General features: G+C 44.5%; 5 protein-coding genes, 4 long non-coding RNA genes and 1 pseudogene across 12 annotated transcripts; 4 read left to right on the top strand and 6 right to left on the bottom strand.

Annotated features, from left to right (window-relative positions):
- Nucleotides 1-18,235: 18,235 nt before the first annotated feature.
- LOC310839577 (testis-specific serine/threonine-protein kinase 6-like) lies at nt 18,236-19,713 on the bottom strand. The gene has a single exon (XM_083728210.1). The coding sequence runs from the start codon at nt 19,569-19,571 to the stop codon at nt 18,696-18,698; it is 876 nt and encodes a 291-aa protein (XP_083584336.1). The 5' UTR covers nt 19,572-19,713; the 3' UTR covers nt 18,236-18,695.
- An 8,300-nt stretch (nt 19,714-28,013) lies between these two features.
- On the bottom strand, nt 28,014-33,761 carry LOC310833071 (baculoviral IAP repeat-containing protein 5.1-like; the record flags this gene model as incomplete). The annotated part of the gene is made up of 4 exons (XM_083715424.1): nt 28,014-28,418; nt 29,490-29,610; nt 30,460-30,569; nt 33,624-33,761. The coding sequence occupies 4 exons, from the start codon at nt 33,759-33,761 to the stop codon at nt 28,260-28,262; spliced, it is 528 nt and encodes a 175-aa protein (XP_083571550.1). The 3' UTR covers nt 28,014-28,259.
- A 48,062-nt stretch (nt 33,762-81,823) lies between these two features.
- Nucleotides 81,824-83,065, bottom strand: LOC310837461 (testis-specific serine/threonine-protein kinase 6 pseudogene; annotated as a pseudogene). The gene has a single exon. The product of its transcript is annotated as a testis-specific serine/threonine-protein kinase 6 pseudogene (transcript).
- An 8,331-nt stretch (nt 83,066-91,396) lies between these two features.
- Nucleotides 91,397-111,676, top strand: NABP1 (nucleic acid binding protein 1). Of its 3 annotated transcripts, XR_014558453.1 has the most exons (8): nt 91,467-92,128; nt 92,506-92,644; nt 101,519-101,590; nt 104,207-104,282; nt 104,995-105,064; nt 106,974-107,051; nt 110,786-110,893; nt 110,980-111,676. XR_014558453.1 is itself a non-coding variant. In XM_083714981.1 (7 exons), the coding sequence occupies exons 1-7, from the start codon at nt 92,038-92,040 to the stop codon at nt 111,012-111,014; spliced, it is 561 nt and encodes a 186-aa protein (XP_083571107.1). In that variant the 5' UTR covers nt 91,467-92,037; the 3' UTR covers nt 111,015-111,676. The 3 variants fall into 3 exon arrangements, 2 of the variants coding, with proteins under 2 accessions (XP_083571106.1, XP_083571107.1); XM_083714981.1 differs by lacking the exon at nt 110,786-110,893; XM_083714980.1 differs by lacking the exons at nt 110,786-110,893; nt 110,980-111,676 and having other exon boundaries at nt 91,397-92,128; nt 106,974-108,844.
- On the bottom strand, nt 108,294-111,842 carry LOC310833974. The gene is made up of 3 exons (XR_014559028.1): nt 110,772-111,842; nt 109,201-110,009; nt 108,294-108,940 (listed from the first exon to the last, which is right to left on the bottom strand). It is a non-coding gene; the product is annotated as an uncharacterized lncRNA (long non-coding RNA).
- A 65,167-nt stretch (nt 111,843-177,009) lies between these two features.
- CAVIN2 (caveolae associated protein 2) lies at nt 177,010-209,302 on the bottom strand. Its single transcript, XM_083711930.1, has 2 exons — nt 208,403-209,302; nt 177,010-182,089 (listed from the first exon to the last, which is right to left on the bottom strand). The coding sequence occupies exons 1-2, from the start codon at nt 208,907-208,909 to the stop codon at nt 181,298-181,300; spliced, it is 1,299 nt and encodes a 432-aa protein (XP_083568056.1). The 5' UTR covers nt 208,910-209,302; the 3' UTR covers nt 177,010-181,297.
- Nucleotides 182,097-194,376, top strand: LOC310833826. Its single transcript, XR_014558950.1, has 3 exons — nt 182,097-189,327; nt 191,674-191,766; nt 193,847-194,376. It is a non-coding gene; the product is annotated as an uncharacterized lncRNA (long non-coding RNA).
- A 41,643-nt stretch (nt 209,303-250,945) lies between the features above and the next one.
- On the top strand, nt 250,946-252,521 carry LOC310833572. The gene is made up of 2 exons (XR_014558804.1): nt 250,946-251,212; nt 252,054-252,521. It is a non-coding gene; the product is annotated as an uncharacterized lncRNA (long non-coding RNA).
- A 41,055-nt stretch (nt 252,522-293,576) lies between these two features.
- TMEFF2 (transmembrane protein with EGF like and two follistatin like domains 2) lies at nt 293,577-529,944 on the bottom strand. The gene is made up of 10 exons (XM_083712929.1): nt 528,856-529,944; nt 526,549-526,658; nt 500,879-501,008; nt 495,209-495,235; nt 377,620-377,716; nt 353,496-353,644; nt 345,925-345,984; nt 302,824-302,947; nt 300,054-300,212; nt 293,577-293,919 (listed from the first exon to the last, which is right to left on the bottom strand). Exons 1-10 carry the CDS (start codon nt 529,031-529,033, stop codon nt 293,823-293,825), a joined length of 1,131 nt encoding a protein of 376 aa, XP_083569055.1. The 5' UTR covers nt 529,034-529,944; the 3' UTR covers nt 293,577-293,822.
- A 1,159-nt stretch (nt 529,945-531,103) lies between these two features.
- On the top strand, nt 531,104-532,448 carry LOC310833660. Its single transcript, XR_014558865.1, has 2 exons — nt 531,104-531,345; nt 531,447-532,448. It is a non-coding gene; the product is annotated as an uncharacterized lncRNA (long non-coding RNA).
- Nucleotides 532,449-542,299: the final 9,851 nt, after the last annotated feature.

Here is a 542,299-nt window from a genome sequence, read left to right as displayed (position 1 = left end):
AAAACCCAGTTTGAAGTCCATATCGTGATAATTGGTTTCATCGTTTTGGACCAATATATCGCAAGTCATGGGCATGTGTGTTTTACGCAAAAATCATTATGTAGAGAAAACCATGAAGGCAGCCAATGCCCCATCACAATATATCAATATATTGTGATGTTTAGCTGGTGATATATATTTCAATGTTGAAAACCGGATATTGGCCAGCCGTAGCTGCTACAGTGAGGATAACATTTGACCTGCTGCCTCGACCACCACAGATAAAGAGCTGGCATGGAGATGGAGAGCAATATCCCCCTGCTGGAAGCGAACAGATGTCATTTGGCCCTCATGGAAAAGAGCAGAATGCAGTCCACAAGAACACTGCAGGGGGGGACATGTTGCAGACCGTGTTAAAAAAACAAAATGAAAACCAGACAGGAGCAAACCCAGTGGTTTTCTCTCTGGAGGAAGAAACCTAAAATGAGATAGAGGAGTATGCTTTCTTCAACTTCCATTTCCTCTCTCTGTTTTTAATAATCCTGTCTTTAGTGGGAAAGTCTAGCCATCCTTATTAAGAGACCCGCCCAAGTCCCTTAGAGAGAGGGGCATTGTCCCTTTACAAGATGCTTCCTGTGCAGAACCCGTGAGGACCAGTGGATAATCCGTGGAGATTGCAGGCTTCATCTCTCTGCTGCATCTCGCATCTGTTTTAAGCCTCTGAGCGTGGAATGTTAAGGGCTGGGAAAGGGAATGGACCACTGGGGAATTTCACAGCCCACTCTCATCCCCTCCCTTATATTTTAACATGGCAAGAAAGGCTACAGCTACACAGCTCTTTGCTCACTGACCTCAGCTACCCTCTGTGACTCGGTTGGGAAAAGTCAGCGGAGGGCTGCTTCTGGATGTCACCAAGGCGGATTTTGCAGATCAGCCCACCAGTTATGGCCAAAAGCTTTCTTTTGATGTGTGGCTTTTCCTGCAGTGCACTCTCCCGACGTGATGAGCATAGGGGAGTTTGGCAGAAGGAAAACATGGCTCCACAGAGGGAGATTGTACTTTATGCGTTCCTCCATTCCCCCACCTCTGTAGAAATTGGTGGGTGAAATGCAGTTTTTGCATTGATCGTGAAACTCAGGAGTGGTAAAGTTTGGAATCTTAATTGTTAAAGATTCAAGTGTTGCTCTGTCCTTCCCCCATCTGAATCTCATTAAGCACATGTCATTTTTCTTCTGTTTTTAATTTACCATTTCCATCCCTATGAGCTGGGCTTAAGATCCAGATTTCCGTCCTTATCGACAATCCAACTGCTGATGAGACGTGCAAAACCTTAGAAGTTAGTGCAGATAGTGCAATATCTGTGCGCTTTGTGCTCCCCCCCTTTTTTGAGGGAGCGTGCAACACAGAGCTCAGGCTTGGCATTCTGGAAGACATGGTTATGGTCATGCATACACTCAGTGCTTGTTGTTATTGTTGTTTAGTCATTTAGTCATGTCCGACTCTTCGTGACCCCATGGACCAGAGCACGCCAGGCACTTCTGTCTTCCACTGCCTCCTGCAGTTTGGTCAAACTCATGCTGGTAGCTTCGAGAACACTATCCAACCATCTCATCCTCTGTCGTCCCTTTCTCCCTGTGCCCTCCATCTTTCCCAACATCAGGGTCTTTTCCAGGGAGTCTTCTCTTCTCATGAGGTGGCCAACGTGTTGGAGCCTCAGCTTCAGGATCTGTCCTTCCAGTGAGCACTCAGGGCTGATTTCCTTAAGAATGGATAGATTTGTTCTTCTTGCAGTCCATGGGACTCTCAAGAGTCTCCTCCAGCACCAGAATTCAAAAGCATCAATTCTTCGGCGATCAGCCTTCTTTATGGTCCAGCTCTCACTTCCATACATCACTACTGGGAAAACCATAGCTTTTACTATATGGACCTTTGTTGGCAAGGTGATGTCTCTACTTTTTAAGATGCTGTCTAGGTTTGTCATTGCTTTTCTCCCAAGAAGCAGGCGTCTTTTAATTTCGTGACTGCTGTCACCATCTGCAGTGAGAAAGTAAAATCTCTCACTGCCTCCATTTCTTCCCCTTCTATTTGCCAGGAGGTGCTATCTAACCCTCAGTGCTATCTTTCTAGAAAAAGAGGTGCCGGAACTCACCATGAAACTTCTCCCTTGTTCTCTTAGCATGGCAATGGCATCTACTTGAGAGGTGCCGGAGCTGAGCTCTGGCTGAAAAAAAGCCCTGCTTACGTTAACTGTCTGTCACACAGCTTCTATTTTGCTTGACAAAGTAACACGAGACAAATGTTTTCCTCTGGAAAGGAGCATTGTGGCGAGCGTTGGACTCAGATGTTGTCTAGGAAGTTCTTCTGGAGCAGCAACATGGGTCAGGAATGGCTTTGCCCAACTTAGGCTGATGCACCAGTTTCAGTCATTCCTTATGATGTTAAAGTAACACACCTGAGGTTTGATTACTGCAATGCAGACCTCAGATGGATGCAGTACAGTGGTACCTTGGGTTACATATGCTTCAGGTTACAGACTCTGCTAACCCAGAAATAGTACCCCGGGTTAAGAACTTTGCTTCAGGATGAGAACAAAAATCGCACAGTGGCGGCGCAGCAGTAGCGGGAGGCCCCATTAGCTAAAGTGGTGCTTTAGGTTAAGAACAGTTTCAGGTTAAGAGCGGACCTCTGGAACGAATTAAGTACTTAACCCGAGGTACCACTGTACTGACCACTGAGGGGCACCGTTTTGTACAGATTAGTTTTGGTTATATCTTATACATTTCTGATATTTTGAATAATTTTACCATTTTGGAAATAACTAGAATTGTTTTTATGTGTATATGAAATAGATAGACCATAGAATTGATTGGAGGTTACGTAATGTAAGAAGTGAAAATGCATTTAATTTTAAATATCACAGTCACACCTTCATCTTATTGAAAATGTATTCATGGTTCTAGTGAGCTATGGTTGATGAAGGATGGGGGGGGGGGGAAACAACCTTCTGGAACTCAGTACTGCAAACGAAAGGCAGAAAAAGCTAAAGAGCAAGCAAAGCGAGAGAAATTCTTCCTGAAATACCATTGTACCCAGAAAGCAATTGGAAGAACAGGAATTGCTGAAATTAGCTCTTAGGAAGCTGTGATGCTCCTACTACAAATGATTTAAACTCTAAAGCAGAAGTTTACTCTGAACCTTGTTTTGTTTGTTTGATCCTGCAGTTTTTAATGAAAATATTTCATGTGCCTCTTGCCCAAGAGGCCTGGAGGGCGGCAACACGAAAACAGACCTTTTCTGCGGTGGCTCCCCATTTGTGGAATGCTCTCCCCAGGGAGATTCGCCTGGTGCTTTCATTATATATCTTTATGTGCCAGGCCAAACCATTTCTCTGTAACCAGGCCTTGGGCTGATTGACATCCAATGCCCTTTAAAAATGTTTGGGAAGGGGGCAAGTCATTGGATTGTGATTTTATATTGTGAACTGCCCAAGACCTGTAAGTATAGGGCAGTAAACAAATTTAATTAATAACGAAAATAATACAGTGGTACCTTGGGTTACATACGCTTCAGGTTACAGACTCAGCTAACCCAGGAATAGTACCTTGGGTTAAGAACTTTGCTTCAGGATGAGAACAGAAATCATGTTCTGGTGGCGTGGTGGCAGCAGGAGGCCCCATTAGCTAAAGTGGTGCTTCAGGTTAAGAACAGTTTCAGGTTAAGAACGGACCTCCGGAATGAATTAAGTACTTAACCCGAGGTACCACTGTAATGATGATGATTTGAATTGCCATAAGCCACATTGAGTGATGCGCAGCATTAGAAAGGTGGGGCAGAAATGAAAAAGTAGGATGTTGACATGATGCCACAATCTGCTGTTTTTCACCAAGACTGAAAGGTGGTCCAGGCAATTCATTAGTCCAGCATGAAAAATAAAAAAGTTTCATGATCCTACAGCACAACAGAAAAGTCTTTTGTCATGTTGGGGGAAACTAGTACAGTGCTACCTTGGGTTAAGTACTTAATTTGTTCCGGAGGTCCATTCTTAACCTGAAACTGTTCTTAACCTGAAGCACCACTTTAGCTAATGGGGCCTCCTGCTGCCGCCGTGCTGCCAGAGCACGATTTCTGTTCTCATCCTGAAGCAAAGGTCTTAACCCAAGGTACTATTTCTGGGTTAGCGGAGTCTGTAACCTGAAGCGTATGTAACTAGAAGCGTATGTAACCCGAGGTACCACTGTAACCAGAACAGGAATGGAGAGCAGGAGAGGTAGAATAAAAACCATTGCTTCTTAGAGAATTGTTTGGAGACGTTGTTAGCTGTTGTGTTTTTCCAGAACCAGCCTCTTCTTGGGCGAGAGAGACTGTAGTAGCACGTAGCAAATAGCTGCAGCTGGGGCATAGCAAAGAGGCACATACATGCTGCTTTCTAGGGATTTACAGATTGTATGTTTATATTCTGGCATGCTCTTTCCAGCTCAAACATTCTGCATCCTGTCGCTGGGGAAATTATATGCAATATCCTCAAATGGGACAAAACCCCATTTTTTCATGCAGGGGGAGGAGGAGGGTTTCCTTCTTTCCTTCTTTCCTTCTCCCCCCCCCCCAAGCAATTTTACCTACTTCCAACAGCTTTTTACGTGTAGAGAATGAACGTGAATAGACGCATAGGCAGAAGCAAGAAAGGGTCGCCCCATTGCTCTGCATCTTTTGGAATCATGTTCCCTTGTTCCAGATGTTCTGCATCACAAGTAGAGAAATGTTTGGCATTGGATTTTTGTTTGAAACTGATTGTTGATAGTCTCCCGAGACAGCCTGTGACAAACTGTATAATAAAAATGTTAAAAATAGTGCGGCCATCCCCTGGTAAAGCAAAAGTTCCCACAATTCAGTGTGCTGGGAAAGTTGTTGAACTTTCCTTTGACAGAATGTGCTGGTCCTCTGCTTTTACAACCTTCCACTGATCCTCAGTTCCTTGTTTACATGCAGTTCTTTTCCTGCCTTCTCCAAGTAATAGTTGGTTCTGACTCCTCCAAAAACGATGGAGGAATATCCTAAGAAACCTCTAAGAAAAGCGCTTAATGCAACTGCAGACGGTGAAATATTTGATGACCAATGCTTGACTGAAGGCAAAGAGGGCATACCCTCCAACATGAAAATAGAGATGTCCTATTTAAGAAGAAGAAGAAGAAGAAGAAGAAGAAGAAGAAGAAGAAGAAGAAGAAGAAGAAGAAGAATACCCGGCCCATACAGGGAGCCTTCAGGTGTCTTCTAAAGGCTGTATAGTTACTTATCTCCTTGGCTCGGGGGTCACATAATTCCATACCGTCCAACATTTCTCCAATGAAAAGAGGATGTCCTAAGGAAAAGGGGGACATTCCAGGATCAAATTGGAAACTGGGACGGCTTCTGTAAATCTGGGACAGTCTCTGGAAAATAGGCTGAAAGCAATGGACCTTTCAGAAACTATGGACCCTTGGCAGGTGCCTTATCATTCCTGTGCCAAAACAAATGTAGGGAAAGGCAAAGGAATATCCAAAGCTCTGCAAGTTGTCCTGTTCCACAGCTTATTCCTTGTTCAGAAGTTCATGAGAAGTTCTGCACACTTGAACCATTAGGTTAAAGGTAAAGGGACCCCTGACCATGAGGTCCACCCATGACAAACTCTGGGGTTGCGGCGCTCATCTCGCTTTACTGGCCGAGGGAGCCGGCGTATAGCTTCCGGGTCATGTGGCCAGCATGACTAAGCTGCTTCTGGCGAACCAGAGCAGCGCACAGAAACGCCGTTTACCTTCCTGCTGGAGCGGTACCTATTTATCTACTTGCACTTCATGCTTTCAAACTGCTAGGTTGGCAGGAGCTGGGACCGAGCAACGGGAGCTCACCCCGTTGCGGGGATTCGAACTCCCGACCTTCTGGTCGGCAAGTCCTAGGCTCTGTGGTTTAACCCACAGCGCCACCCGCGTCCCTTACCATTAGGTTAGGATTGACTATATATGTAGGAATGTGGTTTAAGCCTGCAATCCTGCCACGCACCAGGAGTAAGCACCATTGAAATTAGTAAAGTTTAATTCGGATTAGACTGGGACAGGCTGGTGCTTCATGACCACAGCAAGTGATATCCTAACACTGCAGCTCGCTTGCACAAGAATCCTATTCTTAGCATAGCGCAGCAGCGAAATCCAATGGGTGCCTTGTGTTTTTGAAAGACCTTGCACGCCTGCTATTCTTATATTTGGGGACAGTTCAGCTTTTCACACCAACTCTTGTACTTTCTCTTGCAAAACATCGCACCAACGTGCAAACGTCTGGATCTTGCCTAATACATGCATCTCATTGGGGAAATGTTACAAAACAGAAAGTAAATGCTACACATCGCTCTAGAAGCCAGTGATTTTTATTCTCGTCATTATCTCATTCTCTGCAATATAAAAGAAATAGTCTTTGGGTGCCAATCTACTTAAAGAAGATGTTTCAACATATCTTTTCAGCTGCCTGCATTGCTAAGCTTTTTATGCCAGGTGGAAATAGCCGGCATTAAGGATGTATAAATCTTGTCTAGTACACAAATCTCCACTTTTCCGTAAGCCTCAATTTTTGTAGTTGCTGCAGGTTTGAAGTCATGGCTGCTTATTGTGTATTCAGAACCCTGCGTGCAAATCCATTCAAATTATTTATGGTTTTCTCCTGTACCACCTTTCGGTAATACAGATTTCCCCCATCTCCCGCCCCACAATGGTTATATCTCCTAGAGATCTGTTTGATGGCGTGGTTGTACAGAGTTTGATGTGCAAATCAGCCTCACCTACAGAATTCGACCCCCCCCCCCAAATAAAGCATGCTAAAATGCTGATATTAATAAAAGCAGCATAATCCCAGGGCTGAACAACAAAATGCAGTATTGTAAATCAAACTGGGGGCAGGGGGGAGATGGGATTCTGGGATATACAGAAATTATGCAAATAGGCAGTCATGAATATGTGTTTTCCTATTTTGCATGATTTACAACAGAGGCCTCTGCATGCTTGCTTAGAAGTAAGTCCCATTGTGCAGTGGGGCTTACTCCCAAGTAACTATTGAACTCCCCGCTGCATTAACCTCATGGTATCAAGGTTCACCCCTTCCATCTCCTCCTAGATTCCCCATAATGTTGTTTCATGGTGGCTGCAGTTCTGTCCTGTCCTGCAGCCTTATCTCAGACCCTCCAAGTGTCCCTATTTCTGATTTGATCCCGGATTGTCCCCATTTTGCTTAGGATGTCCCTATTTTCTCTGGAGGGATGTTGGAGAGTATGGAATTATGCATCCCCTGAGCCAAGGAGATAAATAACTATACAACCTTTAGAAGACATCTGAAGGTAGCTCTATCTAGGGAAGTTTTTAAATCTTTCATGTTTTATTATGTTTTTATATACAGTCATACCTCGAGTTGAATGTGCTTCGGGTTGAGTGCATTCGAGTTGCGCTCCGCGGCAACCCGGAAGTAACAGAGTGCGTTACTTCCGGGTTTTGCCGCTCGCGCATGCGCAGACGCTCAAAATGACATCACACGCATGCGCAGAAGCAGCGAAACGCAACCCGCACCCATGCAGACGCGTCGTCGCATCTTGCGTTCCATTCGGGATGTGAATGGGGCTCCGGAACAGATCCCGTTCGCATCCCGAGGTACCACTGTAAGTGGCTGGGGCAGGAGTCAGCAAAGTTTTTGTGGCTTGGGCCAGTTCACGGTCCTGCGGACTGCCGTGGTGGGCCGGAGTGCGCGCACACACATGCATAAACACTATTTCCGGTGCTCCTTCCGGTACAGAGGAGGCGTGCGCAGCTTCCCATTGGCTGAGGAGCTTCCTGTAGCCAATGGGAAGCCAACCAGCGTTGCAGAAGGCGCTCTCCACTCTTCCCCATGCCAGTTTAGCATGACACACAGGAGCCGACCAAGTGAGCGCGTGGTGGGGGTCCCCGAGTGGACAGCGGGGGTCCATGGGCCGGTTAAGCAACCCCCATGGGCCTTAGGTTGTTGACCCCTGGGCTGGAGCAACCCAGTCAGATGGGCAGGGTGCAAATAATAAAATTGTTGTTATTGAATAGGACGTCTGTATTTTCATTGGAGAAATGCTGGAGGGCATGTTATACAAAGTAAGCCCACTGACTACAACAGTATGGTATCGCAAGCAGAGTATAGAAGTGGAAACTTACTGGGAGACATTGTGGCCAGCATGATCTATCTCACATGTTTGTTGAGAGGGTGTACTGGGCAGATGTGGGTGCTAAATAGACACAAGTAAATAAGAACCCCTTCAAATAACAAAGGCACAGTTTGGGAGATGCTGAGTAGACCTAGCAAGATTTTACAAAACTTTCTTTTTTTAAAAAAAAAAAATATTAATTTGTAGCATACACAAATTATACCACACAAATTATTATACATATGTCCTTGTTTGGGCTTCCTTCAGCATCTCTGATAGTATACTGTCTTGATTATTTCTTCTGCAATTCTTAACTTAATATTGCCTTTACCTTTTCTAACAAATTATTCCTCCCTTTCCATTTTTACAGTATTTCTTAAATTACTCCTCACAGAACTTCTTGTAGTCCTACAAACGTAATCTGATCATCACAAATACTTTTCAAATACTCAGTAAATTTAGTCCAGTCTTCGGTAAACCTCTGGTCCTGCCGGTCTCGGATCCTTCCTGTTAGCTTGTCTAATTCTGTGTAGTCCATCAATTTCCTCCTCCATTCTTCTAATGTTGGTAGTTCTTCTTGCTTACATTTTTGGGCCAATAATATTCTTGCTGCTGTTACTGCAGAAGATTTTACGAAACTTTCTAGGGGATGTCTACCCTTTGATCAATACGGCCAAACTTAACTTCCTTTTGGAACCCAAACTTTCATGACTCCCAAGTTCAGCTGCCCTTTGGTTGCTGAACCTTTCCAGTAGTACAAATGAAAAAGATGTAATAAAAATAACCAACTGTTCTAGGGACATAAAACTTGGTTGCAGATATGTCTGATAAGCTTCAGATTTGTTTCTTAAGGACTCATGGACACTGAAAAGGATACACATGAATTGTGGGAAAACGGCTGTTCAGTAATCAGATACTTCCATGTTCTTGGGCATTCAAATCCAGGGTTTAAACTCTTTCTCGGGATTCGGTGACAGCCTGAAAATGTTTTGTCTTAAAACCTCAAAGTCGGAGGGAGAGAATGGCCCCGAACAGCCACTGCTTGAGTAAGTAGATAGCAGGAGTTCCTAGGTAACTTTGCCTCTTTGGCAGCAAATCAGCAGCCGATTTAAACAAATGAGCAACTATATACTTCATTCTGCTTGAATTCATTAACCTTTTCATAATTACAGCTTTCAGCGTTAGCCACCTTTTGTCCTGTTACCTAGCACCCGGGAACTGCGGCTGGCACCTGCCTTTAACCCTGTTGATCCACAGCTGCTTTCTAGAATACTGTAGCCTAGTCGGTGAATCCTGGGAGCAAATGTTAGGCTGCAAATCAGGGGCGACTGATCTGGAGACACACGGCAGTAGCTAGATTTGTTTTGCTTCTAGTCAAGAGACTTGGCTCAAGGAAGCAGGCCATCACCACGCGATTGGTGTAAACTCATCACTGTAAGACTCCTTTCTCTGAATTTATTTTTTTATGTGCTATTTGGTGGGAGATTGAGCCATCTCTTGAACTGTTTAACGTTATTTTTATAGTTCACATAGTAGAAGGGAAGGAAGAGGAAGAGAGGCATCTGTAAAGCAACCAAACTGTTAAGTTGTGGGTGAACATATCAGACGACACAGCGATTCTTCAAACAGCTCTTCTTTATTCAGAGGCCAGAACAGAACAGAACTGAACTGAGGTGTTCAGTCAGCCTGCTTATATAGAGCTCCAGAACAACGTAACTGTTGCAACTTTCTAAAACTATCCAATCACTGAACATCACTTTCGATCCTTCGTTTGCATACAAACTATCCAATCACTGAACATCACTTTTGATCCTTCATTTGCATACAAACTATCCAATCACTGAACGTCACTTTCGATCCTTCATTTGCATACAAGCTATCCAATCACTGAACGTCACTTTCGATCCTTCATTTGCATACAAACTATCCAATCACTGGACGTCACTTTCGATCCTTCATTTGCATACAAACTATCCAATCACTGAACATCACTTTCGATCCTTCATTTGCGTAAATATCTACAGTATCCCCCTGCTGGCCCAGGGTGAGAACTTCAGTACATAACACAAACCTTCTGGGCTATTTTCATACAGCCTAGCCAACTGGATCTCAGAGCCACCTTTAAGCCTGAAATGTGACAATGCCTTGGGGTCTTTCAGATAGTGGCTGGATCTCACAAAAGGTTGAAGGTGAAGTATTATTGCTGGGAAGTAAGCTTAAGTGAATGCAGCAGGTCTTAATTCTGGACATGCCGAAGATCAGGCTAACGCTATCAGATTAGGTCAAATGGTATGAATTTTGTCCCTTAGCTTCCCACCTGCAAAAATGCAATAGTGGAATAACTGAGCCTAACTCTTTCAGTGGGTTGTATTGGGTTGTGGCCATTTGGTGCATCTAAGCTTCTGCGTGTACACCAATAGTAAGTCATGATTTAATCCCTTTTGGAAGAAAAGGACTTGGTCCGCATTGTTAAAGGATTGTGCCTTTAGCACGCAAGCAAAGAGAACAGGCAAGGGAGCGATGAAGACCTTATGCTCATATGATAACTGAGAACAAGGAGAACTGATGCACACATCTCGAAAGGCAGGCTTAATCCACATTTCAAAAAGGGAGAGGACTGCTTTGTTTTCTTTTCTTCCTGCTTTGCTGATCCGCTCCAGCACTCTCTAGTGCCATTAGCAAGTGACCTTCGGAGATTACCATCTGCTTCAAGAAGAGTGCTGTGGCCTAGCAGGCCTCATGTGTCTTCTTGACCTTTTAACCCCAACTGCTTTCCCAAGCTTCTCAAGGGGGGACATCCTCTTGAAACATTAGCCACATGTCCCATCTCCCCTGCGATTCTCAGCAGATGTAACGGTGCTGAGGCCAATTTGTTGCTGGAGGCAGACGGATGCTCTTGCTTTTTTGAGCATCTAGCGGACGAGCTTTCCTTCCTCCCAAGTTGGGATAAGTAATGAAATAATGTGCAAACGGAATGTGAAAAATCTGAAGACACCATTTTGGACTTGGCATTCTTTATGAGATGTATGGACCCATTTTTCAAGGGAAAGGATGGAGGGAGAGCTTGTTGACCTTATGTGAATGGTGATATGTGTCCAATCCGTACATTGGAAACTTCGGTGTGTCCTAAATTCTGCTTACAAATGCCATCAACTGCAAAGACAAGGTGGGGTGTTCTGCCTGAGATAGATGCTTTCGACAAAGAGACAGAGTACTTCTGTTTTTTAGGTGCCTGCATTGCCTACCTTTCTCAACGTGCCAAATTGATTCTCCAGGAAGAAACTCTGCAAATGTCTCCAGATCTAATTTGTGTCGACTCTCTTTACCATTCTGTTCATTATAAAACCCCTAATTTATCCTGATTGCATGCTTGGCTCAAGTAGATCTGATTAGTGCCTATGCATTTTTCCTGACAGCTATTAGGAACAAAGTTGTAATTACGCGTTACGTTCAGGTTTGTTTGCTTGCTTGCTTGCTTCTGAATGACCTTGAAATAGTCACACAGAAATTCTTGCAGCTGAATCGTCTTCAGAACCGTCTCCTGACTGCAATCACCTTTGAAGGGCCTAATGTTCAAAATGGCCTAAATATGACAGAAAGTTTTGTCAACATGGTACGTATATTGTCATGGTTACTGCTGCCTAACCAGAAGAAGAAGAGTTTGGATTTGATATCCCGCTTTATCACTACCCGAAGGAGTCTCAAAGCGGCTAACATTCTCCTTTCCCTTCCTCCCCCACAACAAACACTCTGTGAGGTGAGTGGGGCTGAGAGACTTCAGAGAAGTGTGACTGGCCCAAGGTCACCCAGCAGCTGCATGTGGAGGAGCGGGGAAGCGAACCCGGTTCACCAGATTACGAGACTACCACTCTTAACCACTACACCACACTGGTTTAAAGGATTAGAAAGGACCACCACTAGGTCTAATGACTTGGACTCAGATCATCTGATAATGTCTTGGATATTCAGACAGGTCACGCTAAACTCATTGGCCCTAAGGTGGATGACCAATCAGAAAAATAACTCCTGGGGGCAAGGATCAAAACATATCTTCCTGCCTTTAAAAATAAAAATCTTTTTATATAAAAAACACTATTATTTTATTTTCTCATTACATTTATATCTCACTATTCCTCCGTATACAGTGGTACCTCCGGTTAAGAACTTAATTCATTCCGGAGGTCCGTTCTTAACCTGAAACTGCTCTTAACCTGAGGTTCCACTTTGGCTAATGGGGCCTCCCGCTGCCACCACGCTGCCACTGCGTGATTTCTGTTCTCATCCTGAAGCAAAGTTCTTAACCAAGGTACTATTTCTGGGTTAGCAGAGTCTGTAACCTGAAGCATTTGTAACCCGAGGTACCACTGTACTCCATATTTTCTTTTGTTTTCAAGCAGAAAGATTTTGTGCACTGTTCTTCACTGTGTTTAGACATCTGATAATATACAGTTACCATATTTTAAAGTGAAAACCCAGACACAAAAAGTTTTTGTTTTTTTTCCCGGGGTTGGGGGCAATGTTCCGATATGGACTGCCATACACACAGGTTTTCCCAGACATTTTATCCGCTTTGTCATTTTTGGCGGACGAATCCCAGCTACGCCCGGAAAATTCCAGACCTATGGCAGCCCTAGTTAATATAACTTCTCATAAGAACATGCAAACAATTTTGCGTGGATGTTACTGGCCCAGAAGATAAAGTCCCTACCAGAGAAGAATGGCAGATGACGTTAATGGACTATGCTGAAATGGCTAAAATGACCAGAAATCAGGAAGACCAAAATTTTAATAAGGAACGGGGGAAATTTATAACTTATCTTAAAGACCATTGTAAACAGTTAAAATCGTTAGCAGGATTGGAATATCACTTGTAGTTTAATGGTGAATTTTGGATACAATGCAGAGATAAAAGATCTGGATTATTATAAAAGATACAGGAGGAAATGATTACCAGTAGGACCCACAAAGGGGAGGAAGGAAGTCCAAGAGATTACCATATTTTTCCGTTTATAAGATGCCCCCATGTATAAGACAACCGCTACTTTTGGGGACCCCAACTTTAGAAAATGGGCATATGCACTATCCTTGTGTAAGACGCCCCCAGATTTTTAACCTTATTTTAAAGTAAAAAAAACTCTAGTCTTATACATGGAAAAGTACAGCAATTGGAGTCTAGCTTTTATGTTGTATGTTGGATATGTGACAGTAAAAATTCAATCTGAAAAACCAAATGAATAAATTTCTTTTTTTAAAAAAACCAAGCAAACATTATGTGCCACAAGCGTACAATTTCTGAAACTGCGTACACCAGTAGTTGAGCCATACGCTTGTACTGGCATTCACACATAACGTTCAGAAAGTGTACTTCCTGCATACAGTGTGCGCAGTAGCTGAAGCTGTACACATCAACGACTGTACAGTCTTTCGCACTGGGAGCAAAAGTGGGTGAGAACCTGGACTGCCTCTACACAATTCAGCGGAATGAAATGTGTGAACAGAATTTTTAAAGACTTTCTTACAACATCAATAGTGTCACCCTATACATGTCTACTCGGAAGTAGGGTCCATGGGACGTAATCCCAGGGAAGCAGGTACAGGATTGCAGCTCAAGTCCCACTAATTTTCAGGAGCCACTGAAATAGAAATATAATGCTGACCATTGACTGTAGCAGCAAAAGATTTGATTTGGAATGTACCTTTATAAAATATTAAGTAGTATGCTGAGATAATTCTTGTAGGGTTCCTTTTTTATATTAATATTTATGGGCTATTTTTTTCCAACTTATAGGCTTACAAAGCATATCACAAAGTTTAAAAATGACAGGTGTTTTTTTGGTTTTTTAAAAAATGCAGTGCCCAAACAATAAATTTTATTTTATTTTTCATCTTTCTGCGCTTTCCTATTTATGGGTTGGTATATTCCTCCCAGGCTGAAACTGAGGCTACTACAACAGCAGCAGCAGCAGCAGCAGCAACGACGACAATTATTATTATTATTATTATTATTATTATTATTATTATTTATACCTCACCCATCTGGCTGGGTTTAGAGCACATCTTTTACCCAAAAGGAATTCTGGAAACTTTAGTATACCCCCTCAACCAAGCTACAATTCCCATCACCCTCAACAAATGACAGTTCCCACGATTCTTGGCTGCAGCGGCGGGCGGGAGTCATGTGCTTTTAAATATATGGTCTAATTTACCTAGGAGTGCTAATTTTCACTCATTTAGTCCTTTGAATGCTTCCTCTTACCTTTCCCCCAGGTGTTTCCTTGCCTCCAGGGAGGATCAAAAAACCATCGCTTTGCCCCCGCCCTCCCAGAAACAGACATTTTGATTGAGCACCTGCCCACAGTTGTCACGGTGACAGCCAATCAGAAGGAGCGTTCCTAAGACCCGTTAAGGTAGAGCCTAGGGGAAACCTCAGACCTGGGTCTGAATGTGGCCCTCTAAGCCTCGCTATTCGGCCCTCGGGACTCCCCAAGCCACACATCCTACTGGCACTGGTCCAAACCTTCCTTGAGTGGTTATTTATCCCCCCCCCCCCGACTGGAATATATCCTTGAAAGGTGATAACGCCTCTGGCTTGCCCAGATATGCTTTATGTGCTTTTTTTGCCCCAGTTGCCACGGGCGTGTATAGCCCCATAGCTGCCAACCGTCCCTTATTTGGCGGGAAACTCCCTTATCCCAGCGCCATGTCCCGCTGCTGTCCCTTATTGATGATGTCCCTTAAATTTCCCGGGTTTCAAAGGAAGCAGCTCCTCTCCCTCCCTCCCTGCCGGCCAGGGAGGAGGGAGGCTTCAACTGGGTTGCTTGACTGCCCAGCCTGCTCCCCTCCGGCCTCCTCTCACCAGCCTCGGCCCCCGGGAACCCCTCCCCGCAGGGACTGGCGGGAGCCTCAGGCCCTTCCGCCGCCATCCTCCTTGCGGCCGCCGAACTGAGCTTCTCTGCCTGGGGACTCCCCTCTGCCCGCCGCCAGCCGCCAAAGGACCCGGATGAGATGGGCCGCCAGGGGCGGCCTTTGAATTGCTGAGGTGTCTTGAGAGGAGAGGGAGGGCAACCATAGAGGAAGCAGTTCAGAGAGAGGAGGCGTAGGCAGGTGTTCAAGGGCTAACCATAGAGGGGGAAAGCGGAGGAAGGACCGCAAGCGCTTTTCCCATAGATTTGTAGTGGTAAACTAGCATAGATGGTCTGATCTGCAGGTTTACTTCGGGCGCTATTTCCCCCCCTCCTCCTGCCCCGCCTGATGGAACTGAGAGCTGCAGATGGAGCACGAGAGAAAAGATACAGAACTGCAGCAGCATCTTCGTAGCTTGGACTTCGTTTTGCACAAAAAGTGGTTGCTGCTTGTAGTTATTTAATTGCATTGTTTCATCAGCTGGTGTCTTGAGTAGCAACCTCTGGAAATGAAGGGCTAAAAACCAGCGCTGCTCTCCAAAATTATCTGGTCCCTTTTAACTTCGTATTTCAGCTGGTTGACTAAAATCCCTTATTTTGGCTGCTGATCCCTCGTTTTCGAGGCTGCTGGTCCCTTATTTTCAAATCTGTAAGTTGACAGCTATGGTATAGCCCTCCTAAGGGAATGCAGCCCCCGGTGTGAAATTACCGAAACTGCACTACCTAAACACACACAGCCTACCCTCCCAACATTTCTCCCATGCAAATAGGGACGTCCCATTCCATAATAATAATTTTACTATTTATTCCTCACACATCTTACTGACTTGCCCCAGCCACTCTGGGCAACTTCCAGCAAATATATATGCTGCTATGAGGTGCTTTGTTTTGTTCTGATAAAATGTCTGATAAAATGGGTTGACAATCCTACTAAAGTACTGTACTCAAAGTGCTTGTCCCTCATAGCCTCCAACATTGATCCGGTGAAAATAGGGACGTCTATTATTATTATTATTATTATTATTATTATTATTATTATCATCATCATCATCATCATCATCACCTATCTGACTGGGTTGCACCAGCCACTCTGGGTGACTTCCAACAAATATAAAAAATAATAATAAAACGTTAAACATTTTTTTTAAATAAAAAAAAATCCTATGCAGGGCTGTCTTCAGATGTCTTCTAAAGGTTGCGTAGTTACTTATCTCTTTGGCACAAGGGTTGCATAACACCATACCCTCCAACATTTCTCCAGCATGAAAATAGGGATGTCCTAAGGAAAAGTGGGGCATTCTGGGATCAAATCAGAAACCGGGATTTTATTTTATTTTATTTTATGTATTAGATTTATATACCGCTCTTCGTCAAAAGATTTCATGGAATAAAATACAAGGTAAAGTGCAAGTGAGCAATTAAACGAAAACAGCAAAACAAGACCACCACCCCTCCAGACACATTTAAAAGGCTATACAATATTTACCAGCCAAAGGCCTGATTAAAGAGTAACGTTTTCGCCTGGCGCCTAAAAATATAAAATTTAAGGCGAGTGGGGAATCTCTCTGGGGAAAAAGAGCACTACACAAACAGGGAGGCACCACAGAGAAGGCCCGTTCTCGTGTTGCCGCCCTCAGGACCTCGTGTGGAGGAAGCAGACTAAGAAGGGTTTCAGATGATGAACGCAGAGTCCAGGACGGTTTATATGGGGAGAGGCGCTCTTTCATGTTTATTCATTTATACTCCGCCTTTTCCCCTGGCAGGAGTCAAGGCGGCTTACAGATAAAAGGGAGAATGGCTAAAAACATGGAAGTAAATCATTTTAAAAATAATTAAACATGTATAGATTTTAAACCGTATAGGTAAGGTAAAGGCCCGCCCCCCTCTGACCATTAGGTCCAGTCGTGACCGACTCTGGGGTTGCAGCGCTCATCTCGCTTTATTGGCCGAGGGAGGCAGCGTACAGCTTCCAGGTCATGTGACCAACATGACTAAGCCACTTCTGGTGAACCAGAGCAGCACACAGAAACACTCTTTACCTTCCTACCAGAGTGGTACCCATGTATCTATTTGCACTTTAACGTGCTTTTCAACTGCTAGGTTGGCAGGAGCAGGGACCGAGCAATGGGAGCTCCCCACGTCACGGGGATTCAAACCACCAGCCTTCCAATTGGCAAGCCCTAGGCTTTGTGGTTTAACCCACAGTGCCACCCGCGTCCCGTTTAAACCGTATACATATAGTTTAAAATACACAGATAATTACACACACACACACACAAGCCCAGCATGGCATCAGCCCTTTCAATAAAAGCAGCCAGTTCCCCAAAGCCTGTTGGAACAAGGTCTAGGGCAGGCTTCCTCAAACTTGGCCCTCCAGATGTTTTTGGCCTACAACTCCCATGATCCCTAGCTAGCAGGACCAGTGGCCAGGGATGATGGAAGCCTGGTGTTGCATAGCTGTAGATCTAGAGATTTACTGTATTGGCCTGAATATAAGCTTCACTCCCCCCCCCCCAATTCCAACCATGACAAACAGCACCAGGAGTGCGGCAAAGCAGCGCCCGCCCCATGCGTAGTCCCCCCCCCCCGTCCTCTCCCCCAAGGCCAGGAAGGGAGAGAGCGAGGAAGGGGAAACGCAGCGAGGCTCCCCCCCCCCAGTATGCCGCCAGGAGCAGCGAGGAATGGAGCTGCTTATATTTGGGTATTTTTACTTGTGTCTCCCCCACTCCAATTTTAAAGGTGTGGCTTATATTCGGGTGCGGCTTATATTCAGTATTTATGGTGTACTTCTGTGCATGTCTACTCAGAAGCAGACCCCACTGAGTTCAAAGGGACTTCTCCCTAGGTCAGTTGTAGCCTCACCCATCCCTGGTTCTTACCTTACCTTCCTTTAAAGAAGTGAGAACAACATTGCAATCTCACAATAACCCTTTTGAGGTAGGTGGGAATTCAAGGGACTTGGCCACAGGCACTCACTGTGAGGTGAGATCCATGCTCCATCCATGCCTACCATGCTTTCCAGCACATTGTGCCACATCATTCCCAAATCAGTGCGTTTCCTTTGGGAATCAAGAAGTTCGGGGGGATGAAGGCCATTGCAATATATATAGATATAAATAAATAAAAAAGAGGAAGGGAACCCATTTAGAAAAGGACTGAAAGGTACAGAGAGGTCTCCAGGTGGGAGCTTCAGGGTTTATTTCTGGAATAGACTTCAGACGACACTGTGCAGCGGTATGTCTCGTTCCCTCGCTTGCCCGTTGGCCAGCTTTGGATCTGCAATGAAGTCCAAGTCTTTTGGCAAGGGTCACAGGTCTTTTCTCCTGCTGCAGGCTGCGCGGCTGCCCATTGGCGTGTGGTTTTGGGTACTGAAGGTTCCATCCGTCCAGTGTTTCTACTGCCCCCTCCTCCGGTCTTCTACCATGAAAGCCTTTGAATCCCATCTCCTTGGGCTCCATCTTGTCGCACCAGAAGCTTTCTCCGTTGGCACCTCTGAAGGTGGCATAATAAGCGCTGCCCCCCCTCCAGTCGTGACCCCAGACCGCTCTGTAGCTCCACCTTTGTCAATATCGCTTTAAGCATCTGTTCTTCCCCTCCCTACAGCAGCTCCAACAAGTCACACAGCTCCATCTGCCTTAATCGATCCTAGTATTGAGCGATCTGGAAGTGTCTTTGTTTAAGAGGGCTCCTTTCAGCCAGGTGTTTTTCGCCACCTGCCCCACTCCAGGCCGAGAGGCTGGGCTGAACTGAAGCAGTAGGGCGATGAGGGCTTTGCAGGCCTCGGGCAACGGTCCCAGGCCGTCTGGGTAGAACACCCCCTTCTTCTGTCGGCGTGGCATGCTGTGGATGTGGGTGTCGTCAAAGGGCATGCAGCCAGTCACCATCACATAAAGGACGACCCCCAGGCTCCACACATCATATTTCTTCGGGTCGTAGGGGATGCCCAGCAGTACCTCAGGGGAAGCGTAGGCAGCTGATCCGCAGTAAGTGGTGCTCAAGTCTGGATAGCCGCGGGACTCCCTGCCAAAGCCAAAGTCAGTCAGCTTTGCTCGGCGCCCGTCGGCGGTGAGCAGCACGTTCTCACACTTGAGGTCCCGGTGCACCAAGTTCCGGTCGTGCAAGTAGCGCACGGCAGCCACTACCTGGACAAAGATGTCCCGGGCGTCTGGGACGCAGGGCAGCTTCCCCAGCTGTTGCACCAGCTGCAGCAGGTCGGTGGAAGCGGCTTCCATCACGATGTAGAGCTTCCCATTGCAGACTTCGATGAACTCAAAGACGCGTACAATGTTTGGGTGGCGGATGGCTCGTAAGATGGACAGCTCTCGCGGGAGAAACTTGTGGACGAAATCGGGGGGTGCCCGGCGTCGGTCTACCACCTTGATGGCTAGTGGCCCCTTGTATTTGGCCGAGGTGGCTACTCTCACCTTAGAATAGCTCCCCTCCCCCAGTGTTTGGCCCAGCTTGTAGCCAAGCTCACTTAGCCACCTGTCCCCTCCAGAACTCTTCGACATGGTGCAGGGTGCCGCGGAGAGCTCTGATGGGTTTGACCGGGACTTAGATAGTAAAACTGGGACCGGAGGCTTTAACCCATTGTGTGTGGTAGATGTTAACCTGCACCCCCTCCCATGTTGCCACTGAGTGCTTAAGACAGCAGCTTTATACAACCTTACCCCAGGGTATTGTGATGTGCTAGAGGTGTCATGGGGTCACCCATCCTTGGGTTGCCAAGGCTGCTGTGCTTGCCTCCTTCATTTCACCTATACTTGTAGGACACGCACAAAACTCAGTGGTCGTAACATCTCTCCTACGATTACCAGTGTACCTCTATTCCTTTGGTCTAGAGTTAGGGCAATGTGGTCACAAGGACTTCAGCAAAAGCGTGCCCGATGGGAGTTTTATTCTACACTGCTATAGCCTTCACAAGAAGTGAGGTTGATGGGGGAAACATCTGATGTCTCCACCTCGAAAGATCTCAGGTAGCTTGCTGGAAAATGTCCCCTTCTGAATTCCCAGAGAACTGCTTTGTCCCTGTTGTCCAGTTCTGTTAGTTCAATAAAGGTTCTTGCTGTTATCACTTTGTCCTGCCTTGTGGGAACTCACCTACACTTCAATAAACATGCTCAGTTAAAACCAAAAGGTGTGGGAACAGGAGTACCCCTTTAAACAGTTGCAAGGTAAAGCTTAGGTTAGGCTTATTGGTTGTAAGTTAAGAAAATGACCACTTGGTTGTCTATTAAGCTCCCTCCAGATCTTTTTTTTGCTGCCCCTTGTTCAATTCGAAAGGTTTTGTGGGCCATGATATCCTTCCAGGGTTTAGGCGAGTCCCCACGTATCCAAGGAGGGACGCGGGTGGCGCTGTGGGTAAAAGCCTCAGCGCCTAGGGCTTGCCGATCGAAAGGTCGGTGGTTCGAATCCCCGCGGCGGGGTGCGCTCCCGTTGCTCGGTCCCAGCACCTGCCAACCTAGCAGTTCGAAAGCACCCTCGGGTGCAAGTAGATAAATAGGGACCGCTTACCAGCGGGAAGGTAAACGGTGTTTCCGTGTGCAGCTCTGGCTCGCCAGAGCAGCGATGTCACACTGGCCACGTGACCCGGAAGTGTCTTCGGACAGCGCTGGCCCCTGGCCTCTTGAGTGAGATGGGCGCACAACCCCAGAGTCTGGCAAGACTGGCCCGTACGGGCAGGGGTACCTTTACCTTTACCTTTTACCACGTATCCAAGTAGCACATTTCCCCCCCACCTCCCTGATCTGGTTGGGCTCTAATCTTCTGGGTCAGCTTTGGACTTTGTCTAGTCTTATTGATGTAGCCCAGAGCAGCAGGTCTGCTGCTTCCAAACTGCAAGCTCTCTTGGCTGGCCACGACCGAGAATCCTGACATTGAAATCAGGCCCGTTTGACAGAGCTATCTGCATAGAAAGAGAACAGAGAAGGTTTTGAACGTCCTGCCCAACATCCATCGCCGTGCAGGGCCAGACCCACAGAGACTTTCCATTCGGTTGGATCCTAGAGTTTCTATTGAAGTGGTTTAGTCATAAAAACGCCTTTCTGCAGAGGCAACCATCCAACTTCCTGGCTTCATGGAACGATGGGAAATGAGGGGGAGGGGTTGGTTGGGGACGTGGAAGAAGCAGCAAGCTACGTTTACGAAAGCCAATAATTAAAACCAAAGCGGAGGAAAAAGAGCGAGAGAAGCAAGTATCCACTTCCAAAAATGTTAAGTCTAGGAGTTTGCATGCCACAAAGGCGATTATTTTAGCACAGGAGGAAAACCGAGCCACTGGCCAATTGTAGGATGCCATCTACTTTTGTGGGCAGCTTATTAACTCCAGGCGCTTAACGTGAATGAATCATAGCTACAGATGAACTCTTTGGTGCCCTTTTTAGCACGAGCAAAAACCGTACCAAGAAAGCAGTCATAAATGGTATGAGGGTTTTCCCCCTAGTTTTCATTTGGAGGTCAGAATTCCCCTTTCCTTCACCTTGCTCAGTCCCCCTGGAGAAATTCAGAAATGTTCCCCGTCCCCAGTCCCTAATGGAACAGACATGCTGGGTGCATCTAGACACACCCAAAAAGTGATTTGGTTATGGTTTTCCCAGTACTGATGTATGGAAGTGAGAGCTGGACCATCAAGAAGGCTGATCGCCAAAGAATTGATGCTTTGGATTATGGTGCTGGAGGAGACTCTTGAGAGTCTCATGGACTGCAAGAAGAACAAACCTCTCCATTCTCAAGGAAATCAGCCCTGAGTGCTCACTGGAAGGACAGATCCTGAAGCTGAGGCTCCAATATTTTGGCCACCTCATGAGAAGAGAAGACTCCCTGGAAAAGACCCTGATGTTGGGAAAGACTGAGGGCCCAAGGAGGGCCCATAGGACGAGATGGCTGGACAGTGTTCTTGAAGCTACCAGCATGAGTTTAACCAAACTGCGGGAGGCCGTGGAAGACAGGAGTGCCTGGTGTGCTCTGGTCCATGGGGTCACGAAGAATCGGACATGACTAAATGACTAAACAACAACAACAACAACAACTTCATACAGGGAAATCCCGTTGGCAAAAGATGGGACTCCACAGCGCCATCTGGTGTCACAGTGTTATAACACATATAAAGTGCTTTATCTTTATGCCTGTAGCTGTCCACTGTTAACGATGGGCATATGTATAAATAAGATGGTTGTGGTAGAACAACCTACTACATGCCCTAAATGTAGCAAAAGCCGGGATGGCTTCTGTAAATCTGGGACTATCCCTGGGAAACAGGGAGAGTTGTAAATGGAAGATCAGCTTCTCAGCTCTACGGATGTGTTTTGAGATCCTTGTGTGACGGCGTCAGTGTAGAATTCCCTGTATGGTGCAAAATTCCCTCTAAGCACAGATAAAAGAAAATTGCCTTTGATTTGAGCACTGCTAGTGACAGTGTTGTTGCTTGACCTGAGAGTAAACTCAGGGATTATTAGAAAGTGTTTTTTTTAAAGAAAGAAAGAAAGAAAGAAAGAAAGAAAGAAAGAAAGAAAGAAAGAAAGAAAGAAATTTTGAAATATAATTGGGTGGCCCCTGGTGTGTTGCTGAGCAGAATGTGTAAATGGTCTGCTTTGAGTCATAGTCATAACCGTGTTCCAGGGAAGAAGCACAGAAGCATAATGCTTAGAGCTAAATGGGTAAAGCTCAGCTTTGTAACAAGACCCATCCTCCCTCCCCGCTCCTTCAACAGGAGCTCAAAACACAGCGTTCAAGTTAATCAAACCTTGCTAGGTATTGTGTTCAATTGTGCCTTTCATTCAGCTTCCAGAGGCAGAACAATGGCTGTTTTACTAATTGGTTTCTGAAGTACTAAGTGTCATTCAGTACAGAAAATAGAACTTTTTTAAAAAAACAAACAAACAAAAAACAACAACAACGGTCGGTCTTATTTTGCATCTTAATCACCTGTCAACTACTTTGGCTCTAAATTATTTTTCAAGGTTAAATGTTAAGAATACAGTACTGTATAGCCCGAATATAGGCTTGTTCGTTTGTTTTAAATCAAATGTAAACAGGTGGGTTAGGGAAGCGGGTGGCGCTGTGGGTTAAACCACAGAGCCTAGGACTTGCCGATCAGAAAGTCGGCAGTTCGAATCCCTGCGACGGGGTGAGCTCCTGTTGCTCAGTCCCTGCTCCTGCAAACCTAGCAGTTCAAAAGCACGTCAAAGTGCAAGTAGATAAATAGGTACTGCTTCGGCGGGAAGGTAAACAGCGTTTCTGTGTGCTGCTCTGCTTTTCCAGAAGCGGCTTAGTCAGCTGGCCACATGACCCGGAAGCTGTACGCCGGCTCCCTTGGCCAATAAAGCGAGATGAGCGCCGCAACCCCAGAGTTGGCCATGACTGGACCTAATGGTCAGGGGTCCCTTTACCCTTTACCTTTAATTGCTAGTTAGCAGAGCACTAGATCCCAGTAGGACAGAACACTTCCACTGGCAGACACAGGGTGTGTGTGTGTGTGTGCAAAACCTTGTGGATCTCAAAAAGAGGACTGATACCTGGGCTTGTCACCTGTGCCAAACTGAAGCAACTGTATATAAAAAAAGCAGGGGAGAAAACCTCCCTGATTTCTTCCCTGGTTGGTGTGAACTGGCTGGACTTCAAATGAAGTTCTTCATCTGCTGCTTTCCTGTTAACACAGCAATCCTAACCTCCAAATTTGCTGGCCGAAGTGTGTTAAAATGAAGCGGGAACTTCTCCACTGCAAGCCGAGAGCAGCTCAGTTGGCCAGAGGGCACCGGTGGCACCTGGCATGTCTCCAGAAAGTTCCATAGGTGCACATCTGTTGCCGGCAGGCTCCCAAGGGTCAAAGTGGCCAAGGATCTACAGGGAGAGTCCATCAACAGCAGCTCCCTCCATCTTGACATCACCTTTTGAAGTGGGTCTAAGTATTACGATGCGTCAAGAGAAGACAAAGTGTGCATTTTTGTATGTATGCCTGCGCAGAGCCTTATGTACTTGAGTAAAGTGCCAGCGAGGAAGAACACGCTTTTCAGTCTTTTGCTCTCTTCTCCTTTGCAATTTTCTGCGTTGTTTTCGGTTACCGCTGTCTCTTGCTTCGCGGGTGGGAAATGGTTGGTCTCTTAGACATAAGAGCGCTGTGGAGCTGCTTTAAAGGGCAAGCTGTCCTACTTTGGGGGTCACATTCAGCTGACCCTGCTGTTGGGCATAGGCTGTGGCACAGAAAGTGGGTCTTTGTGAATATTTCCCTTGCTGAGTTAGCTTCAGAGTACAGTATGGCATGGTCAGTAGTGGAGAAGCTCCTTTGCTTACTTAAGCTCTCCTGACGAGAGAGAGGAAGGAAGGAAGGAAGGAAGGAAGGAAGGGCATAAGAGAGAGAGAGAGAGAGAGAGAGAGAGAGAGAGAGAGAGAGAGAGCTCACCTCCTAGGCCTAGGATGGCGAAATAAGGCTAATATTCCGGAAATCCTTGTCTTAGACTCTGTGAAAGGATTCTGTGGAACTGTAACAACCCTTCTTGTGGATTATTGGACTCTTTGAACAGACAGGTGGAATAGATACTTATACATGTATAGACCTTATGCATGAACTGACTAGAGAATGAACTGATCCACTGGGTCTTCTGCTTTTTTCGTTGAACTTTATAAGACTTCCGTTGAAATCTACAATGAATAGTATACCTTATTTATTCAAAAGTAGAGCCGGTTACGTCTTGTGTGTTTCTCAGAGTACAGTATGGCATGGTCAGTAGTGGAGAAGGTCCTTTGCTTACTTAAGCTCTCCTGACGAGAGAGAGGAAGGAAGAGAGAAAGAAGGAGAGAGAATAAGACAGAGAAAGAAAGCTCACCTCCTGGGCCTGGGTCTATCTGCATCACAGGCTCAGAGCTGCAGCTGTGTGAGAGAGGCCAGGGATCCCTAACAGAGAATGCTCAGCATCTTCACCAAATTACAGTTCCCAGAATTCTTGGGAGGGAAGCTGTGACTGTTAAGCTGGTATCATGCCAAAATATCTCCAATGCTTGACTGCTTGACTGAGGTCAGCTACTTTGATTGCAGGTCAGTTTGACAAGATGATCCTCAGGGACTCATCCAACTCTACAATTCTATGGTTCTAAAAGCTACAGAGTATGCAGGTATGAGTGCCAACGCTCCCTTAAAAGACCAGACTGGCCAATCTCTTTCCTTTTACTACCTGTGTGTGTTTCTGCTCTGCACACACAACTTCTCTCCATCGTTTTTCCCCGAGAAGAGAAATGAGGTTGTTCACAGGTGAGGTGATGCTGCGGTTGCTAGGTAACCACAACGGGCTGCTTCTCCCTTCTCCAAGAAAGGGCAAAATGGCTAACTGAAAACCTGAAGCGCAGGTGTAATCACCTTGCCCTTTCTCCCTTGGATCTTTGTCCCATCCTTCCCACAGCTTCCCATGGCAGTCTTACGCTACCCAATCAATCAAAAAACACAGTAAAAACATTGAAAACACAAACCAGATACCCACAAAGCATTCAGTTCTGATATATAAAGGAAACTTGTGTGAAACCCTCAGAAGAACTGAAAGCCTAGAAAACGGTGCTGAAAAATGTCCTCAAACTAGCCACCAGAGACAGCATCCTCCCTGGACAAAGCATGTCAAGGTGCCACCACCAGGTAGCCCCTTCCCCCTGGGTACCGTATTTTTCGCCCTATAGGACACACTTTCCCCCCTCAAAAAATGAAGGGGAAATGTGTGTGCGTCCTATGGGGCGATTGCAGGCTTTCGATGAAGCCTGGAGAGCTAGAGGGGTCGGTGTGCACCGCCCCAGCCCCGCGCCTGGGAAAAAAAATAATAATTCCCTCCCCCCAAAAAAACCTAGGTGCGCCCTATGCGACGAAAAATATGGTAACTGCCTGCCACATCTCAGTTAACTGGGAAATGAAGATCTCTGTGGAGCCAGTGAGTCCTTCAGATCTGCTGCTCTCAAGCCATGAAGACTTTTAAAGCAATACCTGATCTATTTGGCTGAGAACACTGTTAGGATATTTCCGTTCCACCTTAAGAGAGAGCAGGCTTGTGAGTCACAGAGTCTGCGTATTTCCTGTTTCTCAGGATGTTTATGTTTGCTATTGCTTTCGTTTTCTCTCTCTGCGCCAGAACACGCTAGCAGTCGGTCATGCTTTTCTTTGTTCTGACCAACGCTGAATAAACATTCTAAATGATACCCTCCTGAGTGCAACTTCTGCTGTGTGAATTCTGCTGACAGAGTGTGCACCAGCCTAAGAATGTGGCAATCTGTTTCTGAGGCTTGGTGTCGCTAATTGCTGATACTGCACGTCTACGGGAGGTCGATGGATCGTCCGGCAGCCGGCTTGGGGGCTCAGATGGACTTTATCTCCCTGGCAGTATCCCAACAAACACAACCAGCAAAGTGGAAGTTGCATCCACTGAGCACTTTGCTTCTTTTCAGCATTTATACGCCACAAAGTCTTTAATGGGTGCGAAATGGAAGAACTTCCCACAATCCATTCAAATCAATGGGCTTAAGCAATATTCCGCTCTGTATTGGTTTGTGAGCCCAAGTATGACTGCGTATCTATCTAACTGGAATTAGCACGACCCTTCTTTGGGAAAGTGCTTGAGAGGGTGGTGGTGGCTGTTCAGTTCTGGGTGGAAACTGATAATCTGGAGTCCTTCCAGTTTGAGTTCAGCCCTGGTTTCAGGACCAAATCAGCTCTGGTCACTCTTGAACTTTGTCAATCACACCATTCAAAGTTGGAGCCAACTCTTTTATTACAAAAAGTGTGATATTCACAGACCTGGCGGAGTGTCATTCCTAAGCTCATCTTCGGTAGGTCTTGCCCCCATGAAACAGTTGCTGAGACTGACGGTCCCCATCTCTCCACGGCTGCCTAAGTTCCCTCTTCTCCAGATTTAATTCCCAACCAGAGACTGTGTCTGCATGAAGCCAACCTTCTGCCCTTTTCATGCCTCCCGTAAACTGTACGCCAGCTCCTTCAGCTGTGAGAGGAGAGGTGCAACCCCAGAGTTGTCCACGACTGGACCTAATGGTTAGGGGTCCCTTTACCTTGGTGGCATGGAAAAGTTTTCAGCAGACATTTGGATGAGCATTCAACAGGGCTGGGTTGATGACACTAAAAACTTCGGATTCCTGTTGCTGCCTGCCAGAAGAGCCTCACCAGTGACCAATGATGCTCCTGCAAATAGTTCACCGATGGCATACAAGCTCACAAATGACAGGAATAGCACAGCCATGCCGGGTGAAGATGGCTCGCATGCTGCGCTGTTGTGATGGCCTGGGAATCGGGTTTGGAAGCTGAACCTGAGGAATCCCAGCCTGCACAGGGTTCCCCGCCTCCAGAACCAGCTGAGCCGGGGCTGGGGCATGAACGTGAAGGGTCCTCACCTGTGCTGGATCCTCAGGTGCAGGCACCAGCTGAGTCTGCTCTGGCTCCTGAAGGGATGGAGGACCCATTGCCTGCAGGTGCTCCACTCTCAGCCCTGTCAGGGGAAGCCGAGGTTGCCTCTGGGTCTGGTAACCCTCCAGCCTCTCCTGAGCTGCAGAGGCTCAGGGCAGAGAGGTGGAGGGAACTAAGTTCACGCAGGAGGAGTGCTTGCCTCCAGGCCAGGAGAGGCGAGTCACCTGAGGATCGGGGCCGCCCTATGCCTAGGGGTAGATAAAAGCCAGCCAGCCCCAGTCCCAAGTTGCAGGAGCAACATTGTTGGTTGTCAGTTCCAGCCTGATCCCTGACCTGCTTCCCTACCAGAGCTCCTGACCTCACCCGATGCCCTGCCCTGCACCCAGCTTCAACTTCTATGGACTGCCTTCATTTTGCACCATCAACCTCGGACTGGACTCGGACCTCGCCTCTTGGTTAGGCCCAGGACCAGCACAGCTATTAGCACTGCAATTGGGGCAGTGTGTGAGTGTGCAAAAGTGGTCAATTTTGGTGTCATCGTGAAAAATGGAAAGACCCATAGTTTTATGCAAAAGTCTTTATTTAACAATGCCCTCCTTATGCCTTCCATAAGTCGAAAAAAATACTTCAGCTTTTGGTTACTGGTTTCATACAGAACAGCATTACACAAGATGCGGTACTGACAGATCCCCTGTGACCCCCCCCCCCAATGCCATATAGTCCGCCCGAAAGTCTCTCCCAGGTATGTATTACAGTACTTGCATCACTGTCAATACAACAGCCTCCCTTGTCTTCGTGGTGGCCCATTTTCTTTCTACGTCGTGGTGGGCATGTCATTCTCTGTTGCAGCAGGAGTGGCTGGGTCAGGCTCTGGGACATACTGGTATTTGTTCACAAAATGGTCCACGAGACGCTGCCTGGTTGCTGCCACTTCTTTCTCATAGGCGTTTATTACGCTTTGGCCAGTTTTGCTCTGGAGAAGAAAGGGGGTAGATTTTATTTAGTTGCCATTTTTGAAGTTAAAGACTGCAAGCAGCTACTTTAGATATTGCATGATTATGGCAAGGAGCCTGGAACCGCCAGTGCCTCATGCTCAGTGTCCCCCTGCGTGGGGTGGTTGCATCTGAAAATGGGGACTTCTGACACGTTGCCCAGAGCAATGTGCACACAATTGCTACGAGAGAGGCACCTTACACACCTCTGGGGGGTGATAAGGAGCACTAGAGAAGTGGTACAGGGAACCAAAAGCATGAAGTGCAGTCGGCAAACATTTTGTGCACGTCCAATTGATATGCGACCGCCAATGCGCAGGTCATTTTGGACCTAGAAGGAGGCAGGCTTCTACACATTCCCCCGTGCCTGCAGGGGCCAGGAAAGGAACTCCCCTGCAAAATGTTGCCGCCTGCTACTTCGCACCAGTTGTTCCAGTGGCAAGATTTTCTCTAACCCTTTCCTACTTGAGTTAGGGTCAGAACTCTTTACCGCTGAATCAGAGCCAATGGCAATCTACTGGAGACCTGAATTGCTGTTTGCCGCACCTCAGAAGAAGAAGAAGAAGAAGAAGAAGAAGAAGAAGAAGAAGAAGAGTTTGGATTTGATATCCCGCTTTATCACTACCCAAAGGAGTCTCAAAGCGGCTAACATTCTCCTTTCCCTTCCTCCCCCACAACAAACACTCTGTGAAGTGAGTGGGGCTGAGAGACTTCAGAGAAGTGTGACTAGCCCAAGGTCACCCAGCAGCTGCATGTGGAGGAGCGGGGAATCGAACCCGGTTCCCCAGATTATGAATCTACCGCTCTTAACCACTACACCACACTGGCTCTCCAGCCTTAAGAAGCGGCGTTTTCTCAGGGAAAACTCTGGAGTTAAAAAAGGAGCATTCGGAAAACATGGGCCTTTGCCTGGAAGGCACAGAGAGAAAAAAGGTAAGTATGGACAAGCCCTTAGACACAAGAGATGCCAAGATTTACATGAACTAGTGGACAGGCAAAATTCATTTTGGTGCAAATTTCCAAAGCCCACAGATATCCGTGTCTTTACTTACAAGAAAGATCCTGACCCGCTCCATCTCTAGTTCGTAGTATTCTTCAACTGTCAGGTCGTCAAAACTCTTTGAAAGGGACAAAAACCCACAAGAGTCTTTGGCACGCTTGGAATGCTCCAGCCTGCAGTGGGAACAGTAAGGTGGCAAGTGAGCAGCTTAAGAGGACCAAGAGAGATTGACCAGTAAACTCAGAGGAAACTCAAAGCAAAAATTTGTGGGAAAATGGGATGGTTATAGAATATATGTTCAAAAATACAATAATAGTTTTGACTCCGTGCTAGCATTCGAGTGATAAAGGAACTAAAAGGAGGTGGATAACAATTAAGGATTTATTATGTTTTCAGAATGTATTAGAAAAAATATATAGAAAGGTTTATTGTTTTGTGTACATTCAAATGTAAGATAAAATATATGCAAAGGGACTTGACAAGAAGTCAAAGTTGAAGAAAAGATTTTGGAAGATAAAAGGGGGAAAATATTTACTTTCATTATTATCATTTTGTGTGCGGGTATGGGTGTGTGTGTGTGGGTGGGTGTCTGCACAAATGTGTGTTGTAAGCAATGTTTGGGAGGAAATAAGATGGTAAATAACAAATAACAAACTAAATATTGATGTATGTAATTTTTATTTCTTAATTATATTTAGTGGTAGTATGGCTGTATTGTTTTTTGTAACATAAAATCATTCAATAAAAATTATTATAAAAAAAGAGTACCAAGAGAGATTAGAGGAATTTTGTCCTCCTCCCTCCCCAACTTCAACAACTTTCTTCATACCACTTTCACTTCAATAAGATCTGTAACAATTTAAATTGGTGCTTTTCTAGCTAACCTGCATTAGCCAAGGTGAACATAGAGAGTGTAACCCAAATAGAAAGGCAGTCTTATCCACTGATCCCCACTTGGTATTTCATAGAGTTTTCACCTTGGGCAATTGCTAGGCCAGAGAACCCCGCTGGGCCTTTCTTACCAGGGATCGTGATCTGGCTCCCAGCCCTCCAACTCTATTAAGCAGAAGAAACACTTTGCCAGGTCAGGTTCATTTGCTCCTGGACAGTGGATCAAGCCAGCCCTGGCCATCTGAATGAGAAGAGCAGAACAACATACTGAAGACATTGGCAAGGAAGCTATGTTGTGCAACTTGGGGTGATTCTTGCCATCCTGACACTTTGGACTCTGACAGCTTAGAATATTTTCTTCCCCATGCTGAAAGTTAACAAGTATAAATCATGTAATCATAGAATTGCAGAGCTGGAAGGGAGTCACCTAGTCCAACCCTCTGCAAAGCAGGAATTTTTTTTTGGTCCGGTGTGGGACTCAAACCCATGACACTGAGATTAAGTGCCTTGTGCTCCGCCGACTGAGCTACCCAAGTTTAAGTAAGATAGAGTTGCAATTCTGCAAATCCTGTTTTTGCATGCATCTGAAGAAAATGAGGTGCTTCCTGCTGCCGTATTTTAAAGGCTTGGTAGCAGGTCTCATATTAAAGTTATGCTCCTCTCACGAGTTGTGCCCCAAGTACCTCCTGCTTAGCTTGATCACAGTAACTTGTCCAGTTTCTGCTACCCCAAGATCCAAGCTCTTCAACTTTACATCCAGCAGACCTCATTTAACATGCAAGGTAAAGTAAAGTTCTCTAAAGGTTTTGCTCTGCTGGTTCCTTGCAAGATTTATCTACCTTACGAGAGAGTTGTGTGCTTCTTTAATTTTGCACATTCGGTAGCATTTGTTTGCTCTTTACCAGAACCCCAAGGCATAGCTGTCAACTTTCAGATTTGAAAATAAGGGATCAGCAGCCTCACCTGTCCCAGGGACAGTCTACGGGATATCTAACAATCCGGGATAGCAGCGGGAAACGGCACTGGAATAAGGGAATTTCCCGCAAAAAAAGGGAAGGTTGACAGCTATGTCCCAAGGTTCTCATTTCCCCAACCTTAAGTACAGTCCTGCACATTTCCACATCCATTTGCTATTAATAAAACCCAAAACATTCTTGTGAAAATGGATCAGTATTAGAGAGTGAATTTCCCCTCATAGACACATTATTGTTTGCAGTCTTGCCCAACATACACATTTCTGCAAAGCAATTTCCCCTAATACAGAGCATCTTCATGTGATACTTTCAACAATATAGGTATTTTTGAAGTACACACTTTTCTCCAGCACATTCATTACTTGGCTGAAGACCTCATAAAATTCAGAGAACTGCGAATTTCAAAGGATGACTTGGTTTGATTTACATATTGTTTTAGAAAGTCAGATTAGGTAGATTCACTTTTAAATGCAAATTGAATCACATTTTGCCCTCCTTCTCTGCTTAGCCAAGGTACCAGAGCCAAGAGTGCAAGTCCTTTCACATAAAAATCCCCTCTTGGTCTCCTCTCCACCCCTCCCCACCCCCTGGGATCCTTTTAGGGAAAGAGGGAAGCTTTTTTAGTCTTTATGGTTAGACATCCAGGAGGCAGAAGTCCTTGCTAATCTACCTGAAGTCACTCAGATCCAACAGCAGATCCTCGTTTATCTTCTGCCCACTCCTGACCTCTAGGATTTGTAATAGCTACAAGGTAAAACCACAGTATGATGCAGGATTTTGGCGTAGGCAGGTGAGCAACAGAGCGTAGCTCAAGCCCTTTTCATCCTTAACCTGCAAGGATACTGTCAAAAGATACAAGCAAAAATGCTATTGAGATGAGATAAATTCTCTTTGGGAATTTAAGGAGTTTTGCTCACTTAAAAAAAAAAAACCCTGGACCTTCTTCAAGATAGTCTCCATTCCCAAAACCACTGAAAGACCACACCACCCAATCTCATGAATAAACCAAGACTACAAGATACTCACATCAATCTTGGTCAACTGCCTAAAAATTTTCCTACAGAAGTTGAAAGCCTCAGACCAGACTGGCTTCATCCCGGGTCGCAATATAACAGACCCCATTACTGAATCTGATTCAACACAGCAAGGCAACTAAACTCCCACTGACAATCAAGTCCCTAGACATCCTCAAAGCTTTTGATTGCTTAGAGTGGTAATACCTATTAGCAGTGCTAACTGACATGAAATTTGGTCCTAACTTCTTATAAACCCTCAAGCAAATATACTCCTGAGCCTCAGCAAAATGCAGGACTAACAGTATGGACGCCAATACCCTAGCAATCCCAAGAGGCACAAAACAAGAATGCCTGCTATCTCTCTCCCTATTCATCCTGGCTCTGGAACCCTTAGCAATCCAAATCCGAGCAGCCACAGACATCAAGGGAGTGGAAATAAAAGGCAGAACCTACAAATTAGGGCTCTTGGCAGATGACTTAATGGTCATAACACCAGACCCCATAAACACAGCAACTTCCCTAATCAGAGAACTCAACACATTTGCAATGGTGTCGGGCCTACAGGTAGATTTTGCAAAGTCCAGGGCTATGTGTTTCAACACCCTGCCCCCCTACCCAAAAATAATTTGCCCAGATAAAACTTTGTTGCACCAAGTTCAGATACCAAGGGGTACAAATAACCAGAAACATCAGCAAATTACAGTGGTGCCCCGCAAGATGAACGCCTCGCAAGACGGAAAACCCGCTAGACGAAAGGGTTTTCCGTTTTGGAGGCGCTTCGCAAAACGAATTTCCTGCGGCCCCCCCTTTTCCCCCCTTTTCCTAAGCCGCTTATCAGCTGATCCGCTAAAAGCCGCTAAACCGCTAATAGCGCTAATCCGCTAAGCTGTCAATGGGCTTGCTTCGCAAGACGAAAAAACCGCTATACGAAGAGCCTCATGGAACGGATTAATTTCGTCTTGCGAGGCACCACTGTATACCTTCACAACTACAACCCCTTGTGATGACAGATCAACAAAGACCTGAAGAGATGGAACAACACCAACTTCACTCTCTCAGGCAAAATAGCCATGATCAAGATGATCACCCTCCCAAAATTAACCTACCTATTCCAAACCCTCCCAATCAGGATTCCCCCAGCCCAACTTCGCAAATGGCAGAAAAAATTACTCATTTATCTTCTCACACAAAAAAAGAAAGAATAAGCCCCAAATACCTGCAACTCCCCTCTCCAACTCAATAGCACTTATGCTTGCCTGACCTACAAAAGCTGGTTTTCTTATTTGTTTGATTAAGTAGACCTACACTTTCAGGAGTACACTTGCAGTTCTCTTTAAAAGGCCAGCATGCAAAGCTTCTCAAGCGATTCTCATAATAATGCATGCTTCTATATTCAAGCAGGCACTTGGAGTTTGAGTTGACTTTGTTCAGCACAGTCTCCATTTCTGTGGCTCCTTAGCAGTGTTCCCCTGTCACGACTTACCTCTTTATATATAAGGCACTGCAATAAGCTGACTTGATTGGTCTCCCCTGTGAACATCAATGTAAATGAGCGAGGGGGAACCCCACCCAAAGCAATCTGCAGTTGTCAGAAAAGGAAAAAATAAAAGAGATAGCCCAGCAGCCAAGCCCGGTTTGGTTTATTAAAAATACTTTATTAAAATACTTTATTAAAAATATTTTTACTCTGCTTTTCAGCCAAAACAAAAGGCTCCTAGAGTGACTTAGCATGATCAATAATAAGCTTATGCTTACAATAACACACACACACAACACAAAAGGAAAAATGGCTTGCTGGGAGAAGAAGAAAAAAACACACCCTCAGGCACTAGTTTTCAGTTACAAGGTTTCTGTAAGTTTTCTTTCTGGTACGAAGAAGGAAAGCCAGCTCACTACAACTGTTCTTTCTTTGGCTGATTAGTCCAACCATTGAAGGCAGCCCTGTTTAGGGAAGTTTTTAATGTTCGATGTTTTATCGTGTTTTTAATATTCTGTCAGGAGCCATCCAAACAGGCACTTGGAGTTTGAGTTGCTCTTGCCCAGGGAAGTCTCTATTTAAGAATCCAAGTCTGTGACTTCTTAGCAACCTTTCCCTGACATGACTTATATTTAAAACCATATAGATATGATTCTATTCTGTGAACCGCCCTGAGACTCCCAGGTATAGGGCGGTATATGAATTCAATAAAATAAAATAAAATAAAGATAAACACGAGTGCATTGGGATAGGGGGTAGCAAAGGTGATGATAGTAGGATCTAGTCTCCTAATTTTTGTTACTCGCACAATCTTCTATCTAGCTCAGCTGGTAGAGAATGAGGCTCTTAATCTCAGGGTTGTCGGTTTGAGCCCCACGTTGGGCAAAATTTGTCTTTGTTGCAGGGGGTTGAGCTAGATGACCTTTGTTGTCCTTTCGAACTCCACAATTCTACGATTCCTGATCAAGTTCCTACATATATTGTTCTCATTATGAAGATTCAGGAGTGTTAGGTTGTCCTGTGGTTCTGAAAAGAAATTGTTAACTGGGATTTTATTGAGTTGTGTTTTAGAATTGCTTATTAAAGGTGCACCTTCCCTTTAGCCATTCATTTGCTTCCCCCTGGTGTTGAAATGTACGTATTGCTCTATAGCAGCCTTCCAGGATGAGGATCCTGCAGGTCTTGCTGAATTCCAGCTCCTCCCGTTTCTGAATTTTGGCTGTGCTGCCTGGGACTGAAGGGTGCAGAAGTCTTGACAGCATTTGGAGGGCAGCAGGTACCCCACCCCCATTCATGCAACTGCGAATAATAATACAAAAAGGGCAAATACAAGCACAATGTATGACTTAGCAAATTCTAGTTACAGGTAGGTAGCCGTGTTGGTCTGCCGTAATCGAAACAAAATAAAAAAGTTCCTTCCAGTAGCACCTTAGAGACCAGCTAAGTTTGTTATTGGTGTGAGCTTTCGTGTATCTGAAGCAGTGTGCATACACACGAAAGCTCATACCAATAACAAACTTAGCTGGTCTCTAAGGGGCTACTAGGGACGCGGGTGGCGCTGTGGGTTAAACCACAGAGCTTGGACTTGCTGATCAGAAGGTTGGTGGTTCGAATCCCCGCAACGGGGTGAGCTCCCATTGTTCGGTCCCTTCTCCTGCCAGCCTAGCAGTTCGAAAGCATGTCAAAGTGCAAGTAGATAAATAGGTACTGCTTCGGCGGGAAGGTAAACGGCGCTTCTGTGCGCTGCTCTGGTTCACCAGAAGTGGCTTTGCCATGCTGGCCACATGACCCAGAAGCTGTACGCTGGCTCCCTCGGCCAGCAAAGCGAGATGAGCGCTGCAACCCCAGAGTCGCTCACGACTGGACCTAATGGTCAGGGGTCCCTTTACCTTTACCTTTAAGGTGCTACTGGAAGGAATTTATTTTTATTTTCTTAGCAAATTGGAATAGTTAAGTGGCCAAAGGCAAATGTAGAGATTTTTTTTTTTAGGAAGTTCTTCTTTTTAAAAAAATATTTTTATTGAACAATTTCAACACAACAAATTATCAGTTAGGAAGTTCTTCAAATAGATTGCTCCTGTTCTATTCCTGTCTCGGCTCCTAAGCCAGGACTCCCCCCCCCCCACGCCCGATTGTTTATTCTATTTGCTATATCTTTCGTTGCCACATGAAGCATATGATATTGTTGTTTGTACAATACAACTTTAGATATTCCTTAAATATTTTCCATTCTCCGTATACTTTATGGTTTGACACTCCTCTGACTCTTCCTGTCAGTTTTGCTAGTTGCAGGTACTCTATCATAAGAGTCTGCCACTCTGTTATCGTTTGTAGTCTTTCATTTTTCCAGTTTCTTGCCACTATTATTCTAGCTGCCATGATTGCATACATGAACAATGGTCTTATACTTTTTAAAAATTCTATTGGTTGTTGTGGTTGTTTAGTTGTTTAGTTGTTTAGTTGTGTCCGACTCTTCATGACCCCATGGACCAGAGCACGCCAGGCACTCCTGTCTTCCACTGCCTCTTGCAGTTTGGTCAAACTCATGCTGGTAGCTTCGAGAACACTGTCCAACCATCTTGTGCTCTGTCGTCCCCTTCTCCTTGTGCCCTCCATCTTTCCCAACATCAGGGTCTTTTCCAGGGAGTCTTCTCTTCTCATGAGGTGGCTGAAGTATTGGAGCCTCAGCTTCAGGATCTGTCCTTAGTATACCTAATAAGAAGATCTCTGGTCTTTTTTTAAAATTTAAATAGTTTTCTGAGTTCACTGTAAATGTTGTTCCAAAATTCACGGATAACTACACTGTTCCACCACGTGTGAAAATATGACCTGATGCCATTTTTGCATCTCCAGCATGTTGGCGACCTGCCTTTATACATTTTAGCGAGTTTTAAAGGGGTATGGTGCCATCGGTATAGCCTCTTCATAGTGTTTTCCCTGAGATTGTAGCAGGCTAACTTGAACATATCAATCACCTTCACATGGGGGCACTTTTGAAAGGGAGCTGAGCTCAGCTTCCATCCATAGTGGCTGCCAGCCACTGTAAGTTACCCAAAATGAAATGCCCCTGCCCATATATCTGTGGAATCTGTAGGTTTTATCCATTGGCCATCGTACCCAAAAAATTCATGAGAGCCTTACAAGATCAGTGCACATTCAGCAAATGGTGTACATATGATTATGTCTCTGTGCACATCATACCCTTCAACATTTATCTGATGAAAATAAGGACATCCTATTCTATTATTCTTATTATTCTTATTATTCTTATTATTCTTATTATTCTTATTATTCTTATTATTCTTATTATTCTTATTATTATTATTATTGGGACATGGGTGGCGCTGTGGTCTAACCCACTGAGCCTTGCCCAACGGAAGGTCAGCAGTTCAAATTCCCACGACAGGGTGAGCTCCCTTTGCTCTGTCCCAGCTCCTGCCAACCTAGCAGTTCAAAAGCACACCAGTGTAAGTAGATGAAGAGGTACCGCTGTGGTTGGAAGGTAAATGGCATTTCTGTGTGGTCTGGTTTCATCATGGTGTTCTGTTGTGCCAGAAACAGTTTAGTCCTGCTGGCCACATGACCCGGAAAGCTGTCTGTAGACAAACACCAGCTCCCTCGGCCTGAAAGCAAGATGAGCGCCTTAACCCCATAGTCGCCTTTGACTGGACTTAACCGTCCAGCGGTCCTTTACCTTTTTTACCTTTATTATTATTATTATTATTACAGTGGTACCTCAGGTTACAAACACCTCAGGTTACAAACACTTTGGGTTACAGACTCCGCTAACCCGGAAGTAGTACCTTGGGTTAAGAACTTTACCTCAGGATGAGAACAGAAATCGTGTGCCGGCGCTGCGGTGGCAGCGGGAAGCCCCATTAGCTAAAGTGGTACCTCAGGTTAAGAATGGTTTCAGGTTAAGAATGGACCTCTGGAACGTATTAAGTTTGTAACCAGAGGTACCATTGTATTACTACTACTACTACTACTACTACTACTACTGTTAACCCCATAATTTTCATAGTGAATTGCCTACTTGCAGAAGACCATTGTACTATATGGCAGACCAGTCTGCATTTGAAAGGAGGTGGGGAAATCTGATATCACAATGAGCAGATCTAAGCCTAAGTTGTTCACCTTATCAACACCTTATAATGTTGATATAATTGGTATGCTGCCCTTCAGATATTCTTGGACTCCAACTCCCATCTGCCCCAGTCAGCATAGCCCATGGTCATGACTGGTGGGAGTCGTCCCAGCAACATCCCGAGGGCACCAGGTTGGCTAACCACAGATATGGTGCATATTACACCATCAACACTGTTGCCTTTGAGGAGCATGAAACCTACCAACATCTGCTGCCACCCTTTTACACGAAATGTTGTTTCGACCAGTTGAGACATTTCCCTTTTTGAGATGGTTTTGAGTAACAGTTTAGAATATGGTTTTTTTTTTCCGGTCCCGTTTTGAAAAGTCTTCTGTTTATAGTGTGAAATGGAAGGAAGCAAACATACTTTCAAGATGAAGGTGGCAGTGTGCGCTGCTGGATGCAAAACGCCTTCTGCAAATCCTCCCAGCTGAAACAGACTCAGTAAGAAACAAATTGTTTTAAAGGTAGAACATAATTAGCTGACGCTTCTCTATTCCAGCCCAGCTTCTTCGGGTCCCTAGTGCACTCATTGGGCTTGAAGCTCACCTCCACCCCCATTTTCATTGAAAGTGTGTGAAGAATGACTGTCACATCAGGTGGACATGACAGCTCCCTACTGACTGCTGGAAGCAACTCCAGAGGAGGCTGCTTTTTATTCCTTTGCATTACCACCAGGAAATCGCTTCTCGAGCATTAAAAACAAGCTATTGGAAATGTAGCAAATGAAATGAAATCAAGCCCAGAAGCTTGCTGGTACTTTTGCTGACTCTCATCTGCTATATGAAAGGAAATCAAGCCTTTGGTTTTTCAAATGTGGTGTGTGTGTGTGTGTGTGTTTGTAAAACCCACTGTTCAGCTAAGCTTTGTTAAGACTGTGAATGGTTCCCATTTGCATCACCTTCATGTCGTTGCATTTATAGTGAAAATGCAGTAGCTAAGTCCAGGGGGCGAGGTGTTTTTGGGCTCTCTCAATATCTGTGGGCAAGGGGCTGAGCCTTCTCAGTGTGGAGGGGGTGGAGGAGGCTCCCTACGGTTGGCAGTAGGGACTGTTGGAATACTGCCAGGGAGACATAGGTCATCACTGCCTCCACGCCGACTCCGGACGTCCATCGACCTCCCGTAGATACAGTATCAGTAATTAGCGACATGAGCTCCAGAAAATAGGCTTCCATATTCCAGAACTGATGCATGCTCTATCAGCAGAATTCACACAGCAAAAGTTGCACTCAGGAGAGCATTATTTAGAAAGTTTATTCAGCGTTGGTCAGAACAAAGAAAAACATGACCGCCTGCTAGCGTGTTCAGGCACCGAAAGAGAAACGAAAGCAACAGAAAACATAAACATCCTGTGAACAGGAAATACGCAGACTCTGTGACTCACAAACCCTGCTCCCTTTTAAGGTGGATCGGAAATATCCTAACAGGGATGCGGCTGGCACTGTGGTCTAAACCACTGAGTCTCTTGGGCTTGCCGATCAGAAGGTCGGTGGTTCAAATCCCAGCGATGGAGTGAGCTCCTGCTGCTCTGTCCCAGCTCCTGCCAACATAGCGGTTCGAAAGCACACCAGTGGCAGTAGATAAATAGGTACCACCGTGGCAGGAAGGTAAACAGCTTTTCCGTGTGCTCTAGCTTCCGTCACGGTGTTCTGTTGCACCACAAGCGGTTTAGTCATGCTGGCCACATGACCCAGAAAGCTGTCTGTGGACAAATGTCGGCTCCCTCGGCCTGAAAGCAAGATGAGTGCCGCAACCCCATAGTCGCCTTGACTGGACTTAACCGTCCAGGGGTCCTTTGCCTTTTTACCTTTATGGTTGGCCTTCCCGACCATCGACTTCCTCCAGTCACGTGTGTGACGTGTGTGTGCCATCACGCATCAGTCAAAGGTCCAACATTCTGGTGCAACCCTCTGAGGAGCCCAGTGTGCCAGTGATATCGCATACGTGAGATGGGCTCTCCTGATGTCGGGGGCCAACTTGGTGCCTCTGGCATTCCCCATATTCTGTGCAGGGACAGCAAACTCATTCTCTGAAACACATTGCCGGCTAAAAATGCAGCTGGGTTCTTCGCTTTCTCAATTTGGACCCAAGCTGGCTGGGGAAAGGAAATGCACCAAAATGCAATATTCCATAAGGAATGACAGGATAGATAAGGATTGTGGCAAAGGTCAGATGGTCACTGATTCCCAAACCAGCAGCGGCAGTGCGCTGACTGCAGAGTAAACGGGAGTGTGCCCAAAATAATTCGTGCAGAATCGGAAGGTTATCAGCATCTTCTGGGGGAACCTTGAGGTTTGCAGAAGCGCAAAACAGTCATTCTCAGTAGCTGCCTATGTTCTGTTATGTGGAACAGGATTCCTGCTGAGCTATGATACACACCTGCTATCTGGAAACGACAGAGGGCACTTGTGTTTCAACAAGTTTTTCCAGCTGGTTGAAAAGGTCTTTTCTGTAGGTGTTCATTTGGTATATTTTTTTTTAACCTATCCAGGTGAAGTGGGGTGTTGTTTTGTTTTAGAAATTATTTTTTGTGTTGTTTTTAATGTCCTGCAGCCCAGCTGGTGTGCAGACCCTGCAACATTTCTCTGTTGAAAACAGGGACGTCTTATAGCATAATACTGTACTAATACGAATAATTTTATTATTCATACCCCATCCATCTGGTTGGATTTCCCCAGTCACTCTGGGTAGCTTCCATCATATATAAAAACATGATAAGTGTTAAACATTAACAAAACTTCCCTATAGATATGGCTTGGGGGGTCAGATAACTCCATACCCTCCAGCATTTCTCTGATGAAAATAGGGATGCCTTAAGGAAAAGCGGGACATTCCGGGATCAATTCAGAAACTGGGATGGCTTCTGTAATTCTGGGACTGTCCCTGGAAAATAGAGGCACTTGGAGGATCTGCAAATGTATTGCTCTGCTTTCGTTTGAACCACAGCAGCAAGGCCAAGATGGGAGTCTTGACATCTGGGCAGCTAGGGACCTCCATCCACGCTGCCCAGGCTTGCACACCTTGGAAGGTCACTTCAGTGCTGCTAACACGGCAGTTTGACTTCACACCCAGAGGCACAGTCCATTGTCTCTTGAGGAAGAAGGATGCCAAGAACATATGCATGTGTGTATAACACCCACATGGCATGGCATCATCATCATCATCATCATCATTTGTTGAGTTTATATACCGCCCTACACCTGGAGGTCTCAGGTTGGTTCACAGAAAAGATCACAACATATATAATTAGAATAAAAACACCAATCCAATAATACCCCCCCCCCCGAAAAGAGCCACATTTTAAAAGGGTATAGGATGTCAAACAGATCAACCAAAGGCCTGGTTAAAAAGGAATGTTTTTGCCTGGCGCCTAAAGGTGTATAATGAAGGCACCAGGCAAACTTCCCTGGGGAGAGCATTCCACAAATGGGAGCCACGGCAGAGAAGGTCCATTCTTGTGTTGCCACCCTCCTGACCTCTCGAGGAGGAGGCACACGAAAGAGGGCCTCAGAAGGTGATCTCAGGGTCCGGGTGGGTTCATATGGAAAGAGGCGGTCCTTGAGGTACTGCGGTCCTGAGCTGTTTAAGGCTTTATAGGTCAAAACCAGCACTTTGAGTTGGGTCCGGAAACTAATTGGTAGCCAGTGCAGTCGGACCAGGACCGGTGTAATATGTTCAAACCATCTTGTTCCAGTGAGCAACCTAGCCTCTGAATTCTGCACCTGCTAAAGTTTCTGCACCGTCTTCAGAGGCAGCCCTATGTATAACGCATTGCAGTAATCTAACCTTGAAGTTACCAGAGCATAGACAACAGTAGTTAGGCTATCCCTGTCCAGATAGGGGCGAAGCTGATGGAAGGCTCTCCGGGCCACTGAGGCCACCTGAGTCTCAAGCGACAGCAAAGGATCCAGGAGTACTCGCAAGCTACAAAGAGCAGGCCCGTCTTACCCATAGAGGCTAGTGGCACGGGGCGCCAGGGTGCCAAGTTCTGCAGGGCGCCAGAAGGCTAAAAGGGAAAAAAAACAAGCCAACGCTCGGCGGGAGCAGCGCACGCACCCTCGCTTGGTGCAGGCCCACTCACTTGGTGTGCTGTCTGCTGTGGCCACCATGGCACAAAGCAGCCAGCTGAGCCGGGAGGCGCCGCGTCCAGCCTCTGCCTCTTCCCCGCGGAGGAGCCACCCTCCAGCTGCTGCCCGCCTCCTCCAGCCCTAAAAAAAGTTTGACAACTCTGGGAAAGGGGAGGGTGCCGGAGGGATCTTTGCACCACAGCGCAGGATATGCTTAAGAAGAAGAGCCGGGGATGGAGTGCTGTAGAACATGAATACAGGGCAGCTGTTCGGAGGAACCCTGGTGTGGAAACAGAGCTCTCTCTCGGGACAGAAGAGGAAGGTGCTTCATTGTTCAACTGTGCTAAGCAGTAAGGTACAAATGCAAATATTTTGGAGGAGGGGAAAACATACAATAGCTTTACACACCCGGCTGGCCAGCTTTTATGCAAAACCTGCCTTATGTGCTGGCTGGTTTCCAAGGCTACCGGGTGTCAATAACTAAAGCATCCTTTCCCAGCCTTCTTATTCACAGTCAAGTAAAGGATCACAAGTAGCTGACAATAACCGTTCAGCCAAAGTCATAGCAGAGAATGAACAACCAAACCAAAAGTGATATACTTATTTTGGAAGACGCAAGTGGGGGAAACTTGCCCCGTCATAACATCTAAGATTGGAACTATTTGTGTTGAGAAGAGCTTATGAAACCAATACGGTCACTGTGACTTCAACTTCTTCCAGGAACTTGTCTTATCAGAGAGGGTATATCAACATGAGAAGATAAGTTTCCTTTTCCTTAGAAACCCTGGGAATTGTGCTGACAGAGTTCTTAGCAACCTCATCATAAAACATAGCAGTTGGTAGTGTGAGGCCAGGAGCCTTTTATTTTATTTGTTTTAGAGGATTTCTGCCTGGGCCTCTTCCATTCATAGACTCTGTAAGGCGGCTTACAATAAAATGAAAGAACAACGTACATAAGAACACCACCTTCCTGCTTTGGCGATCACTCATAGCCGATTAAGATTGTCTTCTATAAATACGGTTTTAACAGTGAGTCTGTAAGTGATGGTGGAGGCCAATTCTGGATTCACACAGCCTTCCACAGTGGGGACAAAGGGTGGGAGTTGATCACAGTGAGGGTTTACAAAGCGTGCCTTACTCTTAGCACATTTCTTCTTTTCGTCCGGAGTTTGAGCATCTTCAAAGTCCATGACACCTTTGGTAAAGGCTGTTATCCAATTGGAGCGCTTGCAGGCCAGTGTTTCCCAGTTGTCAGTATTTATACTACTTTTTAAAGATCTACCTTGAGAGAGTCTTTAAACTGTTGACCACCAGCATTACGCTTTCCATTTTTAAGTTCGGAAAAGAGTGGTTGCTTTGGAAGATCACCATACAGGTGTTAAAAGCTGAGATTGAATGGCAGCAAAATATGGCTTGGGGTAGGCGGGAGTCGCGGGTGGGCAGTGCGCTGAATGTCACCCCCTTCGGGGATGACACCTGGGGCGGACTGCACTCACTGCACCCACCTTGCTCCGCCCCTGACTCCACTCCAGCTGCCTCCCTTGGAACTCTGGCCAGTCAGGAGCTGTTGCTAGATTAACCGTTTGCTGGCAGGGGGGAAAACCACTCGGTGACTCAACCTGCTCAGTAAACAAACTTTTCTGTCGCAGATGGCAGATCTCAAGCTCCCTTTTCATACACACAGAATGGGCAGCGGGAGTGGAATATGCCAACCCTAGAGATGGCATACTTGTTTCCTCCTGAAACCCCACCCCACCCTTTCCCTTGTCATGTCTGACACCAGCAGGACTCTGGACTGGGCAGTTCTTACATCAGATTTCCTACACTCTTCCTCTTGAAGTTCCAGTTGAAATCAATGGGACCTGCAGCAGCTAACTTACCTTGAAATCAATGGGACCTGCTGCAGCTAACTTACCTTGAAATCAATGGGACCTGCTGCAGCTAACTTACCTTGAAATCAATGGGACCTGCTGCAGCTAGCTTATCTTGAAATCAATGGGACCTGCTGCAGCTAACTTACCTTGCCCTCTTGATTCAGTGGGACCTACCTCAAATACACCACGTCTGACTCTTAACTCCCTGAATGCATTTCAGTAGGGGAGATGGTTGATTCTAGTCTGTAGCTCAAAATAAACAAATTCTGATAATGTAATGCTAAGGTTGGCGGTTCGAATCCCTGCGACGGGGTGAGCTCCCGTTGCTCGGTCCCTGCTCCTGCCAACCTAGCAGTTCGAAAGCACGTCAAAGTGCAAGTAGATAAATAGGTACCGCTCCGGCGGGAAGGTAAACAGCGTTTCTGTGTGCTGCTCTGGTTCGCCAGAAGCAGCTTAGTCATGCTGGCTACATGACCCAGAAGCTGTATGTCGGCTCCCTTGGCCAATAAAGCGAGATGAGTGCCGCAACCCCAGAGTTGGTCACGACTGGATCTAATGGTCAGGGGTCCCTTAACCCTTTACCTAAACAGACAATAAACTTATCCTGCAGATCAGGCAGGGAGGGGGGACATTTTGTTCGAAGCATTGCTTTCAGTCTCGTTTAAACAGCGTTATGTCTAAAAATAGGGAATAAACAACACTAAATTGGTTGTCTAAATTATACACTATACGGCTCCAGATGTGTTAAAGGTGAATTAGTTCCCGTGTCTAAAGCTGTCTGGGAAGTCCAGGTTTCTGCCTCTGAAATTCAGTCTCCCTTCAGAGTAAAAATCCTTCTGCTGTTGCATTCCAAAACAACAACATGGGAAATTCCTTCTGCAGACTTTGGAAAAAAATGAAAGGATCTTGATAAGCAGGAGTTGGCCTCTTTCCGCTTACAAGAGGCCTTCCTGTCCTCAAATGCTCTTTGTACGGTGGAGCAAGTTTCCTCTTCCCGTATATTGAAATACATATCTTCCCCTTACTTGCCATAGCAGCGAAAAGTTCCAGGTTTATTGTCATCGAATCATAGAATGATAGAGTTAGAAGAGACCACAAGGGCCATCGAGTCCAACCCCCTGCCAAGCAGGAAACACCATCAGAGCACTCCTGACATATGGTTGTCAAGCCTCTGCTTAAAGACCTCCAAAGAAGGAGACTCCACCACACTTCATGGCAGCAAATTCCACTGTCGAACAGCTCTTACTGTCAGGAAATTCTTCCTAATGTTTAGGTGGAATCTTCTTTCTTGTAGTTTGGAACCATTGCTCCGTGTCCGCTTCTCTGGAGCAGCAGAAAACAACCTTTCTCCCTCCTCTATGTGACATCCTTTTATATATTTGAACATGGCTATCATATCACCCCTTAACCTCCTCTTCTCCAGGCTAAACATGCCCAGCGCCCTTAGCTGTTCCTCATAAGAATCCTCATTGTCGAATGCTTTAGTTTACTTTCAGTGAGTAATAATTTAAAATTTGGTTTAATATTTGGACTTTGTGATATGTATTGATGTAATTTGGAATAATTAAGATGATATGATTGGTTTGGTAAATGGAAATTTAATAAAAATTATTTGGAAAAGTTTACTTTCAGTGAGAGAGGACAAGAAACACATGGAGTCTTGATCGCAATACAGAGCAAATAAACAGGCATAGCAAAGCAGAGTGGGGGAAAATATACATCTTCAGCAGGGAGCACGATAGCTAACCCTGTATCAGATTCCCAGAGAGCAGCTGTTGCAGCTGCCCCGTCCCACAACAAGGCTGCTTGCTTAACTCCAGCTAAACTCTCGGTTCTTTCCTCTTCTGGCTCAAACTGCAAACTCTCTCCCTACTCGCCCCCCTTGGTTCTCAGGGGTGTTGCCTTCATAAGGCTGGGCTCCATGTCATTTGGCAGGTATTAAAGTAGTTGAACTCAAATCATTCAAGACATCTCATGTGCGTAACAATAGAGATCAACTTCCTTGTAAAGAATGTTAGCAACTGGGAACAATATGCATGTTTCTGACGCCCATGAAGGGGAGCAGGAAGAAACTTAAACATGATGCAGAGTTTTCTGAAAAATAGACCAGAGGCAATTGTACTTCATCCAGCAGAGCTTTACTGAAGGCAAATGAGCATAATGGTCACAAATCCAATGCATTCAGGATTGACACATAAAGATCCAGTTACAATAAAACTTACAATACCTATAATAAGTCTAAAGCTTAACACTAAGTAAACTATGTACAGAACCCCACACCAGAAGGAAAAGAGATAGAATGAGAACGTGAAACCCAGGCTCCTTCTGGCCCTACTTTTATAGTTGGCATGACCTTGACAGAAAGAGGTAGCAGAACCAGTTTAAGCCAACTGTACTCAGCTTCCCAGAAAAAATAATGCAAACAAGAACCTTCTGCCTGCTTCTTTCACATAGAAAGAAAACTTTTCAGAACCCTCTTGAATTAATCAGAACAAGAAAGAGCTCTACACATCAGATCGATACTTTCTGTACTAAGAAATACAAGCTGACAGTTTCTACTCACAAGGTAGTTGCAGAACGAGTAAAGCTTTTGGACCGGCGGGGGCGAGGTATGAATACAATACACAATACAATCAAAATACGGGCCAGACAAAGGTGTAGAAAATACACAAAGATTCCCCCCTCGGACCGTCCCGCTCAAAGTGCAGAAGCTGGGAGGTGGAATGGATCTAGCCTTTCTTTTAGTCCTGCTCCTCTAGGCCATGGGTAGGCAAACTAAGGCCCGGGGGCCAGATCCGGCCCACGTATGGCCAGTGTGTTTTTACATGAGTAGAATGTGTGCTTTTATTTAAAATGCATCTCTGGGTTATTTGTGGGGCCTGCCTGGTGTTTTTACATGAGCAGAATGTGTGCTTTTATTTAAAATGCATCTCTGGGTTATTTGTGGGGCACAGGAATTCGTTCATTATTTTTTTTCCAAAATATAGTCTGGCCCTCCCCACAAGGTCTGAAGGACAGTGGACCGGCCCCCTGCTGAAAAAGTTTGCTGACCCCTGCTCTAGGCATTCTGAGAAACCATAGAGGCGGCTATCTAAACAGAGAATCTGCATTTAAAATCCTGTCATTGGATGTGTTCAACATTGTGCATTGCATAAGGAAATCCAAACCCGTGTACTTTAAGGCTGTCTATTGTGAATAAAAGACTGTTTATCTATGCAACAACAGCAGCAAGGATGCTTCTAGCCCAGAGATGGAAAGAAGAAGAAGTACCGATCAGAGGAGAGTGCCAGACCAAGCTGATGGAATATGCAGAAATGGCAAGACTGATGGGAAAGATCAGAAATCAGAAAGACCAAGTATTTTTTAAAAGACTGGAGTAACTTTTTAACATATTTGAGAGACCACTGTAAACAGTTGAAGTCATTGGCAGGAATACAATGACACTTGTAAAGTAACATGGATTTTGGATACTATGATTATATAATAGATAGATTACAGTAAAGGATGCAGGGTTTTTTATTTTAGAAATGGAACACATGGAGGGAAGGAAGGAGGTATGAAGGTTCAAAAGAACCCCTTTTAATTTTTGGAATTGTTATGTTTGTGGTGCACAACCTTTATGTAAAACCAATAAAAATTGTGTGTGTGTATCTATATCATCTATATCTATATCTATATCTATATATCTATATCTATGGCTGTCTACTGTCATGAGCACTCTTCTGTGGCTCCTCCTGTCATAATGCTATCACCACAGTTCCGCCGCCTTTTTTTAAAACCAAAGAACACCGTGAAATTCAACTCAGTTAGCTGACCTTTGTGTGTAAAACCACATTCGCCATTAAAGCGATATATGCTAGCATCTCCTTCCACCGCCCACATTTTGCTTTCTCCGGAAACGTGCACCCAACGTAATAGACAAAAAGCAAAAGTCACAAATATATCGTTTTAGTGCATTTGTCGACAGCAGAAGTGTGGCAAGTATTGGCTTGGCTTCATTTCACAAAACTCACTCACTCTTCCTAAAAATCATTGTAAAAAGAGACGAGAGCTAAAATTAGATTCCTTTATGGTTCTCCTGAAGGTCGAGGAGGTTGGAGGTAGACTTAAAGCAGTTAAGAGCACTACTTTGAACAGGAGCTTATGAACATTCATTTAGACATTTTAAAAACTCAGCTTTCAACTAAGGGATGGCATTTCAAAGGTGCTGACAGGCCAGCCAAGGTGCGGGCTGTGATATGACAACTTATATCCAGTCTCCTGGAAACTGTGCTTTGCCATTCTTCTTTTAGACTTTAACCTGCAGAGCACTGTTAAAATCTTTACCCAAGGGTTATTGTCAAATAATGAACGTTAGACTGTTATTTGCAGCATTCCCTCTTTGCCTCAGATGTATGAAACTAGTGAAATTATCTTTTGATGGGATGATTTCCATTAAGCTTTTTGCATTTAAAACAGGACTTTTCAAATTATTCCCATGAGCATGCATACACATACGTTTTTATTGGAATATTCCACTTACACAATGTGCTCAAATGTTTGCAAGTTTGCATATTTATATTAAAAAATGGAATCAGACTTTGTTTTCTTAAAAAAAATGAGTGTGAATCTGATTAATATTTTCTGGCTTTTGACATCACTGTGACAAAACTGATGAATGATCAGGATTTTTCAACGAAAGGACCTAAAAGTTTGTTAAGGGTGTCTTATTTGATGGCCTAGACAGTGTTCTTCAACATTGGGTCCCCATATGTGGGTGGACTACCACTCCCATCATCCTTGATCATTGGGCTACGCTGGCTGTGGATGATGGGTGTTGTAGTCTAGCCACACCTGGGGATCCAAGGTTGAAGAACATGGGCCTAGAATGTTTTGCCTGCCCAGGGAAGGTGATGCCCTCAAGCTAGTGGGAGACACAGTCTGTGTGTCTATACCACTGTTAATGTGCACGTGGGTCACACAGATCTGATGTGCTTTTCTGTGTTGTTCATCCACACATGAGAATGCCCCAAGGGAATGAGCCAGCTACCTCCGGCTCAATTCCTCTTAATAGCCACTGCTGAGAACAACAGCAGGATGTACATCTCTCATTTCCTCAGAATGCAGCTTTTATTTTCTCTTTTCAATGCAAACTTGATAAAAAGCATTTGAACTTTCACTGGTCCTTCTAAATGTGGGCAATTTAACAGCACTCCTCTGATTCAAGATGCAAGTTTAAACCAGGCAGCTGGAATCCACACGACATCCTTTGTATGACTGGGTATTCCCTCTTTCCCCAGCTTCAATTTTTTTTGGGGGGGGGGTATGATGTTAACAATAAAAAGAAAACAAGAGTACATGTAGATTTCCTGAGACCCTCCAAGTGTTCCTGTTTTCCAGGGATGTCCTTGATTTAGAGAATCCACCCCAGTTTTTGATTTGATCCTGGAATGCCCCGCTTTTCCTTAGGACGTCCCTATTTTCATTAGAGAAATGTTGGAGGGTATGGAGTTATCCGACCCCCGAGCCATTGGAGGGCAATCCTGTATAAGGAAGGGTTTTTTTTAAATGTTTTGTTATGTTATTATATACATTTGTACCTTGGATCCAGAACACCTTGGTACTCGGACGTTTTGGCACCCGAATGCCACAAACCCAGAAGTGAGTGTTCCTGTTTGCGAACGTTCTTTGGAAGAAAGAGCTTCCTGCAAACAATCAGAAGCTGTGCTTTGGTTTCTGAATGTTTTGGAAGTTGAACGGACTTCCGGAACGGATTGCGTTTGGCTTCCAAGGTATGAATGTATGTTGGAAGCTGCCCAGAGTGGCTGGGGCAACCCAGTAAGATGTGTAGGGTATAAATAGTAAAATTATCATTATGGAATGGGACGTCCCTATTTTCATGGGAGAAATGTTAGAGGATATGTGATCTACAAAGGTCAGGCTGTGAATATGATACAAATCTATCACATTCGTAAAAATATGTGTTTCCAAGCTTTGTAAGATGAGTATCATAGCCGCAGTAGATCGCTGCTGAATTTCAAATGCTATAGGACTAGAATGGCCAATCTGTGACACAGATGTCCTGATAAGCAGCTCAGGTAGTTTGAGCTTCAGCTCTGGCTCAGAAGCCAGCCTGTTTCTGTATCTCAGTAGAAAAGTTTGCACACATCTATTGTGGTGCAGACTGAAGTGGCCACACTTGCCAGAAGAAAAAAGTTGGCTACCACCAACTTTGAGAGCCAGTGTGGTGTAGTGGTTAAGAGTGGTAGTCTCGTAATCTGGGGAACCGGGTTCGCGTCTCTGCTCCTCCACATGCAGCTGCTGGGTGACCTTGGGCCAGTTACACTTCTCTGAAGTCTCTCAGCCCCATTCACCTCACAGAGTGTTTGTTGTGGGGGAGGAAGGGAAAGGAGAATGTTAGCCACTTTGAGACTCTTTCGGGTAGTGATAAAGCAGGATATCAAATCCAAACTCTTCTTCTTCTTCAAAGGAAGATCACAGAGCACCCACAATGAGTAGCTAGAAGAGCTTAGCAAACATGCTTTTCATTCATAGATAAGGTATAAGGTAAAGGACCCCTGGATGGTTAAGTCTAGTTGAATTTGACTATGGGGTGCAGCACTTTCAAGCCAAGGCAGCCAGCGTTTGTCCACAGACAGCTTTTCCTGGTCATGTGGCCAGCATGACTATACTGCTTCTGGTGCAGCAGGAGACCCTGACGGAAACCCGAGCACAGAGAAACACCGTTTACCTTCCTGCCGCAGCGGTACCTTTTTATCTACTTGCACTGGCGTGCTTTTGAACTGCTAGGTTGGCAGGAGCTGGGTTGAGAGAGTAATGGGAGCTCACCACTTCGCATGGATTCGAACCGCCAATCTTACGATTGGCAAGCCCAAGAGGCTCAGTGGTTTTAGACCACAGCGCCACCCGCTCCGCTTTTGTTCATAGAGAGGCGCGTCCTCTATTCCATTGTGTTTGTATAGTTTTGTGATGCTGGATCAGGGCCAGCCTTTCAGTAGAAGCATCGTAAGGGTGAGGTCTCTTCCATGACCTCAGTATGTGCAGCAAATCTGATTTCTCCCTAAACCTTTAAAAAGTTAGAATATGTGCGTCTGGGCTTTCTGTTACTGAGCTGTATTCCTGGTCTGTTCATTTCGCCTAGTCATTCTATCTATTTATCTCCCATCTCTCTCACATGCTGACATTTCTTCAAAGAATTCGGAGAGGTTCTCATATGGTTTCCATCCAGGCATTTTCCTGGGCCAGATGTCCAGAACTCCTTTTTTAAAAATACGAGTGCTAAACTGAATAAATCATACAGAGGGTAATGAATGTGCGCAAGGAGATTAGGGGGGAGAAGCTGAGCTTCAGGGAAATGGCTTGCTCTTCCGTAGGGGGCTTTCGAAATCCAGACAGATGTGTTTCCTAACGCTCTCATTTGGGCAACGGAGGGGCAGCCGTGTGCAAATCTGCTTAACAATAAATGTTATTAACACTAAGTCATTGCTCCCAGGGCTTCGCGATAGCAAAAAAATAATTAGCACACAGGACAAACAAACGGAAGATCAGAGCTGATTAAAATTATAATTAAAGTTCAGGAATGACACTTTGCTATCGCAGACATCTCTGTAGACTATTTGAAGAGGGCATTAAACAAAATCAATCATTTCTACATAATAACAGTATTTACAAGAGCACAATGGGAATGCAATATGTTTAACTGGAGACAAGCTGGAGCCTGAAGTGTGTTTGCAATATTAAAATACAGTGGAGTGTGTGTGTGTGTGTGTGTGTTTGTGAGAAATTATTAAAACTAAAATACTTCCCCCTGCCAGCTACTAGGCCTAATAATAATGAGAAAGGCAATGATAATGAAAACTGAGGATAGGGTGTGCTGAACTGGCATTTGAAAGAAGAGGATTTGCCAAGTAGATTTTAGCACAAAGCTGATTTTGATTGCACTACAATGACGCAAGATAACGCGGATGTGGGGACAGGAGGACCCTGATTCATAAACCTGAATCATTCACAGAGGAAAAAAATGCATTAAAAATAAGAATGATAGGTTGTGGTTAGCAGCTTCAGTCAATGCCTTCCTTGTATTTATAGTCTATGGAGATGATGAATAGCTCTTGCTGCATTAATCAGAAAAGAAGCAATAAAGAACTTGCATTTCAGTAGAAGTTGCACAATGTCTGGTGAGGACAATTACCAGGCTCTGTACAAACAAGAGCTTGCCAGGATGTAGGAGGCATTGATGAAGCACTGGGCCCACCCCAGCCCCCAATCCTCACCCCATGTTGTGGCCAAACTGGTTCTACAGCAAAAGCCAAAAATTATTCCCAGCAATAAATGCCTGTATGCCCTCTGGATGTCGTTGGATTACAGCTCCCACAATCTTTTAGCAGCAACCATGATGACCAGGGCTGATAGGAATAATAATAATAATAATAATAATAATAATAATAATAATAATAATAATAATTTCTTATTTATACCCCGCCCATCTGGCTGGGTTTCCCCAGCCACTCTGGGTGGCTTCCAACTGAATATTAAAAACAATACAGCATTAGACATTAAAAACTTCCCTAAAAAGGGCTGCCTTCAGTTGTCTTTTAAAAGTAAAATAGTTGTTTATTGCCTTGACATCTGCTGGGAGAGCGTTCCACAGGGCAGGCGCCACTACCGAGAAGGCCCTCTGCCTGGTTCCCTGTAATTTTACTTCTCGTAATGAGGGAACCGCCAGAAGGCCCTTGGAGCTGGAAGGGGAGTCCAAAAACATATTGGGGGGTGGTGGTGGTGAACAGATCACTGCTGCATGTTTGGATGTCACTGTCACAGACATTTATTCATCTTTCCCTGCCCAATATAGAGGGCTATTTGGTAAGGTCAGAAACAGCCAGAGTGTAGCTGCTTCTGGTCTCCAAAAATGAGCCCAAATTGAGAGGCCCTGCTTCTATATCACAGAAGGTTGACCTTTCATGGTGCACAGACTACCCAAAAGACCAGGGGTGAATGAACCTGTGCAGCTTGGGTTTCCCTCAACATCTCAAGAAGTTCCATTTGTTCTGTTTCCTCATCAGTTTATACATTGGGAGCTCACTTAAACCCCAGCTTCCTGGCTTCACCAGAGACATCTGGTTGGCTACTGTGTGAAAGAGGAGGCTGGACAACTTGACAGACCCTTGGTTTGATCCAGTAGGACCCATCGTAATTTCTTGTGGAAATGAAACCAAGACAGAATGAGACAGAAAGCTGAGCAGACAGATGGAAATCTCTGAGGGTGCCAGAATGCCTCTCAGGGGATCAGCTGTTGGCTGTGTGAGTTTGCTTTTTGTAGGATTGCTTAATCTTTTGACCTGTTTATTGAGCATTTATCCTGATTTGTTTTCAGGAAGGTTATATGATGTTGGCTATTTCATGAGCAGTTATTCCGTTTGGTTTGCAGGGCCAACAGCATCGCCTCAAATGTAACAATATGTTCCAGATATTCATTCTAGTTAAGCTGAAGATGTGCTCAAGATCTCAGCTGTGTTATATAAGTCACAACTGGAATGACAAAGGAGCTTGTCTCTGCTAGCAGAGGGAACTGCTGTTGTGAAAATGCTGGAGAAAGCTTCAGTTTTGTTATTCAATATCTTAACAGAAGGTGAAACCACGAAAAAATCACACAGTGAGTCTAGTATTGCTTGGACTGTGGCTTTGGCCTTGTGTTTCTCCAGTAGACCACCTCCTTTCCGATGGTAAACGTCCTTTGAAATAGAGGTGGCTTCCTAAAGCAGTTTGTGAGATGGAGCGGGAGAGTCAGTTGTTAAATCAATAAATGTTAAAGATCCCACTGGGTGTGTCACAACACATTTTGGATTCCAGCCTGAGGCTGCCTCCAGATGTTGTCTTCTCCTGTGCTGATCCAAAGTGGCACTTTGTGGCAGGAGATGTCAAAACTGGCAAAGGTGTCTCCAGACAACAGATGGCCTCATTTTCAGCTTCTTTGACCATAAAGCGAAGGGAGACTTCTAAAGTGTCAGAGAGCCCTGGATTTCTGGTACCAAACCGAAAGCACCATTTGGATAGCAGGACACTCTAGGAAGGTCACTCAGATGCCAAGTGCTCCTCTGCTCAATCTGTATCATGATGGTTCGTTATCAGAAACAGGAAGTGCTACTCAGTGTTGGAAATCCTGAGTAGCACTTCCTGTTTCTGATAATGAACCTCTGGAAAAGAACCTCAGGTCATGTTTCTCCAATGAAAATAGGGACATCCTATTCAACAACAACAACAACTTTATTATTTATACCCCGCCCATCTGACTGTGTTGCCCCAGCCACTCTGGGTGGCTTCCAGCATATATAAAAACATAATAAAACATTTAAAAAATCTTCCCTGTACAGGGCTGTCTTCAGATGTTTTCAAAAGGTTGTATGGTTACTTATCTAGGGCTGCCATATTTCAAAAAGTAAAAATCCGGACACAAAAGTTGTTGGGCTTTTTCTGTATATAAAAAGAGAGTTTTTGAGCTATTTTTAATTAAATTCGCCAAAATTTACACTTCTAGCATGGTCTGACATAAGGCTGTATTTTCCCAGACACTTCAGCGATTTCTGCCTGGACGCTGCTTACCAGGGTCGAATACCGGCTTCATCCAGGAAATTACAAGTGTATGGCAACCCTCTCTTATCTCCTTTGCTCGGGGTCACATAACTCCGTACCCTCCGACATTTCTCCAATGAAAATAGGGACGTCCTAAGGAAAAGCGGGATATTCCGGGATCAAAACAGAAACTGGGATTTGTGTCAATCCTGGACCGTCCTGGGAAAATAGGGACACTTGGAGGGTCTGAGGCTTCATTGTGAGAATTGACACCTGGAAGAACCTGAGCATAAGTCCCCCCCCAAAAAAAATAATAATCTGATCTGCACTGTCTCCATCACCAAAAAGGTCATACAGCCATCAAAGCATACCCTATCTGCATTTTCTTTAATTAGTTCTTATGCTACTGCAAAACATGGCTTTTCAATTAAGAAAGCAAAACAAGCACTTAACCTTGCACTGCTGGTGCACTTTATTAGCATTAAATGCTGCCTTTTAAAAACCTTTTAGTAAATGAATAACAGAAAAACCAGGACTCAGAAATACAGGAAATTTGTTTTCAAATGACGTTATAAATGGAGGGGTGGGGGTGGGGAGAAGCCTGTTCTCTCTTTTATAACCGAAGAGAAAAAGAAAATACAAGGTGGGGGGAAAATTTCCATTAAAGTTACATAAGACGGCAAATATTTGAGCAATTGGTAAATCAAATAGATAAGGACAGAAGAAATGTGATTCACAAGCCCTATCCCTTTTGTAATAGGTTAGAGAGGCATAGGAGAGAAAAAAAAACCATGGTTCTTTCTGACGATGAACTGAAGAATCCAGATTAAGAAAGCACAGCTCAGTTAAAAGAAAATAAATAGATAAATGATGAAGCATGCTGGTTGAGTTATCCTTTTTTAAAAAAAAAACATGCAAGAGCAATTGTTCTGCATATGCACAAAATAATAATAATAAAAAGGAACAGGGTCTTCCTCTCACACCTCTGAAGGAAGTTATTTTCTCAGTGCTCACTTGTGTTGAGTTACGAGGAGATAACCATAACAGAGGGAGTCAATTTAGCAAGAAGGAGAAGGCTGGAAGGAAGAGGAGAGAAATTATTGTTACAGAATAAAGCAGAATATTAAATGAAACGTCTGATGAAGGACGAAATGAAAGCTGTAGATCTAAGGTTGCCAACTGACCAGAAAACTGCCCTGGTCCGCTCATGTGCCTTTAATAGCAGCTCAATTGGTGGAAATACTCAGGTTTGTGACAACATCACTTTTTAATGCCTACAGATCAAGCAACTGTTAAAAGCACAGATATGATATGCAAAAAGTTGAGAGAGAGAGAGAAAGATGCTTGGATAAACCCATTCAAATATTAAACAAGGCATTCAAAATACATCTATAAATAATGTTACCCCCCTTTGTTCCCTGGCAGGCCTCGTGTAACTTGAATGGGCAGAAATTCAGCTGGTGAAACTTTCCCCCAACATAACTTCTCCACGCTAGAAAAGGAATTTAACGTCCTTCAATGTGTTCTGTTGTTGAAAGGAAAAGGTATATGGAGTTGGGTGTTTAGACATGCCCAATGCACATGTTTTATTCATTTATTTTATGTCCTGCCTTTCCCCCCACTATCAACATCTGTGGTGGTTTGTATGGAGCTTATAAAATATCTGCGGCAAGGAAAAACAAGTATTGGAGGAGTGGCTCGGAAAAGATAGGATGTGTTCACGCAGTGAAGTTATTTGCCTCCCCCCCTCCCCCTGGGGCACTTCACAGCTCTCTCTCCCCCCCCCCCCACAAGCCGTTCACATCAGCACAGCTTCATTAATGTTAGATTCGTTTCTGATTGTGTATACCCCAGGTCCAGAGGACTGGACAAGCATGTCTTAGCCTACGCAAACATGTTCACACCTTGCCAGAGACAAAGTAAGATCTGTTTAAGGGCTCTTATTGGTGTGATGCTAGTTTGCAAAACGATGCATCAAGCAGTGTTTTATAACAAAGCAAAGGATACAAGCACGTTTTGGATAATGTTATGTGAACGCGGATTAAAAACCCAGCACTGAAAATGCAGCAACAGGGCAGTGAACAGGAGTGTGAACAAAGCCAAGAAACTGCATATGTAGTGGGGTATCAGAATCAGGCAATGAATAGGAAGAGGTAGGTATCATTTAACATGAAGATGCTATTCGGTGCTGAGAATTCCTCATTCGAGATGCTTAGCCTCCGGCACAGAAGTGCAGTTCCCAGGGTTCTCTGGGACAATGGACTGACAAAATAGTTTATTTTGGTAATAATAATAATTTATTATTTATACCCTGCCCATCTGGTTGGGTTTCCCCAGCCACTCTGGGCGGCTCCCAGCAGAACACCAAAAACATGATCAAACATCAAACACTAAAAACTTCCCTAACAGGGCTGCCTTCAGATGTCTTCTAAAAGTCAGATAGTTGTTTATTTCCTTATTATCTGATGGGAGGGTGTTCCACAGGGCGGGCGCCACTGCTGAGAAGGCCATCTGCCTGGTTCCCTGTAACCTCATGTCTCGCAGCGAGGGAACCGCCAAAAGGCCCTCAGAGCTGGACCTCAGTAGATCTCATATCCAGACTTCAGCAGAGCTCAGGCATGTAAGCCAATCATAGTCTAATTGAAGGCTGTAGGTGGCGCTGCTCATCTCTTATTCAGCCCATGGCATCCCTAATCAGAAAACAGCAGCTCTGGGATACCTTTTTTTCCTTTTTTTCAGTATGGCGTTGCAGTTCCTCATGCAGCACATGCCTGCCTATGCACAGGTATTTAGAAGTTTGTCCTATTGCATTCAAAACAGATCACTCGCTAGTAAGTATGCAGAGGACTGCCACCTCAGCCATTCTTACAGCCTATGCATGATTACTCAGAAGTAATCCCCATTAAATTTGGCAGCGTTTATCACTACGTAGGTAGGGCTTGGGTGTCAGCCTCCAAGTTCCTGGATTTACAGGCATGGGGTGGTGAGGGGGCAGAGGAGGCATGAATGCTTTCAAAGGAATTCAAGAAAATACATACAGTTCAGAGGTAAACAAAGTCAGGTTAAAGGTAAAGGGACCCCTGACTGTTAGGTAAAGTCACAGATGACTCTGGGGTTGCGGCGCTCATCTCGTTTTATTGGCCGAGGGAGCCGGCGTATAGCTTCCGGGTCATGTGGCCAGTATGACTAACCCGCTTCTGGTGAACCAGAGCAGCGCATGGAAACGCTATTTACCTTCCCGCCAGAGTGGTACCTATTTATCTACTTGCACTTTGACGTGCTTTTGAACTGCTAGGTTGGCAGGAGCAGGGACCGAGCAACGGGAGCTCACCCCATCACGGGGATTCAAACTGCCGACCTTCTGATTGGCAAGCCCTACGCTCTGGGGTTGCAGCAGTCATCTCACATTATTGGCCGAGGGAGCCGGCATACAGCTTCCGGGTCATGTGGCCAGTATGACTAACCCGCTTCTGGTGAACCAGAGCAGCGCATGGAAACGCCATTTACTTTCCCGCCAGAGTGGTACCTATTTATCTACTTGCACTTTGACGTGCTTTTGAACTGCTAGGTTGGCAGGAACAGGGACCGAGCAACGGGAGCTCACCCCGCCGCAGGGATTCGAACCGCCGAACTTCTGATCGGCAAGCCCTACGCTCAGTGGTTTAATCCACAGCGCCACCCGCAAGTCAGGTTAGGTTAGGCTTATTAAATATGGGAGAAATTAAACATAATGGTCCTCTGATTGTTCTGCCAGTTTGCTAGATGGAACAATCCTCCCCAGTCTGGGGTCCTCCTGAGCCCCACTGGGCCAAATTCGGAAGGCATGGGGCAGAGGTGCTTACTTGTGCCCAAGATTGAGGGGGCCTGACATGCGTCTCTCTCCCCTATGTGATGTCATGCATGCATTGCACATTGCTCGTGTGATGTTGTGTCATTGGAAGGAGGTTGAGCACGGAGCTGAGTGTGGCGTATGGTGGCTCCTCCTCTCTCGTGCTCAAGAAGATCAAGGTAGAATGTTATCAACTGCTTCTTCTACGTTTGTTACCAGGAGGACAGTGTTCAAAGCCTTTGTTAGAACACCTTGCTACTTCCTTGACTTCCTAACAATGATCTGGACGGTTTTCTCTTGATATACCTGGTGCTCATAACTGTACCAACCACAAGACAATCAGTTTGTCAGGTTCGGACAGGCAGAAATGCCCATGAACAAAGTTCCAGCTTGACCAAATGATCTGCACAGCGTGATCTCCCAAGAGTGTGCGCCCGTAATTTATGTCCCTTCCCTTTGAGCTCAGTTGGACTTTCTCCAGCATTCATAGAATGGAAGTTTCTGTTCTAGATCAACCGCTGTGTTTAGCTGCTGAGTAAACAAAGCATTAAAGAGCTGGTCCCAAATAGACATGATTTGGTCAAACACTTGAATTCCCACCATGGAAGGTTTTGCCTGGAAAAATGTGGGGTGTTAGGTGCCTCTGGTCCAGACTGCCTGTATTCTTCAGGAGATATTCAAGTAACAACACACACAACGTCACAGGCTGTTTTTGACTATGTAACTTCTATATTTCTAAATCGAAATATAATATCTCACAATGTGTAATTCCATAGACCAGCACATCATGCAAACAGAACATATCCTGAGAAATTAAAGTCCATTGGATGGTCAGGAGATAAAGTCCATTCAGTTCCTAAATTGGCATAATGATAATAACTACAATATGGTATGGTTATCTTATGGTGTTCCATGTATCACTGCTTTGAGGATTCTAACATTCCTTGTACAGTGGTACCTCAGGTTACATATGCTTCAGGTTACATACGTTTCAGGTTACAGACTCTGCTAACCCAGAAATAGTGCTTCAGGTTAAGCACTTTGCTTCAGGATGAGAACAGAAATTGTGCTCCAGCGGCGCGGCGGCAGCAGGAGGCCCCATTAGCTAAAGTGGTGCTTCAGGTTAAGAACAATTTCAGGTTAAATATGGACCTCCAGAATGAATTAAGTACTTAACCCGAGGTACCATTGTATGTAGATATCAAATCAGATGGAAAACTCAAAGGTATGGCACAACAAGGATTCCGGGATAATACCTTGTTTCGCCCAACCAGGTTTTGTCAGCCGTGCATACTCTAAATTAAACAAACATGATGTAACATAATCCTTATACAAACTAAGTAACATAACATACCAATTAAACAATAAGTTTACATACCATATTCTTATATAATGGAAACATGCTCACCAAATTTTTTATTGATAAGAAATACATTTGAAAACAAAAAGAAACAACCCCTAGCGGTGCTTGATTTTGAAAATATATCTGTCTATATTATGCTACACACACACACACACACACACACAAATACACATGCTATACTATACCACACTGAAATGTTTAAATGTTTCTTTGATTGTCCTTGAATCTTCCCGCCATGCTTGCCACACCTTGTGGCATGTCACACCCTTGGAGAATCACTGTTCTAGTCCAACATTTTTTTAGAAAAGAAATTGACTTTTTTGCAGTTAGGAAAGTGACAGGGAATTGCATCGAAAGGTGTGGAATGGGCAAATGAAAAATGAGAAGAGACGTGGAACCGCCCAGCAAGCAAATCGGGATGAGTGCTTGTTGTATAACTGCCATGAAGGCAAATCAGAACCAATGATCAGTTAAAACCAAATCTAACCTCCACGGAACCTTTCCGAAAGCAAAGCAAATAAAAATGAAAATGTCATTTGGGATGCCCACAAATGAATACTGATGACAACCGGTGGTCTAAGGCATATTCTAGGATGCACGGGGAGTTGACACATACCCGGTGTTCTTCTGCAGCTGCGCATTGCCCAGAAGATGAAGTGCGGTGGGTAAGAGAAGATGATCGGGTAAGTCTGTCCCTCATTATAGAGCCCTGAGAAGAAGAAGCACATGAAGGGGGGGGGGTGACAGTGACAGTGGCATGTTGCTGCTTGAAAGCAAAGAGATGGGGTGGGGGTGAGGTGGTGGTGAGGTCAGGGGAGGTTGTTGGCACCAGCACTGCAGGTGTACGCATGCCTGTGTGGCCATGATGAACCCAAAAATCCCCTGGCCTTTCTGGTGCCTTCTCTCTCCTGGTGAGAAACAAACCAACCACTTTACCAAGTCATCAGGGCCAGCCCTACCATTTGGCAGAATGAAGCGGGTACCTCGGGCAGCAGATGCCGGGGAGTGGGGCCACCAAGTTTGCCCAGTGCTTCCCTTAAGCTAGGCTAATACCCTCAGGTGCACCGCCTCATTTCTAGTGTGTAAGTAAGATTAAACTGCTGATCCATTTCCAGTCAGTTTATGTATGTCTGTGGAAAGAGGGAGAACCTTCTTCTTTGCCTCAGGCAGCGAAATATATTGGGCCAGCTCTGGTCATGTTGCAGCAAGCCAGGCCATACTGAGAAACTCATTTTAGTTATCCAAGAAGCGGGAGCCTCGTGAGGGCACATGAGTCTGCTGATAACAGAACAGATTGCTTTGGTGAAGGTTGGTGAGTCACTTTGCAGAAATGGTCAAAACAACATGTGTCTCTGTGCTCGAATTCTCCGAAGAAAAGGCATTAGTCTCCTACATAATTAAAAGATTGCTTCACCTTCTACACATCTCTGCCTGGGAGTACTGCGTTGCACCCTGTAATACTTGACTTTGACAAACTGAAGGAGAAGGGATTACACAACAGAAAATGAAATCTCCATGGAAAGAAAGATCCCTTCTTTATTGCCCTGCACACTTGTTCTGGTGACATTTGGCCAGATCCATGGCTTAATCAGAGACAAGTAAGTAAGCAAATAAAATAAAATAAGAATTGCAAGACAAATGACCATTGCGTGGGTTGATTTATTTAAAGATTGGCATTTCCCCATCCTACGAAAAAGGTAAGGCATATCCTTCAACAGTGAAAATATTTACATTTCTCCCTCCAATTCTCCTCGACCACCCATTTTTGTTCCCGCCCCTCCCCCCATCCTGGAAGCATTTTCTAGTGCCACTACTACTTCACCAACAGGGTACAGCACACATGATCAAACATCAAACACTAAAAACTTCCATAAACCGGGCTGCCTTCAGATGTTTTCTAAAAGTCAGGTAGTTGTTTATTTCCTTCACATCTTATGGGAGGGCGTTCCACAGGGCGGGTGCCACTACCGAGAAGGCCCTCTGCCTGGTTCCCTGTAACCTTACTACTTGAAATGAGGGAACTGCCAGAAGGGCCTCAGGGCTTGACCTCCGTGTCCAGACTGAACAATGGGTGTGGAGGTGCTCCTTCAGGTATACTGGACTGAGGTTGTTTAGGGCTTTCAAGGTCAGCACCAACACTTTGAATTGTGCTTGGAAACATACTGGGAGCCAATGTAGGTCTTTCAGGACTGGTGTTATGTGGTCTCGGCGGCCGCTCCCAGTCACTAGTCTAGCTGCCGCATTCTGGATTAGTTGTAATTCCCATGGGAGGAAGCCAGCAGCGATGGCCATGGGATGCTCCCTTGCTGCCAGTGTTTGGGACAAGCGCCGGTTCATCCTCCTCCCTGAGGTCAGTGGCCGCATGGGCAGGGGAAATAGGGACAATCCAGGATCAAATCAGAAGCTGGGATAGCTTTTATAATTCCAGGTCTGTCCCTGGAAAATCGGGACACTTGGAGGGTATCGGTAAGGTGGTGAGGATCCTCTCTTGTTAGATCATCATCATCATCATCAAACCTTTTATTGACATCACATACAACATCCAAAACAATTCAATACAGAATTATCACTTCCCCAGTGGCACAAAACATTTGCTAAAAGAAAGGAGGCAGAGCAGTTTATCGTCACATCTCTAGGTCTCCAGGGAGATCAGACATCTGCAGTGTATTTCTACGACAAAAAACCAAATAGAGATACTTAGTCACTAACTTGGTGAGCTCCTGATCATTCCCCAGTCATAGAAAATGTATGACCTCTGACTCTGGTTTCCATTTGGGGATACAGAGTTGATCTAGAAATTGCTGGCGGAGATCAGGATATAGTTTACAACTGAGAACAATATGTGTAGGGGTTTCCACAAGGTGGTCTTCACATGGGCAAGTTCTTTCTCCTTCTACCCTGCCTGAGAACCTTCCCCAAATGGAGGTTTGATGGATTTGAATTAAACCTGGCCAGCGAAAATGCCCTTCTTTCTTGAGGGTTAAGCAGAAATTCAAGGCTCTTCTTAGAGGTCTGTCCTCATCTTACAGGCTCCTGTGAGACTTAATTATGCAGTTTTAATTACTATACAAAATTTTACATATGTCTTTCCCTTCACCCAGAGTCTCTCCAATGTCCAAGACTGCGCAGTTGCCGTGTTACAGTCCCCACCTCAAGTCTACTTCATCTTGACTTTCTTTGCTGCCTCTGATGTTTTGAACCATTAGTCCCCAAACCCATTTGTCTAATCCTGCTGCATTTGCTGCCATCTCTGCTGGGGGTTTTCCCCCCTCACTTTATATGCAGGCTATTGCGTGTTCAGACCTTTAAACCTCCCCCTTAAATAAATTCAGACAAGACTCAAATTTTGGTTTGGTTTTTGGCAGAATTTAGGCCACAACTTTATTGATTACAGCAAATGACTGGTTGCATAGGCTCTGGTTCGACTAGCTCCCTGCACCGTTGCAGGTAGTGCTGACCCAGGGTTCCAGCATAGGTCAGCCTAGGGTGAACACCTGGATAAGCAGAAAGCCAGGAACAGGCTATCTCCGCCACCCAAATGTCCCCCTGGACTCCAGCACAGGCACAGCCCCCTCTCAGGGGTTGACCAAACCATTGAGTCCCTGAATTCCTTTAATGGAATATCTTTCACATAGGAATGGCAAGAGCGTTCTCCCATCCCAATCACCTGAACCCGAGCCTATCCACAACCTTACAAGTTGTGACGATTTGCTACGTGGCAGGCAAAACCCAAATGGCACCAGCCAAGTGGGGAAATTCCTGCCGTGCCTCTGTCCCAATGGCAGACGACACACGATGGCATAGCAAGATCAAGCGCACAGCCCTAAAAGTAGGGAGAGGTGGGCGGGTGTTTCAATGCACACGCCAAAAGAGGAAGTTCTGGGTCACATGCATAGGTATATATAGGTCCCTTGATCCGTTTAGTCTGCTTCCCATTGGCCTGATCAAACCCTGCATCAAGGGACCTACCAATCGGGTGTTGTGGCTATCCAAACGTACCCACCCACAACACAGGGTTAGGTTGCCAGGTCTCACTGCAACATGTGCCCACTTTAAGGGAGGACCCGATTTCTCCAAGTCGAGCTTCAGATCTAGTGAAATTGTGGGAGTCGGGGTTGTTCCTCAGCTACTTCTCCTCTCCACAATTGGTTTTAAGAAGCTTGTGGCAAAAGAGTCCTACTGGATTAACAGAACAGGGCGTCTGTACGTACCAACAAAAGAATTCTGCTGGTCAAACAGTAAAATGGGATGTTAACCTCCCCTTGGCAAACTTGATGCTTTCTGCCAGTGCTTAGGGACATTTATTGTTTAGCTGGTTGGGTGATCTAACTGATACTTTTTTCTCTTTGCTCTGCTGTTGGGGCACTTGCCCAATCCACCATTTCTTCTGTTTGCCTGCCAAGAACAAGTTGGGTTATACCAGTTTAGCAACACTCACAAAACATCTGGGCCAAACAGGAGCACACAAGACTTTAGCGGGTGTGTGTATGCAGCTAGGGCTATATATAACTAACGCGCACACACAATTTAAATTGACAGCTCTTAGGTTTTATGTTTTGCGTGTCTTACTGCACTTTCCCATCTGTAGGAGAAATTAAGGCTATAATTCTATGCGTGATTGCTTGCGAGTAAGTCCTTTTGACCTCAGATGAACTTCCCTCCAATCTACAAATGTTGGCTCTGTAAACTGTGGGACTGTGGAACCATTTGATGGCTTGATGGAAATCACCGGGAAGCAATTCTGTGTGAGCTTTATTTTATTTTATTGTTAGATGAGGCTTTTGCTTTCTGAGTGCTGCAATTTCTAGATTTAAAAGAAGAGAAGAAAAAAAAAGAGAGTAAACACTTAATTTGGTATTTCAAAATCAACACTTACCAACACTGGATTTGATCCAGTTTTGTTAATCCGGTGATTTTGCAGAACATGTAACAGCAAACAAATTACAATCTTAGTAGATCTCCCCCGCCCTTCAGTTCCTTATTCAGTTGTTGATCCACCAGTTGGTCCCACCAGATGGGGGGTATAAATAGTAAAATTATTATTATTATTATTATTATTATTATTGTTATTGTTATTGTTATTGTTATTGTTATTTGTTATGTACTGAAGTTCTCACCCTCGGCCAGCAGGGGGATACTGTAGATAGTTTTCACTCAGCTCCACATATGCAAATAAGGGATTGAAAGTGACGTTCAGTGATTGGATAGTTACAGAAAATGGTTACTGTTGCGTTCTAGCGGAGCTCTATATAAGCAGGCTGGCTGAACCCTTCAGTTCAGTTCTGTTCTGGCCTGTGAATAAACAAGAGCCGTTTGAAGAATCGCTGTGTCGTCTGCTATGTTCACCCACAACTTAACAAGTTAACATCATCATCATAATCATCATAATCATCATCATCATCATCATTATTCACTTTCTATGCTCCAGAAATAGATTAATTCAGGTTGTACAAGGAGCCTCTGATAAATACATTTCCTTCTCAAAATGGCCCAAAAGAAGCAGTTCTCTGGATAATTTAACATTTTTTGATCACAACAGTGACCATAGCATTGTTGTGGATTTGTGGGTCCTGATGCCCTTGGCTTTCTGGGTGCCCTGCCTCCTCTTAGATTCCTGGGTGTTATGGTTTAAAGCTAACAGGCACTGGATTTAGTAGTATAAAAATGCAGACTAAGCTTTCCCAGGCCAGGAAATCACCTGAGGGGAAGTCCTTAAAGAGTACAGAGGTGCTGATGACCAGTCATCAACACATCAAAGGAAGATTCTACAAATGGAGGTAGCCAGGGTGAAACTGGGCGATGACGACGTAAATGAGAGGGGGTGGTTGCCAGGATGACAGGGGGTGTGATGTCACCAAAGTAAAAAAATGTCCTTTTTACACAAGGCTTGGGTTGCGTTTTTAGCCACAGCCCTGACTGTGAGAACCAGGAAGCCAGTCTAGATGGAACATATTCTGACCCATCAGGGCTTTCCTGGGGTTTTTAATCAACGTCACATAAATCCTCCATCCTTGTACTCGTGTCTAGTCTTGGCAAATGTATGAGGCATGAAATGAAAACCGGATTGGCACCATGCTTTAACTTTGATATAAAGCTATCTTTAAAAAGGCGGAGACTTTCTTTACAATACAATATTATTTCCACTGAAGTTTTCCTGAAGTTCTCTTGCTCCCTGCTTCCTCTGTCTTCTTTTCTTTATGAAGTGTGCTTTGATGGTAATTTCAATATTCCTGCATCCTGGGTTCATAAAGTGTCCCCCCCCCCAGTTTTTATCGTTTTCATTTTTACACTTGAAACAAAGCGTGTTCTCACTAAAAGGAGAGCACGGGTTGCGGATGGGGCTATACAAGGCACCCCATGATTGCTAGGCAAGTTAAAGCCAGGGCTTGTTTAGATGGGAGGATCTGGTTATCTGGGGAAAGTTGATGTTGCAAACTTAGGGGTGGGGTCAGTGGCTATTTAAGCAAGGTCCACAGCTTTCTCTTTCTCTTTTGCTGTGGACATCGGATCTCATCGGATCTCTGAGTGACTACAGCAGAAGTTTGGGTCGTATACCTTTTCCCTTTGTTTTTCTTCCTCCATTTTCTCCTCTTTCTTTAATTTGTTGCTGAAAGATCCTTCCCCACTTTATTTAATTTTCCTGTTTGTTTTAATTCCCTTTAATTTAGTCGGGGGGGGGGTGCTCGGCCTGGGCCCAGGGGCCGTGTGGGGAGGGCTTCCCTCAATTCCCCTGCCCTCTTGCAGGGTCGATCCCCAGTCAAGGGAACATTTCTTCTCAGTTTGTCCTTGCTTCTCCCTTCCCCACAGGCTTCTGTTGGCTGCCTGGCTAGGGGTGGCTTACCTTGCCCTGTAGCAGGCCCTGGGAGGCCGGCCTGGTGTTGCTGGGGGGCTGGGTGCCGCTGGTTGTCCCCAGAGGTGCATTGATTTGAGCGGAGAGCTGTGAGGCCTCCATTTTGCAGCCTCATTAGGCGGGAGCGCCATTTTGATTCCTCTCGGCCACGTGGCGGCCTCTAGCGTTCAGGCCTAGTAATTGCAGGGCCTGGTGGTTGCTTTATCCTAGGCTGAGTATAATTGGTACTACTGCGACCTCTTGTGGCAGTTGATATGTTTGCAGGCAATTAATTTCTTCAATTGCACGCAGCCTGGACGGCTAGTGTAGGTGTGTGTGCTGGTAAAGAGCACAAGGTTGTGGTTTGTTTCCGTATTGGACAGCTTCTGATTTGGTGGCTGGTGCTCTTCCCAGCTGCTCCTGGGTTACCGATCTGTTGCATAATCTGTAAGCAAGTGGTTGCCTCCTGTCTACTGGTGCATCATTTTATAGTCTAGGTCTTAGTTTTAATTAACTATTTAATTCATTCTGCTTCATTTTCTTGCAGATTCTAGCGTCTTAAAGAACTTAGTTGGTTTTTGTTTTTTGTTTTTTGTTTGTTTTTTTTTTCCTTTTTCTTTTTGTTTTTTTTTTGTTTTTTTCTCTACTTAATTTTATTTTCTTTTCTTTTCTCACCAGTAGTAGGAATGGCTCCTAAGAAGGCAGCAGGAAGGCCTGTTCCAGCCCGCTCCTCGAAGCGGCCTATAAAAGGCCCATCCCAGGCCTTGCGATCTCCGCAGCCTGGTCAGTCCTTGAAACGCATCCAGGCTATGGTTTCAAGTTTGTCTGGCGACCCGGTGACACTGGCAAGGGTAGAGGCGGAGATGGATGGCCTGCTACACCGTTGCTCGACCCCGTCAACGTCATCAGCATTCCCGCCTCCCCCGGTGGATGTTTCCTCTCCTGCATCATCATCTAGTGAAGAAGGGGAGCCACTGTTAGCCGGAGTTGGCTTACCTGATGCTCCGCAGGTCCAACCTCCGGTGCTGCCTGTATCGCAGGATGCAGTGCCTAGGGGCCGTGGTCGTGCCAGGGTCGGCGCCAGAAGAAGCGCATCGACCCGGGGCCGCGCTGTACGGGGCTCACCTGTACGGCCCCCAGCGCTGGGGCATTCTAATCCAGTTCATTCACAAGTTGTCTCTGTTCAGTCAGCCCCAGGTGCAGTGCAACAGGGTGAAGCGTCAGATTCTTCGATTGAAGACAGTCTTCCTCTTCCTCCAAGGTCCTCTTCCGGTGGGCATCGTCGCCGAAAAAGGGGCTCCAGGAGGCACTCTAAGAAGAGACGGAGGGACACATCGTCCTCCACTTCAGGTACTTCCTCCATCAGCTCTAGCAGTGATGAGGGGGCCCCCCTTAAGCTTTACTGGGGCTACGGGGAGTCTCGGGGCTGCCAAAGTGGGTTTGGGAGCGTAGGGCAAATTCTCATAGGGCCAGGTATGGCGCCGTACAGGAGTGTCGAGAAGGGGTCCTGGTGCCTGACGTAAGAGTCTCCACCAATTCTGCTAGGGATATTATTCCTGGTGCCCGCTTGTCTTCCAAATTGCGGTCTAGGATTCTGGATGGCCGCTACGTGGATATTTTCAGCTTGGCTCCTCCGCTTGATGGTCAGGAGCCGCTGGACAAGGGCCTTTCCGTTCCCAAAAGACGGACAATTGTAGCAAAGGCTGACAGGACTTTTGAACGTTGGATGGATAGTTTCCAGGTTTTTGCTGGTGTGATTTCTGCAGCGTATCCCAAGAGGTCTCTGCACCTCTGGGTTTATCTGTCTATTGTCCGTTCAGCTTTTACGATGGCTGGCGAGACTGCTGCATTATCATATGACCAGAACTTTAGGCGTAGGGCGGCCAAGATACCGACGGCCCGCTGGGACAGGAAGGACTTGGATGTGTGGACCACTTATGTGGCACCACGTATTGAGAAGAAGGCTTCTGAGTTGCAAAAATTCAAGCCTGCCACCCAAAAAGTTGGGCGCAAGTGGTTCTGCTGGGACTTTAATAAGGGCATTTGCCAACGTCAAGCCTGTAAATTCGCACACCTTTGTGACAAATGCTCTGGGAGCCACTCGGCTTCTGCTTGCTCCGCGGCCAGGCGGCCCTTTTGCAGGGGAGGGGGCTCCCAGCAGCCCCCCAAGGTCCCTGCCCAGCCTCCTGTTCCCGGAGCAGGAAAGTGATATCTTTTCTTTGGCCTATACTCCGGTTCGGCTACAGCCGTTACTGGCGTTACTGGAATCTTACCCAGACAGAGAGTCAGCGTCGTATTTGAGTAATGGTTTTTCGCTGGGATTTAGGATCCCAGTGGTCGTGGCCCCTGTAGCCCAGAATCCTAGGAACCAGAAATCCGTTAAGGACATGCCTGGTGTGGCGCGTAAGAAAATTGAAAAGGAGCTGGCTTTACGTCGTATGGCTGGTCCTTTCGCCACCCCCCCCTTTCCTAATTTGCACATTTCACCCTTGGGAATAGTTCCCAAGAAGGCCCCGGGGGAGTTTCGCCTAATTCATAACCTCTCTCATCCTAATGGTACGTCGGTTAACGACGTAATTCCCCCGGAGCTCTGTTCGGTGAAGTATGCCTCTCTTGATCATGCGATCAAGATGATAAGGAAGTTTGGGCCTGGTGCCCTATTGGCCAAGTGCGACATTGAGTCGGCTTTTCGTTTGTTGCCAATTCATCCTGAGGATTTCTGGCTGCTGGGTTTTCAGTTTGACGGGGGATTCTATTTTGATAAGGCTATGCCCATGGGCTGCTCGGTAGCTTGTGCGGCTTTTGAGTGTTTCAGCTCATTCCTGGAATGGGCCTTGCGCGACAGAACCGGTTTGGGCGGGGTTACGCATTATTTGGATGATTTTTTACTGGCCTCCGCGAGGGACACGGGGAATTGCGTGGTTCTGCTGCGTGCCTTTGCGTCCCTGGCTGAAGACCTGGGGGTTCCATTAGCGGCAGAGAAAACTGAGGGTCCCACTACGCAACTTACCTATTTGGGTATCTTGTTGGATACCGTGGCCCAAACCTCTAGTTTGCCGCCAGATAAGTTAGTTGCTTTAAGGAAGGTCATTGAAGAACTGCTCCCATTGAGGAAGGTTACCTTGCGACAGCTTCAGTCGTTGCTAGGTCATTTAAACTTTGCTTGCAGGGTGGTGGCGCCGGGGCGCCCGTTCTGCTCTCGCCTGGCCAAACTTACCTCGGGGCTGCAGGCACCGCATCATAGGGTTCGTTTGTCCGCCCAAGTGCAAGCCGACCTCCGTGTGTGGCTGGAATTCCTGGAAGAATTTAATGGCGTATCACTGTGGCAGGACACTTTGAACCTCCACAATGATTTTCAAGTGCATTCGGACGCGGCAGGGTCACTGGGGTTTGGTTTGTTTTGGGACGGCAGGTGGTGTGCTGAACCTTGGCCCCAGGCTTGGTGTGGGGAAGCGATAACTCGAGACCTGACATTTCTTGAGTTTTTCCCCATAGTTGTTGCGGTACACTTGTGGGTCGAGCATTTTAAGGACCATCGGGTTTGTTTTTGGTCCGATAACCAGGCAGTAGTGACTGTTTTAGCTAAGCAGTCATCCCGGTCGTATAGGGTTTCGGCCTTGCTTCGGGTGTTTGTTTTGCACTGTCTGCGTTTTAATATTGTATTTTCTGCTCGCTTCGTTCCGGGTATTTCTAACGAGATTGCTGATGCTCTGTCCCGTTTTCAGATGGAACGATTCAGGTCATTGGCGCCAGAGGCTCGAGACCGTCCGGAGATTTTCCCGGATCATCTCTGGAACCTTGGCAACACTTAGTTTCACAGGGAGTAGCAGCATCAGTCGCCCCTTCCACGCTAAGGTCCTATAAGAAGGCCTGGGCTGATTTTCTGTCCTTTAATGGCCAATCGGCGGGGGCGGTCATCACCCCTCATTCTACTGCCCAGGTGCTTAAGTATCTGGCACATTTGTTCCAGATGCGCCGGGCGGCTAGGACCCTGCGACTTCACTCGGCAGCAATTTCTTTCTTTAGCAGGGCCACTTTTGACAAGGACCCATGTAGGAAGTTTGTGGTGCGCCGGGCATTGGAGGGATGGGGACGGCTCACCCCATCGAGGACTGTTCCCGGAAGTCCCATCACTTTTGAGTTGCTGATACAGATGCGCAGTAAACTGCGGAGCATCTGTTGGTCCAAGTTTGAGGCCCGTCTATTTTCAGCAGCCTTTTCCTTGGCATTCTTTGGGGCACTGAGGGTAGGCGAGGTGGTCCTGGAGCAAAAACGGGATGGAGGTTCCAGGGGTTTGCTGTTGCAGGACGTGAGCATGTCACAGTCGGACCTGAGGGTGCATATCAGGAATTCGAAGACCGACCAGGTGGGTAGGGGAGCCGTCATTCGGCTCTCGGCAACGGGAGAGAAGGGTCCTTGCCCCGTAAAGGATCTTAAGAGATACTTGTCCTTGCGGCCGGCAGGCGAGGGGCCTTTGTTTATTCATGAAAATGGGCACCCTTTAGTCCGGCATCAGTTCACTAAGGTGATGCGCAAGGTGGTAGTGGCCTGCGGCCGCAAAGCATCGGAATTTGCTCCTCACTCCTTCCGTATTGGTGCCGCAACGACAGCTGCCCATTGGGGTTTGTCTGCAAGGAGGATAAAGGACCTGGGTCGCTGGAGATCGGATGCATTCAAAGTATATGTGAGGAAATAATGGTGGTGTGTGTACTGACATTTTTGTGTTTTAACCCTAGGTCTGGCCGCTATCCGTATTTGGATAGTGGGACACAGCATTGTGCACTGGGCCGCTGTCAGAGCTCGTCAATCTGGTCTGGGAGCTGGCTTGGGCCTTCCGCAGCACGTGCAGGTGTCCTGGATTTCCAGACGAGGGATGCAGTGGAGAGAATTATTGCCTCTCATGCACAGACGGGTCCTCCACGCTGGCCCCCCTACAGCGATAGTGGTGCAGCTGGGGGAGAATGATATGGTTTCCTCTTCCTGCTTTGGGCTGCGTGCTGCCATATTACTGGACTTGAGGGATTTGGCGGCCTTGGTGCCTTCAACCACACTAATTTGGTCGCAGCTGCTGAAACGCCGCATTTGGAGGGGTAGCCCTTGCCCGGCGGCCACCGAAAGAGTTAGGAAGCGGATTAATTCCGCGGCAAGCAAATTGGTGGTTGGTTTGGGCGGATTTGTGATTCCTCACCCTCTGATTTCGTTCAAGGCCTCTGAATTATGCAGGGATGATGGGGTGCATCTTTCCCCGTTGGGGAATGATGTCTGGTTGGATGCAGTGGTGTCCAAGTTGAGGGTGTGGTTTAGTCTGTGAGTGGTTGGCGGCGAGCGTAAAGGGCTCGGGTGGCGGTTAGGCATTGGTTAAAATTGGTTGGTGGAGGGGTATGGATAGGCTGGGCCTGCCCCTCCAATGCTGCACGGGTATTCCGTTAAAGGAATTCTGGAACTTACCATCCCCTTCGTCCAAACCCTTGGTGCAGGGTGCGGGCCGTGTAAGTTCCAAGGAGCATGCGGGGATTAGCTGAGGGTCTGTTTCGCAGCTCCAGTTGACCCTGATCTTGCTCTTCCGCACTGACTACGGAGTCAGGGCTGTCCCCAAGGCGGGGAGGACAGATAGTCTAACCAATGCCTAAGCAACCACTCACAATTTGTATTGATAATAAAGTTGTGGCCAAAATTATGCCAAAAACCTTAAACAAAAATAATGTGTGAAGTTTGAGTTATTGGGTTTGGGGTGTCTTGGGGACCTCAGCACGCAAAGCGTGTTCTCACTAAAAGGAGAGCACGGGTTGCGGATGGGGCTATACAAGGCACCCCATGATTGCTAGGCAAGTTAAAGCCAGGGCTTGTTTAGATGGGAGGATCTGGTTATCTGGGGAAAGTTGATGTTGCAAACTTAGGGGTGGGGTCAGTGGCTATTTAAGCAAGGTCCACATCTTTCTCTTTCTCTTTTGCTGTGGACATCGGATCTCCCGCCCGCCCTCCCTTGTTGGGCTTCGCTTGACCTTGCTATGCCTGTCATGGGGTCGTTCGCCTTGGTGCGGGGGCCCAGTAGGAATTTACCTCTTGGCTGATTAGTGTGTGCCAATTGGGTTTTGCCTACTGCGTAGCAAATCGTCACAACTTGTAAGGTTGGCGGTTAGGCATTGGTTAAAATTGGTTGGTGGAGGGGTATGGATAGGCTGGGCCTGCCCCTCCAATGCTGCACGGGTATTCCGTTAAAGGAATTCTGGAACTTACCATCCCCTTCGTCCAAACCCTTGGTGCAGGGTGCGGGCCGTGTAAGTTCCAAGGAGCATGCGGGGATTAGCTGAGGGTCTGTTTCGCAGCTCCAGTTGACCCTGATCTTGCTCTTCCGCACTGACTACGGAGTCAGGGCTGTCCCCAAGGCGGGGAGGACAGATAGTCTAACCAATGCCTAAGCAACCACTCACAATTTGTATTGATAATAAAGTTGTGGCCAAAATTATGCCAAAAACCTTAAACAAAAATAATGTGTGAAGTTTGAGTTATTGGGTTTGGGGTGTCTTGGGGACCTCAGCACGCAAAACAAATCAAAACCACACAATTAATATTGACCCCCCTTCCATTCCTTCCATGGTTTGTTTTGTTACTTTCTTATTCCACTACATATTGTATTTTCCCCCTATATCTTATTCTTTATCGACTTTATATCTCAGAATTTCTTACTGCTGACTTTATCCTTTTACTGTTAACTTTTTGATATGTTTACAATATATTTCCAAATAATCCATAAAATATTCCCAATCTTCTTCAAATACTTTTTTTTGATCTTGTTCTCTTATTCTGTTTGTCAGTCTTTCCATTTCTATATATACTATTAGCTTCGTCTGCCATTCCTCCTTCGTCAGTATAGTATCTTCGCTCCACCTCTGAGCACTGGACTTATAAAGTTAGTTTGTCCCTTGCAATTTCCAGTGAATTACCTGGTAGGAACACTCCGCGCCCAAAGAATTGCAGGGATAAAATGGGAAGAAAAAAGAGTGAACAGCAACCTTTTGTCCACATGAGTGTAAACCAAATTTGAGATATCTGCATGCCAGCCAGTCAGAGCTTTCATAAGTGATTCAAACATGGACACGAAACAAGGCCCCAAAGTGGTATTTTAGCTCTCTGTGCCCCGCATTGTATAATTGTCGCCGTTTCTTGCTAAAATAATTTCTCTCTCTCTCTCCAGCGACGGCTTAGCAATTGCTGCCTATAATTGTGCAATCTGACTCAAATGGGAAATGGCTTGCTGAGCCTAATAAGCACTTAGGTGTGGGTCCTCTAAATGTACCTGCTGCCATGGCAACTCCTGTTTATAATACACAAGAAGGTAAGCCTGTTAAGTCAGTCTCTCTGTGCAGTTCTGTTCTGCCTGCCTTCCGTCTCTTAAAGCCAAGAGGCCTTGAATTTGCTAGAGCTGGTTTAATTACCAGACCTGGAAATGACCAGCCTTGATATTTAGATTAGTATCTGATTAACCTTGAGATGAACACATTTTAAGGTTCTGTAAATTCCTCATATTTTCACCCAGCCAACACAGATCAACTTTGCATGTGTTGTTGTTTAGTCGTTTGGTCGTGCCCGACTCTTTGTGACCCCATGGACCAGAGCACGCCAGGCACTCCTGTCTTCCACTGCCTCCCGCAGTTTGGTCAAACTCATGCTGGTAGCTTCAAGAACACTGTCCAACCATCTCGTCCTCTGTTGTTCCCTTCTCCTTGTGCCCTCCATCTTTCCCAACATCAGGGTCTTTTCCAGGGAGTCTTCTCTTCTCATGAGGTGGCCAAAGTATTGGAGTCTCAGCTTCAGGATCTGTCCTTCCAGTGAGCACTATGGGCTGATTTCCTTAATAATGGAGAGGTTTGATCTTCTTGCAGTCCATGGGATCCTCAAGAGTCTCCTCCAGCACCATAATTCAAAAGTATCAGTTCCTTGGCGATCAGCCTTCTTTATGGTCCAGCTCTCACTTCACTACTGGGAAAACCATAGCTTTAACTATCTGGACCTTTGTTGGCAAGGTGATGTCTCTGCTTTTTAAGATGATGTCTAGGTTTGTCATTGCTTTTCTCCCTAGAAGTAGGCGTCTTTTAATTTTGTGGCTGCTGTCACCATCTGCAGTGATCATGGAGCCCAAGAAAGTAAAATCTCTCACTGCCTCCATTTCTTCCCCTTCTATTTGTCAGGAGGTGATGGGCCCAGTGGCCATGATCTTCGTTTTTTTTTATGTTGAGCTCAAACCATATTTCATATTTCCGCTTCATATTTCATATTTCCCCTTCATGGATCACTGGCCCCTTCACGGATCACTGCCTTGCCATGGCGAAGAGGCTTAAATAACTCAGAGAAGCTATGAACTATGCCGTGCAGGCCATAGTGGAGAGTTTTGACCAAACGTGATCCACCTGGATTAGGAACCGGCAAGCCACTCCAATATCCCTGCCATAGTGGAGAGTTTTGACCAAACGTGATCCACCTGGAGTAGGAACCGGCAAGCCACTCCAGTATCACTGCCAAGAAAACTCCATGGACAAAGACAATTTTGCATGTAGAGATGGGCAAATTTCTACTGCAAAAAAAACTCCTCGCCCAGCATGAAGTCACCTGGTCCAGGTGTGGAGAACCTCTGGCCCTCCAAGTGCTGCTGAACTACAACTCCCATCAACCCCAGCAAGCATGGCCAATAGCCAGAGATCTATCATTGTCAATCAGTGACATCTGAAGGGCCAAAAGTTCTCTTATACCTTCTCCACCAGGTTTGCCAACTTTTCCTGTTGAACTTCAGCCCGTCGTGCTGCTTTTATGGGCAGAGGCAACCTACCTGATCCTGAACACACCCACGGTGGTGAAGAAAGCCTCACCTGCTGGATTTCTGCCTGTCATGCAAATGGACATGGACTGATGAATTTACACTACACTAAATTGATCAGTTTGGTCAATGGTGGAGCCGTGAAAGAAAAACCTTGGCATGTGTCTGTATGCTAGCACTTTTTATGAGGTATTTGCAAGGAGCAGTAGTAGTATCAATTTCACCTCCAGACATCTATGCATCATAATCCAAGCTGGTGGAGGTTGAAGGCTGCAAAGCTATATGAACCTTGCTTGTAACTGATATGATCACATTTCTTTATATATATATATATATATATATATATATATATATATATATATATATATACTGTGGTACCTCCACAACCCCAGAGTCGGTCACGACTGGACCTAATGGTCAGGGGTCCCTTTACCTTTACCTTTTACCTCGGGTTACAGACGCTTCAAGTTACAGACGTTTCAAGTTACAGACTCCGCTAACCCAGAAATATTACCTCGGGTTAAGAACTTTGCTTCAGCATGAGAACAGAAATTGCGCAGTGGTGGTGCGGCGGCAGCAGGAGGCCCTATTAGCTAAAGTGGTACCTCAGGTTAAGAACAGTTTCAGGTGAAGAACGAACCTACAGAACGAATTAAGTTCTTAACCCGAGGTACCACTGTGCTTTTCAGATACATACATTTCACTTATTTTACAATCATTTTGACATTTTAAAACTTGACTTCCCCCTCTTTCTGCGGTTCCTTAAGTTTATTTTTAAGATCCTCTGCATATCCAAATTAACTTAACTTGCTCATTTATTTATCCTGCCAATGCTTTTTATCTGTTTACAGTTTATTTGTAAATATTCAATAAACCATTTCCATTCTTTTATAAAAGGTTTATCTTGACTTCTTATTCTTACGGTAAGTTTCGCCATTTAGCATATTCCATAAATTTTTGTATTCATTTTTCCTTTGCTGGGACTTCTTCTTCTTTCCATTTTTGGGCAAGTAACATTCTTGCTGCTGTAGTCACATTAATGAATAAATATCTATATAATTTAGGTAGTGTAATTCCCAGAAAAAAGGCTTCTGGGTTGTTGTTTTTTACAAACATTATTTTAAACATCCTTTTCATTTCATTATATATCATCTCCCAGTAAGCCTTAACCTTACTGTGACCATGATTGGTCTGAAGCCCTGACAAGAGGACAGGGGCCATGTCACACCATTCTGTTGAGATATGTGGCACCTTCCATTTCCTCCTATTTATCCTGCTCTATCAAAGCATGAGAATTGTCGTTTTCGTAAAACCTTTCCTCATAGAGGAGTATCTTTATATAAAAAGATTCTTGAATGAAGGATAAAAAGTAATTTTTCAATACAGTGGTACCTTGATTCTCAAACTTAGTCTGTTCCGGATGTTCGTTCCAAAACCAAAGCATTCCAAAACCAAGGCGCACTTTCCCATAGAAAGTAATGCAAAATGGATTAATCCATTCCAGACTTTTGAAAACAACCCCTAAAACAGCAACTTAACATGAATTTTACTATCTAACAAGGCCACTGATCCATAAAATGAAAGCAATAAACAATGTGCTGCATTATAAAATCAGTAAGACAACATTGTAGATGATAAAAATAAAAATTATTTTTTTCTTATCTGCACTGATGTTAGTTATTGTTTGGCTGGGGGGCTTTTATCCATTTCCGCAGTCACACAATCAATCAATCAATCAATCAATCGCTGAACTGGGTTCCACACAGTCACAAAAACAAAACGAAAATGCAAAATAAATAACAAAAACAGACAGACCTCAGTGTAACACTCAAATCGGAAGCGTAACACTCAAAAGGGAGCACGTTCAGCTTCCGAAAAAAGTTCGCAAACTGGAACACTTACTTCCAGGTTTGCAGTGTTTGGGTTCCAAGTTGTTTGAGTACCAAGGCATTTGAGAACCAGGGTACCACTGTACTTGTAAGTGCACAGGGTGAAATAAGGCATAAAAAGCAGGGAGGGGGAAGAAAAAGAGAGAGAACACCCATACATACAAAACAAAACGAAAACGAAAACAGAACTTATAAACATTACAAGATTGTAGTCAACCTACATTTAACCCAGTGCAGTGTTTATAGAAACGAATTCCATGAGAGTTAATGGAAGCCTGGGGGGACGTAAACAGTTCTCTTGATCTGAGCTTGAGCTCCTTCTTTTTTGTCTTGGTAGTGAGGAGATAGTACGGAAGAAGCTTTTGAGACCCACCACATCCACCTCAGACTCACAGGTCTTGCCGGTGGGGTTCAGGACTAATGGAGGCATGCATCTCTTAGGGATGGAATTAGACCGGGTGAGGTCATTTCCTGTGTGATGCTGCAACTGACCTGGTTCAGCAGTGCCCAGGTAGTCATGAAAGACCGAGGAACAGGAAAAACCGGATGCCGGCTATTACGTGAGCCAGAACAGTACTTACCTCTGAGGAAAACATACATACTTCAAATGCAATTTATCAACTCCGGTCACATCCACACCATATATTTGAAGTGCATTTGGTCAATCACGGGGGCTGTCGTTTGTTAAGGGTGTTGGGAATTGTAGCTCTGGGAAGTGTAAAACTACAGTTCCCCAGAGGGAAGCCATATATTTTAAATGCACGTGGTGGACGTGACATCTGTTTTCTTCTGATTTTACTATTTTGGCTTGATATTTAAGGAATTCAGCCTCTAAATACAGGAAGCTCACAACTTGCGCACGTTTAACTTATGCATATTCCGCTTTACCTGCTTGGCAGAAATAAAAAAAAATTAAAAGGGGTGTGGAAATGGGGCGGGTGCCCAGGAAAAAAAAACACTTTTGCAATCCCACCCGCCATTGAATCCAATGTGCTTTGATGATATGTGATTTTGGCTTTAGGTATGATTCCCGTAATGTAACCCCCACATACCGTAATTTGTGGGAAATGGCACTGGGGCTGGTTAGTTATGGCACAGGAACCAAGTTTATTGTGGTAAGAAATGAAAGGCCTTGCTGCCATGAGGTGTTTTGTTTTGTTTTGAACTGTCTGATAAAACGGGTCGACAACCCTACTTGGGTACACAAAGTGTTTTCCCCTCATATCCTCCAACACTGAGCCTCTGAAAATAGGGACGTCCTATTCCATCATATTATTATTATTATTATTATTATTATTATTATTATTATTATTTACACGCCACCTATCTGACTGAGTTGCCCTAACTGAGTTGCTTCCAACAAATATAAAAACATAATAAAATATTAAACTTTTTTTATATATAATTTTTTTTCATACGGGGCTGCCTTCAGATGTCTTCTAAAGAGTGTATAGTCACTTATCTCCTTGGCTCAAGGGTTGCATAACTCCATACCCTCCAACCTTTCTCCAATGAAAATAGGGACGTTCTAAGGAAAAGTGGGACATTCTATGATCAAATCAGAAACAGGGATGGCTTTTGTCAGTGAAAAACAGGGACACTTGGAGGCTCTGTTGTCTGTGTGTTATGAACATCAATGGAGGGAGAGCTGGCCAGTCTGGAAAAGCACCTCAGGTCAGGTTGACAGACACGGCCGCTTGACTTTCACCTGGACTGTGCCTACATCATCTCTCCCATATGACCCCAATATTCTTATCTCATGGAGCAATTACTGAGGCAATATCATGGGAAGCCCCAAAGGCCAAACTAGATTAGAAGTTTGCCACATAGTTTGCCCTTGCGTCATTTCTCTCCCCTGCCGGTTCACTGCTGTAGGGAGGGGAATTTAACGCTTCGCCCCCACTGCAGTTCCAAAGGCACCCACGAGAGCTTCTCTTCCATTGTGAACAGCAGGTGTAAACCATTATGTGTGTGATTCTCCCTCAGGACCGTGGATCTTTATTTTAGTTTATTTGCTTTTGGATGTGACGGCTGAGTCAACGAGTCAATTTCTGAAAACGCAGAAGACATAAAGATTCTTGCATGGGGAGGAAAGGGGGCAAAAGCAGTGCAGAGAAAAAGCAGAGAGCAAGTGAGAACAGTCTGACGCAATTAGCTGCAGATAGGTTCACGAAGACAAAGGCTTTGGAGAACACCCTGAATGCCAGACTGCAGGACGATCTGCCTGTCCCGTTGGTGAAGCCTTGCCATGGACTGACCAGAAACGGCCAAAAGCCTTGCTTTCACCTGATGATGAGGAAACTGGCCATCCCCATGGCTGAAGGTGGCAAGTTAGGTTCCAGTGAGCCATCACTGACTGATAATCATATCCCCTATTATAGTGGAGACTTGGGCAATTCATAGAATCATAGAGTTCGAAGGGACCCTGGGGGTCATCTGGTCCAATGCAGGAATATGCAGCTGTATCTTATGGGAATCAAACCTGCAACCTTGGTGTTATCAGCACCATGCTCTAACCCAGTGTTTCCCAACCTTGGGCCTCCAGCTGTTTTTGGACTACAACTCCCATCATCCCTAGCTAGCAAGACCAGTGCTCAGGGATGATGGGAATTGTAGTTCAAAAACAGCTGGAGGCCCAAGGTTGGGAAACATTGCTCTAACCAACTGAGCTATGCATTGTATTGATTGGATGACTGCTTTGTGCATGGGTGTAGTCAAGGGGAGGGCAGCTGCCTGCCCCCCCCCACATCAAATGAAACAACAGAAATACAGTCGTATCTTGGAAGCCGAATGGAATCCGTTTCGGAAGTCCGTTCGACTTCCAAAAAGTTCAGAAACAAAAACATGGCTTCCGATTGGCTGCAGGAAGCTCCTGCAGCCAATCGGAAGCAGCGCTGGACATTCAGGTTCCAAAGAATATTCACAAACCAGAACACTCACTTCTGGGTTTGTGGCCTTCGGGAGCCAAAACGTTCAACTTGCAAGGCATTCGGGATCCAAGGTACGACTGTACTTAACTAACTGACCAATCATGTCAGTTCTGCCCCGCCAAACAAAAGTCCTGCAACCCCCCCCCCAAATCCTGGCCACACCCATGGCCTTCTGGACATTTCCACCATGATATACTATTGTGGGCCAATGCATTATTTTCGATACAGTTGAGTTGAGCCTTTTTCCAATCTGGACTTCTGTTACTGATTACATCATGGGTACACAAACTAAGGCCCGGGGGCCAGATCCGGTCCAATTGCCCTTTAAATCCGGCCCATGGATAGTCCGGGAATCAGTGTGTTTTTACATGAGTAGAATGTGTGCTTTTATTTAAAATGCATCTCTGGGTTATTTGTGGGGCATAGGAATTCGTTTTTGTTTTTGTTTTCCAAAATATAGTCTGGCCCCCACAAGGTCTGAGGGATAGTGGACCGGCCTCCTGCTGAAAAGGTTTGCTGACCCCTGGATTACATGGTCTGCATAAAAGGTAAATGTAAAGGTACCCCTGCCCGTCAGGGCCAGTCGTGACCGACTCTAGGGTTGCGCGCTCATCTCGCTCAGGAGGCCGGGAGCTGGTGCTGTCCGAAGACACTTCCGGGTCACGTGGCCAGCGTGACAAAGCTGCATCTGGCAAGCCAGCACCAGCGCTGCACACGGAAACGCCGTTTACCTTCCCGCTAGTAAGCGGTCCCTATTTATCTACTTGCACTTAGGGGTGCTTTCAAACTGCTAGGTGGGCAGGAGCTGGGACCGAACAACGGGAGCTCACCCCGCCACAGGGATTCGAACCGCCAACCTTTCGATCAGCAAGTCCTAGGCTCTGTGGTTTAACCCACAGCACCACCCGCGTCCCCTACATGGTCTGTATAATCCTGATCAACTCTCAGGATGGACTGTGACAGTGTTTACACGAGGTTCACGTACCATAAATTTAAAGCATGTTGCCCTTCACCCTGCAAATAATCCCTTTGATTTGGGAAAATTTGGATCCTAAGATCCTAGGGCCAGCTTACAATTTTTGTTGGGAATCCACGGTTGTCCTTTAAATATGAACCAATCGGAGAAGGGTACTTTTATAAGCATTTTGATTCCATAGGAAAAGCCTGACCATGCAGCTGCCTAGGACTGCACAATCAAAGGTACCCCATACCAAAGGCAGTGTGAGAGTCTTGTTTCTGGTCCAGCTCCTTCCAGTATGGCCAGGACCCCATCTATGCTGAGAGCGCACATAGAATCCTCTGAAATGCTGCAGGGGATTCTGACGCACTTCCTCAATACAGGATGCTACACTATGTGAGACACCGCTCCCTCAAACCAATTCCCCCAAACTTGAGCGATCCGTAGGAATCCCCTCCAAACAAACGAGAAGTATTGCCTGTTATGTACTGAAGTTCTCACCCTGGGCCAGCAGGGGGATACTGTAGATAGTTATGCAAATGAAGGATCGAAAGTGACGTTCAGTGATTGGATAGTTTTAGAAAGTTGCTACAGTTACATTGTTCTGGAGCTCTATAATAAGCAGGCTGACTGAACTCTTCAGTTCTGTTCTGGCCTCGGAATATCAAGAGCTGTCTGAAGAATCGCTGTGTTTGTTGTCTGATATGTACGCCCACAACTTAACATCGCCCTGAGCAGAATGAGAAGCTGACACACAAAAGTGGGTTTTAAAGATCTCATTGGCACCCCAAACCTAAATACATTTGTTTGGAAGTAAGTCCCGTTAATTTCAGAGGAACTTACATCTGAATTGCTTTTCTCTTTTTCCTTTCCCCCCATTAAATCAGTTTGCCCACTTACTTCTTCTCATGCTCAACAATCCCAGAAACCTTTCTGACAACTTAAAATGTTTCCATTGTCCGGTTAACTTGACCCCCCCTCCCTTGAAGCAACGGCGTCTGGTAGGTGTCCTGGCGACACCAGTGTAGGGAAAGCCATCGCACTTAGGCTTCCCCCTTCAGCCAGCTGTTCTTGGAAACTTGCCCCACACAGGGCCGGGATTCTGGGCTGAACTGGAGCAGCTGCTTAATAAGGGCTTGGCAGGGTTCCGCCAAAGCGGGCAGGTCTTCGGGGAAAACGACGCCTTTCTTCTGGCGGCACGGCATGTTATGGATGTGGGTGTCATCGAAGGGCATGCAGCCGGTTATCATCACGTAGAGCATGACGCCCAAACTCCACACGTCGTACTTTTTGGGGTCGTAGGGGACGCCCATGAGGACTTCGGGAGAGGCGTAGGCCGCAGAGCCACAGTAGGTGGTACTCAGCTCCGGGTACCCACGCGATTCTCTGCCAAAGCCAAAGTCGGTCAGCTTTGCTCGGCGGCCGTCCGAAGTGAGCAGCACGTTCTCGCACTTGAGATCCCGGTGCACCAAATGCCGGTCGTGGAGGTAGCGCACGGCACCCACCACCTGGGCAAAGATGTCCCGCGCCTCAGGGGCGCAGGGCAGTTTGCCTGTCTTCTGCACCATCTGCAGCAGGTCGGTAGACGCGGCCTCCATCACAATGTACAGCGTCCCATTGCAGACTTCGATGAACTCGTAGACCCTGACGATGTGCGGATGACGAATCCCTCTCAAGATGGAGAGTTCCCTCGGCAGAAACTTCTCCACAAAATCCCGGGGCGCTCGACGCCGGTCCACCATTTTGATGGCTAGTGGCCCCTTGTATTTGGCCGAAGTGGCTACTCTCACCTTGGAATAGCTGCCTTCCCCCAAGGTTTGGCCCAACTTGTAACCGAGGTCGCTCAGAAGTTTATCTCCTCTGGAAGCCCTTGACATGATGACCTGGTCAGGGTGACAAGGCCTGAAGTTTTTCTTCCCGGGACTCAGTGCTTTAACCCATTGTGATAGACATCTCTAGACTTTCACTCCCCATGTGCCCACTGAGGGCTTGACTTCGAAGTCATCACTACTCATACAGGTATTGTGAAGTGGCTGGGAGTGTCATGCGCTTCCTGTGCATAATCAGCAGTGCCAAGACCCTTGTGGTCCCAGAACTGGTCTGTCCAGCTTCGATATCAACACTGGGGAGTTTGAGGAGGTTTCAATTCCTCTTCTTCAAGGGATGGATTATATAACGTGCTTCCACTTTAAGGAGGAATTCCCAATGACATTCTTCTCTTTTTTTATACATAAAATTTATTTATTTGGCTTTTCAAATGAAAAATTCACAGAGATATATCACACATCAATCATAAAAACAAGATTCCAAGGAATCTCCTGGACTTCCATACTCCTCTTTGTGGGTCCTTTCCTATTAATCCTTTCCAAAACATAGGCTGCAGTAGTGGCATACATAAATAACCTTTTTTTGACACCTGGGAGTACCTGTTTGAAATACCCCCAACAAAAAGGACTCTGGGTTTTTTTTTTTGAAAGGTACTTTTAAACACTTTTTTCAATTCATTATAAATTATTTCCCAATACTATTTTACCCTTTTACAGGCCCACCACATATGAAAGAACAAGGCATTGTATACTTTGAAACTTTTCATCATTTCCTCCCTTGACCTGCTTCAGAAGTTCCTTCAGATCTGGGGGTGGAGAACATCTGGCCCTCCAGATGTTCTTGGACTCCAGCTCCCATCAGGCCCAGCTACCAAAGATGATGGGAACTGAAGCTCAACCGCATCTGGAGGGCTACAGGCTGCCCATCACCCCTGCTTTCGATTCTAAATCTTTTCAAATCGGCTGCGCACAGCTCAAATGTGCAGAACCAATTTTTGTGTATGCCAAGAACATAGAGAACATTTGAGGGAGTTCAGACTGTCTGGATTATGGAAATAGGCCCTCGACTTGAAAGGAAAAGTGAAGTCGAAATCTTTTATGCTAATACAAATTAGCATCATGGTTTATCCTAATGTGCATTTTAAAGGCAATCTGGGTTTGTCTCTCTGCAAAGGAGTTGCCCTGACAAAGAAGGCCTGAAAGAGATCTCCAAGGAGGGCAGGGAGCTCAAGGTCAAACTGGCAAGGTAAAAGCAAAACCTTTAATTTCTTCCAGTAAGAAATGCCACACAAATAGGAAGGTGTTTAACTCCTGTTAAGAGGTGTGACAAACAGGAAGTAGCTTGACACCTCTTATGAAATATGCTTTAATTAAATCCATCATTTTGATCCCTTGAAGCGCAACAACTAGATGGCCTACACCTACCTAGTAATAACAGCCTACCCTAAATGTTTGGGTGGCACACTTAGAAGCATATATAGAATAGTTAGAACCCCCTGCAATGCAAAGCACTGCTGATCATTGCTTTGGAAGCTCATGCTACAAGATTATACAGTATTCATCATAACTTTTAAAAACACCCCAAACTCTGGTGTTTTCCAATGTACAGACTCTCCATGTGTCCCTATTTTCCATGGACAGTCCTGGGTTTACAGAAGCTGTCCCAGTTTCTGATTTGATCTCAGAATGTTCCGTTTTTCCATAGGACATCCCTATTTTCATCGGAGAAATGTTGGAAGTTAAGGTAAGGCAAAGGTAAAGGGACCCCTGACCATTAGGTCCAGTCGTGACTGACTCTGGGGTTGCGGCGCTCATCTCGTTTTATTGGCCGAGGAAGCCGGCGTACAGCTTCCGGGTCATGTGGCCAGCATGACTAAGCTGCTTCTGGCGAACCAGAACAGCGCACGGAAATGCCGTTTACTTTTCTGCCGGAGCGGTACCTATTTATCTACTTGCACTTTGACGTGCTTTTGAACTGCTAGGTTGGCAGGAGCTGGGACCGAGCAACAGAAGCTCACCCTGTCACGGGGATTCGAACCGCCAACCTTCTGATTGGCAAGTCCTAGGCTCTGTGGTTTAACCCACAGCGCTACCCCTGTCCCATAAGTTAAGGTAGGATGTCTCTATTTTCACTGTGGAAATGTCGGAGCGTATGGAGTCATCCAATCCCCAAGCCAGCCCTGTACAGTGGTACCTCGGGTTACATACACTTCAGGTTACATACGCTGGTTACTTAGACTCTGCTAACCCAGAAATAGTACCTCGGGTTAAGAGCTTTGCTTCAGGATGAGAACAGAAATTGTGCTCCGGCGGTGCGGCAGCAGCAGCAGGAGGAGGCCCCATTAGCCAAAGTGGTACCTCAGGTTAAGAACAGTTTCAGGTTAAATATGGACCTCTGGAACAAATTAAGTACTTAACCTGAGGTACCACTGTATAAGGAGATTTTAAATGTTTAATGTTTTATTCTGTGTTTTTTTTAATATGTTGGAAGTCGCCCGGAGTGGGTAGGGTATAAATAGTAAAACTATTATGATGGAAAATGGAATTTTTATGGAATATTATTATTTTCATTGGAGAAATGTTGGAGGGTATGCAATGAGGAAACGGTGGAGGTTTCCCCAAGAAATCATTCATTCTAATTTAATTTCCATTTCCCGGAAGGAAAATGAATTAAGAGTCTGGGAATTCATGTGGTCACACAATTGTCTGAAGCGTTTCTATAATTTATGATTTCCCGCCTTTTAGCAACATTGCTGTAATGGGAATTGGGGTTGCTCGTGCGTAAGTTGCCGCTACTCTAGACAAAGTTGCCTGGCTAAACCTTTCCCTGGCTGCACAGCCCTTACTCCGCGGCTGTGTCAGTCACTGGCAGAATCCGTCAGTGGGCGTTTCCTGAACTTCTTCCAGCATAAAAGTTCTTTGACGCCAAGTCTCCGCCTAGCCTCCCTGCGCGGAAGTCTTCTGCGCAGGGTGGGCGTGGCCAGCGGAGGACCCGTGCTCTCCCCGCTGGTCTCTGTAGAAGAGTCCTGGAGCCATCTCTCTGAAGCCCTACCCTGCTCCCCTTTCTTCCTGGTGTCACGCTGATTTCCTTCCCCAGTAGATGAGTTCCCTCCCTCCCTGCTGGGCCTGTTGAATAGTGGGTAGACATGGCACAGTACATAACAGGGCCCTTCTCCAGCATCGCTGGGGAGCCTTACCTCCACCCCTGGCTCCGATGGCAGTTCCCTGACAATTGCAATAGCATCCTCTTTCCCAAAGTTAGCATATTCAACTGAATGGAGGAAGTGTGCAAAATTTAATCCCGTAAGAATACTGCATTCACACCAAGGGCACCAGGAAAGCCCTGTCAGTGGGTCTGTTTAGCCCTGCATTCTGCATCCTGTAGCAGCCAAGAAGATGCTTGGGTCTGAAGACAGTGGCCCTTCCTTGCTGTTGCTCTGCCAGCAACTGATATTCAATGCCACCATGCTGCCCCTGGGCAAAGAGACAGCCTATGAGTCAGTCTTGGATGAAATTATCTATGGATTTCCTGTCTATACCCAAAACACATTGAAGGGAAGTACATTCCAGTGATGTTCATAAAATTTACAGCCGCTTATATGAGACCCGAGATGAGCTGTGGGTTAAACCACAGAGCCTAGGACTTGCCCATCAGAAGGTCGGCGGTTCGAATCCCCGCAATGGGGTGAACTCCCGTTGCTTGGTCCCTGCTCCTGCCAACCTAGCAGTTTGAAAGCACGTCAAAGTGCAAGTAGATAAATAGGTACCGCTCCGGCGGGAAGGTAAACAGCATTTCTGTGCGCTGCTCTGGTTTGTCAGAAGCGGCTTAGTCATGCTGGCCACATGACCCAGAAGCTGTACACCGACTCCCTCAGCCAATAAAGCGAGATGAGCGCCACAACCCCAGAGTCAGTCACGACTGGACCTAATGGTCAGGGGTCCCTTTACCTTTTATATGGGACCCAGTCAGGGCCGGATATAGGTTTGAGGATGCCCTAAGCTACTGAAGATAATGGGGCCCTTTATATGTCCAGCTGTCCTTTGTCAACAACAAATTGTTGCTGTTTTTTGTGCTGCATATATGCTGTATGGTAATTTATGGACCTAATACAGGCATAGGCAAACTTGGTCCTTCAGATGTTTTGGGACTGCAATTCCCATCATCCCTAGTTAACAAGGCCAGTGGTCAGGGAAGATGGGAGTTGTAGTCCCAGAACATCTGGAGGGCCAAGTTTGCCTATGCCTCACCTAATAGGTATCTAAAGCCATTTGCACATAACAAAATATGTATTTTATCAAAGTAATTGTGAACTGAAACCAGTGATATTTTAGGGAGGAGGCTAGCAGGCGGGCCCTATTACTTACCGTACATCAGTGATGGCCAACCTTGGCCCTCCAGCTGTTTTGGGACTACAATTCCCATCATCCCTGACCACTGGTCCTGTTAGCAAGGGAGTTGTAGTCCCAAAACAGCTGGAGGGCCAAGTTTGCTCATCACTTACTTACATCATAGGAGCCTACAAAACACAAAACACTGTTGCTGTATGTAGGTTTTATTTTATTTGGGTTTTTTTATCTTATATTTTGGAAATGTACATCCAGGTTTTTTTTCCCTTTAAATTTTTTGGGGGTCCCCAAGAGAGTGGGGCCCTAAGCTATATCTTGTTTAGCTTATAAGTAAATTCAGCACTGGACCCAGCAAGGCAGCTGTGCAAATACTTATAGTTAAGAGGCTTTCATGAAAAATGCCCCATGCACTCATTGGGGGAAGCTCAGGGGTGAGGCATCAGTGGAGGAGGCTCTATTCAACAACAACAACAACTTCATTATTTATACCCCGCCCATCTGACTGGGTTGCCCCAGCCACTCTGGGTGGCTTCCAACATAGTCATACCTCGGGTTACAGATGCTTCAAGTTGCATTTTTTTGGGTTACGGACTGGCGAAACCCAGAAGTACTGGAATGGTTTACTTCCGGGTTTCGGCGGTCGCATATGCGCAAAAGCGCTAAATCGACCTTTGCGCATGCACAGAAGCACAGAAGCGCCGAATCGCAACCCGCGCGTGTGCAGATGTGCCACTGTGGGTTGCAAATGCTGTGGGTTGCGAATGATGCGGGTTGAGAATGTGCAAGCCGCACGGATCACGTTCGCAACCCGAGTGTCCACTGTATATAAAAACATTTAAAAAAATAAACATAAAAAACCTACCCTTTATAGATGTCTCTTAAAGGTTGTATAATTACTTAACCCCTTGGTTAATGAAAATAGGGACGTCCTAAGGAAAAGCGGAACATTACAGGATCAAATCAGAAACTGGGACGGCTTTGGTAAATCCGGGACTGTCCCTGGTAAATAGGGACACCTGGAGGATCGGCCCTCTGTGTTTGGTGTCCTAGGTTGCATCCAAAGTATTTGGAGCTGAGCGGTTGGAAATAATGAAGGCAGGGCTTTCTTTATTTCAGGGGAAACTCACTGGAACTTAGTTCCGGCACCTCTCAGGTGGGTTCTGGCACTTCTTCTGGCAAGTGCCATTGCCATTCTAAGAGAATGAGGGAGGCTTTCATGGTGAGTTCTGGCACCTCTTTTTCTAGAAAAAATATCACTGTATGGCCCAATAAATGTGGGTTCAAAAAACAACAACACCTTGCCTCTTGTTTCTATTTCTTTTATGTCCTTACCGCACCTGTGGGTAGCAGTTGAATATGGCAATCTAGAGTCATGTGCATCTACATGCATTATAATTATGAGACCACAGATAGCAAGGCGGTGTTTACATCTGTCATATATTGCTGGCTGGCAGGCAAATGGACAAACAGGACCAGGAGACTTGAAATAAAAAATGCACGAGAGGCAAACTGGAGGAAAAACAGGAAGGTTTTGTGCAAGAATGCTGTAATAATTTGCCGCCAGCAGATTCCGCCCTCCCGCCAAGGGAACCACAATTTGTTGCTGAAGGGCAGCATTTCAGGTTTTGATTAAGAGTCTCCCTCTGTTCAAATTTCACCTCATAGGTTAACTAAGTGGCATCTACAATTCCCAGAGTTCCCTGGGAAGAGGGGTTGCTAAACTACTCGGGGAACTGTAGCTATGTGGAGATGATACTGCTTTAAATGTACAGTGGTACCTCGGGTTAAGTACTTAATTTGTTCCGGAGGTCCGTACTTAACCTGAAACTGTTCTTAACCTGAAGACCACTTTAGCTAATGGGACCTCCCACTGCTGCCACAGCATGATTTCTGTTCTCATCCTGAAGCAAAGTTCTTAACCTGAAGCACTATTTCTGGGTTAGTGGAGTCTGTAACCTGAAGCGTTTGTAACCTGAAGTGTATGTAACCCGAGGTACCACTGTATAGTGTTGGCCTGGGTATGACTAACATTTCCTACAGCCCTAGATCTGCTCTACTGAGCACTTTGTTTGCTGGGAAATTGTATAAATGATGAACGTTCTTCCTGAATTTATCCTGATTTGGTTGTAGTTATACATCTTCTAATTAATCAACCATTTATCCCACTCATTTTAAGTGCATTTCTGCATCTTTTCTAACCACAAAACCTGCACACGGAAGCTTATACCCAGAACAAACTTAGTTGGTCTCTAAGGTGCTACTGGACAATCTTTTATTTATTTCGACTGTGTCAGACCAACATGGCTACCTACCTGAATCTAGAACCACAAAACCTGTTATTGTTTTGAAAAGAAAGATGGGTGTGTTGCACCACGACACTTGAGTTGCACAAACCTAAATTTCCAGTTTGGACTGAATCTCTCCTACAAAATACTGGCAGTCTGGAGGCGACCTATGACTTCTGCTGCAAAAACCACACTTATGAAAGCCCACATGGTAGTGGTGTTACCCTGGCATGTGAGTGACTGCGAAATTAGAGGTCCCTTCCTAAGGCATAGAAAAATAAACAGGTGATCATTAGTAGGTGACTAAGAGGGCAGGTTTGGGATGTGGGTGGCGCTGTGGGTTAAACCACAGAGCCTAGGACTTGCCGATCAGAAGGTCGGCGGTTCGAATCCCCGCGACGGGGTGAGCTCCCATTGTTCAGTCCCTGCTCCTGCCCACCTAGCAGTTCAAAAGCACGTCAAGTGCAAGTAGATAAATAGGTACCACTCCGGTGGGAAGGTAAATGGCGTTTCTGTGCGCTGCTCTGGTTCGCCAGAAGCGGCTGTTATGCTGGCCACATGACCCCGGAAGCTGTCTGCGGACAAACGCCAGCTCCCTCGGCCAGTAAAGCAAGATGAGTGCCACAACCCCAGAGTCGTCCTTGACTGGACTTAACAGCCAGGGGTCCCTTTACTTTTAAGAGGGCAGGAGGGAGGATGGTGAACATGAAGAACCTAGTGATGGAATGGACAGAGCAATTTGGAAGATGATCTGAGATGCATAAATACCTTTAACATTCTGCTGGATGAACAGTTCTGAACACTGCGAAGGCTCGCTAGCTATTTTGTGGGCATTTTTTTGGGGGGGGTCACTGCTGATAAAGGCGCTGTGCCTAACCGTGGCTCTCTCTCTCTCACGGACTGACCCACACGGCCTCCTTTGCTTTAAAATGCTTTATGGCTCAGTTAGTTTCCTTTAAGAACAGCACAATCTGATTCCTCACGTCCTCTTCCAATCAAACATATCCCGCATTATAGATTAATAATAATAATAATTTTTTATTTATACCCCGCCCTCCGCAACCAAGACCGGGCGCAAGGCGGCTAACAACCAATAAAAAAACAAGTTGATTAAAATACGATTTAAAAGATTAAGATACAACATTAAAACATTGGGATGCAGCCTCTTCACAGGAGGAGAAAGGAAACAGAAAGAGGGGTAGGGAAGTAAACGCGCGCACACACGAAATCCCGTTGCGGTTTCTCGAGGAATCCTTTCGAAAAAATAACATATAAAGTGGATGCGGGGCGGGGGAAATGATCGCAGCCCCCACCTCCCCCAGCCTTGGTGTTGTTGGGTGGGGGTGGGGGGAATCAGCAGCGCGTTAAAAGGCAACAGCCAGCCATTCAGCGAGCCTTCCCCGAGGCTCATGATGAGCTTGCAGTCCTGCCTCCGGGCGGGACAGGCTCGATCCTGCCCCGGAGAGCGAGGCAGGGGGAAAAGAGGGAAACGGGAGGGCGAGCGACTGTAAATATTCTAGGTCAGAGCACAAAAGAATCGCGGCCAACCAATCAGCGCCTCTTACGGGGCACTTTGTCACATTCAGTTCCATTCTGGTGTCTCCGCGTTCCACGGACCATTCCATTTTTCGGGGGGGGGAAAGCTTTCTCGCCCTCCTTGCGCTTCTCCGGCGCCGTGGGGCCACGGAGCAGAATCGCTCCGGCGCAGCAGGATCCAAACACCGAGACCTTGGAGCTCGACTCTGACTCCTTTCTCCCCGCCGCTCTTTTCCGTACCTTTCGACGCGACTTTGCTTTCTCACCCCCCCGCGCGGAGGAAATGGTCCGGCCCGGCTGGATATAAAACGACGGCGCCGGCACATGCTTCTTTTAGACGGAGAGCGAGCGCGCTTGGAGGGCGAAGCGGCGTGTTTGCGCGCTTGTGTGAAAGTGGCGCTGGGGTGCGGGGCAGCTGGCGAGTTGGGGGGGTTGGAGAGGAGGCGGAGGAGGAGGAAGCACCTTACTCGCTGTGCAATAATAGTCATAAGAGAAAAAGAGCGCCCCGATTTTCTTGCAGAGGGGAGGAAAAGGGAGCCTATAGCGAAGGTGCCTTTTCTCGTTCGCCAGTAGGGGCGGCGGCGGCGGCGAAAGCAGCAGCAGCAGCAGCAGCCAAGCCCCGTGCCTGTTTTAATCACAGCGCCCCGGCTCCCTCCTTCACCCGTCCAGCCTTACGAGGCTTGTGTGGTCAGCTGAGAGAGGGAGAAGCGAGCTTAAGAGTTTCAGAGAAGAGGGATCGCCGTGGGTGCCTCCTTCCTTCCTCATAAACACGCTTCCCCGCCGACCTCCTCAGAGTATATTGCACATTACTGTTGCCTTCTCCAAGGGCTGGTCAAACCCGATCTCGTCTAATCCCCCCCCGCCACAGCTCCTGCCACCCCTGCCCTGTTTTCCAAGTGTCCCTCTCGGCTAAGGGGGAGCTTTGTCCTGCTCACTCTGCCCCAGCAGCGCCCGTGCCTTCCTCCTGAAAAGCAAAGCAGCATGAGCATGGCAAACGAAACATACCTCCTCATAAAAGACATAAGGGCCGGACTGAAAAATTTAAATGTCATCTTTATTGTGCTAGAGATCGGTAAGTGGGGTCCCGTGGAACTGTCGTGCTTTTGTTTGTTTTTCACTCCCCGACTTCCTTGGCCCGTGTTCTAGGTGTGCAAATGTGTGTGTGTGTGTGTCTGTGTGTGAGAGAGAGAGGAGTTGACACGCGTCCACTTTTCAGGGAAAAGAGTTGAGTCCACTTTCTCTAAATCTGTCCTTCAGTAGACCCACTTTTAGGGTCCAGAGTGGCTCCTTCCCTGGGCTTTGGCGAAAGTTGCAGGTCCTTTCGCTCCCAGGCAAAGTTGCAATTTCAAAAGGATGTTGTGTCCCCTTGTTCTAAGGACGTTTGCTCAAACCACCTTTCTTTTTCTCTCCCCTCCCCTGCTCCCCCCCCTTTTCCATATTCCCTTGCAGGCCGCGTCACCAAAACCAAAGATGGGCACGAAGTGCGGTCGTGCAAAGTAGCCGACAAGTCAGGCAGCATCCTCATCTCAGTGTGGGATGAACTTGGCAGCCTCATTCAGCCGGGAGATATTATCCGGTTAACCAAAGGGTATGTATGTGTTTCCGACAGTGGGGTTAGGCCTAGCGAGCCTCTGCCCAGCCGCTCTTTTGTTTCGTTGCTGAAGCAACTGGCTGACTCAGTGTGTTCCTGTTAACGCTTTGGGCTTCCTCTCCCTTTCTTAGAATCGTAATTGGTGTAGCAGGAGGAGGGGAAGGGAAAACAACATCTCGCGGGGCCAGATTAGAGGTGAAACCAGCGTGCTCATTTCCCCCTTGCTGTGTGTATATAGAGGAAGTTGCCTTTTGCCTTTTGCTGGGTCCTTTATTATTATTTATTGCATTTAAAACCCCACCCATTTCTCCCAAGGAGCTCCAGGTATGGCAAGTACGGTTCTCCCCCTGCTCCATTAATCCCCACAGCCACAACCCTGTGAGGTAGGTCTGGCTGAGAGGCCGTGACTGGTCACCCATTGAGTCGTAGAAGGGGTAGAGTTGGAGGCGACCCCAAGAGTCATCTAGTCCAACCCCCTGCAATAGTAATAAAATAAGTAAAATAATAATTTATTATTTAGACCCCCGCCCATCTGGCTGGGTTTCCCCAGCCACTCTGGGCGGCTCCCGACAGAATAAAGCATTAAAAACTTCCCTAAACAGATGCAATGCAGGAATCTTAGCTACAGCCGTCATAGTGGGTTAAGCAAGCAAGCTCCTTGTTTTCTCCTGCCCCTGGAGGCTAGGACCCAAATCAATGGGTTCAAGTGCAAAGAAAGCATATTCCCTCCCATTCCGCTTTCGAGCCACTTGAATCCATTGGCTTGAGTCCTAGCCTCTGGGGCAGGAGAAACCAAGGGGTTTCATGGCTGAGTGGGGATTTCAACCCTGGCCTCCTCTGACTGGCAGTGGGTCTCCTCTGACCGGTAGGGAAGAGCTCCGGAGCATGTGATCCCAGGTTCAAGCCCCAGAATCTCCAGGCAGGTGTGTCTCCCCCCCCCCCCCCGGTCTGGAATCCTGAAGAGCCACTGCCAATCGGCAATGCCAGGTTGGATGAACCCAGTGGTGATAAAAATAATAATAATAATAATAATAATAATAATAATAATAATAATAATAATAATGTGGTACCTCGGGTTACATACACTTCAGGTTACAGACTCTGCTAACCCAGAAATATTACCTCGGGTTAAGAACTTTGTTTCAGGAGGAGAACAGAAATTGTGCAGCGGCGACGCAGTGGCAGCAGGAGGCCCCATTAGCTAAAGTGGTCCTTCAGGTTAAGAACAATTTCAGGTTAAGAACAGATCTCCAGAACGAATTAAGTTCTTAACCCGAGGTACCACTGTAATAATATATTATTTATACCCCGCCCACCTGGCTGGGTTTCCCCAGCCACTCTGCGCGGCTCCCAACAGAATATTAAAAACACGATCAAACATCAAACACTAAAAACTTCCCTAAACAGGGCTGCCTTCAGATGTCTTTTAAAAGTCAGATAGTTGTTTATTTCCTTGACATCTGATGGGAGGGCATTCCATAGGGCAGGTGCCACTACGGAGAAGGCCCTCTGCCTGCTTCCCTGTAACCTCACTTCTTGCAGTGAGGGAAGGCCCTCGGCACTGGACCTCAGTGTCTGGGCTGAACGATGGGGATGGAGACGCTCCTTCAGTTTGACTTGACAGCTTACCTGTGCTCCTAGGGCGATCTGCACGCAGAGTGTGCACATGCTCTTCTTCTGACCTTAGACATCTGTCGGGGCCTAACTTTTAAAGCAAAGGGGACATTTCCAGCCCCCCTTCCCAAACTCACTCGCCTCTCTACAGATGCTAGATTTAGAGGGAACCACGTGGGGAAGCAGGCCCACTCCTCAGTTCTCCTTGCCCCTCCTTCCCTCCCTTTGAACATGATTGGGGCAGATCCAGGATTTAAACAGATGGGTTTGCTGCTGTCACATCTGGCTTGGCTCACAAGGATGCAGCCTTGACCACACTGGTCGATGAGTCATCTCTTAAAAGCTGATGGCTTCTTATTTTCCTTAAAGGAAGCAATGAGACACCCTCTTTTCCTGTACGTTCTGTTTTGAGCTGGAGAGGCCAAGAGTCATTTGGCTTATTTTAGTGGGTTCAGTAATGGCTGAAGCAGAACCCACACTTTGTGCCGTGCTAAAAAGTCCTGTGGAGATGAGAGAAGACTTTAAGGCACAGTGTGAGCCAGGGGAATATTCTTCTCTCCCCACAACCAGATTACTTCTTTGGGTAGGGGCTGTTTTGGAGTTCCGCAGAAGAAAAACTGCACTCCCAACTTGCAGCTGCTGCATAAACACCTTCCTGTCCCCCAGGCCCCGGTTTTTCATTATTACAAAAATTAATGCTGCAACATTCCAACTCATTCATGCGGTTTTGCTGTTGGTAACATTTAGTGTTTCCCCAGCCCACAGGGATCTGCTTCCAAACACTTCACCCATCTAAATTGTGTGCGTGCCATACCTGTATGACAGGCACACAATTCACCTCTGGTGTCATGCAGGCCCTAGGTTGGGTTATATCCCTGGTCACATGACGAGGCAGGAGCACAGATTTCCCAAGAAGCAAACCAGTCATACTTCAGGATTATTATATTTTAAAAGGTGCACACTTAAAGTGTGTTGTTGTTGTTTAGTCGTTTAGTCATGTCCAACTCTTCGTGACCCCATGGACCAGAGCACGCCAGGCACTTCTGTCTTCCACTGCTTCCCGCAGTTTAGTCAAACTCATGCTGGTAGCTTCGAGAACACTGTCCAACCATCTCGTCCTCCGTCGTCCCCTTCTCCTTGTGCCCTCCATCTTTCCCAACATCAGGGTCTTTTCCAGGGAGTCTTCTCTTCTCATGAGGTAGCCAAAGTATTGGAGCCTCAGCTTCAGGATCTGTCCTTCCAGTGAGCACTCAGGGCTGATTTCCTTCAGAATGGATAGGTTTGATCTTCTTGCAGTCCATGGGACTCTCAAGAGTCTCCTCCAGCACCATAATTCAAAAGCATCAATTCTTCGGCGATCAGCCTTCTTTATGGTCCAGCTCTCATTTCCATACATCACTACTGGGAAAACCATGGCTTAAGTAGCCCAATATGTGGCTTGTTACACGGTTAAAATCTCAGGGCCAGCTATCCCCAGCCTCTTCCCTCTTTCCCTAGCAGAATAGGATCTGTGGATCTGAGCATGTTCCTTCTGGATAATCAGAGCCGTAGCTGGGCTTGCTTGCACAAGCCTTAACAAGTCACGAACGCCAGCATAGCCTTGTATGCTGCTTTGAAGTCTGATCTGTTAGGGGACCGAGGGTTCAACGCAATGTGATTTTTAAAGAAGCAACCAACTCTTTCTGCTTCCTCTTTCGATGAGCTCTCACCATGCGCAGCGGAGAGGTTGGCATTCTTTAGCATGAAGAGAAGCAGAACTAGCAATTAGTAGGAAAAGCATGTGCTATATTTTCATGTGACAAACGCAGTCCAGAGGAACGCTCATGGATTGCTGGGATTGCCATGTCAAATTGCTTTTTTAAACACAATTAAAAACCAAAAGTGTATTTACTTGCACTCACAGAGGGTTGATCAATTGCTTTTGTTTTCATATTTTAAAGGTTTCAGATTGGTGGTGGCCTTTTCTGCTGTATTTCTGAGAGAGGGAGAAAATCCTGCCTGTATTTTGTGTGCGAGAGCTTTCTAGGTTTCAGCAAAGGAGGTCACATTTGCCTATGTTCTATGACCTACCTTGCAGGCAGGTTGTAAGGATTCCTGAGATAATGTTTGCAATCTGCTTTGAACATGCTAGGTACTTTTATTGTGAATGATGTTGAAACTGTAAGCACCAAGCATTGTCTGTGAAAATAATACCCTCTTTTCAAAAGTCTATAGTCTGATCTTAAAGGGAAGCGTAATAATTTCTTAAAAGAATGAAATGGGATGTGTTCAAGAGACATAGAATTCCCATTGTGAGCTACAATTTAGTCTGTGCAAAAGTATTAATAATAATAATAATAATTGTAATAATTGTAATGATAATAATAATTTTCTCCCAGCCACTCTGGATGGCTTACAATACATACAAAAACATTGTTGTTGTTTAGTCGTGTCGGACTCTTCGTGACCCCATGGACCAGAGCACGCCAGGCACTCCTGTTTTCCACAGCCTCCCGCAGCTTGGTCAAACTCATGTTGGTAGCTTTGAGAACACTGTTCAACCATCTCGTCCTCTGTTGTCCCCTTCTCCTTGTGCCCTCCATCTTTCCCAACATCAGGGTCTTTTCCAGGGAGTCTTCTCTTCATAGTAAAACATAAAACATTAAAAACCTCCTTAGGGCCATAACTTCTCCCTCCTTACATGGTGATGGCAGATTCCCTTAGTCACCTGAAAGCCAATCAAAGAAGCTAAAACAACCCCTTTAACGGTTCCTTTTCCTTTGGATTAATGAGGTGTATGATAACAACGGCAGAGGGCAAGCAATGTCTCCAAGGCCACACGTACTGCTAGGATGGTGAGCGAATATTGTTTGTTGGAATTAGACTGGGCTGACCTATGATCAACGATAAAATTTGTTGAGTGACCATGGGTCAAATTATTCCCTGTCTAAAACCACACCTAGCTCACAGGCTTCTCCTGGAGACAAAATGTCAACCTGTCACCTAGAGCTCTTTGGGAGAAGGCTTAGATACAAATGTGACAAATACAGAAAAGTAACTCGCAGTGGCTCGTTTGGTACATAGTTAAACCATGGGTTGTTTTGCAAACTGTAAGATCAGTTGAGTTGTCCCACAAGTGATCAGCCAATCCATGGCTTGATTATCCAAAGTTTGGTTTCTTTCCCAGTGTCTGTGTGTGTGTAGTGGTTAAGAGCGGTAGTCTCGTAATCTGGTGAAACTGGGTTCGATTCCCCGCTCCTCCACATGCAGCTGCTGGGTGACCTTGGGCTAGTCACACTTCTTTGAAGTCCACTCACCTCACAAGAGTGTTTGTTGTGGGGGAGGAAGGGAAAGGAGAATGTTAGCCTCTTTGAGACTCCTTAGGGTAGTGATAAAGCGGGATATCAAATCCAAAATCTTCTCTTCGTCTTCTTCCTTATGCCTTCGAAAGTTGGTGAGTATTTGTGGTGGGATGACAAAAAGAGACCATGGTTGAGGAAGAGGGATAGGTTCATGGCATAACACCAAGCCGTAGTTAAAACAAACCAAGGTTTTTAATGTCAACAAGCTACCCATGGCTTCAGACCATGGTTTGTTTGCAGTAAACAAACTGCAGCTAAGTTGCTGGGCCGGGTTTGCTCACAACACTAAGCCATAGTTCCATAAACCATGGCTCAGTGTCGCATTCTAGCCAGGCTAGCAAGAACGTTAATTATTGGTTTCAGTGCAAAATACAACAATGGCTGCTTATTTAAGGCCATTTGGAGAGTTCCTGGTTGCCTATATTGCATGCACATGTCACTGGATTTCACCCCTAGGCTCATTTGTAATCTCTTCAAGTTACAACTTGGCACAAAATGCTGTGTTAAGGTCACTTTCCATTTGCGTCATCTTAGCAGAACTAATATGTGACTGACGGGTGGAGCTAATATAGAGTGGCTGGCTTGCTTGTTTGGACACTGATAAAACGTATACCGCTTATGCCAGCAGTCTGTGTGACAGCCTTAGAAACACTAGTGGCAGAGAGGCAGACAGTATCTTGGATGCCTATTAGTGGTTTATTGCCAAACCGCAGGAACAGGTCCATTTACTAGCTTTATAAATAAAAAATTCCTTTGTTAATGATCTTTTAAGAGCCAACCTGAGCAGGTCTCCCAACCTGTGGGGGAAAGTGCAATGTGAAAATCCAAACGTCATTTCCCCTCGCATCATTTAGTTCAGGGTTTCCCAAACTTGGGTCTCCAGCTGTTTTGGGACTACAATTCCCATCATCCCTGACCAATGGTCCTGCTAGCAAGGGATGATGGGAGTTGTAGTCCCAAAACAGCTGGAGACCCAAGTTTGGGGAACCGTTTTGTTGTCCCTCTCTTTTGCATTTGGCAAAAAGAAAGAAAGGGAAGAACAGTTGATCACTGGTTAAAAACCAAAGTTTGAAGGTCATGCACATGAATCAAAACAAACTTTCATTCTTGCAGGCAAATATTCACTACGTATAAAGGATTTACTTGTGGGAGATAGGGAATTCTGCCAAAGGATGTCTTTTGTTGCGCTTGCAGTAAATGGAAGCTTTCTTGTTTCTATACCCCAGTAGTGTCTCAAGTCCCCATTTGACAATGTTTGATTTGTGCTCTTTTCATGTTTATACATCTATGCACATGTACGACAGAGGGACAAATCATACATACACTCAGAGAATGTAGTAATGAAAGTGAACGATCTTGCAAGTCACACAGGGTGCTTCAGCAGAACGCTTGGTGTGTTGTTGCAAATGGCTTTTAATAAATGCTCCCGACTCGGTTAAAAGTTGGTCATGCTGACATACCATTGAGATCAGTGGGACCAATTACTTGCGGCCAATTTAAGTCCCACCGATTGCCGTGGCACTTAAATGTGCCTAACTTCACCTGAACTGGAGCTTTAACCCTCCAGCCCTCACAACTGTGCAAAACCTTTGGCTATACAGTAGCAAAAAAATAAAAATCCTGATGTGCAGAGCTATGGGTAGATCGGAGCTGCAATAAAACACCTGCTAAAAATTAAGCTGCTGGTGTCTTGTGTCAGCTCTACTGTTAGGATTAAGTGGTTGAACAATTTTCAGCATGTTTTGAAGCAGATAGACCCTCCAGATGTTCCCGCAATGCTGCTTTAAAGAGAAGGAAACTACTTTTTTTTAATGGCATTCCAGGAGAAAGCATGGATGCTGCAAGTATTGTCAGACTAGCAGTAGCTGTACTAAAAGGGATTAGACAAGATAGGGGAGGAACAGTTCATCAATAGCTACTAGTCATGATGGGCAATGTGTTAGCTCTAGAATCAGAGACAGCATGCATCTGATTACCATTGTAAAGCAGCAGCTTATGTTCTGCTTAAGGTTTTCTCAAAAGGCACCTGGTTGGCCATCGTGGGAAGTGGAAAGCTCGGTTAGATGGTCTGATTGCACGGGGCACCCCATTGGATGAATGGGTGAGTCCTCGACTGTGAGAGAATGCTTAAAATCCAGCCATTGTAGTAACGACAGAACTTAGTTTGGTGCCAGGAAACCTCTGAGAGAGTTGCGTAACTTTGGGCGCGTGAACGGACCAAGAAGCGAAACACCGCTCAGAGAAAGGCGATGTCACTGTGGACAGAGACAAATGGAACCAGTTGTGCATGTTCTTTTTTCTTTTATTAAGTTTCTTTTGCAACACACACACACACACACTCACAAAAATGCACAATCGAAAGCAAAGAACAAAAAACAATTACAAATAAAACATAATAACATACACAAACTTACACAGATCAAACAATCAACTATATATGTGTGTGTGTGTATGTATGTATATAATATAATATAATATAATATAATATAATATAATATAATATAATATAATATAATATAATATAATATAATATAATGCATATATATATAATTTCAATTCTTCTTTTCTTCCAATTGACTTCCTTCATCCTCAACACGGTTCTCTTTTCGTTTTTGGTAAACTGTCTCCTTCTTAGTTCATTATTACTCCTTTTTCTTTCTATTTTTAGCTTTTATACCATGATTTCTTTTGCAGAAGTTAAATCGAAACAAGTCCAAGTATTAATTTGAGGGCACTGCTTTTTCAGGTATTCTCTATATTTCCCCCATTCTTTTTGAAATTTTTGCTTGGGCTGACCCCTAATGGCGTCTGTCAATCTAGCCAATTCAATACAGTCAAATAATTTATCTTGCCATTCTTTTTCTGTCGCCAGTTGCACATGTTCTTTTGTACTGCCTCCGTCTGGTATCAGACAATTCAATCTAGGTTGGTTGGTTGTAGGGAGTGGAATTCGGACAAATGCAGGGTGGCTTTCCTAATGTTAGCAGTCAGGTTTCTGCAACACACAGTAAGGGTTCATGGATGCTGTACAACACTAACTTAAATGTTAGCCGCAGTGTTGCTGTTTTGTAATGATTGGGTTGTTGTTTGTTTGTGTTGAGCCCTACTGGAATCATGTACATAGGCCAATAAAAGTTTGAGCATCTGACTAAGAAATGACCTGTGAGTACAAAAATTTCAAGAAAGAATGGGGAAAATATTATAATTTACTTAGGAGGTACGCAAATGAAAACATTAGCAGGATTTGAATCCCACAAATGTTATGGACAGATGTAAAATATAGACTATGAAATAATATGCAGGGGAAAATGTTGACAATAGGACCCATGGAGGGGAAGACTCGAGATTCAGAGAAATCTCTCTTCAGTCATACCTCTTGTTGTGTTTGCTTCACATTGCGGCTTTCCAGGTTGTGAACGCGGCAAACCCAGAAGTGTATACTTCCAGGTTTCGCCACACGCGCAGAAGTGTCCTGCGTGCTTTGCGCAGAGGCACTTTATCGTGCTTGCACAGAAGCGCTGCTCTAGTTGCGGACTTTTCGGGGTGTGAACGGCACCCTGGAACGGATTGTGTCTGCAACTAGAGGTACCACTGTAGATGGATATGTATTTGGTTTTGTAATAAATTTATATCTGTAAAATCAAATAAAATTATTTTCAAAAAGGAAAGGAAGAAATGACCTGCCAGAAGCTGGCGAAATCTGAAAGCTGCACGCTTAAGGTTAGCGATAAAGTCCTATTGATTTTGGTGGTGTGTGTGGTCCACTCCCCCATTGGCTTTTTTTCTGAGAGGAAGATGTGCTTAACTTAACCCCTCCCCTCCCCGCCACCAAACCCCAAACCCTGGTCAAGCCTGGACATTAATTACATTCCCCCTCCCGGTGCTTTCTAACGCTTCTGGTGTTTCTCTTGGCTAGGTACGCGTCTCTGTGGAAAGGTTGTCTCACGCTTTACACCGGAAGGGGAGGCGAGCTTCAGAAAATCGGGGAGTGAGTATCTCGCTTTACACGTGCGCTCAGTTGCTCTCGAAGCCTTGCGCTTCGCAGGCTGGAGCGGTAGGTATCAAATGCCGCCTTGCGAGCGTCTGCCCAACCTGCCGTTGCTTTCTGGGGTTTTGCAAAGCACTCTCTGCCCAAAGAGCCTTGTCCCCGATCAGCTTGGCTTTCCTCGATCTCAATATTATTTTTTCGGACAAGCATGTGGGGAACCCTGCCTGTGATTGCTTGTGTAACAGACGGCTTGCTCAGCCATGCATCCATCTGGCCTGAATGCCTTGACTTAGGTACACCTGCGAACAGGTAAGTGTTCAGCTGCCTAAGCTGTCTCCTTTGTTGTGGGTTAACGCATTGTCGTTTTCAAGGACTTGCAGCGCCGAAAACTGAAGTCCTCTATTTAATCCACAGGCTAGGTACGGTAGAGGCTTCTACATTCTGGCTCTGGTAATGAGCTCCAGCCTTTTCCTGCGGGAGCCAGCCTCTCTAGGGGTGTAAAGGTAAATTTCCCCCTTCCGTCGAGCTAGAGCCTCTGGCGTCATAATGATGGCGGTCTAAGATGTCACGGGCAAATGCTGCTGGTTTGCTTTCTCGAGCATATGCCTCCGTCGTGACCAGGCAGTCTGTCGAGACCCGTAATGGAAAGTTTGGAAGTTTGGAAGCTGGAATGTGTCACTTTGGGGACTGGTTTACCTGGGTGCCTGTGCTTGTGTGGATGGGCAATCGCGGAATAACGCTTCATTGCATCAGATAGTCGCAACTTCCTGCATTCCGCCCCCCCCCCCCCGGCGCCTGCGATGTTCATTCAGGGTGAACCAGGCCAAAATGTGGAGGAATATTGTGAAAACCTTACAGCTGTAGGAGGAGGACGTAGGAACCTGCCTTATGCTGGGGAGCCAGGCCATTGGTCCATTTAGCTCAGTATTATCCACTCTGATTGGCTGGCTTCCCAGGGTTTCAAGGCAGTGGTCTATGGCAGCTCCCTAGAAACACCAAGGATTAAACTTTTGGCATTCTACATGCCCAGCAGATGTTCTGTCGCTGAGCTGTGGCTCTTAGCCACAGAAAATTAGACGTCGTCTGTCTAAGGCTATGTATGGCAGCGTTTGTGGTCTGATCTGCTGAAAGTGATACCTGATTATTCATAATTGAGGCCATTTTCACAATGTATTACAGGCATAGGCCAACTCGGCCCTCCAGATGTTTTGGGACTACAACTCCCATCACCCCTAGCTAGCAGGACCAGTGGTCAGGGATGATGGGAGTTGTAGTCCCAAAACATCCGGAGGGCCGAGTTTGCCTATGCCTTGTGTATTAGCTTCTGCTATATTGGGAGTGTTTCCCAAAATTGGAATGTCAGGGGGGATAGTCTACGGTTAGTACTAACTCAGGAAATAAATCTTATTTCCCATCACTGCATAAAATTATTGCCCCATCGCCTCTTAATTTGACTGACGTTGGAATGTTTTAATCTCAAAATAAATTACTGCAAGAATTAAAAAAACACATGCTTTTCGTCATCTCAAGTGATATCATTTTGAGAGGATTAGTGTAAGATTCTGGAATGTAGCTGACTGAAGTGCGGCTAGATCAGTCTTCAACCTGGTGCCACCTTAACTGCTTTGGACTGCAATTCCCATCAACCCTGGTCCAAATGGCTCTGCTGGTGGGAGCTGTGCTTCGACATAGGTGGATTGCACCTGGTAGTTAATGTGGAGTGTTGCTTGTGCAGCTGGAATTATTTTAAAAATAGAATAAGGTGCATCGAATGAACAATAACCGGGAGTCACGGTTGGTTCTGTTTTGACGCCTGTGGTTCCTTTAGCTTAAAATGCAAAGCAGGCCTGCAAGATGTTTCTGATGGTGACGAATGCCACTCGACAGCCCTGGAGCTAAATTTTCTCCAGACTGAGAAATGCTTGAGAATTGCCTGGCTGGTTGCATGTTGGGCCCTACTTTATAGCACAGTGCACCACAATGCGGAACAACTGTTGCTTTGCAGCGTTCGACTTTGTTGGAACTTAACAGTACAGGATTGCAGCCTTCGTTATGGATTTGGCGTTCTTAGGCCTTCCTGGTTTTTTAAAAAACTTCTGCAATCGGTTCTTGCCACTGACATCTTCTGCGTGGTCTGATTCTAGGCGTGCTTCGTTCGATGCAAGCTCCTCTTTAATTCAGCAGGACTTGCTCCAAAGTGGTTGCAGCTGTGTATCTTTTATGGCGATGAACGGAATATTTGCTGTGTATCCTTTATGAAATAGATGAATAGACTGTTAAGCGTGACCCACCTGCTGACTTGCGGTCTTGCAAAAAGAAGCAGCGGGGACAACTTTTACGCATGCTTGGAGCATCAACCTATTTGGGCGCCAGTTCCGTCGGAATCGATAGGATAGACTTCCAAGTGGAGCATGTGTAGAGCTGGGCTTGTTCATATCTCCTGGTCTAGTTTCTGGGATGGGAGTGGGGGTCAAGCATCTGGTGCTAACACCCTTAGTGAGGGGTGGCGGCTCTGGAATTTAAAACAAGGCATGCACTGGTCCCTGGAAGTGGGATGAGGACAGCTGAGGAAAGAAATCTCCACACTCCCTCTCACCAGCTTGTTTTTCTTTGCAGGTTCTGCATGGTGTACTCGGAAGTGCCCAACTTCAGTGAGCCCAGCTCGGATCACCCTGGGCAGCCCAGCAAAGTGGTATGTGCAGTCTTGTGTAGCATCATAACATGTCCACAACTGAGGTGCAGACAAACCCTTAACAGCGTGGCCTATACAGTGGTACCTCAGGTTACAGACGCTTCAGGTTACAGACGCTTCAGGTTACAGACTCCGCTAACCCAGAAATAGTACCTCAGGTTAAGAACTTTGCTTCAGGATGGGAACAGAAATCGTGCAGCGGCAGCGGAAGGCCCCATTAGCTAAAGTGGCACCTCAGGTTAAGAACAGTTTCAGGTTAAGAACGGACCTCCGGAACGAATTAAGTTCTTAACCCGAGGTACGACTGTACAGGAGTGGGTTTCTCCTGTCGGAGGAGAGGAGCATCTTAAAGAGGAACAAGAATTAGCTTATGTTTGGGGCGTCTTGTGGATACAGTGGTACCTCTGGTTAAGAATTTAATTCGTTCCGGAGGTCCGTTCTTAACCTGTTCTTAACCTGAGGTACCACTTTAGCTAATGGGGCCTTGCATCCCCGCTGCACAATTTCTGTTCTCATCCTGAGGTAAAGTTCTTAACCCAAGGTACTACTTCTGGGTTAGCGGAGTCTGTAATCTGAAGCGTCTCTAACCTGAGGTCCCACTGTACTGTTTATCCAAGCCCCCACAGTTCTTTCTGTACCATGGTTGTCTTAATCTCTCTCTCTCTCTCTCTCTCTCTCTCTCTCTCTCTCTCTCTCTCCATTCCTTTTAAAGGCCCAGGGTGAGCAGAGTAACAATTCCCTCCCATCAACTAATCTGAGTTCTTGTACTTTTGGCCCTACTGGTAAGTGAGCGTGCGTTGTAAAATAATAATAATAAAGTTTGTGTCTTTGAAACAAAGGTTCAGGAACACCTGCGGCGGCAGGTTTAAACTATGGTTTACGGGAACAAAGATCAGAAGCCTATTGTTCGATCTCTGCAGCTTTCCACAAACCACAGTTGAAACCAGTTTTAAGCTGGTTCGGGCTTAAACCAGAAATTGGATGCTTCCTGTCTATTCTGACCGGGCCAGAAGAGGGAAGTGTGTTTGTTCCTCACGCTCAAGTGTGCTTATTCTTGTAATGTTAAAACACTGGTTTAGCGTTGACATCCAAACTGGGCCTACAGGTTGGATTCAGAAGGAAAGTAGTTGAGCTGTGGGTTAACGCCCCCCACCCCTCTGACTCTTCACTCTGGCACAGTTGGACCTGTAACAACCTTCCTGCTCAGGTTGTGGCTTAAAGGGTGATTGGGAAGGGTGAGTCGTCAGGCAGTACTGGGGCAAGAAAGTTTGGGTCCCCCAACTACCCATTGTGTTTGTCTTGCTTCTTGGGAGATGGTACTCCCATACAGGAAGAAGGAAACAGCAGGTAGGGTGTGGAGAAGCTGATACCTGGGGGTTGTGGGAATGTTGTGGATAGTAGGAGAGGCTATATTGATTAAATATCATTCTTCCTCACTCACGCTAGTGAGTTAAGTAGCAGAACACATTCCCCTTCCAACAGAAAGCTAGTTTGCAGATTCATTTGAGTCTCTTTAGTTAAGCAATCCAGTCTGGCTTGCCCAGATTGGATTATTCCTGGTCAGTCCCCTTTTGATCCCTCTCAAGATGAAAGGATGCTGCGTTGCCACCTTCTACTACTACTACTAATAATTTATTATTTGTACCCCGCCCATCTGGCTGGGTTTCCCCAGCCACTCTGGGCGGCTTCCATAGAAACCAAAAATACAGTAAAATATCACAGATTAAAAACTTCCCTGAACAGAGCTGCCTTAAGATGTCTTCTGAAGTCAAGCTCCCATTTCCTTTGAGCGCTGTGCAGGTTTCAGCAAAACAACAACAAACAACCTATGGTTACGTGAAACATCCTCAATAAACACACAAGACGTAACCAGCTGTACTTTTGAATAAATAAGGTATACTGTTCATTGTATCAAATTGTAGATTTCAACGGAAGTCTCATAAAGTTCAACGGAAAAAGCAGAAGACCCAGTGGATCAGTTCATTCTCTAGTCATAAGGTCCATGTATGTATAAGTGTCTATTCCACCTGTCTGTTCATACAGTAAGTGTTACTGCAACCACTACTATGCTATAAGATCCACTGTGCTGTAATATTACATATGCCTGTTCTGCTGATGAAGCCTAGGATGGCGAAACAAGGCTAATATTCTGGAAATCCTTGCCTTAGACTCTGTGAAAGGATTCTGTGGATCTGTAACAACCCTTCTTGTGGATTATTGGACTCTATGAACTTTAAGAGACTTCCGCTGAAATCTACAATTTGATACAATGAATAGTATACCTTCGTTATTCAAAAGTACAGCCGGTTATGTCTTGTGTGTTTATTGTGCAGGTTTCAGCAGCATCCCAGTGCATTTTGCTATATCTGGGGTTTATACAGCGCTGGGAGAAGTTGCTCCTGCTGCTGCTGCTAAGACACCGAAAACACATGTCTTCCCTTGTTTTCTCCTTGCCGTTGGTTACTGTTGGCATGTGGATGGCAAAGCAAGCTGCTGATAGGGACTTCGTGGTCTCTGGAGACACCTTCCCAGCTCACCTCAACCTCTAACGCTCAGCGAATTGTGAGAAAGGACAGCTTCCTATACATGCCAAGCAATCTCCGGGACCAAGAAGCTGCAGCTTAGAATGTCTGACGCCCGAATGTCTTGTGTCCCTGTGATGTCTTTTATTCTTCTTATTTGCTTTTGTAGGAAATGGTTTGCCAGCAGGACCTGAGCTGAGCGGAGTATCATCTACTTATAATCATGTCTCCTCCTCCTCCTATGCAGGTACTGGGAGGGTTGGCGGGCGGGGACCCGCCCCTCCTTCAGTGCCGTCCAATCACACACGCCCCCCACAAAGCACAGTGAGTAATGGGAGGGATCCCCGCAGAGCCTCAAAAAGATGACCCGGCCAAAAGACTCACTTGTCCGCCTAAACTCTGTATACACCCTACTTGAACACTTAATTGCACTTTTATTTATGGTTAACTGTGGGGGGCGGGGGCGAAGTTTGGTCTACTAGTTCTCTACCTTCTGTTGTCCAGAGAAGAGGATTTCCTCCCTGCCATACACCTTTCTCTCTCTTCGCCATGTTCCCCCCAGGCTGAAAAACCCAGTGAAGCTGCTGACAACCGCATGTGTCCAGGGGGGAAAAAGTCTTAAAATAAGGGTCGTAGATGGAAATTGGGATTCCTTGTTGTGCATCAGATGTTCATTTCCAAAACAAACCTTGAGTGTGGTTGAATGCTTGTTTTTCTTTTCTTCTCCCTTTCCTTTTTTCGGTTAAGTTTGAACCGCCTAGCCTTAAGGTGTGTTAATATCCTCTTTCTGCTGTCCTGACCAACTCCCATCGCGGCTAATGGAGGCTGGCGGATGGAACAAGGGGCAACTGCTCTGTTTAACCTGTGTGAATTAAAATTGCCCTGTGTGAAGTGGAGACGATCTGCCCAATGGTGGTATAAAAAAGGGGGCTGGTGTTTTCCCTCTGGTGGGGTGGGGTAAGTGATGGTGGCTGCGTTCAACTAGAGAAGGCCAACCTTCTCGTGCCAAACTATGCCTGCTGCTTCTCCAGCATCTATTTTAAAATCCCAGATTCTCTCCAGGAATGCAAAGCCCTCCTTTTTAGTTCAGTAGGCGCTGCTGCATGAGGAACAAATTGAAATTCTTAATGTTCCTCTTGGATCGCTTGCAATTGAACTTCATGGAAGCTGTGATGGTATCTGAAGATCCAGTAGGATACGACTTTCATAAAGCACAGCTTCTCAGAAGCCAGAGAGATTTTTTGCCACTCGGTTCTGCAAACTGCATAAATCAGCCATTTCCCCTCAGCCCTGCCAATGTGCCCCCCGCCCCCCAGTGATGGATGGTGATTTCAAGTTTATTCTGTTGAGAGCGGTGCTGGGAGAAAGAGGAAGGGAATCCCCATACACAGAGAAACCGTATGCCAGGCAGAAATCTGGCTTGAGCTGTTCTTCTTGACACTGGTTTTCTTTTTGGAGCCCTCCATCCCACAAGTGTGTGTATTTAGTGGGGGGGGGGCATTCAACCTCACATTTGCAGCTCAGGGAGTGTTTTACCTCTGTATCCTGCTGATGGTTTCAGCCGGTGCAAAGTGTGTTTGGAGCGAAGAACTAAAACGAAACCTGTGTATACGATTCGTGCCGATGCCTGCTTCTCTTGCGAGAGCCGCCCTCAAAATTCTCAAGGGCCAATTTGCACACGTAACGCTTTCTGCTTCTAGAGCTAATACCTCAGTTTCTAGAAAGGGCAGCCTTGTGCGAATTGTTTTCAAGCTGCTGAGTTCGGAAAGGGGGAAAATAACTCCCGGGGTCATGCAAAATATGTGCGGTTTTTCCTTTTTATATTGTAAGCATTCTCAGTGTGTCTTTGTACTGGGTAACCCTAGAATTATTTTCAATCCTTTTTGTTTGTTTGGGGGGGAAGAGAGAAATCTTATTTTGAATTCATTCAAATGCTGTAAAATTACTGTTTTTCCTTCTCTTTTTGTTTGTTATATTCTTGAAGCGGACCTCATAAATAAAAGTTGCACTAACCATGTAAAGCAAAAAGCAAAAACCCCCCACCATTTCCCCCCTTGTCAAGATCATTTTCTGCTCTGAAATGTGTGTGTTTGATTTCATCTGTAATGATGCTTATTTGGAAGCAGGTCTCATCAACTACCGTATTTTTTGCTCTATAAGACTCACTTTTTCCCTCCTAAAAAGTAAGGGGAAATGTGTGTGCGTCTTATGGAGCGGATGCAGGCTGCGCAGCTATCCCAGAAGCCAGAACAGCAAGAGGGATTGCTGCTTTCACTGCGCAGCGATCCCTCTTGCTGTTCTGGCTTTTGAGATTCAGAATACTTTTTTTCTTGTTTTCCTCCTCCAAAAACTATGTGCGTCTTGTGGTCTGGTGCGTCCTATAGAGCGAAAAATACAGTATATTTCCAAGAATATATAGGAGTGTGGGGTGTGTTCCTTGCCTGGCATCACTCTTAATCTGCCAACTTTTGATGAGCGTTTTTGCCATCTTCATCTTTCTTGTTTACAAAGGCTTCCTTTGCTTATAAATCAGAAAGCCGTAATAGCATTAAGGATATAAATAAAAATACAGCAATGAGCATGGGTTTTAGTTCTGCCTGCCTTGTGATCCTGCAAAATTCTGATCTGTGCTTCAGTAAGAGGGCACTATTGGAAAGCTTGCCATTCCAAAACAAGTTCTCAGTAGCAGCGGCTCAGGGGGAAGCTGTGTCGGCTCACTTCTTAAAGGGCATTGAGGTAGTCGGTGTGGCGTTCTCCAAACACTATGTGCTTCAACTTCCACCCTCCCTCATTGTTGGCTGGAGCCGATAGGATTTGGGAGTCTCAGCAACAGCAGGCTGGCTCCCTCAGATAGAGGCGATCTGGGGGTAACTGGGAAATAGCCTCCCGCTTGTGTGGAACTTGAAGCGTTCATTGGTTTACAACCACCAGTCCCAGGCCATCGTAAACAGCTAAAGTATAAAATATCAAAACAAAGGGGTGCTGGCTGAGATTGTCACAACGGAAGCTTGTCTCTTTAGGGTGAACTTGCCAGCTAACCTACCCTCTTCAGTTACATGTGGATGAGCTATGCTCTGAGCCCAAATGCCGGCTGCTCACAAAACAGATACATTAGAAGCATCGTACATGGTTGAAATCGCTAATTTGCGAGGAAGAGAAGCAAACTTGCTGGACTTCAGTGGCATGTTCTGTTTGGTTTGTCGTGCTGTCAGGACTGCCGCTAGGTCCCAGCTCACAGAGGACCAACGCCCAGTGGATATTATATACAAAAGTCTTTATTGAAGTTTAGTTTCCATTTCCAAGCTCTGGGCGCGCAGGCCCACGTCTTAACGCTAGACCGGCTAAGTCCCCTCTGACTCACTGCTCCACCCACACCAGTTTAAGATTCTAGCCCGGCTCCACCTCTTGCGCTGCTCTTTCCTGCGTTGGGTCCTTCTGCCCTCTGGGGTTCCCTCCTTCCTGGACTCCTCTGACGCGGAGCCTCCTGAGTCTTGCCCCTCCCTCCGGCGGGCTTTAGGACCTGGCTCCCTTCCCGGGCTCCCCACTGTGCCGCGTTCCTGTACATTTGAACTTGGCGCGCGCGCCCAACCGGTGACTTTCCTTCTGACCGTTTCCCCGCTTCCTGATGTGGGTGTTGCCAAACCTGACTCCTCTCCTCCCTCTGGTGGTGAGGACACTGGTCCCGACTCCTGGGACTCCCCCTCCCCACTGCGCTCTGGTGGAGACGCTGGCCCTGATCTCCAGCTGCTGTTCAGAGACTCCCCGCTGGCCCCTCCCTCTTGAGGTTTCTCCCTTGGAATCTCCCTTGCTCTGGCCACCGGCGCTCCCTTCTGTGAGTCCTCCGATTCGCTAGAGAGGCTTGTGGAATAACTCTGGCCACTGTCACTGCCTGCGCCCCCCTCGTACTCCTCCTCCTCACTCTCCATTTGCTCCCCCTCCTGTGTCTCTCCTTCTGAACCCCTGACACGTGCGTATTGTAAGGACCAGCTCAATGAAACCTTGATGTTTAAAGAGAGGTTCTGGTAAAAAACGGGCAGAGCTGTTCTGGGAAGACACCATTTCGCAGATGAACCCAAGAACATATTTATGGTTAGTAATATATCCATATGTATTTCCAGATTTTAAATGTCTTGCTGTCCTTGATTAATCACTTTGTTCTTTTAAATTTTCTTAAGGGGAAACTGCATCAAGCCAAGAGAACTTGGGCTGAGGCGACACAGGAGGAGCCTCTACTTATTTTTGCCAGCCTTCTGGATATTTCTTCAGTCCCCCACTCCCTGTTATGTAGTTGCTAAGAATACATATGGCTCTCGCTCATAATATAGCCTCAGCACCCCACATGGGAAGAAGAAAACCTGTCTAACCCTTGACAGTTGCTAGGTTCATGACATAGAGGAAGGTTGAACAATTCTGCTAGGACAGCTTTCAGTGACAATGAGCATTTTTTAATGTTGTCTACCATTGTTCACTTTTGCTCCCTAAAGCAGTCTTCCTCAGCCTACTGTCCCTCAGTTCTTGTTGGAGCTCCCATTTACCACTAACGATTGCCCAGGCTTTCTGACCTTGATGGGAGTTGTAGTCTAGAAGGCACCAGGTTTGGGAAAAGGCTGCCCTAAAAGTAACACCATTTTAAAATATGATGGTTAGATGTCAACAGATCCCAACTTTCTGTATTTCAGAGGGTTAACGTCCTCATCCATGATCATTGTGAAATGAATACCCAGCCCAGTGGTTTTTTTTCTGGGGGTACAGTGATACCTTGATTCTCAAAGTCTGTTCCAAAACCAAAGTGTTCCAAAACCAAGGCGTGCTTTCCCACAGAAAGTAATATAAAATGGATTAATCTGTTCCAGACATTTAAAAACAACCCCTGGAACAGCAATCTAACATGAATTTTACTATTCAATGAGACCATTGATCTATAAAATGAAAGCAATAAACAATGTACCGCAGTCAATCAATCAATCAATCAATCAATAGCTGAGCTGAGTTCCACACAGTCACAAAAACAAAACAAAAAAGCTGCAAAAACAAAAAGGCAAAATGCAAAATCAGATAGACCTCAGCATAACACTCAAAACGGAAGTGTGACACTCAAATCGGAAGCCTAAGACTGAAAACAGCATGTTTGGCTTCCAGAAAAAGTTCACAAACCGGAACACTAATGGGTTTGCAGTGCTTGGGTTCCAAGTTGTTTGAGTACCAAAGCGTTTGAGAACCACAGTACCACTGTATTTTAGAGTATGCAGTACTGACACTCTTTCCCTGCCCCCAAATGTTTAAAGTGTGCCACTTACTGTAAAAACTTCATGTGCATACCAGCACCTTTTTTTCCTTAAGAAAAGAAAGCACTAACTGCATGCAATAGGACTTTTTAAAAACTGAACGTTTTTAAATGCACAAACCTAGGTGTGTCTTTTTATATACCTGGCATGCCCTCTCTTCTGACAAGGCAGCCATACTTGTAAGGAAGACCTTTTCAAAATAGCTGGTTCATTAACGCGAAGGCTGAGCCTGTCTCGTTTTGCCCCATAATGAGTGGTTAAGGCTTGCCGGCATCTGTGCTCGCCTACCCCTGGGAATGATGGGAGAGGCTGCATTGCTGCCTGCCTCTGTGACACAATAGTGTTGGCCTTCCCCCCCCAGAGGCAGCTCAGTGGCAGGCGGCAGAGCTCTTACCTGAAATGCTCAAAACACACGACTGTCTCGAACTCACTGTTCTCTTACCACATAATCGCCCCCTTGCCCCCTAACAAGGGAAAGGGAAACACATAAATGTGGACATTGGAGCCTCCCTTCACTTTCTCAAAACCTGAAGTGGCAGTAACAGTTGAATAGATTAGTTTGTGCTTGCTCTTACCGTTCTGGGATTTCCAGAGACCAAAAAGCAACCGCAGAGCAGATTTGGCAAGAAGCTTCCTCTGGTGTGCAAACTGAAATAAGATTATTATGGGGCAGGGAGGGAAATTGAGGAGCAGTGCTCCCTGTCCGTAGAAGCTGGGGCGATGCCTTATCTGTGCAGTATTCTCCTGGGGTTTGATTTGTGTAAATTGGACTGCATGTGTGGCTTGTAAATATTGCCACTGGTAAATATTGCCATGACCTCCTTCCTTAGTTCAGTCGAGTGTAGTTTTCACTGCTCTAGGGCAGCCTTTCTCAACCTGTGGGTCCCCAGATGTTGGACTACAACACCCATCACTCCTAGCTAGCAAGGCCAGAGCTCAAGGATGATGGGAGTTGTAGTCCAATAACATCTGGGGACCCACAGATTGAGAACCGCTGCTCTACAGCATGGGTAGGCAAACTAAGGCCCCGGGGGCCGGATCTGGCCCAATCGCCTTCTAAATCCGTCCCGCAGGCAGTCCGGGAATCGGCGTGTTTTTGTGTTAGTAGAATGTGCCCTTTTATTTAAAATGCATCTCTGGGTTATTTGTGGGGCATAGGAATTTGTTCATTATTTTTTTCAAAATGTAGTCTGGCCCCCCACAAGGTCTGAGGGACAGTGGACCAGCCCCCTGCTGAAAAAGCTTGCTGACCCCTGCTCTAGAGGCCATTGTTTCAACACAGCTTTGGGAGCTGCTTGGTGACTACAACAAGGCAGCTGTGCCTTTTCTCAGTGGCTTTCAGGAATGGGGAGCGGAGCATTGGGACTTGCGACATGGTAGACCCACATCTGAACGGTGCATGCTTCCAAGTGTTAAAACAGGCAGGGCAGACTGCGAAACTACCGTATTTTTCGCTCTATAAGACGCACCAGACCACAAGACGCACATAGTTTTTGGAGGAGGAAAACAAGAAAAAAAATATTCTGAATCTCAGAAGCCAGAACAGCAAGAGGGATCGCTGTGCAGTGAAAGCAGCCATCCCTCTTGCTGTTCTGGCTTCTGGGATAGCTGCGCAGCCTGCATTCGCTCCATAAGACGCACACACATTTCCCCTTTTTAGGAGGGAAAAGGTGAGTCTTATAGAGCAAAAAAATACAGTATTTACATTAGGCAAGCATCAGTAAGAACATAAATATCCATCCCTCGCTCAGCATTGCCAAATGTCAGCCTGAATACTCCCTCTAGTGGTGTATGGTTGCACGGTTGATGCCAACATTACCAAAAAAAGAGAGAGATTGCTCTTCTGCCACCAAATCTTTTGAGCCCATGAGCTCAGGCTTTCGTAGCAAATCTGCTATTTGTATCTATAGACCCCTGCAGTTTTATATTGACTTGTCCTATTGTTTGTGTGTGCACACAGCTAACATGCTGGCCTGGATCCCAAAGCGGTTTGCCACAAGTGGAAGGGCGGTATTGTTCATGCAAGGCAGTGTGATGTTCCAGCCATGATGGCTCAGTCGTAGGACATCTGCTTTGCAGGCAAAAGGTCCACTGCCACTCCGTGTACTGAGGCAAATGGACCAACAGTCTGGTTCAGTGCAAGGCAATATCTGATGCCCCTTGACCCTAAAAAGAGTGGCTTTGGGGCCCAGCAGACTGTACAGACCCTGCAGGTGCTCCTATTTTCCAGGGACAGCCCTGGATTTACAAAAACCATCCTGGTTTCTGATTTGATCCCCAAATGTCCAGATTTCCTTAGGGCATCTCTAGTTCCATTGGATAAATGTTGGAGGGTATGGAGTTATGCAACCCCTAAGCCAAGGAGATAAGTGAATATGCAACCTTAAGGCAACCCTGTATAGGGAAGTTTTTAAATATTTTTATAAAGAAGGCTGATCACCGAAGAATTGATGCTTTTGAATTATGGTGCTGGAGGAGACTCTTGAGGGTCCCATGGACTGCAAGAAGATCAAACCTCTCCATTCTGAAGGAAATCAGCCCTGAGTGCTCACTGGAAGGACAGATCCTGAAGCTGAGGCTCCAATACTTTAGCCATCTCATGAGAAGAGAAGAGTCCCTGGAAAAAACCCTGATGTTGGGAAAGATTGAGGGCACAAGGAGAAGGGGACAACAGAGGATGAGATGGTTGGGCAGTGTTCTTGAAGCTACCAGCATGAGTTTGACCAAACTGTGGGAGATAGTGGAAGACAGAAGTGCCTGGCATGCTCTGGTCCATGGGGTCACGAAGAGTCGGACACGGCTAAACGACTAAACAACAACAAATATATGCTGGAAGCCACCCAGAGTGGCTGGGGCAACCCAATCAGATGATGGGGTATTATTATTAAATAGGACGTCCCTATTTTCGTCAGAGAAATGTTGGAGGGTATGCTGTAATAGGGGAGAGGAGAAACCAGGAAAGTCCTCCTACAAGACCTGAGTTTGACTCCTGCGTTCAGTGGATCCAGCCCACTGATTTACCACATACTTAATTTGCCGTAGCAGCTGTAGTTTGACAATACATTGAGCATTTTCTGTTAAAGATCCCTCACTCGTCTTTCCCCCAGTGGAAACTACAGTCGCCAAGGTTCCCTGGGAAGAGAGAATAGCTTTTAAACTAGTTTTAAATATGTCTTGTGGAGTAACACCCCCATTTCTCACTTGGGAAATGGGCTAAGTGGCATTCGTTTCGCAGTTCTGTCTTCTGCTTTGCATGGCTCCGCATCTGAGGAGTAAGGAGGGGAAGCGCTTAGCTAGATGCCTGCAACAGCGTCTCTTGGGATAGTTATTTCAGCTGAAGGCACGTTGCTCTATCAGGAGAAGGTAAAAGCCGTTTAAGCATTATGGATTGCAGAATCCTATTTCTCCAAAGGAGAAACAAAAACACAATTTGAAAGAGACTGCAGTGGGCATTGATCTCCAGGTTATCTGAAGATTATACATTATTATATTTTGTGATGCATGTATGTTTGTATGTTGAATATTGCTGGGTTTTAAATAGAATTTTTATCAGCTCTTTAACGAAATGTGTGTGCTTTTGTCTGGCTGGAATGTGAATGTGAACTCCAACCATGCCTCTGAACCTGCCCGAAAGGGGATGGAGGTGTGCATGTTTTGAACCCTTGACTTTTGTCTGGCTCAGAGGAGGCATAAGGTCCTGTTTTGTTGCTCTGGCCACACAGCCTGAGTTAGCCTCCAACCTTTGGAAGCTATCGCATGAGACAAAGTGGTTCTTGGCTTGAGAAAAGATTTCCAACCTCTGTTTTAAAAGTGTTGGCTTTCCCTGGAGAGATGGCATACCCGCTAACGTTTCTCAGATGAAAATAGGGACATTCTCTTCGAAACTGGGAAGCTTCTCCCGTGTTTGATCTCCAACGCAGGTATATGTCATATACACATAAACATATGAGACTGTGAGTGGTTCATGCTCTGGTTATCTCCTGCTTGGACTACTGCAATGCGCTCTATGTGGGGCTACCTTTGAAGGTGACTTGGAAACGACAACTAATCTAAAGTGTGGCAGCTAGACTGGTGACTGGGAGTGGCCACCAAGACCATATAACACTGGTCCTGAAAGACCTACATTGGCTCCCAGTACGTTTCTGAGCACAATTCAAAGTGTTGGTTGACCTTTAAAACCGTAAACGGCCTCGGCCCAGTATACCTGAAGGAGCATCTCCACCGCCATCATTCAGCGGTGGATGAGGGCCTTCAGCTCTGAGGGCCTTCTGGCGGTTCTCTCCCTGCGAGAAGTGAGGTTACAGGGAACCAGGCAGAGGGCCTTCTTGGTAGTGGTGCCTGCCTTGTGGAACGCTCTCCGTCAGATTTCAAGGAAATAAACAACGATCTGGCAGCTCTGTTTAGGGAAGTTTTAAATGTTTGATATTTTATCATGTTTTTAATAATCTGTTGGGAGCAGCCCAGAGTGGCTGGGGAGACCCAGCCAGATGGGCGGGGTATAAATAAATAAATCATCATCATCATCATCATCATATCTCTCTCTCTCTCTCTCTCTCTCTCACACACACACACACGTATACACCTTGAGCCTCTCTGCCTTACCTACTTCACAGGATCGTTAAGAAAAAATGTGCGAGGGAAGGGATTGTATACAACACCTTCCAAAAATAAATGGAGTGATTTTATTTTTTTTAGTAATAATAATAACAATTAATAATTAATGAAAACTGAGAGTGATCAGGAGCACACCAGAGAGTAAGAACTCAGTGGGACTTACTTCTGAGTAACAATGGTTAGGATTGCAGTGTAACGCTGCATAGTCTTTACCCAGTTACCTGGGAGTAAGCTCCTTTGAATACAGTGAGACTTACTTCTGAGTAATAATAATTGTACACAGCCCATCTGACAGGGTTGCCCCAGCCACTCTGTGCAGCTTCCAGTATATAAAAAAACAGCTCTGTTTTGGAATGTTTCGGATTCCAAACACTTAAAACCCGGAAGTAACTGCTCCAGTTTCCGAATGATTTTTGGAAGCTGAATGGTCTTCCAGAATGGATTAAATTCAAAAACTGATGTTCCACTGTACAATTGTACCTTGGAAGTCGAACGGAATCTATTCCTGAAGTTCATTCGACTTCCAAAACTTTCGGAAACCAAAGCGTGTCTTCTGATTGGCTGCAGGGAGCTCCTGCAGCCAATCGGAAGCTGTGGAAGCGCCACCAGACGTCCGGCTTCCAAAAATAGTTCGCAAACCGGGACAGTCACTTCAGGTTTGCGGCGTTTGGGAGCCAAAACGTTCGAGAACTAAGCTGTTTGAAAACCAAGGTAGTACTGTACTGCCTAGTTTGCTCTGTTCAGTGTAACCCATCACCATGGTCTTGCTGCCCTTAAGGAGGCATTCTGAAAATGCATGGAAGTTGGTCAAGATGAAGGAGCTTTTGAGAATCAGGAGTGGTGAAGAGGAACTGGAATAAATAGCAGTTTACATCTATTTTTCTTTTTTCTTCTGTTATTGGGGGGGGGGGGGAAATAAGACACTCTTATGCGTTAGGGAATTGTTTGCTCTTTCCTCCCCACCCCCTGCTTGATTGGCATGAGACTTAATTTGAGCTGATCAGCTTGAGCAGGCAAAGTGAAAGTGCAGCTCTTGCCTGATTGCAGCCTCGAATGTGGTTTGATTGTGAAGCATGGGAATATCTGCATTTTATGCACTTTTACAGTAGGATTTCAGCAAAGCAAACCAGCAGGTTCTGGGGGAGGAAGAAACTGCAATCCAAGCACCCAACTTTCATCCAACTTTCATGTGCCAGCCCTCTGCAAGCAGTCAGTTGGGGTGGAAAATGGCAACATGGACAGGGAGACAGAGGCAGGGAGGAGAGATGGAGTAACTCAGAGAGAGAAAACAATACAACATTGCAGAGGACTCATCTATACATCTGGAAATAAAACGTTTTAAGTGTGTATTACATGCAAGATACAATGTGACACTAGATGGCGATGGTGAGCTTTATGGAAAATTCAATATATATATTTTTTTAAGGTTAAAAAAAGAAGCATTTTCAGGGCAGTTTTTATATGTGTCTAGATTCCACCTCTGTCTGCAATTTGGGTCTGACTCTGCTCATCATCTAATACACCCCCTGGCTGACTTTCACCATGAGTCAACAGCCCTACGTTGGAAGCAGCTAGCTTGATTTTGCAAATTGATCTAAGAAGGAGTGCCAGGGACAGACAACAAGGAGTGGTTACTGCCTTCGTGCTGTGATTGTAGGCATTGCTGAGTTTGCTGGCTGGACAACGCTGGACTCAGTGGAGCCTTTGGTCTAATAGGAGGGACGCAGGTTGCGCTGTGGTCTAAACCACTGTGCCTCTTGCGCTTGCTGATCAGAAGGTTAGCGGTTCGAATCCCCGTGATGGGGTGAGCTCCTGTTGCTCTGTCCCAGCTCCTGCCAACCTAGCAGCTCAAAAGCTCACCAGTGCAAGTAGATAAATAGGTACCGCTGTGGCAGGAAGGTAAATGGCATTTCCGTGTGCTCTGGTTTCCGTCACGGTGTTCTGTTGCACCAGAAGTGGTTTAGTCATGCTGGCCACATGACCCGTAAAGCTGTCTGTGGACAAACACTGGCTCCCTCGGCCTGAAAGCGAGATGAGTGCTGCACCTCATGAGTTGTCTTTGACTGGACTTAACCATCCAGGGGTCCTTTATGTTTGTTGTTGTTGTTGTTTAGTCGTGTCTGACTCTTCGTGTCCCCATGGACCAGAGCACGCCAGGCATTTCTGTCTTCCACTGCCTCCCGCAGTTTGGTCAAACTCATGTTAGTAGCTTCAAGAACACTATCCAACTATCTCGTCCTCTGTCTTCCCCTTCTCCTTGTGCCCTAAATCTTTCCCAACATCAGGGTCTTTTCCAGGGAGTCTTCTCTTCTCATGAGGTGGCCAAAGTACTGGAGCCTCAGCTTCAGGATCTGTCCTTCCAGTGAGCACTCAGGGCTGATTTCCTTCAGAATGGAGAGGTTTGATCTTCTTGCAGTCCATGGGACTCTCAAGAGTCTCCTCCAGCACCATAATTCAAAAGCATCAATTCTTTAGCGATTAGCCTTCTTTATGGTCCAGCTCTCACTTCCATACATCCCTACTGGGAAAACCATAGCTTTTACTATACGGACCTTTGTTGGCAAGGTCATTTATCTTTACCTTAGTCTAATAAAGAAAGGCAGTTCTGATGAGCAATGCTGATGTTCTGCTATGGTAGGTTTGGGAAACCTTTGTCCCTCCAGATGTTGCCAAACTCCCATTAGCCCCAGCAAGCATGTCCAAAATAGTCAGGGATGATGGGAGCTGTAGTTCGGGAACAAAGGTTCCCCATGCCTGCCCTAGGCAAAAAACCAACTTTTACAGTATGATCGTTGATGGAATCTTCAGCTTATTCAGGGACCAGTTTTATCTCATTTGTAACCAGAGTCCTTGGGGACTGCGATGGAATTCCAGTCTTTAAAACTATGGTGCTAAAGAGCAGAATTGTGTTTTCCCTGCTCTCCAACTTGTACAGAAGGTGGCAGTGGTTAGGAAACATTTTATTTTTTTCCAGAACTCTGCCTGCATTTCTAGAACAGAAGAGACATATCACACAGCACGTTTGATGTTTATTTTGAAAGCTAGGGGAGGAGCAGCCTGTTTCATAGCATTAGGAAGGCGCTTCTATCATGCCCAATGCTATTTTTCTAGAAAAAGAGGTGCCGGAACTCACCATGAACACCTCCCTCCTTCTCCTACAGTGGCAATGGTGCCCACTTGAGAGGTGCCGGAACTGAGTTTCGGTGTCTTCTGGCTGAAAACACGCCCTGCCCACACCATACATTTAATGCACATTTAAATCACCTGGCTTTCCTACGTGGGGCTACCTTTGAAGGTGACCCGGAAACTGCAATTAATCCAGAATGCGGCAGCTAGACTGGTGGCTGGGAGTGGCCGCTGGGACCACATAACACCGGTCCTGACAGATCTGCATTGGCTCCCAGTACGTTTCCGAGCACAGTTCAAAGTGTTGGTGCTGACCTTTAAAGCCCTAAACGGCCTCGGTCCTGTATACCTGAAGGAGCGTCTCCACCCCCATCGTTCAGCCCGGACACTGAGATCCAGCACCGAGGGCCTTCTGGCGGTTCCCTCATTGCGAGAAGTAAGGTTACAGGGAACCAGACAGAGGGCCTTCTCGGTAGTGGCGCCCGCCCTGTGGAACACCCTCCCTTCAGATATGAAGGAAATAAGCAGCTATCCTATCTTTAAAAGACATATGAAGGCAGCCCTGTTTAGGGAAGTTTTTAATATTTAATGCTGTATTGTTTATAACACTTGATTGGGAGCTGCCCAGAGTGGCTGGGGAAACTCAGCCAGATGGGCGGGGTATAAATAATAAATTATTATTATATTCCTCCCAAAGCACCCTGGGAACTGTAGTTTGTAACAGATGCTGAGCATTGCCACTCTGTGTGGTGTAAACAAGAGATCCCAGCATTTTTTATTTTTTATTTGGAGGAAAGTTGTGTGCTCTAAATGTGCTACAAATGTACGGTGTGCTTTAGATTTAAATGTTGGTGGCGTGGCTGTAACATTTCAGTAGGAACATTCTCCCTGTCAGGAGTTCAGACTACACACGAGTAGGACCCTGGTAGAGACACATGCCTAACTGGCATGTTCTCCCCCTCCTGGTCAATCGTTCGGGAGCTTCAAAAGCTTTCTTCAGCCTGAACATCACAGCGACCGATGCCAGCCGACACTGGCACACTTAGGGATCCGCAGAGTTTGCGTATCATGCGTGACAGACCTCAGCAACTCAGCATTTTGGCAAATCTACTTTATTCACATATAAACACACACGGAGCATTGCAACATGGCTCCCTCTCTAGCATCAGACAGCAAAGAGAAAAAGAACAAAGGACAATAGTCCCACTTCATGGAACACAGTAACACAAACATCCTGTTTCCTTCACTTCCCACTTTGTGGAGTCAAAACATATACCGTCATGTGATAGGCAACAATCCCATGACTGCAATCATGGAGCAGGAATTCTAACACCTCCATGCGGAAGAGGTTTCGCTAGCTGGGAAGGAGAATGATACAGAGCACCATACATTCCATCAAACTCTCTCCCCCTGTCCCTGCATTTATACCTTTTTTTTTTCAAATGATAAAAATGGTTGAAACAGAATCCCCTCACCCCGCAGGAGCCATCTGTTCAACATTGACCTTAATTTTCTGGATGAGTGCTTCAAACATTTTAAAGCCATGTCTACATTTCATTTAGCAGGAACCTCAGGTGCTGAAGAGTAAAAGAGTCTGGAGCGTTTTGAAGGCACACACACCATTATCCAGTAAATTGTTCTCTTCATATAATTTAGTGAATGGCTTGGTAAATATTTGACAGTTCTTTACTGGCTAGTTTAGCTTTAATCCTCTAATACATGGCACAGCACAAGCCCCCAGCATTCAGACATTTTTTCCCATTTCAGGTTATAGTTTGACTTGTTCACATTTATGCAAGTGAGTTATTTCAGTGATAAGCCTCTTTTAGAGTACAATCCTAGCCATGTCTGATCAGAAGTAAGTCCTACTAAATTTAGGAGCAAGAATACTAATTGCAAAGTATTGGAAGACACAAGATCTACCCACCCTGGAAGAATGGCAGATGAAAGTAATGGAATATATGGAACTGGCGGAAATGACTGGCAGAATCCGAGACCAGGGAGAAGAGTTGATGGAAGAAGATTGGAAGAAATTTAAAGACTATTTACAGAAACATTGTAAAATTAATGAATGTTAATATGATGTCGGAATGAAACGAAGCGGTTTTAGTAATAAGGTTAAAAAGGAATATGTAAAAATGAATTGATAATAGATGAAAATATAATGTTATAATATGTTAAGATAAAGAGCTAAGATAAAACAAAGAGGGAAAGGATTTGCTGAATTAACTATTCGAACAGGAATACAAAAAAGGGAGGTGTGAGGAAGTCATGGAAACAAGTAAATGAATTGTAAGACATAGAAAGAGGGATTTATTTCTAACTGTTTTTATTTTTTCTGTATTTCTTGTTTCTTTTTCTTTTCTACTTTTTTCCCATTTTTGTAACTTTTTTTTGGAAATCTTAATAAATATCATTAAAAAAATAAATAAATTTAGTGGGGCTTACTACTGGATACATGGGGTTAGGACTGCAGCCTTACTCTCTGTTTTATAGTGTCCATAAAATATGTGCTGTTAATATCAATCAAAATCTGACCTTGCCTTCTCAGAAAGCGCTTCCTCTCACACACTGAAGCACCCGATTCTCACTGTTCCTATATCTTGTATGTGGGAGGAAATTAAATATATGAATCCCTGTAGACCCACGTGTGTGTGAACAGCAAAAGAATCAGCTGGGTACCTGGATTTAAAATGCAGAGCTAGAACACAGAGAACTCCAGTAGCAGAGTATTAAACTCACAAAAATAAGCAGCACAGTATGGTGTTTGGAATATAGGTTGTTAGACCTTTTTATCCTGTTCAGCTGCACATAGCAGCTGCCCTCTTTCTACCCCTCTTGCAGTGAGCAGACCGCACACTGCTAAGTAAGTTTAAAATGAATTACTTACAGATTCAAAGTTTCTGTCATGAATTGTTCCACGCCACAGCAAGGATAACACAGGTAAAATACTCTTGCGTATTTTAGTTTCAAGCATGTGCTGTAAGCTTAGGAGCATGCTCTCACACATGCATCTTGTTACATGATGCACAGAGAGAGAGGAAGGAAGGAAGGAAGGAAGGAAGGAAGGAAGGAGGAAGTTTTCACTTTCTCTCCAGAAGAAAGTGTGACCTAGCTGAGTCTATCTAGCAATATAACTCTGTGGTTCTTTACCCCTTCATTCTCTAACTAGCAGTCGTGCATAGCTATGTTTGACTGCAATCTCCCACACTGCAGTCATCTGTGCCGTTTCCCATCATAGCTGTCAACCGTCCCTTATTTGGTGGGAAACTCCCTTATCCCAGTGCCATGTCCCGCTGCTGTCCCTTATTGATGATGTCCCTTAAATTTCCCGGGTTTCAAAGGAAGCAGCTCCTCTCCCTCCCTCCCTGCCGGTCAGGGAGGAGGGAGGCTCCAACTGTGTTGCTTGTCTGCATTGCTCACCCAATAAGAAGTCTAAGAACGACTGGGGGGTGGAGCTTGCATGCCTTGTGCCTGGCTGCATTGCCTGGGACTCGCCTTTGCTCAGCGCTTCCCAGCAGATAGGTGACGGTGGTTTTCCTTGCTGCATCCCCTTTGCCGGGTTGCTGAGCTGCGGGAACCACCGCTTGAGGCTTCATTTGGCTGCTGGCTGGGCTTTCTGCCTTTGGCTCGGCGGGACTCAGAAGTTGAACATACCTTTTCTCGGAATCGGATGGATACGTCATCGACGGCCCACTCATCCTTGCCGGGGAAAAGGTCTGTCTGGAGCGGGGGCACATGGTGGGGGAAAAGGAAAGGAGCTGGTTGAGTACAATGGCGGGTGGCGATCTCGTGGAGAGGGGCTTTTGGATTTGTTTTGGAGGCTCCTTTGATTGACAGTTATGGGGGAAAGGAGCTGGTTGGCTAAAATCCCTTATTTTGGCTCCTGATCCCTTATTTTCGAGGCTGCTGGTCCCTTATTTTCAAATCTGTAAGTTGACAGCTATGTTTCCCATCCTGTTCTACCCTAAAGAGCAAAATTTTCAAGGGTAGTAGGGGGCTTAAGTGGATAGAGAGGTTTGGCAAAAATTGGCTGCTCCGGTTATGTGAGCGGAAGTACTTTTCTTTCCACTGCAGAGGAGCTTCTCAAACCCTTCTGGTCTGTGAGCTCCATTCAGAAAGTCTACCGAAAGATTGCAGAACTGTTGAGAATAATCTGAACTTGCCTTGCCTTAATCTTTTCTGATAACAGAGATTGAGAACATTTTGTCTGAGTCTGTATTACTGAACAGGCTAACAAGGCCCTGGCTTTGTTGCTGTAATTTTCGTAATAATGGTGTTATGATACCAGGAGACCGAGACAAAATGCTGTCTGAAATATATATCATTTTGCTGACTGAGGACAACTTCTTCAGTCTAGAATTAATAATGAGGGAAAGCAGGAAAGAACATTGCAAGCTTCTTTATCAGAGCAATAATGCTTGTTTATATTTACGAAAGGTCCTGCTTCATCTGTATAAATATAAGAGAAAATCACTCTCTGCTTCTTTATATCATTCCAGCGAGGTTTCGAGCAATGTCTATAAAACCAGAACTGATCACTGTTTGCAGGAGGGAAAACCATTCTCCCCCACCTCCCACGTTTGGTGGTCCTGCTCTAAAATATATTTGTTCTAGGAAAAGCTTTGTTATGCAATGATTCATTGTTCCTTTGAATCCTTTAATTATATTGTTAGGATTTTAGAAGCAACGGCATACAAGGAACATTATGAGCTTGTTTAGAACTTATTGCCAGCGGCAAAAAATCCCTGTTGACAGTATTTGCTGGAAGAACACAGCTCCGTCATTGAAATGTTGGTTGGCCAACATGTGACGTATAGGGAGGAAAGAGTTGTCAGATCCACTAGACACCCACACCTCCACCACCTTCACTTCAGTGTGCTCTAAGGCGGCAATGTGAACACACTTGAGGACTCTTGTCTCCTCTCTCTTTTTTTAACAATAAATTTTTATTAAGATTTTAAAGGTTAAAAAATATATATATATATAACCCACCAAGTTAAACAAAGAAAAGAAAACAATGCCTAAAAGCAAATTGCATCCAAAAAAAGAGAAGAAAACAAACAAAGAAGAAAAAAAGATACATACAATTAAAAAAGAACAAGTCAAACTTTTTTCCTTAGCTTATTTCCTTGACCTCACACCTCCCTTTTTTGTATTCTAGTTCAATTAAATATTTCAGCAAATCCTTCATCTTTGTTTTTATCCTAATAGTTTATCTTAATATACTGTAATTTTACATTCTCTTCTTTCACCAATTAACAATCCATTTTTACTTTATTTAATCTTATTTCTCATTAAAACTAATATATTTGAACTTAATCTCTTTTTTAAAAAAATTCTTTTTATTAAGTTATGACATACATACCACAAACATACAGAATATAAAATACACGACCAAAAAGAAAAGAAAAAAGAAAAAGAAAACATAAAATACATAAAACATACATTAACACAACAATAACACTGATTGACTTCCCTTTATCTCGATTTCGGAAAGTGTAATCTTATTTATCTATCTGCAGTATCTTTTCCTTAAAAAAGCTTTTTACGTAGCAAGCGTTGTCTCATACCTACTGTGATTTTTACTGTGATATATATATGTGTTTTTTTGTTAACGTTTTTATTTTCCCTTAGTCTCTGTTTCCATATATACCCTAACTTTATCCCATTCATTATTAAATTTTGTGCTTTTTTGATTTCTTATTTTCTGTGTCAATTTTGCCAGTTCTAGATAATCAAATAATTTGGATTGCCACTCTTTTATAGTTGGGGTTTTTGATGTTTTCCAATACTATGCTATGAGGGTTCTGGCAGCCACTGTTGCGTATTGAAAAAATATTTTATCTTCCTTTTTGATTTCCTCACCAATTATCCCCAACAGGAAGGCTTCTGGTTTTTTACTGAAGGTGTATTTAAAAAAATTTTTTAGTTCATTATAAATAGATTCCCAATTTTTTTTAAGTACCTCACACAACCACCACATATGATAGAAGTCGCCATCCTTGCACTTGCATTTCCAGCACATTTTGTCACCTTTTTTTGTATTTTTTTCCCAATTTTACCGGTGTTATATACCACCTGTACATCATCTTGTACATATTTTCCCTGAGTGTTATACATGCCGAGAAGCTAATACCTTTACTCCATAATGCCTTCCATTTATCAAACTCTATGTTATATCCTAAATCCACTGCCCATCTCACCATTACCTCCTTTACTTCCTCATCTTTGGTATCCCACTCAAGTAACTGGCTGTACATTTTTGATAATAATTTTGTTTTGCTTTCTATTATTTCGATCTGAAATCTAGATTTTTTCTCACTTATCCCAATCTTTTTATCTTCTGTCCACATAGAATTAATTTGGTGATATTGGATCCAACCAGTCAATTTCTTTTTTATTTCTTCATACGGTCTAATCCTCCACGCGGTCTTTGTTTTTGCTAATAGATCTTCATAGGTCCATCTTTCCCCTTCGATGTTTGTTTTTTTTATTGTCAGGATGTCAATTGGTGATAACCACCAGGGGGTTTTCTGTTCCAACAATTTTTTATTTCTTTCCCACACTTCTAGCAGTGGCCCTCTAAAAATGTGGTTAGAAAAACCTTTATGGACCCTTCCCTTATCCCGCCATAGGTAGGCATGCCAGCCAAATCTTAAATTGAATCCCTCTAAGTCTAACAGGTCTTTGTTTTTAATGACTATCCATTCTTTTACCCAGCAAAGGCATGAGGCCTCATAATATAACTTTAAATTTGGAACCGCAAATCCACCCCTATCCCTTTGATCTGTGAGCAATTTAAATCTAATTCTTGGTCTTTTCCCTTGCCAGATGAATTTAGAGAGTAGGCTCTGCCAATCTTTAAATAGTGAGGTTCCCCTGATTATCGGTATATTTTGGAATAGAAATAGTAATTTTGGTAATAGGCTCATTTTAATTGCTGCCATTCTCCCCAGCCAAGAGAGGTGTATTCTGTTCCAAGTGTCCAAGTCCTTCGTTATTTCTTTCCATGTGTTCTTATAATTGTTTTTGATCAAATTTATATTTTTCATTGTTAACCAGATTCCAAGATATTTTACTTTTTTAGTTATTTTAATCACAGTCTGAGTTTCAAGATCGTTTTTTATCTCATCTTCCAGGTTTTTAGTCATTATTTTGGTTTTTGCTCTATTCAATTTAAATCCAGATAGTTTTCCAAATTCTTATAATAGCTCTAACACTTTGCCGACGCTCTCTTTTGGATCTTCCAACGACAACATAAGAACTTAATCTCTTAAGACATTTCCCCTAGGGTTATAAAATTTCATTCCACGATTTTTCCATCCCTCATTAAATTTTTAAAGTCTCCATATATACACTTTAAATTCCCAATCTTCTTCCACTGTCTCCTCTCCCTGGTCTAGGCCCCTGCCGTCACTTCCATCAACCCCCAACAGTCCATCAACCAGGAGATCTTGTATCCGAGGCTTTTAACTCTTCTTCACGTCCCTTCTGCCGATCTTCTTGATGATCTTTGATACTAAAAAGCAGATCTCGGGGATGCTCCAACCCAACAATACTTTTATTCCTTCTTAATAAGTCGGCCAGGTCTCCATGGTTAAAACTAGGGCCCATAAAGCATTCAAAATCTTGTTTCGCAATTCCTCCAAATCCAAAGGCCCCAAAGGCTCCAATCTTCTCCTGGCCCAAGTCCATATCCCAAAAGTCAATTGATCCCTGCATAAGGGAATCTCTCCAACTTTCCATTTCCAGACCAGGCCAGGCTCCCATCTTCATAATCTGGCTTTTTCTAGTTACAGTCATATAGGGCCTCAACTTGTAATCCTCCATTTGCATCTGTAAGGTTGAGGCTCCCCCTTGTATTGCTTTATATTCAACAACAACAACTTTCTCCTTCTCTGATTCATTCATTTGTTCAATTAGAATAGATTCCTGTGCCAGATTCTGGTCAACCTCTGTGCTGATGCCCACTTTTGTTCCCAAGATATCAATATTAGTAGCCATGACATCTATCTGTTTATGCAGCTTTCCCAACAGATAAATTGTCTTATTCAATACAGACACTACGTCTTCCTTAGCCGACATTCTTGAGATGCTCAAGGTCAAAACCTGGTTTCCCAGTCTTTATCTTAAAGCCAAATTCTCCAGCTGCACTTTTGTAACAATGTCCCAAAACTCCCTCTAGAGGAAGACAGTCTCCATTTGTATCAATCCTTTCCAGCACAATTCTAAAAGTAAAATAGTAACAGTTTTCAGTTACATTTTCTTCTTTTTAAGCGCAGAAGCGGACGATGGAAACAATGTCTTTCTTTTATGGCTAGCTGTCAAATTTATCCTGTTCACCATCAAAGGACTTTTGCAAACTGTTCCCAGGTTCAGAGACGCGGTGATTCAGTTTTTGATTTTTCACTTTCTCCTGCAGGTTCACTTGGTCAAAATTCCCCCCCCCCGTCTTCTCCTACTTCCAAGGGGGTTAAGTAGTTTCAATCAGTGGAGTTTTAATCCTTTACATGAGACTTTCCAAGACCTTAGTTAACGACTACTTTGCTTCAGTCTGTTTACAGAAAGGGAAGGTGGACTTCCTGTTTGAACCTTCCCCGTTCGGTGCTAAATTAAATTATTTTGAAAGTCCAATTTTCCGTTCTACTCACGGGTTGTTGTTTAAAATCCAATTGTCCACAGGAAAAAAGTCAGCGCTCTCCGACAGCAGCAATGCAGCTTCACTCTGTGAAAGAAGCGGTCGATTCAAAGCACTGCGCCGCTCACCCCACGTCGCTCCGGATTCCCGATACCGGGTCTCCCAGCGAGTAGGGGGGCGCAAAAGGTGCCAGCTGAATCCCAAGTTCACAGGCTTCTCCACCTGTGATTTCTGAGGGTCTCCGCCTTCGCCGTGGCGGTCAGACCCTGTTTTTCACGGAGCAAGTTCCTCCCGAGTGGAGGAGCTCCGCCATTGCTGGAGGCGCTAACCCGGAAGTCGACTCTTGTCTCCTCTCAGTCCTAGACAGCATGGGCAAGGGGGTGGGAAAATGGGAGTCGAAGAGACAATGGGGATCCAACAAATGGAAGGTCACAAGAAGATGTAGAGGAGCATGACCAGTTTGGTTCACTGGGTGTGTAGCCTTGGGGGCGTTGCAGTGACATCACAATTAATATTTAGAATGGAGCATAAGAGGTGGGGGGCGGCAGCGAATTTGGGTGTTGTGCAGGGTGCCACTGAAATTTGAGACCTTAAGTCAGTGATGGTGAAGCTTTTAGAGACCGAGTGCCCAAACTGCAACTCAAAACCTGCTTATTTGTCGCAAAGTGCCAAACGGCATTTTAACCTGAATTGGTGCGTAATTTGCAGTAGCTGTCACTACTCTGGCTCCTATTTAGCCCTAAAGAAAGAAGTACAGTGGTACCTCGGATTACAGATGCTTCAGGTTACAGACGCTTCAGGTTACAGACTCCGCTAACCCAGAAATAGTATCTCGTGTTAGGAACTTTGCTTCAGGATGAGAACAGAAATCGCGCAGTGGCAGCAGGAGGCCCCATTAGCTAAAGTGGTACTGTAATAAATGAAAATCTGCCCTTATTCCCTTATGGGGGACACAAGAGCCCTTATAGAGTCCTTTGTAGGTTCTCCATCAGTCGGAGGAAAAAACAGAGGCCAACCAGAGAATATTGAGAAGCAAAGCAGCTTGTAAGCCTGATCTTTATTGGACTGTTGCAACAAGGTGCTCCCCTCACACGCAGGAAAGGAGGAGGACCCAGAACCAAGGTGTGTCTGCCCTTATATAGACATTTTAAGTTGCCCACCTTGGAGTCAAAGACCACCCCCAGAAATATACCTACATCACAGAAAAGGCGGTCTAAAACAGAAATGTGAATGTTGTTTTTCTCCTGTTGTCGTTTATCTCCTGTCTGGCAGGTTACTTGATTGGATACCCTGTTTACTAGATTGGATTGCCTTTGGAGCCTGGACAGTCTTTTGTAATGATAAATACCGTATTTTTTGCTCTATAAGACTCACTTTTCCCCTCCTAAAAAGTAAGAGGAAATGTGTGTGCGTCTTATGGAGCAAATGCAGGCTGCGCAGCTATCCCAGAAGCCAGAACAGCAAGAGGGATCCTGCTTTCACTGCACAGCGATCCCTCTTGTTGTTCTGGCTTCTGGGATTCGGAATTTTTTTTTCTTGTTGTTTTCCTCCTCCAAAAACTAGGTGCCTCTTGTGGTCTGGTGTGTCTTATAGAGCGAAAAATACGGTACTTAGTTCCTGGGCCATGTCACAGGCTCACACCCTATTCAAACACAGACATACTGTACCCTTTAGACAGGATTTGTGAAGGAAAAGACAATGGGGAGGCTTTTCCATTTTCCCTGACCTTGCAGAGAAAACATTTGAACAGTTTGGTAATCAAAAATGGTTCCAGGTCGGTCTTCCTATGCTGATTTATGTACGTGCTTGGTTGGTACACTTATGAACATTTAACATATATCTAAGACCTCAAAATTCCTATCACAGTACAGTGGTGCCTCGCAAGACGAAAATAATTCATTCCGCGAGTCTCTTCGTCTTGCGGTTTTTTCGTCTTGCGAAGCACAGCCATTAGGGGCTTAGCGGATTAGCACTATTAGTGGCTTAGCGGCTTAGAAAAAGGGGAAAAAAGGAAAAAAACTCACAAGACTCACAAGACGTTTTCGTCTTGCAAAGCAAGCCCATAGGGAAATTCGTCTTGCGAAGCACCTCGAAAAACGGAAAACCCTTTCATCTAGCAGGTTTTTCGTCTTGCGAGGCATTCGTATTGCGGGGCACCACTGTACCTCAGGTTAAGAACAGTTTCAGGTTAAGAACGGACCTCCAGAACGAATTAAGTTCTCAACCCGAGGTACCACTGTACCTGGTTACTATATTGCATTGTATCTGGGGAATTTGTGTGAAGTCTAGGAAAGCTCTCTGTGTTCGCATTGAAAGAGAAGATGCATATACATCTTTTTGCCGTTCATTAACCCAACAGTTACCCATTCTCAGCACCATTGTTTGCCTTCATGAAGGTAAGTGTAGTTAATATGTTTTTACATCACCACCATGAGACCGGGTTTGTTTTCTCTATGAGATACTCATCTCTGTTTGGGTAAAATACTTGTTTCTGCAGCAGCTGCAGCAGGTCTTAGAGAAAATAAATCCCGACAGTGTTTTCCTTGCTCCCTCACCCAGCCCCGACTGGCCCCTACGCAGGGTGTCCAGCATGGGCCCGGGGGCACCCTCACCCACTGCACTTGGCTGTGGTTGAGCTGGGTGAAGAAGTACTCCAGAAAGTGGGAGGCTGGTGGGGCCTGGAGCCCCGGTGCCGGGTGAGGGGCAACGAGGACAGGGCAGAGATGGACATGGCCCTGCCTGGCTACCCGGCACTGGAACAAAGTGGCTTCTTGAAGCTCGCCAGGACGCCATGCTCTGCTGCCAGTTCCCGCATGATGCGCCCTGCCTGGTGCCTCCCATTGGCCCTGGCTTGTTGTTGTTTAGTCGTGTCCGACTCTTCGTGACCCCATGGACCAGAGCACGCCAGGCACTCCTGTCTTCCACTGCCTCCCGCAGCTTGGTCAAACTCACGTTAGTAGCTTCAAGAACACTGTCCAACCATCTCATCCTCTGTCGTGCCCTTCTCCTTGTGCCCTCCATCTTTCCCAACATCAGGGTCTTTTCCAGGGAGTCTTCTCTTCTCATGAGGTGGCCAAAGTATTGGAGCAGCTTCAGGATCTGTCCTTCCAGTGAGCACTCAGGGCTGATTTCCTTCAGAATGGAGAGGTTTGATCTTCTTGCAGTCCATGGGACCCTCAAAAGTCTCCTCCAACACCATAATTCAAAAGCATCAATTCTTCGGCGATCAGCTCTCACTTCCATACATCACTACTGGGAAAACCATAGCTTTAACTATACGGACCTTTGTTGGCAAGGTGATGTCTCTGCTTTTTAAGATGCTAGAGGGTGTGTAAAGCATCAACTTCGCAGCAGCAGGAGGAGGAGGAGGAGGAGGAGGAGGAAGGTGGCAGCTCAGCTGTCCAAGTTGAGCTGAGGACTCTATGTGCCGCCCTCGCCTTCTGCCGGCTCTGAGTGCCCTCTCTGGCATGCTTGCCATAGATTCGCCACCACAGTGCTACTGTGGAAGGTAACAGAGGTTCCTCAGTCCTGTTTTAATGCAGACCTCTTCATATCAGACACATGTATTACACATTTTGCTACAAGCTGCATGACTCTGGAAGCTGAGACAGTCAAATCAATGTCCCATTGAAGTATTATGGTCGATTTGGATATTCTGTTTTGGAAGCTAACTGTTCTCTGTATGTAATACAGCAGTTAAGCGATAGCATTGATGTGTAATTGGGAAAAATAATGAGATGAGAGACGGACAAAAACTTTAAATCCCAGTTTCATCAAGAGACAAGATCAAGGAGCCTGGGCTAATATGTGAGAAAATTGCTTTCTGTTTCACTATTTAATGCAATCATCACCTTGCTTGCTTGTGGAAATGCTTTTTCTTAGTAGCCCACTGAATCTGATTTGGAGAATGCCTTGCAGAACTCAAATAAAGAATTACCCTAATTTTAAAATGCGAAATACCAAATTGTCATGGAGGAGGATTTTTTTGTACACACACTCTGAAAGAAAATAGCAGCTATTTTCAGGAAAAGCGTTAATAAGTGCTTTGTAGTGCAGGGCTGATTAAAAAAAAAAGTATCCCACCCAAATTAGGTTTAAGACCAGTGTTTGGATATTTAACACATGTAGCCATTATACAGGCTAGTGACATTCTATTATTGGTGTAAGCTATGTTATTGAAAAATCACATATATTGTTCCTTAAAGGCTCTGGATGTTTTTATGGCTATATGTCTCACTCGTAGTTGCACTGCGTTATAGGGTTTGTAGTCTTCAGGCTGTAAAAGCATGGACTTTGCTCTCTTTGCAAAATATTCACTAACCTGTGTTACTTACTCTGCTCTTTGTGGCTCAGTGGCTGGGCAACTAGTTTGCATACAGAAAATCCCAGGTTCAGTGCCAGGGATCTCCAAGTGGGACTGGGAAGAAAAATTTCTGTCTACTGTGCCGTAGACTAGAGCCACTGGCAGTACCAGTCTGCAACCAGTGAGATGACTATGAGGCAGCAAAAGCTTTTAAAAGACTCAATATGGAGTCCAAATGGCCAAAATATTGGGAAATTTTGGAGCAAGAGGGAGACAAATTGAAATTGCAGAGTTTTGAGAAACTAAAAAACAAAGTGCGAGACTGGCTTCATTATTATCAGATAATGGAGGCTTATAAATTGGACAAGAAAATTGGATTCCAGGTGGAAAAATCAAAATTAGAAACAGAATTGTTAGAACCCAAAACTAAGATTTTGTCAAAGATGTATAACTTGCTGCTGAAATGAAACACTCAGGATGAAACGGTGAAGTCTGCTATGATCAAATGGGCACAGGATGTTGGACATAACATTATGTTTGCTGACTGGGAACAGTTATGGACCACCGGTTTGAAATTTACGGCATGTAATGCCCTAAGAGAGAATATAATGAAAATGATATATAGGTGGTACATAACCCCAGTCAAGCTCGCAAAAATTTATCACTTGCCAGATAACAAATGTTGGAAATGTAAAGAGACTGAAGGTACATTCTTTCACCTTTGGTGGACGTGCCCAAAGATTAAGGCTTTCTGGGAAATGATTTATAATGAACTGAAAAAGGTATTTAAATATACCTTCCTTAAGAAACCAGAGGCCTTTCTTCTGGGCATGGTCGGCCAATTGGTGCCAAAGAAAGATAGAACTTTTTTTATGTATGCAACAACAGCAGCAAGAATACTCATTGCGAAGTATTGGAAGACAAAAGGTTTACCCACTCTGGAAGAATGGCAGATGAAGGTGATAGACTACATGGGACTAGCAGAAATGACCGGCAGAATCCGAGACCAGGGAAAAGAGTCGGCAGAAGAAGACTGGAAGAAATTTAAAGACTATTTGCAGGCCCCTATCTCCCGCTTGGACTACTGCAATGTGCTCTACATGGGGCTACCTTTGAAGGTGACCCAGAAACTACAAGTAATCCAGAATGCTGTAGCTAGACTGGTGACTGGGAGCGGCTGCCGAGACCATATAACACGGGCTCTGAAAGACCTACATTGGCTCCCAGTATGTTTCCGAGCACAATTCAAAGTGTTGGTGCTGACCTTTAAAGCCCTAAGCGGCCTCTGTCCAGTATATCTGAAGGAGCGCCTCCACCCCATTGTTTTACCCGGACACTGAGGTCCAGCGCCGAGGGCCTTCTGGCGATTCCCTCACTGCAAGAAGCCAAGTTACAGGGAACCAGGCAGAAGGTCTTTTCGGTAGTGGCACCTGCCCTGTGGAACACCCTCCCACCATATGTCAAAGAGAAGAACAACCACCAGACTTTCAAAAGACATCTGAAGGCAGCCCTGTTTAGGGAAGCTTTTAATGTTTGATGGATTACTGTATTTTAATGTTTTGTTGGAAGCCACCCGGAATGGCTGGGGAAGCCCAGCCAGATGGGCAGGGTATAAATAATAAATTATTTATTATTATTATTATTATTATTATTATTATTATTATTATTATTATTATCATCATCATCATCATCATCATCATCATCATCATTATTGGGTCAGTTTTCCTTCTCCTAGATGGACTATCTTCCCAGCTTCATGAGCTGCCTTCTTGACCGTTGGACCCACTACTGGTCCTGGTCTCTCAAACCACCGGAGCCTGTCTTCTCATGCAATGGAAACCCCTCACTCACTGAGGGTTTGAGACCCATCAGCTACCCTCACCAAGTTTAGCCAGCCCATTTATGCCATTTCTCTCTCTCTTTTTTAAAAAAAATAATTTTTATTAACTGGCCAATCACATCAAATTAAATCACATCACATAAATTCCGAATTACAAAGCCAAATTTTGAATTTTGTTGGGGCGACCCATACTTCAAGATCCTCAGTGGGACCTAAGAGCGACAGCTTCGTAAAATTATGATGGAAAGAGCGATGTTATCTATGAAGGAGATGATATATGGAAACCATCTGGATTTGAGGATTGGAAGAACGGGAAATTCACACAGGATTGTTATATTTGTGTTTATCGGCTTAAGGAGACTATCAGAAGAGATCATAAAGAAAAAAGAGAAAATATATGAACAAGATGTGATGTGGAAACAGCAAGATAAGACTGGATAGAATTATGAACTCTGTTTGGACTGATTGGGACTGATTTGGACATTAACGCAGTAGCAAGAAGATAATCAGAATCCCCCATTTATGCCATTTCTCAGAGTGTGGCCACTGTCACATGCTGATAGCTTCTAGGAGCCATAGGTGAGAGCTGCGTGCGGAGTGGGGACCATAGATGGATGACCTATCACAGAAGGAGCACAGTGTACCCCCCACCAGAGGTGGTACTACTACTACTACTACTACTAATTTATTATTTATATCCCACCCATCTGGCTGGGTTTCCCCAGCCACTCTGGGCGGCTTCCAACAGAACACTAAAATACAATAACCTATTAGACATTAAAGCTTCCCTAAACAGGGCTGCCTTCAGACGTCTTCTAAAAGTTTGGTACTTATTTTTCTCTTTGACATCTGGTGGGAGGGCGTTCCAAAGGGCGGGTGCCACTACCGAGAAGGCCCTCTGCCTGGTTCCCTGTAACTTGGCTTCTCGTAGCGAGGGAACTGCCAGAAGGCCCTCGGTGCTGGACCTCAGTGTCCGGGCAGAACGATGGGGGTGGAGGCGCTCCTTCAGGTATACTGGACTGAGGCCATTTAGGGCTTTAAAGGTCAGCACCAACACTTTGAATTGTGCTCAGAAACATCCTGGGAGCCAATGTAGGTCTTTCAAGACCGGTGTTATATGGTCTCGGCAGCCGCTCCCAGTCACCAGTCTAGCTGCCGCATTCTGGATTAGTTGTAGTTTCTGGGTCACCTTCAAAGGTAGCCCCACATAGAGCGCATTGCAATATCTAACAATATCTGGAGGGCCAAAGTTTTGCCAGCCCTGATATAGATCTTTTAGCAAAGAGTACTATGTACAACTGAGTAAGATGGCAATCTTTTTACCTGTACATATCAAGTTTTCACTGCATTCATTGCGGTACCTTTTCTTTTTCTTTTCCCCCATCTTTGCCTCTTCCTTTTACAGTCCTTTTAATTGGGGCAAAGAAAGGGGTTAATAGGAAGGTAATAACATAAAAGCATGACTGTGCTAAAGCGAATGTGACTTCGACGTTGATTAACAGCTGATAACAAAGTGTTCTCTCAGCACAAAAGAGTCAAGGTTTTAATATTCAGAATTGGAACAATAAATGTTAATAACTTAATAAGCTTCCCCTCCCCTTGCAGTAATATTAATTCCTCTTTTCCCCAGCATGCCGCCTGAAATACTTCAGTTACAGAGAAGGGGTCAACTTTTACTCAAAGTGTTAATTAAAACTAGCATGCTTTTCTCCTGTATGAAGCACTTGAAAGCAGCCACCAGAGAATCCCTCTTAAAAGCAGAATCGTTTTGTAGCAAATTGGAAGCTTTGTAGCAGAAATTTGCTTTGTAGCAGGCAGTGCGCGAGCCAGGTCTAGGGCCTGCATTCCACTCGGAGACCAAATCCTCAGTCCATCAAGAAGAAGAAGAAGTGTTCTGGTTTGCGAACTTTTTCGGAAGCTGAATGTGCTCTGTTTTGAGTGTTATGCTTCCGTTTTGAGTGTTATGCTGAAGTCTGTTTTTGCTATTTATTTTATACAGTGGTGCCTTGGGTTACCTCCTGCCAACCCAGCAGTTCGAAAGCATGTCAAAGTGCAAGTAGATAAATAGGTACCGCTCCGGCGGGAAGGTAAATGGTGTTTCCGTGTGCTGCTCTGGTTCGCCAGAAGTGGCTTAGTCATGCTGGCCACATGACCCGGAAGCTGTACGCCGGCTCCCTCGGCCAATAAAGCGAGATGAGCGCCGCAACCCCAGAGTCGTCCGTGACTGGACCTAATGGTCAGGGGTCCCTTAACCTTTACCTTGGGTTACAGACGCTTCTAATGGGAGGCCCCATTAGCTAAAGTGGTACCTCACGTTAAGAACAGTTTCAGGTTAAGAATGGACCTCCAGAACGAATTAAGTTCTTAACCCGAGGTACCACTGTATATTGTTTTTTGTTTTTGCGGCTCTTTTTTTTCTTTTTGTGACTGTGTGGAACCCAGTTCAGCTACTACTGATTGATTGTGTGACTGCAGTACATAGTTTATTGCTTTCATTTTGTGGATCAATGGCCTTGTTAGATAGTAAAATTCATGTTAAATTGCTGTTTTAGGGGTTGTTTTTAAAAGTCTGGAATGGATCAATCCATTTTGCATTACTTTCTATGGGAAAGTGTGCCTTGGTTTTGGAATGGACTTCCGGAAGAGATTATGTTTGAGAACCAAGTTACCACTGTATATTAAACATGGGGTGAATTTACATGAGCACTTAAAAGCATAAAGCTCATATGTAAATGCGGGTAATTGAATTAGGAGCGAAAAAATGAGAAACCAAAATTGACAGGTTTGCCAACACCCAGCTGCAGCCCTGCACTTTGTCTCGAACTACAACTCCCATAATCCATGATCATTGGCTGTGGTAGTCAGGGCTGATGGAAGCTGGAGTACATCAACATTGGGAAACCCCCAGGTTCCCATAGCCAGCACTTTGGGTGGTGCTTAGCGGAAGACAAGAAACCATCGGAACTCTTTCAGAATAGCATAATATGAGCAGAATGAGAAGAATTCCAGTCAGAATTCTGTTTTCCACATTCCGCACCAAATGGAGCTCCTTAACTACGTTGAAAGGCAGCCCAGCCCCCATGTATATATAAATAAAATATTATAAGTATACGTGTTTGTGTGTGTGTGTGTGCGCGCGCGCACACACACAAAATGTCCTAGCAGCAAAATGTCCTGGGCTAGAGCTGTTTTCGATCATAATCATAATAAATTTATTATTTGTACCCCGCCCATCTGACTGGGTTTCCCCAGCTACTCTGGGTGGCTTCAAACAATATAAAAGCATAATAAAACATCAAACATTAAAAGCTTCCTTAAACAGGGCTGCCTTCAGATCTCTTCTAAAAGCCAGATAGTTGTTTATTTCCTCGACATCTGGTGGAAGGGCGTTCCACAGGGCAGGTGCCACTACCGAGAAGGCCCTCTGCCTAGTTCCCTGTAACCTCACTTCTCGCAGTGAGGGAACCACCAGAAGGCCCTCAGAGCTGGACCTCAGTGTCCGGGCTGGATGATAGGCATGGAGACACATTTAAAAACAAGAACCTACTGGATCAGGTCAGTTTGTGGAACTTTCTCTCCAGAGAGGCTCACTTGGCACCTTTATGGCATATCTTTAGGCTCCTGGCAAAAACATTTCTCTATAACCAGGCCTAATTAAACAATCTGTGGCCTTTGATGGAAAGAAGACAAAGTCCTGACCAGAGACGAATGGTTGATGAAGATGATGGACTATGCCGAAATGGCGAAACTGACCGGGAAAATCAGAAACTGGGAGGAGAAGTACTTCAAGGAATGGGGAAAAATTATAATGTATTTAAGAGAACACTGTAAACAACTAAAAACTTTGGCAAGATTTGAGTAATGCTTGTAATGTACTAAAAATTATGCTGAAAATGGACTATTTAAAAAGAAATAATAGAGAAAAATAAGAGAAGTAGTTGAAAAAAATTGTTAATGGTAACCATGGAAGGGCAGAGGGGAGGTGAAGGATTTAGGGAATCCTGTATGATGATGTTGATGTTTAAGGTTTCAATTTTAATTTGCAATGTAAAACTTAATAAAAAATATTTGGAAACACAACAACAACACAATCTATGGCCTTTGAAATGTGTTTGTTGTATTGGCTTGCTTTTGCTTTTTGTTGTTGCATATTTTGCATTCTCATTTTGCATTTTTAATGTTGTAAACTGCCCTGTGATCTCTGAATTAAGGGTGGTTGTTGTTGTTGTTTAGTCATTTAGTCATGTCCTACTCTTTGTGACCCCATGGACCAGAGCACGCCAGGCACTCCTGTCTTCCACTGCCTCCCACAGTTTGGTCAAACTCATGCTGGTAGCTTCGAGAACACTGTCAAACCATCTCATCCTCTGTCGTCCCCTTCTCCTTGTGCCCTCCATCTTTCCCAACATCAGGGTCTTTTTCCAGGGAGTCTTCTCTTCTCATGAAGTGGCCAAAGTATTGGAGCAGCTTCAGGATCTGTCTTTCCAGTGAGCACTCAGGGCTGATTTCCTTCAGAATGGAGAGGTTTGATCTTCTTGCAGTCCATGGGACTCTCAAGAGTCTCCTCCAGCACCATAATTCAAAAGCATCAATTCTTTGGCGATCAGCCTTCTTGATGGTCCAGCTCTCACTTCCATACATCACTACTGGGAAAACCATAGCTTTAACTATACGGACCTTTGTTGGCAAGGTGTAGACGCATTGAATGAATAAATGAATGAATGAATGCCCAGCATCTTGTTCTGACAGTGACTAACCAGATGCACATGAGAAGCATGTAGAGGGGACTTGAGCACATCCAGAGGCTTGGCTGCCTTCCATCTCAATAAGAAGTTTTGAACCTGTATAGTGCAAGAATTGACCCTGCCTTTTTAAAAGAACAACAGAAAAACCAATCACCCATGCAAGTGTGTTCAGATGCTAGCTCTTCATAGCCCTTTATTAAGTCCCTGAATGTAACACCAGGTAATCATTGGATTAGTGCTAATTAATGCAACTCTGAGTAATCACTGGATTAGAATTCATTAACGTTGCTACAGGTAAGCTTGGGCTTATTTTAATGAGAGTTTCAGAGTGAAAGATGAGAACGTAGTTCTCGGCACACTACCTTTTCAGAGAAAGTGATTAGGTCTCTTTTCAGGTGTGCCCGATTCACCACAGGAGGAAACAAGTGTATCCTGCTGACAGACAAAAGGGCTTTGCGTGCACAGGCAGAGACACCCCCCCCCCAACTCCAGGCGACACCGTGTTATGTCAAGACAACGTGTTATGGGATTAAAATTTTGGCCACAACTTTATTAAAACTTCAGGTGTAGGGAGATCTTGGCTTAGGCATTGGGCGTTTATGCCTCCCAGTCCCCAGCCAGGGATCTGGGGAACATCAGGGTTATCCAGAATGTGTGGGGATTGGGCTGGCTCTGGAGAACGCCTGTTCGCCTCCATCGCAGGGGAGAGCAATGACAACCTATTGACGTATGGCCAATGACTCCCTCAAAACAACCCCTTTAACGGGGAACCCTGAGATCACCGCCGCAGGGGGGGAGTTGGTCACGGCTTCTCGTCCCCACCCCCCCAATTTAGGAAAGATAGACTAAAGGATTCCGCCCAAGGCCTGAAACCGCCAAAGTTGCGACGTTTTGCTATGGGGAAGGCAAAACCTGCCAATGCTGGAAAATTCCTTTCCGGCCCTTCAACAGCGACCATAACGTAGCAGTTCTTGCGTACCTGTGAAGAAGAGGTTAACTTGTGAAAGAAGGCTTAACTGAGGGAGGGCAGGGTGGTGTAATAAAAATTTTAAGGTCTTATATATATATAATAACTGTTCACAAATGTACCAACCAAGCACGTTCATGGAAATGTGGACCACATGTCTGGAGCAGCACAGGAAGACAGTCCTGAAACCATTTTGACTCCCAAAGTGACCAAATGTTTTCTCTATAAGGAGAGAGGGGAGGAGGGAACCTTCCCATTGCCTCAGGAATTAGGTAATCACCATTTCAAAGGAACGGCCAGACTACCAGAAAAGGCAACCAGATAAGGCATCATCAGATAACCTGGCAGAAAGGAAAAACAACAACATTCAAATTTCTGTTGTAGACCACCTTTTTTGTGATGTAAGTATGATGTTTGTGGGGGGTGGTCTTGGGTTACACCCCTTCTGTGATGTATGTATGATGCATGGAGGGGTGGTCTTGAGCTCCAGGGCAGGGAATTTAAAATGTCTATATAAGGGCAGGCACACCTTTCTTCTGGGTCCTCCTCTGTCCTCCTGCATGTGAGGGGAGCACCCTGTTGCAACAGCGTTAATAAAGATCAGGCTTACTAGCTGCTTTGCTTCTCAATATTTTCTGGTTGGTCTCTGTTATTTTCTCCTACCGATAGGGAACCCACTTAAGGACTCTATACGGGCTCTTGGATACCCCATAAGAGAAGAAGGGCAGATTTTGTTTACAACAGTGGGAGAAGCTCTGAAGCTGACTGAGAAACAGGTAGGTTCTGCCCACTATTCCCTCCCCCTCCCCTTTTTATGAAGATTACCCACTAATGGGATCCCACAGCTAATTCTCCCCTGGTCTCCTCGGTGGCCCAAATAGGACTAATTTAGCCAGCTAGCCCTGGTGATCATCTAATGTTTATTGGTTGGATTTCCCCCCTAAATTTGATTTTTGAATTTTGAATTTATTGTTATTCATGTTTTATATGGTATTTTATGCTGTTTGTTGTTGCATCAATTAAGTGTTTTAAATTTGTTGTTAGCCACCCTGAGTCCAGTTTTTTGAACCAGGAAGGGCAGGGTATAAATAAAATTATTATTATTATTATTATTATTATTATTATTATTATTATTATTATTATTATTTTACAAGTGCTATGTCAATCCTGCTAACGTTTTTAGATATTTACAGTGTTCTTTAATATACTCTATAAAGTTATGCCATTCTCTGTAAAATTTATTATCCTCTTGGGGCCTGATCTTCCCGGTCAGCCTTGCCATCTCCTCATAGTCCATCATCTTCGTTACCCATTCTTCTTTTGATGGGGCTCTTTAAGAAACCATATTTTCTTAAAGCTATGGCAGTCTCTGCCGTGTCTCAATTCTCCAAAGGACCCCAGACCCCGGGTGGGTGCCTGGAACCCCCCTGGTATCTTGCTATCGCTAGGCGGAGAGTGGGGGAGGCACCTAACTTTTGCAACAACTTATATTTCTTTTCCAGTATCTTAAACAAACGAAGGTTTATTCCTTCCATCAATACATTACATCCAAACGGTGTCATTTCATTTCAGAATGGATTCCGGTCTATGGTAGGTTGCGAGGAAAGAACTATGTTAGAGTTGTAATTTTCTTCTTTGGCTTAGTGGGATAAGTGCTGTGTATATACTTAGAGTAAACAGTCCAATTTGGGCAAGGAAACAAGCACTGCTTACCTACCACTTTGACGTCTTAAAGCACTCAAGGAATGCTACCATCTAATCATCTCGCTCCCTCGTCTGAGTATTAAACTGAAGCAAAAAGTGCCTCCTTCCTAGACAATTTATTAACTTTGCCGGGTTTGCAAAAAATTGGGGGTCATGTTTTCTTCACCACTTGAGAGTGCATGTAAAACATTTCTCTTTATGTCTGTCATTAGAGTCATACATATTTGCCAAGGTATAAATAAAGAAACATCTTTTGATTTGCAATAAAACCTAGACTGGTACATTTCAGGAGATTTTTTTTTTTTGTCGAGACAAACCTCCCCCTTTTTCTTTTTTTGGAAAAAAGTTCTGTGTTAATGCCTTGAGTAGCCACAATTTCATTACCGAGGCCAGTATAGATGACTTCTCATGTGTGTTACCTTTAGTTCTGAATGTCCTTAGGGCCTGGTGGAACATTCCACGTTTTTAGGCCAGTTCTTAATTTGTTTTTGAGTTTCTGCAGCTCTCAAAGACGGCGAGGAATCCAGAGCTTAACTAGTGACTCATTGAAGTTAATTTATCTTTTTCCTTGGAATTAGATATGCTGGCATTTTCGCTCCCAAACCTGCTTTATTAATTATATAGGAATTTAAAAAATGAAACCCAAGAGACACTTGGTGCGTCCTGTTGCTGTCTCTTGGGTCATGATGGAGAGCAGATGAGACCATGCAGTCGGAAATAGATTACAGCATCTTCAGGGAGCTAAAGGTGATCTGAAAAAGACTTCTCTGCGCATCTCCTACAGTTACTGGCAATAAAGCTCTGTGGGGATCTTGCTATACTTCTGTCCTGTTGGAACAGAGATAATGACCGCTCCCCACATCAAATGGGGGGCGCCTTTTGTGTGGTTGCGTACAGCCCCCCCCAATCCCATGTGGCTCCCGGAGGTATAGGCCTGGATTCCCCCCCCCCCCCAGCTGGACACCTGGAGGTAGCCGCCTACCTCTGCCAGTTATCCAATCCCAGCTGGGGAGGCATTGCCAGGAGAGAGTTGTCCAGGTAAAGGGAGGGATCGCCCAGCCCACACAATAGTGGCCGGAACTTACCTGGGAGTTCTCAGTTCTAAGTAGAATAGGAAAGACCTCTACACATCAGATCAATACTTTCTGTACTAAGAAATGCAAACTGACACACCTCTCACCCATAACTGTACATCATTTATGAACATGTTTTTAAAGACAGGTCCCAATACTGATCCTTGTGGGTGAATTTCGTTTGTAGTTACATTTGTGGAGTACAGGGTCAGATTTAAGGTTCTGGTTTTGACCTTTAAAGCCCTTCACGGCCTAGGACCTTTGTACCTACGGGGCTGCCTCTCCCGGTATGCCCCACGGAGAGCCTCAAGGTCCATAAACAGCAACACCCTAGTGGTCCCGGGCCCTAAGGAAGTTAGATTAGCCTCAACCAGAGCCAGGGCCTTCTCAGCACTGGCTGGTGGAATGCTCTGTCTCATGAGACCATAGTGTATATCCTTAGATCTTCTGAGCTTTCCGTAGCTCTCAGTGGGGGACATCTGCAGCAGATGCCATCTCTACCCCAGAAGCTGGTGGAGGCCGTTGGACAAGGTTGTCCACTACATCCTCACCCCCTCAGCAGCAGAGCTCAGAAGGTTAGGACTGACACAGCAAGCCTTAAATAAATAAAGCAAAATCTCCCTGTACATCTTGCAACAGGCTTGAGAAAGTCACCAGCCTTCAGTGGAAAATGTTCCTGTAGCAGGAAGCCATTAAGTTGAAATCCATTTGTGGATTTGACGCTGTGAAACCTGGGTCTCGCTAGGAACTAGGAGTGGCTAGCTGACCGCAGGATGCAACTGTCCCATTGTTTGGTCTTTATGTACACTCTTTTATCTTGTTTTGGCTGTTCTTCCCCAGTTGGGAGTGAGCCACATCTACCCTGAACCTCTTACTCTTTTGTTTCACCGAATCCTGTTTACATTTGTGCTCTGCAAAGTAACGCGAGTGACACACCTATCTTTTCCATCGCTGACCTTTCCAGCCTTGCTTTGTAATAACACCTGGCACCTGTTTCTTTCTGTACCTGTACCTGTCAGTTGAGAGTAACATTTCATGTATCTGACAAAGTGGACCATCATCCATGAAAGCTGGTGTCACAGTAAGTCTGTTGATCTTTAAGATGTTGCTTAGTTTGTTGCAGGAAAAACCAATGAAGAAGCTCATTCCACTGGAATTTGAAATATGATTTCATGTTTTAATATCATCTATCTATTGCAGGCATGGCCAAACTTGGCCCTCCAGATGTTTTGGGACTACAAACCAGAAATGAGTGTTCTGGTTTTCAAATGATTTTCGGAAGCCGAATGTCTGGCGCGGCTTCTGAGTGGCTGCAAGGAAGCTCCTGCAACCAATCGGAAGCTGCGCCTTGGTTATCGAATGGACTTCTGGAACGGATTCCATTCAGCTTCCAAGGTACGACTGTATTAAAAACAGCTATGTTGCTTCCTATTAAACTGGCCACATCAATTTATGATTCTATTTACATATTGTGGGCTAAACTCTGGAGCCGAATAAAGGGACGGAGGCTTCTTAATGGCTCTTGTTTATTTCAACAAGCCTACTCTGAGATATAATTTAATAAAATGCAAAGGAAAAACATTATCAACAAAACACAGATAAAACCAACAAAAGCTTTTAAAAATGAATATGCATAACTATATTTGCTTTAAAACATTGTAGATTTTATCTTGCTTTTGTTGGTTTTTTAAAAAATTATTGACACTGCTTAGAGTTTTCTGGTTAAGCCATCTAGAGATCCCTCTAAATAAAACAAATACATCCAGTGCAATGAACTTTTAATTTTCCCCCAGCCTTAAATTATTCAAAAAGGAGGCGGGGGGGGGGGGGGGAAAGAGATGTTGGAAAGTAAACACATATTCTCTGCAACAATGATACACATTGCATGGTGGCGCATTTGCTTTGCTTAATGTTCTCTTCCAAATTTACCTGATTCTGGCGCATGTGCCTGTAAACATGATAATGAGATGAAATTATAGGAGCTGTCAATTGATGCTGTCTGAATGGCTGCCAAGATGTTTGTTGATTGCTGGTGCACCGCCAGGCCTCTTTAGAAATTAAAGGATTCTTTTAAATCATAAAATTGCTTTGTATTGAGAGTTAATTATGAATGACTGCGAAGCATTTTATATTGAGCAAATAAGCCTATTTTCACTCCCTGCACTGATTGGCAAAGTGTTTTGCATCTTTCCTGTAGCAATTACCACAGGCCCCGTGCATATTAGGCCTTGTCCTCTGCTGTGCCGTGTGTGGAAAGCATCAAACCACCCTTGCTATCTGGCACCAAATTCTGGGAACTTTCTAGTAAAACAAATGTACCTTTAAAAAGTTAACTTCCTTTCCCTCACGATCGTGAAGACCGACACGAAGCCATTTTTTTTGTGTGGAACTCTGCAAGATCCATGGAAGTCATGGAATTCTACTCAATATTGATCCAGAGCAGACTCCAACGTATAGTTAGCAGAGTAAAACTTAAACACATTGCAGAAACACTATTTCCAAAAAATAGACCTGAGGCAAAGCTCCAGCAGAGCTTTGCTGCTACTGAAGGCCAATGAGTATAATGGGCACAAATTCAATACAGTGGTACCTCTGGTTATAAACTAAATTCGTTCCGGAGGTCCTTTCTTAACCTGAAACAGTTCTTAACCTGAGGTACCACTTTAGCTAATGGGGCCTCCCGCTGCCACTGAGCCGCCGGCGCACGGTTTCTGTTCTCACCCTGAGGTAAAGTTCTTAACCCGAGGTACTACTTCTGGGTTAGTGGAGTCTGTAACCTGAAGTGTTTGTAACCCGAGGGACCACTGTACATTCAGGATTAGCACTGTCCATAAGAAATCCAATTGTAGCAGACTTAACTTAAACTTACAATAACTTATAATAAGTCTAAACCTTAAGAACACCACACCAGAAGGAAAAGAGATAGAAAGAAAAACTTATAGTCAGCACGACTATTGACAGAAAGAGATAAGAGATAAGAGAACCAGTTTAAGCCAGCTGTACTCAGTTTATCTGAAGGGATAACCCAAACATCACAAACCTTCTGCTTGCTTCTTTCACACAGAGAAGCTTCCAGAACCCTCTTGAATCAAGTAGAATAAGGGAAAGATCTCTACACATCAGATCAATACTTTCTGCACTAAGAAATGCAAACTGACATAGTGTATATGCAGCCAGAGTCCTTTTCAGCCAGAGTCCTTTCAGAGGGACGGGAGCCTGAAGCTGTTCCGAAATGAAGTCAAGAGAGCGGGAGAGAGGCTGCTCCTAGCTCAGCCTTCCTTATTTGCAAGTAATTAATTAAGTCCTCCCATAAAATAGATCGGGCTAATGCAGGAGCAAGGTGATCTTTACACAAAAGGGAAGAGCTAGTTCAGCCTTTGCCATCTTTGTGTCCTCTAAATGCTTAGAACTCTTTCATCCCCAGACAGCATGGCTGTGCCAGTCGTGCTGATGGAAAGTTGGAATTCAAAGGGTGAGCTACAGCTTATTCATCGTATTTGGCTAGAGCAGGGCTTCTCAAGCTTGGATCTCCAGCTGTTTTGGGGCTACAATTCCCATCATCCCTGACCACTGGTCCTGCAGTGATAGCAGTTGTAGTCTAAAAACAACTGGAGACCTAGGATTGGGGAACTCTGGGCTAGAGGATTTCTTTTCTTCAGTCATATGAGATGAAGCCCTGGATTGCCATTGGGCTGGACATTTCTGAAGTTTATTTCCAGTTGCAAGACATATCCTGGGGCTTGGAAAGGCTCAAATAGGTTTTTCTCCTTGCTGAAGGCTGCACACAGTTATTATACACCTTCGATGGTTTCTCTGCTCATGACGGTCCAGCAAACAGCAGATCAAGACTCTTCATCACAGGCATAAGCCATCCTTATCTGCCCTGTGTTTGTGAAGTTAGTGGTGACAAGTGTAGCAGGAACCCCCCCCCCCCATCATTCAGTTTGTACAAACTTCACACACACACACACACTACATACGCTACACTTCTGTTATAAATTCATAGAAAATCAACCATACATCGGATTTGCACTGTTCCACTTTTATTTTACTCCATGAAGGAAGGACTACAAAATGGGGAAGGTTTGATACAGGCCAGCCCAGCACATCCACAGGAGCCCTGCCCAGTTGCTATGCCAACCCTGATGGTCCTAGACAGAAGACAATCAAGAACACAAAGAACGTGCATATGGGAGTGGATTCAGCATGGACTGGAACAAAGGACAATGATCAGATCTTCCCTCAGGGGGCAGGAAACTGCGACTACCTTTTGTCTTCAGAAAATGACTCACAGGGAGGAGGAGAAGGGAACCAGCCAGGTGACAGGACACTCAGGTTACCACCACAACTCCTCCCTCAACCCCTCCTTTCTGTAATGTATGCATGATGTTTCCGGGGGTGGGCTTGACCTACAGGATGGGAATTTCAAAAGTTTTTATAAGGTTTTGCACACCATTTTTCTGTGCCTTTCCTCTCTCCTGCAAGTGAGGGGAAAACCCTGTTGCAACAGTTCAATAAAGGCCAAGCCTACAGGCTGCTGTTTTGCTCCACGTTATCCTGGTTGGTGTCTTTGTTTTTGTCCAAGGGAGCCCTGCTCTTGTGGCAAAATATTTGGATGACTTGTTTCTGGGGCCGTGGTTTGCTGCTGAAAGCAGAGAAAGGAAACCACAGAGGAGAGTGGTTTGGCTGACAGGGCATTTGAAAACAAAACCCCAGGAGATGCATTCATCCCAAGAGAGGGTTGATAGCTCAGCCAGCAATGATTTGACTTTGTGCTCAAAGTGTTAGGCAAAAGTCTGGTGCTTCATATGTTATGCAGTCTGATACATCAGATGCTTACGACTCCCTCTTCACACAGAATATCTGCAGCTATAGGTACTCCAGAGAGACAAAAATGAGCCATACACAATGTAGAAAAATGCTTCTTGGGAGATCCCCCCCCCCCCCCGGCATAGTAGCATCCCTGCATAAATTTTCAGCAAGGGATTATCTGGATTAGAACTACGAAAGGTGATTCCTCTGTTAGGATGCATGTTGCAGCTGCCTTTTCCGTGTCTCAAGTAGGGAGCCTAATCATCTTGCTGTCTTCGATGGAGACACTTCAAAGATTCAAGATATTCATGCACCGACTGCAGCACGCTCTCTGTGATGTCTTCTAAGGCTCAGCCTGTTGTACAAGGGCAGGTCACACTGGGACTTAAGAGCTCATCACGGCACTCATAGTTTTAGCTGCTTTCAAACAGAATTTGCTATGGAGCCACCAAATTGGCAGGCACAGAGAGAAAGAGAGCTTCCCTCTCCCCCAGGGCAGTGTTGAAAAGGGAATAAATAACAAGACAACAGCTTCTGTTGAGAAAGACAGGATTCCTAGGTGTGGCGATTCTCATCCTTATCCAAGATTACAGTCACATAGAAATGGCTACTAGGAATACCATGTGACTTAGCCAAGTGGGCAGGTGACCCAGACCCTTCAAGTGTCCCTATTTTCCAGGGATGGTCCTGGATTTACAGAAACCACCCCAGTTTCTGATTTGATCCCAGATTGTCCCGCTTTTCCTTAGGACGTCCCTATTTTCATCGGAGAAATGTTGGAGGGTATGGATTTATGTGACCCCCCTGAGCCGAGGAGATAAGTAACTATACAACCTTTAGAAGACATCTGAAGGCAGCTCTATCTAGGGAAGTTGAAAACACTTGTTTAAAACAATGTTTTATTAAGTTTTTTTATATGTTGGAAGGCGCCCAGAGTGGCTGGGGTAACCCAGTCAGATGGGTGGGGTACAAATAATAAAATGGTGGTTGTTGTTATAGAATAGGACGTCCGTATTTTCATTGGAGAAATGTTGGCGGGTATGTTATTCGAAGGCAGCCCTGTATAGGGAAGTTTTTAAAAAAATGTTTAATGTTTTATTATGTTTTATATATGTTGGAAGCAACCCAGTCAGATGGGTGGGGTGGTGGGGGTGGTGATAATAATAATAATAATAGAATAGGATGTGCCTATTTTCATCAGAGAGATATTGGAGGCTTTGGTGACCTACTAGTGGCCAGATGATAGCCATCTTCAAATATCTCAAGGGCTGTCACATGGAAGAGGGAACAAACTTGTTTTCTCCTGCTCTGGAGGGTAGGGCCTGAACTGATGGCTTCAAGTTACAAGAAAGGAGATTCCGACTAAACATCAGAAAGAATTTTCTGACGGGAAGAGCTGTTTGACTGCGAAATGGTCTCTGTTGGGAGATTGTGGACTCTCCTTCCTTGGAGGCTTCTAAGCAGAGGTTGGATGGCCACCAGTCATGGATGCTTTAGCTGAGATTCCTGCATTGCAGGGGGCTGGACTAGATGACCCTTGGGGTCCCTTCCATCTCTACAGTTCTATGATTCTATGTTCCTATGTTCTAATATTCCAGAAGCATCAAAGTTCTCCTGCATCCAGAAGATGGCAGTATTGTCCTGCAGGACAAGGCGCTCAGAGCTTCTCGGTTCTCTGTGAATCTGCCTATGCCAATGACCGTCTGTATATACATCCGGTGGTTTTCAAGAGTCTGAGCGGAATCTGATTTTTAGAGCAGTTTTTATGATGATATCATTATTTCTTTACAGCTACAAATTAACTGTCTGCTTCAATATGCCCTGTGTTCTTCATGCCTTAAGGGATCCCCTTGTCAGTTATGCGAGCTTCCCATTTTATGAGTCTGACATGGTACCAATGAGAATCAAGAACGATTCCATAAAGACATACCATTAGAGACGACAAGCCGGCGTAATACCTTTGGGCAGGAAACCCAGCGCGCACTGCTTTTGCCATTGATTCCCGGCAATTATATTACAGTTGCCTCTATGAACAAACACCCAGCCACGCTTGGCAAAATAACTTTAGTTATTATGACAGCGTCGTTCGCCTCTGTCGCTGGTATTGTTTTGCTTTAGCTGTTAGACACCTAATGCGGAATGAAGGGGAAGAAAGGAGGGGGATGTGTTGGTTGGAGGAGGATAATCTCGCTGATATGAACAGGCTACAAATGATTCTCGTTTTCAAGATGGCATGAGTGGCAGCCAGGATCTGCAGGAACAGGTGGACACAGTGCTTCTGCAGTCTTTGAGCCTTATCCGTGGTCCACGTGCGTGACCCTCATTTGATGACTGATGCACCCAGGTAAATGGACCACCAACCCACTGGCTGAACCTTCATTTTAACCGTCTATTGGCCGCTGCCAGTTACCAGGAGAGATCCACATAGGCTTGCCTCATATAGGCATCGGGTGGTGGTTGGCATGGGTTAATGGAGCGCCTAACACCCAGGGCAGAGCGTTCCAGTAACCCAGTGCCTCTCACCTTGTTGTGCATCTTGGGATATTGAGTAGCCTTGCTGAGTCACCAAGCAACGTTCCAGCATGTATGAACGGGCCTAAAGACCGGTGGGATCAGGGTGAACTGCACAGCCTACATGCCAGACTTTCCACTGCGGATTACATGCACTGTCAGGAAGGGACAAAATGCTCTGGGTGATGCTCAAGAATGATGCTGAAGGCGGAGTATTGTTGCTGTTTAGTCGTTTAGTCGTGTCTGACTCTTCGTGACCCCATGGACCAGAGCACGCCAGGCACTCCTGTCTTCCACTGCCTCCCGCAGTTTGGTCAAACTCATGCTGGTAGCTTCGAGAACACTGTCCAACCATCTTGTCCTCTGTTGTCCCCTTCTCCTTGTGCTTTCCCAACATCAGGGTCTTTTTCCAGGGAGTCTTCTCTTCTCATGAGGTGGCCAAAGTATTGGAGCCTCTGCTTCACAAGCTGTCCTTCCAGTGAGCACTCAGGGCTGATTTCCTTCAGAATGGATAGGTTTGATCTTCTTGCAGTCCATGGGACTCTCAAGAGTCTCCTCCAGCACCATAATTCAAAAGCATCAATTCTTTGGCGATTAGCCTTTTTTATGGTCCAGCTCTCACTTCCATACATCACTACTGGGAAAACCATAGCTTTAACTATTACGGACCTTTGTTGGCAAGGTGATGTCTCTGCTTTTTAAGATGCTGTCTAGGTTTGTCATTGCTTTTCTCTCAAGAAGCAGGCGTCTTTGTACTTTGCACTAACTCTCATTTTTGCATATGTCGGTGCAACTCAAATCGGCAATGAGAGAAGCTGGATCCTATTAATTTATCCAATGTTTTTGTGTGTGCGGCTATGTTATTTTTATTTTGAAAAAAACTTCTTACCAATAGAAAGCCAGCAAAACAACCAGCTCACAGCTACATGGCTGCCAACTTGAATAAAATATTGGCGGAGGCAGGTAAGCCGCACCCCGCATAATCAATCACATGATGCAGCATGCACAATGGGACGCGGGTGGCGCTGTGGTCTAAACCACAGAGCCTAGGGCTTGGTGATCGGAAGGTTGGAGGTTCGAATTCCCGTGATGGGGTGAGCTCCTGTTGTTCGGTCCCAGCTCCTACCCACCTAGCAGTTTGAAAGTACACCAGTGCAAGTAGATAAATAGGTAGATAAATAGATTGTGATTTAAGAGATCTTATTTTAGGGGTGCGGCCTATATTTGGGGGCTTCTTATATTTGGACCAATATTGTATTTGTCCTGGCAGTTAGAAGAGGCTTTCATGTTCAGAGGCTTTTGAATGCCCAATGTTGTGGGCACAGAGTGTGTGCATGGAAATATTGTATTTATACCTTGTTTATGAGCCTCCCGGGGCACCAGTCTAGCCTCTGAGACAGGAGAGTAGGCTAGAGCCACCCTTGATTTCATCTAGAAAGGTTCCTCTCGTATTCTTTTCCTGCAGCCTGTGTCCTCTGCCTCCAACATTGGGATATCATACATGTCTAGCTTACTGGAGTGTTTGTAAAGATTGCCATGAAACATTTGGGAACTCTTACCTGCTGAATTGAAGCTCAGCTAAATCTCTCTTTGGATTTCCCAGGCATTCAGTAAGATCTGATTCAGCAGGTAAGATTGGATTTTGGCAAGCTACAGCTGTGGAACAACAAGAAAAGGTCTCAGACCCATGGGAAGTAATCATTACACCATATAGTCAAAACATGGGTCAAGTGAAAGTACGATGAGCCTGTGAACTGTCCAAACCTGTATATAAATTCTAAATATTTCTCTCTCTCTCTCCCAATTCTGAATGGCCCATTCAGAAATTGGCCAAACAGTAATTCTCCACTGAGCTGTGCATTTGCTGTTATCCTCGGAGCAACACAACCCGAAATGATCAGGAGAAACACAACAAGCCCCTTCATGCTCATTTGTGCTCAGTATTCGTGTCATTATTAAAAGGTGCAGCGAGGGCAAGTTTCAAGCCATGAAAATGATGAGCCTGGAGCAGAAACTACTGAGTGCAGAGAACATTCCCACTATATTTCCATTTTTCCTTCTGCGGGCATCTCCTTGCGACTCGTTTGTAGCTCACCTGAGCCTGACATTTGCCAAGGAAGATGCAGCGTCTGTTTATAGCACCTGGAGTGGGAAGTTTGCATTCTGCAATCAGGCCCACTGCTTGACGGCTATTCTTAAAGTGGTTATTCTTCACTCTGTCTGTATGTGTGAGGAATGCACAACTATATGTACAAAGTCTCAAGAGATGTCAAGAGTACCTCAGTGGAAAAATGTTTTCAAATAGCTTCCCTTGTACAAAACGTTTGTGTGTGTATTCATTTGAGGGGAAAAATTGTACTGCAATGGCATAAAAAGCAATAAAACATAAGACAATAAAGTCCGTACAAAAAACCAAAACAAAAAACAGGGATCAATTTGTCAGTTTGCATTTTTTGGTGGAGAAAGTATTGTTCTGATGTGTAGAGATCTTTCCTATTCTGCTTAATTCAAGAGGGTTCTAGAAGCTTCTGGAAGCTTCTCTGTGTGAAAGAAACAAGCAGAAGGTTCATGATGTTTGGGTTATTCCTTCAGAGAAGCTGAGTACAGCTGGCTTAAACTGGTTCTGCTATCTCTTTCTGTCAAGGTCATGCTGACTATGAAAGTAGGGCCAGAAGGAGCCTGGGTTTCACTTTCATTTCCTATCTCGTTTCCTTCTGGTGTGGGGTTCTGTACATAGTTTGCTTAGTGGAAAGGTTTAGACTTATTATAAGTTATTGTAAGTTTAAGTTAAGTCTGCTGCAGTGCCAATCCTGAATGTACTGGATTTGTGACCATTATGCTCATTTGCCTTCAGTAGCAGTAAAACTCTGCTGGATAAAATATTAATTGCCTCTGGTCTGTTTTGGGGGGAATCCCACAATGTGTTTAAGTTTTTACTCTGCTAACTATATATTGGAATCTACTCTGGATCAATACAGTGGTACCTCTGGTTACATACGCTTCAGGTTACAGACTCCACTAACCCAGAAATAGTACCTCGAGTTAAGAACTTTGCTTCAGGATGATAACAGAAATTGTGCTCGGGCGCCGCGGCAGCAATGGGAGGCCTCATTAGCTAAAGTGGTGCTTCAGGTTAAGAACAGTTTCAGGTTAAGAATGGATCTCCGTAACGAATTAAATACTTAACCCGAGGTACCACTGTATTGGGAGGGACGCAGGTGGCGCTGTGGGTTAAAGCCTCAGCGCCTAGGACTTGCCGATCGAAAGGTCGGCGGTTCGAATCCCTGCGGCGGGGTGCGCTCCCGCTGCTCGGTCCCAGCGCCTGCCAACCTAGCAGTTCGAAAGCACCTCCAGGTGCAAGTAGATAAATAGGGACCGCTTACCAGCGGGAAGGTAAACGGCGTTTCCGTGTGCGGTTCTGGCTCGCCAGAGCAGCGATGTCACGCTGGCCACGTGACCCGGAAGTGTCTCTGGACAGCGCTGGCCCCTGGCCTCTTAAGTGAGATGGGCGCACAACCCCAGAGTCTGTCAAGACTGGCCCGTACGGGCAGGGGTACCTTTACCTTTACCTTACCACTGTATTGAGTAAAATTCAATGACACAATTAACCATTGTGGAACAATGTGTTATTAATTTCCTGCATAGGCCTGGCGGAATAGAAAGGTTGTCAACAGGTGTTTAAAAGTTGGCGCAAAAAGCGCCCACTGAATCTCTATTGGCAGAGCATCCCTCAGATGGGACCATTAGCATGAAAGACTTGGCTTTTCGCTGTTGTCCAATGAGTCTAACCAACTTGGGGAACGACCAACGATGCTCCTGCGGATGATCTCAGTGGTTCAGTTGGGATAGAAGGATTCAGGCAACCCGAACTCCAGATATAGTTGAAATACAGTCCCATAATCTAGAGCTGACATATTTTTAAAAGTGACAATCTGGACACAATCTGGAGCTCTTTCTTGGGGGTGGGGGAACAAAGTTGCTGAGCTTTGGCTAACCTTAAAATCTTTAAAATGAGAGTTTTTGAACTACAGTGGTACCTTGGTTCTCAAGAGTGCCCAGCTAGGTGGTCACAGTCAACTACTAACCATGGTTTACATAGTGACATGCAGATTTTTTAAGTGGAAGAGGTGGAGCAGTGGTCTCCCAAGTGCTTATGAGGCAGTACAGTGGTACCTTCGTTCTCAAACTTAATCTGTTCCAGAAGTCAGTTCCAAAATTAAAGCGTTCCAAAACCAAGGCATGCTTTTCAATAGAAAGTAATGTAAAACGGATTAATCCATTCCAGACTTTTGAAAACAACCCCTAAAACAGCAATTTAACATGAATTTTACTATCTAACGAGATCATAGATCCATAAAATGAAAGCAATAAACAATGTGCTGTACTATAAAATCAGTAAGACAGTATTGTAGATGATAAAAATTACCTTTTTTTGCTTACCTGCACTGATGATAGTCATTGTTTGGCTGGGGGGCTTTTATCCATTTCCGCAGTCACACAATCAATCAATCAATCAATCAATCAGTAGCTGAACTGGGTTCCACACAGTCACAAAAACAAATTACCGTATTTTTCGCCCTATAGGACGCACTTTTCCCCCTCCAAAAATGAAGGGGAAATGTGTGTGCATCCTATGGGGTGAATGTAGGCTTTCGCTGAAGCTATCCGCAAGCCGTGGGAGCCCGCGGGAGTTCCCGTCGAGCTCCCACGGCTTGCAGAGAGCTGCCTGCATCCCGAAGCCTGGGGAGCACAGTGGAGCACACCCCGGGCTTCGGGCAACTCTCTGCAAGCCGTGGGAGCCGGGAAGTCGTGCTGGGCTCTCACGGTTTGCGGAGAGCTGCCTGCATCCCAAAGCCTGGGGCGCACGCCCCGGGCTTCGGGCAGATATCCACAAGCCTGGGGAGACCGGCGCGACTTCCTGCCGGGCTCCCTAGGCTTGTGGATAGCAGCCTGTTCTGGGGGCTGGGGAAGGGGGGAAGCTCCCCCCTTTATTCCCCCCCAAAAAACTAGGTGCGCCCTATGGGCCAGTGCACTCTATGGGGTGAAAGAAACTGTAACCGAAAAAGCCTCAAAGACAAAAACGCAAAATAAATAGCAAAAACAAAAGCGCCAACCTTAATCCGTTCTGGAAGTCCATTTAACTTCTGAAATGTTCGAAAACCAAGGCACAGCTTCTGATTGGTGCAGGCGCCCTGGAAACAGGAGCCAACAGCCGCATTGGAGGTTCAGCTTCCCAAAAACATTAAAAAATTGGAACACTCACTTCCGGGTTTTCGGCATTTGAGAACCAAGGCATTTGAGAACCAAGGTACCACCGTATTTTAAATGAAATTTGCCAAAATCTACACTTCTGACATGGGCTACCATACACCTGCATTTTCCCGGACATTTTTTAATTTTTTTTTTATTAAGAGTTTGAACAAAACATTTTATCTTAAAATTTATCCTTGATTCCCCCCTATTTTCCCCTCCCCCTCCCCATAAATTAACCTCCTCCCCTCCCCCCGACTTCCCTCAGCTCCAGTCTCTGGTTTATCAACAAGTGTTGTTCTCTGCATGTTACAAAACTGTATAAATCCTTAATTTGCCTGACTAATTATTGACAATAAAAAGTTTGTGAGTGTTTATTCAAAACCTGCCAAGGAGTCCAGTTCACTTTGCTGTTTCTTTAAGTATTTTGTAAAAGGTTCCCATTCATTTTTAAAAACACAGTTATCCTTGTCCCGTAGTTTATGTGTCGATTTTGTCAATTCTGCGAAGTCCATCAGTTTCTCTTGTCATAGTTCTTTAGTCGGGATTTCTTCATTCTTCCATCCTTGTGCTATTAAGACTCTTGTCGCCGTTGTCGCATACATGAAGATATTTTTCAGCTTCCTTGTCAGGTCTTTCCCTACAGTCCATAACAAAAATGCTTCAGGTTTCTTAACAAATGTTAGATGGAACATTTTCTTCAATTCATTGTATATCATTTCCCCAAATTTTTAAATTTCATTACAATCCCACCCATAGCTGTCAACCATCCCTTATTTGGCGGGAAAGTCCCTTATCCCAGTGCTGTGTCCCGCTGCTGTCCCTTATTGATGATGTCCTTTAAATTTCCTGGGTTTCAAAGGAAGCAGTTCCTCTGGAGAGAGCCAGTGTGGTGTAGTGGTTAAGAGTGGTAGTCTCGTAATCTGGGGAACCGGGTTCGCGTCTCCGCTCCTCCATATGCAGCTGCTGGGTGACCTTGGGCCAGTCACACTTCTCTGAAGTCTCTCAGCCCCACTCACCTCACAGAGTGTTTGTTGTGGGGGAGGAAGGGAAAGGAGAATGTTAGCCGCTTTGAGACTCCTTCGGGTAGTGATAAAGCGGGATATCAATCCAAACTCTTCTTCTTCTCTTCTTCTCTCCCTCCCTCCCTGCTGGCCAGGGATGAGCGAGGCTCCAACTGTGTTGCTTGGCTGCATTGCTCACCCAATAAGGAGTCTAATTATGACTGGGGGGTGGACCTTGCATGCCTTGTGCCCGGCCGCATTGCCTGGGGAATCACCTTTGCTCAGCGCTTCCCAGCAGAGAGGTGACGGTGGTTTTCCTTGCTGCATCCCCTTTGCCGGTTTGCTGCGCTGTGGGAACCACCGCTTGAGGCGTCGTTTGGCTGCTGGCTGGGCTTTCTGCCTTTGGCTCGGAGGGGCTCAGAAGTTGAACATACCTGTGCTTGGAATCAGATGGATACGTCATCGATGGCCCACTTTTCCTTGTCGGGGAAAAGGTCTGTCTGGAGCGGGGACACATGGTGGGGGAAAAGGAAAGGAGCTGGTTGAGTACAATGGCGGGCGGCGATCTCGTGGGAGGGGGTGCTTTTGGATTTGTTTTGGAGGCTCCTTCGATTGATTGTTATGGGGGAAAGGAAAGGAGCTGGTTGGCTAAAATCCCTTATTTTGGCTGCTGATCCCTTATTTTCGAGGCTGCTGGTCCCTTATTTTCAAATCTGTAAGTTGACAGCTGTGATCCCACCCCATATAGTAAAATATCCCCTCCTTTTCCTTACACTTCCGACACATTTTTGAAGATTTCCCGGACATTTAAGCGATTTCTGTCTGGACGCTGCTCACGAGGGCGAATACCGGCTATGTTCAGGAAATTCCGGACGTCTGGCAACCCTACCATAATCCCCACCATGCTGGCTATGGCTACTGGGAGTTGGAGTCCAACAAGTCACAGATTCCCCCTCCCCCGGCCGCTCTGAAACGTAACAGGTGTACCTGTTCCGATCACTCTACGGAAGAAAATACATGTTTTTCCAAGTGGTGCAGACAGTTAATCTGAACGAATCTTATGCTTATGGAGAAAAATGATTACATAGACAGGCTTCATATCTTGCTTGGTGCATGCTGACATGAAGCCGTTTTTTCCAAATCATTATTTTTCGCACATGCTAATCCAGATCTTGGGAAACACATGTTGAAACCAGGGCTGCCGCTGTATAATAAAGGCCCGCTGAGCACCTGAGCCCTGATGTGTTCAGGCCCTGACATGTTTGCAAGGAGGGGGGCGCGATTTTCATAGCTTGATAGGCTTTGCTTATTGCTGTTGAGATGTCTGGCCACTGGCTGATTCCTTAATGACAGTCTGGCTTGCGATTTCCCCCAAACGATAGGAATCGCTGGCAGGTCTTGCCCACGTATTTTTTCTTGCATCTTATCATTGGCAGGGAGTGACATACCGTATTTTTCTGTGTATAAGACTGTATTTTTTCCCTAATTTTTTGACGTTTAAAATAATGGGTCGTCTTATACACGGATACTGTATTTTCTTAATTATTAGTCTCCCAAAATAGGGGGCGTCTTATACACATGGGCGTGTTATACAAGGAAAAATATGGTAAGTCTCGAATGGCGTCGGTTTTGCCTGGACTTGCAGGGATAAACAGGCAGGCAAGGGAGGTGGCTTGTGGAAACTTTAAAATCTCTGCAACACTTTTTCTTAAAATATTTATACTTTTCAAATATTTACATTTCACTGATTTTACAATCTTTCTGACATTTTAAAACTTAGTTTGCCTACCCATGCAATACAACATTAAAAACAGAACAAAATATCAAACATTAAAAACTTCCCTAAACAGGGTGCCTTCAGATGTTTTTCTAAAAGTCAGACAGTTGTTTATTTCCTTGACATCTGGTGGGAGGGCGTTCCACAGGGCGGGCGCCACTACCAAGAAGACCCTCTGCCTGGTACCCTGTAACTTCAATTCTCGCAGAGAGGGAACTGTCAGAAGGCTCTCGGAGCTGGACCTCAGTGTCTGGGCTGAACGATGGGGGTGGAGACGCTCCTTCAGGTATACTGGGGTGAGGCCGTAGGCCATGGGTAGGCAAACTAAGGTCCAGGGGCCGGATCTGGCCCAATTACCACCTCAATCCAGCCTGCAGACGGTCTGGGAATCAGCGTGTTTCTACATGAGTAGAATGTGTCCTTCTATTTCAAATGCATCTTGGTTATTTGTGGGGCCTGCCTTATGTTTTTACATGAGTAGAATGTGTGCTTTTATTTCAAATGCACCTCTGGTTTATTTGTGGAGCATAGGAATCTGTTCATTTTTCGCCTTCCAAAATATAGTCCGCCCCTCACAAGGTCTGAGGGACAGTGGACCAGCCCCGTGCTGAAAAAGTTTGCTGAGCCCTGCCGTAGGCCCTTCTCTGTGAAAAAAATGCCTGTGGATGCCCTTCTGAACTGGTTGTGTTCGCTCAAAACTTTATATGCAGTAGACTGCATTATCTTGAATAGACCGCACCCCTACCCATGAGATGAGTGGACTGGGATCCAGGTTAGTGTGTAGTATTCAGCTTCCATTTCTTCTCAGCTGAGACCTGATTTTGAAGACATCACATTTAGAAGGGTTTGCTAACGTCTGGTTCACACAGTCAACTTGGGGGGCCTGTTGCAAGAGGACAAATAATCACAAGCACACCCTGTTTGTGGGATGAAGCCACACCTGCTGCTTTCCAAATTTCTTCGCACTTGGACCACACAGGGAGCCAAAATGTGCATGCCGTAGAGTTCACAGAAACCGACAGGCAAGCACAAGCACACTTTGTGAAAGCAGAAAGAGATGGGCACTTTTTCCTCGATCCTTTCTATTCATATAAGTTTATACGGAAACAATATGGTCCAGGGCGTTTATTAAGTGGGGCTTGGATTTGTGCTCCTGTTCCTACACAGCCAGGAACTTGATGTGTGGCCAAACCTAACATTTCCCACCTCAGTTTGCTGTCTGTAAGGGAGATACATTAGCAGAAAAAACTGAATAATATTGTAATTTTAGAATATCTAACTGTAAAGATACACATAATGAAAGGGTTTAAGGTCAGTGAGAAAGAGGAGGATTGGTTTGAGAAGATATTGAATTATTTGGGTAGGTTTGAACAATTTGGGGCAATTAAAATGTTAAAAGTTAAATAAACCTTGTGGATGGAGGAGTGTCAACGTATATAAAATTGTACGTATACAATTGATTTGAATATGTTATTATTGATTATGTATACCCAATGTATCAGCCGCCTGGGGGGTTTCACTGTTGATGTTTTGGTTGTTGGTAAAAAAATAAAAATTTAAAATATGAAACATTAGCAGCTGTGACGGAGAAAGAATTTTTTGAGAAAGAATGGACACTGTAGCTTATGAAAATGATGGAGGATGCAGAAATGGCAAGGCTAAGAGCCGAAATTAGAGATAAAAATAAAGAAATGATTTTTTGGAGGAAGTGTTTTGTAGAATATTTAAAGAAATATTATAGTATTATGAAAACATGAGCAGGATTTGAAAAAAATGAGTAACAGCTTAGAAATATTAAGATGAATAATTTAGGATGATTAAATCGATAGATTAAGAATAAAAATATATATGTAGCATTTCAGGGAATATATAGAACATCATGAAGGGAAGAATGGGAGGTCACAAGCGGAGTTCAGTGTCCTGTATATAGAAAAATGTGTAAAATTTGAAAATTCAATAAATAAAATTTATTTAAAAAGAGAAAGAATGGACATCAGATCCCTGCCCCCCCGGCAGATTAAAAGTGTTGCAAGAATTCAACAGCCTAAGGCACTTGAAATTTAATATTTTTGGTGCCTAAACTGTTGTATTATAACCCCATGTGTTTGTGAACATCTTGACCCTTCACTAGCCCTTTAATAAGAGACAGTTTTCTTTATTGTAAGTATTCATTAAAGCATTATTTTTAAAATTTTGGCAAATTTATTAAAGGAATAAAAAGAAGAGAAAAAGGCGGGGGAAACCAAACCAAAATCATCATCTTATATTCACAGTATGATAAACATTAATACACACAATCATAATTTACACATACAGATAGCTCTATGCCCTTCAAATGTCCCAACAGGTGTTTATAGACAGTATATTTAGTGTATTAAGTGTTCCAGGAGGCTTAGTTTGGTCAGAATTGAATATACACTTCTAGAGTTAACCCTAAATACATGACTTCTGGGAAATGAGCCACCATAGTGTGATAGGAATTTTATGGTCTTAGATATATGGCAACGTTCATAACCACACGTACATAGATCAGCACAGGAAAGCCAACCTGGAACCATTTTGATTCCTAAACTGAGCAAATGTTTCTCTGCATGGTCAAAATGGAAAAGCTTTCCCATTGTCTCTTCCTTCACAAATCCTGTCTTAATCTGTGTTTGAATAAGGGTGTGAGCCTTATCATTACAAGACTGCCCAGGCTTCCCAAGAAATCCAATCAAGTAACCTGCCAGACAGGAAATAAACAAAGCGACAGGAGATAAACTGTGACAAGAGAAAAACAACATTTAAATTTCTGTGATGTAGGTGGGATGTATCTGAGGGGTGGTCTTAGGTTACACCCCTTCTGTGATGTACGCATAATGTTTCTGGGGGTGGTCTTGATCTATAGAATGGGAATTTCAAAAGTCTTTATAAACCCTTGCACAGCATTGTTCTGGGTCCTCTTCCTCTCCTGCGTGTGAGGGGAGCACCCTGTTGCAACAGATCAATAAAGATCAAGCTTAATAGCTGCTTTGCTTCTCAATATTCTCTGGTTGGCCTCTGTTATTTTCTCCTACCAATAGGGAACCTATGTAAGGACTCTATATGAGCTCTTGGATACCCCATAAGGGAAAAGGGCATATTTTTATTTACAACAATAGCTAGAGGGCCATGAAAATTTGTGTCCTGGCCTTTTTATTTATTTATTATATAATTTTTTAATTTGATTTTTAAAAAGTATAAACCTATAACAAAAAACAGTTCTGAATCCAAATATCGAGATTACTCTGAATCTCCTGACTCCCCCCTCCCCATCCCTTCCATGGATACTAATGGTAATATTTACAACTGCATATCAATACTTATCCAAATTTTTATCCTTCTAAATTATCCATACTTTCTGTTACTTTACAAGTGTGATTCAAATCCTGCTAATGTTTTAACCTGCTTACAGTGGTCTCGTAAATAAATTACAAACTTTACCCATTCTTTCTTAAAGTTCTTGTCTTCTTGATTTCTGAGCTTCCCAGTTAATTTTGCCATTTCAGCATAGACCGTCAACTTGGTTTGCCATTCTTCTCTGGTCTGGTTCGGGTTATCTCTTCCTTCCACCTCTGGGCTAATAGCATCCGCGCGGCTGTTGTTGCATACATAAACAATCTTTTCTGGTCCTTTGGTATCTCAGTATCTATCATTCCTAATAAAAACATGTTCTGGCCTTTTTAGACTCATCTACCCATGTACTGGGGGACGCGGGTGGCATTGTGGTCTAAACCACTGAGCCTTGGCCTTGCCGATCAGAAGGTCAGCAGTTCGAATCCCCGCGACGGGGTGAGCTCCCATTGCTTGGTCCCTGCTCCTGCCAACCTAGCAGTTTGAAAGCACACAGTGCAAGTAGATAAATAGGTACCGCTCCGGCGGGAAGGTAAACGGCGTTTCCGTGCGCTGCTCTGGTTCGCCAGAAGCAGCTTAGTCATACTGGCCACATGACCTGGAAGCTGTACGCCGGCTCCCTTGGCCAGTAAAGCGAGATGAGCGCTGCAACCCCAGAGTGGTCCACGACTGGACCTAATGGTCAGGGGTCCCTTTACCTTTACCTTTACCCATGTACTATCTGAAACCCAATGGGCACATTGGTTACCAGTTGTGAATATTTCCTTTTTCCAGTTCTCCTTTACCACTACTTGTCTCAGTCTTTGGTTTCTTCCTGGTTCCTCCAGCCTTAAAAATGGGTCTGAAATGTGTACATTGTAGCAAAAGGAAGCATTAAATTGCATGCACAGGTGAAAATAGCATTCAAACATCATTTCATATCACATTTTGGAGCGATCTTTACCCAAAATTCCTGGAGAGGAGCCTCCGGCACACAGTCTCAGTCTGGCTTTCCTAGAGTTCATATTCCGTATAAAGCCACATCTTAGATGTTTGTTAATGCCGGCTAAATCTCTCGCTTTAGCTCAGGCATCCAGTGGCTTCATATTAGAAACTTTCTTTTACAAAGTGAACAATTGTGTAACAATCCCAAGAGGCCGGCAGAAGCTAAAAACAGGAAAGTGAAGGCAGCCCGAGCACCAAATGTTTCTGAATAAATAAGTGAGAGTGCAGTTATTCCAGAGGGAGCAGGGAAGAAATTGCTCTAGCAGGCATGCCCTGTATTTTCAGCTAAATGTGGCAGGTTGCTCAAGTGAGCTTGTTAGGGAAGTTAGCAGAGAAGGAGTCAGGCTTTCTCCCATCCATATACTGTATCTATGTGTGTGTGTGTGTGTGTGTGTGTGTGTGTGTGTGTATACATATATATAATCAAAATCCCACAGGAGTAGTATTATGACAAGCCCTCCCACAGCAGGTCTTCAGCCCTCATCATCTATGCAATATCTATGCAACATGAGATGCTATATATATATAGAATCTAACATGCACTCCACACTGGACTGATTAGGAAATGTAGCCTTGTTGAGGGAAGGAATAGTCATGCTGCTGTCCCAAACCACTTGAGGAGCAGCAAATTCTCCACCTGCAAATGAAATCTCTTTATGGGCTAAGAGTTTGCTGCCTCTCAAATGGTTTGGTTTAGAATCATAGAATTGCAGACCTCAAAGGGACCACAAGAGTCATCTACTCCAACCCCCTGGAATGCAGGAATCTTTTGCCCAATGTTGGGCTCAAACGACAACCCCAAGATTAAGAGTCTCATGGTCTACCGACTGAGCAATGCTGGAGTATGTTAAGAAGCCTCTAAAAGGAAAATGTCCTGGGAACAGAAGCTCTCTGTGGCCTGGGATGTGAAACTGACTAGTCTCCCCTCACAAAAAAATAAGGTCTGTTAAAGCATCTCTAGTCAGTTTCATCTCAGTTCCTTTAAAGTTTGGAGGCAAATCCTGAAGAACCCGGTGGCTGCCTGCAACGATGAAACCGACAAGCACGCCGTGTGACAAAGTCCCTTCTCAATTTTCACAGTGGGAGGCAAGCGTTCAGACTTTGCCTCGAGATCAGTCGGCCTCAGCGGCGTCTTTTATCCCCAATAATATCAGAGACCCTGTTTGACAAATGCCAGTGACATATCTCGCCATCGATCCCAAACACCACTCCAAAGAACGATGAGGATGTGGGGGAGCGGCATTTCTCATGTGCTTGGATCCGTTTCTTGAAGGAACTTCCCCTTTGTGAATTTTCCAAAGCTTGCATACTTTTTCTAGGAGGGAAAAGAGAACTAAAGGGTCAAACGACCCAGGGCTATCTTCCGCACACTCTGTAAATGTGAACTAAAGCCCAATTCTTTGCCAAGGAAGTGCCTGTTACAAATCTCCGCTTTTTCTTATTTTACCAACAACAACAACAACAGCAGCAGCAACAACAACAACTTATTATTTATACCCCGCCCATCTGGCTGGTTTTTCCCAGCAACTCTGGGTGGCTCCCAACAGAATATTAAAAACACGATGTATTTAACATTATTTAATGTTAAATACATCAAACATTAAAAGCTTCCCTAAACAGGCCCACCTTCAGATGTCTTCTGAAAGTCAGACAGTTGTTTATTTCCTTGACATCTGATGAGAGGGCATTCCACAGGGCGGATGCCACTACCGAGAAGGCCCTCTGCCTGGTTCCCTGTAACCTCACTTTTCACAGTGTGGGAACCACCAGAAGGCCCTTGGAGCTGGACCTCAGGGTCCGGGCTGAACAATGGTGGTGGAGAATCACACCTGTTGTTCTTCCCTCTTTTACATCGGGGCCTGCTCACCACAAATAAATGGCCATTGGACATTTGTCTATGATGGAACAGGTCCCAGGGGCTCAAAATATCCCAATTTCATTTATTTATTTTTGCAATTTTCAAAGAGGTCCTCACTTCAACAAGTTTTGCTTACCCTTTGTAGCCTAGAATGACTTTGTATCCTGGCAGAGATAATCAATCTGGCCCAAGATTGAACTCAGGAAAGAAATACAGCTTGTACACACTGATTGTGGTCTCTGTCTGGTGACTGCAACAAATAGACCAGGATGCAGTGTCAATAAATCTCTATCTCCAAAATACCAACTGAACCATAGGGACCCTGAGAAGCATTTTTATTCTTAAAAGGCGCAAAGCCCCTTTGATTAGCTGTGTGGTTGTTTCTAGGGCTGGGTGATATATCAATAAATTGTCCAAAACTGGTTTGAAGTCCATATTGTGATATTGGTTTCATAATTTTTCCTGGCAATATATCACGAATCATGACGTGTGTTACAGCTGGGTGGTATATTGCCCCAAACTGTCCATATTGTGATAACGGGTTCATACTTTTTGACTTAGCGAATTGTGTGTGTGTGTGTGTGTGTGTGTGTGCTATGCAAAAATCACAACATGGTGAAAATCATGAAGCCAGCCAATGCTTCTACAGAGCTCCATACTTATTTCAGACACTGTGATATACAGTGATACCTCGGTTTTCAAATGTCTCTGTTGACAAATGTTTCAGAACTCGAACGCCGTAAACCCGGAAGTAAACGCTTCTGTTTTCGAACGCGCCTCAGAAGTCAAATGGCTTCCACTGAGATACCACTGTCTTTTTCTCATTTTTCTCTATTAAATTTGCCGACTGCCCTTTGCGCCTCGGTTTTCAAACATTTTGGAACTCGAACGGTCTTCCAGAACTGATTACATTAGAAAACCGAGGTACCACTGTATCTATATTTTGCGATGTTTAGCTGGTGATATATCGCAATGTTGAAAACCTGTTGTTATGTACTGAGTTGATCCAAAATGCAGCAGTCTGATTGGTCCTAGAACAATAGGATTCAGAATGCAGCAGTCTGATTGGTCCCAGAACAATGCAGCAGTATGATTGGTCCGCAGGAGCCACCCAATCCAGCTCCAGGTGGAAGTGAATCCATAACCTGATTGGCCTACAGGAGAATCCCGGAATTAGCCAGTCAGGTGCGGCCCATTGTGTAAATAATGTATATAAAGCAGATATTTTGGGAGAACTTCCATTTCTCCTCACCACTATGAGCTGAATAAAGAGCATGAAATCCACTCTCGACTCCGAGTATATTTCACCAGATATTGCCCAGCCCTAGTTGTTTCTTACTCCGGTCTCAGATTGTCTTGAGTTCTCTATCCTTGTTTCTTACTACGTTTCCCAAATGTAAAGACTGTGAATTCTGACCCTACTGTCTTCCTCCTTCCCAAGGAAAGTGAATTCGTAGGTTACCAAATAACAACTGCAGCTCTTATTTGAACGCACACAGCTGCTCTTGGGGATAATCTGATCACCTGAAGAATAGCAACAGTGGGAGGCAAGGAGAGAGATGTCACTGCATGTGATTCTATAAATTAACCCACACACAAAATGTGTGCAAACCTGCTCTTAATAATACACCCCCTCCCAAAAAGAGAGAGACTGGAAGCCCAGGCCATCATCATCATCATTTTTTAATTGCATGCCGCCTTTCCACAGTTAAAAAAACAACGCTCAAGGAGGATTACAGCATGACAAGATTTACATAATTACAAAAGCCATAAACCATAAACAAACCACATAAAAAACCCACACAACCAAATGAGAAACAATTTCCACATAAATCAAAATCTAAAACTAAGAATACAGCATTAATATCACGGTTTAAAATGACATAGGTAAAAAAATAGCAGCAATTTAAACCAAAAACAAAACGGAGCCCTCTCTGCCCAGCAGCAGCAGCAGCAGCGGCAGCAGTCCTTTATAGAGCCCATCAGGCCCTGCCCTGGGCCAGGTGGTGAGTGGCAGGACTGGGGCCCTCAGGCACTGAGCAGGGGAGTCCTCCTGGGTGGTAGCAGCTGCAGCAGTTCTTATAGGCCTCTCTGCCCATTAGATCCCTTACTTTCTGGGATATCTTCCTTCTCCTCAGCCTGCTCCAGTGACATGCGGTCAGTGGACTAGGGGAACTAGGCTAGTCACCTAGAAGTTCCCAGCGGGGTGCAAAAGCCCCTCTATCACCTTCCCAAAGCCCTCCAGCAGAGCTCCAGCATTGCGTCAGAGGCCTGACACCTGCTTCCCAAAGCATAGGAAGCTTGTGTTTGGCTTAGGGAGGGAGGCGCAATGCTCACACACGACATCACGATTGTGATGCCTGGGACTCGGGCTTGGACTTGGAACCAGAGGAGTCTCAGCCTGCACCAGATCCTTTGCCTCAGGCGTCATCTGAACCAAGTCTGGGGCCTGACCCTGAAGAGTCCCAGTCTGCACAGGTTCCCCTGCAACAAACACCAGCTGGGCTGAGTCAGGGGCCTGAGCCTGCCCTGGCTCCAGATGCGGGGATTACCTCTTTACCTTCAGCTGGGTCATCACTTACAGCTGCTCCACTACCAGTTGGGTCAGGGGAGGCTGAGGTGGCCCCTGGGTCTAGTAACCCACCGACGTCTCCTGAGCTGCAGAGAGTAAGGTCTGAGAGAAGGAGAGACCTGAGTACTCGCAGGAGGAGTGCTCGTTTTCGGGCAAAACAGGGAGGTGAGTCGCCGGGGGATCAGGACCGGCCGTTACCCCGACAGAGATAAAAGGCTGTTGGACATCGCCCCAGGTTGCGGGAGCAACATTGCTGTATGCCAGATCCTGCCTGAGATCCTGTACCCGTCCTTGCCTGGTTTCCTGCCTCGTGTCCTGCCTTGGCCCTGTTGGGCTGACTCCTAGTGGAACCTTCGGATTCTGGACTGGTCCTGGACTGTGCATCAAAGGTTACCCCCAGGCCCAGCACAGCGATGTCATATGCACAACATTGTGTCATTCCCCCCCCCCCAGTCTTCCTTGCCCCTGGCTTACCTCATGGAGCCACTCATGTCCCTAGAATCCCAACCGAACTGACCATTGCCCTTCCCCTCACAGAAGCTGGACTGGAAATACTGAATTCCACCACTGGCTTTGCTAACCAAGTGGTTGTTGTGAGCATTCCGGCTTTACAGAGCCTCAGCCAATGGATTCCAGAGACTTTCTTGCCATTAGACAATATAGTGTCCTGTGCTCTCCTGAATCTCATCATGTGTTTGCCATTGCAGAGCCTCATCAGCTACTCCTGGAGGCTTTCTATCTATCTGCTCCCGTTCCTTGCACTGAGCCCCAGGAATTGGGCTAGCCAGAGGCCCAAATAAATGCAATTTCTAATGAGGGTATAATTGGACCGAGTCCGATCATTTCTGAATGGAGCATCCTACAGCTGCATATAATCTGGCAGGGACCTATAACGTAATGAGGTTTCCTGCAGGGCTGTTATGAATTAGCCCGTGGGGTTGCCTTATTAGGTAGCAGAAATCTGGGAGCTGCTTCAGTCTGCAACTCTCAGCTCCCAAACGTGATGGGCGCGGTCAAATGCCTAAATTAAGGTTCCCCTTCTCCCTCCCTCCACATCAGAGCACTCTTGAGGAGGCCTCCCCCCCCCCAATACAAGGAGTCAAAAGTGGCTGAAGTCAAAACCATGCAGATCACAAGAATATATTTTGAGATCTCCAGGCTGATCATAATTAGAAAAAAAAAATGTCTTCTGCAGAGAAATTGTGACTCATAGTTTATGTTCCCCGGAGTGTTGCTATGGCAAAGGAAGCATGTGCCAACCGCCGCACAGATATTAATCCCCAATTTGAAAGAAAGATAAATAGACAAACTTTACTTTAGCCAGAACCCAGCCTAACTTTCTATCAACAGTGGAATGCATCTTGCTGGAACCCAGGTGGGCAGGAGAAACTCAAAGCTTTAAATCAAAAGGACTGAAAGCACAAAAGGGTTTTGAGAGGAGAGCTAGTTCCTTTATCCGAAGAGGGTTTACACCCAGAGACTGGCAGGAGAGAGACAGAGGGAGAGAGAGAGAGTGTGTGTGTCAGCTGGTCAAGAAATAAATAACGTGTCAGGTGTTAATACAAAGGCAGAAGGTATATGGCGTTTCCATGCGCTGCTCTGGTTTCGCCAGAAGCGGCTTGGTCATGCTGGCCACATGACCCGGAAAAACTGTCTGCGGACAAACGTCGGCTCCCTTGGCCACTAAAGCGAGATGAGCGCTGCAACCCCAGAGTCGTTCGTGACTGGACTTAACTGCCAGGGATCCTTTAACTTTTTGAGGGTATTTCCACATGAGGCCTAATTCACATTTTGAGCCTCTCTTTGCTCACTATCTGCATTAAAAGTCAATGAGAATTGTGATGAGAAAGCTGGGGAGAAGCATTGGTGAGGCAGATGAACACCCCAGCCCAATTCATGCTGGGCGGTGGGTTGAAGCAACCTACCTCATGTGAGAAGTTGCACACCTGAAATGACACTGGGAACAGTGCAACAAGCTATGAAAGCATGCACATCCGAGAAAGTCAATTTCATGTAGTGGCTACAGCACTTGGCTAAGACTACATACCCTCCAGCATTTCTCCGATGAAAATAGGGAACTCTATTCAACAACAGCAACAATTTTTTTATTCATACCCTGCCCATCTGACTGGGTTGCCCTAGACACGCCGGGCGGTTTCCAACATATATAAAAACAGAATAAAGCATTAAACATTTAAAAAAGCTTCTCTGTACAGGTGCGCCTTCAGATGTCTTTGAAAGGTTGCATAGTGCTCAGAAATCAAGATGACAAGAAATTTTTAAAAAGAATGGGAAATGTTTATTATGTACTTGCAAAAAGTATTGTAAAGAGGTTACTACCATAGCTGTCAACTTTTCCATTTTCTTGCGAGGAATCCTATTTGGAATAAGGGAATTTCCCTTTAAAGAAGGGAAATGTTGACACCTATGTTACTACATTGGCAGACATCACCTTGCCAACAAAGGTCCAAATAATTAAAGCTATGGTTTTCCCAGTAGTGATGTATGGAGGTGAGAGCTAGACCATAAAGAAGGCTGATCGCCAAAGAATTGATGCTTTTGAATTCTGGTGCTGGAGGAGACTCTTGAGAGTCCCATGGACTGCAAGAAGATCAAACCTCTCCATTCTGAAGGAAATCAGCCCTGAGTGCTCACTGGAAGGACAGATCCTGAAGCTGAGGCTCCAATACTTTGGCCACCTCATGAGAAGAGAAGACTCCCTGGAAAAGACCCTGATGTTGGGAAAGATGGAGGGCACAAGGAGAAGGGGACGACAGAGGAGGAGATGGTTGGACAGTGTTCTCAAAGCTACAAACATGAGTTTGACCAAACTGTGAGAGGCAGTGGAAGACAGGAGTGCCTGGCGTGCTCTGGTCCATGGGGTCACAAAGAGTCGGACACGACTAAACGACTAAATAAGAACAACAATAATAGGAAATTTGAGGTAGAAAAAATAATTTGGAGTAGAAATGGCATGCAGTTGAAAAGGAAAATTAAGGTTTTTTGGGGGGAAGTCACGGGATTTGGAGAATCCCATTTTATGGATTTGATACTGTTTTTGTGTATATTTTTCTTTCTTTGTTGTTGTTGAAAATTTAATTGAAAAATTATATAAAAAATAAATAAAAGTTGCATAGTTACTTATTCCTTTGGCTCGGGGGTCACATAAATCTACACTCTCCAACATGTCTCTGATGATAGTAAGGACATCCTATTCCACAATCATAATACTAATAATTTCATCTGACTCTGTTGCCCCAGCCCTTCTGGGTAGCTTCCAACATATATAAAAATAGGGTCGTCCTAAGGAAAAGCAGGACATTCCAGAATCAAATCAGAAACCGGGGCGGCTTCTGTAAATTTGGGGCTGTCCCTGGCAACAGAGACACTTTGAGGATCTTCATTGGGCTAAGACTGGGGAGGGTCAGGTTTAAATACCCATTTAGCTGTGAAATTCATTGAGTGACCTTGAGCCGGTCATTAACTCACCACCAAAGCTCCCTCAACAGGGTTGTTGTGAGGATAAAAGGAGGCAGAGAAGAGAAAGGAAGCAGGGAACCTAGGCTGACTTTGTACCACTAAGCAGTGTGAGACGGCGCATTAAAAAAGTGTAACTTTTCCTCATAGGAGCGATAGACTCGTAATCTGGTGAACCGGGTTCGCTTCCCTCCTCCTCCACATGCAGCTGCTGGGTGACCTTGGGCTAGTCACACTTCTCTGAAGTCTCTCAGCCCCACTCACCTCACAGAGTGTTTGTTGTGGGGGAGGAAGGGAAAGGAGAATGTTGGCCGCTTTGAGACTCCTTCGGGTAGTGATAAAGTGGGATATCAAATCCAAACTCTTCTCTTCTTCTTCATAAGTGAGGGTGCGCTGCCTCGGGCTGAATGCATAAAAAGAGCCCTGCTGCTGGGGCATCTAAGTATGACTCTCTGTGCCACACAGTGCCTGGGGAAACTCTTCCCAGAAATACAGCCAGCAGGGCAGGAACCAAACGAAAGGCAAAAGTATGGTCCCAGCCCACGCTCTTCAGAAATGTACTCCCTTCCATTTACAAGGCAGGGGATTAGGAAGCGGAGAGGCAAAATCTATGCAGCCTCTGCACAGGCGTTAGTGAATATAGCCAATTCAATCTTCCATGCTTTTAAAGACGCACCACAATCAGAAAACTGGTTTTTCAAATATGATACCTTCCCATTTCATGAACCCCTTTTCCGCCAGGTCACAGAATGAAGCTTCTGTATGTATCAGAAACTGGAATCCACAGATGGTTTTTTAAACCAAAAACAGAAAAAGCCAACCGGTCTCTTCTCTTCAGCGTTGCCAGTAATGGGGCAGAATAAATCCTGTGTTTCCGCAGTAGCGTCTGCTGTGCTTTGCAGACAAAACCAAACCTTTTGATTCCACCCGTGAGCTAAGCGTAAAGGATTAGGGAGATGTAATGCAGTGTTGGTTGTCCTGTGTTCTTGCCCAGATCTCCATGATACTGACCGGTGTGAGGGACTTTGCAGAGTCCTGGTCAATGGAAAATCTATGTCGTTGCTGGAAGCTCAGTTACTGACGCCAGTGGGTTTAGAAGCGGTCACATTCTGGGGGCACATGTACGTTAAAACAGGATTCATTCTCTCGGTGCATTTTCCTGACACTATACATCCATCCTCCTGTTTATTTATTTGTATGACTTGTAGCAGCCTGCACTTCATGATGTATTTTCTGCTTGCAAAATATGGCATTAAATGCAGCCTGTAAGGATGTAAAAGTGCTCCTTCATACATCTCTGTGTGTGTGTGTGTTTGTTTGTTTGTGTGTGTGTTTTTGTGTGTGTGTTTGAATACTTTCAAATAAATAAACAGATGCCCCTTCAAACAAATACCTGTATCTATTTGCATGGAGAATTAAGAAACGTGAGCATCCAATTGCAGGCTGAAGTGGTAGTATTCAGACATGGGTTTACCACCTCAGCTAGGCCTCTCTGATGGGCTGCAATTCTCATGTGCTCTGTGGCAAAGCAACCTCTCTTATGTTTTACCTGAGTGAGGCGGTGTACACCCTGCTCTGTACATGCCCTCCAACATTTTGCCAAGGAAAATAGGGACATCCTGGCGCTGTGGGTTAAACCACAGAGCCTAGGACTTGCTGATCAGAAGGTCGGCGGTTCAAATCCCAGCGATGGGGTGAGCTCCCGGTGCTCTATCCCTGCTCCTGCCAACCTAGCAGTTCGAAAGTACGTCAAAGTGCAAGTAGATAAATAGGTACCGCTCCGGCGGGAAGGTAAATGGCGTTTCCGTGCGCTGCTTTGGTTCGCCAGAAGCGGCTTAGTCATGCTGGCCACATGACCCAGAAGCTGTACGCCGGCTCCCTTGGCCAATAAAGCGAGATGAGCGCCGCAACCCCAGAGTCAGTCATGACTGGACCTAATGGTCAGGGGTCCCTTTACCCTTTACCTTTATTCAATACTACTACTACTAATTTTATTATTTATACCTTACCCATCTGACTCTGTTGCCCCAGCCACTCTGGATGGCTTCCAACATATATAAAAACACAATAAACAATAAATAACTTCCCAATACAGGGCTGCTTTCAGATGTCTTATAAAGGTTTTATAGTTACTTATCTCTTTGGCTCAGGGGTCACATAACTCCATGCCCTCCAACATTTCTCCATTGAAAATAGGGGTGTCCTAAGGAAAAGTGGGGCATTCTGGGATCAAATCAGAAACTGGGATGGCTTCTGTAAATCTGGGACTGTCCCTGGAAAATAGGGACTCTGGGAGAGTCTGGGAGATTTCACCTCCTTGAGACGTGCATAGTGTGTTCCATTCAGGAGTTGACAAAAGCCTGATAAAATAGGCCTGAGGACTCCCATTTTTCTCCCGTAGTACCGTTGTTTGACTTAAAGCTACCAGGAACATAAACAATGCAGGAATAGCTGGGAGTGAAATGCAAACATGATGTTCGATTCCCTTGCAAGTGCTAAAGGGCTGCTGAAAGTTGACAGCTATCCCGTGAAGGTTAAACATACATGCTTTGGCCTGTCAGTAAAATTAAGTCTTCTAATGGCTATGCAGCACTGTGCATGACACAAGTGTCTCTGTCTGAATAAACAGAGCATCCGCTTCAATATGTTTCTGCTGGCGGAGCTCTTTAAAAAGCTACCCTATTAAAAGGTCTTGCACGATATAATAGCAAGTGCAGACAGATCCGTCAAACGCATTGGGGCTGGCAAGGTGCAACTCCTTTCAAAACATGGTACTCTGATATCTGGGAGGAATAAAACGAAAGGGAATAGCATACCCTCCAACAATTCTCCAAAGAAAATGGGGACGTCCCAAATAATAATAATAATAATAATAATAATAATAATAATAATAATAATAATAATAATATCCTGCCCATCTGACAGGGTTGCCCCAGCCACTCTGGGTGGCTTCCAACATATATAAAAACATAATAAAGCATTATGGTGCTGGAGCAGACTCTTGAGAGTCCCATGAACTGCAAGAAGATCAAACCTATCCATTCTGAAGGAAATCAGCCCTGAGTGCTCACTGGAAGGACAGATCCTGAAGCTGAGGCTCCAATACTTTGGCCACCTCATGAGAAGAGAAGACTCCCTGGAGAAGACCCTGATGTTGGGAAAGATGGAGGGCACAAGGAGAAGGGGATGACAGAGGAGGAGATGGTTGGACGGTGTTCTTGAAGCTACTAACATGAGTTTGACCAAACTGCAGGAGGCAGTGGAAGACAGGAGTACCTGGCGTGCTCTGGTCCATGGGGTCACAAAGAGTCGGACACTAACCAACAACAACCAAAAATATTTATTGATCTCCTTGGCTCGTGGGTCGCATAACTCCATACCTTCCAACATTTCTCTGATGAAACTAGAGGTGTCCTAAGGGAAAGTGGGATGTTCAAGAATCACATCAGAAACCAGGGTGGCTTCTGTAAATCCGGGACTGTCCCTGGAAAATAGGGACACTTGGAGGGGTCTGGAATAGAAGCAAATGGACTGTAGGATTGAAGCTGTGGGTGGATGCACCATTGAGCCATGACATTTCTTTTTGAACAAGGAGCTCAAGGTGGCATGTATAGGTCCCACACACGCTTGTATACACAGTAAAACTCTGAGGTGGGTTAGGAGGAGAGATAGAGACTAGTTCAGAGTTATCTGGGTGACTGGGGATTTGAACCTGGGTCTACTTGGCCCTAGTCTGACACCAACCCCCCCCCCCCCGTGGCGTCATGTGTGAGCGGACCACAGGGGCAGTTGCCCCAGGTGCAAAATTGTTAGCGGCGGAAAATTTTGACACCCGGTGCTGCCTCAGTACAACCGTGTGCTTGAGTTGCCGGGATCCACTGAAAACAGCTTCTCCATGCGAACCAGGAAGTGACCTCTCCAGACAACAGAATGACTCTTCTTTTCTTATCTCTGTGGCCAAGATCTCCTGGGTGACGTGGCCGCTTTTAGGCAGTTGAACGCGCATGTGTTTTCCATCCGTTTCCCTCCCTCCGTGTGACCCACACAACATCACTGCCAACCACTATACTACAATAGCTGTTGTGTAAGGATGGGGGGGGGGGATTCAGTTTGGTTCTCATTTAAAGGCAAATCTGTCAGATTTGCACTTTAGCAAACCAAAATGCAAAGCATCCTTCAAAATGTGCACTTATCTGAATTTTGCAATGTAGTTCTCCAACCGATATTTACAAACATGCATATCTTGTGGGAAAGTGTGCCTAAAAATGAAGATACTGTTGAAAAAAACAAATGCATTCTACTAGGGGAAATTGCTTGTACATGAGTCAAAACTGCATACAAAAATGTGTTCTTTGGGAGCAAATGGCATGAAAACCCTGATGAATTTTTAGGAGGATTTTTTATTTATTTATTTGCAAATTGTTGCTGAAGGGTGGAGAACTGAAATAAGATTGAAAAATGTGAAACAAACGTGAAACTAAGAGAACCGATATTGCCAGATCCTTCCATCCATTCCATTTCTTTTTTGGCTTATTCCCCATAGGATGAACGGGACACGGGTGGTGCTGTGGGTTAAACCACAGAGGCTAGGACTTGCCGATCAGAAGGTCGGCAGTTCGAATCCCCGCGATGGGGTGAGCTCCCATTGCTTGGTCCCTGCTTCTGACAACCTAGCAGTTCAAAAGCACATCAAAGTGCAAGTAGATAAATAGGTACCGCTCTGGCGGGAAGGTAAATGGCGTTTCTGTGTGCTGCTCTGGTTCACCAGAAGCGGCTTAGTGATGCTGGCCACATCTGTACACCGGCTCCCTCGGCCAATAAAGCGAGATGAGCGCCACAACCCCAGAGTCGGTCACGACTGGACCTAATGGTCAGGGGTCCCTTTGCCCTTTGCCATAGGATGAAAACATGCATTTTGAATGTAACAGTGGGAAAAGCTACTGGGCAGTGTCAGCAGGTGCTGAAAGGGTAAATCTTCTAGCCACTTCTCTGCTCAAAATCCTCCCTTCAAAATAATAATAATAATAATAATAATAATAATAATAATAATAATAATAATAATTTATTTGTACCCCACCCATCTGGCTGGGCTTCCCCAGCCACTCTGGGCGGCTTCCAACAAAGATTAAAAATACATTAAAATGTCACACATTAAAAACTTCCCTTCAGATGTCTTCTAAACGTCAGGTAGTTGTTTATCTCTTTGACATCTGATGGGAAGAATAAGAAGTCTTGGATTCCCATTACATGCATTTGGCCATTAAAACTTTCATAATACCAGTTTCATGTTCATAGAGTTGGAAGTGACTCTGAGGTTCATATCATCCAGCTGGATTGAACCTGCAACTTTGGTGTCATCAGCACTGCGCACCAACCAACTGAGCTATCCATCCTGAGCTTGTAGTTAGCTCTTCAGTCCCCAAGCAGATGGGGGAATCTGCATCTCCACCAGCCTCAAAAGGCCCATCCAAGCTGGTGAATCAGGCAAGCTGCTGCAACCATTATGGAGAGGCACTTCTAAATATGCATGTGTACAGCTGTGTATGGAGAAGACTGGGACACGAGTGGTGCTGTGGTCTAAACCACTGAGCCTCTTGGGTTTGCCAATCAGAAGGTGGACGGTTCGAATCCCTGCGACGGGGTGAGCTCCCGTTGCTCTGTCCCAGCTCCTGCCAACCTAGCAGTCCAAAAGCATACTAGTGCAAGTAGATAAATAGGTACCGCTGAGGCTGGAAGGTATACAGCATTTCCGTGCACTCTGGCACTTGTCAAGGTGTTCTGTTCTGCCAGAAGCGGCTTAGTCATGCTGGCCACATGACCCGGAAAGCTGCCTGCGGACAAACGCCGGCTCCCTCGGCCTGAAAGCGAGATGAGCGCTGCAACCTCATAGTCGCCTTTGACTGGATTTAATTGTCCAGGGGTCCTTTACCTTTTTTTTTCTAGTGGAGAAGACTTTTTCTCTGCATGAATCTCCTTTACTGGACTAAGAGTCAAGCAAATGTTTGTTGCCTCTTAGTATTTAAAGGGCTGGGGATTTTTGTATTATTATTTAAACACAAACAGCATAAAGAGGGAGATTGCTACCAGTAATCACAAAGGACATGGAGATGGAATGTAACTCCTTTGTTTGCTGTGATTTTTGGGGAAATCCTTCATCTGAAGGTGCTATTTGTATTGGGAGGAAATCCCCCAATGACACCACTTAAAACCATGCTAATTTGGCTCCACGAATTACATATCAAAATATTTGTTTGCCCATCTCTACAATAATTTTGTCCAGACAAGTGTAATTTAATGCAACTTGATTTTTATTTACTTAATCACAACTGTGGTTAGTAACAGGCATTGTTGTTAATTCAAAATAAGATGAATCTGTGTGGATAATATCACAGTTATATCTACTGATTGCAACTCTCTCGTAATATTGATTTTTTTTTTAAAAAAAGTTTAACCATCTATAGCCCTGCTCAAAAAATCAACTCTGATCAAACATCCAGTGACACTTAAAATGATTGCGCGAAGCTCCCCACATGGAATAGCTCACTGCCATCAATAGATTTTCTTAGACTTCTTTAATTTGTATTTCTAAATAATATCTTTCAAAAAAAAAAAGCAATGCTTTAGTGCAATATTATGTAAAAGCAGACTTATCAGTATTAAAAGGGGAAGGGGGAAGATTGCATATAAAACAAAATACAATTGTCAGGCACTAGTAGGTTGACTGCTAGTTTACGTTTGTGATTGTAAAGTGGAATGGAGGATTTGAAAATAAGGTGCAAGAGGAATGCAGTTTCGTTTCTGAAGATGTCCAGATTTTGGTTGAAAAGCGTAACGTTTGCAGGAAATTCAAACGCGGTATCATTGTGAAGTCCAGTGCATACTTCAAGATGCAAAAGATTGCAGATGTATCTCCACAACGGTATTAACATTGAGCCTGAACAGAGAAAATTCCCTGGTAGGTTGTGTTCATTGCCATTTATATCTCATTTCGCACAATACACAAAACAACACACGCAACAAAATGTAACATCTTTTGACATCACCCGCGGAAAAAGAAAACATTCCATCCACTTTTAAAGAACCATATATTTCCATCTGAAGACAAATCTTACACATCACAGTGAACGTTCAAAATCTAGGAACTTTCAAAAACGGCAAGGACGTGTTGACAATCCCTCATGCGTTTGGCTCACGTCCAAAAATATGAAGATGATCTGAATTCACTAAACTACTACTTAATGGCCCTTATCAGCGTTCACAGGGGTCAGTCCATCCTGTTGGACATTTGCCACATGTGTGGAGGTCATCATTTCCTCGTGTTTTCCAACAATCTGCATATTTTGGACGATGGCCAATGCAGCTACGCATACTCAAGTCCCACGAAAATCAAGGGGGTTAAGGTACATGTCATTTTGTGCTGGAATGTGGCCATCTCCTGTACACACACACACACATAAAAAATAATATAATGGCGAAGTTATCAAAATACCCTTGCTTGTCATCTGTTGCAGGTGTAGAATGAATATATATATATTTTTCCAGAATGGTTCATGTGTACTACTTAAGTGTGTTCTTCATTGGTCTAGTTTGTATCGACTAGCCTCTATTTCCCCCCATCATGTGCTCTCTTTCCTTTTATCAGATTATATTGCAACATGGTGATCTGTCCCTCACATTGCACTCAGCAATACAGTAGTTGGGTCCATATATATATGAATCTGTTTCATTATCTATTTCCACGATTACAGTCCTACCTCTCCCTTTTGCCATTTCGACATAGTAGATTGCATTAAGCAAATAGCATCTTTTAATAAAAACAACAGTTCTCTCTTAACATAGAACAAAATAATAATAATTATATATATATATATATGTGTATATACATTCATTACTGAATCAGCATACTTGGAACAAAGGAAGTCAAATTAACTAGGGAACATATGTAGACATTGCTAAGCTTACACATAAAACCAGTTTGTTTTCATGATCATGCCTCGCCTCTTAAATATCGCCTGGTCCAACATGTGGTAGCTCTCCTGTGGAACGTGAACAAAATACAAAGGAGCACAACTTCCCCAACAGATAGGTGTGCCCAGGAACAGCACCACTCCCCCCTGTCTAAATAATCCTAAGGAGTCAAAATATACGAGAGCAAGATCTTATTCCCACTGTACTTTACTCAGGGTGCTTCATCCTAAACCGACCAGTGCAGTCTGCCTAAGGTTTAAGGGAACCTCGCGCCAGGACACACCCCTCACTGGCTCTCCTTTGAACCCTCTCGAGTGCTTTTGGCCTGAATGGAATGGGGCCTTGTTCCCATTCCATCATGCTTGTTTGGATGATGGGCTGAGAGGGTGAGTATGTGTACCGAGCTAAAATTTACATATATATATATTTTTGTTCCACTCACTTTTGCATATGAAAGGTAGCTGAAATGTGTTCCCCACCCGTCCCTTCAGGTAAGACATGTATCTTGCAGATGTCCATGGGTTTATGTGCAAAAAATGTGTCATCTCACCAGGCCAAGACACCATTTTCCATAGAGGGGGAGACCCATGGAATAGATGCTTATTACATCACGTGCCATTACATTCAACTAATATACCTGGCCTGCAATGCTATACCTGCTTAAGCGCTACTGAACTCAATGGGACTTACTTCGGAGTAGACACGTCTAGACTTGCACTGTTGCTGTAGGAATGCTAGATATTTTTTCTCCCCTGAGCAGAACAGGGGCGGATCAAATGAAATTCTCAAGAGTAATGAACTCAAAGACAATTATGGCACTGATCATGTTAACAGCCCAACTATTCTGTCTCAGTAGTTACTAACAGTAAAGCAGCTAAGATTCAATTCTCATAGAGTTGGAAGGGAACCCAAAGTTCCTCAACACCCTGAAATGCCTATTTCCCATATTACTTTTCGATGTGGCAAAACCACCACATGGGAATCCTTTTTTTAAAAAACCACCTCAACTTGTACAAGGTCAACACTAAAAATATATATGTGTGTGTGTGTTGCATCCAGGTGGCTCAGTCGCATCAAATATTAACATGAGGAAACGAACTGAAGTACTTTATAGGGAGGGGAAATAGATGGAACCTGCACAAACACTACTATAGGGAGGAAAAACACACAGAGGAAACGGCTTTATACAGAATCAGACCACTGGTCCAACTCTTCAGTATTGCTAGTATCAGGGGCAATCCCTCAATAAGGGAACCTGATTCTGCCACCTTCCAAAACCCTACTAGTTTGGGTCGTGGCATCAGCCAAAAGAAAATTAAAAAGTGCTGGGGTTGAAGGAGAAGAAGAAGAAGAGGAGGAGGAGTAGTAGTTTGGATTTGATATCCCGATTTATCACTACCCGAAGGAGTCTCAAAGCGGCTAACATTCTCCTTTCCCTTCCTCCCCCACAACAAACACTCTGTGAGGTGAGTGAGGCTGAGACACTTCAGAGAAATGTGACTAGCCCAAGGTCACCCAGCAGCTGCATGTGGAGGAGCAGGGAAGTGAACCCGGTTCACCAGATTACGAGTCCACTGCTGTGAACCACTACACCACACTGGAGGAACCCAGCACCCTGTTGAGGAAACGAATTGCCTCCTACCTGGTCATCAGAGCGGCCATCAGATGAGCAGAGAGGGAGCAATAAGATCAGCTGAAGAGGGGAGGCCTGGGCCTGTGTGTCTCCTTGTATTTGTGCTATGTGTGCCTACATTGACCGCTAGTGGCTCTCCAGGGTTTCAGACAGGATTGAACCCGGAGAACATGTGCTCTCTTTCACTGAGCGGCAGCCCTTCCCCACAGCTTACCACCCACAGTTTGCAGCTTAAAAACCGCGAGCGGGGACACACACACACACACACACACACAAACAAACACACACTTCATTAACTCACAAAGAAGGCAATACAAGCACACTCTCCCAGTCAGCAGTTCTGTGGACAAAAGGGCACAGCAAGCAAAGTGGAAGGCAGCTCTCATCCTCTGCAGTGTAAACTTGCTTTTCCCAAGCAGTGCACGGCCAGGAAAAAATACTGGGGAACGCATTTGAATGAACTTAGCACTTAGGAGAGCTTTTCACCAACGAAAATTGTGCCTACACGGCAGACCCCCCCCCCCCAAAGGTTTTATAGCCTCCCCTTTTTTGTCCTGGGAGTAGAAGTTTTCTTAGGGGAAAAATCTCTGAGAATTCTCAGCACCCTCACTGAACTACAATTCCCAGATTCTTTGGGTGGAAGTGAAACAAATATCAGCCTGATTCAATTTGTAGGGTAGTGCTGCTTTTAAACCAGTTCATTTAAGTACATCTCCACCTGCAATTGATTGCAGCAATTTGAAATCGATAACCAATAGAGGTTGGAATGGACTTCAAAATGCAGCAGAGTTGCCTGTAAATTACCTCATTTCCCGTCTAAGTGTATGAAATTAGCCTTTTGTGAAAACCTAATTGTCCAAAAAAGAACCACTCCACCTTAGGTTACCGTTGCCTCTTGTTTATTGTGTAACAGCCCTGTTTTACTGATGTAACTACAAAAAAATGCGCATAGAAACATAAAAGGCGGCTCAGGCGATTTATGCAGTTTGGTTGATGTGGAGGACAGCGGCCTGGCTTGATTCTTCGTCGGAGTGCTCCATCTCCCCGCTGGTCGGTTTGCTCCTCTCATCGTAGAGTTCCTGCCTGATTTCGAGCGAAGCCCTATAGTCATCGCCTTCTTCAACGATGGCGAGCTCGATGTTGTTGTTGACCACAGCATCTCCTTCACTCCCGTTTTCTCTTTCCAGGGAGTCAGCAAAGGCTTTCCCTTCCTCCGCCAGAGAACTGGGAGAGGCCAGGTCGGAGTGAATCTCGGTGAAAGATGTCTCCTCATCGTTTGCAGTGTGCTCACTGCCGGTAGCCTCTGCCGGCTTGTCTTCCGTTTCTGCGGAGGGATCTCCATCCCGAACTTTCTTCACGTTGAACGTGAGGGGAGAGACCTTGAAAGATGAGCTTTTTGATGAGGAGGACTTTTGGTGGTTAGGGGTGAGGGACTTCTTAATCTTCTCCCTCCTCTCATGAGAGACGATCTTGGTGCTGAACTTGTTCATCTTCTTCTCGATATTTTGGCGGGAAAACGCTTTCTTCAGGCTGTCCACCTTCTTGAGGCTGGACCTCTTGATTTTCTCAGCTCTCGTCTCCCCGATTTTCTCATCCATGCTATCGTCTGCCCCCTCTTCATCATGGGGTGCTTCATCCTCTGAGGAAAGCTCTACAGTGTGCAAGGTTTCCTCCAAAGTTTTGTTCTCATCAACAGGCTCTTCCTTCCCGTCAGTAATACTGGGAACAGGCTCTTTCACAAACACGCTGGCCGGGATTTCGTTTTCTTCCTGCAAAAAGTTGACATTGTGTTTATTCAGTGTTCACATAGCACAGACTTGATAAACAAGGCACGGCCCTCAACAACATCAATATTTTTCTTTCGAATAAGGCAGTAAAGGAAGTTTGTTTTTTCTGCTGTTGTTGCCACAGTATATTTAACCAGTAACAATCACTCCCTGTGGAATTGTTCGGTTACGTGCTGTAAGAGTAATGGGCTTACGAGCTGTCAACTGCATTGTAGAAGAATTCATTTTGCTGCACGTTTAGGCCAGCGTAGATCTAACCTAGCCAATTTCTTAATGCAGTTGACAGCAAGATGCAGGATCAATTCCTGTTTCCCCTTCACGCACCCCTCCCTGATGGCCTTAACAGCAATATTAACGATGGTTATGGCTAACTAGGGCTCCTGGTCACATTTAACCCATAGTCTGAAACTGGCTCCAAACCATTGTTAAACAATTGGTAGCGGCGTATCTCCACTAGTCCCGGAAAAGCTAACCAGGAGATTGTTCTGCAAGTCCATTCCCCTTCCCGGGGGGCGGCATTGCAGGAGGGCATCCAGGACCTCCCACTGACCCAGCTGTGGGTGGAGGGATGCCACCTGCATCATAGGGACCCCTGGCCTCACCCCCTACTGGCTGACCAATTGCAGTAGCTGGGGGGCATGGCCGCTAGCCATTTAAACAGCGGCATGGCCGGGGGGCAACCTCCTTTCGCCTTCTTGCTGGATCTCCCAGCCCACCTGCCCTCTTTTCATGCGTTTCTTGACAGCAGCCTTGCTATGGACTAAGGTCGGCCGCCATATTGTTGGGGCCAGGTATGAATTTTTTCTGCTTGGCAAACTGGCACCAGCCATTTGGTTTTTGCCAACCTTGTAAGCCTTGTTTATGGGAGGGGAGGTTGTTGCCTCTGCCTGCCCCTCCTCGTTAAGGGTATCAGGGGGGGGCATGGTTCCTGTCCAAAGCCTGGGCATGGGCTAGGGCCTTAGCACGACCCCATCAGGTACCCTGGGGGTCCCCCGATTTGATGTATATCATAGGGCTCTCCTTACCGGTGGTTTACCCTTATGAGATTCCCTGCAGATGGGCAGGAGTCAGGATATAGTCTGGTTTCACCCAATGCCTAAGCCAAACTGCTCACATCTGTAACCAATAAATTTGTGGCCTATTTTGTCCCATTAATCTAAACTTTACAGGCATAGGGCCCTCCAGATGTTTGGGGACTAGAACTCACATCATCCCTGACCACTGGTCCTGTAAGCTAGGGATGACGGGAGTTGTAGTCCCAAAACATCTGGAGGGCCAAGTTTGCCTATGCCTGACCTAAACATTTGTGTCTGTGTGTTTATTATCTAAGGGAACTGCGGGGCCCAGAGCCTCGCCACGCAATGCTCTTTACTTGTCATGAATCTGGGAGCTTCAAACATGCAAAGTATGTGCTTTACCAATGTACTGCAGCACACAAGACATTTGTACATTCTCCATTCATTTTTACTTGCTGCGAAACCAGGCCAAAACATGGAACAACGGCGATGTTTTTGTATGTGTCATGGGCCTTAGGGAAAACCAAGGGGGGGGGGAGTGAAATTGGAACTGCCTCCAGTTACAAATCAGGCAGGCACCATCTCCTGTTGTCCTTTTGGCGCCTTTCAACGACGGTCCTTCTCTGACATGCCTTTCAAGTGGAGATGTTTATCCCAGTTTGAGTATTGGACTCAAAACTGTTTTCACACAAGTTTAATCGCTGTTGTCCTCTTTATTGTCAAATCGCTTTGGGGTGTTTTAAGGTAATCCATTAAAAAAATAGTTCAGTGACAAAGAATTATCAGAATTGTAGGTGCTTGTCGGGATTTGTACATAGAATTATGAGGGTTTTGTTGTTTTTAAATGCTCAGTCTGGACAATAATATAAAGCAGGACTCATGAAGAAGTACCCTAGGTTAATTGAGGATAGTTATTTATGGCTGAGGAGAAAGACGATGTTGCATGCAGGGCATGAGATCTGGCCTTGGGGACATGCACATTCTTCTGTGAAATTTGCTTTAGTTGTTGCAATAACTGTATTTCATAAAGGCGCTGGTTTAATGCCATCTGTGCCCCATGCCTCTTGTATCATTCTACACACACCCCACTTTGTATTTTAAATAAAGAAGGGGGGAAATATTCCGTGGCCACCAGCTCCGTTGATACCAAACCCACCTTTTCAACTATTTGATGCATCAGACTTAAGACATACTGAAGAGCAGATCCGTTGAACTTAACAGGCTCAACTATTTCAAGTCTGCTGATTTCAACAGGTCCACTCTTAAATATGACAGAGTTGAACACAACCCTCAGTGCCCTAAACAATGAAAGTGGTCTTTCATTGCGCTTTACGTGGGGCTACCTTTGAAGGTGACCAGGAAACTACAACTAATCCAGAATGCGGCAGTTGACTGGTGACTGAGAGTGGCCGCCGAGACCATATAACACTGGTCCTGAAAGACCTACATTGGCTCCCAGTATGTTTCCGAGCACAATTCAAAGTGTTGGTGCTGACCTTGAAAGCCATAAATGGCCTTGGCACAGTATACCTGAAGGAGCATCTCCACCCCCATCAAAGGTCCAACTCTGAGGGCCTTCTGCCGGTTCCCTCACTGTGAGAAGCGAAGTTACAGGGAACCAGGCAGAGGGCCTTCTCGGTAGTGGCACCTGCCCTGTGGAACGCCTTCCCATCAGATGTCAAGGAAATAAACAACTATCTGACTTTTAGAAAACATCTGAAGGCAGGCCTGTTTAGGGAAGTTTTTAATGATTGATGCTTTGTTGTATTTTTAATATTCTGTTGGAAGCCGCCCAGAGTGGCTGGGGTAACCAGATGGGTGGGGTGTGTAATAAATTATTATTATCTTTATTATTGCCAACACTGGTACCATGGCAAGGCATTATGAAATGCACAGAACACCTTTAAACGAATACTGGAGAGGATGTGATGGTTTGGGTGCCACAAAATGTCTATGATGGGTGTGATGAGTAATCAGTATGTAATGGCAGAGGATGGCTAAAGAAATACAAACCATCGCTCACCATCCCTTTATCCATCCTAGACTCAATATTTTCACAATAACCTCTTGTGTGAGGTACTGATGGCATATGACATGGGTAGGCAAACTAAGGCCCAGGGGCCGGATCTGGCCCAATCGCCTTCTAAATCCGGCCCGCGGACGGTCCAGGAATCAGCATGTTTTTAGATGAGTAGAATGTGTCCTTTTATTTAAAATGCATCTCTGGGTTATTTGTGGGGCCTGCCTGGTGTTTTTACATGAGTAGAATGTGTGCTTTTATTTAAAATGCATCTCTGGGTTATTTGTGGGGCATAGGAATTCGTTCATTTCCCCTCCCCCACAAAAATATAGTCCGGCCTCTCACAAGGTCTGAGGGACAATGGACCAGCCCCCTGCAGAAAAAGTTTGCTGACCCCTGGTATATGAGCTTATTTTTCAAAAGCAGCATGAAAAATATATAGGGTAGCTTTGAATGACCCCCATATCCATGGTTCTGCGATGGAGGGGGTTTTCAAACTGTTGCTCTTTTCACGTGGGATTCAGTCGCACACCCAACAAATTCAAGTCTGCAGTAAGTCGATCGGGAGGTTTTGTGCCAACAAACCAACTCCCCTAAAAGATTGGACTTTTTGTGATAAGAAATGCAAAGGGAAAACGTACTGGAAAAGGTGAGGTTGTGCTTGCTTTGATGCAACATCGTCTAACACTCCTGCTAGCAAACCAACGTGAATCCTCAATATAGGCATTGTTGTCTAATCTTTCTGCAAACGAATCAGGACGAACGCTCAACAAACAGGCTGCCTGGAAGCACCCTGATTGGCTATTCAGTGAGTGGGTGAAAAGACTCATACTGGGGTATATGGTCTGAAGACCCGTCCACCTACTGAAGCTAAGCAGGGTTGGGCATGAATGGTGCCTGGATGGGGGACTGCCTGGGAACCACGCTGCTTTGGGTTTCCTGACAGAAGAATGGCAATAAAATGATTAACTAACCAAAATACAGCTGTCTGGCAGTTTCGTCAAACCAAAAGCAGCCTCCACCAGAAATGGCTTGCGTTCAGCATGTACACGGAACAAGATTCTTCTGCAACTAAACGTTCTAACTTCTGGGTTTCTTAATCCTGTCGGTGTTGTTGACAAAGAGAAGTGTGCTTTTGCAGTGATGCTTGTGTGTGCTTAAAAACAACACTCGTATTTATAGTGACTTAAAAAAAATTACTCAAAGGAAAAAAGGAAAGGAAAGAAAGAGGTGCTGTTTAAGTAGGTATTCATGACTGATTGCCTTATTACCCGGGACTTAAATCAGTTTTACTTTAAATTGGCTCCCAAGACGAATATAGAACCTACAGCGGCTGCAAATTCTTTCCTGCCTTAATATAGTATTCACATGGGGGTGGGGGGTTGGAAATGAGAGAAAGCTCAAGTCTGGTGCATTTTGGGGCATTATATAGATAGAAGGGATGCTGTGAGGTACTTAAAGGACTTCAAGCACGAACCCATGGCATTTGCATAACGTTAGGGTTGCCATAAGTCCAGAATTTTCTGGATATAATACTGCAGTCGGAAGCAGTGTCCGGGTGGAAATCGCCCCCCTCTGGAAAAAATGTTAGGGAAAATTAGGACGTATGGCAAGTCATGTCAGCAGTGTCGTTTTTGTCAATTTTGCTTAAAAATAGCTCCAAACTCCCACCCCCGCCCCCGCCCAAAAAAGCTCAACAATTTTGCGGGGGGAAATTGTGTCTGGATTTTAACTTTTTGAAATACAGTGGTACCTCAGGTTAAGAACTTAATTCGTTCTGGAGGTCTGTTCTTAACCTGAAACTGTTCTTAATCTGAGGTACCATTTTAGCTAATGGGGCCTCCTGCTGCCGCCACACGATTTCTGTTCTCACCCTGAAATAAAGTTCTTAACCCGAGGTACTATTTCTGGGTTAGTAGAGTCTGTAACCTAAAGCATATGTAACCTGAAGCGTCTGTAACCCAAGGTACCACTGTATGGCAACCCTACATAACGTTTGAATATTATTTATTTACTTATTGCATTTATATCCCCTCTCCCAAGGAGCCCAGGGCAGCATACATGGTGCCCCCCTCCTCATTTAATCACAAGAACAACAACAACAACCCTATGAGGTAGGCTAAGCTGAGAGGCAGTGGCTTGCCTGAGGTTTACCCGGTGTGTTTCATATCTGAGCGGGGATTCAAACCCTGGTCTTCCAGGTCCTTGTCTGACATGCTAACCACTGCACTGGCTCTCATATGCTGCTAATCATATGCATAAATGACTTGGGGAAATGAAGAGGTCAGGTAGGGCACTCATCCTTCCTATAAGCAAATTAATCAAATCAAATCAAATCAAACTTTTAAAAAGGTGGAAGGGCAGGAGTTGCAGGATCTAGCACAAAGGACCACCTCCTAACAGCCTCTCCAATCTCATACAAGATTGGTTGTGTGTGTGTGTGTGTGTGTGTGTTTTTACTGAATGCTGATGTGCTGTATGTTTTAGGAGTTTATTAAGATGGGCACATTTCCTTCCTTCCTTCCTTCCTTCCTTCCTTCCTTCCTTCCTTCCTTTCTTTCTTTCTTTCTTTCTTTCTTTCTTTCTTCTTTATCATTTTTAGCTGCCCGAATCCTACAACGCCCGCCATCACTCCCCAAGGACCTACTGAGCTTTGGATGATGTGATGTGATGAAGCATTTTTTTGAGAAGAAAGGAGATTGAAATAAACTGCCCCTGGGCTCTGCTGTTGGGCCTCCCAGTAGGATATGTGCAAACAGGATGCTAGAAGAGATGGACTCTCCCCCCCCCCCAGTCTGATCCAGCAGAGCTCTTCATATGCTCATATGGCTCCTCCAAAGTGCTTTAAATCAGATACGCTTTCTTTTTTTGGGGTGGGGGTGTCAAGCGACAATCTGGTCCTTTCATAATGATAATTGGTCTGCCTACAGGGAATAACAAAAAGTATAAATGAAAGGCTGCACTAATTTTTCTACGGCTGTTACCATACCATGTCTATTTTAGTGTCGATAATGATGAACACCATGGATATAGAAATAAATACCGTACTATGGCTTTTTAAACTCTCTCTCTCTTTGTGTGTGTGTTATTTTTCTCGTTGGTTACTAAGCTATGTATTTTTGTGTTTTTATATTGCAAACCGCCCTGTGACCCTTGGGTGAGGGGCAGTCTAGAAATCTAATAAGTAAATAAAATAGAAATAAATAACTATGGGATATACAGCCCCTGACTCAGAAGCCTAGACCGGGATTCAACTCAGGTGTTCCATCAGCAGAAGCCCTGTGGAAAGACTTCTGTTTGTGCACAGGGCTCCCCCTTCTTCTTCCCCTGTGCCCCCCACAATTGGCTCACAGTCAGCGGTCAGGAGTGTGGGTGACTTGCAGAAATCAGCTGGTTGTTTGCCACACCTCAACCTCTGTGATAGACCAGCAGAACATGGAGAACCCCAGCAGAGTCTTCAGAGATTTCCTTCTCCCGTCACACAACTTATTCTAGGGGAAAACTCCTCTCTTGCACAGTTCAAAGTAACAAAGTGCTTATTGTTTCCAGACACAAGACAAAGCTAAGTACTACGATCTAGTAGGGCTGGGAGATATATCCATATTTCATTCAAAACCGGTTTGAAGACCATATCATGATAGCAGATATTGGCTAAGAGACAAATGATACACTCAGGTGTCCCAAGAGTGGACTCACAAACTGAATACACACAAACACATCCCCACCTCCCTGCTTGCAGAAAAGCATCACATAAAGGAGAATACTAAGCTAGAGTCGTTTTAGTGTTGGTCAACAGTTAGCCCTGGTAGAAATTAGCAGGGAGGAGAATAGGGAGAAAACTGGGGTAAGTCTATCATTGGTTCTGATGCTGCATACTGTTTTTCTCCCTCTCTGCTTTCTGCCTTTCAAGTCCCAACGGTCAACGGCCACTACTGAACGAAGCTGTAGATGGAAACCGATACCAATCCGAGAGGAAATAAAACCCTACAGTTAGAAGTCATAATAGCAGCCATTCTTCACAGCTCTGGAACGGAATGCGGTGGGTAACATTCACAGCCAAGAAACTTCAGGAAAAGCAAATATCTCAGAAGGAATCTCCTCCAAACAAAGAAGAGGTTATGGAGGACCAAGCAAAGGCCTTCCTTCAGAAATGTGCGCTTATGAAAACATCACAGCTCCATAGGGTATGTCCCAGAAGCTTGAAATGAACTGGGCAGCAAATTGGCACATGGTTGGGGCTTAGAAAAATCTAGCAGCTTTGACATTTCTGAAGTTCTCTCCCCACTGCAAAAAAATAAAAAATCTGTTGCCATTTGCAATATCTGCATTTTTCTGTTTGCCTGTGTCAGGGTTATATACTTAGTTTATCATTTTGAACGAGATGTTCACGAGATAAATTTGCCTCCACTCAGAGAAGGGTGGTGGTGGAGCTGAAATGCTGCAATTGTTTCAACTCTGCTCCCAGCAAGAAGCAGATTGCAAAACGTGGCAGATATAATGTAGCTGTAGCTTTTGAACCCGTCGGCTGTTGGTGAAAAGAAAGCACAAGCCCTTCTTCAGAACGGTTTCCCGGAGGAAAGGTTATTGGCAAAGTTGCCTCAGGGTTGAGATTCTGAATACTGTGTGCAGATGCCATCTTGCACTCGAGTAATCGCTTAACCACCCCCCCCCCCCCGCTAACCTCACGGAAAACACCAGATCAACATTTCAATTTTTTTAAAAGATACACTGTTAAGGTCCTGGTGTTTGTTTCACAATGTTCAAGGGAGCCATTATGTTCTGAAATAGAGAGATCCATCATGTTCTACAGAGCCTGGGAGTTTCCCATCATCTGTTTCATTAAATGACATCTTGGGAAACAAGGTTGTTTGGCTCATTGTGCTTTGAGTAGAGAAAATAATACAGAAAGTGGTTTAGGGTTACTTTAGACCTAGTGAGCCATACAACGGAATGGTAAAATAGGTAAAGGGACCCCTGAACATTAGGTCCAGTGGTGGCCGACTCTGGGGTTGCGGCGCTCATCTCGCTTTATTGGCCGAGGGAGCCGGCGTACAGCTTCCGGGTCATGTGGCCAGCATGACTAAGCCACTTTTGGCGAACCAGAGCAGCACACGGAAACGCCGTTTACCTTCCCGCCAGAGCGGTACCTATTTATCTACTTGCACTTTGACATGCTTTCGAACTGCTAGGTTGGCAGGAGCAGGGACCGAGCAACGGGAGCTCATCCCATCGCGGGGATTTGAACCACCGACCTTCTGATCGGCAAGTCCTTGGCTCTGTGGTTTAACCCACAACGCCACCCGCATATAAACGTAAATGCATACATACTTAAGGCACTTTCAGATCATGGGTTCCAACCATCTAATTTAGGGGCGGTGGAGTCTTTTAGTTGTTGCTCTTATTAAGCAAATTGGAGTCACAAACCCTTGCAAGCCTACTGTGGATAATTTAGCAAATGGCCCGTGCGTCCTGATCTGCCCATCCCCAACTGAAAATATATGGACAATGAACTTTAGACCAGTTTAGCTGCGGAGTGATTTGAATTTGCATTTCATCAGCCCTGCCACTATAGTCAAACTGGAACCTAGAATTGAAGAAAGGTGGGGCAACATACGACAACCTCTTGCAACAACTTGCTGGTTCTTCGCCCTAAGGACTTAGTTCAGGCCACAACACTGAAAACAGACTCAGGCCTCAAATATCTGAAAGACCACCTGCTTCCCAAGCTTGACTTGGCTCCATTTCTAATGAGACAGTTCACTGTCTACGGTGCAGATACCCGAGGACAAAACTCCAACAATTCATGTATACATATTGTTATTGGCATCCATCTGTCTCGGGAGACAGTGAGCCATTTGGGGTAATTCTGGAGAGTTTCAGCGCCTGCTGTGGCTGGCAAGAGTGATGAGGGAGAGATATTTTATTGCAGATACGAAGGCGACTGCTTTTGCTGCCACATGTGCACCGTGGTGTTTCTTCTGCCTCTTCCCAGCAGTCATTCCGCCTGCCTGGCATATATGGGTAGGCAAACTAAGGCGCAGGGGCCGGATCCGGCCCAATCGCCTTCTCAATCCAGCCCGTGGATGGTCAAGGAATCAGTGTGTTTTTACATGAGTGTGTCCTTTTATTTAAAATGCATCTCTGAGTTATTTGTGGGGCCTGCCTGGTGTTTTGACATGAGTAGAATGTGTGCTTTTATTTAAAATGCATCTCTGGGTTATTTGTGGGGCCCGCCTGGTGTTTTGACATGAGTAGAATGTGTGCTTTTATTTAAAATGCATCTCTGGGTTATTTGTGGGGCATCAGAATTTGTTCATCCCCCTCCCCGCAAAAAATAGTCCGGCCCCCCACAAGGTCTGAGAGACAGTAGACCAGCCCCCTGCTGAAAAAGTTTGCTGACCCCTGTGCTAAGCCATACTCAGAATAAGCCCATTGAAATAAGTGGAGTTGATTACCAGAAGCCCATTGATTTCAAGCCGTCTCATTTGAGTATGACTCATTCAGAAGCAACACCCTGTCATTCCTTGTAGAGAATGCAGACAAGCAGGGGTTGGATCCATTACTAGCATGCACTTTAAAGGGGAAAGCTGCAGCTGAGACACCCAAAGCGAGATTGTACCCAGGTATGTAGACCTAAACACTGAAGGGTATTGTTAAAATCGGCCTCAGAAGTTGCACTGATTCAACCCCTAAGAAAGCATTTTGCCTCATTCTTTTCAGGTTCGTTCCTCATCTGGGCATGATTCTTGATGGGTATCCAAATAAACCGTTTTGGGAGGAGCATTTTCGATACCTAGCAAGCTGAAAGGCTGCAGCTTATTGTCCTTCGTGGGAACCTGTGAAATCAAGGCAACGAAACAGTTTCTTCTGTTGGCACATTGCCTTGAGGCCTTAGTCTGGGTTATGGCTAACTCCGATTTGTTTCTGAATCACAAATTCTCTCTCCTTACATGGGCAAAACTCTCTCTGACTTATGCTTGGCAGAGGACCAAGCAGAGCCTTTGACATCTAACAAGAGAGTTTTTCCAAATACCGGTAAATAAAATTTCGCACAGTGTGGTCAAATCGTCTCGACAACACAGAATGGCTTAATTTTGTTGCAAAGTGATGTCAGCTCATTGGTAATTGGTCTCTTTCTTCATTTACTAATGCTAAGGTAAAGGTAAAGGTACCCCTGCCCGTACGGGCCAGTCTTGACAGACTCTGGGGTTGTGCGCCCATCTCACTTAAGAGGCCAGGGGCCAGCGCTGTCCGGAGACACTTCCGGGTCACGTGGCCAGCGTGACAAAGCTGCATCTGGCAAGCCAGAGCCGCACACGGAAACGCCGTTTACCTTCCCGCTGGTAAGCGGTCCCTATTTATCTACTTGCACCCGGAGGTGCTTTCGAACTGCTAGGTTGGCAGGCGCTGGGACCGAGCAGCGGGAGCGCACCCCGCCGCAGGGATTCGAACCGCCAACCTTTCGATCGGCAAGTCCTAGGCGCTGAGGCTTTAACCCACAGCGCCACCTGCGGGGCCCACCATTAACATCCCAATAGCTTGCAGGCAGGGGATGCAATCCTGTATCCATCCAAAAGGGAGTTATATTCCAACTCCCGCCAGTTCCAGCCAACATGGCCAATAGGCAGGTTTGATGGGAGCTGCAGCCTGGCAGCATCTGCAGGGACACAAGGTTCCCTATTGTCTGGTATTCAGAAGTATGCTAAAAATTAGTCAGCAATAAGCTGTAAAAGATAAAAGCTCATTATTGGCACAGTCATCTCACGTGATAATACAGTGGTACCTTGGTTCTCAAACGCCTTGGTTCCAAAACGCAAGAAACCCAGAAGTAAGTGTTCTGGTTTTCAAACGTTTTTTGGAAGCCAAACATCCAATCCGGCTGTCGGCTATTTGTTTCCGAGGCGCCTGCACCAATCAGAAGCTGCATCTTGGTTTTTAAACACATCGGAAGTCAAATGGACTTCCGGAACGGATTAAGTTTGGTGCTTTTGTTTTTGCTATTTATTTTGTGTTTTTGAGGCTTTTTTGGCTAATTTTGTTTTTGCGACTGTGTGGAACCCAGTTCAGCTACTGATTGATTGATTGTGTGACTGCGGAAATGGATAAAAGCCCCCCATCTAAACAATGACTACCATCAGTGCAGTTAAGAAAAAATAATAATTTTTATCATCTACAATACTGTCTTATTTATTTCATACTACAGTACGCTGATTGTTGCTTTCATTTTATGGATCAATGGACTCGTTAGATAGTAAAATCCATGTTGAATAGCTGTTTTAGGGGTTGTTTTTAAAAGTCTGGAATGGATTAATCCATTTTGCATGACTTTCTATGGGAAAGCGTGCCTTGGTTTTGGAACGCTTTGGTTTTGGAACGGACTTCCAGAATGGATTAAGTTTGAGAAACAAGGTACCACTGTACTGCCTCATAAGCACTTGAGAGGCAACTGTTCCACCTCTTCCACTTAAAAAAATCTGCATGTCACTGTAAACCATGGTTAGTGGTTGACTGTGACCACCTAGCTGGGCACTCCTGTTCCTCTCTATTGCTATGCAGAGTAAACAAACCGTGATCCCTACAAACAAACCACGTTCAGGAACAATCAGTGGCTACAGATTGTGGTTTCTTGGAAATGAAATAAACCACGATCCTTGGTTTGGACCTAATGCTAAACCCGGGACTGTGGCTTGCTTCTCTCTCCAGGGCTAGCAGGAAGAAGCGCAAAGCGGAAGTGATCAACCCACGCACAGTACGCTATTGGTTTATGGCTGACCGTGATGTACAAATGGGAGCCCTGGACGTGGAAAAGCCGAATGTTTCAGTGAGAAGGTGAGCTCATCATTCCAAGGCGGCAGAGATCTGTGACAGGACTGTGATAGCATGTCTGAATTGGTTTACTGTGGCATAAACTCTAATGGTCTCATAAGCTGCTTCATCAGTTTCTTTAAGACACCATTAAAATTTTCTGCGTCTTTGGCCTCCTGGCCCCATTTCCCCTTGATTTTTGAGCTGGCAGGTTTCTGAGCTGGGAGTCTCTTGGTATTCAAACAGCACAAAAGGCAACCAAACAATGACATTTCTTGGTGTTTTTCTCCTCTTCTGGCTCCTTCCATTTTAAGATCAAATATTTACTAACTGGAGTGGCACTGAATACCAAATTCAGTGACCCCTAAGCTCTCATTTAATGGGATTTTTCTAGTCCCCACATGCTATTAAACTGCACATTGTTGTTACTGTGTTTTGCTTTTTTTATTTTAATAAAAAAATACCTGAATTTCTCCGTTTTCGGTGGCAACATGAGCTTGCTCATTTGCTGTGGTGCATGATTGGCTGAATGGCGTTTATTCTGAACCAAAGCGGGGTGGGGGTGGGGTGGGGAATCATGCAGGTCATGTGGTTCCAACAAAGCAGAAAGGAACAATGCCAAAGCTTAATAAGGCTTTGCAAACAGTCATTTCTGTGTTTTGTTAGGTATTCTGTGCCGTTTGCAATTTGTAACAACTCCTGCAGCCACGTTAGGAAGAAAGAGAAGCCAAGCTTGGAACGGGACAGTATATCTAAATGAGAGGGAAACAAGAGGCATGCAAAGGTACAAAAGTTTTTCTTTTAATAAAGAAAAAACAATGTATCAAGAGCTCTGCTGGATCAGGAAAGGGTTCAATCCAGTCCAGCATCCTGTTCTCACAATGGCCAACCAGATGCCTGCGGGAAGTTTGCAACATAGCTGTCAACTTTTCCCTTTTCTTGCAAGGAATCCTATTTGGAATAAGGGAATTTCCCTTAAAAAAGGGAACACTGACAGCTATGGTTTGCAAGCGGGATCTGAGGGCAACGGCACTTTTGCTCCCCAACTGTGATTCCCAGAAACTGGAAAGTGACCTGCTCACAAACCTAAACCATATGCATTTATTTTCACATCCATCTTGGGTAAGGGGTAGGAACGGTCTTTCTGAGGAACACGAAGTATCAGATTTAATCAGCGCTCTTTTTCTAGGAAAAGAGGTGCCAGAACTCACCACGAACACCTCACCCGTTCTCTTAGAATGGCAATGGCGCCCAGAAACTGAGTTCCGGCAAGTTCCGGCTAAAAGAAAGCCATGGATTTAATCTGTCTGGGGGCTGTTGTTGTTTTTTGGTAATCCGAAAGCTAATGCAGATACCTCAAACTCTACAGGTTCTTACTGTAGCTTTCTACAAGAAACCAGAGGTCAAGATTGTTTTGGGAGATTTTTGCTCGTTTCCGGGAGATTTTAAAAGCTCGCTGTTCACTAGCGAATGAAACCGCACACATCAACGACGGGATTTTTTTTTAAAAAAGCTTTTTATCCTGTGTGTACAATACTTTCCGCTCGCCTCCTTTTTTAAACTAGGGAGTGGACAAAAGAATAATAACTAATAGGTCTTTTCTTTATCGAGGTCATTTAAGAGATCTCTCTGAAGGCTTTTGCCTGGAAAGTCCTAGAGTGGATGAAAGGAGGGGGGCGGGGAGAAAAAGAGAGACCTGAACATGGCGGCTGTGTTTTATGATCCGTTCTAGGGTGTGGCGAACCAGTTCCCTAGATGTGGACATTCTTGGCAGGGAAAGTTGTGCAGTCTGCAGGGCTGAATATCTCATAATTTTGCAAGTGCTTTGGGGCTGAAGTGAATGAGGAAAGCTTCATCTATGGGCCAGCCTCTTTCTGTGTACACATGTTCGCATTGCACGGCTAGCCCAGTATGGCGAAAATGCAAGCAGAGGGGCACAAGGGTGGAAAGATTTTTGAGCACAGCCACAGGGCACATGGGATTCCCTGCTTGGATAAGTGCTCCTTGTGATCCAGCATCAGCTATAAAAATAGGCCTGAACGTGGTGGTAAGTGATGCATTCCAAAGATTCTTAAATCCTCTGTCTCAGGAGCTACAGAGGCACCCAGGGTCTGGGTTGTTGCCAAGAAGATGGGAGTGGTTGAGACATTCAGCCCTGGAGGCAATATGGCCGTCCCCACATGTTTGTTTTGTGTAAAAACAGGCCTAAGGGAAAACCATTTCCCAGTGCGGAAAACTTTGCCTGGGACTTCCTAAGCTCCTACTCCAGGGGTCAACAACAGGGGTCCTTCAGACCTTGTGGCAGGGCCAGACTATATTTTGAAAAAAAATAATGAACAAATTCCTGTGCCCCACAAATAACCCAGAGGAGATGCATTTTAAATAAAAGCACACATTCTACTCATGTAAAAACACGCTGATTCCTGGACCGTCTGCGGGCCGGATTTAGAATGCGATTGGGCCAGATCTGGCCCCTGGGCCTTAGTTTGCCTACCCATGTCTTAGTCCCTAGATCTGCAGTTGCAGGTCTACAATTCGTAATTTGAGAGGAGCTCAGAGGACACGATGACTTCCCATGGTCTGACCATAGCCTCTTCGTGATAATTTTGTTCCCAGGTTTTTGATCAGGTCCAAAGTTCTCCTCACCACATGGCCAGGAAGATCTTAGGAATGGGGGGGGGGAGGCGACAACCCCAAACAAACAAACAAACAAAAATCCTCCCTGAATCAAGGCGTTCTCTTTTCCCCACCAAAACCGGTGGCATGCAGTGAAATTTTTCATAGGGGAACAGTTAGGATCAGAGGCACCAGTTTGTGAAGGCAAAGGGGGGCGGGGAGACAATGTCATGTGTATGAGCATCGTGCCCCCTTCCCTGAGCTGGGCAGAAGCTTCCTGGGCTTTGGGAAGGAGGCACCAGACTTTAATATTGTAATATTCTAATTTAATGGGAACATTTCAGGGACTAGCCTAGCTCCCCATGTCCACTGACTGCACGCCACTGACCAAAATTGATCTCTATTGCCTGGATTCTTTTGAGAGCAGTAAGGAACTCTGAGAATTGCCATTAGATGGGTTTCTAGAAAACACGGATATGAAAAGCCTGAGCAATTAAAAAAACAGCAACCAACCATATTATATTCCTGTATCTTTCTTCTTAAGAATCCTGTTATCTTGGCAGAAAAGCACCTTGCCAACTCTTATAACACCAATGCTATCTTCCTTCCTTTGCACTTCTTCAGCTTCTCTCGTGACCTTTTAAACCTACAACTCCCATCATCCCTCTCTAGCAGGGCCAATGGTCAGGGATGATGGGAATTGTAGTCCAAAAAACAGCCGGAGACCCAGTTTGGGAAACGCTGGTCTAGGACATCCTTTCTCAACCTTGGGTCCTCAAATGTTGTTGGACTACAACTCCCATCCTCCCTAGCCAGCAGGGCCAAGGATGATGGGAGTTGTAGTCCAACAAGGTCTATCTTTGGTGTGTGTGTTTTTTTTAATAAAGACTATGCAGAGCCTTTGATATGGCAGCGAGATGGACACACTTCAAAGTTTGCTCTCGGGGCAAAGCATTAAAAACTGGAAGGCAGAAGCTGCTAGCGTGCCAGGATCCTTTTCCTCCTCTGGTTTTATAATACTGAGAACTGCACAGGGAGCAGAACAATGAGCAGCAAGGTGGGTCCTTTTCCTCCCTGAGGGAAAGGACAGGAGGTTAGCGAGCTAGCGAGCAACCTGTGCCAAATGTTTTCCACCAGGCCTGCTTGATTTATTTAAAGTATTGTCATCTAACGGTGCAAGAGATATTTAACACGAAAACATCGTTGCACACATACCCCTATATTAAACTTGGCAAAATCAAACAGCTTTCTTTCTCTTCTCAAAGCCTCATGGTCCCCCCCCCCCCATTTTTTAAAAGAACTGAGTGGAATGTCTTGTATAGTTGATTCAAATTTAGATTTTGTGCAGTCCAGACCACTGCTAAAAAAGGGGATGGAATGCGCACTGCTGATTCTATTTTTAAAAAAAAGACAGAGAAAAAGAAAAAGTTTGGTTTTACAAGCACTTCTGCCCTTCAACTCCCTCGCCCCTTGAGCTCCACTTCTGAACGGATCGGATTGGTCCTCAAAAGTATACGACTGGCACTCTATCCAGAGTTAACAGTGTTGATACTTGAAAACAAGTCCAACTTTTAACCAGTGAATGGCCGGACTGCATTATGCAAGAATTCTTAGCAAATTTTTTTTTCTACGCCTGGGGGGCGTAGCTGCTGAAAGCCCTCCCACTGACTTAGAGCTCATGCTTGAAGACTAGATGACAACTAGTGCGAAGAGAACAAAAATGTACAGCCTTGCAAATAAGTCTGGTAGTTACTAGTCTGACTTGCATGTGACACATTAGACACGTGACGCACCAACTTCCTGAAAGGCAAGAAGAACCAACCCTTTTCCATTTCACAAATGCTTTGCTGCTTAGCTGCCTGGCAAATTGTGCTTGCCTCTCATGGGCAACATGGCAAGAGGAGCCTATCTACATGGAATCAGAGCAGAGGAGTGGGGAAAGAGATGCGGATGCTCAACCTCTGGATTTCCTGCATCATAGAACCATAGAGCTGGAAGGGACCACGAGGATCATCTAGCTCAACCCCTCACAATGCAGGCAGCTTTTGCACAATGTGTGACTTGAAAACACAACCCTGGGATGAAGAGTCTCATGCTCCGGGCTGGACTTCAACTCCCATCAGCCCCTGCCAGCATGGGCAATGATTAGGGAGGATGGGAGTTGGAGTCCAACATCTGGAGAACCACCGATTCTGCATTTCTGGCTGATCCTGCCTTCCACAATTGCTATATATTGGATATATTGGAGTGGTAATCAAGCACACCATGGCAACTGTCCTAAACTCACCGTGGGAAGAATGAGATAAAATGTAACCAGTAAGTCAAGATATTCTCTGTGTACACAACACTTTCAAGAATGAGCAAGAATAGCCCATACGCAAAAACAAACAAACCCCAAACGCCTAAACACCCACCATCAATGTACCCCCTGGCATATTTTCACTTCCACAAATCCCACATGCAAGAAAGCAAAAATGGGTCACTCAATGGAGGTGCTGGTTTGCCATGCTCTGAGCAAACTATTTTGGTATACAGTGGTACCTCAGGTTAAGTACTTACCGTATTTTTTGCACCATAACACTCACTTTTTTCCTCCTAAAAAGTAAGGGGAAATGTCTGTGCGTGTTATGGAGGGAATGCCTACGGGTGGCATGCCTACGGATTTTCCTCCTCTAAAAACTATGTGTGTGTTATGGTCGGGTGCCTGTTATAGAGCGAAAAATACGGTAATTCTTCTCGGAGGTCCGTTCTTAACCTGAAACTGTTCTTAACCTGAAGCACCACTTTAGCTAATGGGGCCTCCCACTGCTGCTGCACCGCCGGAGAGCAATTTCTGTTCTTATCCTGAAGCAAAGTTCTTAACCTGAAGCACTATTTCTGGGTTAGCAGAGTGTGTAACCTGAAGCGTATGTAACCCGAGGTACCACTGTATGCATATATTCTCAACAAACTGCAATTGCTGGAAAACGATACACGGAAGCCTGCAAAGATACTTGTTTCTGCCACTATTCTAATCTGCAACATACGTACCCCATGTGATTGCATTCTAGCAAAAGCGGAGATGAATGGGGTTTGTGTGTGAGCAATGATGTAGAAAATGGAACATCATCCGCTAAGCAGGGGGAAGGCGTACACAATACAAACATTTCTTTCAATGCTCATCCTTTTGATAGCTTTGGGCTGATTGGTAGCCTGCCTGTCTGCAGTTCTGGCGGGGAGGCAGGAGGAGAGAGCAAATCTTATAATAGATTCCTGATAAAATATTGATATACGTGGGAAAACAAACTGAATTTGAAAACCTTGCTTAATTCATTTTTTTTTATTTTATTACAATACCTGGAACATGAAGCTGTGTTTTCACTCTCACTAACTACTACAGGATACTTTTTTTAAAGAGAGAGAGAAACAAACAAATACAAACCCCACAAGAATCAAATCTCGGCTCTTTCATAAGGAAAGGCATTTCTTAAGGAAAGGCATTTTCTTTCTACCTGAGCAGAATCTACCCACATTCCTGGTCTGTAAAATGGAGATGATAACACTGACTTTATGGGGTTGTTGTAAGGATCACAGAGATGATACAGTGGTACCTTGGTTCTCAAATGCCTTGGCACTCAAACAACTTGGAACCCAAACACTGCAAACCTGGAAGTAAGTATTCCGGTTGGTGAATGTTTTTCGGAAGCCGAACATGCTCCGTTTTAAGTGTTATGTTTCCGATTTGAGTGCCGCACTTCCATTTTGAGTGTTACACTGAGGTATGTTTTTTTTTTGCTATTTGTTTTGCGTTTTTGTTTTTGTGGCTCTTTTTGTTTTGTTTTTGTGACTGTGTGGAACCCAGTTCAGCTACATCAATGGTCTCGTTAGACAGTAAAATTCACGTTAAATTGCTGTTTTAGGGGTTGCTTTTAAAAGTCTGGAACGGATCAATCCATTTTGATGGGAAATCTATGGGAAAGCGTGCCTTGGTTTTAGAACACTTTGGTTTTGGAACAGACTTCAGGAACAGTTTAAGTCTGAGAACCAAGGTACCACTGTATATGGGTAGTGTTTCAAGTACTCAATAAAGGTTATGATCATAGCGTCTCTCCATCATTTCTGGTATGGTCACCTTCAAAGGGAGGGTTCATATGACGCCTGCCATGTTGAAATATGGGTTGAAAAGGGGCCCATGTGGGCTAGCCCTGCTCCTGGGAAAATGTGTGCCATGGCCCTATGGAAATCATTCCCAGTCATCTGACCTTTGGCTGCAGTGGAAAACTACCGTATTTTTCGCTCTATAGGATGCACCGGACCATAGGACGCACCTTGTTTTAGAGAGGAAGAACAAGAAAAAAAATATCACCCCCTCTCTGCTCAGCACCCCTTCAGCGAAGTAGCAGGAGAAGAAACGAAGCCCCTTCCATTTCTCCTCCCGCTTGGCTGAAGGGGCGCTGCACAGCTCTCCCTCTCTGCTGAAGCTAGGATAGTCTTGCTCTCCCGGCTTCAGCAAAAGGAACCCGAAGCCTGTGGAGCGCAGCAGGAACTCACGCTGTGCTCCGAAGGCTTCAGGCAGCTATCCCTGAAGCCTGCAGAGCGAGAGGGGTCGGTGCGCACTGACCCCTCTTGCTCTCCAGGCTTCAGTGAAAGCAATGCGAAGCCTCTGGAGCACTGAGGGAGCGCTCCCCCTGCGCTTTGGAGGCTTCGCGTTGCTATCGCTGAAGCCAAGTAGCCTGCATTTGCTCCATAGGACGCACACACATTTCCCCTTCATTTTTGGAGGAGGAAAAGTGTGTCTTATAGAGCAAAAAATATGGTAGAACCTAAGTGAGCAAGATTTCTGGGTCTGCCCTCCTTTCTTGTAACTTGAAACCATTTCAAGAGAAATTCACAGACTTCTTCAGCATTCCAGAATCAACAGCACGAGACTATCGCTAAACGGGCAGAAACAGACACGCTGGCCAAGTGTTACAAAACACCAAGGTACAAATGTCACTTGCCGAAAGAAAATCTCAGTCCACAATGTAATGTTTAAGGGAATCACTGCTGTCTCTGCCGAGGGGACCTTGAGATGATGGCTGTCTCTTAAATCGCACTAAAAAAGGTTGAGGCAATTGTCGTGACTGCAGAAATCACACCGTCCTCCTCGACTCCTTCAAAGACAAAGGCCCGAAAACGGCTGAGCTGTTTCTGGGGTTTGCAGTTCACCAACCTGTCTCGAAAACAGTTACTTATTTAGGTGAGATGGCTGCATTGAACTTTGGACATGGGAGTGGCATGTAGAAGTTCTCCCCGTGTCTTAAAAATGCAGTACTGGATGTAATCCTAAATATGGTCAAGTAACAGCCCAAACCTTTGCATATTTTCTGGGAAATATGTCCCACCGGCCTCGGTGGGAGAAACTCCCTCAACATTTTCCACAGGGCTGCAACCTTCCTGTGGTATTTTCTTGCTGATAAGAAAATGTCAAGATTCCTGGGCACATTTCTCTGAGGCATGGGGCGCAGGTTTCTCATTGCAATCTCTCTGGCAGCGTGCCCTGGGGTGTTCCTTCTGGGTGGTGGAAAAAAGAAAGCGAGAAAGTTGCCTGCTTCCTCTAGGGTCCAACACAGCCCATTGAGTTAGCTGGAGCAAACTCACTTACACAGCTCTGAAGCATGGCTCAGTATTCATTCCCGTAATTTATTCTCGACATCGTGCATAGATCTCTCTAAAAATGGGCTTCTTCCCCCCACCCCTTTAATAGCTTGTTAACTCGTTACATAATTCATTACTTGCTTTAAGCTCTTTGCAATTTTCAAAACAGGTTTTTTGTCACATTTCCTGCCTAGGAAAACACTAATCTGCAATTTGGGTGGGGTTGACATTTTTTTTTTACTCTGGACTTTGAGCATCTCCTGCTGATTTTAGAAAAGAAACACCCCATACGTTATTATCTCTGACAAGACAGGCAGCTGACGCTGCTGTACATTTATGTACGAAAGACTAGCTTTGTCTATCTGCTCGCCTGTGTGGGAGTCACAGATGTGTGCTCCTTCCTACACCACAGAAACCTCTCAGCAGCACTGGAAAAAATTGTGTGGCTTCTCCTCTGTACACCAGGGGTGTGCTAGGGTGGTGAAGAGCCAAAATGTGCCGGTGTAATGTGGCAATTGGGAAGCAGGTGGCACTGTGGTCTAAACCACTGAGCCTCCTGGGCTTGCTGATTGGATGGTCGGTGGTTCGAATCCCCATGACGGGGTGAGCTCCCATTGCTCTGTCCCAACTCCTGCTAACCTAGCAGTTCGAAAGCACTTCAAAGTGCAAGTAGATAAATAGGTACTGCTCCGGTGGGAAGGTAAACGGTGTTTTCGTGCACTGCTCTGGTTTCGCTAGAAGCGGCTTAGTCATGGAAAACTATCTGCGGGCAAACGCCAGCTCCCTTGGCCAGTAAAGCGAAATGAGCACCGCAACCCCAGAGTCGTTCACGATTGGACTTAACTGTCAGGGGTCCTTCACCTTTAATGTAGAAATTAGGTCATGAGGAAGCTTTGGCCCTCCAGATGTTGTTGAACTGACTGACCGAACCCAAAGGGTGCTCATCAATGGTTCCTCTTCATCCTGGAGAAGAGTGACTAGTGGGGTGCCACAGGGTTCTGTCTTGGGCCCGGTCTTATTCAACATCTTTATCAACGACTTGGATGATGGACTCAAGGGCATCCTGATCAAATTTGCAGATGACACCAAACTGGGAGGAGTGGCTAACACCCCAGAGGACAGGATCACACTTCAAAACAACCTTGACAGATTAGAGAACTGGGCCAAAACAAACAAGATGAATTTTAACAGGGAGAAATGTAAAGTATTGCACCTGGGCAAAAAAAATGAGAGGCACAAATACAAGATGGGTGACACCTGGCTTGAGAGCAGTACATGTGAAAAGGATCTAGGAGTCTTGGTTGACCACAAACTTGACATGAGCCAACAGTGTGACGCGGCAGCTAAAAAAGCCAATGCAATTCTGGGCTGCATCAATAGGAGTATAGCATCTAGATCAAGGGAAGTAATAGTGCCACTGTATTCTGCTCTGGTCAGGCCTCACCTGGAGTACTGTGTCCAGTTCTGGGCACCACAGTTCAAGAAGGACACTGACAAACTGGAACATGTCCAGAGGAGGGCAACCAAAATGGTCAAAGGCCTGGAAACGATGCCTTATGAGGAACAGCTAAGGGAGCTGGGCATGTTTAGCCTGGAGAAGAGGAGGTTAAGGGGTGATATGATAGCCATGTTCAAATATATAAAAGGATGTCACATAGAGGAGGGAGAAAGGTTGTTTTCTGCTGCTCCAGAGAAGCGGACACGGAGCAATGGATCCAAACTACAAGAAAGAAGATTCCACCTAAACATTAGGAAGAACTTCCTGACAGTAAGAGCTGTTCGACAGTGGAATTTGCTGCCAAGGAGTGTGGTGGAGTCTCCTTCTTTGGAGGTCTTTAAGCAGAGGCTTGACAGCCATATGTCAGGAGTGCTCTGATGGTGTTTCCTGCTTGGCAGGGGGTTGGACTCAATGGCCCTTGTGGTCTCTTCCAACTCTATGATTCTATGATTCTATGAACTACAACTCCCACCAGCCCTAAAACAGCACGGACACTGGCCTTGGATGATGGGAGTTGTAGTTCAGCAACATCTGAATCTCACTGAGCAACCTGGTTCACATGTCACACTGAACACAAGGACAAGCTGTCTGTACAAGAGTGCGCACCCGTTGCATTTCTTCTCTCAAGCACGCTGTGCACCCTTTGAACGCTACGTGTGAATAATTGCACAAGTGCACAGCTCTACTGTTTGCGTGCACAAGCTGCACACTCGCTGAAGCACCCTTACATCTTTGCCTAGCCTACTTTACAGGGTTGTTGTTGTGAGGGTAAACAGAATGGAAAATATGCATGCGTGCACACACATGCTACCTTGCGTTCCTGGAGGTCAGGCAGCATATAGACCCTGAGATCATCTTCTGAGGCCTTCCTTCATGTGCCTCCTCCCTGAGAGGTACGGAGGGTGGCAACGTGAGAACGGGGCCTTCTCTGCAGTGGCTCCCTATCTGTGGAATGCCCTCCCCAGGGAGGTTCTTCTGGTGCCTTGATTGTACACTTTTAGGCACCAGGCAAAAACGTTCCTCTGTCCAAGCTAGCTCCACAGGAGCAGGCTACAGCGGGGGTGGGAGACATTTTTCAGCCTGAGAGTGGCATTGGAGGGTGGGCAGCATATGCCAGAACTGGGCGTGGCCAGAAGGGAAAGTGGGCAGAGCAATGAAAGGAAATTTCACTTTTGTAGAGTAGACAAGTTTCTACACCTGCCCACTGGATCTCTCTATCCCCTGTCCGGGCAAGCGAGAGGCATCATGCTAGTGGTGTAGCAATAAAACTAGCTAGCACATTTGCAAAGCTAAGAAGGGTCTGGCCTGGTTTCCAACTGGATGGGAGAATATGTGTTGAGATTCCTGCAATGCATGGGGTTGGACTAGATGACCCTCAGCGCTCCCTTTAATTCTATGATTCTGTGTTTATCACAGTTCAAGGACGTTCCACCCAGGCAAAAACATTCCAGGGGGTTTTGGAGCCTGGGAGACAGACAGAGAAGCTTAAGAGGGCTTCCACATTTGGACCAGAGGCCTGAGATGTCCCATTCGTGTTCTACAACAACAACAAAAAGTGCCGTATTTTTCGCTCTATAAGACGCACCAGACCACAAGATGCACCTAGTTTTTGGAGGAGGAAAACAAGAAAAAAAAAATTCTGAATCTCAGAAGCCAGAACAGCAAGAGGGATCGCTGCACAGTGAAAGCAACAATGCCTCTTGCTGCTCTGGCTTCTGGGATAGCTGCGCAGCCTGCATTTGCTCCATAAGACGCACACACATTTCCCCCTTACTTTTTAGGAGGGAAAAAGTGAGTCTTATAGAGCAAAAAATACGGTAAGTGCTGTTGAAGACGAAGATGCTTTAGCACAGGGAGAAAGACAGATCTTGGGAGGAGAGCACTTGATAAAAACTTACTTACTGGATTCTCTATATTGCAGCATAATATATTTAGCAACATCAAATTGGAGGCAGATGCCCAGGAAACCAGAGCTCAAGTTTTGTACACAATGAAGAATGAGGCTTTATCAACAGGCACCGACGGCTGCAGAGTGACGGGAGAAGCTTAGGCCGGCTCAATGCATAAAGCCGTTGGGAGGGAAGGGGTGGGGTGGAGAAGCCAGAAGAATTTGCTCAGGGTGGCAAAGTCCATTAACTACTTTTTAACAGCCAGGATGTGGGGACGTAGGTGGTGCTGTGGGTTAAACCACAGAGCCCAGGACTTGCCGATCAGAAGGTCAGCGGTTCGAATCACCGCGACGGGGTGAGCTCCCGTTGGTCTGTCCCTGCTCCTGCCAACCTTGCAGTTCAAAAGCACATCAAAGTGCAAGTAAATAAATAGGTACCGCTCCAGCAGGAAGGTAAATGGCGTTTCCGTGCGCTGCTCTGGTTCTCCAGAAGCGACTTAGTCATGCTGGCCACATGACCTGGAAGCTGTACACCGGCTCCCTCGGCCAATAAAGCAAGATGAGCGCCGCAACCCCAGAGTCGGTCACGACTGGACCTAATGGTCAGGGGTCCCTTTACCTTTTAACAGCCAGGAACTAGGTGTGACTGTTTTTTAAGCAGGTAAGTATACACATGCATACCGTATTCTCTCTTTTTTAAATTAAAAATAAATAAATAAGGTGCCCTGTACTCCTATCTTGATAAATGTGCTGGGAGTACCAGAACAAAATGACCCCCGTGGGCAGCAAAAAGAAGAGGGTGCGATGCTCTGTACAGGTGAGCACTGTCACAAAGAAAGCCTTGCTGCAAAACAGGTGAAGGTGAGGCTTGAACCCATGCAAGGACTATGGATTTTTCAATGGCGACTGCTTTGCAGGAAGGGGTGGGGAACCTGTGGCTCTCTGAATGTTGTTGGGCTACAACATCCATCAATCCTGACCAGCATGGCCAATGGCAAAGCAGGGGGGGGGGGACCGGGAACATCCGTGAGCCACAGGTTCTTCACTTCTGCTTTCCAAGTAACAACAGCATGGATAACTGTTTGTAAGTTTGATGCAAACTTCTCTGGAGGGTGGAGCAGTCCGATACTTTGATATCTGCTGACCACTGGCAGAACTACGCAGACAGAAAAAGCGTACAAACTGGAGAAGTGGTGGTTGTTGCTGGTTGTTTTTATAACTAACCATATAGCAGATGCCGTGCCAGTTTTTGAAAGAGAGGTTCATCTACTTTTAAAACACTGAACTCAAGCAAAGATGCATTTGCGGCTGCAGTCCTGTGCATAATTCACTTGGGAGTAAGACCCAGTGGGATTTCGTTTTGTGTAAACATGCACAGGACCAGACTCTAGGACTGTTTTGCTGGCTTAGCTGCATATCGGAGCTGAGGATCATTTGCTGCAAAGGAACTAGGTAGGATTCAGTGGGAGGCGTGTTCTATCGGCAGCACCAATCACAGGGCCAGCAGCTAACGGATCATTTTTTCCAGACTACATAAATAAGACCTGTGTTTGTTCAGTGGAATTTGGGAACACAGATCTGATGATTCATACCAATTTCAGTTTTGTGAGTATGGCATGCAGCAGGCATGATCTTTAAGCACTGAAAACTGGCAAGGCTGAGTTTCAGCCTTGGCTTACCATGCGCCTCAGGATCCTGTTTTCTTGTCTAGACTCAAACCTGGAACCTGTGAGGCAACCATCAGGACTGTGCCTCTGAGCATGTGCAGATGGTAACCACAGCACACATCTGGTGGGATTCCCGCTGCAATGGGTTTCCTAGCAAGACTTGAGCACGGGCAAATATTTTCTTTTTGCCAGATCTTGGTGTGTGCGAGCAATGGCGAGGGGATGAGAGAGTAGGAAAAGCACAATGATAAATGACTACAGTATGTATGGCAGGAAAAGGACTGCTTGGATGACTAGTTAATATTCCACATTTCCTTCACAGAAATCAGGGCGTCGCAGGTTAGGTTAGGTTTTTGTAAACCGCTATGAGGTTTTCTACAGCCAAGAGGCATATGAATTTTAGGAAACAGGTTAAGGAAGCCTTTCCCAAACTTGGGACTCTAGTAGTTTTTTAACTACAATTCCTATCACCCCCAACCACTGGTCCCACAAGCTAGGCATGATGAGAATTGTAGTCCAAAAAACAGCTAAGTTAAGGGATAGTGTGTGCCCAGCACACTTGATGATCCAGTGAAAACTGGAACCTGGGTTTTGCCCGGGGTAGAAAGGCACTCTAACCATTGCACCACCCTGCCTCGGTGGTCTCTGGCAATTGCTGAACAGCGGCTGGCCGAACATTTCTCCGGGGCGAGCCTGTCTCTGAGGCCCCAATCTCCCCTCATCTCACTCCCACCCACAGAAGCCAACTCCGAGGGCCGAGGTCCCTTCGTCCCCACCATAAAGTATTTGTGGGTGTTGAACCCCCCCCCTTTAATTGATGGGCAGTGCCATTCAAATGGTGTCCATGTGCCACGTCTTGAAATCAATTATGTGGGGTGGGGCTTACCCGCCCCCCCCCAGTGCCAGATTACCAAATAGGAACCAGTAGAAACCAGTTTATGGGGATTTTTAGGGGCCCGCGACAACAGATCAAAATAATATTGATTTGATCCCGAAGGAAAAGTGCAATCAAGCTTTCTTAGTTTTGGGAGATTATTTGCAAGCCCCCGAACCCCGCCCCCCGGAACAGTTTGACTGCCTAGGGGGTGCTGCCAATATTTTATTCGAGTTGGCACCCCTGTCCCCAGACCCCCGGCCCTTTCTCTCCAGATCCCCCACCCCCGACCTACCTGGAAGATGAGCACTTTGAAGTGGTTCCTGCGCAGCAGTTGCGCGTGGTTGTGCTCCAGCCGCTTCACCTGCGCGCACTGGCGGTCCATGCGCTCTCGCACCTCGCGCGTGTTGGCGCTGACCTTGCGCGACTTCTCCAGCAGCTTGGCCACCGTGTTGCTGGTGGACGTGTGCTGCTTGCACAGCTTGCTCAGGTCACTCTGGATGCCCTTGACGGAGCCCTCCAGGTCCACCTGACGCTGCTCCATCTTCTGCTGCTTCTCCTGCACCGAGTCCAACATGTTGACCAGCTTGTCCAAAAGAGTCAGCACCGTGATGGCGTTCACTTGAGAGCTGTCGCGGACCGCCTCGCCCGGAGCTCCCGGAGCCCCCGTCGGCCCCGGCTGCAAACTAGGGCTACGGCTGCCCGACGACGGCACCGGGCTGGGGCTGCCGCGATCCAGAGGCCCGTCGGGGCTGGACGGCGAAACGTAGGCGCTGCTCTTCTCCGCTTGCACCGCGTCCATCGCGGGAGACTGCTCGGACGGCCGCGACCAGCCACTTCTGGGTGCTTAGCTGGCTGGGGGGGGGGGGTTGCCCTTCTGCTTGGGTGCTGCTGCTGGTGGGGCGACTGCAAGAGCAAGGTCCGCCCCGGGAGCGAGCGCCTTCCCCAAACCTCCCCGCCGTCGGTGGGACGCAAAACTTTCGCTCCTCCCCGACGCAGGAGGAAGCCCGGTTCTTGCACGGATCAGGTCTCCTGTAGCTTTAACTCCGCTCCTCTGCCTCTCTCTCTCGCGCCCCCCTTCTTCCAGCCCGTCCTCGCCCTCTTACTTTATGAGAGGAATGCCATATTTCCCCCATGACTTCATTGGCAAAGGCGGGGGAAAAAAACAAAACAAAACAGGCCCTGGACGGCCATTGGTGCAAAGCCTGTAAACATTTCAAACAGGCTGCGGATGAAGCGCCAGGGACTCTCCCCCTCCCGCCCTCCCAATGTTCCTTTCCTGTGTTGGGTTTCTTTCTTTTTTTCCTTTTTCCTTTTCTCCCCACCCTAAAAGAAAATGACTTTAATGGAAAGAATTGTTTGCGTTTGTCCTGAAAGCAAGGAAAGGGAAGGGGGAGAGTGAAGCAGTTGAGAACATCTTATTTATATTCTGCAAAGGGTTTTATTCTGTTCTCCTAAGTTAGCACCTCTGTCCTTTGCGTTCATGCCTCTGATGCAAAAGAACTTCTCCCCACCCCCTACAAGTGGGGAGGTGCCCACGGTGGGCCCCCGGCTTGCTGGTGGGCTTCACAGAGGCATCTGGGCATGATGAGAACAGTGTGCCAAACCTGCTAGGCCTTCCGTTGGAGCTGGCTTTTAGGCTTTTATAACTCTGGAGCAGCAGTTCTCAAACTTTTCTGGGTTGTTTGTACGAACCGATTCTGAGTGCCCCTTAAAGGTAAAGGTAAAGGTCCAGCCATGACCGACTCTGGGGTTGCAGTGCTCATCTCGCTTTATTGGCCGAGGGAGCCAGCGTACAGCTTCCGGGTTATGTGGCCAGCATGACTAAGCCGCTTTTGGCGAACCAGAGCAGAACACGAAAACGGCGTTTACCTTCCCACTGGAGCGGTACCTATTTATCTACTTGCACTTTGACGTGCTTTCGAACTGCAAGGTTGGCAGGAGCAGGGACCGAGCAATGGGAGCTCATCCCTTCGCAGGGATTCGAACCGCCAACCTTCTGATCAGCAAGTCCTAGGCTCTGTGGTTTAGACCACAGCGCCACCTGCATCCCGAGTGCCCCTTACCCTGCTCTATTAAAAAATCATTATTCAGAGTAGGGGTTTGCACCACCTACAGTGCCAGATTTACCTATAACCTAAACAAGCTGAAGCTTAGGGCCCCACTCTCTTGCCCCCCCCCCCAATTAAAGTAAAAAAACCACACCTGGATGTACATTTCCAAAATATATGTTAAAAAACAAATGACTGGTTTGCACATTTCTATATATAGGGTGCCTACATTCTGCATGGACTGGTTGCATGGCAACATGGGCAAACGGCTTTAGATACCTATTATGTCCATAAATTAGCATACAGCATATATTCAACACAAAAAACATTGACAATTTGTTGTTGACAAAGGACAGCTGGACATATAATGGGCCCCATTATCTTCAGTAGCTTAGGGCTTCATCAAACCTAAATCCAGCCCTGACTGGATTGTGCCTCTGGGCTTAATCCTGGAGCCTCTTTTGAGAGTTTTCAAATGCAATAAGACAGTGCCTCTAAGTTTATGCAAAGTGCATTTCTTGCATAGCCAGTTTCTCCTAGTACACACATACGCACTCGTGCACACACACCTCACTGTCCCTGCCATGCATTCAGTGCTTTTGCTTGGCTGAAATCTGTCCTCAACCTCTGGCTATGCCTCTTATTTGCCTCAACGGAGGGCAGAGGTACCAACTAGTGTGTGGGCAAGCCAGGAGTTGCCAGGGCATATAGCCTTTGGAAGGCTGCCCAGAAGGAAATTGTGGCCCTTTGGTCTCATAAAAATGTTCCCCATCCCCTGCTTTAAAGACATGAAAAGGATGTTTAAAAAACCAGAAGCTTTTCTCTGGGGATTTATAGGGACAGAACTACCTAAAATGTATAGAAACTTATACAGCGGCAAGAATGTTACTTGCCCCAAAATGGAAAGAAGCAGAAGTCACAGCAAAGGAAGAATGGATACAAAAACTTATGGAATACGCAGAAATGGCGAAACTTACCAGAAGTATAAGAAATCAAGGTAACAAGTTTTTTGTTTTGTTTTTTACAAAAAAGAGGAAATGGTTTATTGATAAATTATAAACAGATAAAAACATTGGCAGGATTATTGTAATAACCTGCAGTTATATAAGAGTATATATATTCAAAGAAGATGAATAAATGAGCAAATTAAGTTACTTTGGATATGCAGAAGATATTAAAAATAAATGTTAGGAAATGCAGAAAGAGGGGGAAAGAAGTCGAGTTTTGAAATGTCAAAATGATTGTAAAATCAGTGAAATGTATAAAATTAGTGAAATGTATAAACTTGAAAAGTTTAAATAAATAAAAGGAAAAATATATAAAAACAAAGACATAAATGCACATGCTTGTTGGCAGTGAGAACAGTGATGGGTTAAATGAGGATTCAAAGACGGCACTGAGATGGATCAGAGACAACACCTTTTATGACATACCGTATTTTTTGCACCATAGGACGCACCGGACAATAGGACACACCTTGTTTTAGAGGGGGGAGGGCAAGAAAAAAGAAATCTCCCCTCTCTGCCCAGCGCCCCTTCAGCGAAGCGGCAGGAGGTGCTGCACAGAGAGGGGGAGAATTTTCCCCTCTTGTTTTCCCGCTGTAAAACAAGGTGCTGTTTAAGGTGCGTTCAGGCGGCTACCTTGGAAGCCTGGAGAGAGAGAGGAGTCGATGCGCAACGACCCCTCTCGCTCTCCAGGCTTCAGGTTCCTTTCGACCTGCTCTTTGGGGCTGGCGGGGGGAAGCCCACCACCAGCCCCAAAGAGCAGGTCAGGGAGCAGCGGAAAGGCGCAGCAGAGAGGCTGCTGCCATAGTCGCGCGCCACCTCTCCAGCCAGGAGAGCCGCAGGGTCCTTCTTTAGCCCCGCATGCGCTCTCCCGGCTGGAGAGGTGACACACGACTATAGAGGCTCCTGCCATAGCCGCGCATCACCTCTCCAGCCGGGAGAGGGTCGCGGGGCTATGGTGTCTTCACTCCATAGGACGCACACACATTTCGCCTTCATTTTTGAAGGGGAAAAAGTGCGTCCTATAGAGCAAAAAATACGGTATTTAGCTGCTGTTTTTAGACGAGAGGGGACCAGATCTGACCAAAATGATAGAATCGCAGAGTTGGAAGGGATCCTGAGGTCCATCTACTCTACTCCAGCCCCTTGTGATGCAGCTGTTCCATATAGGGATTGAACCTGCAACCTTAGCTTTATCAGCACCACGCTCCAACCAACTGAGCTATCCAGGAATATGGGGGAATCCAGAGCTTGCAGATTTATCAAGGTCCCCTTCCCTCCCACCCTCTCTTCCTCCCTCCCCTACAATTCCATCTAATCATTATCAGTTAGTGTGTAGACCAGTGGTTCCCAAAGCAGATAGCACTATCCCTTGGGAGCAAATCCTCCAAGTGTCCCTATTTTCTAGAGACAGTCCTGGATTACAGAAGCTTTTCCAGTTTTTGATTTGATCCCAGAATGTCCCACTTTTGCTTAGGACATCCCTATTTTCATTGGAGAAATGTTGGAGGATATGGAGTTATGCGACCCCCGAGCCAAGGAGATAAGTAACTATGCAACCTTTAGAAAATATCTGAAGGCAGCCCTGTATAGGGAAGTTTTTTTAATGTTTAAAGTTTTATTATGATTTTATAAATAATAATTTATTATTTATACCCTGCCCAACTAGCTGGGCTTCCCCAGCCACTCTGGGCATCTTCCAACAAAATATTAAAATACAATACTCTATTAAACCTTAAAAGCTTCCCTAAACAGGGCTGCCTTGAGATGTCTTCTAAAAGTCTGGTAGTTGTCTATTTCTTTCACATCTGGTGGGAGGGCATTCCACAGAGCGGGTGCCACTACCGAGAAGGCCCTCTCCCTGGTTCCCTGTAACTTATATGTGTTGGAAGCTGCCCACAGCGGTTGGGGCAACCCAGTCAGATGGGCAGGGTAGAAATAATAAAATTATTATTATTATTATTATTATTATTATTATTATTATTATTATTATTGAATAGGACATCCCTGTTTTCACCAGATAAATGTTGGAGGGTATGTGGGAGACGGTGGGATTATTTATTTATTTATTTATATTTGTTTATTATTTTAAAAAAATATTTTTTGTTTGATTTTACACACAACAAGTTATAACCATACCAAATATATAACCATATCTTGAGATTTCTCTGAATCTCCCGACTTTTCCTCTCCCCTCCGTGGGTCCAACTGTCAACATCTTCAACTACATATTGTTTCACAATCCATATACTGTATCTCTCCATATTTGTCCACAGTATTTGTTACATTAAAAATGTTGTTAAAATTCTGCTGATGTTTTTATCTATTTTATCTATTTATAAATTTATCTATATATTTTTTTCCCGTTCATTCTTAAAAGTTTTTGTCTTTTTGGTTCCTGAGCTTTCCGGTCAGTTTTGCCATTTTGACATACTCTGATAGCTTAATTTGCCATTCCTCTCTGGTTGGGACTTTGTCTTCTTTCCATCTTTGGGCTAATAACATCCTTTTCTGTTCCTTTGTTATGTCAGTACCTACAATTCCTAATAAAAATGCTTCTGGCTTTTTTTTTATTTTACAAAAGTTATTATAAACATTTTTTCAATTCATTTTATATCATTTCACAGAATGCTTTTATTTTATTTTATTTTGTGTTTCAGTAATTTTTTATTTTCTTAGCAACAGAAAATCTGCTTATTTTGTCTACCTTGGTCAGAATCTTTGCCTAAGGTGGATGGAAATGTTGACAAGCTGACATTTTCAATAGACCAAAGGCATGGGAAAGTGTGCCTTCATGTCACAAATATTGACAATTTGGCATTTTTCATACCTTGAAAAACTGAGTGAAGGAAGTTTGTCATACCTTGAAAAACTAACTGAGTGAAGGAATCTGCCAAGTATTGTTTTTGTGCCATTCTACCGCTGGCTATCTTGAAGGCTCTGGGATCACAGCTAATATTTTTACAACATTGTTAGCTACAAATAGGAACTGACTGCAAATATTTAGAATGTTGCTTCTTTTTTCTTTCTTTCTTTTTATTCACATAATATACATTCTTTACAACAAACAACTCCAAAATAAGCAGACAACTCCAAAATAAAATCATATGTAACAAAACCATAAGTCTCATGTTTTCATTTACACTGATCTCTCCGATACCTTTACTTGATATTTCTTGCTACTTTCTGCTTTTCTTATAGAATCTTTATAAAAATTTAAATCTCTTAAATACTATACCAATCTTTAACAATTTCAACTAATCCCTTCACCTCTCTCCTCCACAGCCCTCCACCCGTGTGCAATCTTCTTTACCTACAATTATTTTTGTTACTGTTGCGTTATTCACTTTATTTATTATTCCATCCTTGATATATTATTATCCTATCTCCTTGTGCCTTTTAAACTTTTGCATATTAGTTTTTAAACTCCAGCGCCGACTTTTTTCATGTATTCCTTAACGCATTCCCACTCTTTATTAATTTTTTGATTAGAGTAGTCTCTAATTGATGCTGTTACTTTTGCCATCTCCGTGAATTCAATAAATTTGGTTCTCCATTCTAATAATTCTGGTAAATAATGCTTTTATTACCTTACAGGACCACCACATATGGTGAAAAGTGCCTTCTTTCTTTTTACATTTCCAACAGGTGTTTGGACTTGTCTTAAACAATTTTGCTAGTTTCCTAAGAGTCAAATAATAATAATAATAATAATAATAATAATAATAATAATAATAATAATAATAATTTATTATTTATACCCCGCCCATCTGGCTGAGTTTCCCCAGCCACTCTGGGCGGCTCCCAATCAGTGTTAAAAACAGTACAGCATTACATATTAAAAACTTCCCTGAACAGGGCTGCCTTAAGATGTCTTCTGAACGTCAGGTAATTCTTTATCTCTTTGACATCTGATGGGAGGGCGTTCCACAGGGCGGGCGCCACTACCGAGAAGGCCCTCTGTCTGGTTCCCTGTAGCCTCACTTCTCGCAATGAGGGAACCGCCAGAAGGCCCTCGGCGCTGGACCTCAGTGTCTGGGCTGAACGATGGGGGTGGAGACGCTCCTTCAGGTATACAGGACCGAGGCCGTTTAGGGCTTTAAAGGTCAGCACCAACACTTTGAATCGTGCTCGGAAACGTACTGGCACATCATTTCCATACAGTTTTCTTTCAGCGTACAGCAAGCCGTAAATTATTATTATTTTATTTGTTTATTAAATTGGTATACTGCCCTATACCTGCAGGTCTCAGGCTGGTTTACAAGATATGGTGGTACTAAGAGCCAAGGGGACGACAGGAGGGCACTGGAGGTGTAAATGACTATCAGACTTTGAAAAGAGGCTCTGACCAGATCAAGTTCAGCAGGGTTTTTTTTTAGAAATCCAGTACAGTGGTACCTCGGGTTACATACGCTTCAGGTTAAAGACTCCGCTAACCTAGAAATAGTACCTCACATTACGAACTTTGATTCAGGATGAGAAGAAGAAATTGTGCTCTGGGTGAGTGGCAGCAGTGGGAGGCTCCATTAGCTAAAGTGGTGCTTCAGGTTAAGAACAGTTTCAGGTTAAGTACGGACCTCCGGAACGAATTAAGTACTTAACCTGAGGTACCACTGTAGTTTCACTTAGATTTTGAGTAAATGTGCAACTCATTGTCACAGTTTTGAATTGTATTATTGTCCTCCTTAGTGAGTGGTCAGGGCTGGATTTAGGTTTGATGAAGCCCTAAGCTACTGAAGGTAATGGGGCCCTTTCTATGTCCACCTGTCCTTTGTCAACAACAAATTATCGCTGTTTTTTGTGTTGAAATATATGCTATATGCTATATGGTAATTTATGGACCTATTTGCCCATTTTGCCATGCAACCAGTCCATGCAGAATGTAGGCACCCTATACAGTATAATAATAATAGTAATAATAATAGTAATAATAATAGTAATAATAATAATAATAATAATAATAATAATAATAATAGTAATAATAATAGTAATTTATTATTTGTACCCCGCCCATCTGTCTGGGCTTCCCTAGCCACTATGGGCGGCTTCCAACAAAGATTAAAAATACATTAGAATGTCGCACATTAAAAATTTCCCTGAACAGGGCTGCCTTCAGATGTCTTCTAAATGTCAGGTTTATCTCTTTGATATCTGATGGGGGGGTGCCACTACCGAAAAGGCAGTCTGCCTGATTCCCTGTAGCTTTGCTTCTCGCAGTGAGGGAACTGCCAGAAGGCCCTCGGCGCTGAACCTCAGTGCCTGAGCAGAATGATGGGGACCTTCAGGTATATAGAAATGAGTGACTAAACAACAACAAAGTGATATTTTAGGGAGCAGGCTCGCAGGCGGGGCCCATTACTTACATCATAGGAGCCTGCACAACACAATATACTGTTGCTGTATGTAGGGTTTATTTTATTTGTTTTTTTATTTTATATTTTGGAAATGTACATCCAGTTTCCCCCCCTTTAATTTTTTTGGGGCCCCCCAAGAGAGTGGGGCCCTAATCTTTAGCTTGTTTAGCTTATACATAAATCCGGCATTGCTGGCAGTACAGTGGTGCCCCGCAAGATGAATGCCTCGCAAGACGAAAAACTCGCTAGACGAAAGAGTTTTCCGTTTTTTGAGTGGTTCTGCAAGACGAATTTCCCTATGGGCTTGCTTCGCAAGACGAAACGTCTTGCGAGTTCTTGCAAGTTTGTTTCCTTTTTCTTAAAGCTGCTAAGCCGTTAATAGCCGCTAAGCCACTAAGCCGTTAATAGCCACTAAGCCGCTAATAGCCGTGCTTTGCAAGACGAAAAAACCGCAAGACAAAGAGGATTGATCCGCGGAACGGATTCATTTCGTCTTGCGAGGCACCACTGTAGAACGAGTGATCTTTTCTCCAGATCTGCTGGGATGACTGCCCTTAACAACTGTACATGACTAACTTTTCTATGCCTGTACATTCTCCCTGGTTGTTGCTGGGCAGTAGGACAGAAACGGGGTTTTTTCCCCTTGCTGGTAGCGAGAAGGCAACTCCATTCGTACACAAAAAAATAGATCCAGGCATGTGAAGCCAGGCAGGCCTGTGCCTCTCTCCCTGTGGCTAGTTTCAGGTGGAAGGAAGACCCCTCTGGTCTTCTCACATGGCACCTATTGGCATACGCAAATGTTATGCAAATCTCTGTCCTGTTCTGGCAGCTGATGGCTACAGCGTCCTGCCCTCCGTTCTCCTGACTGCCCCTCCTTCGGGGGCGTCTTGCCCATAGAGGCAAGTGGTGCAGGGCGACAAGGCGCCAAGTTCTGGAGGGCGCCAGGGAAGAGGCGGAGGCTGGACGCGGTGCCTCATGGCATCAGCTCGCCACCCTCACCTGCCTCGCTGAGGCAGCGTTGCACCCAGAGCCTCTGTCTCTTCCCTGCTGGAGGAGCCACAAAGCTGCCGGAAGCGTTGTAAAAAGGTTGGCAACTCTAATAGATTTAAAATCTATTAGAAATTTAAAATCTATTTACAGAAACATTGTAAAATTTTTGAATGTGGATGACATTGAAATGAAATGAAGGGGTTCTAGTAACAAGGTAAAAGACTATGTAAGAATGGACTGATGGTAATTGAAAGCTTGATGTTAATGAATTTGCTGAATTAAATTTTAAGTGGAATACAAAAAAGGGAGGCGTGAGGAAGTCAGGAAAATAAGTTAACTAAAGAGGAGAAGATAAAAAAAAGAGAGGGATTTCTATTTTTCTGTTTTTTTCTTTTGTTCTTATGCTAAGTGTCTGTATTTTTTGTATTTTGTATTTTTGTGTTTTTGTATTTTCTCTTGTGCTTTCTTTACTGCTTGTTTTATAACTTTCTATTGTTAAAATTCAATAAAATATCATTTAAACAAATAGAGAAGAAAAAAAGTAAAAAGGTTGGCAACTCTTGGAAACGGGGTGGGGGTGGGGGGGGCACCGCCGGAGGGATCTTTGCACCACGGCGCCAGATATTCTTAAGATTGCCCTGCCTCCTCTCACCCTTCCTGGGTGGGTAATTTCAGAGGCGAGTCTAAGGCCCAAACGAGACATGATGTGGGAAACATATGAATGCCATCTTCCTGTGCCCCTTTTTCCAGCCATTAGGGCAGAGTTTCCCCAAACTTGGCTCCCCAGCTGTTTTCGGACTGCAGTGCCCATTGTCCTTGAACACTGGTCTTCCCAGTGATGATTGTAAAGGTGCTTTGGTGATCGTAAGGGTCACAACCAAAGCGCCTATGCTCTGGCACAACTCTTACGATCCCCAGGCACCTCCCCAGAAGCCACTCTGGCGATCTTAAGGGTCGCGTCAAAGCACCTCCGGGAAGCTGGACCTGCAGTCGCAAGAAGCAGCAGCGATGAAGGATGGCGCAGCAACATAGGAGCCAAATCCTAGGGGCTGTGGGGGCTTTGCCTCACCCCCCAATAAAATATTTGAGGAGGTTGGGCCCCCACAAAGTTGATGGGCATTGCTATTCAAATGGTGTGTGCGCAATGCATCATGCGATCGATTATGCAAGGCGGGGCTTACCTGGGCCCCCACAATATTTTATTCCAGTTGGCACCATTGGAAAGTGGCAAAGATGAAGAGGGGATGAGCGAGTTGGGGGGTGGGCAAGCGGTGGCGGGGGGTCTGGTGCGTACTGACACATATTTTTCTTTTTAACCCCCCCAGTATATCTATATCTATATCTATATATCTATATCTATATCTATATCTATATCTATATCTATATCTATATCATCTATATCTATATCTATATCTATATCTATATCTATATCTATATCTATATCTATCATCTATCTATCTATCATCTATCTATCTATCTATCTATCTATCTATCTATCATCTCTATCTATCTACAGTCATACATCATATTACGTTTGTTTCATGTTACGTTTTTTCAAGTTGCGTCCCGCGGCGACCTGGAAGTACTGGAAAAGGTTACTTCCGGGTTTCGCTGCTCACGCATGTGCAGTAACGCTAAATCGCGCTTCATGCATGCGCACAAGCACCAAATCATGCTGCGCACCTGAGCAGATACGGCGCTTCAGGTTGCGGGCTTTTCATGTTGTGAACAGGCCTCCGGAACAGATCCCATTCGCAACCAGAGGTATCTATCTATCTATCTATCTATCTATCTATCTATCTATCTCTACCCATCTACCTATCTACCTATCTACCTATCTACCTATCTACCTATCTATCTCATCCATCTATCTATATCTATCTATCTATCTATCTATCTATCTATCTATCTATCTATCATCTATCTATCTATCTATCTATCTATCTGTCTATCTATCATCTATCTATCATCTATATCTATCTATCTATCTATCTATCTATCTATCTATCTATCTATCTATCTATCTATCTCTCTCTCTCTCTCTCTCTCTCTCTCTCTCTATCTATCTATCTATCTATCTATCTATCTATCTATATCTACCTATCTATCTATCTCATCCATCTATCTCTATCATCTTTCTATCTATGCTATCAAGATGAGTACCAATAAATGCAACTTTTCTTCTTTTCCAGACAGCTTTGGAGTATCATTATCCAGCCAAAGATCAGTAGAGGACATTAGCTTCCCAGGCCCACAGGATAATCTACTTTTTTTGTTTGTTTGTTTTGGTGCTCCCAAGGGCTACATCACCTTTCCTGGATACCAAGAGAAGGAAACCTTTTCTTGTTTTTCTTTTTAAGATGGCACCTGCCAGCTGCATTTTTCTATGTTATTAAAATAATTAACAATTCAAAAAACCCTGCTGCCAGATTCATTGTGGGCCCACCTGCTTAAATCAGTTGAAAGCTGTGGTGTTTTTTTTTTTAATTGACTCATCCCGCTGAATAATCTGCAAAACTGTTGCAGCCCCAGCAGTTAGGTGCCTAATTGGTGGAAGCAAAGTTTGAAGACCTCGCTGTAAATCTTCTAACAGACTTGGCACTCGCCTCTGCTTGGTGGGAGAGCTGCAATGGCATGCATAAGACGGCTGTATGGAAAGCTGTTCTGCAGGTTCTGTCAGCTTTCCACATAGGAATCTGGTTCTGGGTGGGATTTGTTTTTTTGCACGTGTGCTTCGCAGTTGCCCTAGGGTTGGGGATGGGTGGGAAAGATCAATTCCTTCGGTCGATTTCCCCTTCAGAGGCTTGGCGGATTTCCCTTCACATTTTCCCCATAAACATAGTTGCTATCAGGAAACAGAAAGAATCCTCTTTCCTTCACAGGCCAAAGCAGTTAGTCACCAAAGGGCTGTGTTTCAGTGAAGGGAACAGCATTTTCTTTGCTTCTCCCTCCTCTTAATTGTGACATACTCATCTTAAAAAAGATAGGAAGCTGGTAGATACTGTGAATTGAACCGTGGGCCTTCTGCTTGAAATAATAATAATAATAATAATAAATTTTATTTCCATCCCACCCTCCTCAGCCGAAGCCGGGCTCAGGGCGGGTAACAACAATAAAATAGGACAACATTCTAAAATCATTTCATTATAAAATTAATTCAAATCAAATTGATGGCAACCATTAGGCTAAAGTTCTGTGAAGATTGCCAAAGGAGGGAGTCAGGCTGTGCCCTGACCAACGGCCTGGTGGAACAGCTGTGTCTTGCAGGTCCTGCAGAAAGATGTCAAGTCCCGCAGGGCCCTAGTCTCTTGTGACAGAGCGTTCCACCAGATTGGAGCCACAGCCGAAAAAGCCCTGGCTCTGGTTGAGGCCAGCCTAACCTCTCTGTGGACTGGGACCTTCAGGATATTTTTGTTTGAAGACCGTAAGTTCCTCTGTGGGACATACCAGGAGAGGCGGGTATTCTGCCACTGAGCTGTGACCCTTCCTCAAAGGGATCTTCTGACTGGCTAATTCACCTGTAGACCAATCCGGTTGCGGATTCACTTCCACCTGGAGCTGGATTGGGTGGCTCCTGTGGACCAACCAGACTGCTGCATTCTGGGTCCTATTGTTCTAGGACCAATCAGACTGCTGCATTCTGAATCCTATTGTTCTAGGGCTAATCAGACCGCTGCATTCTGAATCCTATTGTTCTAGGACCAACCAGACTGCTGCATTTTGGATCCTATTCAACTCAGTACATAACAGTCGGGGATAGGACACCTGTGGCCCTCTAGGTGTGTTCAGACTGCAGCCCTCATAATCCTTGGCCCTTGGCTCTGTTGGCTGAGGCTGATGGGAGTTGGGAGTCTCTCAACATCTCAAGCTCAACAGTGTCTCCCATCCCTGCTTTGGGTATTTGAAGAGTTTGATCATGTCCCTCGTCTGAACTCATTCCTCCTCTGAACCAATGTTCTTCTGAACATTCAGTGATATTTTGCAATGAATCCTGACAAGATGGGGTATTGTGGGTAGGTGGTTCTGGTGTCCAGGAATTGGTGAGCAGCAGGCACAGTCCTTGTTGCAAGGCACGGGATCGCTTCAAAAAAAGCTGAATGAAATATACTCGGAGCTGAAGCTTGGATACACGGTGCGAGGCAGCGGTGGGGCAGGTGGCGGTGTGTGTGGCAGTCAGCTCAGCGGGATCCCACCTTCATCGCCAGTGAAATATACTCGGAGTCGAGAGTGGATTTCATGCTCTTTATTCAGCTCATAGTAGCGAGGAATGAAAGTTCCCCCAAAGTATCTACTTTATATACATTATTTACACAATGGGCCGCATGTGATTGGCTAATTCTGGGATTCTTCTGTAGGCCAATCAGGTTGCGGATTCACTTCCACCTGGAGCTGGATTGGGTGGCTCCTGCGGACCAATCATACTGCTGCATTGTTCTAGGGCCAATCAGACTGCTGCATTCTGGACCCTATTGTTCTAGGACCAATCAGACTGCTGCCTTTTGGATCCTATTCAACTCAGTACATAACACTGAACAACTCTGGCTCCCCCCAAAAAGCTCAACAACTCTGGCTGCCCCCCAAAATATGAAATAAAGTCAAACCATTTTTTTGCAGGCAGAAAATAATAATAATTTCAATGTGGGGGTTGGGTGACAATAAATTTTCCGCACCGGGTACCACCTCACCTTGCTACGCCACTGAGAGCGGGGCTGCTCTTTCTGAGATTCCTGCATTGCAGGGGGTTGGACTAAATGACCCTGGGGGAGCCCTTCCAACTCTTCAGTTCTATGAGTCTGAGTGGGGACATTTCTCCACCTCTCCCTCTGTTCCCCTTGCCTCTATCCTTAGGGGTGTTTGAGCAGGATCTGTGCATCTGGCCTTCCTAGGAACTCTACTCTCAACATATAATTATAAACAAATCACTGCACTGCAGAGCCAAACTTCAGACTTTGCCCTTTGAAAAGGTGAGCTTTCAGAAAACCCCTGTCATGGCTAGCAGCATTGGAAAATAGAGGCCTTGGCTTTTCAGCATTTGTTCCTCTCTGCTCATTCCCCCGCTCCCCGGCACACCTCCTCAAAACCGAGCCAAATTGCTTTAGTTTTCCTTGTTATTTTCATGTGCTCATTAGAGAAGAGCCATTAGAGTGTGTGAGAACAGAATGTCTCCTGAGCTGCGGAGGGGAAGTGGAAGGCCAAATATTGGACCCGTTTCAAGCTCCGAAACAATACCACCGTCCGACCCGAGAGCTGTGTATGTGAGTTTGGCCAAGGGGGAGAGGAGGTCAGGGGAAAAAAAGTTGCCTCAGAAGATTCCGAACCTTTCGCCAAGCCCTGCAGTCCTTGGCAGGACTCCTGCTGATCTCCTGCCATCTCCCTCGATGACCTGAGGAAAGCAGAGAGAACGTCAGGGCTGCATGTCGTTCTGCATGTCAGTCTCAGGTCTGCAGGAGCGCCACGACCGCCATCGCCCAACCAGAGCCGTAAGCAGTGGAGGCTGGTCTGCTGGGGCGAATCAGGCCACTGCCCCACCACCAACTTCAGCCTCCCCACTCAGCAAGTCCCCACCTTCCTATTTGCACCCAGTCCAGGGGGTGGGCCTGCCTGTCATCCAGTGGCGTAGCGTGGGGGGGCGCAGGGGGGGGGGGCTGGCCGCACTGGGCACAACATCTGGGGGGGGGCGCGCTCACCGCCTCCGGAGTCGCCAAAGAGCCTCGGGCGCAGGCTGTAGCAGAGCCCCATGTCTCGCGGAACCGACGAGCTGTGCGTGTGTCCGGGCTGAAGGCGTCCGGCAGGCAGCGGCTCTCAGCGCTTGCCGCGGTCCCCATGCGTCAGGGCCGCGGAGGGCACACCAGGCAGCCCCTCCTCACAGCCCCGCCGCCGCTGCAGCGGCTGGGCCATGTTGCATTTTCCTCGCCTCTCTGCCCTCCTCCTCCTCCGGGCAAGCGGCGTCGTTTGGGTGGCAGCGCCAGCGGCAACGCACCTCAGATCACCTGACACGGACCCACTGCCGCCGCCGCCGTTTGGGCGGCGGCAGGTTAGGGGTTAGGGGCGCAAATTACTTGCCTTGCCCCGGGTTAGGGGGCACAAATTACTTGCCTTGCCCCGGGTGCTGACAACCCACGCTATGCCGCTGCTGTCATCTTCCTCTTCCTCCTTAGCTTAGTGATACCCTCCTTCAGGAAGCAGGACGGTGACAAACCTGGAATAAACATATCCTCCAACACTTATCTGATGAAAATAGGGATGCCTATTCCACAGCAGGGACGCAGGTGGCGCTGTGGTCTAAACCACAGAGCCTAGGGCTTGGCGATCAGATGGGGTGAGCTCCCATTGCTCAGTCCCTACTCCTGCCAACCTAGCAGTTCAAAAGCACACTAGTGCAAGTAGATAAATACCTTCCAGCGGGAAGGTAAACGGTGTTTCTGTTTTCTGCTCTGGTTTCGCCAGAAGTGGCTTAGTCATGCTGGCCACATGCTCCGGAAGCTGTACACCGGTTCCCTCAGCCAGTAAAGCAAGGTGAGCGCCACAACCCCAGAGTCGTCCACGACTGGACTTAATGTCAGGGGTCCCTTTACCTTTACCTTTATTCAACAACAACAATCTGATGAAGATAGGGAGGCTCTGTTCAACAGAAACAACAATAACAATACACCAGTCACCTGACTGGGTTGCCCCAGCCACTCCGAGCAGCTTCCAACATATATAAATATGTGATAAAACATTAAACATTTTTAAAAAACCTTCCCTACACAGGGCTCCCTTCAGATGTCTTCTAAAGGTTGCATAGATAGTTGCTTATCTCCTTGGCTCGGGGGTCACATACCCTCAAACATTTCTCCGATGAAAATGACATTACGGGATCAAATCAGAAATCGGGACGGCTTCTGTAAATCTGGGACTGGCCCTGGAAAATAAGGGCACTTGGAGGGTCTGGAATCAGTTGGTTCCACCTGTCTTGGCTCTGGCTTTGCCTCATGTTGGGGCGCCTTTCCTTCTACTCTACCAGCTGCAATGAGCATTAGCCACCACTGGCAAGAAAGGAGGACCTGTAGCCTTCCAGATGTGGCAGGATTTCAGTTCCTATCAGCCAGCCAAGCAGCCAGGCAGCCAGCCGGCTGCGAACTCTGTAGTGCAGCCAACTCCTGCTTTGGGCAGAGATCTCTCCTTTGCAGCCCAGCTAGGGCTGAAGCTGCACTGCAAAGGAAGAAAGAAAAGAATTGGGGGGAAAATTGGAGTGCACTCCCAATTATTTCCTTTCAAGTTGGGTCGCTTGATTGATAGGCGAGCAGCGCTGACCACCTGTTAAAATAGCCTGGGAGGACAAGGCCTCAAGATCTTTCCTCCACCTTTGCCATAAAGCCCTTACCTGTGTTCTCCCAACACTACAATTCCATGATTCTATGTGCTTGACAATCTCACCAGGAGAAGGAAACCAGGAGGCTTGTTGAGATCTTGGTGGGCCATCCAGGGATGGAGGAAGGGGGCATGTGGTGGGTTCAGTCTGCCTCAGGTGTCACCACTGAGGGGGGTGACAAAATGACGGGCAGCACTCACCGCGGGGCCTGCAGTGCGCCTGAGCCACGCATCTCTCCTTAGGCACCTGTAGGCTCCGCACTGCCCCAAATGGTCTGCCCGCCGCCTCCCCCTCAGCTGTAGGGTGGTTGAGTGAGAGGAGGCAGGCAGACTCCTCAGAGGCCCTGGCTGGCCCTGCCTCTGGGCGCAGGGCATATGCACCGCCCCAGGAAGCTAGACCAGAGCTTTATTCCCTGCCTTAAGGCAAGAACAGAATGGCAACAGGAAACTCCAGACTCCAGCTGCCTTGCGACGTTTATCCACACATAGGCTTTTCTTTGAAAGAAAGCATGCTGAAGAGTTTTGCTCTCCGTTCAATTTTCTTTTTTGCTTGGATTCATCTACAGTGGAACCTCGGGTTATGTACCGTCCTTCTTATGAACGCTTCGGGTAATGAGCTCCACTAACCCGGAAGTAGATGCTCCTGGTTGCAAATTTTGCCCCAGGATGAGAACGGAAATTGTGCAGCGGCAGTGGGAGGCCCCATTAGTGAACGCGTGTCTCATGTTAAGAACGGTTTCGGGTTAAGAACCGACCTCCGGAACGTATTAAGTTCGTAACCAGAGGTACCAGTGTAGTGCCATCAATATACATGGTTCTTGACAGACTAACATTTTTTAAAAAAATCCAGGTTCCTTATTCCAAAGAATTTGCAGCTTATATTTTTAACAGTGGATAAATCAGCAAAGGGACAAAATAAATGGCCTGTTAATTTTTAAATGTGCATGTTGATTAATGCGATAAGGCTGCAGAAAAAGCAGACAGCTGGGCTGCCTCCAAAGTTACATTGCTTCTGGGGTTTTTTAAGGCTGCATCCACACAGAAGTTTATTCCATTTCCCCCATTGATATCTGAGCTTTCACACAATGTGAAAAACCACTTCTGTGAAATTAAAGGAATATAAGTGCATGTTTAGTGCTCTCTTCCATGTTATTTGGTTCCAGGAAGGAAAAGCATGCTTGCAGCTCCCTTAACTGGAAAATTGTGGGAGTAAAGTGACAAAATTTGGGATTGCATACCACCAGACAGTTATTTCCTGCTGTTTTCATTGGGCATCAGGAATGTGGGGCAGTGGTAATGTCTGATGACACATGTCCACACCACGCCCACTGGTAGGAATGAAATTTAGCGCAACACTGTGGTACGTCGAACACAGAGCAAGCATTGCACAACACAGCAGGAACTGCAGTGTGAAAGGAACATTCAAAAACTAATGCAATATTTTCCGTGTGTCTGAATGAACCCTTAGCTGCCTGCCACCACCAGCTTAATCCAAAATTACTGCTTTCAGCTATGGATGTCAGATTCCTGTTTGGATGTGGCTTGCATTGCTGGGATGGCCAGCTGCACATCAGTGTCTCCTGCAGCACCATTAATGAGAAGCCCATGCAGAAGCCTGGCTGGGCAGCCACCCCATCTGTATAATGTCAGAACCTCCAAGTGTCCCTATTTTCCAGGGACAGCCCTGTGGGAATGTTCAGGGAGGCAGGAGAGGATATATTGTTTGTTAATATCCTTCCTAACTTGTGCTAGCAAGTTCCTTTACTTAGCAGAGTTTTACATTCCCCTTTTAAACGCTCAGCAGATAGCTGGTTGAAGAAGATGAAGAGTTTGGATTTGATATCCTGCTTTATCACTACCCGAAGGAGTCTCAAACCGGCTAACATTCTCTTTTCCCTTCCTCCCCCACAACAAACACTCTGTGAGGTGAGTGGGGCTGAGAGACTTCAGAGAAGTGTGACTAGCCCGAGGTCACCCAGCATCTGCATGTGGAGGAGCAGAGACGTGAACCCGGTTCACCAGATTACGAGTCTACTGCTCTTAACCACTACACCACACTGGCTGTCAGGCTTGTTGCAGGCTTGTGTAAGCCTCTCACTGCTGGTTCCTGGTAAGATCCGTTATATCCCTCTTAAAAGAATAAACATGCCACAATCTTATTTAAAGTCAATAAAAGAAGTTTACTCACATCATCAGTTCACAGTTGGATCCCTGAAGGCAGACTTAGTTGCAAAGTATATACATGTGGAACTATCCCATATGGGGATAATCCCAGTGTCCTCTGTTGGCTGGAAGCAAACAGAGCATCTCTAGCTAAAAGGTAAAAGCTGCTTCAATGATGGAGGAAGTCAAAAAGAGAGAGTGTGCTGCGTGCCTTGTGCTTTTGTTACCTGAACAGGTAAGGTCATGACTAAAGGAAGTATGTCCCAGTCCAGGAGGAAACAGGAAGTTCCGACTGGCTGGACCCAACATCCCCTTGCATGTCCACTCTTGGAAAACAAGGAATGTTGTATTTGACTGCTGCTTATGTATCACATCCCACAAGTCCTGGATTTACAGAAGTCATCCCAGTTTCTGATTTGATCCCAGAATGCCCCACTTTTCCTTAGGACGTTTCATAGGAGAAATGTTGAAGGATGTGGAGTTATACGATTAATAATAATAATAATAATAATAATAGAATTGGACATCCCTATTTTCTTTAGAGAAATCTTGGAGGGTATGAAATTTGTAACACAACTGTGGATCCACAACAACATCCAGAACTGGAAGCTGGACCTTTCTTCCTTGACCCAGCCCTCCATATCAGTTCATCTCCTTCCTTCTCTGAAGATGATGAATATATTTTCCTCTACGTTACCTTCCTCAAGAGTGCTTTGCTTAAAACAATAATGGTCGTAACAATCAAAGTTCAGCATAATGGGAATTAAATTGTTTGGGCCTCTTTCCAAGATGGGGGCGTCATCCTTCCTAGAAGACCAGCCCTGGAAAGTGTGAATTGTTATGAGATCGGGAGTCATTTCCCTTGCTTTCTAAATAGCGATATATGGAGGGAGTGTTCCCCCCGCCATGCAGCCATGTACATGTTTTATTGCTCATCGCAAGGGCAGTGTTATCGCAGCTGCAAAATCAGGTGTTTTATGGACAATATGTGCTAAGCACATTTATGCGGTGGCAATCAGTGTGGTAAACCACTGTGGATGCAACCCTAAAAACAGCTGCAAGGGAGTACAGTGGTACCTCGGGTTACAGATGCTTCAGGTTACAGACGCTTCAGGTTACAGACTCCACTAACCCAGAAATAGTACCCCGGGTTAAGAACTTTGCTTCAGGGTGAGAACAGAAATTGTGCGGCAGTGGCGCGGCAGCAGCAGCAGGCCCCATTAGCTAAAGCTAAGAACAGTTTCAGGTTAAGAACAGTTTCAGGTTAGACTATATGGAATTTGCCGAACTGACTTGGAGACTCCGAGACCAGAGAGAAGAGATGGTGGAAGATTGGAAGAAGTTTAAAGAATATTTGAAAAAAAATATGCTAATATTTAAATCTTAGAATAGCTTTGGAAGCGGATATAAGCTGTAGGGTTAGAAGTAGAAGATAGTGTATTTTAAAATAGTATTACTTGTAGGGGATAAAATGTGATAATATGGTAAAAGTGTGATAAAAATGATTAAAATTATGATATATGTAAACTGCTAAAGATGAGGTAAAATGAAAATCAGATGGGGGGACTTGGGGAAATGCACCTAACAATGTTTAGAAAAAATAAGGATAAGACAAGAATCTGTTTGTATTGTTTGTTTTTCTGTTTGTGTTGTTTAGTTGTGTTATAAAATGAATATTTTTTTGGGGGGGAAAAGAACAGTTTCAGGTTAAGAACGGACCTCCAGAATGAATTAAGTTCTTAACCTGAAGTACCACTGTAACACATTCTTCCATGTACTACATTCCTCCATGTGATGCATGGGTCGGGAATGTTTACTAGCTCAAAGCTTTTCAATGAACATTGAAAACATCATGATGATACTTGAAAGCACATTTTAATCACATTCTTTCTAAAAAAAGAATTCTGGGCTGTGTAGTTTACCCCTCACTGAGTTACATTTCCCAGCAGCCCTTAAGAAACTACAGTGCCATAATTCTTTGAGGGAGAGAATGTGCTTCAAATACGTTTTAAAGTTACACAGCCTTAGGAAAGAGAATTCCAGACCCTCCAAGAGTCCCTATTTTCCAGGGACGTCCCTGATTTAGAGAAGCCATCCTGGTTTCTGATTTGATCCTGGAATGTCCCGCTTTTCCTCAGGATGTCCCTATCTTCATCGGAGAAATGTTGGAGGGTATGGAGTTATCCAACCCCTGAGCTGGGTGAAGGCAATACTCAGTGGCGTAGCGTGGGTTGTCAGCACCCGGGGCAAGGCAAGTAATTGCACTCCCTAACCCGTGGATTTTAGCAGGGGGCAGAGAGCTGCGAGTGCGCCCCCCCAGATGTTGCGCCCGGTGTGGCCGGCCCCCCTGCACTCCCCACGCTACGCCACTGGCAATACTGTATAAGGAAGATTTGTTTTAATGTTTATCGTTTTATTATGTTTTGATATATGTTGGAAGCTGCCCAGAGGGGCGGGGACAACCCAGTAAGATGTGTAGGGTATAAATAGTAAAATTATCATTATGGAATGGGACATCCCTGTTTTCATTGGAGAAAGGTTGGAGGGTATGGAATTCCTGGTGCCACAGTGCTCGAAAAAACACATGCTTGCGCCAGAGCATGCTTTAGTGCATGGGGATGTGGCACCATCAACAGCTCTTCATCCACAGAACTAAAGGAGCGAGGAAAGATGGGGGGGGGGGGCAGCTGGCTTTTCAAATAGCCCCAATCTAAATCCGTATGGGATTTCCTTCGTACAGCAGCAGCAAAATCTCGAATCTAGCTCCTGAAAAAATGGACAGCCAGGGAGCGCACCACTTTCAACAGGGGATACATGCGCAATGCACTGTGAGCTTAGTCAGCCTCAGACATTTCCCCTCGAAAGCATAAAATTATCTAAGGTTAGAATGAGCTAAGGTGACTGGGAGCAGCCCCCGAAACCATATAACACCGGTCCTGAAAGACCTACATTGGCTCCCGGTATGTTTCCAAGCACAATTCAAAGTGTTGGTGCTGACCTTTAAAGCCCTAAACAGCCGCAGCCCTGAAGGAGCGTCTCCACCCCCATCGTTCTGCCCGGACACAGCCAGATGGGCGGGGTATAAATTAATAATAATAATAATAATAGAAGGTCCTCTGTCTGGTTCCCTGTAGCGCCACACAGTGCCACACACGTCCCATGACTAGTAGTCCACATGACAAGTAATGAGAGCCTTATCCTACATGAAGTTATCAAATCCTCTTTTAAAGCCATCCAAGTTGGTGGCCATCTCTACCGCTTGTGGGAGCAATCTCCATAGTTTAAATATGCTCTGGATAAGTAATTACTTCCATTTGTCTGTCCAACGTTCAGCTGGGTTGGATGTTCCTGAATTCCAGTGTCATGGGAGAGGGAGGGTTCCCTGCAGTGGCGTAGCGTGGAGGGGTGCAGGGGGGGCCGGCCGCACCGGGCGCAACATCTGGGGGTTAGGGTTAGGGGGCGCAAATCCATGGGTTAGGGGGCGCAAATTACTTGCCTTGCCCCAGGTGCTCACAACCCACGCTACGCCACTGGTTCCCTGTCCCAACCACTCTCTCCATAAAATGCATACTTTTGTACTCTTCTATCATTTCACCTCACACATGCCTTTCTCTAAACCAAAAAGCCCTGAATTTGGCAACCTTTCCCAGAGGGGCACGACTGGATGCCAAGCTGAGAGGGCACTATGGGGGTACTACTATATTGACAAAAAACAGAAGGAGTGGTGGGTGTTGCCAAGGCCCCACTGAAATTTTAAAGCCACTGACCTTTCCTCATAGGGGAGTTTCTGCATCTCCTCAATCATTTGGTTTGCCCTTTTCTTCCATCAGCTTCTTCAGATACAGTGGTACCTCGGGTTACATACGCTTCAGGTTACAGACTCCGTTAACCCAGAAATATTGCTTCAGGTTAGGAACTTTGCTTCAGGATGAGAACAGAAATTGTGCTCTGGTGGCACGGCAGCAGTAGGACACTCCATTAGCTAAAGTGGTGCTTCAGGTTAAGAACAGTTTCAGGTTAAGTACGGACCTCTGGAACGAATTAAGTACTTAACCCGAGGTACCACTGTATTCATATTTCCCCCTTGTACTTATTCATATCTGCTGCTGCTTCAGTGACATTCCTACCCACACCCCCTGTTCAAATAGGGGTTCTTTTTCATTCAGAGTATGATCCCTACCAATCAGAGAGCTTATAGTGAACATGACATCACAATGCTATGTAGCCTATCACATTTGACTGCGCGGCGACATCACAGAGAGCAAGCGAAGGTCACTAAGAGTGAGGGCAATGATTCCTGCCCTGGTCACATAGGTGATCCCAGCCCTTACTTGAAAGTGGCTTCATGGGTTTGCCACTTTTGCCGCAAACCCTACAACATCACCAAAAGCGGCTGAGTTTTTCACTACTGCCAAATGTCCTCCTGAAAGCACCCCACTTCCAGCTCAGCCCTAGTGTTGTTGCGTGCAAGAAAGGTGCTTCTGTAGCACACAGTTAGGTAATTTTTTGGGAGAAAAGTTTTTATTGATAAAATAATTCAGCATTGATACACACGTATTGCGAATATACAAGCATACAAACATACATTTCATACAGTCCTTAAAAATGTTCAAACATACCTACACTCAATCCCACAGATAATTCCTTTTCCCATCGCCATCCACCACCCCTCACCCCACTTTTGTGTTAGACTTCCAATCTACTCAGTTGCAATTTCTTTCCACTTCTATTACTTTCTTTCACACACCTTTAACCTAATTTCATGCTTCTTTTTCTATTACACATTGTTATCCACCTTATTTAGTATTCCAGCATTTAAAACGGAACTTGTTTACTCTAATAGGAGTTCTGATTTTTCAATATGGTTTTGCAAGTATCCATTAAACATCTTCCAGTCCCTGTCTATCTTCTCTTTTGAGATCCTTCAAATTATCCCATTGTTTTGGATATATTGTAGTACTCCAATAATTTGGCAGTTAGGTAATTTTTGGTGCATCTTGCATTGACAGAACTATCTGAGGGCTGGTGGCTGTAAGCTGCAGCTTGGCGCTCTGTGTGTGTGTGTGTGTGTGTGTGTGCGCGCGTGTGCGTGAGAGAGAGCGAGAGAGACAGCCAAGCCAAAAAAAGCTATATGATTAGGACAGCATTCCACTAACCAGCACGAAATACAGTATCAGGATGTATGGGATATGACTCATCCCTTGCTACTGTTAATGTTCTTTGACCCCGAAAGAGGAGGTCAAATTCCTCCCAAGGTGTAGCTGTGCAGACTTCGATAGGCACGCGTTGCGCCAACTCTTAGCGCAAAAGGAACAACTAAACGCAGAGCAAATTTTAGCAGTGGGGAAAACATGAATAAGTGCAGAAGATTCCGTCCGAATGTGGGTGCAGCTGATTCAGAAATGTTTTTCTTAAAGTCACGTCCAACATTCCTTCACACATTTCACACAAGGCATTTCTTCTGTACAATGGTCAACTAGCAGGTTTTCCACTGCAGGCATGTCTGGCAGAATCTGTAGTCAACTGCAACTAGCCATTTTGACAAGTGTCTACATGGGTTTCTGCCGTCTCTGAGTGCTCAGTGCTTATAGGTTGTATGCGATGACATGAGTCTAATTTTTCAGTGGCACCAACAGGCTAGAAAAGAAGTTATGCTTAACAGCTCTGTCTAAGGTAAAAGGTAAAGATAAAGAACCCCTGGACGGTTAAGTCCAGTCATAGGTGACTATGGGGTTGCAACGCTCATCTCGCATTCAGGCCAAGGGAGCCAGCATTTGTCCACAGACAGCTTTCTGGGTCATGTGGCCAGCAGGACTGGTGATGGAAGCCAGAGCTCAGAGAAACACCGTTTACCTTCTTGCCGCAGTGGTACCTATTTATCTACCTACACCGGCGTGCTTTCAAACTGCTAGGTTGGCAGGAGCTGGGACAGAGCAACGGGAGCTCACCCCGTCGTGGAGATTCGAACCGCAACCTTCTGATCAGCAAGCCCAAGAGGCTCAGTGGTTTAGACCACAGCGCCACCTGTGTCTCTTACTGTGCCTTAGTGTGGCATGATGACATACCCCCCAACATTTCTTTGATGGAAATAGGGACATTCTATTATTATTATTATTATTATTATTATTATTATTATTATTATTATTATTATTATTACCTGCCCATCTGACTGGGATGCCGCAGCCACTCTGGGCAGCTTCCAACATATATCAAAACATAATAAAACATTTAAAAACTTCCCTGTACAGGGCTGTCTTCAAATGTCTTCTAAAAGTTGTAGTTACAGTGGAACCTCTACCTGCAACCATAATCCGAGGTCCATCTGGAGGTCGAAACGGGTTGCTGGGAGAGGCGCAGTTGTGCACATGCGCGAATGGCGCTCGCCGCTCCTGCGCATGCGCGACCGGCGGCAAACCCGCCGTTTACTGCTGGGTTTGCTGCGGACGTTGGGTGAAATGGACGCAAGCGGAGGCGGACATAAGAGGAGGTTTGACTGTGTAGCAGGAACCCCCACACCCCAATCATTCTGTTTGTACAAACTTCACACACACTCACACTCACACACTACATACGCCACACTTCTGTTATAAATTCATAAGAAAATCAACCATACATCAGATTTGCACTGTTCCGTTTTTATTTTACTCCATGAAGGAAGGTTTGATACAGGGCAGCCATAATCCCTTCACCATCCCAGCACATCTACAGGAGCCCTGCCCAGTTATGGCTATGCCAACCCTGATGATCCCAGACAGAAGACAATCAAGATCACAAAGAACTTGCATATGGGAGTGGAAACAAAAAAAAATTCCTTCCAGTAGCACCTTACCTTAAGGTGCTACTGGAAGGATTTTTTTTTGTTTTGACTATGGCAGACCAACACGGCTACCTATCTGTATATGGGAGTGGATTCAGCATGGACTGAAACAAAGGACTCTGATCAGATCTTCCCTCAGGGGGCAGGAAACTGCAAACTCCCCTTTGTCTCCTGGAAGTGACTCATGGGGAGGGGGGAAAGGAGGAACCAGCCAGGTGACAAGACACTCAGGTTACCACCAACTCCTCCCTCAACCCCTCCTTTCTGTAATGTATGCCTCCCTCAACCCCTCCTTTCTGTAATGTATGCATGATGTTTCTGGGGGTGGGCTTGACCTAGGGGATGGGAATTTCAAAAGTTTTTATAAGGTCTTGCACACCATTTTTCCATGTCTTTCCTCTCACCTGCAAGTGAGGGGAGCACCCTGTCGCGACAGTCTTTCTTCAATAAAGACCAAGCCTACAGGCTGCTGATTTGCTCCAATTTACTCTGGTTGGTGTCTTTACTTTTTGTCCAAGGGAGCCCTCAGATTTTTTCCGGTAACAACTGTACTTATCTCCTTGGCTCGGGGGTGTGTGTGTCACATAACTCCATGCCCTCAAACATTTCTTTAATAGGGACATTCTAAGGGAAAGCGAGATATCCTGGGATGAAATCAGGAACTGGTACGGCTTCTGCAAATCCGAGGCTGTCCCTGGAGAATAGGGACACTCGGAGGGTTTGAGATCACACTCTGAAGGCATGCATGCAGAGGGAGTTTTTCGGGACAGTTGCAAGCCAGCCCACGTGGAAGACTGGGTGAGTCACAGAGCAATGCAGATCACATGAGAGAAAGCTGCAAAAAGTAAATGCCAAATGTGCCACAAACTAACTCTTTCTCTCTCTCCCCCCCCACCCCGCTTTCAAACTGTAGTGTAACAGACAGCCCTGGAAGCCTCTGATCTGCACAAGAGCAGGACGAGTTTTCAAAAATAAAACGAACAAACAGAAAGAAAAATAGAAGCTAAAACATTCAAACGCTCCCATGCATGACGGCCATTTAAACCATTAGGCGGCGGGGGAAGGGGGCTGTTGTTTTCGTTTGTTACTATGTTATGTATTTTTCAGTTTTTATACTGTAAATTGTCTCGTGGTCCTAGGATGAAGGGTGGTGTAGAAATTCAATAAATACATAAATGAACAATAAAGGATACAATATGAATTGTTATATATATATATTTGGTATTAACAGACTGGCTGTATCTCAGCATCTGCAAGAATACTGTTGTTTTCTGTTGCTGCTTCTTCCTCGATACAAGAATGAACTGCCTCTGGGCATGTACAGAGAGCTTCTGCAAAGGTCCGCTGTTTTATTGTATTATCCGTGGGGATCTTTCATTCGGGTGTTGTTTTCTCTAGATCAGAGGCCATGTGTACAAACCTTAAATAGAAGCAGTCTTTCCAATGAAGGTTCCAAGCCTGTTAACAGCTTGTGCACTGGTAACGAAAACACCAAACACACATTTTTGTTCCTGAATTTAAATCCTCCAGATCTGGGTGCAGGCCAGGTGGGTGAAATTCCAACTGAGCCAGTGAAATTCTGGAGGCTGCGAGTGGATTGCTAGGACAAACTGCCAGGGTGACAATTGGTCTGGCTCAAGCTGAACATGAGTCAGCATCAACGTTGTTCTGCAAAACTTCATTGTGCTTCGAGCCCCAAAACCCATCCCGAATAGAAATAAAGACACAGTGGAAACAGAATTTAGTTTAAATGTTAATGGGCAAATTTTGGCCATAACTTTATTAAAATACACAAATGTGACTGGTATTGGCTTAGGCATTGGTATCAAACTATATCTGGCTCCTGCCCCACCCTGCAGGAAGCCAGGAAGGGTAAATAACCAGCAGGGGGATCTCCGTCAGTGTCTATTGACTGGTGCTCACCCCTGGGGTTTCCAGGGGTCCTGACATGGCCCTAGCCCCTCTCTGGGTTTTGGACGAAATCCAGACCCCCGGATTCCTTTAACGGAATACCCTATTCATTGGAGGGGCAGGTGATGGCCGCATCTCCCCTCCCCACATCCCCCTAAACCAATGCCTAACCGCCAAACCTTACAAAGTTGTGACGATTGCTAAGAGATAGGCAAAAACCAAGTGGCCACAGCCAATCTGCCACATTGGAAAAAATCCCTACCTGGCCCCCATTCCAAAACAGGCGACCAAACGAAGTCCAAAGCAAGGCCAAACATGACCTAATTAACAGGTGGGTGGGCGGGTGTTCGGCAGCTTAAGCAAAAGGAGGTCCCTACGTCGCGCTGCCAAATAGATACCCCCAACCTTGCCATGCTGCTGATTGGCTAGGCCATTGGCATAACTGTGGCACCACCGGCTTGGAGCGGGGCAAGCCCTGCCCACAAGCTGGTTAGGGAAGAATTTCAGGGCCAAGCACAACATGGACCCTCTGTTAGGAGGATCCAACTTGCGTGCCCATGCTATTTTAAGGTGCTCTGTCCCCCCCAAAGGCTCTCAATTGACTTTATGATCATCCCTTGGAGGCTTTCAAAATAAGGCTGGACAGGGATCTACTGGGGGAGCAGACTCAGCAGTAAGCCTCATTTGATTTTGGTAGAAATTGCTCCTTAAAAAACATGACTTTGGGTCACCAATCATGTGTGCGTCTCATAACTACGTCCCTTTTAAATTTCTGAGAGTTACACTGTGGGAATTGACTGACTACTGGAATTGTCTAAAATGGCAAAGATAATATGTTGAATTAAAGGGAAATCATTACGGACATTTGTTAAGGATTGGAAATTTCTTATGGACTTTTTGCTTGGACTTATTGGAATGGGAGACAAAGGATGATCAAGTAAAATCCTCAATGATACACTGGGCAATATCAATCAATCAATCAATCAATCAATCAATCAAAACTTTATTAGCAAAGCCAACAGGCCACAGCTATACAAGAATTAAAAATAGAAATAAGGATAAAAGGGAGAAAAGAACAAGCAAAAGGAGGTCCGTCAGATGAACAAGTCTGTCACTCAGATGGTGGCCCTCAATTTCATAGCTCTTTCGATGTACCTCGCGACCTTCTCTGTTATCTGACTATCCGTATCAGATAAGAGGAAATACAGTGTGATGTCTGGTGAACGGCCGGGGTTGGAGAGAATGAGTGGAGTAATAATCTCATTCCTTAGGTCTTTGTAAAGGGGGCAGGATAGGAAGACGTGGGACACTGTTTCCGTGTTACCATCTCCACATGGGCAGAGTCGTTTTTCAAATGGAGTCTTTTGGTAGCGACCTTCGAGTACGGCCGAAGGGAGAACATCCCATCTAGCCAATGTAAAGGCACGTCTGTATTTTGGGTACACTGGGCAATAGATACCAGTCATAATATAGATATGGAAGCATGGGAATGATTGTGGAATATGGATATAAAATTTACGGCATGTTATGGTTTAAGAGACAATTATATGAAAATGATATGCCATTGGTATCTAACACCAAGGAAACCGGCAAAAATGTATAAATCTAAATCGAATAAGTGTTGGAAATGTAAAGAGAAAGAAGGTTCTTTTTATCATGTGTGGTGGTCTTGTAGTAAGGTTAAAGCTTATTGGGAAATGATATACAATGAACTAAAAAGGATGTTCAAAATAACTTTTATAAAAGTAACTTTGCTGTTACTTTGTACTGTGTCTTTAAACTCGGTCTCCTTGTTATTAGTATCACCTGGGGTTGGCCATATATATTTTTCAAAAAATGTTGTTAGTAACAGTGACTACATAATAGCGTGAGCACTGTTCCAGAGTATTTTTCATTCTCATGTATATTATATCTATTTGAAAAAAGATTGGGTATGTAACTTTTTATGTTACAAGTTTATAATTTCTACGCTGTTTAAAGTTGTTGTTATGCATGTGCAGGTCATCATTTGAATATTTTATTTTAAGTTAATGAATATCTTTCTACTTACGAGTGTTGAACTAATTGGCTGATGAAGAATTCAACGAAACAGTAATTGTTATCTGGAAACACTATTCAGAGTTGAACATCAGAATTGGACATTTGCTGATTATACAAAGCTTCACAGCTTGTTCTCCGCAGGGTAAAGTCTGGCACCGTGACTCATTTAAGGACTTTCAGAGACTTCAGTTTGTTAGTTTTGATGTTTTGAATTATTCCATAAAGTTTCTCATGTTGTAATTGTTTCTGGCCATTGTGTTGCTTTTGATATTGCTGATCCAAAGTGGAAGGAAGCAGAAGTCCCAGCAAAGGAAGAATGGATACAAAAACTTACGGAATATGCAGAAATGGCAAAACTTAACAGAAGAATCAGAAATCAAGATAGCAACCTTTTTATAAAAGAATGGAAATGGTTTATTGAATATATACAGATAAATGGTAATCCGATAAAAACATTAGCAGGATTATTGTAATAACCTGCAGTTTCACGAGGGTATATATTTACAGTAGATACTGTATTTTTTGCTCTATAAGACTCACTTTTTCCCTCCTAAAAAGTAAGGGGAAATGTGTGTGCGTCTTATGGAGCGAATGCAGTATGCGCAGCTACCCCAGAAGCCAGAACAGCAAGAGGGACCGCTGCTTTCGCTGCGCGACGATCCCTCTTGTTGCTCTGGCTTCTGAGATTCAGAATATATTTTTTCTTGTTTTTCTCCTCCAAAAACTAGGCGCGTCTTATGGTCTGGTGCGTCTTATAGAGCAAAAAATACGGTAATTAAATGAGCAAGTTAAATGAATATGGATATAGAGAAGATATTAAAATAAAAAAAAATTAAGGAACCGCAGAAAGAGGAGAAAGGAAGTCAAATTTTGAAATGTTAAATTGATTGTAAAACTAATGAAATGCATAAACTTGAAAAGTACAAATAAAAACTTTGAAAAAAAGATATTAAGGAATAGCACTGAGCAAATGAGAGCTACAAAAAGTAAAGAATAAATAAATCAAAACCAAAGCAGAATGGATTTCTGCTTGATAGGGATGTTCATGACGTTTTGCCAAAATCTAATGACAATTGAACTGATCCTGCTAATGAATGAATTAGGAAAGAGAGAGGGGAAAATCCACATTCGCTTGCCTCTGCACTTTCAGTAGATGGCAGGAGATACCACCAAATTCCAGCTAGAGGATGGAAGCCAAGTCTCACTTCTCCCTTTCTGTGGAGCGTTAGGAAAATATGATTCACAGACTGCCACACATTCTTGTTGATGCCTGGGGAAAATTATTTATGAGTATGGATCTGTGTTAAACTCTTCCACTGCGTACTCCCCTGCCTAATCTAGAGAGGTTAAGGTAAGTATTAAAACAATATTGGAATGGCTCTCCGTTCTGGAGAAAAGTACCTGGGCCCTATGATTAATTGTCCCTGTCGTGAAAATTAATTCAGCGCCATAAATTGTATTAAATGGATTCTCCGCACCTGGGTGAAGAAGGAATGGTGGCCTTTATTTCCACAGCACTATCGGGGGGAGGGGGGGAACGACCCAACAAAGTTGTGATGTCACAACCTTTCGGGTCAGTTTCCCCTTAAGACTGGACAAATAAGATAAGTGCATTTTTAGGGCATGGCTTGGAACAATTTGTTATCTAACTATTTTGATGCACTTGAGCAAAAGTCCAAGGGAATGGTTTATTTAGGCAGTGTGTGTATTTCTTTTTTAGATCAGGGACCATCTGTTCAAACCTTAAAACAGAAGTTCTTCTTAAACAGAAGCTTTAAACAGGCTAGGGTGTGTGTGTGTGTGTGTGTGTGTGTGTGAGAGAGAGAGAGAGAGAGAGAGAGAGAGAGAGAGAGAGAGAGAGAGAGAGGAGTTTCATAGAACAGAAAATTCACCAGGCAGAAGCTTGCAGGCTGCAAATTGGCAGTCTGGGGTTTCCATTTCCAAGGCTCAGTTACTTACCCCTCCTATACCAGCCTTTCAAAGAGTGACATGTTTATTTTGCCATAATTTCAAGCTCTCAACAGGGCCAACATTGCAATTGCATATTGTCATTATTACGTGCAGTGTAAATAAATATGTCAAGGATGACGAATGGGAGCGAATTTCATTTAGTTTTAACAATACACTGGTTGCAATCCTATACTCACTTAAACTGGGCGTTGGGATGGGGCAGACATTTGATTCCGTTCACATTTAAAGGTGAGCTTCCATTTTCTGAAACAAGAAGTGAACTGAAATCCCAGCCATTCTTTGATATGCATTCTTCTTTGAATTTTGCGATGCAGATCTCTAGCTAAGTAACGTGTGCCGAAAAATGCATATACTGGCGTATGCATAAAATGCTTATACAGTTACTTACTTTGCTAAACCTTTCTTAGGCATTACAAATATAGACCATCATAAAACATCCATATATAATTTTTAAAATTATAGACAAATAAACAGCCATGTAAAAATATGCGATAACGAGGATTTTCTTCCTGCTAAATAGTGCCATTCAGCACTCTGGGAGATACTATTGATAAAAACTCAGCTACCTTTGCAGTTTGAAGTGAGAGCTGGACCATAAAGAAGGCTGATCACCAAAGAATTGATGCTTTTGAATTATGGTGCTGGAGGAGACTCTTGAGAGTCCCATGGACTGCAAGAAGATCAAACCTATCCATTCTTAAGGAAATCAGCCCTGAGTGCTCACTGGAAGGACAGATCGTGAAGCTGAGACTCCAATACTTTGGCCACCTCATGAGAAGAGAAGACTCCCTGGAAAAGACCCTGATGTTGGGAAAGATGGAGGGCACAAGGAGAAGGGGAGGACAGAGGACAAGATGGTTGGACAGTGCTCTCGAAGCTAGCAACATGAGTCTGACCAAACTGCGGGAGGCAGTGGAAGACAGAAGTGCCTGGCGTGCTCTAGTCCAGGGGGTCACAAAGAGTCAGACACGACTAAACGACTAAACAACAAACCTTTGCAGTTACTTCTGGATAGAATCTGATTATACAATGGACAGTAGAAAAGAATATGTTCTGCTGTGAAAATGCTCATATTAATGATAAGAATATGCAAAAATATATTATAATAGGGGAAATGCATGCAAAAAATGTGTATGTTTGGAGAAATTTGCACGAAAATATGGAATTTTTCCTTAAACTGATAAGGAAATGTGTAGAAATGAACATACGTTTGGAAGAATGCGAAACTGAAACCCTACCTTTTACCACTGAGCTGAAGGAGACTCCCTGCTCTGAGTAGACATGCCTAGGATTGCTCTGCCAGTGGCTTAAATAAGAAGCCCCACGGTTTAGTGAGCAAGGTTTTAACAAACAGATCTGCTCCTGTGCTGATGGAGCCCGCAAGCTCTGCATCTCGGGTGAAGAGGTGCAATGCAAAGAGATGTCAAGAACTTGTGAAATGTGCTTGTCAACGGAATTCGTCGGGCCTGCCAAACTTGAGAAACCTCGTGGAAAATATGCTTAGGTTTCCAAATATGTAAGCACAGAAAGGAGTGGGCATATTTTTAAGAGGGAGAGAGAGGCCCGGGCGATTCCAGCCTGTCCTTTGTTCCTTGGCTGCCTGCAGAATGTTCCCAACAATCAATGTAATAAACAAATAATAATAATATTTTGAATAGTGAACATACTTTCCTGTTCCTCCTCCAGATGAAGAACCACATCCCAATGCTCATTTTGGACAGTACATCCGATTCTGGTACATCTTGCATCTTTTATTACTGCTTATGCTGTAAATATGCAACGAAGATCTGTTCCGAGGTCGTTATACAGCTTCCTGTTAATTATGATTAATGCTGTACTTTTCAATGCATTTCTATGCCACTTTCCTAACCACAAAAGTCTGTCCACCGTCCCTCAGACCATGTGATGGGCTGGACTATATTTTGAAAAATAATAATGAACGAATTCCTATGCCCCACAAATAACCCAGAGATGCATTTTAAATAAAAGCACACATTCTACTCATGTAAAAACACACTGATTCCTGGACCGTCCGTGGGCCGGATTGAGAAGGTGATTGGGCCGCATCTGGCCCCCAGGCCTTAGGTTGCCTACCCCTGGTCTGGAGGCAGTTTGTCTATGAAGTTAACTCTTTTTTCTTTTCTTTTTTAATATAATATTTTATTGAGTTTTACAAAGAAAAAGATTAACAAACCAACATAAAAATCCACAGATATTACAAAGAAAACAAAAAAAGCAGAAAAACACACATAAAACAAACAAATTTAGCATAAAAAACTCACTTTCCAATTTGTAACCTTCAATACCTTATTTCCCTTACTTCCACCCGCCTCCCATTCTTGTATTCCACTTAAAAATTAATTCAGCAAGATCATACTTTATTCGTTTTCATCCTTTATCCCTCCCTTTGTACTCTTATTTAACTTAATCACTAGAACCCCTTCGTTTCATTTTCAATGTCCTCAGCATTCATATATTTTACAATGTTGTTGTAAGTAGACTTTAAACTTCTTCCAGTCCTCTTCCACCTGCTCTTCTCCTTGATCTCGGATTCTGCCGGTCATTTCTGCCAATTCCATATAGTCTATTACTTGCATCTGCCAATCTTCCAGAGTGGGTAAATCTTGCGTCTTCCAGTGCTTTGCGATGAGTATTCTAGCTGCTGCTGTAGCGCACATAAAGAAAGTTCTATCCTTCTTTGACACCAATTGGCCGACCATACCCAGGAGAAAGGCCTCTGGTTTCTATGAAGTTAACTCTTTTTTCAAGGAAACGGCATGCAGCTCAGCAGCACTGCCCAGCTGGTCTTGCCCCTGTGGTGCAGAATACGAACCCTCCTCCCAATCTTCTCCCTCTGACAGGAGAGCCTACTTGGTCCCCAGGTAATGGGTGCTCAGTGCGTGTGATGTCATGATGTCACATTGTGCGGTGACGACATGAGGTTGCACATGCCCCCGGCCTTGGAACCTGACTTCCTGTGCCACCGGAAGTCGGGTTCTGAGACCTCACGAGAACTTGGGAAGCATACTTTCTGAGACCTTGCGAGACCTCAGAACCTGACTTTTGGTGCCACCGAAATTCGGGTTCTGAGGTCTCGCAAGGCCTCAGAGAGCACCTCTGAGGTCTTGCGAGGCCTCGGATGTGACTTCCAGTGCTTCGTGAGGCACCATAAGTTGTGTCGGGGGCCCTGCATTGTGGGTGCTGAGTGCCCATAACTTTTTTTTTGTGGGGGCTTCGACACCCAGAGCTCCTTATAGTTACTAGTTATCGCCCCTGCCTTCTGACCTTTCCTCAGTGTCCTACCACCAATTCCCTGGCTCTGAGTCTTTTTCCGCTGGGGTTTCTCTTGGGGTTCCCAGCTGCTGTCTCCCCACACTCCTCTTCATCCAGACCAGGGGTCAGCAACCTAAGGCCCATGGGCCACAAGCTGCCCACAGGGGTTGTTTAAGTGGCTCATGAGCGGCCCCTGAACCGAGCCACCTGCTTGCGGAGTCCCCTTGCGCTGCGTTAAACCAGTGCAGCGTGGTGGGGGGACTCACTTCCGTGGTGCCAAACATGGTGTTTGCACAGACACAGACGCCAAAAATCACACCTGCGCAGACACAAACACCGGAAATCGTGGGCATGTGCGTAATCCGGCCCACAGAGGGATTTCTGCTGCAGTGAACTAGCTCAGGTGAGGTAAACCTTGCTGACCCGATTCAGACAGTCCCCAACAGAGACCCATGAGCATTGAACTGGGTTTGTTTGGGAATTGCTTTGTGGCAAAGGGGGGGGGGTGAATGGAAGCAATGTAATTCTCTCTCAGGAGAAAGGAAAGAAGGGGAGGCCCAAACATGGATCAAGATGGAGTAGACAGATGGAAGATAGATCAGACTATTGAAGGAAACAACTTTGTGTTTGTGAGTGTGCACATGAATGCACACATTTGTGTGTAATACAAGATTCTGGAGACAGTTGGTTTTGTCTTTAATTTAAATTTGTCAAGTTGATACATATAAACAAACAAACGAACAAACAATAAATAAATACACAACTACCAAAAAAGTAAGTTTAATAACATTGACATTCCAAGATGTTCCACCTTTTTTTTTTTTTTTTTTTTTTTTGAGAATTAGAGGTGGTATGATAAAGCTGTGGCCTAGAGTGTACACAATCATGTCTGGCATCTTTCGTCTGCATGGTTGAAAGTATTTGAGGTGTGAAAGAAACCTGAAGGTCCATTTGACCAGAGACAAATTGGGGCATACACGCCCACAGGTCTCAGTCGTAACCCCAATTCTCTGGCAAACATCAAAAACCAGCTCTCACTTGCCCTCCTCCCTTCGTGAAGTTGTTTGACACTAAAGAACCGAGAATGCAGCTGTCTGCGCTTCCTGCCCACGAGTCTTCTAGACTGATTGGATCTATGTCCCTGTAGATATAGTCTAACTTTCACTTTGCCTTTTCACCTTATAGCCCTTTGGCGCTAATGGCTTCCTCGTTCTGTCAGCTGTCACTCTCATTGCTTTCTGCTCTGTCTCCCTTACAGTGTGAAGGCTCTTGTGCATAACCCAACTGTTTTAACCCCCTAACTTCATAGCCAGGGGGTTGTAGTTATTTAATCTTACTTATTTATTTACTTATCACATTTCCATTCCACCTTTCCCCCAAGAAGCTCCAGGTGGCACGAATGGTTCTTTCCCTCCTCTTTTTCCCCTCACAATAACCTCATGAGGTAGTTTAGCTAAGGAACAGTGATGGGCCCAGGTTGCTGAGTGAACTTCAGAGCTGGTCTCCCAGCTCTTAGTCTAGTACTATGGTGCTGTGGTCTAAACCACTGAGCCTCTTGGGCTTGCCGATCAGAAGGTCGGCGGTTTGAATCCCTGCAATGGGATGAGCTCCTGTTGCTCAGTCCCAGCTCCTGCCGACCTAGCAGTTCGAAAGCACGCCAGTGCAAGTAGATAAATAGGTACCGCTGCAGCTGGAAGGTAAACGGCGTTTCCGTGCAGTCTGGTTTCCGTCACGGTTTTCCATTGTGCCAGAAGCTGTTTAGTCATGCTGGCCACATGTCCCGGAAAGCTGTCTGTGGACAAATGCTAGCTCCCTCGGCCTGAAGCAAGATGAGCACCACAATTCCATAGTCGCCTTTGACTGGACTTAACCGTCCAGGGGTCCTTTACCTTTACCTTACTGATCACTGCATCTCTCTTATACCGACTCTCAGCTAGGAGATGTTTGGGATTGAAACTGGAGACATCTGCCTACAAGACATGTTCTCTGTCACTGAGCAGTGGTTCGGTCCCAATGAGGGAGGCTAAGGCCTCAATCCTATATCTCTAATGTCACCAGAGGACTAAAGCTAACCATGGGGCTGATGAGAGCTGTAGTCTAAAAAACACTTGGAGAGCACTACACTGGCTGCCCCCCAGGGGTGCTAATTTTAATATAATATGGGGGGGCGGGTAAGCCCCACCCTGCATAACCGATCAGAAGATAATGGTGCATGCACACCATTTGAATAGCAATGCCCTTCAACTTTGTGGGAGCCCACCCCTTCAAATATTTTGTTGGGGGGCCCAAAGGGACCTCAGCCTCTATTATTATTATTATTATTATTATTTATTATTATTATACCACCCTATGCCTGAAGGTCTCAGGGCAGTTCACATAAAAATATCACAGTATATAAAATAAAAACAATAACTCAATAATACCCCCCCAAAAGAGCCACATGTCCCTGTTGTATTTTCTTATTTGAGAGAAAGCCCCTAGAAATTAGACTCCCCCAACCCGAAGTAGATATGTATAGGATCACACTATTAAGCATATCCTTGATTCCTTCAATGGACTTTGGCACTTCATTTCACTTTCAAATGTACCCCATGTAGTTCTATGGAGTATGAAATTTTGTATAGGAATTAGTCAAATGGAGCATGAGACCTTTATGTATTTGCCACAGCGGGTGGTGCTGTGGGTTAAACCACAGAGCCTAGGGCTTGCCAATCAGTAGGTCGGCGGTTCGAATCCCCGCGATGGGGTGAGCTCCCGTTGCTCAGTCCCTGCTCCTGCCAACCTAGAAGTTCGAAAGCATGCCAAAGTGCAAGTAGATAAATGGGTAATGTTCTGGCAGGAAGGTAAACAGCATTTCCGTGCACTGCTCTGGTTCGCCAGAAGCGGCTTAGTCATGCTGACCACATGACCCGGAAGCTGTACGCTGGCTCCCTTGGCCAGTAAAGCGAGATGAGCGTCACAACCCCAGAGTCGTCTGTGACTGGACCTAACAGTCCGGGGTCCCTTTACCTTTTCCTTTAATGTGCTTTCAGGGCAGAAGGTTTCCAGATTCAAACCCTGGCATCTCTAACTTGAAATGGACCAGTGACGTGAAAAATTATTGCCTGAGCCCCAAAAAGCAATTTCTGGTCAGAGATGATGGACAAAATACTTTGACCAGGCATGAGGCTGCTACCTCATGGGTGGATAGTCACATTTTATCGCACCAATGTTGTGGAGAGGGGAGGAGAATCCCACAGTAGTGAATGGGTGGATCTGGCAAGATGTTTTTGGTGCCCTCCCCTCCAGAAAACCTCTTCCTCCTTTTGATTGCCAGCTCCTGCTCATTCTCCCAGAGTGTGTGCCAGAGCCATCTCTGTCATTAGGCAGAGTGGCGCAGCCACCTCAGGTGGCCGATTTTGGGTGTCATGAAAAGGTAGCAAATGGTTACGTGTTTATTATTGTTGTGTTCTCACTGCCACGGAAGAGGAGAGGTGCTTGTAGAATTCCCTGTCTCTGATGCAAAAATAATTCAACTGGCATCTTGATTTGAGATGAGTTTGCAGATTTGCCTCAGGCAGCAACATGTTTTGATCAGGCCCGGTCTGGCGAGGAGGCGAGCAAAAGGAGGAAGAGTGGCGAAGTAACATGATCGAGTCTGTGTGATTTGAACTTAGATACTCCCTGTCAGGAATCCCTATGAATTTGGGGCTTCTAGAGTAGTATTTAATTATATGCAAAGACTTTCATGGTTGTTTTAGGGGTCCTGTGACCAGTTATTGTGGAACTGGGAATAAATTAAAGATGAGGCACAATGGAAACAAAACTGGAATTTTATTAACAAGCACTCTTTGAGGAATAAAGCTTAATGGTTCTGCTTGTAAAGGCACAATACTTTGTTTCAGTCAAAACTTCTTTTACAGATGTAATTAAAAACTTTACTTATAACTTTCCTCTAAAAGATTGTTTCTCATAAATCCAATTCCTATGAGAATGGGCTATCCTCTTTACCCTGCCTGTAAAATGCCTCCAGCCCCTTTCTTAAATCTCTCCCTAAGGAAATTAAACTAGTTTAATTTCAACCCCCTAACCACCCATCTACTTCCCTAGCCAGGCCCTATCTGGCAGTTAAACTGTCAAATTATACCTTTTTACTCTTCACTCCCTCCTGATTGGTTGTTTCTCAATGATTTGCTGTGGGGTTTCCAGAAGGGTGACCCAAGGCCTGTCCGTCACACCCCGATCCCTGACATTCTGGTAGAATCACGATCTCTTGACAATTTGTTTGAATTGCTAACCTCATTGAGGTGTTTTGGGTTTGGGAAAGCAGAAAACTGGCTGTTGGTGTGTCAGATAACCTGCTTAAACTGTTCAAAAATTATGCAATAATCTAATATCTGTTCATAAGAAAAACCACCACCATAACTCTCTACTATTTTAGCAACTGTTAAGTTGCACTGTTAAGTTGTGGGCGAGCATATCAGACGACACAGCGATTCTTCAAACAGCTCAGAACTGAACTGAGGAGCTCAGTCAGCCTGCTTATATAGAGCTCCAGAACAGTGTAACTGTTGCAACTTTCTAAAACTATCCAATCACTGAATGTCACTTTCGATCCTTCATTTGTATACAAACTATCCAATCACTGAACGTCACTTTCGATCCTTCATTTGCATAACTATCTACAGTATCCCCCTGCTGGGCCAGGGTGAGAACTTCAGTACATAACATGCACCAAAATTTGTGGGTGCTCAGGAATGCAGGGCCACAGGGAGCCAGAATGTGTTTTACAACTCTCATAGCCCAAAGGGACAAAAGTCAAATCAGAAAACGAACCAACTCTCCTTTTGTATATTGCCAATTTACCGAATGAGGAGCAAGACTGTGTCGTTCTGTTCTATGTTTGACCCCTTTGCTGCACAACAAAAATGCTGCTAAAATCTTAAGCTTGTTGCCAGGCTTAATTGAAAAAGAGGCGCAGAAAGGACCTTGTTCCGCTGTCATCTTTCATGTGGTTTCAAACCCAATTTCTTTTACAAAAGGTACAATGTAGGCAGTTAAAATATTGCCTAAGGTGCTCTTCTAACAGAGATTCTTTGAAAATACTTATGTATAAAATATGTACACACACACACACACACACACAGAGAGAGAGAGAGAGAGAGAGAGAGAGAGAGTATATACTCTGCAGCTCTGAGAGCTTTTAAGTCAGGAATGCTGAGTATTATAGTATATTGAGGTCAGAAAAAGTGTTACTGCGTATGTGTGCATGTGTGTGTAAGAAACAGAGAATGTGCCCCCTCCAGTTTGAGCTACATTCTTCTGGCAAGTATTGATATGTTATACCATGGGTAGGTAAACTAAGGCCTGGGGGCCGAATCCAGCCCAATCACCTTCTAAATCCAGCCTGTGGATGGTCCGGGAATCAGCATGTTTTTACATGGGTAGAATGTGTGCTTTTATTTTAAATGCATCTCTGAGTTGTTTGTGGGGCCTGCCTGGTGTTTTTACACGAGTAGAATTTGTGCTTTTACAGTGGTGCCCCGCAAGACGAACGCCTCGCAAGACGGAAAACCCGCTAGACGAAAGGGTTTTCTGTTTTGGAGGCGCTTCACAAAACGAATTTCCCTATGGGCTTGCTTCGCAAGACAAAATGTCTTGCGAGTTCCTGTGGGTTTCCCCCCCTTTTCCTAAGCCGCTAAGCCGCTTAACAGCTGATCCGCTAAAAGCCGCTAAACCGCTAATAGTGCTAATCCGCTAAGCTGTCAATGGGCTTGCTTCGCAAGACGAAAAAACCACTATACGAAGAGCCTCACGGAACAGATTAATTTCGTCTTGCGAGGCACCACTGTATTTAAAATGCACTTCTGGGATATTAGTGGAGCATAGGAATTCGTTCATCCCCCCCCCCCCCAATATAGTCCGGCCCCCCACAAGGTCTGAGAGACAGTGGACCAGCCCCCTGCTGAAAAAGTTTGCTGACCCCGTGTTATGCAGTTGTACCTTAGTTAACTTAATCTGTTTCGGAAGTCCGTTCGACTCCTGAAACGGTTTGAAAACCAAGGCACGGCTTCTGATTGGCTGCAGGAGCTTCCTGCACTCTATCAGAAGCTGCGTTGGACATTCGGCTTCCAAAAAACATTCACAAACCTGAACACTCACTTCTAGGTTTGCAGCGTTTGGGAGCCAAAATGTCTGAGTACCAAGGCGTGCGACAACCAAGGTAGGACTGTATTACAGTTCACTTACCCATATTGAATTACTTCATTTTGTGACAATTTGTAATTTGTTAATATGGTGAGTTATGAAATTATTTCAGTGGAGACAATGTCGTGTAGCAGTTGGAGTGTCACACTAGGACCTGGGAGACCAGGGTTCAAATCCCCACTTAGCCATTAAGCTCACTGGGTGACCTTGGGCCAGTCACTGCCTCTCAGCCTTAAAGGTAAAGGTAAAGGGATCCCTAACCGTTAGGTCCAGTCGCAGATGACTCTGGGGTTGCGGCACTCATCTCGCTTTACTGGCCGAGGGAGCCAGTGTACAGCTTCTGGGTCATGTGGCCAGCATGACTAAGCTGCTTCTGGTGAACCAGAGCAGCACACAGAAATGCTGTTTACCTTCCTGCTGGAGCGGTACTTATTTATCTATTTGCACTCTGTCGTGCTTTCGAACTGCTAGGTTGGCAGGAGCAGGGACTGAGCAACAGGAGCGCACCCCGTCGTGGGGATTCAAACCACCGAACTTCCAATCGGCAAGCCCTAGGCTCTGTGGTTTAGACCACAGCGCCACCTGCATCTTACCCAGTGCTATTATCTCATCCTTACTCAGTGCTATTTTTCTCGAAGAAGAGGCGCCGGAGCTCACCACAAACTTCTCCCTTGTTCTCTCAGATTGGCAATGGTGCTCACCTGAATAGTGCCAGAGCTAAGCTCTTGTGAGCTCCTGCTGGAAAACACACACCTGGCCTTACCTACCCTGCAAGGTTGTTGTGAGGAAGATATGGGAAGGAGCAGGACTATGAACACTACGCTGAGCTCCTTGGAGGAAAAGTGTGGTATAAAAGTAAACATTATTAAATAAAAAATGCTCTTCTTGAAGCACCTCTCCTACCAAGTTCTTTGCTTTGTGCATTGCCTCTTTGGCAGCTATACATTATGGCCAATAACAACTGGAAAATATTTGGCTTATACAAAGGACTTTCCTTTTTTGAGTGTGACAAAAATATTTGTCCGGTTTTTTTGTTTGTTTGTGGGGTTTGTACAGTGGACGCTCGGGTTGCGAACGTGATACGTGTGGGATGCATGTTCGCAACCCACAGCTTCTGCGCATGCACGGCCGCCGAAACCCGGAAGTAACCCGTTCCGGTACTTCCGGGTTTCGGCGGTCCACAACCCCCCAAAAATGCAACTGAAGCGTCTGTAACCCGAGATATGACTGTACTAGCTTACTTCATCAATTGTCAAAACATAAGACCTTTCTGGCTAGGCAAAGTGAGGAGGGTCTGTGCTCCTGTTAAAAAGAAAGAAAGCATTTGTGTTTTGTTTTTTTAAAAAAAGTTAAACATATTAACTTCGCTCTGTCCTGACATACAAGTCCTGGGCTGTTTTCATGAGAAATCAATGTGCATAGATTTATATTGACAGAAATTTGCAGCTACTCCTAATCACATGATGCTCAGGACAATAAATGTTTTATGTGAGCGCATTACTGATAATTTATTAGGCAGCGAGTAAAAGGTAAAACAATAGGACGGGGGTCTGAGGAGTTGTAAATGGAAAAGGAAAGAAATAAAGGCTAGATTCATTTACCAGCCATCCAATTATTTCAGGAGGCTGTTAGCAAAGATCACTTTGATCAGGCGGCTAATACGTTGCTGGCGTTCCAGCTAGAACATTTGGGGCCATGTTGCTAGAAGAGGGTTGGAATGCAAAAAAAGAGGCAAAGCATTTGGTCAGTTCCCCTGTCTCTCTCTGTAACTGTGGTGGTATTTTTGCCCTTCCCTCTAGGACCACTGTTTTTTTGCCCACTTTCCAGGGCCATAGAGAGAGCAGCCAGCTGAAGTACCCAAGCCTCGGTTAAGGTATTATTCCATTTTTATTCCTCCAGAACAGCCCTATGTGGTATATGTGACTAAGGGTAAATTCAACGGCTGAGTGGAGATTTGAACACAGTCCTCACTGATGCACTGGCTCTACAGAGGTTTGTACACATGTTTCACCAAATATAGTCACAAGCTCTCTCGACACATGAACAACTGTTTGCGTGAGTTTGTTCATTTGCCCCTTTAAGCCACTGTGTACACATACTGTACACTCATTGAGAGTTATATGAGAATAACAGTATCATATGATATGATATGAGGATGTAGCTCAAGAATTAGTGTGCACTCTTTGACTACAGTGTGTGAACTGTTGTAATATACAGTTACTTACTCACACTTGCAAGAACAAAAGGGTTAACCTGAGCCCTGAGCTCAAGTTGACAGTGAGTGTGACTTAGCAGGCATCCAGCAGCCTTTACTTCCATTGCTTTCTTTTCTCTCTCAGTTCCTGGAACGAGCAAAGAAGGAGCCATACGGTTTGGCTCCCAGCTCAGCAAATGCTGCACGCAAATGGAAATTCTCTCTAAAAGAAGATTTCTACAGCCTTCATCTTTGCTAACCCAAAGATCGCATGATCCTTCTACAAGGAAACCAAATTATTTTCTTTTAAAAAGTAATTTGTAATATTTTTTTTCTACTTTCTTTTACTGCCAGTTGTTTGCTGTAACTTCTGAAACTCTGGAGTAAAATTTTCATTTATTTGTCAAGCTAAGCATCTCTGATTTATTCTCGCCTAAGTATTATCATAGGGCATGTTTGTTTAAAGGTGGGTGGGGGCAGATGCAAATCTAACCACATGTTAATGTGCTTGGAGCAATTGCCATTGTGCTAACTCTGCTACGAGGGAGTAAGAATCTCTCTTCCAAACATCTCTCTCCAACATGAACACCCCTTAACAAAGCATGAACAATGGAGTGTTGTTGTGCTTGTGTCTTACAGGAACGCAATAAGTAAAAAGCGGAAAAGAAGAGTTTCTTTCTTACATTCAATGTACTTTGGGATGCTCGCATGAAGAGCACAGCAGCAGCAGCAGCAGCAGCTGGCACTTATACCTAACACTGTAAGTACCCGTTTACTCAATGGGGTCCACTCTAGACATTGGATGTCACAGAAATGTGACCAAGGAGTGCTACATAAAACCAGTCATCTGGAGTTCATAGCCCAGGTCTTTTGGGTCTGGGATGACTCAGGGTTGCTGTTATTTTTTTTAAAACAACAACAACACAGAATTATGTGAATGCTCACCTTGGGTGATGTCAGCTTGCCTTTGATTTATTCCTCGGCAGCAGGAATTAAGCAGAAGACAAAAATACATTGCTTGCCACCAATCTGTCAGTCAATTTTGAACGCTGCCTTTGTGTTATTTATTTCCTCCTCCTTTTCTTAATAAATAACTAACCAAATACATATCCTTAATACATCATGAGTATGTTAGGGTAGATGCAATCAATTCTAATTTCCTGATGCTGTCATCACCATCATCAATGAATTGAGCCTGTGTGTGTGTGTGCTTTTTGTTTCTGGATGAGAACAAAACAGCCAGATTGCTCTGCTAAATCTGTCCCAGTGTTGAAACATCTACAGACGCTCCCTTTGCATTCTCCATGCAAGGCTGGAGAGATTTTGATCTCTGCTAAGGCTTCTCTTCCGAGTGCTTACCGAACCTGCAAAATGCAGAAATAAAAATGCAGATAGAATATGATTTTCTAGCTTCATTGAGCTACTTTAAAATACCAGCCCCATGAAGGGATGAATGAACCTATCTGTTCTGGATTCTGTTGGTTTCTTATATTTTCATTCTTACGTTCAGTTATGTCATTTCCACATGACACTGCATTTCCCACATGAAAATGCTTCAGCATTCTAGTGCAAATTTATCCCATTAAACACATCTTGGTATGCAATTTTGCCTAATCTACATGAGTTATTGCCCTCTCGGTTAGCTCATTCACCTCTGCCTCCATCTAGGGCAATACAGCATCATATAACATACCCTGTAACATTTTTCTGATGAAAATAGGGACATCCTATTCCATAAAAGTAATGTTATACCCCACACATCTGACTGGGTTGCCCTAGTCACTCTGGGCAGCTTCCAGCACACAGAAAAACATAATAAATCATTAAACATTTAAAAAACCCCTTCCCTATACAGGGCTCTCTTCAGATGTCTTCTGAAGGTTGTATAGCTACTGATCTCCTTGGCTCAGGGGTCGCATAACTCCATACCCTCCAACCTTTCTTGGATGAAAATAGGGACATCCCAAGGAAATGCAGGTGGCTGTATGATTTGCCAATCAGAGGTTCTGTGGTTCGAATCCTTGCGATGAGGTTAGCTCCCATTGCTCGGTCCCTGCTCCTGCCAACCAAGCAGTTCAAAAGCACATCAAAGTACAAGTAGATAAATAGGTACCGCTCTGGTGGGAAGGTAAACGGCGTTTCCGTGCGCTGATCTGGTTCGCCAGAAGCGGCTTAGTCATGCTGGCCACATGACCCGGAAGCTGTACGCCGGTTCCCTTGGCCAGTAAAGCGAAATGAACGCCGCAACCCCAGAGTCGGTCACGACTGGACCTAATAGTCAGGGGTCCCTTTACCTTACCTTTAAGGAAAAGTGGGACATTCCAGGATCAAATCAGAAACTGGAACAGCTTCTGTAAATCCAGGACTGTCCCTGGAAAACAGGGACATTTGGCGGGTCTATTCCTTTCATCTTACTCGGAAATATGGTGACCTGGGGCAGAGGCGGAGCTAGCTGCTCAGGCACCCAGAGCGGCACACATGCTGTGCACCCGGGGGCGTGGCTAGCCACCCACGGGGCAGAGCTAGCCATCCACGGGGGCGGGTCTATCCACTCACAGGGGTGGGTCAAGCATCCCAGGGGGGCTCCGCCAGCGATGAATGTTCAAGGGGGGAGGCATGGTGATGTCACCCCCCCAGGCATGACACCCAGGGCAGACCACACCCACTGCATCTCCTTTCCTCAACTAGTGACCTGATGATCTGTGAGTCTGCTTGGTTTTGCTGGGCTAACTGTGGATGGGCAACATCAAGTTTCCAGCTCTCTCTTTGTAGCATTCTTTATTTTTAAATTGGATCTGCATGGCACAGATGAGGATGCACAGCAACTCTAAGGAATGATGTGGTGCAACAGGGACTCCACATAAGGACTGTGTTGTCACCTGGGCTTTATCACAGCACGGAGATATGATCGCTTCACCACCTCTCCACACCGCCAGAAATAGTCTCTGCGGCTTGGAATTATACCCTCCCCTGAAAAAAATAGGTCATATAAATTGGCCCTCAGAGAGACATTTGCATTTTCACCTCTCTGAAGTTGAAGACGAGGATTTAGACATGGTGGGATTTTAGAATAAAGCAGGTGAGGCGAATTTCTATGGATTGGGCAGGTTGCATTCCCCGATCATTTTCTTTTTGACTTTGGCTGGGGCAGCTGGAAGGGAAGGACGGCTCGGTGGGGAGCAATGGGCGTGTTAAGTGCTAATGGGGTCAGGCAGAGAGTCGGTGTGCAGACATCCTATCGCCCCAGCTGTGCTCTGATTCTGAACCTTTGGTCTACCGTATCTAAACATTTGAAATTTCCCCCCTCTGTGTTACAAATTCCTTTTTTGTTAAGAGTGTGGAAAGTTGAAGAAAAGAGTTCCAAAGTGTCTCTCCCTCGCTTTGTATTGTAGGAAGTCATTAATTTTGATTTGTCTGTCTTGGGGGCCTTGTCATCACATCCAGGTGACTTATCTAGGCCATAGAGAGTCCAAATAAACAATGAAGATTCTCCATTAATCATCATTGTATTGGGGAGATGGCTGGGTGGGAAGTGGGGGCAGAATTCACTCCTGTAATTATTTTCTTTCTTGTTTTGGAGAGAGAGAAGATTTTGCTAGTTTAGAGTTCTGTAACAAAGAGAGATAAAAAAGAAAAACATCCTCATGTAGGGATGGAAGCGAAGAAGAAGAGTTATAATTCATCAACAGGTCAAGTAACACCAGAGTCCAAAAAGAGATAAATGGCACCGTGAGGTGTCATATTCATTTGTCTCAGCGATGAAAGTTCAGACTATTGACTTTGCAGAGAAAGTTTCACTGGAAGGAATAAAGTGTGCAACATCTTCCTGGGGCCCACAAGAGACTCGTAGAAGTTTCCGCTGCCTGTATTCACTATATCATGCCAGTCCTTAAATTGCCCATAGCCGTCTCCCAATTAGGGGATACAGGTGGGAAGGAAACTACTCTGTTAAAAAAGAGAATGGCAAAGGTGACGGAAGGAAACCGGGAGATCAATTGAAGGAATATTTTTGGTTCATCACCTCTTTGCTTGAAAACTGTCTGACTGAAAATGTAGTCTTCTCTCTCTACAGTCTTCTTGCACACTTGCTGGTATTTGTACGCACGACCCAACTTCTTCAAAGATTCCTTTTCCTGGTCAGCGACCCCAACCATCACACGAAGGCTGTGTGCAGACTGTGCCTTTGAAGTACACTCAGAGTTCACCCTTCCCCTCAAATAATTCTGGGCACTGCAGTTTGTGAAGCGCCGCTTGGGGATGTAACTCTGCGAGGGGTAAACTACAGCGTCTGGGATTTCTTTGAGAAGGAATGTGCTTTGAGTATGTAAGTAGCTGAAGACTCCTGCTTTTGCAGTAATATTGACTGCAACACAGCGAGGGAAGCTGAGTAAAACTTAAGGTCAGAAACAGTCTTGTTATGTGTCCTTTGGAAGCTATAGATGTCAGATTATCTCAGGGGTCCTTTGGCATTTTAACCCTCACACGATAATGAGGAAAGTGGAAGGAGTCTGTGGGCACCTGCCACCCTCCATGCGAATTTCCCCAGCAGGACCCCATGCAGTTTAGACCCATGGAAGTGTGGGGAGCATCTATGAGTACAAAATGGAGGGGGTGGGACCAATAGTCTTGGGCCTTCCCTCCCTCCCTCAATTCTAATCACACGAAGGGAGAACGACTGAACAGGGCATGGTATAAAAAGACAAACCAAACTATGCAGACACTATGGCTCAGTTGGTTAGAGCTTGGTGCTGATAACACCAAGGTTGCAGGTTCTCCATTTTTGTTCTCTGTGTGAGAGGCTTGACAGTGATGGCTGCATCTCTGTGAACACTGAAGAAGAGACAGTGTTAGATGACTCTCTCTCTCTCTCTCTGAATGCAATAGAGGAGAGGAGGGCCAATGTTTCTGTGTGAATGTATGTTGCAGAAAGAAGTTGATGCTCTCCCAAAGAAGCTGGAAGGAGAAGGCTGCTGGAAGGAGAAAGTGGAAACCTCTCAGAAGGAACTGCATGGCCTGGCTGGGTCATGGGCAGTGTTAAGTTGTGGGTGAACATATCAGACGACACAGCGATTCTTCAAACAGCTCTTGTTTATTCACAGGCCAGAACAGAACTGAACTGAAGGGTTCAGCCAGCCTGCTTATATAGAGCTCCACTAGAATGCAACAGTAACCATTTTCTGTAACTATCCAATCACTGAACATCACTTTCAGTCCCTTATTTGCATATGTGGACCTGAGTGAAAACTATCTACAGTATCCCCTTGCTGGCGCAGGGTGAGAACTTCAGTACACAACAGACAGAAGGCTGGGTGCAAGTCCTGGAAAGAGAGAAAGACACAGTTTCTTTGAATGTTTAAGGAAGAAGCTGTAAACCTCAGCTAAGAAAAACCAAACCTTAGATAAGCATGTGAATGTAAATACTTTGCATATATTCTTCCTTAAGTTAAATGTTCTGTGAGTAAAAGCTTTTGAATATTTTAACAAATGTTTGGGCATTGTTTTGATTTCAAGCAAAGAGTCAGTACAGTGCATTATTTAGATAGTCTGCTAACATACACCACACTGCATTTAGGTATGTAGGGGAAGCGGGTGGCACTGTGGTCTAAACCACCGAGCCTCTTGGGCATGCTGATCGTAAGGTTGGCAGTTTGAATCTGCACGATGGAGTGAGCTCCTGTTGCTCTGTCCCAGCTCCTGCCAACCTAGCAGTTTGAAAGCACACCAGTGCAAGTAGATAAGTAGGTACTGCTGCGGCGGGAAGGTAAACGGCGTTTCCGTGTGCTCTGGCTTCCATCACTGTTGTGCTCTGTTATGCCAGAAGCAGTTTAGTCCTGCTGGCCACATGACCTGGAAAACTGTCTGTGGACAAATGCCAGCTCCCTCGGCCTGAAAGCAAAGATGAATGCCACACCCCATAGTCAAATTTGACTGGACTTAGCCATCCAGGAGTCCTTTACCTTTACCTTTACATAGCTATGTGTTCCACACACCAGGCATGCTTCCTCAGTTTGCCCATGCCTTGGCTTCATTCCTGTGAAGAGACATGGATTTCAATTCTGTATTATTGGGACTTTGACGGTGATTATTCCTAACTTCTCCAGACACTGTCACTGATTAAAAAGCACTGACCCTGTCTGCGGGCTGACAATCCAAGAGACACAACGTGGAAGGAAAAGGGGGTGGAGAGAGGACATTAATGCAGGAACCGACCCCAAATGCCTTCTCTGGCCTCTGGAAATACCTCAGAATGGCAGCACACAGAGAGAGACTCAGCGCTGGCTTCATATTCATGATGCAATATGCAAAAATATATCTCTTCAAAGCAGAACAAACAGAAGTAATACTGCAGGGTCCCCCACTGAGGAGAAATTGAAAACTTTAAAACAAAAGAGATAGGCGTTGTACGACATGAAATGCTATTCTACTACGTTTCATTCTCTGGCAACCTTGGCATCTAGGATAAGTTAATATGCAAAGAAGCAATACAATTTCACTTTATCAGCCAGACTGAATCATGCAGTCCACAGGAGAATTCCCTCTTTTTGCTTCATTCCAAATAACAGTAATTCAGACTAGCATAGGAGACAAATAAAATAAAAAGCCACAATTTCGCCCCCTTTACTTTTTTTTTTTAAAAAAACCCCCCAATATGTATCAGATATTTCTGGCACATTTTCCTTACACATCTGAAGAATACAGTAATAAAACTCATCTTTCATATAGAAACAAATTAGGTAAAAGATTAAATATCTGCAACAGAGGGGGTTAATTGGTTTTAGCAGCGCCTTGCAAGGTGTTTTGAAGTCCCAAGTTCAGGACGTCAAGGCAACTTGCCCCTGATGACATTGCAATGTCAGGTGGCCCCATTCTCCTGTCAAATTTGGCCTGTGAGCCCAATCCTGATAAGAATTTGACCTGTGGGGCCAAAAACAGTTCCTTATATATTCATCTGTGATGGCCCCCTCCATACACATATGCTATCACTTGAAGTTGTAGGGCACGGACAATGCGCATATATGTCTGAACCTTGCATAGGCCATCTGGACTGATTGTCCCTGGGACACACCTTGTAACGTACGTATTCTGTGCTTCTCATTGGGCTTGTCCTGATGGGTGGTGTCAGGATGCTGTCAGCTGCTCCCGGCTGGTTGCCAGGAGATTATAAAGACAAGGAAAAGCTTCTTACAGTCCTTTTTTATTTCAGAGCCTGCAGAACCCAGCCTACTGGATGATGGCATTCTCTTGAGTGAATCTCCACCCCCATCTCTTCCACTTCCTCATTCGTCGTCATCATCATCACCTCCTCTATGGGTACCCTCTGCCTTCTAGCTCTCTGCTCTCCTACTTTTAAGGCTCATTTTCGAGTGAATCAGACAACCACGGAATTTTGGCAAAAACCATGACCTATGGGTAGGGGCACCAAGGGCTCCTTTTTGGGCCTAACTGGAAAAGCGGCGTATTCAGCTCAAAACAATTTGCAGGTGTTTTGCACCGATTTTGAGTGAACTGGACAACGTAAGAATTTTGATGAAACTGTGCCCTGCTGGTAAGGGCGCCGAGAGCTCATGTTGTTGCCTACCTGGAAACGTGGCGTTTGCAACCCCAAACGCTGCATGGGGCAATTTGCAGGTGTTTGGCACCGTTTTCGAGTGAATTTTACAACTTTGGAATTTGGGTGAAAATCGAGGGCTCGTTTTTTGGCCTAGCCGGAAACGAGCCGTATGCAGCACAAAATGATGCAGGGGGCAATTTGCAGCCGTTTGGCGCCACTTTTGGGTGAATTTGAGAATGTCGGAAATTTGGCGAAAACCATGATCCGCAGGTAAGGGCGCCAAGGGCTCAATTTTTGGCCTACCTGGAAAAGCGGCACCGCCAAAGTTGCATTGTGCAATTTGCAAGTGTTTGATGCCGTTTTCGAGAGAATCGGACGATGTCAGAATTTTGTCGAAAACCGTGACCTTATTACTCTCTCCGTTGTCTTCTCTCCTGTAATATTACCTGGAGTCGTGAAAGTGAATTTCTACAAGTTATCTTTTGCTGCAAAAGTTTCACAAATGAAACCTACCCACACCAAAGTACTTCAAGAAAACTGTCAGAAATGATATCTGAGAAAAATCTTCAGAAGTGCTGGCGTCTGAGACAATGTTTGTTCACAGTTTCCCTGTGTGAAAGGTGTCATAACCTGAAGGAAAAGTAATGTTTCTTTTCTGTTCCAGAGAGACTTTATACACAATATTACCCCAGTTTGGCTTCAGTTATTTAAAATGCTCATCAAGTCACACTTCTAAAAGGTAATCTTGCGTAGCTCTCTAGGCTGAAGACAGTTGGAATGTTTCAAGCATGTTTGTGTGTGTTTGTTTTTGTTGGGTCTTCATAATGTTACCACTGTCCACAATACATAAACACACACACTTCCTCCCTGCTCCCTGTGAGGTGCTTTGCAAATTGGTTTCGTAGGGTTTTGGTTTTTTTTGATATGGTGCTGTAGCAGGGAAAACTCAATTTCTCCTACAAAGAAGAGAGACAAAGTCTGATTCGACTGTTGCATGTATGACTTTTGCAGACACCTATTGGCTAGAGCCCATTACATCACCAGAGACACTCAGTCGCCCCACTTCATTCCTGGGACAGTCTTGTAATTGTTGTAAGGAGCTAAGTTTGGGTTTCCTTTACTTTCCTTTTCCTTTACCAAAACAGTTAAAGGATTTTAATTGCTTGTTGCTATTACCATGGTCCATAAATGCACGTGCACCTCTATTTTCTAATTGCATTTTAACTATTTCTCTCTCTCTTTGCAACCAGGTACTACAAAACAATGGAAAGTAATAGCATTGATTTTGCTATATTCTCCAAGGAGTTGTGATAGAAGGCTTTATTTACAAATATCTCTATTGGATTAGCATAAGATGGAAGGTTCACAGTACTAACCACCCCAACAGATCCTGCTCCCCCCGTTTCTGCCACCTGAACTATAAGATTCTTCCAGAGAGCCCTTTAGCCTTCTGTGTCCCTCTGGGCTGATAACTACAGACCCTCCAAGTGTCCCTATTTCCCAGGGACAGGCATGGATTTACAGAAGCCATCCCAGTTTCTAATTTGATCCTGGAATGTCCTGTTTTGCCATAGGACATCCCTATTTTCATTGGAGAAATATTAGAGAGTAAGGAGTTATGCCGCCCCTGAGCCAATACTTCCTTTAGAAGACATCTGAAGGCAGTCCTGTTTTTTAATGTTCAGTGTTTTATTATGTTTATGTATGTATGTATGTATGTATGTATGTATGTATATGTGTGTATGTGTGTATGTGTGTGTGATATGCAGTGCCGGATTTATGTATAAGCTAAACAAGCTATAATTTAGGGCCCACTCTCTTGCCCCCCCCCAATATACTTCTTCTTAATTGTATTTCACTATTAATATACTTCTTCTTAATTGTATTTCAGTTCAACAATTACTTTGATAAAATACACACTTTGTTATGTGCAAATGGCTTTTGATAACCATTATAACCATTAGATCCATAAAATACCATATAGCATACAGTGGTACCACGGGTTAAGTACTTAATTCGTTCCAGAGGTCCGTACTTAACCTGAAACTGTTCTTAACCTGAAGCACCACTTAAGCTAATGAGGCCTTCTGCTGCTGCTGCGCCGCCAGAGCATGATTTCTGTTCTCATCCTGAAACAAAGTTCTTAACCTGAAGCACTATTTCTGGGTTAGCGGAGTCTGTAACCTGAAATGTATGTAACCTGAAGCATATGTAACCTGAGGTACCACTGTATATTCAACAAAAAAACAGCGGCAATTTGTTGTTGACACAGCTGGACATATAAAGGGCCCCATTACCTTCAGTAGCTTAGGGCCTCATCAAACCTAAATCCAGCCCTGTATATATGTTGGAAGCCACCCAGAGTGACTGGGGCAACCCAATCAGATGGACAGGGTATAAATAATAAAATTATAACCATCGTGGAATAGGATGTCCCTATTTTTTTTTTCTATCAGAGAAATTTTGGAGAGTATGTTCCTATCAGCTAAAACAGGACCTACCAGGACAATGTCCCCCCTAAGCTGTTTTTCAGAGAATAGAATAGAATTGTAGAATGGCTAGGGACCCCAAGGGTCATCTAGTGCAGGAATTTCAATATTCTTGCTAGTGGTGCTCGTTTACAATCAGTCTCCCTGGGCAAGAAGAGATCCTTGCAGACCTAACCCCCGCTCCACCCCACAAACCCCTAGTTCAGGCTTCCTCAACCTCGGCCCTCCAGATGTTTTGAGACTACAATTCCCATCATCCCTGACCACTGGTCCTGCTAGCTAGAGATCATGGGAGTTGTAGGCCAAAAACATCTGGAGGGCCGAGGCTGAGGAAGCCTGCCCTAATTCAAAAATGCTTGGCGGTTTTGTGTCTTCCTGCCTCCTCCCAGGATTTGTATCCATGGCAAGGAAACATGGTGGTGTAGTCACATAGTGCGTTTCCCTGATTCTTTGCTGGCACAGGAACAGAGAGGATGGTTTGTTGGCATCGGCAGAAGCTGTTCTGCTGCTTAGAGAAACCATGCACGGCACAATGGAGAACTGGGGAGTCTCAGCTCTATTTACGGAGGAGCCTGCGGCATCGAGTCAGTACAAGCAACACAATAGGCAGCTTGTGTACCTGCAGAGAGGATCAGTCCGTGCTGTATCAGCGCATGTCGATTTAAAATGTATTTTCTATCTCTCGGGAAGAGAGTGGGAGAAAGGGAGAAAGGGGCTGCACGCATTGCTCATCAGGTTGATGTTAACCAGCAGGGCTTGGGTGCCCTGGTAAATATAAAGGAGACAGTGTGTGTGTGTGTGTGTGTGTGTGTGTGTGTGTGTGTGTGGAGGATAAAGAATTATTCCCACCATACTCACAAAGCCCCAATTTGAAGGGTTTGGTTGGTATGTTTTTGGAAGGGGAAAATATGCCTATCGGAACACTTTCAACCTGGCCTAAATTTATAGCTTAACGGTAAAGGTAAAGGGACCCCTGACCATTAGGTCCAGTCGTGGCCGACTTAGGGTTACGGCGCTCATCTCGCTTTATTGGCCGAGGGAGCCAGCATACAGCTTCCGGGTCATGTGGCCAGCATGACTAAGCCGCTTCTGGCGAACCAGAGCAGTGCACAGAAACGCCGTTTACCTTCCCACCGGAGTGATACCTATTTATCTATTTGCACTTTGACGTGCGTTTGAACTGGTAGGTTGGCAGGAGCAGGGACTGAGCAACAGGAGCTCACCCCGTTGCGGGGATTCGAACCACTGACCTTCTGATCGGCAAGTCCTAGGCTCTGTAGTTTAACCCACAGCGCTACCTGCGTCCCAAATTTATAGCTTAGCTGTGGCCATATGGCACTCCTTGAAGGCTCCTTGACCAGCACATCCAACCCTATTACTCTCTGACCAATTCATCATACTTCATCTTACTTCAAAACAGGGTTCCCTTTCTCCTCCTCCTCTCTCTTGCTTCTTCACCTTCTGCCTCCAGAGATGCAGATTATAGTGAACTGGGTGCTGCATGGCTGTCACACTGTGGGCAGTTTTGTGGGAAATATTTAAACTGAGACAGCAATTCCTTTGGGCGTGCTTGTGATAAAAGCACGGAGCTGCTCTTCATGTGGTAAAGGTAAAGGTAAAGGTACCCCTGCCCGTACGGGCCAGTCTTGACAGACTCTGGGGTTGTGCGCCCATCTCACTCAAGAGGCCAGGGGCCAGCACTGTCCGGAGACACTTCCGGGTCACGTGGCCAGCGTGACATCGCTGCTCTGGCGAGCCAGAGCCGCACACGGAAACGCCGTTTACCTTCCCGCTGGTAAGCGGTCCCTATTTATCTACTTGCACCCGGAGGTGCTTTCGAACTGCTAGGTTGGCAGGAGCTGGGACCGAGCAGCGGGAGCGCACCCCGCCGCAGGGATTCGAACCGCCGACCTTTCGATCGGCAAGTCCTAGGCGCTGAGGCTTTAACCCACAGCGCCACCTGCGTCCCACCTGCGTCTTCATGTGGTAGGAGAATTCAAATGCCGAGATTCGGGATTGTTAGTTCACTTTGCATGCTAGGTGACCTCAATGCCAGGTGGACAGAAACTGGGAAAGATCTGAGAGATGTAATTCGGATGTGTGCTCTAGCATCTCTTCATTGCCTTCATTGTTCTGCCAGTAAGATGGGAGTAATCAATTAGAGGGTAGATGTGAAGGCAAATACATTGAATTCCATATCTACGTTGAATTTTGTTGCTGCAAAACGAGAGTCTGGAACATTTGCCTCTCTAGCTGTTGCTGGATTCCAGGCATGGCGAATGGTCAGGGATGCTGGGAGTTCTAGTTCAGCTGCATCTGAAGGGCCACGCCTGTTGTAGAAAAATAATTGTGTGGCTGGTAATATTTTTTACCAGCCTTCTTAAGTGTTTTCTGAAAATCTGGAAAGCAGATGGAAACCATCCCAGCACTGAATGTATGTCCATTAAAAATTATCCATGTGGGTTTTTTGACCTTTAAAAGAATAAATAAAATCCTGGTTCTAAAGCATCAAAGACCATCCAATATGACACTTTTATTTTTAACAAGAAAGAGAGAGAGAGAGAGAGAGAGAGAGAGAGAAAGAAAGAAAGAAAGAAAGAAAGAAAGAAAGAAAGAAAGAAAGGAAGGAAGGAAGGAAGGAAGGAAGGAAGGAAGGAAGGAAGGAAGGAAGGTGAGGGAACGATAAGAGCTTCCATTACTGCCTTTTGTATTTTGTTACAAGTGGATAGAAAACACTTCAGTGTTGCTGCTGGCTTTCAGGTACTTTGGAGAAAGTAAAACAAGTGTTCTCATCTTTCCTAGCTATAAATAGGAATGGCTCCTAACTACCAAAAAAAAAAGGGGGGGGGAGAAAGGGGAGGGTGCAAGCCACCCCTCCATAAAGTATACTCTGACTTTGTTCATCCTGTTTCACCCAAACCCACTTCTGAATTATATTAGAGTTCAAAATACGAGCGAAGTTGCCAATGATCCTATGAATGGTCTCTACGGCAGAAGCCCCCAAGGCCCACTTTCCCATCGACCGAGGTTTCAATGCAAGGAGTTGAAGGAAGCGCTCGAGAGGAACCTGCGGAGAGGAAGTCCCAAGTCGTGCCCACCTGGACCAGCCTCCACTTCTATGGCTTCACTGTATTCTTTGCACAGGGACGTATTGGAGACCCTCGTGCCCCGTTTCTCTGAGTCCCATTAAGGGCGTGAGTGTGCTTGCAGGCTTCTCAACAGAGGCAACACAGTGAACTTGTGGGGGTTGGGCTGGGAGGAGGAGTGCCACACTGATCTCCCTGCATTTTGAATGTCGAACGCTGTGTTTCGATTCATGTTTGAAGTCCGCCTTTCAATGTGAACTCGGTTCAGTATCGCCCCTGTGGCAAATGAGCCCCAGAAAGAGGGTGCATATGGGAAGGGATGATAGATTTTCTGCCCCTGCCACCATGCCTCTCTTCCATAGGAGCCAACTCCTAGGGGCCAAGAGGGCTTTGACCCCCACAATAAAATATTTGAGGGGGCTGGGTCCCCACAGAGTTGATGTGCATTCTCATTCAACAACAACATTTATACCCCACCCATCTGGCTGGGTTTCCCCAGCCATTCTGGGTGGCTTACAGCTTATCTAAAAACATAAAAATCAGAAGTTAAACACCCCCCTCCCCCGTTACAGAGCTGCCTTCAGATGTCTTCTAAAAGTTGTGTAGTTCTATATCTCCTAGACATCTGAAGACATTCAAATGGGGTGTGTGCAATGTGTCATGTGATCGATTATGCGGGGTGGGGCTTACCTGGGCCCCCATATTTTATTCAACAGGGTACCCCTGCTCATATATCTATCTATCTATCTATCTATCTATCTATCTATCTATCTATCTATCTATCTCTATCTATCTATCTATCTATCTATCTATCTATCTATCTATATCTATCTATCATCTATCTATCATCTATCTAACAAATTTAAAGTTAAACAAATTATCCACATCAACATATAGTATTCCCTGAATCCTTTCCCTCTGCCCTTCTGTGGTTACCATTAACAATCATTTTTTCCCCAACTGCTTATCTTATTTTCTCTAATTTTTTAAAAGAATAGTAATTTGTTTTCCTATGGTTTTTTTTAAGCATTACTCAGATCCTGTCAAAGTTTTTAGTTGTTTACAGTGTTCTCTTAAACACATTATATTTTTTTCCAATTCCTTTTTAAAATTCTTCTTTTCCTGGTTTCTGATTTTCCCAGTCAATTTCGCCATTTTGATGTAGTCCATCATCTTCATCAGCCATTCGTCTCTGGTTGGAACTTTATCTTCTTTCCATCTCATCCCTGCTCTCTTCTTAATCCTACCCCTTTCTCCTTTCAGATATTTGAAAGCCGTGGTGTTGCTGGGTGCTTGAAAGACTCAGGGGTTCAGGCCTCAAGACATCAGTTCAGACTCCATACAAGATGAACTCACAGTCTCTTTCTTTATGTAACCACTAAGTAAAGCCTGGGACGCGAGTGGTGCTGTGGTCAAAACCACTGAGCCTAGGGCTGGCCGATTGGAAGGTCGTCAGTTCGAATCCCCATGATGGGGTGAGCTTCCGTTCCTCGGTCCCAGCTGGTGCCAACCTAGCAGTTCAATAGCACGTCAAAGTGCAAATAGATAAATAGGTACCACTCCAGTGGGAAGGTAAATGTCGTTTCTGTGTGCTGCTCCGGTTTCGCCAGATGCGGCTTAGTCATGCTGGCCACATGACCCGGAAGCTGTACGCCGGCTCTCTTGGCCAGTAAAGCGAGATGAGCGCTGCAACCCCAGAGTCGTTCGCGACTGTCATGGCTCCTTTACCTTTGCGTTTTAATGTAAAGCCTGCCTTTCAGGGATCATATCATGAACTGAAACGTGAGTCAACTTTTTTGTGAAGACTCTTGTGTCTTTATTCTTTTAGGAGGGATCAAAAGGGGACACCAGGAAATAATCTTAACTAAGAGATTCAAATGAATCTGCAAACTAGCTCCTAGCTATATTGAGGTAAATCTACTCTGCTGCATCACTTCACAAGCGTGAGTGAAGGAAGGATAATACTTATCCAACATATCCTTTCCTCCTATCCTTAACATTCCCACAATCTTGACCCCAATATCAAAGCCTGCTTGACATGTCTAGAGTGCATCTCACCCCCCCTTCCTCTTTGTAATTTATTTTTAACCCAACCAGAGTCTCCAAAAGCAAACTCTTGTCAGTCCCATTTGCATGCTCCGTGCAGGTGCATGAGAAACTGCTTGCCCTTATTAGCTAATACTGCCAGACATTTCCCTAACTGTTGCTGGCTGCAAAGCATCACTAAGTACCTGAAAGAATTAGGATTGCGAAGAATATGAGCACAATTCAAAGTGTAGGTGCTGACCTTTAAAGCCCTAAACGGCCACGGTCCTGTATACCTGAAGGAGCATCTCCACCCCCATCATTCAGCCCGGACACTGAGGTCCAGTGCCGAGGGCCCTCTGGTGGTTCCCTCATTGCAAGAAGCGAAGTTACAGGGAACCGGGCAGAGGGCCTTCTCGGTAGTGGCACCCACCCTGTGGAACGCCCTTCCAGCAGATGTCAAGGCAATAAACCACTATTTCACAACTGAAGGTGGCCCTGTTTAGGGAAGTTTTCAATGTCTGATGCTGTATTGTTTTAATTATTCGGTTGGAAGCCGTCCAGAGTGACTGGGGAAACCCAGCCAGATGGGTGGGGCATAAATAATAAATTACTATTATTATTATTATTGGTGGTTTGTTGTTGTTGTTGTTGTTTTGCAAAACCCCAAACTCCTCCCCCACCTTGTGCTTCCTGTCAAGTCTTTGCAACAGACTTCAGAGAGGCCTTTTCTTAAAAGAAAGGAAAAGAAAGAAAGAAACAGAAACAGCAAAAAACAGCGAGGAGCCCTTCTGCCTGTGCAGGGTATTGGGCTGCTAATGCCCATGTCAGCAGGTGAGCTGCAGTCAAATTATTTCTGCTTTTTGGAAATGGGAAGATTTCCACCCCACCCAGGCTCTCCATCCCTGGAGCAGCAGAAGCCAATGCGGCCGAGATAAAGGAGGACAAAACTGCTGACCTAGGCTCCGACGCGAGGCCTTGAACTACGGTCCCGCAAGAGCAAAAGGGCTCTGATAGGCTGGAGGATTAAGTCTGCTTATCTATTTTTCTGGGTTTCACTTAGGATTTAGTCAGAATTTCCTACATCTGCATCAGCAAAAAAAGAAATGCCTGTTCCAGGGATTTGGTGTTTTTTTTTTTAAAGGTCAACAATGGGCCATGGATGTTTTAAACATGCATTTGGAGCCTTTGTAAGCTCCTCGAAAACGCGAAGGCTTCGGGAAATAGTTCTTGGCTTACCGAGGACGTCCAAATCAGCAGGGAAATCTTTTAACGAACACACACACACACACACACACACACACACACACACATGCTCATTGCTTTTCTCCAGTTATCAGTAATGTTCTCAGTTGAATTGATGGGCTTCTGCCAGCAGTGCCCATTCATTTTCTCTGAGCAGACATTTCCCCTCTCCCAGGATGTCAGCTCCCTTTGAAGTCCATGGACTGAGCTCCTATTGATTTCTTGGCGCAGAAGCCGCTCCATAGATGATGGTTCTTTAAAGTCTCCTCATCCTGAGATTTCAAGGCCTTCGATAGGCCTCTTCCTATTTGCAGGGGGTGGTGGGTGGGGAGAAAGAAAGGGTCCCCCTTAATATGCTGCTCAAAAATCTCTCCGCTTTCAATTTGTTTGCAGGCCTCGTAAGAAGCAGACATACCCTGCAACATTTATCTGATGAAAATTGGGACAATATTTCTATTATTATTACTATTATTACTATTACTATTATACCATGCCCATTTGATTAGGTTGCATCAGCCACTCTGAGAGGCTTCCAACATACGTATATAAAAACCTTGTCCTGGCTGGTCCTGTTTTAGCTGATGGTTACATACCCTCCAAAATTTATCCAAGTAAAAAAATAATAGGGACGTCTTATTCCATGATGATGATTTTATTATTTATACCCCACCCATCTGACTTGATCAGAATTGAGTTAATTACAAATTTGGGCATGTTGTAAGTAATAAGGCAGGCAGATGGGGTCTGTCTGAAGGCAAACTAAGAGTAACGAGGCAGTGTCCTATTTGCCCTAATGAACAAGCCTCTACTGGGTGTCTCTGTGATGGTACAGATGCTACCCAATAGGTCCTGCCCATGGGAAGCTTTTCCACATTCGGTATGAACTACTTTGAAAATCTGTGGATCAAATTCCTTCCTGAGGTCACCCCAGGAAAAGAGAGTGGATGGTTATTTAACAGCAGTATGAAAATGTCATATTGTTCTTCAACCCTAGACCCGCAACCATCCTAGGCTTATATCTTATAGCTATGGCGTGTTTATGTACTCAACAATGTTTCAACTGTGCATTGTTTACAGTTTGGGTCAGCTTTTTCCTCATCTTTCTAGGTGATCATAATTCATCCTGAAGAATGAGAACTGGGAAATTTATTGGTTTGTTGGGTGCTTTTGGTGTCTCATACAGATATATATAGGGACGCGGGTGGCGCTGTGGGTTAAACCAAAGAGCCTAGGGCTTGCCGATCAGAAGGTCGGCAGTTCGAATCCCTGCAATGGGGTGAGCTCCCGTTGCTTAGTCCCTGCTCCTGCCAACCTAGCAGTTTGAAATCATGTCAAAGTGCAAGTAGATAAATAGGTACCGCTCCGGTGGGAAGGTAAACGGTGTTTCCGTGTGCTGCTCTGGTTCACCAGAAGCGGCTTAGTCATGCTGGCCACATGACCCGGAAGCTGTACACCAGCTCCCTCGGCCAATAAAGCGAGATGAATGCTGCAACCCCAGAGTCGGTCACGACTGGACCTAAAGGTCAGGGGTCCCTTTACCTTACCTTACAGATATATATATATATAGAGAGAGAGAGGGGGAGAAAGAGAGAGAGTGTCTAGCTATTAAAACAGCAGACGTGTTCTATGATTTCAGAATGTGCCCACCAGAAACATTCTGATAGGTGTGATTTGAAATGCTATTCTTCCAGCGGGCAAAGAGGAACCCGTTCAGATTCATAGTCTGTCTAAAAGCTAAAAAGAGAAATCATTTAAGACATCACATTAAAATGCCATTCCAAGTTGGAAGACTCCATTAAAACTTTTAGAGAGCTTTTTACATTGGTTCCACTCTCTTTACACATTTTGTTCCAGCTATAAGGGTCCCCTGTTTTATAATACATTTATTATATTAAAAAAAACACGAATGTTTTTCCTCTGAGTTTAAAATGTGCTTTTAAAAAGCATTATTTTTTTAAGGAAACGGAAGCAAAACAAATACCTTGATTGCTCTTCCCCTTTGCAAAGAAGGGTTTGTTTGTTTGTTTCTCAGGGTTATTTCTTCCCAATATATTTGTACCTTCAGGGACTCTGGGGCTTGTTCACAGATGCATGTTGATACCTTGACAAATGCAACAGGCAGCAATAACTTGTGAGAAAGCTCCCGCACAGATCTGTCACCGCAGATAAAACGCTCACATCGCCTTCAACACAGTAGGTGACATTGATTTGTAGAACAGACTTCTGCTTGTGCAAAAACACTTTCCCTTCCCCTCGCCTCCTGGCGGCCCCCCTCCCTTTTCTAAATTTGTTCCGGATGGTTCATGGACCCTCCCCATTGGGAAGGTGGGTGCTGCCAGGGGGTTTGACACTGGAATGCAACTAGAAGGAGAGGAAGGGGAAGTCCTATTGTCAGTGGCGTAGCGTGGGTTGTCAGCACCCGGGGCAAGGCAAGTAATTTGCGCCCCCTAACCCGTGGATTTGCGCCCCTTAACCCGTGGATTTGCGCCCCCTAACCCTAACCCCCAGATGTTGTGCCCGGTGCGGCCGGCCCCCCCTGCACCCCCCACGCTACGCCACTGCCTATTGTGTCTGCTTGTTCAACATGGCCTGGTGCCTTTGAATGGAATCAGTAAATTCAGCTATCAGTCGCCAATGTTTACTGCAATTGAGTGACATACGTGCATGTCTGAACCAGGTTTTCGTAGTACAGTAGTACCTCGGGTTACAGACGCTTCAGGTTACGGACTCCGCTAACCCAGAAATAGTACCTCAGGTTAAGAACTTTGCTTTAGGATGAGAACAGAAATCACGCGGCGGCAGCAGTGGGAGGCCCCATTAGCTAAAGTGGTACCTCAGGTTAAGAACAGTTTCAGGTTAAGAACAGATCTCCAGAAAAAATTAAGATCTTAACCAGAGGTAGCACGGTATGGCGTTATCCCCTTTTATCCTAGTAACAACTCACTGAGTCATTCGAGCAGAGACCAAAGGATTTGTCCAGTGAGCCTCATTTCACACTTTATCGGGCCATTGTGCTAGCTGTGATCACAATGATGTAACATTGGTTACAATCATTTGCAACAATGCCTAAAATGCCTAAGTTCTCAAACTTAATCCGTTCCGGAAGTCCGTTCCAAAACCAAAGCGTTCCAAAACCAAGGCTCACTTTCCCATAGAAAGCAATGCAAAAGGGATTAATCCGTTCCAGACTTTTAAAAACAACGCCTAAAACAGCAATTTAACATGAATTTTACTATTCAACGAGACCATTGATCCATAAAATGAAAGCAATAACCAATGTACTGCTGTCACACAATCAATCAGTAGCTGAACTGGGCTCCACACAGTCACAAAAACAAAACGAAAAAGAGCCGCAAATGCAAAAATGCAAAATAAATGGCAAAATCAGACCTCAGCGTAACACTCAAAACGGAAGTGTGGCACTCAAGTCGGAAGTGGAACACTCAAAATGGAGCATGTTTGGCTTCTGAAAAAGGTTCGCAAACCGGAACACTTACTTCCGGGTTTGCAGTGTTTGGGTTCCAAGTTGTTTGAGTACCAAGGCGTTTGAGAACCAAGGTACCACTGTATATCAAATGAAGTAATGTTCAGTAATCTGTGAATCTTGAAGGCTGCTCCCTGCAAGGCCCTATCCACCTTGCCTAGGGGGCGGAGCCCAGACTCACCAGCCCTACTAAAGAGGCTCTTGGGGGAGACCAGAGGGACATTGCTATGCCTGACAACAAATCCTAATTATTCAATTCTTATGCCCCATCTTTTTGTGCCTGCCAAACTGCCATTTCATGCTTATGATAACATTTTATTCTCTTGCTAACTATGCTGTTTTAAATGTGCATTTTATATTTGACTTCGCTTAGCAATGTTTTCTTTTGAAATGCTTAAGGGTTTTTTTTTTGTTAACTTTGTGTTAAATCTGTATTCTGTAGCTGACCTCCTTTGTATTGGTCTTATTGTGAAATCTTTAAGATAATATTTTAGTTTCCTGTTAATTATGTTGCTTTGACTGTATACTTTATATTTGACTTTCTTCAGAAATGTTTGATTCTGGATTGTTTTATCGATGTTTTGATATGTTGTAAACCGCTTTGAGATTTTCCTTAGAAATATAAAGTGGTATAGAAATGAAATTATTATCATTAATAATAATAATAATTTCATTTCCATACCATTTTATATTTCTATGAAAAATAATAATACATAATAAAATTAATTCTCAAAACAGCAGCAAATAATCATTAAACAGAAATTCACTCTTAACAATTACCACCAATAATTACTAATCTATGATCAATGCAAATAACTGCAAGTCACAACGCATAAAATACCACAATACATCCAAGACCTTGTAAAAGGTTCAACTTGAGGAACGAAGACATACAACTTATAACATTATACAGGAGATAGATAAAGGTAAAGGTAAAGGGACCCTTGACCATTAGGTCCAGAAACCGACTCTGGGGTTGTGGTGCTCATCTCGCTTTATTGGCTGAGGGAGCCGGCGTACAGCTTCCGGTTCATGTGGCCAACATGACTAAGCTGCTTCTGGCGAACCAGAGCAGCACATGGAAACGCTGTTTACCTTCCCGCCAGAGCGGTACCTATTTATCTACTTGCACTTTGACGTGCTTTCGAACTGCTAGGTGGGCAGGAGCAGGGACCGAGGAATGGGAGATCACCCCGTCGCGGGGATTCAAACCACCGACCTTCTGATCGGCAAGTCCTAGGCTCTGTGGCTTAACCCACAGCGCCACCCGCGTCCCATATAATGATCCATATATACAGGAGATAAGGCAACTATAATTCCATGTGGGCAAAAGCAGCTTCATTTGATGTATGATGATTTGGGTATTTCACCCTCTGGTACTTCTCAATCTGAGTCTCCTTGACCTGAGAGGTGGGTCATCCAGATTTCTCATCCTGGATTCTCTGTGGAATGTGATGCTGCTGCAATGAATGGATGCCTTATCACGAGGCTTTCTGGAAAACTCGCTTGCACTCAGACGTTTCCTAGCTTCGTAAGCCAGTGCGGCCCTTCCAGATGGCTACTGCATGCATGTCAAGCACTAGGCTGCCTCCTCCAAAATGGAAAATGCAGGGATCCTGGTGGTCATTGTGGCGTTCTGTAATGAATGACAGAAGGCCATTGAAACGCACTGTTGCCTTGTGAATGGCTGCTGGAATGCCCTGCATCTCCAAATGATCCCTAGACTGCATTGAACCCAGGGTGATGACTTGCACCAGGGATGAGGGAACTCCAGATATCACTGGACTGCAACATCCATCATCATTGACCATTGGCCGTGCTGCCCGGGGTTGATGCAAGTTGGAGTCCAACAGCATCTAGAGCAGCGGTTCTCAACCTGTGGGTCCCCAGATGTTGTTGGACTACAACTCCCATCATCCCTGAGCTCTGGCCTTGCTAGCTAGGGGTGATGGGAGTTGTAGTTCAACAACATCTGGGAACCCACAGGTTGAGAAAGGCTGATCTGGAGGGCCACAGAGCCCCCATCAATGGCTTACCATTGAGAGCCAGTGTGGTGTAGTGGTTAAGAGCAGTGGACTCGTAATCTGGTGAACCGGGTTCGCGTCTCCGCTCCTCCACATGCAGCTGCTGGGTGACCTTGGGCCAGTCACACTTCTTTGAAGTCTCTCAGCCCCACTCACCTCACAGAGTGTTTGTTGTGGGGGAGGAAGGGAAAGGAGAATGTTAGCTGCTTTGAGACTCCTTCGGGTAGTGATAAAGCGGGATATCAAATCCAAACTCTTCTCTTCTTCTTCATAAGTTTGTACGTTTTATTTTACGTTTCAGCTCCCGTATGCCCCAAACCCAGAAGTAAGTGTTCCAGTTTTCGAACGTTTTTCGGAACCGGAACATCCGACACGGCTTGAGTGCAAGAAGCTTTTGAAGTCAATCGGAAGCCGCGGCTCAGTTGTCAAATGTTATGGAAGCTGAATGGGCTTCTGGAACAGATTACATCCAACAACCGACTGTATTTAGAGCACATTGAAAGAACCCCAGGAGCTGCAGTTACACCTTGCAGAACTACAGTTCCCGGAATCCAAAGAAACTACAGTTCCCAGAAATCCTTGGGTGTTGCTGCATGCTTTAAATGTGCTTTAAATGTACAGTGGTACCTCGGGTGGTGCTGTGGGTTAAACCACAGAGCCTAGGACTTGCCGATCAGAAGGTTGGCGGTTCGAATCCCTGCGATGGCGTGAGCTCCCGTTGCTCGATCCCAGCTCCTGCCCACCTAGCAGTTTGAAAGCACATCAAAGTGCAAGTAGATAAATAGGTACTGCTCCGGCGGGAAGGTAAACGGCATTTCCGTGCACTGCTCTGGTTTGCCAGAAGCGGCTTAGTCATGCTGGCCACATGACCCGGAAGCTGTACGCCAGCTCCCTCGGCCAATAAAGCGAGATGAGCACCACAACTCCAGAGTCGGTCACGACTGGACCTAATGGTCAGGGGTCCCTTTACTTTTACCTTACCTCGGGTTAAGAACTTAATTCGTTCTGGAGGTCCGTTCTTAACCTGAAACTGTTCTTAACCTGAGGTACCACTTTAGCTAATGGGGCCTCTCGCTGCCGCCGCGCCGCCGGAGCACGATTTCTGTTCTCATCCTGAAGCAAAGATCTTAACCCAAGGTACTATTTCTGGGTTAGCGGAGTCTGTAACCTGAAGCGTCTGTAACCTGAAGCGTCTGTAATCCGAGGTACCACTGTATACCCAACATTTGTAGGTCCCCCCCTTTTCGCTACAGGGTATTCTTTTTAAAACACCGCCACCAAACTCACACCCGAAGATTAACAGCGCAAAGCTAGCCTCCTTTTTCATACTGAGAGCTGACTGCTGCAGGTAGCAGCAGGCGTAACTCGCCTGCCTCTCGCCCCAACTATGGACCTCCAACGTGACTGGAGAGAAGGATGTTCTGAAGTCTCCCGGCTAGAAAGAGCTTTAGCCCTTGGCTTTGCCTAAATGAAGACTGCCAGTCACACCGGATTAAGCACCGGGTTGTTGTTTTTTGCAATGTGAACTGTTAGGTTATTGCTTTGAAAACAATTTCACTTAAGACCTCAAATTTAGACGAGGAGTCGAAGAATCCCCAAAGGTAAAATGCCAGGAGCTTATCTGTTTAGTAGGTTGCCAGCCTCTCAGAAGAATGGGTTGCGAAGCAAACATTAGCACTTGCACTCCTTTCCCTTTCCTACATCTGCAGAATTTTAAAGCCTTATCAGAACTACAGGCTTCTAAGGGCACAGCTGCCTCCTGCCCTCCTTATCTGCGAGTGGCACCAACATTGCAGGACTTAGGGACAGATGGCTGGGGTCCCTCCTGCACTCAGCAAAAAGGGCAGGTAGACCCCCCAAAGCATGACGGCTGCCTTATCCTGTTATGAAGTGCAATGCTTTTGATTCCTGCAAAGGCCTACACGAGAGCAAGTACAGTGGTACCTTGGTTCTCAAACTTAATCCATTCCAGAAGTCTGTTCCAAAACCAAAGTGTTCCAAAACCAAGGCACACTTTCCCATAGAAAATAATGCAAAAGGGATTAATCCATTACAGACTTTTAAAAACAACTATTTAACCTGAATTTTACTATCAAACGAAACCACTGATATATAAAATGAAAGCAATAAACAACGTACTGCAATCACACAATCAATCAATCAGTAGCTGAACTGGGTTCCACACAGTCACAAAAACAAAACAAAACAAAAGGGCCGCGAAAACAAAAATGCAAAACCCCCCAAAACCAGACAGACCTCAGCGTAACACTCAAAATGGAAGTGTGACACACAAAATGGAAGTGTGGCACTCAAATTGGAAGTGTAGCACTCAAAACGGAGCATGTTCAGCTTCCAATAAAAGTTCGCAAACCGGAACACTTACCGATCCTTCCGGGTTTGCAGTGTTTGGGTTCCAAGTTGTTTGAGTACCAAGTTGTTTGAGTACCAAGTTGTTTGAGTACCAAGGCGTTTGAGAACCAAGGTACCACTGTAGTGTCTATAACTGGCTCTAAGCTATTTAGGCCTTTCAGTCCAGAGGCAACTCTGAGGCTAGTGGAGTTGACATCAAACAGGAGTCCCATGCTCCAACTTTCAGGCACCAGCCAAAAGCCTGTCGGCTGCGGTTTGGACCAACTGAAGCTCCCAGATTGTCTTCAAAGGTAGCCCCATGTAGAGTTCATTACAATAATCCAGTCTGGATGTAACTGAAGCGTGGAAGACTACAGCCAAGTCCAGGAAAGACCACAGTTGGTGCATTACCTGAAGCTCATAAAAGGCTGCCATGTGAACATCAAGGGGAAATGAGGGATCCAGTAGGTCCCCCAAGCTGTGAATCAACTCCTTTAGGTGGACAGCAATGCCACCTGGGACAGGCTGGGCCAGCTCACAGCTTCTCAATTGTGCCACCCCTTCTATCTCCTAATTTGCTTGATTCTTCCTTTTTAAAATATACTGTAGTTTTATTTTTGATTTTCATTTTTCAAAAATTAAATTAAATTATGTACGGTATATCATTTTTTTTGACTTCCACCCTCCTCTTTCTGCAGTTCCGTATGGTTATTATACGTTTACTGCATTTCCAAATTATTATTTATCCCATATTATCAATATATATTTTATACCACGTTTTTACATTAATCTTGCTAGCGATTTAACCTGTGCTTGATTCTTCCTTGTTCCTGAGCAAACCTTTCCTTTCGCCCCATCTCCCTCCCTCCGTCCACTAGACCTCACCAATGGCAGCTCTGCGCCGGAGTCCTAGGAACTGAATTCCTGCTCCAGGAATGCCAATTGTATCCCATGCTCATCCACCACATCATGTCCCCTGGATATTTCTTCATCTTGTTGCCTTGGAGGATAATTGCTTCAAAGAGCAACCCTGTTGCCTGGTGTTCCAGTTGAACTCGCCGCCATTATGTTTGCCAAGCCGGCCATCCCAGCCAAAATCTGAATTGAGGTTTTCTGGCAGGAGCGTGGCATGTTCCGCCTCTCTGCTGCTGGCAGAGCCTCTAATCTCTCCTGATTGCAAATGCTTGCTGCCGTCCTTTTGTGAATTAGCCGTGCCTTCGCATGCGGCGTAATGGACACAGAGTCCGCAGGCCTTCGCTCCGAGCTGCCTGTCAAAATGAGGGGCTAATGCGTTTCGTTAGAATCTTTGCCTGCCATTTTGATAGAAGCAGGGAGCAGTTGGGTGGCGACAACCAGGGAATGGGCAGACAGGAGTGTAGCTCCAAATATCTTCTTGGCAATCGAAAAGTGGGGGGGGGGGCACGATACAGTAATGCTGACGTACAGACACAAGACGGCATGCAGAACTAGAAAGGCTATTTGTTCCCACACAGTCTAGTAATAGGGAATTAGATGAAAGATGACATTTTTTTGGCTACGGGGCCTACCTCAGGCTTCCAAAAGAAGAGAACATCCTTAAGGAAGCCTGAGGCTACTCCTCATGTAATATTCATTTTTCTCCCTTCCTAAAGTTTATCGCTGTGAAGTACGTATGCATGTGTGTGCGTGTGTTATTTTTAAAAGCCCTCAGAGTAAATCGCTGAGGCAGCAGCAATAGGGATCCCGTTTTTGCGCATGCCGTTACGATAATCACAGTTGTGTGTGTGTGTTTTACTGGAGCTGCCATCTTCCGCATACAGGAGCACTGTTCCCTCAGTGGCTCGTGGGAATTCAACATGAGTTTAGTGATGGGCTTTTTAAAACAACAACTGCAACCCCTTAAAACAGGACCCTCAAAAAATGGAGTGAAGTATGAAGCTGTTAATTAAAAGCAGCGGCAGAGTTGGGGGTCACCAAGTGAATGTATTCATCGCCAATAATACGTTTCTGTTTAGACTAAACTCACTCTAAGTGATGCTATGGCTGTTGCTAGGTAACAAAGGGGGGATTGTTCTGTCCTGTACTAAGCTCTTAAAGGTACATTTATGAAGTGTAATCTTCACTTTTTGCTCGAGATTAATTTGCAAATGCATGGATTTAAATTATTTAATGTCAATAAACTTTTAAAGGCTTCTCTGCAGCATCACTCAGACATTGTCTATCAGGAAACGCTTGACAATGTTCCAAATGAACTCGTATCAGAAGCGAAAATATCTTTGCGACCGAGGTAGCGCCTCTGAATAAATTGACAAACCGAAATGTGCCACTTTTGATTCCATTCCGCCACTACCCACCACCAAAGAACATTTTGCAGCTATTTGCAATTCAAATACAATTATTAGGAGGTCCAAAAATAAAAGGGAACATGCTTAAAGTGGCTTCTGTTTTTAAAAAATGCGCTGTTCCTGCTGGTTCAATGTGATGTCTGTGTTGATGTGATTCATTTAAGGCCTGCTGAAGGTATTTTGTCTCCTCGGGTGAAGTAAAATGTTGTAGACTTCTGAGACGAAGCATGGAGAGTGGGGAAAATGGTGTGTGTTTCTACCCTCTCTTTTCCAATCTCACGTACAATCTCACAAATGCCTTGGTTCTCAAACGCCTTGGTATGCAAACAACTTGGAACCCAAACACTGCAAACCAGGAAGTAAGTGTTCCGGTTTGCAAACATTTTTTCGAAAGCCAAATGTCCTCCGTTTTGAGTGTTACACTTCTGTTTTGAGTGCCACACTTCCGTTTTGAGTGTCACGCTGACGATTTGAGTGTTATGCTGACGATTTGAGTGTTACGCTGAGGTCTGTCTGTTTTTGCTATTTCTTTTGCGTTTTTGTTTTTGTGGCTCTTTTTCTGTTTTTGTGACTATGTGGAACCCAGTTCAGCTACTACTAATACTTTTATTATTTATATGCCACCCATCTGACTGAGTTACCCCAACCACTCTGAGCAGCTCCCAGCAAAATATTAAAAACACAATCGGCCATTAAAAACTTCCCTGAACAGGACTCCCTTCAGATGTCTTCTAAAAGTCAAAGAGTTGTTTATCTGTTTGACATCTGATGGAGGGCGTTCCACAGGGCAGGTGCCACTACTGAGAAGGCCCTGCTTCCCTGTAATCACTTCTCGCAGAGAGGAAGCTGCCAGAAGGCGCTTGGAGCTGGACCTCAATGCAATTTCCTCCATGGCACAACCAATAACAGTCAAGGCATGGGGAATGGTCTTTAAAGCAGCAAAGGCTGCTTACTTTCCAAGTGGTGAGGAGTTACAATGAGAGAAGATGCGACTTCCATCCTTTTCAAATGCCTCCTCTAATTAAAATAAAATAATCCCGCGACTTCTGCAATTCAGTATTATAGATTCTGAAGGTGATGAAAATGTTTTCATTAAAGAAAGAGAGTGAGAGAGTGAGAGACCCTTCAGGCATGGCATTTCATCTCAAGCCTCTAATAACATTAATAAACTCTTTAATCTCTGCCATGTTTATGACTTAATAGGAATCCTTAAAGAGATGACAGGCTAGCGAGAACTGCCAGGTCCCTTCAACTTCTACACGCATAGCTTTCCCATTCATTTGAAACAGAAAATTCCTCTGCAGAGAGGGGTAATCCAGACGACTGAAGTTGGAAGAGATGTGTAAACCATTATTACAAATCAAGGGGAGAAGTATTTCCTTTGCTTTTTCAGATCTGAGTGAAACACAGTCCCCACACCCCAGATGACCCCTTTATCGCACTCGCAACTGAAAAATAGGCTTAGTTACAAGGCTTGTTCACACGTTACACTGAACACGTGAAAGGGTATGCACTTGTTAATTTGTGCAGCTCAGCTAATGTGTGTACAGACTGTAGATTGACTGAATGTTACATATTAGGGCAACTCAACCATTTGTTGTTAAGTGTAGTACTTTAATTCATTGGAATTGCAAATGCTTGGATGCATTACTTTGGGTTTAAATTTGATTGGTTGGCAACTGAATTCTAGATCATTCTCTAGTAGTTTTCATGTGATTGGCTAACATTGGTCACATGGGAGGTATCTAGTGAAGGAGAGGCTCCATTTTATGTGAAGCAAGAGGACTGTGTTTTAGAATCCACTGTGAACACTGCTAAGTTGAATAGAGTGTTGGTGTGCTTCTTCTGTGCTTGAGAGAAAGAGAGCAAAGTTGCAGGAGAAGATGAAAGTGGAAATCTCTCACAGGAGCTGCAAGTCGTGGTCTGAGATACAGAAGGCTGAGCTCTGGAAAGAGAGGGAAGTACAGTTGCTTGGAAGACAGAAGAAGAGATTGTAAGCCCGTGCTTGGAGCAGCATGTGACTGTGAATATTATATTTTAATTCATTCATTTTCTGTAAATATGCTTTCTGAATGTTAAAGTCTGAATATTGGTTTAATTCCCAAAGAAGGGTGCCAGTCGTATACAGTGGTGGCCCGCAAGACGAACGCCTCGCAAGACGGAAAACCCGCTACACAAAAGGGTTTTCCGTTTTGGAGGTGCTTCGCAAAACGAATTTCCTATGGACTTGCTTCGCAAGACGAAAATGTCTTGCGAGTTTTTCCGACTTTTTCCCCCTTCCCCCTTTTTTTAAGCTGCTAAGCCGCTTATCTGCTTATCCGCTAAGCCGATAAGCCGCTAAAAGCCGCTAAGCTGCTAATAGCGCTAATCCGCGAAGCTGTGAATGGGCTTGCTTCGCAAGACGAAAAAACCGCTAGACGAAGAGAATCGCGGAACGGATTCTTTTCGTCTTGCGAGGCACCACTGTATATAATTTGAGCTTCCTAGCTGCACTTTCGCTACCCTTACTTCAACATTTGTGTACACAGGACCAGGTAGGAGCAGAGGTTGTGCTCTCATTGAATGTAAGAAGTAAACACCCCATACAAGTTTTGCAAAATGCATCACTTCCACCTTTGGGAAGTGAAACAGCATTCCAAGGGTGGCTACATCTGTATCAGGAGCTGTTGCCTCTTAAGAGTGCTGAAAGTTATGAGAATACCCTATTCCTTTCGCAGAACTACAATTCCCAGAATTTCCTGGGGTGAGAGATGGGCTGTTAAAGAATCCGTAGCTCCATGAGGGTCTCCTATCAACTCTCAGTACCCTTAAGAAACTACAGCTCCCAGAATTCTTTAGGGGAAGCCATGGGTGTTATGTTGGTATAATAATGCTTTAAATGTTTGGTGCAGACGTGACCCATATTTTAATTTAAAAACACAGCAGGGTATCTTCATTGCTTGGCTGAATCTTAAGCTCACAAAATTCCAAATTTGGCAACACCATCCCATTCCTATGCTTGTGTGGAGGGAATCTAGTAGAACCGTTAAACTTACTGCACAGATGGCATTTCATATGCATTTGTTCCTGTGTCATCTGCTCACAATTGGCTTACTTCTGCTGTCCACATGACCTGGATAGCTGTCTGTGGACAAAGGCTGGCTCCCTCAGCCTGAAAGTAAGATGAGCGCCACAACCTCATAGTCACCTTTGACTGGACTTAACTGTCCAGAGGTCCTTTACCTTTCCCCTTTTATAAATATCTGTTCAATAACTGTACGTGTAAGGCTGAAGTAACCTCTTCCCTTCACTCGGCGCTGTCATGGCAGGAACAAAATGGAGAATCAGCACTAAAGCCCTTCGTTTATTTCTGTGTTTTGATGCTGTCAAAGTCGACAGTGTTAATACAGCATAAGGAGAATTTTAAGCAGGAACATTATGCTTTAAAAACCTCATAAACATCAAAGCAAAATAAACAGTGAGAATTGATTCCTTTTTTAAAAAAGGAGAAAGCAAGACTATTTTGTGATGGTCGGGATAATGAAAGGGTCCGTCTCATGACAATTTTTAATAGTGCAATGAAGGTGAATTACTTTGGAATTCCATCAGAAATTGAGCAGCCGTTACCATAACATCAGATCTGTTCCCACATAATTAGTATGATTATAAACTGGATATTGAATGAATGCAAAGTAGCAGAATGCAACAGATTTTTTTTGGGTGGTGGTGGGGTCATAAGTCCTTTGGGGATTTCGATTGCTAGCACTCTATGGTTTCCCAAGTTCATAAAGGTCTCTGCAGCTATCCCATATGAACTTGCAACCTTGACATTATCAGCACTGTGCTCCAACCAACTGAGCTATATTATTCAATAGATTGCTGATATCCTTGAATGCTTATACAGGGTACCTCGGGTTAAGAACTTAATTCATTCTGGAGCTCCATTCTTAACCTGAAACCCTTCTTAACTTGAGGTACCACTTTAGCTAATGGGGCCTCCCGCTGCTGCCGTGTCGCCGGAGCAAGATTTCTGTTCTCATCCTGAAGCAAAGTTCTTAACCCAAGGTACTACTTCTGGTTAGCGGAGTCTGTAACCTGAAGCGTCTGTAACCTGAAGCGTCTGTAACCCGAGGTACCACTGTAGTACCCACTTCTAGGTAAAGCGATGCAGGTTTGTAAGCGAAGGGTTGTGCCCAACTAAGTTTTACTCAGACAGGGAAGACCTGCTGAAATCAATGAATCCAAATTAGTCACTTCCATTAATCTCAATGGGTCTACTCTGCAACCCCGAGTCTTGCTAATTTAAACCATGGGTAGGCAAACTAAGGCCTGGGGGCTGGATCTGGCCCAATTGCCTTCTAAATCCGACCCGCGGACGATCCGGGAATCAGTGTATTTTTACATGAGTAGAATGTGTCCTTTTATTTAAAATGCATCTCTGGGTTGTTTGTGGGGCCTGCCTGGTGTTTTTACATGAGTGGAATGTGTGCTTTTATTTGAAATGCATCTCTGGGTTATTTGTGGGGCATAGGAATTCGTTCATTATTATTATTATTTTTCAAAATATAGTCCAGCCCCCCCCCACAAGGTCTGAGGGACAGGGAACCGCCCCCCTGCTGAAAAAGTTTGCTGACCCCTGATTTAAACAGAACCTAGCTGCATACAATGCCAGGACCTTTTTGCCAGGTTAACACCCTGTCAAACATACTCCCTTAATATAGCATTAGCACAATTTTGCACAATGTCTTCACTCTTCTAATTTGCTACAGAGAAGTTCAAAGATGTAATACTTTACCGAGTCGCACAGTTACAGACAATGATTCATTACCATCTGCTTAATTAAAGCTTTGTTGTCCTTCGGTGAAAGACTTGATTCGTTTTAATTGAACAGTGAGATTTCCTTTTTCCTTTCTTTTTCACGCTCGATAAAAAATAAGACGAAAATGATTCTCCCGCCTGCGTATGAGGTAAAGCAACAGCCAAAATAATGTGGACATTTCTCCCCCCCAGGATAGTTCAGTGTTGGCATGGCAGAGGATGGGAAAAGGGAAAGCCATCTGGAGGCTGGGTGTATGGCTATGAAAATGGCTATTAGTAATGATAACTGTAATAATTGCCGCCTTTATTTGATAGCACCACATGGCACAGACCTCTAAGCACCGTGAGTAGCATTTAATAAACTAAATGAAGGAATTGACAAAGAAGACAGAGTGGCTGACCTTCCTCTGTTAGACCCCCAAATCTGAAAGGCTATGTGGCCAAACCCAGAAAAGCAAAGGCATCCCTAACTCCAAACCCAATTCATCAATCTGCTGTCAGGTTATACTATTATATTTCATTTCACTTATTCCTTTCATGTCATGTCTTTTGGCCCAAGAATGACTTCAGATGCTGTTTTTCACATTACTGGGGTTGTTTATCTCTACACCTGCACTATATAAAACCCTACTCAACAGGCAGAAATATGATTTAGAATATGATAGACAAAAATGGAATGAAGTGTTAAGGGTATGGATAACAAATGATATAAGGGAGTCAAGTATAAAATCAACAGAAATAGCCTCAATGGATCTCAGACTAAGACTTATTGAACAGAAAATAATATTCAGAGTCCACTGGACTCCAGCAAAACTATACCAGAAGAAAATAACAAGTGCAGACGACTGCTGGAGATGTGGGAGTAAAAATGCGAATTTAGTTCATATGATGATTAACTGCCCGATGATAAGATCATTTTGGTGCGAGGCGAGGATATATATAGCAAGAGTAATAAAAATAAATTGTTATTTAGGGGAATTGAATTTAATTCTAAATTATATACCGGGAACGTGGGAGATTACAAGGGGTCAAAAAAAAAAAATAGATGTACCGTGATATATTAGAAGCAAAAAAACTTGTTTTGATGAATTGGAAGAGCCGCAAAAAAATTCCATTGAGCACATGGATTAATAATATGGACAGATTAGCTACATACAAACAAATTGCATGTCGACGCCCATTAAGAATGGATAAATATGAAGAAATCTGGAAGGAATATTTAAGCGTTAAGGCGGAAAGTGGTGGGAAGTAGGGGGAAGAGAGAGAGGTGGGAAAATATTGTTTAAAAGGTGTAGTCATAGGTATATCAATGTATTCAAATCTGAATTGTCAAATTGTGTTATTAGTGTTATTATGGTTTTTGTTGTATGTGTCTTTTGCAGTTGATTGTATTGGGAAAATGTTTAAATAATTTTTTTAAAAAAAAACATTACTGGGGTGGTTTTTTTTTTGTTTTTACATGTTTTTGCAGCATGCTAGAGAATACACACTAAAATTCACCACCCCGTGTCCCTGAAGTACAGAAATTGGCAAATGTCTGATTGAGATATATCTGGAAAACATTAATTGCCTGTCAGCCAGTTTCTGTACACCACACAGTTATTTTTATATATTAAGGAGGTATGGAATGGTAACAATTAATTTCCGGGCCCAATGCAAAGTGCTGGTTTTGACCTATGAGGCCTTAAACTGCTCAGGACCACAATACCTCAAGGGTATTCATATAAACCTACCTGGACCCTGAGATCATCTTCTGAGGCCCTCCTTCATGTGCCACCTCCTTGAGAGGTCTGGAGGGTGGCAATGGGAGAACAGGGCCTTCTCTGCAGTGGCTCCCTGCCTGTGAAATGCTCTCCCCAGGGAGGTTCGCCTGGCGCCTTCATTATACACCTTTAGGTGCCAGGCAAAAACGTTCCTTTTTAACCAGACCTTTGGTTGATCTGATTTACATCCTATGCCCTTTTAAAATGTATATAACTTGAATAAAAATGTATTTAAAAAAATAAAATAAAAAAAAATAAAAAGTTTGTGTGTTGTTGTTTTTTGAGGGGGGGGCGATATTGGGTTACTGTTTTTATTTTTATTATGCATTTTGTAGTTTTATATCTTGATTTTATTCTGTGAACCGCCCTGGGCCCCCCGCGGTATAGGCCGGTATATTAACTAACTAACTAACTAACTAACTAACTAACTAACTAACTAACTAACTAACAGTAGCAATGGCAATAATATCAGACAGGGGTACCAACTGGAATAAAATATGGGTGGGTAGGTAAGCCCAGCCCTGTATCATCGATCACAAGATGTGATGCATGCTCACTATTTGAATGGCAATGCCCATTAACCTTTTGGGGGCGGCCCCCTCAAATACTTCAGGGGGAGGGTTGAATAAATCTCAGCCTGTAGGAGTTGGCTCCTTTGGCTCCAGAGATTCTGTAGGAGTACAGGATGAACAATGCAGAATCTGGATATGGATGCAGAATCCAGCTTTTGGAGAGCGTCTCAAGAATCTCTCCCAAAGAAGGCATCACAACTTACTCCACCTGGGATCTCCCTCTCGCCTCACTCCTGGGCAATGTACCACCAACTGCCTTGAGGAAAAGGAAAAAGGAGAGCAAGACAGGTGGACGAAAAAGTCATCACAGTTGCCTCCAGATAGACTGCGCCTTTGCCTGCAAATCTGACAATACCCTCTATCACCAGGTGCCCTGTAGGAAGGAGTTGAATGTCATGGTATTAGTTGATATTGCCATATTTTGTGTGTGTGTGTGTGAGAGAGAGAGTGTTTTTTTAAAAAAATGTGCATTGATGTTACTTGCAAATTGCCTTGCCTGGATTTGTACCCTGAAAGGCAGAGTAAGAATTATTGTAAATAATAATAATAATAATAATAATAATAATAATAATAATAATATATTTATATCCCGCCCATCTGGCTAGGTTTCCCCAGCCACTCTGGGCGGCTTCCAACAGAATATTAAAATACAATAATCTATTAAACATTAAAAGCTTCCCTCAATCAATCAATCAATCAATCAATCAAGTAAGTTATCCCTCCCAGATTAGGGTGGCCATTTATACATAGCCAAAAAACCCAGCCCAAAGCGGGCATAGATTTGCATAACATTTGCATGTGCTGATTTATATGTATAAAATATAAGAAAAATGATTAATTTGAATAATTTGTATGGATCACAGAATTCACCCCCCCCCTCCAAAAAGAGGAAAGAAAAGGAAAGGAAAGGAAAGGAAAGAAAAGAAAAGGGGAATTTGTATAGCTTGGTGCAAAACTATATGTATGTATGTGTATATATGGATTACATACATACAGGCTTGGTCAAACTTGCTTGAAGGAAAAATGCATTTAAATGCAATGAATACTATGTCTAGTTCTGTCTCCTTCCACTGGTATCCAGACTTTTAGAATGGCTGATCCACCCATTTGTGGCTACTGCCACCTGTAGCTTAACTTCAGTACTTCACCAGAGAGATAAGTTTCTTTGGGTTTTCTTACATGATAATTGTTCCGTGGATAAAATATTGCTGACAGGCATTTGCCACTGTAAAGTGTTTACGCACAAATGGCTTTTTGTGTTGGGACGTCTCAGTTGCGCAACTGCAGGGCAACAAGATGTCTGCAGTTTGCAAAAAGATGCTCCTGAGTTATAGTTTGCTTTGCTAAGCCTCTTTTAACTCAGCAGTTCTGTGTTTTGAAACACACGGACGGAACTATGATGAGAACTGGAGGGAAGGGAGAAAAGGACATTGGGCTACTCTGTGATGCTATCCCAGCGCTGTGGAATACCCCCCCCTCTCTCTCCCTCTCTCTGTCTCTTGATGGGAGTTTACTTTTACCTAAGCAATTTCTGTAAAGGCATAAAACATTTTCATTCCAAAGGGCATTGTGAGTCCACGGGAGTTTCTCCTGGAACGTTTTTATTGCTGTTTGTTGTGAATAAAATTGTAATTTATTTTAATGTGGTTTGCATAGGAGAAATTCCCAGTGGATTAGGACCATAATCTATTGATTCGTTTTAATATTTTGCATTGTGGTTTTATGTTATCTGCTGTTTCGTAAAATCTGGTAGCATTTTACATGTTGGGAATTAAAATATAAACAACCAAACAAATAAATTTTAGCAAGGATGTAGTATTAAGTGAAGTGCACTTGAAATCAATGGGCTTAAGTGCCTCTTGACTCTGAGCTGGATCGGGGCCATTCTGTTTTCTTGCTCATTAGAATTCTATTTCCAAAAAACAGTCTGCTCTAAAGGGCCTTTGATGCTCAGCAGAATACAAGGGCACATAAAACCTCATATCTTTCATATCGTAATGTATCAATCCAGCCTGCATATGCTGCAATTAAGTCAACGGAATTCCTTCTGGCCTAACAACTCATTTCATCTGGGTTGAAGAAGCAAGTAGGTAATGGCGCAAATAAAGCTTGCAAACACATAAAAACAAAACAAAAAAAAAATCCCCCCCACATTTGATTCCTTACAGAGGGCTTGTAGAGCCTCCATCTTGCATATTTTGTGGCTGCCAGAGTCGGTGCCCTGTGAACGCTTAATCATTTTTAGAGGCTAATATACACAAAGGTCTCTTTTTATTATAACTTAAAAATGTAAAACATGCAGAAAGCGCTATCTGTTAGCCTCTAATTCAGGTCACATTTTATGCCTGCCTCTCTTAATCTCCGCAGAGCTCTTCCAACCATTGCCGTGAAAACCAGCCCACCCAAAACCCTCCCCACTGTGGGCCAGCGTTCTCCCATGCTCATTTGCCTTTTCAAGCCAGAGATTGATACAGAACCGTTACCTTTTTAATGACTGATCAGATGCGCAGGCAAGTCATTTTAAAAGCCATTTTAAAGCACATTTGTAATCATTTTACACACACACCCAACACACAGACCCTGTTTTGTGCCTGGGTGATAAAAAGTTAAAGTTGCCTGACCGGAGTAAATCAGTCATAGAGGAATCCAGTGACTTCTGCATTTGTTGGATTTGATTTAATAATAATAATAATAAATTGGCTGCAGGAAATGCCATCTTCGCCCCTCTCCCTTCTTCTACTGCTTCTCTCATTTGCATAAGCACTTAATGACTTCACCTACCACCAGGAAAGGTCACCCATAAGCTGCACTGGGAGAGAAATAATAGCAAGCAAAGGTCGGCTCCGAGACTTCATCCAGATTCTGATCATCCAAGCACGGGCTTCCAAAAGTGGGTTCCACAGGGCTTACTTTCTATTTATATGCCCCGCTTCATGCCATCTCCTTAGCACCACAAAATCACACGGGAGCAGGCTTTTTAGCATGTTCTCTTGGCTGTACAAGACTGCCACACATTTCCATTAGTAGTTCCCTTTCAAAAATACAGTGGTACCTCGGGTTATGTACTTAATTTATTCCAGAGGTCCGTTCTTAACCTGAAACTGTTCTTAAACTGAAGCACCACTTTAGCTAATGGGGCCTCCTGTTGCTGCCGCCGTGCCGCTGGAGCACAATTTCTGTCCTCATCCTGAAGCAAAGTTCTTAACCTGAGGTGATATTTCTGGGTTAGCGGAGTCTGTAACCTGAAGCGTATGTAACCCGAGGTACCAATGTACTGCAAAACTCACATATGTGTTCGTGTGTTTGTATCTCCAGTGGCATAGCGTGAGGGGGGCACAGGGGTGGTTGTCCCAGGCGCAAAATAGTTCGGGAGTGCAAAATTTCAACACCCAGTTCTGCCTCAATACAGTTGCGTGCTGTCGCTGGGCTCGGTTGAAAATGGCTTCTCCATGTGAACAACAAAGTGACCTCTCCAGCCCACGGAATGACTCTTCTTTTCTTATCTCTACAGCGGTCCTTTCCTGTGTGATGCGGACACTGTTAGGCAGTTGAATGCGCATGGGCAGGGCTGTCTTTACTTGGGGTGCAAGGGGTGTGGTGCACCCGGGCGCCGAATTCTTGGGGGTGCCCGCTGCTGAAGCCACCTAAGCTCTTATCTGTGATCCCCCAGGTGATTGCGGTTGATGGGTCATTTCCATTCTCTTTTGCGGAAGAGCTGCAGAATCAACATATCTGGCAAGCCCCCCAGTGGTGTATTTCATTTTTGCATGATTGCAAAAACGGAAAGATGGAGTTATTGCTGCCGCTTTGTATTTTTTCATGTTAGCGGTTTTCGCTGTTCCCCTTAAAAGCTCAACAACGTTGACTTGGCCCCCTAAAAGAAGCTCAACAACTTTGACCTGCCCCCCCAAATTTGGGGGCGCTGGGTGGATTTTTGCACCCCGGCACCGCATATGCTAAAGACTGCCCTGCACATGCGTACTTCGTCCTTTTATCTCCCTCGCACCCCACCTTCTGTGTGGTCCCGGGAGCTGGCAACCCACGCTACGCCACTGTATCTCTTTGTGCCAACACACTTTAAACTTTGAAGTGACTATTCTTTCCAAGAGCTCTCTGGCTATGCCACAGCTCTGAATGCATGACTCCAAACTCAACTAAACACACCTTGCCGAGACAACAACACCCCACAATCCCAGAGCTGAAAGTTGAGCTTGAAGAAGCCACCATTCAAGGGCCATCTAATCGCAGAGTTGTGTCCATATTGTTTTACATCATGGGTGGGGAATCATTGGCCTTCTAGATGTTGTTGAACCACATCTCCCATGGCCAGGGATGTTGGGAGTTGTGTAGTTCAGCAGCGTTTGGAGGGCCAAAGGTTCCCACTGCTGCCATATTTTGAAACAGGACCGAAATAATCTCTTTTTGCCTGCGTTTCTCTTTATATAGCCATTTTTTTGCAAGCATTTCCCCCTAATATAATGCAGTTTTGTGCGCTATTTATGCACATTTCTTTTGCACGAAATTTCCCCCCAAATATAATATTTGTGCACATTTTTTGGTCGGCATACTGTTTACAAAAATTTGGCTACTGCATAGCATTTGGAAGGCCAGGCTTTTCCGTCACATCCGCACCATTGCTTCAGAGCGCATTTAACACACATTTAAAGTACATGCCTTTGCCAAAGAATCCTGGGGACCGTACTTTGCTAAGGCTGCTGGGAAGTGTAGTTCTGTGAGAAGTAAACTGGAGTGGACAGGTTTCATTAAATGGGCTTCAAATGTATGCCACAGACGTGCCGAATGTCACAGTGCGGGTTTGCCATGCTGATATATATCTGTATCCTGCCTCTACAGACTACCCTCAGTCAAGCGAAGGGAATCTGTGCATTCAAGTCTACCTGTAATTGCATGCCTAGTTTAACCCAGAGATCAGGGCCCTGGATGAAAAGTGAACGGGAAATCTCTCAGTCTCTTATTTTGTTTGGATAAAGCTCAGGAAAAAATCATCTTCAAAAGATCTCTAAAGCTTCTTTGAAAACAAAATGATTAAAGGCTGTCTCTCCTCTCATCCTACATCAGACATGCCGTTAACTGCCTTGCTATCTCTCCCCCCCTCCCTGCATTGTAAATGCACTTTTTTGTCATAGATGCAAGGTTTTTTTTTTGTCTTAAAGTGAGAATTAACATACTGTTAAAAGCAACGCTTGTGATTATAACACATCAAAGCAAGTCCCATCATCCTGCTAGGCTTTTTAAATTTTAATTTTAAATATGGGTGTTGGCTACGGACATGAAGATGGACAGGGTGGTTTTTGTGGAGTGGCTTAAACTAATCGATGGTGGAGAGAGAAAGTGAGAGAGAGAGAGAGAGCACATGATCACTGCTATTCTAACCTCATGTACTTTCCCAGGTAAGATAAAAAAGGTAAAGGACCCCTGGACAGTCAAAGGTTGCAGCACTCATCTCACTTTAAGGCCAAAGGAGCTGGCGTTTGTCCACAGACAACTTTCCGGGTCTTGTGGCCAGCATGACTAAACTGCTTCTGGCGCAACGGAACACTGAGCTCATGGAAATGCCTTTTACCTTCCCGCCGCAGCAGTACCTATTTATCTATTTGTACTGGTCTGCTTTCGAACTGCTAGCTTGGCAGGAGCTGGGACAGAGCAACGGGAGCTCACTCTGTTGTGGGGATTTGAACTGACAACCTTCTGATCGGCAAGCCCAAAAGGCTCAGTGGTTTAGACCACAGCGCCACCTGCATCCTTTTGTTCCAGGTAAACTTGCCTGGGACCAGGATGCAATTCTATTCTCACACAGTGGGGTTTACTTCCAAGTAAATTAGCAAAAGAGCAAGTTGCAAGCATCCTCTGGACTTGATGACAGCTCCCTGTTTCAAACAAAGACACTCATTCCCCCATGTCATACAAGTGATGCTTTTTTTTTTTTAAAAAAAAGCACCAGTCTGAGCTGTTTTCTGCTGGATGCATGCTTTCTAGGCATGGGGTCTGAGTGTTTCCCCGCTTGCCTCGCTCTTTTCCAAAGGAAAACCCACTCTTTAGCAACAGATCAGAACAAATGGCAAACTGGGGGAAATCCCAATTGCCATTGAGCGATAAAGAACAGTTTTCCCAGGCACAAGAAGAAGTGTGAATAAGCCCTAAGTCACCCCAGTTGTCAAGAGATGGAAATTTCTTCATGCAGCATCAAGCATTTCCTTGAGGGTCTCCTTTCCACATATTGTCTGCTCTTACCTGTAAGAGTCAACTTAATGGAGCTCTTAGAAAGTCTGAAAGGCGTTTGAAGTATCAATTGTCTCCCTTTGTTTGATATCCGGATAAATTTTTAAAAAGGGTCCACGCTTGCCTCTTTATCTGTCCCCTCCTTGCTCAATTAATAAAACCCACAAGATCAGCAAGGTTATAATTATAAGTTATAATTAACACCGCCAGCGAAGCATTTCTTTGACAAATTGCAGAAACCAGCAAAGTAACTCAACTGGAAGAGAGCAGAAAAACCTACTGGATCATGATCAGCAGTGGCTAGTGTCCCTTGGGATTGGTGGGGTGGAAGGCAGTAATGTCCACAGTAGGTGGAGCCAGAGACAATGGTAGGCGGAGCCAACTAATTTCACTCATGCTCCCTTCCTCCTCCTGTCAGGCTTCAGGGAATCTGATTCCCTTCCCTCATGGCAGGTTGCCAGTAATAGAAAGACAAGAAGCTCTTACCAATTTCTTTATTCAATATTGATAGAGAGAGAGGCATAGAAATCTAGCCTCTTTGGTAGCGGCATTACTCCGAGTCATCTCCTTCTCAGTTGTCAACAGTTCTACCCCACTTATGGTGGCTGCCGAGGGCCAATTGTCTCTTAGTTCTCTGCTCTCCTACTTTCATTGTTTGCCAGGTTCTGGGAGGAGGGGGGCGTCTGGAATGCTCTGTACAGTCATACCTCATGTTATGTTTGCTTCATGTTACTTTCTTTCAGGTTACGTCCCGCGGCGACCCGGAAGTACCGGAAAGGGTTACTTCCGGGTTTTGAAGCTCGCACATGTGCACAAGCGGCAAATCGTGCCGCGCACCTACGCAGACATGGCACTTCAGGTTGCACTCTTTTCATGTTGCGAACGGGCCTCTGGAACGGATCCCGTTCGCAACGAGAGGTGCCACTCAGTGGCGTAGCGCGGGGGGTGTGTGCAGGGGGCCGGCCGCACCGGGCGCAACATCTGGGGGGGGGCGCGCTCGCACTCGCAGCTCTCTGTCCCTACCTGGCTCACTCACTCTCTCTCACTGCAGTGCTGGCTGTGCAAATCCGATCCGAGCTGCCGGGTCGCCGCCCACTGTGGAGGGGGGTGCCAGGCGTACGGTGTGGTGCGGAGAGAGAGCGAGGGACTATCGGGTTAGGGGGGAACAAATTACTTGCCTTGCCCCAGGTGCTGACAACCCACGCTACGCCACTGGTGCCACTGTAGTGATAATTTGTCAGCCAGCTGTTCCTGCTTCTCCCATTATTTCCCAGCTTTGCCCCTCTTCTATCTCTGAGCTGTGACCCTCTGCAAACCACCATTGCAAATCTATACTGTCCTCCTCTTCTCAGGAAGGAGCAGGAGAGGGGGGAGGTGGTCTCCACCGTTCCTCCTCTGATGTCCAGGCCCTGACACCTCCCTACAGAGTTGTACCATGACAACAGGGAGACTATACAAGAGGAAATAGCTGGTGTTATGTACTGAAGTTTCCTGGCTTTGGCTATACAGTGGTGGCCCGCAAGACGAATGCCTCGCAAGACGGAAAACCCGCTAGACGAAAGGGTTTTCTGTTTTGGAGGTGCTTCGCAAAACGAATTTCCTATGGGCTTGCTTTGCAAGACGAAAACGTCTTGCGAGTTCCTGCGGGTTTTTTTTCCTTCCACCCCTTTTTCCCAAGCCGCTAAGCCGCTTATCAGCTGATCTGCTAAGCCGCTAAGCTGCTTAACAGCTGATCCGCTAAGCAGCTTATCAGCTGATCCGCTAAGCCGCTTAACAGCTGATCCGCTAAGCCTCTAAGCCGCTTATCAGCTGATCAGCTAAGCCCGCTAAAAGCGCTAATCCTCTAAGCCACTAATGGGCTTGCTTCGCAAGACGAAAAAACCGCAAGACGAAGAGACTCGCGGAATGGATTTTTTTCGTCTTGCGAGGCACCACTGTAGTCCTGCACAGTTTAGGCTGCCCAAACCTACCACTTTCATTACAGCTTAAGAAGCCGAACACTGTTCAGGAAGGCTGTTACTGTGCCCACAGCAGGAGGTGCTCATGTGGCTGCACAATTTAAATATTGTGACGCACACAGCTTGCAAATTCATCATGTCCAATGATAACACGCTTGTACGGCACAGCAAATTTAAGAAAGCGGGTTTTTTTTCCTCATCACTGAGTATTTATTATATATAACAAATACATGAAAAAGAAAAAAAAAACTATATTGTGTGATATAAATAGTTTATTTACATTACAGAAAAAACATCAAGACAATGTATACTATTTCAAATATATCCATACATAATCAAATATAGCTGTAGTACATGTTTTTTTTTTCATTGGTGTAGATTACCACAAATGCAAGGCAACATGTGTAGATCTTTTTGTCTATAATACTGTATTAATTTTTTTTTTGAAAGTCCAACCTCTCTGCAGTTTACTTTTTGCCATTGTGGAAACATGCTCTCGTTTAAATTAACCTGGTCGATGCTCTTGTTGTGTTGTCTGAACTGTAGTGCCCTGTGTTTTGCTTCTGCCTGTGAATTCGGTTGCTCCTGGGACATTTCCTGCAAGCAAGAGGGGAAAGGGAGGGGTTGGAGAGAGAAAACGAGCATGAAATTTGCTTTGCTAAACGACAGTGGAGGTAACGTAAGGATTGCAGGCCACTGAAGGGCAACTGCCAACAACGGCTGTCGGTACAACTCATCATTCCTTAGCTGCACAGCTCCAGAGCTTTGTAAAAAAAGAGTCAAAGGCCTCTGCACTCTTTCAGAGCCTGTTCTTCAAACAGGAGCCTGAAATAGCCAAAATCATTTCCCGTAGGACACTGCCTGCCTGCAACGAGGGTTATATTAATGCACTGGTTTAAAGACCCACCACAAGCAATGCGGCTATGAGACCTTTGGAAAATGTACACACATTCATCAGGGGCAGTTTAATATTTCTCCCAAACATCCTCCCAGCTAGGAAAGCACAAATAAAAGAAACAATCGTTGCTTTTTCCTGCATTGGCTAACTTAGAATGTAGTACAGTGGTACCTCGGGTTAAGTACTTAATTTGTTCCGGAGATCCGTACTTAACCTGAAACTGTTCTTAACCTGAAGCACCACTTTAGCTAATGGGGCCCCCCGCTGCTGCTGTGCCGCCGGAGCAAAATTTCTGTTCTTAACATGAAACAAAGTTCTTAACCCGAGGTAATATTTCTGGGTTAGCGGATTCTGTAACCTGAAGCGTATGTAACCTGAAGCGTATGTAACCCGAGGTACCACTGTATTGCATTTCGGGAAGCACAAAGGCAACTCATATATAAATGACTGTCAGCTCTGCAAATGGATTCTCTTTGTCTGCTCTGTGTTGGTTCGAAACCTGAATTATTCCCCTGTGGGGATACAAGCATAACAAAACAATGTACGTTCGGGGTATACATATTTACATAAAAAAAACTGAACAAACCAGGAACACTTCCTTGTGCAACAGGAAGCGCTTTCCATTCATGCAATGGTACCGCTGGATCCAAATCGTAGCAAATGTAACTATTCGTGTATGACTAGAGAACAGTGCTTTTTTCCTGGGGGGGGGGGGGAACGAAGGGGTATTTTACGGAGGTAAATATTTTGTGAATCTTTGTACTTTTGTCCATTTACTGTATTTATTTTCCCCGATTTTAACTGTAAAATGGTGGTTTTCTTGAGCCAAAATGAGAGTACTCCTAAACATTTTATATTTTAGAAAAGAAGCGCTGCTAGTGAATAACAGTGTGCAGCTGGGACTCATAGACTTACAGAAAAGCAACAACAGCTTCCTAAATTTACCCTGGTTAACGTATATATCCACATACCCTCCAACATGCCACGGAGGGGACTTGTGCGACAGCACTGCCCCCCTCCAAAATGGCCGTCTTTGGAAGCAGAATGGCTTCTGTAATTCCGGTATGTTCCACTTAAAGCAGGACAGTTGAGGAGCATGCATCAAGATGTAGCCACTTTCTTTTTAATTACTGCATTTTTCACTCTATAAGACGCACTTTTTCCCTCCTAAAAAGTAAGGGGAAATGTGTGCGCGTCTTAGGGAGCGAATGCAGGCTGCACAGAGATCCCTCATGCTGTTCTGGCTTCTGGAATTCAAACATTCCTTGTTTTCCTCATCCCAAAACTAGGTGTGTCTTATGGTCTGGTGCGTCTTATAGAGCGAAAAATACAGTAAGTATCTGGAATGCCTGCCTGTCAACCAGGCTGCTAAATTCCCTCCCCTCTCCAGTTAAGAACATAGGAAGTTGCCTTATACTGAGGCCCCATTTAAAGCACTATGATACCACTTCAAAAAGTTTTGGCTTCTCCCAAATCATCCTGGGAACTGCAGTTTGTCAAGGATGCTGAGAGTTTTCAGGAGGTCTCAATTCCCAGAGTTTCCTGAGTAGAGTGACTGATTGTGAAACACTCTGGCAATTGTAGCTGTGTGAGAGGTGCCTTTGGGCACCAGTTCGGTGAACCTTGTTGTACACTAACTGAGAAGACCTCTCCGCCTCCCAGAGGGGAGAGGTTGTGTGTTCTTTTTTTTTAAAAAAAATAATTTTTATTAACTGGCCAGTCACATCAAATTAAATCACATCACATAAATTCCGAATTACAAAGCCAAATTTTGAATTTTGTTGGGGGGACCCATACTTCAAAATCCGAAGGGGGATTCTGATCATCTTCTTGCTACTGCGTTAATGTCCAAATCAGTCCAAACAGAGTTCATAATTCTATCCAGTCTTATCTTGCTGTTTCCACATCACATCTTGTTCATATATTTTCTCTTTTTTCTTTATGATCTCTTCTGATAGTCTCTTTAAGCCGATAAACACCAATATAATAATCCTGTGTGAATTTTCCGTTCTTCCAATCCTCAAATCCAGATGGTTTCCATATATAATCTCCTTCATAGATAACATCGCTCTTTCCATCATAATTTTACGAAGCTGTCGCTCTTAAGTCCCACTGAAGAGTTTAATCCACAATATATAAACACTTTTGTTTCTCTCTTTCTCTTCCCAGACTCAAGACCTCCGACAGAGCTTCCCAAAATGGCGACAGCATTTTTAACTGCGTCATTCCAAAGCTCTTATACCTTACAAGGGAGAGGTTGTGTGTTCAGCCCCCTGCATCAGCCTTCCTTCAGCTGCCGCGCCATGCCCAGCTGGTGGGCAGAGTCTAGCTGCGTTTAACTAATCCAGAATGCGGCAGCTAGACTGGTGACTGGGAGCAGCCGCCGAGACCACATAACACCAGTCTTGAAAGACCTACATTGGCTCCTAGTACATTTCCGAGCACAATTCAAAGTGTTGGTGCTGACCTTGAAAGCCCTAAACGGCCTCTGTCCTGTATACCTGAAGGAGCGTCTCTACCCCCATCACTCAGCCTGGACAGTGACGTCCTTCTCTGAGGGCAATCTGGTGGTTCCCTCACTGCAAGAAGTGAAGTTACAGGGAACCAGGCCTTCTCAGCAGTGGCCCCTTCCCTGTGGAACAACCTCCCATCAGAACGACACAACTTTTAGAAGACATCTGAAGTATTGGGAAGTTTTTAATGTTTGATGTTTTACTATGTTTTTATATGTATTGTAAGCTGCCCAGAGTGGCAAGGGAAACCCAGTCAGATGGGTGGGATATACATAATACGTTGTTGAATAGGACATCCCTATTTTCATTGGAGACATGTTGGGAGGTATGTATATTTTGTGTATGCATATTTATTCATTTCTGTTTTCTTGCATTTGTATCCTGCCTTTCTTCCATCATGGCACCCAAGGTGACCAGGCCCAGACCTGCTTAGCTTCAGTAAGGTGGCAACATCAAGTTGCCTTCAAACCATCTCCCTCCCCCCCCTCTCTCTCTGTGTGTGTTTAACTAATAATGACTGGAGCACCACAATATATTTGTTACTGGATGTAACACGCACCAAGTTTTGCAAAGGCTAAAGAAAAAGGAAATGAAGAGCTTATGCAAATGAAAAAGTTTAAGGGCATCAGCTTTTGGGTATCCTTTTATCTACAACACAGTCTAAATTAAATCCACTGGAAAGGCAGGGTCCATGTAAAACCAAACCATTTTCTCTGAACACAAACCGTTAACTTGCTTTATGGCCTGAAGTTAACAAACCTGGAGCCACTCAGAAGATTGCTTGAACAACATGATGTAGTGCCATTTTTCTGTTGAGCAGTTACTTTCCCATCTCCGTCCTTTTTATGTACACTGTATTTCTGGCCGTTTGAATTATCTCCATGTTCCCTGAAACCCACTTTAATATAATACATTGCCTTCTTGCAGGAGAAGATCTACTCTTGAGGGTAGAGTTGATGAACTCAACTAGGTCGGCAAGCATCTCCAAGCTTCTGCAGACATTTTTCTATTATGCCTTTAGGCTGGGAAAGGATATATGAATTATTTTCTACCTTCTTCCGGCCTGAATGTCACGCTTGTCCTCTGAGCGTAGCGAGAGGAGGATGCTTAGATATATTGGTGCTTTTTTTACTTTCTATAGGAGTGTGATGCCTGCTTCTTTTAAAAATTCTCATCTTTTTGGGAAAGGGATTTATTTTTAAGGCGTCTGATTTATTGAAGCAGCTGCAGGACACCTGAAGCAGTTTCACCTTCTCTCACCTGAGGAAGAAGCCCAGGCAAGTCGTGAAGCTGGAGAAAACTCTGAAACTTACCCATCACATGGTAAAGAATGGACATTGGTATTTATGAATGGATGAAACTCACAACTGCCTTACAGAGACCGCCCATTGCTCGATCTCCAAGCTCTCAGTTGCTTGAGATCTTTTTAAGTTGAAGGCTAGACCTGAGTCCTTACTTGTAAGACTGACAGTGTAAACAGCACATATCCTTTTAAATTCCAAAGTCAAGCCCACTTGGCATTCAAATCCATACCAGCATTTGCTAGGCACTCTATGCATTATAAACACCCGTCTCTTCCTGAAGAAGTACAGAGTAACTCCTGAGAATGCAAACACTGATAATCCCTGAGCTATTAAACAAACAGCTTCCTTTTGAATTTTCTACCATTGGAGAAACTGCCTTCCATACCTGTCTGTCTGCCAAACAAACCCCATGTGTTGTAAAAGATTTTGATGCATCTTCTAGGGGGCAGTTATGGAGTGCTTGTCTGGCTCGTGGGCTTCACCAATGGCCCACAGGGACCAAGAGATCATGCTTGTTGTTGTTGTTTAGTCGTTTAGTCGTGTCCGACTCTTCGTGACCCCATGGACCAGAGCATGCCAGGCACTCCTGTCTTCCACTGCCTCCCGCAGTTTGGTCAAACTCATGCTGGTAGCTTCGAGAACACTCTCCAACCATCTCGTCCTCTGTCGTCCCCTTCTCCTTGTGCCCTCCATCTTTCCCAACATCAGGGTCTTTTCCAGGGAGTCTTCTCTTCTCATGAGGTGGCCAAAGTATTGGAGCCTCAGCTTCAGAATCTGTCCTTCCAGTGAGCACTCAGAGCTGATTTCCTTCAGAATGGATAGGTTTGAACTTCTTGCAGTCCATGGGACTCTCAAGAGTCTCCTCCAGCACCATAATTCAAAAGCATCAATTCTTCAGCTATCAGCCTTCTTTATGGTCCAGCTCTCACTTCCATACATCACTACTAGAGATCACGCTAGCACTACATGATGACACGTTGCTGAGAAAGATGGGTGGTGCTAGACAAGTTGCCTTTCAGGGAAGCTTATCTGCCATTACAGATCTTCAGACTGTCTGGGTGTCTCTATTTTCCAGGGACAGCCCCGGATTTACAAAAGCTGTCCTGGTTTCTGATTTGATCCCAGAAAGCCCCGCTTTTTCTTAGGAATTACTGGAGGGTATGGAAAGTATTGTGACCCCGGTGCCAAGTTGATAAGTGACTATACAACCTTCAGAAGACATCAGAAGAAATCTGAAGGCAGCCCTGTATAGGGAAGTTTTTTTATGTTGAATGGTTTTTTATGTTTTTCTGTGTGTTGGAAGCTGATTTTCATCAGCGAAATGTTGGAGGGTATGGAGTTATCTGGCACCTGAACCGTATGAAGGGAGCCCTGTACAGGGAAGTTTTTAAAGTATTTTCTATGCTTGTATATATGTCGGAAGCCACCCAGTGTGGCTGGGGAAACCCAGTCAGATGGGTGGGGTATAAATAAAATTATTATTATTATTAGTAGTAGTAGTAGTATGGAATAGGACATCCATATTTTCATAGGTTGTTACAATAACCCTGCCTATGTTTTTATCTGTTTATAGTTTATCTGTAAATATTCAATAAACCATTTCCATTCTTTTATTTAAAATGCTTATTCTTTTGGTAAGTTTCACCATTTCTGCATATTCCATAAATTTTTGTATCCTTTCTCCCTTTGCTGGGACTTCTGCTTCTTTCCATTTTGGGGCAAGTAACATTCTTGCCACTGTACTAGCATACATGAACAAGTTTCTATACAGCTTAGGTAGTTCTGTCCCTATAATTCCCAAAAGAAAAGCTTCTGGGTTTTTTTACAAAGGTTATTTCAAACATCCTTTTCATTTTATTATATATCATTTCCCAGTAAGCTTTCACCTTACTACAAGACCACCACATATGACAAAAAGAACCTTCTTTCTCATTACATTTCCAATGCTTATTTGATTTAGATTTATACATTTTTGCCAACTTTATCTTGGTAAGAGCACCTGGCCTCATTACTAACCTTGTAATGCAGAGGACTACGACACAGATGACAGCAATCTGGATTGTTCCAATCACTGCTGCTATTAAGACGTACTGAAATCGTACAGGGCCAGGAACCACATATAAAACGCTGTAGTCCTTTTTTTCACAGTGTTCTCCAGTGTAGCCTGCGTCACACCTAGAATGGAAAGAGACACGTTGACTCCTTCCCTTGCAGTAGTTCATAGCTGCATTGCATGAGCCACAAACCAGGCATTGCCAGAGAGATGCTGTGTTACAACTGCACAAGAATGATGCGCAGCAGCTTGGGGTGTAAGAAGGCAGCTATTTCCATTCCAACTCGTCTTCATCACAATCAGCACCGTTTCCATTCCTCTGCAATTCAATTCCCACCAAATACTGCTTTATTCATTTGGCTGCCTGCTACTTATTGTAATCTATGCAAGTACAGTGATACCCCGGGTTAAAAACTTAATTCGTTCTGGAGGGCTGTTCTTAACCTAAAACTGTTCTTAACCTGAGGTACCACTTTAGCTAATGGGGCCTCCCGCTGCCACCATGCTGCCATCGTGTGATTTCTGTTCTCATCCTGAAGCAAAGTTCTTAACCCAAGGTACTACTTTTGGGTTAGCAGAGTCTGTAACCTGAAGCTTCTATAACCTGAAGCGTATGTAACCCGAGTTACCACTGTATTTTCGTACCTTACAAAGGATTGTGAATTCAACGTACCATATTTTCTCGTGTATAACACACCCCTGTGTATAAATTTAGAAAACTGGGGGAAATTGCCCAGAGCTGCTGAGCTTTTTTTGAGGAGGGATTCCCAGAGTTGTTTTGACAGCAGAAACAGCCAATCGACAGCAGCCCTAGCCACATACACCAATCAACAGCACAATCGCCTCTGGGATCCTGCTGCTCATCAATCCCCCATCCCCAATCTGCACTATCCATATATAAGACAACCCCAAATTTTTGAGATTCTATTCTCATAGAAACAGCTCGTCTTATACATAGAAAAGTACGGTAAATAATGACACAATTACTTTCACGCCATTCATTTCCGTGCAAAGGAAACAGAATTGAAAGGCGGAGGTGGGGGTGGGACATTGATTACTTATCGTTTGTGGACCAAAAAGAATAAGACCATCAGATACCGGATTGATGTCTATTTGTACATGGGATGAATAAATGAGCACTGACAATTTCTTTTTTCTTCGGAATTCACTGACACTCCTAGCCACAGCTACTTTGTATATCTTACAAGATAACCAAGGAACTTTCTTTATGCCTCAGTTACTTTGGGGATATAAGAGGGTTGGAGGTGTTGTTGTTTGGTACTTTTATGATGATTTCCTATACCAAAACCAAAATTTTAATGTGTGCCACGCTGATATTTGTGGGAAATGCCCCCTGGAAGAAGCTTAATTTGTTCTAGGCAACTGCTCTCATTTTGAAGTTGATGTATTTGATTTATGTATGTATTCTGTTTACGCTTTGCTTCTCATAAAACGTCCCCAAATGATTTAACAATAAAAAGATCAGCAATCACAGAGAGACGATTTCAAGTCCAATGCAGATACAGACTGAAATAAAGGTCTCCATTCAAAAAGCTAGTTGGGAAAAGGTATTTTTATTTCTTTAATAAGCAAATGAAATGTTTGTTTGTTCGTTTATTATACCCGGCCCACCATTCAAATTTTCAGGACTGCTTACAATCATTCTAAACGTAAAAAACACAGTGATGGCTGTGTGCAATCTCTGGTGCCAGAGGCCGGATGCCTCTGAGTAAAATAAATGGTAAAGGACCCCTGGATGGTTAAGTCCAGTCAAAGGTGACTACAGGGTTGTGGCGCTCATCTTTCTTTTCAGGCCGAGGGAGCCGGCGTTTGTCTGCAGACAGCTTTCCGGGTAATGTGGCCAGCATGACTAAACTGCTTCTGGCACAATGGACACCGTGACGAGTGCCAGAGGACATGGAAGCACTGTTTACCTTTCCACCGGAGTGGTACCTATAAAGCTACTTGCACTGGTGTGCTTTCAAACTGCTAGGTTGGCAGGAGCTGGGACGGAGCAATGGGAGCTCACCCCATCACGGGGATTCGAACCGCCAAGGGGGCGCTGCCCGTGGCGAGCATCCCGGGGGCAGTGGCAATGTCACCCCCCCTCAGGGATGACACCTTGGGTGGACTGCATCCACCGCATCCCCCTTCCTCGGCCAGTGGTTGTTGTAGCTCTCAAGTTCTGCTGGGTTTCTTGGGACAGTAGCTGTTGGCTGAGAGTGAGGAATCAACAGATAATTAGGGTTGCTGAGCTTTTTTTGGGGGGGGGGATTGAGTTTTTTTGGGGGGAGGGACAAGGTTGTTGCGCTCCCCCCCTTATTTTTGGGCCCAAGTTGTTGAGCTATTTTCATGGAAATTTGCCCCCAAAACCAACTCTTCCAACATAGTTTGCCATACGCCCGGGTTTTCCTGGATATTTTAACCAAATTTTGGAAATTCCAAATGTGTGGCAGCCCTAGGATAATGCCTGGCAAGCAAGCCTGTGCTCTTAGGAGCCTTTTAAGGGCTGCATCAACATACGTTGCAGGAATGCATTTCTAAACAGCTTAATGGTGCTGCATAATTTAGGGCAGTTCTACTACATACATTAGATGCCTCGTTACATAATTTAGATCCAGAGTGGATGGGATCTTGGCAATTATTATTTTCTTTGCTGTATCAAGATAGCATGTGTTAGCAAGTGTTCCTGGTCAGTTTATCATTAGCTGCTTGGTTTGGGGAAAGTGTTACCTGCAAGATGGTTCCAGCATATTTGCAGAGTGTTCACATTTTCCATGCATGCAGAAGCCGTTATAATGCTCTGGACAAGGAATGTAGATTCCCCTGGCGCTTTCTTCAAGTTTGTTGGCATTCTCTGTAAAGACAGATGAAAAAGAAAACCAAGCTGTAAGTGTGTAGCATGGTGAAGAAACAACAACAAAAGACATATTTGCTTCAGTGTACTGCATAACAGATTGAGATTGCATGCTGACAAGGCAGAAGTACTGTTTTTAGGGGACAGGTGAGTGTGGAGGACTCCCTGGTTCTGAATGTGGTAACTGTGCCCTTGAAGGACCAGGTGCACAGTCTCGGAGTCATTTTGGACTCACAGCTATCCATGGAGGTGCAGGTCAATTTGTGTCCAGGGCAGCTGTCTACCAGCTCCATTTGGTACACCAGCTGAGATGCTACCTGCTCACAGACTGTCCCGACAGAGTGGTGCATGCTCTGGTTATGTCCCACTTGGACTACTACAATGCACTTTACTTGGGGCTAGCTTTGAAGGTGACTTGGAAACTACAACTAATCCAGAATGCAGCAGCTAGACTGGTGACTGGGAGTGGCCACCAAGACCATATAACACTGGTCCTGAAAGACCTACATTGGCTCCGAGCACAATTCAAAGTGTTGGTGCTGATGTTTAAAGCCCTAAACTGCCTTGGCCCAGTATACCTGAAGGAGCGTCTCCACCACCATTGTTCAGCCTGGACACTGAGGTCCAGCTCTGAGGGCCTGCTGCTAGTCCCTCATTGCAAGAAGTTAAGTTACAGGGAACCAGGCAGAGGGCCTTCTCAGTAGTGGCGCCCGCCCTGAGGAACGCCCTCCCATCAGATGTCAAAGAAATAAATAACTATCTGACTTTTAGAAGACATCTGAAGGCAGCCCCATTTAGGAAAGTTTTTAATGTTTGATGTTTTATTGTGTTTTTAATATGCTGTTGGGAGCCGCCCAGAGTGGCTGGGGAAACCCAACCAGATGATGATGATTAAAGAGCAAATGCTTTAGGCTCTCATTTAAGTGCAAGAGGATATACTGCAATAGGTTAGCACTTTTAGAAAGGTGTGTAGCTTTAAATAAATGTTTCCCGAGAATGAAGTAACATGCATGAGGAGGGTTGCAAACTTGTACAGTACAGTAGTATCTCGAGTTGAGAACTTAATTCGTTCTGGAGGTCTGTTCTTAACCTGAAACTGTTCTCAACCTGAGGCACCACTTTAGCTAATGGGGCCTCCCGCTGCTGCACCGCCGCCCAATTTCTGTTCTCATCCTGAATCAAAGTTCTTAACCCGAGGTAATATTTCTGGGTTAGCGAAGTCTGTAACCTGAATCGTATGTAAACTGAAGCGGATGTAACCCGAGGTACCACTGTATCTCTAATTCATGGGAATGAGCCTCTCAAAGTAATCCCCTTTTACAACCCATTGATTCGGGGAGAGAGTCAAGCATATTCAGAGCTCACTCCCGCTGGAATTAAGGAAAGACATCAATAAGAACATTGTTAGCTGCTTTATGTCAGTTTGAATTCTTTGTCAATATATCCCAAATATGCCTGCTCTGGAAGGCAGCAGTTCTCCACAATTTCATTCTCAGTTCCACCCAGAGATGTCAGGGAGCGAATCTGGGACCTTCAATCACCGAGCTAAGGTAAAGGTAAAGGTAAAGGGACCCCTGACCATTAGGTCCAGTCGCGGATGACTCTGGGGTTGCGGCGCTCATCTCGCTTTACTGGCCGAGGGAGCCGGCATACAGCTTCCGGGTCATGCAGCCAGCATGACTAAGCCGCTTCTGGCGAACCAGAGCAGAGCACGGAAACACCATTTACCTTCCCGCCGGAGTGGTACCTATTTATCTACTTGCACTTTGATGTGCTTTCGAGCTGCTAGGTTGGCAGGAGCAGGGACCGAGCAATGGGAGCTCACCCCGTCACAGGGATTCGAACCACCGACCTTCTGATCGGCAAGTCCTAGGCTCTGTGGTATAACCCACAGCGCCACCTGCGTCCCTATCACCAAGCTAAGACCCTTCCTCAAATATACAACTGTATTGCAACAGTCCGAGGCCTGTAAAGGCAGGTTTGGCTTTACAATCCAAGCTGATAAGGCAATATGAGATCATAAGTCAAAAGAGGATTCATTCTTTATTCAGGCATATGCATTAAGCAATACTGAGTGTGAATGCAACAGAAAATATTTACTGTTCTCTGGCTGCAATATTTAGATTGATGTAATGTGTTTAAATTCCAAGAGACATCTGCAGCATCCTTACTAATTTTGCAAAAACATATAGAATTGACAATTAGGCTTGATAAACACATTTCGAAGCCTCTCTTCTGGGATAAAAATGCTTAGGTAGGGCAGATTTCCCCCCCAATGTGGACTTGGCAATCAGCTCATTTGTATTCTGTTACATGTACATGAAACTGCATTATTCCGTTATGCCTTTTCTAAGGTGTAAATGGTGAACATGTGGCCCTCCAGATATTTCTGAACTACATCTTTCATTATTCCTGAGCATTAGGTAAAAGGGTAAAAGGTAAAGGACCCCTGGACAGTTAGGTCCAGTCAAAGGTGACTGGGGTTGTGGTGCTCATCTCACTTGTCTGAGGCAAAGGACAAGATCTGTCCTGCCAAATTCACATGCAGAAGCTGACAAAGTCTAGCAGTTGAATCTCATTCCAACACTGAACTGCAAGCAAAGCTTAGCTGTATATTCCACCAGAGGGGAACAGCCAACACCATCAACAGTTGCCAGTTGAGGCAGCTGCCTCACTCTGCCTAATAGCTAGGCCGGCCCTAAGTGACAGGAAGTATATTCTAACCTTCTATAAGTAGTTGTAGGGATATCGCGGAGTGGAGAGTGAGGTCCGGAGGGAGCACACTCCCCTCCAGCAGGCAGTCACAGTCTGCCTGCACACGTGACCCTGGGATGCAGGGAACCCACCCCCCTCAGATAAGCCACGGCTGTCGGAACATCGTCCTCTACATCTGACCTTTGGCGTTCTCAGCAGTCAGCGGTGTCCTGTCTGTAACCTTTGTTCCTGAGACCTTTTGTCTCCTTTGTCATACACTGTGCAAGGGGAAAATGACGCTGTGGAAACAGGTGCCAAAATAGCTTCGTACCACCCCACGATCTTGGGACGGAATATGTGTAAAGGTCACAGCCCAAAAATGTATTTGCCTGGCTTGCATATTTGTCTCAATAAAAGGAGGCTCCACAGGAATAGCAGCAGCTTGCTTCAGCCCACCTGTGCGCAGCTCACATGATGATCAACACCTGTCTTGGGCCTTCACTTCAGTAGTAGTAATAATAATAATAATAATAATAATATGCCCAGAAATGCTGGCATGTTTTTCCAACACATATAAAAGCATAATAAAATGCCAAACATTAAAAACTTCCTGATACAGGGCGGCTTTCAGATGTCTTATAAAAGTTGTGTAGTACATTCTACTATGTATATCTGACAGGTTCAGAAATGAAACAGCCCACGTTTTTACTAATGCTTTTTATGATGGTGTATCTTATAATCTGTATAGGAGAGAACATGATGGATTTTAGAAATAAACTCTCTCCCATCCCTTTTCTGATTAGAGCCTCTTCCACAGCAATTAACTACCGAGCCCTAAGATTTCCCTTTCTTTATCTTATCAAGTGAAAAGCTAGTGTCTCATTGAAAGCCTCATTTCGAAGTGTGATCTGCAATTTTCACTTGTCCCTGGAGCCAGATGATGATTCCGAACATGATGAAAGCTGAAATTCATGCGATATTAGGAAATTCCGGAGAAACTATGAGATATGGTGAAACTCTGATAAACTTTGGCCCCAGTTCAGATATAATTGCATGCAGCTAGGCATGCATGCAGCTGGGACGCAGGTGGCACTGTGGGTCAAAGCCTCAGCGCCTAGGGCTTGCCGATCGAAAGGTCGGTGGTTCGAATCCCTCCAGCGGGGTGCGCTCCCGTTGCTCGGTCCCAGCGCCTGCCAACCTAGCAGTTCGAAAGCACCCCCAGGTGCAAGTAGATAAATAGGGACCGCCTACTGGCAGGAAGGTAAACGGTGTTTCCGTGTGCTGTGCTGGCTCACCAGATGCAGCTTTGTCACGCTGGCCACGTGACCCGGAAGTGTCTTCAGACAGCGCTGGCCCCTGGCCTCTTAAGTGAGATGGGCGCACAACCCCAGAGTCTGTCAAGACTGGCCGGTACGGGCAGGGGTACCTTTACCTTTACCTAGGCACCAGCTCCTGAATTGTCCTGTATCTAAAGTAAGGTGTATTGTCTTGCACTCTGATAAGGTGACACCATGGCCTGTATCTAAGTTATATTCAGAGTAGACCCATTGAAGCTAATGGGCTTGTTAGTCATGTATAATAATTTCAACAGGGCTCCTCTAACTAATACTGAATATAATAACTACTATTTTAATAAATTTCCGTCTAGCTGCAGATCTACATCCACATCTGTTCTACAGAATGACAGTGAATAGTAGCATTCCATGCTGATCTATGTTTGTAGATACCTGAATCTGTCCTTTCTACATAGGCATGGCATCATCAGTGTGGCTATATGTGTGCAGTGTAGGTGCTACATCTATGCAGGCTCCCTAACAAAGTGTTCAAAGGTTTTAGTTTTAACCATGAAGCCAAAGCTTTTACTGCAAAGCTCTGTTTGGCTCAAGAGATTGACCCAAGTTTGAACGAAGCCCTCCAATCTGCTTCATGTTATTTTGAGGGTGGGGGGAAACCCTGATTGAATGTGAATTAATACATTGCATTTGGTAGGTAGCAGAATACGGAGCCTGATTGAATGGTGGACTGGATGTGGGTGAATAAACTGAAAATATGTTCCTGGTGGGAGCTGGTATTTCTCCTGTTCTGAACGGGGTCGCACTCTCCCTCCCACAAAGGAGCAGAGATGCAGTTTGGGCATGCTTTGGAGACCTGGATGTGATTCCAGGAATCACAGGGAGAAGCTGTGTCCTGGAGTACATTTTATCAGCTCACACCTAAAGAATGATGCCTAGGCACCATGATAAATGCCTTGGTCATCATCAGACTGCTCTGCTGTCACTCATTCTGTGCCTTTGAAGACTGTTCAAAATGCAACAACCCCACTTATTAATGGGTCAATGAGGGCTAAAAGCACATATGCAGAGAAAACTGGAGTGCCTCTCAAAACTGGGGCACAATTAAAGGTTGATTTAAAATAGTAAAGCATTGGTCCATAATATTTCAATACATGCCTCCTCCCACAAGTCTACACGTACAGTACAATCACTGGCTGGAACCCCATTCCAGTCCTCCATTTAATTTAATTTTGTTTTATTTTACATGATTTATATCTTGACCTTTGTCAAAAGACCTCAGGGTGGTTCAGAACAATTGAAAACATGTAAACCAGTCAGAAAGATAGAAACACAGTACATGGTTCAATTAAAAACAACAACCCAGCTCCATTATTGCTGTACAGGTCATCCCCCCTTAGGATATTCAAAGGGTTGAAGGAAGAGGAAGGTGTTAAGTATAGTAATTTAATTCACTGAAATTGTAAATGCTTGTATGCATTGATATGTGCTTGAAATTGATTGGTTGGCAACTGAATTCTAGAGCATTCTCTAGTAGTTCTCATGTGATTGAGTAACGTCGGCCGTATGGAATGTATCTAGTGAAGGAGAGAGACTCCATTTTATGTGAAGCAAGATGACTGTGTTTGGAATCTACTGTGAACACTGCTAAGTTGAATAGAGTGTTGGGATGCTTCTTCTGTGCTTGAGAGAAAGAGAGCAAAGATTCAGGAGAAGGTGAAAGTGAAAATCTCTCACAGGAGCTGCAAGACATGGCCTAACTGACATATAGAAGGCTGAGTTCTGGACAGAGAGGGAAATACAGTTGTTTGAAAGCTAGAAGAAGAGACTGTAAACCCATACTTGGGAAAGCATGTGATTGTAAAGAATATGTTTTAATTCACCTAGAACTATAAGTTTCTGCAAGTAAAGTTTTTGGATGTTAAAGTCTGGACACTGGTTTAATTTCCAAAGAAGGGTGTCAGTCACATATATGATTTGAGCTTCCTAGCTGCATTTTCACTACTCTTACTTCAACAGAAGGTAGTCAGCTGTTGCCAAAAGATGGACAGTATTGGCTCCAGTTGTACCCTAGGGGGAAGCATATTCCAAAATTGAGGTGCCATTGCTGAGAAGGCCCCGTAGTGTCAAAAGACCCTTGAACAACAGTATGTTCAAGGCTTACCAGAAGGGCCTTTCCAGTGGATCTCAAAGCATAGGGAGATCTGTGTATCAGGAGAGGAACTCCTTTAGGTAATGAGCCCAAAGGCATTCAAATAATACCCCCCAGCAAATAATCTTAGGAACTGTGTTTGGGTATGTGCAGAAGCATAAAGACAGTAATTTCTAAAAGGATAATGTCCAATCCGTTTGATTCAAAAATACAATTTCAAGGAGAAACCATTTTGTAAAAAAGTTGTTAGGCTGCTATTCTGAAGTTTGAACATGTACGATTTTCAGGCAGAGCATTCCTAAGATCATAAAAATGCATTTCAGCCTAAAAGAGAGCGACAGTCCACCACACGTACCGTACTTAAACTTCACTTTTTCGCTCTTGTTCAGAGCCGCTGGCATTTGAGGAGAGCTAACTATATATATTGTAGCACTCTTCTCCTGACAGAGGCTTCCAGCATAATTTGAAAATCTGGTGTTATATATATATTTCCTCACTGAAGATTTTGAGAGCTCCTCAGTTACAGTTCTGCTGATAACAATCCCTGGGACTGTGGGATATTGTGGATGTGAGGTGTTTTATTTTAGTTAAAGTTGGTTCCAAGTTATGTAGCCCTCAGACTTCCGGAGGCGGCGCGAACGGTAATGGCTGCCCTTTCCTAACTGGGAGAGGGAAGCTCCGCTGGAAAAGGGTCGTCCGCTACGGCGAAGCGGAGACCCATTCTGGAAAACCGCAGGCAGCGGAAGCCTGCGGTCTCGGGACCCGGCGGGCGCCAGGAGCAACCCCCGAAACGTTGAGGGAACCCCGTAAGGGGCTCCGGATCGCAGAGGGGGCAGCGGCGCTGTGGGTCTATGCGCATTCAGCGGAGCGAAGCCGCGCTGCCGTTGCCGGTGAGCGCCGACCTTTCTTCCTGCAATACAAGATCCTAAAATGCAACAACCCGTGAGTAACTGAGGACTTAATTAAATTTTGGGACTAAAATATTTGAAAATAAGCTGAAAGCGGAGAGACGAGGAAAAGGAAGTCCGTCTTCCGCAGCCATTGACCTTTAAAGCAAAGAGCAGGAGGAGTGGAGGCATAGAGAGAACTTTTTGACAGCTCAGATTGAGCACCCGCAGAAATTACTTTTAATCCCTTTAAAGACTGTAAGCAACTGAATTTTGGACTTTGATCAGGACTTATATATTCTCTTCTTTGTGGATTACAATTTTATTTAAGAAGCCCAGGTGTCAGAACTGCCGGAGCAGTAGAACTGTCAGACTGCAAATTTGGATATATTGTACTTAAACTTTGAGACAGTCTGAGGGAGTTCAGAATGGTTACGTTCTTGCATTATGGAATTCCAGTAAGCACAACTTGAAATATTGTGGCAAACCTAAAACCAACTCTGCTAAAACTACTTTTGTGAAGATCCCTAAGTACTGGTTCAGATTTCGTATGATTGGAATGGACTCTTCTTCCTAGGACATTTTATGCTCCCCCTAGAGGATTGAGGATTTATAACAAAAACATTGTTTTACTTTCTATTTCCCGGCCCTCTGTTTGACTGTTACCATCTGGGCCGTAGCTTTCCCATGGGAACAACTCAGCTTGACCTTGACTGCTAGATAACTTTGGAATGAGTGGCGCAAAAAGAAAGGGATTAAGAACTAGACAAACAACTCTGACAACCTTAACTGCAGCCTCACAAACACGTAGATCATCTGTGCCTACTCTGCCCTCGGAGGAAAAAGCTACCTCCCTGTCACAGGCAGGGGAGGGAGAAACTGAGGAATTACAACTAGAAGAGATGGCTTCAGGAGGATCTGGTTCTGTACTAGAGAGAATTCTTGAGAAATTGGAATCTTTGGACAGGAAAGTTGACCAACAAACTGCGAAAATTGACCTTAATACAGAAACTTTAAACAAATTATCTGGGCAAGTTGCACAGAATGCACAAGCAATCGGACAACTGAAGGAGGCTGCAGGTGAAAATCAGAAACTGGCCGAAGAGACCAGCCAAAGAGTGGGAGAGTTGGAAAAAGAAGTAAGGCCGCTCAGCAAGCAGGTTGGGGAACACCAGACCTACCTCTCTATGTTGGAACTTCGGAACAGGGAGACTAACTTAAGGATAAGATCGATACCAGAAGTGGAAGAAGGTAACCTAGCTGAGTTTTTGACCAAAGAATTCTCCAAGTTCTGGGGTCTAGAGGAGGAAGACTTCAAAATTGTGTCAGCCTTCAGACTTGGAAGACTTACAAAGAGAGAAAAGCCCAGAGACTGTTTGATTACGTTGAGATCAAAGGAGGAAAGGGACAAGATTCTGGGCCTGCACTACGGAAGATCTCTGAATATTTCGGACAAAAGAATTGAGATTTTTAAGGACATTCCTAAACAGCTGTTGGATCTCAGATCTGAATATTTGGACTTAGTAAAACTGTTGAGAAGCAACTCAATCATCTTTAGGTGGGACTTTCCCCAAGGATTATCCTTTACCTTTAGAGGGAAGAAGATTAAAATTAGAACTTTGGAAGATAGGGATAAGTTTTTGACTACCTACGGAGAGGACCTTCACAAAGGACTTGAACTACCCTCAGGGCCTGAACCACCACAGGTACCTGTACCTCAGAACCCTGAAGACTTACAGAACAAAACACCATCCCAAGGAAACTAAACAGATTTATCCAGGATGTCTCTGCAACTTTTAAGCTGGAACATAAATGGCTGTAACAGCCCGGAAAAAAGGAAGAAAATCTTTCACATATTAAAGAAGGAGCAACTAGACATCACTTGTCTACAAGAAACACATGTGACTAGGCTCCACAGAAAAATATTGGTAAATAAAAGGTTAGGCCAAGAATTTATATCTTCGGATTCAGTTAAGAAGAGAGGAGTGGTGATATATGCAAAGGAGAGCCTCTCACCAAAATTTCTATTTAAAGATGAACATGGAAGAATTTTGGCAATTGAAATACAGCACCAAGGAGAGAAAATTTTGATATTAGGAATCTAAGCTCCAAACGAAGGGAAATCAGAATTCTACAAGAAGTTGCATGAGATTATGCTGGATTATCTGGACTATGATAACATCATTATGATGGGAGATATGAATGGGATCGTTTCAACGAATATGGATAGGTCACAAAGCCAAAAGGTTACTAAAGATGGCAGACTACCAAAGACATTTTTCGAAATGACAGACAATATGGACTGGATTGATATATGGAGGACAAAGAACCCCTTGGGGAAAGAAGGAACATTTTTCTCTGAAGCCCAACTGACTTGGACAAGAATTGACCAAATATGGATTTCTAGAGGTCTGGCTCCTAAGGTGAAGAAAGTGGAAATCTGCCCAAAGACCTGCTCCGATCATAATGCGTTGAAAATGGACATGACATTATTACCAACCGGCTCCTTCAGATGGAAGATGAATGACAATTTGTTTAGAGATCAGGAGATTATTAAGAAGGCCAAAAAAACAATAAAGGACTATTTTGAGATAAATTTGAACACTGCTGTGGAAAAAAGAACAATCTGGGACGCAAGCAAAGCTGTGATGAGAGGGTTCTTGATACAACAGAACGCCATAAAGAAAAGACTACAAAATGAGAAAAAGGATAAGATTTTGGGGAAAATTAAGGAGTTAGAGAAGAAACTAAGAGTAAACCCGAAGTCACAGCCGATCTTGAGAGAAATTAAACTTCATCAGGCACAATACTCTAAACTGATAAATCAGGAAATAGAATGGAAGATTAAATTAATGAAACAAAAAACATTTGAATCGGCTAACAAATGTGGGAAACTGCTGGCTTGGCAGTTGAAGAAGAGACAAAAGTTGAACATAGTAACAAATTTGGAAATAGAAGGAAGATATATTCAGAACCCGGTGGAAATTAGAAAATGTTTCCAGAAGTATTTTAAGAAATTATACACTCAAGGGCCACAAAATGAGGAAGAGATTGCAAAATTCTTGGAGAAAAATGGACTTAAAAAACTATCACAAGAAAATAGATCTCTCCTGAATAGTAAAATAACACGTCTAGAGATAGAACATGCCATTCAGAATATGAAGCTGGGCAAGTCTCCAGGGCCAGATGGCTTGACCTCCAAGTATTATAAGACATTAAGTGACTTTTTGATTCAACCACTGATGGAGGTCAGCAATGAAATTATGGAGGGAAAGAAGGCGCCTGAATCGTGGAAGGAAGCTTTCATCACATTGATACCAAAATCAGAAACTGAAAAGACACAACTTAAGAACTACCGTCCCATCTCCCTTTTAAATGTGGATTATAAAATATTTGCTGACGTTTTGGCAGGAAGACTCAAAAGAGTTTTAAATGAGATAATTCATAAAGACCAGGCAGGCTTTCTCCCAGGAAGACACTTGTTTGCTAATACAAGGAACATTATTGACATTTTGGAACTTCTGCAAACAAATATTAACACTAAAGCAGCTTTAATTTTTATAGACGCGGAGAAGGCCTTCGATAACATCTCTTGGAAATTTATGAAGGGGAATTTAAAAGAAATGGGAGTGGGGCGGGGTTTTGAAAATGGGATTGACGCCATTTACTCAGAACAAAAGGCAAAACTGATAGTCAACAATGTGGTTACAGAAGAGTTTAAGATTGAAAAAGGGACACGACAGGGCTGCCCGATTTCCCCCTTGCTGTTTATTTCTGTCCTGGAGGTGCTCTTGAACTTGATTAGAGGGGACCGGTTGGTGCAAGGGATTCAGATCGGAGCGAAACAATATAAACTTAAAGCTTTTGCAGATGACCTTGTTTTGACATTGCAAGAGCCAGAATCTAGCACAAAAAGAGTGTTACAATTGATTCAGGACTTTGGTCGGGTAGCGGGCTTTAAACTAAATAAACAGAAAACTAAGGTGTTGGGAAAAAATTTGACAGATGCAGAGTCAGAACGGTTTCAGAGAGAAACAGAACTAACTGTGGTTAAAAAAGTAAAGTACCTAGGGGTAAACATAACAGCAAAAAATCTGAGTCTTTTTAAGGATAATTATGAAAAATGTTGGTCTGAAATTAAGAGAGACTTGGACAGTTGGTCAAAATTGAAGCTTTCTTTGTTAGGCCGAATTGCTGCTATTAAGATGAATGTATTGCCTAAGATGTTGTTTTTGTTTCAAACATTGCAAATTGTGGACAAGACGGAGTGTTTCAGGAAGTGGCAGAGAGATATTTCTAAATTTGTCTGGCAGGGCAAAAAGCCCAGAATTAAGTTTAAGATATTAACTGATGCGAAAGAAAGAGGGGGCTTTGCCCTGCCAGACCTAAGGTTGCACTATGAAGCCGCAGCTTTCTGCTGGCTAAAAGACTGGCTACTTCTAGAGGACACCGATGTGTTAGATTTAGAAGGTTTTAACAATGCATTTGGTTGGCATGCATACTTATGGTATGACAAAGTTAAGATCAATAAGGCCTTTAAGAACCATATTGTCAGGAAAGCAGTGTTTAATGTCTGGACAAAATACAAAGACCTATTGGAAAATAAAACTCCAAGATGGCTATCACCTCTGGAGGCTAAGGCCCGAAAAAGACCCAATATGGAGGCCAAATGGCCGAAATATTGGGAAATAATAGAGAAAGAGGGAAATAATTGGAAATTGCAGAGTTTGGAAAAAATGAAAGACAAAGTGCGAGACTGGTTACATTACGCTCAGATTCAAGAAATTTTTAAAAAGGATAAAAAGTTAGGATTCCAGGTGGAGAAATCGAAGTTGGAAACAGAATTGTTAGAACCTAAGACTAAAGTACTCTCAAGAATGTATAACTTGCTGTTGAAATGGAACACACAAGATGAAATGGTTAAGTCGGCCATGATAAAGTGGGCACAGGATATTGGGCATAATATTATGTTTGAGGATTGGGAAAGGTTGTGGACCACGGGGATGAACTTCACGGCATGTAATGCTCTGAAGGAAAATGTAATGAAAATGATATATAGGTGGTACATGACCCCAGTTAAACTTGCCAAAATATGCCATGTGCCAGACAATAAATGTTGGAAATGTAAGGAAAATGAAGGAACATTCTTTCACCTCTGGTGGACTTGTCCCAGGGTGAAGGTCTTCTGGGAAATGATATATAATGAGCTGAAAAAGGTATTTAAGTATACCTTCCTTAAGAAACCAGAGGCCTTCCTCCTGGGCATTGTCGGCCAGATGGTGCCAAAGAAGGATCGAACACTCTTTTTGTACGCAACAGCAGCAGCAAGGATACTTATCGCCAAGAAGTGGAAAACTCAAGATCTACCCACTCTGGAAGAATGGCAGATGCAGCTGATGGACTATATGCAACTGGCTGAGATGACTGGCAGAATTCGAGACCTGGGAGAAGAGAGGGCTGAAGAAGATTGGAGGAAATTTAAGATTTATTTACAAAAATATTGTGATTTGGTGGAAGTTAAGTAGGATGTTTGATCATAAATAATTGGCCACCACAAAATCGGATCGGAATGGGATGTAAAGTGAGATTAAGAGAAATTAATTTGCAGAGGATTATATTTAAATAAGTGGTTATAAAATTTGCAAATTAGATGATAAATTGCATGAAAAAAAAAATCTATGATGATGAAAATGGTAGCGGGAGATGTGAGGAAGTCCAAAGAAGTTATGAAACTCTGTTAAAAGCAAGGTTGTTTATTGTTTTTGTACTTTATTCTGTAAAAACCCCTAATAAAAATTATATTAAAAAAAAAAAAAAAAAGTTATGTAGCCCTCAAGCTAAAGTGGTTAAAAGACACACATGAGTAAAAGATCATATGAAAAGATCATACGGACAGTTCTATATCCAGCTGCTTTTGGCTTACCTGGCCTAGTATTGATTATGTTAAAGAATAATATCCTATGTTATTATGGAGAATCCTCAAAGTTGCTCATAATTAGGGGAATATCCACTTTCTCATTTCCCCAGCCTTCAGTACAGTTCTCCACATTTCCACACCAGCTTGCAATTTTTTAAAAAGTCCTAAACTCACCAGCATTTTAGTGCACATTTCTCCTAATATACACATTTGCATGCAAACTTGCCTAATACATGCATTTTTGCAAAGCAATTGTCTTTAAAGTGAAGTATTTTTCTATGGTATTTTCATTAACTCATGCATCTTTATGCACACCAAATGCATTTTGAACACATTACTTGGTTTGAGAAATGCATTGCAAAAATCGGTGTGATTTTTTCAAAGGATGGTTGTGTTCTTTGGTTCTCTTATGGTTTGCGAAAGTGCCAAATTAAGTAGTTTCCCCTTTAAATGCGAACTGAATCAGATTTCTCTTTCATTCCCACTCAGAGGCATAGCAAGGTCAGGTGGTAACCTCTGTGAAAAAATTTGTCAAGCCCCCACATTGCAATTTTTGGGAAGGTTGCCCAGAGTTGTTGAGCTTCTTTTTTTAGGGAAGGTACCCCATAGTTGACGGGACGGGGGTGGCGCTGTGGGTTAAACCACAGAGCCTAGAACTTGTTGATCAGAAGGTCGGCAGTTCGAATCCCCATGACGGGGTGAGCTCCCGTTGCTCAGTCCCTGCTCCTACCAACCTAGCAGTTCGAAAACACATCAAGGTGCAAGTAGATAAATAGGTACTGCTCCGGCGGGAAGGTAAACGGCGTTTCCGTGCGCTGCTCTGGTTCCCCAGAAGCGGCTTAGTCATGCTGGCCACATGACCCGGAAGCTGTACGCCGGCTCCCTCGGCCAATAAAGCGAGATGAGCGCCGCAACCCCAGAGTCGGCCACAACTGGACCTAATGGTCAGGGGTCCCTTTACCCTTTACCTTTACCCCATAGTTGCTGACCTTTTTTAAGGGAGGGATGGTCACAAAACAGATATGCCCGCCGATCGTGAAAATACGACCATCGAGCTGGCACCCTCCGGCGGCCGGTGCTCACATTCACGATTGGCACAATTGTCAGGACAATCTGCCCATGGATCACACAAATACACCCGGCATGCAGGGCTGACAGTCAGGGATGCCAGCACCTCCTGCAGAATGCGAAAATATGGCTGCCAATCACATTAAACCGCCTGCTGGGGATGTGAGTGCCGCCCGCCAGGGTGTGTGAATACCACCCGCCGGCAGGTGACAGGCTGATGACCAGGCGTATTTGCGTGATCAGTGGGTGGATTTTCACAACGACGATCGCGCAAATCAGGAAAACCCACCCGTCAGGGGTGTGAGCACCGCCACGCCAATCTGCTTAGGGGGAGTTTGTAACCACCCCTAGGCATGACACCCGGGCAGGCCACCCCCACTGCACCCCCCTTGAAAGGTACCTGGCACCACATATAAAATAATACAATACTCACAAATAATACAATACTCACAGCATATAAAATAATACAAAACAGTATCAGTTGAACAGAAGACCCTAAAACATGCTCAAAGCATTATGAGCGCCAGAGTCCATAAGAGATGAAAATTACACTAAAACTGTAGCAGAATGTAGGCGAATGAGATGCTAGAATGTGGAGCTGGTGAAATGGACCACACCACTTCAGCAGGACTGGCCAAAGACATTTTGGCATCTGTGGTAGAACCCAAAATGACGTTCTCCTCCCTGCCAGTGAAGAAGGAAGAGCTACATCAGGAACAAGGGGGTAAGAAAAAATTGATAACGGGATCTGCTGCCCCACTGGAACATGCCGCCTGAGGCAATTGTCTCACCTTGCCTCATGGGTGGGTTGGTCCTGCACTTCAGACTGTGGGGGGGGGGGATATGCTTTGTGGTTGAAAATTTCCTTGAAAGCCTCTCCTCCTACCAGAGGGGAGGTGTTGTGAGCGGGAGCCATTCCTCCGTTGGCAGGGGGGCACATTCGGCCCCCTGCGTCAGTTCCCCGGGTGCTTGCACCACACCCATCAGCCAGCCAATAGGGCTGGCTTAGGGGCGGGGTTTAGCCGCATTCAAGCAGCCGCAGCAGCCCTGTGTCCCCATTCTGCTGCCTGGAGTCGTTGGATCACCCGCCTGCCCTCCCTTTAGGTCATATTTATGCTTTGGACCTTGCTATGGACTTCGGTTGGTTGCCCTGGTTGCCCAGGGGGCCTGGTAGGAATTTTGTATCCACGTGGCAAAGTGGCACAAGCCTCTTGGTTTTTTGCCTCATAGCAAATCGTCACAACTTTTTGGGTATTGGCGGTTAGGCATTGGAATATGTGTTGTGTGTTGGAGGGCAGGTTGTGGCTATCACCTACCCCTCCCCTTCTTGGGTATTCCGTTAAAGGAATCCTGCGGTCGTGGATCCTGTTTGATAACCTGCTGGTGGCTAGGGCCACGGCACAACCCCTGGTGACATCAGGGGAAGCTTCAGGTGTATTTGCATCAACAAGCTCCTCCCACTGGTTATTAACCTTCAAATGAGCCCCTGCTGCTCGGGGGTGGAGTCATATATAGTTTGCTTGATCCAGTGCCTAAGCCAATACCACTCACATGCTGTAACTAATAAAGTTGTGGCCTTCTTTAGCCCATTAACCTAAAATACATGTGCCCTTGTGTCTTATTTATCCCTAAGCGGGTGGTGGGTCCTTGACTCACAAACAGAAGACCAACACATAGCAGGCGAGGCTAGAGTTTGCTTTTCCCGTTTTCAATTTGCAGAGAGGTGTCTTTGTTTTGTTTTGATCCTGCCAGTCTTCCCCCTCATTCTGCAGCATGTGTAGTAGATACAGTCTAATTTTCACCTTTCATGTTGAACACATGAAAGACGCGCCTCTAGTCACTCTTCCTCCTTCTTCTCAAGGGCAACTGGGACTGTCAAAGCTGTCAATGCTGGCTATCTGAGTGAGAGCTAAGCAGACATTGGGCTGCAGCCTCACCCACTCAATTTTATTATTTCAACCAAAAGCCATGACAGATTCCCTCCCACCGATATAATCTGGTCATTCAGAAAAACACATTCTGTAGACATTCTGTATTAACCATTAGACTGAGGACTATTGCTGTAACGTCTGTAAAAAGCCAGGCTAAAAATGAAACTGCTTTTTTTTTCCTGTCACAATATTATAATTATTCATCCAGCAATGTTACAGAGAATGATTTCAACATTAATCAAATTGTGGATTCTTTGTGCTTGACAACTCTCCAAAGTCCTTATTAGATAGGAAGGAATTATTTTCGCATTTTTGAGGTAAGAGTAGTAGTAGTTGTTTTTTTTGTCCTTTGCTCAAACCAAATTCATACGGGACTAGCACAGAAGCCTCAAAACCTCACACTAAAACATGTCTCTCTGTAAAAACAGCTTTATCTAAATTGTCTCCTTTTCCTAACATGTTAGCTAATATCTTGGCTTTGGATTTTGAAGCCAAAGCAGCCTCTTTTCTCATCATGCTTAAGTTATTAAACCGATGAACAGGTGAGAGGGAAAATGACAACAGCAGTGCTAAAATGGAACTTGCCAAAGAGAAAGTAAAACAGCTTTTGTATGTTGGGGTGCAAAAGGACCTTCTTTATATGGGTGCCTAATGCCAGTGGCAGCTGGTACCCATAGGACTGGTTGGGTGGGAGGAGGAAGCCCAGACAGTAGGGGTAAAGGTAAAAAGGTAAAGGACTCCTGGATGGTTAAGTCCAGTCAAAGGCGACTATGGGATTGTGGCACTCATCTCACTTTCAATCCAAGGAGCTTTCCAGGTCATGTGGCAAGCATGACTAAACCGCTTCTGGTGCAAGGGAACACCATGATGTACACCAGAGCACACAGAAATGCTGTTTACCTTCCCACCACAGCAGTACCAATTTATCTACTTGCACTGGCATGCTTTCGAACAGCTAGGTTGGCAGGAGCTGGGACAGAGCAACAGGAGCTCACCCCGTCACGGGGATTTGAATCACCAACTTTCTGATCGGCAAGCCCAAGAGGCTCAGTGGTTCAGACCACAACCAATGATAGCAGAGCCAACTAATTCTCCCTACTGATGGGTGGGTAAGAAATATATTTAATAAATAAACAAACAAAGAATAAATAAATAAATAGTAGTTCAACAATGACATTATGTGCATGTTCACACATGCAAATGTAACAGTCCATGACCCCAGCATCAAGAAGTGCCCTGCATGTGCAACACCAATTAAACCAAGCTTTTGCACCAAATGACAATCAGGAGAATTTGCACATTCAGCTGAGAAATACTTAGTGATAAATTTTGAAGCAAGGAACTATTGCATGGTGTGTTGTACATATATGTGCAAATCCATCAACCCAGATATTTCAGGAGGCAAGTGATTCCACTTTTGAGAGATCTCCCCTATCCTTTACCTTCAATATTTTGCATTCAAATATTTCCCTTTCAAAATATTTATAGGAAGCTAAAGCTTGATACAGCTTTGTAGTTTTTCCATTTTGCTAGGCAACAATGTATTGCTGCTCTTCTTAACTTTCATTAATACTTGATCCAGCTAATACCATTTGTTTCATCTCTAGAAGAGACATTTGAACAGATAATGAATCAAATCCATTCTCTGGAGATTCGCCTGGCTTCAAGCCGTGTATTGAAGTACAACCATAGACATCACTTTCTTAATAATTAGCAACTGCTTTTAGTGCTGCTAATAATTTCGAGATTTACAGCACAATCCAGTAGGAGGTAACTGAATTCAATGGGGATTATCAGGTAAGCATAGATAGGATTGCACACCACAGTCTTACGGTCTCTCTCGAATGTTCCTCATCATTAACTCCCTGCCCACTTAGGTTGCTGTTCATAGACCTGTTAAAGTGTGAGGGCATAAAGGACGTAATGGAAATAGGGGCACCCCCATTTGCTCTGCCCCCAATGGTCTTGCCCATTCCACCCCAACCTTCCTGTGTTGAGAGGATAGATCTGAAGGGGGCTTCTAAGCTCATTTGGTTGAACAGGCTGAGAAGCCTCTTCAGGACTAGGAATCAGGGTTTCCTACAGGACACAGAAGAGTTGAGAATAGAGGGGGTGGCACATTCAGGGACATGAGGGGCAAGGGTGATACACACTCCCTCACACCCTTTGCACACTTAATGCCCTCACAAGTTTGACTGAATGCCTGAAGGGGCTCTTATTTTACAGTGCATTCCAAGAAGCATCCTCATGGCTCAAATTTGGACAGCAATATTTTCCTCAAGAGGCTTTTAATTCCAGTACAATGTGGCATATTCATTTCCAAAGAACTCACTCCTGCATATATGTTGTTGTTGTTGTTTAGTCATTTAGTCGTGTTCGACTCTTCGTGACCCCATGGACCAGAGCATGCCAGGCACTCCTGTCTTCCACTGCCTCCCGCAGTTTGGTCAGACTCATGTTGGTAGCTTCAAGAACACTGTCCAACCATCTTGTCCATCTGTAGGTCCCTTCTCCTTGTGCCCTCCATCTTTCCCAACATCAGGGTCTTTTCCAGGGAGTCTTCTCTTCTCATGAGGTGGCCAAAGTATATGAACACTCAGGGCTGATTTCCTTAAGAATTGATAGGTTTGATCTTCTTGCAGTCCATGGGACTCTCAAGAGTCTCCTCAGCACTATAATTTAAAAGCATCAATTCTTCGACTATCAGCCTTCTTTATGGTCCAGCTTTCACTTCCATACATCACTACTGGGAAAACCATAGCATTAACTATATGGACCTTTGTTGGCAAGGTGATGTCTCTACTTTTTAAGATGCTGTCTAGCCTGCATATATATCTATATCTATATATATCTATATGTGTGTGTGTGTGTGTGTGTGTGTGAGAGAGAGAGAGAGAGAGAGAGAGAGAGATACAATGCTCCCACCACCAATGGGCATTTGTTTATAGAAAAGTTCTGTTCTTCAGTATTCTCCTTCCTCTCCTGGTCCATTTCTCACCATAATGAAAATGGTGCCTTCATTAGAAACACCCTCCTTTTCTATCTTTTAACCACTTGCAGGCATTTTAGTACACCAGAACATTATTCTGTGCGTTTGTATGGGTAAGCCATTCCTTGTAATGTTTAAACATGTTCTTGAGAAGGTGGGCAAGGTATTTCTTCTTATCAGGAAGGAGAGTGGTCTGCTCTCTGCTATCCAAAAACCAAAACAAAGGAAATGGAATAGGCGACATAATGCGTTTAATGGCCTTCAGCCAGAATGCCATCAAAGAGCCTTAGTGGACTGATAATGAACTTTTTCTGTGTCAGGCCAGAACAGCTTTATATTACTTTATGGCAGTCATTTTATTTTATTTTTAAAAGGGGTTCCAGTTAACTCTCCCAACAAGATGTGTGAGAGAAAACAAAAACAAAAACAACCCCCTAACTGCTTGTTTTCACTTATTTTGGCCATAGAGTTGAATTAAGTTCATTATGAATGTTTTTAATGCTTCTATCAACTAGGTGCTTCATAGAAAGTGAAGTTCAGAGCTGGTGCCAGGTTTGAGGGAGTCCCTGTTAAGTTGTACCCAGGTGACCCTTTCAGCTGCCTTCATCCCCCTCCCTAATATTCACCAGCCACATCAATACTACCCTCTTGTTTCTCAGTTGCTATAATCTGTGGCTATAATCTCGATGCTACATACAACCCAAGTTCACAGTTAGAAGGAATGATGGGCGGCATTTGTGAACATTTAAAGTGAGCATTGTCTCACCTCTCCTTACAACAGCAGCCGCCACATGTTCCAAATTAGGCATACGGGAAATGTCTTGGGTGAAATGGCTATCAGAAAGGCCAATTTATGCTTGGAAAATACTTGCTCACCTATTACAGATGTGAGAATAATCTGAAAATCATCAGGGCATTCTCTTAAGAATTATTGCATTGGAGAACCACTTTGCAAAATTCAAAGAAGTGCAGATTTTGAAGGATGGATTTTTCCAGTTTACACTTTGTTTCAGAAAGTGTGAATTAGGCAAGTTCCCCTCTATATGTGAACTTAATCAAATTTTGCACCAACCCTAATTGTGTTGAGTCCAAACTGACCATGCTATTCACAGATGGGGCGTTCAACTGACGGGAGATTTTCCTTCTTCAAGGATTCAACCAAAAGTGCTTTCGAACACCCAGAACAGATCTTAATAATTATTATAACAAGACAGGCTGTGTTTTTATCCCTATTTTATAGACAGAGGCTGAGGAAGAGACATCATGGTTTCCCCCCAAGGCCACCTAAGGTAGTCTGCAGCTGAGGTGAGATCTGAACTGAGACATACAAGGATTCCTGGTTAAACACACCTGGTCTAATGTGTGGCTTGCTCCCCAACAAACCTTTGTAATCAAGACTCAGTTCACCGTCTGTCATATATGAAGTTTGCTAGGAAAAGCTTAACAAACTCTGACAAATTCAAGCAATCCCTCTGTAAGCATATCTTCATTTGGGAATCATCTGCATGAGCTCTCTCAGGTCTGGAAAACGTTAGTGCTCAAATTGATTCATGCACTGTGTTTGCAATATAAGGCTGATTCTTTTGGTGCTGACATAAGGAGGGATAATTCCCGAAGATTTTGACAGCATCGTTACACATGTAAAAATATGAATGGAACACGAGTTAGGCTTTAAGGTCCATGCTGCAAAATTCCCTGCCCGTCCGTGTAATCCACACAGCAGCCATAACTAACTCGGTTAAGTGACGTTGACTTTAGGAAATAAGGTTCCATGATTCTGCCCAACAATACCCCACTGGTTTAACTTTTTATATAACATTATCTAATTTCTGTATCAAAACAGCCCGGCCGCTGCAGAATTGGGAAAACAGCTTATTTATATGTAGATGAAGCTATATGACATTTTCAAATGCCATATATTTGCATATGAAGGGTTCTTCCTCCTTTCGTTTTCTTGAGTAAACAGATTTATTCTGCTGCAACTTCCACGATAATCACTGCAAGAACAATGCTTCCCCCCTCCAAAAAAAAAAAAAAGGACATACACAAAATAATATTAACAAATATAATGGCAATAATTATAAAACAACTGCAATCATAATAATGTGCTTACGTGTAGGACATATTATGGCACTGAAGCTCTGGCTATCAGTGACGAGCTCAGGCTTGTCATTTTGATGGATGGCTGTAGCTCAGATGCCAAGCAGAGCACAGAGAGCAAAACTGCATGACCCGAGGATTTCACAGAAAATGGATAGAGGTAATCCGTAACATAAATCAATATTTACAATTCAACTTTGAAGCACATTATAGGATCTTTGTGGACGACCTAAGAAAGGACAGAGGTCAGATTCATTTCACTAACTATTAGAGTTGCATTGATCTCCCACCTCCACTTTGAACAGACTTTCCATTTGAGGGCAGAAATTTGCCCTCAAAAAGGGGCAAGAAGCTGCTCCAGAAGTCACTCTTCAATTCCTACTCCTTTCTGTATTTCTGCAGAACATTAAGAAAAATGGGCATGATCTTGTTCATTGTTTCCAAGAGTAGGAGGAAATAATACTAATACAACCCAGTTTGTGTACAATATCCCCAGCAAACTAGGAAAGAATGATGTGCCTGTTTTCTTTCCAACCCCTCCCTTTGCACACCAGCTAGCTTGGCCTCGGTCCAGTATATCTGAAGGAGCGTCTCCACCCCCATCATTCTACACAGACACTGAGGTCCAGCTCCGAGGGCCTTCTGACGGTTCCCTCACTGCGAGAAGCCAAGTTACAGGGAACCAGGCAGAGGGCCTTCTCGGTAGTGGCGCCCGCCCTGTGGAACGCCCTCCCACCAGATGTCAAAGAGAACAACAACTACCAGACTTTTAGAAGACATCTGAAGGCAGCCCTTGTTTAGGGAAGATTTTAATGTTTGATGTATCACAGTATTTTAATATTTTTTTGGAAGCCGCCCAGAGTGGCTGGGGAAGCCCAGCCAGATGGGTGGGGTATAAAGAATAAATTATTATTATTATTATTATTATTATTATTATTATTATTATTATTATTATACAACACTTTTACAGTGGTTTAATGTTGGTTTACTAGCCAGGATCAAGCATGAAATCACAAGGCTCCATATCAGATATAACCGTGATCTGTAGTTTAAGATAATGTAACAGGTATAACCCGGCATGCAAAGGAAAAAGCGAGGGAGGAGTGGGTGGGCCTGACACTTTATTTATAAATATTTGTATGCCGCTATATCATAAAATATATAAAAGTGGTTTACAACAATATCTATATGTATTTTTTAAAAGGGTGTATGTGTAAAATCAGTGACCATCAGCTAACTAACATGGAAAGATGCTTTCTTAATTGCCTACAAGTTTTCAGCAGGCATTTAAAGACTGAAATAAAAGGAACCTGCTGGACTTTTGCTGGCAGAGCATTCCACAAGGCTGGGTCAGTGACACTAAAGGCTCAGTTTCTTTTCGCTGTCAGCTAAGCCTTGCCAACTTGGGAGACAACCAACATCACTCCTGTAGATGACCTCAGTGATTGGGCTGGGGTGTGAGGGTTTAGGTGGTTCCTAAGATACCCTGAGCCTAAGTTGTTCAGTAATTTGTTAAGTATAATTGATTTAATTTGCACAGAAATGGAAAATGTATGTGTATCAATGAAGGTTTAATATGGAAAATGGCTAATTGTTTATTACTAACCTTGGGGTTTTCCCACAGTAGTTTTTCTAAGGGACTCTAAGCTCCTAAATGAGTTAATGATTATCTGTTGGTTGTTTCTCTATTCTGTGCTGAGAGTGAACCTTTGATCATGTAATGAAGGTATTGGGTTGCAAACCTCCATTTTGATGGGAGTTGCCTTTGTGTCTTTTGTCTCAAAGCTCTGTGAAGTAAGGACATGTAAAAGACCCTCTTTGATTGTGTGAGAGAAAACAGATCCAGGCTAAAATGGATGCTGTGTGTGTGTGTGTGGGGGGGAGACAGACCTCTGCTTCTAGGTCTGTTGGAATTATTTCATATTTTCTCAGATGCTGAGCCTGCGCTGGACAGCACAAGAGAATGGATGGATATTTTTGGATGAATCATTTGATGTTTCTGTTTTATTCTGAAGAGCTCTGCTAGTAAACGTTGTATAATATTTTAATGGGCCTGGAGAAGGCTATCTTCCCAAAAGGCATCAGTTCTTATGCTTCCAGTCACTTCAAACTGCACAGTATTAATATCTGCAACAGAATTTGTATGGCTACAGAGAACAAGTTGAATCTTGAGACTGCTGCACCCCCCCCTTATTATATGCTGAGAGGAGGAGATAGGGAAGAACTCTAGAATGTAAGAACATAAGTAGAATCTTGCTAGATCAGACCAAAAGTGCACCTTCCTATTTCCCACAGTGGCACACTTGGATAGCTCAGTTGGTTAGAGCATGGTGCTGGCAACACCAAAGTCGCAGGTTCGATCCCTGTGTGGGACAGCTGCATATTCCTGCATTCATTGCAGGGGCGAACTAGATGATCATCAGGGGCCCTTCCTACTCTACAATTTTATGATTCCCCAGAGTTCTATAGGAAGACACAAGCAGGTCATGAGCACAGACTCCTTCTCCCTAACTTGTGCTCCTCAGCAATTGATATCGAGAGAGCTGGTGCCACTAAACACGGGGATATCGCAGTTATTGGAAATCTACAACAGCAGCCATTTCTCACAGGTGCAGGGGCTCCAATAAACAAATGGGGTCTCCAAACTGCAAAGGTTTCACTGTCCATTTTCAGTGAATGCATTTGTTCCTGGACATATTTGCCTCCTTGAATAAATAAGGCCACCTGTATCTGCAATGGATTTATGTATCCGATTGACTACAGATCTCTGGATCAGGGTATTTGTCTCTAACTGGTGTGGAGAAGCAAAATAACAGCAACAGCAAATACTTCTCGAAATCCCTGAGTGTACATTTATTTAAACTACTGGCCCTGTTTTCCAGCAAGAGGAAAAAAGGACATTTTCAGAAACTGAAACCAGAGAAAGAGAATTAGCATCTCATAACCAAACACTATCTGACACAATATCAAATATCTTTCTTGTACAAAGGGACTGTGGTTTCCAAAGGAAGAACCAGGATGGAGAGAACTTGAAAGAGTAGGATGACCAGTGAGGATGCCGGAAGATAGCATCAAATGTGACAAATTGGATGAGCTGACAGAAAGTTGATGAACTCTTTTGATATGACCCTAAAAATAGCGAGGGGATGCTTGCTCACTGACACTTCTTTAATGGCAGATGGATATGCATGACCTAACTTTTAAGATAAGTGTCAAGAATATTGATGTGAGGAGTACAGGAGATCATTTTGCTGGCACTGCTGCGGGAGGCGGTTTGCATGATTAATGATGCTTCTTGAGTTTCTTTCTCCCAGAGGAAGAAATGGGATGAACCTCTGTCACCCCAAAGGTACAAAGAAGGTCTGGATGGAGGGGGGGGGGGATGGTTTTCCCACAAAGAAAGTGCCCTTTCCCACACTGGGGAAAAACGAACAGTAGCAAAAAAGAGAGCGACGATGCTGATGAAGCAAAGGACTCCCTCTCCCTGCCTGCCTGTGAAGAGCTTCTATCACTGCTGCAAATAAATTAATGAAAAAAATAGCCTCGGCAATTCTCAGCCTTGGTTTGCAAAGTTCCAAAACTGTCTTTGAAGATTCCGTGTCCGCTCAAACAGGAGGCTGTTAGGAGGAGACGGACAAGACCGGTTTTGTTTGTAGGTGGTGACCGGTGTGGAGTGATAAGGTTAGGAAAGTAGGCAGCCTAGGCTAAAATTGGAGAGTACGAAGAAGCAGCCACAAGAAAGGAGAGGAGGAGTTGGTTACAAGAGCCATAAGGTAAGTTCAGACAACTGTGTCAGCCCAAAGCTGTTTCAGATGCAGTGGTGTAGTATAGGTTGGCGGAGCCCGGGGCAGGGCAAGTGTTATGCCCCCTGTGATAGAATGGGCAACCCAGCAGTGCTGGGCTGTTATGCTAGGAAGCTTCTGCCACAGCCCCCTTGCACGCCAGAGCCCAGCAGAAGAGAGGCATGATGGGGGAGCAGTGGGGCCCTGCCCTTTGCAGCGTAGCAACCCTGCTGGCATCTGGAGCCCCCCCCCCCGAAAATCAAAGTTGTTGAGCTATGGGAGGGTTCCTCTCCCATATTCAGCAGCCAGGGCTGCATGCCTGAAGCTCTCTTGTAAAAGCTGCAAGGACATATATTTCAGCTGTCTGAGGAACACCTGTTCACTGAAAGAAGAGTCTGGGTTTGATATCCCGCTTTATCTACCCTAAGGAGTCTCAAAGGGGCTAACAATCACCTTTCCCTTCCTCCCCCACAACAAACACTCTCTGAGATGAGTGAGGCTGAGAGAAGTGTGACTAGGCCAAGGTCACCCAACAGCTGAATGTGGAGGAGCAGGGAAGCGAACCCAGTTCACCAGGTTACGAATGGCTCTCAGTGGGTGGAGAGAGGACTTCCTCCCCCTATCATAGTACTAGTACCTAGGGTCACCCACTGAAACTGCATGGTGGGGAATTAAGGGCAAATGAAAGGAATAGTGCATAATTAAATTATGGGATTCACTTCCACAAGATGTAGTGATGAGTACCACCTCTCCTGGTACCTCCTGGTACCGCCTCTCCTGATATGCCCCGCGGAGGACCTTAAGGTCCACAAATGACAACACCTTGGCGGTCCCAAGTCGCAAGGTGGTTAGCTTGGTCTCAACTAGGGCCAGGGCCTTTTCAGTACTGTCCCCGACATGGTGGAACGCTCTGTCACAAGTGACTAGGGCCCTGCGGGACCTGACATCTTTCCGCAGGGTCTGCAAGACAGAGCTGTTCTGCCTGGCCTTTGGTTTGGACTCGTTCTGACCCTTATATCTTCCCTCTCCTTCTCCTTACGGTTTTGATCTATGGGCTACTTTTAAAAGGAGGCTTTTAAAAGGAGGCTGCATTTTTAAATTGCATTTTAAACTGTATTTTAAATTGGGTCCCCCCCTTATTATGTTTCTATTGTAATTTTACTGGAGTTAGCTGATCTGGCCAGGGAGGGTGGGGTACAAATAAAATTTATTATTATTATTATTATTATTATTATTATTATTATTAGGCTATCAGTGACTACTAGCAGGGGTGCCAACTTGAACAAAATATGGGGGGGGAGGGGAGGACGTAAGCTCCATTCCACACAATCAACCACACACACCATTTGACTGGCAATGCCAGGAGGGGGGTCCAGCCCTCAAATATTTTTATTCAGGGTGTGTGAAGGAACCTCAGCCCCCAGGAATTGGTTCCTATGGCTACTGGTCACACTAGCCATGTTACTTCCAGTATCAATGGCTGACAGTGGCGTAGCGTGGGTTGTCAGCACCTGGGGCAAGGCAAGTAATTTGCGCCCGTGGATTTTCGCTCCCTAACCCGTGGATTTTCGCCCCCTAACCTGTGGATTTGCGCCCGCTAACCCTAACCCCCAGATGTTGCGCCCGGTGCGGCCGGCCCCCCCTGCACCCCATGCTACGCCACTGATGGCTGATGCCTCTAAATACCAGTTACCAGGGGCTATTTTACCAACACCCTGACCCCCGCAAGTGTCTAGGTTTTGGCGAAAAGAGTGGTCATTCTACAATAGTTAGGTGGTTTTTTGTTTTTTAAAAAATCTGTGTAAAAATATACATAATCTGCATTTTTGTTGCCCGTATACTCTCTGCATGCTTCTGATCAGTATTGCCAGTATCGCCTAAGAAATGTGAGCTGCTGCTGCTGCTGCTGCTAACAAGATGACTAAGCGCAGATCAATAAAGCAAGCAGGAGATTCAAGTTGAGAAGCAGCTGAACAAAGGAAGGTTACAGGGCTGCCCCTTCCTCCAGCTAGCCAGAGCTCTGTCTAATTATGACCCCCAGAAAGCAAACCCGAATCGCTTCTCCTTGTCGATACCCTGGTTATTGCGGAAAGCAACATTTGAAGAAGCCCGTAGAGGGACTTCAAATGTTTACCACTTTCGTGAAGCATCTCATACGGATCCCTTCCTCCTAGAAGGAAAGATGTGTGGGGAGGGGGCAGGAAGAGGAGGGATGGAACCGCATTTCGACTAATGTGCATGTAGGAATGCTAGCGAGGTGATTTTTGCCCTGAGCAAGAGCTTCGCTTCAATTCCTTCAACAGCCTGAAAGCTGCTTGAGTCCAGATATGCACCTAAAATTGTATGTCAATTTTTTTTAAAAAAAGCCCTCATGACGGGCAGCTAACACACCTTCCGTTTGTGAAATACATTTTCTCAAATGTCAATGAAAGAAAATTGAGCAACCGTTGGAACTGAGAAGGAAAGAAACACTGTACCATATTTTTCGCTCCATGAGACGCACCTAGTTTTGGAGGAGAACAAGAAAAAAAATATTCTCTCCCTCTCTGCTCAGTGCCTCTCCAGCAAAGTGGGAGGAGAAATGGATGGGGCTCTATTTCTCCTCCCGCTTCACTGAAGGGGCACCGCACAGCTTTCTCTCTCTGTGCAGCACCTCTCCAGCGAAGCGAAGTCAGAACAGCAAGAAAGATCGCTGCGCACCGATCCCTCTTGCTCTCCTGGCTTTGGTGATAACTGCACAGCCTGCATTCACCCCATAAGACGCACACACATTTCCCCTTACTTTTTAGGAGGGGAAAAGAGTGTCTTATAGAGCGAAAAATACGGTATATATTTCTAGAAAAGTACGCCTATGCTTGTATAAAACCCAAACCTCTTACATTAGCAACCTAGATTAATGATTTTAAAATTATTACTTACTTTTTATCTTGCAGTCTCTCTCTCTCTATATATATCACAAATTCTTTAAAGTATCTCCCTACTCCCCAAAACTTTATTTCAGGTTGAAATACCTGAAAGGAGGCAGCTGGGGGCAGGCCAGAGTTGGAACTCCTGTATTTAGAAATATAGAAATGAAAACTTTGATATTCCAACCTGAAGGCAACTTTCATTTTCAGGTCTTTTTGCCATTGAAAACTGAACCTCTCTAAATACAGACATCTCTGTCGCCCTAATTACAAAATAAGAATGAATGGAAGCATCCACTTTTACACTGTACAAAGAGCTGGTCAATGTATACAAGAGCTACAAGACTGCAATGTTTTTTCCTGAATATACAGAGAATGGTTGAAAGCTTTCTGTCTCCTTTCTTTAGAGAGGTTCTGTGAGCTGGGAAGTCACTAGAGATGGGACAAAAATGACAATTTCACATGCTTTCATTTTTCCATTTAGGTCTCCCCATTTCTGCAACATTTTGCTTTTTTTTAAACAGCCTTAGGAAAATTAGTCAGAATTTCAATGCTAATTCTCATAAAAAAACACATTTTTTTTGTAAGCTGTTTCAACCAATATACATATTTTTGGAACATCTCCTCATTCTAGGGTTGTCATATGTCTGGAATTTCCCGACATAGCTGGGACTTAGCCCTCGTAAACAGTAAATCTGGACGTATGGCAACCCATGTCGGAAGTGTAGATTTTGGTGAATTTCCTTAAAAATAGCTCAAAACTTCTTTTTTGAGATTTTGCAAAACAATCTCAACAACCTTGGCCAAGAAGAAGAAAGAAAGAAAGAAAGAAAGAAAGAAAGAAAGAAAGAAAGAAAGAAAGAAAGAAAGAGAAGCTCAACAACTTTTGTGTCTGGATTTTCACTCTTTGAAATATGACAACCCTACCTTATGCAATACATTTCTGTATGTTATTTACACTAATATAATGCATTTTTGTTCACACTTTCCTGTAATATATAGGGTTGCCATGCTTCAGAAAGTGGGCCAAGGTTGCTGAACTTTTCTTTTTTGTCAACAACAAAAATGAGGTTTTGAGCTATTTTTAATGGTCTCGCGCACATTGTTTGGAAAACTGCATCACACATTTTGCAGAAGTGTGACTTTCAAAGGGTGGCTGAAATGCACCCAAGGATGAGGCCAGATTCACTTTAGAGGCAAGGACATTCTCTCACGCCCCCTGCCACCCATGGACCACCAGCAGGGTTACAATGTATAATGTAGTAATTATGAGAGGAACAATGGGTTTTGTATTCCGTGCCAGGAGCAGAGAAGATAATGATTCCCTAAAAGTTGCTGGTTTCTTACTGAAGTTTGGAAAAAAAGAGTGGCAGTGTTTTAAATAATCCATCCTCCAAATTACCCTCTCTTATCTGAAGTGACAAAAATTGGAATAGAGGGGAAGGAAACCCTTTTCATAACCTATGCCAATATTCTTGGGACTGTGAGATTGCTGATGCCACTGCTTCTATAAAGAAAATTCAAAATGCCCAGGATTAAATGGAAGGAAAACAAGTTTTTTTTTTAAAAAATTGCTCAGAAGCCAAATGGAAGATAAAACAAGCCAAATCAGGCTCTATCAGAGAAGCCCATGCATGCACATCTAGAGCTGCAAGGAACTTTCAACATTGCATTACATTACTCTGTACTGTTACTGATAAAGCAGCACAGATCTAAAACTCAGGTATTTTGAGTTTGCCTTATCAAATGCAGTGACTGTGATTGCCTGCTTAGATGTTTGCAGCCAGAGAACTGGGCCGGCTGTTTCAGTGTGGAAAATTCAGCCTTGCTACCACCATCAACAGCTTCTTGGCCTTTATTATCCTCTCAGGGCTGCCACTTCATCACGCTGCAATGATTTCTGCCTGCCGTGCAGCTGATTCGAGGCACAGAGCCCTCCTCTATCCACAATCTTTACCTAGAACTCCATTTGCCAGCAGACACTATTCCCCTTATTGCCAGGCATTGCATCCCTGCCCCACAACACCCATCTCTGGAAAACAGCTTCATAGTAATGCACAGAATGGTGAGAGAAACTACACAGCAGCTTCACAGTGCATAATGTTAGCAGAACACGCTGGGAAGAGTGCTCTAGATAGCAGCACCATGTTTGAGCAGCAGAAATGTGTGCAGCTACTGTTCTGTCGCAATGTCATGTTTTAGCTGCTTAACTGCATTCTCCCTACCAGTCTCAATGGGCAGCAGCCGGCACTGTCCACGGGTATGTAAACAAAACAGCAAACAAATATATAATAAATAAAATAATGCTTACAAAGAACCCTTTAATCAGACAAGAGCAGAATGAAATAGATGTTGCTGCATCTTACTTATCAGGCATTCATAACAGCACTGCCAGATGATGGCAAAGTAGAGGGGGGAAATAACTATTTGTGGAAGTGAAGAATCAAGGAAGTCAAAGGACGTCAGCTTCTTGCAGTGCCTCCTATTGAGAATAAATTAAACGAAACAGCTGATATTCTGTTGCATGACCAAGGTCATTCCAATCACGGAGATGAAGGAAAGGAAATCTTATTAAATGGTGCTGTGAAAAACCACAACAAACTGTTCGCAAAGGAGCAAATGAAGTACCCAGGAACCAACTCCCTCAGCCCCTAGTCAAAATGCAACAAAGTCAATCAGTTAAATATTTCAACCTAATAACACGGGTTTCCCCTAAGCGACTTCATATACAGACTTGGCTTATTTTTCCTGATTCTTGTTTAATCCGTTCTCATCATAGCTAGAGAGAGCCACATTCCTGTTTTTAAATGAAATTGTAAGTGAAATACCCCTGGGAGGGGGTGTTTTTGATGTACAACACACATAGCTTTAAATCTCAGATAATGTAAAGAAAGAGAGAGAGAGAAAGATTAAAAGTCATGAGGGATTTCCCCCCTTTCTTTCTCTCTCTCTCTTTTTATCTAGTCAGAAATATATTTTCCCATTATGTAATGCTGTCAGGAATTGATAACGCTTGTCATAACAGGTCTACATTCTAATTCAGTGCACCACTATCTTTTGGAAATGTGCTGCCACTGATTATGGAACAGTCCATTGGCACCTATTATATTTAGAGGAAGGGTTATTTATGACATTTCCTTCGTTTCCCTCCAAGGAGCTTAGGCTGGTGCTCACAACCACCTTGCAAAGTAGTTTATTCTGAAATGGAGGGACTTATAGAAAATTAATGACAGAGACGGTGATTTGGTGGCGTTCAGATCTGGAAACACAACCTGGGATGTAGGAACGTCTTCTTTCTTCTTCTTTCTTCTTTGGCGATCACTCGTAGCCAAGTAAGATTGTCTTCCATGAACATGGTCTTAAACGGTGAGTCCGCAAGTGACTGTGGAGGCCAATTTTGGATCCACACGTCCTTCCACAGTGGGGACATAGGTTTCCAGGTGAGAGTTGATTATGGTGAGAGTTTGCCAAACGTGCCTCCCACACCTTCCTCTAATCATGTTTCTCCCTTTTGTCCTGAGTTTGAGCGTCTTCAAAGCCCATGACACCTTTGGTAAAGGCTGTTCTCCAGCTGGAGCACTTGCAGACCAGTCAGTGTTTCCCAGTTGTCGGTGTTTATACTACGTTTCTTTTTAGATTTGCCTTGAGAGAGTATTTAAACCTCTTTTGTTGACCACCGGCATTACGCTTTCCAGTTTTAAGTACAGAATATAGTAGTTGCTTAGGAAGACGATCATCAGTGATCCGTACAACATGACCAGTCCAACAAAGTTGATGTTGAAGAAACATTGCTTCAACGTGGGTTATTTTTGCTTCTTCCAGGACACTGGCATTAGTTCGCCTGTCTTTCCAAGTGATGTGTAAATTTTTTCGGAGACACAGTTGATGGAATCTTTCAAGGAGTTGGAGATGGCGTTTATAAGTGGTAAATGTTTCACAAGCAGACAGTAAGGTTGGTAGTACAATAGCTTTGTAATCAAGCATTTTGGTTTTGCTGCCGGAGCGCAGAGGTGATCACACTAGCTCAGGGTTACCAGACATTCCCAGTTCCAGGGACAGTCCCTGGATTTGCAAATCTGTCCCCAGACAAATTCCATCCCTGGAATGTCCCCAGATTTGCAAATCTGTCCCCGGGAAATGTGGCAGCGGCAGCCTGGTAGCGCAGTTGGCTCTGGCTGGTTTCAGGAGCTGCTCGCTGCCATAGCGCCCACCATTTCCCCTCACCGGAAGTCCCCATATGATGTGTCTTGTGCTCAACACATCATATGGGGCCTTCTGGCGAGGAGCTCCTGAAACCAGCCAGAGCCAACTGCGCTACCAGGCCACCTCTGGGCAGCTGAGACTGTTGGTGCTGCTGCCACTGCCAAGGGGGAACCAGGGACGTCCGGCGCTACAGATCTCCTTCCCCCTTCCCCCTTTGTTTTGACTGATGGGGGAGGCTCGGGAGTTGTGGGCGGTTGACCGTTGCCTAGTTTTTTAAAAACCTCTGTGCATTTATGTTTCACAGGGTGTGAAAGAAGGGCTTTGCACCTTTATGCATGTGTGCTTGGGCCCAGGGTCTTTTGCTTCACCATCCCCACTACTGACTCCCTGTTGCTACTCAGCTTAAAAAAAAAAAATGTGTCCCCGGATTCATTGAAAAAAATCTGGTAACCACACACTAGCTTCAACTATTGCCCTGTTCAAATCCAAAAGTACGACACAAGCTAGCTCCATCCCCCTGCATCACCATCTGTGTTACCTCCGCCATGAGTTGGAGGGTGACTGTCTGAAGAAGGGAGCTGCCAGTATGAACTGCATGTTGTTGAACTTTGAGTAATCAGTCTTCTAAATCACCCAAGGAGCCTTCCTGTGCATTATCATCATTTATTAAATCTGTATACTGTCGTATACCCACAGGTCTCAGGGCAGTTCACAACATAAAATCATATTATATAAAACACAAAATACATAATAAAAACAAAAACAAGAACAACCAAATAACTGCCCCCCCCTCCCCAAAACATTTAAAAAGAACATTGGATATCAATTTGTCAAAGGCCTGGTTAAAGAGGAATGTTTCTACCTGGTGCCTAAAGGTGTACAGTCATACCTCAGGTTGCGAATGTGATTCGTGCGGGAGGCGGGTTCACAACCCACAGCGTTCGCAGCCTGAAGCACTGTGTCTGTGCACGTGCGTGACGTGATTCGGTGCTTCTGCGCATGTGTGTGATGTCATTTTGCATTTCTGCGCATTTGTGAGTGCGAAACCCGGAAGTAACCTGTTCTGGTACTTCTGGGTTCAGCATGGTCCGCAACCCGAAAACACACAACCTGCAGCGTTCGTAACCCGAGGTATGACTGTATAATTAAGATGCCAGTTGAACCTCCTTGGGGAGAGCATTCCACAAATGGGGAACCACTGCAGAAAAGGCCCGTTCTCATGCTGACACTCTCTGGACCTTTCGTGGAGGAGCTAAAGTAAAGGTAAAGGACCCCTGGGCAGTTATGTCCAGTCAAATTCAACTATGGGGTGTGGCACTTATCTTCGCTTTCAGGCTGAGGGAGCCGCTGTTTGTCCACAGACAGCTTCTCCGGGTCATGTGGCCAGCATGACTAAACCGCTTCTGGTGCAACAGGACACTGTGATGAGTGCCAGAGCGCATGGAAATGCTGTTTACCTTCCTGCCGCAGTAGTACCTATTTATCTACTAGCGCTGGTGTGCTTTCGAACTGCTAGGTTGGCAGGAGCTGGGACAAAGCAATGAGAGCTCTGTCCCAGGAGCTGGGACAAAGTAACGAGAGCTCACCTGTCACATGGATTGGAACTGCTGACCTTACGATTGGCAGGCACAACAGGTTGGTGGTTTAGACCACAGCGCCAATCGCCACACATGGAGGAGGCACATAAAGAAGGGCCTCAGAAGATGAATGAATGAATTTTATTATTTCGGTCACAGACCAGTTTCAGCCCACATACAGTATCAAGTAAATCATAAAACACGATAGGGATACATTTGAATTTGCAATTAGGTATAATAGGGACAATACAGATATAGCAGCAGTTAAAAATATATATAAATTAAAACTTAGTCAATAACATATAACCTAAAATTATCATTTAAGGCCTTAATCATTATGATAACACAGCTTGTTCTCTACGTTTTATGGCAATCGCACAGGCACCGGGTATTTTCATATAGAAAGAGGCAGTCCTTGAGGTATTGTGGACCTGAGCTGTTTAAGTTACCTTGCTCCAGACCCACCAATTTACAGAGGGCAACAGAGACAAGTGGCAGAGGATGGAATTAGCATGTGTTCTATTTCTGGATTTGAATTGGGAGATAGTTGCCTGGAGAGTTTAGCCTCTTTTTCCACATCCAAACCCTTGCCACGACTCCTTGCTGGAAAAATTATGGAACGGAATGTGAGAAATCCATTTGCACCTAACTGGGATATTTCCCCCCTTTTGTATTATTTTTGTTTGCCTATAGCCACCCCAAAACGCAGGAGGTTAAAAGAAAAAAAAGCAGCGGGGGAAACAAAGTAAACATCATAAAACCCTATGAGATTACATGGTGTGTGCAGGAAGTGAAAGTCACACACACAAACACACACACACACACACACACACACAATGAGGATGGTACCTTATTTAAGCTCATTTATCTTATTGAGCATGGCAGAGACATGGATTCTGAGCATGCGTGGAAGGACTAACAGGAGGGATTAGCAAGCATTAAAAAGCTTCTAATTTGCTTTGGAGCAGGGATTTCTGCATTTTGAATATGCAGAAACAAACATAAATGATGCATGATGTATTTATGAACTGGGGCATAAATGTGCAGCACTGGTTCATGCCAGCTCAGGATTCTCCTGTGCAATACCTTCAGCAGCACAGCAAATACAATTTCCGAGTTTATCTGTAGCCGTTGCTAACATAACATAATGTTGCAGATGAGTGGCTACATGATATTATGAGGAAACAAGCAAAGCACAGCAGCCTAAGGGGAATGGATACATTATAGTGTGTAGAGCGTGAGACTCTTAATCTGAGGGCGGTGAGTTCGAGCGCCATGTTGGGCAAAAGATTCCTGCACTGCAGAGGGTTGGACTAGATGACCCTCGTGGTCCCTTCCAACTCTACAATTCCATACGTACAGATGGGTTTATCTAAATATATCTTTAAATATGAAAGCCTCTGCAACAAAGTTGGTCCCAAGTTCTTTCAATGAATCTTGCCCTAAAACAGGACATCCATTCATTGCAAAAATATTAAAAATTAAATAACTGTTCTTTGATTTTACAAATATAGAATTATAACAGTACAATACAAAATACATATCCACATTTAGAGATTTCTTCGAATCTCTGAACTTCCCACCTTCCCCTCCATGGGTCCTATTGTCATCCTTTTCAACTGCATATTATTTCATAATCCGTGCTTTATGTTCTCCATTTGTCCATAATATTTGCTACATTACAAGTGTTATTGTAATCCTGCTAGTGTTTTCATCTGCTTACAGCGGTCGCTTAGATAAATAATAATTTCCGCCCCCATTCTTTGTTGAAGTTTTGGTCTTCTTGGTTCCTGAGCTTTCCGGTCAAGTCTTGCCATTTCGAAATGGCATTCATTGCAAAAATTATCCCCCACTTCCGGAAACCCTAAGAGGCAGGGGCACCATCTGGGGGGTGGGGGTTGCCGAGGGGCCAGAGCCGGCCAATACTTTGCAAGAAGGGGGATTGCTCCCCCCCAAAAAAATTATGTGGTGATCCTCAAAAGGATGTTCCAGGACAAAGATGCTTAGCTCTGCTGTGTCCTTTTGAGAACTGCCATGGAGGCAGCATGGCGAACCATCTTGATCAGGGGTCAGCAACCTTTTTCAGCCATGGGCCAGTCCACCATTCCTCAGATCATGTGGTGGGCTGGATTATATTTTGAGAAAATAATAATGAACAAATTCCTATGCCCCACAATAACCCAGAGATGCATTTTAAATAAAAGTACACATTCTACTAATGTAAAAACACGCTGATTCCCAGACCGTCCACGGGCCAGATTGAGAAGGCGATTGGGCCGCATCTGCCCCCGGGCCTTAGGTTGCCTACCCCTGATCTTGACCCTGGTGTGTCCCTTTGAGGATCACCAGAGCAGCACCCCAGAAGGCACGGTGGCGATCTCTTCCTGGGATGCACAGGGCAAAATGTCTTTGTTCTAAGCATGCCTTTCATAAGGTAAGGCAGCTGGCAGTGGGTGTGTGGGTGGGTGAAGGACTGAGTGGGTAGCCTGCCTCGACTGTGTGTGTGTGTCACACGTGTGACATCATGCATGTGCTACAGCCCCCCCTCCAATGTTGGGTACAACTTGATGCACCTGCTAAGAGGTTTCACACCTTCCTTCATTTCTGAAACATTTCTTCTTTTTCTTCCAGAAGGCTGGGAACTCTCTAATAGCTCACTCCAGCCTTTTATTTATTAAGCTGCTCACGTCAATAATAGTACTACAAGCTGGAGCTTGCACTGCTCCTGCTGTTTATTTATTTCCTTCAGAGCAAATTATAAGACATAGTGCATTTTCAAGCTATGCGCTTGTGGACAAACCAAACAGCTTTCATGTCAATGTTCATTCACCATATAGTTGAGATCTTTCATTAGTGAAAATGAGGCATAAGACAACTCATGTAAAACATGGCCTCAATTCATTAAAAAGGAAATTAAAACATGGTGCCGGACAGGAACCGTCTAAGAAGTCGGCAAAATGTAAGCTGTTCCTTTGGAGCAGGTTGATCAGCCAAATATCATTGTGCTCATTTGATGATCTAAAGAGCTACCTAAGAAGAAGAGCCCTGCTGGATCAAGATCTGAGCACAACAGCCTTCCCCCGGCTGGCGATTCCCAGAAACTGGTCTTCTGTCTCTGACAGTGGAGGTACAACATACCTTAGCTCTACGAATCTCTCTAATTCTCCTTTAAGACTACCCAAGTTGGTGGAAATCACTCCATCTTGCTGGAAGTGAACTCTGCAAGTACTATCTTTTGACTGTCCTGTGGGTGGCGTTGTGGGTTAAACCACAGAGCCTAGGACTTGCTGATCAGAAGGTTGGCGGTTCGAATCCCCGCGACGGAGTGAGCTCCTGTTGCTTGGTCCTTGCTCCTGCCAACCTAGCAGTTTGAAAGCACGTCAAAGTGCAAGTAGATAAATAGGTACCGCTCCGGCGGGAAGGTAAACGGCGTTTCCGTGCGCTGCTCTGGCTCGCCAGAAGCGGCTTAGTCATGCTGGCCACGTGACCCGGAAGCTGTACGCCGGCTCCCTCGGCCAGTAAAGCGAGATGAGCACTGCAACCCCAGAGTCGGCCACGACTGGACTTAATGGTCAGAGGTCCCGTTACCTTTAATCTTCCAAAACTCAGCTTAATTGGGTGGCCAACGTTTTGTAGTATTCTACTCTAGGTACTTCCTAAGACTTCAGAATACCAAGTGAGTTTTTAAAAAAGCAACCACTTCACCCCTTTGAAGGACAGATTCAATATCATAAGCTGTCCTTGGAAGTCTCACTAGTTTCCAATGTGGTTTTCTATGTGGCAAAACTGTAGTTCAAGAAATAAAAGGCCCAAACCACCTTGGGCACAGAGAGTCAATGGATTGTCAGGCTTTGGGGGATCAGGTCCCCCCCCCCCCGGTGGCAGTAAATAAGCAGATCAAACGAAAGGAGTGTTCTTACCAGTTAGTTTCTTTAATAATCACAGTGAGAGACAAAGGAATGCATATCTCTCTAGAAATGGCTGTTGCTCCCAGTAAAGGTTCACCCCCTCTCTCCCCATTCATCTATGCCACTCCTATGCTGGGTAATGTGAACTTGTTGCCACTGTGCTCTCTGCTCTATCACTCTCAAAGCCCGTCTAGTCTGAGGCGAAGGGGGGTGGGGTCAGGAATGCTGTCCAAGGATACTGAATCAGCTAGCAGTCTCTCTTGGCGTTTCCTCTTCTAGCTGTTCCTCACACAGTATTTCCCAGCTTTCCCCCTTTGGACTATGCCCCTCTGCAAACCACTGTTCTAAATCAATACCGTCCTCCTGCCCTTGGGAAGGTTCAGGACAAAGGGGGGGGGGGTTCTCACAATTCCTCTTCTGTCAAGCCGCTGACATGGATACAGGCTAAAAATAAGAAAGTGGTGTTACAAAATGTTTCTCAATATCAGCCTGGATACTTAATTAAAAGGAATATTCTCTATGGTTCCCACAGTCCCCCAATGTGCAATGGGGCACGGCAATGATTCTTGAGCACTATGCGCAATAGCATTGTATAAAATTATCACGAATGTATGGGATGTACACACATAGCCACTCAGAGGCTTACCAGCCACTCTATGTGCCACTCAGAGGCTTACCTAGGCTCCCTTGCGCCCTTGGCCAGGAGTTGTATCAGTGTCCCCACCCTTCCTTGCACCCTTGGCAAGGATATGTGGCTGGCCATCCACAGCAGCTGAGGAATGGTCTGGGGCCACTTTGACCGAAAGTGGAGAGGCATGATTTTTGCACCTGCATGGACCTGTGCCTTTTTTGGGGAGGGCAACCTGTTCAACCCCTAGGTATGCACAACACATTTTGTGAGGACAAATCTCAGAACAGTGACCACATGGCGGCATGTATAGACTCTGCACACTAGGACAATTGTCTGAAGTGGGCAATGATGTTCATGATTCCTTTTCAGCAGAGGCGCCAACTACGGGGGCAGAAGGGGCTTCGTCCCCCTCAATATTTGTGGGCAGGGGACTGAGTCCCCCAGTACTGAGGGGGCCACCATCCCCCACCACTGCCAGGCGAGCACTTGTGCACTGGGGGTGGGGGCAGGAAGCATGGAAGGTGTAGATCACCCTCTGTGCCCCCATCTCCCACTGCTGATGGGAGAGTGCTGGCGTCCTGGGTGGGAGTGGGACACGTCACATGACACCAGGTCCCCTCAATGTGTGGGGGACGTTGGTGCCCCTGCTTTTTAGATTCCTGAATGAGCTGCATCTCAGTGTCTTCTCTTGTGCTTTGGAATATATGTGTTATGTGAAATTCCCCACCCACTAATATCATTAAGAAAAGAGAGTGTGCCAGATTTACCTTTTATTCTAAAGCAAAGTTACAGGCCGTTATCATTTTTCAATATCTTAGCAAAAAGGTTTGACACATAGTAATTTTTAGTTTTTTAAAAAAACTCCTTAATTTGAAGGGACACTGTCAGGTAGTTTAAGCTCAGAATGTGACCTACTTTCAAATGTTACAAATTACAATCTAGGACAGGCTTCCTTTTCAGAGATTTGTTATTTATTACTAAACATGACAAAGGAACACCGCTGACAGCAAGAAGGCTTTGGATCAAGATTCTCATACATTTGTTCAATTGGGGAGGAAATTCCCACCCAGATGGAGTAACCTAGGATACCTCTGCGAGCTAGAAAAGTGCAAAGCCTTCATTTCCAACAAGTATTCAAATGGGACTCCTCTACCCTCAAGACTTTCTAAATCATGGATGGGGAACCTGAAGTATACCTGAAGGAGCGTCTCCACCCCCATTGTTCACCTCAGACACTGAGGTCCAGCGCTGAGGGCCTTCTGGTGGTTCCCTCACTGTGAGAAGTGAATCTACAGGGAACCAGGCAGAGGGCCTTCTTGGTAGTGGTGCCCACACTGTGGAACACCCTCCCATCAGTTGTCAAGGAAATAAACTACTATCTGACTTTTAGAAGACATCTGAAGGCAGCCCTGTTTAGGGAAGTTTTATTGTATTTTTAATATTTTGTTGGAAGCCGCCCAGAGTGGCTGGGGTATAAATAATAAATTATTATTATTATTATTATTATTATTATTATTATTATTATTATTACTACTACTACCCGTGGTGCTGTCGCACCCCCCCAGCAGTAGATAAGCAGAACAAAGAAAAAGGAGTCTTCTTACCAGTTAGAATCTTTAAAGATCACAGCGAGAGAACAAAGAACCCATTTCCTAGGAATGTCAGTGCTCCCAATGAAGAATTCCACCCCCTTACGTCCCTAGTCACCCATGTCACTCCTATGTCTTGTAACCTGAGCTTGTACTCTCTGTGCTTTCTGTTCTGCCACTTTCTCGGCCCTTCTTGAACTTGGGGAGAGCAGATGAATGCTTTCCAGAGACAGTGAATCTGTTAACTCCCCCCCCCCCCAGTGTTTCTTCTCCTAGCTGTTCCTCATCCAGTATTTCCCAGCTTCTGCCTTCTGAACTATGTCCCTCTGCAAACCACTGTTCCAAATCTATACTGTCCTCCTGCTCCTGGGAAGATTCAGGAGCAGGAGCAGGAACTGGGGTTGGCTCCCACCATTCTTCCTCAGTGCAGCCCTCCTCAGCACGGTCCCTGACAGGTGCTTTTGATACTGTCAAACCACAACTCCCATCATTCCTGGCCATTGGGCATGCTGCCTGGAGCTGATGGGCCCCAGATTCCCCATCACAGATCTAGAGGGAAATAACCTCCGTTTTCCTGAATGGTTGATCCTGTCACCACAGGTACCTCCCCATGCCTTATTGAGCAACTAGGGGAGCAGGTGGTATCTCCAAGGCCAGGTATGGATCAGGGATGTCCATTTGCTGATCTGCAATGGAAAGAGTTAGGTCCACAGTAGCAAAACACCTTTATTTCCTTGGGAGCTTGCCTAATTTCTGACTATGGGGGTTTCCCTTTTGGGACCTGAATCAGGGCTGAATGCCCCCCTAAAACACACAAGGAGCTTGATGAGACTGACACAATGCATTTTGAGATCATGCTCTGTCAAAAAAGGATACTGATCAATGACATGGCCTATATTTCTTAGAGCAGAAAGTATTCCTATGTGATTCCCCCCTCCCAGTAAATGTAACTCAAAATCTGAAATAAGCTGGACAAATCTCTAAAGTGTTCCCAGCAAAACAAACACACCAAGGACCTCTTTTATAGATCCCGAGCGAGGAATCGGAAGACATCATTTCAGAGATGTTATCAAAGAGAAAATGTTGTTTCCTTGTATAGTAATCAGCAATATGAGAGGCATTAAAATCAACTGAGCTAAAGTGCAGAGGCAGCGTCCATAAAATAATCTCTAAATACAATCAAAGCAGCATAGCAGATAAGACGAAAGCTACGAACGGTAAGGAGCCCAGGGTTTTGTAAATGTTTCTAAAACCGAGGTGTGAACTTCTCATGAACCTTGGTATTATTGTTACCTAATAAATAATTTGCAAAGCGTTTGGCTGTTTTTAACATAGATTCTTAAGTTTCCCAGTGAAGGTTATTCCGTAAAAGCTGTACCCTGTGCATTATACACACACACAAACATAGCCTATTGTTATTCGCACCGCACATCACAGATAGATGGCGAACACCTTGCTGTCTCACAGGGCCAGCAAAATCTTAATAAGTGAACCTCGGCACATGCCAAAAACATAAGACACACTTCATCTTTCCATTGTCTGGCACGCCAACGGCAGAAGCCAAGTGTTTGGCTTCAACATCTCCTCTGAAGCTAACGGGGTCTTGCCTTCACAAAACTCCATTTCCCCAACACAAAGGAAACCACAAGCAGAAGCAATTATACATCCCTTGCCATGTTTTTAAATGATAACACTCCAAGTATTCCTATTCTCAGCGCTAAAGTCAAGCTGTGACAATTTGCACAAGCACTTAAGACTCCTTGCAAATTAGTCCTTCTGGTACAGCAGATCTGAAATGAAATGAAGACACAGCTCTCCGCCCGAAAAGACAACAGTCGATAAGACCTTAAATAACATTTACATATTATATGTAATATTTCAAAAAATGCTATATTAAGCTTGAACTGGGGCTATATTTTACTGGAGTTTCTAGACAAATTAAAGCCATTTATCATTTTTTTTTAAAAAACACACCCCACAAACCACACCACAATCTGTTCTAAAATATCTCATTAACTTTGCATCCAAAGGCAAATGTTGTAATGCGTATTTCTGCTCGGTCTGAAGACTCAAACAGCCAGAAAAGAGCTATAAGAAATTATTGGTTTCAACTTCATGACATGCTGGTCTCTTCTTTTCTTTTTTTATTGAGTGAACTTGAAGCACTGTGGATGCTGCCATGATTAACACAAATGTATATGAAGCAGGCGGTAAGAAAAATGGCAGCAATGTTTGGGGGAGTTTCCTTGTTAAGATGAAAGGAGGTGTCAGATTTAAAAGCAGCGCTGTCAACTGATTAATGATTTTTTAATCTTTGATTATTCTGGCTTTTAACTGATTAATTGGGGCACTTAAATTGCATGGAATTAATTAAAGCATTGCAAACTCAATAAGTGCATGTATTTTGGGGAATGTGACGGAAGGAAACTTTTAACCTGAAACCTGAGATAACTCACATTTTGAATGAACTAAGGCTATTATTCACCGATGGAATATCACATAATTTTTCCAGCATATTTGCGAATGGAGAATACACTCCATCTCAGTGACATATCAGCCATCACGCATCGTCATCACCAAATAAACAAGTTCAAAGCTGGTCAGTATTGTGTAAGGTCCAGGTTTAAAAGCCACTGGGACATTTCTGAGCTCTCTCAGCGATAGCTACTCGGTTAGGAAGAGCCAAAGAGGTCTGCGGGCAGCATAAGGACACACAGAGAGAAATATGATTCAGTTTGTATTCACTTGAAGGGAAATCTTCCTAAATTCCACTTTGTGAAACAATATGTGGACTGATAGTTGCACTGCTCTGAATTTTGCAATGAAGTTCTCCAACCTAATAATGTATGCAAAATTGCATATACAGTGGTACCTCTGGTTATGTACTTAATTCGTTCCGGAGGTCCGTTCTTAACCTGAAACTGTTCTTAACCTGAAGAACCACTTTAGCTAATGGGGCCTCCTGCTGCTGCCGCGCCGCCAGAGCACGATTTCTGTTCTCATCTTGAAGCAAAGTTCTTAACTTGAGGTAATATTTCTGGGTTAGCGGAGTCTGTAACCTGAAGCGTATGTCACTTGAAGTGTATGTAACCCAAGGTACCACTGTATGAGGGGAAAGTGTGTACAAATGCATATAATCAGCGACCAATTCCTTGACTGAAGCTTGGAATCCTCCTTAGGATAACCCTTCATCACCAAGAAAATAGATATAGAGATGTAGAGATATAGATAGTGAACTAAAGATGCAACCACCTATGGTTTCAATTTCACAAATATAGCCAAAGGAAATGTGTCCCTCCAGCAAATAAAATAAACTCTTTCTTCCTAGGGTAGCATAGGGTTAACGCTTACCTGCATAATCCGTTCTTGCGTAATGTCCATCTTCTGACTTTGTAGTGGTGGTTGTGTTATCTGAAAGACAAAACATGTGTTCTGTTTTGCTACGTTCTGCTCGGGTATCTCCTGCTCTGGTAAAGTGTTGTCTTGTAGTTTTAAATCACGGCACCAGGCCGTACCCAACAAAGTTGGCCTGTTCTCCTAAGGACTTCTGCTTGTGGAACAGAATGCCTCCTCCTTCTCTTCCCTGAACCTCCACCCCCCAGAAAAACAATCAGTTGGGGTTCCCCCCACAAGCCTTTGGAGCGGATTAGGGGGATATGGGTCACACACACGAACAGAGAGGAGATGGAGTGGAAGTTCCATGGTGGAAATGAAAGTCCTTGCATTAATTCCTTGGACTTCCTTGGATACAACCCAGAGCTCCCACAAGCTAACTTTAGTCTACCAATGAATGTTAACATTGTTGGCAAGAAACAAAGGAAATGGGGGCAATTCGCAGGCCCCCAGCTGGCTTCAGCCCACTGGCGGTTGTGCTGGGCAAACTCCAGTCCTTGGTGCAGCATGAACCTGCGACCTGAGCTTCAGAAGCTAGGGCACGCTACTCAGCAGAGTAAACGCTGCGTAAACAGAAGTGGCAGGAGAGGCTGTGTGAGCATATTTACAAGCAGTTTATTCAGCGTACATCAGGACAAAGGAAACGTGTCTGATCTCCTTTCTGTCCAAAGCAAAGCGGCAAAAGCTATACACAAACGGAAGTTCCCAGCATCCTGTGCTGGAGTGTATAGAATAGAATCATAGAATCATAGAGTTGGAAGAGACCACAAGGGCCATCGAGTCCAACCCCCTGCCAAGCAGGAAACACCATCAGAGCACTCCTGACATATGGTTGTCAAGCCTCTGCTTAAAGACCTCCAAAGAAGGAGACTCCACCACACTCCTTGGCAGCAAATTCCACTGTCGAACAGCTCTTACTGTTAGGAAGTTCTTCCTAATGTTTAGGTGGAATCTTCTTTCTTGTAGTTTGGATCCATTGCTCCGTGTCCGCTTCTCTGGACAGACATGTGACACATAACAATCATGCCTGTTCCTTAAGGTGGAACAGAATATCCCAACAAACATAGGAATAGTTCATATGCCCTTCTTGCCCGCTTCCTATGGGATGTAATCCATTGGTGCAGTCAAATGTAACATTCTGTCAGGGAGAATTTGGAGGAGAAAGTGACAGAAGAGGCGGAGCAGGGGATCGGGGATGCTGTGGAGCCCTTCCACCGCCCAGGGACAGAGGAAACGGAAGAGTGGGCGGAGATTAGGCATGAGGTGGAAGGGCTATGGGATGTTGCAGAGCCCTTCCATTGCCCAGAGGCCCGGGAACGGAGCTCAGACTCTGGAAGGGAGGGAGCTTTCAAATCAGCACAGACAAAGAGGGAAATGAAACGTAAGGGTCAAAGACGTCTTGCGTGATTTCCCCGTCTCCTTTGTTGGCGGGGCAATCGAAGGAAGCCACTCCCCAAATCTGACTCAACGGGTTCGGATGCATAATCCTGAACTGTAGCTGTTTCTTGTACATATGTAATAAAAACTGTAAATATTCAGCCAACTGTGCCGGGGTGTTAATGCGAAGGGGAGACACCACCTTTACACATTCCTTGTTTCCCTAGAGTGGGCACAGGCAGGGGGATGTCCAGTCAGTGTAACTTCCTGTTCCATTGGTGTGGACTTCCTCCCCCTGCATGTGACCTGGGAGATGGGTGTGGCTGACTCCTTAAAAGGACCGAGTCATGCAGACATTTTCTCATTCTGTTTTGTCTTTCTATTGTCTTGCTGTTCTCTTGCTGCCATGCTGCTCTCCTGCAGCCATTTTGTTGTTTTAATGTAAATTTGCTGTCCGCTAGCTCTCAGCCAGCAACACATGAGTTCAGTCTCCCTAGGAGATGAACTCACTGTTTCTTTGTGTAACTACCAAGTAAAGCCTGCCTTTCAGGGATCGTATCGTGAACTGAAATGTGAGCAAACTTTTTGCTACTTTACTCAGAAAGACTGTTGTGTCTTTATTCTTTTAAGAGGGATTAAAGAGGACTCCAGGAAATAATCTTAACTAAGAGATTCAAGGGACGTGGGTGGCACTGTGGGTTAAACCACAGAGCCTGGGATTTGCCGATCAGAAGGTCGGCAGTTCAAATCCCCGCGACGGAGTGAGCTCCTGTTGCTCGGTTCCTGCTCCTGCCAACCTAGCAGTTTGAAAGCATGTCAAAGTTCAAGTAGATAAATAGGTACCACTCCGGTGGGAAGGTAAACAGTGTTTCCGTGTGCTGCTCTGGTTCGCCAGAAGTGGCTTAGTCATGCTGGCCACATGACCTGTACGCTGGCTTCCTCAGCCAATAAGCAAGATGAGCGCCGCAACCCCAGAGTCGGTCACGATTAGACCTAATGGTCAGGGGTCCCTTTACTATTTACCTTAAGAGATTCAAACGAATATGCAAACTAGCTTCCAGTTATATTGAGGGGAATTTGCTCTGCTACATCACTTCACTAGCGTGAGTGAAGGAAGGATAATACTTATCCAATATATCCTTTCCTACTATCCTTACTATCCCCACACTTCCTTGAAAATCCAGTTCAAATGCTTCAGCAAAGCTACTGGTATAGTCCTGACAAGTGTGCACCACCTCAGATAAATTAGCTGAAGTGGCTCGAGGTTAAACACGCCCCGAATGTGCGAAGCTGTCATGTACATGGGTTTTTTTTTACCACAGATGCTTATTCGGCGCATAATGCCACAGGCATGAGGTCCGTACCACATGCCTTGCTGAATGCTTCGGTTGGCTCAAAAACATATGTATTGAGGGTTGCTCAAAGAAAATACTCCTATTCACTTTTCCATTCACTTGAAGAGTAGTCTCCATGGTCACAGATATCTGTCTGATTGTTTAACAAAAGGCAGAATAATGGGTAAAGTCAAATATCTCCTTAACAAATACATACTTTTTCAAAAGCAATACAATGACATAATTGTGAAATTATATATTTTATACTGTTATAGGTCTGGCTTTTTTTCTTTTAAAAAAAGAAGATTCACTGCCATTTTCAACAATCACATCCATTAAAGAAGAATGGATTAAAAGAAGTACATAAAGGGATAACAAAAAAAAATTAAGCATTTTAATATGTAGGTGTAGAAGATATGACTGGATCTATGTGTCTGTAATGACCTTCAGCTTCAGGGGAGATGTTAAGGGGGGGGTAGTTTTAGAAAATAGTTAAAAGGCCTGTTTTGTGACTCTTCCTGCTGCCTGTCCTAGTGCCTGCATTCGTTTCTTTTTTCAGAACTGAAAAGAAATTAACTTTTTTAAAATGGCAGAACAAAATCACTGCAGTTTTGATACAGTGGAAGAAATCACTGGGATAAAAAAAGCGCACACACACACACACACACACACACACACACACACACATATATATATATATATATATATATATATGCTTTCGTAGATTTTCACGGGTACAGGAATGCAGGTTTTGGTGTCCTCGGGTGTCTTCCCGTGTAAAAGTTGGGGTGTCTAGGCGACGTTTCGACGAGGTCTCACTCGTCATCTTCAGGCTGGTGCTTTCGGCTTCTTGTTACTGGAACAGAGCGGGATCTCAATGTTTGAGTTCCTATAAATACTGTAGAGGGGGTGTGGTGTCTAGCCTCCAATGTTCTGGGCAGAGAGGAATTTCCCAGGCTAGTGTGCCTTTTCTTCTTTTGTTCCTTAATTACTTGAGAGATACCTTGAGTGATTTCTTGAGTGATATCCTGAGTACCACTTAGGTGGGTCATTAGGTGTGGATTAGTTGCTAAAGTCTTTGTGTCTTGACCTCTTGAACTTTGTGAAGAGTTTTCCTGAGAAGATGGCTGTATTGCACTTAGTTGTGCTTTGGCTTGGCTTCGTGTATAGGGGCGAGCTGTGGTTTTGTGGCTTGTGTCAGCCAGATCTGTGTAGGGATTGCAGGGGGGTGCAGCATCCGGAGGTGCCACCATGGATTGGCTACTGGCTAGACACCACACCCCCTCTACAGTATTTATAGGAACTCAAACATTGAGATCCCGCTCTGTTCCAGTAACAAGAAGCCGAAAGCACCAGCCTGAAGATGACGAGTGAGACCTCGTCGAAACGTCGCCTAGACACCCCAACTTTTACACGGGAAGACACCCGAGGACACCAAAACCTGCATATATATATATATATATATATATATATATATAAAATGAAGCCCTTGCCCAAACCCCAAGTGGACGTTTTCCTAAATTAAGAGGGCATCTGGCAAGTTGTCACACTTCCAAGAATGGACCATCTGCCTCTGGGATTATGAATGAAACGAAACAGAAACCCAGCGGGCCTGTGGATTCCAGTATAGGTAGCACGTACAGAAGATGACTGCATACCTAGTAAGGGCCAATGAGTTCAGCAGGGCTTTCCCTCAAGTAAGCTCAACTGAAACCTGGAATGCCTCAGGTTGAAAAATGAGGGAGCTGCTCTTTTGCTTCCAGGAGCAGAGAGGTGTTCATTTTATGCTCCATGCAAGCTACAAACTGAGAAAATCCAAATCCTGTGCTCAGAGTAACCTACCGTACTTTTCCGTCTATAAGACGCCCCCGTGTATAAGTCCCATTGCCGGCAGAAGCTGCCAATCACCCGCACAAATGCCGGAGCGTCAGCCAATCAACACCACCCATTGACATAGCAACCAATAACATGCGCATTAGCTGCTGACAGCCGCGGCAGCAACCAATCAAACGTCTACCCTATGCACTACCCATGTATAAGACACATTTTAGCATGATTTTTAAAGAAAAAAACTTAGTCTTATACATGGAAATGTACAGTATCTCTGTGTTCTGTGGTTGGGGAGTGACTGAGGGCACTGCACCTCCAACCTCAGCCTGCCCCCACAGGCCTGCCTTCTTATTTACAACCACTTTTGGTTGAAATGACCAGGATGGTTGCAAATAATAATAATAATAATAATAATAATAATAATAATAATAATAATAATAATAATTTATTTATACCCCGCCCATCTGGCTGAGTTTCCCCAGCCACTCTGGGCGGCTCCCAATTGAATGTCAAAAACAATACAGCATTAAATATTAAAAACTTCCCTAAACAGGGCTGCCTTCAGATGTCTTTTAAAAATAAGATAGCTGCTTATTTCCTTGACATCTGATGGGAGGGTGTCAAAGAGACTTTGACCTGACTATTTACAACCAGTCCTGGGGCTGACCTTGGCTGTCAGTTTTCTCCTCCTCCATCTCTATATTATCCTTGCGTAACTCTTCAGGGGGATGCGGGTGGCACTGTGGGTTAAACCACAGAGCCTAGGGCTTGCGTATCAGAAGGTCGGTGGTTCGAATCCCCGCAACGGGGTGAGCTCTCTTTGCTTGGTCCCCGCTCCTGCCAACCTAGCAGTTCGAAAGCATGTCAAAGTGCAAGTAGATAAATAGGTACCGCTCCGGTGGGAAGGTAAACAGCATTTCTGTGCACTGCTTTGGTTCGCCAGAAGCGGTTTAGTCATGCTGGCCACATGACCCGGAAGCTGTATGTGGGCTCCCTCGGCTAATAAAGCGAGATGAGCGCCGCAACCCCAGAGTCGTCTGCGACTGGACCTAATGGTCAGGGGTCCCTTTACCTTTACCTTTAACTCTTCAGGGAGGAAGATGGGGACAAAACTAGAGGGAGTGGGCTCCTTCTCTTCCATCTTGCCAGTACCAATGGGTGCATAAAGAAGTAGAGATCTCAATTCCGACAGCACAGTGGGAAACTGTTTTAACTGCTTTAACAATTTATGGACCATAAATTGAGGCTCATACAGTAATAAACAGTATTTAGAATATACTGGAGCCCATTCTGGTTGTTTAAAAAAGGACTATCTAACGTATCTAACTGTTGGAGATGTAAGAGAGATAATGCTTCTCTAAAACATATGTATTTCCCCCCATTGTCCTATATTGAAAGATTTTTGGCAGAAAGTAACTGAAGCTATCAACAAAACTGTACGAAACAACTTTGCATTTACAGAGCAAATTATCCTCTTGAACTATATGCCCAGCACATGGGACCTTACAAAAGGACTATACGAGTGGCCTCTCTATGCCCTTACCAGAGCAAAAAGACTGATACGGATGAACTGGAAAAATAAAAATGCAGCTCCCTTCTACGATTGGATTGAAGACTTATAAAAATTTGCAACATATGAACAACTTGCATATAAACGCAGACTTGCCATGGACAAATTCAATGATATCTGGAATCCGTTCTTACAAATGCTGTAATAGGTTAAGATCTGGTGAAGTACAGTAACAACTTTATAAAATACACAGTTTTGGGTTTTCCCCTTCCCCCCTTTATTTCCCCTTGTACATGGGTTCTGTTTCTCATTCTAGTTCTCTTTTATTTAAGTCTCACCATGTTTGGTGCACATATAATTATGTACTTTTTTGAATTTTCAATAAAGATGTTATTAAAAACAAACCCCAATGGGTGCCATTCAGAAAGCAACCAGCCTCATCCAGTAAGCAGCCAGTGTGATGGCATAGTTGAGGGCACTACTGCTTTCCCAGCTTACAAACACAGCTTGTTGCTGGTGCTTACTGGAGGGAAAGGCACAGGGAACTTGGGGCTCTACAGGCATGTAATAGCAAGAGCATCAGGTTGGTTCTGCCATGCTACCCCACCCCAAGCACCTCTCACCTTGTAAGGGACAGTACCGGACTGTTTGGAAGCTAGGAGAGCACAGTCATCCCTTTGTCCCCCTCAATAATTTTTTTCAGGGGTGCAGACCCCCCCCCCAATGTTGATGGACATCACTATTTAAATGGTCTGTGTGATCAATTGTGTGGGGTGGTGCTTACCTGGGCCCCTGCTGCCCTAATACCATATTTTTCCATGTATAAGAAGATGTTTTTATATATTAAAAATGTTTAAAATTGGGGGGTTGTCTTATACACGGATAGTGTAGAGGGGGGACAGGCGATTGGTGGCAGTCACGAGCAGGAGATTGTTAGCAGAGATTGGGCGGGTGCAGCAAGGCCTGCTGGTGATTGGCTGCTGCAGCGGCAATTGGGAGGGTGATTGGCCGCTGCTGTCGGTGAGTGGGCAGACGATGGGTGGCATCAGCAAGGCGTGCAATTGGCAGTCGCAGTCAGGCGGGTGAGCAGTTGTGGGCAACCCCCCCAACCTTAAGAACTCTGGGCAATCTCCCCCCATTTCCTTAATTTCCCAAAAATAGGGGTCGCCTTATACATGGAAAAATATGGTAAATGTTATCACAACCACCAGATGAGATAAGATGTCGAAATCTAAAGCACTGAGAGCTCTTAGTACAGAAGAGCAGAATTCAATCACACAGAACTGTACAATGGATTGTGGTCCTGGTCAACAAAGATATACCCCCATCTCTTAGATGGGGTGTGTAAGAAGTGTCTAATAATACAGCAGTTTCTTGCTTCCATCCCCCCCGCCTTTTCTTTCTCTTTCACTCACACGAAAGAAAATAAAAAAAGAACAGGGACCACTCTTGGAAATGAATTTTGCTTGGAGCATTACCTTGACATCGACCCAAAGACATGACTTCAATTTTCTCCTGTTTCTGGCATGACGCTTCTTTGATCTGGCACGCATTATCATAAGATTTCCCATCGGAAGCACAGAGAGGATTGAAGTTGGTCTGAGAACAGTCAATGTTGCAAACGCACCTGGAAGGATGAAAAAAAGGCGAGTGTAAAACTCAGATAAAAAAACTAGCTATAATAGCCCCATTCCAGTATCTGTAAAGCAGAAATGCAGTAAAACAGGGTTTGCAATGATAACTTGACAGGAGTTAAGTAGCATCAAATACAGTTTCCCAGACTTGGGTCTCTAGCTAGAACTCTCACTATCCTGACCACTGGTCCTGCTAGCAAGGGGTGATGGAAGTTGGAGTCCAAAAATAGTTGGGAAAACTGTGATCTAAGAGAACAGAAGAAGGATCCTGCTGGTTCAAAGCAAAGGCCCAGGCAGGCCTGCATCCTATTCTCACAGTAGCCAACCCAGATACTTGTGGGAGGTCTTCAAGCAGGACTTCAGCACAACAGCAACCAGAAGCTCAGATGTGTAAGAACTTTCCAGTCAGTGCTGCCCAGAGAGAGGACCTCTTTGGTAGTAGTACCAATACCTGTCAACTGTCCCAGAAAGAATGGCACACCCCTTTTTTTTCTTGTGAGAGGACAGCAGCCAAAATGGACACTGACATCTTTTGTGATGTCTCTGCAGAGACATCACCTTGCCAAAAAAAGGTCTGTATAGTTAAAGCCATGGTTTTCCCAGTAGTGATGTATGAAAGTGAGAGCTGGACCATAAAGAAGGCTGATCACCGAAGAATTGATGCTTTTGAATTCTGGTGCTGGAAGAGACTCTTGAGAGTCCCATGGACTGCAAGAAGATCAAACCTCTCCATTCTGAAGGAAATCAGCCCCGAGTGCTCACTGGAAGGACAAATCCTGAAGCTAAGGCTCCAGTACTTTGGCCACCTCATGAGAAGAGAAGACTCCCTGGAAAAGACCCTGATGTTGGGAAAGATGGAGGGCACAAGGAGAAGGGGACAACAGAGGATGAGATGGTTGGATAGTGTTCTCGAAGCTATCAGCATGAGTTAGACCAAACTGCAAGAAGCAGTAGAAGACAGCAGTGCCTGGCGTTCTCTGGTCCATGGTATCATGAAGAGTCGGACAAGACTAAACGACTAAACAACAACAAATCTTTTGTGATTTCGAGCTGTATTCTCACCCCCAAAGTACTTTTTCAAGGCAGCAATCTTATATGACAAACCAAAACAAGAGATTTTGGGTGCTGTGCCTTGAAAACGTTTTTTTGGGGGTCCACCATCTCATACAAGTCTGGGAAATTGGGAGTTGGAGTCCAACACTTGTGCTACCACTGGCCTAGAAAAGCAGTTGCATTGAGGTCCAGTGCCCTTTCCCTCCCATTCACCCCTTTTGCTGTGGAAGACTCTCCTATCTTCTGCTTTATATATGAATTAGAGCAGACACATGAACGACAGCCCCCTGGTGTCTCATTCTGCCCCAAGAAGGAAGCAAAGAGAATAATGAGCAGAGAAATGATGAAGCATTGCAATCTTGCAATTTAAAGGATCATTGTGGGGTTTGGAATATGCACATGTTCTTCAATGAAAATTAATGACCTAATAATTTATACAACACAGGACCTATTTGCATGCTTAATTTGGCCACAGTGCCAGCTTTTGTAAAAGTTATGCATTTTGATTTCATAAGTTTTGTCACAATGGAGGCACCGACCAGATGTCCTCTTCCTTTGCATGGTTGAGCATGACTGACAATTGCACCGATTCCTACAGGGCCCAGAGCTTTGCATATGCTCTGTTGAATGTGCAGATCTCCTCACTCCAACATTTATAGAAATCGTGCCTACACACCAGTGTTCCCATAATGCACCAGCAACCACTGGGTGCAAGCAGACCAGTGTGGCAAAACTCAGGAGACAACAATTCTCTTGTCTTTTTGTCCACTTGTTGTTGTGATGTTGTTCATTGAGAAAACCTCCCTGAGACTTAGCACAGCTCTCGCTCCCTGTGCACACAAGCGTATGGCTTTGTTACCCAAAATCTCTGCAAGGCTGCAAAAATTAAAAGCCGAGAAATGCTAAATCAGCAGCATTATTAACTTTGCCATGTTGCGCGCCCGCCATATAATTTATGGGGTTCATTACAAGGTATAAATGGTAACAAATTAAAGAACAGAAAGAGGCAGTAGCAATAATATCAATTTGCACATTCAAGAGTGAAATAATGGAAGAAGGGGGCTTCTAAATGTACAGATAAAGGACTAGATTTCAGGGAGAAAAGCCTAAACCTTACAAGCCACATTTCCATGGGCTTTCAAGTGAAACGTCCTTGCCTTATGCCAGGCACCCCCAAACTCGGCCCTCCAGATGTTTTGGGACTACAACTCCAATCATCCCTAGCTAACATGGCCAGTGGTCAGGGATGATGGGAATTGTAGTCCCAAAGCATCTGAGTTTGGGGACGCCTGCCTTATGCCATGCACAAGATTTCCAAACAGCTTTGTAGCATCTGCCATGCGTATGGGCCTTAAGATGTCATTTCTTAAACTCCTGCATCAGCTTCAGCTCTGCTGAAATCAATGGCACTTTACTCATTACAACCCATTTCAGGGCAACTCTATACATCTACATGTTTGCTGCATGCAGCAAGTCATATTATGTTGGGGTTGCCATACGTCCGGAATTTCCTGGACATAGCCAGGAAGATACAAGGAGATGGAACCTTTAGAACAGTGTTTTTCAACCACTGTTCCGCGGCACACTAATGTGCCGCGAGATGTTGCCTGGTGTGCCGTGGGAAAAACTGAAAAATTTGAAAGATTTTAAAAAAATATGTCACATTTTTGCCCACTAGGCGGGCGCCAGACTGTGTCCACCCTATTTTCCATCCGTCCTGGGTGGGGATCAGATCGGCTGGGATCGGATGAGAGTGGACAGGCGGTCTGCTCTCATCCGATTCCCCATAGAGAGCAGTGGGGCTCTGACATCTCCCTCTCCGCACACAGTGCGGAGACGGAGCTGTCATCCGCTGGCTCAGAGATCCCCGCTGAGCAGAGAACGGTCCGCAATGTTTTTGTTTGCCATTAAAGAAAAAAATATTAAACATTTTCTAATGGTGGTGTGCCTCGTGATTTTTTTCATGAAACAAGTGTGCTTTGCCCAAAAAAGGTTGAAAAACACTGCTTTAGAAGACATTTGAAGGCAGCCCTGTTTTAATTTGTTTTATATGTTGTTTTAGTCTGCTGGATGGATTCTTCATGCATCCTGCCCTGGGGACTGTATGGCAAATAGCTATAGACCCTCCAAGTGTCCCTATTTTCCAGGGACATCCCTGATTTAGAGAAGCTGTCCTGGTTTCTGATTTGAGCCCAGAATGTCCCACTTTTCCTTGGGATTTCCCTGTTTTCATTGGAGAAATGTTGGAGGCTATGGTAGGATGCCTGTATTTTCATTAGAGACATGTTGGAGGGTATGGAGTTATCCGACCCCCGAGCCGTCTGAAGGCAATCCTGTATAGGGATTTTTTAAAGGTTTAATGTTTTATTATGTTTTTATATATGTTGGAAGGTGCCCATAGTGGGTGGGGCAGCCCAGTCAGATGGGCAGGGTATAAATAATAGAATTCTTATTCTTATTCATATTTGTATTCGTATTCTTGAACAGGATGTCCCTATTTTCATCGGAAAAGTGCTAGAGGGTATACGCTTGTGGAACAGAAGGAGTGCCATTCGGCAGCAAAATGTTTTGGGCTGGCTCTGGTAGCCTGAATCAAATGTATGGCCTTTAAGGACTGTAAGAACTTCTCTTCAGAGCTAGAAACTGAACAATGGCAACAAAGAGAGTAAAAATGCATTTTAAGGCAATGGCCTCCTTCTGTGGCTTGAACCTTCCTCTTCAGGAATGAAAGCATACGGGCTAACTTCACAGTCTGTTGGTTCTCCTCCTCGCCACTTCATAAATCATACCTTATTATTTATTGAGAGTGTTTTTTGCCTGTGTAAAAAATAGGAAGAATGAGAGACGGACACATTATAAAGCATGAATGGCTGCAGAAGATTGCCCCTGCAAGGCATTGTTGATGAAGGGTGCTTAAAAAAGAAAAATGAAATGATTTTTTTTATATATATATATATATAAAATGTGGATGTTTGGCAATAAAGAATGGGAGATTGCCCTATTTATATTTCACAGATAATTGCGTAGGAGCACAGAATAATCACCAGCCCTGCCTAAGATGATAAAATGGAGCTCTTCTTTACAATTTTGAATTGAACGGCCCTCTTGAACTAATGCTTGGTCCTTTGATTCAGCAATACAATAATCGAGGCTTAATCAGAAACGACTGGATGGTTTCTATGTATATGACAAGCAAGGCTGTTATCCTATAGCTCTGGTGAGGCGAAAACAAATTAGTGAGTGACACAGCAAGTGGAGTATTATAGGGACTTGTCCACCCATTGATTTTCCTTATCTCCCAGGGATAACTTGTACACTCCTACGTCTTTCTAATCATGTGGAAACATCACCAGAGCACCCAAAACACTTTTGCATCACCTCTCCAAAGCTTAAAGCAGCTTACAATAAAACTAAGATATCTAAAAGCTTAGAAGTGGCATCAAAACAGGTCCCAAATTCAAGCAACAGCACCTACAGCAGGGGTTGCGATCAACCCTGGTCCTCCAGATTTATAGGTATTATGATAAATGGAAACTGTTCTGCACCTACTGGGTTTGTTCTGATGGTACCTAACTAATATCAATAACAAATGTAACTCCAAATTTGGTCTCTCTCCCTCTCTGTGTATGTGAATGAGTAAGAGAGATTATAAACACCACTTAAGGTGAAAAAGTATTCATCAGGGTACCCAAAATGGTGCACCTCCATATATTGTTTGAGTCCAGGTGGTGTTGGATTCCAACTCTCAACACTGGACATGCCGGCTGGGGATGATGGAAACAACATCTCAAAGGTACCACATTGTCTACCCCTGCCACACATGCAGGTACAGAAAAGCCATAAGTGGGCAATTCATTGGTCTCTTTGGTAAAAGATGGTCCACTCAGAAGTGCATCCCATTGAGTGTCATGGGACTTTAACAACAACAACAACATATTATTTATACCCCGCCCATCTGGCTGAGTTTCCCCAGCCACTCTGGGCAGCTCCCAACCCACTATTAAAAACACAATAGTTGCTTATTGCCTTGAAATCTGATGGGAGGGCGTTCCACAGAGTGGGCACCACTACCGAGAAGGCCCTCTGCCTGGTTCCCTGTAACCTCACTTCTCGCAGGGAGGGAACTGCCAGAAGGCCCTCGACGCTGGGCCTCAGTGTCCGGGCTGAACGATGGGGATGGAGAAACTCCACACTTTGAATTGTGCTTAGAAATGTACTGGGAGCCAATGCAGGTCTCTCAGGACTGGTGTTATATTGGTCAATACAGGGTACAGGGGAAAAAACCAACCCCTTCAAAGGCTCCCTTTTCAAGAGATCTAATCTAGCTTTCTAAATTGTATATTTTGTTAACTTTGCCCTACGTCCCTGCTCCCTGCATTAAGTGTGTCTGATTTTTGCTGGGATGTTTTTACCTGTTTCCCCTGTTCAAATGTTTGCCTTCGCGAAGAGCAAGAGGAGAAATGCCTTTTTCCCCGAGGGGGCAGCTGTACTTATGCATGGCATTTCAATCGCATGCTGTTATTCAAACAATTAGAAATCACACAGACCATGCAAGGAATTATCTGGGCACAGCACAGAGCAGTTTTATTATTACACAGCGCTTAATGAAAATGATTTGGAGGACTCCAAAAACCTCGTAACGTAAAGAAACCCTGAATAATTGGTATATTTATTATTATTATTATTAAGGATCACCATAGATGAAAATGCTGGTTACTGGACGTATGTCAAGCTATAATGCACTAACATGGAGAAGGTACTTACTGCTACCCTGCCTTGCATACCAAGTGTGAGACAACAGAGTGAGGCTGCGGTGAAGAGCCAAGGGTAGGAATAAGGACCAGGCAGCTGTCAGCGGTCCTCGGCTCTTTGCAGGCAACAAAACTAAAATAAAATAAAAATGCTCCTTGGTCTTAAGGGACCTACATTTACCTGGTAGCCCCTTTGAATTCAGTGCCTCGGACTTCCAAGACAGTGTGTGCTTGGGATTATAAATGCACTTCCATAAATATCAATAGCCGGATTTGCAAACCTACTAGCAGGAAGCCTGCCTTGATGGCCGAAATATAAATGGAAACTTATTCTAGGAATATATGCTGGAAGGAACAGGTGAGCACTTGCATAACAAACAAGGAGACCCCCCCCCCCCCGCTTAGCTACCCATTGCCCTGGGTACGTAGGGGCTCACACACAACGGCACCGCTGCTGGGTTTAATCATCTTATTTTCCCTACATCTGCTGTCATTTTCTTTCATACCAGCTTGATGGTTGCTGTGCTGCGCTGCACAGCCTCTGCCGGTATATATTTGTGTGTGTGTGTGTGTGTGTGTGTGTGTGTGGACATCTAGGGATGGGGGAGAATTTTTGTGCAACTTGCAATGGCAGTGAACTCTATCTGACATCAGAACTCTATCTGACGGATCCTGCTCAGATAAGAATACAGGTGTGTGGATTAGGTTGTGTGTCTACAAACCTTTTGGGAGCGTGGTTCCATCTTAATTTGTATGAGATGCTCTGAGGGCTTTCCTTCCTTCCTTCCTTCCTTCCTTCCTTCCTTCCTTCCTTCCTTCCTTCCTTCCTTCTACAAACATTTCTAGCTGCTTGTTAGTTTGTTAAATGTCCTGAGAGTTGTCCGGAGACCCCTATCCCGCTCAGAGATCTACAATTCCTTGGATTCCTTGGGAAGAGGGACTGATCATTAACCACTCTGGAAATTGTATTTATGTAGGAGGGAATACGGGTCCCCTAACAACTCTTAGCACCCTTAATAAACTATATTTCACAGAATACTTTTTTTGGGGGGGGATGGAGACCATGGGCATAGCCAGGATTTATGTTGGCGGGGAGAAAGGACTTTTGTTGGGGGGGGGGGGGCAGAACTGAACTATCTATGATGAAATTGGTCAGTTAGTTAAGTGTTTTTATTTATTTATTTATTTGATGGGGGCAGCTGCCCCCTCCCCCCTGATTACGCCCATGGTGGAGACACTGTGGCTGTTTAAAGGAGTATCATACTGCTTCAACCATATGGTGTGAACAGGGCCGGATTCTGTACAGTGGTACCTCGGGTTAAGAACTTAATTCATTCTGGAGGTCTGTTCTTAATCTCAAACTGTTCTTAACCTGAGTACCACTTTAGCTAATGGGGCCTCCTGCTGTTGCCGCCATGTGATTTCTGTTCTCATCCTGAGGTAAAGTTCTTAACCCAAGATACTACTTGGTTAGCGCAGTCTGTAACCCAAAGTGTCTGTAACCTGAGGTGTCTGTAACCTGAGGTACCACTATACACAATACTTTCTTTCTGTCCCAGTTGTACAACTGCTGATATTCCATCCATCTTCCTTCCTTCTACAATCTGACATCATAATTTTTCCTTTCAACAGTGAACTCAGGGGGTTTTGAGCTGACCAAAATTGGGTGGTGGTGGTGGTTGACAAACAAGGAAGGAGGGACTGGCAGTATTGGGTGAATGCCCAGCGATGCAGAAATGAAGAACTTTAGTTTGTTTGAATTAAGGCAACAAGCCTTCTCTCACATCCCCCTTCCAGGGGCACCGACTTATAAAAAATATTGGGGGGGCCCATACCGGGGTCCTGCCCCGGGAAGTTTTCTAAGAGCCGCTCCCGGCCCGTTGCTGCTGCTGCTGCCCGCCTCGTGGCCCCCTTGCCAGCTGAGGGAGGGAGAGAGACCGAGAAGGAGAGAGATGCGTGGTGGGCAAGGCAAGTGCCTCCCACCGCCCCTCGTGCCGGCCGCCCCCTCCCCTCCCTTCCCCGCGCGTGCGCGCTCGCTCGCTCGCTCGCCCTCCTCACCCCAGCTCTTGGCTGTTCGCCCCAGGAACTCGCCGCTGTTGGGGTTGTAGATGAACCTCCGCCACTCGGCCATAGACTGGCTGAAGGGCTTCTTCTCCTCCTTGGCCATAGCGAGAGAGAGAGAGAGAGGCTGGAAGGAGAGAGGGAGCTCGGCGGTTCGCGGGCGGCGGTTTTCCCCCTGCCGAAACAACAGCGGCTCCTCAGAACCGCTAAGTAAGTCTCCCTCAGGCGCCCGGCGGGAGAGCAGAAGAGAGGAAAAGGAAAGAGGGGCTGGGCCAGTCGCACGCACCGAGCAAAACTACTCGCGCCGCCTCTTTTACTACCGTAATAATTATTTGGTTTTAACTCATTACTGAATGTATTTTAAAAGGTAACTATCGTCAAACAAGGAAAATAAAAAATACCAACATAATTTTGTGATTTTACAAAGCATAATATAACTAATAATTTTCTTAAATTATTGGGGGGGCGGAGCCCCCCCAAATGAATTTTTGAGGGGGCTCGGGCCCCCTCAGGCCCCATGGAGTCGGCGCCTATGCCCTCTTCCAAAGCCAAAGCAAAACACACAACAGCAACAACAACAACCCATGAAGTATGGTCTGCAATAAGAAGAAAGTGACTTGGTTGCTTGTGCCTCTTATGGTATTCAGCCTCCTTGAGTTTCAATCACTGCTCTTCCACTTCAATGGTAGGGCACACATTTTGAAAACAGATTCAAATCTTCGCCATCACCCCTTAGCACGAGCTCAGGTAAAAGGATGGGGCGGGGGACACCCACTGGACAGCCTCTGCAAGTCTGAATAGAGAGATTCCAAACCAGGCATCTTCAAGCATTCACATTTGTTTGCAGACTTCTTAAAACGGGCTGAGCAAAACCAGATACCATCACACAGCTCAGACCCAGCCTGTTATCGTGTAGACAAGGAAGAGCACTGGCTTCTATTTCTTGCGAAAAGCATTTTTGGAGAATATTTCCCATTTATTTTGGTCTGATTTCCCCAGGCTGCGGAGCAGGCGTTTCAAGCAACTGTAGAATCAGGGTAAACAAAGCCCATCAAGGCACGCCAACAGCAATTGATCCCTGTTTGTCACATCTTTCCTTATCTCTTATTAAAATTCCTCGCAATTCCTTTCTCACTTTGCACCCAACTCTAACCCTTTCTTCGGTTCAATTATAATATAACCTTCATCTAGGTTGCGCCTCTCTCTGGAGACCTCAAAGCTGCATTGACTTGCATGCCACAGCACCTTAAGGGCAAAATAAGTGTCTCATTTTTCTTTTGAAAATGGCTTCAATTTAAAAAGAGCTGGGGAAAGTGGCATAATCACCAGCACTGCTAAGTAGATGCAGCAATACATTGTTGAGAAGCTAGAAAGAGTCAACAGTTCAGGCTGTGTGTGCACAAACACACACCTCGTAAGTGATGTTGTTGGGCAAATATATAAATATATATTTATTGTGAAGCAATAAAGTTCTTTGCCTTCAAGTCGTGTGCCTGTTCCTGATTTGCTGTCCAGTTGGCAAGGCTATTCTGGCAGCCTGACACTGGCCTAGGTGGGGCAGTGCTACTTAAGCTGGCATCACTGCCAGTTATGGAGAGCAGAAGGGAGAAGAAGGCAGTGCAGGTCGAGGTGCCATATACTGTCTTTTTTACTCTATAAGACTCACTTTTTCCCTCCTAAAAAGTAAGGGGAAATGTGTGTGCATCTTATGGAGTAAATGCAGGCTGCGCAGCTATCCCAGAAGCCAGAACAGCAAGAGGGATTGCTGCTTTCACTGCGCAGCCATCCCTCTTGCTGTTCTGGCTTCTGAGATTCAGAATATTTTTTTCTTGTTTTCCTCCTCCCAAAACTAGGTGCGTCTTGTGGTCTGGTGTGTCTTATAGAGGGGAAAAAACGGTATGTGTAACAACACACTGTACCCACATCAAGCTCTCTGCTGCCTTGCCCCTCCACCTGATGAAAGTTGCAGTTCAACATCTGCAGTTCAACATCTATCTATCCATGCTGGGTGCCCCAGGGTTATAATAATTCTTTGGGCCTCTGTCTGTCTCAAGAGACAATGGACTGTGAAGTCAAACCACCACATTAGCAGCACCAAAGTGACCTCCCCGGGGTGCGTGCTTGAGCAGTGTGTATGGAGGTCTTGTGTCCTTTCTTGGCCTCCCTGACGTGGTCCAAAGGAAAGAAGAGCAATACATTTGGCACCAGCTTGGCTGCAGGAGTTGCTGGAAGGAGGCGCCATCCAACTATCTTAGGAACTTCACCCTGGATTTTTGTAGGGTTTACTCCTTGGCTTTTTCTTCTCCTGAAGATATCCTGCAAGGCAGCGGAGGTTTATGATCAGAGTATTCCTTCTCCTAGATGGGCTACCTTCCCAGGTTGAAATGTATCTCCATGCCTCATAAATAAGAAGAGTACCTCATATATTTTCTTTTCTTTTTATCTATCACCTATCTATATCTATCTATTTATCTATCTATCTATCTATATCTATCTATCTATCTATCTATCTATCTATCTATCTATCTATATCTATCATCTATCTATCATCTATCTATCTATCATCTATCTATCTATCTATCATCTATCTATCTATCTATCTATCTATCTATCTATCTATCTCTATCTATCTATCTATCTATCTATCTATCTATCTATCTATCATCTATCTATCTATCTATCTATCTATCTATCTATCTATCATCTATATCTATCTATCTATCTATCTATCTATCTATCTATCTATCTATCATCTATCTATCTATCTATCTATCTATCATCTATCTATCTATCTATCATCTATCATCTATCATCTATCTATCTATCTATCATCTATCTATCTATATCTATCTATCTATCTATCTATCTATCTATCTATCTATCTATATCTATCTATCATCTATCTATATCTATCTATCTATCTATCTATCTATCTATCTATCTATCATCTATCATCTATCATCTATCATCTATCTATCTATCATCTATCTATCTATCTATCTATCTATCTATCTATCTATCATCTATATCTATCTATCTATCATCTATCTATCTATCATCTATCTATCTATCTATATCTATCTATCTATCTATCTATCTATCTATCTATCTATCTATCTATCATCATCTATCTATCTATCTATCTATCTATCATCTATCTATCTATCTCTACCTATCATCTATCTATATCTATCTATCTATCTATCTATCTATCTATCTATCTATCTATCATCTATCATCTATCTATCTATCTATCTATCTATCTATCTATCTATCTATATCTATCTATATCTATCATCTATCTAGTCTATCTATCATCTATCTATATCTATCTATCTATCTATCTATCTATCTATCTATCTATCATCTATCTATCTATCTATCTATCTATCTATCTATCTATCATCTATCTATCTATCTATCTATCTATCATCTATCTATCTATCATCTATCTATCTATCTATCTATCTATCTATCTATCTATCTATCATCTCTCTCTCTCTCTCTATATATATATCTAATCTATATCTATCTATATCTATAACTATCTATCTATATCTATCTATATCTATCTATCTATCTATCTATCTATCATCTATCTATCTATCATCTATCATCTATCTATCACCACAGGTATGAGAGAATTTTGGGATTCCAAATAGCAAAGGAGAATTTTAAAATATGCCTCACAAAGCTCAGACTCACAATCTGGAATTGCTTGTGTATGAACCTATGTGAGATACATAGGGGTTTAAGGTTGTTAAGGCGTTAAGTGATTTCATTGGGGGCCCAATACAAACACCACCCCTGTCGTTCAGCCTGGACACTGAGATCCAGCTCTGAGAGCCTTTTGGCGGTTCCCTCACTGAGAGAAGTGAAGTTATAGGGAACCAGACAGAGGGCCTTCTCAGTCGTGGCGCTCTCCCATCAGATGTCAAGGAGATAAAGAACTACACAACTTTTAGATGACATCTGAAGGCAGCCCAGTATCGGGAAGTTTTTAATGTTCAATATTTTATTATTATTTATCTATTGGAAGCTGCCCAGAGTGATTGGGGCAGCCCAGCCAGATGAGCAGGGCATAATGATGATGATGATAATAATAATAATGATAATGATAAGAATTCAACGTGACCAAAATACAAGGGAGAGCTATGCATAAATTGGAAAGAGTGACACATTGCTAAGTGCACTGAAGGCAAACCCTGTTCTTTCCTTATTTACCTTGCTTCCTGAAGAAGAAGAAGAAGAAGAAGAGGAGGAGGAGGAGGAGTTTGGATTTGATATCCCACTTTATCACTACCTGAAGGAGTCTCAAAGTGACTAAAATTCTCCCTTCCCTTCCTCCCCCACAACAAACACTCTGTGAGGTGAGTGGGGCTGAGAGACTTCAAAGAAGTGTGACTAGCCCAAGGTCACCCAGCAGCTGCATGTGGAGGAGCGGGGAAGCGAACCCGGTTCACCAGATTACGAGTCTATCGCTCTTAACCACTACACCACACCGGCTCTCCTGAGTACCAGCAGTGACCTGAGAGGTGGAAGGTGGAGCAGAGAGGACCTCCTCATTCCCCCCCTTACTGCCACAACAGGTGAAAGGGGAAGAAGGTCCTTAATACAGCTTGCCGACTTTGCCAGTGCCCCCTGAGCTAGTTTCTTTATATTTGTGAATGGCATTGTGGTTGTTAGTGATATCCGAGCATTGTACAACATTTAGATTGGCAGGAGGCACAGAAGGACAAGGCAAAGGGTATGTAGATGCGAATTGGCTATTTGCAGCAGCTGGGAAGAAGAGAGGCTAAGCAGAGAGTTAACATCTCTACTGATCCGTCTCGCCCGCGCCCAGATTTCTGACCTACAAAATCGTGCTCTTGCTTTCTTAAACATACTTACATGAAACTCAATACCAACACAATCTATTTATTGCTAAAATGCTAGTTGGAAATTGGAAACGGTATAAATAAGATGCATTGCTGGTGATCCCCGTGCCCCCTGAAGGCACTGTAAGGCTCAAAAACTCACTCGGTTCACGGCATCATAAAACTGAAGCAATAAATGTCACCCCTTTTTTGACTGCACATTAAGCCAATCGGCTTTTTATTGCGGCTAAATAGGCCGTCATCAAGGCACCAGTCATTTTACTACTAGGGCATGACTTCAGTGAAATGTATAAGCTGATGGGGATATGTGTGGGAGGATACTTTATTTCCGTATATTTTGCGCGCAGGCAGACAAAGGGGGGGATGATGAAAGGTTTCTCCCCGCCCCCAAACAATCCAGTCCAAAGCGCCTACTCATGTTCGTTCATGCTGTAATGCCCTGATGTACACAGAAGATTAGGTGTCAATGCACATTAATATTTGATGTGCATTATCATATTATCCTTTATGGGTACTTTCCCAAGCATGCAAAGAAAGGCTCTCTTAAACACAGGGAGTTATATAATAATGTAGCGGTATTTTGCTGAGTTCACCAAGCATGCAAACTCTGCCCTTTGTTTTTATGGCAGGAGTGGGGAGCAAGTACCAGCCACTACAAGATACCTAATACCCATAAAGGAGTGAAATATGGCATATCAGCCAACCATCCAGTACTAGCTTTCTAGGAAAACGGGTGCCAGAACTCACCACGAACACTTCCCTCGTTCTCTTAGAATAGCAATGGCGCCCACTTGAGAGGTGCCACAACAGAATTCTGGCGAGTTCTGGCTGAAAAAAGGCCCTGCAGTAATCCACTTTGTTTTCGAAAAGCACACAGACACGCCACACAACCCCCACCCCACCCCAGATAAGCACATGCTTGCAACGTACTGTTAAAAATGAAGAGAGATCCCATCACCCATAATTGAAGAATATTAACATCTTTTGACACAAACAGTACAGGGAATATGGAAACACTCTTGGGTGCACTCTTGGGTGAAAGTTATTTTATTATTTCCTGAATTTCTTACTCATCATAAGATCCCAGGGTGGATCACAACTGTATAATTGTTCAACTGAGACTGAAATTGAGAACGCCTATGTGTATCACTGAAGGGTTTTAACCAGAATATTCCATTGAAGCTAAAGAACAGCAGAAAGGGCTCCCTGAGCTCCTAGATGGGTTGATGATTAACTGTTGTTATTCTCTAGTAGCTAACAGGCGAGTGTTTAACCTTGGATTGCATAAGAGCATAAGAGCTATTGAATTGCAAATTTACCTTCCTGGAAGGGTGGTGGTTAAATCTTTGTTCCCAGGCTCTGTGGGAATAAGGATGTGTAAATGACTCTCCTGAAGGGAGTGACACAGCTCCAGGAAAAATGGAGGCTGTAAGGAGAGAGAGAGATTATAGATCTGTTTGGAAGTACGTTTATTTCTAAGATGCTGAGCCTGTGCTGGACAGCAGAAGCTATTGTATGGAATTATTTGGATGTATCTTTGATGCTTTTGTTCTGTTTTGAAGAAAGTTCTGCAAGTAAAGTTTTGAATAATATCCAATGGGTCTGGACAATATTTCATTCCAAAAGGGGTCTGCTGGTGGACCACAATAAACTGATTGATTGATTAATGGCCAGTTTTTATGCACCCAGTTGCTTCAAGATATATTAATATCTGCAATGACAACAATATGAAAAATCAATACAGTGGTACCTCGGTTTTAAGTACAGTCCAGTTTAAGAATGATTTGGTTTGAGAACTTTACCTCGGTCTAAGAATGGAATCCGAACGGTGGAAGGGCACCAGCGGTGGGAGGCCTCATTAGGGAAAACACAACTTGGTTTAAGAACAGTTTTGTTCTAAGAACAGACTTCCGGAATGGAATAAGTTTGTAAACTGAGGTACAACCGTACTAAAATCAAATTTAAAAAATTACAATTAGAGCTATACCAATTGCAGGACATCACTGAATGCTTCCATAGCTAGATTCTTCAGAATCTAGTGCAAGTAGGTCACGTAGTTTTTGTGCACCTTGTTGAACATTAGTAAACAGTCATTTCTTGTGTGGTGTACTTAAGCTTTCAAGCTGCCTCTTAGAGCTTTTGCACACCAATCTCAGGATTACATCATCATGTTCAGATGCTCTGGCTAAAACGAGCAGATACAGAACCGCTCTTCCAATCTAATTGATGCATGGATTGAGAAGCTGGCAAAAATCAGATACCCATTTTCTTTGCATGTTTCCCTTGCTTTATTTTGGGATATATTTGGCCATAATAAAGATAAATATCGATTGGCTCAAGCAATATTGATTTTAGGGTAGTTGCTGCTGACAGCAGCATGATTTGTACCGACTTCCACGCTCTTATAATGGAGTTTATTTGCATGAGAATTTGTTTTGAGGGTATTGATGTGGGCTTTCACTTACTGCACTGGCATGCTGTAGAATTTGCATATAACGTATACCTGCAATTAGAGAAGAAATATGAGGTTAAGGAATGGCCGTTTGGTTACATACGCATCCCGATGGTGGATGGGAGTGGCTCTAAGTGGAATAATGTTTGCATTCAAAATAGCCATGTTAGCACAAAGTGAATTGGGGGTGAGGTGGGGGGTTCAAATTCAGCTGTATTTCCAGGTGCTGTGCAGTCATTAATTTAGCTTCATATTGTGCCCTGCTGCCCCACACCCCTAATCATTCACTGGTTTGTTGTTGTCGTCGTCGCTGTTGTTGTTGTTATTCTGCTGGTTGCTCTCCAGGAAAGGAATTTGAAGTAGCCTATTTATCAATTTATCAAAATGGAGGCAGTGAGAGATTTTACTTTCTTGGGCTCCATGATCACTGCAGATGGTGACAGCAGTCACAATATCAAAAGACGCCTGCTTCTTGGGAGAAAAGCAATGACAAACCTAGACAGCATCTTAAAAAGCAGAGACATCACCTTGCCAACAAAGGCCCGTATAGTTAAAGCTATGGTTTTCCCAGTAGTGATGTATGGAAGTGAGAGCTGGACCATAAAGAAGGCTGATTGCTGAAGAATTGATGCTTTCGAATTATGGTGCTGGAGGAGACTCTTGAGAGTCCCATGGACTGCAAGAAGATCAAACCTATCCATTCTGAAGGAAATCAGCCCTGAGTGCTCACTGGAAGGACAGATCCTGAAGCTGAGGCCCCAATACTTTGGCCACCTCATGAGAAGAGAAGACTCCCTGGAAAAGACCCTGATGTTGGGAAAGATTGAGGGTGCAAGGAGAAGGGGACGACAGAGGATGAGATGATTGGACAGTGTTCTTGAAGCTACCAGCATGGGTTTGACCAAACTGAGTGAGGCAGTGGAGGACAGGAGTGCCTGACATGCTCTGGTCCATGGGGTCATGAAGAGTTGGACACGACTAAACGACTAAGCAACAACAACAATTTATCAATTTATCTATTTCATTTATGTCTCATCCTGTTCTCCAAGAAGCTTGAAGGTGGAGTACATGCAGGGCTATTTTTCCCAAGCAGAACTTGCGGGAATTCAATTCCAACTTCTCTCACGTGGGCGTCATAGCCATAAAAAGAGAACAAGGGAGGCCTCAATGGTGAGTTTGGGTACCTCTGCTTCTAGAAAAATAGCACTGATACATGTTCGTGTTTCTCTCTCCTCCTCATTCAGTCCCCACAAAAACCCAGTGAAGTAGGTTGAGAGGCAGTGACTGGCCCAAGGTCACCCAGTGAGCATTATGGCCAAATGGGGATTTGTTAAGAGTGATGTTTATTTATTTCCATTCCAAAAACAACCTGCAAACAAAAGCCCCAATGCTCCAAGGTTCCAAGGAAGGTTATGCACATCAAATCGCCATGTGTACCAAGAGTTCAAGCGACATCAGCTACGATGCTGATATTGTCATTCATTAATATTCCCAATATTCATTAAAATTCCCCAGAGTGGCTGGGGAAACTCAGCCAGATGGGCAGGGCATAAATCAATCAATCAATCAATCAATCAATCAATCAATCAATCAATCATACCTTAAAAGAAAGGATGCAACTTAAAAAGAGAAGATATGTATTTATTCTTCTGCAAATAAGCAGAAGCTTGGAAGCCACAAAAGGTGAGTGCAGACAGCTGACAGCACCCTAACGCAAAGCTATCAACACTTACTTTAGTAGCTGACATAATTACAAATTCCATATTCATATATAATAAGAATAATAAGTATTCTTTGCTGTAGCACTCAAACTCTCCTTTTTTTAAAAAGTAACAGATCACACAGTAATTATGAATGCAAAAGGACTGCAAGTTTTTGATCCTTCTGCATATGCTAGGAAGGGGAGGTTTTTCAAAAGGTTAACCTTCATCTGAAGATAACACCAACCTCTCTCATTTTCCCTTTAAATAAAAGAGCATTTTCATGTGTTATATCAAGCTACTTCAACTCTGAATAGCTTCTGCCATCTTTATAGATTACAAGTAGTCCAGAGGAACAAGAGCTTCCACTCTTGTTGACCTGTAACAAAACAAGTCTAGGACTTTTTGACATGCTCATGAGCTGACATTAAGCCACTTTGCAAAATGAAAGGGCTCTCCCTTTGATATGTTCTATTTATACCCTCCCTGAGAGCTCCGAGATGCTTTAAAAATTGAGAGAGAGTGTGTGTGTGTCTGTACATGCACATGTGAAGGGATGATCTCTGAAATGCGCCTCCCTGCTCAAAGCCTTAATGCTCCTCTTGCCTTTTTGTGCATGTGTGCTTTTATCAGGGGCGTTACAATGAATCACTCCCTGTCATCCCAAGTCAATTGTTTTCTTAGCAAGCTCAGAAATAAAGCCCCAAAGCGAGCGACAAGTGAATGCCCGATTTACCGATAGATCGCAATCGAGAGCTTAATAAATGGGCACAGCCACTGGCTTGCTTCAAATATTCATGAAGCCTACTCTGGTGCAAAATGCATTAAAGGTGGAAATAAAGCCAGTAATATATGATCCTCTTTTGGAGACAAGGAGCTTTCGCAGATTAAAAGAAGCAAGACGTTAAAGACTTTAAACTGAATAGCCTTTGTTTTTTAACAGAGTGAAGGATCGTCACTAATGGAATGCTAAACCGTGGGTGTGCATGGCTGGGTGGGTGCCTTCCCACACACATATTCACTTTTTGAAAAAGAAGTAAGGAAAATGTGCTAATCCTTTGCAGCTTGGAGTTACTGCTTCCAATACGGAATCAGAGTGGAAACATGGAATATTGTTAAGGGCCGCTTAGAATCATAGAATTGTAGAGATGGAAGGGAAGCCAAGAGTCATCTAGCCCAGTGGCGTAGCGTGGGGAGTGCAGGGGGGGGGGCAGCTGCACCGGGCGCAACATTTTTTTTTGGGGGGGGCACGTTCACACTCGAAGCTCTCTGCCTCTACCTGGCTCACTCTCTCTCTCTCACTGCAGTGCTGGCTGTGCGAATCCGATCCGAGCTGCTGGGTCGCCGCCCACTGTGGAGGGGGGTCCAGGCGTGCGTTGCGGAGCAGAGAGAGGGCGAGGGAGGGACTATCTGGGGGAGGGACAGTGCAGCAGCCGCCCAGCGCAGGAGAGAACCACACCCGACCAGCCCAGGCAGCAGCAAGAAGAAGCTGGCAGCGGAGGCAGGTTAGGGGTTAGGGACGCAAATTACTTGCCTTGCCCCGGGTGCTGACAACCCATGCTACGCCGCTGATCTAGTCCAACCCCCCAGCAATGCAGGAATTTCAGCTAAAACATCCATGACAGATGGCCATCCAGTCTCTGCTTCACAACCTCCAAGTAAGGAGAGTTCACAACCTCCTGCGGGAGTCTGTTGCCCTGTCAAACAGTTCTTACTGTCAGAAAGTTATTCCTGGTGTTTTGTCGGAATCTCCTTTCTTGGGAGAAGAGTTGGTGGAAGAAGACTGGAAGAAATTTAAAGATTATTTACAGAAACACTGTAAAATTATTGAATGTTCAAATGATGTTGGAATGAAACGAAGCAGTTTTAGCAATAAGGTTAAATAGGAATATGTAAAAATGGATTAATATTAGATGAAAATATAAAGTTATAATATGTGAAGATAAAGAACTAAGATAAAACAAAGAGGGTAAGGATTTGCTGAATTAACTATCTGAACTGGAATACAAAAAAGGGAGGTGTGAGGAAGTCATGAAAATAAGTAAATGAATTGTAAGATATAGAAAGAGGGACTTATTTTTAACTGTTTTTATTTTTCTGTAATTGGTATTTTTTCTTTTTTCTTTTTATCATTTTTGTAACCTTTTTTATTGAAATTTTAATAAATATTATTTTAAAAAAAGGAATCTCCTTTCTTGTAACTTGAAGCCATTGCCTTGAGTCCTACCCTCCAGAGCAGGAGAGAAAAGCTTGTTCCCACTTCCACATGACAGCCCTTGAGATATTTGAAGATGGCTATCATATCTCCTCTCATTCTCCTCTTTTCCAGGCTAAACATACCCAGCTCCTTCAAGCGCTCCTCATAAGGCTTGGTTTCCAGACCCTTGATCATCTCGGTTGCCCTCCTCTGCACATGTTCCAGTTTGTCAACATCCTTCTTAAATTGTGGTGCCCAGAACTGGACACAGTACTCCAGGTGTGGTCTGACCAAGGCAGAATAGAGCAGTACTGTTCCTTCCCTTGATCTGGACCCTATAGCATTACAGTGGAGCCTCAGTTTTTGAACATAATCAGTTCTGGAAGACCATTCGACTTCCAGAATGTTCGAAAACCGAAGATCAATGGGCTGGCTGTGAAGTCAATGAGGGAAAATGAAAAACATGCCTCGGCTTCTGAGGCGCATTCAAAAATGGAAGCAATTACATCAGGGTTTTCAGAATTCAGGTTCCAAATTGTTCGGCTTCTGAGATGCTCAAAAACCAAGGTTCCACTGTACCTTTTTTTGCTGCTGCTGCTGCATCACACTGTTGACTCATCTTAATCTTGGTGCCCACCAAGACCCCTAGATCCTTTTCACATGTATTGCTAGTAAGCCAGGCACCCTCATTTTATAGAAGCAAACCCATTCCATAGAAGCAAACCCAGGTTTGCCACAAAAAGCATACACTAAGTATACTATCCCTTCACATAGTAAAGTCTTCATGGAAATTATTGCAATTTTGGGTGGCATGGGGTAGGGGCAATGCACTGAAAGATTGAAGTAACTTATTCTTCCCAGTTTTTAAATTCAGTTTACGTTTGAAACACTCCTTTCAAGAAACAGCTAGTTGATACAGGTAACAGAGCACCCCAGATAATTTTCACAGTAAGAACTGAGTGCTCAATTGAGTAGCCACCTGGTTCATGTGATTTCTCTCCCTTTAGGCAGCAGGGGGGGTATTATCCCGTCCTCCATTTCTTGGAGATTCATGGAGGATAAGGCTATCAATGCCTACAAGTTTTCAATGGCTATGTTTTTCTCTCCTCTGTTGGAAGCAGTGTGCCACCAAAAACAAGGGAAAGACATGAGAGAAGTGTGCTGTCAAGTCCCACTTATGGGCTTCCCATAGGCATTTGGGTTAGCCATCACAAGAAGACAATGTTGGCTTAGATGGGTTCTTCTTATGCTCCATGCCATTTATTTTTATTGATATATTTCATTAAAATTATACGCTGCTCGAGTGTAAAAAGAGAGAGAGCTCAAAGTGGTTCACAGAAAAAAAAGCAGCAACATTATCAATAAGAGGAATGATCAACAATAATTTAGGCTTTCAAAAAGTTAAGATAGCAGAAAACTAAAAACAGGTTAAAACTCACACTGACTTTCTAAATATCTGGGTAGGTAAAAGGTAAAAGAGCCTTGGATGGTTAAATCCAGTTCAAGGTGACTATGGGGTTGCGGCGCTCATCTCGCTTTTAGGCCGAGGGAGCTAGCATTAGTCCGCAGACAGCTTTCCGGGTCATGTGGCCAGCATAACTAAACCGCTTCTGGCACAACAGAACACCGTGATGGAAGTCAGAGTGCACAGAAACACAGTTTACCTTCCTGCAACAGTGGTATCTATTTATCTACTTGCACTGGTGTGCTTTCGAACTGCTAGGTTGGCAGGAGCTGGGACAGAGCAATGGGAGCTCACCCTGTCATGGGGATTTGAACCGCCAACCTTCTGACTGGCAAGCCCAAGAGGCTCAGTGGTTTAGACCACAGCGCCACCTGTATCTGGGTAGGCCTATCTAAACAAAAATATTTTCAGCAGGCACCAAAAAGGGTACAGCACAGACCAGAGTAGAATGTACAAACTACAGAAGGTCTGGTTGACCCACACAACCCTCCTTCCTTTTTCCCTATAATAATAGGGTGCTCTTTCTTCTCTTCTGCAACTAAACAAGCTCCTCTCTGCACCACCATGCAAACGTGAATGTCAAGAGTCCTGCACTGAGTGGCTAATGCAGCAAAATGTATCAAAGTAAGGCAATTATAATTAATAGCGACAACAGCAGTGAGTATTCATTTTGCCGAGCAGGATTTGGCAGCAGACACAGAGAAGGGTTTGAATGGGGGAAGGGGAGGCTGCAGAAAGGAGCAGACTGTACCCAATCAGAATAATGTTATTTGTTCTTCAAAATCATTAACAGCCCAGCTACATCTGCTGGGAACATCTGGGTCACCTTTCTCCCCCAGCATCCAAGGCAGTTCTCAACCCATGGGTCCCCAGATGTTGTTGGACTACAACTCCCATCATCCCTGACCACTGGTCATGCTTCCTAGGTAGTCCAACAATATCTGGAGACCCACAGGTTGAGAAACACTGTGGTAGAGGGATGAGTCTGGGGCATTCATTCCTGTAGTCTCATAGTGATTGTCACTATGGGAGCAGGGCTGATGCCAGCTTTTGATGCCCACCACTACTGCACCACTTTCTCTCGCTCTCTTCCCATCCCCTGCCCCCTCATTTCCATGTTAACCGATTACAGAGAAAATCTGTTTGCATCTCTCCCCACCCCACAGCAACCCCGAAAATTGCGGGAATGACGGGACAACATTTGGGGCAGTATACTGGCACACAGTTCTTTCTAGCTGCTTTCTTTTTCTTTTCTTTTTAAAATACTTTTATTTTGCTTTAAACAAATAGAAATAATTATAGACAATCAAAATTACAAAAGAAAATTCCTTAATAATAATGATGGTGAAAAAAGCTTTAAAAAAATACAAAAAAATCTAAGTACATGGCATAGAACATAAGCCATTATGGGAAAGAAAAAAGAAAAGGGGGAGGAGGAGGAAAGAAGAAAAAAAGAGAGAAAAAAGAAAAAAAGGGGGGGGGGTAGAAAAAAAGGAAAAAAAGAGGAAGATGAGCCAAAACACAAGAAGGCCGATCTATTGTACGCTTCCGTCAAGGTCACAACCGATCATTATTCTTATCAATTCTCTCTATCTGCATTCCATAGAATCCCTCATCTTGGTATCAGGGAACATTTCCCTATGATAGATAGATAGATAGATAAATTTATTGTCATTGTCCGTATATACACAGTATACACAACAACGAAAATCAAACACCCGAGACCGGATTCACATACACATTCGCACGTATCTCCAACACTCTCATCCTATTCAGACATACTCTATTAGAACATAACATAATCCAGAATATAACATAACCTATTAGAAGCATAGCATAACCTAAAACCTATCTCATTCCTTACTACTCACTGCTTGCTATTTCTTACAACTGGCCCTGAGATCATTATTTAGTGCAATCAGAGCTCTTGGATAGAAACTATTCAGAAGGCGTGTGGTTCGTGTTTTCATTGTCCTGTATCTTCTGCCCGAAGGCAACAGTTCAAAGAGGTTGTGAGCAGGATGGGTGGGATCTCTCAGGATATTGTGTGACTTCTTCAAGCTGCGAGACGTGAAGATCTCATCCAGGGTTGGTAGTTGGAGCCCAATAACATTCTGGGCAATTTTAATTATTCTCTGTAAAGCTTTTTTATCCATTTCAGAGCTGCTCCCATACCACGATAATATACTATAGGTTAAGACACTCTCAATGGTACTGTGATAATAGGACAGAAGTAGGTGCTGAGATAGATTCAATCCCCTGAGCATTCTCAGGAAATACAACCTCCCCTGCACCTTCCTCACAACCATATTAATATTTGCAGTCCATGAGAGGTCCTCAGAGATGTAAATGCCCAGGTATTTAAAACTACCAACCCTCTCCACCTCCTCGCCATTTATGTGCAATGGTAAAAATACACTTTTCTTTCTCCTAAAATCAATTATGAGTTCTTTGGTTTTTTTGGTGTTAAGCATAAGATTATTTTCTTTACACCATTGAATTAACCCCTGTACTTCTTTCCTATAAGCAGCCTCATCATTCTCACTAATGAGCCCCACCACTGTTGTATCATCCGCAAATTGGGGTATCATTCTAAACATAACCAGGTCTTTCTTGATGAGCCCTTGTCCCCTAGATAATTATTTAACTTTAAGCTGTTTCCATAGGGGAACAGAAACACAGATGTGTGGAAAGGGTGAGGGAGTAGCAACATTGTCCAATGATGCTCCTTGTTGTGTCACACCATGCCCACTGGTGTGAAAGGAATTTAGTGTGATATGCCAGTATCAAAAAGCTGCCATTTCATAACACAACAGGTACCGGAGTGTGAAAGGAACAGAATAAAAATGGGGCAGAATAATGCAGAAAAATAAGGTAATATTATAATCTGGAAAACTAAAGTAATATTATCCATGTCTAAATGCCCTCTTAGCCACTTTTATAAGGGAAGGCTAAAGACAGAAGATAATCCGCTTTAAATAGCTCGGACTGCGTGAAAAACCCGCTTAACCTGTTTGACTGGAGGCTGAAAAGGTGAAAAGGAAATGTGAAATGATGACTTTTATCGTACCGCCTTCAACTCTCTTTAACAATCGTTGTCCAACTCCAGCCTCAGCGCTGTTTGAAGCTTGCAGCCTCATCCCATTAAAACAGTGTAAATGAATGATAAATAATCAGATTTCAGGTGTGAGTGGGAGAAATTTGTTTCTATCTCTGCATTCTCTTTTTTTAAAAACAAAATAACTTTTTGGAGTCTGTTATACTCAAGAAACACATTTGAGTTTTTCACCACAACTGAAACAGTACAACCTTAGCTACATTTCAAGGAGAGGAATTTGGAAGAAAAAGAATTTTGAGGGGAAATCAAGCTTTTCAAGACAAATAAATGGATAATGAATGAATGTTACCATACCAAACATCCTCTGCATCTTCATCGCACTCTGCCCCGAATTGGCAAATGTCGCAGGTGGATGTTTCCTTTTGAATGGTTTCTCCAGAACCTTCACTGCCTGTGAAAGAAGAAATCAAGAAGAAACGCGTCAGTTTCCCAGTGCAAAATCTGTCACAAAATCAGCAACAATAAAGAAAACATCCCATCTACTTGTGTATAGTTTATATGTGCGAATGACTATGTCGCCTCTCAAACGTTTAGATTAGGAATGCAGAAAGAGCATAGGAAATTAACATACACTGAATCAAGCTGTTGGTTCATCTAGTTTAGTGTTGTCCACAACTGATTGGTAGGAGCTCTCCAAGGTACTGAAAGCATCCCCACCCTTGCCTGGAGATGGCGGGGATTGAACCTGGGCTCTTCGGCATGCAAGGCAGCTGCTCTTCCACTCAGCTACAACCCTTCTGCAGCTTGGGGCTCTGTATTGAATGAATACACTAGGGTCACACTCAAACCACTCAATCACATAAGAGTTTAAAGCACTCTTATACAGTGGTACCTTGGGTTACATATGCTTCAGGTTACATAAGCTTCAGGTTACAGACTCCGCTAACCCAGAAATAGTACCTTGGGTTAAGAACTTTGCTCCAGGATGAGAACACAAATCGCACGGCAGTGGCGTGGCAGCAGCGGGAGGCCCCATTAGCTAAAGTAGTGCTTCAGGTTATGAACAGTTTCAGGTTAAGAACGGACCTCCGGAACGAATTAAGTACTTAACCAGAGGTACCACTGTACCACTTTTACAATCATGAATTACCCCAAAGAATCATGGGAGCTGTAGTTGGTTTAAGGTTGCAGGGAATTTTAGCTCTATGAGGGACAGAACCCTTAATAGTCTACAGTTCCTAGGGTTCTTCCTTTCATGGGAAGAGGGAGCCACAACTGTGGTGCAAGAGTGCCTTAAATGTATGGTGCAGATGTAACCTAATAGGATGTGTCTCCTGCTGCACATGTTCCAGGACACATCTGCAATGTGTCGATGACCGGTTGGTCACATAAGTGCAGGCACTTCTCGCCATTCTTGGGAATCATGTCTTTGCAAAGTTTCCAATGGCGCACTGTTCCCAATCACATATATGTGTAGGCATGATGTAGACATGCGCTGGCATGTGCGCTGGGTGGATGGCGGCGGGGCGTGCTCTTTTCCCGCCATGCACTTGTTCAGAACACCAGTGTGATTGTTGTACCGATTTGGGAGGTTTCGTGAGGCAAGGAAAGCAATATTGCAATGAGATGGTTAGCGGTGAACTTAGGCAGCAAAGGGTGAATTTATGCATTTCCCCCAACTTATGTTTTTTTTTTTAAAAAAACCACAATCAGCCTTGGTTGCTGCTGTAGTGGCAGATGTTGGGCACTGTTGCTTAAAGCCCTTTTGCTTTGGCTATATTCTGTTCAAAATTGCCCCTCTCCCAGCCGCTACCCCATCTTTAGGAATGAAGAAATGGGAAGAAAGACAGCTGGGAGAGAGAGCTATTTTGAATGGAAAAGAGGCAGAAAGGAAAGGGTGAAGTAGCACCTGCCACCCTCTGCTAGTACTCTGCTTAAAAATGGCTGTTTTTAATAATAATAATAATAATAATAATAATAATAATAATAATAATAATATTTATTTATACCCCGCCCTCCCCAGCCAAGGCCAGGTTCAGGGTGGCTAACAAGCAATAAGAAAAGCAGGTTGAATGAATACAACTTAAAAACAAAATTAAAATACAACATTGAAATATTGAAACTTTAAAAATGTAGCCTCATCGTAGGAGAAAGGAAAAGAAAAAGAAAAAGGAAAAAAAAGAGGGGGAGGGAATCAAATTGGCTCCAAGCCAAAGGCCAGGCGGAACAACTCTGTCTTACAGGCCCTGCGGAAAGAAATCAGATCCTGCAGGGCCCTGGTCTCATGAGGCAGAGCGTTCCACCAGGCCGGAGCCAGAGTTGAAAAGGCCCTGGCTCTGGTTGCAGCTAATCTAACTTCCTTAGGGCCCTGGGACCACTAGGGTGCTGCTATTTATGGACCTTGAGGCTCTCCGTGGGGCATATCAGGAGAGGCGGTCCCATAGGTATGAGGGTCCTAGCCGTGAAGGGCTTTAAAGGTCAAACGCATCACCTTAAATCTGACCCTGTACTCCACCGGGAGCCAGTGCAGCTGGAAAAGCACTGGGTGAATATGCTTCCATGGCAGAGACCCCGTGAGGAGCCTCGCTGCAGCATTCTGCACCCGCTGGAGTTTCTGGGACAGCTTCAAGGGCAGCCCCGCATAGAGTGAATTACAGTAGTCAAGCCTGGAGGTGACCATCGCATAAGGATGAAACAATCACCCTGTGTGTAGCTTCAGCCAAAGTGTGTAATGATTGGCAGAGGAAGGGAGAGATCAGTGCTGTCCAATGTAAAAAGTCCCAGGTTCAACACTTGACAGCTCCAAGTAGGGTTGATATCCTGAAGATCTTCTGCCTGTCAGTGAGGGAAATCCTGAGCAAGACAGACCAATGTTGTGGTTAGGAGTAACTTCCTGTGCTCCTAAAACAACAGTCTAAGGACTGGTTCACACTGAAAACTACAGGGCAGTTTTTGTCAGCGGAGTTTAACACATGCTATGGGTTCCTGTTTGGTATGACTCAACAAGGAGCTGCACTCAGTCCCCAAAGCGGCTCCATGGAGGAGCTTTGGAACTTAAAAAAGAAAATTAATTGGCTTTGCTGGCGAGAAAGAAAATATTCGTGCCCACATATGCAGCCCATTACAATGAAAAGAAACACAAAGTTTCCCTTAGGGCGAAATTGTCAGATCAGAGATGGCTTGTGATGTGATCAGCTTCCCGTCTTCTTTGAATTCCATGTGACTGATGGAGCAGCTCAGTTAGAAATGGGAGAGGAGGGAAGAGGAGGTTTATTCCCCTGCATGCAAACTCTCAGGTCCCGACCTGCTTCTCAAGTAGGTGTAGCAGTTGCAAAACTTTAACATCTTTACAAGATGCCTCTGAGGCAAGGCAGGCAGTTGATGTCCACCATAGCAGAGAACACTGAAAGAATATAGCAGCCATTATCTTTATGAGATGGGTGCTTTAAGGAGTGAGTGGAACTGTAGGGCAACCTCTTTCTCTCTCCGCCCCCCCCATGAACTGCCTATAGTTAAGGACAAATGAATCTGCTAATCTTGGTTTCTCTCCATTTCTCATTTTTCTAATCCTAAATTCAGTAACCATTACGTAAAGAAGCAACAGAAAGCAATGGCGAGAACTTGAAGAGGCGTATATATAAAGATGGATGCGAGACGCTATAAAGAGAAAGAGATTGTGTGTATATTAGAACAAATGAACTCTAAATTGCTGGTGGATTTTGAAAAGGATTGCATATGCAATTTTTGCCTAATACAAGCATTTTGCAGCACAATTCTTCTAAGATAATGAACATTTGTGCATTATTTTCATGGATATGTGTATTTCTACACACACTATGCTATGCCCTAGTAGATGCATAGCATATGCCCACTGCTGGGCTGGAACACTGCACTGCAAAATTCAGAGACGTGCGAAATTGGGGGCTGGCTGTGTTTCAGTTCACGTTCATGTAGATTACGAAGATTCACCTTTAACTGTGAACTGAATCCATTCCCCCTGTTCTTCAATCCCCACTCATGATTCATATTGCCAAAACCATGTTCTGCACTTCTATCCTGTAGGCTGTCGAGGCCAATTGGTATTTCTCAGGGCAGAGATCTGTCACGGGGTCCTCCAATGTCTGTTCACTGTGCTGATGTTTGAAAAGCACCTGACACAGCTCACCCAAATGACAACATTTGCTCTGTCCAGCCAGTGCCCACTATGACTAGAAATAACAATAGCTACAATTACATTTTTTCCCTGTTTTTCGTAATGTATCACATTTATTTTTCTTTTTTATTCTGTTTTGTTTTCTACCTGGATATGTCTTCCTCTCTCTCCCTCTCTCTCTTTTGGTGTCTTATCTTCCTTGGTACACTTGTAATTATGTACATTTTATTTTTAATAAAGAACACACACACACACACACACACACACACACACACACAGAAAGGCTGCTCTGTACAGCCACTGCCCACTATGACTGGAAACAGCTTATATGCTAGGATAACTGCCCTTCACCTTCAGGTTGCAAAATAAATTTAACAACTATCCATAAAACTCCCCCCCCCCCAAAGCTCCAGGAGAAGGGCCAAGCATCACATAGCTCAATAATTAAGCCTTTGTAAACCTGCCAGATTGTCCAAGTTCTGGAAAACAAGCTCCTTCATTTTTAGCAAAATTCCTCTCTCTGCTTTTAAGTCCCTCTGGAAAAAAAACAACACTTTCCATGTATTTATATTTAATTTAACAGGATTGTCTTTGGTCTCTCTTCCCCCAGCTAAATGCCCGCAGCTTCAGTGTATCCTTTTATAATGTTCCAGTGTTAGCAGGTATGCTTTTCCCATAGACAACACATGTTTTCAAGAGGAAGAGCAGCGTTTTAAATCTGTATTCCAAACACTCAGCATCCAGGGATAGTTTACATTGTGAATAGTAAGTGAACCTTTCTCAGACAGCAAGTTCAACGCATAAGCAGAGCATCCTCCCTTCATTTTTTATTAGAAATGAGCTGGTAGTCCTTTCATTGCAGTTGCCATTGGTGAACAAGGAGAGTAACTGGGCTGGGAGAACTGAACTACCCAGGCATTATTCCCCGGCATTAAATTAAAACAGCAGTTGCCTTTCTTTTATTTATTTTTTCTGCCATTGGTCTCAACAGCCGTGTTACCTGGCGATAAAATTTGTTTAAAGTGAATTCTCTTCCCACCCCACTGTGCAGATGAGTGCCCTGATAAAACCAGACAACCTAGAAAGAGTTATTTTCTCCTTATTTCCTGCTGCTATTTAAGCTTTCAGAGTGTAAGATGTTCATTTTCTAAGGTGACCCGAGGGCTGTCGTCTCCCTCCCTGGCCTTTAGGTTTTGCATTTTGCACATGCCTCCAAGAAACCTTCCACGAGTCTTCAGAGAATAAAAAAATAAAAAATAAAAATGCATTGGGAAGCATTTCGCGCAGCATTCAGAAAACCCTATCTGTGATTATTTTCAAGATGTTAGCAAAATGCCTGCTGGCTCCGGCCAAAGATCCCCCTTGTCCAACATCCTGTTTTCACATTGGCCAACCGGAAGCCTGCAAGATTCTGTAGGCAAAATATGGACTCTACCGGCATGCAATCATTTACCTCTTTATCAAAAATATTTATATCCTGCTTTTACCCCCTCCACAAGGGAGTTGCACAAAGCGGCTTACAAATAAAAAGGCAGAACGTAACAGCAACAATGGCCCGGTGGTTAAAACAGGAAATGAATAAAACTAAAACTAGCAGCAAGAAATCACACACACACACACACACACACGGGCATAAAGATATGGGCACCCAGACCTCTCTCTCTTTGGACCCCAGGACTCTCCCTAGACCATACTCCCTCACTTGGCCTGCTTTTCACTCTCCTTCAGTGGGCTTGGCAGGAAGGTATGCTTGAAGTCTGATAATGCCTCTTGGTTTCTAGGATGGAGGCTAGAGAGGAGGATGTGAGCATGTGTGGAAACTAGCCTATTGTACACAGGTAACATGTGAATGAAAGAGACGCGGGTGGTGCTGTGGTCTAAACAACAGAGCCTAGGACTTGCCGATCAGAAGGTTGGCGGTTCGAATCCCCGCAACGGGGTGAGCTCCCGTTACTCGGTCCCTGCTCCTGCCAACCTAGCAGTTCGAAAGCACGTCAAAGGGCAAGTAGATAAATACGTACCACTCCGGCGGGAAGGTAAATGCCGTTTCTCTGCGCTGCTCTGGTTTGCCAGAAGTGGCTTAGTCATGCTGGCCACATGAACTGGAAGCTGTACGCTGGCTCCCTTGGCTAATAAAGCAAGAGGAGTGCCACAACCCCAGATTCGGTCACAACTGGACCTAATGGTCAGGGGTCCCTTTACCTTAACATGTGAATATGTTGCTTTGCCTACTTTACCTCTGGTCTGTCTGGGATTGGTTGGAGGAACGGGGGGGGGGGACCAGCTGGAGAACCACAAAGGGAAGAAGACTCAGAGCCCAGGGAATGTTGAACGGGAAGAAGAGGAAGAAGATTGGGAAGAGGAGGTGTCGGAAGCTAAAGAGGTAACAGGGCTTAGTGAGCCGGGAGAATCATTGACAGAGACAAGAATTCTAACCCAATGCTTTCACCAAAGTCTGCTTACATCTGTGATCAATAAAGTTGTGGCCTATGTCAACCCAATTACTGATGTCAGATGTCTTATTCTTTCATGGGGCTGCCCCGGACAGCCTTTGCGCTGTTACACCTGGGCACACAATTATCCAGCCAAGTACAGTGGTACCTCAGGTTACATATGTTTCAGGTTCCATACGGTTCAGCTTACAGACTCTGCTAACCCAGAAATAGTACCTTGGGTTAAGAACTTTGCTTCAGGATGAGAACAGAAATTGTGCTCCGGCAGCAGGAGGCCCCATTAGCTAAAGTGGTGCTTCAGGTTAAGAACAGTTTCAGATTAAGTACGGACCTCCGGAACAAATTAAGTACTTAATCCAAGGTACCACTGTAACATATTTTAAAATCACATATATTAGGGGAAATGGCATAGTAGAAATGCATCCTAATAGGATAAATGTCTTTGCAAAAATGTGAAGGAGAAATTAGGAGAAATTAGATTAAAACGCTGATGAATTTTCATGAAGACACTTTTTAAAAAATCATGAAATTACGTAGAAATGTGGAGAAACAAACTGAAGATGGCGGAGGATGTCAAATTGAGAGGCACTTAAATTAACAGATTCACCTAACTCCTGGTACATAGCTGGTGAGCTACATTTGACATGGCATATCACAAATTTCGCCGATAATTTCTTACTTTAGTTCTATGGTTGCATTCCCGTTTCTGCTAGGTAAAGGCAATTTCTTTGCAGGGTGGGGTATCAACAAATCAGATAACAAAATATAATTGTGGAGACCTATCTGTTTGGGGAAGAGAGGGACAATCTCTTGAGCAAGTGGCTAAATAACCACTTCAGCTTGGACTGAAATCTGAGTGCTCTCAGGTAAGCAGAAACGAAGTGAAAGATGTTTCTGCAATGCCTGCCCCTTCTCCCCCAGTACACATCTGGCTGAAGAAAGCTGTGTTAAAAATTGCGCGAGAGAGGGAGAAGTGTCGAGGGCAGCCGGATGTTGGCAACTAACACAGCGAGACAAAAACACGGGGTGAGTTGAGCTTCGCGCAGAGATATCCCACTGTGGGCTTTCACATTAGCAGAAGGAAGTGGGTCAAAAAGACAGGAGAGTGAAAGGCCGCTAAGAGATACATGCGGAGAGAGGCCAGTGGTATCTGCAAAATGCACAAGAGCAAATACCCCAAACACCTTCTTAGAAAGTGATTTATTTTTTAAAAAAACCCATCTTGGCCAGCACACGAGCAGGAGAGAAGCTCAAATGCCGAAAGTGACTTGGCTCTCAATCGATAAGTCTTTTCGTAGCCCCCTCTCCGCGAGAGCATTAGCTTGGTTGAAAGCCGCAAAGTGAGAAAAATGAATGGGTGTGAAACGAGGGGTCGTTGCAGGAGCAACTATCCTTTCAGATCTCTGGCAAAGGCTCAAAATAACATTACAGGAAAGATGAAAAGAAAAAACGCTCCTCAGCTGTACCGGCCACAAATGCCCCGTGTGACATAGCTTGGTTCTACTGGCTGCGCGCAGGCTTCTCGTTCAGCAAAGAGAAAATTACCTATATCCCACGCAAGCTTACACAAAAGGAAATTAACCACAATTTCCAGTGCCAACTTGAGCCCTGATCAAAAGCCGTCGATGGGAGCTCCTGAAACATTCTCCTTGATACCGACAAGCTTTCAATCAAGGCCTCAGCATGGATGGCAGTGATATAAGTGAGTATTATAACTTCAAGACTTTCGTAGATGCAAGCAACACATGGGGGTCTGTGCAATGCAAAAGCAAGGGGATAATATGCAAGAGCCCTGATTTTATGCCACAAGCATCCTTTTCTTGCCTGGTGGATTGCTGAGGGCTGCTTCATAGGCTGCAGGTCTGCTTGCCATTCCCCTCTGATTATTACATGGTTCTGCTTCTGTCGTAGGAGACCTCCCACATGACCTGCCAAGTCCCGCAGGAAGCTGTCATTCAAACCTTATTGGAACAGTGTGTGATTGAGTCAGAGGGAGTTGGCAACTATTCAGTTTTCGTAAGCGAATCCCTTACCTTCAGTGACAGACAACACATACACATTATTTTCCCTCTTCCAAGATACTTTGCTCTTTGAAAATTGTTCTTATTAAAGATTATTGGGCTGCAAAAGTACATACAATGTCTCTGTTTTCAGATCATAAAGTCCTTTCTATAGGTCAGTTCTATTCAGTGCTTTTTTCTAAAAAAAATTGTTTAGGGGTACTCTCATTTAGACTCAAGAAAATCACCATTTTATAGTTCAAATTGGGAAAAATAAATACAGTAAATGGACAAAAGTACAGAGATTCACAAAATGTTTAGGGGCATGCATACCCCTGCATACCCCCGGAAAAAAGCACTGGTTATATTCCATGTGAGACATTAATGTTGTAATCGGTATAAGGTTGGGGAGAAGGGGGAGAGGAAGAGAGGGGGGTAGTAAATTTTCATTCTTTTACAAAGAGTATGTGTGAGGTTTTTGTGTTAGCATCATGTGGGTACGTTCTCTTTCTATTCATTTATTAGTTTTAATTGGATTTGAGAGAGGTTGGGGGAGCCCAGGGCATGGTTGGTTGACTCCAACATTTCTCCAACGAAAATAGGGACATCCCATTCCATGATGATAATAATTATAATTTTACTATTTATAGCTCACGTATCTGACTGAGTTGCTCCAGCAACTCTGGGCGGCTTCCAACATAATAACATAAAAACATAATACAGTCATACCTCGGGTTAAAGACTCTTGGGTTAAATCTTTTCAGGTTGCGTCCCGCGGCGACCCGGAAGTAACGGAACAGGTTACTTCTGGGTTTCGCCACTTGCGCATGCACAGATGCTAAAAATGACATCACACGCATGTGCAGAAGCAGTGAATCGCGACCCACGCACGCGCAGACGTGGGTTGCATTCTGCTCATGTTGCGAACGGGGCTCCGGAATGGATCCCGTTCGCAACCAGAGGTACCACTGTAAAACATTTAACATTCTTTTTTTTAAAAAACCTTCCCCTATACAGGGTTGCTTTCAGATGTCTTCTGAAGGTGGTATAGTTAGTTATCTCCTTGGCTCGGCGGTCACATAACTCCATACCCTCCAACATTTCTCTGATGAAAATAGGAACGTCCTAAGGAAAAGTGGGACATTCTGGGATCAAATCAGAAACTGGGACACCTTCTGTAAATCTGGGACTATCCGTCGAAATTAGGGACACTTGGACGGTCTATTGCCTTCATACCAACTTCCCATACATAGACAATCAAGTTAAAAGGAGACCTGCCCCCTGTTCAGATGTGTGATTGAATTTGCATTTTTGAAGCATGTATATGGGTTGGACAGATCGTGAAGCTGAGGCATGAGGCTCCAGTACTTTGGCCACCTCATGAGAAGAGAAGACTCCCTGGAAAAGACCCTGATGTTGGGAAAGATGGAGGGCACAAGGAGAAGGGGACGACAGAGGACGAGATGGTTGGACAGTGTTCTCGAAGCTACCAGCATGAGTTTGACCAAACTGCGGGAGGCAGTGGAAGACAGGAGTGCCTGGCGTGCTCTGGTCCAGGGGGTCATGAAGAGTCGGACACGACTAAACGACTAAACTACAACAAACATGGGTTACTTTCTTCTTGTAGGAGGAGAGGATGGGACTAGAGCTCAGTGGTAAGAGTTTGTGTGTAGAGGATCCCAGATTCAAGCCCTGCTATCTCCCGGTAGGCCTGGGAGAGAAACCAGCCTGAAACCATGAAGAATCACTGCAAATCAGTGTAGAGAAAACTGAGCTGGATGGGTCTAAAGTGTGACTTAATACAAGGCATCTTTCTATGTTTCCTATGAGACACAACTGATCCCAATTCCTATAGGGAAGTCCAATGGAAATCTAACATTGCTGCATTTCCGCAACACTCCACTGGCAGCAATGGAAGTGTGCTACTGCAGCTCGATCTCTCAGATCACTGTGGCCTTGCAGCCTGTTTCTGCTGTGGGTATTGTCTCTTTCAGAGGCCAGATTTATTTGGAAATAATTAGACGTCTCTCCCTCCCTCCATCACAGCCCCACCTGTATGGAACTCATTGCTTGAGATTCTGGGTCCATTTAGATGGGGCTGTCAAGACTTTATAGACCAGCTCCTGATCTCAAAGTGTAATAGCATACAGTTGGGCTCATTTGGTTATTTCTGCTGCTGTGATAACACAGCTGATTTGGTTTTTAATTATTTGCTTGGATGTTTTAATATCGTAGCAGCATTGAGAGCTTGCATGAAGTGAACAAAAGTGGGCTATTAATCTTCAAATAAATAAGACTCACTCCCCCACTGTACAAGCTGATCTTGTAGCAATATTCCCTCCCCCAAGGTAGAGATGATAGATATATAGATATAGATATAGATGATAGATATAGATATAGATAGAATTTAAGAGCATCTGAATAGGGTGACTCTTGTCTGTGGAGGGGCTACAGGACCACACATCTCAGCTCTGCCTCATCCACCCCAATATATCCACATTGAACTGGAAGGTCCAAATCTTATCTTAATCTTATAAAAAGTGCTATTTTTCTAGAAAAAGCGGTGCTACGAAGATCTCCCTCATCCTCTTAGAATGGCAATAGCACCTACCTGAGAGGGGCCAGAACTACGTTCTGGTGAGTTCCAGCTGAAGAAAGCCTTGATTACCATATTTTTGTGTATATAACATGCCCCATGTATAAGACAAGCCCCTTTTTAAACTCCAAATTAAGAAATTAAGTTGTTTAACTTTTTGGTGGAATGGGAAAGGTCACTTCTGCAAATCGCTCAGCTGCCTGCCCACCACTGCCAATCGCTTGCCACAGCCACTGCCAATCGCACACCACGCTCCAGCCACCAATTGTCTGCCCACTAGAGAGCCAGTGTGGTGTAGTGGTTAAGAGCGGTGGACTCGTAATCTGGTGAACCGGGTTCGATTCCCCGCTCCTCCACATGCAGCTGCTGGGTGACCTTGGGCCAGTCACACTTCTTTGAAGTCTCTCAGCCCCACTCACCTCTCAGAGTGTTTGTTGTGGGGGAGGAAGGGAAAGGAGAATGTTAGCCGCTTTAAGATTCCCTAGGGTAGTGATAAAGCGGGGTATCAAGTCTAAACTCTCTCTCTCCTCTCCACTCGCTGCCACCAACAACCCATCTGCCCACTTACCACAGCCGCCAATCACCTGCCCAATTGCCAGCCAATTGCCAGCAGGCTTTGCCGCAGCCACCAATCACCAGCCCAATCGCTGCTGCCAATCTCCTGCTTGCTGCTGCCATTAATCGCACGCACCCCCCACTGCATTCACTATCCGTGTATAAGAAGACACCCAATTTTTGCCTTTTTTAAAGCAAAAAGCATTGTCTTATACATGGAAAAAATACAGTAGTTACAATTGCCCTACAATCCCTTACCTTTGTCATGATCACTGTCATCACTAGGTATGACTGGGGAGCCCTACCCCTGGGTTTCTGATCATAGGGAGGATTGCAGGGGCAGATTTGGGGTGGGGGGCGTGACTAATTCAGTTACAACGAGCATGCAGAATAGAGTTCAAAAACTGTGGAAGGGGAGCTGAATTATGGCGCCACACAATACACTGCTTAAATTTGAGATCCCAAGGTCCGTCACTGAGTATTGTAACAAAGACATTTATAATATTCTCCCTCCTTCCTGCTTTCAGACCTTTCAATATTGAGCTAAAACGGGAAGTTTAGGAACAGAGAGGGTAGCTGCCTACTCCAGAGATACAATTTAAGCGTCCCAGAATAGGGTCACTGATGTGTGATTATCAGTCCTCTCTCTATCCAGCATCCAAGTAAGTGACCTTTGGAAAATGCAAAATTTCATAGAATCATAGACTTGGATGGGATCCCAAGGGTCCAGCAATGCAGGAAGTAAATTTTGCAAGTAAACAATTTCAGAATCAGCCAGGCTGGTGGCTTTCCTCCTTAAGCTTCCCTTCCTGGATTCTGCCCCACTTTGAAAGAAGCATCCCATGCACACATTTTGATGAGTCTTCCGAGTCTACCATTCCTCCTACATGCAGATGCTGTTAAGTGTAGGGCAAAAACAAAACAAAACAAAGCCGTAAAGTCAACACTACAGTGCCTTGCATGAAGCAACAATCCTAGGTGATGCCAACTTTTCACATTTACATTTAGTGTAAACAGTGCCAATTAGTGACAGAATTTAATAGCTGCCAGCCCGCCCCTCCAAACAAACATGTTGATCTAAATTTGCCAAGAGCGCCTTCTCATAAAATGCACAAGAGCAGAGCAGTGTGTGCTGGAAACTCTCACATCTCCACTCTTACTTTAATTTTATTTTAAAAGGGAGATGGCTTTCTTACAGAGGGACTTTCAAAGAGCATCGCTGTAAACATTTACGTGGTTTCCCGATGCAACAAATCGGGAGACCTTTGATGGTTTTCACACTTAAAAAAAGTTTTGTTTTCTGTTTTTTATTCCCCATGTCTGACATTTGAATGAGAAAAACCTTACATTGGGCCAGGCTGTGCATTTGATTCTAAAACTGGTTCTCCTTTGGTTGTTATTTCCCTTTTCCTACCACACTGGAAATGGTTTTCAAAGATTGGATGAAAAAACAGCTCAGAAACTTGGGTTATAATGTAATGCACAATCCCTTGGGATTTAGTCCCATTGGAATATATACTCAGAGTCGCTAAATCTGCCCCTTCATTACCTTGCACATTACTGGGTAGGACCCTAGGACAGGGCACCAGCCCTCCTTCGCATTCCCCCAACCCCTGCCCATATTTTGCTAGCTGCTCAAGACTCATCCACCACCGCTGTCCAATCTGCACCACAGTCCTTTTAAGCCCATGCCCTCCTTCTATGACTTTCTGTGCCACCAAGCTTAGAGCCGGCTGCTGTCTTATGAGAGCCAGAGAGGCAGGATCTGTGCTGCTCTTTTAAGCTCCCCCCACCTCCATCTCTCTGCCTCTGGCTCCCAGCAGCACCCGGGCAAATGACATCATCAAGCTGCACTACCAAGCTTGGAGCTGGGCACTATGTTGCGAGTGGCAGAGGCAGGATTTGCAATCATGGCGGCACTGTGAGGGGTGGGAGAAAGCCTCAAAATTGAAATGCCCCAATTTCAAGCCAGATTTACAGAAGCTGTCGCAGTTTCTGATTTGATCCTGGAATGTCCTGCTTTTCCTTAGGATGTCCCTCTTTTCATCAAAGAAACATTGGAGGGTATGGAGCATAGCTGTCAACCGTCCCTTATTTGGCGGGAAAGTCTCTTATCCCAGTGCCGTTTCCTGCTGCTGTCCCTTATTGATGATGTCCCTTAAATTTCCCAGATTTCAAAGGAAGCAGCTCCTCTCCCTGCTGGCCAGGGAGGAGGGAGGCTCCAACTGTGTTGCTCACCCAATAAGGAGTCTAAGAACGACTGGGGTGTGGAGCTTGCATGCCTTGTGCTGATCAAATTGGCCGTGTTGCCTGGGGACTCGCCTTTGCTCAGCGCTTCCCAGCGGAGAGGTGACGGTGGTTTTCCTTGCTGCATCCCCTTTGCTGGGTTGCTGTGCTGTAGGAACCACCGCTTGAGGCTTTGTTTGGCTGCTGGATGGGCTTTCTGCCTTTGGCCCGGAGGGGCTCAGAAGTTGAACATACCTGTGCTAGGAAAATCGCTTATTTTGGCTGCTGATCCCTTATTTTCAAATCTGTAAGTTGACAGCTATGGTATGGAGTTATGCAATCCCCAAACCAAGGAGATAAGTAACCATACAACCTTTAGAAGACGTCTGAAAGCAGCTCTGTATAAGGATTTTTTTTTATAAAAGCTTTAGTGTTTTATTATGTTTTTATATATATTGGAAGCTGCCCAGAGTGGCTGGGGCAACCTAGTCAGATGGGCAGGGTATAAACAACAACAACAACAACAACAACAACAACAACAACAACAACAACAACAGAATAGAATGTCCCTATTTTCATCAGAGAAATGTTGGAGAGTGTGCTTCTGCTACTGTATCACTGTTGAGGCTTGGAGTTGTAAAATGCACTCATTAGCTTCCTATCTGGTCAAAGGATTAATGTCAGGGACCTTGACTTTGTACTAACACTGCAGAGACATTTAACCTTCAGAAAACTTAATGATAGGAAAACACACAGACACTAAAAGAGCCATCAGACGTGTTTTGGCAAATGTGCCCATTTTAACATCTTTATCAGGCTGCTGCCAATTTACGCCTGTTTATCTTTCCAAATATTACGATGGCTCACACTGTTGCCGCATCGGATATTAAAATGTACTTTATTCCAGAACTGATGGAACTCTCAGTGGTTAAGAAAAACGGAGAAGAAGAATAGAAGAGTAGGGAGAAGATTTAGGTATCTCTGAAGATTTCTTATCACTGCGCAACATAACTCTCTAACGGTTCGGTGCCTTGGAGGGTCATCGGAGATCACTTATCATATAAATCAAAAAGGTGGCAGGCTATAAGAGTGCAAGCCTATAGCAATTTCATGTCTTTGCTCACAGACATCAAATCTATCTTTTAGGCAGACTATAGAAAAGGATAATGCGCCAGTTCATTTATACCACCCAAGAAACCCAAATCGGGAGATCAGCTAATCTGAAGTTGCCACTACGGCTCCCGATTCAATAGCAATTCACTACAGAAATGGCTGGTCTCACACCTTCTAAGATTTGATTGGTTTAAACTCTCATTTATGTGACATACTATTTCTGCTTTGCAGAAAGGACTCCTGCGTGTGGCCCCAATACAATTGCCTACCCTGAAACACACCTAGTACAATTTGGTCACGTTCATGCCATATGCTTAAAACGCTATTATGCTGCTTTAAGAGTCATGACTTCTAGCAAATAATTCTTTATTAGAATCATAGAATTGTCGAGTTTGGAGGTACCCCAAGGGTCATCTAGTCCAACCCCCTGCAATGCAGGAATCTCAGCTAAAGCATCCAGGACAGCTGGCCATCCAACCTCTGCTTAAAAACCTCCAAGGAAGGAGAGACCACCACCTCCCGAGGGAGCTCTCCCGAGGGAGACCGCTCCACTGTTGAACAGCTCCCACCAATGTTTAGTTGGAATCTCCTTTCTTGTATCTTGAAGGCATTGGTTCGATTCGTTCCCTCCAGAGCAGGAGAAAACAAGAATGTTCCCTCTTAAGGGTGCTTAGAATTGCACATCTGCAAGGGGCCTTCAACTCTCAGCACCCTTAAAAGCTACAGTTCCCAGAGTTCTTTGGGGGAAAGCCATGGCTGTTAAAGTGGCCTCATAGCAGGACTTCCGGGTCGGCGCCATCGCCGAATGGCGGGCTCCCTCCGAGCTCCGGAGGGAGCCGGCTTGGCAGGGGCTGGGTCCTACCGCACCGGCGATGCGGGGACCCTTAAAAACCACGGCCAGAGTGAGGCCGTGGACATGGAGACTCGGCTGGCACCGTTAGCGCTCTCCCGACTCGTGAAGGAGCCTTTTTAAAGGCTACGGATCGGGTGCCGGGGAGAAGCGTGGTGCTTTGAGTTCTCTGCTATCCCTGCCGAGCGCAGCCTCATGCCATCCGGCGGAGAGCGCTGACTTCTTCTATTGAAAATTCGGCTCTAAAGAAGAACCCGTGAGTAATTGGAATATGGACTAAAAAAAAAAGGGGATAAATTTTTAAAATTCGGAGCGAACGGGGGAGGCGGAAAAAAGGAAGTCAGCCCACCCCTAAATTGTAGAAGAGCCAAAACAAAGGACTGGACAACTAAGATCGAGTGTAACCTTATCTCGCCGAATTAGCAACTTCGCGAGGGAAAATTATAAGATTGAGCTGGAGGAGAAAAGTGGAATTGTTTTAAAAAAAGCAACCCCCCCGGAATCCCTGGAGCGATTCGTGAAACTGCCTGGAGAAAAGCGATGGAGGTTTTGACAGCTGTCAAAGAGCTGTCAAAAAGGAAGATTAAAATAGAGACTTTGTTATGAGGACTTTGCCGGTTATATTTGTTATAAATTGAATATAAACTGTTTTAAATATCGGTCAACAAGCTACTTGGTCTGGTGGATGTGATTCTGGAAGGGAACTTTGTTACTGCAATCCACCTAGAGGAGCCGAGGGATATTGCATGTGTTTTTCACAGGAAACCTGAACAGTTGAATGGAACTTTTAATCTCCTGGGAAACTGCAGGAATGGAACATTATTTTGTCTACAGAGGTCTACACACTACAGGAAACAATGGAACTATTTGTTGGAAAATGAAAGGAACATGATGCAATGCTTTGCTCCATGAATAACAAGCCTCTGCAGAGACACTAGAAACTTTTGGAAAAAGAACATTTCTGTGGGAGAACAGAGAAATAAAAAGGAGGAGAATGATTGACAAGAACAAGGAAATAACAAGAACTGGACAGAACTGGGGGAACATTTGGGATATTCAGGTTTGACAAGCTTATGGATACAAAATTGGAGTTTTTACTCCTGGATATAAAAACCTGGATAGAAGAAATGGGCCCTTATTTGATAGACTCCTTCTACGATTGGACATCCGTAATTAAAGACTGGCAAAGAACCTGAGGGACATAGTGTAATGTGGGAACTCCAGGAAGATATTAGAAGTGGAGGGATAGGTGAAACGCAAAGGGGAAAGAGGGGAGGGAAAATTGGAATCCAAAGGCTGTAAAATTACTATTCATATTTATCTTAGTTCCATCTGTACTATGTTTGAAAGGGGGAAACTCGTGGAAGGGTATAGATCGATCTTAGGGGATGAGAATTTGGATAAATTGGGTTATTGATGAAGAGTGTAATTTGGGGATAAGAACTTGTTGAATTTAATTGCTTATTTGGAAGATTTGGAACACAAGAGGGGGTAGGGAGGGGAAGTCCTAGTTATTGGCAAAAAGTTTATAGATTGGATTTAATTTGTTTTGATTTGTTTTAATTTGGAAAACCTTAATAAAAATTATTATAAAAAAAAAATAAAGTGGCCTCATAGCACTTTAAATGCTATGGTGTGGATGTATGTAAGATATTTTTTACAGGTGCGAACATGCAATGGGCTGTATCCAATTGGTGCCCTTAAGCCAGACAAGCCTTTTGAAAGATTCTGCTAATGGATGAGCAATTCTTGCCAACTCCCCCCATCCCCCTGAACACTAGTTTTGGAGAGTCTTGTACAAATTGGCAAAAATCCCCTCCTCTGCTAGAAGACGCTTCTACCAAAGCAACAGAGCTCAGAAGACCAATCAGACCTTACTCAATATATATTTGTCCCAATTTATTTTTAGGGCACTGCTTTATTTATGCTGATTATCGTTTTTGCGCGAGTGCTTTTTCTCCCAAATCCAGTGGGCCACCTCTCGATTCAGGTCACAGGGAAAAGATTACACCAGGGGCTTCCTATTTCTGTTGCCTCTCAGGAATAACGAGAAGTGCTAGTTTTGACCTATAAAAGACTAAATGGTTGAGGGCCGGGTGTTTTACGGACAGCTTCCCTTTCTCCCACTGTGATTGCTGAAGTCTGCTAGCGGCCATCATTTAACAGTACCCTCCCTGCCTCAGAAATGGAGATCATGGGCGTGCTCTTAATTAGTTGTTTGCCAGCTGGGAAATTGGTGTTTTTTTCTCCTGGTGATCTGCCCAAACTTCCTAGAGATGTTGGCAGATACTGGGTTGTATTCAATGGTAGGTGCGTAAATGAAAGCACCGTATTTTTCGCTCTATAGGACACACCCGACCATAGGACACACCTTGTTTTAGAGGGGGAGAACAAGAAAATAAAATTCTCCTCCTCTCTGCTCAGTGCTCGTTCAGCGAAGCGGGAGGAGAAACGGAGCCCCTTCCTTTCTCCTCCCGCTTCGCTGAAGGGGCGCTGCACAGCTCTCCCTCTCTGCTGAAGCCAGGAGAGTCTTGCTCTCCTGGCTTCAGCAAAAGGAACCCGAAGCCTCCGGCAGCTATCCCTGAAGCCTTCGGAGCACAGTGCAAGTTCCTGCTGCACTCCGGAGGCTTTGGGTTCCTTTTGCTGAAGCCGGGAGACCAAGACTCTCCTGGCTTCAGCAAAAGGAACCTGAAGCCTCCGGAGCACAGCGGGAACTCGCACTGCACTCCAAAGGCTTCAGGCGGCCATCCCTGAAGCCTGGAGAGCGAGAGGGGTCGGTGCGCACCGACCTCTCTCGCTCTCCAGGCTTCAGCGAAAGCCACACAAAGCCTCCGGAGCATGGAAGGAGCGCTCCCTCTGTGCTTCAGAGGCTTTGTGTTGCTATCGCTGAAGCCAAGGAGCCTGCATTCGCTCCATAGGACGCACACACATTCCCGCTTAATTTTTGAAGGGGAAAAAGTGTGTCCTATAGAGCGAAAAATACGGTACTTCCACTGGGGAAGGACAAGGCACATTATTTCACAAATTCCTTGACCCCCCCAAGCAACTGCAGTCCTCCATGTCATGTACCATACAGCTCTAAAGGCTTCCCCAACCCTCAGGAGTAGCTTTTATTGGGGTACATGGCTGGCAATCTGTATGAGAGCACTCTGCCATGCAACATTTTGTTGAAGGTTCCATTTGTGACACCTTTGTGTTCATACGCTCAATTGCACATGTGCACTGGAGTCAAGATGTCTCCACTAACCCCCTCAAAGATTTAACTACTAGAGACTGCCAGGAGGGGCTCTGCAGAATGGCAAGTCTAGCAACACATGCTCAAATAATATGTTTAAATCCTTCTCCCTCCCCAGGTAAAACAGGGGCTGTGATTTGCAAGAAATTAGATTCTGTCTCAAACAAACAGGGACCCTTGGAATGTATGGTACATAACAGACAAATACAAGCTTCACTGAGAAAGGATATGACTTCTCATGTAAAAGAAGCGAGAGCTTTTGAACTTTCACAGCGCTATTTATTTGCGAGGGGATGAATAGCACAACTCCGATTCTAAAGCACAGATGGAGCTTAGCTCCCATGCAGAACCATAGAAGAGAGCCGAAGGGAAGCTAAACATCTTCAATCATTGCCTCTTTCCTGCTTGTCATTATTTGCTTTCAGCAAATAAGCTTGACCTCCCTCAGCCACCTAATGTCTGGTGAAATTGTCGAGCATAGATCTCACATCCAAACATCAGCTCCCATCTTAGTGGGCAAAGGCTGGAGAATGCCAGTGATTCTAATTCACTTTGCATGGCGAACAAAATTGTTGATAAACGGCTTGGCCCCTCCAGTCGGTTAGGATGGGGATTTTGATTTTAACTTTTGGTGTGTTAGAAAGTTTTGATTTTAAGTGATCCTGGCAGTGTGGTTGTACATGTACCTCCATGTTAAATTGCTAAGAGAGACACTTAAAACCACATCTTGTACTCCCCAGCAAAAGAATATTTTAGGTGAAGCTAGTGACACTTATCTTCACCTACCTCCAGCTCTCTTCACATTGGTGTTAGTGCATGAAAAGCAGGATGCCAAAGCAGGCTGGCATGGGTGGATGAGGAAACAAATGTCAGTGTTACTATTGTACAGTAGTCTAGCTTCTTACACACACACACACACACACACACACACACGCCAAGTTGTGCCCAACTTTGTGTGTGATGTGTCATGCATCATGCATGTGTATGATGTCTGCTGCATTGGGAGAGGCCAATTAGGCCACCCCATGATGTGACACTGGTACACTAGGCCATGATGATTGGCTTGGGGCGACATCCTGCCAGGCCCCCCTCTGCCCCCTCAGGATTGGGGGGCTGAGCCCTATCCTGGTGGACATGGGGGGGTTGTAGAGGCCTCAGCCCCATAGAGTTGGCACGCCTGCTCACAAACCACTCTTTGTCCTCATTCCAGGCAAGAGCCCAAAGATTACTGCATCTGCCAGAAGCCATACTCCAGTACAAATCTACATCTGATGAGGGTTCAGGCAACCTCATTTAGAGGAGAGAGAGAGAGAGAGAGAGAGAGAGAGAGAGGAGTTCGCCACTGGGCCTCCAAAAATTAGTCACCAGGACGAGAGGTACTTCCTGAAGACTACATCATTCACCTCACAAATCAAGAGAAGAGATTTTTGCGTTGCTCTTCAGAAAGAAGAAGAAGAAGAGGAGGAGGAGGAGAAGAGGAGGAGTAGTTTGGATTTGATATCCCGCTTTATCAATACTCTTTTTTAAAAAAAAATAATATTTATTACTTTTCAAAGGAAAGAAGACAGAAGAAAAAAAAAACAAAAGAAAAAAGTACAATACAATACAACATAAAAACAATACAAAACACAACCTAAACCCATTAAACTAAACACAATAAACAAAACTAAACAAAACCCACTCCCTAACCCTAAATAAAACAAAACAAAAACAATTTTAAAAAGTTATATCCCCCTTTTCGATACTCTTTCTTTCATTCCCTTGTTTCCTTGACCTCCTCTCACCTCCCTTTTTGTATTCCACTTCTACTAGTTATTTCAGCAAATCCTTTCCATCTTTCTATTCTCTATCATATTATAAATAACATATATATATTTAACCTTATTTTAACATTAAAACTAAAATACTTATATATGCTTAACTCCTTATAACATTTCTGCTAAATCAAAAAAAATATCAATCCACCATTTTTCTATCACTCATTAATTTTGCGATATTTCTATATACAAACTTTAAATTTTCCAATCTTCTTCCATCAACTCCTCTCCCTGGTTTCGGATTCTGCCAGTCCAGTCCTTTCCGTCAATTCCATATAGTCCATCAACCTGGATCGCTTTATCACTACCCTAAGGAGTCTCAAAACGGCTAACATTCTCCTTTCCCTTCCTCCCCCACAACAAACACTCTGTGAGGTGAGTGGGGCTGAGAGACTTCAGAGAAGTGTGACTGGCCCAAGGTCACCCAGCAGCTGCATGTGGAGGAGCGGAGACGGGAACCCAGTTCACCAGATTACGAATCTACCGCTCTTAAGCACTACACCACACCCTTAATGATCTACAGTGGAACCTCGGTTTTTGAATTAATCCATTCCGGAAGACCGTTCGGCTTCTGAAAATTGAGGATCAATGGGCTGGCTGCAAAGTCAATGGGAAAAACATGCAAAACATGGCTCGCAAGCCATTTGGCTTCCAAAAGTTTTTTCAGAAGCAGTTACTTCTGGGTTTTCGGCATTCTGGAGCCAAAACGTTCCAAAATGGAGGCGTTTGGGAACCAAGGTTTGACTGTATTGCAGATCTTCCATCTGCTGGTAGGCTGTGGTCTAGGGTGTTCCAGAACTTGTGTTCCGGAGCTGATCTCTCCTTTTAGCAGATAAGAGCTACTGTGGTGCAGAGGGAGAGCCAGTGTGGTGTAGTGGTTAGAGCAGCAGGCAAGGACCAGGGAGAACAGGGTTCAAATCCCCATTCGGCCATCAAGCTCACTGGTCAACCAGCCACTGCCTCTTAGCCTAATTCACTTTACATGGTTGAGGTGAGTATGAAATGGAGACAAGGGAAAAACATGGACACTACCTTGGGTGCATGTAATGAATGAATAAAATGACTTGGAACAATAGATGTATGTATACTTTTTGCTAACTTCATAATATGCATAGTCACATAATATGTAATAATAATAATAATAATAATAATAATAATAATAATAATATGCATTCACTGTGGGTGGTTACGTGCAGACATACAGACATCTATCTCCACCTCTGGAGAGGAACCCTCCAACTGTATTATGATTCTAGACAAGTAATTAAACTAATTCATATTGCAGAGGAATGATATGGCAAACCACAGAGTCAACGCTGCCAAGCCAAATAAACAGTAGTTAGGCTCCTGTTCTTTCACTATGCTGCTCATCCAATTTGTTAATGGCACATACATGCTTTTAAGCCAACTGCTTTAATCAAAATCAACATGTCCTGGTTACACTACAGCCTTGGAAATATAAGGGCACATAAAAGACCCCAAAAGCGACAGACGTTTGAAATGGATAATAGATTGCAACTGGAGTCATTTCCTGCCTAGAAGACAAGAGAGGAACATGCCAAGCTTTCGCCAACCCACTTAAGATTCTAAATGAGCCTTTCAGCTATTTAATTCATACCGATTCGCATCTCTTTGCTTATGAATAGCTAACCAGTGGATATTGACCAGTGTGAACAAACTGGTGGGACAAATGCCATTGCTTTGGTGACAGAATGGCGCCTAGTCTATTAGACAGGCATATGACAGGACAACACCTATGACTGATTGAATGAGAATACAGCGGTTCCTCGGGTTACATACACTTCAGGTTACATAAGCTTCAGGTTACAGACTCTGCTAACCCAGAAATAGTGCTTCAGGTTAAGAACTTTGCTTCAGGATAGGAACAGAAATTGTGCTCCGGTGGCGCGGCGGCAGCAGGAGGCCCCATTAGCTAAAGTCATGCTTCAGGTTAAGAACAGTTTCAGGTTAAGTACAGACCTCCAGAACGAATTAAGTTCTTAACCCAAGGTACCACTGTATGTGAGTCTCACCCTTAAGAACAGGGTTTGCAATAGGTAAAGGTAAAGGGACCCCTGACCATTAGGTCCAGTCGTGACCGACTCTGGGGTTGCGGCGCTCATCTCGCTTTATTGGCCGAGGGAGCCGGCGTACAGCTTCTGGGTCATGTGGCCAGCATGACTAAGCCACTTCTGGCGAACCAGAGCAATGCACAGAAATGGCGTTTACCTTCCCGCCGGAGCGGTACCTATTTATCTACTTGCACTTTGATGTGCTTTCGAACTGCTAGGTTGGCAGGAGCAGGGATCGAGAAACAGGAGCTCACCCCGTCACAGGGATTCGAACCGCCGACCTTCCGATCGGCAAGTCCTAGGCTCTGTGGTTTAACCCACAGTGCCACCCACGTCCCTTTTGCAATAGGTGCACTGAATCAAAAGAAGGGGCTCATCCTTTGACAGTGGAACTGTCTCTTTCGGAAGGTTGTGGACTCTCCTTCTTCGGAAGTTTTTAAGCAGAGGTTGGATGGCCATCTGTCATGGATGCTTTAGCTGAGATTCCTGCATTGCAGGGGGTTGGACTAGATTGTCCCTGGAGTCCTTTGCAACTCTACAATTCTATTATTCTTTGCAGAATCCGAGACTTGGGAGAAGAAACATTCGAGGAGGATTGGAGAAAATTTAAAGACTATTTGGAAAAACATTATAAGTTGTATGAATGTTAAAAAACGCACCTTTTAGGAAATTCTAGCTTCAGTAATGTTAAATTAAAGAAATGGAAATTAAGGTACAAGGAGTCAGAGATAGAATAATGAAACAACTTTATTGTGTTAAAATGAAAATGTACATGATTTGGGTTATAATACATTTGAAATTGGGTAACATGATAAAAAGGAAGATATAATAAGTATTGAAATAAGTCAACAAATTGCAGACGTTATGTATCACAGAGAATGCAGGGTTGGGAGGACGTGGGGAAGTCCAACAGATTTGGAAAAAAGAGTAAGAAAAATTTGTAACCTTTCTTTTTTACTTTTATAATACGTTCTTTATTCTTTTTTCTGTATTTTATAAAACTAATAAAAAAAATTATAAAAAAAAATACAATTCTATTATTCTTTGACCTACATGAACTAATCAGTGCTCGCAAAGAGCTACAGTAGTGCCTCGCAAGACGAAATTAATCCGTTCCGTGAGGCTCTTCGTATAGCGGTTTTTTTGTCTTGCGAAGCAAGCCCATTGACAGCTTAGCGGATTAGCGCTATTAGCGGTTTAGCGGCTTTTAGCGGATCAGCTGATAAGCGGCTTAGGGCTTAGGAAAAGGTGGGGAAGGGGGGGAAACCCGCAGGAACTCGCAAGACATTTCGTCTTGTGAAGCAAGCCCATAGGGAAATTCGTTTTGCGAAGCGCCTCCAAAACGGAAAACCCTTTCAGCTAGCGGGTTTTCCGTCTTTTGAGGCGTTCGTCTTGCGGGGTATCACTGTAGTTTGGTTACCACCCACTTGGATTACTGCAATGCCTTTGAAGGTGACCCGAAAACTATGACTAATCCAGAATGCAGCAGCTAGACTGGTGACTGGGGCGGCCACCGAGACCATATTACACCGGTTCTTAAAGACCTACATTGGCTCCCAGTACGTTTCCGAGCACAATTCAAAGTGTTGGTGTTGACCTTTAAAGCCCTAAATGGCCTCGGCCCAATATGCCTGAAGGAGCGTCTCCACACCCACTGTTCAGTCCAGACACTGAGGTCCAGCTCTGAGGGCCTTCTGGCGGTTCCCTCACTGCGAGAAGGGAGGTTACAGGGAAGCAGGCCAAGGGCCTTCTTGGTGGTAGTGCCCTCCCTTCAGATGTCAAAGAGATTAAAAACCACACAATTTTTAGAAGACATCTGAAGGCAGTCCTGTTCAGGGAAGTTTTTAATGTCTGAAGTTTTCTTCTGTTTTTAGTATTATGTTCAGAGCCACCCAGAGTGGCTGGGGATAAAATAATAATAATAATAATAATAATAATAATAATAATAATAATAATTATCATTATCATTATCATTATCATTATCATTATCATTATCATTATCATTATCATTATTAATATCATCATCATCAGTTCTCTAAACTACAAATTGGAAATAAACTAAATTGGAAATAAACAACTATCTGACTTTTAAAAGACATCTGAAAGCAGCCCTGTTTACAGACGTTTTTAATGTTTGATGTTTTATTATGCTTTTATATTTGTTGGAAGCTGTCCAGAGTGGCTGGGGCAGCCCAGTCAGATGGACGAGATAATAATAATAATAATAATAATAATAATAATAATAATAATGATTCCCCTCTCTCATCTCCATTTGCCTGCTTTCACAGTTTTTATTTTTTTCTTCCCTTTTTCTATTTATTTATTTATTTATTAATTATTGATTTCATTTTACATTTTTTTAGTGTTCTGTTGGGAGCCTCCCAGCCAGATGGGCAGGGTATTATTATTATTATTATTATTATTATTATTATTATTAAACAAAGTTCACTAAAGCGGTTCAAAAATTTCTGAACTACACCTGAAAGTGGTTTCTATAATTGACATGTGAATGAAGTTCACTTTGTCTTGCGACTTCTAGTTCATTTTCAAGTTCATTCTCTCTCTTTCTCTCTTTGTCCTTTAAACTTAGAGATCATAATTATTAGGGAAAATAAAAATTCATTTCACTGTGCATATACCTTTTGATGTTCTCCTAGTCTTCTAAAGCATATTTTATACTTAAGCACAGCAGCTTGTAACATTCTGAATGCTTGGGGGGGGGGGATTACTGAGCATCATTCAGATGAGCTTGAATGGAACTGAATTCATTCATTTTGTAAGTGGACAAACATGACCTGGAATGAGTTCCTTTTTGGACATCTTGAACCTGAATGAGTTTCTTATCAAAATGAATGTTCCAAGCTCAGGCACCAACAGATGGCTTTCATTGAGAAGTACGTTCCTTTGTCTGAATGTTGGGTCCAGTGGTCATCTCTAAAACCATACAAGGAAATATGTAAGGCTAATTCGTCTGATAAAATCCATTTACTTTCTCCTATTCCCTTTCCATGAAACACCTTTTCAGGTAATCTAATATTGGAAGGAATCATAATAATTAAGGATTGGTCATGCTAACAGCATTTTTTCAATGGCTTATTAACCTTCTAAGATACATTTTTCTCTACTTCCTCTCATTAGCACTGATACTAATTAGGTCAGGCCAGAACACTAAAATTGATCATATGATATGGCCCAAGGGGAGGAAAGACTTAGCATTATGCTTTCAAAGTGCTAGATACATATATATGTTATATTTAGCAACAACTCTTTCCTACCCCTTTGATGAAAAGAACCCTTGTGTATATTTTATAACAAGGGGTTTCATTCTTTGTTGAAGAGGAACCTAAGACCAAATATTCCTTCTTAACATCCAATAGAAATAAAATGCAGACACAAAAAACATGATTTTTCTCAAGTTTCTTCTGATAGTACATGCTTCCTTTATCTTTCTGCTGACTATAGTCTCTTTGGGGAAAACAGCATTTACAAAAATAGAGCCCATAGTGAACAGTGATGCTCAAACTGAAAAAGAGATTGTTGTCATTCTGGGTCCTGGAATATGAACATAGTTCTCGGGAGAGCTGTTTGCTACCATGAAATAAAAACCTAACAAGTGTAATCAATTAGGCAGGCATCTGGGTGAAATTTTAAACAGCCTCTTTCCCTCTTGCATCAGAATAAACCAAGCCGTCGTATTTGCACAGCAATATACTAACATGCTTTTTTTAAAATGATGGAATAATAATAAAAAACACACACAACGGAATTGTGGCTGCAGCAAAAATCGACCAACCTCTGGTTTCCTCAGGTAGATGAGCATGAGGGAAATCTCTGTCACTTGGTTAGAGAATAATAATAATAATAATAATAATAATAATAATAATAATAATAATAATAATAATAAAAAATAAAAATAAAAATAAAAATAAAAATAAAAATAAAATAATTTATTATTTATACCCCGCCCATCTGGCTGGGTTTCCCCAGCCACTCTGGGCGGCTTCCAACAGAACACTAAAATACAATAACCTATTAAACATTAAAAGCTTCCCTAAACAGGGCTGCCTTCAGATGTCTTCTAAAAGTCTGGTAGTTATTTTTCTCTTTGACATCTGGTGGGAGGGCGTGCCACAGGACGGGTGCCACTACCAAGAAGGCCCTCTGCCTGATTCCCTGTAACTTGGATTTACGTAGTGAGGGAACCGCCAGAAGGCCCTCGGCGCTGGACCTCAGTGTCCGGGCAGAATGATGGAGGTGGAGACGCTCCTTCAGGTATACTGGGCCGAGGCCATTTAGGGCTTTCAAGGTCAGCACCAACACTTTAAATTGTGCTCAGAAACGTACTGAGAGCCAATGTAGGTCTTTCAAGACCAGTGTTATATGGTCTCGGCGGCTGCTCCCAGTCACCAGTCTAGCTGCAGCATTCTGGATGAGTTGTAGTTGTAGACATCAAGAGAAGACTTGATGTCGTGAATGTCTGGAGTTCTTCTTCCTAATCCTTTGGGTTTCCTAAGCTTATTCTATATTCAGTACGTTCTGTGCTTATTCCTTCCTACTCTTCCAGCCCTGGTTGAGTTCCTCTTTATCTCACCCTTCCTCCTACTACCTCCAGGCAGTGGACATGATTCCTTCCCACCTCACCCAGAGGTGGAGCTAGCTGCTCCGGCACCTGGAGCGATGCACATGTTGCGCACCCAGGGGCGGGGCTAGCCGTCCGTGGGGGTGTGGCTAGCCACCTGCAGGGGCAGGGCTAGCCACGAGCGGCGAGCAGCCTGGGAGTGCTGCCTGTGGTGAGTGGCTAGCATGCTGAGGTGGGTGCCACCCGCGACAAGGAGTGAGCGTCCCAGGGGGGTGGCGCGGTGATGTCACCCTCCTCAGGGATGACACCCAGCGTGGGTCACACCCACCGCACCCCCCTTCCCACCCCCCTTTTTTAATGTAATCACCACAATGTGAAATAGTTGGGTTGAAAGTCAGTGACAGGCCACCACCCTCAGTTACGACAGTAACTTTCATATCTAAGGACTCAGCTATACAGCTGCAAATAAAACATTTATTTATTTATTTATTTATTTATTTATTTGGCTTTTCAAATTAGAATTTTACAATCACATTTCCAACATACAACATACAACAACAACAACAACAACAACAACAAGATTCCAAAGAATATCCTGGACTTCCCTTCTCCCGTTTGTGGGTCTTTTATTATTAATCGTTTCTTCCTGCATCTTTTTTATAATAATCCAAATCTTTTACATCTCCGTTATATCCAAAATTCACAATTAAACTACAAGTGTTATCTTACTAACGACTTTTAACCATTTACAATGGTTTTTAATGTAAATTATAAATTCCCCCCACTCCTTTTTCAAATTTTGCTCTTCCTGATTTCTGATTCTTCCAGATAAAACGTTTTAAGTGTGCATTGTACAAATGTGACTCCAGATAGTGATTGTGAGCTATGCCAAATTTTATATAGATTTTTTATTTTATTTTTTTGGAAAAAAAGCATTTTCACAATGTTTTTTATGTGTGTAGATTCCACCTAAGTGGGGATCTGAACCTAGGTCTTCTCAGTCTCAACCCAACCCTTAAACACCACATCACACTAGCTATTAGGCTTACCCAGCCGGTACAGCCTATAACACTGGGTGGGGAACCTTTTTCAGCATATTCCTGAGGCTCCTTGTTTTAACCCTTGCTTTAACAGTCTGAAGGTACAAGACCTCCAAACTGTAAAAGTGTCTCCCAATCAGGTATTGGGGAATGTCTAAACATATTGAAGGAAGGAAGAAACTAAGGCCATAACCCCAAATAAGCAGAATTTGTTAGGGAACAGAGCCTAGGACTTGCTGATCAGAAGGTCAGCGGTTCAAATCCCTGTGACGGGGTGAGCTCCTGTTTCTCGATCCCTGCTCCTGCCAACCTAGCAGTTCGAAAGCACGTCAAAGTGCAAGTAGATAAATAGGTACAGCTCCGGCGGGAAGGTAAGCACCATTTCTGTGCATTGCTCTGGTTCGCCAGAAGTGGCTTAGTTATGCTAGCCACATGACCCGGAAGCTGTACGCCGGCTCCCTCGGCCAATAAAGCGAGATGAGCACCGCAACCCCAGAGTCGGTCACGACTGGACCTAATGGTCAGGGGTCTCTTTACCTTTATAAGCATGGTCTACTCAGAAGTATGGCTATTGAGTTCAATGGGAATCATTCCCAGGTAAGCACGCTTCCTCAACCTCGCCCCCCAGATGTTTTGAGACTACAATTCCCATCCTCCCTGACCACTGGTCCTGCTAGCTAGGGATCATGGGAGTTGTAGGCCAAAAACATCTGGAGGGTCGAGGTTGAGGAAGTCTGACATATAGGATTGCAGCCCAGGCCCCGTCTGCACCGTACATTTAAAACAAACATGGCTTCCCACCAAAACATAATAGGATCTGTAGTTTGCTAAGGGTCCAGAGATTCCTTTTCCATTCACAGAGCTACAATTCCCAGAAATCCTCGGGAGAGGATTGACTGTTTAAAACAACCCTGAGAACAGTAGCTTTTTTAAATTATTATTATTAAAGATTGTATTGGTCTACAAAAGTATGTGCAATGCCTCTCTGTCTTTTTTCCCCAAGTAACATTTTTTACAGATCAGTTTTGTTTGTTGAGATTAGGAAGAAAAGGGGGAGAGAGGTGGAATAACTAAGCAAGTATTAGAAATCACCCCAGAACTGGCCCTACTAAACATCTTTCAAGACAACAATGCCCATCTACACCACAAAGAACTCATAACCCACCTACTTTCAGCAGTCAGAAACATCATAGCCAGACACTGGAGAGACCTGTCAGGAGTAAGCATGGACCAATGGTACCAAATAGTATGGGAAACAGCCTTACTAGAAAAATTAACCAATAAACTGAAACTGTAAAGGTAAAGGGACCCCTGACCATTAGGTCCACTCGTGGCCGACTCTGGGGCTGCGGCGCTCATCTCACTTTATTAGCCGAGGAAGCTGGCTTACAGCTTCCGGGTCATGCGGCCAGCATGGCTAAGCCGCTTCTGGTGAACCAGAGCAGCGCATGGAAATGGCATTTACCTCCCCGCTGGAGTGGTACTTATTTATCTACTTGCACTTTGACATGCTTTCGAACTGCTAGGTTGGCAGGAGCAGGAACTGAGCAAAGGGAGCTCACCTCGTCATGGGGATTTGAACCACCAACCTTCTGATCAGCAAGTCCTAGGCTCTGTGGTTTAACCCACAGCGTCGCCCACGTCCCAAACTGAAACTGACACGGGGACAAATAGAAGAAGATGCCTTCACCCCCGTATGGCTCCCCTTCATCACACACACAGCCCAGCAGGACAATGACAAAAATCCACCAACAGCATACAAATCTATATTACTAACCTGACCCAAAACAAACACTCACACATGAACAGTAGCTTTCTGAGGGGGAAAGGGATGTCCTAAGAGTGTTCAGCACCCTTAACAAACTACAGCTCCCAATATACTTTGGCAGAGGCTATGACTTTTTAAAGTGGCATTATTCTGCTTTAAATATATAATGCAGATGGGGCCTGAGTCACATTCAAACCAATGACCTAACCATGTGAAAAAAAAGATTAGTTTCTTGTGAAGATTCAAGCCTCTTATTACTTCAGGCAACAGAGCTCCCTTAGTTTGCTGGTGTTGGCGATGTGGCAACATTAATTATATTCTAGATGTATTTACAAGGATGAAATCTCACTATCTGCTAGTGAATGTCTCTGACTGAGTTTTTCTCTCTCTCGCTCGCTCTCTCTCTACATGCAAACTGATGCACATGGTATCTTAGGAACCAAAGAGCCTAAGTTATTGTTCTTTTCTCATTGTAAAAAGTCAGAAGTCTGCTCAAAACGAGGGATGGCAGAAGATTGACAAGGAAACGGTGCTGATGGCTTGGTTGCCAGTCAGAGTGTGTGTGTGTGGGGGGGGGAGAGTATAAATCACAGGCTGATTTCACTCGCACTCCCTTCCTATTCAAGCTGCAAGCAGCCCTCTGGAGATAAAAGCATCAGAAAGCTGAAAAGAGTTGACATTACAAACTTGGCTCTCCCGTGTCATGTTGCACAAACAGGGAAAAGGAGGATCTGCCAACACGAAAGCCAAAGATAATATGGAACGCTTAAAGGCAACATATTGACCTTATTTAAAGCCTTAGAAGCTTAACATTAGGATTTGGTTAACAAGAGCAGCAGAGGCAATCTGAGTGAAACACTCTTTATTTATCACATTCTCCTTTACATATTCGGTTTCCTTTATCTCGTAAGTCCCCCAGATTGAGTGGTCAGATTCCAAGTGTGATGATTTACATCAGTCATTGCTTAATACATTCAGATATGTCCATGCATTGGAGGTATTTGCATTTAATTACCCAGGTTGTCAGGTAGCGATGTTTGGCTTTCCAGAAACGAAAGTGCAGTCGTATAATGTGAACTTTCACATTCTCCTCCTTCTCCCCCTCCTTCCTGAAGAAACTCCATTTTCAATCTGTATCCTGTTTATAATCTATATTTCTCAAAGCTAATAGACTGAAATATTAACGGGGCGGCGGGAATAACCTTGGTTTGCATGGCAACTGGTAGAGTTAGTGAGATCCTACAACAAAGGCAATTATGAAGGGATTTTCTGAACACTGCAGATGAAGAAAGACTTAAGGATAAAGCACTTGAGGGTATATCGAACCACTGGAAGTAAATTAGTAAAAACAAAACAAAAAGGCATGTTTCCATTCCCCGACACATCGATGGAGTGTTTTTCTTTGGCTTAATCCATAAGGAATGAACAATTATGATTATTATTTTGGAATTTCCGACAGATTCAGCCTGAGGGCCTCAAATCGCTTGTTTTTGCTTTCATTAATAAAAAAGAATACTAAGAATAACCATCAAAGCATGGCTTCTAAGTACAATATCTGTAAGATAAAACAATGCAACAGCTTCTTAAGCACAGCAGCCTAACTCCAGTTCAGATAAATACATATATTTTTTAAAAGATCCACTGACTCCAGTGGGTCATTAAATATAAATAAACATCTGGGTATAAGAAATACTTCTTTATTTTAAAAAAATCAAGCTTTGCTTTTCACCATCTGTATCCCAGCACAGCTTCTGATCAGCCCTTCTGAAAGAAACAGGCTTATGTGCTGGAAGGCTGGAGAGGAAGGAAAGATTTCCATAATCATTCTACCACTACTAAACATGTATCTCGCCTTCAACAGAGATGATCACCAGGACCTGGTGTTAGTGATTAGCATAGCTAGAGATGTGACTGAGGCCTACAAATACATCATTATTATTACATATATAACCCACCTTTCCTCAAAGGTGATATGTGTGTTTCTCCCCCTCCCTGTTTTATCCTCACAACAATCCTGTGAGGTAGGTTATGCTTAGAAGTGATGCCTGGCTGAAGCTCTTCCAACGAACTTCGTAGCTGAGTAAGGATTCGAACTCTGGGCTTCCTACTCCTGCATTCTAACCACTTCGCCACATTGGTATCTGCATGCTGCAGCAAAGACGTACCTGGGAATTGTGGCTTGGGTCGAAACAACTGTGAGCGGGAGGAAAATAACCACTAGCACCCTTCTGTGAATTTTTGCACAATTGCTAATGGAAGACGCACCACAGCAAAAGAGGGAAGAGAAACCTGGAGCAGCGTCAGATTGGACTATCAGCCAAGCTATTTCTGAGCCAATCTCAAGCTCCCTTTCCCTCAACCTGGGAGTCAGGGAGTGCTTGCCAGCCTCCCAATTTCTTGGCTATCAAATGCCAGCTTCACTCAGCCAGTAATTTTTGCTGATGCAGGCTGCCTATGTGTGTTCGGACTGTGTTAAACTGCCACTTGACAGTCAGGGATCTGGAAGACTTTAATGCTGTTATATTTGGAGCTTAGGGCTGGCTGGGTAGAGGATGTAAACTGGCAATTCTTCTTCGACTCAGATTTTAATCTGAGCCAGAGAAGAATGGTGGGGTTTGAAAGGGCTTGCCTCTTCTTTGTGACAGGGAAAGTTACCCAGGAGGAAACACAGCCCTTGGCCTTAAAATGTTCCTTGTTGCTGCTTTAGTGTATCATGGTGAGAGAGAAAGAATGGGCAACAGAAGAATAATGCTTGCCACGGCACAGAGAAAAGACAGAGACTATTATGGAGTAGACGGATAACAGGACGGTGGCATAACCCAAAGAAGGGTTCACAAAGACCTGCACATATAAAATAACTATTGTCTGCATCAGGCAAAGATTCCTCTAGCGAGATACAAATTCCCCTTCCTTATTATTTGTCCCCATGAAGCTGGTACAGTGGTACCTCGGGTTATGAACTTAATTCACTCCGGAAGTCCGTTCTTAACCCGAAGCGTTCTTAACCTCTGGCACACTTTCCCTACATAGGCCTCCCACAACCCCGGAAGTGGATTGCATTCATATCCTGGGGGAAAGTTCACAACCTGGGACACCTACTTCTGGGTTTGTGGAGTTCGTAACCCGAAGCTTTCATAATCAGGACTGTTCGTAACCCGAGGTACCACTGTATTGAAAAATATACAGTGGTACCTCAGGTTAAGTACTTAATTCGTTCCGGAGATCCGTACTTAGCCTGAAAATGTTCTTAACCTGAAGCACCACTTTAGCTAATGGGGCCTCCACCTGCTGCTGCGCCGCCGGAGCCCGATTTCTGTTCTCATCCTGAAGCAAAGTTCTTAACCTGAAGCACTATTTATGGGTTAGCGGAGTATGTAACCTGAAGTGTATGTAACCTGAGGTAACACTGTACTGCCTCTGAACAAGGGAACATCACTTAGCTGGCTTGCCTCCATATCATTAACTGATTGACAGAGAATGGGTCAAACCCAAAACACCTAGTAAAAGGGGCTGTACTTTGTGGGTGTCTGGCATGGGCCTGTGACATCACGGTGTGATATCATGCAGCAGGATAAGGCCCAACGAGACCCGTTGTGGCCTCTGGAAGGTAAGACAACATGCAGCAGGGGGTGATGGGCAGTGGGGGCTGAGCACCCACAACAACAAAAATGTGGGTGCCCAGGAGTTGGTGCCACTGTCTAATCAAAACCACAATTTTCGGGGGGAGTTAAAAGTACTGCTGCTGGTCACTGCTTGGTTTAACAGCAACCCACTAGCAGTTCCTCAGAGTAATTTAAGTTGTTGAGTTAGGTTAATGAATTTGAACTTGAACTTGAGAAGGCAATGGCAATTTTTTGACAGCAGGTTAATGCAATGGAAGATTAAACCTCTCTTCCACACACCGTGTCACTATATTAAAGCGAACAGCATCACACCCACTTAGAAAATCACCTAGGCTGGTATTTGTTTCAATAATGTATAGTCTTAGGCTCCTGCATTGGAGATTTGGGGATGAGAGAAGCGGCAGCAGATTGCAGCATTGCTCAGCAGCCTCGCACTAGGGGGGAATAAATGATAAGCGATTGTCTTTTGTGGGAGCTCATTCCACTCATTGGGAACATTCACTTTCACAGTTAATGGCACTGAGCAATCAAATGAATAGGGACGTGGATGAAATTTCAAAGCACTTCCGCTCCATTTGATCATTAATAATTGTCTCCCTACCTGCTCCTGGTATCTTAACTCAATTACATGCTTTATGATGTCACACGTGTGAGTACTTTAAGGTAATGATTGTGTTCTTAATCAGAAAGCAATTTGGTATAATTTTTTTTTTTAATAGAATACAAGACCAAAATGGAATCAGCTAAATTTGCTTTCTAAAGTACAATTAATAATAAAAACCAGACTATTACACCCTGAGGGCAATCTAGCCAGGTTCACGAGAAATGTGCTATGGCATAAATAACGAATAATTCTCAGGTTAATCCATCTATCTTTTCGCAAAGGCAAAAAGGCTGCGAAGAAATGCGATATATCCTGAGCAGACTGAAAAGCAAGGGATTCCATGAACCTGTTCACAGCATTTCATGTACAGCATTTCATTTGTTGTTACATGGTGACTCACAGCTGAAAGGGCGGAATAACTTTGCTGAAAAGTGTGTCTAAGGTTACATAAAAGCCAGGTCTGTTGTATGTGAGCTGTCATAGCCATTCCCCACTTCTGCAGTCAACGAGTGGTGAATAAAAAAAGGTAAAGGTAAAGGACTCCTGGATGGCTAAGTCCAGTCAAAGGCGACTATGGGGTTGCGGCGCTCATCTCGCTTTCAGGCCGAGGGAGCTGGCATTTCTCCACAGATAGCTGTCCGGGTCTCGTGGCCAGCATGACTAAACTGCTTCTGGCACAAGGGGACACCGTGATGGAAACCAGAGCACACGGAAACGCCGTTTACCTTCCTGCCACAGCGGTACCTATTTATCTACTTGCACTGGTGTGCTTTTGAACTTCTAGGTTGGCAGGAGCTGGGACAGAGCAACAGGAGCTCACCCCGTCATGGGGATTCAAACCACTGACCTTCTGATCAGCAAGCCCAAGAGGCTCAGTGGTTTAGACCACAGCGCCACCCACATCCCTTAACGAGTGGTGAATATACACTTGTGTACTGGCTGCATCGCTTCTATAGAGAGTCTCTTTTGAGCAATGGTACTGAAGCCTGAGGATGCGGGTGGCACTGTGGTCTAAACCACGAGCCTCTTGGGCTTGCCAATGATAAGGTCGGCGGTTTGAATCCACACACCAGGGCGAGCTCTCGTTGCTCTGTCCCAGCTCCTGCCAACCTAGCAGTTCGAAAGCACACCAGTGCAAGTAGATAAATAGGTACCTTGCGGCGGAAAGGTAAACTGTGTTTCTGTGCTCTCTGGCACTCATCATGGTGTCAGAAGTGGTTTAACTATGCTGGACACATGATCTGGAAAAGCGGTCTGTGGACAAAAACCAACTCCTTCAGCCTGAAAGCAGAGATGAGCACTGCACCCCATAGTCAAATTTGACTGGACTTAACCATCCAGGGGTCCTTTACCTTTACCTTTTACCTTACTAAAGCCTATTGTCAACATCCCTGGTCATGTCACAGTTACCCAACTGTTTCCCACAATCCCTAGCCAAGCACATTGAGTCATTCTTTCCTGCCACTTGTGAACTGTTTAAGCCTAGAGGAGAGTTGCCATTTATTTGCCCATCAGAAGGGAAACTCAAAATGATGACTCAGAGATCTGGAGACAGTCATCTGTCATATGCAATAAGTGTGAGTGAGCCACGAGGATGCTTGGCCATTGTTGTAATAAATAGTTTATTGAAAATCAAGGTGCCTACAAAAAAATAAAATAAAAGTAAAATTGGAAGTACTTTGTTGTAAAAAGGGTTGTGTGATGTGTGTAAGATTGCATTTATTTTGCTTTTAGGAATCCCTCTACATATTTTAATTCTGTTACATAAATGAATTCCAGCTGTGCTGTGAAAATGGCCAGTTTAATTAATCTCAGAAATTCAATATGTATTGAAGATACTCCTTTCTCCTTAAAAACAAAAGGCAGTATCACTTTTGATAGTAAAAGAACAGTGTTGTAGATAAATATGGCAACCCAAAAGGACAATTGAATACTCCTTCCAATTCCCGAACAATTTATTTCAATTCTCCCTGTTTAGCCAGGTAGGAAAAGACGATAAGGGCAGCATATACTGCTTCTGACCTGGATGCTGTGCTTAAGAGTATTGACCTAGGACCTAGGAAACAAAGGTTCAAATTCCCACTCAGTCATGAGGTTTGCTTGTTGACTTCAGACCAGCCACTGCCTCTCAGTTTAACATACCTCACAGAATTGTGAGTGAGTATAAAATGGGGGTGGGGTGCGGAGAACCATACATGCCGCCTTGAGCTCCTTAGAGGAAATGTGAGATATGAATATGAATTCATATAAATTTAATGAATTTAAATTGCACAGGAGTCTATATCAAACAAGGATGACCTTGGGAAGCTGAGATACACTGCAAGATGGACAACCAACACTTCAATTGCAACTCAGGGATTTATTTATTTTTTGTAAAAGAGAGAGGAATAGATGCTTCTTTAATTGGAGAAAATGCTGAACTAGGAAAGTTGTGAGTGTGTACAATGAGGTGTCAAGGAAGAGATTGAAAACACGGTTCTCTCTGAGGAATTAAATGGTGGCAACCAAATCTCGATAATACTATAGGTTGTATCAAAATGTGTCCCTCCATTTGTAGAACCATTTTTGATGGAGTGGAGGCTTCTGCTAATGAGAAGAGTGATTCAACCTCACAGCCCTGAGAAAAAAATGTTTTTAGGGTTTTTTTTGGGGGGGTGGGGGTATTCTGGAAATGTGTGGAAGGTTGTGTGAAGGGCTGCTGGGAAGTGGCGACATTAACGTGGTTTCCCTCTTCCATTAATGGAGACCTTTAGTAGAGACCTCCACTAGAGCAAAGACTATTCTGCACATTTAAGTAGTTCTGTTCGTGAAAAGCTACCGTTGGATAGCTTTATATTTACGGTAACTTATTCTTAAATCACATGGATTCAGGCTTGAAGTTAGCCAAGTTTCAAGGTGACACCAAGTATTTGGGATGATGAAATCCCAGACTAACAGCTAAATTCTCCCCAAGAAGATCTCTCCAAAGCAGTGGGTAGGATCCTCTGGAACAGCCAATGTCTATTTTTCCCATGCTTCCCAATACTAATACTTGACTTTGCTGTTTGAAACACTGTCAGGGTCATTCCCTCATTTAAATAAATCAGTGATTTTTTATATTTTTTTTACTGGTATGGAAACAATATTGTTGAATCCCCCCCTTTCTTCTATAATTGAGCGTTAGATTGATGGATTTACTTTTCACTGACTGGTTGCTTAAATAAAATGTGAAGGTGATTTAACTGAAATGATTGATTGGTTAGTTGACTGACTAGTTAATATACTCATTTGTTTGTAGAAGATTAATCAATTAATTGATTTGCAAGTGGGTGGGTGTACATGCGTGTCGGTGGAGAAGATACATCCTCAGTCCAGGAACAATACTTGAATAATGAAATAACTCTGATAATTATAATAATGAAATCACCAGCAGAGTTTTGTGTACAATAAGATATCACCCATTATCCCCCCCCTTCTCTTCCAGTGTCCCATTGAAGGTCCCTTCAATTAGAAAATGAAAATAAAAGCAGCAAGCATCGCAAACAAACAAAATAAATATGAGCAATTATAACCACCAGCATGTTGACCGCAAACACCTTCTTTATGAAAATCTAAACAGGCTGTGGCTTAGTTTATTTGTTTATTTTTGATGGGGGGGACCAGTGACTAAGGAGTAATATAAGAGAGACCATGCATTTGGCATGCATGTATACATTCCTGACTGCCTCATGACATCCTGCCTCACTGCAACGCAAGAATCATTGAAATGCATGAAAGGGGAACACTCAAAACTCTTCCCTTTCCCTTGTGGCTAACTCTGTCTTGGAACACAGCCAAATAATACGATGCTTATAGTGTTCATTCGAAGGATGATGACCAAAAATTGGCCTGGTGTATCAGTGTATGTGGAACTAAGCGAGAGGGTAAGAGGACAGCAGACGGATGGAGAAACTCAGTGACCCAGAGCAAAGGCATGGATTAAGAGAACAGCTACCAGGAAGCGAGTGAGCACAAGCGGTCCAGAGACAGGGCAGGAGGGGGCAGAGAGAGTTAGGAGCTGAATGCAAGCTTGTTTAAATAAATAAGCTTGTTTAATGATAACTCACACCGCTTGATGCCATAAGATGAAGGAATCTTTTTATCTGTCAGGGACTGTGCTGAGGAGGGCTGTACTGAGGAAGAATGGTGGGAGCCAACCCCAGTTCCTGCTCCTGCTCCTGAATCTTCCCAGGAACAGGAGGACAGTATAGATTTGGAACAGTGGTTTGCAGAGGGGCACAGTTCAGAAGGCAGAAGCTGGGAAATACTGGATGGGGAACAGCTAGGAGAAGAAACACTGGAAGAGAGAGGGTTAGTATCCACCTCCCTCCCCCCAAATTATGGAGAGCCTAGAAAGTGTCAGAACAGAAAGCTCAGAGGCTATAAGCTCAGATTACAAGATGTAGGAGTGACGTAGATTAATAGGGACGAAAGAGGGAGTGACCTTAATTGGGAGCAATGCCATTCTGTTTAGACCCTTTGTTTTGTCCTTCGCTATGTTTATTAAAGAAACAAATTGGTAAGAATTCCCTTTTATTTGATCTGCTAATTTATGGCCACGGGGGAGGAAGCCGATTCCCCAAAGAAGAGGAGGAGGAGGAGAAGGAAAGGGAAAAGGAAAAGGAGAAGGAGAAGGAGGAGGAGAAGGAGGAGAAGGAGGAGTTTGGATTTGATATCCTGCTTTATCACTACCCCAAGGAGTCTCAAAGTGGCCAACAATCTCCTTTCCCTTCCTCCCCCACAACAAACACTCTGTGAGGTGAGTGGGGTTGAGAGACTTCAGAGAAGTGTGACTAGCCCGGCAGCTGCATGTGGAGGAGCGGAGACACAAACCCAGTTCCCCAGATTACGAGTCCACCGCTCCTAACCACTACACCACACTGGCTCTCTGAAGTCTGACAATAACTCATGCTTTGCCACCTTCTGCCTGCAGAGGAGCCACATTGTGCAAACTGCACCACAAGCCCTGGGAAATGACAGACATTTGTGTCTGGCTGGTCTCATAGGATCCTCCAGGAGTTATGGCATTCTTGCAAGATTCCTTGAGAATGCTTCCAGTGGCGTGCGGATAGTCAATGGACTATGGGGACTAGGTTAGCCCCCTAAATATCGCCAGTAAATTAGAGTATTAAAGTATTACAGCCTGGTGCCTCCTTCCCAAACACAGGAAGCTTTTGCCTGGCTTAGGGAGGAAGGCACGGTGCTCCGATCGGGTCCAAGAGCCCTTCTGCCACGTTTCCCAAGCCCGCCTGACTTTGGGAAGGTGGAAGAAGGACTCAAGCATCCAGTCAGAGGCCTGGGGCCACCTTCCTGAAGCCAGGGAAGTTTCTACCCTTCTTAGATAGGGAGGAGCGATGCTCACATGCATGACGATGCTCCCCCCCCCCATCACCCTCGTAAGCTAGCACCTCTGGCTCTAACTCCTCCCCTACAAAAAATTTCACTGTGTACCACTAAAGGCTTCCTGTTACAGTGGTATCTTGGTTGTTGAATGGCTTGGCTCCCGAACAAATCACCTCCCAAATGCCACAAACCCGGAAGTAAGTGTTCCGGTTAGTGAACTTTTTTCGGAAGCCAAACGGCTGATGCGACTTCTGATTGAGTGCAGGAAGCTCCTGCAGCCAATTGGAAAATGCGTCTTGGTTTTCAAACAGTTTGGGGAGTTGGATGAACTCCCGGAATGGATTAAGTTCGAGAACCAAGGTTCCACTGTATTTAAAGAGGCCCAGGCCTCTTTGTTTTTGTGGCTTTGGCATCAACTGACCCTTGGTTCAGGCCCCTCACTGGGAACCTGTTTGGATGCTGCCTGACAGGGCTATGAGGGAATTTTACTCTTACCTGACAGCCCCTTGTTACGGAAGTTTTCTCGTTCCCCTCAGCAGAGGTTATCTTCAGTTTTGATTCCCACATTGCAGAGGGTTGGACTAGATAACCCTTGGGACCCTTCCAAGTCTACAATTCCATGATTCCACATCCAAGGGCATACATATTGCACAACTGCGGGATACATTGCAGACCTCTGTCATATTATCTATTGCTTTCACAGGAGAGGAACACAAGCCATTCTGACCTCAGTTTTCCCGAAGTACCCCCATGGTACTTTCAGTTAATATCACTGCCGATAGTAATTACATCCAGCTGTGCGGTATTGCTGTCATGGTGCTCTTACAGGCATTGGGTACACAAATTGTGCCATGTCTTCTATCCCATGCAGCTGAGTGGAAGAATTCATAAATCACATCTCTTGGGAAGTTCCGCGAGCTTTGGGGCTGCAGCAATTTACTGCTCTAATTCCTACTTTGAATTCCACTCGCAGTGGCTTGAGGATTCGCAGAGAACACCTTTCATTTTCCTAAACAGCACTGCATGTGCTGCGGGAGGAAGGTGCCTCTGAAGTTTGTACAACAAGCTTCTTGTTTTGTTGAAAGGCAAGACTATTTATATATGAAGAGAAAGGAAGATGGATGAACCAAAGCTGGGAACATCTCCCCACTGATATTGTGAGAAACACAGGAAGAACTCAGGGGGTGGGGATACTTTGGCAGGGAGATCCCACGGCGCACTGTGTGTGTGTCCCCCACCCCATTATTACTTCTGGGAAGCATCATTTTATTTAGTTTTGGTGGGGGCTACACTGGGTATCCTCATTTTAAGTTCACAGCACCTTCTTTTTACACCGAAGGGTTTTCTCTCTTTACGAAGACTTTTCTGCTCCATTTAAATCCCAAACAGAGCAAGACTGTCCCACGGGAGCAAACTTTACTCTCCAGCTGTCAAAATAATTTCATATCTGAATTAAGATGGGAATGGATTTCATTAAAGCTGAAATGCCTTCCTTTGTACTCCTTTCTTTTCCTCTTGCATCCTTTAATTGCAAGTCTTTGCTCTACATATTTAAAGGGACAGCATGTAGAATGTGATGTTTGGCACAAAGAAAGCTTGGTTTGCTTTAGCATAAGCAAATGGTTTATTTATTTTTTAAATGCAAATCCCCATTAGGCATTGTTGACATTGCTCACTTAGCAGGAGTCACAAAAGGCAACTAGACCTATTGAACTCGCCTGAATTTTATCTCCCTAGTGTGTAATGGAGATGCATATGATTTTGACAGAAGCTTGCCTTTATTATATTAACCAGTACACAGGATTATTTGTATGTATAATCCTATAGTCTTACTTTGTTAATAACATCACTTGGAAGACCATTGCAAATATTTTCATCTGGTACTAACTATGCTAATCACGGAGTAAACTGAGTTGTTTTCGAAGCTGGTCTGCCTGTTGCCTTCATTATACACCTTTAAGGGGCATGCAAAAATGTTCCTCTTCATCCAGGCCTTTGGATAGCTAACATCCTACATCCTTTTAAATGTGTTTGTGGGAGTGGGGAGTATTGGTTTTTTCGGTTCTTGTTTTTATTATATCTTTTGTGTTTTTATCTTATTTTTTTATGCTTCAAACCACCCTGAGATCTAACGATGAAGGGCAGTATACAAATTTAATTACTACTACGACTACTACTACTACTACTACTACTAATAATATGGTGCCTTGTTCACTTTCTTCTGACAACACCTGCAGTCAAGCTGGTGCCAAACGTCTTCCTCTCTTTTTCTGTGGGCCCTCTGCCTGGTTCCCTGTAACCTCACTTCTTGCAGTGAGGGAACTGCCAGGAGGCCCTTGGAGCTGGACCTCAGTGGCCGGGCTGAATGATGGGGGTGGAGACGCTCCTTCAGGTGTCTTCTAAAAGTTTGGTAGTTATTTTTCTCTTTGACATCTGGTGGGAGGGCGTTCCACAGGGCGGGCGCCACTACCGAGAAGAGCCTCTGCCTGGTTCCTTGTAACTTGGCTTCTTGCAGCGAAGGAACCGCCAGAAGGCCCTCAGCGTTGGACCTCAGTGTCCAGGCTGAACGATGGAGGTGGAGACGCTCCTTCAGGTATACTGGACCGAGGCCGTGTAGGGCTTTAAAGCTTAGCACCAACACTTTGAATTGTGCTCGGAAACATACTGGGAGCCAATGTAGGTCTTCTAGGTCTTCCAGGACTGGTGTTATATGGTCTTGGCGGCCACTCCCAGTTGCCAGTCTAGCTGCCGCATTCTGGATTAGTTGTAGTTTCCGGGTCACCTTCAAAGGTATCCCCACGTACAGCGCATTGCAGTAATCCAAGCAGGAGATAACTAGAGCATGCATCACTACTGTTTCCCATCCTTAACATGCCCTTAAAAATATTCAGTGAGCTGCCTTACAATGAGTCAGGCCAATGATCTGTCCAACATAGGTGAGCACTGTGACCTCCATGTTATTTTCTGGCTCTGAATTTTGTCAAAACCAGAGAAGAACTGTCTTCATACCACCCAGAACACCATCTGACTGGTGTTCTACTGCCAAATGCTGTTACCTCAGTAATACTAGCAGGGCCAGGAAAAGAGGAAAGGGGGGGGGGGAAGGCCTCATTATTTTTCTTTCCCCTTTTCAGTACTTGGTACACTGTGTATAATCCCCGCCCCCCACCAGGACACCTGATCACATAAGTTGCCCTTGGGACAACTACATTGCCCATATTTTGGACCCCAGGGTGGGAGGAATATGGAGAGGAGATAGATTCTTCTGTTTGTGCCTTCATGACCAAACCAGAGGATGAAAAGGGAAATGAGTTCTGTCTCTGTTGCCGCATCTGTTAGAGTAGCTACCAGGTTCATGCAGGGCTTCATGCATTTAGAAATGAATTTTGAAACCTAGGGTGGTGAACTCCCATTTTACACCAAATATTTTCTGCTCAATTCAGTCCTGATCCAAATCAAGCCTGAGGAAGGTCACCCACTTCTAATTAAATGCGCATCCCTATTGCAGTGCTATTTTTTTACAGAGAGAGCAGAGTGGGGGCAGAGTTACAAAAGGGAATCTTAACAGCTTTTGACTACCCTTTTTCTCCACATCGTACACTTATTTAAAGGTCCATGCATGACACTTTCAAGAACCACACATTGGCTCTGGTGTCACGAGCCTGGGCTCTACACAAAATCTCTGTTGTTTGAAACTGGGCTTCTTGCCCAGTTAGCAAGATAATCGTAGCTGTAAGACGTTTGCATAGGGGTTTGATCTTCAACAGAGTAGAGAAAAAACTCTTTCAGCCTTTTAATATGGCTATTAGAAACACACAAAGGAGCAAGCAAAGTTACATTTCTATGCCTATCGTTCACAACGGCAGCTGGCAAAAGCTGTAAATCTCACAGCAAATCCTCATAGTAATGTGCAATATCTGTCTGTCCCTGCGAAATCAACACTAGTTTTGGGTAATCTTATATAACCACAGAGAGATGAATCTTGTATCAAATGAAAGCAGTGAGCACATACAATTTAACAACAACAAAAATTGACTTTGCCAAGTTACCCGCAAAATCAGATGCATTTGACCAAGGTAAGTCCTAGAACAGATAATTAAACAGTCGGTCTGTGAGGACTTAAAAAAGGATGCTGTAGTTACTAAAACCCATCAAGGGTTTCTCAAAGACAAGTCATGACAGACAAATCTCTCTCTCTCTCTCTCTCTCTCTCTCTCTCTCTCTCTCTTGTCACAAGCTTCGTAGATCAGGGGAATGCTGTGGGCATATTGTGTCTTGATTTTGGTAAGGTTTTTGACGAAGTCCCCCATGGTATTCTTCTGGAGAAGCTGGTAAAATGTGGACTGGATAAGATAGCTATTAGGTGGATTTGTAGCTGGTTGACTGACCAAACCCAATGGTACCTTACTATTCTGGAAGAAAGTGACAAGTGGGGTGTCGCAGGGTTCTGTCCTGGGCCCATTGTTGTTCAACAGCTTTATACACATCAAATTTTGCAGATGACTCCAAACTGGGAGGGGTCGCCAATGCCAATGAAGACAGAATCAGGATTCAAGATGTCCTTAACAGATTGGAGAACTGGGCCAAAACTAACAAAATGAATTTCAGTAGGGACAAATGTAAGGTTCTGCACTTAGGCAGGAAGAACCGGCTGCACAAATATAAGAAGGCGACATCTTGCTTCCAGCAGAACATGTAAAAAAGATCTAGGGTTCATAGTACACCATAAACTTAACATGAGTCAATAGTGTGATAAGGCAGCAAACCAACCAAGCAAGCAAGCAAAACTAATGCTATTCTAGGCTGCACCAACAGAAGTATAGCGTCCCGATCAATCAGGGCCGTCTTACCTATAGGCCCTAGGGGTGTGGGGCACCCGGGCGCTGGGATCTCAGAGGCGCCAGGCTGAGAGTCAGGGGCCCGAGAGTTGAGTCTGGGGAAGAGCCCTCCCGTCGGTCAGAGCACCGTGGCAGGCTCTTTTACTGCGGGCGGCTCTGCGCCACGAGTTCGGGGGCGACTGAGCCAGTGAGACGCTGAGGTGGCTGGCTGGCTCCACCCTCCTGCGCACCTGGGACTGGGCAACCTGGGAGGGGGTGCGCCGGGCAGATCTTTGCTTAAGGCAGCCCTGTGATCAATGGAAGTAATAGTACTGCTCTATTCTGCCTTGGTCAGACCACACCTGGAATACTGTAGTCAGTTCTAAACACCGCAATTTAAGAAAGGGGGGGGGGGAGAAATACAGAAGCAATTCAGAATGGTAAAGAGAAGAATCTAAGTTAAGTATAATGATATTAATAAGAAGCCTATTTATGATCTACAACTTTCAGTGCTCAAAGGAGTTAATGACATGACCAATGGCCTTAAGAGATGGGCTGTTTTTCACTGTGGCTTCAACCCTGTTCACACTTACTTGCAATTTGACCGCATAAAGCATTGGATCAGAATTACCTCCACGCAAAAATGCAGAGAACGGCGGTGCCGTTTGTAAAATAAAACCAGAAATACTTGGTGCAGCAAATCTCACAGCAGAATATTACTGTGGATTTAATGCTAATTCCATCTTTATCCCTTTCCTAATTCCTGTATCACATAGCCTCATCTACACAGATAAAAGCCCTTGAAGTATACATTCTTTGATGTGTTGTTTGAGCTGGCCTGTCAAAAATAAATAAATAAATAAATAAATAAATAAATAAATAAATAAATAAATAAATAACAGGATTGACTCGGAAAACAATCACCATTATATTTGAGGCTACAATCTACTCAAACCTCCTGTAATTGATTTTGATTTGATTTTTTTTTTTTAAAAAAGCAAAGCAAAGACTCCCTTCATTGACGAATGAAGTTGCATTCTAAACGAAAATTCATTCTGCTCAAAGTCCCCATTTCAAACTTCAAGTGGCGAGCTGTGCATGCCCAGGGTCCCTTATTACAAGGAGGGCTTTGCTGCTAGCACTGGAAATCAGCGCTGCCGAATGAATTGTGTGTGTGACCAGCAGCACCAACGTCCCTGAAAAGTCTTCCTATTGATCCAGAGTTAAATTATGCACACAGCTTTGATTCCAAAGTCGGCATTCTTGGGGGACTTGCTTTTTTTCGGAGAATGAGATAGCCATCAAATGAGCAGCAGCCAGGGCCTGAGTTTCTCCTGGTGTTGGGTGATTGTTCTGACATTCTAATTAATGGCCTAGTGGCAGATAGGAGGATGGCTAGATTTCACAACCAGGCATTCTGCAAGGGAATGCACTTTCAGCTTGAGTTCCAAATCTGGAGAAAAAAAATGAGAATTTGGTTGAATGCTGGGTTCCTGCAAGGAACAACTGAAGGGATTCTTTTCTTCAAAACAACAACTATCCACTTGGTGGTTTTTCTCTGAGTGGAATCGAAATTGGTTGCTGACAATAAGCAAATACACCTGGATGCACTAGGCAATCCACTATAAATATCAGCCTGCCTCCTTTCCCCAATCTGCATCATGGGCATGAGAATGCTGTTCTTTGAAGGGATTGTTGAGGCAATGTATATGAAGCACATACAAATGTTTGCATCCTGCTATTTATGAGCCAAAACATGATTTCTCGGAAGACATTTTTCTGAGAAAATTACTGGGAATATCTTTTCCCCCATTCTCTGAAAGCCATTTGGCTGGACAGTCCCCGAATTTTCTTCCTTCCCCTTTTCCTAGTCTGCTATTTCACCCCAAACCCGTAAACACTTTGTGTGAGTCATTGTGGAGAATGCCCCATGGTGTACAGGATGTGTTGCTGCTGTTGTCACTTGCAACAACAACAACAACCATTTAGAAAAAGAAACAAATGGGTGCTAACGCCATTACCAATTGTGAGTCTCACCCATGAAAAGAAAGAGTCTGGAAAATTCTCCCATGCCCAGAGAATGTTTCGTAAAATGGTCCCCCCAAATACTTAGGTGTAATATCTTAGTCACAATTATTTTTAGGCAGCAAAGTATCTGTCTCTTTCATCACCACTTTAAACTACAGTGGTACCTGGGTTTTCGAACGTCTCCACTGACGAACATTTCAAACACCATAAACCCGGAAGTAAATGCTTCGGTTTCCGAACATGCCTCAGAAGTCGAACACGCCATGCGGCTTCCACTGAGTGCAAGATCCTGAGGCCTAGCTATCAGCTATTTCAGAACTCAAACGGTCTTCCGGTATGGATTACGTTCAAAAACTGAGGTACCACTGCACTGAGAATGTGAAACAATATTTCCAACATCCTCTAAGATTTATTAAGGCAGCAATGCTTTGCAGTGACCTGGGCAGGAGTGTAATTGATTTCAAGAGGACTTGTCTATTTAGAAAACTTACCAAACACACAAACACACCACATTAGCCATTCGGTGTACATTACTAGTGTAAGCTCATGCAAAGGGAGATAGAGATCTATACTTTTGACTTTTACAGAACAGAAATTCTCTGCTGCTTCCCTGCCCTGCATGACAAACTCGACCTACAAAAGTTCTCTCTTCCATGTACCAAAGCACTGATATTTGACTAAATGGTTTCAATAGTTTTGGGAGGCTTTTTTTCCCCTTTATGATGATGTACAGAGGATCAGACCCTTGTAATCTTTGGTTTCTTCATGTCCCAGAACTTCTGAGTAGAGCACTTGTCAGAGGAAGTTGTGTGTTAGCAGAACTTGCTAAATCAAGCAGGCCGAATCCAGAAGCAGAAGGGCTTGGCAAACTTTAGTAAAGGTAAAGGGACCCCTGACCATTAGGTCCAGTCGTGGCCGACTCTAAGGTTGCAGCGCTCATCTCGCTTTATTGGCCAAGGGGGTCGGCGTACAGCTTCCAGGTCATGTGACCAGCATGACTAAGCCGCTTATGGTGAACCAGAGCAGCGCACGGAAATGCCGTTTACCTTCCCGCCGGACCAGTACCTATTTATCTACTTGCACTTTGACGTGCTTTCGAACTGCTAGGTGGGCAGGAGCAGGGAACGAGCAACGGGAGCTCACCCCGTCGCGGGGATTCAAACTGCCGACCTTCTGATCGGCAAGTCCTAGGCTCTGTGGTTTTAAGCCACAGAGCCACCCGCGTCCCAGCAAACTTTACTAGCTCATTAATGGATAGGGCCGAACAAAAAACCCCCCCTGTAATAGCAAAACTACTGTAAATAACAGTTTACAGACAAAAGTATTTGGCTAAGCAGACCAGACATATAAAACAGCGCATCTCATCACACCAGACGCCTACTAGAATGAAATTACTACCACAAAACAGGGCCAGGACAAAATATTGTTCTGCCAGAGTTGCCAGAGTGACCCCCATTCTTCCTCTCTCATATTTCCTCTCTCCCTCTGCTTGTCTGCATCTTTCCCTTCATTTTGTTATTTTGTTAGTGGCAGCAGAATTGGCCCTCCTCTCTCTCTCTCTCTCTCTCTCTCTCTCTCTCTCTCTCTCTCTCTTTCTCTCTCTGACTCATGAGAAGGGTCAAGTGGGTCCTTTTTCAGAGTGAGGCATTTTGAGAGACACTGCTGGGCTGTCAAAGAGAGGACATTCTTTTCAGAGTATTTAAGACAAAAATCACAGTCAAATGAAATCATGAGCAGGATTTGAACTATGGGCAAGGGAAGGGAAAAAAATAAGTGACTGCAATATAAGTTATAATATAATAGAAAATGAATGGTGGTTAGGGCAGCAGATAAAGGATCACAGTAGGATGGGAAGTCGAAATGTGAGTAATTATTATATTGAATGTGAATTGAATGTCAAATTTTGTGTAAAAGACTAATAAAAAATTATTATAAGAGAGAGAGAGAGCCACAACAGCTAGAAAGGCACTTGGAACTTAGGAAAAAAGTTGAAGTTACAGCCGTACCTTGAAAGCCGAATGCCTTGGCTCCTGAACAAATTGGCTCCAGAACAATCGAAACCCGGAAATGAGTGTTCCAGTTTTCGAATGATTTTTGGAAGCTGAACATCCGACGCAGCTTCTGTGGCATCTGATTGGCTACAAGATGCGCTTTGCTTTTCAAATGGTTCTGGGAGTCGAACAGATTCCCAGAATGCATTTTGTTCGACAACCAAGATATGACTGTACTTGGTACTTCAATTTCCCCCTTCCCCTTAAGTTTAAACAACGTGTCTGGCCACTGCAGCAAACCATGGTGGCTGGTGCTTCCCCAGGGACCTTACCCAGAAGGCCCCACTTTCAGGAAAGACACTGGTTCTGCTAAAGAATGTACAGCACAGGTTAGTCTCTTTATCCCCAAAAAATCCAAGCTGAAGACAAATTATTTGGCTGTGCCCATCTCTTGGGCAACACCCCACCAACACACCCTCACCATTACATCTAAAGGTAAAAGGTAAAGGGACCCCTGACCATTAGGTCCAGTCGTGACCCACTCTGGGGTTGCGGCGCTCATCTCACTTTATTGGCCAAGGGAGCCGGCATACAGCTTCCTGGTCATGTGGCCAGCATGACTAAGCTGCTTCTGGCGAACCAGAGCAGCGGACAGAAACGCCGTTTACCTTCCCGCCGGAGCGCTACCTATTTATCTACTTGCACTTTGACGTGCTAGGTTGGCAGGAGCAGGGACTGAGCACCAGGAGCTCACCCCGTCGTGGGGATTCGAACCGCCGACCTTCTGATTGGCAAGTCCTAGGCTCTGTGGTTTAACCCACAGCGCCACCTGCATCCCCTGCCATTACACCTACTAACTGTTTAAAAACTCTAAGAACTCATTAACCTCTTTGCTTGCACTTCACTGCATGATCCACTGACGAAGTAAGTAGCCTTTCAGGCACAGATTAGGAATTCTGGTTTTCGCAGGGTTCCCTCAACCACCCCATATAAATCCGCTCCCCCCCCCCGCCCACTTTCAAATGACTCCTCCTGCAGCTCAGCACTTTAGAGCAGTTGTAGAAACGACACTGGTAATTTTGTTAGGCCGGATGTAATTATGAGGATTGGACCTTGGCCAAATTACCAAGGTTAACAGCTCTACATTTGGGGGGGGGGGGGAAGCGCCATGGGATTTTTAATAGCCATATGTTAATGACGTTGTCGCTGGAAGTGAGCACCCTTGAAGAACTGTATCAGCTTTTACATGAGCCTGAGCCTTGAGCTCAGTCTGAGGTCACAGGAAAGAACCCGGCCGCATGGAAGCAGCAATGTATCTTGTCCTCGTTACATTTAAATTTTTGCACCATGATCAATGATTGGCATTTTGCACGAGGAAAGAGAACCAAAAACCCCTCCACTCCTCTGTGATCCTTGCAGTTCTGCCATAAATTCAAGAAGTTCACAACCGCTTGGCTTCCCTCACCATCACAATGACTTACAGCGAAAATGTAAAATTTGCCCCCTTTTTTCCTTATATGCCAATTACGAATGAGCATAAATCTGTCAAGAAGCTTTGATCAAGGAATTCATTTTACCAAACGGGAAAAGCTATCTTTAGGACTTAGTACTCTAATCATTATTAGGTTTAGAAGGATGCATTCAGCTACTTCTTCATGCAATATCACCCGTTTCGTGCCATTTCTAAAGAGGTCACTTTCTTCGTCTTTTTAAGAGCTCAGATTCCTCTCCCTCCCCTCCTTCCTCTGGGAGATTGCTGATTTGCTTGCAGTCCTGAAATAGGTGGAGGTGCTTAAGTATGCAGACAATGCAGCAGAGATATATTTAAAGGTCTCCTGTAATCCGAACTGAGAATCTAAAACATGCTATCAATATTAATCAAAAGTACTTCGAGTAGTTGAGATGCCCTTTTTTAATGAAAAGAAAGAAAGGAAAGGTTGTTTCAGAGGCTGCGACTGCAAACATGGCACCATGTGCAAAAAAAGAGAGACTAGCTAACTGGTGTGTGGCTGTGAGTGATATTCAGAATCCAACGATTGGCGTCTTCTGTGCAAATTTTAAAGAAATGCAAACCCAAATCTTTCCTCTGCTTTCGTGTCTACAGGATGCAGGTGCCTTTTTCCAAATTGCAAAATGTCTCCCAGGATACTGCTGCACAACATCTTCAAGTTAATATATCCGTTGTGTTTTTAATTTGGGGGGGCGAGAGGGGAAGGGAATTATTCACTAGTGAGATGTTTTCTGACTTTGCAATCAGCGACAGAAAGCAATATGGGAAATCATTTCCTGCAATATCAATATAAAACAGAGAAGATTCTTTGCATATAGAAAGTCTCCCCCCACACCCCGGCCTTCATTTTTAAAAATAATGTCTTCTTTTTGGCACTGCTCCTTTCCAAGCTTTCAAGGAATCCCAGGCAGTCTAGTTTACAATCTCATCTCGGAAGATGACAATTTTATGTGAGTTTATTTTTTGGCACAGCAGCAATCAATCTATACACGTTGGTAGTTCTAGCAGTGACGGTTTTAATCCTCAGAGTACATAAAGCACTTTAATCAAACAACGTATGTCATAGCTATTGGCCTCACTATAAGTTACTTCCCACCCTCCTAAGATAAGTTAAACCAGAAGTAGGGGCAACACAAGGTGCATCTGTTTACACTAAAAAAATCATTGAAACAAATCTTCAGTATTTTCAGATCTGAATAGGGCATCCAGATGCAACCCCCCCAAAAAAAACCTTTAATAATTAGAAAGCAGAAGAAGGAATTTGAGCAGGAATTGTGGCTTGCTGAACAACTCTTCTGAACAACTATTAAAGGTGCAGGAGCTTTGTAGCATTTTTGCACCTGGCTGCAGTATATCTGGAACTCATCTGCTGTATACCATATCACGTTTACCTTCCTCTGTGTGGGCATGCATGATTCACCCTTTGCTTTGTATATTCTACTTCTCTCTCTTTTTCACCATCTCTTAAAAAATACCCTAAATATATATGAAAAAGAAAGGAAATGGGTGCCATTCCTAGAACTCACCTGGTTCAGATGTGGCCTGGGTTGTTGTTCCATTTCACTAGTTCAATACCAATGCTCTCCACTAGGAATCGGCAATGGCATAACATGGGTTGCCAGTGCCCAGGGCCATGCAGAGGGGAGGTGGGAGGGACATTCAACTGCCTAATGGCAGTCTGCATCACCCAAAAGATCACAGCCGCAGAGATAAAAAAGAAGAGTCGCTCCATTATCTGGGGAGGTCACTTCCTGGTTTGCATGGAGAAGCCATTTTCAATGGTGCTAGTGATGGAAGCGGGCAGATCTTTTGAGGCAGACCAGGTGTTGAAATTTTGTGCCCCTGATAATTATGTGCCTGGGGCAACTGCTCCTGTGGCCCCCCATGCTATGCTACTGGGAGTTGGGGAACATTTAACCCTTCAGAAGTTGTTTGGCTCCCTCTACCCTGCTGACACGGGACGCGGGTGGCTCTGTGGGTTAAACCACAGAGACTAGGACTTGCCGATCAGAAGGTCGGCGGTTCAAATCCTCACAATGGGGTGAGCTCCCGTTGCTCAGTCCCTGCTCCTGCCAACCTAGCAGTTCGAAAGCACACCAAAGCGCAAGTAGATAAATAGGTACCGCTCCGGTGGGAAGGTAAACGGCATTTCCGTGCGCTGCTCTGGTTCGCCAGAAGTGGCTTAGTCATGCTGGCCACATGACCCGGAAGCTGTATGCCGGCTCCCTCAGCCAATAAAGTGAGATGAGCGCCGCAACCCCAGAGTCAGTCACGACTGGACCAAATGGTCAGGGGTCCCTTTACCTTTACCTACCCTGCTGACTGGGGCTGATGGGAGTTGGTGTCCAGTAGCAACAGGTTCCCCACCCCTATGTTGGCAGTGCATGTGGCAGAGGCTCCAGAATTCTCCTGCCCCTTCACTAGTCTCACTCTCCGCCCATGCAGTACACTTGTCGCTCATCTATTGCTCAAAACAAAGTGAAAATAGATGCTGAAGGCAAGAGTTAATTGTTCACACATTACTCCTTTAATGAGGGAAGTTGGGGAGACACAACATTATGCTCCCTGCCATCTGTATTAAGCCTCCAGCAGGGAGCAAGTCTCTCTTTCAGCCGCCAGTCAATGAAATGTGTGAAATTGAATTGGCCCTTAGTTTGAATGGCCTTGAGCATCATCTAGGATGGAAAGAGAGATATAACTTTGGACGCGTAGAAACAATCTATCTGTTTATATATGAAATCACACCTTCCATGGGCAGCGAAGTGGATGCCTAAGGCTGAGGCATAGCTCAGACTCACCGGCTTTCGGGATCCTGCTAAGATTTCCTCAGCATCTTTATTGTGGCCTCTCCTTCCTGCCTGGTGGACTTAACTAGTTGCCCCACTAACTTCCCTCAGCAGCCTCTGCTGCCGCCACTGCCATCATATTGGCCAAGGTGCAGCTGAAGAAGAAGCTGGAGCAGCTGCTGGCAGACAGGCTGTTATGAACAAGACACTATGGAGGCACTGCTGGACATCTTGGTTGGCCTCGACACTGGGTGCAGCTGCGACTTGCTGCTCCAGAGGGACAGGCTCGTCTCCGACTTCCTCAAATGGGAATGACCGCTCCCCGCATAAAACAGGGGGCGCCCTTTGCGTGGACACGCGCAGCCCCTGGATCTGGAGTGGCTCCATCAACACAGGCTTGGCTTCGCCTTCCCCCAGGTGGGATACCTGGAGGTCTCCGCCTACCTCAGTCAGTTGTCCAATCCTGCCTGGGGGAAGCGTTGCCAAGGAGACCAGGCCAGGAAGGGGAGGGACTACCTGCCCACACAATAGAGGGAGGATCTTACTTGGGAATCCTCACTTGGCTTCAGAGCTTCTCCCACCCTACCCACCCTCAGTTAATGCCTTATTTTGCAGGTTAACTTTTCTTCACAGGCATGAGGGCGCTGCTACATCAAGGTCGCTGTTAAAGGGCCAGAAGGTTTTGCCTTTCCCGTAGCAAAACGTCACAACTTTGGTGGTATCAGGCCTTGGGCGGAAACCTTTAGTCTATCTTCCTCTTTGCAGTGGCGATACCAGGGTTCACCGTTAAAGGGGTTTCTGAAGGGAGGCTTTGACCGTATGCCAAGAGGTCGTCATTGCTCTCCCTTGTGATGGTGGCATAATGGGGGTGGCTATCTCTGCTTGAACATATGTTCTCCAGAGCCGGCCCATCCCCCCCCCACTGGATAACCCTGATGTTCCCTAGGTCCCCGGCTGGGGACTGGGGAGGGAGAACGCCCAATGCCTGAGCCAAGGACTACCCACATCTGAAATATAATAAAGTTGTGGCCAATTTAATCCCATAGCACGTTGTCTTGAGTTGTTATTCCACATGACGGGGGGCTCGCCCGGGATCTGGGGGACTCCGCCTGCCCACGCAATGGCCCTGCTGATTGTCAAGAGTGACATAGGCGAGTTCCTCATAAACAGCATCTGGGCTGGTTATGCGGAGTCAACATCCACCTTGCCACTGGCAGTAGGTCTGAGAGACACCACTGTCTCCAACATGGCCCATTACTCAAGAACCCCAGCCGGTGTAGCACCTGACCCAGCTGGCTTAATAATGGACATTATGTGTATTTTAATGAACTGAATAATTCTAGGCAGCAACATGATTTTATGCAGTATTTTATACTGCTGGGTTTTGTACTGTATTTCTTTATCTTACATGTGAACGACCTATGGCCCAAGCATTAATAGATTATATCTTGAAGTGAATAGAGGGAAAGTCATGAAGGTCTGGGGAATGTGCATAGGAAGCTAACAGTGCTTAGCTTATTTTTAAAATTGCTGTTTTATAGATTAAGAATGCCGTATTGATTCATTCATAATATAATGCGACATTTTCTGTAATTGTGATGTTTAGCTTATTTTTTAGTTGCTGTTCTCAACATTGCTTTATACATTATAAATGCCGAATAGATTTGTTAATCATGTAATATGACTTTTGCTGCAATTGTGGTGTTTAGCTTATTTTTGTAAATAGTGCTTTACAGATTGTAATTGTTCTACTGACAATTTGTTGATTATTTTATATATTTATGCTGTATTTGTGATGCTCTATTATGCTCGCCGCAACCCCAGAGTCGGTCACGACTGGACCTAATGGTCAGGGGTCCCTTTACCTTTACCTTATTATGCTCTGTTATTGTTATTTATTGTTTGTTAGCCACTTTGAGATTCTTTTGCATGAAAAGCAGCATGGAAATATGATAAAGCAAAGCAAATCACATGCATTCACCATCCTTTTAGGCACTGTCCACTTAGAGCAGCCCACAGCATGGTTAGAACAAAACATACATAAAATATAACACATAACAATGGGAAACAGTGTCAATCCTTTAACAAACTTAACAGTACAAGCCTAACCATGTCTACTCAGAAGTCAGTCCTAGTGGATTCAGTGGGGCTTAGGTAAAGGTAAAGGGACCCCTGACCATTAGATCCAGTCACGGATGACTCTGGGGTTGCGGCGCTCATCTCGCTTTATTGGCCAAGGGAGCCGGCATACAGCTTCCTGGTCATGTGGCCAGCATGACAAAGCCACTTCTGGCGAACCAGAGCAGAGCATGGAAACGCCGTTTACCTTCCTGCTGGAGTGGTACCTATTTATCTACTTGCACTTTGACGTGCTTTCAAACTGCTAGGTTGGCAGGAGCAGGGACCGAACAATGGGAGCTAACCCCATCACGGGGATTTGAACCGCCAACCTTCTGATTAGCAAGCCCTAGGCTCTGTGGTTTAACCCACAGCGCCACCCACATCCTTTCAGTGGGGCTTACTTCCAGGTAAATTGGATTAGGGTTGTGACCTAAGCCAGTTACAACAGTTTACAAATATCAGTAGAGTTTACCACCCAGAAGACATAATCCTAAGTACTGTAGCAATGTCCAAGAATAGGTTATCCCGCCTGTGTGACGCACTCCCTGAACAATAGATTTTACTATTATTATGAAAATGTAATACAGAAATGACTTGGGTTTAGTTGACCAGGATCACAGTGAAAAATCCAGAGGTCAACTGCAGTATGCATCTCCCAAAACATAAGAAGGAACGGAAGCACCACTAATTTCATGCGCCTTTTAATCTGCTCTCATCACTTTGGAGGGATTGCGCGGAAGCACTCTAAAATTAAATGTAAACTCTTTAATAAAGATATTGACCGATTGCAAAGGGCATAGGCTGCATTCTCTTCTGAAGACATTAGCGGCTTAACAATCCCCCTAACCCAGTGACATGTGTCATTATAGGACTTGCATTTGATGAAGACGGTGGTCACATGGTGAGTATTTGCTCTACTCCCATGACAAATGGAAAAGGAAAGGCTTGATCTCTCTGTTCATCTACTTAAGCAAGGTTGTTGGTTACAACTCAGAGCTACACAAGAAGGCAACAGCCTAGAAACATGTCTGGGGAAATGAATAATGTGAATTGAGGGTAAACAATGCCACTGGTGTCAGTGTACAGCAAAATGCAAATGCCACTAATGGCAATAGCTTTGGAAGTTTAACAACACGTTTGCGCTGTGTGTTGGGGGGAGCTCTGTGTATGCTTATGAGCTCAGCAAAGAATAGGAGTGAAAGCAAAATTTTATCAGGTTTAAATTAAAGCTATTGCAAGCCCAGGGACGCAGGTGGCGCTGTGGGTTAAACCACAGAGCCTAGGACTTGCCGATCAGAAGGTTGGTGGTTTGAATCCCCGCGACGGGGTGAGCTCCCGTTGCTCGGTCCCTGCTCCTGCCAACCTAGCAGTTCAAAAGCACATCAAAGTACAAGTAGATAAATAGGTACCGCTCCGGCAGGAAGGTATACGGCGTTTCCGTGTGCTGCTCTGATTCGCCAGAAGCAGCTTAGTCATGCTGGCCACATGACCCAGAAGCTGTACACCAGCCCCCCCCTTGGCCAATAAAGTGAGATGAGCGCCACAACCCCAGAGATGGTCATGACTGGACCTAACGGTCAGGTGTCCCTTTACCTTTACCTTATTGCAAGCCCACCATGAATATATTTCCCTATAATGAATGCTGAGCTGCTAAAAACATTCGTAGGAAGACAAACGAAAACATGCTGTCCATAGTCAAATGCTGGTATTAGACCAAGGCAATTCCACTGAAGAAGAAGAAGAAGAGTTTGGATTTGATATCCCGCTTTATCACTACCCTAAGGAGTCTTAAAGCGGCTAACAATCGCCTTTTCCCTTCCTCCCCCACAACAAACACTCTGTGAGGTGAGTCGGGTTGAGAGACTTCAAAGAAGTGTGACTGGCCCAAGGTCACCCAACAGCTGCATGTGGAGGAGTGGAGACACAAACCCGGTTCACCAGATTACGAGTCTATCACTCTTAACCACTACACCACACTGGCTACAAAGCATTATTCCCTGCCCCCCAAGCAGGCGCATTATGTGACCCAGCAAAATATTTGTTTCCTTTTCTTTTTTATTGAATTTACTTGATGACATAGCATGGAAGTTTGTCTCACAGTATGTCTTTTAAGATGTCACAAGTTCCCTTTTTTCCCAAGTTTCAACACTGATTCTTCCACGGTAACACTACACATATCCATGTAGGTAGAGACACCTTATTAATACAAGCAAGGAGCAAAGACTATGCAATTTCTTTTGTTGTTTAACCCAGAGAGCTTTTGAACCTCACCATTCTCTCCTCGGAAATATTTTATATCAGTAGCACAGGATCGAGCAAATAAGGCAGATGGGCAGCAGGGTAAGACCTTGATAATAGCTCAAAGCAAAACTAAAAGGTTGAATAAAAACAGAAGAAAACTTAAAAAGCAGACACAACAACAAAAATCACCACCATTCGGAATCTGCTGAAAATTCTAACTTAGCTTAACATGGAGGCTGATGCGTTTTTTTACACATGTCATACAACTTAATATAATGTTCTATTGCTTTAAAGAGCTTTCCCCTCTTCTTTCCTCTCCCTTCTCCATTGTTCTTTCTCAGAATCACCTGAACCTCCAGCTCTGCCTGGTCTTCCAGTCTCTTATGCCTTGACTACTGAAACATTGTCCTCTGTTATGCATATAACATTGTGAAGTTACGGGCTGCCAACCTGATCAGCTCCCAAATCCACATTAAAATCCTTCACTTTTGTAGCTGGCAGTAATTTGTAAATACTGGGACGCAGGTGGCGCTGTGGGTTAAAGCCTTAGCGCCTAGGACTTGCCGATCGAAAGGTCGGCGGTTCGAATCCCTGCGGCGGGGTGCGCTCCCGCTGCTCAGTCCCAGCGCCTGCCAACCTAGCAGTTCGAAAGCACCTCCGGGTGCAAGTAGATAAATAGGGACCGCTTACCAGCGGGAAGGTAAACGGCGTTTCCGTGTGCGGCTCTGGCTCGCCAGATGCAGCTTTGTCACGCTGGCCACGTGACCCGGAAGTGTCTCCGGACAGCGCTGGCCCCTGGCCTCTTGAGTGAGATGGGCACACAACCCCAGAGTCTGTCAAGACTGGCCCGTACGGGCAGGGGTACCTTTACCTTTACCTCCCCTCTGCCTCTGAAATACTGCTACCCACATTTACCTACTCCAGTGAAATGCAACTGGTCTAATACTTTAAGCACATAGATTACCGTCAGAAGTAAAAAAAAACATGTTTAATTCATTAGTGCATAAGGTCCTGTTAGCAAGGTCCTGGCAGTTTCATTTTGTCTCTAGTCCAACTAAAAATACATTCATGAAAGCGGCAGGCTGGTGATGGAAAGGGCCCTTGTCCTTGAAACGAATTTTGTAAAACACCCAATAAATGTTAAATCTTGAGAATTAATGATTGGCACCCAAAAAGTGCTCCCATTCAAGATACCCAACTGTGCTCTGTTCCTGTAAAAAGAGCCCTACCACATTGGCTCCCAGTACGTTTCCAAGCACAATTCAAAGTGTTGGTGCTGACCTTTAAAGCCCTAAATGGCCTCGGTCCAGTATACCTGAAGGAGCGTCTCCACCCCCATCATTCTATCCGGACACTGAGGTCCAGCGCTGAGGGCCTTCTGGCGGTTCCCTCACTGTGAGAAGCCAAGTTACAGGGAACCAGGCAGAGGGCCTTCTCGGTAGTGGCACCCGCCCTGCGGAACACCCTCCCACCAGATGTCAAAGAGAACAACTACTACCAGACTTTTAGAAGACATCTGAAGGCAGCCTTGTTTAGGGAAGCTTTTAATGTATGGTGTCTTATTGTGTTTTTAATATCCTGCTGGAAGTTGCCCAGAGTGACTGGGAAAATGCAGCCAGATGGGTGGGGTATAAATAAATTATTATTATTATTATTATTATTATTATTATTATTATTATTATTATTACAAACTACATTTGGGGATTGAGAGCAAATGGTTCTCTCTCTGGCCCTTGGATCACTCCCCAGTCCCCTCTGCAGCCCTGCTCTATGCCCTTCTCAAATGTTTTTTCCTGGCGGAAAAGTGCCCCTGAGCTGTGAAAACTCATTGCTCCCCTGGATGGAGGTGTGTGGAGGTGTTTGTGTAGACACTAGGACTGTAGGAAGGTGCTGTTCACTGTTCCACTCTGTATTTGTTGCAGCTCTGTTTCAGTTCTGCTGCAGTTCACCTTCCGCCAGAAACTACATTGTTTTCCTTGCTACCCCCCACTGTGGTGAAATCACATAGCTTACATAATTTAAAGAATCCACGACGTAAATTGCATACATTGCATTTTCACCGCCTTTTCTACCCCGTTCATTTCAGTGCAGGGAAAATGCAACGCAAATGGGGAAAACGAAGTCATTTCTGCATCGTTTGCAGACTGAAACGACAAAGGTGATTGCTGATCATGATCACCGTATTTATGTCCATTCTGGACAAATAAACAAACAACAGGCAATCTCTACCCCCCTAGCTAGGGGGTGGTGAAGAAGGCCCCCGCCAGGGGTGCAGGCAAAATGGGGGTACAAAATCAGCTAAAAATATGTCTATAAATAAAAATATTGATCATTGCGTCATAAGAAAAGGTTTTAAATAGAGGTCTTTATAGGATATGTGGGGGCCCTGTTTTCCCCTATTTTTCATGGCTAGGTGGCACAATCTGGACGGTTCTGCCAGGGGTGCAAGATCACTTAGCTACGGCTCTGATCTCTGCTCCCATTTCTGTTTTAATCAGAATCCCCAAATATCCCTAGAGAAGCCCTTGACTTGTGCAGGGCTGGTATGTGTGTAAAAGATAGAGAGAAAGAGAATGAGAGAAAGCAAGAATATTCCTCTCTGGTTCCCCATCTCTCTCAAAATCAGATACTCACCACTGCACCAGAGCTGAGAGAGTCAACATTTAAAATCGTATGCTGTTGCACTCTGAGGCAACCTGCTCTTAAAGAGTTTAGGCATATTTAAGAAGTGGCAAGCTAGAGTTAGATGTCCTTCATGGGGTTTAACAGAAGGGCTTTCGTTGGTTTCAGCAGCAGAAAGAATTGATAACTGAGGCATGCAGGAGAAAGTCACTTTCCTCCTTACAACTGTTTATTCATTGTCCCAGAGGGAACGTGATGGATGGTCCCTCAGAAGGACGGCTTCCTTGATGTAGTGGAACCCAGGTGTCAGCCTGAAGTCCAACCAGGGAGACTGCTCAGACACCTGCCGAAGAAACCAAGATCTGACCTGATCCCAGATATAAATCAAGAGGAGACATTTGCAGTCCCAAAGGGAGATCAGGAGCTGAAGGATCCCAACGAGCACAATTTATCATTGCACACAAACAGCAGAGACTTCCAAGTTGCTGCTTATCTGGACACAATCCAAACAAATGATCTGTCTTGGCCAAATAAATCCTTAAGCATCAAGCAAAGATTTCTAATGCTAGCTTGAAATGTACAAATAATCATTAGTGGCTGATTGTTCAAAGGAAGCCTTTTGTACTGATAAGGTTAAGTCACTGATGCTCAAGATACATTTCTAGATAGCTATCACACATTTATCAGTGGCATACATCATACTTTGTTTACCACAAAAGAGATGACTGAAAATATACACCAAAGAAAGAAACACTAATGCCTGCTGTGCTTGCAAGCTAGCAACTTGCTTTTTCTGTCTGTGGGTTTTAAAAAAAACCAAAACAAAAAACTTGTCATTCATCCATAGAGTTTCATTTCATGTGTCTTGTTTATTAAACTTGCATTTGGGATAATTAATGCATAATGTGTGTTCTGCTGAACACAGAGAGGATTTACTGCTTAGGAGAAATGGCTGAGAGATTCAGTAGCTCCCCAGATCCTAAGGAAGAAGGATTTAGAATACAGTCATGAAGGCAGGGAAGTGAAAGCTTTAGCTCTCCAGATGTCGCTGTACTGTGACACCCATAATTCCTGGCCATTAGCCATGCTTGCTGGGGCTGATGGGAGTTGTAGTTCAGTAGCAGCTGGAGGGCCAAAAGTTCCCCTTCTCTGCATTAAGATTAGAGAAAGAATTTGATATACAGTGGTACCTCGGGTTACAGACGCTTCAGGTTACAGATGCTTCAGGTTACAGACTCCGCTAACCTAGAGATAGTATCTCAGGTTATGAACTTTGCTTCAGGATGAGAACAGAAATCGCACGGCGGCAGCGCGGCGGCAGCGAGAGGCCCCATTAGCTAAAGTGGTACCTCAGGTTAAGAACAGTTTCAGGTTAAGAACAGACCTCCAAAACAAATTAAGTTCTTAACCTGAGGTACCACGGTATTTATTCGTGGCAATGGTTTCCATTTTGCGGGTGAGTGAACATATATGTGGGTGGGCGCTTGCACAGAGCTTGGAAAGTTCATTTCAAGAGGTATCTAGTTCAAGTTCAACATGTGTAAAAAGGAATCCGTGCAGATCATGTTCATTCCATTACAAAACAAACCAGTTGGGTTTATGTCCGGTTCACAGTTCAATGTAGATTCATCCTAGTGATCGCTGGCAATGCTAACCACCACCACCCCGACTTCATTCAGAATGTCTAAGAATATAAAGAAAGCCATAGAACCAGGGCTTTTTTCCAGCCAAAATTCCATGTATTTGGCAACTCTCTGGTGGCTGCCATTATAAGAGAACAAGGGAGGTGTTCACATTGAGTTCTAGCACCTCTTTTTCTAGAAAAATAGCACTGCTTGTTGTTGTTGTTTAGTCGTTTAGTCGTGTCCGACTCTTCATGACCCCATTGACCAGAGCACGCCAGGCACTCCTGTCTTCCACTGCCTCCCGCAGTTTGGTCAAACTCATGTTCGTAGCTTCGAGAACACTGTCCCACCATCTCGCCCTCTGCCGTCCCCTTCTCCTTGTGCCCTCCATCTTTCCCAACATCAGGGTCTTTTCCAGGGAGTCTTCTCTTCTCATGAGGTGGCCAAAGTATTGGGGCCTCAGCTTCATGATCTGTCCTTCCAGTGAGCACTCGGGGCTGATTTCCTTTAGAATGGATAGGTTTGATCTCCTTGCAGTCCATGGGACTCTCAAGAGTCTCCTCCAGCACCATAATTCAAAAGCATCCATTCTTCGGTGATCAGCCTTCTTTATGGTCCAGTTCTCACTTCCATACATCACTACTGGGAAAACCAATACCCCTTCATGGATCACTGCCTTGCCGTGGCGAAGGGGCTTGAATAACTCAGAGAAGCTATGAACTATGCCGAGCAGGGCACCCAAGATGAACAGGTCATAGTGGAGAATTTTGACCAAACGTGATCCACCTGGAGGAGGAACCGGCAAGCCACTCCAGTATCCCTGCCAAGAAAACTCCATGGACAAAGACAACAGGCATATAAAAGCATTGCTTAGAACCATAGAATTGTACAGTTAGGAGGGACCACGAGGGTCCTGGAATGCACTCCCCGGAATGCAGGAATCTTTCACCCAACGTGGGGCTCAAACTCACAGCCCTGAGATTGAGTCAACACCCCCTCACCCAGTGGAATGTGAATTGTTCAATTTATTTACTCCAACAAGTATGATCTTTAAGGGGGGGGGGAGACCCAAAGTATCTAAAAAATAATAAACATACATAAGAGAACGAACTCGAAGAGGAACGAGAAATGGTTCCAAGTTCTACCCAAAGCGAACTCAATTCATGTTCTGTTCACTCGGCAATTATGGAAGCTCCTATGGAAGCATTTGAACCGCTTTGGTGAACTTTGTTAAACTGAACTAGTTTATTCCAAGCACTGGGTATGCATCAGACTAATAATTAAGGCTTCTCTGAAATGAAGCACTTTTAAATTATACTGTGCGGTTGGCCATTCTTAGCAGTTCATTTGTCCTGTTAATAGGTGTTGCAGCTGTTCCAATAGTAGCCACAGCGAACGATATAGTCACTCCTGCTTTCCCCTACCAAAGTGCCTGACCACAACACACAAATAAAATAAAATGCAAATGACACAGTCTTCTTAAAGAGAATTAAACGGCCTCGTTCTTCTGTGAAAAGGATACCAGAAGCGACCGAGCTAATATTAATCATCCCCCACTAGAATCTGGATTTACCTTTAAGCTGACAGGTAGATGATTGGGTCACAATAATTATTACATTTTGCAGCATCCCTTTCTCTCACTGCATTCCTTATCCAGGTTATGTGCAACACACATAAGTAGGCTTGAATTTGGATGGTTATGATTTGCTGTTCAACTGAGTGGTGGTGGAAGAACAACAGTGGCGGCATATTGCCTAAGAAAGGTGTTTACTATGCATTTGAAGAAACACAGGCTGGATGCACAATTTGCTTTAGTGGTGCTCAACTGAGCACCAAAGGATGGCTGTTCTAGAGTGACATCTACTGGCACAGCTTCCGTAAACAAACCTGGTAGAACAAGATGCTGCAGGGCCAACCAGTGACAACTTCATCACGCCAATAAAAAAGGTCTCATGAGTATCACAGTTAAAGGGAAGAAGGAAGTGGAGAATTATATTTCTCATTCTTCTGCCATGCAGAAGCGCCATATTTCTTTTCGTGAAGGGAGAGAGAGCGAGATATCGTAAAACAGCACCGATGCTGCAATCGATGGGGCACTAAGTTAGAGATGGACAAGTTCTGTCAATGTCGGTTTCTAATTTTCAAGGAGTAATCTACCTCCAGTCCTCTGGGCAGACTGAGTTACAATGCCAATGGTCAGGTGGCCCAAAGTTTGATTTTCCTGCACCTGTTGAAGAAAAGAAGGCGTGCAGGTGTGTGTTGCACACTTCTATGCACTGTGATGAGTTCTATGTGCTGTGATGGGCACTACTCAGGGTTGGTTTTCCTGAAAGGAGGATGCACTGGAGGTTTGTGGTTATAGTCTTAAAATATTTCCTTTCATTTACAAATATACCAGTAGAGCATAAAATGGTGACAAAGAGCACAAACTCCTGACAAGGTAGCAGATTCAGTATCCCACACCTGATACCACCTGAACCACAACAGTAACTTTAGCATAAAGCTCTCTGTTCCAAGGCACCATGTCCTCTCATACATTGCTCTCTCAGACCCTCCAAGTGTCCCTATTTTCCAGGGACAGTCCCAGATTTACAGAGGCCATCCTGGTTTCTGATTTGATCCTAGAATGTTCCGCTTTCCCTTACGACGTACCTATTTTCATCAGAGAAATGGTGTGGTAAAGGTAAAGTAGAGGTAAAGGTACCCCTGACCATTAGGTCCAGTCGCAGACAACTCTAGGGTTGTGCGCTCATCTCGCTCTATAGGCCGAGGGAGCCGGCGTTTGTCCACAAACAGCTTCTGGGTCATGTGGCCAGCATGACTGAGCCACTTCTGGCAAACCAGAGCAGCACACAGAAATGCCGTTTACCTCCCTGCCAGAGTGGTACCTATTTATCTACTTGCACTTTGACATGCTTTCGAACTGCTAGGTGGGCAGGAGCAGGGACCGAACAACGGGAGCTCACCCCATTACAGGGATTTGAACCACTGACCTTCTGATCAGCAAGTCCTAGGCTCTGTGGTTTAGACCATGGCGCCACCCACGTCCCCATGGAGGGTGTGGTAGGATGTCCCTATTTCCATTGGAGAAATTCATTGCCATTCTAATAGAACAAGGGAGGTGTTCATGGCGAGTTCTGGCATCTATTTTCTAGAAAAATTGCACTAGACATCCCTATTTTCATTCTAGAAATGTTGAAAGGTATGCTCTCTCTCTCTCTCTCTCTCTCTCTCTCTCTCTCTCTCTCTCTCTGGTGTTTACCTTCCCCAAGGTCTGATGGGTACCTACCAACCACCTCTGTAGTGTATTTCAATTAATCTCACAGCTTTTAGCTCCCATTGAAGACACTTCAAGGCAACCTGCTTAATAAAAGAACTACTGAACCACCATTTCTCATTTCCATTTTGCATATTTAGGCTTCAAGTTCTGATTGATGCTGAAAATAGATATGGGTGAATCTGTCAATCTTGGCTTCTTTCAGATTCTCATTTTTGCAATCCTATGTTCATTTCTGCAACTTTCTTTAAGTTTCTGTAATTTTCTTTAAGAAGTCCCCATGAAAATTCACTAAACTCTTAAGTGTGAATTTCTCCTAATACACACATCTGGAAGCAATTTCCATTAGTATAATGCAGTTTTGAATGTTATTTTCGCAAATATTTGCATTAATTACAAACTTCATCACAAAATTTAGAGAAGTGCAAATTATGAAAGAGAGCTGCGTTTTGGTTTTCATATTGTTTCAGGAAGTGTGAGTTTCATCCTTATTCCTCAATACTGGGAGAATAATTGGGGAGTGAATTCCTGGCCCAGAAATATTTCCTGTCCGACTTTGGGTTCCTCTCTCAGTGCTCCCCTATTACAATCTCTTTCGTGTGTGTGTGTTTGTTTTTGTTTTTTTGCTGTGAGGAGGTAACTGGAGGCACCAAAAATTAATGTGACTCACTCCAAATCTAAATAAATTGGTTTAATATCACTGAAGCTGTATGCTTACTATTCTATAACAATATTTATATACTCCTTCAAAACAGCAGAATAATCATGAATATGAAATGACTTGAAATATTCATTAGAAAATACCAACCAAAATCAACAGACCTCAAAAACAAGTAAACGTAAACTAAAATTATCCAAACATGGATAAAATCCACCATTTTCAAAACAAATATGCATAATAAAACTGAATGTCTGTCGAGGCTCATCTAAACAAAACAAAGAAGTTTTGAGCAGGCATTGGAAAGAGTAGGATGAAGGCATCTGCCAAATATTAAGATGAATTTCATAACTTCCAGCTAGGAGCACATTTATTTACAGTGGTACCTCAGGTTACAGACACTTCAGGTTACAGACGCTTCAGGTTACAGATGCTTCAGGTTACAGATGCTTCAGGTTACAGACTCCGCTAACCCAGAAATAGTACCTCAGGTTAAGAACTTTGCTTCAGGATGAGAACAGAAATCATGCTCTGGCGGCGTGGCGGCAGCGGGAGGCTCCATTAGCTAAAGTGGTGCTTCAGGTTAAGAACGGACCTCCAGAATGAATTAAGTTCTTAACCCGAGGTACCACTGTATTAGGTAATCAGGTGATAGACCATTGCACATTTCCCCATATATCCTCATGACTGAAAAGCTGAACAATTCAAGGTGAATCTGTTGGTTTATATCCTTGAAAGTACTGAGCCCCACAGACTCTCCTGTGGCTACAGCTCTTAATTACTGCAAAGTATCCGTTTACGGGAGAATGACTCAGAAAGCGAAATCTTACAGGTTTGAAAAGTAGCATCTCACCTACTGCTGTTTGTCTCTCACTCAGGATGTTCTGGTCTTTTAAGCTGTGTGCCCTCCCCTTCTCTGTCTCTGATGTAGTCTCCCCGCCTCCCCTGCAAAGCATCTCTGTTGATCACGCATAATCGCTATCAGGAAACCAGCCAATACAACAGCCAGCTTGCTATCCTGTTGAGGATTGTCCTGCGTGTTTATTGCCCCAGTGTTACTAGCGGTAGCAGGACAGTGTCGAGCCTTTGACTGTGTACAAGTGCTTGAAAGCTAGAAATTCTCAACCTGGCCAGAGATGAGAAAGAAACAACAGCTAAATGGAGGGGGGAGAAAGAAGCAAACATGATCCCTGGGAGCCCTGCAGTCGAAAACTGCAGGTGCATTAAAGAAAACCTTTAAATCTCTTACACGAGGCAATTTCCTGAGCTTCGGCAGGACTGAGGAGCATTCCCTCAGTGCTTTAAGTGTTGCAATATCAGGTCCTCTGCTTGCCACTATACAGATCAAAGATAGCTAGGTTCTTGGGCTGCAGCTTTCAGTTCTGCATGCCATCTCCCTTGCAAATCAAATAATAAAAAAGGAGAATTATTTCTTTGATGCGGCACAGTTCGCTGTGTTTTTGTGAGGGGATGAAAGCAGCCCCTTACTCCATCAAAATATCCACAGATCTGTCTTAAGGATAGGAAGGAACACGTAATTTCCTTCTGAAGACTGACAGCATGCTGGTCAAAGAAGATTCATGTAAGCAAAGGAACCGATCGAGTCATCATTATGATATTTCATGCCATCCTTTCATCCCTTGGTGTTTTGCATTTCATTAGCCCACTGGGCTACCAAATGCGGCCCACAGAAGTGCAAGGCAACCTAAGAGTTTTGTTAAGATCAGAGGATGAGGGTGATTTCGTGGTTTATTTACACGACAGTGCTCAATGCAGCTTACAGTGCTCTGAACAGAAATGACAAGAAACATCAAAACCAAATACAATAATGTTATCATAGAATCACAAAATTGTAAAGTTGCAAGGTGTGATGGCCTGGGACTCGGGCTCGGACTCAGAACCAGAGGAGACTCAGTCTGCACCGGATCCTTTGCCTCAGGCATCATCTGAACCAAGTCTGGGGCCTGATCCTGAAGAGTCCCAGTCTGCACAGGTTCCCCTGCAACAAACACCAGCTGGGCTGAGTCAGGGGCCTGAGTCTGCCCTGGCTCCAGATGCGGGGATTACCTTGTTGCCTTCAGCTGGGCCATCACCTACAGCTGCTCCACTACTGGTTTGGTCAGGGGAGGCTGAGGCGGCCTCTCGGTCTAGTAACCCACCGACATCTCCCAAGCTGCAGAGATCGAGGTCTAAGAGAAAGAGAGAACTGAGTATTCGCAAGAGGAGTGCTCGCCTTCGGGCGAGACAGGGAGGTGAGTCGCTGGAGGATCAGGAATGGCCACTACCCCGACAAAGAAAAAAGGCTGCCGGACTCTGCCCCAGGTTGCGGGAGCAACATTGCTATATGCTACATCCTGCCTGAGATCCTGTACCCGTCCTTGCCTGGTTTCCTGCCTCGTGTCCTGCCTTGGCCCGGTCGGACTGACTCTCAGCAGAACCTTTGGATTCTGCACTGGACCTGGGCTGTGTTTCACAGGTTACCCCCGGGCCCAGCATAGAAGGGACCCTGAGGCACCCAGAGGACCATCAAATACCATGGCAGATGGCCATCCAACCTCTGCTTTATAATCTCCAAGGAAGGAAAGTCCAGCACCTTTTGAGGGAGTCTGACACCAGAAAGTTCTTCTTGATGTTTAGTCAGAATCACCTTTCTGGTAACTTGTGTTGTTTTTTTAATAAATATTTTATTAAGATTTTTGAATAAAAATGCAAAGATAAGGAAACAGAATAACATATATCATAACATACTTTCTTAACATCTTTGGACTCCCTCACACTTCCCGCTCCCATTTGCATCGTTGTCAATTCTTGCCCGCAATTTATCATCTTGTTTACAGTCTTGTGTCAGGTTCATTTAAATATAATCTGTTAGTTCTCCAATAGATTTATAAGTTTTCCTCAAACTTTTTTATCCTTTTAATTATCTAATTTAGTGGTGCACAATTATTTATGATCTAGCATCCTTTCTTAACATTCAACCAAATTACAATGTTTTTTTAAATAAGTCTTGAATTTCTTCCAATCTTCTTCGACCCTCTCCTCTCCCAGGTCTCGGATTCTGCCAGTCATCTCAGCTAGTTCCATATAGTCCACCATATAGTCCACCTTTCTGGTAACTTGAACCCATTGGCTCAGGTCCTATCCTCCAGAGCAGGAGAAAACAAGCTTGCTCCATCTTCCATGTGACAGCCCTTGAGATATTTGTAGATGGCTTCCATAGCTCCATGCAAATGGCCCATCCTTCCTGGACCTGGACCACTTTCAAGATGTGGATAGCTGAGTCTATTTACTCTACTACTCAATAGGGCTGCCTGCCTCATAGAAGAATTAGGACCCAGCTGGAAACCTTCATTTTGAAAAGTTCCTTTTTTTAAAAAAAAAAAATTAATTTACAGGATGGAGAATTTGAACAATTTGGCCTGAAGTGGTGCATCTCCAAGAAAGATGCATACTGCAATTGCTCTGCTAGAATTTGCCGGCACAAAGATGTACAGATATACTGCTTACATCTACCGGGTTGATCCATAAGGATGGTGTTTAATTTGGCATCCTGTCATGAGCCCAGCAGAGGTGATTTGATAGGGCTGGTCCAAGAGGGAGGAGCAATGGGGAGAAGATGGAGAACAAGAGGAATTGGACCTAACAGGCTGGGGTACATCAGCTTGGATCACACAGAAGGGCCGACTGGGCTGTCAAGGCAGAAGCCCACCTCAGATACCTTAGGACACATGTCACAGCAGACTGATTTACTGAGAGGGCTGCCTCCCATCCCCGAAGAGTCTTATCCCTCTGGGGAGGTGTCTTCAGACAGACTAGACCAGGGGTCAGCAATTTTTTTCAGCAGGGGGCCGGTCCACTATCCCTCAGACCTTGTTGGGGGGCCAGATTATATTTTGAAGAAAAATAATATATGAACGAACTCCTATGCTCCACAAATAACCCAGAGATGCATTTTAAATAAAAGGATGTATTCTACTCATGTAAAAACACACTGATTCCCGGACCGTCCGCGGGCCGGATTTAGAAGGCGATTGGGCCGCATCTGCCCCCCGAGCCTTAGTTTGTCTACCGCTGGACTAGACAGTGAGTTGGTCCTTTCAAATCTGCCTCCATGACCAAACATGAACAGACTCAGGAAATCCAACCATCTTAAACTAGTGCCTGCTTGCATGCTCAGTCCTGCAGCTTAGGATACCATACACACAAACGACTAACTACCAACATTTGTCCTTCACCAGGTATTTTTAGGCCCTGCTGTCAATTTTTTTGTCACCTTACTCCAATGGTTTTCCGGGTTAAGGAGCCTGCACTCAGATATTTTCTGGAACCAAGTAAGCTGCAAACGAGTGCTAAATGTTCCATTCGTTTCCCCAAAGTGGCTCTGACATCATGCGAAAGCCAAAATATTATGTGGAAATTAACAGTTAAGGAAATGGAATAAACTGTCGCGTGAATGCAGCCTAAGTACAATATGGCTTGCTTCCCATCTGGCGGAAGGGAGGAGTGAAGTGGAAGAGTTCAAAATGCTTGCACCAATGGACAGCTTGTGCACAGGCTAATTTGTTCAACTAAACAAGACATTGCATGTTCTTTTGTAATTCAAGAAAATCTTTAGTAAAAATTGTTTCGAAAAAGCAATAACTGTGGTTTAGCATTGTATCCAAACGTAGCCTCCATTTCATGATTTATTTATTTTTAGAAAAGGAAAATAAAAAAGAGGCGATCCATACCCTCAGCTGAACCACTTTAGCGCTGCGTCCCTCCCTCCCTCCTGGCTCAGCACTTACTGAACGCGCCTTCTGCCCTTAACCTGAGAATGCAGTCAAGCTTCTCTTGACAGAAATCATATTAATGCTGCTTTGTATATTACCTGACCTTAGGTGCTATTGAAAAAGGGAAGCACATGAAAGGGATGCCATTTTCGCCAAGGCTGCTTGCCAAGTGATCCTCTCCCTGAAGATTCTCTCACCGAGTTTCAGCGCCTTTTTATACGGCAATACCCAAATATTTCTGCCAGGGTAGTGGTTCGCTGCAAAGTGCAGTGATCCACGACCAGTACAACGGGCAGTGACCAGATCAGCTGAGAGATTCCACTGTGTCTTAGATCAGGAGCAGGCAGAAGGCAGATCTGGATCTACTGGATCTTGAAGTAGATCAGCAAGGCGTGCTGACTCATGGTTGTTTAACATCAGCAGGAAGAAAATAACTCCCGAGCTGCCCTAAACTTCACCAGGAATGGATTTTGCAGTGGAAGAACTCTGAGGTGCATTCTGTTCTGGTGCACAAAATAAATTCCTGGGCGTAGAATTCTTTAGTCTTAAGCGTATACAGTGGTACCTCTGGTTGCAAACGGGATCAGTTCCAGAGGCCCGTTCACAATATGAAAAGAATGCAACCCGCAGCGGCGTGTCTGCACAAGCGCAGGTTGTGATTCGGTGCTTTTGCATATGCGCGTGGCATCATTTTGCGCTTCTGTGCATGTGCGAGCCATGAAACCTGGAAGTAACCCTTTCCGGGACTTCCGGGTCGCTGCGGGACGTAACCTGAAAGAACGTAACATGAAGCGGACGTAACATGAGGTATGACTGTACCTTCCTTTTGCAATAGGCTAAATCTTCTGCATCCTGGAGTTACAATAAACAAATAAATGAAATAGATATCAAAGTCTAGCATCTAGGGATGGAGGAGAAACTCAGTTGGGTCCACCAATATGTGGGGAAGAATTAGCATATTAATGCCAAATAAAGAACATTGCATTATATGAGACTGTGTTGCTCGCAAAATAGCCACCCTAAAATAAAATTTCCCAGAGTGCAACTTCCTATGACCAGTGCAGGATTATAAAGGTAAAGGTACCCCTGACCGTTAGGTTCAGTCGTGGATGACTCTGGGGTTGTGTGCTCATCCTGCTCTATAGGCCGAGGGAGCTGGCGTTTGTCCACAGACAGCTTCCGGGTCATGTGGCCAGTATGACTAAGCCGCTTCTGGCGAGCCAAAGCAGCGCACGGAAATGCTGTTTACCTTCCCACCGGAGTGGTAGCTATTTATCTACTTGCACTTTGTGCTTTCGAATTGCTAGGTTGGCAGGAGCAGGGACCGAGCAACGGGAGCTCACGCTGTCGCTGGGATTCGAAACGCTGACCTTCCAATCAGCAAGCCCTAGGCTCAGTGGTTTAGACCACAGTGCTACCCCCGTCCCTAGTACAGGATTATAGTGAATAGTAAAGGAGAAACACTGATTCATTCTCTCTCTCTCTCTCTCTCTCTCACACACACACACACACACACACACATACACACAACACACTCCTTTTCTCCCCCCTTGCATGGTTCAGAATAAATTTGGTTCCTGATTTTCTCACGTTCCAAGCAGGTTTCCACATGCAGCATTTATTAGTTATTTGCCCACTCTTGACTTTGATGATATCTGGAGGAAGGACAGGTGTACTATTGTGGTTAACAGTATGAAATAAGAGGAGAAAAGACCCCCTTTCTCATTCTTCATTACCTCAGCTGTGGCCTCACCCAGTGGACTTAGGCAAAACCATCCTCTCTCACTGGGAATGTGCATTAATGAAGGGAAGGACATTCTGGTCTCTGCTACCAGACACTGGAATAATGGCTGCAGGGCTTGCTCTTGTCTCTTGCTATTGCTGTAATCTATTATAAGGCTGTCTTGGGAATCGTTTGATCAAAAGGTGGGATAAAAGCCTATAAAATAAAGGAATGACTGTGGGGACAATACTTTGCCCTTCTCTACCTCACAAGGTTGTTGTAAGGATTGCGGAGACATGGATCACTTTGAGTGCTAGATCGTATTCAATATTATCGTAGCACTGCTTTTACTTCTACTCTTGTTCTAGCCCCAAGCAAGTGATACCAGTTTGCATTTAGAACCAGATTACTCTCTATCCAGTGTGAAAACGCAATGCTGATACATGGCCGAATTTCATAGTCTGTAATGCTTGCAAACTTTTTTTTTTAAAGAAAAACTGATTTTTGAAACTTTATGTGCTATGGATTGAAAAGGAGCCAGGTTGATCAAAGCATGCTCATTATGAATGGAGAAGTGACTGATTTCTTGTTTGGAGTTATAAATATTTTGGAAGTTTTAGGCATGAGCAAAATTTACAGCTACACGGCGGAACATCCAGTGCTTTTACAAAGTACATTTCAGCAGCACTGTAATACACAGGTAAGAACAAGCAGATCTGAAAAATAGGAAAAGTAAAGTGTTTGACAATCAGCGCCTCAGCCAAGAACTGAGGATAGACTCTCACACGTTCCAGGTGCCTGTCTTTTCACATTTGAAACAAAATGGGTTCTGAAAATCTGGAAATCGTACTTGCTACATCAATAGGTGCAAATGAAACTTCAAGCTGCTCAAAGCCAAAGGAAGAAAACCAGGACCATCTCGGCTGTTAGGTAGAGTGAGGCCAGTGCCTCAGAAGGCAGAAATTCCCCAGGTGACATGCCTCCACAAGCTCCCCACTTGTCCTGTCACCACCAGTGATGGAGAAATGTCACCACCTACGGCGAAATTTTTGGACAAGATCACATCCATTTTGGGCAAGATCATACCCCAAATCCCCAAATCAGTTAAATCTTGCTCCAAATTGGAACTGTGGAATGCCCTCAAATTGGAACTACAGTGGTACCTCGGGTTACATATGCTTCAGGTTACACACTCTGCTAACCCAGAAATAATCCTTCAGGTTAAGAACTTTGCTTCAGGATGAGAACAGAAATTGTGCTCCGGCAGCGCGGCAGCAGCAGGAGGCCCCATTAGCTAAAGTGGTGCTTCAGGTTAAGAACAGTTTCAGGTTAAGTACAGACCTCTGGAACGAATTAAGTACTTAAACCGAGGTACCACTGTAAACTAATGCTTGTAGGCATTAATGGCTAAGTAAAAGAAAGCTGAAAAAGAACACAGGCAAGGAATGTGTTGTGCTTTAACTGTGAAATGCAAGTAGGAAAACCTGCTACTCTAGAAAGGCAATGTCTGATGCAGGAATTGTTAAAGGGCAGAGCACTGTAGCTGAGAGCATTATTTATTTTTAATTATTGGGGGGATATGTGTGTGTGTGTGTGTGTGTGTGTCTGAAATATGTAGAAACCTTCATAAACTGACATGGTTGAGGTTTGTGGGATAATCCCAGTCAGCCTTTGATTGAAAGTCACTGAGGTAATTCTAGAAGTAATTAGACGTCAGGCAGCCGAGTGATGAAAGAGGAGAAATGAACTTTTCCCTTTCTCTAATTCCAGTCACCTTGTTCGGCTAATTTGTTTCACTTTCCACTGGGCACACAGCAGTTCTTCTAAATATTGTTTCCCTGAATGGCAACAAGTTGCTTCGTGGTAAAAGGAATGGGGGGTGGGCAATTCAAGGAACTGGGATTAAGGTGCCACTCACTCCATATACTTTTTGGCACTCTGCATATTATTATTATTATTATTATTATTATTATTATTATTATCCCACCCTTCCCGGTGGGATCCCACCCAAATTTATTTGTATCCCACCCTCACCCTCACCTTAAAATTAATTCAGACAAGTGAAAATCTGGGCAGGGTGCAATTATCAGGTTGGAATTGAGGCCGGGCTCAGAGCGGCTAACTTTATAAAAACAACACAATATGCATAAAAACAGACATCAATTAATTAAAATACACCTTAAAATTAATTCAGACAAGTGAAAATCTGGGCAGGTGGCAATTATCAGGTTGGAACTGAGAGTGGTTAATACTTGCCAGGACCAAGTGTTTCCACTGGTCATACAAGGACCTGTGAGCGAGTTGGGGGCCTCCTTCGGGTTAAGGCTGGAATCCTGTACCCACTTACATGGGAACAAATCTCATCAACAGGAGTTACTTCTGGTAATCATACCTAGGATTCCCAAACTAAAAGCCATACTACTTTTGGCCTGTGGGTGTTTTATTGCTGATGACGTCTTTATAACCCGTTTCTATGCACTTACATGGAAGTACATTCCACTGTGTTCAATGGGGCTTCCTCTCAGGCAAATCTGTTCAGGATTGCAGCCTTTTTTGGTGATTCACCAGCAGTCCTTACCTGGGAGTACATCAGGATCACACTTGAGCATTCAGAAAATCAGGGGTGGATTGGAGAATCCTAGGCTGGCTAGAATCCTCAGTAAGAACATGGCTTCTCTATTTCATAAGCCGCTTTACTGACCTGGGAAATAGGCTAAAAGGAGGGATATAAATTTTGAACAAACAAGCAGTATATAGAGAACAATAACCTATTATTGGACTCCACCTTCATAGTCACTGTAAAGCAATTGACATTTCCATTGTATATAATCAATAATAAAGGATGACAGTGAAATGCTGGGTTAGCCAGAAAAAATAACTCCTCTGTCTGAATAGATACATTTTTTCACACGTTCTCCAAAGACAGGGTGTAAATTGACGTTTTTGCTATTGTGTTTTGCCATCCTGCGAGATGGTCACAGGCCCTCCCACTGACTGACTGCTCCCTCCCAGCAGCGACCTTGCAATGACAGACTTGATACAAATTGTGGGTATCAGCTGATTAGTACTACAGCAACCCTTGGACCTACTAGACTTCTGAATCACAGGCTGATAAATGGGAGCTATTGTGTTCAGCTTGACCGATACATCAAGGAACAAAGTCCACATAATGACATTTAGATTACCTCAGACCACTTCTCTAGGGTGCTTCCTATCGGCAGAGGGAGGGGAGGCAAAACAACCCTACCCAGGGTGTCCATCTTATATCAAGGTACACCCTTCTAAAAATGCAAGGAAGGTCATTTGCTGCTTAGCAGTGACACATCATGGGGTATATAAAATAAATGGAAAATCCATACCCAGCTCTTTTGGGAGGAATGTGCAGATTACAGGCCTTCTCTCTCTCTCTTTCTCTTTCTCTCTCTCTCTCTCTCTCTCTCTCTCTCTCTCTCTCTCTCCTCTGCCCCTATTTCACTTAGCACAGGTCTGGATCATATAAATCAGGGATGTCCAACAGGTAGATCACAATCTACTGGTAGGTCCCTGCAAGGTTTTGGTAGATCGCAGTCAATTTCTGGCTCCCTTTCCTTAGCATCGCTAAAACTAACTTCTGTCACGCCCCCACGTCCCCTCGCCCTGGCCTCCATTGTTGTATGATCTCTAGAAGGGAAGACAGAAGAAGAAGAAGAGTTTGGATTTGATATCCCGTTTTATCACTACCCTAAGGAGTCTCAAAGCAGCTAACAATCTCCTTTCCCTTCCTCCCCCACAACGAACACTCTGTGAGGTGAGTGGGGCTGAGAGACTTCAGAGAAGTGTGACTAGCCCAAGGTCACCCAGCAGCTGCATGTGGAGGAGCGGGGAAGTGAACCCGGTTCACCAGATTACGAGTCCACCGCTCTGAACCACTACACCACAAAGCTTTGCCTGTGCTGCTGTTTTGATCCACAGCGATCTTTTTGTGAGTGGTTTTCCCCTTTGTCCCTTGCCTTTTAACCTCCCCAAAAATGGAAATCCCCCTGCTAAAAAAAAAAGCAGCTCAACTGTGAGCTGCCAAAACAGGGGTAGATCACTGCCAGTTTTTAATTCTGAAAGGAGTTGGCCACCCCTGGTATAAACGATAAGTAGTATAGAAGCTTTTGAATTCCACATACAGTACCTCTTTATCAGACCAGATGGTGAACAAAGTATGGGGTTGGGGAGAAGATATTGGCAACACCATGTGTCAGGTGGAAGACATTCAAAGGTGCAATAGTATTGGAAGTGTGTTGGAAAATGGAGGCACTCTGGTCAGGAGAAATTGGCTAAAGCAGAAATAATACTGAAGCAACTAAGAGCTGCGTCTCCAAACACCTTGTTCCATGCAAGAACAGGAAACTTGCTTAACCGAAAGGTGACGGATGAAGTTTGTGGTTGAGCTAGGTTTAACAAAGGAAGTTAGCCAGGTTTAAGTGGGGGGCAGGGAGATGTAGCAGAAAATCCCCAAAATACATAGTTAAGGTTGTTGATAATTTCTGAATAAAGGTGATTTGGGAGAGAAGTGGAGGTGGGGATGCTTGCAGCTGGGTAACTTGGAGGCTGTTTTGTGGGAAACCAGAAAAGCATGTGGGGTTTCTTGTCCACACCACGAGGTGGATGAGACACCATTCTTGTACAAGAATAAAACTCTTTATTTTTGCTACCTGTTGCCTGGTTATTGGTCTCTGCTAGACAACAAGCCTCATAGTGGCTAAATTCCACAACACTGTAGAGGTATCAGGTTACAACAAGGGCTGTTACGAACAAGGCGTATAAGAATGGCTGACTCCCCATTTATGGAAACAGAAAAAACTCAAGTCCACTGTCAGGGAACTGCCATCGGAGCCAGAGGCGGAGGGAAGGCTCCAGAGGAATGCCGGAGAGGGTCCCAGCAGGGAGAGAGGCAGCCCATCTTCTGGGGAAGGAAATCAGCGTAACACCAGTGGTGAAGGGGGGCAGATGGGGGAATCGGAGAGGAGGCTCCAGGACTCTTCACCGGAGACCAGCGGGGAGAGCACGGGTACTCCGCTGCCCACACCCTCCCTGCGCAGAAGACTTCCGCACAGGGAGAGTAGGAGGAGACTTGGCGTCAAAGAACTTCTTTTCTGGAAGAAGTTCAAGAAATGCCCACTGACGGATTCTGCCAGCGACTGAGACAGCCACGGGTGAGAGGCTGTCCAGACAGAAAGGGTTCAACCAGGCAACCTAGCCAGGAGTAGCGGCAACTTACACACGAGCAACCCCCTAGAACCATTACATCCACCTCCATCCTTAAGCGAAACACACACAGATTCCTTGTTAGGTGGTAAGCAGGAATAAAATCTGACCATCTCCCTGTTTTCCAGCTATCAAGGGACCTTTTAAGGACCCTGTTTTCCACCTATCAATGAATCAAAAGTCACAGGGAGACTGAGAATAGAGAGCAAGGTCTTATTCCCAATAAAGGTCACCTATCAGGGCGACCAAGGCCAATCTGGTCCCATGACAAGGCCTAAACCCAGATTGGAATCAGACTAGATAAGAATGTCTGCAGTTGGCCTGCCACAACCCTCCTTATTACGTTCCCTAAAAAGGGAGATTTGCAATAGATCAGTAGTTAGTTCAAACCAACAAGCCCAAACTCAGGGCTAAGAGTCAATGTCTTAAGGACCAGTGGTCAGGGATGATGGGAAATGTAGTCCCAAAACAGCTGGAGGACCAAGTTTGGGGATGCCTGTCTTAAGGTTTAATAACTGACCATTATTTCTGTAGTTGCAGCTCATGTGTCTCAATCCAAAAATATTATTTGAAAAAACTAAGAAATAAAATCACTTTCATATTTTGAAATATGTACAACCCCCATATGCAGATTAAATCACCTTTCACATATCACTGCCATTTAAAATGGATTAATTAAGCCATAATGTATGTAAGCCTTTAAAAACAAAACCCCATGTTGTTTAGAGTATGGTAAAAAGGAAGAGATGTTTTCCTTGCTTTTGGTGCTTGTGTTTTTAAGCCTCTCTGCCTCCTATATTCAATGCATAGATTTCTCCTCCAGATTAATCTGATGATCACTCATGTGAATTAGGCTGTCCATTTCACACCTCCTTAAGTGCTAAGGAACTATCTCTAAGATCGCATCCTTTTATTCTGGATGAATTGGTCAGGAGCCTTTTTGCATGCTGCCCTCATGCAAAAAGGTAGCTGAGGAAGGAACGATTATATTGAGAATGCACTCTTTAAAAATAAATAAATAAATCTCTAAATTGTATCAGTGTTTAAGGTGCTCTAAGGTACAATTGATTCATGTGAAATAATCACATGAATGTTTTCCCCAACTGTCGTTTTTTTAATTTACATTTTTGTGGGGTTGCTGAATACTTCAAAATGTGTCTCTAATGCAATCGCTTCCAAAATAACATGAAAAGAGGGGATTTGAGGGCGGCGGCAGGGTAAACAGAAAATGAGAGCCTCTGTTATATGAATGTGCCAGAGAGAGAGAGAGAGAGAGAGAGAGAGAGAGAGAGAGAGAGAGAGATTATTCTGTCTAGTGTTGACAATCAAAAGAGACACTTTAAATTTAGCAGCTCAGCTTGGCAGTCCTCATATTTTTGCTTCCCTGAAAGCAAGTTTCTGTTTGACATTCTAATGAGCATTCTCTGTTAATAAACTACGCATGACATTTCTTTTGCAAAGTTTGAAACTAATTTTGAAAGTGACTGAGGCCATGTTCGCAGGCATGTGATGCCTTGTGGTTTGAGGAGAACAACACACAATTAATTTGATATATGAAATTTCATTTACTGATGTATTAATTTTAGGCTAACTTCACATACCACACATGAGAGAAAGCTTGGAATTTATTTATTTTAGCTTTTATCTATTCATTGTATTTTATCCCACTATTCCTTTAAGGAACTCAGTGTGCCCCCCCCCACAGTTTGTCCTCATAACAACCCTATGATGTAGGTTAGACTAAGAAGGGGTAACCCCCATAAAGTCACATGGTAAGCTTCATGGCTGAGTGGGGATTCGAACTCGGATCTCCCTAGACTTAGTCCAGCACTCCTACCATTGTACCACACCGTCTCCAAATGTGTAAATGCTTTTCACCTCCTCTTTTTGCGCCTCTCTATTCCACCTGTTGCTCATCAATTTGGAAATGAAAACAAGTACGTTTCCGAGCACAATTCAAGAGGAAGAACAAGTATGTTTCCGAGCACAATTCAAAGTGTTGGTGCTGTCCTTTAAAGCCCTAAACAGCCTTGGCTCAGTATACCTGAAGGGGCGTCTCCACCCCCTATCCTTCAGCCCGGACACTCCAGTCCAGCGCCGAGGGCTTTCTGGTGGTTCCCACCCTGAGAGAAGTGAGGTTACAGGGAATCAGGCAGAGGGCCTTCTCAGTAGTGGCACCCGCCCTGTGGAATGCCCTCCCATCAGATGTCAAGGAAATCAACAACTATCTGACTTTTAGAAGACATCTGAAGGTAGCCCTGTTTACAGAAGTTTTTAATGTTTGATGTTTTATTATGCTTTTATATTTGTTAGAAGCTGCCCAGAGTGGCTGGAGCAGCCCAGTCAGATGGACAGGATAAAAATAAAAATAAAAATAGTGATTCCTCTCTGTCATCTCCATCTGCCTGCTTTTGTTACAGTAAGCCCACAACTTACGAACATTTAACTTCTGCTTTGCACGTGTGGCAAATAAATACATAAATGGCCAGAAAAAGGGGGGGCGTGTTCTGGGAAGAATGATTGTGGCAATCCCACCCACCATTGAATTTCACCCTGAAAAAATAAGACCATTAAGCAGAGCCCCAGTGCAAAAGTGACTAGGCACTGCTGAGCATCTAGGGCTGCCGTACATTACTGGACATCACCATCCCATAGCACTGTACCTTAAGACTTTATTTTGAACTTTTGGCAACTGCGTTGGCTCCAGAGGCCCGAGAGTCAGAGTAGATAACAAATGATCTGTGAAGCTTGAAAGCTCATGCTCTCACTAAACAGAAAGTGGATCAATATGAAATGCCAGCTTATCTGCTCCATCTCCCCTAAAACAAACAGCTGCTTTCTTTGGAATTTCTCATTATTGTGGTATCCAGTTTGAGTTGCCAGAAAGTTATCTGGTCGTCCAGAAAGCACCACTCCATTTTTGCATCTAAAAATTACAGACTCCTCTCTCTCTCCCCCCTTCCTTCCGTAAACTCCCTACCCCCCTTTCTGGAGGGAGCAATCTTGCACTCTTCTGATCTGAACACTTAAATAGGCTTTAGCGTTTCCCGTGTTTGAGAAATGGAGAAAGAACCTGAACTGGCTCAAAAGTATTCCCCCCCCCCAACCACAAAACCCAACACTCCCCATGTGGCTGTCTTCTAATTCATGTCCACTGCTTCCAGGGCTGGATGAGTGTGAACCAATGAAATGAAGAGGCCAAAATAGTAAGCAATGCAGGTTTATATAAGGTAAGAAGGTAAAGGACCCCTGGATGGCTAAGTACAGTCAAATTCAACTATGGGTTGCGGCACTCATTTCCACTTTCAGACCGAGGGTGCCGGCGTTTGCATGCAGACAGCTTTTCCGGGTCATGTGGCCAGCATGACTAAATCGCTTCTGGCACAATGATATACCATGACAGAAGCCAGATTGCACGGAAATGCCATATACCTTCCCACCGCAGCAGTACCTATTTATCTACTTGTGCTGATATGCTTCTGAACTGCTAGGTTGGCAGGAGCTGGGACAGAGCAATGGGAGCTCACCCTGTAGCACTGATTCAAACTACCAACCTTACAATCAGTAAGCCCAAGAGGCTTGGTGGTTTAGACCACAGCGCCACCCATGTCCGTACAGGTTTATATAGCACTGGCTAGCTCACCCCCTGGCTCAACTAGTATCTTTCTGTATCATAATTTGCATCTTCTTGTACAGAAATTCACCTCCGTCCACACTATGGCAGATGGGAAAACAGGCTTTGTTGAGAGTTAAAGGGAATAGGTTTGTTAACCAACCAAAAAACAAGCGAACCAAAAATAATCAAACAAGGGGGCAAAGGATTATTTTATTGTGTGCATCTGAAAAGGTGTGCGATCTTTGTTGTTTCTTCAGCCTTTAAACTGCCTTCTGTATACAGTGATACCTTTGTTTAAGAACAGCTTAGTTTTTGAACAACTTGGATTAAGAACGCTGCAAACCTGTAAGTAGGTGTTTAGGTTTGTGAACTTTGCCTTGGAAGCAGAACATGTTCTGCTTCCTCTTGAGTGTGTTCCATTTGTAAATTGAGTCCCCCGCTGCTATGGGAAAGCACGCCTTGGTTTAAGAACAGTTTGGTTTAAGAATGGACTTCCAGAACAGATTAAGTTGGTAAACCAAGCTACCACTGTAGTAATATAGAAAGGCGGTAAACACATTAAAAGTGAAATGAAATGGCTGAATATTTGTAGCTTTTGTGCTGGATTCCTTCAAGCAAAGTCATGCTGGGCCCATTTGACTGCATCACCCTATCTACTTTGGGCTCCAGACACCTGGTATCTAAAAGTTTGCTTACAAATCAATGGAATTTTTTGTTGTTGTTGTTTTGTTGATTTGTAAGTTGCCAACTCTTGAAAATTTTTGACTGGTTTAGATTAACTCTTGTAATGAGAAACATTAAACAGTAGTGAAAAAGTTGGTTACCAACAACCTAGAATTATCATGATATGAATTCAACCAAGAACTTTAAAAGACCCAAGTAAGAAGGGGAGATAATTAGAATATCAATGAATCCAATGAATAAGAATATATCTTTGTTTTTCTTTATTATGATTTAGAATTGCATGTTCATTAACAAGAAAACCGAAATTTTACATTGTGATTTCATGTTAAGAAAGTATTTCTTATGTAAAATACTAATAAAGAGGAATTGAAAAAAACCCCAACAACTTACAAATCAATGAAGGGACGGTAGCTCAGTGACAGAGCACATGTTTTTAATGCAGACAGCAGTGATCAATGGGGCAGGGCAGAGACACTTACCTAACCTCACATCACCAGTTGGTGTGGCTTACTGGGAAAGAAGCGGGAGGTGGTAGCAAAGTCATGGTGGAAGCACACTGGCAGGAGTACGAGGTTGGCTCTGCTAGGACATTTGCACCACACTGACCATGTTGTAGACCATACCATCCTGATCAGCCACTGATGATGGGAGGTCAGACAAGTACCCAGCTGACCACTACTGTATACAGAAGATCCCACAGTCAATGCCGGGTATCTTCAGTGAAAAGGATGAGATAGCAGGTGATGAAAAGGACCTTGGCCTGAGAGCATGGAGAACCACTGCCATTCAGGAAAGAGACTACAGAGTGAGGCAGACAAATAGGAAACTATCTTATACAGGTCAGACAAGGTGCATAACCCTCACTAGGCATTCCAAGCAGAATTCTCAGCAACCCTCATCAAACTTGTGGGTTGCCCCCATCTTGATCTCTTCTCACTGCTAAAACACCCTTGCGAGTTAGCTGGTCCCTTGCTCCTAATTTCACAATAAACTGAAGCTAAAACACTCCTGGAGTGTGTTGTTGTTGTTGCTGCTGCTGCTGCTGATTAAAATGGAATAAAATCAGTATTGTACCCTCCAACATTTCTCTGATGAAAATAGGGACATCCTATTCAACAACAACTATGCTGATGGTGATGATGATGATTACACCCTGCCCATCTGGCTGGGTTGTCCCAACCACTCTGGGCAGCTTCCAACATCAATAAAAACATAATAAAACATTTAAAAAACCTTCCCTAAACAGGGCTGCCTGCAGATGTCTTCTTAAGGTTGTGTAATTACTTATCTCCTTGCTCAGGGGTCCCATAACTCCATACCCTCCAACATTTATCCGACGAAAATGGGGACGTCCTAAGGAAAAGCAGGATATTTTGGGATCAAATCAGAAATCTGGACGGCTTCTGTAAATCCAGGACATCTATAAAATACGGACACTTGGAGGTTCTGCGATATAAGGTCTCAAATATAATGTGCAGGTTTGCAACTCATGATCTTACAAAAACACACGCACAAAGCATTTAAAAACCTCCTCCTCACTTTTGCTAATAAAAATCTGAAAGATCTTTCTGTAAACGTCGTAGTGGTGATAACGTATATTTAATGTCAAGTTAGGACAAGTTAATGTGGCGCCTTAATTATGGCTTCTCTCTTTCCCTGTTTCCTCTGATGGTGGCAGTCACCTTTCACTAGTAAAAGTTCCACAAAGGCATTGCTGCTGGTTTCTCTGCTTGCTCCCTCCCTCCCTGCCCTGTATAACCCACACGTGGCCAGAAGCTTATCAGCTGAAATATGTTAATTTTTTCCCTAATGGAGTAATGATGTCTGAAGGCTTTGAAGAAGACATTACTATGATAATAGGTTCGCTTAAAACAGTATCAGGACAGCCTTGATTATGGGCTTCTCTGCTCAAAGCGCCCAACTCCCAAGGAAGCCAAAGTTTCTTCCATAACTAATTTGTGGCAAGGGTTCAGAGCATGCTTGTTTCTGTGCATTAAAAGGGAAATCATTAACATTCTTAAAGAAAGGGGTCCACGTTTCTTGGAAGGCGAATCTTTTTGTTATGCCTTTAATTGTCCTTTTGAGCTTTAGCTGTACAGCTGGGTAAGTGTTTCGTGTGTTTGTATTTGTTTAACCCCCCCAAAAAAAAAATGTTAAAAAAGGTAAATAAAGTGTAATAAAGATGAAAGGAAAGATGAAAGATTGTGTAATAAAGATGAAAGGCCGCTGCAAAAATCTGTTATTCAGCCAACAGGCACTAGGCCAATGTGTACTAGGTAAAGGTAAAGGGACCCCTGACCATTAGGTCCAGGCGTGGCCGACTCTGGGGTTGCAGCGCTCATCTCGCTTTATTGGCCGAGGGAGCCAGCATGACTAAGCTGCTTCTGGTGAACCAGAGCAGCGCACGGAAACGCCGTTTACCTATTTATCTACTTGTACTTTGACGTGCTTTCGAACTGCTAGGTTGGCAGGAGCAAGGACCGAGCAATGGGAGCTCACCCCATCGCGGGGATTCAAACCGCTGACCTTCTGATCGGCAAGACCTAGGCTCAGTGGTTTAGCCCACAGTGCCACCTGTGTCCCTTGTATTTGCTGCTATGTAATGGCATGCAAATGCCATGTATAAAATAAATAAAACATGCATTTAGTCGGTATTGGTCCTGGGTCCCTACTTGGATATGATCTGGGTTGTGTCTGCTGCACAGAAGAATAAATTAAATAAACTTATAAAATGTTTGCATCAAGGGAACCCGGATTTGGGGACCTGTAAAACTATGCAAATCAAGCAAAATTGCTTGTGTTGGCCTGTTGCACAGAATTTGTTCGTGCATGCGGAAGGGTAAGGAGCTAAGCCAAAAATGGAAGTCCTGCTCACCGATCAGTGGAAAATCTTAGTAAAGATCACCACTTGCTTTGGGATACTTCAGCAAGCATTTGAAAAACACCCTCCACGATTATATTCAAAGCCACAGGAACTAGCAACTGGGTTGTACCCAATGGCAACTTGGCTTTGCACTAGGGGAAAGTGCTTTTCCTCCTGCAAAGCAAAGGTCTGAATTTCACAGATCTTGCTCCAAGTATCCGCTGCAATGTCTGTGCCATATTCACTGTTTTTACTAAGCGTGCTGCAATCCTCAAAGGCAGCTTTTGGGAGGTATGTGGGACAGCGACAGGTCAAGGCATTCGATGGAAAATTTAATATCCTGCATTGTTTCCGATTGCGGTGTTCAGAGGTGATATTTGGAGCTTATATTTGGTGCTTTGTTTTTGCTATTTATTTGGCGTTTTTTGTTTTTGAGGCTTTTCCTGTTACTGATCGATTGATTGTGTGACTGCGGAAACGGACAAAAGCCATGTACAACACTGTCTTATTTATTTTATAGTACTGTACATTGATTATTGCTTTCATTTTATGGATCAATGTTCTCGTTAGATAGTAAAATTCATGTTAAATTGCTGTTTTAGTTGTTTTTCAAAGTCGGGAACGGATTAATCCATTTTGCATTACTTCCTATGGGAAAGCGCGCCTTGGTTTTGGAACGGACTTCCGGAGCAGATTCATTTTGAGAACCAAGGTACCACTCTATCTATCTATCTGTCTATCTATCTATCTATCTATCTATCTATCTACCTATCTATCTACCTATCTATCTAAAGGTAAATGGACCCCTGACCATTAGGTCCAGTCGTGGCCGACTCTGGGGTTGCGGTGCCCATTTTGCTTTACTAGCCAAGGGAGCCGGCATACAGCTTCCAGGTCGTGTGGCCAGCATGACTAAGCTGCTTCTGGCAAACCAGAACAGTGCACAGAAATGCCGTTTACCTTTCCGCTGGAGCGGTACCTATTTATCTACTTGCACTTGATGTGCTTTTGAACTGCTAGGTTGGCAGGAGCTGGGACAGAGCAACGGGAGCTCACCCCATCACGGGGATTCAGACCGCTGACCTTCTGATCGGCAAGCCCTAGGCTCTGTGGTTTAGACCACAGCACCACCCGCGTCCCCTATCTATCTATCTATCTATCTATCTATCTATCTATCATCTATCATCTATCATCTATCATCTATCTATCTATCTAATCTAGGAAGCTAAGATTCTGAGGATGTCGAACACACTGTGTTTGCACAGGATTGCATGATTCAAGCGCTCCAATCCAAAGTAAGTATTCGGTAAGAGTAAGGCTGCTAACCCTTTCTCCATAACTGCACTGCACCTTCAAAACTAGGTGCAGTTGGTTTGGGGTTCCTTCCCAGCAGCTTTAGGGGGGCCACATGTTGCTACAGATGGAGCAAGTGTGGTCTCGGGAATCTCACCTGCACAAGAGGAAATATATTGCACTCCCACAGCAGATCCAAGAAGGCAGTGAGCTCACAATCTGTGGAGAAGCAAATATACAGCCGGCAGGGAAATAAATGGTAATAATGGGGAAGCATAGCTAAAAGAGATGAAATGGCTTTGATGTGATGCTAGGAGAAAGTGCATCATAGACAGGAAATATATGAGGGGGGAAATGGGCTGGAAATGATAGCGAGAACATCAGGAAAAAGGGAGAGACCAGCAGTTGCTTCTCTGTTGATCCTAGTCATAGCAGAAACATAGGTAAGCTTGATAGGTTTACTGGATGAAGTTCTAATGATGTAAAATTGCGTAGGCTTTCACATGGCATAGATTACTTCATCAAAGACAATGAATGCACTGAATGACTGACAGAACAGAAGAGAGAAGAGGAAATGGTCTAACATTACTGTCTAGGTGAACTAAATGTGTGTGTGTGTAGACATATAAATATAATTTATACTTACCTACAGACACATATATTGGGACGCAGGTGGCGCTGTGGGTTAAACCACAGAGCCTAGGACTTGCTGATCAGAAGGTTGGCAGTTCGAATCCCCACAATGGGGTGAGCTCCTGTTGTTCGGTCCCTGCTCCTGCCCACCTAGCAGTTCGAAAGCATGTCAAAGTGCAAGTAGATAAATAGGTACCGCTCCGGCGGGAAGGTAAATGGCATTTCCGTGCACTGTTCTGGTTCGCCAGAAGCGGCTTAGTCATGTTGGCCACATGACCTGGAAGCTGTACACCGGCTCCCTCGGACAATAAAGCGAGATGAGCACCGCAACCCCAAAGTCGGTCACGACTGGAACTAATGGTCAGGGGTCCCTTTACCCTTTACCTTTACAGAAACATATAATTTAGTTATCTACCTACCTACCTATCATCTATCTATCTATCTATCTATCTATCTATCTATCTATCTATCATCTATCTATCTATCTATCTATCTATCTCTATCTATCTATCATCTATCTATCTATCTATCTATCTATCTATCTATCTATCTATCTATCATCTATCTATCTATCTATCTATCTATCTATCTATATCTATCTATCTATCTATCTATATCTATCTATCTATCTATATTTAAAGCTCTGTTTGTTTTTGTTTGTTTTAATGATGATTGTTTTATGTTGTTTTTAATTGGCTTGTGGATATTAGTTGTGCATTACCTACAGTTTCACTCCTACACCGTTTAGATCCCTCTCTGATCAAAAGGTTTATAAAACTTCTGTTTAATTTTTTAAAAAAATTCTAATCAGGAACACATTTATATCACCAGGTACACATAAAGGCCAGATCTCAACCCGCAATTAGTTGACAAAATGCTGTGTTGACCCAGGAAGGCATGGCAGCTATCCGACACTCTGTATTTTATTCTCAAGCAAAGTTGTTAATTGCAATTTCCAGGCATGTCTTTGACTTCTGTCTCCATGTAAGATGGAAGAAGAAGAGTAGAAGAAGAGTTTGGATTTGATATCCCGCCTTTCACTCCCTTTAAGGCGTCTCAAAGCGGCTAACATTCTCCTTTCCCTTCCTCCCCCACAACAAACACTCTGTGAGGTAAGTGGGGCTGAGAGACTTCAAAGAAGTGTGACTGGCCCAAGGTCACCCAGCAGCTGCATAGGGAGGAGCGGAGACGCAAACCCAGTTCCCCAGATTACGAGACTACCGCTTTTAACCACTACACCACACTGGCTCTCAGTGGAAGACTTAATGGTCCAAGAAGGAGCTGTGATGTTCCCCCAGGTGTCAAGTCTCATCTGTAATGAGCTTTTCCTTGCAAATCCATTTGAGATCTGAAGGCTGCAATCCTCTGCACGCTTACGAGGGAGTAAGAGCTCTTGAAACTCAGCAAGATTTTTCTTCCAAGCAAGCTGCAGCAGAAACAGCAGCAATAAAACAGCTGGCCAGCATACCTGCCCCAATGCCAGGTGTGTGGGTAAGATGGTTCAGGAAGGGAAAAGTAAAATTTGAGGAGAGAAGATGAACTGATTCTTGGAAACCATTTACACAGAAACATCTTAGTTGTCCTTCAAACCAGTGATATTTTGGACCACACCCAGAAAAATGACCAAGTCCTTCCTACATTACTATTAATTTAACCTCTCACAGATTGACATTGCTTGCCACAGATCCTGGCCCCAGCAACCTAGTCCTACGTACAGAACAAATATTGTATATTCTAGCTATTAATCAGCCCCTATAAGGTCCAGAAAGGATCCTCATTGTTAATCGGCAGACATCTGAATCTGCTGTGCTGGTCATCCATGAATTATAGATTTACTTTCAACAAGAGAAGTATAACCACGTTGAGTGCCGTCATCTTCTTGAAGCAAAGAGTAGGCCTGTACATCACTAGGTGAAAAAGTGTGTATATTTACAAATCTCTGCTTTAATACAGTCACAGCACAGAGCTGCTGAAAATGTGGAATGTGGACTGCTCTTTGTAGAGAATGGGGAAAGCATGGATTAAGCACAAGTCTCTTTCTATTTCCATATATATGATATAACTGCATTTTTATTCTTCTCCTTTTTTTGCAATAAAAGGATCAGAATTTGGGTTCTCACATTTCAGGTTTGATTCTGTTCATTTGGGGGAGGGGTAGTGATACTGCCCTGTGTTGCAGATTGATTTTTGGATATTCATTTCAATATGTGAAGACTAGACTCCATTTCTCCCCAGATTTGAAAACACATGACAGTTGCATTCAGCTTGGCAGAGACTAAACAAACTCAGCACTCCTTGGATTTTCCTCTGACTCGAATGAGTTGGAATTCATTAAGTAAACCCAGTGAACCATTAATTCAGCAATCATTAAAATCCACCTTTAAACTAGATTAGCTATAATTATAAGACGACAGATCCCCAAATAATAAATCGTAAGTAGCTTTCTTTTGATACTGCAACGATGGCATGAAGGTTCTTAAAAGGCGAAAACATTTCAGAGGTTAATTTTCAGACACACATCTCCTTCCCCCTCCTTAAATCATACTGCCCTGATTCTGCAAATGCATACGCACAATAAAATGAGTCATTGGCTGGGATCCTGAGGTTGATCTCACTGATGTGAACATCTCCTAAGCAGAGTTCAGATTTTGAAATGCTCTATATTGGGGAAAATGTGGCTGTTGGACAAAATTGCACGCAGACGTGTACCTGAGGCAAAAATTCACTGATGAATTTTCCACGTAGATTTGATTTTATACAAAAAATCAGAAACTCATATTTAAATGTGAAGAACTGAAGACTGGAAGAAAATGAGAGAAATCAAAATTGTCAGATATGCCTATCCCTGGTTGCCATCAATGATTTTTCTACAAATGTACTGTTGTTGTGCATGCAGTAGAGGAAATCTAGATAGCACTTTCTATTGGAAGCAAATGTGCATTGTCAGATTCCTTCTGGCAATTTTTGTCCACACAAAGGTTGTATCACAAAATATCAAATCCAGGTTGCATTATATTGCTGTTTTTGAACCTTACCAGAAGTAGGTAAGGTAAGAAGGTAAAGGTAAAGGACCCCTGGACGGTTAAATCCAGTCAAAGGTGGGATTGCGGTCCTCATCTTGCTTCCAGGCAGAGAGCTGGTGTTTGTCCACAGAAAGCTTTCTGGACCATGTGGCCTGCATGACTAAACCACTTCTGGCACAACGGAACACCATGACAGAAACCAGAGTGCACGGAAAAGCCATTTACCTTCCTGCTGGAGCGGTACCTATTTATCTACTTGCACTTTGATGTGTTTTCGAACTGCTAGGTTGGCAGGAGCTGGGACAGGGCAATAGGAGCTCACCCCGTCGCAGGGATTCGAACCTCCAACCTTCTGATCGGCAAGCCCAAGAGGCTCAGTGGTTTAGACCGCAGCGCCCCCCACACCCGTACTAGAAGAAAACTCACCTAAGAAATCACATTTTGAAAAATGTACATTCCTGTTAATTTAATTGTTCAACATTTGATGTGTCAAATGTTATCATTGATTTGTTATTTAATAATTAAACTTTAATCAAATGAGCTTTATTTAATGAGTTTTCATGCATTTTTTTGTAATTTACCATTTATTACATTTATACAGATAATGGAAGATATGATAGTCGCTGCCTGCAGGCTTACAATCTGACAGAGGCACTACAAAAGGAAAAACGGAGGGAAGAGGAAATCAAGCTGATTGATGCAGCCAGCATGGTCTTTCCCTTGCCACGAAGTGAACTGATATTATGTGATTCAATTGTGATTCAGACCTGCACTGTAAAGAAGCACACCTGCTTTTGTAGGTAATATGGGATGTCACCATGAGGAGGGAAGGAGAGGGGGGAGGAGAGAAGGGGGAATTACATATGGAAATAAGGAGAAAAAACTACACAGAGTCCTACTTTTAAGAGAAGCCGCAACCTGCTTAGGTTTAAGTACCAAATATCTGAAGGTCCACTTCCTCCCCTTCATAAGAACTCAGGTGTTAAGCAGAGCTGTGTTTTGAATTCGGCCAAGTCCCAAGCCTATTTGGAGGGATTTGGGAATTGCTCAATTTGGATTCAGACTGGAGTCACAGTTGAGCTGTGCACAGGCCTGGTGTTAAGATTAACATAGGGGACCAGAATACATGAATCAGCGTCTCTACCCCCATCGTTCAGCCAGGACACTGAGGTCCAGCTCCGAACGCCTTCTGGCAGTTCCCTCACTGTGAGAAGTGAGGTTGCAGAGGGCCTTCTCGGTAGTGGCACCTGCCCTGTCAAACGCCCTCCCAGCAGATGTCAAAGAAATTAACAACTATCTGACTTTTAGAAAACATCTGAAGGCAGCCCTGTTTAGGGAAGTTTTTAATGTTTGATGTTTTATCGTGCTTTTAATATTCTCTTGGGAGCCGTCCAGAGTGGCTGGGGAAGCCCAGCCAGATGGGCGGGATATAAATAATAAATTATTATTATATTATTATTTTTGTAGTTCCACTGTTCTCAGAAATTTGGTTTATTGGTCCAGGAAAGGGCATTCTTCTGTGGACAAATGCCCACGCCCTTGGCCTGAAAGCAAAATGAGTGCCACAACATGTGAAACTAACCACAATTACCTTGAATTTCTGCTTAACTCTCAAGAAAGAAGTGCATTTTCGCTAGCCACGTTTAATTCAAATCCATCAAAACCACCCTTCTCAGGCAGGGTGGAAGGAGAAAGAACTTGCCCATGTGAAGACCACCTGGTGGAAACCCTTACACATACGGTTCTTAATTGTAAACTATATGCTGATCTCCGTCAGCAATTTCTAGATCAACTCTGTATCCCCAAATGGAAACCAGGGTTGGAGGTCATATATTTTCTATTACCGGGGAATGATCAGGAGCTTACCAAGTTAGTGGCTAAATATCTTTATTTGTTTTTTGTCGTCGAAATATACTGCAGACGTCTGATCTCCTTGGAGACCAAGAGATGTGACGATAGACTGCTCTGCCTCCTTTCTTTTAGCATATGTTTTGTGCCACTGGGGAAGTGGTAATTCTGCATTGATTTGCTTTGGATGTTTGTATGTGATGCCAATAAAAGGTTTGATGATTGTGATGATGAGTGCCGCAACCCCATAGTCACCTTTGACTGGACTTAACCGTCCAGGAGTCCTTTACTTTTACCGTTTCTCTGAGGCAGTTGTGGCATTCCCTCCCAATAGAGGTACATATGGATCTTCATTATATAGTTTCATTGAATGCTGAGAACACACCTCTGGCTTTTGATACTTGAGGTGCATATTTTTGGGCCCAACTTATTGTCGTGACTCTAAGTCATCTTAACCATTTTTAATATTGCATTTCTAAATTATTACAACCCACCCTGAAAACTAAGAAATATGATGATGATAGACAATAGTATTGCTAGAGATTAAATGTGCTGATAATTGATTTCTTTTTTTTTTTTAATAAAATTTTTATTAGGGTTTTTTACAGAATAGAGTACAAAGACAATAAACAACCTTACTTTTATCTCAACAGAGTTTCGTAACTTCTTTGGACTTCCTCGCATCTCCCACTGCCATTTTCATCATCATAAATTTTTTCCAAGCAATTTATCATCTTGTTTGCAAATTTTATAACCGCTTATTTAAATATAGTCCTCTGAAAATTTGTTTCTCTTAGTCTCGCTTTACATCCAATTCCAATCCGATTTTGTGATGGCCAGTTATTTATGATCAAACATCCTACTTAACTTTCCACCAAATCACAATATTTTTGTAAATAAGTCTTGAATTTCCTCCAATCTTCTTCAACCCTCTCTTCTCCCAGGTCTCGAATTCTGCCAGTCATCTCTGCCGATAATTGATTTCTTTTGGGGGTAGGGATGGACAGGTAATCATTAAGCCAGTCTGATGTTAAAACGTATTATTGCTTAGCTGTTTCTCTCCACTTAGGTGGTCTTGTTACCTAGTTTAGCCTAGGTTTAGAGCAGCTCCTTTGGTCATGATGGGTATTGCCTGAAAATCTGGCCTCCTTTATTTCTTGATGGGGGGAAAAGACCCCAGTCTCTTCCTTTCTACAATTATATTGCAGCTTCAAGAGTCATCATGCAAGAGGTTCTCTGCTCATATTCTGTGATGAAGCCAAATGTCATCTAAGTATAAAAGAAAATCAAACGAAAAGGGGCAGTGATCCAGAGGCATGTCTCACTGCTAGACAAATGGAATAAATTTGCTGGAAATCCAGGGCTCACATCCAAGAGCTTGCATTCTTAAAACAAAATTATATGACACATTTGCAAGATTTCTGACCCTGTTCTTGCTAATGCAACCGTAACTTCACATTTAACTAGGACTGGTTATGAAATTCTTCTCCCTCTGAATTTCGCTCCTGATTTTGTCACTCCAAATTATCAGTTTCTGGTGAAGGAGCCGTACCAATGTACCCGCTTGTCTGTCATTATTTCAGATTGCATTCCCGGACTTTGTAAAGATCACAATGCCTGTGTGATTTACTTTTGCCACAGCTTTCCATTGCTTCACATTCCTCTCAAACATGCACATGGAAATACTGAATACAACATTATTTTTTTCAGGGTGGGGGAAGAGGAGATGAAATTTGCTTTCAAAAGTGCATCACGGAGCTCCTTTCCATTTTAAAGTGCTGTATGCACTCCACTTAATTTCTTGACGATCTTTTGGCATTTCAGGACAGGAATCTCTGAACATGGGGGTTGCTCATTTTGTTTGTTTGTTTTCAACTGAATGGTAATATCTGAAACTCTATTTTTTTTTTTGCGTTTTGGCTCCAAGTAATATTATAAATATCCCTGCATAAGTTTTGTACCTCCCACTACAGCTATCACCTGAAAGGAGAGCAGAGGAAGCCCTCAGGCTGCAATCACTAAAAATCAATGCAGCTCCTCTGATTCTCATTCCATAGATCTGTCCTCTCTGATCATTTATTTTAAAAAAGTATTTGTTCAGAAAGAGTGATGTTTAATCATGTCTGCTGCCCCTGGGCAGAACAAATTTGCTGTCCCCGCTTCTCCTCTTCCAAATGCACAGGGCCTCTAACTGAACCCTATCTGCTTCTGCCCTGCTGGGACTTCTCAAGGGCACCTAGAGAGAAACAGAACTGAGAGCACCCAGGGCACAAGCCAGAGCTCGTCCTGTCCTTGTCTCACCTGCCGTAGAAGGGTGATGTGCTTTGCTCAACACATCATGCAAACAAACCCCAAACAGGAAGTGGTGATGTGCCTGGTATGTGAATGTCAGCCTCTGGGGACTTGGCTTCTCGCCCCCCCCCCCCCCCCTTGGCTGTAGATAAGCAGGACAAAGTGAAAAGAGTCCCTTACCATTTAACGAGTCTTTCATGATCACAGCAAAAGAAAAATAATAATCCATTTTTGGAATAAAGGTGCTCCCAATTAAACTTCCCTCCTACTTCCCCCCGAGTTATCTCCGTCACTTCCCCCTTCTTGCAACCTGATCTCGCAACCACTAAGCCATCTAACCTTATCAGCTCTCCTTGTCCTTGGAGATATAGGCTGGACACTTTCCAGCGAAGGGGAGTCAGTTATCTCTCTCTCTCTTCCTGTTCTGCTCCTCCTAGCTGTTCCCCACTCAGCTCTGCCCATCTGTTGTTTCCTGAACTATGTCCTTCTGCAAACCAAGTCTCTAAATCTATACTGCTCCATTGTTTCTGGGCAGCTTCAGAATCCTGGTCAGGAGCAGGAAGATAGGGAGATTCCCACCATTCCTCATCAGAGCTGTAATCCTCAGTCTGGTCTCTGATAGTGAATTGCTCTGACAGGGGTTCCCCCTCAAGAGGTCAACGCTGATCTCTTCTCTCTTCCTCCTCTCTCTGGACAAGGCCCTTGGATGGGAAGCAGCACAAAGGAGATGCAATCACAGCCAAAGCTCTTGGCCAAACAGACCCCAAGGCAAAAACACACCTGTTCATCTTTGTCTAGTTTTGGAGCACAGGTGGGATGAAGGAATGTCTAGGGGACTCTGGGCTGCTCTGATGGAGTGGCAAGGTTGAACCAGAAGAATGAGAGCAACTGGGGTGGAATCCTGGCTTTCATTAATCTGATCCTTGGAAGCCAACCCTCCCGGCTCCAGGATGTGTGGAAAGAGACCCCAGCCTACCAGCTAGCAATGGGTGATCATCACTGCCTCTTTAAATTTGCCACGCCAAGCAACTGCCCTGTTTGCCCTCCTGCAAATACCACTCTGCTCAGAAGTGTGCTTTCTTTTCTTCTTGAGTGACATCAGTGCGCATGAAAATGTGCACATCCTTTATCAACCTTAGCTCAGTTGTGGTGATGCTGTTTTCAGATGAATATGTATTCATTTCCACAATCAGAAACCATGGGTGGTATTCACCTAAATTTTTACTCATAGCAGACACACTGAAATCAATAGACCTGGCTTGAAATACTACCCTATATTTTTCAAATATGTATTCCAATATGCACAATGATCAATCTGGATTATTTGGGAGAAGGGGGTGGAAACCAAAAGAGGTCAATGGTGTATGGGCCATTTCTGAAACTAACTAGAAATTCTCAATATAAAATCAGAACACAGAGCAGAAGGCAGAACAAAACCAACATGGAGACAAATAACAAAACAAAACTGGGGAAATCTTCTTCCTACTATGGTCAGCATACACCATGAAGTGGGAGGGGGGGAAATGACGCTCCTGAAACCAATGAACTGCGCTCATTTCATAAATGTAACTATGGGTTACAAGCCATTTTTATTATGACCCATCTGTGTGACTAAAGTATCACCTTTCCTCCCCTGCCCCACTCCTGGACAGAAATATTACACCAGAGGTTATCCAGGGTGAACAATTTGCAAATTGATTCTGAAATAAACTAGAAGCCATTAATCACAAAGGAAGCTTAAAAGGGTTAGCTGGAATAAGCTCCCAAAATCATGCTTTTCACATCAATTCTAGTCAATGGACATTTTTCATTCTGTGTACATTGTGTGTGTGCCTCTTGTTTTCCCAGGTTCAGTAGAAACCCCTAAGAGTGCCTCCTTTGTCTCACCCATACACTGATATTTTCAATGGGGCACACATCTGCAAGCATAATTCACTGGATACTAGAGCGGCCAGGTATGTTTTCTAATTATGCCTTCAAAAAATACACAGGAAGATAGAAGTTCGGCATGCAGTGGCTTCTCCTTTCACATCACTGGGGCTTATCTATGTATCTACAGCACCGCAGGCTGCTCCTCGATCAAAAGTTTCACAAAGCGGCTCACCACAGTAGATGCTAGCAAATGTGCCATAATACATTTTTTAAAAAACCAGATTAAAACATCAAACAATTCATTACATTTCAAAACAAAGCAAGGTGAGAAGGCCCACCTGTCCAAATTCTAGTAATTCAGACTCAGGGTTCGCTTGCAGTTTCAAGTAAGAGAAAACAGGAAAATCGCTATTGGGGAAGATTTAAAAAGAGCAACCTTTGCGCACTGTGAAGAACGCGTATTTCAAAAATGTTGAGATTGAGCACAGTTTTGAAGAAGGCAGAATGCATAAACATTCTTGTGCAGTGCTATCAACTCAGGTGAAAGAAGTTGCGCAGGCTTGGTAGCAGTCAAAAAACCTGGGAAAGGTGTTTGACCCAGAGGTTAGAGTGATGCAGGTGGCGCTGTGGTCTAAACCACTGAGCTTCTTGGGCTTGCTGATCAGAAGGTCAGCGGTTCGAATCCCCACAACGGGGTGAGCTTCCATTGCTCTGTCCCAGCTCCTGTCAACCGAGCAGTTCGAAAGCACACCAGTGCAAGTAGATAAATAGGTACTGCTGCGGCGGGAAGGTAAAAGGCATTTCCGTTTCTGTCACAGTTTTCCATTGTGCCAGAAGCGATTTAGTCATGCTGGCCACAAGACCCGGAAAGCTGTCTGTGGACAGACGCCGGCTCCCTCAGCCTGGAAGTGAGATGAGCGCAGCAGCCCCATAGTCACCCCCGGAGTCACACTCCATTGTCTCTTGAGACAGACAGGAGCCAATAACAACAATACCCTCTCCCCAATATCTGAGATACTGAAGCAAGACAAGCAATAGATAACAGAAAATTGGGCCTCCCTGTTCTAACTCATCCTCATTCTCTTGGGTTCACCCAATATACTAAAGGGGGTGGTTGTTCTTATTTGATCAGCTAAAGGGCCCCCCCTACCCTGTGGTGTTTGTACAATTCACTCATCCAGTGATCTGAGTATTTTAAATGATGATACATATGTATAATCTTCCTTCTCTCCCCTCGCGTAGCTAGCCAATATCAAAAAATAATTAAATGCCATTTGTTACTTTCTATCGTACTACCTCTTCTCTCCCTGAGCTGGAATTCCCTTTTGGATTTCTGTCTCCCCACGACTGCTGGCAATTTACTCGGCTTTTGAGTCATCTGAGCTCCTTTCCTGTGGATTTGAGAATGCTTTAGGATTTGCCTGTTTTAATAATACATATTTTCAGAGGCTTATAAAAGTGCATTTTCTTTCTTGCTTTTTTTTTTTTAAAAAAAAAATCAGCTAGTTACTACTGAGTTCAGGACTTTAAAATAAAAAAATAGCCCATGGTGCCATGGAACTCCTGACTGTAAGGTGCATGGGGTTTTCACCATCAGTTAACCCATTTGGGGAAATGTTAGCCATACCTGCACGACACAGTTAAAACGACTGAGCTCAGCAGGATCAGAAACAAGTGATGTGGTCCAAACAATATAGTACTCAGGCTATGGTGCAACCAACAAGGATTCAAAGTACTACAACCACACAATGTGAAGTTAAGGCCTGGGCTCTAGCATAGGCTTGGTCGATGTGGGGCCCTGGGCACCAGCAACCAACACTATGCCACTGATTGGGACTAAGATTCTCCGCCCCTGCTTTGTGGCTTAGCATTGCCTCTGAACACAGCTGCAATTTGCTTTCATGGGCCTTCTCCTCTGGTGTGGGGCATGCTGCACACCTGCTTCTTCTGCTTGTAGTACATTTGTAGTGGAGCATTTAGTATGCAACTTCTGGGTCCTACCTGAGTTATAGTCATAGGACTACAATTCCTATCACCCCTTATTATTGGACACACTGGATGAGGCTGCCATAGGCGCCGACTCCATGGGGCCTGAGGGGGCCCGAGCCCCCTCAAAAATTCGTTTGGGGGGCTCTGCCCCCCCAATAATTTAAGAAAATTATTAGTTATATTATGCTTTGTAAAATCACAAAATTATGTTGGTATTTTTTATTTTCCTTGTTTGACGATAGTTACCTTTTAAAATACATTCAGTAATGAGTTAAAACAAATAATTATTACGGTAGTAAAAGAGGCGGCGCGAGTAGTTTTGCTCGGTGCGTGCGACTGGCCCAGCCCCTCTTTCCTTTTCCTCTCTTCTGCTCTCCCGCCGGGCGCCTGAGGGAGAGTTACTTAGCGGTTCTGAGGAGCCGCTGTTGTTTCGGCAGGGGAAAAACCGCCGCCCGCGAACCGCCGAGCTCCCTCTCTCTTTCCAGCCTCTCTCTCTCTCTCTCTCTCTCTCTCTCTCTCTCTCGCTATGGCCAAGGAGGAGAAGAAGCCCTTCAGCCAGTCTATGGCCGAGTGGCGGAGGTTCATCTACAACCCCAACAGCGGCGAGTTCCTGGGGCGAACGGCCAAGAGCTGGGGTAAGGAGGGCGAGCGAGCGAGCGCGCGCGCGCAGGGAAGGGAGGGGAGGGGGCGGCCGGCACGAGGGGCGGTGGGAGGCACTTGCCTTGCCCACCACGCATCTCTCTCCTTCTCGGTCTCTCTCCCTCCCTCAGCTGGCGAGGGGGCCATGAGGCGGGCGGCAGCAGCAGCAACGGGCCGGGAGCGGCTCTTAGAGAACTTCCCGGGGCAGGACCCCGGTATGGGCCCCCCCAATATTTTTTATAAGTCGGCGCCCCTGGAGGCTGCTGGTGGTTGGAGTCCAACAACCACCTGCAGGGCACCATGCTGTCTAGCCCTGCAGGATTGGGTTTGTACTGCCTGACCAATCACAGCTGCTGATGTTGCCCATCCTTGTTCTTTTCTATGCCTGGAAGTGGTTTGTGGGCTGACATCTACACACATTCACAGGCCCCTTCTCTGTTCTCCATCTGAGCAAGGAAGAAGCTGCACCAGAGTTCAAGGATACATTCAGGGCAGGCAAAAGGGGGGTATGGAGAAGATTCAGTGAGAACAGAGGCCTAGTGAGAGGGTTGTGTGGCCTCACAAGAGTCCCAAAGGCCAGAGTGAAAGCTCTGAGGACCCAATAGAGAGGCCTGAGCTAGGGTGGTACATTTTGGCCCCCATAAATATAGTTCTCCACCTGGGATCTAGAGCAAAAACATGAAAATCTTCTCAGTAGGGTTTCTGGAACAAAGGGCAAACACAGACCAAAGGTGCTGTTCAATTCATGCATTCACACAAAGATCCAAAACATCCACTCTCAGTCCATTTCTGGTAACCCCTGGGAGAATATTTCAGGCCTGATTTTCAGGGCATGCTATTTTAAAATGTCCAACACATGGGATGTTTTGAGTACTGTAATCTGGGTGATGGGCCAGTAGTTTAATGAGGTTGGTTTATGCATTCTTTATCCTATAGCTATAGCTATATGCATGCGAGATTTTTATATGCAACGCCGTGCACCAAACATCCAATGGCTCTTCTTTAAGGTGCATTGTTTTCACAAAAGGTTAAACAGGCTGAGGTGACATGCAGTTATTCAAACAGACCTCGTAATGAGGACAGATAAACAATGCTTTCTGGTTTCCTCTGTTCCAGTTGTTTCTTTTCTAGTCAGCATTAAGGGGGAATTGCTACCCGACTTTTAATACATCTTGGCTCAATTGCATGTAGTCTTATTGTTTTCTAATTACCAACACAACAATTTGATCCACAACCAGGCTCTAGCGCTTCCGTGACTCTTCACACTGCAACATTATTGCATGATGTTGTGCCGATTTCTCACACGGTAAGCAGTTTGCCTCTGTCTCGCATCCCCAAGGCACTTATAAGCAGATGTTGCATCACAGCCAGTTTCACAAAATTGCTTCGGTTGTGATATACATTTTTTTTAATGCAATAAACTGACTGGATTAAAGTGTGTGTGTGTGTGTGTGGTGAATATTGCAGCAAAAAGACTCAAACAAATGCATAAGCATGGCCTCTCAATTAAGCAAACGCAATGCGTATATCAGATTGAGGTCACACTCCTAGGAACACTTACTTCAGAGTAAGCCCCACTGCGACTAATGAGAGTTCCTTCTGAGCAAGCACATGGAAGATCGAACTGTTCAAGGAACAGTCTATCTCCAGATACAAAAGCTATGAGGAGAGGTGGGGTTTTGCTGTCAAGGAGAGCTTAGCACGTACTTCAGGTTTCACAGAGAATATCTTCAGGTCCTTCAACATAATAGACCAAGCCCAGTGAATTATTTGTCCTTTTCATCAAGGACCTTGTTTGGCAGGAATAGGCTTCACTTTATGAAACTCTGCCCTAGAAACATTCAAGGCCAAGATAGTTTGCTGCCTGAGGTGAAGAGCAAAATGGCACCATCTCCCATTCCATGTACAGAAGCCAACTGAAGTGGCAGTTGAAACAGACCTCAGCACTGATGGTGATAGCTCAGTATCCCCTGCTACATCTGACAACAGCAGGCTAGCTTAGAGCAGGGCATGTGGCACACAGAACTCTGTCCTCCAACACTTTGCCATTGCTCTCCATCTTTCAGCATCTGCCGCTGGAGAAAGCCATTTTACTCTGCCTAATAGTAGGACTGGCCCTGGGGCAGCTTGACACATTGAAGCCTGAATCCCAACAAGATATTGCTTCAACTCAGGGGTGCCAACTTGAATAAAATATTGGGGGGGGGGGTGGACAGGCAAGCCCTGCCCCACATAATCACAAGATGAGGTACATACACATCATTTGAATGGCAATGCCCATCAATTTTGGAGGGGCCTTCTCAAATATTTTATTGAGGGGGCCAAAGGGACCTTGTCCCCTAGGAGTTGGCTCCTATGCTTCAACTCAAATGTGTCACAATCCTAAAAGTGCCTACATTAATCCAATCTTTAACACTCGTGCCCAGTAACAAAGACACAAGCCTCTTTCTCTCCCACAGCCTCCAAATATTAGGAATTAAACTTATTATTGAAGCTAATATAAGTCAGCTTCAGAATTCAGCCTCTCCGAGTCCCCTTAGGCTAAATGCATTTCCTTATCCCTCATTTTCTTCTCTGTTGTTGTTGGTGTCATCCATATTAGCTGAAGAGTAGCCTCTGGAGTTCTTTGCTGCTAATCCTGTGTTGTGTGTTGCTAAACTATGTGGCAAACCTGTGATTATAACAAAGGCCTATGAAAGGGCAGGTTTCCACCATCTTCCAAAGAGAAGATGGGAATTCAGTGCTCTCTGTGATATACTTAATGAAATCTGAAGTTGCTAAAGGGGTTTTAAACTAGCGCTGGTTAGGCCCCTTGCTGAAAAAAGAAAGAGAAAATGTATTGAGGCAAGGAAGAAAAAGAAAAAGGAATTAATTTGGTCAGTCACAAATCAAAGCTTACACAAACTCTCTAGTGACTGTCACTGGCATACGGTTCTTTTTGTCTAGACTGGCTCCCCCCACCCCTTCCACTTTTCATTTTGGCATAATTTATCTTTGCTGCTGAGATCCAAATGGCAGCAGCCTCGTGCAACAGATTAATTTGAAAGCGAAATTCTGTCACAAAGAGAAGATATTTGTCAAGGTGTTTGCAGATCTGTTTTACCACACGGGATTTCAAGGCATATGCCTTTCACCGTATGTAGCATTCGCAAGACACAAACACACTTTCTGTTGCTCTAGGATCATAGGGTGCTGCCTTAGACTGACCCAGACAATGGGTTCTCCAGTCTTTCGAGCAAGAAACTCTCTCCAAGGGAACTCTCCAAGAAACCTGGAGAGGCCAGGGATTGAACCTGGAGCCTTCTGCATCCAAAGCAGACACTCTTACCACAGAGCTATAGCGCTTCCTTCCCTCTGTAATGCAGTCAAATCCAGATTGTTCCACAAGGGAAAAGTGTAGTCAGCCATTCTAAGCCTAAAGATTTATGAAGAAAAGGTCACAGTTCCTGCAGGTTCTCCATCTCCTGCCTTGTTCTTGTCCCTCTCATTTTTCCATGCCTGCTTCTACGATAGCCTTCATCCCATCCAAGGTACTTATGCTTCTTTGAGGGGCAGGGAGGTGATGAAGGATGCTGCTATGGGACTTTAATAGTTGTAGGCCCTGGCCAGCTCAGTCAGCAGATGTCCCTACACAGCATATGGAAGGTTATGGTTGCTCTGCAACTTGCCTGCTCAACACAGAGATTAGTTAGGACCAGGTTCTGCCTTTCCAAATTCCATTTCTCATCCATCTGAGTTAACGCTACTTTGCACTCTATGCCGCAAAGTCTCATGATTTTCGTTCCATTGTATTCTGGATTTAAGGAGATGGGAAGGGGAGGAGTATCTATGGTCTCAACAAATGCCATTATCCTTTTCCCACATATCCCTCTTCATGCTGAATAATCAAAAGATCTCCCATGCTTCCCAAGTCTTTTAAAAATTATTCTAAAACATGAACAAACCAGGAAATGTTAAGTATAATTGTTTAATTGCACACTGAAATAAATGAAGAATGCCTGTATGTATATTGCTTGAAGGGACATTCCATTGCAATATACTAAAAAAAAGAAGAGAGCTCTCTGGGGTCTGGCTGGGTTGATCATTAACTGTTGTGGTTCTCTGCTAGCTTTCACAGGAGGGTTTAACCTTAGATCATGTGAGGGTATTCAATTCCAAATCTCTATCTTACAGGGAGTGACCTGTTAATCTTTCTCTGGACACCAAAGAAACAACAAAGGAAGCATCTCCAAGAGCTATATAGCCTTAGGCTGAATACAGGCTAATGCAAGCTATTGAAGAGACAGAGATTTGAATTTTGCTCTGATCGTAATTGTGAACCTATGCTTGAATATACATATGCTTTATACAACTTTCTGGGTGTATCATTGATGTTTTTGTACCTGTTTTGAATAAATTCTGGTTAGTAAAGCTTTGATTGATACTTGTGGGTCTGGGGGAAAAATATTCGTAAAGGATTCGGCTTTTATGCATTCAATTGCTTCATGCTGCACATTATTAAAATCTGCAACAGGGGATACCTGCAGACTTTTCAGAAATAAAACAAAACTGAAGGGCTAGTTCTGTTTCATGGGGTTAGGTTCTGCTGCATTTCAAAGTGCCATCAGCTAAGCTGGAGCATTAGAAAGCAGAGCTCAGAACTCAAGCCGCTCAAATCAGTTGGTCTCCCGAGAGGAAAAATGCGAGATGAAGGAAATCAATAGCTAATAAATAAATTAAATAATGGTCATGTGCTGAGAAAGGTTCACATTGAGTGAGCGGCAGTGCTTGTTACATGCTGCTATAAATGGATATGATAAGGAGCCAAAGGAAATATGATGATGGGGCAAAGGGCTTCTTGCTACCATTGTTCGAAATCTGGATCTACCAGATTGAGGCTCAGTCATATTCCATCCCATACAACACAGAGCAGCCCTATGTGCAATTAGCTGCACACCATACCAAGCCGTTGAAGTCCCCAGCTCTCATGAAGATTGCAAAAGAGACGGATTTTCACTCTGACTCTCCTTTACCTTTGATCAGATTACAAGTGGCATTGCTTAATTTTTGGCTGATCTGAGTGGCTAAATGAGGCTAAACAGACTGGAAAGGGGGGGGGGAGTTAGGGACGGTTGATTCTGGGCAGCTTAATTTTTTTTGGGGGGGGGAGAAACAGCTGATCCAGACAAGCAGCAGCACATAAGCCACACTTTTCTGCCATTCGCGTAAATGGATTCCAACACTAGATAGTGATCTGTCATGGCCTCCAAGATAAACGAGCTGTGCCTGCTCCTATTATGATTAAGTTTTCTTTTAGTATAGAAAAGCACTCTGTTGTTTTGCTCTAGATCGCTATGGTGCGACATGGAACTCCTGCTTCTAAGGGCGATCTCAACATTTTCAGGCTGCAGCGGGAGCAAGATTTTAGGAAAGCAGAAAGCCCCAACCAGTTAGCCACGCTCATGTGGTTACAGTAGTCACACACTCACAGCATACCCAGTTAGGATAGCAGCACAGTGGAGCAGAAATTCAATTCCATCCACATTTAAAGCCGAACCTCCCGCATTCACACTTACTGAAACCGTATACGGACCAAAGCCCCTTCGTCCTTTGAAACTGGCACTTCTCGGATTTTTGCAGCGCAGTTTTTCAACCAAGTAATGTGTACAAAATTGCACACAGCAGGGGGGAAGTGTGCTTTAAAACACACAGATGAGTGAAAGCAACATATAAAAAATGCTTCACTTTAGGGAAAATTGCATACAAAAATGTGTGCATTAGGACAAAGTTTCAGAGAAATGCTGTTGAATTTTCATTATGACTTTTTTTTTTTTAAATGGTCTGCTGATACCAGAAATTAAGATCAGAGACATGGGGTAGTTGTCTGATATGTTTTTGAAAGTATCTCTGGGTTAGGACTATGAGTGAGGAAGAAATTTGATTCAGTTTGCATTTAAAGCTGAATTTACCAAATTCCTCATGCGTCAAAACAATATGAGAACTAAAACACCCAAATCCTTATGTAAACTTTGCAATGCAGTTCTCCAACCAATGTTGACAAAAATGTATGTAAACATATAAACCTAGGTTCAAATGAAAAGCAGCTGTTTGGGTAGGAACTCTTGTTCCCTTGTTGATATGACCTATCACCAAATATTTCATACTTTCCTACCTCTGCTTTTTCTCCATTCCACCACCTAAGAGCTAATCCCTTTGTCTGAGCAAGGGTTGTCAACCTGATCCCTACCACTCACTAGTGGGCATTTCAGGATTCTAGGTGGGCGGTAGGGGGTTCTATGGCCCAAGTTGAATCCTCCTTCCATTGAGCACTGGTGGGCGGTAAGGAAATTTTACCATCAAGAAAGATGTATTCGTGGGCGGTAGGTATAAAAAGGTTGACTACCCCTGGTCTAGAGTGTTATTGTTATAGCCAAATATTTTACTGTGGGACGCGGGTAGTGCTGTGGGTTAAACCACAGAGCCTAGGACTTGCCAATCAGAAGGTCGGCGGTTCGAATCCCTGTGACGAGGTGAGCTCCTGCCAACCTAAAAGCACGTCAAAGTGCAAGCAGATAAATAGCTACGGCTCCAGCAGGAAGGTAAACGGCATTTCTGTGCGCTGCTCTGGTTCGCTAGAAGTGGCTTAGTCATGCTGGCCACATGACCCGGAAGCTGTACGCCGGTTCCCTCGGCCAATAAAGCGAGATGAGTGCCTCAACCCCAGAGTCGGTCACGACTGGACCTAATGGTCAGGGCTCCCTTTACCTTTTAATATTTTACTTGCAGCTTGTTGGGCACTCATTGTTTATGTGGTGTAGTCGGTGGGTAAGTAGTGGATTAAACCACTGGGTTAGAAGAGGGGTGTGGTGGATAATTAATTTATCCATCCTCCCTTCCAAAATTAATCTGCTGTCAGTCTCCATACCTACAACACAAATTTCAGCTTCTCCACAAAGCCTTTTCCCCCCTCTTCTCTCTCCACTCTTAGAACTGATTCATCCCAGCTAATTGTCAATGTCTTAGCTACAGAATGTATGTGGTACAGTTTGCCACTCAAGAACAGAGAAGAGATGCTCTGAAGTCAAAAGTCCAAAAACTCATTTTGGTTTTAATTTTCAAAGGAAAGGGCAATCATACCTATATATTTGCCAAAGCAACCTTTTCCATTTTGTGGAAACCCAGCATAGGCAATATAAGCTGAATTTGAAGGAACATGTGAACCTTTTTAAAATACTTTTTCAACTAGCCTCAACTTATTGGTACTTCGATAACTCCAGGGAGTTCCAGATGGGGCTCAGTGGGGGAAGAATCCTATAACATCAGAAAATAGTTTAAGGAAAGGGCACAGAAAAGCTATTGATTTTGGCATATAACATCCTAGATATGAAGTCCTAAGGAGAGCAAAAGCGGATTCATAGACTCATAAAATCGCAGAACTGTAGAGTTGGAAGGGATTATAAGGGTCATCGAGTCAAAATCCTCACAAAGCATTGCATTCAAACGCATAAAATATTTTAAAACATTTTCTCTCGTAACTCACATTTCAAAACACCTTTTCTATCAGACTATATATGCAAAAAATGCATTTCTTTCTCAAAATATGCATTTTCCAAATGTATTTTGGTACAGTATTTGAGGAAAGAACTGTGTCACAAACTTTGGAAAGTGTAAAAGCTAGTGGATCTCTTCCAACACTAAAATTCTATGATCCCATGATTCTACATTAGTAAGATAAGAAAGATCTGCATATTCCAGTGTCCAGAAGTTCACATGAAAATTTGCAAAGACTGAATTCCGGGGGGGGGGGGGGAGGGAGGGGTGCTGAGCTGCACACTGGGCCTGCATTTAAAAGGGAGCAAACCTCTATTTATGCAGATTTCACAGGGTCCCATACACAAAGTCATACATAGGCTTGCTGGCTGTGGTCCAGTAGACATGTTACGTTAAAACATAGTTTAAAACAAACCATGGTTTAATAGTAACGAACAGTGTGCTAGTTCATGCTCCTTCAAGGGTCCCTATGGCATCCCTGCCATACTAAAGATGACAAGAGCAGCTGGGGAAACCCTGCCAGATGTGCTGGGTATAAATAATAAAAAGATATTATTATTATTATTATTATTATTATTATTATTATTATTATTATTATCTGGCTTGTTGTGTCATCCAAACCCAGGCTTGTGGTTCGTTTCTGTCCAAACAAATAATGAGCCATAAGTCATTAACTCACTGGAACTCAGTTCTGGCACCTCTCAGGTGGGCGCCATTGCCGTTATAAGAGAGCGAGGGAGGCGTCTGAAGTGTACATGGGTCTCTACGAGGCGAGACACCGCGGTAACAGCAAGAGACTTTATTGCACCGACAGAACTGAACAAGGGCAAAGCAACTGCTTATATACATTTCTGAAGGCCTGGGCCACTCCCACTCTCAACGTGATTGGCTGTCTAAACCCCCCAAGCTGCAAAGAGCCAATACCAGCAGCCCACAGCCTAGTAACGCTACGTGACTGGACATCATGTATCGAATCAGAACACAGGGGCTCAGAATCCTCAGTCCAGACTCAAGCTCAGGTGGGCACAGACCACTGAATACATAGCAGCATTTCTAGAAAAATAGCACTGCGAGAATGTATGCACATGAAGACAAAATGCACCGGCATACAGCTCCTACTCCATCACTTCCCAGATAGCAAATGCTGCCTCAGCTATTCTATCGACTGGATCTTGAATGCCCTATTAAAGTTTTAAGCATGGTTGGCTTATTAATACACCCTTCTGGAAATCCAGTACAGTGGTACCTCGGGTTAAGTACTTAATTTGTTCCGGAGGTCTGTTCTTTTTTTTTTTTAAGATATTTATTAAGATTTTATATAATAAAACAAGTATCACAGTCAAACAAAGCAGAAGAGAAAGACAATAAAAAACAACACAGTCCAGCAAAACTAAAAAGCACAATAAAAAAACATAAGAAAAGGAAAATAAGAAAAAACAGAAAATAAAGAAGATCTAGTTTTTTGATTATTATCTTTATAACCCTCTTTCCTGACTTCCTCACATCTCCCTTTTCTGTGTTCCCCTTTACACGATCAAATTCAGCAATTCCTTACCCTCTTTCAAATCTTATTCAATATTATACATTTCAACCTATTATGTCTTCGATTTTTCCTTTCCTTTTAAATCCATTTTTACATGTTCTTTATAACTTAATCCCTTATATCATTTTGTTTAATTTTGACATAATATTACTCTAGCCTTTACACCCTTTTCTTTTAAAACATTTTTGCATATTCCTTTTAGCTATGTCACTGATGCCATATTATCTTTATATCCAACATCATTTTAACATTCAAACATTTTACAATGTTTTTGGAGATATTCTTTAAACTTCTTCCAGTCCTCTTCCACCGACTCTTCTCCCAGGTCTCAGATTCTACCGGTCATTTCTGCCAATTCCATATAGTCTATCACTTGCATCTGCCATTCTTCCAGAGTGGGCAAATCTTGTGTCTTCCAATACTTTGCGATGAGTATTCTTGCTGCGGTTGTTGCATACATAAAAAGTGTTCTGTCTTTCTTTAGCACCAATTGGCCGACCGGAGGTCTGTTCTTAACCGGAAACTGTTCTTAACCTGAAGCACCACTTTAGCTAATGGGGCCTCCTGCTGCCGCCATGCCGCTGGAGCCCGATTTCTGTTCTTATCCTGAAGCAAAGTTTTTAACCTGAAGCACTATTTCTGGGTTAGCGGAGTGTGTAACCTGAAGCATATGTAACCTGAAGCGTATGTAACCCAAGGTACCACTGTACAGGACAAAGTGCAACAAAAAGAAGGGTGCAGGGGGAGAATTCAGGTAATGAACTTTGGTTGTTGTTTTTTAAAAAGTGCTCCAACTAGTCAACCTTTCCGAAGCCCCATGACGCACCACCATATTATCTACAATAGGTAGTCATTCTAAGATTGAGGGGAGGGGAAGAAAAGGAGCCTGAATCAAATTGCGTTTTCCGGTTGCATTGCCCCTTTCTCATTATTTTCCCGTCCATTGTGAAACTATTGTGCTTTAGTAACACATTTATACACAGCTCCATTCAAATCAATGCACACTTGGGCTCTTATTGAGTATTTTGGCTCAAGTGCTATTGCTCAGGAGGTGTTTACAGCAATGTTCATTGTGCTCTCTCTAGCCCTGCCTATCAATCAAGCATGCAATAAAGCAAAGGTTTTTTGGGTTCTTTGTTTTTCAGAAAAGCAGAAGTGGGGAAGAAAACAGCCTTCCTGAATTTAACAGTTATTCACACTGAAATAGCATCAAGACAGGTACAAATGTATTTGGGTCAATGTAGCAGTTTTCCCCTTGCTTTTCTTTTTTTTTTTAAGGAGGGAGAGAGAGAGAGGGAAAAAAAATGTGGAACAAATGTGAATCAGAGCAATGCATTACTGCCACAGCATCCAAATACAGAACATCGAGGCAGGATTAATCATGCTGCTACTTACAGTATAAGGGTGTGTTCATAGAAAAATAGGCAAAACCTCTGGTTTAATAGACTGCAAGGTTCCCCCATCCTACTTTCTTTTCATGGCGCACTGTGTTACCGTCCTCAAATTAACTCTCTCTTTAAACACACACAAGCACAACCAAATCATATGCAAAAACTCCCCATCTCTGTTTTTAAGTGTGGAACGAAAACAGCTTCTCCAAACTATTGACCCTACTTGTAGGTGGCAAAATAGGGGCAAGGCAGAACTCTTCGGCAGTGTGAAAATGAGCAGCCCTCGGAAAACTCTATTCTAAGAAAGCTTAGCTCTCTAACTATCAAACGAAACTTCACTCCAAGTTCATATTGGTGGATGAAGGCAGCAGTGGGGTTAGAGAGGAGAAATGGAGGAGGAGGGGTAAGGCAAATTGCTTCCTCCAACCATGGTAAAATTAATATGAAACAATATTAAGGCCATATTCAAAGCTGAACCCAAAATTCTCTCCCTTATTCTTGGGCAGAGAAGTGATTTTTTTTCTTTTTTTCTTTCTGGTAGAGGTGGGGAAAATAAATCTCTCCATGAGGATATTTGCCTGCAGTTTGGGAGAACAGAGCCTCAAGACTAAAATTCTCAGAGGACGTCTCAGAAAAGTATTTTCTGAGCAATCTCAGCCTAGCTCCATTTAAAAACCTTCCTGCCTGTCATAAGCTGCCACACACTAAAAAAGATCAGCTATATCCTGGCTTAAACTCCCTGCACACATTTTGAAGGCTTGCTACATATAATTAAAAAAATATCGCTCTCCATTTATCAGGGACCAGCGGCAAGTATATGAAAAGTGGGAACGTCGAAAGGAGACAATGAAATGTATCAATGGGCAGAAAGTAGCAATGTATTACATGATTATGCCATATTAATGTATTATTTTAATGTGAGGAGGGACACAAGCAGCAGCCAGGACAGTTTTGAATTCCTTCACTAATTGTTCTTTATAATGAAAACTTGGAATGAATGTTTTTGTTTCTCCTAGAGTTAGTTGCTCTGCTGTTGCATGCATATATATATATATATATATACACACACACACACACACACATATCACATTAAAACCTTTTTTCACAATATTCAGTGTGGCTTACATGAGATTAAACAGGGTGTTCATGAGGCCTATCTGATTTAAGTCTGGTTCAAAGTTGACATAGGGTTGCCATATTTCAAGAAGTGAATATTCAACACTTTGGAGTTGGGTTGCCATACACCTGACATTTAAGCAATTTCCACCCAGGCGCTGTTACAGATAGCTGAATCCCAGCTATGGCCAGGAAATTCCGGACATATGGCAACCCTAAGTTTGATAAAATATCCTAAAATGAGAGGCCAGAGAGTCTGCTGAGAGAGGTACACTCTGTTATGATATGAGTACTACGCAGCTGCGAACCAGCTCGATGTTTACATCACATGATGGGTCTAAGCGTGGGACAGGATGTTCCAGGCGATTCTCAGGGTTATGTTCTCTGTGTAACATGAGACCTTCCTGTTGTTTGTGTCCAGGAAGTGTGAGGCAGTTGCTTGGAGGATTCTGAGTGAGAAGACATGCTTTTGTACAGTGTACAGGCAGGAATAAAGTAGAAATGAAATAGACTACTTTCTGACTGTTCTCTTTCTCCTGCTATTATGCAAGGGGGAAGGGGGTTTGCACCTTTCACCAGGGAGGCGTCGCCTATTCTAGATCTCCCTGGTCTGCCAGGATGCCAGCCAGGGTAGATCACCGGCAACAGGCCCCCACAAGCCTGGGAAGAGGAGCCAGCCTTTCCCAAGGGGGCCAGTTTCCGACACACTCAACAGTACCCAGAAAGCAGAGGCAAAGGTGACAATCTTCCCCATTATGGGAAGATGTACTGCACTTCTGTTCAAATTATAGTGTGTTTTTCTAAATGTGCATCTATTCATATAAATTAACATATGCAAATCTCAGACCCTCCAAGTTTCACTATTTTCCAGAGACTGTTCCGGATTTACAGAAGCCGTTCTGGTTTCTGATTTGATCCCAGAATGCCCCAAGTTTCATTAGAACGTCCCTATTTCCATTGAAGTAATGTTGGAGGGTATGGAGTTATGTGATCCCCGGGACAAGGAGATAAGTTACTATATAACCTTTAGAAGGCATCTGTACAGGGGAGGTTTAAAATATTTTCTAATGCTTTCTGATGATTCTATATATGTTGAAAGCCACCCAGAGTGGCTTTGGCAACCCAGTCAGATGGATGGGATAATAATAATAATAATAATAATAATAATAATAATAATAATAATAATAATAATAATTGAATAGGACATCCCTATTTTCATCAGAGAAATGCTGGAGGGTATGAAATCTCCATCCTCTTGTGTCTATGGTTCTGTGAATGAGGTGCTCTGAGAAACAATGCCCAAGGCTACCACCAATGATCTTCATGGCATGTCCAAGGTCACTAGAGATCCTCATTGATAAATGGGGATTTGAACCCTGGTCCTAATCCATCCCCAAAGAAAATTAGCACTCCACCTGTCAGGCTTTGGGGGAGCAGCTTCCTCCCTCCCTTCGGCTGTGGATATGCAGAACAAAGCAAATAGTCTCTTACCATTTAAAGAGATTTTCATAATCACAGCGAAAGGACGAAGAGTTCATTCTCAGAGTAAAGGTGCTCCCAGTTAAGGTTCACACCCACTTCCCCCTTGAGTCATCCGAGTCACGTTTTGCAACCTGATTTCGCAACCGCTTTGCTTTCTGTGCTGCCACCATATCTGCTCATCATGACCTTGGGCTGGGTGGATGGAGGCTTTCTCTCTCCCAGTTCATCTTCTCCTAGCTGTTCACTCCCCAGTTCTTCCCAACTTTTGTCTTCTGAGCTATGTCCCTCTGCGAACCAGTGTTCCAAATCTATACTGTCCCACTGCTCCTGATCAGGAGCAGGGGGAGGGGGAGGCTCCCACCATTCCTCCTCAGTGCAGCCCCCCCTCAGCATGGTCCCTGACATCACCACAAATTGGGGACACGTGTAACTCAGTTTTACCCCTTCTATTTGATATCCCCTCCCTCCGTCGCCCTATAAGCAGAATGAAAAAGTAAGCACTTCGTTCCCAGCCCTCTCATTGTTTGTGTAACAACTGGAGAGGCTTCTTTTAGCCACTCAAAAATGTGCACCATGACAACATTTTCAGACATCAATCTAGTGGGTTTTTTAATATATTGCAGACTTTAATTTATTAGTGCCCTGTCTTGATAATAATTCCAGCGGTGCACTCCTCTGAAAACATCCCACTTCCTTCAGCATTTATCAATTTTTCTTCTTCCAACGCTTGCTTTAATGACATATAAAATTATGGTTTTTATTACATGGCTTTATACCTGCTAAAGGAGGAAGCTGTGAGAAGGTTTAAATAACAAGGTTTGTTTTTCCCCTGGCCCACCCCCTCTTTTTGGCACATTAATGTGCTTCTGCACCTGGAAGCTGCACTAGATGTCTATTCAATCATGGGTTTTATATACAAGCCGGGCAGCTTTGTAGACCTTTAAAAGGGATGCAATGACTTGATCCTGCCTCCTGCACAGATCTACTTTCCACAAAAGCTGCCTAGGCATTCCCTGAGGTCCTGTTCTACTTGTCTTTTGTCAGCCTGTGCTTTTCATCTGAAATTGTTTGGAAATCATGCTTTTAGTTGCTGTGCTCTTTCAGGCCGGCATTCATTATCTAGGGAGAGTGGCCAACTTTCTTCCTGGTTTATTTTTAAAGAACAAAATTGATACTTTATCCATCCTCCCCCCTTGGTATCTTACTGCATGCATTTTAGCCATTGCCTAAAAATAAATATTCTGTGATGAGCCAATATAAATAGTTTCGCTTCTCCCTCCCGCTGCCCACGGCAAAGCATTCCTTGGTCTATCTTCAGTGTTGCAACAATATAAGGCGGGGCTATGCAGATTAAAGAGGCAGGTCTATGTTCTCCCAGCCTGCCCTGCCCTTCTGTTGGCAAGCTCAGGCAGTAGATTGGATACTCGTCTGCTGGCTGTTGGATGGGTTCTACTCCACCCACCCACTTCCTAAATGGCCTCAGCCCAGTATACTTGAAGAAGCATCTCCCCCATCGTTCTGCCCGGACACTGAGGTCCAGCTCTGAGGGACTTTTGGCGCTTCCCTCACTGCGAGAAGTGAGGTTACAGGGAACCAGGCAGAGGGCCTTCTCGGTAGTGGCACCGCCCTGTGGAACGCCCTCCCACAAGATGTGAAGGAAATAAACAACTATCTTACTTTTAGATAAATAAATAAAATAATAATTTATTTTTTATTTATACCCCACCCTTCCTGGTTTAAAAACCGGGCTCAGGGCAGCTAACAGCAAATAAAAAACATTGATTAGAATGCGACTTCAAAACAGCGTAGAATACAACATAAAATGCAGCATCAATATCGATAAAATTCAGGGGTCATTTTTGGAATAAAAAACCCTAGGCAATGGACATTGAATGATCACCAAAGCTAACTGGCCAAGTTGGTCCTGCTAGGGCCAGCAAGGAGGTGAGTGAATAAGAATTTAAATGTGGGGTCCCAGAAACGGTTTCTTCATAGAAGAGGAAAGGGGAAAGGGAATAGAGGACCAGGCTAAGTCAAATTGAAGGCCAGGAGGAATACATAGCTGTCAACTTTTCCCTTTTCATGAGAGGAATCCTATTTGCAATAAAGGAATTTCCCTTAAAAATGGGAAATGTTGACAGCTATGGTGGAATAGCTGTTTTTCAGGACCTGCGGAAGGAGATCAAGTCCTGCAGGGCCGTAGTCTCATGGGACAGAGCATTCCACCACGTTGGAGCCATCACTGAAAAAGCCCTGGCCCTGGTGGAGGATGACATCTGAAGGCAACCCTGTTTAGGGAAGGTTTTTAATGCTTGATGCTTTATTGTGTTTTTAATATCTTGTTGGAAGACACCCAGAGTGGCTGGGGAAGCCCGGCCAGATGGGTGGGTATAAGTAATAAATTATTATTATTATTATTATTATTATTATTATTATTATTATTATTCCTAAATTGGCACTCAGGCCAATGACTGAACAAAGGGTCATTGATCCATCCAAGTCTCCATTTACATCCAGATCTGAAGGAAAGCCAAGTACAAAGGAAAAGCCGTAAGAGGAAAAGGGAAACCTCAAACTTGTGAGGAGGACACTACCTTGGAAGACAGAGGAAAAGAATCCCAGCTAGTGTCAGAAAGCAAGAGGTGGAGGGAAACTGCAATGGGAATAGAGGAACCCTTGCCATGACACGCCCAACCAAATGACTTCCTACCAACGGTGAGCCCTTCTGAGCTACCTGGGCTGCAGCAGGACAGCCCAATGCAAGGGAACAGACACAGGCCGATGTTCTTCTCCATCTTCCAGGGTCCCCTGGTCCTTATATAATATTGTTGCTTTGCTTCAGGATGCATCCGTGTTTTAGAAAGTCACCCGAAAAATAAGAAGATGCTAAACAAGTTGCATTCAGGCACAGCGAATGCATAAAAGCAAAATTTCCTGCACCCTCTCTGATCCATAACTCAGTAATGTGGATCTGCCAGTTACATAAAATAACATTATTTGTCTCTTGTGTGTCTTATGTCAGAGTAACTCTATGTTAATAACTGCCCCATTTATCTGACAGACTTTTTTTGATGTCTGCCAGGCAGTTTGGATGAATGAGGCTATTTGGATAATGAGGCTTTGAGTCACCACCAAAATGGAGACAAGCGCAAAGTCATCCATTTCCTTTGGAAATGTTGGAACAATCATTCTGGAAATCATTCTGGAAAAACTCACAAAGATACAAATACATTGAAGCATCTATAACCAATCATAAATACCAGGAATACAATTCTTTTAAGGTACTGTGGTATTAAGTCTGAAATCCAAGAGTATGGGCAATGTGGACAAAATGAATGTGGTGCTATTACAGAAGAACATCAATAATGGTGAATGTCACTTTTGCTTATCAACGCACTGTGTTAAGAGGAGCTTCTGTTGGAAACACCAAAAATTAATGCCTCTGTCATCCAAGTACGAGTGGGATACACTAAGGGAGTTCAGGAGCAAGCACAACATGCCCAAGGAAAGGAACATAATATACTGTAGCCAAGATGGCTCATGTATGGGAAGGTTAACCCAACCAACATGAGTCAAGCTAAATCTATCGCATTGGAACAAGAAGGTCCAATCACTTTGAAAAATCCCATTCTGCCTACAGTTTTTAGACAAGGCTGGGGTCAACAGTGGAGAGATCAGCGGCCCACATTCATCAGTCAACTTGCTTTCTCATTTTAGGGCTGCCATACATCCGGGTTATCCTGGACGCATCCGGGAATAAGGCTGTCAAAACGGCATCTGGGTGGATTTTTGCTGAATTGACAAAATGTCCGGGGAAACCCTGACATATGGCAAGTAGAGCAATAAAGAAAAGCTTTAAAAATCCCTAAAAAGTGACAAAACTTTGGGGGGGGGGTTTGGGGGGGGGAGATATTCAAGCTCAACAACTTTTTCTGGATTTTCACTTTGGGGAATATGGCAAGCTTACATTTGGTAGTCTCATTAAACACTGCCAGACCTACCCCTCATATCAAATCCCATTTGGTGTTCTTCTACAAATGCACACCTTCTAGGGAGCTACTACTTCAGCCCCTTGTCCTAAGACCACCTGAAGGCGGCCCTGTATTGGGAAGTTTTTAATGTTTAATGTTTTATTATGCTTTTATGTATGTTGGAAGCCACCCAGAGCAGCTGGGACAACCCAGTCAGATGGTTGGGGTAGTAGTAGTAGTAGTAGTTTTTGTTGTTGTTGTTGTTTTTGTTATTCAAATCAGTGATCTGCGCAGTCCTTCAGCTGCAAACCAAGGTCCCCATTCAATCCTTGGCATCTCAAAGGAAGGGATGGGAATTTCTCTGCACTGAACTCATGGAGTGCCACCACCAGTTGGCGCAGTTTGGTCTACAAAGACCAAAGGTTTGGCTTACAATTAAGTAGCTTCCTGGATTCCAAAATGGCCAATATGCCCTGAATGAAGGAAGTGAAAGTCCACAGCAGGCTTGCTGCTAAAACAATGTATAGCTGGACACGCCCATCATTCTTCTCAGCCTATCCCAAATGATAAGAACGTTGAGAGGGCAGACAGTGAACCTGGCCCATGGGTGAACTTGTGAATGGAGCAATGGAAGAATGGTTAATAACCTGGCCCCACTCATCAGTGAGGAAGTGTACAATGCAAACGTAACACCCAGTTCTAGCCTGAAGAGAATGCCTTCCCCATTTCTGAGCATGCCGTCTACAAGAGCAACTTCCGTAAGTTACTCACCACCCCTCTGTCAGAAGAAGTACAAACAGCCTGAGCGCATTCAAGCAAAAGCAGAACACCTTTAAGTCCCATAAATTTAAACAGGAGTCCGATTCATAACCATGAATGTACCAGCAAATGTGACATGAATTTCTGTTGAAAAGAAGGAGATGAGCCATCTTAACTTGTGAATATTTGACCACAAGTAAATCTCACTATGGGGACGCAGGTGGCGCTGTGGGTTAAAGCCTCAGCGCCTAGGACTTGCCGATCGAAAGGTCGTCGGTTCGAATCCCTGCGGCGGGGTGCGCTCCCGCTGCTCGGTCCCAGCGCCTGCCAACCTAGCAGTTCGAAAGCACCTCCGGGTGCAAGTAGATAAATAGGGACTGCTTACCAGCGGGAAGGTAAACGGCGTTTCCGTGTGCGGCTCTGGCTCGCCAGAGCAGCGATGTCACGCTGGCCACGTGACCCGGAAGTGTCTCCGGACAGCGCTGGCCCCTGGCCTCTTGAGTGAGATGGGCGCACAACCCCAGAGTCTGTCAAGACTGGCCCGTACGGGCAGGGGTACCTTTACCTTTACCTAAATCTCCCTATATACAGCGGTCCTGCTCGTGTACAGCTGCACATGGCTGCACCATGAAATGCTTACTTTCAGACAATACTGGCTTAAGATCTCAGTATTTGGCCTGGGGAAGAGATTACTTGTACATCTAACCAATGAGGAATTTATCACTCCATGGCGGAAAACGATGGCCAGAAAAGCCACCTCGATTGGACTGTCACCATCCCTTTTGTATCAACTGGGCTACAATACCGCCCTTGTATCCCTGAAGTAAAGGCTTTGGGACATCTCACATAGCGACCTGTGATCCAGATCCAATGTAATCTGTGGCCCGATTGCAGCTGGAATCCAAAATGGGCACAACTTTCAGTTAGCCTCATACCATAGGAATTTGTCCATACCCACCTTTCAGCGTTTATTTACCAAAGCTAGATTAAATGTATTTCCATCGGAAGTTCTAAATGGTAGACTGAGAGGCATCTCCTACCAGAACAGGCTTTGTTGATGTTCTCAGGACACCGATTGCACGAACCATATCCTACTGCATTGTGGGCAGTACGAGCAAGCAAGGTATCAACTGATCAAACCCTTACTAGCAAATTTGCTGGGAAAATCTGAAGCCTCTCATATTAAATACCTTCTGGAGGATAGGTCAAATGATATTACACTGACCGTGGCAAAGTTTCTTTCGGAAGTCGCAAGAAACAAAGACCATCATGCTCAAAATGACTACCTTGGTCTCTTTCACCTGCTGTTTGGTTGTTTTAACTGTATCCTGTTTTGAAACTGTTTTGTGGGTATGTGGACCGCAATAAAGATATTTATTTATTTATTTATTTATTTACTTTCAGACAGATTGTGCTCACAACTTATAAAAAGACCCAGAAAGATGCGTCAGTATATTTGCAATGCATATTTTTAAATGTACCAACATGGCAATACCCTGTAATCAAAGTGTTTGACACAGCCACATTTAAAGCCATAACCTTTCTTCTTATTTTTTCTGTGAAATCCCTCCACCTCATGGTTTGGGAAGACTACGTTAGTCACGGGAGAAAAATCCTGGAACAATTATGGGTTCGTTGAGAATGTAATAACAATAAATAAAACCATCTGTGCCACAAGAGCTCTAGTAACAGTAGATGGAGATAGAGTCCTTGCTGAATCATGAATAATACAAATTCCAACCAAGTGTAATACAGCCCTCCATATATGTCCAAAAACAAACCAGCTCTTCATCATTAGGCTGGAGTTTGACAAAAATGCAGAGGATCAGATCATCTGAACAATACAGGGTGGTACAAAACAACTATCCAACACGCCTAACTGCAATGTGGCAAGTGATGTCAGCAGGTTCCAGTGGTGGAAAAACAGAATTAATAAAAGCATTCCTACCTCCATCCCCAGATCCAGAACCTGCATCTGTAAGAGGGAGAGAAAAAAAGGGGTTGTGGTTATATAGATGTATGAATACCGGGATAATTTGTATGTATGTGCAGCCACATCCTGCTTAGTTAAAATGCGCTGTAGCAAATTGTGCTTTTTTTATGCCATTCCTCTGTCAATTAGAGAGATCTATGCTAAATGTTTCATGTGAACTTTCTGTTTGATGCTGGAAAGTTCCTTTTAAGATTCTACAGGTGTTCCTGTTCTAAATCCTCGGTTTACTGCACCAAGGCTGGCAACGTTACTGTATTTCCTGACAATTTTTCTATTTTCTTCCGTAAAGTATTTGTGGGATGGGCGCTCTGTTTTTATTTTTCGAACGTAAGGTTTTGAAAGAAAGGAGAACCAAATCGACATTTGGCTGTGAGAGTCGCGGGTACGTTCCACACCAGGGGTCAGCAAACTTTTTCAGCAGGGGAGGCGGTCCACTGTCCCTCAGATCTTGTGGGGGGCCAGACTATATTTTTTTGGGGGGGGGGGATGAACGAATTCCTATGCCCCAGAAACAACCCAGAGATGCATTTTAAATAAAAGCACACCTTCTACTCATGTAAAAACACCAGGCAGGCCCCACAAATAACTCAAAGGTGCATTTTAAATAAAAGGACACATTCTACTCATGTAAAAACATGCTGATTCCTAGACTGTCTGCGGGCTGGATTTAGAAGGCGATTGGGCCAGATCTGGCCCCCAGGCCTTAGTTTGCCTACCAATGTTCCACACAACCCATGGGTGAGATCTCTATCCCTGCTCCCTCACAGACCCCATGCAGACAGGCCCTGACCATCTAAAATCTCCCTGTGCTGCCATGAAACTGGTCTCAGCAACCACAACCATTTCTGAAGTTATGAGGCAACAGCATCTACAGCTGGATCTGACCAGGATGTTCGATGCCTGTTTCAAACAACAATGCAGGAACACTAGATCATTTTGCTGCCTGATCCACTGCTGGAAGGGTTTTTTTGTTTTTTTAAAATAGCACAGCATATGCTTGTTCTCGGCATTTATATACCACCCAATTAACCATGTCCTCCGGGCAATTCGCAAATTAAAACCAATAAAATAGAAAATACAATCAATGGGCAACTAAAACGCTCATTAAGCAAGCAGCAGAGCTGTGGGAATGCCAGCGTAGCGTCATTGTGGATTGCAGTGTCACATGAATCAGGTGAAACATTTGGATCTGTAGACATCGTCACCTTTGGACCTTTGGTACGTTTCCACATCAGTAAGGCTGGTCACCAAGGAGGTTTAAATTCCAAAATAATATTCCAAAATGCCAGAGTGGTGCATGCTGTAGTTATCTCCTGCTTGGACTACTGCCATGTGCTCTACGTGGGGATACCTTTGAAGGTGACCTGGAAACTACAACTAATCCAGAATGCGGCAAATAGACTGGTGACTGGGAGCGGCTGCTGAGACCATATAACACCAGTCTTGAAAGACCTACATTGGCTCCTAGGACGTTTACGAGCACAATTCAAAGTGTTGGCGCTGACCTTGAAAGCCCTAAATTGCCTTGGTCCAGTATACCTGAAGGAGCGTCTCCACCCCCATTGTTCAACCTGGACACTGAGGTCCAGCTCTGAGGGCCTTCTGGCGGTTCCCTCACTGCGAGAAGCAAAATTACAGGGAACCAGGCAGAGGGCCTTCTCGGTAGTGGCGCCCGCCCTGTGGAACACCCTCCCATCAGATGTCAAAGAAATAAACAACTATCTGACGTTTAGAAGACATCTGAAGGCAGCCCTGTTTAGGGAAGTTTTTAATGACTGATGTTTTAATGTATTTTTAATCTTTTGTTGGAAGCCGCATAGAGTGGCTGGGGAAACCCAGCCAGATGGGCGGGATATAGATATTATTATTATTATTATTATTATTATTATTATTATTATTATTATCCTGGCAAATTGATACTATAGGATTGGTACAAGGGAAGTGACATGTGTAGCTCTGAGTCAGAGCATCTGCCTTTTCTCAGGTTCAGTCCTTGACATCTGCAGGTCAGGCTGAGAGACGCTGAAACCCTGGACAGCTGCTGCCATTCAGGGCAGATCTACGGTCTTAGCAGCCGGGCGGGGGGCATATTTGTGCGCTGGGGGGGGGGGTTAGACCTTGAGGGTGGTCACACCAGCCCCAGCCCTCACCACCGACTGAGCCGTGGCAGTCTGAGCCATTAGCAAGTTTTGGGATGTGAAACACAAGAGCAGTGAAGTACAACATCCCTAGAGTGGACATAAAAGGAGCTGTTTGGACCAGCCAATCGAAACTTCCTGTTTCTCCTAGGCTGTGGCAGACTTCCTCTGCATGTGACTAGAGTCAGGCGTGAACTCACCTGCCCAGGTAACAAAAGAACAGGACGGGTCAGCCATCTCTCTCTCTCTGACCACAATTCATCGAAGAAGCAATGTCTGCTTAGCCTAAGATGCTTTCTTGGCTTGCAGCCAATAGAGGACAAAGGATCTGTCTCCTTATGGGATAGTTTCCAGGTGTATATTACTTTTCTAACTTAAGTCAACCTTCTGGGATATAACTATGAACAGAATGTGTGAGTAAACTCTTTTTACACTTTTATAGAAGACTGTCTTGTGTCTATCTTTTTATGAGGGACTAAATGAGGAATTGGGACATGGGTGGCACTGTCGGTTAAACCACATAGCCTAGGACTTGCCAATCAGAAGGTCGGCGGTTCGAATCCCCACGATGGAGTGAGTTCCCGTTGCTTGGTCCCTGCTCCTGCCAACCTAGCAGTTTGAAAGCACATGAAAGTGCAAGCAGATAAATAGGTACCGCTCCGGCGGGAGGGTAAATGGTGTTTCTGTGTGCTGCTCTGGTTCGCCAGTAATGCTGGCCACATGACCTGGAAGCTGTATGCCGGCTCCCTCGGCCAGTAAAGCAAGATGAGCGTCGCAACCCCAGAGTTAGCCACGACTGGACCTAATGGTCAGGGGTCCCTTTACCTTTAAGCGGGGAATTACCAAAAGGAAAATGTATTTTAGAGGCTTTAGGGAGCCTGAGCAAACGCACCCGCTGTGCAAATTTAAAAAGGGGAATGTTACTCTGCTAAATTGTAGAACTTGTTAACACAAGTTGGAAAGGATATAATCAAACAATATATCCTCTCCTGTATCCCTGAACATTCCCACACAAGTTAGGCGAAGTAAGGGGAGGGAGAAAGAGGCTTGTTGTGGCCCCACAAGGAGGGCAACGCTGGGGACTGTGGCACCCCGTTCGTGAAGGAGGCAGCAGCCAGAACCTCTTGCCTCTCCTTGGTGGGTGGTAGCAGCAGTGCCGTTGCCCTCACCCTTGCTTTCAGCCAGCCCAGGTGTGGGACATATACAGGCATCCCTTCTCTGGCATTGGCTTGGCTTGCCTCCTCGTGGCTCCAGCTTCAATAAGGGAGCCAGGTTACACCCCCTCATGCCTAATCAAAAATTTGCGCCTGGGGCCACAGCTCCCCTGGGCCTCCACATCCTATACCCCCGGGATAGACAGCCCTGAGCAAGATAGACCAGCTCCCTGTGTTACCAAAGACTCTGGGCAAAAGGCAATCAGTTAATATCTATGCTTGGATGCCTAGTCAATAAAAGCACTTGGTTAAGTAGCCCTGTAATTAAACTTGAAAACTACATTATTACTTGGAGGGATATAGTTCAAAAGGAAATTCCAGCTGCAGTTGCATACATGCTTGCCCGGGAGTAAGTCCCATTGAACTCAACAGCGCTTACTTCTGAGTAGCCATGTATCGGACCGCACTGCTACTCTCTAAAGGAAAGTGCTTGATGCATCTGAACAAAAAGCAGGCAAAGCTACACAGAGGCAGAGATTTGGTTCGCAAAGGCTCCTCAGTGTCACTGGCAGTTAGGAAGGGAAACGGAGAGCTTGCAAAACACAAAATTGGGATTCTAGTTGAATGCTGAGAGTCAGAATCCCAATTTATCTACAGTCAGATCTGGTTAATCTAGATCAGTTTGCAAACCTCCATCATCATTTCGATTTTCTTTTTAAATCTTCATTTTAAATGAAGCCGTGATGCTCTTCAAATTGCAATTGCGGCTTGCAATTAGAAACAAAACAGAAACCCGGTGTGTGTCTAAACAAAAGATGAGCCCGCAAACAATTTCTTTCTTTCTTTTGCACAATTGCTTGCTTTGCAGATAAGTAAGCCTCAGAAATTGGACTCTCTCTCTTTTTTTACCATATTATCGCAAACTGCAAAAGGCAAATGGGGCCTCTCGTGCGACTCTGTCCTGCTTTCTATGATGACAAACAAGATTATCTTCCCTCACACACACATTCCTCTGAGCCAAAAGGTCTCTAGGATAAACCCTCCTATTCATTATTTTGCCGCCTAAGGAAAGTAAGTATTAACTTTTGTAGCGGGCCTTTCTCGCTCTCTGCGGGGCTCTCTGAAACGCCACAAAATTGCAAGAGCCATACAAATCTAACACCATGAGACAAGATGGCTATCACACCGTAGTGAGGGAGCTTCTGCTCATGATGGCATTTCACTCCTATCCTTCCAGCTACTTTAAGAAGGTTATTTGACCACTTAACACCATCTTGCAAGTCCCCCATTCCTTCTCTTATGGTCCCTTTAGGGCAGGGCTTCCCAAACTTGGGTCTCCAGCTATTTTTGGACTACAATTCCCACCATCCCTGATCACTGGTCCTGCTGGCTGGGGATGACATTGGCAGCACTGTAACTTACGTGGATGGTTCCAGGGCAGCTTGCAAGGCTGGGGCTACCAGCAGAGCCAATCTGCATCTGTGCCCCAGTCCCTTCCAGATAAACTGAGGCAACACCATTCAATTGCCAAATATATATTGGATGAGAGCTAACATAGCATGAGTGGGTGTCCACTCACACAACTGGGCTTCTTCCCTCCAACCCATCATGCACACCCCGAAAATCTGCTTTGCAGCAAATCTGCAAGTGGCTAGAGGTCCATTGTTCAAGCAGATTTCCATTGCACAAGCAGGCAGATATAATTGGATGTTTTCTATTGGGTAGTGCAACTCTCGCTCTTCCTCATTGGTCATGTGTCAGAAGTAGTGGCGAAGCTTCATGCTCTGGCACTGGGGGGGGGGGGAGGCAGGGGTGGGGCTGGCATGTGTCCCGGGGTGTGTGGGGTGTCCTGGGGGTGTGTGCCCAGCACGGGGGGGGGCAGCCGTGATGGCAGCCTGAGGGTCATGCGGCTGGGGGTGGTGCGCTCTTCCTCCGCCAGTGGTCAGAAGCAGGTCAGAACACCCTGAAAGCTCATCTTGCAGGCCACACATTCTAGGGTTGTCATATTTTGAAGAGCAAAAAAGAGGACACATTTGCCAACTTCCACTTTTAACATCGCTACGATGACGCTACCCATGAAAAAGAGGACACATCCTGAGAAAAGAGGACATATGGCAACCCTAAAATGAAAACATAGTTTCCAGGTTCTGAAATGGTTTGCTGCAAGGCGGAAACAACAACAAAACCCCAACTGTAGCTGTCATTATATGTTGTGCCAAGCTTTCAATTACTGGAATGAATCAGGCAGCAATGCAAAACAACTGTTCGCGACGACACACAGCCTATTAGTTTTGGCTTAAGATAATATGCCGTACAGAGCCTGCTAGACCTACCAGTGGCACACGATCCTTCTGACGCCACAAGGATTTCACTTTGCTGCTTGCAAGCAGCCTGTCTCAAGTAGCACTCGTTCTGATAGGTGTCGCCGTTGGAGCCGCACACAGGCACAAAGTCACTGTTACACTGATGAGCAGAAAAAGACAGAACGAAACAAGTTTAGGGTTGTGCTATAACCATCATCATCATCATCATCATCACCATCCATTACTTATACCCCACCCATCTGGCTGCGTTTCCCCAGCCACTCTGGGCGGCTATTAAAAATGCAATAAAACACCAAACATTAAAAACTTCCCTAAACAGGGCTGCCTTCAGATCTCTTCTAAAAGTCAGATAGTTGTTTATTTCCTTGACATCTGACGGGAGGGTGTTCCACAGGGAGGGTGCCATTACCGAGAAGGCCCTCAGCCTGGTTCCCTGTAACCTCACTTCTCACAATGAGGGAACTGCCAGAAGGTCCTCAGCGTTTGACCTCAGTGTCAGGGTTGAACAATGGGGGTGGAGGTGCTCCTTCAAGTATACTGGGCCGAGGCTGTTTAAACTGAGCTTTAAAAGTCAGCCTTCCCCTCTGTCCCCGGAGATTGTGGGGCAGGCAACAGGGAGAAGCAATCTTCTCCCTGACGCCCCTTGCTTTAAACAGGTCCGGGGACAGAGGGGAAGGCGCGCGGCACTTCCCCTCTGTCCCCGGACGGTCTCCATAGGAACGCATTGATTGATTTTCAGTGCATTCCTATGGGAAACCATGCTTCGCAAGACGAAAAACTCGCAAGGCACCACTGTATACAAAACGAAGTTCCCAGCAGGCTGTGCTGGACGTAAACAGGCATGTGACACACAACAGTCATGCCTGTTCCTTTTAAGGGGGAACGGAACTATATCCTAACAAGGACCCCCCAAAAATAAAAATGAGGACAAGGTTGGCACTAGGTGAATCTCCTTGGAAAGAGGATTTCATAAATGAGGAGATACTGCAGAGAAGACCTGTTCTGCCATAGCCACAAGAGGTCCCAGAGGGTGGCAACATTTGAACGGGGCCTTCTCTGCATTGGCTCTCCATTTGTGAAATGCTCTCCCCAGAGAAACTCACCTGGTGCCTTCATTACATACTTTTAGGCGGCAATTGAAAACATTTCTCTTCAACAAAGTTATCCGCTGATTAACATTCTATGGCTATTTAAAATGTATTTGTGAAAGGGTTTGTTAGTTTGTTTTATTACGTATTTTGTATTATTTTTCCCCCTGTTGTGAACCATCTTGGAATCTTCAGATGAATAATAAAATCAATAAATCATCATCATAGTTATCAGGTTTTATTAAAACAGACCCAATACAAACTAGAAAAGAGAATAAGGCCTGTCACGATGGTTCCTTATTGCCTGTTTGACCAATTCCAAACTGGGGAGACACACTGAAGAATGGCTAGGCAGGATCTGCTCCACATGCTGCCACAGGAAAATTACCAACATACATAGCATGGAACACACTTAAAAACTCTTCTCTGGTGCTTATATCTCAGTTTAATTAAACTTGACTTAGAACTGTGGTTTAAGATCCTGGTTTACAAATTGGCATTAATATATACTTCTCCACTGTGGCTGTAATGACTAACCGTGTTTTAATTAAACCAGGTTGTAAATACCGAGGAAGAAGGAGGAATGACCACATAATCCCATCTCTTATTTCCAGCTGCTGAACTATAATTTGGCAAGCTGGGAACAATAGCTGTCAACGTTATCCTTGTTTTAAAGGGAAATTCCCTTATTCCAAATAGGATTCCTTGCAAGAAAAGGGAAAAGTTGACAGCTATGCTGGGAATGCAGCACCCAAACAAGGCCATTGAGTAGAACTGAGTGGAAAGAGGGCAGATAAAGGACTTGGGAACACAAATTTCCAGGCTGCAAACTGGCAGCTCTATTGAAAAAGGGCCATGTGACCCCAAATTTTGTTGTTGTTGTTTAGTCGTTTAGTCGTGTCCGACTCTTCGTGACCCCATGGACCAGAGCACGCCAGGCACTCCTGTCTTCCACTGCCTCCCGCAGTTTGGTCAAACTCATGCTAGTAGCTTCAAGAACACTGTCCCACCATCTCGCCCTCTGCCATCCCCTTCGCCTTTACCCTCCATCTCAGGGTCTTTTCCAGGGAGTCTTCTCTTCTCATGAGGTGGCCAAAGTATTGGAGTCTCAGCTTCAGGATCTGTCCTTCCAGTGAGCACTCAGGGCTGATTTCCTTCAGAATGGAGAGGTTTGATCTTCTTGCAGTCCATGGGACTCTCAAGAGTCTCCTCCAGCACCAAAATTCAAAAGCATCAATTCTCTGACAATCAGACTTCTTTATGGTCCAGCTCTCACTTCCATACATCACTACTGGGAAAACCATAGCTTTAACTATACGGACCTTTGTTGGCAAGGTGGTGTCTCTGCTTTTTAAGATGCTGTCTAGGTTTGTCATTGTTTTTCTCCCAAGAAGCAGGCGTCTTTTAATTTTGTGGCTGCTGTCACCATCTGCAGTGATCATGGAGCCCGAGAAAGTAAAATCTCTCACTGACCCCATTTCTTCCCCTTCTATTTGCTTAGGGTGAGCAAACCTGTCAATTTTGGTTTCTCTTGGTTTCTCATTTCTGGAATCTTTAATTCAGCTCTCCAGATTTCCACATCAGTTTGTAAGTGTGTTCTTTTGAATCCTCGGGGAAATTCAACAGCCCTGTAGTGCAAATTACTCCTACTAAACACTTTCTTGTATGCAATTTTGCACAACAGACACATTTTTTATTTTATTTTTTGCAGAGCAGTTTCCCCAAATATAATGCATTTTTCTATGTTAGTTCCACCAATCTACCCTAGTGTATGCATAGCAAAATTCAGAGAAGTGCAAATTTGAAAGGGTGGCTGTGTTAAAGCTCACATACGGTTTCAGAAAGTGGGAACTGGGTAGGTTCAACTTTAAATGTGAACTTCTTCCTCCACCCCAAACCCAAACATACTGTAGGGAAGGATATAGAAATGGCAAGTGATTGCAACAATTGTGTGTGCGATTGGGGACTTCCTAAAAATATGTTACTAGGGTTGCCATACAGTGGTACCTTGGATTAAGAACTAAATTCGTTCCAGAGGTCCTTTCTTAACCTCAAACTGTTCTTAACCTGAGGTACCACTTTAGCTAATGGGGCCTCCCACTGCCACCGCGCGATTTCTGTTCTCATCCTGAGGTAAAGTTCTTAACCCGAGGCACTATTTCTGGGTTAGCAGTGGCTCTAACCTGAAACGTCTGTAAACTGAAGCGTCTGTAATATGAACTGAAAACTTATTCAGCATTTTGGGGAGCGGGGGGAGGGCAAAGCTGTTGAGCTTTTTTAGCAAAATCGTAAAAAAAAATGCCAGTTTTGAACTATTTTTATGGGTAATAGGATTTTCCCGGACATTTGACCAATTTCTTCCAGGACACTACTGCCAACTGCAGCATTCTGGGAAATTCTGGATGTCTGGCAATGCAGCATTGTAACTCAGTGGAGCTGACTTGACCCTGTTTCTTAGCTTCCACACAGAGCCAGATGTATTAAGTCCATTGTTATTCATATCATAGCAAAGCCACGTGGATCTGAACAGAGCACCTGCAGTCAATGATTAATCCACATTGTTTCTGCCCACCTGAAATTCCAGCTAAGCCATAGTTCCACTGTAATCTATCAGTCTTCTCTTCCTCTGTCAGAAGAAAAGGACAGCTTCGCCCCCCACCCACTTCCACCCCTTGTTCACTTTAATAAAAATAATTCCATTTTGTAATGAAAATTAAGCAACCTACAGGGTGCAGTTATCACAAGATAATCACACTCGGCGGCATTAGAGATACTTGGCTGTGCCCCGTACCTGATAATTATGCCAGGGATGTGATTATCTCATGATTACTGTACTCCTGATATGCCTCATTGTTTAATTAGAACAAATGTAATGATCAAGATTATTATTTACAAATGATCACCTCTGCTTAAAAACCAGTAAAAAAAAGTCACACTGCCAATTAGCTCTTCTGTCTTGAAATATCTCACGATATGCTAATGCACATGACACACCAGAAGAAACGGAGATCTATAAAGATGACAAACTTCAAAATATGCCTCAGCTATGGACAGTTGTTTCGTGTTGATTAACATGTTGGGTGAGATACAAAGGTTTATCTTGATCGGACGTTACGCACAGAGATGAGGCCAGGGACATGATGATTACTTGGCCAAACTGAAATGTCACTTTGCCCACCCAAGAGAGGAAACATCTCCCACTTGCCAAAATGTTAATCAGACTCATCAGAGCTTCTTTGACTTTTACAATCACGCCTCCAATATTCTTTTCTCCAAACAGACCGAGCCCTTCCACGAAGACTGAAAGCTGTTTCTGCTGAGCCAGTGGTTTTCAGAAAGAGTCTATGTTGATGTGTCTGCTTAAACACCCCTGATCTAATGTGATGGCCTCCAGCTGTTGTTGGATTCCAATTTCCATCAGCCCAAACCAGGATCCAGGATTATGGGAGTTGTGGATGGCCACAGGTGTCCCATCCTTGCTTTAGAATGACCTTTGTGACCTAGTGGGGTGTAGTAGTTTGAGCCAGAACTGGGAAGACCCAAGTTCAAATCCCTATGTAGATATAAGGCTTTGCTGGGTGCCCTTGGGCCAAACTCTCAGTTTAACCTACTTTACAGAATTGTTGTGAAGATAAAATTAGTAGTGGGGGAGAACACAGTGTGGTATCTATTTATCTACTTGCACTGGCGTGCTTTCAAACTGCTAGGTTGGCAGGAGCTGGGACAGAGCAATGGGAGCTCATCCCGTCGTGGGGATTCGAACCACCAACCTTCTGATCGGCAAGCCCAAGAGGCTCAGTGGTTTAGACCACAGTGCCACCTGTGTCCCACTGGGCCAATCTCTCAGCTTAACCTATTTTACAGAGTTGTTGCGAGGATAAAATTGGGAGCAGGGGAGAACACAGTGCGTAGCCTAGAGTTGCCTCCAGGAAACGAGAGATCTATAAATGTAACAAACCAATATGCTTTAATGCCAACCACTGAAACACTGCAAAGAATGTTATAGAGAAAATGCTCAGTTCATGTGCAGCCATAGTTGGGCATCACTACTGCTGTGTGTGAAATGCCTGGTACATGAGATCTTTCTGGGAGGGTTGGTAGCTCTTACCAAGTTTTCCCATTAAGGAGCCCCTGAGCTGCTTCCAAGAAACCCTCCCCTCCTCCAGGGCTCCAAAAACACTTTGAATAGTCATCTTTCATCCATCCATCCACCCAGAAGATTTAAGGGGGCATGTTGGTTTTCAAATTGCCTGCATGATGAATGCATTGCAAAGCTGAAGTGTATCTAAAAGGAGAGGTGCCAGACTTCATACAAAGCCTGCAGGGTGGCGGGTGGGGGATTCTAACAGAGCTGGAGGGCAAATTGGCAGAATCTGCCAATGCAATTAACGTAGCCTGAAGGGACTTGATGCCTTCAAAAGCAAAGGATCAAAATCTCAGCTGTCCCCTGGATATAAGGAGAAAGCAGCACAGACTATCAAGAACATGTAACTGGGCATATGCAGAAGGCTGCAGGCCAATTGTTGCCTGCGACATGCAACCTAATGCAAGTTCTGCAAGAACATCTAACAAGGCAGGTGGATACCCCAAACACTCTTGTTTGAAATGCAAGGCGGAACAGGGCTTGCAGAGTGTTGTGAGTGCACCCCTCAAAGTAGGGCAGCGTTGGCCGGCTGGGGTCCCCATTGCACACCCAGGAATTGCAAGCCAGAACCTCTGGAGGCCACTAGGTTGGTGAAGCCTGCTCTATGTCTATGAACTTGTCCTTCCCCTGGAGAAGAGCAACACCTACCAGACATGTCCTTATGTGGTAGGATGCAGAATGGGAGCCAGATGTACAGCCAGCAGGGAGACCCAACACGTACCGGTAAGTAGCAAGGGGGCCAGCATCAGCTGTACCAGAAGAATATGTTGGCGTTAGCAGGGGGACACCTTTGCCTTCCTTCATGAAGCATCCACATATTGGGGAGCTTTAAGGGTGGTCCCAAATGCGCTCCATTATTTGCCACCCAATTGGACAGTGTCGGAAATTAGGAAACCTTTTCAGCAATTTTCAGAAGGGCGAAGGAAAACAGGGAGACACTTCCTGGGGAAGGTGCGACAGGTTAAGACAATGCCATTCCCATGGGAATTGTGGGAAATAAAAATGTCAGCTGGTGGCTGTCAAGGCGACGTCTGCCACCATGAAAGTGACCCCCATGGCGAAAAGGCATTTGCCCCCCTTTTTCATCTCCTCCCCCCCCCCCGGAAAACCAAGCTGAAAGGAAGCTTTCTGCTTAGCACTAAAAATGGTGCATAGAGGGGGAATCGTAAATCAATTTTCAGCTTGCACTGGCCTTGTAGATTAGAGCTAAATTATACATCACAATGAGTTCTTTCTCAGTTTTGGGGAAACTATATATTCAGCCAGGAGGAAGAATGTTAATATGTTGGCGCTTCTTTTGTGGGCAACATTCAAACACCAACATATTAACATTCTTCCCCCTGGCTGAATATAGTTTTCCAAAAACTGAGAAAGGGAGACATCAGTGCCACTTGGAGTTTGTATTCCAGACACCAACGTGTCATGGGACAGAAGTTGATCAGATCTCTGACATTTTGTAGCCTTGGGAAATATCACCCTTCTGTTTGAGGACTAAAAGTTTATGCTGAGTTTTGGCAGGCCAGTGTTGTGATGCAGCTAGCATGACTTTTTAAAAAAGTCATTGCATTTCTAGAAAGTGAGGCAATCCTATCTGTGTTTCATTCTCCATTCAGACACATCCCAGCCTTCTTCTTCTTCTTCTTCTTCTTCTTCTTCTTCTTCTTCTTCTTCTTCTTCTTCTTCTTCCTTTCCACATTCCTGAAGGTGAAATGTTTGTTGCTCTAAAAGGCCTAATAATATGTTGGTACACAAACACACACATGCAGTTATTAGTTCTGTAAATCTGGTTGCATCATTGTAACAAGGAATCCACGTGGGCACAGACGGTTTGGATTCACATAGATTACAAACTTTATTGGCCCATCAATAGTGGCAGGTAAGCTCTCCCACACCGCAGCGTAAATTGAATTGGCTTGGAAACAAGCTGTGCTCTTTTACTCCAAAATCAGAAATAGCTTGGCTTGTTTTCTAAGTCCCTAACTCCAGTTCCCCCCACCTTGGAAGCTAGTGGGCTTTCTGTGGGCATCTGGTTGGCCACTGTGAAAAGAAAATGCTGGGCTTTTAAGTTCTTTATGTAATAATAATAATAATAATAATAATAATAATAATAATAATAATATATTTATTCCCCAACCACTTTGGGTGGCTTCCAACAGGATATTAAAAACACAATAAAAGATCAAACATTTAAAAACTTCTCTAAAGAGGGCTGCCTTCAGATGTCTTCTAAAAGTCTGGTAGTTGTTATTCTCTTTGACATCTGGTGGGAGGGCATTTCACGGGGCGGGTGCCACTACCAAGAAGGCCCTCTGCCTGGTTCCCTGTAACTTGGCTTCTCACAGCGAGGGAACCACCAGAAGGCCCTCGGCACTGGACCTCAGTGTCTGGGCAGAACGTTGAGGGTGGAGACACTCCTTCAGGTATACAGGACCGAGGCCATTTAGGGCTTTAAAGGTCAGCACCAACACTTTGAATTGTGCTCGGAAACGTACTGGGAGCCACCCCAACCCTCTCACTAACCTCCTGCCAATACCCTTCCTGCCCGCCCCAATACTCCAACCCTCCAAGCCCACTTCCCTGTTAATAATACCTATCTGATGACATGGCAAGAGCAACAATCCCCCTTTGATAAGGTGGAACTCCCAAGAGTTGCTGGGGCCATTATTCCTGTAATCAGCCCGCCAGAAAGGCAAAGGAGCCAGAGATGCAACCTCCCTCCATCCCTCCTCACTGCTTCTGCCCCCCTGCATTTATAGAAATGCAGAAAGGGTGTGTGCAGACCCTCCAAGTGTCCCTATTTTTCAGGGACATAAGCTGTTCCGGTTTCTGATTTGATCCTGGAATGCCCCACTTTTCCTTAGGATGTCCCTATTTTCACTGGAGAAACATTGGAGGGTATGGAGTTATACAACCCCTGAGCCAAGGTGATAAATAACTATACAACTTTTAGAACATGGGTAGGCAAACTAAGGCCCGGGGGCCGAAACTGGCCCACGGACGGTCCGGGAATCAGCGTGTTTTTACATGAGTAGAATGTGTTCTTTTATTGAAAATGCATCTCTGGGTTATTTGTGGGGCATTGGAATTCGTTCATTCCCCCCTCCAAAAAAAATATAGTCTGGCCCCCCACAAGGTCTGAGGGACAGTGGACTGGCCCCCTGCTGAAAAAGTTTGCTGACCCCTGCTATAGAAGACATCTGAAGGCAGCCCTGCACTGGGAAGTTTTTTAATGTTTAATGTTTTTATATATGTTGGAAGCCACCCAGAGTGGCGGAATATAAATAATATTTTTTTTTAATGGAATATAGGTAAAGGGACCCCTGACCATTAGGTCCAGTCATGGCTGACTCTGGGGTTGCGACGCTCATCTCGCTTTATTGGCCCAATGAGCCGGCATACAGATTCCGGGTCATGTGGCCAGCATGACTAAGTCGCTTCTGGCGAACCACAGCAGTACATGGAAATGCCGTTTACCTTCCTGCCGGAGCGGTACCTATTTATCTACTTGCACTTTGATGTGCTTTTGAACTGCTAGGTTGGCAGGAGCAGGGACCGAACAACGGGAGCTCACCCCGCTGCGGGGATTCAAACCGCCGACCTTCTGACTGGCAAGTCCTAGGCTCTGTGGTTTAACCCACAGCGCCACCCGCGTCCCTTTTAATGGAATAGGATATCCCTATTTTCATCAGAGAAATGTTGGTGGGTATGTGGGTGATGGATTTAAGCTAACTGGGAAGGGGACTGGGGAACGAGTTGGGAAAACAGAATTACTCTCCAGCTTGGAATTCAACCAGCAATATTTTTATTTCTGGAGGGACTGCTCATCATGCTTGATGAATTTTGCAAGGAACTGGAGCCTGAGTTCTCCAAGCTTTATGGTAACTGCCCCATTGTACAGTGCAACATTTGTATGCTCCAAGCCGCCGTGCAGAAGAAACTTCACACGTTAATCTGTCTCATGACAGCTCCCATTCTTCTTTGCAGTCACATGCATCACATATGACATAGACTCACTCGGAAAGCCCAGGGCTTCTTGGATCATCATATAGCACAAGGTTCATATACTCCAGTGATACTTAATATGGGAATATCACATGTGCCAGAACTATGCCGCTTTTGCAGTTCCTTTTAGACATTGTGTATCGCAAATGAGCAAGGAAGCCAATGCAAACGACTGACTCAAGAGGAAATATTTCACTTAAGCCATGATACAAGAGACTTGAGCAATGCTACTGAAGGCCAAACCAGATGCATACAGTTTGGATGTAAAGTGGGGGGTAGGGTTTTGGTTTTTTTGGCAACTAAATGAATTGTGTAGAACCTGCCCCTCATTCCTGCCACACTTCCCCATACTCCTCTGTTTACTTATTTGTTGATCTCATCCTGGCTCAGAAACCAAAGACAAGTCAGCTGGAGGGTGAGGAGGAAAGGAAGCCTTCAAACAGAGAAATGAAGAGAGAGAAAAGGGGAAAAGGGGATGCTTTTGATCTTACCTGAGAGTGCTTCATGTCAGGATAAATGTAGACCCAACTGGCATGTTTTGTCAGAGAAAAGCCATTGTTGACATTTGTTAAAGATTGGAAACCTCCCATAGACTTTTTGTGTGAAAAAGAAATCATGATATCTGGATTGGAGATAATGTTTGTTTAAAGAAAGTGGCTTTGTTGGGTGTTATATTGGATTGGGGGACGTGGGTGGTGCTGTGGGTTAAACCACAGAGCCTAGGACTTGCCGATCAGAAGGTTGGCGATTCGAATCCCCACGACGGGGTGAGCTCCTGTTGCTCGGTCCCAGCTCCTGCCAACCTAGCAGTTTGAAAGCACATCAAACTGCAAGTAGATAAATAGGTACCACTCTGGTGGGAAGGTAAACGGCGTTTCCGTGTGCTGCTCTGGTTCGCCAGGAGCAGCTTAGTCATGCTGGCCACACGACCCAGAAGCTGTACGCCGGCTCCCTCGGCCAATAAAGCGAGATGAGTGCCTCAACCCCAGAGTCGGCCATGACTGGACCTAATGGTCAGGGGTCCCTTTACCTTTCTATTGGATTGGATGAAGTGTGTGTGTGTGTGTGTGTGTGTGTGTGTGTGTGTGTGTGTGTAGACAGATGAAGAATCAGAAGTTCTTTACTTACTGAAAATTATTTTTCTGCTTTTCTATTTTAACCTCTTTTTCTACTCTTCTTTATCCTTTTACTTTCTCTACAGTCGTACTTTGGAAGCCAAACAGCTTAGTTCCTGAATGTTTTGACTCCCAAAACAAACCCGAAAGTGAGTGTTTGGTTTGAGAACTATTTCTGGAAGCTGAATGTCCGACGGGGCTTCCATGGCATCCTATTGGCTGCAGGAGCTTCCTGCAGCCAATCAGAAGCCACACTTTGGTTTTTGAACGTTTTGGAAGTTGAATGGGCTTCCGGAACTGATTCTGTTCGACTTCCATGTGTTTCTCTCCCGCCCCCCCCCCCTTTGTGTTTTTATTGTATTTAGATAAAAGTCTTGGTTTTTTAAAAAAAGGTTTTTATTTTAAAGTTTTGTATTTTTCTCTATAAAACTTAATAAAATTTATTTTTAAAAGTAGACCGTCCCACCCAAGTATAGTCAAACTAGTGAGCATCTGATTAGCAAACCACTATGGTGGAGATGGAAAAGGGACACGGGTGGCACAGAGCCTAGGACTTGCCAATCAGAAGGTCGTGGTTCGAATCCCCGCAACAGGGTGAGCTCCAGTTGCTCAGTCCCTGCTCCTGCCAACCTAGCAGTTCGAAAGCACACTAGTGCAAGTAGATAAATAGGTACCACTGTGGTGGGAAGGTAAATGGTGTTTCCGTGCGCTGCTCTGGTTTGCCAGAAGTGACTTAGTCATGCTGGCCACATGACCTGGAAGCTGTACAGTAGACTAATTTGTACACACAGCTGTATGCTGCCTCTGTCCTCCATCATGGCAAGGAAAACATTATCAAGGAATAACTGCGGAGAAGGCTACCACAAAAGCCCAATGAGGGGTGTGGCCTAAGAAGAGGAAGTGTGGCAAGGGTGGGATGTGGTCTGGAGAGAGTTCTGGTGGCCAAACAGAGAGACCTGGGGCACTGTATTTGGCCCTTAGGTCTGTTCTATGATTTGGCCATCATAAAAACAGCCCCCAAAGGAAGTAGGGGGTGATAAGCCCAGATAGGGCCTTTTCAGTGGTGGGCCCCACTACTGGAATTCTGTTGTTTATTTTAAATGTATCTATATTATTTGTTGCCTGTTTTCAAAGGAAAACTCAAAGCATCTCACAGCCATCAAGTATCAGACAAAATAGAAATACAAACCACAAAACACATTAAGCCACCATTGCAATAAAATGGCAATTAACCCAGGAAATGGAGTCTAGCAAACAGCAAAAACTGAACTCCATAAAGCCAAAAACAACATGAGGAGAGACAACAACAGCATTAACAGAATTACTCTGCTGAAAAGCTTCTTAAATAAGCTGGTTTTAAGCAGGTACCTATTGCATGGGGGATCAGTAGATCACAGTGGATCCAACTTGCAAGTTGCTGTGGGCCCAGTGAAAAGACTGTGAGCAATGATGGGTGGTCAGAGAGAGAAGAGGGAGAAGACTAGGAGGAGGAGATATTGGAAGCTGAAGAGGTAACAGGGCTTAGTGAGCAGGAAGAGGCTGTTGCAGAGAGAAGTCCAAAATCAGAAACAGAAGAGGAGGGAGGCCAAGAGGCAGATATGAGTCAGGCTTTTGAAGAAGCAAGGGTGTCTCCTCCTGCTGCTGCGACCAGCTCCCCTCCTCCCAGTCTACTATGACCAAGAGAGGGCTGAAGTGAGAGGAGCAAAGGTAGGCACGCCAACATAGTCCCAGATTGCTTGGGAAAAACCCAGGAGAGGACGAGACTTAGGCAGCAGTGGGAAGACGAGGACCTTGAACTCATACAACTGCCTCATAGGGCCAAAGCCTACTGAAGAGTTGATGTGCTCATTAGGCCTGACACTCCTGAGCAGATTTTGTTTCTTCTAATAAAGAGTTAACTTCGCTGACAACCTGTAAGCTAGCAAAAATGTAACCTGTGTTGGAAATGTAAAGAAGTAGAAGGAACTATGTATCATATGTGGTGGAATTGCAAAAGGATAAAGGAATTTTGGGAAATGATCTACAATGAGCTAAAAAAAATGTTTAAATTAACCTTTGCCAAAAAAACCAGAAGCCTTTATCCTGTCCTGGGGATTATAGGTGTAGAGATACCAAAAGATTTATTTATGTATGCAACCACGGCTGCAAGAATGCTGTTAGCCCAATGTTGGAAAGGAGAGAACATACTGACAAAAGTGGAACGGCAGACAAAATTATTTGAGTAGGCTGAGATGGTAAGATTGACAGTGAAACTTAAGAATCAAGATCAAAAATTTAACTGAGAATGGGATAAATACAGACAGTATTTAAAAGATCACTGTAAACATGTAAAATCTTTGGCAGACTTTGAATGATTACTGCAATGTGATATAATTCTTGGAAGTATTGGATAATTTCAAAATAGATGCTGTTTAATATGCAGTTGATATAGAAATGTAGAGAACCCAGGTTGGGGAGAAAGGAAATCTCAATATGGGAATAAATTTACCTTGTTCCCAACTTTTTTTTTACTTCTTTTATTTACACTACTGATGGAGAGTTACAACTGTGATCCATTGTAAAATCAATAAAGATTAAATAATTAAAAAAAAAAACTTCACTGACCCTGTGTGATTTATTGCTTGCTCACTCCTGACAGTTGTTGATTGAAGCAGAAAAGTGTTGTTGATGGAAGCAGAGAAAGGACTAAGCCATGGGTAGGCAAACTAAGGTCCGGGGGCCGAATCTGGCCCAATCACCTTTTAAATCCGGCCTGCAGACGGTCTGGGAATCAGTGTGTTTTTACATGAGTAGAATGTGTCCTTTTATTTAAAATGCATCTCTGGGTTATTTGTGAGGCCTGCCTGGTGTTTTTACATGAGTAGAATGTGTCCTTTTATTTAAAATGCATCTCTGGGTTATTTGTGGGGCATAGGAATTTGTTCCTTTTTTCCCTTCAAAATATAATCCGGCCCCCCACAAGGTCTGAGGGACAGTGGACCGGCCCCCTGCTGAAAAAGTTTGCTGACCCCTGGTCACTAAGCACACACACCCTTTTCTGTGTGCCCACTCAAAATAATCCTCTCCTATAGTGGCTTTCCCTGCTCTGCGTGAGTCTGTGTGCATGCATTTTAAAGCAGAGGTGTTTTTTTTTTTATAGACTACAACTCCCAGCATCTGTAAGGCGAAAGGTTTTCCATCCTTCCATCCTTCCTTTAAAAGCTGCCAGGATTCTGCGACCCTGAGTTTAGCTATAACAATCTCCCCCTCAACAGCTGCCTTTAAATTACGAAGCAATCCTGCTTTATTTTCCTCCCCTTTTAGAACCAATAAGCAACCTACAGATGGTACGGAGGTCTAAAAGGAAGGGAAGACTCCTAAGAATGAATGCCCTAATGAGCACATCAGACTGTTCTCTAGCAGAAGACAGAATTAGCATCTGTTCTTGTGGAAGCAGACGCATAATGGGTGCTCTGCAGAGTAATACAGTTCCCTTACCGTACGGACTCAGTAGGTGCCTGGTGGTCTATCTGCCTGCAGAATTATCCAGCAGCAAAAAATGAGTTTCTTGGGACGAAGGCCTTGCCTGGAAGGGATCAGAACTCATTTGAGCAACGCCAAGCAACCTGATCTACATTTGCCTTTTGATTACATAGGATCTACTTATTTATGTAACCTGCTACTTCTGTTGGCAGAGGCCCTATTTTGTTTTTTTTTTATATAATAATTTTTATTGGTTTTTTAACAAAAAGACAAACAAAACACAAAACAAAAACATATAAAAAACATTTAAAACATGACTTCCCCATACCTCCCTTTCACTGCATCCTTGTTTTACAACTCTTTAGCAACCCTTCAGTCAATTTCTCTAGTAGTTTTCTTTAAATTTCCTTAATGTTAATGTTTACAGCTGTAATTCTCTATTTCTTACCCCCAGACATCTTATCAGTCCTCAATTTTACAACAATTTTTAAGATATATTTTAAATTTCTTCCAGTCGTCTTCCACTGTCTCTTTCCCCTGGTCACGGATTCTGCCGGTCATCTCTGCCAGTCCCATAAAGTCAATCACCTTTGTCTGCCATTCTTCCAGAGTAGGTAGTTCTTGCATCTTCCAATACTTTGCCAACAGGATCCTTGCTGCTGTGGTGGCATACATAAAAAAAGTCCTATCCTTCCTTGGCACCAACTGGCCAACCATGCCCAAGAGAAAAGCCTCCGGTTTCTTTATAAATGTCCACTTAAGGACTTTTTTGATTTCATTATAGATCATTTCCCAAAAGGCTTTAATCTTTGGGCAGGTCCACCAAAGATGATAGAAGGTACCTTCAGACTCATTACATTTCCAACATTTATTATTGGGCAAATGGTATATTTTTGCAAGCTTGACTGGGGTCATGTACCACCTATAGATCATTTTCATTATGTTCTCTCTTAATTTTGTATACAGTGGTACCTTGGGTTACAGACGCTTCAGGTTACAGACTCCACTAACCCAGAAATAGTACCTCAGGTTAAGAACTTTGCTTCAGGATAAGAACAGAAATTGGGCAGCGGCAGCGCAGCAGCAGTTGGAGGCCCCATTAGCTAAAGTGGTGCTTCAAGTTAAGAACAGTTTCAGATTAAGAACGGACCTCCAGAATGAATTAAGTTCTTAACCCGAGGTACCACTGTACAACAATCAGGAAAAAAAGTACTTGAAGTAGTGGAAGCGGCAATGGAGCGGCAATGTTGCCTGCCCATTCCTACTATAGTCAAAGTCTCCATTCTACATGCAAGTATTTACAGTGTAATGCTTCTACAAAGCTACTCAGAAGTCAGCTTCTGCCTGAGTTCAATGAGACCTGCTCCAAGATATTTACAATTGCACTATCCGTCCTTGTGGGACTCCACTCTCTGATGCCGTCCCTTGAAATTTTCCATAGGGGAACAGTTAGGGCCAGAGGCGCCAGCTTGCAAGGGTGATGTGGGGGACTGAGGTTTGTGCATAATGTCCTGACGTCATGAGCAAGCATCGTGCCTCCCTAAGCTGGGCAGAAGCTTCCTGGGCTTTGGAGGTCGGAGCACTCTTGCCTCCAGGTGGGCTTGGGGAAGGTGGCAGAAGGGCTCTTGGACCCGTTGGAGCCTCACACCTACCTCCCTAAGGCGAACAGAAGCTTCCCGGGCTTTGGGAAGGAGGTGCCAGGGCATTCTTAGCTAGCAGGACCAGTGGTCAGGGCTGATGAGAACTGTAGTCCAAAAACAGCTGGAGATCCAAGTTTGGGAAACACTGATCTCCCACATTTGCACTTTCCAAAATGGAAACACACTCATTCTTTTAAGTTTGTACTTCTCCAGCCAAGTAATGTTTGCAAAATAATAATAATAAATACATACATACATATGGTAGGGTAAAGTACAGGTTGTTGTTGTTGTTGTTGCAAAGCAATTTCCTCATATATGGTCTATTCTGGATGAGAAAGTAGCATTCCAAAAATGTGCCATATGTAGGGGAAATGCTTTGCAAAAATGTATGTATTAAGAGAAATCCACACTAAAATGATGCATTTTCATAAGAAGTTGAAAAAAAATAATATAAACTGACATGGAAATGTGAAGAACTGAATTTATGACTGAAAACGTGAGAAACTAAAATTGATGGATTCTTCCATCCCTAACTTATACAGTACTGGTTTCTCCAACAATTATCAGGGTGAGGTCTTTCCTTTTCACTTTGTGGTAGCAAAACCAGCAAACGTTTCTGTAGCACATAGAGACGATCACATGTGACCATCGTCACCAACATCAAACTCTCATAATAAGCTCTCATGAACCACTTCGTCATCTGAGCAAGGGGGAAAAATGCCCTGAACTGCTCCCAGCAGCGGCAAAAACCAGTCGCTGAAGCTTTTTGCAGCCCAGAGATAAACATTGCAGCTTGCTAATGTATGCAGCATAACTACTGCCAAAGGCCCAGGAACGAGGGGTGACTGTATACTTAAGTAACTCTAAATACTGTATACTTAGTAGCTCTAAAATGAGCAGTTTATGTTGGCGGATGAAACAATGTGATGCAATCTAGGATACTGAGAAGCTGGAACATTTGCAGAGGAGGGCAACCAAGATGATCAAGGGTCTGGAAACCAAGCCTTATGAGGAACAGTTGAAGGAGCTGGGTCTGTTCAAGCCTGGAAAAGAGGAGACTGAGAGGAGCTATGATAGCCACCTTCAAATATCTCAAGGGATGTCACATGGAAGATGGGGCGAGCTTGTTTTCTCCTGCTCAGGTGGGTAGGACCCAGCCCAGTAGCTTAAAGTTACAAGAAAGGGGATTCCCACTGAACATCAGTGGGAAGAACTTTTTGATGATAAGAGTGGAACGATCTCCCTTGGTAGGTTGTGGACTTTCCTTCCTTGGAGGTTTTTAAGCAGAGGCTGGATGGCAATCCGTAATGAATTGAGATTGAGCTGAGATTCCCCTGGGGTCCCTTCCAAGTCTACAATTCTATGATTCTCCTCCCCATCACATCACGGCAAGAGAAAACAGGTCAGTGTGGGAAAGAGTGGGGGGTGTTGGTGTGTGCACATGGGAGCTGGATCATCACCTTGTCGTGGTGAGTGGGCTTGCATGTTCCTATGACCCTTGTGAGCGAAGCCGTCGGGGAATCTCGTACTCCAGCAGAGTCACCCAAGGCGGTAAGGTCAAAGGGAAGGAGCTAGACAAAGAATGATCCAAGAAGTCTTCAATGGCAGAACAGGCAGATGATAACAGGCGGTATGTTACAACGGCTGGGAAGGTGGATGAAGGCTGCAGCAGATCTACCAGTTTGTTGTGACTACTCATGCCACTGGAACAGAGCCTTACTGCGAAGACTGTGCACTGATCTACACACATAAAACAAATTCACGCCCAAGCGTCTTCCAAAAACCCAACCCAAACCCTATCAGGACGCAAGGGAGAAGGCACACTGGGGAAACCCTCACTGTGATCAGCTTACCTCTCTCGCCCTGACCTAGCCACTGTGATCCACTGTGGTCACCTCCAGACTGGATTATTGTAACTCGCTCTACGTGGGGCTGCCCTTGAGACTGACCCAGAAACTCCAGCGGGTGCAGAATGTCGCGGCGAGACTCCTTATGGGGTCCTTGCTGCGAGATCACATTCATCTGGTGCTATACCAGCTGCACTGGCTCCCGGTGGGGTACAGGATCAGGTTTAACGTGCTGGTTTTAACCTTTAAAGCCCTATACAGCCTAGGACCCTCGTACCTACGGGACCGCCTCTCCTGGTATGTCCCACAGAGGAACTTACGGTCTTCAAATAAAAACATCCTGAAGGTCCCAGGCCACAGAGAGGTTAGGCTGGCCTCAACTAGAGCCAGGGCTTTTTCGGCTGTGGCTCCAATCTGGTGGAACGCTCTGTCACAAGAGACTAGGGCCCTGCGGGACTTGACATCTTTCTGCAGGGCCTGCAAGACGGAGCTGTTCTGCCAGGCCTTTGGTCGGGTTTCAGTCTGACTCCCTCTCCCCTTTCATAAGAACTGCATGAAAGTAGCCTCCCAATTTTTCTCACAGGCCCATATAAGTTCAGCACAAACAGTTGGGCCTGGTGAGCATTTAAAGTCCCCAACCCTAATCTGCGGGTCGCCATCTGATTGGATTTTATTCTGATCCTGATCTGATTTGAGAATGTATTTTAATTGATTGTCTGATTTTATGTTAATGTGTTATACATTTGATGTTAGCTGCTCTGAGCCCAGCTTCGGCTGGGGAGGGTGGGATATAAATAAAATTTATTATTATTATTATTATTATTACTCCCACCCAGAAACCAATGAGGGGACTGTGGAAGGAAGTGTGGATCCAGAATTGGCCTCCACAGTCACTTGCGGACTCAGTGTTAAAACCGTGTTTATGGAAGACAATCTTGCTCGGCCACGAGTGATGGCCAAAGAAGAAGAAGCACGGATGCTTATTGCCTCTCAGCTCTTGCACCTCTCTGCTTAGTTGTCAAACATTATTTCCAGTATCACATGGAACTGCCTTTCGCTCCCATGACTGCCGCTCCTCTTTAATCTTTGTTTAAATTGCCTCTCTTTACAGCAAGCCCCACCACCCTTAACTCTGTTAATTTACTCTGTAATGCTGATCTAATAAGTACTACATAATATCATGGCACAGAATGCTACTATTAATACCTGCGCAAGCAGTCTGTGACTGGTGCTGCATTTGCAATTTCGAGCGCGTGCATCAGCCGCCGCTGATAGTTTGGCAGCGCCAGATTCATCCATTGACCTCAGCAGACATCCAGCACAATGGGCCTATAACCTCCTTTCTCCTTGGTGGGTAATTTGGCAGCCAGGAAAATTATGTTGCTACAGCAGAAAGTTAACGTCTAGGGAAGGGATTGTGGCACCAGTTCAAGCAGAAGCTGAAACAGTAGGAAACCAAGGAACGATGTTGCTGTGCCTTGTATGAGCTTCTCAGAAACTTGAAACTGGCAAATAAGGTCCCTTGGAGCCCCATCTTAACAGGGCTATGAAATCATAGTCAGAGAACTAAACACATCAAATGATGGGCTGTTTCATCCTGAAATAGGCTGCCTTCCAACCTTACCTCGACCAACCTTATCTTTCTCGCCCTGATCTGGTCACAGTGATCCATGCAACTGTCACCTCCAGGCTTGATTAGTGTAACTCGCTCTAAGCAGGGCTGCCCTTGAAGCTGACCCAGAAACTCCAGCGGGTGCAGAATGCTGCAGCGAGGCTCCTTACGGGGTTCTTGCTGTGGGATCACATTCATCCAGTGCTTTACCAACTGCACTGGCTCCCGGTGGAGTACAGGGTCAGGTTTAAGGTGCTGGTTTTGACCTTTAAAGCCCTATGCGGCCTAGGACCCTTGTACCTATGGGACCGCCTCTCCTGGTATGCCCCGCGGAGGGCCTTAAGGTCTACAAATGACAACACCTTGGGGGTCCCAAGTCGCAAGGTGGTTAGATTGGTCTCAACTAGGGACAGGGTCTTTTCAGTACTGGCCCAGACTTGGTGGAACGCTCTGTCACAAGAGGGACTTGACATCTTTCCGCAGGGCTTGCAAGACAGACTTGTTCCACCTGGCCTTTGGTTTGGACTCAGTCTGACCCTTATGTTTTCCCCTCCACTTATGGTTTTGATCTATGGGCTACTGTTTTAATACTGCGCAATCTTATTTTGATATCCCTAAAGGAAGCCATGAGCTTGGCACTCATTCCTCTTGGTTCTCCTCTCTCAACCGATTACTTCCTTCATCCAACAATATGAGCTAACAATGGAGTTTCTTTGCCTGAAATTTCTCAGAAGAGAATTTTTTGTTGTAGTTGAGAAAAATGGTTAAAATTTTCACCCCCATGTCAAAAATATTTGGCAAAATACACCACTCCTAATTGTCCACCCCTTCCAAACAGAATTTGGGGAGGGAAATTGTGCTCGGGCCTAGAATTTGACCCCACTGGATTAATATCCACCTGCTGAAAAACTGCTGGATCTCAATTCATGAACTGCTTCAGCTGCTCAAAGTTATAACAATTCGGTGTATCTCGTTTGCAGCACAGGCTAGCAACGCAAATACCTGAGCTTTTCCCCAGCCTGCTCTTTACTTCTTCTACCATTTGATGCTGAGGTTTTCTTGACTCAGCTTGTAGTTCCTCCAACTTTAGTTTTTGAGTTCAGTAATAACAAGCTCCATCTGCTGACTGCTACCGCAATAACTCCAAGGTTCAAATGAGTGGGAGGAGCTTTGCATGTGATTGGTTAACTTAAAGTCTCCTTGTGCATCTGGAAGCACAAGTGACATGTAAAGCAGTACCAGGTGACTGGGTCTAGCTGCCATTTAAATCTCCCATCATGCCCTTGAGCAGCAGCACATTTCAGGAAGCTAAAATAGCAGCTAGTCTCGGGCATTATTCATAGTGCTGGGCCAGGTAGTTTGTATAAAATGGGGGACCAATGGGGCCTAGCAGCTGCCCAGGGATAACAGGTGCTTGCAGTGATAACCAGCCCTTGCAGTGATCCCAGGGAAACCTCTTCATGTGGCCCAGCACAACTACAGTGGTAGCTTGGTTCTCAAACGCCTTGGTTCTCAAATGCCAAAAACCCGGTGTGGCGATCACACAGGGTCCCCGGACGTTTCACCGTCTATTGATCCCTGTGCAACCACTTTATTTCTTGCCGCCGCCACCCAGGCCCTACGTGGTACAATACTGAGTCCAGTCAGGGTTAAATTGGAACATAAAATTCTGTTTATTTATTGCAGCTTAACAAGCGTGTGGTTTCATAAACGGTATTGGTCAATCACAATCATGGGCTGCCTGTCCAGACCTATAACTTCTGCTATCTGCTCTCGCTCACTAAACCACCTCTCAGATATTTACTTCTCTTCCTAGCCCCTAACTGTTCCTGACTCAGCTTATTTTGCTACGCTAACGCAACCTACCCACAGACTCTATCCCAAGTCACTCCCACTCCAACCAACCACCCAACTCCCAATGAACTGCTCCCTTTGCCCCCCCCCCCAGCTGGTTTTATAGTTCCTCTGACTCTACCCCCGGGTTCTGATTGGATAACTTGTTTAACTATTTCACCTCCAGCACTCACATATGTTAATGTCACACCTGGAAGTAAGTTTTCTGGTTTTCAACGTTTTTCGGAAGCTAAACGTCCGATGCGGTTGTCTGCTATTGTTTCCAGGGCGCCTGCACCAATCAGAAGCTGCACCCTGGTTTTCGAACATATTGAAAGTCAAATGGACTTCCGGAATGGATTAAGTTTGGTGCTTTTGTTTTTGCTATTTATTTTGCGAGGGGTTTTATAGGCTTTTTCGGTTAATTTGTTTTTGTGACTGTGTGGAACCCAATTCAGCTCGAGATTGATTGATTGATTGATTGATTGTGTGATGGCAGAAATGGATAAAAGTCCTCCATCCAAACAATGACTATCATCAGTGCAGGTAAGGGGGAAAATAATTTTAATTTTTATCATCTACAATACTGTTTTATTTATTATAGTATAGTACATTAATTATTGCTTTCATTTTATCAATGGTCTCGTTAGATAGTAAAGTTCATGTTAAATTACTGTTTTAGGGGTTGTTTTTAAAAGTCTGGAATGGATTAATCCATTTTGCATTACTTTCTATAGGAAAGCACGCCTTGGTTTTGGAACACTTTGGTTTTGGAATGGACTTCCGGAGTGGATTAAGTTTGAGAACCAATGTACCACTGTAGTGAGCCACATCTCACAGCCCTTTGTGACAGACTACCAGGGACCAAATAGGCTCCCTGGGTTCATTGCCTCTGTGCTGGTCCCAAGGGCTAACCGTGAAGTGAGGTCCGAGTTCAGTCCGAGGTCGAGGGTGCGGTATAGAGGCTGTCCATCAAAGCTGAAGCGGGGTCCAAGGCAAGAAGTCAGGTGAGGTCAGGAACTCTGGCAGAAGAGCAGGACAAGGTGCAGGCAGGAATAGGCTACCAACAATGTTGCTCCCACAACCTGGGACTGGGGCTGGCTGGCTTTTATCTACCCCGAGGCATAGGGCAGCCCCGGTCCACAGGTGACTCACCTCTCCTGGCCTGGAGGCGAGCACTCCTCCTGCGGGAACTTAGTTCCCTCTGCCTCTCTGCCCTGAGCCTCTGCAGTTCAGGAGAGGCTGGAGAGTTACCGGACCCAGAGGCAACCTCAGCTTCCCCTGACGGGGCTGAGAGTGGAGCACTTGCAAGCAATGGGTCCTCCATCATCTCAGGAGCCAGAGTAGGCTCAGCTGGTGCCTGCACCTGAGGATCCAGCACAGGTGAGGACCCTTCAGGCTCAAGCCCCAGCCCCGGCTCAGCTGGTTCTGGAGGCAGGATGTCAAAGCTTGTGCCAGATGGAATGTCCTCTGGAAGGCCAGTGTCAGTCCCACCAATTAATATTATGCTAATAGAGCCACATAATTCAGCTCTGAAGTCAACTGGTCCAGTATCATAGATCTTCAAATTCTTCATCAAGGACTACCATTAGCACTTGATGAATGAACAACCATGGACACAGAAGGGCCGCACCACAGATTCATAGAATCATTATATTATTGTGTCCAGATCTTACTCAGGACAGGTTGGAGTGGCTTTTATTTTTTTATTTGAATGTCTTCTTGAAGACTGGCTTGTACTAGGGCCAGCCTGAGTCAGGGCCATCATTTATAGTGTCATTGGCTTGTCCAATATGAGTAGCAGGTGCACGATAAGCAAGTCCAGGGCAAGGGGAACAGAACATACTCCCAACATTGTCCAGAAGGCAGATCCCAGCCATTCCATTTTCATCTAATTTCTCTGTGTGCTTTAACATGATTTCCAGACTCAGTCTCGGAGCTTATTGAATAGCCTGGGGGCAAAGTTCTGTAGAAAATATCTCATCTCGATCTTTCCCCCCTGTATATAAACACACACACACACTTCCCAGTGTTCAGTGCCCCTCTGCCATACCAAGAAATGGAAGTTCTCCTTGTCAGAGTTAAAAGGCTGAAATCCTGCACACAGTGAAAGAGGGGGCAAAGTCTTCTCTCATTCCAGAAACTGGAGTTACTCAGAAATTGGGAATATCTCTTTACATTTCCCATTCCCTTATATAAGGTGGGGTGGGAATAAACCACAGCACTTGACAACAGTGCAACCTGCCCCCATCTCTCTCTCTCACACACAATGAAATACACAATTATTCCCTACATAGATGCAAAAACTCCTCATAATAATGTGTGCTCGTGTGTGTTTTGCTAAGTAGTTCTGTTTTCCAGCACAAGTTCAGAAAGGTCTGAAACAGGGCCAGGACTCAGTGGGGCTCAGTCCCAGGGTTTGTTTCCAACCTGCCCCTCGACTTGTGCCTTTAGCAGCAGCTTGATTGGCAGCAATTAGGAGGAGGCAGTGCTCATCTGCACTATTCTACGAAAAAGCATTGCCAGCTGATTTCTGCATATCAATCCTCAGCTAAAAGCATAGGAGCAAGTTCTCTCTGGCCAATTGGCAACCCTACCTGGAACATGTTTTTGTCTGCTCAGTGAATAACTACAGCCAGCGCCCCCACACTCAGGATGAAGGAGGGGGGCTTTCAAGGCAGATGGCTTTCAGGAAGAATTGAGGTCCAATGACTGACTCCCTTGTTAGAGAATCGACACAGTGTCCAGAGATTGCTCTGAACTCCAAGCACCTTAAATGAATTTTGTATAACTGTATCAAGACATTGATATTGTATTAATTCAGAAACATTTATAACTTACTCTTGGGTTTTTTAAAAGTGGTTTTTGTTTTAGTTTCTCTTCAGCATGGGAATTAGACTTATAAGTTAAGACATACATTAAAGAAAGTGAATAGCATATACAGTGGTACCTCAGGTTACATATGCTTCAGGTTACAGATGCTTCAGGTTACAGACTCCACTAACCCAGAAATATTACCTCGGGTTATATTCAGGATGAGAACAGAAATCATGCTCTGGCGGCGCGGTGGCAGCAGGAGGCCCCATTAGCTAAAGTGGTGCTTCAGATTAAGAACAGTTTCAGGTTAAGAATCTCCGGAACGAATGAAGTACTTAACCCGAGGTACCACTGTACTTGTGTTATTTTGTGGAAATAGCTGCTGCTTTAAAACAAAACAAGACCCAACTTCAATTCTTCCATGTTCACTAACTTCAAACCTACTGCAAAGCCAAACTGGAACCAGGCAGAAGAAACTAAGTGTACTCTGTGTCTAATTTAATTTCACTGCCGGTGGCTCTGAGGTTGCTGCATTTACTCACCAGGCAGTGATACAAGGACAGAGCATTAAATCAATCTCTTGGGAAGGAACAACTTGCAAAGTAACTAAGAATCTTAGACTTCTACAGAGTATCCTTGTTCCCTTCTTCTTTTGACAAGAGCTGTCCTTAAATATTTACATTTGAATGTAATCTCATATAGCTATTTAGAGATAGGTGAAGAAGAGCAATGTGCCAAGCAAAATAATTTCTAGCAAGGAAGATTATGTAGCTCTGATACTTAATTTAGGGATTGATTAGTCACTGGTTATGACATGCTATACAAGCTTAATGGAGTATTTCCTCTATTAAAATCAAACAAAGTACATTTCAAATTAATATATTGTGACACTGAACAGTGAGGTGGGGAGGGTATGCATGTTTGGTTGTTCACTTGTAATTATACAAAGAATCCTTAGGCTTGCCACACCCGTCTCCAACCTTTCAGAAGTTGGACTACAACTCCCATCATCCTTGACCATTGGCTATGTTGCCTGTGGATGATGGGAATTGGAGTCCAATGCCATTTGGAGGGTGAACCAGCTTGGGAAATACTGGTTCACCATAACAAATCTACTCCTAAAGTGCACAGCAAACTACAGTACAGATTAAATGCATTTTAAAATATACAAGAATAAAGACCTGAACACCTAAGCAAAATATAGATTCCATACTGAAATAAAATGAATTTTCAATTACTATGTTGAGAGGTAGTAATGATAGTATTCACCTCCACTGAGGTTCAATTAGTGTATCAACGCCAGACCATTACATGGATGTAAATCCCATTGCCTTCAACATAATCTACTTCATATTTGTTTGAGAATGTGGATTTAAGCCACCTTAGGCAGACTTGTGGGAAAATATGGTCTCCTGGAATAGGCAGGATTTATGCAATGTTCCAGGCAATGTTTACTTTCAGGTACAAGCTATACAAAACATCCACCACCTTTCAATTAAAGTTTTTGATGTAGCCCTTATGGTAACATTCAGTCTCAGCAAAATGCATATAAGTTTGGTCTCTAACAACACGGATTGCACCCTCAAAATCAATGGGACTCAGTCTGTTCAAGCAGCCTTGAATCTTCCTTGGATTTTGAATTAGGGTTGCAATTTAGCTCGAAACGTTCTCTCCCTGTGAATTAAGGAGCATTGTTGAATTACGCACTGCCTTAACTTGCCTTTGGTGTATAAAAGCCATCTTACAAATCAACTTCTCCGCAACTATTTCAGTGGCTTCCTGGATGTATAAAGAAGATGCTATATGTTTGGCTGAATTGAAAAAGGACAGAAAATCCCGATTCCGAAAAGGCCGCAGCAGCTGAACCCAGCACACACAACCTGAAGCTGACAACCCTAAAGAGGCATTTGGAAGAACAGCATCTACATTTTCCCAGAGAATCTTCTATCTTCTTGACACCAGTTGGCTACCCTGCCAAGCACCTTAGACTAGCTGCCAGGTTTTCACTCCGACTTCTCTGCATGCAGAGAAATAAATTGCCCAGTGATGGGTTGTAAAGGGAGATCCCTGATTTGTATTCTCATTAGTGAATTAAGGAAGGAGAGATCAATCTTCTTACCTTGAACTGACAGACGCAAGTCACGGTGTCTCCAATTCTTAAGCACTCTCCGTCAAATTTACAGGTATTGGTGTCGCAGAGAAAGAGATCGTTTTCTCTGTCATCATAACCTCAAACGCAAAGAGAAAAATGCTGTCAGCCTTGGGTCTGGCAAGGAATATCAGACAGGGGCAGTTGCTTTTCTATGTATGTAGCACACCTAACATTGTTGATGAAGCAATGTGCAATCTAGAAAGGTTGTCTTCTCATCCTCACTTTGCCCGTTTCCAGAGGAGTTTGCAGTGCCTGTTAATCTCCCAGCTCCTCCTCTCCTTCTTCTATAAAAGTAGTTTCCATTTCCACAAAAACCAAGCATTTGGTTGCAAAGCAACATAATTCTGTACCCCTCCCCATTAAATCTTCTGGTCCAAAGTCTTAGAATGGGCATTTCTCCAGGCAGTGACATAACAAAGCCCCCTAATAATAAAGATAAACAGGCTATGTGCTTTTTGTGATAGGCTGTCTGATTCCAATGAAGATTGATCACCTCCAGGTTAATAGGAGGGGTGCCAGCTTCTCGACAGAGCTGCTGAAAGGAGACCCAGCTCCTTTCCTCCAGTTTTGACAGGCAGGCTAACAAATCTGGCTGGAGATTCAGCTCATGAATGCCAGCTCAGATTTCAGACCTCAGCTAGTTGCCATCCTACTCCGAGAGTGTGTAGCAAGGTATGAAGCCAAACAGCCATATTTGGCTCGAAAGTCGTCAAGATTGTGTTCTATTGATTTGATTAACATCTCTGTGTTCCTAGCCATGTCCTGGTTGTGCAATAAAAATGGAAAACGCCACCCATAGGGCAAAAGTGACTTATTGACCCTAATGATCACACACACACACACACACACACACACACTGCACTGAACTATGGCATTCTAGTTATACACCCAAAGTAATCCCAGGGTAATTAAAAATAAATAAATTAGAGAGCCACGGTGCTGGGCTAAATAATGCTGTGTTTGCTGCAGAGGTTATTGTAACTTGAGATATGGTAAAGTATTGGGCTTCCCATAGTTTGTGAAATCAGATTTGAGTTGTAAGATAGAAGTAACATGCTCTGTTATCTATCCAGCATATATGCTGAGAGGAAATGTAGGTGTTTTGTTGAAGATACAAAGTTACACAGCATTTTTCGTGAAGGGCAAACTGCATCAAAATGTTTAGAAATGTCTCTGTGTGCAGCTGTAGATACACATCTATAGCTGTATGCACAATGTTTATTTCTCTCTCTGTGTGTTGTTTTTTTAAAAAAATCTGGAGATGCAGCCTGCAAAAGAAGGTACTCCCAGAAGCATTTGCAAACCAGGATTGTGTGGGAAGCACTGTACAAATGGTAAACACACTCCAGACAGAACTACAATTAACCTATTGAGGATGAGTCTGGTCATAGGAAAAGACAACGGATGGAGAGAGGGGAGGTAACTCCCCACAGCTTCTTCCTTATTCAATTAGTACATTTTACTTGAACTGTGTCTGGCAAACCACTTTAAGCAGGGCTGAAGCTGTCTAGAGAAACTAGGAAAAGGCAAGTCTGTTTCATGACAGAAAGAAGAAGAAAGAGCCTCAGGAGCCGATTCTAGATTATCTTGCTTTGTGTGATGTGTGAATTTGGGAATAAACACTTGCTCTAAGTTCCCTTCAAGAACAACAGGATTCCTTTTTTAAAAGCTAAGAGGGGGGAAAGCAGAGATAAAAGGTTTCAGGCAACCCCAATCTCTGTTTTTAAAAATAATATATACAGCATAGTCTTAAAAGCTTTAACGCAGGTGGGGGGGGGGGGTAGCTTTCCAGATTAGCAAATTTGCTGGTTCTTCGAAAGGAGATCTAACCCAGCCTGCAAGATCCTATGACTTTTCAGAGAATCACACCTTGATTTACAGCATCTTCCCCGTCTCTCTCCTGCTCCAACTTTTAACACTTCTAAAAAAACAATAAAAGATCCACCCTCGGCGAGTTACCCGATTGCGTCCAGACTGTGCAAGTCTGCAGAGATGATAATCAAAAGCCCATTTGAAGCCGAGGCAATTAAAAAGGTGGCGAAACAAGTAGAGAAAGATCTATAGATACTTTCCTGACCAGCCATTCTATTCCTTTCGCCTCAAATCCGACCTGTAATTTCCAGACAGCTGCGCGATGTGCCAGAGAGGTTTGGAGAGACTGGCTCAACCCCACCCCTCCGATCTCTTTTTAGAAGATGCTTTCGTTTAGAGACGGATGGGCATTGCTGTACATTTCTCTTTCCCCCCACCCCCGCTCCCGCTCCCCGAGCTTACCAGAGCAATTCCAGCCGGTAGGCGTTTGGCAGTCACTTAAGGAGGTAGGGAAAGCTGCAAGTTTCACCGGTCGGGCTACGATGAGAAACAACACCGGCAGCAGCAACCAGCAAAAGCAATCGCAAAGTGTCCAGCCGCTGCTCCACTGCCGAGGTGGGGAAGATTCCCACAACACCATGACTTCGTAACTCAACTCCGCAGCCGCAGCAAGAGGGAACGGCAGCGTCCCCCAAAAAGCGAATGGCTCTCTCGGGCTGACGGGGGGATCCTTAGCATCCCGGGGGCCCCAGCCAACAGCAGGTTAGGAAGAGGCACCCAGGTCCTGGCATGGTGATGATGGCGAGGATGATGATGATGATCCTGAGAGTTTCAGCAGAGATAACCAGGGGCCTGGCCCAGCCCGGGGAACGGCATGAGCAGGGATGGTCAGGAAGGAAGAAGAAGAAGAGGAGGAGGAAGAGGAGGAGGAGGACCAGGAGGCTGAGGCAGCCGCTGCCATAAAGGGGTCGGGCTGGGCTGGGCTTGGGGGAAAAGAGAGTCAAGGCACCTCGCAGCTCCGCAGCCGCTGCCTCCTCTCCTGCTCTGCCGCCCGCATCCCTCTGGCGTTGGGAAAGCAGCAGGTCCCCTCAGCCCGCCGGGGTCACGTGGCGCAGGCAGCGCGGGCAGTGATTGGACGAGCGGGATGCAGGTCCCTGCGAGGGAGGAGGAGGAGGAGGCGGCGGCAGCTGGAGCGAGAGATGCTGATGCTGCGCCCGCTCCGCGCTCGGCAAGGCGAGGCGCGCCGGGGAGGCTCTCAGGCGGCGGCGGCAGCAGCAGCAGCAGCACCCAGCCCCACCCTGGGAGCTGGCTGACTGAGGGACCATCCAGCAGGCAGAGCAAAGAGGAGGAGGAGGGAGAAGCGGCTCCCGGAGGAGGATGGATTGGCAGGGTGGTGGGGGGCAAAAGAAGGGCGGCAGCAGCTGAACCTTGCCAGGTAAAACAGCCGCCCCCGTCCGTCACCTGGCGGAAAGAATCCCGGCTGGATCTTCAGCGAGGAGCTTCGGGGGCACTGTCGAGCCGCAGGCGCTTCCCCCGCTGCTGCACTGGCGAGGAGTGACTGAGAAAAGGCACGCACTCCTTGCACTCAGCCCCAGTCATCAGGCATGGGAAGTTGGCTGCGGTCAGCACGCATGTGCAAGCGCCGTTGGCGAGTGTGTGTGTCTGTGCGCGGGGGGTGGTTTGCATTAACAGCTGCATGTCTCCAAAGTGGCCCCGTCGGCGTGCATGCTCGCTCCCTGATCCACCTGTGGGTTGTTGTTGTCTAAAGGACTCGGAGCGCCGAGGCGAGTGCCCGGCTTGGAGCACCTCGCAGGAAAGCCTCGTATCCCCCACGGAGGCGTGGGTCCCACGCGTGGGGGATGTTCCCCTTGCGCGGAGTCCCCACGGGTGGACTGCTTCCGCCACCAGATTGGCCTCTGCGCTCGCTCGGATCGGCTGCTCCTACGTGGCCACCTGCAGTGCCTCCTTGCGAGATTTCAAAGTTCCTAGTCGCTGTCTAAAGGGTATGTTGCTTCCCCCCCCCACCCAATGAAGGGGAGGGGGTAGGAGGGATCAGAAAGAATAAAGTGGCTGTCACGCGAGGAACCGCAGATCGGATGCGAAAAGGGACAAATGGACCAGAAGGCAGAAGTCCAAAGGTGGTGACATCCAGCCCGCTCTCGGAGGCGTGTGGCCTCTTCCGGGAGAGGTGGTGCGGGCGCGATTCCCCGCTTGACTCCCGCAGAGGCAGCGCCCAAGGGCCGTCCTTGGAGCTAGCCATAGGGACCGAGGTCCCTTCGGTCCCCCCAATAAAATATTTGAGGGGGCTGCCCTCACCCCCAAGTTGATGGACATTGCCATTCAAATGATGTCCGTGTGCTGCGTCTGGTGATCGATTACGTGGACTCCCCAATATTTTATTTAAGTTGGCACTCCTGGAGCTAGTAACCGTCAGGTGACGGCTTCATTCAGGAGGGGCTGGGGTGGGGTGGGGGCGAGGGAGATGAGGGGATCCCTAAGTTTGCCACCACCATCAGAGCCACTTGGACATATAGATTATAGAAGAGATTCCCTTGCCTTCTCCCTTCCGCCTTCCGAACTCCACACACACTCAGCACAGATGCGCAGGCCCAAAGTCCAGTGTTTTGACAGTGGGTGCGTGCATGCTTATTTAGTTATTTTTTAAATCTCTTGTTTTGTCTGGCTTTTGTCTTAACGGCGCCCTCCCCCCCTCCCCAGTAACCAGAGAAGGGAGGCGAGGACCCTGTCTTTCTGAAGCCAGGAGAAAGAATTCATTTGGATTTCTTCAACCTTTCTCCGCTCCCTCTCCGTGGAAAAGACTCACTCTCCGTGCCTCACATAACAGAACTGGTGGTGGATGAGGAGCTAAGCTCTCCGCACCCACCAGCTCCAAGTGACCCGTCTCTCTCTCTCTCTCTGGTATGCCAGAAAGCTGGGATCGGTCTCATCCAGGTAAGGATTGCGCTACCCTCCCCCTCCCAAATCCCACCTCCACCCAGCCCCCACAATGTCCCGCCCACTCTTCACACTCTTGTTCTCCTTTCTCCACAAAGACTCCATTTTTGACGCGCGCGCCCCGCGCAAACCCTCCCAGTAACCCAACCCATCAGAGATCAATTTGCCCAGACGGCATCAAAGAAATCGTTTGCTAGACAACAGCAGCTTAATGCATTTATAGGAGGAAGGGAGATGCCCATTAAAAAGAGCGAAAGGGAACTGTCATCTAATATCCAAGGAAGGAAGGAAGGAAGGAAGAGATCGCGCCTTGAACCCGAGTTCTTTAACAGCAGAAGAACGCTCGTGGCTTAGCTAACGATTTTGCAACCTTCGAACTTGCAAGGCGCGCCAGACTTTCCTTTCTTTCAAAGCAGCCAGGGAGGTAAGCTGAGCAGCTTCGTATGAAAAAGAACCCACTGCAGCAAAAAAAGAAAAAGAAAAAAAGGGCATATAATACAATTACGATGATAAAGATGAACTTCGCGAAGCTTCTGCTTCCAAAACATTGAAGGGTCTTGGGAGACGACCACGTAGCTTCGCAAGAACATTTAACCACTATTCAAGGGAATCCGAAATACTGTAAAGGCACAAGAATCACGCAGCCCCTCCTGCAAAACACACGCACCAACTTCAGCAGATTTCATGGCTCTGAAGGATTAAGAAGTGCAAGTACATCCCGTCAAGATCTCCTCCCCCCTTTTTTTGCATCTGAATTATTGAACTGCACAATACACCCGCCCCCCGCAAATATTTGGGGTTTTTCCCTTTTCTCTTTTTCTGTGTCTTCATTTGTACAGACTACAGCAGTAGCCACCGAGGAGCAGACCCACAAAACTCCACCGTGTGGCAGGAGAACATCATCAGTCACTGGATATTGCATTATGGAAGAAGCAGTTAAATAAATAAATGGCTCCTAAATGAATTCCTAGAGGCAGATGCTGTCAGCAAGGGGAGAGCTGGAGAGACCGGAGTGCGTTGCTCGCAGGATCACTTAACGGTTTTATGAGTCAGAGGATTTTAAAAGGCGGAGCAGAGTGTTTCTAATTATTTTTTGTTTTTGTTTTTTTAAAAAACCAAACAATTGATATTGGGTTTTGAGAACATAACCAGAAGTAAATACTTGGGAATATTTTTTTATATATTCAGGTACCACCAGGAGGGAAGGAAAACGTCTTCTCTAAGACCCAGGGAGAGTAACTAACAACACTTCAAGCTTATTAAAAAGCTTGGTGCTGTGTATAACGTGGAGCTGGGGCTAGAGAGGTTGCGGTGCTCACTAGGTGACTGGGGCTAAGCTACCGTTTTTACCATATCTCTGTGGGATGTAAAAATGTATTGCAGTCAAATACAGTGGTACCTTGGTTTACAACCATAATTCGTTCCAGAGGTCCGTTTGTAAACCAAGACAGGTTGTAACCCAAGGTGCGCTTTCGCCAATGGGGCCTCAAAAAAAAAAAAAAGTTCATAATCCCCGCAAAATGGGTTGTAATCCAAAAAAAGTTTGCAAACCGGGACACGCACTACCGGGTTTGACGTGTTTGTAATCCAAAACGTATGCAAACCAGACTGTTTGCAAACCAAGGTACCACTGTACAACATTGCTACAATGCACATGCTGGGGAATGCTTTGAATCACTCAGGAGAAAATTTGCTAGTTCCTCCTGAGCTGGGACAGACTTCCTTTGCATGTGACTTAATGTGGGCGTGGCCTGTTCTTGGACAGAGGAGCACATGGCCTCCATGTTCTGCTCTTCTTGTTCACCTTTTTGTGTTCCTAAGAGTTAGGAGAAGTGACTGCTGAGCTGCAGTCACTTGAGACCATTTGCCTTATGGGATAGTTCACATAGTTATATGTTGTTCTGTCAATTAAGTCTGCCTTCAGGGATCTTATTGTGAACTGGATGATTGTCAGTAAACTAGTTTTATGTTAACTTTAATCAGATGGTCGTGTCTATTCTTTTAGAAGGGATAGAAAAGGGATCTTGCCAGGAATCTCAAATAGTGAGGCTCAGACGAGCCAGCAACTATCTAACCGCTGTGCTAATTTAAAAGGGGGGTTGTTTAACAACTCTGCTAAGCTATAGAACTTGCTGACACAAGTTAGCAAGGATATCATAAAATAATATGTCCTCTCCTGCCTTCCTAAGCATCCCCACAATCTCTGCCTAACCTACCTTACAGGAACATAGAATTGTAGAGTTGGAAGGGACCCTGAAGATCATCTAGTCCAACCCCCTGCAATGCAGGGATATGCAGCTGTCCCACACGGGGATAGAACCTGCATGCTTGGTGTTATCAGCACGGTGCTCTAACCAATTGAGCTATCCAGGATAAAATAGCATGAACCCAAGTACGTTGCTGTGGTCTCCTTGGAGAAGGGGTGGGACATGAATGTTGAATTAAATCTGAATTAAATCTGAATATCAAGTTGAATTAAATCTGAATATCAAGTTGAATTAAATCTGAATATCAAGTTCCTCTCTCATATATCCATATTCAGTTGATTACTCTATACATGGATTTTGGCAGAAATGTGGACGGATCATATGGCAGAAATGTGGAGTCTGACCATTGTGGAATACTTAGAAATATTGGACAGCGGCTTATGCCAAGTCCAGCCAGCCCAATATTGTTGACAAGGACTGTCAGCAGCTCTTGGAAGTTTCAGATGAAGTCTTTTCTAGCCAGGCCCTACCTGAAGATGTCAAGGATTGAGCCAGGCTTAATTTGCATACAAAGCAAATTAGTAAACAGCGGACCCTCTTAGGCTGACCCCTAAGCATTTCCAAGAGCTTTAACTCAGCTGAGACAGGAGCACTGCACAGTTAGTACACCAATCCTCTATTCCAGTGGTTCCCAAATAGTTTTTTTAAAAAGGTAAAGGACCCCTGGATGGTTAAGTCCAATCAAAGGCGACTATAGGGTGCAGTGCTCATCTCGCCTTCAGGCAGAGGAAGCTGGCGTATGTTCGCAGACAGCTTTCCGGGTCATGTGGCCAGCATGACTAAACCGCTTCTGGCACAACAGAACACCGTGATGTAAATGAAAGTGCACAGAAACACTGTTTACCCTCCTGCCACATTCGTACCTATTTATCTACTCGCACTGGCATGCTTTCGAACTGCTAGGTTGGCAGGAGCTGGGACAGAGCAACGGGAGCTCATCCCATCATGTGGATTCAAACTGTCGAGCTTCTGATCAACAAGCTGAAGAGACTCAGTGGCTGTAGAGACCCCATTTTTCAAAAGCCAAGCCATTGGCCATCCTACTTTTTTGGAGGTGGGGTGGGGGTGGGAAATATCTCTATGGTAGTTTTTGCTATGTGAATGGTGCTGAAGCTCACAGAGTTTTCCTGTAAGTTTGCTAGAGAGCACTCTGCAAGAGACACTCCCACTGTGTCCTGACAGGGGGATGGTATAGCCATATATAACCTCTGCACCTGGCTGGGCACTTCCTCTTTGCTCTTCACCAGTCCAGAAATGTGAGAATATCTGCATGTCTGAACTCCATTGCTCAGACACCATCTTAAGCTAGACTGGGAGTGGCCACCTAGACCATATAACACTGGTCCTGAAAGACCTACATTGGCTCCCAGTACATTTCTGAGCACAATTCAAAGAGTTGGTGCTGACCTTGAAAGCCCCAAATGGCCTCGGCCCAGTATACCTGAAGGAGCGTCTCCATCCCCATCGCTCAGCCCAGACACTGAGGTCCAGCTCCGAGGGCCTTCTGGCAGTTCCCTCACTGCAAGAAGGGAGGTTACAAGGAATGAGGCAGAGGGCCTTCTCAGTAGTGGCGCCTGCCCTGTGGAACGCCCTCCCATCAGATGTCAAGGAAATGAACAACTATCTGACTTTTAGAAGACATCTGAAGGCAGCCCTGTTTAGGGAAGTTTTTAATGTCTGATGTTTTATCGTGTTTTCAATATTCTGTTGGTACCCGCCCAGGGTTCCTGGGGAAACTCAGCCAGATGGGTGTGGTATAAATTTGTTGTTGTTGTTGTTGTAGCTGGATTACCATTTTAAGCCTGCCTGAACAAAGCTGCTATATCTGTTATTCTTCAACAAATATTATGAGTGAGTATGTATATGTAGATATATTACCATTTACAAGATTGTTTGTTTTAAGGGGGGGGGGGGGAACCAGAAGAATCCAGTCTGCCTTAAAGCATCCTGGATTACTTAAACTGAAAGGCTAAAACAAGCCCATCTAAGCTTCCCCTTTAAGCTGCAAAGGGATGCACTCTGCTGAATTCACAAATGTGAGGAAGGAAGGATAGTATCTAATAAATATATCCTTGTCTAGCAGCGATACACACCCCTACACTACCAGCCACTGTGCCCTGTTCTTAGCCGAGTCCAGCTGGCCGCCACCATCAAGTCTTTCTGGTCAGTGCATGCTTGTCTCTCATAGTGAAAAGGTAAAGGTAAAGGGACCCCTGACCATTAGGTCCAATTGTGACCGACTCTGGGGTTGCGATGCTCATCTTGCTTTATTGGCAGAGGGAGCAGGCGTACAGCTTCCAAGTCATGTGGCCAGCATGACTAAGCGAACCAGAGCAGCGTACGGAAACGCTGTTTACCTTCCCGCCAGAGTGGTACCTGTTATGTACTGAAGTTCTCACCCTGGGCCAGCAGGGGGATACTGTAGATAGTTATGCAAATGAAGGATCGAAAAGTGACATTCAGTGATTGGATAGTTTTGTATGCAAATGAAGGATCAAAAAGTGACGTTCAGTGATTGGATAGTTTTAGAAAATGGCAACAGTTGCATTGTTCTGGAGCTCTATATAAGCAGGCTGACTGGGCTCCTCAGCCTAGTTCTGTTCTGGCATCTGAATAAAGAAGAGCTGTTTGAAGAATCGCTGTGTCGTCTGACATGTTCGCCCACAACCAAACAGTACCTATTTATCTACTTGCACTTTGACGTGCTTCCGAACTGCTAGGTTGTCAGGAGCAGGTACCGAGCAACGGGAGCTCACCCCGTTGCAGGGATTTGAACCGCCAACCTTCTGATCAGCAAGTCCTAGGCTTTGTGGTTTAATCCACAGCGCCACCCGCATCCCTCTCTCATAGCGAAAGAATGCCCCAAATCACCAAGCTGTTTGCAATCCTCTTTAGGACCGTACACTAATAGGGTTGGTCCAGTTTCTGACCATTGACACCCGATATAAGGTGTGTCTCCAGGATACTTTGCTCTTGAATGATTGGCTCAAGCCTTACGGACATCCTCATCTCTTGTCTGGCGTATGCTGTAGCAATAGGCTGGCCAGCTGGCAGCCACAGCTGCATCCCAATCTCTACAGCCTCTGTATGCCAGGTGGGAAGCTGGCCACATCTGACTTGGCAGATGTTCTTCCCAGTGTGAAATGAAAGGATGCTCTGGAGGCCTTTGCAGAGGCTTCTGGGATACCTTCTTCTTTTGGACAACTGCGAAGCGGTATAACCACATTACTGCAGGGGATAAGTACAGGAAGTGTGTGTACCATTGAGATCAATTAGATTTAAATACCCAACTGCTCAGTTTGAGCTCTACAGTTTTGAATGGGACTTAGTCGTGGCAGACTTTTGCTGGATTGAGTTTGGTCGACGTTTCAGCCCTATGAAGCATGCCTTATTCTACCTCTGCATTCCCAAAAAAATCCAAAATGACTCTACATCTATTAAAAAAACCCTCAGGAAACACATCCTCTAAGCATCTTTCTGTCTCGCATAGACTTTTAAAAATGCAGTAGTGAAACATTTCTTTTGCAACTGCAAAGGAAAAGGTTTTTATTTTGAAAAGTAGGGAGGTAGATAAGTAAAAAAAAAGGAAAAGGAAAGAAGGCAGTAGTTTAAAATGATCTAAATATACTCAAAGACAGTTGACATGAGTTTATGTAACAATATCCATAACACCTTCATTTTTTAAATAAAAAAGCCAACAAACCCCCACACGTTTTACTTGCAAAGGGTGTTTCAGGCTGAAAGTTGGAACTTTTGAAGGGTAGAAATGTTTTCAGGGGGAAAAAAACATTTTGATTTTATATGTTTGTACATTTTACAATGTCTTGTGTGTGTGAATGCCATTGATTCTTTTAGATGCTTTATAACCATTTTTGCCTTGCTGCTTCTTCCTTCTCCATCCTTGGAAACTTATATGGGTGATCGCATCCAATCAGGGATCATGGCCTTGATGACATCACAGCTCTCTGCAGATAATCGTATTTGATTAGGTGATGTTGTTAATGAGGACAAATCAGGGGCTTTGAGAGCAATGGCAAAGTTTTCTGGATTAATCACATGGGTGAGCTAACCTGATTGTGGCCAACACAGTGAATGGAATGCCATATATATGATTGTATTTTTCTATGGGTGCATTTAACAGACATATCACTCTTTTGTTAAAAAAATAACAATAATTCCAGGGTTGCTCACATAATTAACAGCAATAAACGAACAAATGAAATAAAACTCAGTGTGATAAACTGCTGAAGGAAGCGCAAAAGATGGATAAAATTCAGCAGCATCAATACATTTAAAGCAGATTGAGTGATCTCCCGAAAAGTCAGGGTTGATTGAACCTGAGTGGAACACACATGAATTGATCAATTCCTGGCATTTCTGCTTAACAGGATTTCAGAGGAAGACCTCTGCCTAACTGTTATTGGAGACCTGCTCCGACATACAATGCTAAATGAGTAGTACAAACCTATAAATGTTTACTCGGAAGTAAGTCCCATCAAGTCCAAGTGGGCTTACTTTCAGGATAGTAGGTATAGGATTGTTAGCCTAAATGGACTAATGGTTTGAATCAGTATTAGGTAACTCCACATGCTTGTAACTGAAGCTTAAAACTCAGCTTGTAACTAAAGATACTCACTTGCTGAAAATTGTCTTTGGTGCGCATCAACTGAACTGTAAATCATCTGTCCATTACATCAGGGGTGAGGAATCCATGACCTTCCAGATGTTGCAAGATTACAATTTCCATCCCTGGCCATGCCAGCTGTGGTTGATGGGCTTTGAAGTCCAACAACATCTGCTCCCCTGTGTAGGGATGCACACATCAGTCAATTTTGGTGTCCCCCCCCCCGTCAGTTCCTTGTTTTTTCAATAAATTTGGTTTGCCACATTTCCATATCAGTTTGCTCATTAAATTTCTCAGTGTTTTAGGGCACATTTCTCCTAATGAACACAATTTTGTGTGCAATTTAGCTTAATATATTTTTTTTGAATTCCCCCTATTATAACACACTTCTGCATGTTAATTTGAGTACAATATGCATGCTTTATATGTATTTTTGTATACATTTTTTGGTCAATAAACTGCAGCGCAAAATGAGAATTTCAAACGAGAGCTGCATTTCAGTTTGCACATTGGTTCAGCAAGTGTAAATCATGTATATTTGCAATAAAATGTGAATTTCCCTTCCATCTTTATCACTGCATCTCTAAACTCATTGTAAGAAGTCTTCCTAACACTCAGTTTCAGAAGTCAATCTGCACACTCAGTGTCTATGAACTGTTTGATGGGTTCTGCTCCACCATTTTGGAATCAGAAGCCAGCAGGAAGAAAGTAAGATAGATTATACAGTTGCCATATTGTATAGGTGATAGGTTTTATAGAGTCATAGAATGGTAGTGTTGGAAGGGACCCGAGAGTCATCTAGTCCAACACCCTGTAATGCAAGAATCTCAGCTAAAGCATCAATGATAGACGGCTACCCAACCTCTACTTAACAACCTCCAATGAAAGAGACTCCACAATCTCCCGAGGGAGACCGTTCCACTGGTGAACAACTCTTACTGTCAGGAAGTTTTTCTGTATGGTTAGTCGGAATCTCCTTTCTTGTAACTTGAAGCCATTGGTTTGAATCCTACCCTCCAGGTTTACGACCTTGAGAATATCAGATAAGAGGCTGTGTCTTGCCCTCACCTCCTTTTGAAATGTTTCCTATTGTTACAAAAGTTGGGTGCCCCTGCCTCTCTCTGCTGAGTTGTAGCAAGAGTCCATGGGGTTCCAAGCACTCACCCAAGGTCTGTGTTCCTTTGGAGAATGGAGTCCAGATCTTACAGCATGGTCATTTGAAGACTGCTTATAATCCACAGCAGTGCAGTCATGGAGTCTAAGGCATCTCTCCCAGGCAGTCTTCAGCCAGCCTGCCCAAGATGGATCCCAGTCCTTTTTTCTTCCTCCTTCTTTGCAGAACACCTTGCTTAAGATTCATTTCCTTCCCCTCATACCCATTTACCCTGGCAACCTTCCAAACCCCTGTCTCTGTTTACACCTCAGAGCAGGGAGAAAGGACAGTTCTTTTGCATTGCCCATGATCCTCAATGGTCCTGTATTGTTTCTTAATGGCCCTAGCTTGGCCAGGTCATTTTGCATAGCCTAGCCCAGGAATTCCTCTGCAGCTTGTATTTCTGCCTCCACATCCCAAATAATCAAATCCTACCATTTATTAATTTCTATGGTTTAGGGGGGACCTCCTCAGATCTATAGCATGATTCATCTCCTGCCCCTGCAAGGACATTTCAGGTAATTTAAGGACATCGTGTAACTCTCTTGCAGAATTGGAAGACCTCACATTTCAAACTGGAAATAACTGAGCAAAACTTTAGCAGGATTCCCATTACTGTGTTGGAAGAGATACTACTACTCCCAGCAGAATTCTGTACTGTAGTTAATAATTTACATCACCTTAAAACCTACAGACGATTTGCTTTCTCTGTTTAGACCTGGTTTTCTCAAGCGTGTGCAATTTTGACCCTAGGGGGAAACTCAAGAGGAAAAATTCGGTTAGGGGCTCATCCAGACTTTCTTTTGTGTTGTGCTTCCAGGCACAGGTCTACACTTTAAAGTCCAAGCATTTTTTTTTGTCCCCCTGGTACTGTCCCCATGAAAATCAGTGGCATGTGGTCAGCAGATCAGAGGGACTAAGCTGGTCCCCTAAATGTTCCTGATAAATTAGAGTATTAAAGTATTAAAGTCTAGCGCCTTCTTACCAAAGCATGGGAAGCTTCTCCTCGGCTTAGGGAGGGAGGCACGATGCTCACATGTGACACCAGGATGTCAGAGGGGGCCCCATCGCCCTCACAAGCTGGCACCTCTGGTCCTCACTGTTCCCCTACCTAAAAAATTCACCACACACCACTGGTGAAAACCCACTCTTTACTGCTGAATTGGAGCAAATGACAATCCATGGGAAACCAAAATTGCTGTTTGTTCCAATTCAGCATTAAAGAATGGGTTTTTGCTGGGAAAGCGTTTGTGAGATGGAAGCACTGGGATGCAGCACTTTGAAGAGTGGACCCGTGCCTAGAAATCACAGCACAAGAGGTAAGTGTGGATAAGCCCTTATCATGTACTGACTGCCCTGATCGCAAATCCATTTGTTGTTTCAGATGAGCTCTCTCCTCTACTAAAAAAAACACCCTGGCAAAGTAGCATGAGATTTTATGGCTTGCTCCAATTTTAATGTGTGAAGCTCTTAATTCCTATGGGTGCACTGCATTCCATATGCCACTGTCTAAATTCTCAGATGAACTGTGAAAGGGTCTGGATTGTACAGATTCCATGCCCCAAAATATTCTCTATTCTGTTGGCCGGAAACATACTTCGCCCAGCATTAAATTTTGTGAACTGGAGAAAACTTTGAAACGAGCAAGTGTGAGGTATGTGATTGCTTTTGAATCTTTTGAGATGTTTGAAACATTTGAAGAGTGTTTCATATGGTTTTAAATAGTCTTTAAGTATTTTAAATCGCGGGTTTTGTTTTTTGTTTTTCAGTAAGGAAAGTGACAGGAAAATGCACTGGGAAATGTGAGAGGGCCTGCAACATTATCTAACCACTCTCTAAAAATTCACATGGTCATTCAGCCACTTGGACTCTCAGACTCTTAAAAAGGTCTAATCTGACCTTAAAACCAACTGAAAAGTTGGTTTAACTTTAACATTAATTAAATAAATAGAGCAGGTTCTTGGATATGCCTTTCTTTTCTTTATAAAAAAAGATGGCATTCCCTAGGGGTTTAGAGACCACCCAGCAATTCGGAGCATCTCTTCTCATGCAACAACCCAGCCTGCTTTCCTCTCTCCTCCTGTCTCTTTTTCAGCATAGGGAATAAAGGAGTGACTGCTGTCTAACTAATTAAGCAAGGTAATGCTTCTCTGTATGTATCGGCACTCATTAGATGAGAGGAGAAAAGAATATAATTGTTACTCTTGCGTTTTCCGTCCCTATAGGCACCTGACACTTTCTGGGACATTGTGAGACATTGTAATTGTTAAGACTCTCCTCACATTCATCATTAGATTAATGATACATTTCACTTCTCAGCTGGAGTTGATAAAGTTGGCCTCACGGGTATAGCCACACAGATTTTAACGAAGGAGGTCAGAACAGGTGTAATCTCATTGTTGTGAGAGGTCTACCCAGTGGGTACCCCTGGAGTAGATTGTGAAAACCATAAAAGACAGAGGAAAGCTCAGACTTATTTTGTATATTGCTTCCCAAGCACACTGCTTTGCCATTCAGTATGGCCTTGCAGATTCAGTGAACATCTCTGGAAGAACCTGAGATGGACATAAGAAAATCTGGATTCCTGTGCTGGTACAGCAACTTGGCCAGATCTGGAGCCCTTCATACTCAATGGATTACCATGCCTCACTTGTCTGCATACAGAGGCATTATCATTCCTTGTAGGACCAGCCTAGAACTGGATAGGACCTCAAAGGAAGAGGAGGAACCTATTCCTGGTCATGGAACTAACAGGATTCAAAGTGAATCATCAGGTGTTGATAGCCCTCCTTAAACTACCATCCCAGAAGATACCACTGTGGTCTGACTGGTCTCTAAAACCTCCTAGTTTACCCCCAAAACAAGAGGCACAGTACCCATCTTCAGCACAATGTTGACTCTTCTCAT

This window comes from Podarcis gaigeae, assembly GCF_964106915.1.
Source record: "Podarcis gaigeae genome assembly, chromosome: 1".
Lineage (NCBI taxonomy): Eukaryota > Metazoa > Chordata > Lepidosauria > Squamata > Lacertidae > Podarcis > Podarcis gaigeae.
Note: the sequence above shows the minus strand (reverse complement) of the source record. Positions and strands in the feature narration are given on the sequence as shown.

Coding starts and splice junctions, on each gene's coding strand:
- CAVIN2 (XM_083711930.1), bottom strand. CDS start 208,909: ATGGACGCGGTGCAAGCGGAGAAGAGCAGCGCCTACGTTTCGCCGTCC. Junction 182,090..208,402: donor TCAAAGTGCTCATCTTCCAG/GTAGGTCGGGGG, acceptor AACTTTTTGCAG/GAAGAAAACGAAATCCCGGC.
- LOC310839577 (XM_083728210.1), bottom strand. CDS start 19,571: ATGTCGAAGAGTTCTGGAGGGGACAGGTGGCTAAGTGAGCTTGGCTAC.
- TMEFF2 (XM_083712929.1), bottom strand. CDS start 529,033: ATGGTGTTGTGGGAATCTTCCCCACCTCGGCAGTGGAGCAGCGGCTGG. Junction 501,009..526,548: donor CTTGCGTCTGTCAGTTCAAG/GTAAGAAGATTG, acceptor TCTGCTCATCAG/TGTAACAGTGACTTTGTGCC. Junction 300,213..302,823: donor ATGCTGGAACCATCTTGCAG/GTAACACTTTCC, acceptor TTTCCATTCTAG/GTGTGACGCAGGCTACACTG.
- NABP1 (XM_083714980.1), top strand. CDS start 92,038: ATGAGCATGGCAAACGAAACATACCTCCTCATAAAAGACATAAGGGCC. Junction 92,129..92,505: donor CTTTATTGTGCTAGAGATCG/GTAAGTGGGGTC, acceptor ATTCCCTTGCAG/GCCGCGTCACCAAAACCAAA. Junction 104,283..104,994: donor CTGGGCAGCCCAGCAAAGTG/GTATGTGCAGTC, acceptor TTCCTTTTAAAG/GCCCAGGGTGAGCAGAGTAA.